This window comes from Filicampus tigris, chromosome 5 (assembly GCF_054856515.1).
Source record: "Filicampus tigris isolate MCC_2025a chromosome 5, RoL_Ftig_1.0, whole genome shotgun sequence".
NCBI classification, from domain to species: Eukaryota; Metazoa; Chordata; class Actinopteri; order Syngnathiformes; family Syngnathidae; genus Filicampus; species Filicampus tigris.
Window position 1 is genome coordinate 21,334,053 of NC_141221.1, and position 515,948 is coordinate 21,850,000.

Below are 515,948 nucleotides of genomic sequence, written 5' to 3' on the forward strand. Positions count from 1 at the left end.
TTTTTTACTTTTTGGTACCACGTTAATGACATTTTCAGCTAAGCACTTTGTAAACAGTCTTTTGGACTGCCATGCATACCAAATTTTGGCATGTGTAAGTAATGCATCTCCACTCCAATCAGTAAAGTGCTTTGTTCCAGCTGTAGCTGTTGTGAAATGCGCTACATAAATAACGTTGTATTGTATTGTATTGTAAAGAACACAAATTATTTCAGTAACCTTTGTGTACGTAAATGCAGGCACGGGTCAGTGTTGCATACTGACATCCATGGATTTTTGTACCACAGCCAATTCAGGTTTGAACAACGTACTCCACTGTGTCTACACCAAACAGACAGCGTGCTGCAACTGTGGGGTTTGCAAAAAAGCGCTACATTACAAATCATTCATGTAGGCAAAAATTTCAGCAATCAATACGTTTTTATTTTTATCTATTTTTTTTTTTTTTTTCAAAATTGTGCCATACCAAACTGAACTTACCTGTTGTTTGAAGCAACGGCCGGAACTGTCTGTGGTGTAGGGCTTACTAAGACACAAATGGGGTCCTTGATTGTGACAGAAAACTGTGGTTGTCCCCATAATGAATCACCCAGTGGAATTCGACAGACAAATGAAGCTGAAATTAGCAAGCAAATTGTTAAAGCGTAGACCAAGAAAATTAAATATCAACAAGTCAGAATGAACGATTTTCCAAATCGATATGAACGTAAAAGCGCAGCTTCTTGTGTTATTATAATTGAGCATGAGCATGTTTCTTGATTTATGACAGAAGCAATTATATAATGCCAGTGTAGCCATGCTTGATGAGTGAGCCTGTGCAGGTAATTAAAAAGAATAATGAAAGAGGGAACTAAGGAAATGTATCCTGGCATAAAAGAATCTAATTAAAGATAACAAACTATCCTTATGACAATTTTTAAAAAATGGCGTGTTGAATTTACTCAATTTTATTTACATTTTTTAAGTAGATATATTTTTTTAGTAATAAAAAATGTATCTGGATCAACATGATTTTAACTATGTGCAACCACATGACAAAATAAAATTGAGTAAATTCAACACAACATTTTATTTCCTAGTGTACTTATATTCAGGATTGCTGGAAGATTATTTAAAAGCCTAATGTGTACCGGGCAAGCTATGGACTCTTTCTCTTAAAAAAGCCATTACTCTGCTGACACCTCTGACTTGTTTACAGACTGATTGATATTCCATGGCTTGTGAGCCATCTTTCAATTTGTGTTTTCCATTTCTGCATGAGACAAAGGATGCGAGGTAAAGACAAAATCAGCAACTGGTGGCTTTGCAAAAAGGCATAGGAATCCAAATGTATTGAAAAAATGTACATTAGAGCTAAGACAAAAACAAACAAGCGTTCATTGACAAAACATACACTAACACCTTCAAAGCCTAATGTAGCCTTACAAATGCATAAAGAAGTGTGTGCTGCCCTATTTAAATAATCTCATTAAAATTCACCATTGTACTGTAATTTCTGAGAGGATTTCAACACAGCTCCAGCTCTAAATAAAATCAAATCCCATGCTTGATTTAAACTCTGTTTTCTTTTGAACATCTCCAAATATTGCAGCTGAAATAAAAACACTTCATACAGTACATGCACAACTCTAGACAGCATAACAATATAATGTGTGTGGTTGATAATTTTTGTAATGAGGGAGCAGGTTTGTATGGACAGGAGATTGGATATGAGTGAGCTTTGTTTGTTCACATTGCTATAGTAATAACAAAGCAAACATCAGATAACATCAGCACCTCTTTCAGTTGACCAACTGTGCATGTTTTTGGAATGTGGGAGGAAACCGGAGTACCTGGAGATAACCCACGCAGGCACGGGTAGAACATGCAAACCCCACACAGGAAGGCCAGAGCCAGATTCGAACTAACACAAATGACAAATGTATGATTGTTATTATTTGTAATTGCTAATTGATGTGGAGAAAGCACCTCATTATTAGGATCCACTAGAAAGGTGCAAAAGATTGTGGCACCTCCTTGTCAGGGCTATGAACAACTTAAAATGAATAGGCTCAGGTGGAACATCTGGTTAGCATGTCTGCCTCACTGTCAAAATGATCCTAGTTCCAATCTAGGCTCAGGCCTTGTGTAGAATTTGTATATGTATTAAGAGTTATCTCCAGTGCTGACATCCTTCAAACATTCCAAAAAATAAAAAAATTAAAAAATCATGCATCCTCGGTTCATTGAATGCTTTAACTCATCGACGTGAATGTGAGTGTTTTTGTTTTTTTACATACTTGCCTGGTGATTAGCTGGCCAACCGCTGCATGATTTTCCGTCCAAAATCAACTGGATTAGGCTCCATCCGGCGTACCTATGGTCCTAATAAGGAAATTTAAGGAAGTTATATAGAAAATGGAGGGATGGTTAGATTAGTCCAATTTGTACACCATGTTTTGTCAAAAATACATGTAGGCGTACACAGTATTTTCCAGACTATGGGCCGCTACTTTTCTCCCAGTTTTTTAACCCTGTGGCTTTTAATGTAAATGAACTGTGAATTTTTACTAACGAGCTTCAAGCCGTCAATAGATTAACCTAATAGATTAAGTGTGACAACCCCAAATTGGGGCGTGTATTGCTTTAAAGGGGAAGTTAACCCAAACATTTTTTTCAAGAATACGTTCTATGCAAGCCCACTATTTGAAACAAGGCATTCTGATAAATATTGCATTTGTGGAATAAGAGTTAATCCACCGGTTTTTAGCCATCCCTGGGGGTGGCCATTTTGCCTCTTCTGTTGACTCAAAATGACATCACAACTGCTCAGGGCTCAGGTAACGACCAACGACTGTTTCTGATTGAAACATCCATCCATCCATTATCGATACCGCTTATCCTCACAAGGATCGCGGGGGGTGCTGGAGCCTATCCCAGCTGTCTTCGGGCAGTAGGCAGGGGGACAGCCTGAATTGGTTGCCAGCCAATCGCAGGGCACACAGAGACAAACATCCGCAATCAGAATCACACCTAGGGGGACAATTTTAGAGAGTCCAATCAACTTACCATGCATGTTTTTGGAATGTGGGAGGAAACCGGAGTACCCGGAGACTGATTGAAATATTAAAGATTAATAAACTCGGGCCTTTGTGAAAGCCACATTTTGTCTAAGCTCTCAAATTGTTTTGGAATTATGTTTCTATCTGCTATAGGGGCTGAGAAATTAATTATTTTGGAGATGTTGAATTTCTGGGAAAACTTCAGGTTTTAGACGGTGATTCCAAAGGCAACCTTAGGTTTTGGGAAGCTGTTGAGCCAGGCACTTTAGGCCTAAATGGGTTAACGTAAATATATATATTTTTTTAAATCCACAATCCATCAATCGGTGTGTGACAAATAATGATAACGTGGAGACCCACTCTATGTACAAATGTGTTTTTATGGCTAAATTGAATTGTTGTGGCTTTTAATCATGTGCATTTTACCGTCCGCAAACTATGGTATTCATCATCAATTTTCTACAGTCAGTTTTTTCTCCAGCAGTGGATTTCAGCCTAATGTCTCTGTTCCCAAACCAGCCCCAAACACAAGCCTTCTTAATCTTTAGACAAAGATATAATGATCACATCCCATCACTGCCATGGAAAGCGTAATTTGTGGTCAACATTATCTTGTCATTTTGACGTTTCCTGGGGAAAAAAAAAGAAAAAAAAATTCTGGGCCAAGAGCAGACAACATCCAAAGCAAAGTGTCTGCTCCCTGTAGTCAGAAACCCCATTTTGTAAGATTGTAAGTAAAGATAGAGGGCCACGCGGATATGTCTTGCAGAGGAAATAATGATACACTGTAGGTCTGCAAGGAAAGAGCTAATGTGGGTGGGAGCAGAAAGAAAAGGAAGGTGGATTGGAGGAGGGACTGTGGGGCTGTGTGGTGGAAAAAGGTGTGCACAGATGCAGGCTGAATAGTGCGGGGAATTACGATGGCTGAGGTCAAAGCGGGTGTGAAGAACTGCGGGTCATTTGCACCGCTTCACATTCATAATCCCAGAATACACACACACACATTCCACACAGTCTGATTAGAGGGCAGTGAGGGGCACGATGTAGAACTGCAGGGTGTGTGGTTGTAAAGGAGAATTCTTTTGGTGGCAAGCTGTTAGCCACAGCTGTGAAGCAGAATTCAGCGTTCTTTATTTCCTTATGGTTGGTGTGCAGGAAACATCATTCAAAGCAGTGTTTTAAGTGGGTTGGTACACACCAGTACGGTCCGTAGTACCAACACACATCAGTCTTAGCTTCTTGCGTACCACTTTTTACAGCGTACCGTGATTTTACATGAGACCACAGTACCCTCTCTTGTTCTATTTCTCTCTAGCACTATGTGATACTCTTATTCCTATGCAGTGTTGTACCTGAATGAGTTCAATGAACTAAAATTCATGAATTTGTTCAAAGTTTGGGCAAACATGAACTGAACGTGTAGTGCATTTTTGCTTCTTGAACGTTTCTGTGAACAAGCTCATTCTTGAGCCAATGAATGGTTTTTCAACAGCAGTTCATTTTTGTTGAACAGTGCCAGGTTTTCTCTTGTTAGACTACAAGGAGAAAACCTGGCTAAACACACTGTAAACTAGCCTTATAGCAGAAGTCAACCCAAACATATTTTTTTCAAGAATGGTCCAAGCAGGCCCACTAGTTGAAACACGGCATTCTGATTAATAGTGCTTTTGTGCAATATAAGTTAAGCAGCAAAATGCACTCGTTTTTAGCCATCTCTCGGGGCGGCCATTTTGTCTTCTGTCGACTGAAAATGACATCACAACTGCTCACAAGGACCAATCATGGCTGACCTGTTTTCTGAATCTGAGCAGTTTTCTGAATAAAGCTCTTGTGTAAAATAATACTGAATAATGATACAAAAAATGTATTAAAAATAGAAATACCGGTTAAAAACAGCCCTTTGAGTAATTCATGTTAAAGTTCACAAACAGTAAAAAGTTCAAGTAATTAAAGACCATGGAAGTCCATGTGATTTGTCCAAAAATAGCTACATTCTTTTTTTTTTTATATAAGAATCGGAATCGGGAATCATTAGGAACTAGAATCGAATCAAAGAACCGGAATTGGAATCGTCCAAATTCAAACAATGCCCAACCCTAAAAATAATGTTACATGCTAATATTGGTTCAGATATGAAACTCATTCATTTTCACAGTTGGAAGTGGAGTTAAGAGTACTTTTCTTAGCTTGATTGTTGAGCTGTCCAGAAGCTACTTGTTACAAATATTGTTCTGTTGTTACTGTTTCAGACTGTCAAATCTGCCCTGTATTCCAAGACAGGTGGGGACCAGATTTTTAAAGGGTACAAGAACACAAACTGCCTTATGATAGTACAAGAAGAAAGATGGTGAATGTACTTGTGGCAGACATGGTGGAGAGTCATGGGTGAGCGAATCTTTACTATGAATGCACTGTTTTTAATAGTTTGAATGAAAGGGCGATTCTTCCTTCTCATGAAATGTTATACAATTAAAATCCTCATAGGGTTGAGCTGTGGTATCTCATTCATAGGAATGCTTCAAGTAAAATTATGTTATCCAATACTGTTTAAAGTTTTTATGGACTGTTGAGGAAATTATTTGTTTGAATTTAATGAGAAAATAAGTTTAATATGTGCTGAATTACCAACAACAGCAGAAGAACAACAATGTACCGTACTTTAATTCATCAACAGAAAATTTTAAAGCACTTGTGCGACTAAATTCAAGTATTAGATTAGCATTCACATACACATTTTATTTAGTAAAATGTGTAAACCTTTCAAATAAAAAAAAAAGTCATTAGTCATTAGTCTGTCATTAGGAGGATTGCCTCCATTAATGTCCGCAACACCCATGCACTTGGCATTGGCAACACTGTTCCCAAAGTTGAAGGACACAGATTCCAAGACTGGTTATGTAAGTGTGCTGTATGTACTCCATCATAAATCCATCTTTTCTTTACCCCCCAAGCTATAGCGATGCTACTCTATTTGACTAACTGATTCGGTTGGTTTGGATTGGCATTTTTGTCTCCTTTTCAGAAAAATCTTGACATTGGAGGCTTTCGGGTAAAGAATGGACAAATTGAACACATGACATGACTGTTGCCATTTCACATGTTCGCTCTCAGGTCAATCGCTCTTGAGTTGAGCTGCTTGGCTTGTGGGACTTGGAACCCACTCTTGATGTTTTGGGGGTGAAACCACCCTCATTAATGACTTTGTATCCTGGCTCGTAGCATTTTTGTACCACAGATGAGGCACACTGTAACTCATCCATTTCCAAATGTGATAGCAACTTCCTATTGTTGATATTACCACACCAGAAATTATGATTTGTATGTCCTTTTCCATACAAACTGTGAAGCGCTTGCCTTGCACTGCAAACTTTTGTTATCAAATGATTGTTATGTTATGTAAATGAACTTGAATATGGCGGATCTGAAATACATTGATAGGTGGTGGTGTGTTGGACCCCTGTTCAAAAGCTTTAAGCTTCAGAGGGAGTCCATTTTCCACAATGTAAAACAATATTGTGTTTCAGATTTAACGATGTGGAAATAAACTTAAAACAAAACAAAACAGACAAAAACAAAATGTCTTGCTCGTGTTCAGGTCACCCATTTCACACCAATGTGTCCTGGTTCCCCAACACCTGGCACTGACCTCGTTGACCCGGGCGACGTCTATCATTATTTGTATCACAATCCGAGGTATCAGGGTATAGCATGAAGAATCTTGCCTAAGGACCAACTTGGATGTTTCCATTCGCCCTGAATGGGATTTGAACCCCTGTCCTCATGTGTCTAAGTCAGTGGTCAATTTATCAGTCAGCTCTGAGAAGCCTGATAACGATCCTGAACATTTGAACCAGCTGTGTGTTGGAGGAGGTAGACATCTAAAACATGATGGATTGGGGCCTTTAAGGACTGGAGTTGGACACCCCTGCAATAAATTTAACTAAATCTTCATCATAATCCTAATTATTTGTGCTGTCCACATGAGAACATTCAAGCACTCATATGTGAAAATGATGCAAAACCCTAAAACATATGTTAATTGATAGTTACGGCATCAAAGATCTAAGGGTAGGTTCACACCGCAGGTCTTACTTAATGTTCAATTCAGATTTTTTGAAAAAATCTAAATTTTTTGTGTAAGCGTTCATATTACATCATAAATGCGACCTCGGTCTTGTCTGCTCTATGAACACATGCGTCGTCAAAGTGGCCCGGAGCACATTTTGGGCTCCGGATGACATCAATGTCGGATATACTGTATGCAACCTAGCCGTTCAGACCGCGAACGCATTGGAAAAGATCGGATACGTATCCGATCTAGGACCACATGAAAGCGACCCAGGTCGCATTTGAAAAAAATCGGAATTGAGCCATTCAGACTGTCATAGAAAAATCAGATACAGGTTGCATATGGGCAAAAAAAACCGATCTGGGTCGTCATTTTGACCCTTGAATCATTTGTTATGCTGTCCACTGTGAAGAATCCTTGTGAAATGAAAGGACTACTGGTGCTTAAAATTGCCTCTTAATGCTTTTAAAGCAAAATGGCAATGGAAATATTTCTTTTTTAAACTAGTGTGACAAACTCTGAACCACAGAATGCTTGCGCTCTCCATTTTTCAGCTGTGGCATCGGTTTTAATGCAGAGAGTACGAAAGTCAATTGAAAGTTAATTCCAATGTGTTTGATTAATGGGCACTGGAGGATGCTCTGTAATCTCCGTGCGGTTCAACTGTTCCACATCAAGACACTTCAGAGGTAATTATTCCTGCCGTTCGCCTGGAGTAAATGTTTTGTGCTGCATTACCTTCCACTGGCACTAGTTGAATGGCATCTTAACTTCATCATATGCTGTTCATTTATTAATAAGCGGAGCAAATTAGAATGATGAAATGGAATACGAAAACATAATTATTCTTAAAATGTTCATAAATACCTTGCTTTCTTATGCTGATTTTCAGCCCACATTTTATTTCCTGTATGTCACTGAAGAAGCTGTTTTAATTGAACGCGTGCACTTCCCCCTCGATGCTGTATGCTTGATCAGAGTTCAACACAGTCATTAAACTTTGCTGTGGAGATTTTTTTTGCCATGCTTTTAGTTTATTGTAGAATGTGAAGTCAATCCGAATACACAAGCCCATCAACCCAGATTTTGAAGCACCTTCTTAGCACCATCTTCGAGATGTTTGTACCACTTGATTACATCCATCCATCCATCCATTATCGATACGGCTTATCCTCACAAGGGTCGCGGGCGTGCTGGAGCCTATCCCAGCTGACTTTGGGCAGTAGGCAGGGGACACGCTGAATTGGTTGCCACTTGATTACACTTAAGTTAAATTTCATTTTCTGGAAATTATTTAGAAAGGGAGTCACTGATGGTGTAGTGGTTTGCTTGCCTGACTTGAGTGCAGGCAACCTGGTTTCACGCAAATGTGAATGTGAATCGTTGTCTGACTCTTACTGTATGTGCTTTGTTACTGACTGCTGACCAGTCCAGGGTGTAGTCTGCCTCTCACTCAATGACAGTGACACCCTACACCAGACAGCCACCACTCCCTCCTGCCCAGCCTTGGCCTTCACAACATCTCAGGTGAAGAACCAGCTGAAGAAGATGAAGGCGAGGAAGGCAGCGGGTCCAGATGGCATCAGCCCCCAGCTCCTCAAATCCTGCGCAGACCAGCTGTGTGGAATTGTCCAGCACATGTTCAACCTGAGCCTGAAGCTGGGCAGGGTCCCCCAGTTATGGAAAACATCCTGCCTGGTCCCGGTGCCAAAGACCCCCCACCCGAAGGAGCTCAACAGCTTCAGACCCGGGGCGCTGACGTCTCACCTGATGAAGACCCTGGATCGACTGGTCCTTGTCCACCTGCGCCCCCTGGTGAGCTCCTCAATGGACCCACTCCAGTTCGCATACCAGCCTGGCATCAGTGTGGATGATGCCATCATCTACCTCCTCCACACTTCACTCTCCCACCTGGAGAAGGCGGGGAGCACTGTGATCATCATGTTCTTTGATCTCTCCAGTGCTTTCAACACCATCCAGCCCACCCGATTGGGAGACAAGCTGGAGCGGGCGGGGGTGGCCCAACACCTCACCACATGGATACAGGACTACCTCACAAACCGGCCACAGTATGTGAGGACACAGGACTGTGTGTCTGACGTGCTCCTCTGTAGCACGGGGGCCCCGCAGGGAACTGTCTTGGCTCCCTTCCTGTTCACCCTCTACACCTCGGACTTCAACTACAGCACCCCTACCTGTCACCTGCAGAAGTTCTCTGACGACTCTGCGATTGTCGGCCTCATCACAGGCGGAGATGATCGGGAGTACAGAGAACTTACTCAGGGTTTTGTGGACTGGTGCCAGCAGAACCGCCTCCTGATCAATGCAGGGAAATCCAAAGAAATGGTGGTGGATTTCGGTAGGCGCCATCACTCTGCACCTACACCAGTGAATATCCGGGGAACAGATGTTGAGAGAGTCTCAACTTACAAGTACCTGGGTGTTCATCTGAACAATAAACTGGACTGGAGCGAGCCCTCTATAGGAAGAGTCAGAGCAGACACTTCCTATTCAGGAGACTGAGGTCTTTTGGGGTTCAGGGAGCACTCCTCAGGAACTTTTATGACTTGGTGGTTGCATCGGTCATTTTCCAGGGAGTGGTCACCTGGGCAGCCGGCGTCTCAGCCCGGGACAAGAAGCGGCTGGACAAACTGGTCAGGAGGGCCGGCTCTGTCCTGGGCTGCTCCCTGGACTCTGCGGACAGTGTGGGGGGGGCGGGGGGGTTAGAGTGCCTAACAGCACTCCACAGCTCCTTCAGTGACAGACTGTTACACCCTCGCTGTGCAAAGGAGAGATTCCGCCGCTCCTTCTTGCCTGCTGCTGTCAGACTCTTTAACAAGAACATCGTGTAGTCTCCACAAACTGGCGGACATTAGTGCAATTGTGCAGTCCTGCACCTGAGCTTATATCGTGCAATACCCAACATTCCCCACTAGTTTTATTTTCATCCAATGCTGTTCCTTACATTTCACTGCAGCACTGCAACACTGTCACTTAGACTATTTTCCTCTGTACTATGTACAGGCTAAAATGAGTGTTCATCATACTTTTTATGTAGATGTATGTTGGTGTGTATATACATTTGTATATACACATTGTTACTGCGTATATTTACATAGGTTTGATCCTGAATGTTTGCCGTTAATGTTATACATTAATGGCTACATTATGCCGCCGCCCCTGTGTGACCTATATCTTTGCTGCTGTAACACTGAAAATTTCCCCACTGTGGGATCAATAAAGGCCTTCTTATCTTATCTTATCTTAAAAATGATACGTACGTAGAGTATGGATGGATGGTAGTGGTGAGCGGAACAATCGAAATATCGATAATATCGCTACCATTGTTGGTATTGACTGATCTCTGTGTCCAGAGATCGATACTTGAGATTCTGTTTTGCTCCCACATGCAAAGCTGCAGTTTTATCAAAGCGGTAATTTTGTTTGTGTGTCGCTACTCACTACTTACAACTTGAGTGCCACTTCAGGTGGTCCCAGTGCGGAGTGGGCACAATTTAATTTTGACACTATGTCGTCCTTCATTGCCATCCAGTTAACAACCAAGTAGGCTCCGCCAGTGAGACCTGGCCAGCTGCATACACACACACCCGCACACACCCACGCACACACACACACACACACACACACACTCAAACAGCACATAAAGGCAGACATGAAGGATGCCAGAGGAACGATGTGTGACTTCTATAACAGCAGTCTGTAAAAAGGGGAAAACTATTGTGGAAATATAGAAACATATTTATTTCAACATGTTAGAAAACAAGAAGCTGTGGGATTGGGAAGAAGAGTAGCGAAATCGCCCAACCCCTTTATTCAACAAACACGGGCCTCCTACCCTGAAGCAGAATTAACTTGTCGAGGCCTCTCAGCCTGGGAAATAAAATGTCCAGGTAAATAATAGCACTGAAAGTAATATTTAGTCACCTTCAGCATTCGTTAATATTCATTTTCAAACTGCCACTGGCCATTTCTTATATGAGCCACTAATAATATACAACATATGCTTTGATCTTGATGCAATAACATTATCTGATAGAAAATTGTTATTGGATTTTTAAACAAATGCATAATACAGCTCAGATGATTGCATATAATTACACTTTTGTGGTAACTGTGAATACTTGCTGTATTTACACTATGGGAAGTGAACAAAAACTTTTATTTTATGATAAAGTATTATTTATTCATAAACTTAGCAAAAACCATTTTCTGTTTTTTGTTTTAACTAATTATGATTCCAAAGGGGAAAAGGCCCCAAAACACCGAAAAGACATGGAATTTCATTCTGTTTTAGCAATTTCATGATGCTTACACCTTAATTATTGTAAAGTACTAGCATTAGTATCAAAAGCACTGATACTGGCCCAGTAATTACTGGGTATTGGATCGAGACCAAATCTGGGAATATCACACACCACTAAAGAATGGATGAAATAAAAAGGCACCCGTCTGCAAAATGAGGTTCTAACAAGGCACAGACCAGAGGTCGTGTACCAAAAACATCAAACTGCACTAAAATGTTCTTCTTAGTCCAAGGATCTCTGTAATCATTTCCTGAAAATTGTAGAAAAATTGTACAGTAATGATTGATTAACCCAGAGTTCATTCAATCACTACAACTCTTATCTTCCAAAGAGTCTCAAGAAGCTGATGTATATCACAGGTGATGTTGGGTGAAAGGCAGCAGACACATCACAGGTTAATAGCAGGAAAAGATGCGTGGAGCTGTCAGTGTGGTGTAAAAATGATAAAAATGGCATAAAAACACATTGATTCTACTATGGGTCATTTTTGACCCGCTCATGGAAGAGCGTAGGGTTCAGTCACTAAGGGTTAAATTGAGAATAGAATGCAGAATGTCTCATGAAAGGTCTGATTGGTAGCAATGATGTAAAACAAGCAGATTTATTATATAGCTTTCAAAAGCAGACACCATCCAGCCATCATGTGATTTTCGACTGAGGCTGTCTATAAATATTGTGTGCCAAAATGCAATGCAGTTACTTGGTTCCAAGTAACCAAGTACAAAATTGGTACTTCTCTTGTTGTTATTTTTTGCAGCATAGCTCACTTAATTTTATTTTACAAGCCTTTTTCACAGTATGATTTATGAAACATGAACAAATAGGACACAGCAGGTTTACACAAATGAATGCACACAATTTTGTAGAGGAATAGTGCGTGAAGGAACAACAGTTGCAATTCCGCAACCAATTTGATTACATTTCATCCTTGTTGATTTGTTTAATACCATATTAAGCAATATGGTACCACCGTAACTGTCCAACCACCAGAATCATTTTGGCACCTGCTGTCTGCTCCTTCAACCAGGAAGTAGCCTGCTAACTCCAAACAGATGGACAAGCAACCCCCAAATGCAAAGCTCTGTGAATTGTTTACACATTTCTTGATAGTTTATAGGAATGCCGTCCACTTTTTGTGACATTCTTGTTTTTATGATCATTATGGCATCACTACAACAGACAATGTAATGGTGGGAAAAAAAATTGCAAATCTTTGTAAAATGTCGTCCTTCATTCATCGTTTTAAAGGAAATCGATTAATTCAGAAGGAAAGTGATGAATGAAAAAATGAGCTATTTTGATTCAACTATTAATTAATTATCAATGTGATACAAAAAACATTGTACTGTATTTCTTGTCAGCCAAAATGCAAAATTGTCTCTGTCAAAAGAAACATCACTGGAATTTTTTGTCTGGACATGCATGATAAACTACTGGCATGTTATTTTTTTTAACTTAAACGACATACAAAAGCCATTTTATTCAACAATGTGTTAATTTCATGTACAAAGCACCATTTCACAAAATTCCCATGGGAGGCAGTGAAATCTCTCCAGATTTTCACCACATGATGCCATTCAATAAATTCAATTTACAATAGTCACTGTTTGTTTTCATGATTTAGCAATTAACATACATGTCATGAATTATGTGATCCCCAACCCCAAGCAGGGTTATGGCTTAATAAACTTGTTCGGCTAATTATCGTGATTTTTTTTTTAAATTTACGCTTTGAACATCGCTTCTGATTACTATTTGATATGGTTGTGAGCAGCACAGATTAAGTAATCCTTGTGATCATGGCCTTTTTGGCACCTTTCAAACATTTCTATTGCATCAACTTATCTGAGACAAGCAGAAAATGGTTCCATCCTTTACAGTCCACAGGGTAGCTTAACTGGTTTTCTAGATGTCTTTCAATTAGCAATTAATGAAGACAGAGCAGAAATGGTTCGACTGATCAATTGTGCACATAATTAGATCAGGGATTTTCTAATGAGAAGTGGAAGGGAGGCTGGATGAGGGAGCGGAGCGCTACACAAACGTTGCTAACTTGCTGCCATCAAATGCTTCCCACATCAATTCCAATGTTCAACTGTCAGAAGCTCATCAAGTGTTTTATTGAGAGGAATTAAACTGAACCTGGAACAAAAGTGCATGGATGCACAACATTAAAAGCATAAACATGAAAGGTCTGATACAAAGGGAAATACTGCCCTCTGCTGCAACTACATTGCATACTGAAATGCAGTATTTTATTCAGTTACATCATTAATGCTAATTAGTACTGTATTATAATTATTGTATTGTCTTTTTGAGCGAAATGCATGCATGCTTTTAGCAATATTTTATTATTATTGTGTACTTTTGTACTAGTATCAATGTTGCATAAAGGGTTGATTTTCAACTGTTACCATTTATTTAGAGTTACCTTTTAAATCCAATGTGCACCAGTGCATAACCATATTTTTGTGGTGAAAGATTTTCAATGAAATTTAAAAGCAAAGCACTATCGTGCCCAAGAATTAATTAAATAAATAAAAATTAATTTCTTGTCCAAGGAGTAACAAGAATCAGGCGCATGCCATCCTTGTACGAATTTGTTTATAGTATAATGGTACAAAATGTACTGAAAAAAATAGTTGTATTTACTCAATTTGATTTTGTCAAGTGGTTGAACAAAATAAAATCATCTGTATCTATATACATTTTTAAAGCGGAAGTCAACCCAAACATATTTTTTGAAAGGGTATGTTCTATGCCGGCCCACTAGTTGAAACACAGCATTCTGATTAATATTGTGTTTGTGGGATATGAGTTAAGTAACAAACTCCACCCGTTTTTAGCCATCTCTGGGCGGGCTGCCATTTTGTCACTTCTGTCAACTGAAAATGACATCACAGTTACACAGGCCTCAAATAACGACCAATCATACCTAAGCTTCAGAAAACAGGTGAGCCTTGATTGGTCGGTATCTGAGCCCTGAGGGCCTGTGATAGGGCTGTTTGATTTTGCCTAATAAGAAAATCCCGATTATTTTCTCTCAAACACGATTTTACGATCATGATTTCTTTGTAAAACGAAAAATAATGAAAAGTATTTTGAATGCCTTTTATTTAAACTTATTTTTTCTCTCTTTGAACTCAAAATGCCAGTCAATTTAACTTAATACACACACAACAATCCATTGGGATTAACAGCATTTTACTCACACAATAGATTTCAGATCTGTTCTTGATTAAATAATGAAAGAAGAAAGTGCATATACCATCTGAAACCAAATCATCAACATGAGAGAAGGTAGACAGTCAAGTCTGTAAACCAAACAGTCTGTCAGCAAATCATTTTGCCAAACAGCGAGTGACTAGCCTTTCACCTTTCTCCCTGGTCTTACGTAAACATAAATCAATGATTAGTGCAAAACTGTCACTCAATAATACAATGCACTGTCAAGCTTAAGTACGGATGCATAGTCCGGCTGGACCAGAGGTCCATTGTAGAGGAGAAAAAAAAAGGACGACTTTCAGACGTTGAGTTACTTGCTCACTGGTTGTATTGTACATGCGGGGCACACACTACACTACAGATCTATTTTAGCCCGATTTATTAACTAAACGCTCACTTGCCTGAGCAAATAGCAGAATCGCCGGTATAGCCATGGATGTTATCGTTGTTTCGGACTGCGCACTCGTAGGAGGAAGCGGAAATGCAGGGGAAACTTTGAAAATTTGGTTACGGTTCAAAATCGCTTAGCCCTAGTCTGTAATATAATTTTCAGTCGACAGAAGTCACAAAATAGCCTCCCCCTGAGATCACATCAATCAATCAATCAATCAATCAATCACATTTTATTTATATAGCACTTTTCATACATAAAAATGCAACTCAAAGTGCTTTAAAACATTCAAAGCAAAACATAGAATGGCTAAAAACGGGTGGATTTTGCTGCTTAACTCATATTTCATATTTATCATATTGCATTGTTTCAACTAGTAGGCCTGCATAGTACATATTCATGGGAAAAATGCGTTCTGGTTGACTCCCTCTTTAAAGTAGATGTATAGTCTGCTAAAAAATCTATCTGTATTCAATGATTTTATTTCGTGCAACCACTTGACGAAATAAAATTGGGTAAATGATGCATAGCATTTCTTTTCAGTGTGTACTGCTGTAAGGGGTTGAAAGTTAAATTAGGGCAAAAGATGCTTGCAAAGTACCAGTTTACTGCTGCTGCTGCTACTACTGAATATGACAACCACCAGAGGCCAGTGTTGTCTTGATAATGGTCAACTCATTGTTTATAATGTCCAGAAATAAGCTATCAAATAAGACTATACATCACATCTAAGTGAACACTGACATACAATACTCGATGTGAAATCATTTCATGACTTACTGTATGTTTTAGAATATATATATATATATATATATATATATATATATATATATATATATATATATATATATATATATATATATATATATATATATGGGCGTGCTGGAGCCTATCCCAGCTGTCTTTGGGCAGTAGGCGGGGGACACCCTGAACTGGTTGCCAGCCAATCGCAGGGCACACAGAGACACACAACCGCACTCATAATCACACCTTGGGGCAATTTAGAGAGTCCAATCAACTTACCATGCGTGTTTTTGGAATGTGGGAGGAAACCGGAGTACCCGGAGAAAACTCACGCAGGCACGGGGAGAACATGCAAACTCCACGCAGGGAGGCCGGGGCCGGGATCGAACCCACGGCCTCTGAACTGTGAGGCGGACGTGCAAACCAGTCGACCACTGTGCCGCCCTATTGGAACAACTAAGGCAGGGCAATTTGGAAAACAGGTCAAATGGCTTGAATGCTTGATTTGAGCCTTTTCTCATTTTTGAAGAAAGTCCGGGGGTAAAACATTTTTTGGCGGGTAATTCTGGCGGCGCACCCCCAAATAGCATGTTTTGGTAGTTGTGGCCAACTACTTCTCTGCCACCTGGAAGTAGCCTGGCACCTTTTGTTTAGAAATATTATGAAATGGCCTATGTCTTGTCAAGGTACAAGCAAATCAATTTCTATATGCAAATATGGATGCGTAAATCACATGCCAGTTGTGACAATAAGAAGGCTTGAGACATTTCACGCCTGAAGGAGATACATAACAAGTGGCTGTTACCAAGGACATGCTATAAAAAGGTCGGCTGTTTTAGTTGTCAGAAAGCTATTGTGTTGAAAAAACACAAAACTAAAAAACACACACCAGTCAGCGAAAAAGATGATAGCCCACAAAGCATTTGATTAAGATATGGAGATGAGCTTACAGAAACAGATATATTGTACATATAAGCTTTTATATGTACATGCAGCCTTTATGGACGTCCTTATTGAAATTCTTCTGGTACAACTTGGCTACCTTACAAGCAACCATCAAACTGCAGAAATGTTTTATTCAGTGTCAAGTGCAAAGGGAGAATGATGTCCAATTTGAATATATTTGACACTGCAATCTGAGTAAGGTATAATTAAATGATACCAGAGGCAACGCCGTACGTTTCTCTCAGTTACTTTTAACAGATATTTGTCAAACTAAGCGGGAAAAAACATTACTTCCCAAGTAATAATAATACATTCCAGGGCTGTATGAGGATGTATTGGCAGAGATGTTGCTTTTTTGCAATGCAATTATTTTGGTCTCATCCACAATCATACCTGACCTAGAATTGTTCTTCTTTTGTCAGAATTTACCATCTTTTTCTTGTGGTAAAAAACAAGACCACATTTTTGGGAATTGTGTATACACCTTCTGTGGCTTATTTGCTGGGAAAATACTTGCAAGAAGAATCTATTGGCATTGAGAATAATGCAACATTAGTTTCTTCTTAAGCTTATCTAATTTACAGAGTTTTTTTCAGACTCTGCAAAAATATGTAAGCAACATGCTGCCATTTAACATCTGTAAATAGGGGTAACAATCGAGGTGCTGATAAATTGGAAAATCATGATGATTTGATGATGATGACGATTATGATGTGGGATTTCATTTGTCCTACAAAATCTCAAGACCATAACCATGCCAAGCCTATTCATTGTGATTGTCGACGGAGAGAACTCTTCTCCAAAGCCCAACATGCCGCCAAAGGTCACGTCAGTTAAACTGATGTACTGCAGTCAGGTCAAGGCCTGGATAAAAGATCACAAGCACTCAGCTAATATTCCCGAGACCTTTGTGAGCATTCATGCATCCGTGCAAAGGAATTGTTTCATCAGATGTGTGGGTGGCTGACATCCGATTAGGGGCATTATCGGCATTATTGTAGTGATATAAACAGAGAAATAGAAATAGTTGCGCTTTTGGAAAAGTTTTAAATCCACCTGTGTTCTGTTGCACCAGCTAGCTAGCGCTAAGATGACCGTTTCTCCGGCCCTCTTTTCGTGCTAGCACGGCCTGAGAAGCCAACAGCGAAGTAACGACAAAGGTGTTGACACGCTGCCTAGATGGGATTTATTGACTGATTACTTAACAGTTTAATATAATGCTCATTAACTGGCTAAACATTCATGCGCAAACACTTCTGGGTGTGGGGTCTCAAAAAGTGTGCGTCATAGGATGCTGTGCACACCCCGCATACGTACTACGTCACACGTGCGTTACCATCTCCTGTGACACTAATACGCTATGATTCATTCTCATTTGAATCTGAAAATTTTGATTCAACATTCCTCCGGCCAATTTACGTCTCAATTCGAGTCACCACCGATTTGTGCACATCCTTTTATACAGTATATATATGCGTGTGATTAAACATTTACGTAACAGCAATCTGAAGGGAACCAAAAATACGATTTAAAAAAGTGACAATCCTGACTTTGGAGTCTTCAGTAAACCAAACATGCTTCATTTCCATTGAAACATGCTTCATTTTTGGAATGTTGGAGGAGTCCAGAGCACCTGGAGAAACCCAACGCAAACACGGGATGAACTTGCAAACTCCACACGCAGTGCACAGATGTTCTAAGATTGAACTCAGGACCGTGCTGCCCATATATTGACAATGTAGTACAGTAAGTACAATATAATTTTGATTCTGTTTAAAACCGGCAGTGAGCATGCCAGTTGCCCATCAAAACTGGCGGCATGTGTCGCATGAAACTACACATGAGGGCGGTCTTGTTTTATGTCCAGCCAAAGGCACATTAATCAATCACTTTAATATGTCAAGACTAATTATGACACAAGAACATGTTTAACCCATTTGTCAACCACATTTAAGAGAAATAAGCTTTACAGTGGTTCAAAAATCATTTACATGGAAATGTGGGCAAATATTTACTGGAAAGAGAGTCATGTTTACTGTATACATGTATGAACAATACCATTCTCTTGTGGCTGTTGGCTGTGGCTTTTCTTCACCTTCAAGTTTAATGTGTGGTGCAAGATGGCCCTAAAAAACGTAGTAGGCATGTGGCTCACTCACATGGTGTTGCTATTACTGACCAACAATGGTTTTCGGAGACCCGCCACATCTGAGAGACAGCGATCACTTTGCTTCAGAAGAAACATTTTTCTGTCATTCAACTGTGATGTGAATGCAAATAAATGATGAAAGTGTTTCCAAATAAGCAGCAACTCATGACTATCCGGCATTATGAGGTCAACCGCACAATACCTCATGTTGAGCAACCATTGTTTGCATACTGAGCAGTGACAGCAACAATTATTGCTTTTGCTAAATCAGCTCTGGCTGTTTTAAAAAAGAGAGATCAAGCATGAAATCCCAAACCATTCTTGCTCTTCAGCAGATTTACACTCCCTTTCGGGTGAAGTGGACCAGTGATGCCAACAAGATGGCATTATTTGTAAGCAAACACCAAATTGTTGAGCAAAATATTTTGTGGCCAACATTTCGGAGCAGATCATGATTTTTCCAGTCTATTTTGAATATATTTGTTTTGAATATATTTGTTCCAAAATAGACCGGAGCAAGCATTTTTTAATATTCAGTTGCACATTATTTGCTTGCAATAATTGCATCAAGCAATTGATGCCTGTGACACGTGGGTAGAACCCAACTTTTGGGGGATGCTTTTAGGCTTTCTCCACAACTTCTTTCAGTTGTTGTTTGTAGGTTATCGGTTTCCCCTTGTGCCGATGAAATACTAGCTCTAGTCTGTAGTTTAAGTCTGGAGATTAACTTGGCAAGTCAAAAATCTTCCACTGTTTCCTTGATTAACTCCTTTGTTTGCTTAGTTGTTTTGGGCCATTTTCTTCTTGCGGGATGGATGAGCTCCCAACCACTTATATTGCATCATTCTTAAAATGTTTCTGTAGACTTGTGTGTTCCATTTTCAAATGATCAGCTCAGCAGCAAGCTCTGGAGAAGCCTGATCACAATACTGAGTTGGTGACCCCCGGGTTTACATCAATTAAGTTTCAGCAGCCTGTCACAGAGGAAGCATGCAAACTCAAGCTGTGACAATTTTCACTTGTAGGCTTGGAATCATGAATGGATTCTTTCCGATAGTATTATCTTTGCTAGGATACAATATTAATCTTTCTCTCCTTAATCCACAAAATGTTGTCCTAAAACAGTTGAGAGATGTTTTTCTTTTTTTCTTTTTTTTTTCTTTTTTTGGCAAATGCCTGCTTTGGCTTCCTTTGTGCACTTTTATTCGGGCAAACAGTAGACTGTGGTGTTGTTGCTGATGTCACTAACAGTTTTTTCAAGCTTTTTCACAGCTATCATAATGTTTTTATCGTCAACTGCTGCTCTTTTTCTTGAGCTTGAGCATTTGGTGTCTGTTACTTATTACACTGTATAATGGATTCTTCCCATCCGAGCCAATGTTTGTGCAATGGGTTTGATTTACTTCACAAATGCGTGTTTTGTCGTATTTGCTTTCTGAAACAGAACACAGACATTCAAACTGTGAATTTGAATAATTAATGTAATCCGACACCCGTGGGCAACAAAACACACAAACATTTTGTTCACTTGAAAATTCGGATTCAAACAAAAGTTTATTTTCAAAGTCGTGCATCAGATACATATGGGAATAAAAGATGAAATCTTAATCTTCATTCAATTATCATTTAACATCAAATCCAAAAGATTTAAGACAACAGAAAGACAATAAAATTGGCCTCATTCTTCAAATGCTTTTAAAAAAGAGTGTATTTTTATATTTATTTGAAGCTGTTTTCTGTAGATGCTCTACGACTGCTGCAGCAGGGCTTCAACAGCTCCCACGCTTCAGAAGACTGTCTACCGAACCGTAGGCTGTATTGTCAAGCTTTCTATCCTGGTTTACCTCAAGGTCTTTGATGTGTTGTGCTCAGATGTTCTTCCATGCCAACTTCATCTAAAAAATACCTTAATGGAGCTTTTTTGCACTCTATAAACAGTTGGGGTAAAAATAACACAATTTGGGTCAAAAAAGGACCTATCCCGTACTTGCAGTACAAAACTGCCCGTTTTCTGCAAAACAACCCAGGAAGTTGGGTCAAATTGACCCAATTTGTCGACCGGTCCATTTTTTCCCCCAAATTGTGTTATTTTTAACCCAACTGTTTTTAGAGTGGCACTGTTCATAGTCATGTTGGAATGGAAAATTGTCTTCTGCAGTATATTGATTCATGCAAGTGCATTTATAAGCATTGTTTTTAAATAGACTGTGTGTCTGTGAATCAAAGTTCATACAGGAAACCACATGCATGATAGAATCAGGAAGCGGAAAAGAGCTCCATGCCTCCTCTTATATCTCAAAGAGGAAGTGGTTCAGACATACAGTACAATTCACTGTGGCCACAAAGTGTTTGCAACAGCTGCATTCTGTCGGCACTAATCGCTCATGTCATGACTGTTAAGTAACTCTATATTCTCTATATGTTCAGAGCATGCAGAAAATGTAAATCCTGTTTCTCACTCACCTTGTTTTATGTAATCAATGGAAACTGAGCTACAAATTAAAACCAGAAAAGAACATTTATCATTTATACAACATAGTTATTTTAAATTTAATGTTTCATATTTAAATTTTGGGCGGCACGGTGAGCGACTGGTTAGCTAGTCCGCCTCACAGTACAGTGGTCTTGGGTTCGATCTCGGCTCCGGCCTCCCTGTGTGGAGTTTGCATGTTCTCCCCGTGCCTGCGTGGGTTTTCTCGGGAACTCCGGTTTCCTCCCACATTCCAAAAACATGCATGGTAAGTTGATTGGACTCTCTAAATTGCCCCTAGGTGTGATTGTGAGCGTGGTTGTTTGTTTGTCTCTGTGTGCCCTGTGATTGGCTGGCAACCAATTCAGGGTGTCCCCTGCCTACTGCCAAAGACAGCTGGGATAGGCTCCAGCACGCCCGCAACCCTTGTGAGGACAAGCGGTAGGGATAATGAATGAATGAATATTTCAATTTTTTTTGTTTAGAGTCCGGTTTAAATGTAGACCAATTGAATGTCTAAACTTAGACGAGACGTCTAATAGACGTCTAAGGTTCAGTGGGTCTGCCTACAATTATCACATCATTGAACTGCAGGATTTGTGAAAGTTTAAAACCGTTGTATTTGAAAATGCGTATCTCTTGGTTTAATGGACCATTTATGCACAACAACAAATTTGGCATTTCTGGTGGAAAGGTCCGCTGGCATGACGCTTTCCGCTGTCAATATGTTACAAGCTACTGGGACACCATCTGACTGGAAAAATAACCTCTGTCATTAAATGTGTGATAAACTGGAGTTGTATATATCCAATAGTTCGGTGCTTGAACTTTGTGAGGTCAAAATGGCATTGAAAGATTTGACCTTTCTAAAACGAGGATATACTCAAGCTCCTAACAGCCTCAATGTCTAGTCGGTGAACAAGGGTTGTGGGCACAAACACTTCCATGCTGACTGTTTACTTAATACATGACTGTAAATTAAAACAGAAAATTATAATCTTCATATTTGATATTTATTTTTAATTTGTACAAACAAGACTCTTCAAGGTCAGAAATGAATGTAATGAGTTTGGAATATAAATGGAGTTGGGTGCCTCTGGGATTCTACACTATTTAAATGTGCTCATCTTCACCAGAGTACTCTACTTGACCTGAATAACAATTCAAAAATGGCCTGAGTTCTTGTTACACATCATCCTATTAATATTTGACAATGTTACCGCTTCATTTTGGGTGTTCAAACAACAATTAAGGTTTAATGTATTCATGTGAACTGGTCCTTATATCAATGTGTTTTGTTTATGTTTACTTAATTGTAAAAATGTTTTTTTTCACATTGAAACAAACTCACCCCCCCCCCCCTCCCCCAACACACACACACGCACACCCCTACACACATACATACACCTACAGACACACACACGCACAAACACACTAACAAAATACATAAATGTGTGCAGTCTACTTTGATTTTCAGGCAAATATTTTATGTACTCCTTTGTCTCTTGTTAGCGAGTCGTCCAGACTGGAAAGAGCACAGATGTCACCAGATGAATCTGAAAAATAAAGTAGATTTACACACAACATCAATACCTCTCCTAAATCATTTCATTAGAGCGCTTTTCAGCCTGGGAACAGTGAGTCAGAAAATGGGAATACATTCGCAACAGAAATGAGATCATGAGCTTTATTTGTGATATCTATGGAGTGTTTGGAGTTGGCAGAAAGCTTCTACGAGAGATTCAACTAACATTTAAAGTAATTATTTCTGCTACATTCTCAGTGGGAATGAGCGGTGTGGTAGGTTCAGGACTGCATAGTCTAAGCTGCTGCTGGGATTGTTCGGCCAGAATGTGGGTTAGGCGCAATTTAAACAAATCCTGGGACAATTTCTTTGTTAGTACAGTTGATTTGGCCAATTGTGAATGCGATCATTTGAATCCTAACCAAACAAGCAGTCATACTGCAAAAGAGGTGAGTCTATGTCACTTTTCAAACAAGCTTTGGTGCAGTATAAACGTGAACAAAACACTGATCAAAGCCTGTGAAAATAAGGAAATTGCATCCAATTAACACCAGAGTCAGGGACAGTGGTCAAAATCATTGTACTTTTGTCTGTGTGGAAGTAAGTGGTCACACTTACATTTTAACAAGATCAAGGGACATCACGGGTGGTAAAAATAAAACCAGGGTATGTGTAACACAGCACACAGTATTCTGTATTTTGTTCATAGAATACAATGGAAATGTTATCACACTGAGCTGCTATTTACATGCTCTTTTAGGAGCCCCCTTTTAGACTAAAGATGTGTTCTAAGACCGGTTGATTCTGTCTGTACTCAGCTCAATTACTGTATTCACACTTGAGCGAACAAAATATACCATGTTTGGAAATGAATTTGGGTGATTTCTCCCTATAGTGTAGGATAGGAACCATGGACATGCGGAATGGGGAGGCAGGGCCTCACCTGCATGTGAATGATAATAATAAAAATAATACTTATATAACATATAATTATTTTTCATTTTAGTTCGTCTGTGCGTCTGTGCTTCACACTGATTGTCTGTTTTAGTCCAACAATGCCCATGATTTGACTGTTAAAATAGCAGAATTTTCATATTTAGTGTTCAAATAAAAAGGACTATAATTGCCTACTTTCAGGAATGACAAGATTTTTATGATTGTGATTCCATTATCGATTCTCTTTAACAATTCAATTCTTTATCGATGTTCTTATCGACACTTTTTGAAAAAAGGAGACTAAACAAGTAGATGAGCATCCCCATTATGTCTTAATTGTATCTGTAAACAAGATACATTTTTAAAATGAACACCTTCCAAACTAGTGGAAGTTGGTCGAAGCTGGTAGACGGAAACGCTAACGGAAGTTTAAAATGAAAGGCGATAGGCGATTACTATTTGGTCCGGCCGGACAAAAAGGCGGACGGCGGAAGGGAACTCACACTGCAGGCGGAAGGCGATAAACGGACCAGGAAATACTGTACCTTTGCTAATGTTAGCTGGTTATTTACATGAGAGTCCACCCACTTATTAGTTGTTAGATGCGTCAGTGTTGGCAATAGACATGGTTTATTAACTACCCAATTATGACACGCTGTATGCTTTGGCTCGGACAGTGTGGGAGCACCAAGCTCATCAGACACGGCACTCCGTTAACTTACACATGTCATGCAACCGCTTACAATTCGGTTTGGCTTGAAAAATGACGGAGCGACGAATGATGGACGGGTATCCAAGCAGCTGTTGGATGACCAGCAAAAATTCATTTGAACTGATATACAGTAGTACGGTATATCACTGCGGTTGTCGAGAAGACCTATGACCTAATTTTGAGACATTGTAAGTCAGTTTGCCATTTGTTAGTACCATTACGAGGCTCTTTTGACATGTATTCTTGTCTTTTTTGTTTGACTCCTACCACTTACGGCTGTGGTGCAAATATCTAACATTTTGCATCGTACTGCAAAACAAGGCACCATCATAGCTTCACACTCCACGCTCTCTTCAGAGATGCTTTGATTTAAGAGAAGCGTCATAATCCCCAAGTAAGGACAAAACAAGCACTAGAAGGCAGCTTCTTTAGCAGTGCAGTTCTGCAGATGAAAACAGCGGTCTATTGGCATCTTGGCAAAGATGGCTGAAAGAAGGTGACTCCTCATTCCTATGTACATAAAACTTAATTTTCCTGTTTAATTAATAAGGAGGGACAGCATGTTTCTCCTGCTAATTCATGTTGCCTGTTTGAATAATCAATTTTTCCGTTCAGTGGCAACGGCTGTGAGCTGTTTCAACGTTGTGGTTTCACATTAGTGGATAGGTGTTGTTGGAAAGATGCACACTAGGTGGCAGGCCGAGTCTTCATCTTCAGCTCGACCACCTTTTACCCAATGATGTAATCCTTCTCAGACCATTATACCAGATGGAACTGGCAGCCTTTTTCCCTTCTTCTATGTAGGGGCACTAGTCATAGCTTTTAGCTTTGGAATTCTTCTTTCTTGCGCTTACACGGGTATCATATTCATAAGGAGCCTTGCTGTGTCTAGTGAAATCAAAGTCATTTCTTATTTTGCGGCACAGCTCCAAGACAAATTCTCTCATCTGGTCACATATCCACAGTCCTCCTCTTTTATAGATTTTAAATATGGCAGTGACCTTAACAGTAATAAAAAGCAATTCTCACTGCACTAATCCTCTGCCCTGGTCTCACTGGCTCTTAACCTTTTCTGCCACCACATAAGTGTACTCAGCTGTAATGCCTCGCCCAACAACCATCAACAACCCCCCACAAAATCAACGCCTAATAACACTGGCTCAGTGGCAGACAGATTATGGCAGGAGAGCATCTGCTGGAGGGAGAAACAATATGACGGCTTCTTTCCCTCGGGGGCAGTGGCTGTAAAAGACAATCAGAGCAAGTGAGATGGGGATAGAAAGAAGCAGGCTTCCTCAGAAAAGCATGTACGCATCATAAACACGAATGAGGGAGGGAGCCTTATTTGTTCCATAATTGGTAGTCTGTTAGACGAAGTGTTACAATTAAATTAGAAGAAATCTCACAGAGCACAGACATTTACCCAGGCTAAAACATTTGTCGTATCCACATTTTGTGAAAGATTACAATTCAGTGGGCCTAGTGTGGAAACCCTGAAGTCGAACGTAAAGTGTTCTAGGATGCTTGTTAAAGTTGTTGTTCAGATTTTTAAAAATACATTTTCCAACAGGACATAACGGAAATTGCACGGAACAATCATCCTTCACTATAAAGCCTTTATTACCTGTAACGCATTGTTAATGGTCATACACAGAGCTGGGCATTCTGCTGGTTCGCCTATCCGCATATGACGGACGCCCATTTTGTAGGCGATAAACGATAGACGGGAAACTTTAAAAAATAGTCCGACTAAGCATCGGAAGCCCGTTTTTGCCCATCTATGTAATGGACGCCGTTTGGCTGTCGCCAACGAGGGACAGACTGGTACCACGTGGGTCGGACAGAAATACAGGCGGGAACTTAGTGATGGATAGACGATGCCCACCTCTGTAAAATATTATAGGCTAACTACACACAGACGCATGCATGCACACCGACACAACGGCACGCAGGCACGTCTGACTTAATTAAATTGATGAAACACTCAATGACATGTTTATTCAATTTTGTCACTCTAGTTTATGTAGACTAGTCAACAGCATTTTCACGACAACTCAGTGGTTTGTATGCTGCAGAATTGGCAGAATTCTCATCACGGCTACATAAATGAGGTTGTTCCGCTGCAGAAAAAACTTAATGAGACAACCCAGTGTGCACAGTAAACTATGTTTTTTTCCCGCTACACATAAAAAATTAAACCTGATACTGACCTGAATATACACATTTATAAATATCTGTTGCATTTTCAAACATGTTTTATAAAAATCCACTTCAAATTTGTAGAAAAAGTTTATAAACAAATGAGGTTTTGTGCAGAAATATTGCAACTTTTATTGCAACTTTTAGGAAAATTGTCTGCGAAATCAGGCATTTTAGACTGCAACAATCCTAAAAACAATACCCACGAAATCCTGGACGGACTGATAAATTCAATGAAATGAAAAAAAAAATGCAGTACAGAAAGTTTTTTCCCTGTGAAGACTGTCCCCCAGACATATCTATTATCATTCCTGATGTTTATAGGAATTTGTAGAGCTGGGCACTTGACCTGGGTACCGTTCTGGCCTCGACCCTCCGCCCTTATTCATAAAACTTATAGCCTTCTACAACAAAGGGACCTAGATAACTGGACGATGCATTTAATTGTATTGCGAAAATGATCTGGAAGGTGGCCGCCAAGGTGGTATGTGCGTGAGTAGCATCTTTACACACACATACATGACATAACACCCACGCCGCTGCCAAACTAGTTAGCTTCGCAGCAGCAAGAGCTGCATGGGGGATCCTCTCCTCCTTGGCAACAAATTGCCGAGCTGAGCCGGGGGAAACTGTACGTCGTCGCAACATGTGACATAACGGACCAATCACGAGAGACAATGAGCGCGGGGTCGTATATACCAGAAACAACTCTTGATGTGTGCGCAGCATCTGTTGCAGACCTGTCGCCAACAATGCGTGACGTGATTCAATGCGGCAGTTGTTGCTTGCGCCGATGCGGGAATATAAAGAGGCCTAAAGAAGCCTTTCGAGTAGACTGAGATTAAATTTGGCCGCCTCGTGACCACGTCATATGCATGAGAGCCGATTAGTGGGCCGGACTAAAATCCACTTCCGCCCTTGCTTAGGTGAGCACTTTTTTTCAAACGTGTCACCCCCCGTTCCCCAAAATGCACATTTGCAATATGAAATTATAGTATTTGTTAAATACAATTAAAACATATTTTAAAATAACTACTCAATGAGCAGTCTATATCAGTTATCAGCAAGCAGCGTCCGTTCCTGTCTAGGCCGCATCCAAGCCCACAGGGGGTGCGGCAAATAATAATAATGATAATGATCAAAATTAAACCTTTAACCCCCTTATTATATTTTATTCCCATATTGATAGATTTGATCTGTTATCTTAATATTGGTTCAAGGATAAATCAAATCAAATAAATCAAATTAAATGTGTCCTTCAATAGGTTTGCATGTAAAAATGACATCAGTACTAAAATCCCCCCCCCCCCCACCCCACCCAAAAGACTCTGTAGTGATTTAAGGGCTTTTTTTGTGATTAGGTTTACGAGCTGAGTTGTGGCCGTAAAGTGGTTGGTGAGCGTATTGGTGGCAATTCCTGAACCTGTTGGTGGACACCGGCAAGGCCATGGAAAACTACTTCCAGATGGCTTTGTGGAAATTCTGGTCCACCATCTGGTGTGTCAGGAGGGGGACATAGTGTACCATAAATTATATATGAAATAAATTATTTCATTTTTCCATGTACCCGCTGCATGTGCTCATGTACCCCTAGGTACATGTACCCTTGGTTGGGAAACCCTGCCCTATAGGTTTGAGTAACTCCATATTCACACAACTAGTTGGTGAGGCCTTTGGGAAGGAAATTTTGGAGAATAGGCATATTCTTTGTCAAGCAGTTGACAAATGACGCTCATTAGACTGAATGGAGTCAGCTGGACTACTTTCCAGGCCACGTATGCTACAAGTTCACACTTGTAGTATACACTTTAAAATAAACCATAATTTAAACAGAATGAAAAGTCATGGAAACTAGTTTGAAAGTCACTCTAGTTGCCTACACCTGGTTGAACATATCAAATACCGTGTTAATGAACCCAGTTGTGGAGCGGTAATGGAGTCCATGTGACCACGTGACATCACAGATAAATACAACTATAATTGGCCAATCTGTTTTAAACAATATGAAACAAAAAACCCAAGTGAAAGTAATGAGGCAAAACTTCTTTTCATCAAATGCCAGAGGTGGGCGTCGTCAGTCCGGTGAATCCGTCAGTGAGCTGCCATCAGTATTTCAGGCCAGCCCAGTCCATCCGAGTTGTCGGCGGCAGCCAAACGGCGTCGAGAACGGACTTAACGGTACTACGTCACACGCAGGTGCCACACAACTGACACACAGCCAAACACAGAATAAATAATAAAACAGTGTTATACAACTTTCAGTCCGACAGACTTCAGTGACATGTGTCCCATTATTGCACCAATCACCACGCTGCCCATGTGTGTGTCTTGTAACGAAAATGGATGTCAGATCGGGTGAACACAGGGGCTTGAACTCCGAGCCTCCTCCGCCAGACCTGGAATACACATATTTGGCCCTTTTGAAGTGCCAACAGCCAGCCTTTGGAGCGACCTGCCGGAGCCAAAGGAAGACCAACGCATGGTCTTTCCAATTCAATCACTGATCTGGTAAATCTGACTTACAGATTTTTAATGTAGCGCCTTCATATATTAAGACTGAATTACAAGGACTTTTCCGTCCGTTTTGTCCAAAGAATCAACCCAAAACGGGCGTGGTGCCTCCTAGCGGCGATCGAGAGTTAGTGCAGGCATTAACCCGATCGCCGCCCATTTATTAAATTAATATTTAATACTAAACATACGCTGCAGTCTGTTGTTTATATATATATATATATATATATATATATTTTTTTTTTCCTTTATTTGGCTGCGTGTCGGCTTGCGCTTGCTCCTGTGTGTGATGTGGAAGTTACGTTCTCAATGTTGTTGAGGGATGAACTGGGCCCACATGGGTCGGCCTGATATACTGACGGAAACAGTCACAGTCTGATGGACCATCCGTCAGTCTGACAAAATGCCCACCTCAAATACCAAATACCATCACATGAGGGCTTTACCTATCTTAGGGAAGTCTTATTCCGTTCTGGGAGGAGGAAAATCATGCTGAAGAGAAATTTTTCGTCTCTATCCATGCATGTACAAACACCTTGGGCAGGAAACATTCCAAGACAGTTGATTTTTTTTTGTGAGCATACAAATGACATGAACTGGATCCAATTTATTATTTACATTTTTCTCTGAAGTGAGGCACGGAAAATCTAGGCAGGGTGGTAAGAAGATTAAAATGCACTTCATGTCACTAATGTAGTTAGAGCTGTATTCAATGCATTTAACACCCCGTGCAAAAACAGAGATTTGTGTTGGGAAGTGTCAGTATGAAAGCTGTGTGTTTGTCAGCCTTGACTTAATGAAGTGCAGATAAAAAAATAACTACACTTTTTGTTTGCAGATGTGCTGGAGGATGTGTATGTAACAGAGTTACTTTGGTATTGGAGTGATTCCACTTGTTTAGACATAATGGCTCAACAGCGCCCCTCTCTGTCATGCGGTGGATATAAATAGCTGGGTGTGTCGCAATTGCCGCCAGTCCAATTGTGTCGCTGCCGAGGTGAGGTGAATGCCGCTGTGCATTTGTTAGTAGACAATTAGTCACAAATGCTAACTCAACAATTTACCCATTAGCGTGCCAATAAGCCTTTCTGGAACTGACCAGCGTAGGTCGTGTGTTTATACAGGTACATTTTCATTGTATTTCTTTTATTTTACCTTTTGTGTGAATGTATAACAGTCCATTTGTGTCGCTGTCGAGCGTGCCGATAAGGCTTTCTGGAACTGACCAGCGCACGTCATGTGTTTATCTCCTGTCACTAATTCCAGTATAACACAATGCGGAGAGCAGGAGATTCGAGCTCCATCTAAAACAAAAAGGGTTACATGTACATGCTTTTAATTCTGAGACATTTGCACCTATTTTGTTAAATATATCCTACTGTTTCATGAGAACTAGATGTTGGTGATGGGTCCTGCACATCGAAATGTTGGTGCATGCATCAAGCTAATAAGAGTGAAGCCTCCTTGTCAGTGCACGTATCGCTTGGAGAAAAAGTCATGTGACCGATACAGCCACTGAAGCGCCGAACCAGGGCCGGCCTGAGCCAGTGTCGGTGATTGTACACACGCTTAACCAAAAAAAAAAAAAAAACGATTGTTTAACAAAAAAAACCAAAAAACTGATGAATATTGTCTATTATTCATGTGCAATATTCAACAATAGGCGTGTAACGCTTCACGGTATGGTACGTACCTGGATATGGGGGTCATGGTTCGGTACGGGTTCGGTACAGCAATAACTCTCAAATGCAATAAGACTAGTTTTTTTTTTTTTTAAATATAGTTTTAACAGAGAGCAAGCTACAATTCAATTTGCTATAAAGTAAAAAGCATTCTCTGTTATGAAAGCACAAAATAGAATAAAAACATGTGCATTAGGGATGTTCACAAATAATAATAATAATGATAAAAAAATATTAAACACAGGAAAACACCCTTCCTTGTATGGATAGAATGAGGTTGCAGATAAAGTCAGGTAGCACTTGCCAACTAGTAACTTTAACTTCATTATAAGAGCTCCATGCTCCACCACGGCTCTTGTGCGATATTTAGGTCGCAGTTTAGCCAGACCATGCCCAACCATCTCCTGCCTCACAAGCTAAAGGGTCCTCCAGGCAACACCCCCTTAAATAAAGCATTTCACAATCAGTATGTGGCTTACTGTTTAGTAGAGTACACAAATAGTAACAGTAGTAATGCATGAGGTCAGTATTTTTTAAAACGTGGTTCAAAGTAAAAGTGAATAATTTTCAGTGTAAAAGATGTTGTGACTAACAATTTTAATGGACTGAGCTATGAAAAAAATCCACACTTTAATTTGAGTAATTTTGAATTTAAAACTGCAGCTCGTGTGAAGAATGCATTTTTTTTTCTATGTATCTATTACTTTCCTACTTAGTGGCACTCACAGCTCGCAAAGGTTAATGAGCTCAAACACAGCTCACCGTGAGCTCATTAAAGCGACCACAGAGAGTGAGAGGACAGCTGAGGTGGGAAGAAACATACTGCAAGGGTACATGTGGAGTAAATGGACTTGAAATAAAGTACCTTATTCTGTGGGGGTGAGTGTCTTACCAAAGTGGCTTACAAAGACTTACTGTATACTGTATTTTATACAACTGGCCACATTTGACAAATGTAATCATTAGAAAATATGAATGTTGTTAGGTACCGCCATGCCCCCGATTGGTTTGCATTGTGTTGTTATTTTTCATTTTATTCAAAGCATAGATATTTTAATTATATTTTCATCAAATTGAAGATAAAGTGTATGAGACACAAATTGTAAAATATGATTTCTAATATAGCTGTCCTGCCTGTCCAGTCACAGAGCATCCTCTTTTTTAAATGCTGTCTCACTGGTACACGGCAGCGTAGAAAACACCAGAGCTGGGCATTTTACAAAAATGTCCCGGTCCATAAATCGCCATCCGTCTACAGCCTGGGTACCCTTCTGCCATCCGTCTATTTGTCAAGCCGGACCAAATAGTAGTCGCCTATCAGTCAGTCAATCTATTGACAGACTGCCCACCCAGTGAGATTCATGAAAAATATATATTTTTAATTATAAATTATTTTTTAATTTGCATTTTGTTGTGTTTTTTATTTTATTGAATAGTAAGAATGGCATAATTGTGGCTGTCTAAGGAAGAACTGAACTATATATTATTCAGTTTGTCATTTTATTTGAATGTACGATGTGTCGGGACAGGAGGATTGTGCTCAGTGGGAGAAATATCCAGGCCCATCCTGATTTTTCCAGGCCCACCCATTAGCCACATTCCGGCTCTGCCACTGGCACGAGGACGGGGGCCCCCCAATGGCGTGTCACGGCTATTGGTCGGTGTGGTGGTGTTGACTGAGATGACCGACTTACCAGCTGGCCGGCCGAAAGAGGAAAATATGGCAGGGCATTTTCGGGCCATTGATAAAAACATTTAGTACAAGTATCATGTCTGGACTCCTCAAGTGAGACTCAAGTGTAGTCAAAATAGGCGGTCAAGAGTATAAGTAATGAATAGCAACTCAGGAGTAATACCTGGATTAATCAAATGTTTTTTGCTGTAAATATTTATCCAGCATTTACATTAAAATTTTCTTTTATTTGTTCACAACCTTTAACCCCACCCACCATAATTGTGAGCCCTCCCTCCATTGGTCAACTTGAACAACATACCACTGGCAAATTTTATGTTGCTTTTTGTTTTAATGCCTTTATTCCACACATGTGTTTAGATATACCAAAAAAATGAGTGCATTTATTGTTTTTGGTGTCATAAATATTGATTCTAGCTTATCAGTCAGATCACAGCATCTCATCTGTTTATCGGATATACAGATAGTAAGCAATTTGCAGGAAAGCACTTGTTTTACAACACTAAAAATTAAAAAAGAGCATTATACTAATTGCTGCAATTGAATAAAGTTGAATGAATCCCCTATCCCTAGGCTGGGACAGAACCCTATCCTCCAAAATGACAATCATCACCGCCACAAAGCTGTAATACTTAACTTTTAATTTAAGAGCAGAATTAATGTCCTGACCTCAGCCCAACTGAATACTTGGCCAATTTCTTTGTGCTAGAATGAGCAACACAACCAAGTGTGCTCACTTTGCCCGACTCCAGATGAGGTGTATGAAGTGTATAGAGCAGCGTATCGTTTGGCACATACTACGAATGCTCCTGACTGTCTGTTAAAAGAAGGCATTCAAAAGCTGCTCGTCCTGCAAACGTGCTCTGATCTGATTCGGTCCGCCACTTCATTTTTTTGTATCCCATTAGAGCAAATAGCATGTTTACTTAATATCTCTTGTAGTATGGTTGTGTTCTTTTTATCAAGGCAAACAAATATGTACCAATATTGCACATTTCCTTCCCTTTTTAGACTCCCTTAGAGATTACAAGCATTCTTTTCTCTTAATGAATACTAGTGTTGAAGTACTGTATAGCTTCTGTGTATGTAAATATTTGGTTATTACTTTCCATGGCTTCTGATTTCAATTTTTTTTTGTTAGGCAAACATAATAATAATGAAATGAAATGGCAGTTGTGGTTCTGTAATAATACAATGAGGTAATTATAGATTTTTATGATTTTCACAACAGTCACAACAGCCCTGTGATTTGAGAGTGAAACAACTATGTTGCCCACATTGAGTTTGACATCCCTGATTTAAGAATAAGGTATGGTAAGATAACATGAAAACCTTTATTTGTCCCACAATGGGGAAATGTTAATTGTATCAGCGGCAATAGTGGATACACAAAATAGAACGCAAGAGAGGACGTTCGTGCTGTGAAACACGTTGCGCAAAATAGAAACCTAAACTATTGTCCGTGCATAAGTATCCAATCTACCAATCCAATCTGTCCAATTTATCCACTGTTCCGGTCATTAATTTCAACAGCTGCAGGCAGGAATGAGCGAACGAAATGAAAGGAAGATGCAGACGCATTGTTACAAAATTAATGGGCAAGAAGCATTTCTGAATTTTTTAGTTTTTGCCACTTTTGCTTACTATGACTGTGTGAGTGTAAAAGGAATAGAATCATACCAGGTTGAAATCAGGATGTCATCTACACCTGTATACCGTTTGTTGGTCACTGTAGGTTATTACACTCTTCAGGATTTGTCAGTAGCTGCAGACACGTGTCTCATTTTTGTTATATTTCTATAGCATTCTAAAAATAGGGACAGAGATCAGGTATAGAAATTTGAAAAGGGATGTAAGAGTGACAAAAAGAAGAAACTATTGATACAAGCATGGTCTCAAGAGGAAGACAGTCAGAACAAACATGAGCATGTGGTCCATAAGAGAAGCCTATACCTCTGACAGAATTGTGATGATGACACTACAAGTGTAGTTCTCACAAACTGAGGGTGGACACAATAGCTGAAGCCACTAAAAGGCTATGGCATGATAAATTACTCCACTCATCTTGCATATTTTTTTGAAGGTGATTGAATACATTCAACAATAAACAGATCCCATACAGAAGAAGAAGAGTGCGTGTGCATGTTTGGAATTCCAAACTTCCATGTTAATCATGCCTTAAGCATACATATAAAATATTCATAGGTCTATTTTGTGCTTATGCAAAACACAATTTAGTTCCTTGGGACCTCAATTAGAACTGCTGAACACACATTTACACACACAGTGACATGTTCGATAAAGTGGCAGAAAATGCAAATAAAAGCCTGCTGAAAATGAATAAAAGCTGACTAAATCACCAAGTCAAAATGTTTTTCTATTGAAGCTTCAACTTGCCGTAAACCTTGACCTTAGTTGTTTTTTGGTACTTTCATCTTAAGGGTTCCCACAGCGAGTCACTCGAATGTTTTGTTTGGCACAGTTTCGACACCAAATGCCCTTCCTAAAAAAAACATCCATTTTTAAAAAATTCGGGTTTGGGATTGGAAGGGGCTAGATATTGGGGTATTGGCCTGTTGGGAATTGAACCCACAACTTCAGCATGAACAGCAGCAGTATGTTCTTCCACTACCTGACACTACACTACACTACTAAAAATGTTCAGATTTCCAACACTCAGAATATTGGCCAAAAGGCCAATTTTATAAATCTCCATGTTCTTTCTGTGATGTTGCTGTGTTTAACTGAACTGTCTTTGGATGGTTCAATATTTTTTGTGGGAAAAAAAAAAAAATATATATATATATATATATATATATATATATATATATATATATATATATATATATATATATGAACTTTAGTGACAATTGATCGTAGTTCTCAGACATTTAGCGGTGCAAACGCTTTGTTATTTTCCTATAGGCAGCCATTATTTTCCCGCGGCTAGTAAAGGCAGAATTAGCTTTCGATTGCTAACAGTCAAAGTTAGCAGGAGGAGATCTTCTTCTCACCGTCCATACATGAGGGTTCGTGTCTCGGATGAGCTGCCCGCCACCACCGCTCAGCCAGTAGCCGGTGTTCTGCCAGATTCTGCCCGGCATCACTGGTGGACGTGTGATCGCTAATAAATGGCCCATTCTAGAAAATGGATGGAGGTATAAACTTAGAAAAGACATAGGGCTCCGTTTCATGGAAATCCGCCATCCAGGCAGCCAAGAAGCGAGTCCACCTTCAGCCGTGTTTGCCACGACCGGTCAGCCAGCGAGGAGCACCGTGTTTGCTACAGAGGAGGTCTCGTTGCGGCGAACATTTTAATTCTGTCCAGCCAGAGATACATTTTTTTCTCTGCCATTTTCACATGGATGCAGTACTAGTCTACCCCTTGATACTATGCCACAAGTTATTTCTATTAACACCGTATATCAAGAATAGGTATATCAGCAATCTGACTGCAAACTGTAAAAGAAACTGTCTTTGGAAAGAGTTCTACAGTCAACTTCCATCAAAATCATTACTTGCACACCATAGCAAGCAAACACCATGGCAGGGAAGTCCTTGTTTATCATACCATCCACAGTTTAATGAGGTAAAATGCACATATAATAATGTTAAGAATTAGAGGATTTTTGTGTTATTGTGCTTTTTAGATTTGATTTGAATGAATGAGCCATTCATCACAGTAATAATGAAATGGCATTATCGAGTAAATTAAGCTCAGCAAAACATTGCTTTTTATTTGGACTTGTTACTGCATGATTGTGAGTGTGATGGGCAATGTTCTTTGTAAAGATTTTATTTCATTTTATTTGAACCAAGTCAAGTCATTCCCCAAGTTTTTCGCAAGCAAGTCGCAAAAATGCCAACTTGGTTCGAGTCTCCCCCATCTCTGCCAATGAGTATATGCCTGTTGATTGTGGTAGTGTGTATCACCTGGGGCGGCATGGCTCAGTGATGGGAATAATGGTGCTACCCTTTAAAAATGGGCGGCATGGCTCAGTGTGGGTAACATGGCTCAGCGGTAGAGGTTGTGGGTTCGATCCCCGGCCATTGCGACCATGTTGAAGTGTCCTTGAGTGAGATGCTGAACCTCCAGTTGCTCCTGATGCTGTGCCATCAGTAGGTGAATGAGGTACAGTGTGAAGCACTGAGTACCGAAGGTAGAAAAGCGCTATACAAGTGACAGCCTATTTACCATTGTCAAATTTATACCACTACTCGTACTACTAAATCAAACACCTGCCATCCTACCACCATCCCATACCCCCCCTCCCCTCCCCGAAAACTGAACACAACATTACAATGAGTTGTCTCAAGCTACAAATCCTGACACACAGTGTTGCTAATAATTCTCGAATAGAGGTAGCGATTTGTCTTTAAAAAGTATTTTGATGCAGATATGACTTCCTGGTCTTAAAAACAGACTATCCATCCATGTTCAGCTTTTCAGGCTGCTCAGTGTAGCCTGACTTTTCACAATATATTCTCCACCATCTGTCTGTTATTTCAGACATGCTGTTGTCCCTTAAAATCTCCCAAATTTTGGTTGCATATCCGCAGTGATGGTGTTCCTATATTTGTCCAAATGTAGACATTAGCAGAGATGGGCACTTTACCCTTTTTTTGACCGTCTGTCCCTGTCCTTTTAAGGCTGTTCCGTCCTTACACTCCACCCACCCCCCCCACCCCCGAAAGAAAAGCGTCCATGCACTCATAAACATGCCTGTGCAATGTTACTGCAGTTAACACACATGACAAGTGTTGTGCAGGCAGTTAAAAGCGGCTCTGTGGTATCGCAGAATAAATCAGTGGTCTTGTTTTTTAAAAGACACGTCAGCTGATACTTGAGCTCATTAGGGACGATTAGAGGGACGGACGAAAACCCACTGCTGTCCTCGCTTAGTCCGTCCTTTTTAAAAGACATCTTGTCCTCTGTCTGTCCACAAAGTGGGCGTCCATCCGGGTCGGACAGACAGATCGTTCTGTCCCTAGGACGGAGTGCCCATCTCTGATGGAGTACTAGCAGTTTAATCTGTAAGAGTTCAATTATTGTATGATGCATTTGTTTTATTTAAATCTGACTGTGGTGTCCTAGCCTTTCCTGAAAATGGACTCAAACAAAATAGCTTCACTCAGCTCTAATTTGCTGCAATGTAATCTCTTACTGTGTTAAATGCCTGGAGAGATGATCTCACAGCTGTAAGGATTTTTCACATTTTACAGTTGCTATAGTGTATATGAAAGCAATGATTAAATGGATAGAGAACATTTACAGTATTTGGTCCCCTGTACCGTAATTATATATATATATATATATATATATATATATATATATATATATATATATATATATATATATATATATATATATATATATATATATATATATATATATTCATCCTTGTCAGTTCAGTTCAAATGAATTAACCTAGTTTTTGGCTTGTGTGCATAAACCTCCTGTGTTGTATTACTACTGGGGATTTTTGTGATGGATGGATTTATGCGCAAAATGCACTGTAATTTATTGAATTAATATTTCATATAGTACACTAAAGGTGTATTTAATAACTGAATTGTATTCATATTTACCTGCTAACCTTAATGACTTGAAAATACAGCTGTATACACAGTTTCTTGGCAATAAAGAGAGTTTCCGTGGTAGATATTTTATCCTGAGAGATTAATAGAGTTTACAATAAATTCTTGTGAGAACACAAAGCAGCTGGATGCACAATGTTTTTTATATTGTCTAGCATGAAAAAAAAAAAAACTTACAGTTTACCTGTCATTACAGTTTCACAGTGTAGTTGCCTACATTATAGAAGTCGGAATGTAAGGACGGATGGTGTCAGAGGACGATGATTTTTATGAATAAGGACAGAGGGACGAGGACGGAATGGTACCCAGGTTGTGGATGGAGGACGGACCGGCAAAAAAGGGTAGCGTGCCCATCTATTTGGTAACCATCTGGAGGCTGAAATGCTGTTGCTGGGACTGCTGCTTTGTAATGAGCCTTCAGCACTGAGCTGCTGTCAATCTAGTGGACACACGAACCTTCACCCTGGTCACTGCTGCCTGATGCCAGCTGGGTCCCTGCACCTAGTGAGGAGGAAGGGGACATGTCAAAAGCAGAATAGGAGGGGTTAAAGGGACACTTGATCGGGCTGAACATTGGCACTTGTATAATAGGTCTGTATGTAAAAATTATGTCAGCTCTAAAATACAGCCCCCGAAAAACTCAGTAATTATTTCATATGTTTTTCTTTTATACAAAATGAGTTTTTTATGACTACAGTCAACAAATATTAAGTCCCTGTCCCTCTTGGGGGCGGTCGTTTGCGAGTGTTTGCAAAGGTAGCAAATGTGTTCTCGGGTTCGTTCAAGTTCGCAAACGTTCGTAAGACGTTCGCCTCCACTTTTCTTGTCGCAAGGAAAGTTAGAACATGCTTAGCGAGAAAATCTATTAATACTGTTGCGAACACAGGTAAATGAGCTTGTTTACCTGCCGGTTGATTAGAAGCACCTGTGGCTACAGTCAAACCGTGGCAGGGTTTTTACTTTCTGCACCTGCATTTGACACCTCTCTCCCTCTCTATGGCACAGTGAAATTATAGGGCATTTATTGTGCGTGTGTGTGTGCGTGTATTGACATGGAAAAAAAACACAGTTTTGTGTTTGTTTTGATGTTTACAGTATATAAAGTAAAAACCTTGAAAAAAAAAACACTTGAAATTTTGATCCTTCGTGTTTGGAGAACTATGACAAAAGTATGACCTCAAACTGACATAGCCTATATTGTACACACTAGAGAAAGCAAAAGCCAGATGTGTTTTTCATTCTTCCCATCAGTGTGTAGTTTGTGTTTTGTGTGCTTACTAATATGCTGGCTTGTGTCCATTGTTTGATACAAAAATACCGTTTTACTGTTTGGAGAGTTAAGCAAGACTTATTTGCTTTTGCAAGACAACTACCATTTTAACTGACAGGGTGAAAAGCTTATACAACTTTTTTTTTTTTTTTCTGTCATCTCACCCACAACTCTAATGAGGACAAATTCTAAAGGAAATAGATTAATGGAGGGTCTTAACGTTTAGTTAGAACATGTTTGTACAAATTGTCCAAAATGGCAATTGAAGGCAGCATTACATCATTTATATTAACATATATATTCCATATAAATAAATGTTGTTGGTGTGTGCAGTATGGGAAGCTAAACATGAAACCACAGAATGAGAGCAGCGCAGTAAACCCTGTTTGATTAACTAATGCTGATCTAAACAACTCCATCTGTGGTAATGTATTAGTAACTGCCTACTAATGCGAAACATAAAGATTTAAAACAAGGACAATTTTATTACTATGCCAGTCTACTAAGTCTCACGTCTTTCTTGAAGGACAACTTTAGCAGACACAACGGCTGAGTAAATCAGTGTCCATTGGCGTTACTAACTGCTAAAATGTATTTTTTCCATTTCCATTTAACAGATCAGTATTATCAAAAATTGTTTATAAGCACATTAGTTTAGCATGCTATAAGACTAATGCAAAACGCTCTTTGAGCAGACCTTAAAGTGGAAGTCAACCCAAACATATTTTTTCCAAGAATATGTTACCCTCAGGCCCACTAGTTGAAATAATGGCATTCTGATTAATTTTGCGTTTGTGGAATATAAATTAAGCAGCAAAATGCACTTGTTTTTAGTCATTTCTGTCATTATGTCGACTGAAAATTACATCACAACTGCTCACGACAACCAAGTGCCCACTCATGGACACCTGGCATCGTAGTAACACCACTGGTTCGAAGTGAACATTTTGCTTCGTCGCCCATTTCACAGGGGCTTGCAAATGTGAAGTTTTGGTGGTGTCACATCGCAAACAGCTAAAATCCGCAATGACACATGCAGCACAAGCACAAACAGACACACACATCATGGTGAAATAAAAACAATGTAGGACAATATTTTTGGGGTCTATGGGCACCAGACCGGGGTGGTGGTCCCCCTTTTTAAGAAGGGGGACCGGAGGGTGTGCTCCAATTATAGAGGGATCACACTCCTCAGCCTCCCCGGCAAGGTCTATTCAGGGGTGCTGGAGAGGAGGGTGCGTCGGAAGGTCGAATCCCGGATTCAGGAGGAGCAATGTGGTTTTCGTCCTGGCCGTGGAACAGTGAACCAGCTCTACACCCTCAGTAGGGTCCTCGAGGGTGCATGGGAGTTTGCCCAACCGGTCTACATGTGTTTTGTGGACTTGGAGAAGGCGTTCGACCGTGTCCCTCGGGGAGTTCTGTGGGGGGTGCTTCGGGAGTACGGGGTACCGAGCCCCCTGATAAGGGCTGTGCGGTCCCTGTACCACCGATGCCAGAGTTTGGTCCGAATTGCCGGCAGTAAGTCGGATTCGTTTCCTGTGGGGGTTGGACTCCGCCAAGGCTGCCCTTTGTCACCGATTCTGTTCATAACCTTTATAGACAGAATTTCTACGCGCAGCCGAGGTGTCGAGGGGGTCCGGTTTGGTGGCCTCAGTATTGCATCGCTGCTTTTTGCTGATGATGTGGTACTGTTGGCTTCTTCAAGCCGCGATCTCCAAATCTCGCTGGAGCGGTTCGCAGCCGAGTGTGAAACGGTCGGAATGAAGATCAGCACCTCCAAATCTGAGACCATGGTCCTCAGTCGGAAAAGGGTGGCGTGCCCTCTCCGGGTCGGGGATGGGATTCTGCCCCAAGTGGAGGAGTTCAAGTATCTTGGGGTCTTGTTCACGAGTGAGGGTAAGATGGAACGGGAGATCGACAGGCGGATCGGTGCAGCGTCTGCTGTGATGCGGACCCTGTATCGGTCTGTCGTGGTGAAGAAGGAGCTTAGCCGAAAGGCGAAGCTCTCAATTGACCGGTCGATCTACTCTCACCTATGGTCATGAGCTGTGGGTCATGACCGAAAGAACAAGATCTCGGATACAAGCGGTCGAAAAGGGTTTCCTTCGCAGGGTGTCCGGGCTCTCCCTTAGAGATAGGGTGAGAAGTTCGGCCATCCGGGAGGGACTCAGAGTCGAGCCACTGCTCCTCCGCGTTGAGAGGAGCCAGTTGAGGTGGCTCGGGCATCTGATTAGGATGCCTCCTGGACGCCTCCCTGGTGAGGCTTTCCGGGCATGTCCCACCGGCAGGAGACCCCGAGGACGACCCAGAACACGCTGGAGAGACTATGTCTCCCGGCTTGCCTGGGAACGCCTTGGAATCCTTCCGGAAGAGCTGGAGGATGTTGCTGGGGAGAGGGAAGTCTGGGCTTCCCTGCTGAAGCTACTGCCTCCACGACCCGACTTCGTATAAACGGGAGATAATGGATGCATAATGGATGGGCACCAAGAGAAATACAAGACTCGCTTCAAATACCGACCAGGACCGAGCCAAAAAGAAGCAGACTTGAAGAATGGGGTAGCGAGGAAGTTGACGTATCTGGTGAGTGTAACAGAGGTGGGATTCCGTCAGTACAGATGGATGTCCGTCTTGCTGAAAAAGAAAAAAAAATTGCAGACTAAGCACTGACGGTGGTAGGTTTCCGTCCATCAGTGAAATCATCACTAACCGACGCAACTCTCAGTCCTGTTTTGCTTACGGCTGACAGAAACACTGCATGCCTGTCTCATGTGTTTGATTGTAAGCTGTATAAAAGCAAGGTTGCTCTTTGCTTCCGTTGACTATAGATAGAAATGCTTCGCGCTTCCTGTACAGTAGATGACGGTATGCACCAAAGAGCTGTAATCCACCAATGAACCAAGAAGAAGCTGAAGAAGACGAGCATTTATAGACAGGAGTAGGAGTGGTATTGGATTTTACCCTTGGCCACAACGCAGAGTGTGATTCTGGTAAAGGTAAGCCATTTTAAAATTAAAATGAAAACTTATGGTCATTTCAGGAGTTAAAACAGCTGCAGGTAGCTGCACTAGCATGCTCCTGCTGTACTTAACAGTTCTATAGATTGGTAAATATGTTTATGTGAAATGTATGTGAGTGTTATGTATGTGTAAAGCTCTTTGGCAGACACTGGGCAGTGAGAGTTAGTCTGGTGCCACAGAGCATTTATACTAAGTCTGATAAATACAAAAAAGAAGAGAAAGTAGTAGAAGAAATATGAGCAGCTAGGCTAACTGTTAGCTTATTTGGTAATTACATTTTACACCTTCCTGATTGGCTATTGTTCGGTTCTATGTGTCAGTCGTAGTGTGGTTCACCAGCTTCGCGGTTGAATAATTAAATGAGACGAAAAATCACTCTTAACACCAGAGGTGGGCATTCGTCAGAGCTCTCATCTGTATTTCAGGCCAACCCTCGGTCCGAGTCAGCCAAACGGTATCGAGAACTAACTTAATGGTACCACTTTACACGCAGGCGCCCTATTCCTGACACACAGCCAAATAAAGAAAAAAGAAAACAGTGTTGTATGCAGATAAGTCCATTTCGTCCCAGGGACGGAACGGTCCATCCATCCATCCCAGGTGAAATGTATGGACGGAAGTGCCTTTAAAAGGATGATTATTTTTATAAATCAGGACAGAGGAACGATGGCAAAAGGGTCCGCCATCATCCTTCTGTCCTTATTCCATTCCTTATTCTATCCTCTGTCCTCATTACCTGGGCACCCTTGCTTAGGTCACGGATGGAGGACGGACTGGCAAAAGAATGGTAAAGTGCCCAACTCTGTTGGTTAGTTAATTTGCCACAAAAGAACAGTAGCATCCCGCGCATTTCACTCTACAACTAATTGATTTACATTCAATGCAACTGTTACACTAACATAAAAGTTTGGTTATTCTTGGTTTCAGTGATCATGCCTAGGGAGGGACGGATGGATTACTTTGCAATGTTGATGCTAAATGAACGTTGCCACAAGTGCAATCAATCATTAAAATGTCAAGGGGAAACACAAGCTTAATAAACATATAGAAAATGTGCATTTCAACTCACAGAAGTGCTTTTTGCAACCCAACTGCATGTTCCAGCCTGCGGCTCTACATCAGTTTTGATTTAAACTAAATAAATGTTTATATAATGGTTAACAGTATAATAGTAATTTATTTAACCACGTCTTTTTCTGTAAATTATTTATTTATTTGGTTTACATTCATGTCATCGTAGTTGCAAGACAAGTCAATTTATTAAAAAAACAAAATAAAATAAAAAGGCTGAGTTGATTCAAATATTTTTTGTTTTGGTGTTTTTTTGTTGTTGTTGTTTTTAAATAAAAGTACTGCTAAGAAAACTGTTAAAGTACTGGATCGATATCGTTAAGAGTAGTAGTAGTAGTAGTATCATTAACATCTTAACAATGACTACGTTTACATGCAGCTTACAATAATAAACCTTTTAAAACCCGAATATTGGCAGTATGTATATAGTTTTTAAAAGCAATGAAAACGGGAGCAATAACCCTAATATGCCCTTATTCAATCTTTTAAAATTCAGAATATCATGCCTGGGTTGCTCCCTTTCCAACCCGAATATGCGTGCATATATACGGCTATTCCGAATGCATGGGACAATCTGCGCATGCTCAACCGCAAAGAATCTTGGTCTTTGTAGTACAGAAAGTCCTTGTATGCGCGCTGTTTGGCGCGCAACCTACCAGAAATACATGGTTAGTGATAAACCAAACATGGCAAAAGCTAGTATAAGTACAACACCACATTTTTAAATCGAAGAGGAAACCGTCTGCTTTATTTGTGCAGTGAGTGACATTAATATAATGTGTTTTATTGACTTAAGCATGTAACAAGTGGAGATGACGTAAATTGTGTCATGCCGTCACCGTTTCAATCGGGTTATTTTAATGTGGGGAGTAACTCTGTCCGCTCAAGCCATGTAAACGGGTTATTCCTAATTACTCAGAAATCGGAATTTTGACCTTAACCCGAATATTGACTGCATGTTAATGTGGTGATTGTCCATCCTCAGGTATGTAAATGATAAATGGGCAGCCACTTACATAGCGCTTTTCTACCTTGGGTACTCAAAGCGCTTTACACTGTACCTCATCTACCTTCTGATGACGCAGCATCAGGAGCAACTGGGGGTTCAGTATCTTGCTCAAGGATACTTCGACATGGTCACCATGGCCGGGGATTGAACCGACAACCTCCAGGTTGGGAAACGACCATTCTACCACTGAGCCATGCCACCCCTGTATGTCAAAGAATGGTAGAAAAAAATCAGACTCTGTCAGAGTTGCCATTGTGTTTTTTTCCTAGCCTTTATCACAGCCTGTGGTAAAAACACTGTATCGCATCACACAGGTACCCCTAACCCTGAGGTGGTTAACAGAGTCATGCTGTATAATCAACATGACCTCAGATGTTCCTTTTAGAAGGACACTCCCCTAAAGGCCCTTTGCTTATTTATGCATGCGGATTAAGGTGTTCGTCTTTCTCCATGCTGGTAATACACGACCAAGCTGCATCTTTGATTTTACAAGATCATTATGTTGCTTTGGGAGTCCAGCAATTTGAATTATTTAAATCTTTGTTGAGATCACGGTACATACACCATTGGAGGAAATTTATAAGCACATCTTTTGCCTTTGGCTTTTCACCCCACTAGCCACTTCCTCAGAACACGGACAAGCATGCAGTAGAAATCACAACACAGAGCCTTTTGGAGGAAATGGCACGTTTAATTCCCTCTTGAAAAACACTGCCGTGTGGATGTTTTGTTTAGCTTCAGAGGGGTGAGATTACGCTGTTGGATTATGGATTGTTAGTCCATAAAAAGGTCCAAGTGGAGCACTGTTGTGCATCCAGAATCGGCCACCCTGGAGAACAAGGCTTGTCTGCAGCAAAGTGGTTTCCCTGTTCATATACACCCCTGGAAGAAAATGCAATCAATGTGCTGCTGCATGCCTCCTGTGCCACATAAATATACTGTAGCAGTATAAAGAGATGGAATGAAAATAAAGTTGCTGGATTGTAGACAAAGCTAAACATATGTTGCATTTAAACAACTTTAATGGTCTCTCAGTGGGGTGCTTTCTGCAAATGAATGTTTGCAACTGACACTTTGCGGCGAAAACAACTAGTAGTAGTAGGAGTGTGTAAGCTTACTCGTATCTTAGCAATTGTTTCTTTGTGCAGGCTTGTTTCATGTTGTCAGCTGCACTTTAATGTCAAGCCGGGGAGTAAAATTAGGTGTTCTTCCGTCAGCTCATGCTGAATTACAGTCAGGGGGTAATACAACAGAGGAAGTGTCTGTCAGCTGAGGACAAGAGGGAGAATGAGAGGCCAAAAGAGTGACATGTTCATCAAAGTGAGTGAGTGAGAGACGATAAGAAAAGCTCTTCAATTCACTGGAATACATTCATGCATCCTCGATTGCACTATTACTGGATGGAGAGCAAAGAAGGATTTAAGCGCTTTTCAAGACACCAAGGGAAAGCACAAGTGGGTCTGGCTGTGTTTTACTTATCCTTAAGTGTTTTGTAATGATGATAATGCTGAATGTGTACCCTGTTGCATGACTATGCTCATCCTATAAGTGAGCTCTACACTGTATGTCGCCTGCATGTAAATGTCTTCAGATGTGATTGCAAACAAAGTGACTCAACTGTTTCTGCTGTGTTAGAACTATCGCTTCACTGCTGGTATGATTTTTAAACCCACTTCAATCAAGTGATAATCAGATCACACACAAAGACTGACACAATCTGCAAAAGACTTCATCTATTGCCAGCGTTCTATACTTGCCTCTCAGCCCACAAACACTGAGAACATTTAGCTGGCTGTCATCTCTACACACCCAAATTCCAGCATACAAAATAAAGTTACTCGTCTATCATTGGATGACTGCCTAAAGCCTCTGACAGCTTACTGTCCTTGTCTGCCACCAGCTCTGCAGAGTGACAGGTGATCTATGGCTGCTTGAAGTCAAGGATCCAAATATGAAATGAGCTTAGCCACAGCAATGAGAATTGATAATCAAATGATGCTGAATGAGGAGGCCTGTCAGTACATTGTAAAGCAGCTGACGGATTTAGTTAAGGGAGAAGGAAAGCATAGCAGATGAATTTTGGCAGGATAAAGAATTGCTCAGTGCTGAGAGGGAAGCTGATCCTCGTGCAGTTGTTTCTTATATTTTTACGGGTTGTTGGTGTACAATATGAATAGCTGAAGGAGACGAGAACATCATACAATCATTTTTAGTGAACCTGACCTCGTGTAAAAAACTTACAATGTTGGAGCGTTAACATTATGTCTAAAGGAATGTAATTTCTAATGTAGGTCGTCTCGTCTTCTGTGCATGCGGTTCACTTTGGAGACGCATGTGTTCACAATACGAGAGAGACCGACGTCGCATTTATAATACACAAAAAATTTAGCATTTAGACCTGCGGTATAAACCTAGCCTAAAACAGCCTTTTAAATGTTGTGCTTTTCATCACGCAAAGCACACTGAGTTACCTTGTGTATGAAGTGTTCTAAAAATAAAGACGCTTGCCTTTTAATTGTGATTTGCTTAAAGTGGAAAAAATGACAGTCCTTATGTAATTTTCTTTACTTGGGCTCATGTGAGCAAATAAATACCAACGCTGCCTGAGACTGATCAGTGATCTACAATAAATAGACATTCCAAAAGAAAAGAAAATACATGCCAAAATATGCATGTAGTACACTGTATTATGCACGATAGTTTGGTGTACTTAGAAAATTCAATTATTATGTTTTATCTTATACACTGCTGATCCAACTCCACAAGACAAGGATAATATGTGCAGGGTCATCCAAAGCTTTGCCTTGATAGTTGGCTAGAAGTTATCTGGTAAACCAGGAAGAGCATTCAGAATGGATTAACACGAGCAAAGCATTTGAATCACAATGACTGTTTTTCATGGACGCCAGCAAACCTCTATTTTACTGTTGTAATACTTATCATAATGGTAAATAATTTTCTGGTATGACCCATCACACACGAGCCATCTACTGGACCTGTCATCCAGAAAATAGAACAGAAACAAAAGTGAAAGAACAGAAATGTATCTTGGTCAGAGAAACTGTGAAATTGACACAGAACACCCTCAAAAGTTTATAGAGAATGGTCTTAAAAAAGAGAGAGAGAGAGAGAGAGAGAGAGAGAGAGAGAGAGAGAGAGAGAGAGAGAGAGAGAGAGAGAGAGAGAGAGAGAGAGAGAAAAGAAATCCACTTTGAGGGTTATGAAGTAAGAGTTCGATATGTGAAAATGCTTTACAGATGTCAGATGATTGGGGAGAACGACCAGACTGTTTTGAGCAGATTGGAAGAAAAAAAAAAAACTAATCTGAGGCATTCTCTGATCTACACACTATATTTCTGAAGTTCATCCAGGACATCAACTTCTGTCTTTAATAATTACAGAAGCCACTTTTCTTGTGGAAGAATGAACATGACTGCGTTAGACGCAAACCTATACCTAGTTCAAATATTTAACCATAAACATAATATTAATTAATTAGACAGAAAAGACCAGACCAACATCTTTCATTTTCTTGAGCATATTTGATATTGGAGTAATTCAAAAGGAGTTAAGAGTAATCAAGTGACATAACTTCAATGTGGTTACATTACTAACTACATTTTAACAGGTAACTAATAATTGCATTGGAATACATTTTTAGTAACCCTCCCAACCCTGACGGCGGGCCAAACCCTTGAGTCTAATGGGATCAAAACAAAATAACAAAGAGCACAACATCCTTGTAAAAAAAAAAGATTCAGATAAAACAAGCTCCTAAAGGCTTTCAATAGTGGCTGACAAAATCTTTGTACCAACTGTTAGCAGCGATTGTTCACTGTTCATCAGAGTGCATTTCAGTGCCATTACCGTCCTCATCTTCTGCCACCCCGAAGTACCCGCCCTTATCTGGAGACTGAATGCAATCTTTCCATCTTCAATGTGTGTTCAGAGCACCACTGAGGGCACCCATTCAATCCACAGGGGCCAAGAGGATATCCCTCCTTAGCAGGTTCATAAATGGTGTAATTACTCCAGGTCAGTGGAAATGTTCAATCACAGAAGAAGGACACTGATTGCTCTTTTAGTTCATTAGATTTGATATGTGTCTGCCTTGTTTGATTGTTAAATACACACATTTCTGACAAGCTTTCACCGCTCCTTCAACTGAATGGGTGGAATTATGTTTGATGGCCCATGAGATTGTGGTATTAATAGTGCAGATAGGTGTTTTGATTTAATTAAGAGAACTCTCAAGTGGAACATAATGGATTATAAGATTAACAATTCAATTAAATGTATTGATAGAGCAACAAATCACAACAGAAACAGAAATCGTCTGAGTGTATTATACACATGACATTAAACACACTCCTTACATTGGTAACCATAACCACTTACTTACCTAATAATGTTTTCTGCATTTTACAATAGGAGTTGGTCTAGCGTCACCTTTTTTGTGAGATCGCATGATATTCAAACTTTCACACATTTGTACTATCCAACAATGTCAAACAACTAACACTAGCAACACCTTGCCCTCTAAGGCCCCCTGAAAAAGACCTGGAGCTGTATTTTTAGACAGCTATTAATACCCCCAGCTAATTCATTTCAGCTCTCCAGGCACCTCACATGGCCTCTCAATAATGGATGAGGGGAAAGTCATTTTATTCTCTGTGCTGTGAGGATGCTGACTTAAGCGACAGTGTCAGGGCACTCTCCAGATAGATTGCAGAAAGCTTCAAAATGGCAGAGACAAGACTGGATTGGTGAAGACATTGAAACTATAAAACACAGGTGTCAAACTCAAGGCCCGGCGGCCAGATCCGGCCCGCGACATCATTTTATGTGGCCTGCGAAGGCAAATCATGTTGACGTTTCTTTGAAATTCTGTTCATTGTTAACATATACACAGTAAATGTATTTTCAAGCATTTGTTCCCAATCCTTCCTTTAAAATACATTGAAAAATAGTTGAACAAACTATTAATTGGCTTCCGATTTCAAAGCTAGCTATCCATCAATTTGTTGTGTATAAGGCGATCATATATTTACATGGGTTCAGTCATAACGTCTCTCCGAGTGAAATCAGAACTACGATGTGGCCTGCGACAAAAATGAGTTTGACACCCTTGCTATAAAACACACAATGACAACTGAAGAATTGAATGCCTAATAAAAGATAAAACAGCAGGCGAGACTATTTAAGACTATGGATATGATGACATGAGCTGAGGGAGAAAGCATATATACCATGTGACAAGACTTTTTTTATGTGTAAAATAAGTTTGCCGACAGAAAAGCAATTGTGCTGCAATAATGTCCTGGAACTCCCAGATCATAGCACATGCATGTACAGCGGTTATATTTGTATGATATCTGGGGATTGTTATGAAAATAACATCATCTGTATTGCTCATCCAGTTCAGGGTCATATCAAGGGCCTTGAGCCTATTCCCTTTGATTTACACAGAGTGGGACCACACCATTCATCCATCTATTATCTATACCGCTTGTCCTCACAAGGGTCGCGGGGAGTGCTGGAGCCTATCCCAGCAGTCTTCGGGCAGTAGGCGGGGGACACCCTGAATTGGTTGCCAGCCGATCGCAGGGCACACAGAGACGAACAAACATCCGCAGTCACAATCACACCTAGGGGCAATTTAGAGAGTCCAATCAACTTACCATGTATGTGTTTGGAATGTGGGAGGAAACTGGAGTACCCGGAGAAAACCCACGCAAGCACGGGGAGAACATGCAAACTCCACACAGGGAGGCCGGAGCCGGGATCGAACCCACAACCTCTGAACTATGAGGCGGACTTGCTAACCAGTCAACCACCGTGCCGCCCCCACACCTTTCAATCAAACAATTAGGCTCCGGGCGCTGATCTCCTATACCAGATGTACTGTTTCGTCACACTTTTTTACCTTACTTTCTGACTCACTGACTTACCTTACTCGCCTACTTAGTTACTTACTTACACACACAATTACAGAGCGACATGTGGGATAGTGGAAGAAAGGACTGCCGCATAATATTGCGTTTGTGGGATAAGAGTTATGCAGCAAAATCCACCCATTTTTAGCCATCTCAGGGGGCGGCCATTTTGTCACTTCTGTCAACTGAAAATGACATCACAGTAGCTCAGGGCTCAGACAATGACCAATCATGGCTCAGCTTCAGAAAACAAGTGAGTCGTGATTGGTCATTATTTGAGCTCTGAGCAACTGTGATGTCATTTTCAGTCGACAGAACTCACAAAATGGTCAAAAAGATGTCGCTGCTTAGCTCATATTCCACAAATGCAATATTATTCAGAATGCCATGTTTGGAATTGTGAAGGCGCAGAGAACATATTGCAAATGGTTTTCGGGGGTTGACTTCCCCTTTAACAGCAAGAAAGTCCCCGGTTTGCTTCCAACTTGGACCACTCCAAACACCAAATTCCATGACCTTTCTGTGTGCAGTTGCCACAAAAAAAAAAAAAAAAAAGAAAGATTTTTAGAAATAAAAAAATCACAAGTTTACTTTCCAGTCAATTCCATTGACCAAGAGGTTGACACAGGCTCTGGACTTTGTCCATGCTTCCTCCTCCTCACTCCTAAAATATGGATGAAAATCCACTGTACACTTACACCTGAAAAGTACCTTTAAATGATGTATACACTCTACCAATAAAACTATGTGTTGTAATAAAGTTAAGAACACACACCAGCTCTTTTGGTTGCACAATATCAAAACAAAGCATGGATCTTGTCGCATTTTGCTTTTGATTAACATTTGTGCCTGTAGACAGAGCAGATTTCTTTTCTCAGACTTCAAACCATATCAGATGAGAGGGTTGTGTTTGCTGTACATTCACTTTCATCTCTTCTTCTTCATGTGGGATACAAGTCTGAAAGCAAAGAGAAGCGGTAACTACAGAACAAAGCCAGATCTTTCCATGGAAATGAATCAGTCCAAGGAGCGCTATGTTACATTCCTCAGCAAGAAGCAATCCCTGTGAACTGCTTCTCAGTGGCAGCGGGGGCTCTCCTCGTCTGCCACCAACATGTTCATTACTCTTCTGGGCAACAAGGAGAGCATGCAGGTGAATTGGGTTTAGCTCCTGACCTTTTGGGTTTGATTAATGGGCACAGCACTCGGTATCTGCAGCACAGGTCCGCTGAGCGCATGTGTGTTGAGGGGAAGAAGTGACAGGCAAAGGAACACTACACAAAGCCATGCACACTCAGTTCAGTTATTCATCTCCAAGTGAAAGGGCTGGTACTATTGAAGATCTGTTCTGAAGGATTGGTTCTATCTGTTCAGTTCTTCAAACATCCAATAAGGCTTTGGTGTAGTTTTTATATTCCCATCTCTTCTTGCAATCTATAGTATGACAAACTGTTTGACTATTATCATTTCTACGTTTATGCCACCTCTGATAAATTGAACAGTGGACCTCACTGTGACAGGCACAGTGATCATTTTTCAATGCAGTGTAGCTCCATTTAAAATGTGGTGTTTGTGCTACGCTTTTAGTTTTTATTCTAGGGGTGTTCAGGGACACACGCACATGAGAGCCTGACTAGCGTAAAACTGATTAGCAACAGTCCAAATTCCAAATCAAATCCAGCTGACAACATAAAACAGCAGAAGGCGGCAGGCCTCCTTAAGTAACCCCGCTTGGGTTAAAATTGTATCTGTCACACAAAAGGAATCAGAGACCGAAAGCAAGATAATTAGGTTTGCTTCCTTTGCCCTCCAATTATGACAAATTAATGACGTCTGGAAGCCACATTTTTTCCGAAGCACTGACTCCATTACTTTTTATCAGTTAACAGACTGACAAATTGATTAGTATTGATCTTAACCAAAGATTTGTGGCTGTCTTGCCTGTGGTATTCTATAAAGACCTAAAGAAAGGGTCACAAGTTATTGAGAGATGGAAGACAGATTTAGTGTGGCTTTAGGACTGTTTTGGTTCGACAGTGTGCAGAACAGTATGACGATGTACAGTGTCTGAAAACATCTAAGCAGTATTGATGCTCACATGCTGTCAACAAATACATTGATTTTGGAACACTGACAAAAGGATTAAATGTTATTAAATTGATGTGTTGCGGCATTATCTGAAGCAGATCTAAAGTAAATTAAGTAGTTAGTAGTTAGCGCGGGTGGTTGCGTGAGGGGCGGCTGGGATGATGCGTTTAGAATGGTGGAACGTGGAGCGAAGCACAGAAAATCCACCCATTTGTCCCAGCTAAAACAAATGGACCCTTTTCCTCTCTTCGCCTGGCGGCAGCCAATCAACATTGTGGAGTACTACGTCACACACAGCATCCTGTACACTAAGTGGTCTTGTGTGGAGAGTGCAAACTGAAGGGAAAAGATTATCGTTGTGGTTTGTGGACATCCCGAGTGTGAGAGAAAGCGACAGTTACAATGATATCATGTTTAAAAGTGTATTTCTTTGATACTCCTCTTGTGACATTTAGTTGAACTCACCTACTCAGTTTCCATCTGAGTAGAATGTGCTGTGTAAAGTGTGAAACAGGATGCTGTTAGCAGTTGACGGTTAAACCACCAACAGTTGCAAAGCGCATACAAAGAGGAAGTACCTCTATTGTCGTGTATCTGTTTTCTGAATTTATGTTGCTTGAACTCAACAAAAGGAGAACTAGGGGGGCACAGAAGCTGACTGACTGGAGGAGCAACCACCTCGAGTGGCCTCTACTGTCGCGCGTAAGAAAAAGTCGATCTTGGCTGGTCTGAGTTGCTTTTACAGTCCAACTACTAGGCTTGTCTTGGTCTTCCGAGTGGACTTCCCTGACACCGAGCTATAGGACACGGCCAGCTACCACTACTGGGACAAGAAAAAAAGAGAGAAGGCTTGGAGAACCGTGAGCGAGGAGCTTTTCAGCCAATATGTTTTTAGTATCTTTGTTTATTTTTTACAGCTGTTGAACTTTACCAAGATGGCAATATTGTTTGCATTAGCTTTAGCCCAGTGTCAGCCACTTGATTGCGATGGCGAAGCCTTTTTTTTGTTTTGCCAGTCGTTGTCTAGTGTCAAGCAAAGGCCCTCCCCTCTCCGATGTGCACGAATGAAGCGGCTGCGGCGTTCAGGTTTCAAATTTCCCGCGGTCAAATGCCAGTGCTCCTTTCTTCTCCTTCTTTTTCTTCGTTTCATTCTTCTTCTCCTTCTTTCTTTTCTTCTCCCCTCATCACCCTATCATATTGATAATTTGGGTAGGGCCACTGATGGTGTAGTGGTACACACGCCTGAGTTGTGTGCAGGCAGTGTGGGATCGGTTCCTGCCCAGTGACGGTGTCTGTCTGTCCTGCGACTGGCTGGCGACCAGTTCAGGGTGTACCCTGCCTTTCGCCCATCGTCAGCCGGGATAGGCTCCAGCACCTCCCCGCGACCCTGTACAGGACAAGCGGTTTGGAAGAGGGCATCCATCCATCCATCCATTATCGATGCCTATCCCAGCCGTCTTTGGGCAGTAGGCGGGGGACACCCTGAATTAGTTGCCAGCCAGTGACGGTGTCTGTCTGTCCTGCGACTGGCTGGCGACCAGTTCAGGGTGTACCCTGCCTTTCGCCCATCGTCAGCCGGGATAGGCTCCAGCACCTCCCCGCGACACTGTACAGGATAAGCGGTTTGGAAGAGGGCATCCATCCATCCATCCATTATCGATGCCTATCCCAGCCGTCTTTGGGCAGTAGGCGGGGGACACCCTGAATTAGTTGCCAGCCAATCGCAGGGCACACAAAGACAAACATCCGCACTCACAATCACACCTTGGGGCAATTTTAGAGAATCCAATCAACTTACCATGCATGTTTTTGGAATGTGGGAGGAAACCAGAGTACCCGGAGGAAACCCATGCAGGCACGGGGAGAACATGCAAACTCCACACAGGGCGGCCGGAGCCGGGATCGAACCCACGACCTCTGAACTGTGAGGCGGACGTGCTAACCAGTCGATCACCGTGCCGCCTTGAAAGATGACATGATGTTTTAAAATTTGGGTAGATGACCTTATTCTTGTAGCGAGTGACTGTCAAATACTTAAAAGTGTAAAGGAAATGTTCAAAATTAAAGATCTTGGGAAACTGAAGCACTTCTTCGGCATTGATTTTGCCCAAAAAACAAGGGGAATTAAAATGAATCAAAAGAGACATACATTAACAAGATTTTGGAGAGATTTACCATGATGGCAAAGCAAGATTAACACTACGCGAAATGAAAATGAAATTCAACAGTGAGGGTGAGCCTGTTGATTCAAAGAAATATCGTGATTTCATCGGCAGCTTAATCTATGTAATTACATCAATGCAACCAGATCTGAGTTTTATTGTGAGTAAATTATCTCAGTATCTTTTTGAACCACAACAACAACATTGGGTGACAGCTGTTGGGTGACAACATGGTATTGTACTATGGACCAGGAATTGTGCTATAGGAAACATGTCAATCCCAAAAAAAAAGCCTTTTGTGATGCAGACTGGGCAGCTGATCAGAATGACAGGCGTAGTACGACTGGCTACTGCTTTGGAGTGGAGCTATTATTTCTTGAAAGTCTAAGAAACAGCCCACAGTAGGGTCAGAGTATGTACCTGTCTCTATTTTATAGTGTATATAAGACAACCAAGGTGGTATTGCCCTCTCAAAGAATTCAGTTAGTCGTCAGCAGTGCAAGCACATTGACATTAAATATCATTTTGTCCGATCTCTATTTGACAATGTGTCAGGTTCACACCAAATGAGACATTAATAAACAATGCACACAATGGTAAAATAATAATTCAGATATTTTTACTAAAATGAGGGTGAATACATTTTTTTATTTTTCTATTTGGCATTTAAATATTGTATGCGTGTATATATAGAGAAAATATAACTGAATTGTTGTCTATTTGATGTATTGTGTTGTACCCATGTCAACCTAAGAACAAGTGGGGGTGTTAGATTGTTAAATTGTTCTTGATTGACGTGATCTACTTTTGGGGATGTGGGCAGGGTCACACACAGGTGTGCAATCAATAAATGACCGCACCTCATTTAGGTTTGACGAATGAACGTGTTGCAAGCCAAACGGAGAAGACCGCGTTTGGTGTGTTTTTCCACCGTCCTCCGGTATTCCTAGCTCTTAATTATGGCAGCGCCAACATCAATAATTATCCCTTTGGATATTATAAAAATACTTCAGGCATATTCCTTTTTTAGGTGAATAATCAATACCCCAAAGGTGCTCAACGGAAAACCTCATAACTATTACTGGTTGCTCTCTGTAGGTGCAGCTGATGATTATGTTCACGAGACTAGTTCGGGGAAAAAGGGTGGATGGTAATTTTGGACCAAACATTCCTCAGGTTGTCATGGTAACAGCAGCAACAGCAGCAGGCAATTTTGGGACACTGCAGGACCAGCAAAACAGCTCAGTGGCTCAATGTAATAGAGGAAGCCACAACAAGTTTATTTAGGTACATAACTAACAAAGGGAAGCAGAGTGAAATTGAGCCGAGAACGGATTAACTGGCTTGGTTGAGTATTGTTGACAATTTATGCACAAAAATTATGATGCTTTCCTGAGCTGAGTTTTCCTTTTCAGTAATACATTTAGTCTTGTGTCTCAACCTTCCTTCCCCTTGCGTACTCTACTATAGGTATCTTTTTTAGTAATTAGTACATTCACTAGTAGTTATTTGTTATTTAGTAGTGAGTATATTAAGGCTCTTGTTTGTTTCACGGTGCTACCATTTCATTGCATTTTTTTTTTCTTCTTCACATTACTCTCTATCTACGTTTATATTCCTGTTCAAGGCAAATTAAAATTTCTGGCTACTGCTAGCATTCAAAACACAATGACACGTTGTTTTTTGTGCTTGTATATGTGTTTAATTCAAATTATTATGCCACAAACAGCAAGAGTAGGAATTATTATTCTAGTTTTGTTTGCCATTTTAATATAGTGCTCTGGCACTCTCTCAACACCCGCGTTGACCGCTGACTAATAAATAAATAAATAAATAAATAAATAACTCTGGCACACTTTCAATCCCAATGCTGACAGCTAACTAATAAATAAAATCGCAAAAATGGAACATAATAGTATGAATACATACTATACACATAGACATGTGTTGTACGCATATATACAGTATGAAGTGTTCGACCACTATTTAAAACCTTTCTCTATCTCTGAAGCCGGAGGTCCGAGCCCTGGTGCTTTTTTAGGAGCCATCCAGATGGTACACTAAGTAACTAAAACAAGTGTGTCCTGGATGGCAAATGTATGTGAAAATACCAAGAGCTTTCCTCCTACAACGGTTGTTTTAAATTTCATGCATCTTAGGCATTGGAGAACCAATTATCTTTTTCTCCTGATCTGAATAACATACTAAGGTGACTAAGGTGCTTATGATCATGTGTTGTGATGTTACCAAATCAATCCAGTATGGACACTGTTGGGATGCTTTGTTTGCACATCTGGAAAATTGATGAGGACCATGGCTGGGTGATATGGCTGAAAAGTATATCACAATATAATTATTTCACATTTGTATACGGCCCTTGTAATATTCTTAGACTTTACGTTTTCCAAGTGGTCCCTAAAGTGCACACGAATGTGATTGGCTCATATGACGGAGTGTTATGCTCTGTTCAACACGTCGTGTGTTAGATTAACAGACTGTATTAACACAAAACCAGACAGGCCTCTTCTCTACTCATTCTCAGCCGCTGAGTCAAACCAATTTATTCACATTTCTTAGATTTAAAGCTGCCCTCCATCCATCCATCCATCCATCCATCCATCCATCCATTATCTCCCGCTTATCCGAAGGCAGGTCGCGGAGGCAGCAGCTTCAGCAGGGAAGCCCAGACTTCCCTCTCCCCAACAAAATCTTCTAGCTCTTCCGGAAGGATCCCAAGGCGTTTCCAGGCAAGCCGGGAGATATAGTCTCTCCAGCGTGTTCTAGGTCGTCCTCGGGGTCTCCTGCTGGTGGGACATGCCCGGAACACCTCACCAGGGAGGCGTCCAGGGGGCATCCTTATCAGATGCCCGAGCCACCTCAACTGGCTCCTCTCAACGTGGTGGAGCAGCGGCTCGACTCTGAGTCCCACCCGGATGGCCGTACTTCTCACCCTATCTCTAAGAGAGAGCCCGGACACCCTGCGAAGGAAACCCATTTCGGCCGCTTGTATCCAAGATCTTGTTCTTTCGGTCATGACCCACAGCTCATGACCATAGGTGAGAGTAGGAACGTAGATCGACCGGTAAATTGAGAGCTTTGCCTTTCGGCTGAGCTCCTTCTTCACCACGACAGACCGATACAGGGTCCGCATCACGGCTGCGAACCGCTCCAGCGAGAGTTGGAGATCGCGGGTTGAAGAAGCCAACAGTACCACATCATCTGCAAAAAGCAGAGATGCAATACTGAGGCCACCAAACCGGACCCCCTCGACACCTCGGCTGCGCCTAGAAATTCTGTCCATAAAAGTTATGAACAAAATCGGTGACAAAGGGCAGCCTTGGCGGAGTCCAACCCTCACTGGAAACGAATCCGACTTACTGCCGGCAATGCAGACCAAACTCTGACATCGGTGGTACAGGGACCGCACAGCCCTTATCAGGGGGCTCGGTACCCCGTACTCCCGAAGCACCCCCCACAGAACTCCCCGAGGGACACGGTCGAACGCCTTCTCCAAGTCCACAAAACACATGTAGACTGGTTGGGCGAACTCCCATGCACCCTCGAGGACCCTGCTGAGGGTGTAGAGCTGGTCCACTGTTCCATGGCCGGGACGAAAACCACATTGCTCCTCCTGAATCCGAGATTCAACCTTCCGACGGACCCTCATCTCCAGCACCCCTGAATAGACCTTGCCGGGGAGGCTGAGGAGTGTGATCCCTCTGTAATTAGAGCACACCCTCCGGTCCGCCTCCTTAAAAGGGGGGACCACCACCCCGGTCTGCCAATCCAGAGGCACTGTCCCCGATGTCCACGCAATGTTGTAGAGACGTGTCAACCATGACAGCCCCTCAACATCCAGAGCCTTTATGAACTCCGGGCGGATCTTTGCCACCGAGGAGCTTTTTGACTACCTCGGTTACTTCAACCCCAGAGATAGGAGAGCCCACCTCAGAGTCGCCAGGCTCTGCTTCCTCAGTGGAAGGCATGTCGGTGGAATTGAGGGGATCTTCGAAGTACTCTCCCTACCGACCCACAACGTCCCGAGTTGAGGTCAGCAGCACCCCATCTCCACTATAAACAGTGTTAATGGTGCACTGCTTCCCTCTCCTGAGACGTCGGATGGTGGACCAGAATTTCCTCGAAGCCATCCGGAAGTCATTTTCCATGGCCTCCCCGAATATAAATATTCACTGAAAGATTATTTACAAACGCTTTGATGTTTTTTTTTGGTCAGTAATTTGAATACACACAGTTGAAACACTATTCATCTGTAATTTATTTTAATCACAGAAATTTGTGTCATTATAAATGCAGTTTTTGAAGTAGTAACTATAGTCGCTGTCATGGTTGGACTCTCAGACCTGTTGTCACTTCTGTTTTTTTCTTAGCACCTGAATGAGTGGGGGCGTTCCCTCCAGCGCCGCACCACTGTTGTCAGATTATTCTTCCTTGCTCATGACCAATCGATTTTCTTAATTCCATAGTTTTTGTCATTGGGATCTCGTCGTCGTGCTCGGGTTAGTGTATTTTGGTGTCCTTGCTTCTTTACTTGCTAATGCATTTTTTGTAGTCATTCTTTTTGCCTTTTGTAAGCGTTTTGTGTTTCGTTTTATCCTAGCTCCTTGTCACCAACATCTTTTGTTGTACTTTGATGATATTGTTTTTTCTGTAATAAATGTATTTTTGATTCAAATGTATCCTTGTCTACATTTTTGGGATCCCTACATTTTTTTTCACTGGTTCACCACAACAGAACCTGACAGTCACGCCATCAGAAAAAAAGTGAATGTATAGGGAAAAAAAATAACCATTGATTCAAGATGAATCAAGAAACATGGATAATCAGCAATCCAATTTTATCCTAGCCTTCTTATTTGTAATCGAATTGGTAAGAGATTCCCAGCCCTACCCCAGAATATTGTTGAAAACAGCTGAAAATTTGCAGCTCCTGTGGAGTGCAGCTGTGCTTCTTTCAACTCCTCTGAGGCACAGAAAGAGAGGGTGAGAGCGAGAGATGCTGCTGACACAGCTGGAGCAGAGAGTACATGCTGGGTTCCTGTCAATGTTATCTTTTTATGATGGACAGCTGCATCGCCTGCTCACACGGTGATATTCTCTTTATCAGGTACAAAACATTCAAGTATGTACAATCCATACCAACTCATTCTGTAGAAATGTTGCAAGTATTAATCATTTAATATTTTAGTAATTAAAAAAGTTAATAAATCGTTCCTGAGTTTTACCAAGATTAAAAGGGACTGCAAAATAGCTAAATCTCAGTTATTTCCATTGCTATTTTCCCCCAGATTACAGAATATTGAACAGATATTCATACACTGTATATCTGGTAATTGTCAATAAAAATTTGTATAGACAACCAAAAAGTGACAGAGGGTTTGAAAGATATGAGGATTATGCCGTTTCTGAATCTCCACCCTTAGCCCCTAACCACTCATTCACTATAGTCCCGCACTATATAATAGTTCGTTCATTCTGTTGTTTTCCCGCTCGTAATGTATTGTGGTCTATATTCAGGCTCTGTCCAGATGTGCAAGCTATTCCCTTTTGTAGAGCACTATTAAGGACTTACACCATTTTGTATGGGTGTCTGAATGCCCAAAAGAAAAAAACATAGTGCACTCAAAATTACCAACAATGCACTTGAAAAACTAGTGAGGGTCACTCAACAGGTTAGTACAGACCACAATGGATTGCGAGCAGGAAAACATGGCACAATCGTGAGTATCAAAGGCTACGTTCATACTGCAGGGCGTGATGTCCAATTTGTATTTTTTGCTAAATCAGATCTTTTCATGTAGACGTTCACATTGCAAAAACAAATGCGACTTCTAATGTGAACACAACATCTCTGGAGTGCGCACAAAGCACGACTACGAGTGACCTGCACAAAAAAAAATAAAAATGTCGCGTGTCACAGTGTTTATGGAGGTAAACGTGGTCTGGTATATAGGGGCTCATTTTATCTACTCATCGTGGTGATATAAATATTTGATGGATATGAGGCAACGTTCCTCAATCTTTTTATTTCAAGGGGGCATCTACTAAAGATGACGCCACATCATTGCCATGCGTAATTAAATGAATCAGTCTCTGTGGCTGGGTTACTATTGAAAAAAGAGAGGCAAGCACACACCAAAAACTGTCAAAGAAGTGCAGATGTTGAGGAAAAATACAAAATATAATATGAAAGTTATCTTTAATCTGACATAAAATAACGTTTTGGCGCAGCCTTCATGAGATCATTTTTTCTTTTTGCTTAAGCCACAGTTTGTGAAGTTAGGTGGTGTGAGAGAAATTGACAGTTATAATGATATCATGTTTAAAAGTTTATTCCTTTGATACTCCTCTTGTGACATTTAGTTGAACTCACCCAATCAGTTTCCATCTGAGTAGAATGTGCTGTGTAAAGTGTGAAACAGGATGTCTGAAATAGAAGACTGTCAGCCCACAAACATCTGCAATGTGCAGAAAAGAGGAAGTATCACTGGTTTCGCATGTCTGTATTTCAAAATGCATGTTGCCTGTACTGAATAACAGGCGAACGAAAGGGCACAGAGCCGACGGTCTGGAGCAACCACTTCGTTGCCTCTGTGAGCGAAAAAGCCAATCTTGGCTGGTCTGAGTTGCTTTGTACAGTCCTCTAACAAGGCTTGTCTCGGTCTTCCAAGTTGAATTCCCTGACATTCTAAACGTGGTCCTTCGAGCCGGATGGTTACGCCTTCTCTTCGGCGGACGATCGACGACGACTGAAGAAAACGGTACCGTTGCGAACCACTGGGTCCTGGAAGTCCTCCTTTCCACGAGGCCAGAAGTCGGACACCGCTCACCGGAGGAACGCAAACACCATCCAATGAACCAAAGTGATTCGACCAGTGGAGAGATTGCAGGAACCTAAGGACAGTGCATGGTCAAACTGACACGATAGTAGGAATTGTTAGAGTTAATAATTCTGAAGCGAGATAGCAAGGTGAAAACCTGAAGATCGATACTAGGAAATTAAGCTAATTTCCGAAGAGAAAGCTTGGTTTTCAGGACACAGAAATTGATCACTTCTGCGAGTGTGACTGTGAAAGTTGTGTGAATGACCTGAGTTAAGAGGAATCTAAAACTGGTGAACGCCCAGAATAATACCCACTCCAAGTGGGAAGAAGCTCGGTATTTGACACGACACCAGGCCCATGGCATTTTTCTTTGAACAAAGGAAAAATCATAAGTAGAATGGTGAAATCAAATAAGTCCTACGAGGTCCAAGGAGGCAAGTGAGTCAACAACTTGTTGTTATAGTAAAGAAGAGTTGAAGTAAAAAACTACGTTGTGCAGAAGTAGACTGTAAAGGGTCAACACAATTTGTACAGAAATGGAAAAATACGTTTTTTCGGGCAATGTAGATGATTGCGAGGAATTAGTATTGAGTAAATTGGCATTGAAAGATAAAGAAAAGAAAAAACAATGAACGCGGAAAACAATGGTATAAATGTAAGGCCCTCATTGACCGGGCTAGACAAAAACGGTATAAGAAAACATCAGAAAAAAGGAAAAAGATGGGCGAGGATTTAACAATGGCCACAACAACAGCCAAAGCCCCAGCCCAAAGTGACCCATTAAATACTACGCCATCATCCTCAACCACAGGAGGGCCTTATCTTCATATTCTCAAATAAGAGAAGAACAAAATTCATTATCTACTCCATACTGTGGAACAAATCCATCCCCTGTAGCATCCCCTAATCAGAATTCAGGAAGTAATTGGAATCCAAACACTTCCTTCAAATTGTAAAAAAAACTTCAACTCCTGGACCTAATCACACCCGATCCAAAGGTCCAGTGGGGAACTGGAAACACTGTTTTTCCATCCTCTCCCCAAATTCAAAATCTGAGTGAATCTGGATATGAAAATTACCAAGTTCAGGCATATCCGATGGTGGAAATGCCAAGCCAAGGGGGAGAAGATCCTCTTTTTGTATATCGGCCTTGGGCTCTACTGAATTCAAAGATATACTCATATCACTCCCAAAACCACAAGAAAACCCAGACGATCTTGTAAATGAAATATCAGACATGGTACATAGTCACAGGTTAAATGCAGGAGAATTGTTGAAATTACTCATATTAACAACTGGCTCTAAATATGGTGCAGTAATTGGTCCCTTTGATGGGAGGCAGGTGGCGGGAGGCTTTATCCCATATGAAGAACTCTCACTACCTGGGGGTCCACGTGAACAAATTATGGAAAGATGTGCCCGAGCCTATAGGCGGCCCCAAGATCCCAAAGAAATAACTAAATGCATTCAAAAGTCAGATGAGACAACTGATGATTTTTTCGCCTCCGAACAGTGTTCAAAACACATGGGGGAATTCCTGAGGGACAATTGGAGTTGTTTAATTTAATAGTTGTTTAAAAAACACAATCTGAAGTAGCCAATTTGCCAGATTGAGGAAATTTTGAATCATGCAAAGAAATTTCGAGCGAAATTGAAACCAAGAAAAAGAAGACTGAGAGTCACGTAACTAACATTTACTAAACCGGAAAAAATCAAAACACCAAGAAAAGTCCTCATTATAAAAATGGCAAACAAAAAAGGCCATTTGATCCCTCCAAATTGACCCCAGAAAAACAACAATGGCTTAAAGAAGGCAGATGTTTTAATTGTGACGACACAGGTCACATTGCGCGACAATGCAAAAAACACCAAAAGGATAGACCTCATGCAGAACCGTAATGAGTATCCCTCAGATGAGGAACAATGACTAGAAAGGGGAAGTACAGAGGGAGCAGTCATGAAGGCGGTAAACCCCCCTGCGTCCCTGTTAGAGTCCCCTGATCAAAGAGAGGATGAAGGTGATATTTTCGCCGACAGTAATCACATGTTACACATGGAGGGTTACTTGCTAAGAAATCAAACTGTCCCCATCACCAAACCTGAAATGACATTACTGTTGCAAGGAATCCCAACTGTTTTTCTTGTGGACACAGGCGCAGATATAACGGTCCTGGGGCGCTGGGATCGTGACACGCTAAAGCTAGGCAAAGGCAAGGTCTGCATGAAGTGAGCTCAGTACAGACCTTGCCATTGTCACGAACAGTGACAATAACATCTCTTAACAGATCCCGAGAAAAAGGCTTCAGTGGAGGCAGTTTTGCATCCACGCTGCCCCCATAATTTGTTAGGGCGAGATGCTCAAACACAACTTGAAATTTACACCATTGTTAACCACAAAGGCCAAATAGAAATAGGCAAGGGAAACAGTAAAAATGATGCTCATTATTTCTGGACCCTTGATCTGCCAGATGATGATGTAACTCGAACCTCCAAATGTCTGATCCAACTGGCAGCAAAAAAGGCCCAGCTAGGAGGAAGTATTCAAACAACAAACAACCTGCATGTGACCATGAGATTCAAGCTGACCCCAGGGCCAGACCCCGACTACACAAAAGTTTTCCTAGGTCTGGGCCCACAATGTGCTGTCATTGATTATGCATACTGGAAAGATCACTGGTGGTTCACTACAACTCAGGTGGAAAAAGAAGTGAAACTGTTACTTCCTCCCGGACAGCACCTACACGTCTCTCTCACTAAGCCGAAGCGAAGCGAATGGAAAGATACAAACGACCTTGCAGGGTCAGTCCCAAGCTTTGTTTGGACACCCTCCCCCTCCAACTCAGGGTGTGAGGAATCAGAATGTGGTTGGTTTCGAAAGAATATTAATTGGAAAGTAACAAATGATCCAACAGTCCACTTTAATTGACAAATTGACATTTCTGTATTGACTACAGAGGAGGGAAAGGCTGTTGAACACCTCGCATCCAAATTATGGAGCACAGGGCCAGCAGATGTAGGCATAATTAAGAACACTCAATCAGTAATCATATTGGGGAAAACAGAATATATGCCCGTAATAAAACAATATCCTTTAAAAAAGGATGCAGGAGAAGGAATTCAACCAGTGATTAACTATTTGCGAAAAGCAGGTGTATTGAGACTATGAATACCCCGATATTCCCAGTTTGAAAAGCGCAAGCAAACAAGTGGCGATTAATACAAGATTTGAGGGCAGTAAACCAAGCCGTTCAGTCAAGGGCACCTAACGTCCCCAACCCACACACGCTGTTAAATATACTTTGACCGAAATCTCAGTGATTTTCAGTTATAGATTTGGGCAATGTATTTTGGAGCATTCCAGTGCATCCAGACAGCCAGCATTGGTTTGCTTTTACATTCAAGGGAGGAAAACTAACCTTTACTAGATTGTCTCAAGGATTTTGTGATTCCCCTAACATTTTTTCCTCCTTCGTTGCCCCACAGAATAGTCAGGTTCTGTCTTATGTGGATGACATTTTGGTGGCTTCCATGTCTAAAGAGCAATGCAAGACTGACACTTTGGCATTGCTCCTTTACCTGTGTGAAAAGGGAAATAAAGTGTCAAAAGATAAAATGCAACTATGGAAAAAACAAGTGGTGTACCTAGGTCACACTCTCTCTGAGCTGGGGCGCGTTGTAGGAGGCAAACAAAAGGAAGCAGTCGCTAAGACCCCAAAACCACAGACAAAGAAACAGGTTATGTCATCCATGGGATTGTGCAATTATTGCAGGGCGTGGATTGCGAATTATTCAGAAATCACCAGGCCGCTGCTAGATATAATCTATGACAAACCTATCGCGATGCAAGACAAAGTAACATGGTCACCGAGTGCTGACATGGCAGTCGAGGAAATAAAGCGAGAATTGATAAACTCATCAGTACTTGCTTTGCCAAATTATCACAAACCCTTTGAGCAAACAGTAACAACGAAGCAAGGTTTTATGACATCAGTGTTGATGCAAAAATATTGAACAGAAATGAGGCCTGTAGCTTATTATTCACAACAACTTGATCCTGTGGCTGGAGCTACTCCTGAGTGTGTCCAAGCAGCGTTGGCGGTCGAGGCATCAGCGGAAGTAGTGTTGTTCCATCCTTTAACTTTGAAAGTCCCACACGAAGTCTCTGTGCTGCTCTTAGAAACGAAAATGACATTTTTGTCACCAGCACGATAGCTACACTGCACCGCGCTTCTCCTATCACGGGGACACATTAACATTGTAAGGTGTGACGCCTTAATCCCAGCGACACTTGTGCCCACACCAGTGGATGGCACGCCACACGACTGTGGTAGCCAAGTTCGAATTTCCACCTAACCGCAACCTGACCTAACTGACATTCCTCTCCCGACTGGAGTTGTTTTGTTGACGGATCAGCTAGCAAAGGGGAAGACGGCCGCAACAGGGTGGGATATTCAGTTACAACACAGAACATGATTTTATTCCAAGGAACGTTGAAATCTTGTTCTGCACAAGCATCTGAATTATCAGCATTGATCCAAGCATGCAAAATGTTTCGAGGGAAAGATGTAATCATTTGGACAGACCGCCAATACGGCTGGTGTTCAGTGCATGTGTTCTGTCAACACTGGGCAAACCGAGGGTTCAAAACCACAACAGGAAAAGAAGTCGCCCACAAGGCATTACTTCAACAGCTACTAGAAGCAGTGCAAATGCCTAAAAAAATTGCAATTTGCAAATGTGAAGCACATCTGACAGAAAATGACCCATTCACAAATTGGCAACCGCTTAGCTGACAGAGCAGCGAAGGAAGCAGCCCAGAGGATTTCCCCAGTTGACACAACATTAGCACATGAACTGCTTACAGCAGAAACACAGAACTCAACACAAGACATTTTGAAGTCACGACAAAACTAAGCACCACATTCAGAACAACAACATTGGGAAAACAAGGGGGCCAAACCAGATGACACAGGAATAGGAAAATTGACTGACGGTAGGCCATGGCTACCTAAGTCCTTATTTGAGTGGGCAGCAAATTTGACACATGGATTGAGTCATGTATCAACAGGGGGTATGATATCACAGGTACATCAGCACTATCACACACATGGATTTACACATTATTTAAAACATTTTTGCAGATGTTGTATAATTTGTTCAAAAAAACCAATGCACAAGGTTATTTTGGGCCACGAAGGGGACGTTTTCGAGATCCACCAGAACCATTTCACGATACACATGGAATATATTGAATTGAACAAAACACAAGGGAAATGATACTGTCTTGTTATTGTTGATGTGTTTTCAAAATAGGTTGAACTGGTTCCGAGTACCCACATTGATGTGAAAACTGTTGTAAAGGCTTTGTGTGAACGCATAATTCCAACATTTGGCATTCCATCTGTAATCAGAAGTGACAATGGGACACACTTTGTCAACAAAGCAGTTACCAGAGTGGGTGAACTGTTAAACATTGACTTAAAGCGACATTTAGTGTACCATCCACAGTCAGCAGGACTAGTGGAACAAACCAATGGAACAGTCAAAGCCAGACTCATTAAGACCATGAAAGAAACAAAGAGCCAGTGGCCTGATTGTATTCCTATTGTGGCCACAGGAATGAGGATAGTATATACGGAAGGAAAAACGCTGTCCCCATTCGAGATTCTGTAAGGGCGACCATATAGACTTCCTGACCTTGCCCTAGAGTAGCCAGTAGCACTGATATCTATCCCTGTCCACACGAGGAAGCTGTTTGACCAAAAAGAAATGCATAAGCACAATGACTTGCCAGTGTGTTCTGCTCCACAGATGTGCCAGGTACAGATTGGAGACCTGGTCTTCCTCAAGGTGCTGAGACAACCCATTGGAACAGTGAACGCTGGGATGGCCCCTTCCAGGTGATTGTAGCAAGTCCAACTGCTGTAAAGATCGAAGGGCGTGACGGCTGGATCCACCAGTCGCAGTGCAAGCTCCTTCGGTTCCCTGTTGACGGGCCTCGCGACGCCAGTCCCTCGAAGTAGGATTAGCACCCAGTGCACTGACTGTGCACCGTCGAAAGACCACAGTTGGAAACAGGGTTTTCCGTGCAAAAAGCTCTCACTAAGTTCATTCAACGGTCTCAGTTGTGGTGGTATTGTGGCCGAGGAACATTGTACTCTAGATTATCTCCCTATTTGACAGGAATGTGTGTTTATATCACTGGAGTCCAGCAAACAACTTCCTACGTTGTCACTGATAATGTATTGACACTTAACAGTACACGCAGGGAAAAAAGAGATTTGGGCAGCGCTGATTCAAAAATTCCGATTACACAGAACACTCCTGTTTATTTTGATGCAATTGGCCAACCCCGAAATGTTCCCCATAAAGATAAATTATTAGATGAAATAAGCACAGCGTTCACACAGTTGCCATTTATAGGTTATCTTTTTCCTATTATCACGTACAAGCACACTTGAACTAATCAATTATCTGAATCACAAGGTTAACACTTTCAAAATTTCACAGAAGCATTATTTACATGTACAGCTTTGCAGAATAGTCAGGCATTAGACATGATATTGGGCGGAAAAATTAGGGGTTTGTCAAATGATTAAAACTGGTGATTGTTGTACCTACATCCCTCTACACACGTTGTCTAATGGCTCATTAACAGAATCCCTTACACTGCTCAGAGCTTACAGGGAAAAAACGCAGAGTATGGAAGGAGTTGAAACAAACTGCTTTTTGCAATGGCTACAGGGTACATTTGGAAATTGGAAAAGTATAGCTGTTGCTATAGTTGCAATTATTATCTGTGTTCTATTAATGTCCTGATTGTGCATCTATTTTGGTTTTCCCCTATGCAAAGTTTGTACTGCCAAGATGATGGATGCTGTTGAATTATAAGTAGCTGCCCAGGTTACGATAACCATGACTGAATACCAGTAGGTGCACATAGACTCTGATGTTGACAATGATTTTACTGATGATGATTCTGCTATTGTGTAAACCCTTTTTGAGGACTTCACAGAAAAGCAATTCAGTTGTGAATGTTTGATGTTTCCGGGTTTGCATTGTCCATACATGTACTGGACCAAAAACAGCTTTCGTGCTTGCTATCTTTTGCGCTTGGCTACTGCTTGGGGCGGGTTTCTGTCTTTTCCCATTGGGTTTTTGGCAGTTTTCCTCCCACTCAAGCAATAGCTTTTGGGTGTTATGAATGTTTTATCTTATTTTAATCATGATATTCAGGAGGGAAATGTGAGAGAATGATATCATGTTTAAAAGTTTATTTCTTTGATACTACTCACCCACTTAGTTTTCATCTGAGTAGAATGTGCTGTGTAAAGTGTGAAACAGGATGACTGAAATAGAAGACTGTCAGCCCACAAATAGCTGCAATGTGCAGAAAAGAGGAAGTATCACTGGTTTCGCATGTCTGTATTTCAAAATGCATGTTGCCTGTACTGAATAAAAGGCGAACAAAAAGGCACAGAGGCGACGGTCTGGAGCAACCACTTCGAAAAAGCCAAATCTTGGCTGGTCTGAGTTGCTTTTTACAGTCCTCTAACAAGGCTTGTCTCGGTCTTCCGAGTTGAATTAACGGACACGTGGTTATAATAAACTCCAAAAGAGTGGTAGATAGCTATCAAGAGGCCACTCACGGAACAGCAAGGGCCCATTCCACAAAATACAAAAGATGTTAAATATTAAGGATGGGACAAGACAAAAATCCCACGAGACGAGATGTCTCACGAGATTGAGTCCACGAGAATGAGACAAGACGAGATTTTTACAAAATTTTGAATATAACAAAAATACCTAATGTAATTTTTTCACTTTTCAAAATGTTTTTCATCAAACGGACTGCGTGAAAATTAATCATCTAGCTCTAAAGTGCAAATGCAAACAGTAGTCACTTTCATGCTCTCAAATATTGCTGCAATTACAGCTAAAGCTAAGATCTTTGGGGCTGAGCTGTGCTCGTGGGGCAGTAACTCATTTGTATATAGTGTTTTATGTTTATTTATTGGCTTTATTTATTTATATTTTTATTTATATTTTATATATTTGTTAACATTTACTGATATATTTATTAATAGATGTATCACTGCCTCTTCTTGTTTTTTTGTTTATTGTATTGTTTTTAAAGTGCTTTGTTACAGCTCTAGCTGTTATGAAATGTGCTATAAAAATAAAATTGTATTGTATTGTAGAGTTCAACTTGTTTCTCAGTCGTTCTTCAACAAGAGGAATGTCACTGCGTCTGTGTCAAGATTTCTGCAACTCGTCATAGTTCTGGGCTCCTCAGAGCTGCAGATACGGCACCCCGCTGCTCTAGATCGCGAGCCATCATGCCCAAAGAGTTGTTCTAGCGCGTGATCACGTCCATAATTAGTTTGTGAGCGGGCAGCTCGAGCTGTCTTTATTTAGATGTTAAAAGTGCTGCTGCTGTTGAGCATCGGTGAAAAAAAGAAACTATACGCTTGACACGATGTCCGCTGATAGTGTAGTGGTACACACGCCTGAGTTGTGTGCGGGCAGCGTGGGATCGATTCCCGCTCAGTGACAGTGTCTATGTGTGCCCTGCGACTGGCTGGCGACCAGTTCGGGGTGTAGTCTGCCTTCGCCCATTGACGGCTGGGATAGGCTCCAGCAACTCCCCGCGACCCTATATAGGATAAGCGGTTTGGAAGATGACATGACATGACATGACGCTTGACACGTCCAAACAAACATGATACACGGCCAACTTTGGACCAGCTGCACTACCGTTGCGTTCATAGCCTGCACGATAAGCACCTAATGTGTGACTCAAAGCCAGCCTCACGAATCGCCACATCCATGTTGCGAGCATTGTCGGTCACAACAGCGACTCCGTGATTTGGCCTCAGAAGTTCCCATTCGGTGACAGCTCATTTTAGGACATCTGCTGTATTTACCCAGACTCCAAAACACCGTCAAAAGAAAATAGATCTCGTGCAGGGACGAGAAATCTTGTGGCGTTCTAATCCCGCGAGATCTCGTAGCACGAGATCTCGTCCCATCCCTATTAAATATGTATAAATAGTATACATACACATACCTACAGTGACTATGCACAAAAACAGTCAACATAACCATTTCCAAAATGCATTTCAGGGCAAAGTAAATATTTTGTCCATGAGGAGTTAAGGTCTTTAATATGCAGATCCAATCGTGCTCTCTCCTAGATAGAAGACCCAAGTTTCCAATTTAACATGTTCAATACCAATGTATCTTAGGGATGATATATGATGATTGAATTCCACAAAATGAGGTGCTACCGGATAATTCAAGTTCTTGCATATTATTGTACTTCTGTGTTCTGCAATGCACATATTTAAGGCCCTACTTGTTTTGCCCACATATATTTTTCCGTAAGGACACATAAGATAAATGACTGATTTTGTGTTAGAAAATATGATGCCTCTGATGGGTATTTCTTTTTACCTGTATAAAGATGTTTAAAATTATCACAGCAGTAGGTATAGTTACATTGACTGCAGCTGCCACAATGGCGATAACCATCCCTGATGGTAATTACCATCCCTGATCCCTAATATTGTCATAGAAATGAAAAAAACACACACTATGCTTGTAGCCCCGCAAAGCTGTTTCCCAAGACGAAATAAAACAGACCGTTCTCATGGCTAATAAAATACATACTCGGCTTACTATTGGCTAATCTAGTATGAGTTGTGTTCCCCATGCTGACTGGCTCATCCCCATAAAATGCTTTATTTATGACAGTGCATTTATTTATATTTTTTTGTATCTGTCGCTCAATCTGGTTCTCCTCTCTGTTGGCCCGACGCCCTATTTGGTTCAATTGGAAGTCATCTGTTAGTCCATCGTAGCAACGCTGGGTTAGGGATGTGATGGCACATTTGCAACTTGGAAAAACTGTTGAACAAATGTTCTATGAGGCATGGCAATTCTTCTTGGATTATTTTAGACAAAAATGTCCGACAGTTGACATTTAAGCATATGTTTGTAATTTAGATTCCTGATTTCAGTCAAGCACTGACTTGTTTGCAAATGATGACTTATTTATTTGCTTTGTGGGAATGTTGTTATCAGTGTGCTGTTAGGTTTTGTGATTTGTACATATATGGTGAATGTTCAATAAAAAGAATTTGACATGCATTTATATTTGTTTTTTATGATCGTGTTTTTCTTATTAAGTTTATTAAGTGTCACTACGTACATATGTGCACAACCACCAAATTGGCATGATTCGGTGAAGACAGTGACCCAAATTTCTGGATTGAAGAGTTTTCAAGAGAAATGTCAATTACATTTTTACTTTCATTTTGAAATTATATCACACTTTGTGAAATTAACTTGCGTTGTGGCTCCAGATGTCAACGTGTAAACATTTCATCTAAAGGCTACTTTCAAGGTGTTTTTGCATTCTAAATAAAATAAAAGAAAACAAATCAGGATACCATGCTCATAAGCGAACGCTTAATTAGGAGACCAGGTTGCCAAGCAACACAATGCACGAGTGGTGCATCAAATACAAAAAAATCTATAACTCCCATTACATGAATGTAGTTCTTTGTGATCGGCGCTAAAGAACTCCGAGCCCCCATCAGCATGTGGAAATGCTCCTCTCCTGTGAAGGAAAAAGTCCACTGGTGTTGATCCTTTTTTAAAAAAATTAAATCATTTTTAATTAATGATATTATGATATGATGTCAACATTCATGTGTGCGTGCGTGCGTGTGTCTGTGTGAGTGTTTTTCAGTCTGTGTATGTGACAAAACATGCAAAACAAACATGTCTCCCAAAGAATCACTCAGTGATGTCACTATTAAGCTTTAACAGTAGTTGGTTCTCAAGGCTCTTGCAGTGAAGCTGTGATTGTTTAGCAGTGAACAGGAGTCCAGCATGACTGAAAAGTGTCTCTCTCACAAGCTACAGATGCAGACATTTTCGATGCGTTTCATCCGAAAACAACTCTTTCCCGCAGCTGAAGTTGAATACGATCACGTGACGAGACTACCATACGGCTATGTTTGATTGGTGAAACAGTCACATGGTAGAGCCTGGCGCAGGTCTCTGATAAAATAAATGTGCCTTTCTCAGAGAGAGAGAGAGAGAGAGAGACACGGAGGGGATTTAAGTAACGGGTTAAATGTAGCAGAGTAAGAGTACAGTTTCCTCTTCACAAATCTACTCAAGTAAAAGTAAAAAGTATAGTGATTTAAAAACTACTCCAAGAAGTACAAAATTTCCACAAATTTAAGTAAAGTTGACGGAATAAATGTAACTCGTTACTACCCACCTCTGCTTAATTGACATAATCTGTCAATGAAGCTTTAATTTGTGCGTCTGCCCTTGTTTCTTGACGCTGATATGAATCTGTTAAAACTAGCAGTGATCGTGGTGAGCCTCAAGTCGTTAGCTTACAGCTAACTCTGGACTCATCTGCTAGCTTCCACAGCAAAGCATCACTGGAGCTGCCGGCAAAAGCAGCGTGTTGTCAAACATGGATAGTATTTTTGTTTGTTTTCCCCCTGGTTGAGCAATGTGACCCATTTTTTTTTTTTTAACATCCAGAACACTAAGCCTACATGTTAATGCCGTAATGTGACGTGGCACAGGATAAGTCCGTTCTCAATGCGGTTTGGCTGATTCGAACCGAATGGAACCACGTAGGTCGTTTAAATATGTAGACGGGAAATCAGTGGTGGCTAAGCGATGCCCAGCTCTGTCTAGTTCTTTCTTCTCACTGATCTGTAGCACTGATCTACACTGCGTCACCACCAGTGCAATGGAGCAGGTAAAATGTGTGTGTTAGCACAAAAATCCCCTCTCATCAAACAAGACTCTCTATCTCTCTACTTTGCTATGCTAAAATCCGTGAAACACTAACACTACTGTGTCTAGTTTAATCCAAAATGGCACATCGACCCAAATGGCCATGTTTTTGTTTCCCTGCGGCCCTCTTTGATGTTAACGTCCCTGTGAATTATTTATCTGTGTATTCTCTTCGCCTTCTCCTCAAGTTCTCTGAAGGAATAAATCACAAGAGCGAGGCACACAGAAGCAAATAGACAGAGTGCATTTATCACGGGGAGTATTGTTTACCATAGTGACCTCCAGGCCCTGCTATATACACATATCTGTGCCATACAATCAGACAACCATCTTTCTTCATTGAGCTTCAGCAGAAGCACACACACAGACACACACACACGCACACACACACATATTTGCACAACAATGCTTTCTTGATGATTGAAATCAAAGATCATATTTTATTTAAGGTAGTTATTACTTCTGCAATCATCATCCTTTTGAGGGGCGAAAGAGGAATATTGAAGAAGTCAATTGAATTATTATACTATTAAAAATACACATTGCGCTGCAAAATTTTAGTTAAATTCCCAGTCAATATGTACAAGGCATAGACCTTTAACAACAATAAAAAAACCTGTCACCTGTCATGTCTTGACTCAGACATAACAACATGAAGCAAGACAGATAAAATTGATGTTTTTAGCTCATAATTCAAATTAAATTTAAATATTTATGCTGTGTTATGATCATGTCTGTGCAATTAGTGATTTAAACATTTGAACAATTACAGTAGATTATGCATGTTCTCCTGCGTGTACTATTAACATAAGTAGGATGATAATGGTCATTAAAAAAAAAAAGCAGCATATTGAGCAATAAATTATTTATTGTCTTGGACTTTATAATAGCCACTCAGGAAAGAAAAACTATGGAGCCCGCCTGGTGCCAATTATAAGAAAAATAATACAGGTGGTCCTCGGGTAACACGGTACTTGACCCAGGCTGTTTTGGCTTTACGATGCCTGAGTCTTGTGCGCCATTTTGTCTTCAGCCCCATACTGTAGAGCAGGGGTGTCAAAGTCAAATGGACGGAGGGCCAAATAAAACATTTTGCGACAAGCCGAGGGCCGGACTGATAGAATGTTAATTGAAATTTTTAAAAATTGCCAGATTGGATCGGGTCATTCGCGCCAGCTGATGATGTCACGCTTTATATTTCTGTAACAATTTCTTTGCCTCTATGTTTGTCACCCCCCTAGCTGTTGTTTGTTTTATGTTCTGAGTTACTAAATAAAAAATAAAATAAAGCACATTACTGCTACTTTCGCGAGGCAGCTCGTACGTCACTTCCACTTATGACCCGAGAAGAAGCCGCTGCCCGTCTTGTGAAACAAGATCAGTGGAACGTTTGCGTTTACCTGCCAAACTGGGAAATAATTTTCTGGTTGCCTCGGGCTGCAAGATTGTATGAACTAGGGCTCCTCAATCAAGCGATTTTGAACTGTAACCGAATTTTCTGGATAAAACGTTCAAATCGGCACGTTCAATTTTGTGTAGCCCATTTGTACTTTGAGTATTGTGTTCTGTTTGTACATTCTCTTCGTATTTATACTTTCTGTTACTCTTCTCTTCGTATTAAGATCTCTGTTTTCCGGTGGTTACTTTGTTTGTCATGCTGTCACGTGAGTAGTGCGTTCAATCCAATTGCTGAAATGTGGAAGCGATTGTCTGCTGGTCGATGAGAAAGTGACACAGGTGGGGGATTGTTTGCTGCAGGAGCCAACTATCTGAGCCGACTGCCGACTGCCACATGATGAGTTATTGAGACGTTGAATTTTTTTGTTGTGGCGTACCCACCACTGTTGTTAACTTTTGTTTCAATGAATTTTTTGAGATGAGGAAACACCAGTGCATCCTTCTACTTAAATTTTCTATTTTCATGATATGATATCACTGTAACGTGAACATTTTACATTTTTCCATAAATTTCACCAAGAAGCCAAATATACCTAACTTTTTGTGAGTAGTATATCTCTCTATACACGTACAACTCAAATGTATGTATACAATCTTTATTCTGCCCTCGTGACACGTTCTCTACTTTGTGCAACTAGACAGATAGTTAACAGCATGGAGAATGAAACTTGTTTCTACAAAAACCCGCAACTGAACAATTCCGGATATCCATGCACGTAACGTCCATTCTCAAAAAGGTTCCAGCTAGAAACAATGACCAAAAAATCTGCGCAAGGCAGAACAACCCTTCATATTTCAATATCACATACAATGTTACAGCTTGTAATGAATGAGAGCCTGTGTGTGATGCTCACAGGATTAAAGGAGATAAAACAATAGGATGCAGAACTTACATTTGTTTATCTTACCGGAATGAAAATGTGATTAGCCCAATCTTGTCAATATCAGAATATTCTTGATGGCTAGAATTATTTCATTTTACACCCTCATCCAAGAAATCCGACATCCCTGTGAGCTCTAACACTTGGCTTCCGCTAAGCAGGAAAGTAGTGAGGAGGTGCAGCACCCTGTAACATAGCAACGTTTCAGCATATTTAAATTCGGCTGACAAAATATCATGTTATCAGCGCTACAGACTCAGGTAACTCCAACAGGGCATGAACCGAGTAGCATATAACTCATTGCACTCAAAGCTCTCTTTTTTATGCTCAAAACACACTTTTGGGCTTAACGTGCTTGGTGACATAAATGTAACCCCATACCGTAACATCTGCTCAAATCCCACAGAATGTCTTGTGGTTCAGGATCGGGGTTTTCGTCATGATTTTTTTTTTTTTTTAAATCAAACATTCCATCAGACATGTTTTCTATTGATATTGTTCATGGCTCTATCGTGGTACATACTGTTATTGTTTTATCACCCAGTCCTGGATTAAATTATTTTCTAAAAAAAAATTAAAACCATGATGCTATCAGATATATCAGATGTCTTGATATCAGTACCCCAGGCAGGTACTTCACATTTTGGAAAATAACTATTACACTATGAGGGGCCTTTTAGGCATTACACATTATTTAATGACATATCTAGAGCAGGACTCTGTGGGGTGGTGAATCTTCCAGGTCTGACGTTTGGATGTTACATATCTGCCAGGCAGGCTTTGCCAGCAGAGTGGAAGAGAATAGCTGCTCATCATCCTATTACTGGCCTCTTTTCCACCACTCGAGCTCAGACCAGCCAATCCCAAAAGTCTGATTGGCCTACTTTAACAATTACCTTGCTGTGGTAGCCACTCTATTGCAGTGCGTACGGTTCAGCTCCCATAGAACTTCTCAAAACCGGGAGCAAACATAGCTTACTGATTTCTAACAACCCGATTTTCAAAATGTGAAAAAACCCACACAGTGAAGAAAAATGTGCACTTACTACACTTATTGTGTAGTGTTCAAGATGACTGACATAGCTCATCACACACATAACACTATGTCCATAAACAATAGTGAGTCTCTTCAACCAAACCAGATGGCTGTGATAGCAAAAACAAAGAAATTATTGAAAGCTTGAATAAAACATTAAATCACACTACTTGCATTGTAACAGCATACTGTACTGTACATTGTCTGGAAGGGCAGTCCGATTGTAGTGAAACCTTTACGGCTGAGGGTATTTTTCTTTCACAAATCAGATTCACACTTGCCACTTTGGTGTTTCAAGAAAACGTATGTGGGCTTTTTTAGCCAATCTCTTTTATGTGGGCCCGCCACTTTTATTCCAACTCTCTCTCTCTGCACATAATTCTTTTCATGCGGTACTCGCATGAGTACCAGGAGATTGCCTTTGGTACTCACTAGTGGTCCATTGTATCACATAAGTCACGATTCGGATCGGTCATGGATTTTGAATCGCGGATCGGATCGTTTTTTGCATGAGAAAAAAAAACAAAAAAAAAAACTAAGTAGAACCGAGCTGAATGTTTTCTTACAATTATTAGGCAAATGTGTTATAAATTAAATGAGAACAAAGTCTTTTTTTTTTCATAATGAAAAAGACTTGAAGTGCAATTTAAGGCATCTTTCTTAAAACATTGACAGCACATTGCAAAGTAATCTAGGTCCACAATATAGAAAAAGAAGTTTAATTAAAAAAAAAAAAAAAAGTGATTAAGCCAAGGAGCAGCTGTTGAACTATCAGCTAATTATAACAGCTGCTAGCCACTAACGCCGGAGACTTGTGCCATATCATACAATGACAGCGTAATTAACCAGCGGTTTGTTCGTGTCCTAAATTAGCGACTGAATATGATTTTGAGACTGCATTGTGTTGGTGTTGGTAGCAAGCGTTAAAACTGCTGATACGCCGAAAACGGAGTCAAGTCAGCCGTTACGCCACCAAGCGGGCCAACTTCAAAGTAAAAGTTCACTAAGGCTATTGCATTGGCATTAATGACTCAATGTATTATATGGTAGGCTTTATTTTGAAGTTGGCCTTTGTGGAGGCGGTGTGTTCCTTGAGTATGTTTGCAAAACGCTCTTGTACATGCAATTTACGTGATATTGAGGGTATTCAACTTCCTCTGCCTTATTGTGAGCGCGCAGTTTTTTTCACCAACCATTCTGCGGATCGTGCCCATCCTGAACCGATGCTTGATCCTTACCAGCACGGTGGTCGACTGGTTAGCACGTTCGCCTCACAGTTCAGAAGTCATGGGTTCGAATCTGGCCCCTGGGCTTCATGTGTGGAGTTTGCATGTTCTCCTTGTGCTTCTCTCCGGGTACTCCGGTTCCCTCCCACATTCCAAAAACACCTATGGTAGGTTATTAAACACTCTAAATTGTCCCTAGGTGTGATTGTGAGTGTGAATGTTTGTTTGCCTCTGTGTGGCCTGCGATTGGCTGTTAACCAATTCAGGGTGTACCCCATCCACTGCCTGAAGACAGCTGGGATATGCCCCAACATGCCCGTGACAGTCGTGAGGATGAGCAGTGTGGATAATGGATGGATGGATGGATGAGCAGTGTGGATAATGGATGGATGGATATAGTTACTCACGTACTTACCCAGCTGCGTGTACTAACTTCCATTGCGAGCCCTGGGGTTGGTTTTGTCATATTGTATAATTATTTGGGTCCAACAGACGACAAGTCTGCAAGCATTCAACAAGTTACTTATTTTCCACACTTCCCCTCCTTCATACTTCCCGGCCTTCAAAATAAAAGCATACCAGCAAACCATTACACAGAGGTTTTGCTACGGCGTATTTCCGGAAGTAGGAAAGTGCATGATGTGCCATACTTGAGTGCTGCGCTTAGCTTGAGTATACTCCCGGACACGTTGTTTTGAAAGAAGCCTGAAAAGAAGCCTTTCACCGAGTAGGATGTGATGAAATTTGGCCGCCTCGCGAGCACATCACACGCATGGGGGCCAATTAGTGGGCGGACTAAAATCTACTTCTGGCCATGCTTAGTCCAGCCATTTTTTAAAATTTGTCACCCCCCACACCTCCGCCCCAAAAATAGGCATCCGACCGGGCCGTGGGGGACCGGTCGGGCCCAGGGACGGACTGCCCTGCATGAACATGTATATTCACACCATTCCTTTACATTACTATTATTATGCTAGTATTATTTAAAGTAGTATCATTTTGTTTATCCATCTATAATATGCCAGTAGCAAATAACAAATAACTGCTACTCAATTGGATGGCAAAGGGTACAACCAACCTGTGTATCCATCTGTTGCCATTGAAGGATCTAAATCTATATAAATGGCTTTCAGTCAGTGTCAGCGTGCCCTGATCTGACCATGGGACCAGCTGGAGAGGATCAGCCCTACAGACAGAGCCAGCCAGGGAGGAAACCAGCCCACATTATGTTTAGATTTTAAAGACAGTATAAATGTGAGGGCTGCATGTTAGACCGTGCCCCTTTTCTGCCCCAAACCGTCTCGAGTGAGAGCATTCACGAGGATGGAAAAGCTGCCCGGATCTGATCATTATATGATTCCTGAACTTCAGAGATGGAAAAGAAAACAGAAGAGCAAATTCAATCGACTTGCTACTTCCGTTACTACAAAGACCAGTATTCCTTGCGGTTGTGCATGTGCAGTGTCTTGATGGTGTCTGTGCGCACCGGCAGTACCTTTTCCTTTTCGCCCTCCTCTCCTTCTCCAGCCACCTCTCAGCAGTAATGCTAAGTACAACATTTATGTTTTTATTTTAATGTATTTTCATTTTTTTATGCCTAGCATTTTGATGTAAATTTCGACTTTAACGCTGAAATCCGGCATACGCGGAAATTCAGGTTACATTCGAGTATAGACAGGTACTATTTAAAAACAAAAAAAAATAGAAAAAAATGATGGACGACAGAAGGGTACCCTCGCTGCTGACTGATGACGGACGCTCAATTTTTAGTAAAATGTGCAGCTCTGGTTATCTCTTCTGCAGTGCTTGCTGATGAGCTGCTCATTTGAATGATGTGTATTGAAGGTAACGTCAAAAACATGCAAGAGTATGGACCTCAAGGACCGAAGTTTGACATCTGTTTTCTACCACCTCCTCACACTGCCTCAGATAATATAGCTAACAATTGTGGGAATCTGGATCTGTAGCCGTTAATTCAAATACATTTATGTTTGCATCTGACAAATTATTGCATGTTTTTGCGATATGCAAATTGCATCGGGCATTATCGCAATACTCTATTGCTCTCTCTCTCTCTCTCTCTCTCTCTCTCTCTCTCTCTCTCTCTCCTCTCTCTCTCTCTCTCTCTCTCTCTATATATATATATATATATATATATATATATATATATATATATATAGATACATATATATATATACGTGTGTGTGTGTGTGTGTGTGTGTGTATTGTGCAGCCCTAGAATGTACCACAAAATAGTCACATTTTACCTCTGAAAATCCTTCTTTGCCAGCATCTGCCACTTGAGTCCATTTAACATACTGCTTGCAGAATCTTTTTCTGAACATGCAGGTCTTTCTTTCTTCTGTAAAAATCTAAATTTAGTATAAAGGTATAATAATAAGTGTGCCCTGCGACTGGCTGGCGACCAGTTCGGGGTGTAGTCTGCCTTCGCCCATTGACAGCTGGGATAGGCTCCAGCAACTCCCCGCGACCCTATATAGGATAAGCGGTTTGGAAGATGACACATGATGTATAATAATAAGAATAAGAAGGCCTTTATTGATCCCACAGTGGGGAAATTTTCATCGTTACAGCAGTAAAGATATAGGTCACACAGAGACGGCGGCATAACGTAGCTTTTAATGTATAACATTAACAGCAAACATTCAGAATCAAAAACCAATGTAAATATGCACATGCATATACACACCGACATATTGATTCTCTGTGGTGACCCTTGAGGGGAAAAGCCGAAAGGATAACAACATACATCTACGTATAAAGTATGAAGAGACACTTATTTAGCCTGTACATAGTACAGAGGAAAACATACTTTAAGTGACAGTGCTGCAGTGTTGCAGTGAAATATAAGGAACAGCATTGAATAAGAGTAAGAATAGAGTAGTGGGGGATGTTGAGTATTGCACAATATAAGATCAGGTGCAAGACTGCACAATTGCACTAATAATACTAATATAGTATGTACTATACTTTTTGCTTAACCGTGTCCATTGTTTCTGACCGATACAGCAGCCTCAACACAAAGTCATGGATGACTGTAGAGTATGTCACAGTCTTCATAAGAATTCAGTGTTTGACTATGGGGCGAACTACCAAAGTGACGTCCAACAAAAGTGAAAAAAAAAAATAAACACTGTATATTTGTCATTTGTCTGCATGATAGCGAGCAAGCTACTTCATGGTTCATGGAGAATGATGTCAGCTAGAATCCTGCTAAAACACAACCCTACTACCGGTGAAACCACCCATACCGCATGCGCTGACTACATAGTTTACCGACGTCCTGCGGACATTTTTAATCAATATTCATTTCATCAATATCTCTTATTCGGTGCCCCTTGTGTTCAGAGTTGTTTTAACAAGAATAATCATCAGCCACAGGAAGGTTTATTTTCAGTTTAATTGACTTTGCCCGTTGCGACAGTTTGAAGCAAACTGCACTTTCTCTGAATGAGGTTTTGATGAGCCGAGATCAATGTTGAGTGTTGCATGTAGTGCTCATTAATTCAATCTTCGTACGTCCCAGATGCTTGATTAAGAATAAGAGGAGTGGGAAGTATATTGATCCTTCTCTGGCATTTGGCCTGAAAGCACACTGGGTGCACTCATATAACCAGAAAGCAAAACAAAAGCACACAATACTGACCATTCTTAAATGTTCCTTTAAAGCATAATATAACTTTTTTTAAAAAATATTATTTTGTGCCTTGGCTTGCCCAAACTTCTACCGGTATACACCAAATGATGGAATGAAATACATTGAATACTTAATGGGAAAAGGAATACAGGCCTCATGGCTCTATTTGGAGCTGTAAACACATCACTGTACACACGACAAGCTAAACAATCAAAAGGGAATTGATGTGTACATGTGTATTAAGAGTCAGCAGGCATCCGCCCACTTAGCGTTGTAAAAGAGCATACGTTACCGGTTGGATTGAGGGACATTAAAGCATGCTTCTACTTTGAATGAAGTGATACAGTAAATGGATGCATATTCTGAGCAATGGGATGTGACAGCATAGATAGACATTGCTGACATGCCTTCAAACATGGATTATCAGTGAATCAGTGCTTTTTTGACCACGACTCTGGAAGAGAGCCAAGATAAAATAACTATCAGCCCACAAACACACACACCTCTCCTTTTCTGAATGTAGAGAAACACATAATGTGAAGGAGATATATCCTCAGAGCTCATGGCAGTCATGTTTCTTTGCAGGGTGTGAAAATGACAACCAAAGCCACTTAAAAAGCTGGAAGACATCTTGCGTCCTGGATGCAAGTAGCCTTCAATCTTCCAAGAAATCCAAAATAGAACCGCTGACAACACATTTTTCAAGCCAGAGTCAACTCATAAGTCAATATATATATATATATATATATATATATATATATATATATATATATATATATATATATATATATATATATATATATATGTATGTATATATATATATATATATATATATATATATATATATATATATATATATATATATATATATATATATATATATATATACATACATATATATATATATATATATAGCTATGCACTTGACCCTTCCTTTTTTGCCGGTCCGGCCGCGACCCCCCGCCATTATTCATAAAGATTTTTTTTTTTTTAATTTGTCACCCCTCGCCCCCCACGCTCCAAAAATGGGCATCCGGCCGGGCCGGAGGGTCAGACCGGTCCTGGACGGACTGCCCAGCTCTGCATGTATTTAATACATAAGGTCAAAGAATCACTTGGTAAGAATGCTTTGCTTTTGCTGTATAATTTATTGATTGTTCCATATATGACCTATTGTAGTGAAGGATGGGCGTGCGTTTGTAAGACCTACTGTAGATCGAACAGCTTTTTCATTTACAGAAACGTGCTGTACATGTTGTTAATACAAGTGTATATAGGGACCACACTAATCCAATATTTAAACAGATCAAATGTTTATAATTCCATGAATTTGTGAAATGTAGCCTCCTTAAAATTATGTATAAAACTCATCACCATTTTTTTACCAAATTGCTTGCAAAACAGATTTATAAGAGTGTGTGTACAAATTAAGAGGAAACTATTTATTTTTTTCATACCAGAACACAGAACAAAACCAAATGGGAAGGTACGTCCAAGGCGTCAGTTTACATATATAAATATATATATATATATATATATCATCGCAGTCCTGTGAAAAACCCTTATGTCAATTTTTTTTTACAAATGTTCTTATTTTTACGTGAATGGTGTTTCTGCATTACAGATATTCATTCATTCATTATCCATACCGCTTATCCTCACACGGGTCGCGGGCGTGCTGGAGCCTATCCCAGCTGTCTTCGGGCAGTAGGTGGGGGACACCCTGAACTGGTTGCCAGCCAATCGCAGGGCACACACAGAGACAAACATCCGCACTCACAATCACACCTACGGGCAATTTAGAGAGTCCAATCAACTTACCATGCAGGTTTTTGGAATGTGGGAGGAAACCGAAGTACCCGGAGGAAACCCACGCAGGCGCGGGGAGAACATGCAAACTCCACACAGGGAGGCCGGAGCCGGGATCGAACTCACGACCTTCGAACTGTGAGGCGGACGTGCTAACCAGTCGACCACCGTGCCGCCTCCCTGTGTGGAGTTTGCATGTTCTCCCCGTGCCTGCGTGGGTTTCCTCCGGGTACTCCGGTTTCCTCCCACATTCCAAAAACATGCATGGTAAGTTGATTGGACTGTCTAAATTGCCCCTAGGTGTGATTGTGAGTGCGGATGTTTGTCTCTGTGTGCCCTGCGATTGGCTGGCAACCAATTCAGGGTGTCCCCCGCCTACTGCCCAAAGACAGCTGGGATAGGCTCCAGCACGCCCGCGACCCTTGTGAGGATAAGCGGTATGGATAATGAATGAATGAATGAATGAATATATATATATATATATACGGCTACTTAGAAGTCACATTTATAGATTATAAATTAGGAAATTGAATTGATTTTTATGTATTGCAAAATAATGTTTGTAAGTGTGCCTTGAATGTAGTTGTCATTCATTTTGTGTTAAGTGGTAGATATTATAATTTTTTTTAACTCCCGCCCCCTTTCAATTCTCTTCTTTTAAAGAATGATTTTTTTTAAAAATGTAAATAAGTAAACAAAATGTTCCAAAGATCCAGGTTATGTATCGGTTACATATAGGACATAGCCAGACATAGCCAGAAATTCTTTTTTTTTTCAGCCTTTCTGTCTGTTTTATTTTTCTCTGGTCTTTTCGTCAGCGAGGGACAATCATTTCTCATTATTGTTACTACAAAGTACCCTTTTTCCCCTCCACTGAACAGTGACTGGCTTAACTGTGTTATGTGCTATCTAATGCCTTGGAAATTCAAACTTTGCATTTTAGTGTAAAAAAGGGGGCTTTCTGTGGAAGAGCAAAATACTGATCTCTCTTGTTTCTCTAAAACAAGTGGAATATCAAAGTGACCACTTTCCATCTGCAGGCCCGACATGATTCTGTGAAGAGCTAGTATAGATACCTTTTCTTTGTTATTGTTGCAACAATAAATTGCTCAGTCTTGAAATGTTGTAATTTTTGCGTTCAATGTATTGACACAAACGGAACATAACCATTGCTCATTTATTCAGCTTGAACTTCAGACACAGCTGTACTGCAACGATAGCTAACTCCATGAATCAATCCCAATTTCCATACATACATACAGGTCTGTCGTGGAACTTGATGTGGCCACCCGGTATGCTCCAAGCCCATCTTTGCCATGTATTCTTTCATTTATATTCCTTTCAATATGTCATAATCAGTTACGAGTAACTATTTCTTTCTATTTGAGTCAAAAGCTAAACAGCTACACAGAAAGCATCTGGTTACAGGAATCCATCAAACCTCTCTGTGTTTTATCAAAAAGCAAGCTGGATGGAATCTGTCCATGCTTTCATACATGTTTTGGCACTAGAATCAGCAGAGCAGCTGCCAAGGGCTCTGCACTGGCCTCAATGAAAATATAAGATTTAAAAGGCAGCTGTAAACCATCTGCACAACTATTAATCAGAGAACCTGCCGAATATCCACTTGCCTTATTCAAATACACGCAAATAGGCCTGAAATATTCTGCTTGCGAGCATACAGTATTCACACACATACACAAAATATGTATATTGATCCACTTCATGAAATTACATGACACATCTTTTCCATTCCACATTTTGAAAAACACCAGTAAAGCACAGATTTATTAGCTCATCACCCACTGTAAGGCAAATGCCGCAATTATCAGCATTCATACTTCGGTAGGTTAAGGTTAATACATTAGTAGGTAGAAGCTTGTAAACTGAAATGATAATTATTGTTATCCATGATTTATGAATGAAGGATTAAGATGTCAAATTATAATTATTTACAGTCCTGAACATAGTAGTCGCAGTGGCCTAAGACATTAGTTCAAACCAGTAAATTGAATTAAACATTTAAATGTACACTTTTTACATTTACAAATATATGACACAGGATGCCCAATACAGTTATACAGACATACATACATGTTGGGTGTGTTTTTTTTATGAATCTTGCCTCTGCCGCTGGTGAAAAGCAGAGAGTGGCGTAGGGAGAAACTCATGGGGGTAAAAGTGTATCGTGTCAGCATTTTATCCCAAGCGAGGAGTTGGAGGTTCAAAGGTCAAACCCATTGCGTTCAGCGACAATCACCTCATCGTAGTGACAGAGCTATCTAAAGCAACATTCACTGGATGAGCCATCAGCCAACACTAGAGACACTCTTAAATGGCTAATGGAGCTGCCAGAGCCGAAGGGAATACAAACTGATGGATTTATTGAGCATCCAGTTTATAGCACTGCCAGCAATATAAGCTTAGAAATACAGTCGAAGGGGCCTCATTTCATTGTGTGCCGGTCTGCATTTTGGGATATATCACCAAAGGTTTTGTTAGTACACAATGATATAATATTTTACAAAGCTTTATTATAGCTTTTAATGTATTAATTAGCTCATATATCTCAGTTTAGGAATTGGGCTGTTCTTACAGTGAACAATTGCTAGTCATTTATAGGGATGGTGAAATATAATTTGTCAATCATTAACTTTTTTCTTGCATATAACAGTATTAATATCAGTAGAATTTGTTTTGTGTGTGCTGCATATGTATGCAACCCTGTAGCCCATGGACAGGATCATAGCTATATTTTTTCTTCAGAAATTTAAGACTGCTCTGGACCCTACGGTGCCCCTAAGGTGACATGGAAGTAAAAAAAAAAATGTTGCGTTCCCTCACGAAAACTTTGCGTTCCCTCACAAAGATTGCGTTGCGAGGGAACGCAATCTTTGTGGGGAACGCAATCTTTGTGAGGGAACGCAAAGTTGTTGTTTTTTTTTACTTTGCGTTCCCTCACAAAGATTGCGAGATAATGCAAAGATTTTTTCAGTGAACGTTTTTTTTTTTAATGTGTGTTTATGTACCTACGGGTCATTTTCCGGGTTAACAAAAGCAACAAAGGGAGCATTTTCAGCCGTGGGCGAGTTTAATTGGATTGCTTTGAGATTCGCTTGAAATACAAAGACATAAAATCAGTTTTTGATATGAAGCATGGTTTCCAAAGCGAAAGACATTTGAAGTGAGCGCTAAACAATAGAGGAGATCTCTTGACCTCCAAGTCCTCCTCCATTATTCTTGCCGTCTCCGACGTACTGTCGTCTCTCATACAGCCGCGCATTAGAGGCTAGGCAAGGCTAGCTGCCAAACTGACCTGGCAATACATAAACACGCATTTAAAACAAAATGCGTTCCCTCACAAAAAAAACTTTGCGTTATCTCTCCATTTTTGCGTGAGAACGCAAATTCTTGCGAGGGAACGCAAAGGTTTTTTTTTTTACTTAAATGTCACCTTAGGGGATCCGTAGGATCCTGACATTTAGGCAGTTGCCAATTTTACATACTACTACCCACATAGCAAAGGCATTTGAGCCAGATCTGTCATGAAGCTGGCACAGGTGGTATTCAGTCTGCACTGGCATATGGCATGTGATCCGAACATGGCCCAGGACCGGCATAGGGGGCATGGTCTTGACTCTGGCAAACAAGATGTGGGTCAGTTGTTGAGTGAAGTATCTGGCGGCCAGCGATCTGCAGGAGGTCTCAGAAGCGCAGATATAAGGACCAGCTCAAGTCAACACTCAAGAAGTGTGCAATACAGCACACACAGCTGGAAAGCACTGCCTCGGATCGTTCTCTCTGGAGGCAACTCTGCCATTTTGGACTTCAATGTTTTGAAGAGGAGAGGAGTGCAGTGAGTTAAAGGATACCTGCTTGCCTGCAGCCAAGACCAGCACAACCAGTACTAATCTCACATGCCCCCATTGCAATAGAACATGTGGCTCTTGCATTGGACACTTCAGTCACCTCAAAACCCACTAACAGAAGAAGTAGAAGTCATCATCTAACACAATGACCTACCAAAGAGAAGTACCTGGCCCAGTAATCAATTTAGAACTGTGGGCCATATATGTATAGCCAGTATTCTCCCACCCTTAAATGCAGTTTCAATTTTTTTTCCACACACAGTATTATTTAACATCACAGACGTAAGGATTTATTACACCATCACCCACACGCGCACGCCACTACGACGTGCCACGTTTGTTACATTAAAGGTCGAGTGATGTCCGCGGAAGAAACCCAGATAGCAAAATAAATAGCAAAACCCACCTGCACTTGGCCCACATACCTCAATGAATTACAGTCCTTTAGTGGTCCACATTTGTTTTTCACAATGTCAGCCACACAAGGCCCATATCTTAGCCAAATTATATAACCATAGATGGCCCTACTATCTTACCTTTGTAACTGTACAAGTATTTATTTTAAAAAAGGTATTTATTTATTTATTTGTATATAATGATTTATTCACGAACACAGTTCAACACATTAAAATAACAGCCAGGGGGAGAAAAACAGGAAAAGAAATGTATTCAACAAAAATATTATAACGTTCTCATAAATACAAAGTCTTGAGTGCTTTCCTATTTGTGGAATGTACAATTGTTTTAATATCAGAACTGGGCATTGCGTCTATGTGACGGACCGGTCCATCTATCTCTGACAGACGCCCGTTTTGCTGATGGTTGACGAATGACGGGAACATTTTTAAAATAAACGGTTTAAGCATGGACGGAAACCTCTTTATTTTATTTCTTTTTTATTCTCTTTATTTAGTCCGCCATTCATCTGCAGTCCGTCTCTTTTTCGCGGCGAGGCTTTGATGACCGCAGCGAGCACTGGGAGGAAAATAGTGAGTTGTTGTTGCTTGGGGGACAGATTTGAGTGAGGGACCAGGCTGGGAACAGGCTTTCAAAGCGCAGTGAGTGCATGGAGAGCACACGAATTTGATGGATGGATAAATGTTGTTCAAGAACATGCTATGTCCCAGTTTGGACTCCATGTTCAGTGCTAAAAAAATTGTGCAGCTTTCCAGTTTATGTGCATTGGTACTCAAGTTCTGAAAATAAAGACCTGTTTATAACATTGTAGTTGTTGAGGCTTTTTCAAAACAAAAAAAAATGGGTCAAATATGGCTCATGAATGAAGTGGCTTAATTAAGGTTGAATTAAGGCTGATATCAGGAACCAGTTCTGGTCCAATATAGGGTCAGAGTAGAGCCAGCTATGGTCATATGATTTGGCTGGAATATGGCCCTAATATGGCCCACATTGTGGATACCAGATGTGGACCACTAAATGACTGTAATCAGGAACCAGTTATGGTCCATTATAGGGCCAGATATGGTTATATGATTTAGCTGAGATATGGACCTTGAGTGGCCCACATAGTGGATACCAGATGCGGACCACTAAAGGACCATCATTCATTGAGGTATGTGGGCCCAGTGCAGGTAGATTGAATTTTGCTATCTGGGTATTGTTGGGATACATTATCCTTATTGATGGCGTTATCATTAGCAGAGTTTACACCAAACATTCAATATAAATCAGACAAACACAAGTGGCTGATGTTGATTTGAATATGTAACATGATTAAAGGATTAGATAGCTCAGTAATACATTAGATTATCAGAGAAGAAATTACATATTGCAAACAATACAATTTGCAGACGAGGGTGGACTTCCACTCAATATTTGTTAAAACAAAGGTGAACCTCTACAACACTCCACAAATAAAGTTCGGTGCATCTAACTTGACGTAACACGTAGAAAAATTGCACAATGTGAATTCCATTAGAGCCGCCACCCCTGACGCATGAATAGCCTTTCTCTCTGATTGAAGTGTCTGTGTTGTCCTTGACTGAATAGGTTGTCCTCTGAAAGTGAGTGCAGTGCCATGATCATGCGTGAGGGAAACCTAAGGGCTGTCACAGCAGTTTCACTCCAAAGAGACAGAAAGAGAGAAACATACTCCTGTGATGACTTCCATTTTAGATTAATTTAATAATACATTATGACTACCAGTTCTTTAACCACTGCTTCGTGTAATACATGCACTCTTTTTCACATACACACAAAATAGTTTGTACCTCACTGTTGAAGAAAGAAAAAACAAAACACCAGAACGTGCTGAATGAATGAAAATACCCTTCATTTAACTTGTTCACTGACATTGCATGAATGAATGAATGAATGAATGAATGAATGAAGATTTTATTTGAACATTAAGCCAAAAAAATTACATTGACAATGAAAATAAAACACAAAAATAAATAAATAAAAAATAAAAACAAAAAATCAGCCATAGCACATTTAACAAAAGTCTTCCATGCTCAAAAGGGAGTGGGAAGAAGACTAGACTTATTAAATCCCACCCCTTCTCCATTTTTACTTAATTTATATCTCAATTCTTCACCTATGGTGAACATAATAATACTAAAGATAATAGTAATAATAATAATAATGAACCACTACATAGTGCTAATATAAATTAATAAATACTTATCAGGTTTATACCATCATTATAAATCCACATAGACAAGGTCCAAAACCCATCAGTCAACAATAACAAAACCCAAACTATAGTAAACACAATTATCTACGTACAAATCAGCAATACTCTGAAACACCTAGTGGCTCTCTCACACTTTCACATTGGTGGCTATAAAGACCAAATATACTTTGTAACTGGGAGAGTTGGCATACATTTACATGCAGTCAATATTCAGGTCAAGGCCAAAATTCTGGTTTCTGAAACATTTGGAATAACCCGTTGCCGTTTAGATTGGACATGGAATTCTTGTAGGCGGCAAGCCTGTGGACTTTAGGTTTACACAGGACACAAGGCATTCGGCAAGAATTGTTCTTTGAGCCGACCAATACGAACATTCCCGCAGGCAAGGCCATAGGTGGGTGTCAGGCAGTTGCTGACTCACTGGCGCTGGCTCGTTCGCGCTGGAGTCGAACCCATATTGTTGACACACTCCACGTTGTCGATCATTTCACCTTCCAATTAAATTATCTTCTGTAGCGGTAGCATAGCGTCTTCTCGGGTGATGTCATAGCTTGGGATCACAATCACAAACTGGGATGTCTGGATGATTGGTGGAGCCTTGAACATTGGTCTAATTTATTTTTAATCGTCATGCATCACGTATTACAAAAGTAATGGCCCTGTTTTGAAAATGTATTGTGAAAAAATAAAGATACTGGTGTTGAAATGTAACGGATACAAGTAAAAAGTGTCAGAAAAAATAAACACTCCGGGATTTATAAAGTACTGGAAAAAAAACTACTCAAGTACAGTCATTAAATATTTGTACTTTGTTACTTCTCATCTCTGGTTTCATATGGATGTGTAAAAGTATTTGAGTGTATATTATGAGTGCATTCCGGTGTGGTGTGTGCGAGCAAATGACAGTTGCCTTCCGGGTTCTCCCCCCATCAGTGTCCACAACATCACACACGCCCATAACAGCACGGTGAAGTCCACCTGTCATTTGCCATGTGAGTCAAATTAAACACATACTAATTGGGCCTGTGAAAAACAATTAAAGCTGGACATTTTCATGAATGTATAACACTCCTCTGGGCGCCCAGACAGGATATAAAAAAGTGGACATGTCCGGGTAAAAGAGGATGTTTGGTCACCAACCCAAGATCTTTTGAGTAGTAAGTGTGAAAGGTAATCCCGAATTATGTCTCGAATGGCACCTAATAGACACACGCCTGAGTTGTGTGCGGGCAGCGTGGGATCGGTTCCTGCTCAGTGACAGTGTCTATGTGTGCCCTGCGACTGGCTGGCGACCAGTTCAGGGTGTAGTCCGCCTATTGCCCATAGTCAGTTGGGATAGGCTCCAGCACCTCCCCGCGAACATGTACAGCAAGGGTGGCCAAATCCGGTCCTCAAGAGCCACAATCCAGCCTGTTTTAGGTTTATCCCTATGGCAACACACCTGTTTCAAATCATCAGTCTCATTATCAGGCTTACCTTAGGGATAAACTACATTTACTTAAAATTGCTATCTTTTACTAAGAAAGTGTGTGCCCATTCCCACTAAATGCATAAAAGCCATGTTTTGCTTGATCTCACTTAATGTGGCATTGGTTATACTAGTTTTTATTTTTTATTTTATTCACTGCACTGACATTGTAGTGGGACACGCGCCTGACTGTGTGCAGAAAGTGTGGGTTCAGTTCCTACTCAGTGACGGTGTGAATGGTTGTTCGTCTCTATATACTGTATGCCCTGCAACCGACTGGCAACCAATTCAGGGTGTAGTCCGCCTTTGGTCCGAAGTCAGATGGGGTAGGCTCCCGTGACCCTGAACAGGATAGGCAGTGTTTAAAATGAATGGATGGATTTTTATTCACTTCCTTCTCCAATTCACATATACAGTACACCCACATTATGTTTCTCCTGTCATACCCTGTCAGTTTCCCCTCCAGCAACTTTGTTACACGCCTCTGTTTTCCTGTTCGGCCCCTAACACGCCATCCTGTCTGGCAGCTTAAACAACTGTGGCAGATCAACAGGATTTGTACCTGTCATTTCACCCTGTTTCTGCCAGACTGCTGTTTGGTCCTCAACTCTCTTGCTGAGTTCTGATCTATATCAGTTACTTGAAGAGTCTGCACATCTTGCTTATCATTTTGATCAGTATGAGTTGTCAGCCTCTGATTTTCTTGACCATCTTTTTCTCAAGAAGCACACCTTTAAGTGGTCTGAGCATACAGTGAAAGTTGAATGGCTGTCATGGTCTTTCCAATGGTTGAAATCCCTGGAATATGCATTGGTCGCATAGCAGCAGCATAGAATTGGTTGCCAGCCAATCGCAGGGCACACAGAGACAAACATCCACACTCACAATCACACCTAGGGGCAATTTAGAGAGTCCAATCAACTTACCATGCATGTTTTTGGAATGTGGGAGGAAACCGAAGTACCCGGAGAAAACCCACGCAGGCACGGGGAGAACATGCAAACTCCACACAGGGAGGCCGTAGCCGGGATCGAACGCACGACCTCTGAACTGTGAGGCGGACGTGCTAACCAGTCGACCACCGTGCCGCCATGTGTATATATATATATATATTCATATATATATATTAATTCATATAACCTGTGAAGCTAAATGTGACAAAATGTTGCTTTTATTTTCAATATGAGCTATTTAACAAACAACACCCCATAGAAGGAGACTCTGCTATAACCTACATATAAAGCATAGTATAGCCAGATGGAGACGTAGTAGCATGTTGAATGTGTCATCCCGTAGGAGCAGATCAGGGAGAAAGGTATTGACATGCCCAAGATGAAGTACCTATGTATGATCCCTTCATTGGCAACATATTGTGGATTTGATAATCAATTTGACTGTTTTACATTGAAAAAAAGATTCTGCCTAAGTAGCCAGGCCCTTGTTAGATCTGTTAGCAAAATGTACATTCATTTCTTTTGATTGAAGGTAATTCTATGTTTTGCTTTGAATGTTTTAAAGCACTTTGAGTTGCATTCTTATGTATGAAAAGTGCTATATAAATAAAATGTGATTGATTGATTGATTGATTGATTCAGATTTACGGTTTATTGCGGTATTACATAATCCTATTACATGTGTGGGATATTAGTCGCGTTTGTTGGTTGTTCATCACATGTATTTGCTTTTGAATTATCGTTCACCATAATTCCTTTGTGCTTGCATTAATGAGAGAGAAACTCTCACACATCTGTTAGCTGACTCAGACTGAGATGTGACTCATGCACTGTAAATAAACATAATTTTCTCTCATTCGCTCTCTCAAATCAAGCAGCAATGGACACATTATCCATGCTGATGGATTTATGATTAATTACCTTGAGCACCAAACAAATTTCAGCATAAACTCCTCTTAGAGCGCTAGAGTAGAGGATCAATAGTATGGCAAAGGCTACAGAAGGAGTCTCATTTAACTCTTTGTAAATTCAGCATGAAGAAAAGCTGACCCTGAGTGAAAATGTGAGTCACCGAGAGCAATAAAAACGGATTCTGCCAATAACAACCTAATTTCAACGGGTCATTACTCTCCCCTTGTTATCATGTTGAAGAATCTTAATATGAAATATGGGTACACTCATAGGCTTATGTTTTGTGTAATTGGTCTCATACAAGCTCTAGTTCATTGCCCAAGCAAGATTCCCTTCTTACTGCTTTCAATCCCAGGAGTCTGCGGCTATAGTCACGTGATAAAGTCACGGCCCTGAGCTGTGCTTTTTTGAGCAGGCAAAGAAAGACAGCAGAAAGTGAGAGAGAGCACTGCCTTTTAACTGTCATTTTTGGCTGTAATGTTTGTGACTTTAGTATAGAGGGCATTGGAGATGTGTATTTTTCATTGACGGACATATTGTTGCCTGTTTTATGACCGAAAACTCCTGCTGGGGATGCTCTGTAGTGAATGTCCACAGCAGGCGACATAATCGTTACATAAATGAAGATCTGATGCAGTTTTTGCAGGATTGCAGTTCAAAACAGCTGTATCGACTACTGAAGAGGCCCAAATCTAATAGACAAAAGGCTGAATTTTAAGTAGTCCCCGCTGTACCAAGAAAAAGTCACAAAAAACTTTACCTGGGTCAAACACAGTATTTACCGAATTGAGTGCACTCATATACTGTAGCTCTTTATTTATACCATCACAGTGCCCAAAACACTTTATATAGGCTCATATTTATCCATTCATACACTTTGATGTATTCCCCAAGGGCACGTCGCTCGTGAATATTTGGAGGTGGGGACTATAACCACCGACCTTCGGTCTCTGGATGACCCACTCTACCAACTGAGCCACAGTCACCCAAAACTACGGTTTTATCCTTGGAGTCAGGATCAGCAGGTGCAAGAGTGGTGACTTGTTACTAGGAAACTATTTTCAAAGTAAAGTTTACCATGAAAAATATTGAATTATACTAAGACTGACATATCTTAGGACAGCACGGTGACATTGCTATCTTCATGTTGGCTGGAATTAAAATTGCATAATTTCCTCTTAACCTCTTAAGACCATATTAAAAGTAAAGTGTGAGGTAAGTCCTTCAGATGCTAACTGAGTTGATGTGTCACAGGATTTGCTGACATCTCACAACAAATTAATTTAGAGGTTTTGAACAGACTTGCATCACAAATGACCTTTACAAAACTAAATGCTGCTCCCTGGTGCAACATGTTCATTATGCACAGTGAAACTTATGCAGAAGTATTGTAAAAACATCATGGGAATAGAGTTCTTAACTTTTCCTACAATTTCCAACTTACCTGTGGTTCTTGTCAGAAAAAAAATGTCTGAAAGGTCAATGGCTACAGTATCAAATCATAGGTAAGATGTAAAATATGTATAAATAATGCAATTCAAGTTTTTAGGAGTCATAATTTAATATGCGAAGGCCACATCAACAGATTGAAACCAACATTTCAATTCAAAGAATAATATTTTCATGGGAGGATTGTGACTTTTGTGCATGGGTTTGTGGCACATAACTATAACAAATAGCAGTGGGATATCATTGCACAAGGTCATAGAGAGTGTAACTTAGGAGCAAACAGGCATTACAAGCAGTTCAATAGCTGTCACTTCAGTATTTCTATTAAACACACAGCAGCTGTTTTGGCAATTAACGATGAAATATCCTCATATTAAGTTAGAAGGAAAAGTTAAACACGACAGTATAAAATGTCACTGCGTCTGCACCATTTCTGTGCATATATGCAAGCACCTGGAGACTATGATCCTACATAGAGGACACTCAAGTGCGCTTTTGCTCTAACAGACTGCGTTTAGTGTCGGTGGATGTGTTGCAGATGATTTACTAAGATTGCTTTTACTGAGATACCATTTACCAGCCGCTAAATTGCGTTTTCACTCTCTAACTGATTATGCTCATTGTTGGCAACAGGTGTTAAAAGGGCTACAACACTCAACAGTGGATATGAGAGACAAGAGGTAAAAGTAGCAATCTTCGACACAAACTACATCAGCTCGACATTTAGTTTTTTCCCTCCTTTTGTGGTTACTTCAAGTAGTACTTTAAGACAAGCATCAATTTCTCCTGTGGTGACCAAACAGTCTGTATGTGTAACGACGCTTTATTATGGAAATCAACGTGAGGAGGACCGCTGTTCAGCTTGTCGTCTCAGCGGTAATGCTTTTTTTTTTTTTACTTTAAAGCTCCTGACAGCTCTATCCCAAATTAACGTCTTGCACCTCATGGCCTTCTCAGACTATACAAATTTTTTGTCGTTCACGACGGTCGCGCTGTCAGTCTACCAGATAATATCGTTATGAGTCTTGGACCGGGCGAGACGTCACACTACAAGTCACCGATTCAACCCCACCCAGTCGTTGCGTAGGTCTGTCAAGATTCTATCCATCAGCGCAGGTCCGTCAGAGAGGCGGGACAAGCAGCTGCGTTGTCATGTAGATGGAGGCATTATGTGCATTATGTATGTTTGTTCTCTAATTTTAAAAGGCAAAAAAATAAATAAAAGACAGACTATGGACCTGTTCCTGGACGGTGGAGAGAGGCAGTATGGATTGTCTATTCTTCAAATAGAACTTAAGGTAACACATTTGTTTAATGTGTAGTGAATGTTTAGTACTAAATATTAATTTGATAAATGGGCGGCGATTGGGTTAATGCCTGCACTAACTCTCGATCGCTGCTAGGGGCCACCACAGCCGTTTCGGGTTGATTCTTTGGACAAAACGGACGAAAAAGTCCTCGTAATTCAGTCTGAATATATGAAGGCGCTACATTAAAAATCTGTAAGTCCGATTTACCAGATCAGTTATTGAAACTTTGACTCAAACACACACAATTCCCACTAGATTTCTGTATATGACAGTGATTTATTTTCTACAGCTATTGAAATCCAAACGAAACACACTACAATGTTCAGAAGCAGAAATAGAAATAAAATAAAGAAATCCTATACTAAAGTAAGTCTAAATAAATGAAGAGAATGAATATCAAAGGTTTGAAAACGAATATCACAGGCTTGTGAGGAAAGGGGCATTGGGACTGGACGATGTGACTGTGCATGCGTGCGTGCGTGCGTGTGTGTGTTGTGCGTGCGTGCGCGTGTAATGAGCAGTGAGCTAGCGTACCACTCTAAAGTCAGCTGACTTATACCAAACTCTACTTGATTCCCAAGTTAATTATTCACCAATCGTATGGCCCGTAGGAGATTGCATGGTGCACTTACAGGTGTTGGTTGTCATCGCTCAACGGGGAAGGGGAGGAAGCGTTGCCGCCTGAGAGTGACGTCACAGGGGAGCAAGAAGAAGAAGAAAAGTTGCGTCCCAAAAATGGAAAAAGTTCAAACAAGGAAAATTGGTCGCAACGGCCACGGGGTTCTGCGGCTCAGCACGCGCCGTGGTTCGGACCGGGTGGGGCTAGACATTTCAGGCGCCCAGACACTGGTCGTGCGAGCGTGTCAGCTTTTTGCGGGACCCACAATGTGATTCCCGTTGAAGGGGCGCACCTTTTTGGGGATGCGGCCGCGCTGTGCTGGCTAGGTGGAGGCTAGAACCCTCAGATCGGACCAAACAAAATTTTGAAGGTCCCCACGTGTGCCGTGGCTGGTCGACGGGCGACTCAATAAGTAACAAAAAAGAAGCAAATGTTCTGACCCGGGACGGATCAGAGGGTGGCTGGTGACAGAGAAGAGTTAGTAAAACCACTCTAAAAAAGGTGTAGAAGGTTCACGAGAGGTTCTCAAGAAAGTGAGTTTGGAAGCGTTTTGCCAGAGGCATGAGAAGAGTTTCCAAAAAGAGAGAGATTCTTTTCAGGAGAGTGAATGTTTTCTTTCAGGGGAGAAAGCGAGAGAATTGGGGATGAATTGGAAAGACCATGCGTTCCTTTGGTCTTCCTTTGGCTCCGGCATGTTGCGCCAAAGGCTGGGTGCTGGCACTTCAAAAGGGCCAAATATGTGTATTCCAGGTCTGGCGGAGGAGGCTCGGAGGTCAAGCCCCTCTGTTCACCCGATCTGACATCTATTTTCGTTACAGATGACAGCATTAGTTGAAATGCTATGTATACTTTCCAGTATTTCCCTCCTATTGTCTGTTCCTTTTTTCTGCAATTTGATTGTTTGGATGTGCACGCTATGTCCAGTCTTATAAGTAGGACGGCACTATCTTCCTATTGGTCAATGCCGAAGAACCAATCGAAGGATGACGTGGGACATGTCGGAGTATGCGCCAAGATGAACAAAAATTCTGACATGCCAGACTTTCGCGGTGGTGGTCGTGAAGCGTCACATACGCTAAACGTCCAATCGCTGAATATGTTACAATACACGGGCTAAGATGCGTTAAGACAACTCAAAATCGGCTACAAGACACTACGTTTGTCTGCAACACGTCTGTCAGCCCAAAATCGGGCTACATACGTGTAGTCTGACATCGGCATTAGGTAACTTTGATGGCTATCACCATGGGCAATTTTGTGAGAACACAAACGCAGAATGGAGTTTCAGGTGATGAAATTTGAAGTGCCCATGGAAGAGGCAAACAAACAGCTGGGCATTCACCTATGACAGACTGGTTCGTCCGCGCGGCTATGGCGGATGCCGATTTTGTAGGCGATAAACGATAGACGGGAAACTTAAACAAATACAGTAGCCGGACTAAGCATAGTCGGAAGCTAAATTTTTCCGTCTACGTAATCAGCTATCGTCTATTTTCTCGGTTAGGCTTCAACAAAGAATAAACATAAAGGTCTCCTTTTAGAATTTTTGGATCTTTATGGACCTTTGAGGACCTCGACCGCAGCTAACGGGAAACCGAACCCTCGCCCCGAGGTCCTCAAAGGTCCTAAAGGGGGATACATTTAGCCCGGACGCGGTGAGTATTTCATGCCACGGTAACTATTTTGTTTCAAATATCGCCCAGTGGGGGGTATTGTGCAAGTGGTAGTTTGTCGAATAAAAATAGATGGGTTTTTTTTAGAGCCATGGAGACTTCGGCTCTCTCTTTGGCTGGTGTAATGTACAACCTATAATTCTTTTCAATCGCCACATTGTGAAATTTGGGCACCCATAAATCTGGCGTACTACAGCCCTGGAAAGGACTACCACACAGCCGACATATTCTTTAGCTCCTTCACAGGAGTGGTTGTTTTGATCACGTCGGTTCCGCATGCTAGATTCAGATTCTGCAATGGACTGCTTGTCTATGAGTGCTAATATTGGAGATTTTGGATGTAGACCGATAAAATCCAATATTGGTTTTTAGGCTGGTATTGGACCGATATCCTAATCAATTATCGGTATATATATATATATATATATATATATATATATATATATATATATATATATATATATATATATATATATATATATATATATATATATATATTACGGCAGATCCCGATACTTGGGTTGCAATCCAATACGTATTGCGATACTTAAATATAAAAATATATATTTGTGTTGGCATGGGTTTCCAAAGTTTGAACTAAAGTGCCATTTATTCCAGTGTCATGATTGAAAAGTACATAAACTGTTCCAGTAAGTGCTCCTGATAACTGTTCCAGTAAGTGCTCCTGATACACAGGAGTGAAATAAATAAAACTCCGTTCACAAAGCTTAACTTTAAGGACCTCAAATGTTCCAAAAGTATGTTATAGAACGTGCAAAACTTAACTTAAGGTATCGAAAGTATCAATACTCCATCAACGTAACAATACTCCGTATCAACATAAGTATCATGATCCATCGTGATACGATATTTTCCTAGCCCGATCCTAATATATAAAATAATGTGTGTGTGTGTGCGGGGTTGTGTGTGTGTGTGTGTATGTATATATATATATATATATATATACATATATATATATATATATATATATATATATATATATATATATATATATATATATATAATATATATGTATATGTATATGTTATATTATATTATATTATATTATATTATATTATATTATATTATATTATATTATATTATATTATATTATATTATATTATAATAGGCGGCACGGTGATCGACTGGTTAGCACGTCCGCCTCACAGTTCAGAGGTCGTGGGTTCGATCCCGGCTCCGGCCTCCCTGTGTGGAGTTTGCATGTTCTCCCCGTGCCTGCGTGGGTTTTCTCCGGGCACTCCGGTTTCCTCCCACATTCCAAAAAACATGCATGGTAAGTTGATTGGATACTCTAAATTGCCCCTAGGTGTGATTGTGACTGCGGATGTTTGTCTCTGTGTGCCCTGCGATTGGCTGGCAACCAGTTCAGGGTGTCCCCCGCCTACTGCCCAAAGACAGCTGGGATAGGCTCCAGCACGCCCCGCGACCCTTGTGAGGAGAAGCGGTACAGATAATGGATGGATGGATAGATGGATTATATTATATTATATTATATTGCACGCACACACACCCCAAAATACTTTTCTTTTTTTTCCCCTTAAACCCATTGCGGTTGATTGGGATTAGTGCACGGTCTACCAGTAGACTGCGATCGACTGGTTTGGCACTCCTGAAGTCGCGCACTAATAGATGAGAAATGTCAATATACTGTAGTACAGCAACACACATCCACTGTGTCTTCCATTTGTCTGGAGCATGAACTGGTTAAAAAGAGAATAGAACAAAATGAGTGAGTTCACTTCCTCAGTTGTGGTTGAATTGACACCATGTAACTGAAAGCCAATCTTACCTTCTGCCTGCAGGGCTGCCAGTAATTATAATGACAAATGGTTTTCTCACCTTCAGCCTTGTAGTGTAAACCAGGAAGGGCTTTACTGGAATGAAATCCTCAATGAATGAGGAATGAATACTATTTGAGTGAGGTGAGGTTGTGGGAGGACCAAAGCAAAGATTAATTTACCTGGTAGTACAAAAAATAGACACAAGAAGAGGCTGATAGTGACTGAAATATCAATGCCAGTAGTCTGACGGGTAGGCTTGGAAGTGGCTGCGACTGCTGTTTGATCCATCACACTAAAAGCTTTGGAGGAAGCCTTTGGGTGCGAGGCAGAAATGAAGTGAGGTGGAGAATACATCCAGTCCCTCTCCCTCACTCTGTCAGTTTATCTCCTCTGCTTTTCAATGTGTACAAATTTTGAGAACTGCTTTGGGCACAGCGGGAAAGTAAGCATCTCTGGGACAGCACACACAAGTAATCTGAACAGAACGCAACTCTCTAACCCTATTTTGGCTTGCGTTAATAAAAATTTGAAAGCAGCAGAATGCTCAATCTACAAAGCTATCTGCTGCACATTTGCACATTTTCTGTATCTGAGTGGCCAGAAATCAAGTCTTTCAAGGAAGCTGATTCATTATGGATGTTTGTGTTTAAGTCAATATGAGCTGTAAGTCTTGAGGCAAGGGGTACGTGAATTCTACATTTACATAAATTTTGGTGACTTTTCTCTGCTTTCAATTAGTCAAATTTAATGAAACCTATTACCACCCTGTAGCTCAATGGTAGAGGAATGTTAGAAAACCCTGAAGTGCTTTACAGTCCAATAATAAAGACTGAAAATGAACACACACACGTAAAAACACACTATAACCATAATCGCTTGAGTCAAGGAAGTCCTGTGAAAGGTTTTGGACATAAAAAAGCTCCCCAGAGAGTCTTAGGTCTGAAAAGCTCATCAGGCTGCAGCAGAGAGTAACTCTGTTTCTGTTCCTCTCTCCGTCATTTCCTCCCACAAGAGACCTCCATGAGATTAACTACAGATCAAATGAGAAGCAGCAAACTCCCTGAACATAAAGACAGACATAATGTAGGAGTGTGTGTGTCAACAACTTGGCTTCACGCTTTAAGAAGTACAACTGGCATTTGTTATTTCTTGTATTACTGCCAAAGAGGTTATGTTTTTATATGTATAGCCTGGGTTTTTTATTTACTTGTATTGTTTGGACAGTAACAATATCTTCCTGTCTGCAGTTTTTGGGCCAGATCTGTCTGGGTGTTATCTTAAAAATGGGGTTTTATTTAATTGTATGTATGTACTGCATGTATTTATGGACTGTATTAACACTAGGTGTATGAGAGTCATTTTGACTGTTTTCAAACTTTGATGTGTTATTACTCTGCATATGTAGATAGAAGATGCTCCTGGCCTCTTGACTTTTCCTAATTCTGTATGTATTTCATTACCATGGTGTAATTGTTTGGTAGTAAACAATATAAAATAGTTATGAGTAAGTATTCCTTTAACTACGGCCTCCCAGTCAATTTGACGGTTCTACTTAATCTTACATATGCTCACGAACAGAACAGTACTCTGCATGGACTCTATTTAAAAATCGATGTCTACGCTTGAAGAATGACCGCTGTTCTTAACGGTATAGTGTCAAAATTACAGTGTCCGTCGGGTCCAATCTATGGCTTTATTGCCTTCTGAAAGAAATGCAGACATGAAGTATTTGACCACCGATTGTTGAACTAAACTGTCGAGCTAACCTAGCTAGCTTAGGTTCACAGAGCTATCTTATATTCGTCGGACAGATGAAACTCTTTGAGTACAAAACGTGCATGTTGCTTATCAGAGCTGGGCACTTGACCCGTTTTTGCTACCTGGGTACACTTCCATTCTCGTCCTTCCGTCCTTATTCATAAAACGTATCATCCTCCGACCCCGTCCATTCTCGTCCTTTAAAAGCAGTCCGTCCTTACGTCTGACGAATGAAGTTAGATGTTGTCGTTGTTGTGTCTTCATTCCGTGAGGTGCAAACCTTGCGTTTTCCATCCATTTTGTCAACTTCATGGACAAAATAATCCATTCATTCAAATGAATGATCCTCGGAGAGTAGCTCCGACGCTGATGGTGTTTATGTTGCCACTTCACAATAACAAGTGATGCAACTGGGTTGCCAGGTTGGCATCAATGAAATGTGTTGCAGTTTCACTCCAAGTCATGGGGCGTCACTAAGGCTGATACTGACGAGGACACCGCAGGGAGTAATTTCCTCTTTCTTTTATGGCCAATTCGGGTCTGCGTTTCCGAGCAATGACCAAAACGACAGTAACAACAATGGATATTGTGCCTTTAGCAACAAAGCAACCTAGATGACTAGACGATGCATTTAATTGTATTGTGAACCCAATCAGGAAGGTGGCAGCAATGGTGGTACGTGCGTGTGTAGGCATCTTTACACACACATAAGTGACACATACAAGTCAACTTATACGTTTTCCCCGTATTTTATATGTTTTTTGATAATTTCAAATTGTGTACGCCGTATAAGAATTTTTGTAAGTGGGGAAAAAAAAATTTTTAACTCGTTTTTTGTTAGACCGATCTCGTCTTGCCAATTTCGGCTCCAATCCGGAGCGTCCATTAGCGATTCTGACTGTAAACTTCGGTCGAGTTCCACGAGCATAGCGTCCCCCAAACCCACAAAGTGTACGTCATTGCAACATGCGACATAACGGACCAGTTACGAGAGAGAATAGAGTTATAATGGATAGCATCTTTGAGCACCATTTCAGTATCTCGAGGCCAGGTCTTCTTTTTTTGGAAATCACTATGTATGTCAATACTCGTATGTACAGTATGTATGTTTATATATCATTATATCTGACGGATGAACTGAACGAGCAAGCTAACTCGCTAGCTATCTAGCCTAGCCTAGCCATTTATTTATAACATACAATAAAAATACAGGTTTATATATAGTGAATTTTCACCTCTATTAAGCCATTCTGGACCCCCAACATGCGCCCCACCCTTCTAAACACTTATTACACTTATATCAATTTAATTTGATGCAATTCCACACAAAATGAAGAACAAATACCAAGCTGCTGATTATAAGCTGCATTCATATATTAACTCATTTGATGCCTACCTCGTTTTAAATCGTTTTTTAAAATCTAATAGTATAGCCCCATCCATGAGTTAACTCGAGAAATGCGTTTTTGTGTGCATTTGATGCCCAAGGCTCTGATGCAGTTAATCACAAAGTTTCAGGCTTGGAACGTATTGTAATGACCTGCAATCGCCAGAAGACATCACCAGTGTCGTTTACGAGATCATAGCCAGTACTGTTTTGAGGGGAGAAAAAGCAACAGGAAGCAGGAACTAACGTGCCTATCCGGGGGGAGGGACAGAGGAACAATGCTGCTGATCGAAAAATGGTTATACGCAGGCATCTGACACTGGAAGACATTCTTTCAGAGTTAAAAGTTACAAAGAGTTTGCCATCAGATGATCAAAATAATAATGACTCTGAGAGCATGCTTATGTCTACTTCTTGCATGCCAGGGGTGGTGGGGCGGTGCGGCACCGTCGATCCAAAGGATTACATGATTCTTTGAGGAGTATTTCCCCCTTTGGTTTGACTGGGCCAAACCTGAGGTAAGGGCTTTTTGGCAGTAACTTTTATCACTGGGTTTGTGCAAAAACAACTTTCACCATGTATTGGGGTGTTGAACAATATGGTGTGTATCCTTTCGTGGGCTTCCAACCTCCCATACCAACATACATAGTTTTTTTGCCATCGAAATTGCTTTTTTAGAATTGTTTTTTTTTTTTTTTCTTAATAACAAAACTACTGTTTATATATCTGAGGTGTCATAAAAGCAAAAAATATTGGTGTCAAAGTCTTTTCACAAAACCTTCGATTTCTAGGTAGGTAGGTCCCATTTTTATATAGTCATAAAACACAATATTTTGTGGGTCTTCAGTGATGGTCAAAATCCTCGCAAAATGGCTGGCACTCTGGGGCTTAGCAGCACTGAGAATGGCTGGCATTTAATGAGTTGCACCCCGACAGCACACGAGTACAAGGATGACAAAATGTCACTTAATAGCTACATTGAAGTTTTTCTTTTTACCTTGTCTCCCCTAAACCAGAATCATGCCAAAGGTACAAAAAGGATTAATATGGCTTATAAATCCTTGTGGAAACGAAAGTACCTTTTTCTCCTTCTATGTATCGTCTCTAACCTGACTCAGCGGGGGTGGCAGCGACAGTGGTTTCCAGGGTTCTAAAAGGAGAGGCATTGATTCCGGCCGTGGTGAGTTTCAATTTTATATTTGGGCACTTTATTCTTTTTTGCTGGTCTATCCACCGTCCGCCACCTGTGTACCCTTCCGTCCTCGTGCCTCCAGCCTTGTTCATAAAAATGATCGCCCTCCGACCCCGTCCGTCCTTGTCCTTTTATAGCGGTTCCGTCCTTACATTCCGTCGGTCCGTGCGTGACATTATTTCAAGATCATTAGCTGGCTAATTTCCTATGCACATTCACTTACCAGCTGGGAGTATCGTAAGTGGATTGAATTGTTTCTTTTTAAAAGAATCCAAAACAACCCGTCAGCCAGGACTCGACCCGGTTAGGGAGAATTACAGGGGCAAACAAAAACTTATCTCCGTCCTTGCTTAGTCCGTCCTTTTTAAAAGATTTCTCATCCTCCGTCCGATCATCCACTAAATGGACGTCAGTTCGGGACAGGACAGGGGGGGAAGTGGATGTAAGACCATAAATGGAAGCGCTAACGGAATCGCGTTTAAAATGATAGACGGACTGACCGATAGGCGATTACTATTTGACAAATAGGCTGATAGACGGACGACAGAAGGGTACCCAGGCTGCAGACGGGTGGTGATACATGAACCCGCAATTTTAGTCAAATGCCCACCTCTGCCAACTATTATGCTGGGAAACGTCCACTGTCTGTCAAATAAGATGGACGAGCTATCTGCATTAATTAAGCTGCAGAGGGAGTAGAGAGAAAGCAGTTTCATATATTTTAACTAGACATGGCTGAACCGGAACACACCATACTTTGTCACTGTGGAGGGTTTCACACTTGTCCGTGCAGACAGAAAACTGGCAAAGCGCAGCAAAAGAAAGATGAGGAGCGGTGGATTTTTTAACAACAGGTTTTGTAACCCTTGGGCACATCACTGTTAACGAGCAGCTCTGCAGCAGACAATGAGCTTCTAGCAGTCGGCATCCTCTGCCAGTGCTGCTACGGCATATGAACACATTCATACCACTGTGTCCATGGTGCAGATAAAGCATCCAGGGGCCCTTATCCTAATTTCCAGGAACTTAAATCATGCCTTTCTCATTGCCACTCTCTCCAACTTCACACAGAATGCTGATTACCACACAAGAGATAGAACACCAGACCTAATGTACGCTAATGTCAGAGACGTATGCACGTGCACTCCCCTCGCCCCTCTTAGACGAATGACTGAAAAGAAGAGAGCCTTCATCTCAGGAGACAAAGTAGAGTTACAGAGTACAACGGGAGCTCAAATGCTACTGTACACCAGCAAGTGCAAAAAAGTGACTGGAGAAATGCTTTGAGCGGAGCGATGCCATAGGAGTGTAGAGAAGTCTTAAACACATTTCGGGACATATTCACCATTTATACCTGGGACTTCAGTTACAACTTTGCTCTTTGTCACCTGCAGAAGTTCTCGTGCAGCCGTCATGCGCTGAAACGTAATCGTTGACAAGGGGGTGGGGTGGTCGGACAACTACTGGCGGCCGTGACGTCCAGATCTGGAAATTTTTTTCCGGCGATCGGAAAAAATTGACATTTTCTCCAAGTTCACGATGGCCACCCTGCCCCTGGGTGTGAGCAGAACGACCCGCTCCTAAACACCGCAAAGACCAAGGAATTTTTGGTGGCTATCCTTAGGAAACCTTCCCCCCACGCACACACACTGGTTATCATCCATCCCTCAAACATTGAGACAATGGACTCATTTAAGTACCTGGATGTTGACGTAAACAATATACTGGAATGGTCATAAAACACGAATGTTCTCTACAAGAACCAGAGTTGCCTCCACTTGTTGAGGAGAGTGAGGTCCTTTAACTTACTACAAACAGGGCGTTGCTCAGGACCTTTTGTGACACTTTGGTGCCCTCGGCATTGTTTCATGCATTATGCGCCAGGTAGGAGGCATCGCGAAAGGAGGGATAAAAGGAGACTTAACCAAGTGGTTAAGAAAGCTATCTCTGTCCCGGGCTGCCAAATAGATTCTATCAAGGAGGTGGCAGACAGAAGGATATTAGTCAGGATGACTTCCATTTTGGAGAACGATTCTTACCACTGTTAAGTGCCTTCGCAGCCCCATCATTGACCGACTTTTACACCGTAGGTGCAGTAACGGACACTTACAAAATCCTTCGTCGTCCTTGCCCACAGCAATAAAACTGTTGTAATAAATAACCATATAGCTCAGACACACGCAAAAACACTTGCAGTGAATTTCCCCACTGTAGAATCAATAAAGTCGTCTTCTTCTCCTTCTTCTTTGATATAAATATCTTCAATTAATAAATTGATCCATGAGCAGAAATTAAACTATAAAGGAGCCTTGAAAAACTCGAATTGAAACCATCTTGTTCCTTTAGTTGCGTGTACATAGTTTACATCGTGTGCAATGCTCAGAGTCTCTTTAGCCCGTGTCTACGAGTGTATTTTATCTCTGGGCTGCTGTTTGCTCATCAAGAGCCTTGTGAAAGCCACGGGAGCTTTAAAAGAAGCTCCTCAGTATAACAATCCTTCTCATGGCCTCTTGCTCTATTTCAATATACACTCATTTTTATGGCATTTTAACTTTAAATCTGCCCATTGTTGATTCTCTAGTCACTTGTTTGTTATTCTCAAAGGCTCTCTCAGTTCTTGTTCGACTACTCACTGAGATCATGTGTGCCAGCTAAGTATAAAGGAAAAGAGCACGACAGAGGATGGTGCCTTGTATCAAACGTGTACTGTAGCATGTTTTTGTTCTTTGCAAAACACGATGAAGCACAATCTTTTGAAAAACCTTCAAAATGCCTCACAATAAGTATTCATTAATAAACAGTACTTGAAAGAAGGTGGCATGGTAGCTGAATTGTTCGTGTTTGCCTTTCAATTCAGAGGTGGGGTGTTTGAATCTGTGTTTCAGCCTTCTTATTTGGAGTTTGTATGTGCTCCACGTGCTAGCATGGGTTTTCTCCAGATACTCTGGCTTCCTCCCACACTCCAAAAACATGCATCTTGACTCTAAATTGTCCTTGGATTTGAACAGTGTTATCCTAGTTACTTAACAAAAAAACAAACAAATTAGTTTTAGTTACTCCTCCCTGATCTGTCACCTTATTGTGGTGTCCCAGTGAGTTGCCAGGCATAAAGCCCCTGGCAAGGTCACCCAGCACTAAGAGCCCTTGTGATCAATAAAAATTGCAGACAGCATTTTCTCTTGCCCGGATGCGGGTCCAGGCGTATAGCCACTGGAAACGGAAATGCAATTCAGTCCAACTGTAGGCGAGCAAGAGCTCAGCATTTCACGACACTATACGATGCGCTGGTGGCGCTGGCGCTCACGGGAAATGTAGTTGACTTCGGGCAAAACACTACCGCTCTTGTCCATATGGTGCCGCCATAATCAACAAAAACTGTAACCTGCATAGTGTTTCTTTGATCAAGTCTTGCAAAGTTTTCTCATGGTCTGTCATGGTATCCGTCCGTATTGTGGAGGGCTGCCACAGGGGTGCCCAACCACTCAAAGGCAAGGAGCCACAGCATACACATATGTACACTTGAGAACTTGATTGTTGAATGTAATCCTTTACATCACCATGTTCAAATGAACTCTCCACAACACCATATTGCTCACTTTGTGTAAAACAGAAATTTTTTACAACGCAGACCGAAATTTTCATCAGACAAACCTGCTGTAACAATATAAAAAGCACATGTTTTGGTTTTATCCCGGTATTGATGTCTCAGTATGATATTTATTGCAATATTGTTTGAAAGTTCACACACCCTAAAAACAGTTGAGTTAAAAATAACACAATTTTAAATCAAAAGTGGACCAATCCACTCATTGGGTCAATTTGACCCAATTTTGCATTGCATGGTACAAATCCGCCCAATTTTTGGGGTTGTTTTGTCGAAAACTACCCGTCTTTATCGGTTGTTTTCCGCAAAAACAACCCAGAAAGTTGGGTCGAATTGACTCAAGTAGTGTATCGTTCCATGTTTGACCCAAAATAGTCTTACTTTTAACACAACTGTTTTCAGAGTGCAACACTGCAGTAAGCCTCACTTTATTGCTAGAAAGTTCACGGTACACGGTCTGGTCACTAATTTGACAATATCATATTTCTTATTTGTAGCATTTGAAATGTGATACTGTATACTGACAGTGATTTATGTGCTTATCAAGTCAGAAACAGAGTAACACTGAATAAAAGCAACAGATATAGGAAAAATCCAAGTAACAATAAATAAAATAATTACCTCGTTTGTTCCTTTATCTGTGCTTACTGAGATGTAGAGCAACTTATCTTTGATGTGTTGTCCGAGGCAAGGGGTGGAAGTCAGGCGAAGTGGAAGTCTCAACCACAGACACTGCTCCCCACCAGACGACGGCACGTCGTGGTGACATATCTATTTTTTTTAAATCGGAAGACAATGTACTTCAGCTCCGAGCGTACGCCGTTGTCTTTTGTTTATACAGCTGCGCGGGAGAAATGTCCCGTTTATCAGTCAGCCAATCAGCAGTGCCTTTCTTCAGACGTGTCAAATTATTACATTTACGCAGCCAATCGGGTGCCTGAGTTGCAAATACAGGCACCTGATTGGCCGCGTAACACGAACCCCGAAATGAAGTGCTGAAATGCCACACTGGCGAGTAAAATTTTAAGAAGGACGTTTCATTATTTTGCAGCGAAACAAGACCAGACGATAGCATGGAACGTTCACCGCACCATGCGGTGCTCCCCACCCCTCACCACATACACAATAATGGGGTTGATGGCGCGCTGCACCCACCTAAGCTCATTTTCCAAAAGGGCTACAGGAACCGCATGAAACCGGCCAAAGAGCCACATGCGGTTCGCGAGCCGCGGGTTTGGGCTGGCATATCTCAAAGCTCAAAGTTTGGCCTGACTGTCAATTGTCAGTCACTCTAATGCATGTATGTTCCTTTCCAGCCCATCACATTCTCATGACTCACATTTCTCACATTCTGCTCAAGGTCTGGCACATTTTTCAAGTTCTGTCAAGGCTTTCTACAGATGCAACGTGGGCACGGGTCATCTTTGGAGCACATTTGTGGGAGTGGCAGACTGACATAATGCTCCCCTGCCTGGGTCCAGCTGTACTGTATACCTTTTCCAGAGTCGGTGCCTGAGCACATCTAACCAGAGGGTGCTTCACATATTGTAGTCAAAATACAATCATCCACATATAAAACACAGAATCCAATAGCTACTACAATATACAATCAAGTGAAGGCGAAGGATCTTAAGAATAAAAGAGTCTACAGGAAAAGGTGAGTGGCGAACAGTTATTCTAAGAAACAACTGCTTTATTATTGTGACATTTAACATGACATTCAGCCGCATCAATTTCTGTTCTCAAGTTATTTCTCCAAAATAGCAGGTCACACTGCTAATTTCACTCTGAATGATGCCTGCAATAAAAAGCCCACAGCTTGTACAATGGTTGCTAATAAATTCAGCTCTCTAGTCCAGCAGTTAAGTAGACAATCCTTTGGTTTGATTAAACTTTGCACCCATGCGATTAGAAATATCTAAAGGCACGTAGATTTACAACCCTATGTCTTCAATTATTGACACCTTGATACTTTGAAATTGCCAGTTTCCTTACTCATTCTTCTTACTTCCTCACCTCTTTAAATTTATGGCTTTCAACTGACTTTCAGTGAGCTACTCAGTGGCATTAGGTTGTATGTTAGACAAGTCAATTTTATTTATACACTAGGGCCGAAGGCACTTTACACATTGAGTGGGTAAAGAACCACACTCCTCATACAGTATACAGTGCTATAAACCATGGATGGGCAACTGAATCGATGGAGGGAGCCACCATTTTCAGCACTAAATATATGACAGTAGACTTCCTAACCTGATGTCGACATTTTTAATGAGGACAAAATATGTGCACATCTTTTTTTTTTTTTTAAATAAACCAATGTACAGAAGAGTATTTCAACATATTTTAATTTTCAAATGCATACAGCGCTGACCAATGCTGATTGGTTGGTTGAACTTGGGGGTGTGTTGTTTGTGCCACTACTTCTAGTGTGCAGTATTTACCAGTTGACCTCACTGGTCGCAATATTTTAAGCATGGTGGAAAAGTGAACAGATAGATTGACAGATGAAGAGACGTAGGCTCTTCTGAGCATATTCTGGGATGAAGTCCGCCGGCGCAACTTTGAATCAGCGACAAGGAACGACCAGATGTAAACACTTTATTACTGCAGAGCTAGGAGGGCTTGGTTTTAGAAAACGATTACCATATACAACATTTACGAGAGACACATAACACATATAGTTTTAAGGTGCAAAAGTATTTTGAAATAACAACTTACGAAATGACGCAGCAAGTTAAGATTGAAAACACAAGCACTTTTCAATGGTCTCTCGTTGTTTGGCCCTCAGGATTGAACGAAATGCTTCAAGTGGGATCAGTTCAGTGAGTTTTAGTTCAGTCTGTAGGGCATTCCAAGCTGAAGGGGCAGCAAAGCTGAACGCTCCCTTTCCAAATTCAGTCCTTACACGAGGAACAGATAAAACAAGAGTAGTGCAGGAACGCAAGGCATAGTCGCTATTTGTCTTCTGTAGAACACTGCACAGAAAAGAAGAGAGCGAGCCCAAGAGAGCCTTATAAATTTTCGTTAACCAATGTGCATATCTGCGTGCACTCAATTGCAATTTCTTGCATTTTAACACACAGTGGTACCTCTACTTACGAAATTAATTGGTTCTGGAAGAAATTACTTTAGTAAAAAATTAGTAGAAAAAAGAAAAACATGCAACAAATACATGTTACAATTAGATTATTGCACAATAAATGAGAGTTGTGCATAATGTAAAAAAACAAAGAATAGAGTAAAGAATAAAAATGATGGTCGTTTACCTTTTAATTGCTGTCCTCATCGCTTCTTGCGCTCTTTGGTTCATGTTCTCTCTCAGAAGTGTTTTTTGCCTGCCGTTTTGTAGAGAACTGATTTAATAACGTGGCGACTGTCGATACGTTAGGGTGATATTCTTTGGCGAGATCAACCAAACGCATCCCCTTTTCATACTTTTCTATTATCTCTTGCTTTGTTTGTATGGACAAAACAAACGATTTTTTTCTTTTCCTCGTTTCTAATTCACTATCGGAACACTTCATGGCTCGAGGGGCGACTGACAAGGACACTGCATAGACATATTTATCACATATACATGTATCTACCTGTCTATCTACACACATATACACATACGGTAGAGGTCCCTCTTAGTCAATGGGATGCCAGGAAGATGCTAGGGTAGCCAATGGCAGAGCAGCTAAAGGTATGTCGCGTTCAGGAAATTCCAGAGCTGGGAGTCGCAGCCCATACTGTATTTTTACCCTTCGTATCTTGAAATTTCTTTCGTAAAAAGAGGCAATATTTTCCTGTTGAGGCGTTTCGTAACTTGAAAATTTCATATGAAGAGACGTTCGTAAGTAGAGGTACCACTTTATTTTTGAGTCGACAAATACACAGCCAGGGTCGCTGATAGTGTAGTGGTACACACGCCTGAGTTGTGTGCGGGCAGCGTGGGATCGGTTCCGGCTCAGTGACAGTGTCTGCGTGTGCCCTGCGACTGGCTGGCGACCAGTTCAGGGTGTAAGTCTGCCTTTCGCCCATAGTCAGCTGGGATAGGCTCCAGCACCTCCCCGCGACAGGATAAGCGGTGTGGAAGATGACATGACATGACATGACAATACACAGACTTTAATGTGCTGCTGCCACTCCAGTTTGTCAGTTAACTCCCGCATACCACCTACTGTAATTCGTAACCTAGTGCATAGCGCCCTCCCCTGTTCAACTCCTACAACCGCAGTCAACTCCTGTTCATGGCAATTGTATTGTGTAGGAAAAAAGTCACGGTTTATAGTCTGGAAAATACAGTAATCTAATCGATTTTCCTTTTCACAGCCCGATATCGATTCACAAAACCAAAAATCGATCCTTTTATTTTTTTTCCCCTTAATGTGACTTCTCACATCATGCAAGTAGCATATCAAAACAACAGGGCAGAAGCACTGAAATCAGCGCTAACAAGCTTGAAAGCAGATGTCTGGAAATTTTTTGGTTGTAAAAAACATGAAGACAGCAATGAACTGAAACTTTGTGAGACAGTCACAGGAATGTGATTGTCATGAGTTTACAATGTGTTTTTGCCACTTTATTTACAAAGCCTGCCGTGTGGTTTGAAATGATTTAAATTATTATAAATTATTTAGTTTCGAGTAGAGGTACAGTTGAGCTCTCCATCATCTGCTACACATAGAAGCAGCCCTCATGTACATCTCCTGTCCTCCTTGCCTGTCTTGGTATATATCATTTCACATAACTTGTAGGACACTGAAATTCGTTACTGTCACTCATTTTGCATTTACTGTATTTTCCGGACTGTAAGGCGCACCTTTATATAAGCTGCAACTACTCTATTTTTTTTTTTTAAAGAATGGGGAAAAAAACATATATAAGCTGCACCTTTATATAAGCCGCACCTACCTGTGTTGAAAAATATGGCCCATGCATGGCGCGTCATCACTGATGCCGCTACTGGGGTAGTATATTGGGAGCGCACTGGAGGCGACATGACTACTGTTGTTAAACAAAAGACAAACTCTCGCTTGATTTAGACGGCTGAAATATATAAATATATGAAAATAGATGATTACACAGACGGGAAAAAAATAGACCTCCGACTATTTTTTTAGGTTTCCCGTCTATCGTTTTTCGCCTAGGGCGTCCGTCATAGGCGGGCCGGTCCGGCACATAGGCGGTATGCCCAGCTCTGTTTGATACAATGCATGCTGTAGCCTGATAAATACCTATTTATAGTTTTGCGTAAACAAGACCAACCAATAGTGGAGCATCTTTATATAAGTGAGTATGGATCAGCTCCAATATGTTACACATAAAATATATAGTATGATAAGCTCATTCTAAATCAGATCTTCTGTAAAGGATTGTCACGTTGAACGAACAACTGTTGGCTTTGAAGCAAAGAGATGCAGCGCAGACTCTTCAACAAATCAACATAACACCGGCCAAGCTGATAGCGTGTTGAGAGAAGGAACACAAGATTGAAAAAAGAAGAAAGGCTGATAAAAGGAGGCAGTGGTAGTGAACAAGAGATGAAGAGGGTGTTAAAGAAGGTTGTCAGGTAGGGAGGATATGTAAGGCCACTGTGTGGAGTGAGCAGGTTAATTTTTCATGCTGTGGTTTGCAGTGCCCAGACCAGGCAAAGCTATGGCTGGCTGCAGCTTCCCGAGAGAGCACTTGTTGTTTGAGGCCCTTGGGCAGGTTTCTTGTTGGGTCTCTCCATAAATTGCTACCATACAAGTGAATTACTCCACGATGTTTCAACAAGACAGCCAACAGCCCCATAGGCATCAAGCCACACACTTATTTTCTTTTCCCCTCATAGTAATTCTTCAATGACAGCTAGTGCAACAAACTGAGATACCCAAGTCCAACAGTATGTTTAGCTAAACTATTGTTTTTTATGTTTAAATCTAACACAACTATGCACTATTAAATTTCCCAGATGGCAAAATTGGTGTGGGCAATCCACTTGCGCTCGGCACACATAACTCAATGAATGATGGTCCTTTAGTGGTTCACTTCTGGTATCCACAATGTGTGCCACACAAGGCCCATATCTCAGCCAAATCATATAACCATATCTGGCCTTATGATGGACCAGGACTGGTTCCTGATTGCGGTCCTTTAGTGGTCCATAACTATAGCTGTATTGAAGACTTCCAATTTGAAACTGCATAATGAGACAAAATGGGAATTGAAGAGACATTTCCTCAAAATTTAGAGGTAAGAACAAGAAAATAGAAGCACTGAAATTGTCATACCAAGCCGCAAGCAGGATTTGTCACATTTATGACAACAACAAAAAGCAACAGAGCGCTTACGTGGATTTTGGGTAAGCACAAGAGGCCTTTCTCAGATGTGGAAGTGGAAAAAAAATGCATGACTGAAGAGATGGACACAATGTTTGAAGGCAAACAAAAAGAGGAAATGGCATCTACATTTAAGCAAATCCCCTCTCAGATTCCACAGCAACCAGATGCACTTAAGTACTTGCTGGTGATCTATTTAAGCAGCTGTGTGATGGAATGACAAATGTAGAGTGCATTTTCCTAGCCGTGGATGAGCCCTCTCACACAACTGATAATGCTCAGCTGGTGGTTTTTGTGAGGTATTATAAGGAGTCATAAAGGGAGTTTATTGGCCACATCAAAATGGAAATCACATTTTATTTTCATGTGAATTTTGTATCAAATGTCAAAGGCATTTTGTTTTGAATATTATTGTACATAATATGGCATGTGACCTGACCGACTTCAATAAATAGAACTTTGATTCGCAAAATGTATTTGGGCCCTTTAAAAATCGTATTTGAGTACCCCTACAATGTAAATTGGCCATATATGTGAATGTGAGTCTGAATGGTGGCTTGTTCATTATGCACCCTGCGACTGACTGGTGAACTGTCCAGGATATCCTGCATCTTGCCCAAAATGAGCTGGCATAGGCTTACTAATGACCATAATGAGAACAAGTGGTATACTCGACGATGGATAATGGAATTCTTTGCTTGGAATAACTGCATGAAGCCTGTGACCCATTGATATTGCTTGACTTTTGAGTTCCTCTATTATGGTAAGATGCTTTTACAGTCAGTTGTTGTTGTTGTTTTTTTTTTTTTGGGGGGGGGGGTTACTCCCTTCAGTCTCTTCTTTTTTTAATGCATAGCAGTATAGCATTGGTTCTCAAAAATACAATATTTTGAAATGAACTTTTATGTTGTTGGGAAAAAAATGCATTCATACATAAGGGTTCCGGCACACCATAAAAACAAACCTACTAAACCAATTACTCTGCTCTTAGTTCATCTTTTACTTCTAAATGGTTGAATCGCTTGCATACAATGCATCTGAGCTTTGCAATTGACTTTTTTCAGCCACAGACAGCTCTCTGGTTTTCATGTTGGTTACACCTCTAACTGTAACTGTAGCCTCCATATGCAAAACCCAAATTCCAAAATTGATTGCAGACATGCAGCACAGCTTACGGTTTGAATAATCAATGTAACAGGAGACACCCGTCTTTCTCAGTACTTTTGCCCACATATTGTCTACCAGGTGCAGAAATAAAAACCTGAAATACTGATCACTTGTCTCATATTCATCTCTTGATGTCAAATAATTACAGTCTTCAGTAAAAAAAATAATAAAAGGAATTAGCTTCACTAAACATTAGAAAATGTATTCCAGTTGCAGAAGAGATTTGAAAGAGAGAGGAAAAGAGTGCCTGTTTATTGAAAAATCAGCTTCAGACAAGCAGATTATTGGCACGTTTTCTGCCCATCCTTTTTTCCAGTATTTCCCAGCCTTATATGAGTCACCCATTTCATAGGGTAAAATCTTATCCTTTAAGCACACCACCAAACAAATGCCATAAAAAGTAAGAACACTTAAACTTGAAATCCGACTGCAAAGGACCGTCAGGAGTGCCAAGAGGATCACTGGCACCACCCTAACCACAGGACTTGCACAATGCAAGAACTAAGACAAGCAAAATTCTATTGCACCCATCACATCCTACTCATCACATTTTCCAGTTCCTTCCCTCAGGGAGGCACTATCGATCAATGCACACTAAAAATAGCAACAGACATTCCAAAAGATTTTTCCCTTTTGCCATTGACTTCTTAAACAGTTAATTTATAATTCTATATTGACATTTTGACATTTTTTGCGCTCTCTGTTGCGCTATTATTACTGTACATATTTTTGCAGTCACTCTGCATTATTTACAGAACTGTTGTCGATCACTATGACCACATCACTGAACAATTTATAATGTATGAATTCATTCTGTGTTTTTACTTTTCCTAATAAAGATTATTCTGATTCTGATAATGATAATCTAATTTCATTTTACTCACAAATTGACTTCCTCAGTGTGAAGTCTGGGACTTTTTTTTTTTTAAACACAAAGCTGATATGCTCGCAGGATGCCACCACGTATTCTGTTGTACGGAAGAAAACAGGAAACACAAGTTTATTATACCTTCGTACCTTCTGCCATCTAAAGGGAGAGCATTTAATTGTTCTGCATGTTATGATATGTCACTGACATAGGTAAAGGTTGGTGGTGGGGAAAAAAATCGATATTGCGATTAATTGTTGTGCTCTCTGTCGCAATGAATAATCGATAGCCTGACAGCAAGTATCAATATTTTATTACAACACACATAATTGAATTACGTCGTTGTCACCATCAGTATTTAATCTCCCCTGTTCTGTATGTGGGGGCGCTAGTCCCGTAAACGGTTGGAAAGTGGGCGGGAGCAGCGGCCGGGGAGGAGTTGACAATAGAAGAAGAACAAATGCAAGAATGGCAGAAAATGCGAACACAGAAAAAAAAAATTAAAGACCCACCGGTGAGTTTCCACTCCAAAGTGTGGAGACACTTTATCTTTTATGAGACAGATTACGGGAGAACACTGGATAAAGAATTTGCAATCTGAAAGAACTGCTTTGCAAAGGTAAAATAAGGGCACAATAAAGGTAAAAATGTAAAAATGTATAACAGCAACACTACGAATCTGCAAAGCCACCTCGTTCGCTATCACGGTGAACTACTCGTAGGTAATAAAAATGGCAAACAAAGTCATTACTGCTTTTAAAGCAAATTCTCCTTGGGAATGGCACATTGTATCACCAAGTCGATCGCCGAATTTCTATGCAAGGACCTGCACTTTAATGTGTCCAGCTTTACAGGGTGATGTTATTAATGTTCATGTACTTTAATTTTTCCAACTGGACAGTGTTTACATTTACAAGACTTGGAGGCAGTGAGGTACTATGCAAATGCATGATTCTTCGTACATTGTAAGTTTTGGCATTGAATAAATGCATAAAGATGTTTTCCTTTTTATGGGTATGTTTTTCTTTTTCAGTCACATATTTCGGGACATATCCATCCATCCATCCATTATCGATACAGCTTATCCTCACAACGGTCGCGGGGCGTGCCGGAGCCTATCCCAGCTGTCTTCAGGCAGTAGGTGGGGAACACCCTGAATTGGTTGCCAGCCAATCGCAGGGCACACAGAGACAAACATCCGCACTCACAATCACACCTAGGGGCAATTTAGAGAGTCCAATCAACTTACCATGCTTGTTTTTGGAATGTGGGAGGAAACCGGAGTACCCGGAGAAAATCCTCGCTGGCACGGGGAGAACATGCAAACTCCACACAGGGAGGCCGGAGCCGGGATCGAACCCACGACCTCCGAACTGTGAGGCGGACGTGCCAACCAGTCGACCACCGTGCCGCCTCGGGACATACCGTTGAAGGAATTTCTACCGATATATTGAATATCATCGACATTGTCTATTGTGATATTATCATTATCGTGGGCCACATATCGTCACAGTATCAAATTGTGAGTTGCCCGTATCGTGATCCATCTGGTGTGTCGCCTAAAGACCAAAACCATTTTCTTTTTTTTTACCTGGCCACAAGAGATGGTTCGACAGTGAATAATTGTGGGTGTGTAATACGGTGTGGAACATTTCACTTTAATGGAGCATAACACAGTTCATGTCTGCTCATTTTTTTTCTAACTGCAATTTGTCATAGCCTTGTGGAAGATTTTTGGTTGCCGAAGCTCATGATTTATTTGCAGTGGCCATGCTGCAGTTGGCAGATGAGTCTTCAGTTACTGCCTTGTGAAAGTCCTGCTCAGTTGACCAAAATCCTCAAGTTAACACTATACTTTAAATGAATTGTGGATTTTTGGCCCTGAACTGTTACATTCCGGGTGTGGACAAATTACTGCTTACGGCGTACAACCGAATGACTTGGTTTAGCGTATTTGTCTTTTGCTGCTGAGTTGTGTAATGTAAAAGCCTGGTTTACATATTTTAGTGTGTAATTAACCAGGTAGCCCCCGAGGACCATATGAGTAGCTTGCAGGCCTGTTCGGAAACTAAGTCACCGGTGATGGTATGTTGTGATTTCCTAGGAATGTTGTGGAAGTGATCAATTAAAAATGTGAACACTGGCGGAGATTTATTAAAAAACAAACAATAAAGTGTTGCATGTGGATATTTATCTGCTTCCTCACTGTTGTGAGGAAGTATCATCATTATTTTTTTCTTCACGTACATGAATATGATTAATTATTCATAATTGAGCAAACGTGTGCAGAAGTGTGTATCAAACCGGTAGCAGTTTGCTTTAATCAGGACCTATGAAGTAGCCGTTGGTTTCAAAAAGGTCGGTGCCCTGCCTGAATATCATACAGTACAAGCATGACAGGCTTCCTCTTTTGTCAGTTTGCAGCACAGCCATGGCTCAGCATTTCAAAGAGACTAGTGTTTGAATGGCTGCAATGTGGGAGCTCAGAGTCTCTAGCTATGGATTAAGCTCAAACCAAATAGTAGCGTTGAAGAAACTGAGGTAATCTCTTCCCTCTCCTCCGTGGCCCACTCACCATACCTGTTCCCCCATTTTTTAAAATCCCCTTACTGAATTAGATTTTACAAAGCTGTTCAGAGCAGGGTTTGATTCACGGTGGTTACGGAGGTTAGAGCAACATGAGAATGATCCTGTCTGTGTTTCCCTGAAAGTCCATTTGCTAAAAGATTGATGCACTATTCATGTGGCTATTGTTCTCTAATGTAACATCATGGAGGATTACAGTGCATGTGGGTATTTTGATAAACGTGGCAGATCTTGAACAGAATCCAGCAGGCAGGTACATCAAAGAACGGACAAGTAGCATTTGGAGATGTGCACTCTGCGACCTGACTCGGCGGTGTATCAAAACCTCTTCATCATACTCACTCAGTAACTGTCAAATCCAGTTTAATCACCTACAGTGCTCGGGATAATTTACCCCACAGCGCTCTGTATTAGCATAAAAGTACTTTCGTTTTGCATCCTGGTGCGTTTCTCTCCTGTTTCACAGAAGATTCAAGCCATCAAAGAAATATCCCTCCCAGGAACCAGCACACTAACTGCTTAAATATGTCATTGCCTTTCTCATTACTTTGCTTCCCCCGCTTTCAGTACTGTGATGATCAAATAATAATTAACTTCACTGAAAACATTCAGTTTCCTGTTGCGTGCATCTCTTTTCATGAGATTATTAACAGTAAAAGCTTTTGATATGAACTCTTCATGATTCACAACTCACACCAGCCTGACAATGACGTTAATGATAATTCCAAAGCAGAGGTGGATGGAGTAGCCAAAAATTGTACTCAAGTTAGAGAACTGTTCCTTTAGAATAATAGGACTCGAGTAAAATTGCTCCAAATAATTACTTGAGTAAGAGTAAATAAGTATTCTGTGACAAATCTATTCAAGTACTGAGTAACTGGTGAGTAGCTTTGATTAAATGTACAACTGTGTTGCACTCGCTGAGTATTTGTAATAAATGGGAAGCTTGCATTCTGCTCCTGCGCTGTTTGAACGAGTGACCCCATCTCCTGCTCCCCAAAGAATGTGTGTGTGTGTGTATACAGAGCTGGGCATTTTACTAAAAAATGAGCGTCTGTTATCCGTTATCCATCTGCAGCGTGGGTACGCATCCGTCGTCCGTCATTTGCCTTTTTTTTCGTCTGGGAAAAAAAATAGGCCGGTCCGCCTCTGATTTTAAACGGGCTTCCGTCAGCTATACTATTTAGCTGTGTCTAACTTTTTCACATTACATTGTAACAATACAGCCAAAACCTGCCCCCATTAAGACAAAATTGAACAACTAAATAAATCCTTAAAAAAGTAATTGAAACAAAGTTTAGTGCAATACATATTATTTGCATAAATGTCCATGTCACTTCAATTTTGCGAAACATGTTAAATGTTTCATGGAATTAATTTCCAATGTCTTAGTTATAGGTCTAAGATATGAAATCTGACAACGAGATGCCAATTTTCATTTTGGGTTTTCTGCTGAGGAAGCTCTGAGGATACTGGCTAGGATAATAGCCAACATGCCAAGTTGCCAACCATTACATAAAGAGCTTGTCAAAACCTGAAAAGTGTGTGCGTGTGTGTGTGCGTGCTGGCGTGTACAGCACAGGAGGAAATACAACACATGCCATCACTTCTGACTGACAGCCAAAAATAGTGACATGTGTGGGAACCCGGGACGACAGTTATTGATTTTGTCCTTGTTTTTATCGATGTTGTTTTTAACTACAGCTTCCTGGTAAATTGCAATCCAGAAGTGACGGAAATACGTCGGTTATGTGGCTTGACTGTCTCTTCATTTCGGATGTAAGGATGCCATGGAGAGACAGAGAGAAATAGAGAGAGAGAGAGAGAGAGAGAGAGAGAGCGAGGGAGAGAGAAAGAGAGAGATAGAGAGCGGGAGAGAGAGAGAGAGAGAGAGAGAGAGAAAGAGAGAGAGAGAGGGAAGATTTTAATCACTCCTGTCGCTTTAAGGACTCTTATCAAACGCTTATTATGCGAATAGAGAGCACCGTGAGCCACTGAGCAACCAAGGGACGGACTGGAGTGGATTTGTAGGGAAAGCCAACATTATCCGAGCTGGAACGGACCGCTTCTGTGCCGTATGGAGTTTGATTTCACACTGGACCGCTGTCGGAGCGTTGAGGATACATTGCGCACAAGTAGCACGCAACACTTGAAGCACAGCGAGGAATCATATCTTAAAACTCGACACGCGGGATTATTGAAGGACCACATCACTCCTCGGTTGACCACCAGGCGTTCGGTCTTGACTGGATAGTATCCAGAGCTCTTTTTGACATTGAATCATGGATCGAGGAGGTGGGGAAACAACAACGGCCGGCGACATGATTTTTCTGCACTGTTTGCGCCGCGCTGCGAGGTTCGGCGTTGGCGCTCTGTCAGTGTTCCGATGCAACAAAAGTTACAAAGCGAGTCCAATGCGTGGATTTTGAACTGTATCTGCCATTTTGCACCTGCATTAGCAGATACGCCTCGACACAGATTGGTGACCAAAAACGTGTGGCTTTTGCCTTTCCCTCGCCCGCCTGTGTTGATACTTGCACGTTTGCTTGTCGTAATGGAGATTGGCGAGGCTATTTACTCAAGGTCATTGAGTGTTTAAGGCTTGATTTACACACACGCTCATTTGTAGTCGTTGCGACATAGCCTAGGATTGCTCACTGTGTCTTGTTTGTGATTCCACGGCGCAGACAGACAGCGTCTCCCGTGGAGTTCTGTTTGCTTTGGTTTTGACACTCCAAGACCCCCCACCCCCCTCTCCAAACATGGATGGGAAATTGAAGAAGGGTCGGAGATGCCGGCCCAAGCGGGAAAGAATGCGGAGGTTGCGAGAGACGGGGAGCAAGGACCCCCGTAGCCCCGACCCCAACTCCGCGTACTCCGATAGGGAGGGACATAGTCCGAGGAGGGACGCTAAAAGGGCGCCGCACCCCGCAGTGGCCGCCAGAGCCCCGCGCAACCCCCGGCGGAAGAGACAGGAGTCCAGCTCTCAGGAAGAGGATATCATTGATGGATTTGCGATCACCAGTTTCATCAGTCTGGACTGTCTGGAGGTAAGCAGGAAGCCTCCTGTCTGTTGATGTGCACCCTCACACACAAAAAAAAGTACATCATTGCTCCTTTGGGGGTACAGGGGATCTCCACTGGGCTGCTATCTTGCTCGACCAGGGATGTCCAAACTTATTCTACTAAGGGCCTCAGGAAATGGAAGGAAGAGGATGGTCACTTCATGTTGTGTTTGTGGAACATTCCAAAACTCATCCGATGTAGTCTACTTTATGTCAACATATGCAAAGGCGCCAAATGTATTGAAGAGGGTGGGGGTCAGTGTACTTCTGAGCATTTTGTCATCAGTGACAAAGCAAAAGTTATTAATTAGTATTAGTGTGGTATCTTGTAAGAGTGAGAATGTATTTGCATTTTAAAAAGTGGTATCTTTTAACAGTAACTAAAGTAAATGTTTAAAAGTAGTGTGGGGCAACACGCTGAGTGGTTAACATATCTACCTCACAATTCTGAGGTTGGGGTTCAGATGCAGGCTCTGGCCTTTGGAATTTTCATGTTTTCCTTGTCCTTGGGCGTTTTTATGCCAGGTGCTCTTCAAACTACATTATTCATAATTGAACGGAATTGCACATTTATAAAGTGTTTTTATTAACAGACATGTATAATGTACAATACATGTATAGTACATTTAGGCTACCTCCTGTTTTTAAGCATGTCTGTTCAAAATATATATACAGTATAAGTACAAAGTGACTCTCAGTAGTACACCCAGTAGTTCAGTTTTGAATGTGTCAGCGTTGATGTTAGTAGAGTTTGGCTGCTTCCGTGCCAATGAATTTTACAAGTTCACTGCCTTGTGAATGAGACGTTTCCTACTGGCAGCATACGGGCCATTAAGGAAACAAACAGACGCTGTCGCGTCTCAAATGGCTTGGATAGTATTCTATTCACATTCACCTGGAGTTGTAAATGCACTCCTGACATTTTGCTTGCTGATGAACATCCTTTTGCAACAGTTATCTGTCACAGGCTGATGGACTGGTTGCTGATAACTGTTTCTGCCATTACCAGTGTTAGCAAAATGCTTTCAGTAATGAAAGACATCCTCCTGTGACATTCTCTTTATTATCTCATTAAGTGGCAAATGAAAAATAAATCTTTACTCCCACTGGGACATCAGTCTGACTGACAGGGCAGATGTGTGACTGTTTTGATTTTCCATGGCATTAAGGGTTGCCTCTTTTGAGTTGGAAAAAATGATTCTGGATCTTTAATAAAGACAGCTAGCATGTCCTCAGAGGTCTATATTTCAAAATGATGACCTAATTTACAAGCCCAATGATAACACCACAAGGCACCTAATTTCAGCGACTGCCACCCATGAAGGCTCGGCAAAGGAATTAATCAGTCATGTCTTTTTATTCCTACGCAGTACTTAGTTTGATCTGGTTAACTGCAAGTTACAGTAGAATAACTTCATGGAATAAAAGACAGGAGTGCAGCACCATACAAAAGCAGAACAGTAGAATTACCAAATGATGATCATCAGATGGCCATCTGTTAACAAGTCTAACCTGTTCAGGTCATGGGTAATTCAATTGCTTTTGCATTTAGCTGAACCCATCACTATGCTTGGAGTGGATTAAGAAGGGGTGGGGGAGAGAGGGCTGGGGTGCTGCCGAAGTGAAGGTGCTTGAACTTTACCCACCAACAACTATTGAAGTGCTTTTGAAGTCCCCGAAGCAAGCAGCTACCCTAGATCAAATACATTATACCTCATTATATCGGAGTGTAAGATTACCATTGAGCAGGATGAGCTTACTATTTAGTGTCATGGATGTCATAGCCATGCTTACATTGTGACATGTTTATGAAAGCAAACGCGTGAAGGAAAGGAAGATTCCCTCGTGTGCTATCATCTTGTATCTGTGATTATTTCTGCCCTTTTGAGCTTTTCACAGCTGCTGTCTACTTTGAGGATGTCATAGCAGCTAAGTGGTTTTTACTGGCTTCTCCTCTGCTAGCATGCTGGCGTCTGTCCTCCCTCTGCTCTCAGCGACTGACTTGTTGGAAGATTCGCTTGTGCATTGCAGTTATATATTCACATTTGCCATTCCAGTTGCGTTTTAAACTGTTCATTGTTTTGGCTGCACTATTATTATCATTTCTTTTATGCTATAAACAGCAAGAGTTTTAGTGGATGCAAGGTGGAATTTATACACATTAAATGTCTGTTGGCCATGACTCATGCTTTCACCTTCATACTGGCTTCTGGAGTTGGGTGCGTGACCTACACTACCTGTGCTAATTGCTCATCAGTTATGAGGAGGCTGGCACTTGCAGCATTTTACCCGGGAATAGTGCTGACCCATTGCACCACGCGCCGATAAGCTTGCACCTCATCCGTGGTAGGAGTGTGTGGTCCTTTTGACCCTGTCAAGGTGATAGATGGCCAGCATGATTGTGTTAGTGTCAGGCTACTGTCCCATTAGCATTCTGGAGCACAGATGAACTGCCTCTCTGGTTTCATTGAGAAGACAAGGCATAAATAGTTCATTTGATTATGATTATGATTATTATTGTTATTGTTATTCTTTTTTAGCACTCTGGGTGCTTTTTAAAGCAACTTAGTTCAACTTAATTCACCTTTTTGTTAAGGGCACCATCACCTCATTGTCTTCATTGAACCTAATGCACAGATGTTACTGAATGTTCATAAGAAATTGGGCCCTATTTTGGTAGACTGGCATCCGTGTGCTTGGTGTAAATTCCGTTTGGTGCCATTGCACGTCTAGTCTACCGTGTTTGGGGCCGTGTTGTGCCGGGCTTTGCGGCATATGGAGTTGGCTCGCCCCCGACTCATCCGACAATTTGGTAAATGAAAGTAGTCTGTGCCTGGCGTAAAAACGGGCGTATTGTCATTTTCATGCTGTAGCATTGGTTTGGTTCAGAGTGATTGTGAATTTGGTAGATGTGCTATGCCTCATTGGGCATTCCTGCTGTAGCCCCTAGCGCATCTGTAAATTTGGTGACAAAAATTAGACAAAATTTTAGACTAAAATGAGGTCTATCGTGCAGTACAGGTGGTCTCATGCGATTTTGGTGTATTTGATGGAAGTGCAGGCAGACAAATTCGGCGCTGCGCAGAAATATGTGGTGGACGTCATGGTATTTCATTCATAAATATGACACCAGTGTGGGACAATTCCTCTAAATCACACGTGTCAAACTCAAGGCCTGCGGGTTAGATCCGGCCCGCCACATCATTTCATGTGCCTGCCACAGCAGATTTTGTGCATCGACTAAATCTTTCTTGCTAAAATACCCAAATTGCAAATTGATTTCACTTTTAAAAATGTTGATATAATGCAAAAATTGTGTTACCAATCACTGATTGAAAATACATGTAATATTTGAGCAAACTGTTTTTACTGGCCTCTGATTTCAAATTTGTTATTCATCAATTTATTGTGTTTCTGTAATATGAGGCAATCATACATTTATTTGGGTTCACAGTCAAAACGGCCCTCTGAACAAAACCCTAACTACAATGTGGCCTGCGACAAAAATGAGTTTGACACCCCTGCTCCAAATCATTGTGAAAATTGATTTATTGAATGGATTATAATCATCATATAATCATCTTGAATATATTTTAATAGCACCCCCTTCACCCATCATTATTGCCTGAGGGCAGGGGGTCACACACAGACACACGATCTGGGCTGCAAGGTGGCCCACTGCCCGACTAGGGAGATGTTGCAGTTTACCTTCCAATGTCATGCACAGACCGCAGCGAGCCTATTTCTGATTCCGCAATGTCAAAAACGGCGTACACACGTGCATACTGTGCTTCCGATCGCCCTGATTTCAATGCCACTAGGAATGGCCTGGGAAAAGACTATTCCATCCCACAACAGCACACAAAGGCGCAAGCGCCCTCTTACGCCCAATTCTACCAGCGTAAAGTCTAGCAAAATACCAAAGGAAATAAAACTCCACCCATGTGCACAGTTAGACTGCGCTTTGCGCTCGATTTAGCTTTGAATCAAAATATGGCCCGACCTGTCTTTTTTTTTCTTCTTTCATTGCACTTTTTGCTGTTGATATTTTAGTTCCAAACTGATAGGTTCTAGCTCCCTAGATGCTGGTTTAGACTCCTCGCCTGATCTCGTAAGCCATTTCATTACAACTGAAAGCCATTTGCCACCATGGCTACATATGATAATGTCATGTATATATTCTTGGAATCTCCTGTCTCTGTACTTGGTAGCAATGATTATACAAACACAGCCGTCGTGCTTTGACATTTGTGCCAGTTAGTAGTAGAAAAAATAACCGCCTTGAATTTGAGAATCCACTCTGTTTGAGACTGTGATGTTTCAGTCTTTGAAAGTACTAGATAGTTCCCTCTTAACAAGTTCAAATAAATGTGCCGCTGCATGCGCTGAAGAAGTATTCCAAATGCTGAGCGGTTGATTTCCCGGGATGGATTATTTCCACCTGACAGCAGTGTTCTAAAACAATTACCCTCTGCTGCTTTGCTGTGGGTATTGAACAAGTGAGTAGATAATAAACAATCTCACACCATTAATGATGTTTGATTTGATCCGTTTACGCTCTGAGTAATGTTAATCCAAAATCTGTTGCTGTTCATCTGCCTTCAACATGAATTTCCAGATTTGCTTGGGTGTTTTGTTCTACACAATCAGTTGTTAAAATCACTCGATTGGGGATTTACGTTTGTTTAATTCCATTACAGTAGTGGTGTCATGGTAAGGAGGCTGAGAGTGAGGGAGACCCTTTTATTTATTGTGTCATTTTTTGCTAGAAACGCTGTTTTTATATATATTTTTGTATTAATCCAGAGAAGAGTAGTTCAGTGGGATTGCTCTTTTTTCCTTAAGGTTCTGTTTTACACAGATAATCATCGCTTGTTGGCCACTGAGCAGCTCTATAGAGTATCGTGGGGAAATTAAGTTTTCTGCCCATAGGGTTCCTGACAGTAATTGTTAGAGAAGCTGTGATTTTCTGCTTCACTTTCTCCACCCATATTTTGCCATCTGGTCCTCGGATTTAAGCCAGGAGCATTCCTGTTACAATTGTTTGTCGATTAATGTAATCAAGTGTTAAACTTTAACACCCCTTACATACCAATGGTGGTTTCATGTCATGTTAAATCCAGTCTAACGGATGGATTTTTCCCGGAGTCACAGAAAGTGGCCAAAAAAAAAAAACAATGGATGCTTTCAGTGCACACATTGTGTCTTATTTGGAGAACTGTCCTTATCTGCTGAACTGTGTGGACCATTCAGGGAATAGGGTGTAATGCTTGTTTAAAATGTGTTTTTCTGAGAAGTCAGACATTATTGGTTACAAAAGAAATAACGTTTACCTGTATGAAATTCCCAAAAATTGTACTACATATTTGCAGTTGTAGTTGTTCTTCTCTTGGTGTTTATTTGCTGTGCTTTTCTTCTTTATCAAATGTTTTAGGAGTGACTTACTACTGTTTCTGATTCAGTGGCGCTCATTTGGTGCAGCACGATACTGCATTTGCAGTCTCTTTTCATGTTGTCATTGTAATTTGCCAAAGGTGGATGCCTTACAAATTTTATACATAAGACAAAACCTTCTATACTGTATAAACAAAAATAATTTGTCTTATACATTTTATAATAGATAAACCATATAGAGTTTAAATCACATTAATGTTCAACAGTTATGGAGAATATTTTGTATACTTGGAAGTACCATATGTACTAAATTGTTTGGAAGCTGAATGACAGTTTTTTTTTAATACATTGAGTTCAAATCACATACAGTACTGTTGAAACTTTTAGTAGGGATGAAAATATTTGAATTAGGGCCACAGTATGTCTACCAGTTGTGGCTTGAAGTCCAATAAATATTAAGGAAATAAAATGCCCACCCTTGATGTTCTACTATATATAAATGGCTCGTGAAATCCGATCAAAATCCAAAATATTTGTCGTTTTCAAAAGTTTTTCCACAAAGTAATGCACTAATTACTTTCCCTGGTGACTAATTACATTTATGAAGGAGTAATTCAATTACCAATTTACAGATTTTTTTAAGGGGAAAGTAATTAGTAGCTATGACTAATTACTATTTTAAAGTAATTTGCCCAGCACTGCATCGCACAGCATTTGTGCTTGTGTAATGTGAACTACCATCACTGCCATCAAAACTAACAGAGGAGGTAGAATTGCTGGAAACTCCCTGACTAAATGAATGAAGTCCATCAGTGTACCAACTGGATGTACTTCATGCTCTGTTAGGCTCGAATGGTTAAACAGGATTTTAGTTCATCTTCATGGATGACATCATCTTACCGTATGTGGTCTGCTATGCACTACAGTCCAGATAAATGGTGCCCCGAACTGATACTCAAAGCCACGTGAGGCACTATTGACGTTCATGGTCAGGCAGCACATTTGCACCACCAGTCATATTTGATGCTGTCTCTTTTCCCAGTGGTGTTAGCACTGATAACCAGCTGGACTTTAATTAAAAGTGTACGCCCCTGCGCTCTTTCTTACTGGGTGAGTGGTTTCTTAATGCTAGCGGGATGTCCCTCAACTGTCGCACACAGTTGCCGACAATGCTGCTGATAAATGCGTGGTCACATACACAGGGTTTCTTGTGTAACAGGCTCAGCCATTCAACAATGACCTAATTACACCCCACAAATATACACTGTAAATGCATCGCGATTTCTTCTTTGACTTGTTTGACCATGGTTATGTCCAGCTCATCCCCGTCAATTGTTTTTTATTGGTGAATGTATTCACAGTTTTGATTATTCCTCCTTCATTGGTTGGATGTAGGCACATGGAGACACATTCATATGCCTGTATATTCATTGTTTCCATAAGGCTGAAGAGTCATTAAAGTGTGGATTAGTGCCCTCAAACTGATTTTGTTTACGTCCAAAAACAAAACTCAAAACCCCAAAGTGTTTATGGTACTTTACAATCATAAAACATATAAACCATTTTTTTCACAATGGATTTTGAATAAATACAGAGTCACTGGAGGTTAACCAGCAAATACATGTTGAAAACCATACATAAAAATGTTTCAAATCATTTATAAGGTGAGAGCACTTTAAATGGGCGATGAGAAAATGAATAAAATGAGGCTGATACACACATACATCATAATATGTTAATAGTTTGTTTGTTTATTGAACATATAAACAGATAACAGAAAACAATCAAGTATGAAGTAAAAAAAAAAAAATCAACCAACCAGATTATAAAATATCGTAGTGTTTAATTTGATATATAGTGGGTTTGTTGGTTCGGTATATTTTGATCAATTTATTATTCTAATTGCTGTTTTTTGTAGTTTGAAAAGAGTATTTTTTTTCAAGGTTTTCCCCCATATTTCCACACAATAGGTCAGGTATGGTAATAATAATGTAATGACTTCTTATTCTGGACATCCTTGGTTTTGTACAGGATCCCTATGCTTTTTGACAATTTGATTACGACTACATATACAAGTTAGGACTTGATAAGTGACAAACTTCTACCTACTGCATTTTAAACAAAATAGATCATTTATGAAATTGCATGATTTCACAGCACATTCAATACAATTTCATGTCTTATGTTCTTGTTTTATTTTATTACTTTTTAAAATTTAAAATCAAAACATATCCGGTGGTTAACGATGAAATGGTCCCGGAAAATTAAAATCACAATTATAGTGACCAATATTACTACTTTTATCAGTATCAGAAAGATATTGCAAAATTAAATATTAAACTAAATAAATCACAGATTAACATAAGTACTGCAAGAAGTTCTATTTTGAAAGTACATAAACAGTTCCCTTGCTACTTCGCGTTTCGCTTATTGCGGGTTCACTCTATTGTGGATTTTCATTTGTGACCATAGCTTCATCTATTGCAGTTTTACCTCGTTATTTTGCGGGTTTTCTTATTTTTCTTCCTTCTATGTTGGACCAGTCAAGAAATTAACATTTGGGTCACCCTTGCACTACTCTAAGAGTGTGTGTTTTTGGAGAAGCAGAGTGCGCACACCTCATATTAGTTTCCAAACGCAGCCTATGTTCTAAACTAATCAGCAACTCGTGCTTGCACTCGTTCCGTCTAGATTGTCTGACGCACTGGCGCACTGTGTCCCATTTTGGAGCACACGTACACTTGTTTTTGTTGCACTCTGAAAAACCCAATGGCACTTTTGAACAACGTTCGAGAAGAAGAAGGTTATTCAAATGTGCCTGCTCAGTTAGTTAGAGTCGAGCCGGATAAGCCAGATGGTACTTGTACAATTATCCTGTTTTCAGAAACCAGGACTCATATGGAAATTTGACGTCAAAATTCATTAGCGGTGTTCCAGTCGATCGGCCACCAATTGTATTCGGCCGATTTCCGATTGGCATCGATAATTGCCTTTCATTGCCGATAACAAAAACTGTTTGTATTTTGCAGCCTGCAGCCAACTAAAGATCAGCCTGTGTGCAGTGTTGCGTCCCCTCCCGCTTTCCTTGACACTGCACGTTACTGACCAAACCAATGACCTAACCCATAACCCTAACCGGTCTTTGTGCATTTTCTGCATTGTCAATTCCAAATGATGTCCGGTTTTGCATAATGAAAGGATGGAAATTTGGATCAAATTTAAAATATTCTTAAAAATAACTGACATATTAATCGATTATCAAGCCCATTAGTGAGCAGGTCTAAAATTGAAAAATGTGCATCAAATCAATTTGATTGAAATCGGTATCAGCCGATGTCACTCATCGACGATTGTATCCGAATATGCAGCATAAATCCCTGATCGGAACAAACCTAGTTTTTTTTATCAATCTCTTTCACGTATTTCTTGACAAAATATGGATTTATTTCTCAAGTTATCTCTATGTGTAGGTATTTCTTAAATTGTGAAGGCTTTTTACTTGTGACATATCTTTAGGAGGCAGTGTAACAAATATATCCTATCCATTCAAGAGTTCTATTTTGAGCCCTTCTATTTGTCTATTTTGAGGTTTATTTACATGGGACTACAAGACCTGAAAATAAGAGCCTCAGTGTTTTCAGCCAGCACAGCTTGTGAGGAATTTCTAAAGAGTACAAAGTCGACAACATAGCTGACACATATTAAGTGGCACATAAAAGCATGTGGGCAGCTTGTTGCGAGCGTATACCGTATATTTATATCCATTTCCTTCTTGTCGTTCCGGGCTGCCTTACATCTTCCTGCCTCTGTGTTTTCATTGCGGCGAATGGCAGGATGTAATTACGCTGTGATTAAGATGCTCTCTCCGAGTCGAGTTTTGGAGCTGCACTGTTTGAGGGTTGCCTGGTAATTGTTCACTGCTGAATTGTCATCTTCATATCTCCTAGTAATGCATCTTATTAAAACATATTGACAATAGACATTTCATCCAATCAGTTGTAGAGTTTTGAATTAATTGCATTTAGCTGTTAAAAAAAAATGTCATCACTTTTGTCACTTAGCTGCTGTAATTTGCAGCTCTCTGATGTACTGACTTACTATTTTTCAAATTCTTTATGAAGACCTAGCAGACAAGTGCCTGGAGAATTTGTAGTAAATATAATGATTCTTTAAGTGAAAGACCACTCTATGTTGTTCATAAAGTAATGTCTGTTTTCCCATTCAGTGAAGGGTTTCATTGACGTAGCAGAGCAATGTGGCTTGCTTCAACCTTCACCATTACTTAAATTCCTTTTCGACATCGAATATACTTGCAAGTGCGGGTGACTTTTTCCAGCCTTGCAGACTTGATTGGTACAAAGACCTGTCAACAGGTTTAACTGTGGTCTGTGCTTTCGAAGTGGGTGTTGATGTGAGATTTTTGAAAAGTAGCCACACTCAATAATGAAGAATGATTATTTTAAATTCTTCCGACAAAAGAAGAGATAACGTATCTTTTACTTGTTTTTCTGTCACAATGGCAGTCATTGCGTCAGATGTCAGATCATTTGAGATAGTGAAGACAAAAAGGGTGCAAGCCTGCTTAAAATGTAGCATACATTTTTTTCTGCAACTTGGTAACAAGCTGCAAATGAGCCTCCATTAGATGTAATAATATGTTTTACTGAGGATTCCGATTTCTGTCTGAGTCATGTTGCATGGTTTGGTGGAGCAGCTACAGTATCTTGTGTGAACAGTTGTTGTTTTTTTCAAACATAATTTCCAGCCATCTACTGTATTTACCTCCCCATTTGCCACATTTGTATGAATTGTTTTATTTAAGTGTTGAGCCTGAAAGTGCATTTGGGCCTGCAAGCTGCGAATGAATTGCCTACTTGGGCATCAATGAAGCTGTCTGAATCTGAATCTGAATCTTTATCTCTTGTTCTGAAATAGCACAGTGGTACCAATTTGTCAGTCAGAATCTTATTACAGCTTATAGTTAATTGGTGTTGTGATTACATTTAAAGAGATGTCTGTCATCCTTTCTGAGTGAATGTGCCAGCTCAGCCAAGTAAGGAATGTTGCTTCAGTGTTTTGTGTGACAGCTTTGGCAGCTGTAAAATACACTATAGCCAAGATAATAGAACTCGGAGAGGGTAGTTATGCAATGGGGAATTTCTTCCTTTTCCATTGCCACTTCCATTGTGGCTGTCTCGATGACATTTGCTTGACGAATCAAGAAGGAGGTGCCACATTCATTGTTCGCCAATCTAAGCTTTACTCATCCAAACTAAATGGATGTTTGCCAGACGGGACTTTAAGGCTTGCAACATCAGATATCAATACCACTAGTCCGACAGTCTTCTCTGTGCCGTTGCACTTGCTTTCAACCACTATCACCTCAGAACTGCTCTCCCAAAATACCAGCGGCACATGAGGAGAAGAGTTCTGAGGAAGACTGATTTGCTGGTCCAATTTAAAATCATTGTCCATTTTAAAACCCAAGTTTATTTATTTAATGCAAATATTAATTAATGTAATTTAGAATTAGTTTTCTTTCACTCACTATAGTACCCCCAGTTTAATCTACAAACAGGAACCACCCCATTCCCACTTCCCTTCCAGTTTCAGCAGAGCTTTTATTCACTATAGTTTGAAGCATACATTGACACACATGAACTCACTCGCACCACAGACGAGACGCTGCAAGCGGCACGCAGCTTGCTCCATTCAGGAAGTCTAAACATGGGCATAGTTCACAAGTCCCTTAAATGAGGCTCTTTCATGCGTTTCAGAGGTCTACTGGCAAGACATGTTTGTGTTTTATAAAATGACATGTTTTCAATTATTGACGAGTGGACAATCTGGGACCATATTATTTGAATTGAGACTTAATTATTCTTAAAACAAAAATAACAAACTAGGGCTGATTTTCTTTGTGTCACAAATCACTATTCAATGAGATGTTCTATTTTGATAAGTGCTGTCAAGCGATTACATTTTTAACTAATTAATCGCAAAATTTTCCATAATTGATCTTGATTAATCGTATTTTTCAACTCCAATTTTTTACAAAGCTTGGAACAGATATTTACTTGAGTAAAAATCTTGGAGTTAATGTGGACATGTTTGGTTTCTCAGATTTTGGACAGGTGTGATACTGGTCTGATCGCAGCCGTGTGCATGTCTGATGTTGCTCACCTTGGACTCAAGAATGCTCAGGGAATTTGTGCTCTCAGATGCATGGAAAATTAGAGGGAATATTGGCACCCGGACAGCAAGCACAAGGACAGTGAGCAGGGGGAACCCCTGAGGCTGCGTGCATTAATGTATATTTATCTTTCATTATCTAACAGCTCTTTTTATATTCTTTGGATAAGTGGAGGAGAGTAGCACGGTAACAATTTCATTGCTCAGTGCTACCGTTGTGTTTTTACTGTCTATATGACTAATAAACATCTTGACTCTTACCCCGGTTCTTTTGTATATTCAACACTGCATAACTAAGTCACCAATGACCAATTGCTTTATGTAAATATTTGATTTTACTTTGCTATCTATCACAGGCATAGGCAACTGGCGGCGCACGGGCTGCATACGGCTCCGACCCTGGCTCAGTGCGTTCTGATGCCATGTGAATCAGATCCAATTTGTAATGATTCAAATCACAATTGCTGCTATTCGAAATTTGAATTGCAGATGAACGGCATTGCAACATTGCAGATTATATGGCCAATCCAAAATGCCATGCCATGTTGAATTGCATGATCTTTAATCAGCAAGCGCCAGCCGTAACAACACCAGGGGTATTTCCGTAGATGTCAGTTGTGCGAAGGTCAATGGCCAGGTGTGGTAGGATGAGTGAGTGAATCATTTTTTTCAAAATTTTCCAGTCGCATTTGGCCCACGATTTATGTGCAGTATTATGTACATAATTTTCAGTAGAGTTTAAAAATGTCAAATGTGTTGCTATCATTCTTTGAAACGGTTTAATAATGTTTTGAATATATTTATATTTGACAAAATGGATTCTAATTAGTATCCTCCTATTTTTTGAATTGATACAAAAAAAGGTATTTGAAGTTGTTTAGCCGTCAGCTATTACTCCACTGCTTTTTACTTAGTATCAGTATTGTGGTACTTTATGTAGATAAAATATCAAAGTCAAAAGTTTGGCATTATGACACAACTTTGATCCTGTTAAGCTATTTGAGGAAATCATACATGCACCTGTACAGTTAATTCAACCCTTCAAAATCTTTTGGTTGGTACACAAGTTTGCAATTAGGAGAATACTGTCACTCCGGAAGATCTACACAGGTGGTCTATACTGTTGGTGGTCTTTACCAAACACCTTTCATGTCGTGTGTGACTAATGTGTGCTCACAGAAGCATAGATGTTCAGAGAGAATGGCTTATAAGTTGATCACTCTTAAAAACCTTGTGAATTGCCAGAGGAGAGCCTTGGAGCCTTCTTTCCCTTGCTGGACACGACGTACTGTCGCTGAGCAGCTCTTGCAATACTAGATGTTAAAGAAAGTAATCCGTGAATTGCAAGGATAATTACTTTAGGCAATTACTTTAATAAGACAGACAAGTAACACAATTAAGTCATTATTTACATTTCAATTCACGTTTACGCGGTACAGAAACATTTCCATTTTAGTAGACGACAGACGGACTGAGAGTACTGAGAAGAAGCAAATGCTGTTGTAGCAACGTCATGATTTGACACCTCTGTGTAAACTTTAAAGTCGTATCCCCCGAGATCTTCTTACTAGACAGCACCCAGAGGGGTAGCTCAGTTGCAAGAAAAGAGAACACCATATTTAGAGGTAACCGTTGGAGTTTATTAACTGCGTATAGAATGAAACAATATTTGATGGTACATTATATGTCCACTGAAGTGACAAGTCTGTATTGTTATTATTTTTGTAATTATAAGAATACTAACAAAAGTGAATACCCACCTACCTACCTATCTCTGCGTAGCAGTGTAATTGTGCCCTTTACAGTGATATTCAGGTTGGCATATTATGAAACCCTTCAGGGAATTCAAGCTTTAGGTGTTTACACGAAATGTTTTTTAACAGGCTTGAACTCTTGCCAGCTCTAATAGTTCTCACTTCATGAATCATTTAATCATCTGTGAAAATCAGTGTTGCATCTGTGTGCTCAACAGAAGGAGTATGTGCCAGGAATATAATGGACTATAGATCATGATGTGACATATGTAAGATAGCTTCTGCAATAAAATCGGCAAATACATGACAAGCTCTGTCACCCATAGTTAAATCTAGCATGGATTCTTTGGGTATGTCAATCCTTTTACTCACTGCATTGCTTATCCTCTTCAGCCAGCAATGACTGTTTTTAATCTGCTGCTTGCTCATGCATATATCAAAGAGAGTAAACTGCATCTGCTTCCCTCCTGCAAAACAGGCCACAGCTTATTTCAGAGCGGCCACTTTGTCACTGTGTCTGAAATGAGGGCACACACCTCAGCGCCAGCAGGACTTAACCAAGCTGGGGAACGAGATCAAAATTACACACACGCGCACATACATGCACACAAAGCACAAGGCCGGTTGCTGAGTCAATAAAGGAAATAGACAGTGAATGAGAGAACGTAAACAGTATTTCATTTGCCAAGCTGCTGTTTTGCATTTCCAATTAGAAGGCCTGTTAACGAATCGTCTGCATTACCAGCATGTCGTTAAAAAAAAACCCAAAAAACAGACATGCTGTTTGTATGACTTGTATTGTAGGTATTCATTAAAGTGACAAGATCATAGGTTATGAAATTGGTTGACATAATAACAAGGAAGGCCTTCACCAAAGCTTACTCCAAAGAGAACCTGGAATATTTGATTTTGTGCCTTGGTAGAAATTTAGGATTGTGTATTCTTTGCTCTTCTTTGCTGGCTTTAGGTGTAGAAATGGAATAACGTTAGAACATAGAGCAAAATATCTTAAGTTGATTTTATTGGTGAGCATTTTTTTTTTTTTTTTACCTGTAAGAGCAGCAGTCATGCTGGGAATCCACGACATTAACACATTGTGAAAAATGAGCATTTCACTGCCATTTAACATAATCTTCAATGAAATGCTCTAATAATATTTTGTACATTATCGTGTTGAACTGCTCAATGTTGCATCAGCGTAGCAAAGGCTTGCCAACACTGGGCCTGGAGCCAAAGCTAGATTCCATAGAGGTTCAGGTGGAGGACATTCACTGGTTGTCTAACTGTTCCTAAATAATTACATTTGGACATTCAAAAGCCTATAATACCTACTTTGTATTCAAGCCACAGAGTAGCAGCACAGTAAAGACTTGAGAAGTTATGATTATTGTCTGAAATATCCATTACAGCGCAATCAGCTCAATAAGTGGGAAAGTAAACAGCAGTGCTACCGGCGTCTTGCTGAGGGCAGTCAAGTAAAAACATTTTCCAGTAACAATAGCTGCTTGTAATCATCTTTACCCTTCTCCTTGCCCCGTTCTGATAAAGTTGCTATGTGTTTACATCTACTATCTCCGCTGAGCAAGTGCTCAGTCCGGGCTTTTAACCCAGCGGTTAGTGCACTAGACTCTCAACCTGGGAGAGGTTGATCGAGTAAGTTTGATCCTTGGGTAGGACCGTGCCGGATAACCGAACCAACATTACGGCAGATGCATTTGGTTTCTTCATCAAGAACTGTATTTTCCACTGTTTATTCTTTCATTCCAAGGTGTGGTGGTTGTTGTTTTCCAAGGAAGTAGGGTACAATAACGACACCTCACTGGGAGAGGAAATAATGACTGCACCCCTCATTATATAATAATAATGACATGCACTTGTGTTTTGTACAGTGGAACCTTTACTATGCAACAGGGTGTTTTTCAAAGGCTGGAGAGAGGTTGTGCAAAATAAAAAAAAATCACCTAAAATCAAAAACTGTTGAGAAACCGTTATTTCTAAATAAAAATTTGTTGTTTTTTTTTACACCAGTGTCCAAATAAAATGTGACATTTATTCCACTGAAGTGCTTTTTTGTCATCTACATTATCAAAGGTGCAAGCGACAACAGCTCACAACAGCACAATCACAATCCATAATCTGTGCAGTGCATTGACAACTCCCATGACATGACTTCAAGTCCAATGACATTAGAAATTTCGGGCACATTATTCGCCAAACTGTAAACTTGTCCAGTACAACTTTTGGGGCTTTTGAATTTGAACAATGCACCACTGTAATCTTTCTTAGAGTCTCACTTGTCGAATGCCACATTATGAATCAAACACTTCTCTTCAGCGCATAGACAGCAACAAGGATCTAATTTTTGGTCATGTTGAATCAAAGAGTACTGAGGGTAGTATCCCAGCTTGCTTCGTAATTGCTTCCTGGCAGCAGAGGAAAGCTTGTGCTGAGTACATAAATCCTCCTATTTTCATTCATCTGCTTCAGGTGTTGATAAAACAATTCCCCTCCTGGATAATCATATTTCCCCTCTCTGAGTGCCAAGACACCCAGAGGAAGCCGGAGAAACGCCCCCTTCCCCCTTCTCGTACATAGACACCGCTAGGTTGTGTGCGTGTCGTGCGCTTGTGTTGTGAATTGCTTTCCCTGGCGTTGCAATTTGCACAATAATGCAATGGTGTAAAACTGCTGCACATGCTGGCAGGCTACTCTGGTTCAGTGACCATGCTTTATGTTTGTTTGTGTGCCATGTATGCAATATCCTTCGTAGGTCAAGTATGTTAGCCTGCGCGTCGCTTACGCTCCACTTTCAAACGTGAGGTAAACACATTTCAACATCCTTAATCACTTTGCGTCATGAGAGTGACAACAATTCGCTCCATTTAAAAATATGGTTTTACTTTTCCTAAATAATTAATAGTTAATATTTGATAATATTACATGCATTTTGGCCTCTTCTTATCAGTTCAGTTAAGAGAGCAGGCGCTTTAACAATAGAAGAAAAACTGTCAAGGGAAGAAACCTTGAACATAAGCAAGACTCAGCTGTGTAGTGTAGCTGTCAGTTTCCTTTCTCGTGTTGACTGATGATATGAAATGTTTTATGACCGGTTGAACACGCTTTTTTAGTAGCTGACTGCCATTGTATAGCCTTTGGCATTGCCTTTATTGGCTCTAGAGCTAATAAATGTAACTCAGGGTCATATACCTCTGAAAGCCTTCCTAAGCCACTATATCTGTCAGGTTTGTTAGAATGTGTTGTAGTTTAGGAGTACCTAATATGTCAATGACGATCGACCACTTGACCGCACATGCAGTGTTGGTGGATCGCACCGTAATAAAACAAATTTGATGAACCATCCTATATATGGCCTTTACTAACTGATTGATGTAGTACAGGGCTCCAGACTAGTGAATTGACATTGTATTACTGATAAATAATTTCAGAAACTGCTATGTTTTCAATTCACATTTTATTATGCAAGTTTCAATACAACATAAACCCTAAGTATATGTTATACAGCTTAAATCCTAAAAATGTAAAGTTAGTGTTTGGTGTGTAGTGTTCACTGCAAGAATTATCAGTAAATTTTTCACTCTCTGCATATTTGTGGGTGTTGACAACAGAATTTGTAGTTGAATTGAATCTGTACACCTGACTTCGGTGCAGGCAGCGTTGGTTCAGTTCCCACTCAAATACAGGTGTAAATGTGAGAGTGAACGGTTGTCTGTTTATATACTGTATGTGCTCTGTGACTGACTGGCGACCAGTCCAGGATTTGTCTCCACTGGCGCATGAAGTTTATTGGGGAGAAAGTAGATCATCCTCTTGGCTACAGTATTGTTCCTTGTTAGAGTTGCAGGGCCCTACACTTAAGCCTTTTTGCATGGTGGCCCTCTCAGAAGCCTTACTGGCCCCATATATTCGTAATGTAATACAGGGAGTCCTCATTTTACGAACAAGTTCCGTTCCTGCACTGGCGATTTCAGCAATAAAGTCGAAATTTACGTCAAAATACGTTGTATAAAAAAACCAAATACATTAAAATAAAAATCATAAGATGCTGTACTTAGCGTTACTGCTGAGAAGTGGATGGAGAAAGAGGAGAGGAGGGCGAAAAAGGCAAAGATACTGCCGGCGTGCAAACACACGATCGAGACACTCTGCGCATGCTCATTGCTCAACCGCAAGAAATGCTGGTCTTTGTAGTACAGGAAGTGCTTGTATGCGGAAGTGCATTGTTTGGCGCGAAACCCATCAAAAAATACACAAGCAGAGGTAAACAAGCTCAGAGACGCAGCACAAAAGCACACATTTGGAGCGAGGAGGAAACCGGCTGCTTCATCATGTGGTGAGTGACATGAGTATTGTGCTTTATTGACAGTTGAAAGTAACAAGCGGTCCGTTCGATTCATGACGCTGTGTGTCGCCGTACACAGTGGGTTATTCAAATGCCGGAGCAACTCTGTCCTCTCAATCATGCAAACGGGTTATTCAGAATGTTTCAACATAGATGTATTTATTTTTTCTTAAAAGCAGCGATCCCCAAACTTTTTAGCACCACTGAATGTGTGAAGACATAGATTGAAGGACACAGATAAGAAATATCACTCAACATTAGTGACGCTTCAATATAATCTGCCGTATGCCGTAGTCCGAGTGAAGTCTTACGCCAACATTGACAAATTAATAAAATAAAATAATTATTGCAAAATAACGCAAGGTTATTTTTGGAGGAAACCAAAGACTTCCACTTCCGGGTCATTTAAGTATACATTGGAGCTGGTAGAGATTTTTACAGTCTAGAGATCTCCCACACAAGGACCTCATTCGCATGCAAAGGTGTTAACAGATAACAAAAACAAAATTGCTATCCACCTTTTTCCTACAGCCAATACATATCTTCTCCCAGATTACACACACAAGACAGGCTGGGCGTGTTTCTGTCAAACAGTGAAATGGCATCCTTGACTCCTGTGGCATGATCCATGGTATTACATGTGTTAAACCACTAGAGGGCAGAATGTGCCGGTGCAATGTTACTGCAGGAAGCACACATGAACTGTTGTGCAGTCAGTTAATAAAGGCGACTCCATGGTATCGCGGAAGAGAACAGTGGTCTTGCTTTTTAAAAGAACCCAACACAACACGTCAGTCAGTACTTGACCCTGTAAGGGACGATTACAGTGACATCCTTGCTTAGTCTGTCCTTTTTAAAATACTTCTCATCTTCCGTCCGTCCGTCCAAAAATTGGGAGTCTGTTTGGGATGGAATAACCATCTCTGGTAACCAAGTGTGATTCATGGTTGGATGAAGGCACTTAAAAGTTAAAAAGTCAAGGATTCACTTTTTGGACATGAGCCTCATTCTGTCGTCCACAGTAGTCATATGCCCTAAGTGGGCTCAGATGAGTTTTGGGTCCGTTGGCAAAATCGCAGGCATTGTTTGGAACAGAGGGAACAATGGTGGCTGCTGTACAGATTCAACACAAGTGAAAGCCTGTTGTTGTTGAAAGTGGTGCCCGGTGTTGTTGATGTCGCCTTTTTTTTTTAAGGTTTCTAGTTTTTCCATCTAAACAATTACCATGTGTCCCCTTTGTTTTTTCAACATTTTTAAATCTGCAAGTTGTACGCAGAACCTTTAGTTTCAGATACAGTAGTTCAAATAACAACCCCCACTGCTATGTTTGCCCCCCTTAGCGTTGCCCATTATGATGGGTTGAAAAATATAATACTGTACAATGACTCAGAGAGATTGATGCCCACTGTTTACATATTTGTTAATGTAATATGTCATTTTAGACCAGCTGTCTGTCAAACATGGTCTGAGCAGGCATAAGCTTTAGGTCGACTTTCTGAGTGTTTTTGTTCATTGACGAGTGTTTATACCGCATGGGATTTGCTACATAGGTGACACAATTGCCCTGGCACTTGTAGCCATCTTCTCTTCGGACAAAAACACTCAGGAACTTGTACTATTTTGGGGAGAAGCTGCTTGTCCCATTTATTCAACATAACTCGTGGTGAATGCTCCCTCGTAACCCCCCCGTCGTGATTTCTGCACGGCATCACTGTGTGACCTTTCACTTTAACTCTACAAGAGTAGCTGCTGCTGAAGTCCACCAGTGGATCCTGACAGCACGGAGCCCAAAACATGTGGTGTCAAACAATCCGAAATTACTAACGGTTTTCGAAAGGCTGCCCTGGTGAAGAGGACAGCTCAAGCTTATCGGCGAATTTGCTTTGTGATGTGACAATGAAAGAGAGACTGAGAACAGTAACTAGCTGTGTTCGGCATTGTATGGAGAAAAAAAAGTGTTTCACTAGTGGAATTAAAAGTTTAAAATCAATCTGGGATGACCTCTTTCTTGGCAAATATCCCATGTTACAATGTGGACACCGGCGGCTAATAGCACAAAGTGGACAATGTATGTACATATTTGTTTTTATGGCAAATTTTTGGTCTTGCGGTTTTTAATCAAGTGCACTTTGTAGAAAAACTGGCCCATCTTCATTTTTATGTCAGAGCAAATCTAGTTTAGCGTGTTTGGGAATTGGCAGGCTGCACTGTGCCATGTTGAGTGTTCTGACAGACCGAAGGAGTTTTCAATTACACATCCCGGCGCACCTAACAATTTGGTGACAGAATATAGACTAGACTTTAGACCAGGTTCGGATAATGGATGGATGGATGAAGCCAGGTGATGCAGGTGGTATAATGCGACTTTGATGTATTTGATCTTGGCACAGGCAGACAGATTCTGCGCTCGCTGATGTGTGTAGTGGACTCATTGTACTTCATTCATAAGTATGACATTCCCGTGTTGTAAAAATCACTTCATTCAATGCATTAGTACTGTTATAATCTTTAACATATTTGTATCAGCACCCCCGTCCAGTGGCACAACTGTGTGTGTGTGTGTGTGTCTGGGTTGTGAGACACGCACGCACGATCAGGCGGTGAAGGTGGTCTCCAATAGTCCACTTTGCAGTGGGCAACCTTACATCCTCCACAAGTGGAGGTCTTTGGGCAGTTCCTTATCAATCCACTTTGTGTGCGCAGTTCTCCTGCTTATGCTTCCGCAGTATAGACCACGTCTGCTGTGCTGAATTTAAAGAGAATGAGGTGAGGCGCTTCAATTGGCAGGGAATCAAGTAGGCTGTGTTCAGTCCCACAACGAAGAAAGGACCATTTCTACCTGCGCACGACTAAATAAATACCAAAAGAAAGAAAACTCCACCTCATGAGCACAGTTGGGTTGCACTTTGCGCTCAACTTGCACTGGGCACGAAAATAGGACCCGGAATGCCTAAAAGCACAGTTTTTGACAGAACAATACCATTGCTATTGATGCATGAATTTGGGGGTATACAGTATTCTCCCCTGTCAGAAAAGAGGCACTGGCCATACATTTTTTGGGCTGCAAAGATTCTCCAATTGATTTAATTGTTTCACTTACGCACCTTCATGAAATGGACACACTTTGGGTAGAGCGACCTTCATATGAGAGCTTTCCCTGTCAAATCTGGCGGTGTGCTCATTCTCACAGGACGTACGCCTCTTTTCTCGTCCACACTCCGAAGGCTGTAGTGAGGTCTAGCGTCCTGTGACGGTGTAACATCATATTGCAAGTCATTTCACAGCGATGACTGTCATTGGCCAACTCTGCTGATTGGTGCTGATGTGTGGACAGGGCGGTGGGGTGGACACACCTCCCATATACGTACACTCACTGACCGCCCAACGGCTGTATATATGTCGACGGCCGAACGTCTATGGAATTCACATCTCAGGAAAATGCCACAGTCCAGGACTTGAATAAATCCTCAGAATTGAATGGGTCACACCCCTTTGATGGCTACTCGTGGATCCCAGGTTACGCATGGTGGGTGTGTCAGAAGCCTAGAGAATCGCCACACGTTGAAAGTCTGCAATAAAAATGCATAAGAAATTTACTTAAGCACAATTCAGAGAATATGCCCCTTGGCTTTTGTCAAGACCATAGAAAATGGCTGGATATCAAGCTATTAAATTGACCTCTTCTGAACTTTTTTTGTTGTCATTTTATTTGTCCAAAGATCTTACGTTGTACATTTAAAATGAACAAGAAACTGAAGTAACACGGCTGGTCTAATATTTTTTTTCCCCATGACTTAATAAGAGGAACTGTTTTCTGGTGCGATAAGCAATGTGACACGATCCGATTAGGCGACTAATCACAAAAATGATTGGTGATTAGTCGATTACCAAAATACTCATTCGTGGAAGCCCTAGAACACACCATTCAAAGACACATGAAACAATATACAGTGCATGGTCAAAACTCTAAATTTTGAGAGAATCATCTTCATTCTAGGGTGGACAATCATGAATCACACTTCAACCTGAATCATGCAGCACTACTGTAAAAAGCAATAAGGCAGATGCTATAAAATTGGATAATCCTGATGAAGGGAGGATTTATTGGAGTGTTGCTATGATGTGTCTTACATTTTCATCTTGGGTTGTGTAGGAGGAGTGGTGATGGTAGCATGAGTTACGTAAATAATGCAGAGGTGGGAAGAGTAGCCCAAAATTACTGCTACTTTAGAATAATGTGACTTAAGTAAATGTATGAAGCCTTCACTGGCTCCCAGTGCATTTTAGGCTTCATTTTAAAATGCTTCTATTTGTTTACAATTCTTTAAATGGCCTAGCCCCAGCGTACTCAGCGTATCTCTGAGCCCCTCCACTCCTACGCACCCTCCAGGTGCTTTGGGTCAGCCGTCCAGGCGCTGCTTGAGGTGCCGAGGACTAAGCGGAGCCTCAGAGGGTATGGAACCTTTTCTGTTGCTCGTCCTTCCCTTTGGAATGACCTTCCATTGAATGTTAGGAAAGCCGCCGCTCTGTCAATTTTTAAGACACATTTCTATTCTTTGGCTTTTGATCCAATGTCAGAATGACACTTTTCTGCTGTTTTCCAGTGTCTACTGTATGTAGTAATTTGTGTTTTGATGTATTGCTTTCACTTGTTATATTATTGGTATTTTGTTTTTGTAATGCAAAGTGCTTTGTTACAGCTGTAGCTGAAATGCACTGTATTGTATTGTATAAATAGAATATGCATTCAGTGAAAAAAAAAACTACAGTACTAGGTACTGAGTAACTGTTTAACTTTTTGAACGGATTATTTTTACAATACAATACAGGAGCCAAACAAAAAAAAAAACAAGGCCAAACTGGAGTGTGCAGTGGAACTTGGGAGTAACACTGTGTGATGGACAATTTGAATGACATGCATAATATAGGCCTATTGTAATTGATCATTCACCTGGATTCATATTGTTGTTGTTAATGCTACATTTATGTCATGTAGCTTTTTGAACAAGTTGTCAGTTTATTCGGCACATTTAAACACCTTTCTGTTGTGACGAGAATAATAATATGTATTATAACAGCAACAGGTGTCATTGCTGCTGGATATCAGTATCTCTGTCAACTGCATAACAAGTCTGGACATTTTACTTTAGTGCTATGACTAAAATTTTAGCTCCCAACAAAATTGAGCGCCAAACAAATTGCTCATGTTTCTATCATTCATGCAAATTGTGTATACTGTGTACAGGAAATTACGGTTGCAAACGTGTTCCCACAAGTTCCCTTACCTTTCGAACAATGAAAATATGAAAACATTCATTAGGTGCTGTATGAAACAAAATGTATGGTGCCTGAAATGTGTTGGTCATTATAGTATAATATATATATGTATAGTATCTATAAGTATAATATTATAATTTTATTTTTGTGAATTGCCCTGAAAGCAAGTGTGCATGGGCAGACTGTCCTGTGGTTGAAATACTGGTTTTCCTGCTGCTTGTGTTGTGGTAGGTCTGAGAGGCAGCCTGTCAAAGTTAATCAGACCACGACTGTTGGCTAAAAGCAGACATCCTGACTGCATTGCAGTTCTTCCTCATGCATGCATGCACGCACATGCACATGCAAACACACACGCACACACATGCGCACGCACTGGAAAACATGCAGATGCTCATATACTGCACGCACAAAGTCAGGAAAAACGGGTTGTGTGAACAGATTAACACTCTGCCGGCTAGTCATTAGTGGATGGTTGGTTGATTAGACTGACTGAACCTGCAAAGATACAATGATGCGCAGTAGTCCTCAAGCTAGACATCGGATGGTCTGAGTGACTTACCGGGCATTAATTCATATATGTTGATCGATTACACCGGTCAACATTTTTTTTTTAAATTAGAGATGTAAGTAAACTTTTCTAGCTGATTTCTTAACGCCGATTCTGAATCTTCCCACATTTTTTCTCTATCTATCATGTGTGTGTTATGCAGATACACTTTGAATCAGGCCGCTATCCAATTTGGAACAAATCCGATATGAATCGGATATCTTGTAATGCATCTGCAGTGCAGACATTGAATGTGCATCCCTGTGAGCCAGATGTCATCCAAATGTGACAGTGGTGTATTCAACTGGACTAAATCAATAGAATAACAAAGACATAGACCATTAATTATGATGTCAATACGGTACATTAGAAGTGCACAGACCATTAAATAAGGGAAACAATCACTGACTGTGGCCAGTAGGGTAGTGCCGGTGTTACTTTCATGGATTAATTGCATTTCAAAATGAATTTGGAGGTACCTATGAGGGGGACGGACACAATATGGAGTCCATCATCTTCAGAGTGAACATTGTGCTGGTGCATGATGAGCGACAAGAGAGCGGCTAGTTCTCCCGCTTGTGCATACATTCTGCGTGAAATGGAAACAATGAGCGACTTTAACCTGAGGCTGAGTGTGCATGTGTATCTGTATGTAGTGCACGCACTCCATCAGGTCACCCTCTGCTCCAGAGGAAAAAAAAAAAAAAAACATCCCCCAGTGTCCTTCCAAAACATCTTGTTGTGTTGCTGTTAGTCAGCTTCTAATTAGAATGCAAGTCAGGGAACACTGGCATCAGGGGAGATTACTCCTCTATCTAAATATCACCAGAGAAAGTAGGGTGAGCAAGTATACGCAGCTCTACTGACAGTAATTATGAACACCAAATGAAGTAGCATATGAATAATATTATTAATTACATTATCCATTACCAAACATCTGCCAATTATTCTTTCTAATGTGGGTTCACTTGTCGGATAGAATGGTTTATGCATGTCTCTGTTTGTCAGATTACACCTTCTCATATGCTTGAAGTATTTCATAATAATAAGTAAGATTCAAACTGAATCTAAATCCAAAATAAAGTAAGGTCTTTTTTAAGAGAACAGTGACAAAAGATTTACATTTTGCTAGTCTCTTCATTGCCACGTGGATGTTTTTGAACATGACTACAAGTCTTGTAGCAACATGGCGAATGAGTGGTTAGCACATCTTAACCTTACCTTAAAGTTACAACAGGGCCCTGAAAATTAGCTCCTGTTTCAGTTGAACTCACTGTATGAACGTCATGTTTCAAATGCAACAACTCTATCAAAGATGACGTGTTTATTTTGAAGTCATCACATCATGGCGAAATGGGCGTAAAGTGATGTAACATTAAAAGGCATCATACATAAATCACGTTTTGTAATTTATTTATTTAAAAGGGACAGTGCATATTAATGAACATTTACATGTAAATATGCCAGATTTAGAACACGGCTACTTTCTATCTGCAGTCCCTGGCAGGTCAGAAGAAGTAACATTACAATAACAGCAACAATAAAGGGAAGGGAAAAAAAAACAACACAGAACAACTGAAACACCAACAACAAACAAACAAACAAACAAAAATAATAATAACAAGAAGGCACATAGAAGCTTGATTTAATATTGCTGACAGATCTGCTTTCTTTTGTTTTTGCCAGAACTTCACTCATTATGTTGCTTATTTATGGCCTAAATATAATCTAAATTCTTCAGTTCATGCTTTTTCTTTCATGTTTTTGTACTTGAAAATCCCTCTATGTTAAATTAATACTCAAGAACTAAATATTGTAAAACAATCAAAGGTTCTGCATTAAGGGACCAAAACAGAGGTTATTTTATTCATTATATGTGCCATTCTTTTAATACAGTATTTGGCCAATTAATTGTGTATCAGATTTTTTTTCTGACAAATATCAGAATTGGGATTGACCTCAAAACATCCATACCAGTCCAGGGCCCTAATGCCTCTAATAAATAGACACTAATTGGTAGTCTTCCTGTGATCATTTTGGTCCATTGTGATTGGGAATTAGTTACCAAGCTTCTAATTGATTTGATACGCTGTTGATTCCAAATTCCGAATATGACTTTAGAATATAATTTGTCTGCACAAGCTGAGTGACCACTTATCTATTCAACTTAATTACAACATACCGTCTAACAGTATGCTAAACATATCATCTCTTGTATTACATTGTCACATTGTGATGCACAGGGAATTAAATGAAAAAAATAACAAATAAAAGTCCATTAGACTAAATGCATTTTTAATTATCCTTATGGCGAAACTGGGTCATCACTGCAGCAGGAAAGAGGATCATGCCGTACACAAGAACACGATGACTATTTATTGAACATGAAGGTAAATGCATACATTGAAGAGTCAACTGCATCATCCTCCAAAGAATTTAAATGTCAGGGTAGATAAGGGCGAATCTAGTGGGGAAAAAAAAGAATAGATAAAGCAAAAGAAGCAAGTAGTAGCGGTGTAACTGGTCTTATATTGCTTTATGCTGTTACTGTGATTGCCTTCTCAGATATGTGAAAGATAAAGCACAGTGCTGATAGAGCAGAACAGCTTGCAGTAAATCCTTATTATCCCTGAAGGGACATTTGCTTTATAGCAACCAATCTGTACACACCGCTGAAAAAAAGTAGCAGGTACAAAGTTGCATGAAATGTGAACATAACGTATTTCCTATTGCTGCAGATATCTTCATTAGTTGGACCACAAATACATTCATAAATATAAATTCTGGACTTAAGGCTCTATTTTACTGGATTGCCCTCAGTTTTTATGAAATGGAGCTATTAACATAGATTTTGACTTTATTTCCCTTTTTGGATTAACTACTTGCACAATCGGCACTCATGCGATCACACATCTCCCATGCTTTGTCAGTAATGTAGCAACATGAGCTCCCTTGGTTGAACGTGTATAATTGTGACAAGTGCCTCATGTTCCGCAACTTGAAGGGAATTTTAGAGTTTATTGATGTGTTTCTGTGTGTATGCATTGTTTGAAGGTGGACATACTCGTTAACACCGTAGCACATTGCTGTATATCCAGCAATATATATTTATTCATTCATTGATTGATTTATTCCTAGGGAATAATGATAGAAATTATCAAATAATTATAAGGCGACTTCCGTCCCCATAAATCCCCAAAAGTTAACTAACCAATCTTTAAAGGAATAGAATTGATCACAAAATGCACAAATGGCTATTATAATATGTTCTCTCTTTTGGGTAAGATTTGAAATCAATGCAAGTCCTCAGTTAAGGTAGAGAAGATGCTACAGTCAGATAGATTGAAAACACTATAACTAGATTTGGAAACACTTAACACTAAAATGTCATTACATTAAAAAAGAAATCACATTTGCTTTTAGTCTCGTCACCCATGAGCAATGAAGACACTTTGGAGAAAACACAAAGACACTATTATCTTACTTCAAGGTATTCAGCTTAAATGTTTATTAAAGAAAGGTTTGTTATTACACACGTGGACACAGACACACATGCACAATTCCGGTCGGGATTGTTAGTAGGGCTTGGGACAAAATGCAGTACAGCAATAGAATGATGAAGGGTGTAGTCTCACTGGGATTGTTCTATTGTGCCATGGCAGGTTGCGCGTACGCAGAGTGTCTAGATCGTGTCTGTGGGCGCCGGTGGTATCTTTGCCTTTTTCGCCCTCCTCTCCTTCTTCTCCATCCACCTCTCAGGAATAATGCCAAGTACAGCATCTTATGTTATTATTTTAATGTATTTTATTTATTTTTTTTATACCAAGCATGTTGATGTAAATTTCGACTTAACCGGGGAAATCCGACATACGCCGAAATTCAGGTTACATCGCCAGTGTAGGAATGGAACTCGTTCGTAAATTGAGGACTCCCCGTATATACTGTATCAGCTGTGACTATTTTAGCAGTTTTAACCCTCAAACCAGAATTCAGCCAGTGAGTCACATTATTTATAAAGAGGGGAGATAAACTGTTGACCTTGCTTCATTTCTCCATATCCAGCTGACTCTGACATGAACAAGGACACTCAAGGATGGAATACAAGATGGTACCAAGAGAAAGAGAGAGCGTGTATGTGTGGGTCCGTGCATGTGTGCTTGCATTCATGGTTGGGAATGCACGTGCGTTGACGCGTTAAAGGGATGGTTGGGCCGGGATGGCCATATTTTTACTAACAAGTTCATTTTATATATTTTTTGATCAGGAAAATGAATAGAGTTGTAATTTTCTATTTTATCAATAAATTTGGAAGAAATTAGGAAATAAGTGACTCCATGAATAACGCCTCTTGTTAATGAGGAGAATGGCCGCGCCCTTTACCGTTTTAGATTTATGCTGGGATGAGTGCACACTGCTACTTTGCTTAAAAAAAAACAAAAATAAAACACTGCTTCTTTGCTGATCATAGTTAGGACGGGCAAGGCATTTAAGTCAGGATATTTACAGAGACTGAAGTAGGAATGAGTGGACGTGCACATTTATTTGGATGAGGAATGGCCACAGTTTTTTCGACCGATAACACGCCGTCCAATGGAACGTAACAGCCGAAATGGTGCGTTGGGGGGCGGGGTGGGGGGTGGGACTAAAGATCCATGCTTGCCTGATTGCTTGCCCACTGCCAGTCGCCGTCTGCCTCCCAAGAGTTGACACGAGTTTAGCGTCGCTAAATGTCCGAAATATAACCAGTCGGAGTTCATGTGCGCATTCATGCTCTTGTCCACTTCAGCCTGTGTATCGCCACGGTATTTTTGATTTTGTGGAGGTGATCATGATGAGTACGTTTTATGTAAATAAATCCAAACTATTGTGCAGAACACTTTTATACTTTCACAGGTTGAAGTGGACAAGAGTAGTAATGTGCATTTGCATTTTGGTGGCGATCGGTCGCCGTTTTAGACAACAGAACTGACAAAGCGAGCAATATTACCACCTTGCCTCCCTCCCGTGACGTAGACCGCTGAGACCGAAAAAATAACAAAGGGGCGGGGCAATTTGTCGTAAATCTAATCACAAAAAAAGCCCTTAAATCACTGCAGAGTCTTTTGAGGAGGGCATTTTAGTACTGATGTCATTTTTACGTGCAAACCTATTATATAAGTGCCAATGTTAAGCTCATCCGAGTGTCACTTTAATGTGCAAAGGATAAGACAAACCTTATTACATGGCTTCTATTGAGGATGTTCAAAACCACTTTTTTTTAGATCGATAATAGTACTAGTATTCAAGTCTTGAGTATTCACCAATACCGATAACAAGTAACTTCTACCACTTGTACATTTGAGACTTAAATTAAATAAACTAATGACAGTTAATTTTAAAGAAAGACTATTTGTTTATTTCTGGATAAAAGGCAGAAGAGTCACTGTGTAATACAGAATTTAAGTTCAAAATAAAACACAAACAACTCACTCTGATTTAGGATACAGTTGTAATAAATTAACACAAGTTCAAAATAAAATTGACTACTTCCTGAGTTTTAGTCTTTGTTACAAACAAATTTGAACCGCAAAATAATTCAGGTTGTCAGGTCTGTTAACTGTTAAGTATTAATCAGACACTGGAAAATAGGGTTGGGAGATGTAGCTGAAAAATTGAACACAATATAGTATTTCATATCAGCCAATATTGATAAATATTGATTTACCCCAACAAAATTAACGAAAATAATACATGGCTTAAAATATAAAATACAGCCATTCAGAGGAAAAATACAATTTATATTACAAAATATACAAGTTTGTAAGTTGTAAGTAGGCAACAGGTGAATAAAGCATTCTGTATGATACACACAATTAACTCATTCACTGCCATTGGCAAATTTACTTGTCTTTTCACAGTCCAGCCATTCAATCCCAGGAACTTATTTATATATATTTTTAAATGTTTTCAAACGTTAGGGTAAAAGAGGGTCTGAAAATGTCTGGCAGTGAATGAGTTAAGTAAAAGTGCTATGCTCTCTGTACTGCATTCGAAAGAATAAAATAGACCTTATTAATGCACTGAATAATAACAACATTCTATTTTTCCTCAGTTGATAAAAGCGGGTAATATTGTGAAGTAAGTATATGCATCATATATAGTAATGTAGAAAGTTATCAGACCATCCAGATTGATTTAGCAAATAAATATACATTTTGGTAGCAACACTCTAGTAATGCACTCTAAGCTCTAACATAAACAAAAACAAACACATACTTACAGAAATTGCATCTTAATGGGCATTTGAGAGGACTGACATAGCCTATTGTTTGTCATTTACTTCTGGATAATAAAACGGCCACAAGAGAGCAAAAATAACTAATATTGTTGATTGTTATTATTGATAGATTTTGCGTGTACTCGATACCTTAAAACAAGGCCAGTATCAACCCGATACTGATCCCTAGTATTGGTACTCACCCATCCCTAATACAGAAACATGATTTTAATGAGCATTCCTGCGAGCGTTTCCAGCTGCAGGCTACATATCGTTGCTGTCGGGCGGAATTCTCGTAGTGACAAAATGACAACTTTATAGGAGGTAAAAACAAAAAAAGAAAACAGCTTCTTTGAGTTCCCAGCCACCGCTTCGTTCGGTTTGTATTACACCTTATGTTGCTATTGCACACTCACGTCCATGTAATACTACCTAAAAAATACATCCAATCGTTAATTTAACGAGTACAAAAACCAAGCCAGTGGCAGCCGAGTACTTCAAAGTCCACGATCATGTTAAGCCCCCATTGTGCAAAAAGCCTTTGAAGACATCACACCAGCAAATGTCTGCACAATACAATACAATACATCTTCATTCAGGCTACAACACATTCACAAAACGCCTTCTTAAAGGTTGAAAGCCATGAGCGATGCAATAAATAAAACAATGAGACTACTATCCGCGTCTATAAAGTGGATATTAAAATGAAACGGAGGCTTACCTCCGTCACACACGATCGAGGGTCCTTCTGCAACAACTCATCACTCTGATCTGTATTAAACAAACAAGTCAACTTAAAGCGAACCTTACTATTTTCACTCGTTTTTGTCTAAAAAAAACCAAAACAACAAAACAAAACGCCCAGGCGGTAGATAGAGGCGGCCATTTACGCTACACGGATTCCGCACATGGAGGAAACGGAATTCGTATCACCGCACCTCCGCAACACTCAAACATACAGGTAAGTTGCTTTCAAGAGCGGCTGTGAACATGTTTTTTTTATTTGTGTATTTGCTACTTTTGCTGCTTTAAATTGGCTAAAATTGGATACAAATTACAAAGTAGAAACAGCTCATTAGAATTGATTTGTGAAGAAAAAAAAAAAAAAAAAAGGATCATAATTGGACACATGAGATTTTCGCCGGACAGCGGCGATATGTTCCTTTAGGAGTTTTGCATAGCACTGCTTGGTGCTACGGACAAAGTCCAGGAGACTTTAACTGTGATACTGAGCAGGTCATGTGAGTGGTGCGGTGTGGGGGCGGGGGCAGGTGATTTCCTGTGGAGGCCAGTCAGCTCGGGGTGAACACCAGTGTCTAGTGTTGTGTTACAACGCAATGCAGCTGCAGCTGGTTAATGCAGCCCTGCACTTTCATCAGTAGCAGTGATTCTGCCAGGAAATCACATGCAAAAATGGAATTACTAATGGTGTATAATGTGTGTAATAACTTACAATACATACATTCATTAGAGTAGGGTTGGGTAATAAGACCTTTTAAAAAAATCTGTGATTTCCGATTTCAAATATTTAATTTTTTTCCCCCTTCACTTTTTAAAAACACAAATGACATAAAAGACAATGTTCCAATCAAGCTTTTTTTCCTCCTAACATTTGCTTTATTTCCCCAGATACCAAAACTATCAGTCTTAACTTTTATCAACTTCCATAGAAATAAGTGAAGCACATGTTTTACTTTACAGACAATGTGAAAACAAGTGCTTCCTCTTTTTTTTGTCAAACATGTATGTCAACACAATCCTTAAAGGAAGTCAAGTCAAAAATGTTCTTGACAATATGTTTGATCTACTAGTCTAAACATAGTATTCTATTCTGATTAATGTTGCATTTGTGGAATACCAATTAAGCAGCAAAATCCACACGGTTTTATCCATCTCAGATGGCGGCCATTTTGCCACGTGCTGTAAACTGAAAACAGCATCACAGTGCCTAAGAGATCAGCTTGAGAATGTCACCATGTGACCAAAGCCAGAAAAAAGGGGAGCCGTGATTGGTCGTTACTTGAGCCCTTTGGCACTGTGGTACTTTTGTGAAACTTTGGTGAAATCTGACATATCTCTCCTATTCACCATTAAAGGTTGTGTAAATCAGCCGTTAGGGTGAAAACTCAACTCATGATATATGCAGTCATATATGTAACTTTACAACACATACTGGCTGTACATATTACCATTGCAAATATAAGTGCATGCATGTACTTGGTTGTATTTTTATCATTGGAGTCTCCAGCAGTGTCTGAAGATCCTGCTATGCAGTGACAACATAATCCTCACTGTAATCATGGTACTGTCCGTAACTCTATGAATAATGGCATTTCTATTTGTACCTTTGACTGATTACTGCTGTTCTTATTGGATACAGAATATTGTGTTACATGGCTGGAATCCTGAATTATTTGTATTTGTTCGGTCAGTGAACCTAGCGTCTCCTGGCACTGTGTTAAGTCAAGTCAAGTTTATTTCCTTAACCTCAAGGAAGGGCGTCACCATGCTCAAGATAAAGGTGATACACCGAGTGTCTGTGCTCCAATTGTTGATTAGAATGTTTAAAAAAGTTCAAACAATTAATACCAATGGCAACCATCTGTATATGTATTGTTAGGCAAGAAGTGCTAAATCAGGCAAGACTTAGCAAATACATGTATATCCATATATCCACGATTAATTGTGGTGGATGTTTATATATCTTTTATCCCTCTATCTTTTTACATTTCCCCCCAAATGGAATTACAAATCACTTTGGGTAAAGGCAAGTTAAAGAGGAAAGCTGTCATGTTGACAGTAGAACTGGAAAAAAAAACAAAAAAAACGTCTCCTCTCAGCAGACCTAATTTCAGCCAAGGAATTCTGTGTATACATGTGGAGAAATACAGCCAGCTAGTTAAGAAATTCATCAAATAAATATTGAAAGTAAAGCAAACGTATTTCTGACCTGCTGGTCTGATTGTACAATCCATTCCCACATTCTTCTACTGACAACCTTAAAAGTAACAGATTTACTTTAGTCAACACTTAGATAACTTGTTTATCTTCAACCTAACCAACATCATAATGCTAAAATGCCAAACTTAAGGCTGTAGAACAAGATACCACAAGGCAGATTTTTACATTTTTATTTTTTAAATTCGGAGTTTATTTCAACATTCAATATTTAGTTTAGTTTACAGGTCATCATATTGTTTTAACCAGTACTTGGAGGTTTGCTATGCGGCTATGCTTGCTACAGCCTGATTTGTTAATGCCTGTTCAGTGTGGAATGTGCTTAATGTACAGTGCTTCTTAACACATTTTATCAGGACTATGCAGTATGAGGAAATGATCTAATTACTCTAGACTCTTTAAAATATATGACACCTCAATATAATAACATTTTGTACAGGAACGATTGACTTTCAACCTGAATTTATGTTTTCGTACCCAGCTTTTAATGCCTCACATGGCTTTTGCAAGAAGAAGGCTTTGTTATGTTAAAGCAGCACTGGGCAAGAAATCGAATTTAATACGATTTTTTCACAACTCTTTTGATGAAACATTGACTTACAAGTACAGTAGTTGAATGGGACTTCATGCCCTGAGGGGGTCTGTATCGTTTTTAATGGCACTAAGCACCTTTGAGGAGGATGGGATCAATCCTGACACACAAAACAATGCAAATGTCCTGAATTGCTTTACGGCATACTCACTTCCTCCTTTCGCTATAAGGACGGCTCAGGATTTCACGACACTACGCGCTGGCATGCATGGGAAATGTGGTTGATTTTTGTCAACACTACCGCTGTTGTCCACATGGCGGCGCCATAATAAACACAAACTGACATATGACACAGTGTTGCCTTAAGCAGAGCTGGGCATTCCAATCAATCAATCCACCCATGTGACGGACCGGTCCATCTATCCTCCTATGACGGACGCCTATTTTGTAGGCGATAAACGATAGATGGAAAATTTAAACAAATAGTCGGACGAAGCATAGTCAGAAGCCCATTTTTTTCCGCCTATGTAACCGTCTATTTTCGCAGTGAGGCTTCAATGTCCGCGGCGAGACTCACGTTTGCCGCTGCCGAGGTCCACAGAGGTACATAAAGGTTTCCTTTGAGGACCTTTTTGGACCTTTATGGATCTTTGAGGACCTCAGCTGTGGCCAACAGGAAATGAAAGCCTCGCCGTGAGGTCCTCAAAGGTCCTAAAAGGAGAGACTTCCATGCCACGGTGAGTCTTTAGGTTCAAATGTTGCCCAGCGGGGGTCGGGGTTGGTGGTGGGGTCCTAGTAGTAATTTGACAAAGTCGTTAATCGGAAACGCTATTGGAGGCCTGTTTAAAATGATAGGTGTACCGGCCTATAGGTTAGTGGGTCACACCTCTTTGGTGGCTGTGCGCGTTTTCACACTTTTACATTGGTGGATGTGTCAGAAGCAAGACAGGAGAATCGCAGTGCCTTGAAAGTGTGCAAGAAATGCGCGTAAGGAATTGACTTGAATATGCTCATATGTGTCACCCTCTGCGGACAATAACACTTGACAGGCATGCAGCAAATTGTATCGAAATAAAATAGAGGTTATATTAGATTTCAATCACCACAGTGTATGTTTTTTTTCTTTTTCACTTTTTACAGATTTACCTACTTTTTGCTCCCCAAAAGTACCCCCTCTGATATATTTAATATGCTGTCTACTTTGTTTGTTCATTGAGACTTTGAGTAGTATACTTTTTAGCCCTTGGCAGTGCTGCCTGCTACATTTGAAGTTACTGTTTTTGAGGTAGTCTTTGCTCGCAGATTCATCCAAACCCAGTGGCTTTTGAGATGCTTTTAGATAGTTAGCGTCAACTGTGCCATGTATTCACAGCAGGATTGGTGTAACACGTCCCTCAATTTGTCCTTGTGAGTCTGCAGCAGCTCAGTCAAAGCTGCATTTTCAAGTGTTAGTCTCATCTGATGCCCATGACTAAGAAACAAATTCTGAAGCTCATTTCATCAAAACTGTCAGTAGTGAAAATTGTTTGCTTTCGTGTTCAGTTCTATGCATGAGAAATTCTGATAGTAACACCATCTACTTTCTGCTCTTTCATCATTCTAATTATAAAATCATTCAGAAACTGCAGTATGTAATTTGGAACCATGGCACACATTTGGGGTTTTTGAAAAATCGAGTCAAAGGGCAAACGATACCTAATCAAAACAGTAACGGGTCATATGATCCATCTCAACAGTTTTAATAAATTAGACCAACGAGATGTAGATTTATTACTCTTCACCAATGCTAAACAGTGCTTAGTAGGTTCTGCTTGTAGTATTTATTATCTGGTTGCAAGTTTTATCATCCAAAAGGTTGTTTCTTTGCAGATGATCTTGACAGCCATCAAAATGTATATTTCTCAAATGTCTGGAGATACTTTTCCTGTGGCTGAAAATACGTCACATGTATGCAGTGAACACAGAACATACAGGCAGATATCAGAATGGTTTGTCAGGCTTTTAGCCTACTTAGTATCTGAATCTGCACTAATCTTATAAATCGGATGCAACTCGGCATGAAATGGTTTACTGATAGACCATAATAACATATAAAATGCTAAAAAAAAAATTTGAATATAAGAAGACAAGAGAAACTCATTAATCCTGAAGGAGATGAAAGACAAAGATGACTGTTTAACACCTGAATTAGATGGCAGTTGTACATTGAAACTAGTAGAGGAAAAAAAAGAACACTTCAGCGGTGAATTATAAAGTGCCAGTACAATTTTAGGAAAAAAACAAGGATCGGAAGCAGAACACAAAACTCAAATGTAGTACATGACCCTACTGATTGGCTAGAAAATGGTTGTGTGCTTGGGTCAAACCCATAATCAGCTAAGCCAAATAAGTTATCGCACCATTCTTAGAGCTAGGGTTTTTCCGTTACTTACTCACAGCCAAAAGGGTGTTTTGGATTACAAATTGCTGACTACACATTCAATGGTTACAATAAATCAGTGTAAATAATGTTTTTTGCTGAATACATTATGCATGAATGACATTAATCTTTGAAATAGAATATACCACCCAGGCAGAGGGACAGGTCAGTCAATAGCCAAGTCCTGATCTGTGTATAGTGTGAGGGAGCCCTGCTGCTAAGTTGCTTGCCCTGCAGCTCAACATCTGCTGAGCGCAGGAAGCATTTGAAGGATAATTAAAAAGACCGGCTTCAAAATAATTTCCAGACTCCCATGGCTAAGCAGCAACATGCTGCTCAACAACAAGAACTGCAATTGTTGGTAATGCGCATGAATACCAATTTTAAACATTAACAAGCTGATACTGAGTCACCTTTCCAACACTGAAAGGGGTCTGATTGTTTTGTTTCTAATGGGGATTCATTCGTCAGGGAACTGGTGATGAATATGCCAACCATGTTAACTTATATTACATTATTTAGGATAGTGGGTTTATGTTTTAACAGAATTATATTTTAGTCCACTCACTGTCAGTGGGTTTCGGCTCACACTGAGAAGCTAATAGAGCCTAGTCACTAAAGCTTCACAAGTAGAATTTTTTTCCTCTGACATTTGCAGTAAAGAGAGATATAAAACTTTATTTCATTTTTTGAACGTTGAGAGGTCAATATCACTTCCTCTAACACCTGAAAGCTGAAACCATTTATTGGCTTTATGAATTTCCTGTAGAAATCACTTAATTGAGGAGATGCTTTTTTGTCTCTGTATTGTTCTTGGCATAACTGCAGAAAATCTTACTTGTTCATTCTTAGTTGTTCTAAGATGATCCAATTGCGCTATATCCAGCAGTGCTTGTGTGTGAATAAAGTCCAGCCAGCCTGCATCTCTTCAGCCTGCCTCCTTTGTGGAACACCAATCATGTGGATAGTACCCAGAATGGAGGGCCAGCTGTCCTTTTCCTGCCAAGTCATGTGCAAGTCACAAAGCTGCAGCAGCACTTGAAAGAGAAAGCAATAATCAATTTTATAGAGTTTCACTCTGAAAGCATTGTCTTGTTTTCTAGGCCTGACAATTTAGGACTGAGGAGCAAGCAGTTGCATTTGCTGTTTTAATGGAATACACCACGCTTTATTGTCCAGAACCCCATGCTGTCTAGAATTAAAGTCAATTGTGGGGTTTCTGTATAATCCCAACACATTTCAAGAGCCCTAAATTTGGAGTCACATTATGTTCCGTGCTGTTTTAGCAAGTCAATGAAGTGTTAGTTAACATAACAGCTGTTATTCAAGGTTAAGGCACTAAAGAAGGGACTGTCCTGAACTTGAATTTACCACAGCATATTGATTTCCAGTGGGCTTGTAAACAGAATCCAAATCTGTTTTCTGTACGTGATATCTGTAAGTGTTTACGGCTTCCACAACTGGCTTTTGTTGGAGAACACAGTGGTTGATTTGCTCTCAGGCTTCAAAGTCTTTTGTCCAAGCCAGTAAGCTTTACTAAAGCACTGCTGCAGCTGTAATACTTGCTGTAGCACTATTCGTCTACTTTCCAGGGAAATGGTCTCCCTGCTTCATGACAAAAAGAAGCCTGCTTTGCTTATTCAACCTCCTTCTTATCTGCGCAGTTTGTCATTCAGAGAATATTTTGGGGCGATGATGGCCACATACCAAGTCTTCTCCTGAGTTGATTGCTAAACCAGTCTCTGTTTGAAAAAAATAAGTGTAAATAAACTTGTAGTCATCGCTCCCTTTTAGTCTTTAAATACAGTATTTAAATGCCTATTAAATTCATATCATGTTATTAAGAAACAAATGTACGAAACATGAAAATAAATGCTTGTTACCAAGGCTACAACCGTAACACACTCATGGACAAATTGAGAGCTTTTAAACATCTTTGCCATGGTAATGCCTTGTGTCCACACGTGGCCCTGATGTGTTCAGTGACCTTTGACCAATTGCTTTCATTTAATTACTGTGCTCACCCATGCAGTGTCTGGGGTGTGATGACACAGTGCTCCCCAGGGAGCAGGTTCAGGATCATGTAGGTCACTGTCTCAATGATACTGCTCCTCCTATGTACAATGGCACAGAGGTCGACTGAGTCTGACTGTGCTTGAGATGGGCACCTCGCAAACCAAGTGCCTTTAAGTGCCTTTATTCCTTGATTGTGTTTTGGTTGGGTCAACACCTTTACACCGGGACTTGTGTCCATGCAACTGATACACGGACAGCCTCTTACTGTGTCACTCATAGTTCACAGGTTTATGGAGCAGCTGGCATATTGTTTACACTTTGCCTAGATTCAGGGCCGGTCCATGCCAATGTGGCACGCTAGGTGAGATTTTATATGGTGCCCAACTCCATCAACATTTTACACATGCTTACAAAAGAACAGAGCTGGGCAGCGACCCTCCATCTCCGATTTCTGTCCTGCATATTCAACCGACCCACGTGGTCCCAGCTCGTCCTTCGACGTAGACAGCCAATCGGCGTCGTTTACATAATCTTTACGTCACGCCAGGTGCCGCACAAGCAGACACGCCGCCAAACAAAGAAAAATATCAATACTTAGGTAGACTGACGCATGGGCACTAGTCTAAAACGTCCAAAAAAACAAATTGGATGTGGCTTTTATATTAGACGTCTGTTTGTTGTGGCCATGCCTGTACTTAGTTCACAGTGGACATGCTATGAGTTGATTGAATTAATTCACATCAGCTGCTCTGAAACCAAATACTGAGAGTTTTTGACTTTAGAGGAAGTCAATTTGGAGCTCAGGTTAAGAGTGTTTTGAATGTCCTTTCTGAAATATGCCCCTGAAACAGTGGCAGTTCTACGCCAGTTTTACTGAAGCTGGGCTCAGAGGATTTGTCAAGAGGGGTATATTCAACATGTTTCTAATTAACATTAGTTAACCGTATCACAACGCAAAGCCAGGCAAACCTGCACCAGTAGTGCAATAAAGGGATGGTGGGGATGGCCATGTTTCCACTAACAAGTTCATTTTATATATTTTTTGATCAGGAAAATGTAAAGAGTTGTTAATTTCTAACTTATCAATAAATTTGGGAGAAATTAGGAGATAAGTGACTCCATGAATAACACCCCTTGTTAATGAGAAGAATGGCCGCGCCCCCTAGCGTTCTATCCCTGTTTGGCCGGAGTCACAGGAGTAACCGATTCCAAACTCTCCATTGGAAATCATTGTACTTTCATTGCTTATAACGGCCAAAAACGGCGATCAATTGGCACCAAAATTTATGTGGACATCTCTACTAATGCCCACTTCAACATATCAAAAGGATTAACCTCTCTGTGGCTGACTTATATGAGAATGAGGAAATGTGGAAGTGAGCAGAACTACATAGGCTGGGACCAGTGCACACTGCTTCTTTGCTTAAAAAAAAACAAAAAAAAACACTGCTTCTTTACTGATCACGGTTAGGATGAGCGAGGCATTTAACATCGGTCAGGATATTTACAGAGACTGAAGTGGAAATGAGACGTGCACATTTATTTGGATGAGGAATGGCCCCAGTTTTTCGACTGTCAACACGCCGTCCAATTTGGAACGTAAACAGCCGAAAAGGTGAGTTCCAAAGCGGCCACGCTCGGTTGTGGAGTCAGCCTTGCTGGAACTTTTTGTTCGCTGAACATTAGGGGTGTAACGGTACACGTGTGTGTATTAATACGTTTCGGTATGGCATGTTCGGTTCGGTCCACTTATTAGCGCGAGCTTACACATAGGCGCAATTGACTGTTGCATGCGGGAGAGGAGAGGGGCGGCACAACAGGGAGAGCCAGAACGGAGCCAGAGCTCGAAGGTCCCCCCGTACACTGCAGTCTCCTGTTTGGGAACATTCTGGCTGTCCTGTTAAAATCGCTGATGGGGAAAAGTACGTGGTTGAATCCGAAAGTTGTGTGCCGACATTGGTACATGAGATGGGTGGCGGGTAGCATGTCTAACATGCACGGCATCATCCGACTGTGAATGTTTCTTAGACGACGGAGCAAAAACGGCAAACTTAAATAGCGAGATTTTCATATTGTAGCGTCTTCCAGGAACGGTATCACGTTAATTACGGTATCACATTTTTATTAATCCAAGCACAACTGCTCAGGCGGGCTCTTCTTTCTCTCTTGCTACGGTGCATTCATGAACCTCGGAAACATCACAACTCAGCAACACACAAATCCGACCACAACACAGATAAGCCAATTCGTTACAATATGCTGTTGAACATTCAAAGATTTCAATGCCTAAAAAGTGTATACAATTTCAAAAAGACTTTTTAAAGTTACCGTATTTTTTTCCATTATAAAAATTTGTTCCAATATCATTAGCAATAATTGTAACTGTTGTTGTATGTACTTTTTTCATCAAAAAGTGTATATATGTACTGTAACGACAACCTGTCTGTAACTTGAATACTTCATAGGCTGTTGCTGCTGAGTGTTTAAAGATTTCAGTGTCTTAATAATTTACAAAATTAAGAGATCTTTATTGTTAGTGTATTTTTTATTCTGGTGTAATTTCTTAGAATATCACCCGAATGGTGCGCTTGTATTTATTTTTTTGAAAAAAAGTACCGTTTACCTGTCATCTTTTCAAAATAAACATATTTAAAAAAAAAAAAATCTGTTTTTTTGTACCGAAAATATACTGAACTGAAGTTTCCCAAAAACCGAACCGAAACGTGATTTAGCGTACCGTTACACCCCTACTGAACATTGACACTTGTTCGATGAGGGCTTAACTCACTCTCTGGTGGCTCTCTTTCTGACAACGCACGCGACTGCTTGGGAGGCAACCCTGCGACTTGAAGATGGACGCAGGTTGGACGCAGAGTAAGGAGCTAATGTTGTTGTGCTAACGCCTTTGTTTTAACGGCCTGAAGCTAATTGTTGCTAAACCGCTGTCCCAATCCTACCTTTAACCAGGGAGGGTCTCCCTCCTGAGACACGAGTTTAGCGTCGCTAAATGTCTGCAATATAACCAGTCGGGGTTCGTGTGCGCATTCATGCTCTTGTCCACTTCAGCCTGTGTAAGCGGAGAAGCGATCGCCACGGTATTTTTTGATATTGTGGAGGTGATCATGATGAGATCACGTTTTATGTCAATACATCCAAACTATTGTGCAGAAGACTTTTATACTTTCACAGTGAAGTGGAGAAGAGTGGTAATGTGCATCTGCATTTTGGTGGTGATCGGTCACCATTTTAGACAACAGAACTGACAAAGCGAGCAATATTACCACGCTTGGTCCCCTCCCGTGACGCGGACAGCTGAGACTGAAAACATAACTTAAGCCACGCCCCAAAAAGAGGCGGGGAAATTTGTCATAAACCTAATCTCAAAAAAAGCCCTTAAATCACTACAGAGTCTTTTGAGGTGGGCATTTTAGTACTATTGTCATTTTTTCATGCACACCTATTATATAAGTGCCAATGTTAAGCTCACCCAAGTGTCTCTCTAAATGTTATTTATAGATGGGTTGCTGAAATGTTATGTATTCCTCTCTATTGCTCTTTTTCTATAGTTTAAATGGAGAGAAAAAAATGACATTATGTCCTAGTTCTGCGCCATAAAGACGAATAACAATGAGGCACATTGAGACTTAGCCAGGAAGATGAAGAGAAGAAAGTTGAGAGCGCCACAGAGAGAGAGCCAGAGGACTCGGAAGACATCTTTTTTTTTTTTTTTTAAGAGAGACAGGACACAGAGCTGGAAAGAAAAACAAATAAAGATCCTGAGAGTGAGGAGGTTGAGAGTGAGAGACAAGGAGAGTGTGAGACAGAGACAGAAAACAGAGGTATGTGCATCCACAAGCACTAAACCAACAAGTTTGTGATTTTGGGGGAAAACAAAACAAACATTTACCTACAATCCTCCAATGTGTATGTGTGTGTGTGTGTGGGGGGGGAGAGTTTGTGTCCATTTTTAAATAAAATGATATTCAAATGAAAATTAATTGTTTATTTTACAAGGATAAAACATACAACACCGCCTTTAAATAGGGCAAAATGTGATTCATGTTAGAGGTCTGGCTTCAACCAAGTCTTAGGTCAGTGTTTAGATTAAATAAACTCTAATCTTCTAAATACAATAAAAATACAATTAAACAATACAAACAATGAATAGCACTGATGAATAAATACAAAGAACCAATTTAGACAATAGCAATAGTATGTCTCATCATTTTGAAATATAGTCAAAAAGCGATGGAGAGGAATACAGAAAATATTATTTAAATGACATTTGATATAACGAGCAACTGTTGGCAGCTTTCTTGTTTTTGTTTTGTGGTACAGGTTACTAATGTTAGCAAGAAGCATGCAATCAACTCATCAGAATTTTGAACATGGTTAAAAATGTATCTGTGACAAGAATAATGGTTTGAGACCATTCAAATTGTTGGCAAACGTCATTGCGACTGCTTGTGACATTGAACTAACTCTGATGAACAAACAGTATTTGCCAGGTGCGCGCACATTTGCAAACCTTCGCCGCTCAGTCAGATATGGCCTAAAATATGACCAATATGACTTGAATGTTCAGCCGTGTGCATTAGTTAGTCTCAGTGGCCCACTAACATTCTGCAGGCCGGTGGTTGGGGACCACTGCTATTCTATTCTGTACTGTACTGTACTGTGCTATACTAGACTAGACTAGACTAGACTATTGAACCTCTATCATTTTTGATATTTTTAAATATTATTTTCATTGCCATAGAATTCCTGATCCAATGCAATTTGTACAAATGGCACACCTACACAATAGAGCTTCCTAATCCTCTTCCAGAGTGCTAATTTAGGGGAATGTATCACAGTATACAGTCTTCTGTCTTGTGAATGAGGTTTTCCCTCATCAGAGACAGAGGCTCAGTTAGTGCAGCTAATCATCTACCTGCTGATTTGACCCTTTTAATCAACAAATTGCAGCCTCACTGAAGTGTGCTTCTACTAGGGGTGAGAGAAATCACTACAGTAGTGCTGGGTGATATGGAAAAAAATATAGGCCATTTCATATCATAATAACGATACACCACAATATATTTTCACTTATTCCATAAAAAAAATGTACAGCACACTTTGACTGCTCACCTATTCTCACTTTATTTTGAAGTGACCTTACACAGATCAGTATCAAATGAGAAATGCATCCAGTAGTGCTGCTATATAAAATTAGCAAATGTAAACAGAAGAGGCACATTAGCATACATATTTTTGCACAAATGTAGATATCAATTTAAATAAGAGGCATAAAAATAATGTCTCTGACAGATATTGATTAAACATGAAAATAAAAAAGGTGAGATTTACTGTAATGTATTATTGTGCAGATCTCAAAAGTCATAATCGAAACTCAGGACTGTATTATGAAAACAAATCACATTTTTAATAATATAAGCATTTACTATACTATATCCATCCATTTTCGGAATCACTCAGCCTCAATATTAATATACGTTTAATCTTCACTGTTGTTAAACAGTGTAGCAACGGCAATGGCAGCAGTTGGAAATTAATATAATTTCAACCTACTACATTACCGGTAAGTACTGACTCGTCATGCATAACACGTTTTACCTACTGTAGCTCTCAAACATACAATACCTTACAGTACTTGTTTGAAATTGTATTGAAAGTGAGTAATACGTGGCCCTCTGACACAGCTGTACGTAATGAAGTAACATTGTGTTATGAGAAAATCTTATCTGGTTCAGTTTCAGTCTAGTTTCACATGATAACCATCAGAACTGACAGTTTACTGCCAAAGTGCAGATGTTCAAGTACCAAAATAGCATCAGATGGGCTGGTTCAACAAGTTTAAAGGGAAATTTTGTTGTTCATTCTAAAAATGGAAAAAAAAAATGTTTTGCGCCGCTCACTTTTTTGACATTTTGCAGGCAGAACATGGAAACTTATGAAACACTGACTCAGGTTGGAATGTTTAAAATGTTCTTTTTCCCTTTAAAAAAACCCACCTTTTTTAAGCAATGCACAGGTGTGAGGGTATCACTAAAAAACATAAGAGATGTATAAATAATGTTGTAGTAATGTGTAAGCTTCATATCGGGTTGAAGCACTGTTAGAGATGGTTTCCTCACTGTTCACTATATCTTAAAAACACCACATTAAATTTTATCCTTGACTGCCTACATCTGCAGGACTTTCATCTTCTTTAGCAGAGAAGCATTAGCTGGGCTGTTATGCGGTTCAGTGTGAATAGGATATGATTTTGCAATGGCTTGTGAAAATGATGGTGGGGGATGTGGATCAGATGGTTGGGTTTAATTAAGTTTATTTCTATAAAGATATCACATGAGAGAATGTAATTTGATCTGCTGATGATATAATTTAAACCAGCTCGGAAGATATGGATGCTATGAGTATATATTCTTTACTCATGTGCTGTCTAGTTGCAAGAGTACACAAATATAACTACATATATATATATATATATATATATATATATATATATATATATATACCCCCAAGGTTATTTGAAAACTGCATAGTAGGAAACTTATTTTTTCCGGATACCTTGCTGACACTTTGCATGCTGTCACTTCACCGTCCCGAATTTAGAAATGTGAGTACGCGTCCCGTATTGAGTTGTAAAAGGACGCACTTTGTCCTTTAATATCGTGAGAGTAAAAAATAGTCTGTAAAATGTCGATGGAATTAATGACCAACATTCATTTTATCATTAATGTTATCACTTTGTGTGATAATTTACGGTAATGGTCCTAGGAAATCCCCTACTCTGTGACCAATGACCTGACAGCACATTCATACATGAGTATGACGAAACAGAATCCACTTAACTTATTGGTCGAGGTACGATTGCAAGATCTGCGGCCGCCCTCTGATTCTGCTACGATGGCGCAAGCCCTTGGTAGCAAAAATACAGAGAGGACTGGAAAGCAGAAAACACAGAGGTTGAAAAAGTGTGAGAATTGGACCCTAGAAAAATTTATTGTCCACCAAGTAATGCCACAGCTGGATATGGTATGTAATGAGTGATTTTTTTTAAACCCTGTGATCAAGGTTAATATGGGAATGTGCAATGAATGTCAACATTGTATGGACAAACATACATGGAAGAAATAAGTAACATCTTTCTCACAGTTGGTGCCTTTACCAGTGACTCACAGGGACATGCTTCTATACTCCAGTGAGTGATTCTCGAAAGCAACCAATAATCCATAATTTCCTCTGCTCAATTTGCTGGCTCTTGGTTTAGAATTGTACTCTTCCTGAGCTTCAAGCTAACATAATGCCCTAATAATTGGAATTAGCATGGAACTAGTGTAACAAGACATGTGTTTGTTTATTTAACGGTGCATGGTGGCATGTTTATATGACAGAAGCTTTACTCTGTACAGATTAAGACCAGATTGAATGAGCTGTGGTCGGAATAGAGAGAGTTAGGTACAAGGGTACATGTGGAAAGGGTTAGACTTTTGAACTGAGAATGAAACAGAACCGCTTACAGTGAGTTGTAGAGACCTCAGTGACTTCTACAAAGCTTATTTTTCCATCACCACCCCGTTGTCCTATCTACAACAAAGACAGGAAATGCTCGACAATGTCCGGTATTTGGATACTGATCTTTGACCCGTTAGTAAAACAAGCACTCAACAGAATTGAATTGAATTGATTCTTATTATTGATTATTAAATATGGGCATGAAAACCACAAAAAATTAAGTAATGTCTCTATATATTTATATATATGTACTTATTTATTTTCTACAATTCATATTTTACTTTTAAAGGACTTTATATTGGGGATTGGATAACTGATAGTTTCATGATGAATCTCCATGCAGATTTTAAAAAAAAAACCAATCAATTATAAATAATATGCTATAATGAAAACAGTAGTGTGAGTAAGTAATAGGGCTGTGCCATATTATACCAACAGGAATAATATATTTTTCTTCTTTACATTGTGAAAAATGTTTGTCTTGGAGCTTGGACTGCCACCCAAAATCCCAGTTCACTATTCGTGTTGATGTCAGATAACGAGTTCTTAATTGATTGGCATCTTTTGCACTTTTCTGAGAAAACGTAGTCATAGTCCAACAGATGAAAAAATCCAGTTCAATCAAAATGGTAAATAGAGTTTACTCATATAGTGCTTTATCCAGAGCTGGGTTTTTTATTAAAATTTCCCGGTCTGTTTGTCGCCTTTTGCCTGTAGCCGGGGTACCTTTCTGCTGTCTGTCTATCCGGACCAAATAGTAGTCGCCTATAGGCCGGTCCACTCACCATTTTAAGCGGACCTCCGTTAGCCTTTCCGTCGATAAACTCCCACTAGCAACTTGGTGTTGCTCATAATAAATCATCGGGTGCTGGAGATCAGTTGCATCCAGATATGGGACTGAGTCACATATGTGCAACTCACAAGTCTCAAGTTGTAACCTTCAAGTCTCAAGCAAGTCCCAAGTTTGCCGGTCAGCGAGGTGCTCGGCCAGATTGGACGTGTGCAGTAACGTGTGTGCAGTTTATAACCCGCTGCAGTTTATAAGATGCACCTATCTATGTTGAAAAAAATTATATTTACTGCATTTACAGAATTATTTTGAACTGTAAATGTACATGTATGTACCTGAACAGATTCTTTCAAATGCAATTTGATTATTTTCCAAAATCGCTCAGCCTTAATGCTAGGCACAATGGGATTGTCATTTCCTTTTCCAAATTTGCTGTTCTATATGTTTTATTACTACCTCCAAATAGTTCAAAGGTTGTCAAGGAACATATAGCAGCTGGAATTGATTTCTCCTACATTATCCATTTTCTCTCATCCAGTATGTTCTCATGCTTGGAACTTACAGTCTTGCTGGCACTGGACCACTCTGACTCCATCCTGTAATAAATATTGCAGACTCTTGCCAGCCTAGGCCAGACATAGGATATTGCACTGCTTTTAGCACAAGAAGGACTTCCGCTTCCCGGCTATTTGTTGGTGTAGTAGACAAACAACAAGGGTGTAATTGTGAGGGAAAAATCTGCTACGTGCCGATTAATGGAAGCTCCCTTTGAGAGAAGAGTATTGTTTGAGTGGAGATAACTTTTGGCAACCATTATTGTCTCCTGACTGAGGCCTCTTTCTAGAAAGGGAAGTAAAGCTTGTTGAAACATCTTACAGTTGAGATACATGGGGCACGTGATCAGCTCGAGGTCGTGCAAGATTTATGGTACGTTCAAAAGGATGCTCCTGGTCCATCATTCCGGCTTAATCGTGTCATTATCCAAGTTGGTGAGTAATGCTTTTACATTTCTTAGTGTGACTCAGAGGACATCTGTCCGGCACACACAGTACATCACACAGCTTTTTGGCTAGAATTTGTGATACAGTCTAGATTCTAAGGAAAATAGCAAAACAATAAACAGTGTGAATAGGTCTGAAAAAGAATTAGGTTGTGTATTGCTGTGTAAGCACACAGTATCGCACAATCATAACTGAAAACCTTGGTACACGATAAAGATAGTGTAAAAACAATGTGTTTTCTTTTGATATCAAAGCAATGAGTGATGTGTGACAATCTGAGGCTACACTTTCAATGTAGTACAGACTCTTTTCTTCAATTGTTCAATAAATACATCAAACATTTTCCTGGCAGATAAATTTGTGATTCCATGTTAAGCCTGTGTTTTGTAAGATAGCGATGCCTCAGACCCAGATGTAACTTTTCTTGGTGTTGCTGAATATGAACTCCTTCTCTCAACACAAACGTGGACCAGGGAAATACTTTAGCAGCCCCTTTCATTGTAGTACCCAGTCTTTTCAGTTCAAAACCCAACATTTCTCTTAGAGAGGTGGCTACTGCTGAGGGTACAGAGCTGACAGGAAATCTCCTGTACAGATCGAACTAATCCTGATTATTAGTGTGTGGGAAGAACAGCATTGGAATGTACAAACCCAACCTCTAGCTTACTGTGGCCTTTCATTGCCCAGCTAGCCGAGGGAAAGGGCACTTGAAAGGTCTGTTCAGAAAAGTGAACCCAATAAAGGCAGACAACATTACAAGCGAGCTGAAGCTTGTAGCAGTTTTTTTTTTACCGTTGCTAAATACCTTTCTTTTATCGTTTTTTTTAGTAGTTCATACTTTTAGATTAGTGTTTCTAATACAGTGGCAGATGAAATATTAAAAGAATATAAATCAAATATGTTGATGATTGAGTAATTTTCTACAGCGTGTGAATATTGAGCTACACTTAACATCACATCAGCAAACTCTGATATTTTGGACAATTGTATAGGTAGGCATGGTAACATTTGGTGAGTGTGTCCACTGCAGAGCTCAAAGTCTACAAGGTATGGCTTCACCAGTTTGTTGTGGAAGATCTTGAGTTTGATGAATGAAAACTACAACTGGGAGCAAGGTTCTCTCATCAAACATCAGTGACCTGCATGATGAACATTGTATAGCTATAATAACATACACATATTTTCTTCTGTTTGCACTCCTTGTAGGTGTGTTTATCCTTTCATCCACAGGTATCAAAGTCAAGGCCCGGGGGCCAGATCTGGCCGTCAACCTCATTTTATGTGGCCCGCGAAGGCAAATCATGTGCGTCGACTTCACGTTTCTTGCAAATTGTTTTCATTTTTAACAACACTGAGATATGAGATACCGCAATGTGTTATTTGTTATCAATCCCCCCCTCGAAAATAAATAGAAAAATGATTGAACAAACAATGACTCACACGATTCTAATTTCAAAACTAGCTATCCATCAATTTGTTGTGTATATGTGATCATATAAGGCAATCATGAATTTATATGGGTTCACAGTCATAACGGCCCTCCGAGGTACACCATAACTACGATGTGGCCTCTGACAAAAAATGAGTTTGACACTCCTGCTTTAATCGGTCTCCCATCATGACAGGATATATTCTCATGTCACGAGAAAATGAACACACCAATAGATTTTATTAATACTGCTCTTTTTTGACAAGGCATGATTGATGTTCTTTGGAGCACTGCAGCAATATTATGTGTGGTCTATAAATGCTGTTGTCGCAAAATGTCAATAGGCTTGTGTGATTTCAGTAAAATTGTGCTTTTATTGCTTATGAAGAACTGTTGTGCTTTTGCAATTCTATGAGAAAATGCTCTATACTCTTCTCAATCTTTTGTTCACGACAATGTCTGATAGCTGATGCACTCTTGAGCAGTTACTAAAGTCCTATTGTGCTCTGCTTTGGTTCATTTACAGTATATTGGATCGATGCTGTCTGTATGGTCTGCTGTCAGGGTAGCACAGATCGTCACTACAAAGACCCACTTGAAATGAGAAAACGATTAAAGCCTGTCTGCTGTGCAAGCTTGTCACCGCACTGCAAAATGTTTGCCCATCAGTCCACATGTGTGCCCCATGACTGAAATTATGTACCTGATGTAAAGTGTGCTGTTAGCTGTTGAAACGTATAAGCAGTTGGCTGAATGAGAAGAGCCACTGACTGCATTATTGGATACACAGCTGGAAGCTTTGAGAGTCTCTCATTTGTAGTGGAATGATACGCATATAAACAACATTGTAATCTGTCTGACTGCAATGATGTAATCAGCGGTAAAAACTCAGATTTAGCCTGCATTGCTGATGCAATATGGCTTGTTTCAATGATAGCACTGATGTTGTCACGCTCCCTTCAAGTATTTGGCTTTGTGTGATTTCTGTCTCATCATCTGTTCCACAAAGTGTGTCCAAAGTTTTTCATCAAGGACTGCAGACCAAAGGACGTGGGTTCCGCTTAGACCAGTGGTGCCCAAGTCCGGTACTCAATAGTCCTTATTCAGCCTGTTTTGTCCCTCTTCCAACAAACCTAATTCAAATGATCAGAAAAGATCTTAGACTGTCTTCATTCATTCATTTATTCATTATCCATACCGCTTATCCTCACAAGGGTCGCGGGCATGCTGGAGCCTATCCCAGCTGTCTTTGGGCAGTAGGCGGGGGACACCCTGAATTGGTTGCCAGCCAATCGCAGGGCACACAGAGACAAACATCCGCACTCACAATCACACCTAGGGGCAATTTAAAGAGTCCAATCAACTTACCATGCATGTTTTTGGAATGTGGGAGGAAACCGGAGTACCCGGAGGAAACCCACGCAGGTACGGGGAGAACATGCATACTCCACACAGGGAGGCCGGAGCTGGGATCGAACCCACGACCTCTGAACTGTGAGGCGGACGTGCTAACCAGTCGAACACCGTGCCGCCCGACTGTCTTCATGTTTAGTTTATTTAACATGCTCAAACTAATACATTTGTCAACAAATTATTATTATTAAATATATCATATAATCTATTATATATATATGTATATGAACAGTAAGAGGCGTATAATTTTAACGCTATGTTTATTGTTGTGGTTATAGTTTTCAGTGGGGTTGAACCGTACCACATAATACAGGAAGTCCTCGAATTACTACGTACACGACCTACGACATTTTGACTTTACGACGCACGTGCCTCTCCCGCCATTTTGGCCCCAGTACCATAGCGACTACATTTACATGCAGTCAATATCCAGGTTAAGGTCAAAATTTCGATTTCTGAATCATTTTGAAAATCCAATTTACATGAATGCGCGGACAGAGTGCTCCGGCATTTGAATAACGCACTGTGAAAGGCAACGCACGGCTTATATTAGATAGTGAATCCTTTAGGTTGTGCATGTGGTCACTAAGTTGTGGCCGGTGTGTGCGTATCAAATATTTATTTTATCATTTATTATGAAAAAAAAACATCACAATTTTCTGTAGGTGACAAGGTAAATGTTTTCAGATTTTTTAGGATCAGGGAGCAACTTTGAAATGTTCTCAGTTGTACACCATTAAAGTATACCATTTACACTGATCCATTTTTTGAGAACGTCGACTTTGGCTGCATGGCCGTGTTTGGACAACTTGTGATTGGTTGTTCAAGGGATCACTTAGCAATGTGGACAAATAGCTGAGCTTCTAATTAATAAGGGGCACACAGAAGTGTGACACACAGCAGTTACTGAACTCACGGACTCAATAGTGGCCCCTGTACACCGACAAAAAGACAACTATAAAAAGAATGTACAGTAAGACAATAAAATGTTCAATTGAAACGCATCTGCTCATATTCCCTGTCCATACTCTACTTTGTAAAGCAGATCTTGTGCATTACAGTTAAAATGAACCCAACCCTATCGCTCTTACATTTCTATAATACAGTAGTGGTTTGCAAAGGTTGGGAAGATCGCGGAAGGTATAAGTGCTACTTACCAGTCATTCGAACAAGGTAATTAAATTTACTTGGAGACATTCCTCCTCCCCACACCCCATAAATCATCTCTTTCTGTTTCTTCACGGCTCGTTTAAGCACCAGTGTTGAGCTTTAACAAGGCTGCTTTTGTCCTATATAAAGCTTTCAGACAGGAACCATCAGTGCAATGTAAGATCGCTGCCTGCCCAAGCACAGAACGCCACCCCAGGGGCATTTTATCAGTCCACCGGCAATCACAAATACCCACAGAGATAGATGGGTTTCGCAGTGCTCTCTGTGGGATGTCCCTCACCCAAGATAGATGCCGTTTCTCTTCTGACTGGCAGCTTGGCAGACAGACAAAAGAAACAATAAGCAACGGCTACTGACAGACACTTGTCTGCAATATATTCATACATCCTCATCTTGAATCCTGCCTCTCAAAGTCGTATCAAAGATTGACAGAATAGAGGAAAAGGCTGAGAAAATACTGGCATGTACACAAAGCACACGTGAATGAATATGTACATGATTTTGCACATGTGTGATGATTTTAGTAAGACAGGGGTCTCTTGGACAGTTAAAAGTAGTATGGTCTCAACATTGGCGTTATGTTGGCAGTTGGCTTTCTCATATATTTGTAATATTTGAACACACTTTCATGTCTCTAAACGGTTTGTGAATTAAATGTTTTCTAAAGATGGTGGGAACATTTCTGGTAACAATCCACCCCCTTGTCTCAAACCTGTTTATATAATTTTTCCATTCTAGACATTGTCAGTGGTACTTTTGTTGATTAGACATACCATTTGTATTGCGCTAGGTATAATGGATTTGCGGAATTGGTCCAGTAAGTTTTCAGGGTTCAGCATAAAACTGATTGTGGTTTTTAAAATGCACTCTTTGCTTTAGTGTTGGGAAAGTAAAACAGTCGTTACATACTGTATAACAATCATCCACATATATCAAAACACTATATTGACTGCGCATGACAACAAATGGAAAGTCCTGCCTTAAAGTTGACCACACAGTTCAATGACACCTTACAGTAATTTTCTAATTTCAATGTGAACATTAATAGCCAGAGATGGGCATTCCGTCCCAGGACGGCTCCAACCTTTTGGTTTGTTCTGCACAATAGTTTGGATTTATTGACATAAAACGTGGGCTCATCAAGATCACCTCCACAAAATCAAAAATACCGTGGCGATCGCTTCTCCACTTACACAGGCTGAAGTCGGCAAGAGCATGAATGCACACACGAACCCCGACTGGTTTGTAGGTCGAAAAACTGGGGCCATTCCTCATCCAAATAAATGTGCACGTCTACTCATTCCCACTTCAGTCTCTGTAAATATCCTGACTGGTGTTTAATGCCTCGCCGTCCTAACCGTGATCATCAAAGAAGCAGTGTTTCTGTTTTGTTTTGTTTTTTTAGCAAATAAGCAGTGTGCGCTCGTCCCAGCATAATCTATGTAGCTCTGCTCACTTCCACATTTCCCCATTCTCATATAAATCAGCCACAGAGAGGTTAATTCTTTTGATATGTTGAAGTGGTCATTAGTAGGGATGTCCACATAAATTTTGGTCCCAATTGATCACCCTTTTTGGACGTTACAAGCAATGAAAGTACAATGATTTCTAATGAAGAGTTTGTAATCGGTCCCTCCAGTGACTCTGACCGAACAAGGATTGAACGGTAGGGGGCGCGGCCATTTTCCTCATTTACAATAGGCGTTATTCATGGAGTCACTTATTTCCTAATTTCTCCCAAATTTATTGATACAATAGAAAATGACAATTCTTTTCATTTTCCTGATCAAAAAATATATTAAATGAACTTGTTAGTGAAAACATCCCATCCCGGCCCACCCATCTCTTTAATTAACTGCCTGCACAACACTTTTCATGAGCCTTCCCTGCAGTAACATTGCACAGGCATAGTCTGCTCTCTAGTGGTTGAACACATGTAATACCATGGATTATGCCACAGCACATTTCACTGACTGACAGAAACACGCCAGGATAATGTACTGTAAGTAATGGCCGTAGAAAAAGGTGGATAGCAATTTTGTTTTGTTAACTAACCTAATCACTTTGCATTCGAATTATGTCCTTATGTGGGACACCTTTAAACCATAAAAATTCCTGCCAGATCTGACGTACGCTTAAACGAATGGAAGTGGAAGTATTTAATTTCCTTGTAAAATAACCTTGCGTTATTTTGCAATAAATATTTTATTGCAAAAAAACGCAATAAAAACTAAAAACTCAATGCGTTATAAATAAAACACAATAATACTGTGTAATGAATCAATCTTAAATATTCTCGTGATGTTTCCTGCCGGGCTCCGGCCTATGAGTGCATGGATGTTTTTTGTTGTTGTTTTTTGGGGGGCGGACAGAGGGACGAGGACGGAAGGGTACCCAGGTCGGTCACGCAGGATGGACCAGCAAAAAAGGGTAAAGTGCCCTTCTCTCTTAATACCAGAGGTGGGCTTTCTGTCAGGGTGACGGACCGGTCCGTCAGTCATCGACGGACGCCTGTTTTGCTGATGGTTGACGAATGACTAAGCACTTATGAAATTGGATTTTCGCTTGTCAGAGTAATCATCACTAACCGCGTCCATCAGTCCGTCACTGACGGACACCTGTTTTGCTAAAGTTTTTTGAGTGGTTGGGTGGGGGGGGGGGGTGTGGGGGGCGTACTGACAGACCAACTAACCGAAGCACTTGACTGACGGACTGACCAACTGACGATTACAATTCAGTTGGGCTTGAAAAATGACGGGCTGACGAATGAGGGATGAGCAAAATTTTGTAAAATGCCCACATCTGGTTAATACATTACATTTTACTGGTTCATTGGTTAAGAATGCTATGTGTCTTAATTAATTGTTGCCTGCCTCTGTCACTTGCCAGTTTCCTCTAAGTATGCAGACTGATGTGTTCCTAATGAGCCTACACAAGTGTAAACCTGTCTTTCTGTCCTTGTGTTTGTGAAGAGACAGACATTTCCTCTTATAGAAACAAAAGCTTTTATTTCGTTAAGCAGATCAGTTCACATCTATTAGTGCTTATCATGACATTATTGATTCTGGCACAATAGACAAGCCATTTGTCAGCAATTTGTCAGGACTTGATGTTTTGAAAGAGGGTAGGCAATTAACAAGAATATCTTTACCATGCACAGGAACTGAATATGCCAAGGGTTGGTTACTTAATATACTGCACACTCACTGACAAAATTCCTGTTGTTGTAGTTTGCAGTGGTGCGGAACTGCTGTACATTGTGATAAAAGTTGTTTCAGTAATTTTGTTTCCTGCTGCATATTTTACTGCTGTATTGGAGAAGTGGCATTTTGGCAACCCTTCTGACTACTGTTTTGCTATCCTAAAAATTGCAATTGCAATAATTGTTGTCAATTAAAACTAAGGTATATCATTTTGACTGCTTTTCCATCTGAAGGTACTTAATGACGTGCCCTTTGAATGGAGGGCTGGAAATTAATTCTGCCCTCTAGGATGCTGCAATTGTCATAATGTTTTATTGTTGTAATTCATTTGGATTGTTGATTGTGTCTGACTGCAAAATCAAGATTTTTTTCTTCAATTTGAGTTGTAATTTCATCTGTCAATGTGTGTCTGTTACCTTCTTTAAGAGAACAGATATATCACAAACTGACTCTTTTTGGCATGTGACTGGGTTGATTGTTTTTTGCAGCCTCTACTCGGCCCATTGCAAGCACACCAGCTTCCAGTGATGCAGGCCTTTTGTACATCAACACTCTGAAGAAAAAAAAATGAAAAGCTATTTTGTGTATATCACTCCCCCAGTAGAAATAAGATAACATTTAAAGGGAATGAGTCTGGAGGATAGAATAGTGTTTGCTTAAAGGACAGTCAAGACACTGCGGTGTTATGACTAGAGGTAAATGCCACTCTGTCAACTGCTTCTGAACTTCGAACCTGAATCTGCTTCTGAAAGAGCAGCCATTATTATATTGCTCTCAAACGCTGACAAGACTATCTGTTGTGATTGTCTTTTTTTTTTTTTCACCATTCATTAAGCATAGGCAAAACGGAGATGTGCTAACAAGTAGTGATTGCTTTTTACATCTCTACACTCACAGGTCATGACAATAGGCACAACCAAACAATCTAATGGCATTCAAGATACTGTAATAATTGTACAATAAATTACACCTCAATGAAGCTAATAGTGTTGTTTTGGTTTAATCTATGCTCATGTACCCCATTATATTGAAGCTAATTGTTGGATGAATGCCTTACATGAGGAGACAAAGACAATGTGATTTGTTTTTTTTCAAGGACACTATTATCCATCCATCCATCCATCCAAACATCCATCCATCCATCCAAACATACATCCATCCATCCATCCATTCTGTATCGCTCATCAGGTTGCGGAGGCAGCAGCATTAGCAGGGAAGCCCAGACTTTCCTCTCCCCAGCCTCGTCTTCCAACTCTTCCGGAGGGATCCCCAGTCGTTCTCAGGGCAGCCGGGAGACATAGTCTCTCCAGCATGTCCTGGGTCATCCCTGGGGCCTCCGCCTAGTGGGACATGCCCAAAACCTCACTAGGGAGGCGTCCTAATTAAATGCCCGAGCCACCTCATCTGGCTCCTCACAACATGGAGAAGCAGCGGCTCGACTCTGAGTCCCTCCCAGATGGCCAATACTTTCATCCTATCTCTAAGGGAGAGCCTGGACACTGCTTGTATTCAGGATCTTGTTCTTTCGGTGACGACCCACAGCTCGTGAACATAGGCGATGGTTGGAACTTAGATCATCTGGTAAATTGAGAGCTTCGCCTTTTGGCTCAGCTCGTTCTTTACCACGACAGACCGATACAGAGTCCGCAAAGTGACCCGGAAGTGGAAGACATTCATTCTCCTCCTAAAATAAAATTGCCTTATTTTGCAATATTTATTAATAATTTTTATTGCAAAATAACGCAATAAAAAGTGAAAACGTGCAACAAAACCAAATAGCATTGTGTTGAATTGTATTGTCAATATCTTAAATATTCTCATGATGTCCCCTGGCTTGCTCCATCCGCATCATCATGTTCATCATCACATCACGACTGTGGTTGCTGGCAGCTAAAAGCTATCATAGTTGAACAGTTGTAAACAATTCAAAGCACTCACGATACTCACAGCCGGTAGATGGATGTGCATAGGAAATTAGCATTAGAATGAGCTTTGGCCAAGAATTTTCATTTGATGCATTCTGAGTTTCTATCTCTATGTTGTGTTTGCATTTTATGCCTGTGCTTTTACTTTCTCCCACATTCCAAAAAGTCAGATAAAGTCAAAGTAAGCCAGTCCAGGCTAACTAAACAGTACATTTATTATTAACTTTAAGACTGATTGACATATTGTGAAGGAAAAACACTGCATATTTGTGGTGCAGCATTTGCAAGTGTTTGTGCATGTGTGTGTGTTTTTATCCTGCATTATTTGCTGAATCCATCCCTTATTTGCTGTTTTTGTGCTAGGCTCAAGCAATAAAATATTTACTGTAGCGTAGGAGTCACCTTTACAATTTTGCTGTATTCCCTAAGATTTATAATTGCGTGTAAATGTCAAGGGGTGAATTTCATGACATGCAACATTTGTCCCAGTGTGCATTTTTGTTTGTTTGTTGACAGCTGGTAAAGGTTCTTGCATGCCCTCGACCCTCATGAGGATAAGCGGTACAGATAATGGATGGATGGATATTTGTGCCAGCGTGTTATTTACGCTAGCATGCTAGCAAATACAATTGATGAACCTTATGTTGTGCAGGTGGTTTGTTTGTGTTAAACAACTGAACTACCTAATACAGTGGAAACTGAAATTAGGAAAACATACAAAAGAAATGCTGGTTCCAATTTGAACCAGAGGTTACTCCCACAATTCGGGAACGGGCTCATGGGGCATAGGAATACGGTGTATATGACTTTACAGTACAAAATAGAATGTTACAATTTGGTGGCAATCTATCAGATTGAGAATGCACAGGCGCACTGTGTGTGTGTGTGTGTGTGAATTAAGGTATTATTTGTCATGTTTTGGTACAAAAGATGGATTAGTGAATTTGGTGACCAAAAACTAATATTGTCAAAAATGTCTTTTACATTTACATTAAAAGAACTTTTTATACAAAAAATGCCACTCCAAGTGCTTGACACTGTTAAAATCAACCCGGTTCTCTCCCCCTCCCCCCCACACAGAGACTGTTTAAAAATAATGACATAATGACCTGTGTCATATGGCTGGGTACAGAAGCTCCAGATGAGGAAACACCACTTTAAGGAGCCATCTACACAAGGAGCAGATCACAGACCGTGACCGCAAGACATGGACACAGAGCCCCTTATAACCACTGAAGCAGGACCATGGCTACGGACCATTACAGCTCCCAGTGCAGAGGGCTCCCTCTGAGGAAACATTCAAAGATAATTCAATAGGCAAAAAATATGAAACAATAAAACCAGAGAAAGCAAATTGTTTAAAACATACAAAACAGACCTACATCTATAAAAACAGCATGAGGATAATATTACAACAATGAAAATAAGATGTACCTTCAAATGAGTACCAGTAGATAAAATAAATATTAGTATAAAGCTCAATTCAAAGGGTAGGTATTGACACTGACTCTGGAGCTAGGCCAGCTTTATTTGACTCCTCCATAGTAACAAATGTGCATTACGTTTCATCCATACAAAACCTGGACAGAATGTTCATCAGGACCCAATCAGAATGTGGCAGGCCGAGAAGGAAGGTATTGGCAGCCGTGGCAAACCGCAGGCTGAAACGTAGTGCACATTTGACCTTTGGGGACTGAGCAGTCCCATAACATGAATTATGCTTTTCTTTTGAGTTTAAAAAGCGCCTTGTCATTGCAACTCTTGTCATCTGTTTTAGATTTCGGAGACCTGTTTTATATGAGCGCTTCAGCTCAATGTCTCACAAAGGTTGACTCTGAATACCAGACTTCTCTGAAATTTATTACTAAATGCAAGGCCTTGACCCATCATTGTGAACAGTACTCTCGAGTGGGATGGCCTTCTTTGTCCACCAGGATATTGGCTCAATGGTACACTTTTATTTACAAGGCCATTCTTGGACCACTGTCCTCTTACATTTATAACTTAATCACACAGAGATGTGTTGATTTTGACAGTTTGCCTTCATGTAACATTTTGTTGCCAACTGTGCCATTTGCCCACACTGAGTTGAAAAAAAAGGGTGTTCTCTGCCCCTTCTACATTCTACATGGAAACTTTGTTGCAAAGTGAAATGAATGGAATTCATCTCATTGAATGACTTAAAATCCAGACTGAGCACTTGAGACAGCCTCCTTATCCTGTAACGTTATTTAATTTGTATGTCATTTTAAATTGTGTTCAAACTGTTACATTTTGCTGGCATGTTTGTCATTGTAAAGGTGTTTTTTTGTGCCTCTTGGCCTGGACTCTCTTGAAAAACAGATTCTTAATCACAATTAGACATTCAGGGTTGAATAAAGGTTAAAGGGTAGGTCAACCCCAATTCTTTCTTGACAATAATTTGTTCTATGCAGCCCCACTAGTCTAAACACAGGGTTCAGATTAATATTGCTTCTGTGGAATATGAATTAAGCAGCAACGTGCACCCGCTTTTGCCCATATCAGGGGGCAGCCATTTTGGCACTTGCTGTCGACTGAAAATGACATCACAGTTCCTCAGGGCTCAGGTAATGACTTATCATGGCTCGGCTTCAGACAACAGGTGAGCTGTGATTGGTCGTTACCTGACCGCTGAACAATTGTGATGTCATTTCAATCGACAGAAGTGACAAAATGGCCGCCCCCTGAGATGGCTAAAAACAGGTGGATTTTGCTGCTTAACTCATATTTCACAAACGTAATAATCATCAGAATGCCTCGTTTAAGCCTGGTGGAGAAGCACGGATCATATTATTGTTGACAAAATGTTTGTGTTGACTTCCACTTAAGTAAAAATCCCCCCATGGCCTGACATCCAATACGTAAATGTAACATTAAGAATTTTTCTACGTGATCAACAACGCTCTTCCTACCTACACCTACCTAAGATAAAGTTCCAATCTTTACTGTGCTTTCTCCTTTTGTGGCAAAGCCCACCCAGGCTGTGCTCAAAGTACTGCAAAGGAAAGTACAATATGGAAAAAGGGAGTATTTCCAATGCTGGTCAGTCTGATTTATTTCCAGCTGTTCCCCATTGATTTGTGGGTTGACTCTCCAGTAGCCAGTCTTTTGACTGTCAGTTATATGGATATTAATAATGTAAGAAGCGGAGTTCCATGAATGGAATTGACTTTCCTCACTGTGATCGGTGCCTGGGGTATGGAAGGTGGGGTTAAATTTCTCTAGTGGAAAAATGGGAATACAATGAGGCGCTACTTATCTAAAAACGGGGACATAATTGTCTGGGCCAAGTTTATATGGTGGTTTGAAGGGGAGTGGACCTTTTAAAGTCCGTGTACTGATGTTATTAAGAACTCAGGGATATGCCTGGTAGAATCACTATGGGGGAGGTTCAGTGCAGCACCCCCGAGCGCCCACCAGTCAAGATACAGTATGTGGTTCAACCTCATTTTATGCTCTTTGAACGTGAGTGTTTGCATGTGTGTTTTTTATAGTGGCTTTAAAAAAATGTATTGAGTCAAGAGACAAAACCAGTTCAGCTGCGACCTGGGCTTGTTTTGGCTGGCCGTGACACATGGCAGCTTCAGACTTTCACTGTGCATATGTAAACAGTCGGTCCAACTATGACTCAGTGTGCTGATTTACTGCTCTGTACAATATTTTGGAATGTGTCTGTGGAAATGTGTGTACCTTGTTCCAGAAGAATATTTGTTGGCTCTGAAGTCGTTGACGTTTGATGTGAAGTTCTTCCACAGCAAACTCATCCAGCCATTTCTTTATGGACCTTGCTCCGTGCACTAGAACACAATCATGATGGAACAGCAAATGATCTTCCCACAAAATTGGGAGCAAGGGATTGTCCCAAATAGTTATGTATGGAAAATTCCATCCATCCATTCATCTACCAAGACATCTGTTTCTTAGTTAGTGATGGATTTACGTATACCACTCATTTTTCTCCCGTTCATACTGTAATCTATTCTCTTTCCCTATTCTTCTATGCATTCTGATTCAAATGATAATTTGTTTTTCTTTGTCAATTGACTCAAATATTCTTTTGCACTTTCTCCCTTGGAGTTGTGGGGAAGACTCAGCTGTCAATTTCAGATTCCAGCATCCTGTTGTTGGGGAGAGAAGGCATTGTGTTTATCTGCAGTGACAGCTGGCTGCAGGCGGCAGGGGAAATAGATCTGTCACTGTGCCTAGTTTGTCCGTGATCTGGCATCTGATCACACCGACTATAGTTGGTCTGACTCCTGCAAACCTTCACACTGCCATGCTTCTTTTGTCCCCATACCTCCCTTTCTTTCTCTCCTTGGATGTCAGCAGAATCTCTTCAAACACTCGATTTGAAGTGTATTGGCTGGTGTAATATTTGTCTGTACAAACAATGATCCCTTTGCAATGGCAAATCGTACCAATTTCGCATAGTCTATATCGCGACGTGGATAGCATTGTTTGAACACCTGGACACAACAGATACATAAGTTTGACTTTGATATTCTGCGTTGTCGAACATTTCCAAATTGTAGCAGATGCTGAAACATTATGTGCCACTTCCATCAAAGCTTGTGATGATAGATTTGGTATAAAAATCCGTGTGAGCGAGCGGGTGTTCGACAGCCTAAGCCTGCCTGCCCCAAAAAACATCAGTACTTAATCCCAGAGGATCCATCCGCTTTGTAACTTCTCCATATATGGATGACTGGGTATTATACAAAATTTCCATGATCACGAATATGTTCTGTTTACTTCGAGCTTCACTCATGGCTAAATACAGTCATTTGCATACCATTCACACTAGCTGCTTGGCCTCCCAGTCATATTTCAAAGTGTACAGTATTTAGTACTCTATACTATATTTGGGTTGAAAATGTGAGGTAGTAATGTGTCTACGCTGATCACAGTAAATGTACACTTGACTGTTGTCATCAAGCTCATTGCTTTGAGCTGCACTCAAAAAACAGCCCTGTGTCCCGCCATTCATGTATGAATGCGGTGTACTTTTGTATGTGCGCTTCCATGGTTGAACACAGACCCATCTTTTAGTATTTAAACATGGCGGTATTTTCAAGATTTTTTTTTTTTTTTGTCGTATTAATGACACATTTTTTATAAATTGAAAGTATTTTCCTTGTCATGTCTTTTCTGATCACAGGATTCTATATATAGACTTTTTATTCAATGCAACATGATTGCTACAGCTACGGCGTCAAAAATACCATATTTTCCAAATTATAAACCGCTACTTTTTTCCTAGATTTTGAACCATGCGGTTTACATAAAGGTGCGGCTATTCTCTGAATTTTTCTTCCACCGCTAGGGGCGCTCTAACCGGAAATACAATACAATACAATACAATTGACATTAACAGGATGTGACTGCAGTTGGAGGAGTTCAACAGGCGAAGGCGCTATGCATTAGGTAATGCATCAGGTGGTATGCGGAAGTAGTGCAATAAAAGGTGGACGTTAACTGACGAACTGGATTGGCAACGGGCGTTGAAATGAAGTGAAGTACTGCTTATTTTATCTTGGTCCTGTTCCGTTTTAATCAGCAAAGTTGCTGCCGTGTTAAAAGGTATGGTGAGGAAAGAATCTGTTCAGGTACATAAATGTACATTTACAGTTCATAATCGTTCTGTAAATGCCGTAAATCTCACATTTTTCAACATACAAGACGACTTCATGGGTTTCAGTGGAGATTTCAAACACAGGATAAATGAAGATGAGTAAATACTGGTTATTTTCTCTTGGTTCTGTTCCGTTTTAATCAGCAAAGTTGTTGCCATGTTAAATGGCATTGTTAGGAAATAATCTGTTCAGGTACATACATGTATATTTACAGTTCAAAATTGGTCTGTAAATGAAGAAAATATCTAATTTTTCAACATATGTGCGGCTTATAACCCGGTGTGGCTTGTATATTGTTTTTTCATTCTTTTTTTTTTTTAATATAGTTGGTGCGGCTTATATAAAAGTGTGACTTATAGTCCAAACAATACGGTAATTTTGTTTTGTTAGGCACAGTTTGCAATTTTCAGTCTTCCTCACTGCTTCTCAGTTATGGCTTCACAGGGACTGCGCATTGCTGTCCGTGCTGATTTTATGTCTGTTCAGCAAGATGAATCGCAGTGAGCCCCCTGCTCTTAATTTTCTCAGATGGGGGGCTCTTGTAATGAATCGCTGTTCCTGCAATAAACCTGCTCTCCTCTTGTTCAGGGCTTCATCATGTGGCCACATAGTGATTTGGCACATGGATCTTGTCTTCTTCTTCTTGTGGTAAATTTTTTGGTGCTTTGTTTTAATATAAATTAACTAAGATCAATCCAATGTACCACCATAAAACACACTCAATCCTCTGTGGGTTTTGCGAAGTTCACAACAGAGGAAATTCCTCTATTTGTAAACTCCATTTTTTTTTTTTGTTGCTTTTAGCCGTTTCACTAAGCACTAGCCGTCTGCTTGCACTCTTGCGTTTGATGTGTGTCTTTACTTGTGCAGCATTGTGTTGACATTTGACCAGAGTGCCTCTGTAATCAGTTTTTCTCCTCTTGCTGCCTGTGAGCAGGAGCTGTATAAACATGTCTTTCCTCCACTGAAGGGGAATGGATCACTCCTCATTACGCGGAAGGCTATGAGACGGGAGGCGCGCAGCTGTACGATCCTGAGTGGAAGCAGACACACATGCAGCATGTGAAACATAGCAAGATACAGCAATATTTTGTGCAGCAAATTAGCAGCAAAAATGCACCTCATAGTAACTACTTGAAATTCTTATTCCACCCTAGATTGATTACACATTACCAAGCCAAAGTACTGCAGTAGAAGCTATAATCTGATATCAGAGAAATTATTCAGACCCACTGCCTTTCTAAGGCTGTTGCATGAAATTTACACCTATTCCGTTTTTATATGCTCTGTTTCCAGATGCCGCAAGGTGGCACCCAAGCCCTAGCTTATAGGAAAGAAGTAATTGGTGCCAAGGAATGATATAAGAATGATGCATCTTGACTGAAAGACTAATCCCTTTAATGTCGCGTGGGAACCAAGTTTAGGCTGGGTTGCGAGTGGGTTGAAGACAGTGTTTGCCACATGACATAATAAGAGAGCATTGATTTACTGAGTTACTCAAATCACAAACTAAGACAACCCCATGAATCGTACAATATATACAAATGTGGTTTTGATACACTGGTTTAACTGCCCATGTGGGCATGCTGTCCTGTAAGTGTTTTAAATGTTTATTAATTAATTTACTTTGTATATGTAAATGAGAAGAATATGCAGCCTTGTCCATGTGCCCTGACAGCTGTTCATTTAATACAGACGACAACGAAAATGTGACATTATGCAGTGTAAATACATCAGTACTTAATGCAAACAATGCTTTTCTTGCAGTGAATTACAAAATACTTTATTTACATTAACAAAACAACTTAAAATTCTTTTGTCAATTCATTTTTTGTTACATTGCTGATGCTTTGTGACATTTTTACCCAGTAATTATCTTGGTACTGCAGGTCATATGAGGATTTGTGATTTACTAAGATTGCAGTATTTTCCAAAGGTCTGAAATAGCGGGTGCAAAATTGCATGTTCACTCACTGTAACAAATTGCACGTGCTGTTGGCAATAGGTGTAAAAATGGTGGAACCCGCCATATTTTACAGACAATTTTAATACTTTAGGTAGCACTGATGCTTTTCACTATGTAACATTTGGGAGAGCGCCATAAGTGCGAAATTAAGTTTGAAACTGTCTGCTCCTACTTTCTACCTAGCTTGTACTAGCATCCACATGCATGCACATGAGATAAAAGCACAACTCAAAATAAAAGCATTGCATATTTTAAGTTTTACTTTGACGCCATGGCCACTGTGTGGGCCCATCAGAGGCTGTGGGCGGGCTGGATGTGGCTCCTGGGCTTTACTGTGCCAAGGTCTGCCTTGGATTTTTCAGGACTTCGGAAAATGCATTGCTGAATAGCTGAAAAGTAATTTAAATTAAATTTTAAAAAAGTAGAAAGTTCTCCGCGGTTTGCATGCTGGTTTACACCTGTCTCTTAGACGTGCTATTTAAGAATGCAAAATCAGACACTGCAATTTGTTTTAGGATTGAAAAACCATATTGCGTGTGCTAATGAGTTATTTGAATGTACTTCTCCGTCAACACGTAAAATGAACCGTGCTGCGATTTAGCATGTTTGGCAGATGCAAGCCTGATTGCCCCGGATGATTAGATCAGTTTCCGTATCTGTTTGCATGTGCAATCAATCAAGTCCAAATAATTTTGATTGTATAGAAAGAGGTCTTTAAGAAGTGTTTAACACAGTAGGGCTGCTCGATTTTGAAACAAACATTTAATCACAATTATTTTGCTCATAATTTAAATCACAATTATTCACACGATCATTCATTTTTTGGTACAAAACAAAAAATGTTTTAACGTAAAAAAATACAAGGACAAATACTGTAAATGTCTTTGAAACACTATGTAAGTTCCTTTTGGACCAAACAAAATTGATCAAATTAGTTATTATAAAATAAAACAAGGTGCAAATGTATAAATTCAAGTATAATTTCTTTGTGTAACCAAACATTGCGTTGGATATAAATGCATATTAATAATCGTTTTTTACGATTATGCCAATGTTGGAACCGTGGAGTGTAATAATCGTGATTAGAATTGAATTTCGATTAATTGCACAGCCCTATAACACAGCATAACATAAATAAAGAACAATACATATAAATAGATGAAATACCGATGATATAATACTCGATATCGAACAGATATATAAAATACAGCAATTTAAAAATGGTAGAACGCAATATAACACAAAGCAAAACATAAAATAAAAAATCTCAGCCTGTAGTAAAAGCCAGAGGAAACAAAGTCAAAAAAATGAGTCAGCCTAGCTAAGCTCGAGTTTGCGCCCATTTTTGCACATGCAGACCTTAAGTGAATCAGGCTCTGCCTATCCTCTCCCGTAATTATTTACATCCCTCTTGAATAACTTGTCAGGTGGTTGTATTGACAGCCTTGACTGCAGGGAGATCTCTTTCCTCTTGACACCCTTCGCATATCTTTCTCTGTCTTCCGCCTGGTGAAATGGCTCCCGTCCAAGGCCTTTGGCAATACATTTCTCTCGCTGTCTCTCTCATCCCCCATCTGCTACTGTACCTGTTAAGCACACGATTAGAGTGCACTCGGCGGGGTGCAATTATACTGCAGGCATTGTTACATCCAGAGCTAAACAACACTCTGTCTCTCTGCTCACTTGTCTGTTGCTACCTGGAGGTCATTGTATTGCTGTCGGCCTTTGGTTGATGAGTTGCCAGAGTAATTGTTTTACTGTTTGACCTCGAGTTTTTCAAAAAGCACTCTGGTCAAGGATCTTCACCAGCCAGATGACATATGAGAGCATGTCTACTCTATTCTTCTCCTGTTTGTGTTTTGTGAATACCGCATAAATATGACAGCCATTGTTAGCTAACCATTTAAATCATTTATGAGATTTTAAATAGACACAGTTTGAAACCTGACAACTGGGAATAGCTTTGCTAGGGACGAAGTGGTACTAAAAAGCTAATGTTGTTGTGATAACGCCACGTTTGATGTCAATAGATCCAAACGATTATGCTGAACACTTTAATACTTTCACAATTTGAAGTGGGCACGAGTAGTAATGTGCATTTGCATTTTGGTGGCGATCGGTCGCCGTTTTGGACAGCAGAACCGACAAAGCGAGCAATGTTAACACGCTTGCCTCCCTCCTGTGACGTAGACCGCTGAGAAAATAACAAGCCGAGCTCCAAAAGGGGGCGGGCCAATATGTCGCAAATCTAATCACAAAAAAGCACTTAAATCACTACAGAGTCTTTTGGGGGGGGGTTCGGGTTCGATTTTAGTACTGATGTCATTTTTACATGCAAACCAATTATATAAGTGCCAATGTTAAGCTCATCCAAGTGTCTCTTTAAACATTGGATAGTGCTTGTATTTGGCTTTGGGTTTCACCTGTGAAAACCACATTTGGTGTTTAGCAAACATGAAGGCCAGACAGCTGTCTATGGGAGAAAAGCAAACCATTTTGAAGCTGAGAGAAGCGGGTAAATCAGTTAGAGATATTGCACAACATTGGGCATAGCCAATGCAGCATTTCGGATGTCCTGAAAAAGAAAGCAGACACCAGGTCGGCCACTGTCATCAACGGCGGTCGATGACAGAAACATTGAGAGACCTGTGAAGAAACAACCAATGACGTCAGTCAGTGACATTACTGCTGAACTCCACAGACTTTGAGAGAAAACATATCCAGGCCTATCCACAAGATGCAAACCAGTCATCAGTAAACATAATTGGAAGGCCAGTTTGGATTTTGCAAAGAAGTGCGCAGATGAGCCACAAAAGTTTTGTAACAAAGTTTTCTCGACTGATGAGACCAAGAACCTCTGCCCAAGTCGGCCAAAATATGGCAAAAGAAAGTATCTGCTGGTGATCGAACACCCACAAGCTCAAGTGTAAAAAGTACTGTTACTTCAGAATAATATGACTCAAGTAGAAGTAAAAAGTGGTCATCCAAATAATTACTTGAGTAAAGGTAAAACATTACTTCATGAAAAACTACTCAGGTACTGAGTAACTGTAGCAACATCTCATTAATTTTTTTATTTTTTTAAAAACAACCATTCAATCAGACGAAAATACAAAATAATCATCTTCAGGCAAATTAAAGTCCATCCAATCAATAAAGTGAATTGCATTTAATTAAAGAATATCTTAAAATAATCTTAAGGTAAATTCAAAGTAGCACAAAATTTCAGCCCCTGTACTTTTTTTTTAACAGTCTCCGCAGGCAGAACAACAGCGTAGCCCATGAACTCGTATAAACTGTGTGTACGTTTCAGTCTGTGTGTGTATGACAAAACATACAAAAACAAATATTTTTCCCAAAGAACGTCCTCTTCTGTGTCTGCATAGTCGGCATTGCTGCGTGACATTTATATATATATATATATATATATATATATATATATATATATATATATATATATATATATATATATATACACACACACACACACAATACAATGCACTTGTATTCATATAGCGCAGTTCACAACAGCTACAGCTGTGACAAAGCACTTGACATACATCAACAAAAACAGCCATAATACAACAAGTGAAATCAATACATTAACACAAAACACTTTATCCAATAGACACGGAAAAACAGCCGAAAACTGTCAGTCTCAGGTCAGAAGCCAACAAATAGAAATGTGTCTTCAAACAGGCTTTAAAAATGGACAGAGAGGGGGCTTGCCTAACAGCCAATGGGAGGTCATTCCAAAGGGAAGGACCAGCGACAGAGAGGGCTCGATCCCCTCTAAGGCTCCGCTTAGTCCTCGCCACCTCGAGCAGCACTTGGTCCACAGACCCGAGGCTGCGGGAAGCTGCGTAGGAGTGGAGGAGCTCGGAGAGGTACGACGGGGGCCAGGCCATTGCCTTATGACTTATAGGCAAATAGAATAATCTTAAATTGAACCCTAAAATACACTGGGAGCCAGTGAAGGGAGGCCAGAATTGGTGTTATGTATTTATTTTTTTTTGTTTCCCAAGTTTATCGCGAAACATGGAGAATACCAAAAGGGCCATGACGACAAGCTGTGGAGGATCCCAGGAGAATCCTTCCAGGAATGCATGAAGGCGTGGCAGATGCGGCTCGGAAAGCATGTTATACCTTAATGGGATTACATTGGTGGAGAAAACTTTGGGGATTTGAAATATAGCGTTTCTTACACTAGTCTTGAAACCTTTCTGACACAACTAGTACTAAAGTGTGTAAGAAGATTTTGGGACCAAGATGTGGTCTTGCATGAAGTGGTGTCACTCTCACTTGAGGAAGACACTGTTTTTCTGTGTGAGATTTGTATCAGAAGGGACAAAGGTTTTGGTTGTTGGCGCTCAAGCAGTGGACATTTTTTTTTTTTTTTTTTTTTTTTTTTTAGCAAAATCAACACATTCAGTTGTGATACAATCGTAAAATGACCCGAATGTTGTAAAGTATGTGTGGTTAAAGTAAATTAAGTACAATGTTGCATTATATGCAATGTTTGCCAACATTTAACACCAAACTTCTTCATTCTTCATTGAATCAGTCTCATGGCTGCTTGTTTAGTTACTGTCAAACGTCTGCAACGACATAATCCAATGTTTGATTTCGTTAGATTCACAGCTCTACCATTTTTGCCTGACACATGACCTACTGTCTCATGTTTCATGTGTCTAACTTCTGTGACCTGCTGTTTCAATTTGTTGTATGCTTCGGGTGTCGTGACTTACTGTAGCTGTTTTGTTTTGATCTGCGTTTTATTTTGCTGCTTTGTTTGGTGCTCTTTGCTTCTGTGAGATTTGTTGAACTGCTTGACTGTTATAGTGCAGCATGCTCTTGTCTCTCAGTTCCAACTTCTCCAACCTCTCTATTCCCCCTCTCAGTGATAGTACGGTAAGTATTGGCGCATCCAGACGTGCAGCCACAAAATAGCAACACTTCTCCGACTAACGCTGTTGGCGCTGCTGGTCACCAGAGCACTCTCTGTCTCTCTCTCTTTCCTCTCTTGCCTTCTGTCTCTCCATCTCTCTTTCCCCACACCCTTTCTCTTTATCTCAACACAATCAGCAGAGGCTAACGACCACCCTGCACTGAATTTCAGTTCTACTTGAGGTTTCTTTCTTAGAGTTTTGCCTTGCCTCCATCATCTATTGCTTTCTCATGTGTGGTGCAGCTGGTCTGTTGATAAGGGAAGCGTGTGATTCTAGAAATGATCCATCAGTGCAGTGCCTTGAGAAAAGTGATGTGGTTATTTGGCGCTATAGAGTGAAAATAAAACTGAATTAAATTCAGTTAAAATTTAATTGAAAAAAAAAAAACATGAACACCACTGCTGTTACAATGATATGGTTCCATATCTACATATACATTCCGCCCCATCTTCTGACACTGATTATCTTATGACCGGTTTGTTCATGACTGCCGTTTTTTTAATTAGTGTGTGTGTCAAGTAGATTCATCCAGTGGAATGACTGATTTTTAAGGTGCATACCCTGAAGGCTTTCTGATATTTCCCTGATAACACAGAGAGGCTCTTTTCTCAAAGTACCTTCAAAGATGTATACTGAAAGATAGGGATGAAACGATTCATTGAAAAATTTTAAATGCTTAAAATATGCGTCAATGCAAAAAAAGAATCGATTGGCAACACCATTTTAACCAGAGCCATCATGTCTCTGCTGTAAACAAACATCATACACACACCACGTAAATTACTTGACACTAGAGCTACCAAGATTAGATTACTAGCATGATGACATCGATGATCAAAACCATTGACAATTAATTTTAATAGTCGACATGTTGTTTATTTATATATCTAATTATTTGCCGCTGTGTTTGCCTCTCGTAAATGCCTTGTCTTCCGATGGCTGCATGCCTGTCTGCAACGCACATGTGCAGTAGTGGTAACCGGGTCATCCGTGATGTAAACAGAAGCATTGTGGGTAATCAGTGTTTTGGCTAACCACTTTAACGTTAGCAACAGAGTCCAAAAGTCCCTTGCGCATTTCACAACATTACTTAATACGGTGTAAACCTCCCTTTCATAGCCGCACGGCGCTGATAAATGAGCATCTAAAAAGGAAGCATGTTGTGGATGATGCCCGATTTCATTTTTCACATTGAGACAGTCGTTTCTGGAAGCTAGCTGTAGTTAGCACACACAGGCTACCGTGTGTGACTGATGGAACTCCACACACAATGTCCTGTTATGGAATGCTAACATATTGCAGCGTCTACTATGGATTATGGAGGCATTAAGCAGCGAACACATTAGTTAGCGAACTCAAGTTTATTACAAAGCAAAACACAGTTTATGTATACCCGCAGTTGACATCGAACAGAAAGATGTGCTGCCTTGCGGTCACTCGCACCACGCACTGTGAGTTGCGTTTATGAACTCGGAAAATCTCAGCACTCACAAGCCCTTAACAGCAACACCTAACAAAAGACAAAACATTCCTAGGTTATTAGAATATACTAAATTAGAGTGCTAAAAACTATGTTCCACCTAATGTTTAAAGTTTTTTTTTTTGCATTCCAGATGCATACCACATTTTGAATGTGAAAATCAAATTATGCGCTTGCGCCAAACATCATTGTGTATTGCATTTGTGGATGGCTGCAGCACCACACTACACTAGCGCATAGAGACAAGCATGATAGCGATTTAAAAAAATCAAATCGAATCAAAAATCGAGAACTGAAAGTCGAATCGAATCGGCTCTTGAGTGAATCGTTACACCCCTACTGAAAGACCATGACATGAGTAATACAAGTGATGCTTTTATGTTTTTCCAAGTATTCCTAACCATCAGAGGTGGGTAATCCAGGTAATCAACTGAGCTTGTTTACCTGCTGGTTGAGTAGAAGCACCTGTGGCTAAAGACAAACTATGGCAGAGTTTTTACTTTCTGGATCTGGATTACCCACCTCTGCTAACCATTGCTTCTTATTCTCATAAAACCTGTGATGAATGACATGCGAAAGAAGGCTGTGATATTTATGGATTGACTCAATCACTAAATGAAAATAATATGCTTGTTGAGTATATGATATTATTCTTTTCTTCTTTGCCCCCAAAAATAACTGTATAAATGCCAGGGCAGGTTACCTTAGAGCAGGGGTGGGCAATTCCAGCCTTGGGGGCCGGTATCCTGCCTTTTTTCCAACTCTCGTTGGACTCTGATTCAAATGATCAGGATCGTTATCCAGCTTTTGCAGACCTTGCTGATTATATGATCATTTGAATCAGGTGGGTTGCACCAGGGTGACATAGAAAGCATGCAGGATACAATACCGGATACCGGAATTGCCCACCCCTGCCTTAGAGGTTCCACTGTACATATAGTTTTGCGGGGGTGTCAACCGCCCGTTTTGACCTGAAAGAATAGAAATGTAAACATTGAAGATTAGTAATGCAATCATTAGCGAGATTCTTTCAGTGTAGGAGGCGCTGAGGTCCTTATTTATTTCTTTTTCTTTTTTTTTTTTTTGCTGTTCTCGTCATTTTCTCAGACAGGATTATATAGCAGATGTGTTGAGTTCTCTGCTCGGGCCGTAGTAATGTGTAGATGTAGGCAGATAAGGCCATTCCCAGTACTCTTGCCTGTCACTTGTCTGTGGCTGAGATTCCTCAGCTTTGGCAGTCTATGTGAATTAAGACCTCTTACAGAGGTTCAGCTCACAGCTTGACACATTTCTGTCATCCTTTGTAAGCGTGAAGAAGGGATCTTATTTTTTCATTTGGCGTTGCAGTGAAGAGAAATTACAGTGTCTGTCAAACTTTGATAGTGTTAAATAATGCAGAAAAAAATCTAAATTGTACTCTTTGTGAGATGTGTGCAATTTCTGTCTCTGCTGTCTCATTTTAATGACAAAATTTAACAGTCAGTTTCGAAATATGTGGGACTGATTGCTTTTATTGGAATGTACGTTAATCTCCATCAGTAGAGAGAACTGTTGCCAAGGCAACACTTCCTCTCTGTGGAGAGCGTGTGCGTGCGGAGAGACCCGTGGAAATGACACCCGACTGTATTTTGGGCTGTAGTGTGTGGGCCGAGCAGCATGCAGGGGGCCTCTCATGACAGTCGGTGGCGGGTTCACAGGACATATTGGTCACATCGTCATTCCACTCACAGCAATCTGTGTCTAAGAGTGTCTGCATTAAGGGCCTTGTTCAGACTCCAGGCAAATCCTATTTTTTTGTGTGCGTGCACGTCTGCGTGTGCCAACTGTTTATCTCATTTAAAATGAGATAATAGTTAAAATCTTTAGTTGATGTTTTTTGTTGTTTTTTTTAGGTTGTATTTAAATCTGGGTGCGTAGTTCAGGTTAAGGGAGAATTTGAGGATAAGTTAAATGAATCGAGTCTATGCGTCACACTGAATCATTTCTTGTCAGAGGTGTCAAATCCAGGTTTGGCTTTAGCCACAGGGTGTTTCTACTCAACTGAGCTCGTTTACTTGCCACTCGAGTAGAAACACCTTTGGCTAAAGCCAAACTGCGGTCCATATTTTGCATCCTAGCCCTGGATTTGACACCTCTGTTCCTTGTACAAATGTTTTAAACAAATACTGCTTCGTAATAATTTCTGAATGGCACATTCTTTTTTTAATGGAAAGCCACTGCCTTGTATTACATAATGCGATGCTTCGCTTCAGTGGTGATTCTTTTACCACCAAAATCTATCTGACAATTATTCCCACGTGATATAAATAAGACATTATGTTCAGTAAAAAAAAATAAATAAATGAAAAAAAATACTGGGCAGCAACAAAGCTGACCAGAGTAAAATGCTGACCAAAAGTAAGCGAGACACAAAGTTCACTGAGCCCTGTTACCTGATTAAGTAGAGCAACAAACTGCCCTGCTAGGATTAATACCTGACTTTCTTACTTCTTTCCTCTGCTCTCCCATAATACATTGCATATTATTGATAAAATGAACATCCACTCACAGAGGCCCTTAACTGTAAAGTCAAATGAACGGGAAAATACAATGCATTGATGAACAAAAGGTGAAAGGGATGCACTTCATTTAATCTGCTTGCAAGTCAATTATGCATTATTGATCACTGTAGAAATGTCTGCCTTCTCTTGTTCACAGGCCGCTAAGCCGTTTGACACACAACGTGGTCTTTTTTCTTTTGCCGGTGTAACCCAATGATTGCACGCTTTGGGTGATACAGGGAGGAGGGGTAACGGATGTCTTAATCAAAGGGATGTTTGATGTACCTGACAGTAGCATCCGGTGGTTGAAGTATGCTTTGCTGTCTATGTTCCCGGGACTGCGTGATAAAATCAATCCTGTCTAAGTCATGACAAGTCCCTGAGCTGCTGTAATGTGTACACAATCAGTCTGACAAGCGAGTAATAAATCTATGTACTTATTCCTCAAACATCTAAAAAGTCTGTCAGCGGTGATGGAATGTTCAAGTCAGCCGCATTTTCTTTGGTATTAAATCGCCTAAAACACTGACGTGCTGAAGTGTATCACTTGAGACACTGTTGCTGTGTTTGCCACTGTGTTGTGTCACAGAGAGGATTTCTCTGAAAAAGAGCGCTCATATGACTAGAAACAACACGTGCCATGTAACGTAATTGAGTTTTGGATGCTTTGCAGCTATCGCCGTTAGCAACACATTTTATGTTTCCTGTTGTCATTTATACCATGTTTTTCAATACTTTATTTTCATTGCAGATCTAATGCTATCATTTTGTTGACTATTGGAAATTAGCGGGCAGGCTGAGGATTTTCCCAAGTTCACTTCAGTTCAAGTTGTTGCATGTAGAGGAGAAAATGATAATAATGATAATGATAATTAATAATGCATTTTATGTGTTTAGCGCTTTTCAAGACACTCAAAGGCAAGAAAAATTACCTAAGTCCTCAGAGTTAAACAGGACTTCTAAAAATTGACACAAAAGCAATACATGTAAACAATACATTATATAGGACAAACAGAAGAAGCAAGGCACATGATAATGAACAGCAATTCAAAGCAATTTTTAGGTACGATTTGAATGAGGGTATATCTGTACAGTCATGGATGAGTATTGGAAGAGAGTCTTCGGGCAGTAGGCGGGGGACACCCTGAATTGGTTGCCAGCCAATCGCAGGGCACACAGAGACACACATCCGGACTCACAATCACACCTAGGGTCAATTTAGAGAGTCCAATCAACTTACCATGCATGTTTGTTTTGGAATGTGGGAGGAAACCGGAATACCCGGAGAAAACCCACGCAGGCATGGGGAGAACATGCAAACTCCACACAGGGTGGCCGGAGCCGGGATCGAACCCACGACCTCTGAACTGTGAGGCGGACGTGCTAACCGCCTTGATCGTGAACTAAAAATCGAATCTCAAGTTTATTGACAACTTTGGATGATGAGCCAAACAGGAGGCTGTCAACAGGAATCAAGTCTAGATGTAATGAAGGCCTGGATGAGAGTTTCAGCAGCGGAGAAGGGGAGTGATGGGCGCAGACAGGCAATATTTTTCAAATGAAAAAAGGCGGTCCTTTTGATATGGTGTTCGAAGGAGAAGTTATTGTCGAAGATGAATCAGAGGTTGCGAATGTGGGTGGAGGGGGACAAGGTGGAGTTGTCGAATGTGAGAGTAAAGTTGTGGGTAGTTTTGATGAGGGATTTGAGACCAATGATGATGAAATATGATTTGACATGTTTGAGTTTGAGGAGGTCTGAGTGCATCCAAGATTTTATTTCAGTGAGGCAGTTGGTCAGGGCGGAGTGAGTTGCAGTGGTTATGGATTTAGTGGTAATGTAGAGCTGGACACGTTTGCATAGCATTGGAAGAGGAGACCATGGTGTCGAACAATGTTACCAAGTGGTAGCATGTAGAGGATGAAGAGTAATGGACCAAGCCCCCAAAAGTGTCTCTTTGTGACTTCTACCCAGGTGTCCCTTTCTATGAGATGATACATTTCCGCATTGCTGACTTTATATTCAAGTTTGGTATTCAAATGTAACTATTAGGCATGGGTAGCATTCAAATTTTAACGATACTACTCCTCTAAGCCGTACTGCTTATTGATCGGCTACTTTTGATCTCACAATATTCTTGTCGGTACTTTTATTGTTTAGAAAAACACACACCAACAAATTGTACTCAACACTGCTTTTTTTATATTGGTTTTGCCAGATTGTTCATGTATGGTTATTAATGGTATATTTTCAAGAGCACGCTTTGTATACAAATTCATTTCCCTTAATTCCAACGTGAAATAAAGCTAAAGCCCCTGTCCCACTGAGCGGTGAACAACTGCGAGTCTTTTCAAAGGCAGCAAATGTTGCATTCACGTCAGAGTTCGTTCAATGTCGCAAATGTTCTCAAAGAGAGTGATCTCCTGTATTGTTGCCAGGGCAACATAATGAGGAAACAAAATTGAGAGGTCTTTTTGTACATCCTCCTTATCTACTCTTTCCCGTGTCTTAAGCCATGTTCTCTACATTTTGGTTCATTCAGATTCTGCTATACTGTATATTTTTGTTGCACATCACACAGATTTGTAGACCACTCATATACAGGTATGCAAGGAAAGGTGTCAAAATGACGGGGCGTGCAAATGGTGCCTGCACACTTGAGCTGTTCCAGGGGGTTTCTGTACTTTGCTCAAGGGCAGTTAGTCAAGAGGCAGTCTAGCATCCCTCCAACAACTCCTTGATTTTGCCTACAGCAGTTCTAAAAACTATGACCCTCCATTTCCAAAGTCCAAGTCCTTCCAGATGAGCTACTCTTGCCCTTAATGTTTGCAAAGGTCAGCCTTGATCGATGTTTTGAAACCCAAAGCTTCTGACGTCAAGTCATATTTATGTATACATCATGATGTGTGGCATGTGTATGTTACGGGGGAGAATGAGTGGGCAAACAAAATCCCCCCCCCAAAAAAAAAAAAATCAAGTCTACTCTGGCTTTGCAAGTCTGTGTATTTTGTATGCTCTGTTTGTGTGAATGTTGTGCTTGTGTGTTTTATGTCAATTATTCTAGCTTCCTCCCACAGTCATAAAATATATATATACAATATGTTAGGTTTGTTGATAACTCTAAATTGCCCATTGGTGTGTATCTGAGTGTGAGTGGTTGACTGTCCTGTGATTGACGGGCAATCCAGGATGTACCTTGCCAGCTGGAGTAGATTCCAGCTTCCCTGTCTCCCTGAATGAGATCAGCTGTACAGACAATGAATAAATGGTGCTGGTGAAATGCACTTGTGTAATAATCCTCAACCGTAATCTGGCAGCCTTTCTTCCAACCTGAACACATCAGACAGTAACTGACTCATGGTGCTTTTCTTATAGCTTCTGTATGCTCTTATGCAAGAGTTAGAAGTGCACTGGAATGTGGTTTACGGGGCAAGTTATAGCTATGAATACTTCACAATATTTATGTCATAATGTTATGCTTACACATATAGATGAGGTAAATCAGGAACCATTAGCACATGACCAAGTATAATTAATATAGGTATGTATTGTACGCCAATCTTTGTTTCGAAAGACAATAATTGCTAGTGGTAAAAGTTCGTTACTTGGCTCCAAACCTTTCTGAATGAATAATGTGGGCCATTACATGCTGAGCCGAGGTATATCCTCTGAGGTTTACATGTTGTTTACTCAATTTGCAGAGGACTCAGTAAGAGCCAAATAACATTAATGAACTGCTGGTCCGACATAAAGTCGTGATATTAGCTATGTGCGTAAGATCACTCGTGACAGCATTTAAATATTTGTGTAGAACGAGTTTATTGGTAGATAGATCTACCTACTCCATGGGCTAAATGTTGTTGAGAACCACGAAATGCCATGTTTCCTCCAAGCAATTCAGTTCACATCATGACAGTGCAGTTTGTAACTATAAAACCTGATACATAGTAGATGTGACATTGTTTGTTGTCATAAAGATTAATTTCTTACTTAATGTGTTGATAAATACATTAGACCTTCAAGGGAAGTCAACCCAAACATATTTTTTCAAGAATATGTTCTATGCAGTCCCACCAGTTGAAACAAGGCATTCTGATAAATATTGTGTTTGAGGAATAAGAGTTAATCCACCCATTTTTGGCCATGTCAGGGGGCGGCCGTTTTGTCACTTCTGTCGACTGAAAATGACATCACAGATGCTTAGGGCTCAGATAATGACCAATCATGATTCAACTTAAAAAACAGGTGAGCTATGATTGGTCGTTACCTGAGCCCTGAGAAACTGTGATGTCATTTTGACAGAAGTGACAAAATAGTCGCCCCCTGAGATGGCTAAAAACAGGTGGATTAACTCTTATTCCACAAGCGCAATATTTATCAGAATGCCTTGTTTCAACTAATGGGGCTGCATAGAACATATTCTTGAAAAAAAATATGTTTGGGTTGACTTCCCTTTAAGGTCTAATGTATTTATCAACACATAAAGTAAGCAATTCATCTTTATGACAACAAACACGTGTAAGCATGATATTGACATAACTATCATGAATTATTCATGGCTATAACTCACCCTGTAAACCCCATTCCAGTGCACTTCTAACTCTTGCATAAGAGCATACAGAAACTATTAGAAAAGCACCATGAGTCAGTTCCAGTCTAATGTGTTCAGACTGAGCAGAACTGTACTGAGGGTGGAAGAAAGGTTGCCGGATTACGATTGAGGATTATTACACAAGTGCATTTCACCAGCACCATTTATTCATTGTCTGTACTGCTGATCTCATTCAGGGTGACAGAGAAGCTGGAATCTACTCCAGTTCGCTAGGTACACCCTGGATTGTCAGTCAATCACAGGACAGTCAACCACTCACACTCAGATACACATCAATGGGCAATTTAGAGTTGTAAACGAACCTAACATATTGTATAAATATTTTTTTATGACTGTGGGAGGAAGCTAGAATAATTGACATAAAACACACAAGCACAACATCCACACAAACAGAGCATACAAAATACACAGATTTGCAAGGCCAGAGTAGACTGATTTATTTATTTTTTATTTGTTGGTGATTATGCTTGCCCGCTCATTCTCCCCGGTAACATACACATGCCACACAGCATGATGAATACGTACATACATATGAGTTGACGTTAGAAACTTTGGGTTTCAAAACATCGATCAAGGCTGACCTAAAAACGGTTGGATTTTGCTGCTAAACTCATTCCACAAACGCAATATCAATCAAAATGCTGTGTTTCAACTAGTGGGCCTGCATAGAACATATTCTTGGAAAAAAATATGTTTGGTATAACTTGCAAATGTTGAGGTGAAAATCGCAATTAGATCATTTTCCAAAATTGTTCAGCCCTAGTTGGAATTGTATACATTTTAACAATATACAATATGCATTATTGAAGTCAATTTGGAGTTACTATTTGGCAAAATAAGCGTGGCAAACTCCCAGTGTTATACATTGCAGTCTTACACCAAGAAAAACACAACAATGACCGCTCGACGCATTGTAACCGCTTAGATGAAGCGGTGAGACCATTCGGTTCTGACAATACATTTACAGGATGAGTTAGAGGGAAGCGATAAAGAAAAACTATTGTGTAAGACACCCGACTGTTACAAATAGTGTTTGAATTCTAATAAACAAACATCAGTTCCAAGCAGGCCGTGACTGGAGCGTGAAAGGAATGATTAGTTAGGGGGAATAGCTTGGTCACAGTGTAAATGAGGAGCGAGTGTATTTTCAGCACTGTGTGTAAAAGCAGCCGTTGAGTTCATATCATAAGCTCATTATAACACAGCCATAAAGTGATTATGGTTCCAGTAAAGCATTGTTCTGCTGCTGACAAGATTAACTGTGACTGATTACGGTTGCTCTCCGCTCAAGTGTTTGCTTGCTTTGTTGAAGCAAATACTAAATTTGCCTTTTTTGAGTTGTTACCTCTCTGATTGGTGTTTGCATTGTCTTTGTTGAAGGTTCCCAAAATGGGCATTTTCTTACACATTGAAGGACCCCGATCCATTGAATAACCTTAGTCCTGTATGTGTTTCAGTCTCAGGTATTGAATTCATATCATCGCTGAATGAGCTTAATTGTATCAACTCATCAAACATGATTTATGGGCAACACATTTTTAGGTACAAGTGTGCAATGTTAGGACAACAAATGACATATTTAATTCAAACATTCTACCAAGATAATTAGGATACTCAGTGGAACACAGGTCTCTGTCCAGTTTGAACAATCCAAAGCATCTCTATTTGACTGATTTGTTTGAAAATTCATGACCTACCACATGGCATTGTTATTGTATCAAGATTACAAATGTGCTCTCTGTCTTTTTGCAGAAGAAAACTGGGCTTCTGAAAACACAGGAAAAGGAGCAGTGGAAGGAGAAAAGAGTGACAAAACGGCCAAAGATGGAAGATGAGGAGGTGGAAGAGGAGGAGGAGAATGTTCAGCCTATTGTAGATCCACTGGAGAATGGATTCTTTCATCATGCACAGCGAGAGCAGGAGAGGATGAACGAGAGGCTGCTCAAAAAAACATACTCCAAGAAGAACAAAATGGTCAGTGTTGTCTTCTTCAGTTCTTTAAAAAGGAAGTCAACCCAAACATGTTTTTTCGCAGAATGTGTTCTATGCAAGCTCACTAATTGAAATAAGGCAATCTGATAAATATTGCGTTTGTGGAATAAGAGTTAATCCATTCGTTTTAGCCATCTCAGGGGGTGGCCATTTTGTCACTTCTGTCAAAAATGACATCACAGTTGCTCAGGGCTCAGGTAACGACCAATCATAGCTCACCTGTTTTTTGAAGTTGAATCATGATTGGTCATTATCTGAGCCCGGCTCAGATTCAGAAAACACGTCAGCCGTGATTGGTCGTTGTGAGCAGTTGTGATGTCATATTCAGTCGACAGAAGTCAAAATGGCCGTCCCCAGAGATGGCTAAAAATGAGTGCATTTTGCTGCTTAATTTAGGCCAGGTTCATACCGCAGGTCTTAATGCTCAATTCGGATTTTTTGAAAAAATCAGATTTTTTTTGTGTAAGCGTTCATATTACATTATGAATGCGACCTCGGTCTTGTCTGCTGTATGAACACATGCGTCGTCAAAGTGGCCCGCATGTGCAGAAGAACGACGAAGACGACATCACACCCGACATTGTGTTTGCGGAAGTAAATATAGTAAATATAAAGTCAATAGTTTTACTCAAAACAACTTTGTAGATTCGATCCCCTGCTGCCAGCAGTTTCCCTCTGCCTGCGCGGAGCACATTTTGGGCTCCGGATGACGTCAATGTCGGTCGGATATATGCGACCTGGCCGTTCAGACCGCGAATACATTGGAAAAGATCGGATACGTATCCGATCTAGGACCACATATAAAAGCAACCCTGGTCGCATTTGAAAAAATCGGAATTGAGCCGTTCAGACTGCCATACAAAAATCCGATCTGGGTCGCATTTGTCTGCGATATGAACCTAGCCTTATATACCACAAACGCAAAATCAACCAGAATGCCGTGTTTCAACTAGTGGGCCTGCTGGGAACATATTCTTGAAAAAAATATGTTGGGGTTGACTTCCGCTTTAAGTGGGCAATTGCATTGGCTTGACAGTTCTACAGTACATTAGTTACAACAAAGTATGCATTTTTCATGTGAACTGAGAACCAGCCACCATCTGGTCCAAGAGTCTTTCAGATTGAATTAATGCTACGGTTAAGTCTCTTCAGCTAATGCCCTATTCCATTCCACTGCTTTCTCTTTTTGAGGCCAGCCTTTCCCAAATATAGAGGGACTTTTAATTTTTACTGTCTATCACGTATGCATCATACATCATACATAATTTCTTGGCATGTCTTGGCAAGTTCATCAACAGTGAGTGTTGTTAGTTTGTGCTTGACTATTTACATACGTTGGCATTCATGTCACAGAAATCGGAGGTGCTCGTACTGTGATGTCGTTGATGTGTGAGGTGGTCACCTTCCTTATCCCCAACCACAGACAGAGCAGACATGAGATAAATGTGTTCTAGTTTGGATGGGTTTGGTTTTGCATTACATGATGCGGTTAACAGACTCAAATATGGATTGATTTTGCGAAAAGACATACGAGGAGGAGCTGAACACACACTTGTTTTAGTCTGCCAAAGTTAACTGAGTTACTCACACGGCTACACTACACTCAGATTGCAGGTTGTGTTAGCTCTGCAATTCTTACCATATGTAATTAGTTATACACTCTTTATAATGATAAACCGCTTTACTAATGTAGTCCATATCATTTCACAGACAATCCAACTGTAGCAAATAATCCTTTTCGGTGCAAAGTTAAAGTCAGAATGATAGATGGTGCTATTCTGTTGTCAGAAATGTTGTGACTGTTCGTTGTGTGTGCGCATGTGGAACTTCACACACGGTACCAACTGGAAGTATCTGCTTGTCAATCACTCTACTGTCAATATCGCATCATGTCATTATTGTCCATCCATCCATCTTCCAGGGTTGGCTTGTGTGGATAGCAGCTTGAGTAACGGAATCATTTCCCAAACCACTCCATCCAGTTGTGGTGGGGAAATCCCGAGATGTTCCCAGTCCAGCCGGGAGACATATCGTCTCTCCATCGCGTTCTGGGTTATGCCCAGGGCCTCCTCCTTGTGGCATGTGCCCGGAACGCCACACACAGTTTGTGACTATAGGTGAGAGTAGGAACGTAGGTCAACTGATAAATCGATTTTCAGCTCAGCTTTTCTTCACCACAACAGACCGATATAGAGTCCGCATCACAGCAGATGCGGCACTGATCCGCCTGTTAAGCTCCAGCTTTGTTCTTCCCTCACTGGTAAGCAAAACCCCAACATACTTGAACTCCTCCATTTGAGACATGATCTCAACTTGAGAGGGCACACCACCCTTTTCCGACTGAGGACCATGGTCTAAAATTTGATGCTGATTCCCATCCCGACTGCCTCACACTCGGCTACGAACCGCTGCAGTGACAGTTGAAGATTTTTGTTTGACGAAGCCAACGGAACCACATCATCTGCAAAAAGCAGAGATGTGATACTGAGCTCATCAAACTGGACACCCTCAATACCTTGGCTGCGGCTGGAAATTCTCTCCATAAAAAAAATGATGAATAAAATCTTTTTTTTCCAGCCGGTATTACATTAATCACTAATCACTTCTTTAAAGTGTAGAATCTGAATGCAGAATCTGCATCGCAATCTAAGAATGGATTGGGCCTCCCACCACTACTGACTGCTTAAGTGTGTTTGTTTATGTAGAAGGAGCCTGCCACTGTTCCTGTGAGATAGCCTGTCACTGTGTTAACAACTTGTTTAAATGGACGGATGTTTTTCAAGTTCCTGTCTGAGCCCATTATCCACCATGGTGCCATTATCCACCATGGTGCTATCGAAGAGGTGGGGAAATATAGCAGAAAAAGCCAACTAAATAATGAGTCTTATGTAGCCTCTGGGCCTCTTCCTCAGATAAAAATATCTTATATATTTCCTGGGGAAGTTAACATGACTGCAAATTAGTTTGGCTGTGATATTTAGTTTGTACTAAGCAATTATATATCTAGCTGACAGAACTGTGGATCTCTGGAGGTTCAAATAGTCTGCAATGACTAAATCACACATACATTTCAAATCACATAATAACTCCATGATACAGTATACACTTAAAGCAGTTGCCACAGCTGTTTCCATAAATGAGATGTGTATTTGAGGAATACAAAACGAGTGTCTTTTAAATTGCTGAAAAAGTTGCAGCTCCTTTTCTTCTCACAGCTACATTGTTTTGTTAACTTCATGCACTGCTTTAAGACACCTACGGTACACTGAAAAAAAAATGCTGTGTTGAACTTCATGAATTTCATTTCATCAAGTGTTTGCACAAAATAATCTGGATTCAGATACATTTTATAAGTATAAGAGTACTACTCCACTTAAAAAAAATAGGATCCAGATATTTTTTATTCTTTGCAACCACTTGATGAAATAAAATTGAGTTAATTCAACACCACCATATTTTTCAGTGTATGTATACAGAATAGTTTTAGATTTTCAGATCTTTGGAATTTCTGTTATTTACTGGGTGTCTAAAAAAATCTTTCCACCTGCCTGCCATTTGGTCCTTAGCACACTTTTACTATACTATATTATGCTATACTATACTACACTATACTATACTATACTATACTATACTATACTATACTATACTATACTATACTATACTATACTATACTGTGACGGAATTCTGTCACTTGGAAAAAATTAAGAAGAAAAAAACAGGTGGGCGTGCTTTGACAATGTAATTGCTCCCTTCATTTTGTCGAACATGTCATATGCGAACATGCACTGTTGTTGTTGCACCTTGTCACAATACAGCTGTCTTGACAGCTGGAATATAGAGGGACTGTATTTTATAGGTGGTAAGTGTTAAGTGAAGCTTTACGATGTGATTTATAATCACAATGCATATGATTGGCAGGTGGGAGAAAGGTGCCGCATTGGGAAACATCAACACTGGTCAAAAATAGAGGTGGGCATGACTTGACCAGAAAGGAGAAAAATGCCCTACCGATCATGGTGTAAAAAAAAAAAACAGCTAGGTACTCGCATGTGCGTAATATGCCATTTTTTTTTCTTCCGTTTGGTATTAACTGTAAAAATGTGTTGTCTTGATCACACCTCATGCCTACCCGGCAGAGCCGCAGCGACAACAACAAACGCACTGGCACAAATAATGGCTGACCGTGTCTGCAACTTGAACGTGTGAGTGTGCGCTTTCATCGCAGAGCGCAATCTCTCCTTTAACCATGTCACAACTGTTAGTGGAGCTAACCCAAACATGCGCTAGTGATAAAAATGCACTGTCAAAACTTTCCATATCCAACACGTGTCATACCTTTGCATGCATGAAATATCTTCAAGCTACAAAGCTGAACATGCCTCAATACTGCAGGTCATGCCTTTGTCCCTAAACACCCATTCATCCATTATCCAAACCGCTTGTCCTCGAGGGTTGTGAACTTGTGGGTGTGCTGGAGCCCCTCCCAGCTGTCTACAGGCAGTAGGTGGGGTACACCCTGAACTGGTTGCCAGTCAATCGCAGGGCACACAAAGACAAAGAACCACAATCACACCTACAAAGTGTTCAATTAACCTGCCATGCATGTTTTTCAAATGTCGGAGGAAACCGAAGAAAACCCACGCAGGCACGGGGAGAACATGCAAACTCCACACAAGAAGGCCGGAGCCCGGATTTGAACCCTATATATATATATATATATATATATATATATATATATATATATATATATATATATATATATACATATACATATATATATATATATATATATATATATATTTATATATATATATATATCCCCAAAGCCCAAAATCCTGATCGTGATAAATACATACAGACATATGTGCCTGTTTCATTGAAGGCATTTAGTCTCCAATTAAGAAACCTTTTGCAAACCTTCCATTGATCAGTGTTGACAGGCCAGAATTGATGGCTTATGTTACCAATTTGACGGGCAGGATATTAAATTGTGGGTCTCCCAGGGGTGTTGAATAGGAGGTGCCACTATTGAGCTAGCCCCTCTGAGTTGAACTGAAAGTTATGCTGCTGTAAATTATAAAAGTACAGCTGTTATACAACTAAAAAACAAACTAACAAAACATAATATATGGAAACATGACTATCTGTTATTAAGTCAGACAATTATTCCCAAAAAAGGGTGGAAACAAATAATGTGCTGGTGATACCAACTGAGAAAGTTGGACGCATCAGTGCTTCCAGCTAAAAAGTTAGTGTTGAGCCCTGACTAGTGGTTTTCATACATTCAAATATTTATTGTGATGATGACTTTACGACCGTATTAGCATAAGAAAGTGAAGACTAGAAGTCAGGTAGTACATTTGTTTTTTAGATTATGACACATTCCAACTATTGTCCAAATTCAGGCTCTCAGACTCATCACTGAGTTGGAACGGAACTCTATTATACGCATGCAAAATGTACCTTCACAAGCTTGTCACTAGGGGTGGGCGATATGGGCAAAAAAAAATATCGCGATATTTTTTCAAAAAACCCGATAACGATTAAATTGACGATATTCTACAAAAAATATTTTAAATCTGCACCTGCTTCACAGACCAATTGTGGATAGACAGCGTTTGTGAACAACATCTCTTTTAAATTGCTAAATACAGCTTCCGCAAAACATAATGATATTCTACGACAATATTTAACAATAAAAAACAAAAAATTATGTATTGATTTACATTGATTTTTGGGAATACTGTATTTATGTCATTTAAATGTGTCTGCGGGCGGCACGGTAGTCGACTGGTTAGCACGTCCGCCTCACAGTTCAGAGGTCGTGGGTTCGATCCTGGCTCCGGCCTCCCTGTGTAGAGTTTGCATGTTCCCCGTGCCTGCGTGGGTTTTCTCCGGGTACTCCGGTTTTCTCCCACATTCCAAAAAACATGCATGGTCAGTTGATTGGACTCTCTAAATTGCCCCTAGGTGGGATTGTGAGTGCGGATGTTTGTCTTTGTGTGCCCTGCGATTAGTTGGCAACCAATTCAGGGTGTCCCCCGCCTACTGCCAGAAGACAGCAGGGATAGGCTCCAGCACGCCCCGCGACCCTTGTGAGGAGAAGCGGTATTGATAATGGATGGATGGAAATGTCTCCGCTGTTATTCCATAATGATGGGACATTTTGAGTTGCAGTAAGTACTGGTGTACCACTGCCAACTATTAGAGCTAGAACTACAGAAATCAGAATGGGAAAAAATGGATTTGATGTGTGACGAAGTGTCACCCAGCGAGAGAAAAAAAAGACGTCGTCATGACAACACCCTTTCTCATACATTGGCCACCGTATTCTGAATAAAGTTGAATAACAAAGCTGCAACTTACCGAAATGTGCATTTTCCTACTCATTCGTCGCTGTGATATGTAGACTTGTGACTTTATTCATGTTTGGGTGTATCCTGGCGTCACACTAATAAGGCGCCGTAGTTTGCGCAACATGCCTCAGGAATACAGGCTGGCGATGAATGATGCGGACTCAAAGCATGTAAACTGAATGTTAACCAAACATCCAGGCTGTCATGTTTGACTTAACCGCTAAACTAATGTGTGTGTACGTGAGTGTGTTTGTGTTTGTTGGCTCAATTTGGCGACTGTTTTCTGAGTGTGTGTTTACTAAGCTTTTGTTTAGCATGCTTGCGCGGCCGCCAAGTTTTCCTCGTAATCCATATGGCCCGTGGTGAAACAGAATTGCTCTTCCCGGTGACCGTTTTGGCACATCCATCAATGTTATTCTCACCGACGTCAGTTTTGTCAAGCTCAAACCATTTACAGACTGCGGATGACGTGGACTTGCGCCTTGCTATTATTCCCTGCTGGACACTCCTCCATACTTGAAACGAAACGGCTGCAGTGCGGACAGTCACGTGACTTGGTCCTGCCCACTGATTCGGCGAATGATTATCACTTCCTCCTCCTCTGCTGTCAATGCACCCCGATTCGCAGAATGAGGATTTCAGCATTTCCTCATACTTTGCGGCCATCGACTGACTCGTTTTGCTTTTCGAGGCAGTAATAATACTCGATAATGTAAAATTTCACATCGTGAAAGCAAGATTGATGATGATATCGATGACGATATATATCGCCCACCTCTACTTGTCACATGCAGGTGTCACTTTTCATAAATATTCAGCCAATTCATTGTCCTTCACGGGGATCGCTGCAAATTGGACGAATGACATTTGTCCCATCTTTTAACTCATTTTTGTGTCACATGATACCCCTTCCGTAAACACAAATGTACAAGATTTGTATTTTTTTCAAAGTCAAACATGTCTAAATTGAGCACTGTCATTTGTAATATTGTAATCTGCATTTGTTAGGGGTAACGTACGTTGAACGTAGGTTTTCTCTCTCATAGTTCTACGATGTGTCAACACTTTGATTTGGATCCTCTCTCCTGAGCACCGTTTCTAATAAGAATACAGTAGCTGTAGCGGTAATGTTTTATCTTTGCTGTAAAAAGATGCTTGCAGCATACTCAGCATCATGCCTTTGACCTTCAGCACGCTTCAATGGAGCTATGAATAACACATAACGCTGACCCGTATAAGCGACACACTCCTACGCACCCCCACACACAGCACTGTTGTCCATTAGTGCTATGCTACACACACACTACCCCCACTAACAATGTCACATATGAAAACCCTCCAGACACTATACTCTATTATTCTGACCCTCCCTCGGGCAAACCTCTCACTACAAGTTCAGCCTGTGGACAAGAAGGGGTGGCCTGAGAGCTGAGACGAATGCACGAGCACAACTGGCAATTGGCAGTTGGGGAGGGTGATCAGAATGACTGATACTACGAGGCATGCTGTTGTTTGGCGTGGCCCCTGAGTGGTTACAGCTCAGCCCAGCATACTCAAAGCAAGTTTCTAGCCACATTAACCTGCCTGCAGTTCATTTCACTGGTAGATCAAATTAATATGCACCATGAGTCAGCTTCACTTAAGTCTTGATAACTGTATTTCACACCTATAGCATACTGTATAGAAATTGCTGTCAAATAAGAGCATACACTGAAGCTAACATAAGTAATCACTGTACTGTAGCCTATAATAAAGGAGCAAATGGAAATGCTTTCTATATGGTGTTTTGTGGTTATTGATTTTGTGAGGAAACTCACTGAGTATGCATGTGTACTGATATTCGACATACCTTTATAAAGGTAATATTCCTGTTTTAATTCATATTTTCAGAACAGTAATTAAGTTAGCAATGTTTATTAGTATGCATGTATTACATGCACACAGCATACACCCCCCCTTACAAATTTCTCATCTTTTTATTACACTCCATGATTACAAAATTGGAATAATCGTAAAAGAAATGATTATTAATATTAATTTGAATCATGTTAATCAAATTTTGAATCTACCTTTTATCTCTAACTTTACTGTTGCTGTATGATGATGAGATCCGATTTGATGCATGGGGCTTGTGCTTGAGTTGTTGGGGGTGTAAAACAACAACACCCTGAAGTGGACGCTGATTGGCTGTCATTGTGTTTGTTATAACCTGATAGGTTCCTATTGTAGGTGTGAGGGTAAGTTTAGGAGCAGAGAGAAGACATGAAAATGGAGGAGCATGTGGGAGTGTTTGGTCCGATGAATGGTACATTTAAAAAAACACCCTGACTGCACTATTGATAAAGGCAGAGTAATATGCCTTCTTGTAAGAAGGACTTTTCTTACCAAAGAAGCAGCCTACTACATAACTGCAACGTAACCGGCCGTGACTACAGCCACAGCTAATGATAGCAACCATGACGTTAATGTAGCGAGCCATTGCAAAGCTCTTCCTCAAACTAAACTCGAGAACAGCCCGCATATGAGCACGTCTCCGACTGACAGGCTGACAAATGTTCTTGCAAAGCAAATAGCGCTGAATTGCAGGCCGATCAACATAGACACGGGATTGAGGTGTTGCAAACAGCATCCAATGACCCATCATACAAACGATCGTGCAGGACTACAGTAATGATTAAAATCAGCAAAATGTATGACGGAGAAAAGAAAAGCAAACATGACATTTTGGTGGGAGATTCAGACAAATGTATTCCTATAACCGCAGATCATTGGACCTCAACTCGGAACCACGGTTATTTTGGGAGTGACTTGACACTTTATTGATGGTGAGTGAAACCATTTCTCTCTGATCGTCGTGAAAACAGAAACCAGAGACTTGGCTGATAAATGCTCCAAACAGTTCCTCAAAGTGGCAAATAATAGGTAATTGAAAGATATATCCACCATAAATACAGATATATACTATACAGCCAGTGGAAGCTTTTGGGCTTTTCTCAGCAATTTTTAAGTGAAATCAAAAATAGATTAACTGTCTGTGTATATATATATATATATATATATATATATATATATATATATATATATATATATATATATATATATATATATATATATATATATATATATATATATATATATATATATATATATATATATTAGTGCTGTCTAATTAATTGCTACATTTTCATAATTTATCGCAATTAATTGCATTTTTGAACCTACACATTTCTACGAAGATTGTAACAGATATTTACTTGAGTAAAATCTCATAATTTATGTGGGGAAGAAATTAAAAGTATATTTCGATTCAAAGACTGTTGTAGTAGCATTCTTATGTTTTTCATTATTTGGCCTGTTTGAGCTTGTGGGCTTAAAACTTCCTGTATCACATGACCAATATTAACATTTTGACAAAGGCACAGGCGGATGCACCTGATTTTAAAATTAAAATGTATTTCAGGCTCTAATAAGCAATAAAGTAGTTTTTTAATTTAGTCTCTCAGTGTCATCCGGTACCAAATGGCCTGCAGCCTTCATAAAGTAACTAAAACAATACCTGCAAATTTTACCTGCTTGATTTAATTATAAGCTTGAAAAGCTTGTAAGTGGTAACCTCATAAAGGAAGCCTGTACTCCTGTAGCACAAGGAGTGAATTGCAATTGAACTAAGAGCATTGTTAGATGACACGATAATAGGGAGAGCTGCAGAGGTGTCTGCAGGCACATTATGTGTGTGAATGTCAGTAGTTGTGGCGGAGGCTGTGCCAAAGAGAAGGTAGGGCTGGCGATATGGCTGAAAAGTGAATCATGATGTAAGTAATTCATATCGGTCAGTATCGCTATATATGGATTAAAAAATGTTTACATAATCAAAATAAGAAAAATTATTAAATAGGTTAAAGATAAACTACAAGAAAGCACAACTATCCAGATGAAAAATACCATTCAAAATATCTGGTAGTAAAACTAATTTTCATGGAATGTATAATGTCTTTGTGTACGTTGTAATGCAGTGTAATGTGCAATGTTGTTTACATCCATGCTCTTGGCTCAAGCAGGGCCATCCATCCATCCATCCATCCATCCATCCATCCATCCATCCATCCATTTATCTATTCATCCATCCATCCATCCATTTATCCATTTATCCATCCATCCATCCATCCATCCATCCATCCATCCATCCATCCACCCATCCATCCATCCATCCATCCATCCATCCATCTATTATCCAAACCGCAAATGCTTATTTGTAGAAGACCCTATCGTTGATGCAGTTACTAAGTTATTAACCTTCATTCATTGTTCATACATTCAGAGCTGGGCACTTGACCCTTTTTTGCCAGTCCGTCCTCCGCCGGCGACCTTGATACCGTTCCGTCCTCGTCCCTCCGTCGTTATTCGAAAAAAAATATCGTCCCCCGACCCTGCCCGTCCTCTTCCTTTTAAAGCGGTTCTGTTCTTACGTCCATTTTTACCCACCAAAAAAAAGCATCCGTGCATGACGCCGTGGGTGAGATGCTGACGGCAGAGGTTTATTTAAAGCTCATTAGCTGGCTAATTTACTATTCGAATCCGCTTACCTTATGGCACCCACTTCTGGGTTAACGGTTTGACGAACCGCTTGCCACCACACATCATATATGTGTTAGGAGACGAAGTGAGCGAGTCGAGAGTCGTAATATAACTGCTTTATTTTACAGCGGTCATTTTTTATGTCACTTCAGCGGATGTGAGAGAGGTCAGTCTCTGAACGGATGGGCGACGACGCGCGCTCCTGGGAGCGCTTCCATTGGTCAGCCCTTCGGGTTGCTGGTTGGCTCGCTGGTTTCCGCTCCGCTTCTGGAGCGCCGTCTGGAACATCAGTCCGTGTGTGGAAATTGGAGTACAAGCATCCGTCCGCGTGTGGAGGAAACAAATCGCATAGGAGCAGTTTTGGTGCTGCTACACTTGTCCCACGCATAGCCTATCTGTCATACGCAGTGAGCAGAAACACACAAAACACACACAAAATAATTTTAAAGACTGAAGAAAGCGGGCAAAAATGACCAAGTGTGTTCGAACGTGTGCATTGCACAGCTTTCCCGCTGGGTGTTCCCAATGCAAGTAAGTACACGCAGTTGGGTAACTAGTGGTGCGTTGGAAGCGTTCAGAGGCATTTTTTGTCATTTGCCCATTTCGCCGAGCAGGTTGAGATGAACTCTGGCCGCCTCGCGACCATGTCATGCATGAGGGACAATTAGTGGGACGGACTAAAATTTAACTCCGCCCTTGCTTCGCTTTTAAAACTTGTCATCCCCCGTCCTCCATCCCAAAAATGGGCATCCGTCCAACGCCCAGCTCTGCATGCAATGTACTGTAAGTGTAGCAAACGAGTACTCTCTTGGAGTACATGCATTACCGCTCTTAGCCCTACTTTACCATTTTAGCGGACTCATTATGCATGCGTGTGTAGGGCATGTTATTGTTTTACCTGATTGCAATTTAAAATTCAGGTCCTAGTCCATGACAATGCCTAGATGATTGGTCTGGTCTGAGGTTTTTAACTCAGCTGCATGCCAGTGCTCAAAGCAAGGTCTGTAAAGCCATTGTTGAGTGAGTTAGATGTAGCAAATATCAATCCTGTAGAAGACTACGGTTTAACTAGAAAATAGAATGCTTGCCGTCAAGCTCTCTCATCCAATATCAGTGACTGTCTTCACACAGGACAGGAAGCTGTTATAACTGCAAAGGGAGACCAACGTTTCAAGTTTCACCATTTAATTCTTTGCCCTGGAAATATAATGTGACAGCAAATTCTACAAAATGCTACTAAAATAACATTTATACGGTTGAAATAGTGTCAATGCATTTTATTACAGTATTGTCCTTCAGGCTCACTCACACAAGAATATGACAGACGGAAAGTGAGACAAAGATACATAAATTAAGCAGGAATAAAATGGCAAAAAAAACCAGTTGAATGTCTGTGCCTGCTGTGCTTCTTACATGGGACAGTGAGCAGTGATTAAAGGAAAAAGCCATGCAAGCCACTTGGTACTCACACACGCACTTACACCCCCACCTACACACACACACACACACACACACACCCACCCACAGACACACACACACGCGCACACACATATCTACAGGGTCACAGATAACTAGCCATAATCATTGAGATCGAGCAGAGTTACCTCAGAGCAAAAGCTCAAAGGATGACTAGGCTCGGGAACATTCAAGTACGAGCGATCCATGGTCATGCTCAGTAGAGAGCACACTACGCTTGGATTGGACTGAGACAGAATTCTCCAGGATACGTGATGAAGAGATTACCAAAATTATTTTTATTGTTTATTTCGATCCCACACTTAGATTAGGTGCACATTTTTTCCGTGTGGTTATGACACTTTGCCCCCAGGGGGGAGGTGTTAGACAAAATATGTGTTGAGACCTTATTTCTCTGCGCTTGGCTGGCAAGCTCCATGTGATTACGTTCTTTATTTACCTCATTTATTAAAAGTGAAACCTCCCAGGCTACATTATATTCCAGTTTTGTATCTGCTGCAAAATATGTAACTATAGCAACAGATATATTGCCCCTGGTAGACATTTAATAAGAGAAGACAGCGGGGAGAGACACTTCATTAAAATCAAGCTACATGATTTACATGATCATTGTGGTGCAACACAGAATTGTGTGCTTTGTGTAATGTTAGGTATTAGAGGCGCCTACAAAGGCTTTCTCAACAGTAGGTTATCACAGTTCAAGCTGCAGTTCAAACGCGGTCATTCAGTGAAGTTTTATTCCAAGTAGATTTTTTGGGGGATTTTTAAGTCCACTGCAGATGAAAAAAATGGATTCTAAACATTGAGATTTGCACTGAGTGGATAACAGCCTCAATTTCAGAGTGAATGTCTTAAAACAGCAACAGTTTTTGATATGATGCTTTTTACTCTTGTAACTGTAACGTATTTTTTTACACCACCCAAGCAGTCATCTAACCCGAAGATGTGTTGTCCCATTTCCTTTCTTCCCAGTTTTACCTGGAAAATGTGGTAACAGACAAACAAACTTGGTCAGATAGACCCAGGAGGTGGCCAGTTTTCCTGTTTGTCCAAGTTGAGCAAATGTTACCTGGCTATCCCAGTGATAGGCAGACAGAGCGAGAGGATTTTAGAAATATTGTCACACAACAGCGGGTGGGGATTCACCCAGCCCTTGTCCATTCCCTTGTATTTTAACATATTTTAACACAACCTGTATGTACTATATGTCAGGTCAACTGCCAAGTTGCTGCCTGCTTGGTGTTAGGTACTTGCTGTTCTGCATAAATCCTGCGTATGAGTTGTCCATTCTCAGTGACTGTTGATTATTGCCAAGCATTTCCTCCTCAAGTGTTTTTTTTAATTACTGAATAACATCAATGATATTAACATGGATTAGTTGATGTTGACCTGACTTTCATCACAGCATTGTTGAGTTGAAAAAATCTGAACTCCTTAGCTCGATACTCCACAATCTTGATATATGGCACAGTGTCACAGCAAAGGAGGTTGGAGTCTGTTGGTTTTACAGTAGAAATAAAGTGGGTGGCTGTTGTTTTTAGTGACAAGAAAGCCCCAACTAGCTGCAATGTTTAGAGGCTTGTATATTTTGACGATGGAGGAGCAGACATATTCTGACGTGTTGTTTCACACTTAACATTGATCTCCACTATCATTTGGGGATGCCTGATTTTCTCCTTGTTAGAACTGTATCTAACTATGTATTTATATGTATGTGTTTAAGGTAATTAGCACTTCAATTATCAGCTTTTAATTCCTTTCAATTGCCACTTGGCTTGACAAATGTATTTTTGCACGTGCATCTGCGCACCATATTTGCACATTTGTGTTGCCTGTTCCTCAGTGGTTTACTCACAGTCAGGGTGTGTTCGTTTATTTAAATATATTCAGTTTCTATGTGGCCGTGCCTTTCTGGATGTGAGGAAATTAACACATAAGGCAGCATCTAACCATCAAAGTGTCACTTCCGCCCATTTGACTCTCACATTAATGGGATCTGCTGTGGCCCCTGCCCTTGTTTTCATAGACCTGTGCCTTGAGGGGTGTTGCGACCAGCAAAACTGGACATTAACTCAGATGGATTAAATGGGATTAGAGGTGTCACAGAGACAGATGTGATCCTTTGCAGCTACTTTTCTTTGTGAAATCAGTTTTGCTGTGATACAATACTGACCCCTGCTGCCTGTAAACCGTACACCACACATACAATGTGTTGCTGAATTGTGCCGCTTAGTCTGTTGCCATGTTGCCTGGTATCATCCATTGGGGGTCACTGTTCCCATTCGGAAAAACGATGGCGTGTAAACTATCCGCCACAATGCCACAATTTCCCCCACCTCCTCTGCCATTTTGGCTTTCTCGCTAAAGCCTGCCTGCCTGGATTTGCAATATTGAGCCCAGGAGGGGTGGGTCTTTTGCAGGTTCCATCAACATGTTTCCTGCAGCGTCTTGTAATGGAGGCTTAATGTGGCCATAGCCAACATATTGCCATGAAAATATGAGCTTCAGAGATAATGAAATCCCGCCGGAACATGTAACTCTTGTGTGGGTTGTACATGCCGCTGCCATCATTTACTAGCGCATTTAATATCAAGCAGTGCTGCTACGCAAGGTCAAAATTCAGTATGTATTAAGGATACTAATTAATGATAAGATATCAGAGAGATTACTTTATAAAAGGGTTTATTTAAAACAGTTTAAAGAGTGAGGTTCAATAGATGCACATGCTTTTGTTGTAAACTATCCCATATTGTCACTTATTCTTTGTGAATTGGGGTCATGTTTTTGGTACATTCCACCATTTTTATAAAGACGGTTCACACGGTAGCAAATTCAGCGAGGGCTGTAATTGTGTTTTCTTATAGTATAGATCCTGCCATTATGCCCCTGGGTCTGCAGGCAGTTATACGATGACAGCTGACAAGGGGGTGTGGCTCCTTTGAGGGAGAAGTGGCGTGTATATGCATGTGTGGTGAGGGTTGAGGGGGGTTGTACGACCACACGCACAAAAGCCACAATTACTTCCTGGAAGGTCCCTAGAGCTCAGTTAAAGTGTGTATGTAAAAATGATGTGGGAGAGGCCATTTGTAAAACAAAGAGAGGAGGTGTACGTGTGAAGGGGGTAAAGAATGATTGCTTTTGCACAATAGCGCATGTTTAGCCTGAGGCGGGGCTCACGGTGTGGGGCTGGCTTGACTTGGCAGACGTGGTTTTGACATACCCACTGGCAATCCCTAAAGTGCAGGACCAGATGGAGGTGTGGTTCTTGTGGTTGACCCCTTTGAGGGAAGCGGGTTAGAGTTTGTCCTCTGAGCCATGAAGGGAAGACATTCCCCATGGGGTTCACCTCTCAACACATGTGAGTCTGAAACTCACAGTGGGTTCCAGATGAAGTCACACGGTTAACCCTAGAACACTAAAGTTAAAATTAGTAACACCATCACTAACATCGGGCACATTTAACACGATATAATATCGCGGATAAAATCGTTTTCATCAATTTATGTAAAAATAGTGTGGGTGAAAATCACCCGATGTTAGTGCTCTAAGGTTAATGTGTTGTTGTTATTGGCATATGTGCATGCATGTGTGAGTGTTTAGAGGCAAGGTTATACACTTACTCAATGAAACCTAATTTTGATGTACTCGTCATCATCTCCAAAGTATGTTTAATATAGAACCTGAATTAGCACCAAGTCACTCACACACGTGGCCACTTTCGTCAGAAAGTAATTGGTAACCTGGTGAATAGAGTTATAACATCACCAGTTAAGCAAAGTTACATCGATCTACTGGGTAAGTTAATTTAATAGAGGTCCAGTGAGCAATGTTCTGTGGGGTCAAAATTAAATGAATTAGCCTGGTTACTTTCCAGTTTCATTCATGAGTCTGCAGTGGTAGTATAATTGGACTTCAAATTGGTTTCCTCGTGGTGCTGTTGTAATGCAGTGCTGGACACCTTGCCTTAAATACCCATGATGATCTCTGCAAAAAAAATGTATATATATACTTTGCCAGCAGACACAATTTGACCTCTGACCCCTGACACCTCACAGGAATACTGTCGTGTATAAAATATTCAACAGCAATTTATTACACTTTTGGGATGTTTACCATTACCATTTATCTTGCAGCACTAATGGACTACCTGCGTGTTTTAAGCGGAAAGACACCAAATGTTGTCTGTGATTAAACTGCACATGTTTTTGGGACTATGCTCTTAACCTGACACACTGAAGAATTCCTATGGCTACACTCATTGTTAACAGTGTGTGTACACTCTTATTCTTTGGGTACACTTTATTTGTACAATGCTGACCTTTCTTATACTGTATCCAAAATCTTGTCAAAATACTGACAGCACTCAAATATACCTGCTACTACAGAATCGTGGACCTGCCAGTATGTAAACTCTTTGGACTGGGCTATGTCGTTACAACGTACTTAAAGTCATTCGGTCGTATTGGTAAAAGGTAGATTAAATGCTAAAAAATAGAGCATTTTTTTCTCATCATCAAACACATTTTTCCCATAATTCACAAATAATATCAAAACCAATTGGTGCCTAATTTAACATATAGTAATGACGTATCACAGATGATTTGAAAGGTGCTTTATTTTGAAGGGTTTATTTGGTAACAGTCTATGATCTGAAATCTGCTGCCAATTTGCCCAACCTCACCAGCTTGATGCCTCTTCAACCTGATCCACACAAACGTAGAGGTATTATCAGTTGGTGCCTCATACACCTGGTACAGCTGTGCAAGTTGCTTTCCCACCACTGGTCAATGGTGAGAAAGTATTGTGGCTTGTCTGCTTAAGATGGCACCACAGTGGGAAAAAAAAAAAAAAAAAAAAAAATCACCTGCATCAGGCTTCTCACAAGTCCTTATTTTATAGTTGCCAGTTACAATCATACACATAACACACAACGCACTCACATTGTTCATATATCCTTTCCACTCACTCTCAGATGCAGTGAGCCTTGCAGAGGAGCATACACTTGGTTGCACTTTTCATCTGTGTGTCTGTGCCCTTCAGACCTGACAGCAGGGCATTAAATATTTGTGACGTTTTACAGTGGGGTTTGTAACACGGTTATTCCAGTCAGTGGTCTTGTCTTCCCAGTGTCTGCACCCATGTGGGGCTTTGGTTTCCCAGCAGTGGAGCCAGTGTAACTTCGGGGGTCTGCTTACAGTCATGTAGTAAACACATAAACAAAGCACTCAATGATTGCTACCAACCTGTGGTCAAAAACTAACAACTTTGTCATCGGAATGTGTATCCAGTTCCCTCTTTCCATTAACTACGTCTGGTCATGGTTCACGTGGTTCATGTGTCACTGAGATTCCCATTTTACATGACAACTTCTGATCCTGCTTATCCAGCAGACTTGTTTGTGTTTCTGTAAAATGAATACTTTTTCTTACATTCCACTGCGTCCTCACCCTGTCTTGCCTGCTCGCCTGTGTTCGGGTCTACCTGCCTTCATTCGGGTACAACAAAGCCTCGTTACGTCATGATTTTGTGATTCGTCTGCCGAAGCAGTAAATAAGACGTGACGAACTACCGAAGAAGTGCATGCATGCACGGGTGAAATTTCAGTAGAATATCCAAATACCAACATATTCGATAGCTGCATACCATTAATGGCCATACGGTAGCTGTTTTGTTGTCATAGTAAACAGAGTTCAGTGACTCATGTCACCTCTGATCCTTTGGCAACTCTACAATATGGTAATAGGTGTTAAATACGGTGGCACCCGCAATGCTCTTTCATTCACGGTGAGTAAGAAATGTGCAACATCAGACATTAAATAACATGTTGGAATGAATATTGGCCTTTTTTTCAAACAACCCCTAGCTGCTGCCTAGGTACTACCTGCATGTACATAAATGTCTGACCAATGTGAAAAAAGGTCGTTTCATATTAACCCCACTGTATAATATCCGCCCTCGATTTGGGACCGTAATTTTTGGAACAGAATAATACGCTCCATCGATTTGCTAGTATTATTCTTTTCCAAAAATTACGGTGAGTACAGTGAAAAAAATGACTGAAAGGCAGTTTTGTGTTGGGTATAATATTCAAGTGTGTGTTATTCTTGAAAAGTTACGGTAGTTCTTCAACACTGTTATTTGGCATCTATAGGACAGTTTTGGCCTCTATTCACCATAAAGGGCGGGGGATTTCTGTAAGCCGGTATTGACAAAGTGATAGTAGAGCAGAACAGAACACATTCCACAAAGCGAGGGCTGATTGTTACATCCCCTCGTTTATATGATCAGTGGGTTTGTCACATTACGACCTTGCAAATACATCTGCCTGTGGGTGCGTCAGAATGTTTTTTTTTTTTCTTTTCCAACGACAAATTGCCTCCCCGGCGCCACCTAGGCCTCTCCTGACAGAATTGATCAGGTGCAATTGGAGGGAGTCAGAGCTCAGGCAAGTGGCAGTAAATAAATTTGCCTTGTGTTAAATGCAGATTTTACTATGTCAGTGTGTGGCAGTCGGAGGAGTAGCAAAACACTTAGCCATTGGCTGACAATAGAAGATTAATTGGATGCCTCCAATGAGCATGATTAGACCAATTGATCTGAGGGATAAAGGAAAGGTTTTATGTGTGCTGTAGCAGCGTCAGAGCTTTGAATGTTCTTCTTCCTCCCTTACAGTTAATGCTCCTTATTCCTCTCTAACTGTAAGAGAGTTGCAATCTCTGCTCACAGGAAAGCAGTGGATTGCAGATTTGCAGTTACTGAGCCTTAGATTAGATCCCTTCACAGGGGAACGGCCCAATCTTCTGTTCTACATATAGTAAAGCTGCGTATCTATCCATGATGTGTGGTCACAGTGAACAGTGCAGAGTTTTCTGCCTGACCTGGAACCTACCATGCATCTGTTTTATGCAAGAGTTTGTCTACTTTCTCCATTCTGTGCCAACAGCCTGTTCTAGTCCGAGGCAATTCATCTACCAAATCCAAATTCTTTGGGAGCGCCACATGATTGTCCGGCTTTGCCAGAACCATCACTTACCACAGCAGCTGGAAATGTTGGAGTTCATTTGCCATTCCATAAACTCACTGGTGCTGGGATACCCCGAGATCTGACATAAATATCATGGATAGTATTCAACCAGAGAAGAGAAGAGGCCTTCATAGAGTACTTCAAAAGAGGAGGGGAGAGAGAAGCAACTACAGGATTCATTTGCATTGCTAAACCACAAGTGGCTGCATGGTAGTTGCTACATTATATTAGACATATGAAGTGGATATAATAAAACATCAAATATATATATATATATATATATATATATATATATATATATATATATATATATATATATATATATATATATATATATATATGTATATCCATCCATCCATCCATCCATTATCGATACCGCTTCTCCTCACAAGGGTCACGGGGCGTGCTGGAGCCTATCCCAGCTGTCTTCGGGCAGTAGGCGGGGGACACCCTGAACTGGTTGCCAGCCAATCGCAGGGCACACAGACACAAACATCCGCACTCACAATCACACCTAGGGGCAATTTAGAGAGTCCAATCAACTTACCGTGCATGTTTTTGGAATGTGGGAGGAAACCGGAGTACCCGCAGAAAATCCACGCAGGCACGGGGTGAACATGCAAACTCCACACGGGATCGAACCCACGACCTCTGAACTGTGAGGCGGACGTGCTAACCAGTCGACCACCGTGCCGCCATGTATATCGCGGGCGGGCTGGTGTCTTCGGGCAGTAGGCGGGATACACACTGAACTGGTTCCCAGCCAATCGCAGGGCAATAATAATAATAATAATAATAATAATAAAAATAATACATATTTATATCTTGCTTCATTAACACCTTTTTATGGAACCCCCTGGTGTCAAGGTAGTAGAAAAATCTGCATTTATAATGTGATCCCTCAGTTTACTAATATTTTCCTTCAGATGAGTAAACTGTTACCTCAATTTACTAATCTGGAATCTCTTGACTCAAGACTTTTCCATCATACGCATACACCCTGGGTTTCCATTTCCAAAAATGTCTTATGAAATTAAACATTAAATAAGTGGATAAACATTTTTCAAGCAAACTCCATTGTTTGACCTCTCTGTTCAACTGAACATTGTGCTTGTCCTCACTTAAAAACATGTCTGGCATCTTCAAAGAACCTTTTGCTCGTTTGCTGTTACCATGGACACCTGTCATGTATCTGCCTATCTCAGAGTGTGAAAACAATGTTGGCTTTCTGACCTGAACCGAGAGACTTAAAAAGTCAGCAACCTTTCGCGGCTGATAAGCAGGCAGCCCGGGGGAGGTTGGCTGAGCTGAGCAGGGTTGCTGAGTGCTGAGAGTGTCGAGGGTTGAAGACCTTGACTCCTGCACCTGTGACGTGATGGAGAGATTTGGCCTTGCAGCAAAAAGAGACAGAGCCCTTTGCTCAAAGCCAACAGTACCTTAGGGAGATGTTTTGATGCATGATGGATGGAATGAAATACTATAAAATGGGATCAACCAGATCTGCAGTTATTGGTGAAGAGGAGGTGGTTGCTATAGCCCTCTGGCAATACTCCACCAAAGGCTGCCTTCTGTCTTCCGCATTTTACTATATGAAATTCCCTCTGGTGCCTTGAGAGAAAACTGTCTGTTTTAAGATGTTCCGAAATATCAGCTCATCGACATATCTGTTTTAACTCAGTTGGGCATAAAATGGAGAAGTGTCTCCTCTTTGAAGAGAGCTTACTGACCTTGGCAAAAAGTCTGAAATAAGAGAGCAGCATTCATGGCTTTAGTGTTTTTATTTTTTATTTTTTTACTTTTTGTTTTATATTGTTTTTTTGTCATTGGCTTTGACTATATCTACGTATCATAGCACTAGTATAATCTGCAATAAACTGTATAATAGAGTTGGGCACATCAGTCATATTTCCATCATTATTTCAGGCTGGCCCAGTCCGACAGCAAATCGGCGTTGAGACCCAAAAACCCCCAAAAACAACAAGACACACACACACACACAGCCTAGTGATTGAAGAAATAAAAACAATATAGTACAATGTCATTGCAGTCTGTAGGATTGAAAGCTATACAATGCTGTTTTGTTTTTTTTAACTTGAGTCTACATGTTCCTTTCTTCAGCCGAGCAGCTGTTACACAATGTGATGCTGGTGCAGAGGCTGCTCTCCAACACACATCTAGAAAAGCTGCCCAGGATATCGATCCCCAGTCCGACTCTAAAAACAGTTGGGTTAAAAATAACACAATTTTGGGTAAAAAATGGACCGATCCACGAATTGGGTCAATTTGACCCACATTCTTGTGTTTTTTTTCTGTACAAAACTACCCGCTTTTTTGGTTGTTTTCTGCAAAAACAACACAGGAAATTGGGTCAAGAGGACCCAAGTAGTGTATCGGTCCATTTTTTACCCAAAATTGTGTTATTTTTAACCCAACTGTTTTTGGAGTACACATTGTTGCTTCTGTTGCCCCAAGGTACTTGTAGCTGGAGACTACTTCCATTGCTGCTCCCCGAATGTGCAGGAGGGCGAGGGGCCGTCTGTCCATCCTGAATTCCACCACCACCTTCTTGGTCTTCTTTTGCAAAGATTGTTATCTTTGCAACAGTCCGCCTACTCTACCTCCACTCTGTACTTTGACACATCGTTGTTCGTGATGCGTTCCACTACCCCTGTGTTGTCTACAAACTATGTGTTCAGGAAGCTGACAGAGCAGTTATAGGCATATGTGTAAACCGGAAGGGGTTCAACACACAGCCCTGGGGGGAGCCAGTGCTGAGGGTGATGGAGGAGGAGAGGTGTGTCCTGGCAGTCTGTGGTATGTTGTTCAAAAAATACAGGACTCAGTTCCCCAATGATTGACTAAGTCCAAGAATGTTTCATAATATCAGATTTTACTATACTATAGTTTGTACTTATACTAAGATGTTTCTGTCCCTGTGGTGAGTGGTAGAAGAACTTCTTAGAAAACAAAGAAACAAATCTATCAAACACCTTAATCAAAGATGATCAGCATTGGTTTGTCTCAAAGGTTGTTTTACTTTGGCCAGCAGGTGGTGCCGTTCTGGTCCCACTGGGCTTGTGACTACTAAGGGTTGGCCAAGAAGTCACGGCCACAGATTAACTCTGCTATTTACGGCCCAAGATCGTCTAACTGCAGATCCAGAGATGGGAAATATTGCTCACTTAGCAGGATTACTGGGTGCTGTAATGCCCCAAAGGCCTGCTTTATGGCAAGCCATAAATGTTCCCAGGGAGACGCAGCGAGAGTCGGATTGATTAGTGCGACGGAGAAAAGTCGATCTGTTACCCACGTCCCACTAGGGAGCCATGTGATGGATGCATCTGGGATGTGGAGAGAGGAACTGAAAGCAAGGGGAAGGCACTTTGCTCAGCACCATGCCTCTTCTGGACACCCCCAAAGTGACACAAGATGGAATGCCATCATTGGTTGCAGGGCCGCAGGAGCTTGTCAGGCAGGCACAGAGCTATAGCCCTGCTATGCAGCGACCCTTCACTATTTCACTGGCAGACAAATGTAGAGATGACCTTGCTACATGCTTCCATTTGCGAAAGTCCCCTTGATTTCTTGTATCCCTGGATATGAGCCATTTCAAAGCTAGAATCCAACGACATACTCACCCACTTCAGTGCGACAACGTGCTAGAGTGGACGTTGTGATACACTCTACAACCTAAATTTATTATTCACTTAGAGCCCGATTCTGATTCTCCAGTTCACACAAATGTCCTTTTTAAGCACTTTTTTAAAAGCTGTGAAAAGACAAATACATTTGTGTTTGGCAGTGAATGAGTTAATTTAATCAGAAGACTGTTGGTTGCGCGTTTGGAGTTCCACCCATTAAAAAAAGCTTTGCCTATCGCGCCTAGAATCTAATTCATTGAAATGAATTACTAAATTAATGCAAATGAATGTAAACCCAGCGCCTCCCACAGCCGCATGCCCCTTCCACACACACACACGCACACCCCCTCACACACTAGATATTAAACTGATTAAGAACTTTGTAATGCTTTACTATTGGCCAAAGCATTGTTCAGTTAAAATAAAAACATGAAATTTGTCAAAGGAAATCAAGATGAAAGGCTTGTATTTGTCTATGCACAATAAAAGCACAACCATTTTAAATAAAAGATAAATAATGAAGGAAGGTTTAAAAGTTTAAACCAAAAGGTTTTCTCAGTTTCCCTAAAAAATATAGTCTCTCTTTAGCCCATTGGGTCCCATATGAAGTGATCAGTGATTTGGGTACCGAGGAGTTTGAAGGTTTTCACCCTCTCCATGTGATGACAAGCAGTGCAAGCTGCTCTTTTCTCCACCTTGGGTCGATAAAAATCATTCTAGTCTTTGCAGCATTTAAAATAATATTTTCATCACCAGGTGTACCAGGACACCAGCTGAACCACCTCGTTCCTATAGGCTGTCTCTTCTCCAGTGGTTGATCAGTTCATTGACTTCATGTCATCAGCAAACTTGATGATATTGGTGTCATCCCAGGAGTAGATGCAGCCATGGGTCAAGACGTTGGACAGGGGAGGGCTGAGTGCACAGCCTTGGGGGGGGGGGGTCCCTGTATTTACTGTCCTTGTGCCTGATGTCTGGTTGGCAACTCGGTCTTTTGGGGGTCTGTCTATGAGGAAGTACAGCATCCAGTTTGAGAGGGCAAGGTGTTAGTCTGGTGGTAAGCAGCTTCTCGTTCAGCCTGCTGGGGATGACTGCTGAGTTGTAGTCAAAAATCAGTTGAACATAACTGTCCATTTTTTTATGGCTGTTTGGATGACTGTGTGTGGAGCAGTTCTGACAATGAGCTAACAGGGCGAGGCCCAGTGTGTCCAAGACTGCCTTCTTTGTTTGTGTCATGACTGCTTTCTCAAAGTACTTCATCAGCTCTGAGGTGAGTGCAATTGGCAGTAGTCACACAGATTACAGCGCTTTTCTTGTGGATGGACAGTATGGATGGATGGGTTGATGGAGTTTGCAGTCCTGTAACTATTTCATGCAAATCTTCCAGTAAATCTAATTTAAGATTGGATGAAAGTTGTTGAAGAATCCCGATGCTTAACTACTTGTAGTAGTTTGGACATAAGTGTTAAAGGATTTCCTGCCCCTGTTTATTTGCTCATTTGTGTAAAAACGAAAAAAGAGAAGAAGCAGATTTACGGTTTAGCATCATCAATAAATTAACTTTAGTGCTGAACATCAACCAGCTCAGTTAACATAGCTTCCGTAAGACCTCAGGGCCAGAAGCAATAAATACTACAACAATAACAGCATGAAAGCTAAGTGGCAGGACATAATATACCAGCTCTTTCCGGGATGGAGTAATTTCTTTTAACATGACACTTCCTAGACCTCTCACCTTATCCGTCTGGCTCCCTGCTGTTGGCCAGATCTGACTACAGTGGACCCATTTCAGCATCTTAAATCCTTAACAGCTGTGTTGGGTGCATATATTTGTATGATTTTTTTTCTGTGTAAAAGTTAAACTCTACTTCACATCAAAGTGGGCTATTACTACACATATTTCCACCCTTGCAGCATGTTGCTTACAAATGTCCCAAACATGTTGAACCTAGGTACATTCTGTACACAATGCCAATGTATAATTTGGGTTATTCTGCACCACGTTTTGGTTCAATTTGTATACGGACACATAAAGAAAGGACCTTGAATCTGTTGTACTCTTTATTTGTGACCTTACATGGTCTAGTTTAAAGCTAATGTGTTTTATATATTATTGACAAGTCCGGGCAGTTTTTTCCTTTCCTATTTATGAAGGAAATCCATATGGACTGCCTCATTTTTTATTACCATTAAAACCATATCAGCAAGTGTTTTTTGTTTTTTGTTTTTTTAAGTTCAAACTAAAAGTGTCCATTCCATTGTTATGCTGGCTCTTGGTTCTCTCTTTTTTAATTTCTCTCAGCATTACGGACACACATTTGTAATTATTGTTATTTTTCATCTACTAATTCCATACGGTGTGATCCTCCTTTTGTCTGTTAACTGACAATCCAACATATTTTCATTTTATTTCATGCTAAGTCCTGTTTCTTGTTTAACATGGTAAATCATAGGCCTGCCACCCAGCTAAAGCTGATTACAAAGCTTATCTGATACATGCAGATAAATATGGCAGTAATGCAAATAGGGCTGGAGTCAAGATAATATGAAGCCAATCCACCACTAAAAAGCCTAGCAGGGAATAAGAGATTGCATATGATCGTAGCATTTAAAACCCATTATAGTGAGCTTATTGCTATATTTCTCTTATGTGGCTAAAGCAAGACATTACACACATTAAAATGTGGGATCCGTTATCTCAGGTTTTAGGCACTCAAATGGAAAAATTAAAAAAATATATAGTATTTTGCTTTTGAAAAAAAAAAGCATATGAAATATGCAGTCAAATGTTTTTATTTATCGGTTCAATTAAGTAAGCCAGTTGCTTTTGATTGCAGGAACTTTACCAATGTTCTAGGAATAGGGCTGAACGGTTTTAGGGGAAAAAAAGTGATTCTTCTGACAGGTATTGTGATTTCGATTCAATTTGCAACTGCCTTGAAATCAAGCTTCATTGTAATAATCACAATGTACAGTAACAATTACAAAGACAACAGAAAATGACATAATACCATTAAAAGCATTAAAACTATTTCTCTAATAATGCAAAGACACTAAAGAGTTTTTTTGAGGGAGGCAGTCCTTTTTCAAGGTTTTTAAAAAAGTTCAATTAAGGCAAGACCTACTGTACTACTTGCCATAAATATAAATATGCAATTACGTTTAATAATGTATATAGAAATACATTGTTCTAACCCAAAATGATTTTCATTTTGCACTAATGTACATGTTCTTTGTACATAAATTATATATATTATGTTTGCTAAAGACTTAACTGCTTCAAATAGAGAATGAGGGCTTACCAATGTGGCCTGAATAAACGGTGTTAATTGAAACTCTTGGACCTAACAGTAATGGTGAGTGTAAAAGTTAAAAAATCATACTCAGTGTATTTCTGATTTGTGTATTTAAATGTGAAAAGGTAAATATTTCATGTTAAAAAAGGGTGAGAAAGTTTCATATTCAAACTTGGCCCTGCTTCTTTTCATTCACATTTTGCATCGTCATGTAATCATGTCTGTTTTTTCTTGAAACAAGGCCGGCATCGGTTCAATACAATCCAGTTTCTGGTATTGGTCTCTGCCAGTCCCTATAGAATGAAAATCACACATGTTGTTTGGCCTTGCAGATGAGAGGGCTACACTATAGTTAACTTGGAAGGCAACTTTAGTCTAACTCTTTGTCTTTGCAAATGCTATTAGCAAACGTTAACTAAAAAAGCAATGTGAGAGATCTTTATTGACTTATTTCCTTGCCTCCACATCTTTGTTTTGGATTCCTTTGCTGGAATTTAATTGGTGGCTGAATGAAAAGTGGTTCGATTTTTCATGTTTGGTGGATGTCTGTCAGCATTGGTGGGTAAAAAAAGATTGTATGTTTGATGTCTGGAGATAAGTGTCAAATAACATTGATTTATGATTTGGGAATAATTAAAAATATGGATTAGATTTTTTTTTTCATTAATGCATTTATGAAACATCTGCACATTGTTCCGTTTTCTTTGCAGCATAATTGTCCTTTTTAAAAGTTTTTGGAAAACAAAAAAAAAAAAATCTAATTCCACAAACAACAAGAGTGCAGGTTCCTTGATTCAAATTTTGTGGATTACTGTGACCTGAATGACTGAGAATCTACACCACAGGTGTCAAATTCAAACATTTGTTACCAATCCCTCCTTTAGAATAACGTGGAAAAGAGTTGAACAAACTACAAACTAGTTATCCATCAATTTATTGTGTAAATGCGCTAAGATTTAAAAAAAAAATATATATTAATTGAACTTCAAATGTCCAAATATATTGGCATAGTTCATTATTAACATAAGACAGAAAAGGTAACAGACAAGCCTCAAAAAAGGGTCACAAAACACCGCAAAAAAATAGATGAATTAAAATAAATACATTAACAAATAAAAAATTAAAAGCAAAAAAGGTCACGCTCGGGGCTTTCAGTGATAATATAAGAGAATTATACATTTCTATGGATTCACAGTCATAAAGGCACTCCGAGGGACACCATAACTGTGGCCCGCGACAAAAATTAGTTTGACGCAACTGATGAACACACACATAAAGACAAAACAAAACTTTGAGACAGAACATTTTTACTGTATAGGAAGTCCTCAATTTACGAACGAGTTCCGTTCCTACACTGGCGATGTAACACAAATTTACGCATATGTCGGATTTCACTGTCAAAGTCGAAATTTACGTCAAATACTAAAAGGATAATACTTTAAAATAAAGAGCATAAGATGCTGTACTTAGGATTACTGCTGAGAGGTGGATGGAGAAGAAGGAAAGGAGGGCAGAAAAGGCAAAGATACTACCAGCGCGCAAACAGACACGATCGAGATACTCTGCGCATGCTAATTGCTCAACCGCAAGAAATGCTGGTCTTTGTAGTACAGAAAGTGCTTGTATGCGGAAGTGCGTTGTTTGGCGCGCAACCCACCAGAAATACTCAAGCAGAGGTAAATAAGATCAGAGACCCAGCACAAAAGCACACTTTTGGAGCGAGGAGTAAACCAGCTTTATTCACGTGGTTAGTGACATGAATATCAAGTGTTTTATTGACAGTTGAAAGAAACAAGCGGAAATGACGTCCGTTTGAGTCATGAAGTCGTTCGTCGTCGTACACAGTGGGTTATTCAAATGCCGGGGCAACTTTGTCTGGTCAATCGTGTGAACGGGATATTCAGAATGTGTCAGAAATCAAAATTTTGACCTTAACCCGAATATTGACTGCATGTAGTCACTATGGTGCTGGGGACGAAATGGCAGAGGAGGCACGGGCGTCATAAAGTCAAAATGTCGTAGGTCGCCTGCGTCGTAATTCAAGGACCTCCTGTATTTATTTTGTGTAATAATGTTATGTCTGCAAGTTATAAGTGACCTCGGCAATCATGTTATTAGGTTCACAACTTGTTCTGACTAATATTAAATCAATTATAGATCAGCAATGAGGATTTTGAGGTGTCGGATCTAGGGTCAGCTTGATTGTTGACGCAGCAAAGCCCCAGCAAATGTCAAACAGTACCAGACTTCCTCGTCTGCTGCTCCCTTGCTCGCTCCGCTGGTTCATTTCTCCATTGCTTTGTTTTTGATCTAGGGCCAAATGTGGTTTCTGTAGATAGAGCCTTACTTGGCAGGTCTGGAGAGCTGTGATTTGAATAAAAGACAACCCAGTTCAAACAGCAAGAGAAAAGCCCTGGAGCATATCAATCATTATTCTGGATCCAAGACACAAATGCCCAAATATATTGCAGCACAACATTTAAGTGCCTGCTGAAATATTATAATGTCAGCATAATAGCATTATTTTACCCACATGAAAAGCAGCTGTTTGCAAAGGTCCCCCTGCATGAAGTGCATTTCCCCAAGGTTGACTATTTGATTTATTGTTTATTTGGGGGGTGCAGGGGTGGGGGGTTATTAATTTTATTTATTTTTATTTTTTTTTGAGTGACACCAATGAACAAAGAACATGGCGACACTGCCGCTATGTTGCAGTAAACAGTAAGCGCACTGTACAGGGGTGTCATATCTAGTCACTTGGCTCCCAGAATGCATTGTGTGGCTCAATACATTTAATCAATGAAGTTATAAGGATGTCAATCCTTGTCATATATGTACAGTGGTACCTCTCCTTACGAAATTAATTGGTTCTGGAAGAAATGTCTTAAGTAGAAAAATTTGTAAGTAGAGACGCGTTTTCCATGTAAATGCCCTAATCCGTTCCAAGTCCCCCAATATTGAGACATAAATGTTTTATAAAGCATAAAAAGGCATGAACACATGTAACAAATACATTTTACAATTAGATTATTGCGCAATAAATGAGAGTTGTGCATAATGTAAAAAAAAAACAAAGAATAGAGTAAGGAATAAAAATGATGGTCGTTTACCTTTTAATTGCTGTTCTCATCGCTTTTTGCCCTCTTTGGTTCATGTTCTCTCTCAGAAGTGTTTTTTGCTTGGCGTTTTGTAAAGAACTGATTTAATAACGTGGCAACTGCCGATACATTACGGACATATTCTTTGGTGAGATCAACCCAACGCATCCCCCTTTCATACTTTTCTATTATCTCTTGCTTTGTTTGTATGGACAAAAAAAACATTTTTCTCCTTTTTTTTCTTTTCCTCATTTCTGATTTACGTAACACTATCGGAACACCTCATGGCCCGAGGGACGAATGACGAGGATGCTGCATAGACATATCTATCACATATCTATCTATCTACCTGTCTATCTGCATACATAGACACATACGGTTGAGGTCCCTCTTAGCCAATGGGACGCCAGGAGGATGCTAGGCTAGCCAATCGCAGAGCAGCTATGAGTATGTTGCGTTCAGGAAACTCCGGAGCTGCGAGTCGCAGCCCATACTGCTAGTAGCTGCCCATACTGCGAGTATCAGCCCATACTTTTACCTTTCGTATCCTGAAATTTCTTTCGTAACTAGAAGCAATATTTTCCCGTTGAGGCGTTTCGTAACTTGAACATTTCGTATGAAAAGACGTTCGTAAGTAGAGGTACCACTGTATGTTTTTGTTACCAGTAGTTGAATGTGTCATATTTAAAGCTCACATTTGTCACAGTTTTTTTTATTTTTTTTTATACAAACCGACTTTAGGTTGTGTGTAAAATAGTGATATTCAGGTCAATTCTACATTTCAATTTGCAATGCGTTGAGCATCGCTGGTGAAAAATAAGTTATATGTAGCAATAACTGTCAGTACATGGTGCATTGCTGACTGCGTTATGGATATTAAAAGGAACAAAATTGTGATCTCTGCAATAAATTATGACAACCTTTGCAACTGCTTTAACATTACATATTGATTAGGAAGAATTGGCTGCTTAGGTTGATCAATAGGCCATAAATGGCTTTGATCTGCAATCACCGATCACATACTTTTCCACGAAAATTGGCCAATCACGATCAGTGGCCGATCAATCGGAGCACCCCTACTTACCACTTAATTTTCCATAAAGCCTAAGCTTATGCTCTAAATGTGCAGTACAGAGCTCAAATGACAGAACAGATGAGTGACACACAAAGCAAAGCTGAATGAAATATGTGGCCTTCTTGTGCAGTTAACACTGGGTTTTTTGGGGGGGTAGTTGTTGTCTCACGGTCAGAGCTTCCTTGCGCAATCCTTCTCTCCAGCTTCAGCACCAAGCTCAAGTTTTGACGGCTCGCTGTTGAGATTCAGCAGACAGGCACCTCCTCTAGGGGGCTGACATCATTAGAGCGTAGAGCAGCTCCCAGCTCCTCATCAGTGTCAGCAGGGGGGAAGAAACAGGAAAGAGTAGGGGAAGTAAGAGTGGACGGTGTTTTAAAGCAGCCAAGGTCAGGATCGCGCCACAATTACCTTGGCAGAGCCATACCTTTGGAGGCCATATAGCTCCTGACTTCTCATCCTGCCAAGGTTGCTCAGGCCTCTTCTTAAGACAATTAACTTTACAGTATCCTCCTGTCGTTCCCAATATGAAGCATACATCGATCCTGTATGAATTAAATAGATACATATCCAAGTCTGGGTGTATACTTTGAACATGCAGCAAGCATTCTTTCAGGTGCAGCTCCTATGTAATCCCATCCATAGAAATTGTTATCTCGCTGCAAGAAACTCGATTTGCATGGATTATCAATCGAAGGAGGGGTTTGCACTGTTTGAATTCGCATTTGACTTTCACAGAAAATCAGAGATTACAGGAATGGACACTAATTGCGATAGAGGCCACATTGTGAAATTGGTCGGGATACTTTACTTTGCCCATACTCGTGAAAGTAACTCCCTTGCTTCAGGTTTTTAACACATTTAAAGGTGCCACTATATATAAAAGTGTTTTTTGTTTCAATGACCTATTGCCATCAAGCACTGCTCTAAAAGGGCATCATAGGTCTGTTTAGTTTCGTTATACTCTCGTCTCCGCACATAAGGAGACCAATGCGACGCGTTGTGTTTTCTTGGCCAATGGTTGTGGCAGTGTGTCAGCATACATTCATACTGAGCGCTCACTGCTTCAAGGAAGGGCCACAGTTTGCAAAAAAAAAGAAAAACAGACCAGTGAGACAGCTTGTGGTGAATGAGTGTCATTTTCATTTTCTTCAGTCCCTTCATGTCGGACCTCAGGTGGGCAGCAGCATTTAAGGTACTGAAACTGGGTGGCTGTTATTGTAAAAGGTTGTCTAAAGCCATAAACCGGACCCCATTCGTTTCTCAAAATGTTTAGGTTTATTTAGGGAGGTATTTTACACACAATCTCAGGGAAAAATGAAAGATAAAAATTAAAAAAAATAATTACGAATGGAATGGTAAAATAGAGACATTTTCATTTTCTGAAAAAAGAGCTCAACAGACATCATTTTAGAATCTTTTCAGCCTATTGAATCATTACGTTAAGTCATGTTATCGCTGCATAATATGGTCAAGTAGCCTCTTTTGTACCCATCTGCCCAAATTTTAGAGGATTACACTTTTTCTTGTTTTTTTTCTGTATTTTGTTGTCAATTTGGGTGCCTTCTGAATCCCCCCGTGATCTTATGTTATATGTTATCCATTTTAATGCAATGAACATCACATTTTTCTCGCAACTGCATGCTTCTGTTTCAGTAGTGTACAGTCGTATATTCTAATGGGCAACACTTTCATATAAAGTAATTTCACATTGTGAATAAATTCATTCTAGAAAGAGTTTAACAGATTATAAGGCTCACGTCGTAGCACGTTTATGTTTTCAGGGATCACTTCGATGCAAATGCAGCCATGCCAATAAACAAGTAGCAAATCTACATTCTCTAGGCAGGAAGCTGTCGTTTCAACGGCAGATTCCATCTGCTTTTCATCCTTTTTTTCTTTTTTTTTTTTTTTTTTTTTTTTTTTACTACACCTGATTTCCATTTAAAACTTCTGGTTCGTCTCATCGTTACTGCTTGCCTCCACCTCTTGCTCTCAATCCTCTCCTCCAACCTGTCACCTCTGGTCCAAGGAGGAGTGATGGAAGTGACAGCTGGGGGGCATATCATACCCTTGTGACAAGGAGAAGAAACCTCCAGCAAAACCTTCTACTCTTCTCCCCAGAATCTTGCTACCAGATAATTCCACTCTTTACGAATGCTCATCTAAACCACACTAGAGAACAAAGCAGATACTATTGCCTCCTTCTTCAAGGGATTAGAGTTTGACAAAATTTCCTGTGTTGGGAAAATTAAACAGGAAGTCACCCCAATGTGATTAATGTTAATATGATTTTGATGATTAATATTGTATTTGTGGATTACAGCACAAATTAACCCTAACCCTAAAAACCTCATGTGGAGTATGTGTGACAGTGGTGAGAGGGGGCGGCACACCGGGCGCACGTTTGGGGATGAATCTTGGTCGGTGAGGGTTGGCAGGGTCAGGGGTCTGATTCGGTTTTCCAGGCTTCTTCTCGAGGGGCATCACCAGCAGCATCGGCGTCACCAGCAGCATAGCATCACCACTTCCTCAGATAGGCTCTGCCTCCGTCCCTGTCCTATGCCATTGCTGGTATTGGTGGATGCACTTTCCTCAGGAGTTATCTCTGAAAATATAACAATATATCATACGATTAGATAAAACAGATCCAAAATAAACCCTTGCATTTTTATAAAAAAAATAAAATAATAATAATAATGAAATAATAATGAAAAAAGTAATTAAAAAAAAATCAACAGTGTAAGAATAGGCAATCTGGATAAACCAGCGTGGACCGACCTCACATTATTGTCCAGCTCAGGGGGTAGCCAATTTGCCACTTGCTGTTGACTAAAATTGGCATCACAGTTGCTCAGGGCTCAGGTAATGGCCGATCATGGCTCAGCTTCAGAAAACAGGTGAGCCGTGATTGGTCGTTACGTGAGCCCTGAGCAACTGTGATGTCATTTTCAGTCAACAAAGGTGACAAAATGGCCGGCCCGTGCCATGGCTAAAAACAGGTGGATTTTGCTGCTTAACTCATATTCCACAAACACAATATTAATCAGAGTGCCATGTTTAGACTTGTGAAGGCGTATAGAACATATTATTATTATGACTTCCCTTGCAATGATGGAAATATATATATTTTTCAAATATTATTTTAAATGCGATGGATAACTCATGTTTGAAGCAAGCATTGTACTAAGCGGAATCCTGCCCACAGCACTTTCCATACTCTGAAAAAACTGATGGTTGTATGTACTCAATTTTATTTTGTCTAGTTGTTGCACAAAATAAAATCATCTTTATCCAGATCGATTTTTAATTTAACAAAAATGAGGGCCAAAAAAAGGCCTAAAAAAGTGCACCCAAACTAAATTTGTAGGTGTTCTTGAACCATTTCGAGTATCAGCATAGTTTTGGTCTTTTTTGAAGATAACATTTAGAATTTTTCTCCCAAACAATCAGAACCTGTGTAAGTGCTCCTGTCACTGAACTATGGATGTTTGAAAACAGAAAAAAAAGGTGAATCTTATGTTCGTCTAATTTCTTTTCACAAAATCTGCCTTGAAAATGAATTTAGAATGTTGATTAGGACTTGAAAACACTACAGGATCAAAGCTTGAGGTCTCCCCAAGTTCCAGTTCAAATTTGACAATAATCCTACAAAAAAAATTAGCTTTTTACACATGTTTTCATTGTCCACTGATAGTGTAGTGGTACACACGCCTGAGTTGTGTGCGGGCAGCGTGGGATCGATTCCCGCTCAGTGACAGTGTCTATGTGTGCCCTGCGACTGGCTGGCGACCAGTTCGGGGTGTAGTCTGCCTTCGCCCATTGACGGCTGGGATAGGCTCCAGCAACTCCCCGCGACCCTGTATAGGATAAGCGGTTTGGAAGATGACATGACATGACATGATGACACATGCTCACTCAGTCTGCAGATATGATTGCATTGTAAAATGTTTGGTACCATTTAAATCTCCAGAAACTCACACATGTACTCAGCTGACGACGTGGATCAGCAATTTGTTTTGGACAGATGACGGAGGGCCCCTCGGTGGGCCGTCCTCTCGTTAACGGGTTTTAAAGTAGATGTATAGTCTGCTTTAGGGGTGTCCCGATCCGATAATTGTATTGGATATCGGTCCAATATCAGCCCAAAAAACAGTTTCGGATTTTATTGGTCTACTTCCAAAATCTCTGATTAGACTCATAGACAAGCAGTCCATTCCATCCGGGTCTTGTATCCATCGGTGTCTTAATCTAGCATGCAGCACCCATGTGATCAAAACAACCACTCCTATGAAGGAGCTAAAGATGATGTCGGCCATGCGGGAGTCCTTTACAGGGCCCTAGTACGTCAGATTTGGGGGTGGACTCCTTGCAGGCGCCCAAATTTCACGATGTGGCGATTGGTAAGAATAACAGGTTGTGCATTACAACCAGACGAAGTCTCCTTGACTCTAAAAAACATTTTTTTAATAAGTATTGAAGCTTACGGTAAAAAAACCCACACAAAAAAAACACGACCACGCGCGCTGCTGGCATATTCACTTAAATGAGAGCCGCAGCCGAGGCTCGGTCGGTGGTGCCTTTTCCTTTTTCACTGTACTTTTACCTGCTGCTGGATATTATAATCATGTTGATTTAATCGACATTGGATTATAGTACAAACTAACGAGTTGACGAGCACTTTCAACATCCCGAAGGAGATAGCGAGACCAGTTGGATTGGCGGGGATTGCTGCCTATAATCAAAACTGCATGGTGTGGTTGACTCTTTAAGCTGCTGAGGTCATGTAAACAAAAGCAGGGCTGCGGAGCTAAGCTAGCTCCACAATTAGCCTCCACGGCTAACTGCTCAGATTCGCCACGCTTTAATGCAACTGTAGTTGAGGCTAACTGCTGCGGTGAAAAAAGTTGTATCGGGGCACCCCTAGTCTGCTTAAAAAAATCTATCTGGATTCAAATGATTTTTTTATTTCGTGCAACCACTTGACAAAATAAAATTGGGTAAATGATGCACAGCATTTGTTTCAGTGTAGCTGTGATCCATTTTTTTTATTTTTGATCACAGAATAGCTGCAATATCATTAGTAACACCTCGACTGGTTGCCTCAGCTGCTTCAAGATTCGATTAATTTACTTTTCCATGAAATGTCTATAATTGAATGAATGAATAAAGCAATGATTAAGACACCCGCATTGTGGTATTTCCTATGCCATTGTCAGGGAAGTCCACTCGAAAGACCGAGACAAGCCTATTAGTAGGACTGTAAAAGCAACTCAGACCAGCCAAGATTGACTTTTCCTACGTGCGGGACAGTGGAGGTCACTCAAGGTGGTTGCTCCCCCAGTCTGCCGGCCTCCGTGCCCCCCTCATTCTCATTTTATTGAGTTCAAGCAACATACATTCCAACCGACACTTGACAATAGATGTACTTCCTCTTTGTCTGCACTTTTGCAACTGTTGGTGGTTTAACTGTCAACTCCTGACAGCATCCTGTTTCACAATTTTACTCAACACATTCAACTCAAATGGAAACTGACTAGGTGAGTTCCACTAAATGTCACAAGAGGAGTTTCAAAGAAATAAACTTTTAAACATGATATCATTCTCACTGTCGAGTTCTCTCACATTTCCCTCCTGTATATCATTGTAACTGTTGATTTCTCTCACATTTCCCTCCTGTATATCATGATTAAAATAAAACAAAAAATTAACATCACCCAAAAGCTATTGCTTTAGTGGGAGGAAAATTGCCCAAAAACCCAATGGGAAAGGGGCTGAAACCCGTCGCAAGCAGTCGCTAAACACAAAAAGATAGCAAGAACTAAAACTGTTTTTGGTCCAGTACATATATGTATATATATGTATTATTTGTATATATTGTATATATTATGTATAAGGTGTACCCGAGAACATCAAACATTCACAACTGCATTGCTTTTCTGTGAAGTCTTCGAAAAGGGTTTACACAATAGTAGAATCATCTTCATCATCAGAGTTCACTTGTACATGGGCACTTGTTGGTATTCAGACATGGCTACAGTAACATGAGCAGCTACATTCAATTCAACAACTTCCAAAAATTGGGCAGTACAAATTTTGCACAGGGGAATACCACAAGAGATACAAAAACAGGATAATAATATAATACTAATGATAATCGCGGTTATAGCGACAGCTATACCTTTCCAATTTCCAAATGTATCCTGTAGCCACTGCAAAAAGGCGTTTGGTTCAACTCCATACATAACTTCCATATTTTGAGTTTTCTCCCTGTAAGCTCTAAGGAGTGTAAGGGTTTCTGATAACGATCCATTAGACAATGTGTGTAGAGGGATGTAGGTACAACAATCACCAGTTTTAATCATTTGACAAACCCCTCCTTTTTCTGCCAATATCATGTCTAATGCCTGACTATTCTGCAAAGCCACAAGTGAAGTTGCATGCAACTGTGAAGCTGTATGCATAAATAATGCTTCTGTGAAATTTGTTAAAGTGTTTACCTTGTGATTCATATAATTGATTAGTTAGGTGTGCTTATAGGTGGTAATCGTAAAAAGATAACCTATAAATGGCAACTATGTGAACGCTGCGCTTATTTCTTCTAATAATTGATCTTCATCTGGAATATTTCTGGGTTAGCCAATTGCATCAAAATAAACAGGGGTGTTCTGTGTAATCGGAAGTTTTGAGTTCGCACTTCCCAAATCTCTGTTTGATCTGTGTGTACTGTTAAGTGTCACCACATCATCATTGACAACATAAGAGGTTGTTTGCTGGACTCCAGTAACATATACAGAAGTTCATCATTGCCCCTGTTTTGCCCGTCAGGAGCTGTAAATTTCCCAGGATAGAGGTAGACAGCAGTCTGCGACTAGGCGATTGTTCAGTGTTGGTGTTTTCTTGGTGTCAAGGCTGTGTGTGAACTGCCATCAGGCACAATCCTGCAAGGATGCAAACAGTGTACTTAGCCGACAGGACTGCGGTCAGCTTCCGGCCTGTGGTCTGCTCCATCTTCCTGAGAGGGGTGTGCAAGCACGGAAAACCCTCTCTTCAATTGGGGTCTTACTGCGCACCGGGTGCTGATCCTACTTCGAGGGACTGGTGTCGCTAGGCCCGTCAGCAAGGAACCGAAGGAGCTTGCACTGCAACTGGTGGATTCAGCCGTTACGCCCTTCGAACTTTACAGCAGTAGGACTTGCTGCAATCACCTGGAAGGGGCCATCCCAGCATTCACTGTCCCAACGGGGTCGTCTCAGCACCTTGAGGAAGACCAGGTCTCCAATCTGGACCTGGCGCGTCTGTGGAGCAGAACACACTGGCAAGTCATTGTGCTTATGCATTTCTTTCTGGTCAAACAGCCTTTTCACATGGACAGGGATACTAGTCCCTGCTCCTGGTTGCTCTGGGGCAAGGTCAGGGAGTCTATATGGTGGTCCATACAGAATCTCAAATGGGGATAGAGTTTTTCCTCCCGTAGGAATCCTCTTCTTCTACAGTAGGAATACAATCAGGCCACTGTCTCTTTGTTTCTTTCATGGTCTTAATGAGTCTGGCTTTGAATGTTCCATTGGTTTGTTCCACAAGTCCTGCTGACTGTGGATGGTACACACAATGTCGCTTCATGTCGATGTTTAACAGTTCACTCACTCTGGTAACTGCTTTGTTCACAAAGTGTGTTCCTTTGTCACTTCTGATTACAGATGGAATTCCAAATGTTTGAATTATGCGTTCACATAATGACTTTACAACAGTTTTCACATCATTTTGGATGCTTGGAAACAGTTCAACCCACTTTGAAAACATGTCAACAATAACAAGACAATTTTGTTTCCCTTGTCATGTCATGTCATCTTCCAAACCGCTTATCCTATATAGGGTCGCGGGGAGTTGCTGGAGCCTATCCCAGCCGTCAATGGGCGAAGGCAGACTACACCCCGAACTGGTTGCCAGCCAGTCGCAGGGCACACATAGACTCTGTCACTGAGCGGGAATCGATCCCACGCTGCCCGCACACAACTCAGGCGTGTGTACCACTACACTATCAGCAGACTGTTTCCCTTGTGTTTTGTTCAATTCATTATAATCCATGTGTATTGTGTTGAATGGTTCTGGTGGGTCTGGGAATTTCCCTTCTTCGTGGCCTCAAATAACCTTGTGCATTGTTTTTCAAACACATTATACATTGTTTGCAAAAATGTTTTGAATAGTGCGTAAATCCATGTGTGTGGTAGTGCTGGTGTACCTGTGCTACAATCCCTCCTGTTGACACATGACTCAATCCATGTTTCAATTTTGCGGCCCACTCATATAAGGATTTAGGTACCCATGGCTTACCCTCATCCAATGTTCCTATTCCTGTGTCATCTGGTTTTGCCCCCTTGTTTTCCCAATATTGTTGTTCTGTATGTGGTGATAGTTTTTGTCGCGACTTCAAAATGTCTTGTGTTGTGTTTTGTGTTTCTGCTGCAAGCAGTTCATGTGCTCATGTTGTGTCAACTGGGGAAGTCCCCTGGCCTGCTTCCTTAGCAGCTTTATCAGCTAAACGGTTGCCAATTGTGATTGAGCCATTTCCTGGCAAATGTGCCTCACATTTGCAAATTGCAATTCTTCTAGGCAGTTGTACTGCTTCTAGTAGCTGTTGAAGTAATGCCTTGCGGGCGACTTCTTTTCCTGTTGTGGTTTTGAACCCTCGGTTTGCCCAGTATTGACAGAGCACATGCACGGAACCCCAGCCGTATTGGCTGTCTGTCCAAATGGTTACATCTTTCCCTTGAAACATTTTGCATGCTTGACTCAATGCTTACAATTCAGCTAAATGTGCTGAGTAAATTGACTTCAACGTTCCTTGAAATAAAATCTTGGTCTGTGTTGTAACTGCATATCCTACCCTGTTTGCGGCCGTCTTCCCCTTTGCTAGCTGATCCGTCAACAAAAACAAGGTCGGGTCCGGGCTTTGGAAATTTGGACTTGGCTACCACAGTCGTGTGGCGTGCCATTGGTGCCACTGGTGTGGGCAGAAGTGTTGCTGGGTTTAATGCCCCACACCTTATGATGTTAATGTGTCCCTGTGATAGGAGAAGCGCGGTGCAGTGTAGGTGTTGTGCTGGTGACAAAAATGTCATCTTTGTTTCTAAGAGCAGTACAGAAACTGCACCTTCAAAGTTAAAGTATGAAACAACACCACTTCCGCTGATGCCTCGACCGCCAAAGCTGCAGCCAACACACATGGCACATGACCACCTTAATGACTGCTTCCTCTGTGTTTTATTTTTTTCACTATAATAAATGTTAGTTACGTGACTCTCAGTCTTCTTTTTATTGTTTTCAACTCGCTCTCAATTTCGTGCATAATTCAAAATTTCCTCGATCCGGCACGTTGTCCAATTCAGGTTATGTCTTTTAAATAACATATCTTATGCAAATATACACTACTCTTACTAGCACAAAAATAGAATATTTATTTATTTTTATTTTTTTAAATGGACTTAAGTGTTTTTCACAGGACAGCGAGGATATGCATTTTGCAAATCAATTAGTTAAACCCAAATGTAATTGACAGTGTCTGGTATATGAATCTTTTTTAAATCACGACGTCTCATAGTTACGTACATTTAATGATGGTCTTATATGTAATTATTCTTACGTGCTTTTCAAATTATACATAAATATATATTGAATTATTCCATCAAATAAATGTAGCATACACACACAGACACACACATTTCTCTCTCGTCTTCCACATTCCTTCTTTCCTCCAAGACACCATCACTTCTTCCAAAATCCATTGGCAGTATGTGCTGTGCAGGAATACAATAAGTTCTGAGACGTTTTCCAAGGGCAGGACGAGTGCTCAGACATCAGACGAAGGTGCGTCAACCCGCAGCTGATTCATTACACATGTTGCATCTGCCTCCTATTAAAAAAGCCCAAAGCACTCTGGCTGTCTCTCCCGGTCTCCCTCTGTCACTTTCTCACTCCTTACAACCTTCTGACTCTGAGCCCAGACCATTATCATTCCTTAAAAAGAAAAAAAAATAAATCTATCTGTCTTCTCTCCATGACATGCATAATGCCTTCACTAAGTCTGATACATGCATACAGTGTTTCATTTTGAAGTTGGACTAATAGTACATCTCTTAGGCTAGGTTCACACCGCAGGCAAATGCAACCGAGATCAGATTGTTTTGCCCATATACGACCTGGATCTGAATTTTTCTATGACAGTCTGAACGGCTCAATACCGATTTTTTCAAATCCGACCTGGGTTGCTTCCCTATGTGGTCCTATATTGGATACGTATCAGATTTTTTTGCAGTGCGACCGCAGTCTGACCCGCCAGGTCGCATACATCCGACATTTATGTCATCCAGAGCCCAAAATGCGCTCTGTGCGGGCGGAGGGAAAATGCTGGCAGCAGGGGGATCGAATCTGCAAAGTTGTTTCGAGTAACAGTATTGACTTGATATTTGACTTTATTTTAATCCCACTTGAAACATGAAGCATAAAGTGGATTTTTATGGTGATAGTAGTAATTCAGCCACGGTTCAGATCGATTCATTATTTTACGCATGGTTATGACGTGACGTCATTATTAGTGATGTCTCCATGGAATGAGACAAGCCTCGCCCCATAATTTCCCCCAAATGCTGTATTTATTCCTACGTCCTAACTAATTGCTTCTCTGTAGGAATGCCCCGACACGCTGGACCACATTTACTTCCGCAAATCATATGTCATGAGTGACGTCATCTCTTCTTCTGCGCATGTGGGTCACTTTGGCGGTGCATATGTTCATACACAAAAGAGACATAGGTCTGAGGTTTATACTGTAATGCAATATGAACTCTTACACACAAAAAATTTGATTTTTTCCAAATTGAGCATTAAGACCTGCGGTGTGAACCTAGCCTTAGGCTGATGCAATACGGGTTTATAGAACCCATGGTGTACTGTGATTCTAGATTATGTTTTCAACAATATTTCAATATACAGTAGAAAGATAATTGTACTAATATTCATTTGATCGTCTGGGAAATACCGTATTGGCCCGAATATAAGACAGCCCCGATTATAAGACGACACCCTCTTTTTCAAGACTCAAGTTTGAAAAAAGTTTTTTTGAACACAAAATTAATTTTCATACAGAAAATACATCTGAAGCAAATGATTATAACAATATATTTGAGAGAAAAGGCATGTTATTTTACCTCATTCAAATCTTAATATCTGAACATTTAAATATGTAAACTGAAGCGCAATCACATTCGTAAATGAATGGCTGCTGGTTTTTGAAATGTAAATAACCCAATCCATTGTGATCAAACAACAAAACTGTAACTGCATTAACTGCATTAACCATCAAAGTGAAGTCTAACTGTAACTGTAGTCTTGAAACAAATCCGAATAAGGAAAAACATTGCAAAAAAATAATGCAAACTGGTTTAACTTGAGAGTAGCTGAGATCTGTCATGACAGAACATTATCTGTATCTCACAGCCATTATCTGCGTTGCTGTGCGCACGTCATCCTCACGTGACAGGAGCTTTGGTCTGGGGAGTCAAGTTCAGCATTCGCTTCAATGATATCTGACGCCATCAAGCGTCGTGAATGGGTATAATGTCTAGACCTCGAAAATAAGACAACCCCAACTTTTTCAGTCTTATTTCAATGCCAAAAACACCGTCTTATATTCGGGCCTATACGGTATGTTGTAATTCAAATGTGTACATTTTTGTTTCTGAAAAATTATTTTATTACAGCATAGTGTAACTATTGTGCGCCAAAAGTAGGGTGGTAGTTCATACCTCATAAGTGTGTTGTAAGTTTGCACAGACAGCACTACAGTGGTGGGGTCACTCTTATTGTGAAGGTACAAACTACTCACCATCACAAAGTTAAAACCACTTAGAATGAGGCTAATTAACCATCAAATCTAATTAATCATTATTGCATATGATAAAATGCAAACAGATTAAAATAATTTGTTCACGTCTGGTACTAGTAATAATAATAATAGTGAAAACAATAAATGCATAAAAATTACATACATGACTTACATGTATGAATCACTTGTCAAGACCCAATAATTATTTTACAGTAATGTTGTAACATTCCAAACGAATGATAGTCATGATAATTATGACAGTAATACTACTACTACTACTACTACTACTACTACTACTACTACTAATAATAATAATAATATACTGTAATAATAATTAAAACATATTACCTGAAGAAGTGTGTGGCGTTAAACAAGATGTCGAGAGGAAGATGTAAAGCTTTTTTTTCTGCAATCAGAATCTTAGGTATCATGTAAAACTGGGCATCCATCCATCTCCATAATCTACACCGCTTATCCTCACAAGGGTCGCAGGGAGTGATGATGATTCAACACCCACAACGCGGCAAACGGTTATTTATAACCGCACTCAGCTGCGAAAACACCAAATGGAAAAAAAATCTAACCCTGTGCACAGGTAGACTGCACTTTGTGCTTGACTTGTGCTGGACATGAAAATTGGGCCGCATGAGGCTATATGAGTGTGAATGATTTCAATAAAAGTATCACCACATGATACCTATTTATGTCTATAACCTTAGTGGACATTGTCCTGGCCGTGGAATAATGGGCCATCTCTAAACCCTCAATGGAGTTCTGGAGGATGCATGGGAGTTCACCCAAGCAGTCTATAGATGCTCTTCAAACTTATAGAAAGTGTTCAAGTGTGTCACTTGGAGAGTCCTGTAAAGGGTGTTCCGAGAATATGGGGTACTGAATGCCTTAATATAGGCTGTCCAGTGTTACTGTCTGGAATGCTACATTTGTGTAGCACCAAAGGAAACCCGATACCCCACATATTAGAAGAATGATATAACATTGTGATGTGATGTGATGTGATGTGATGTGATGTGTAGGTTCCTGTTTTTGGTTCATGTATGAACAAATAGGTGCTGTGTAACTGTTCTTCAGAAATTGCATCTTAAATGATGATGAGCAATTTTGTGGAATCCCAGCAATCGTGAATGAAAGTAAGTTATTGCTCTTCCATTTAGAAATATATTTGTACCTCTGCATTATTTTGTCACGTTATGACCTTTAAAACTAAGATTTTTCTTTTTCTTTTTTTTAATCTTTTTCACACAATACCGAGCAGCTGAAAATTATGTTTCTGAACATTTCCGAACATGTGATAGGTTTGGGATAACTCTGTTGTTATTGTCATCTGGCTCTCGTGTTTTTCTTGTTTTCCGTAGGGAGTGCACTGAGCAAGGACACACGCACCTGGGAGCGATTGTCAGTTTTAAAGTGGAAGTTAAACCAAACATAATTTTCTCCAGAATAAGTTCTATGCAGGCCCGCTAATCTAAACATGGCATTCTGATCCATATTGTGTTTGTGGAATATGAGAAATCCACCTGTTTTTAGCTAGCTCAGGGGGCGGCCATTTTGTCAATTCTGTCCACTGAAGATGATATCAAAGTTTCTCAGGGCTCGGATAACGACAAATCATGGCTCGGCTTCAGAAAACAGATGATTGGTCGTTATCTGAGCCCTGAGCAACTTCGATGTCATCTTTAGTCGACAGAAGTGACAAAATGGACACCCCCGGAGATGGCTAAAAACGGGTGGATCTCTTAGTCCACGGACACAATATTTATCAGAATGCCTTGATTCAACTATATCTAACAATACTTTACAGCCTATTTTTAATAATTATGGGAATCATGGGAAATGTGATCCCAAAATTGAAAAAGTAATCTCATCATTTTATGTTACAAGTATCTTGTCCCTTTTTGGACAGAGATAACCAGTAGGCTATCTGTTGACTGCAAGAGTCATGAAGATTATTAACACATCCAATATTACATCCGTTGAGAGCACACTTTAAAAAAAACATGTTCAAGGGAATAAAAAATAGAAGGAAAATAATTCAACCAAATCAAGTTTCCCAATTCTGTACTGCATGTCTTTTTCTGTCTTTGGTTGTTTTTGGGTCAACAATAGAGCGCTAACACAGACTATTTTCCCCAGGTGTACCTTTAAAGACACATTTCCTGTGCCAATTAAAGAGCACAGTATAAAGTTAGACTGATTAGAACTTTCAAACAGTTGTTCATCTGGCCGTTGCTCATTTCCGTTACGCCACAATCTCATCTTCACTGTTTAATGGTGTTTGGATGAATGATTGCAAGCTTCTAGATGTGTGTGTGTGTGTGAGGTTGTGTTGGTGGGCTTGTTAGAAGAGACCTTTTTTGACACGTGTGTGTCATTCTCAGCCGATAATTATTTCAGATTACATTAGAGGATATTAAAAATGTCTATGAGAATGTGTGAAGATGACAAAGTTGTCAATTGAAAGTGCAGTAGCAGCCACAAGTGTGAATGTTTCACTCCCAAAAATCACTTTTTTAAGATGGCTGTTAATAAGACCATGTTCAAGTGTTAAAATCATTAATGGTGTGAGGGATTAAATGTTGCACGTGGTGAAAAGCTTCACAGACTTCATGGGTATGGTTGGTGCTCTTCTTCCATAATGGCACTGAAAGTGCTCAACAATGCAGTTGAGGTGTTGGCCTGAACGCCAGGAGCCACTCAGTGTTAAATGTCTTGATGTCTCTACAAACTTAGCGATGTCCACAGGAGGGCTGTTCGATTTTGCCTAACAAGAAAATCCCGATTATTTTCTCTCAAACACGATTTTACGATTACAATTTCTTTTTAAAATAAAAGAATAATGAAAATGAAGTATTTTGAATGTCTTTTATTTAAACATAATTTTTATTTCTTTGAACTCAAAATGCCAGTCAATTTAAGTTCAATGAAGGGGATCAGCTGGCTAAAATGCAGCCTCCTACCAGCCCGACCAGAGCAGGGATGATTCAGAATGGTTCAGTTCTATTCCAGGCAATTTCCAAGTTTCAATCCTGGGCTCCTAGTTCACCATCGACCTGGCCAATTCCGTCAGTAGAGCATACGCTCCACTTCACTTCCTCACTCACTCGGCAGTCGGCTCAGATAGTCGGCTCCTGCAGCAAACAATCCCCCACGTGTCACTTTCTCCTCGGCCAGCGGACAATCACTTCCGCATTTCAGCAATTACATTGAACGCGCTACTCACGTGGCCGCATGACAAACACGTATGTAACCACCGGAAAACAGATCTTAATACGAAGAGAAAAGCAACAGAAAGTACAAATACAAAGAGAATGTACAAACAGAACACAATACAAAAAGTACAAATGGGCTACACTTAGATACACCAAAAATAACCAAATCGAACGCGCCGATTTGATCGTTTTAACATCGTTTTATCCAGAAAATACGGTTACGGTTCAAAATCGCTTAATCGAGCAGCCCTAGTCCACAGTATTTGATAACGCTCATGTCATTTTTACCTAAAACGCTCACGTGGCTAATTCGTTCAAGCTAAGTCAATCTACGATCAAATATGTCGAAAATATGTGTATCTGATGGAAAATTGTCATGTTTGCAGCAGCAAATAACGTGGCTTTATGGATGTAAGGCTTGGTGTGGACTAACTATTGCATGAATTATTACTGGAATACGTTTACTGGACCCTTTTCGACGTAATAGGACCATTTTTGATGGATTATGTCATAATCCAGAAATTTATCAGGTTGAAATGGTGAGTTCCGTATTGTTTGTGTGTTGCGACTGATTTAAGTGCTCGCTGAGCCTGCAGATATGATTGTATCTTAAAATAGTGGGCATTATTCAAATCTCCAGGGACTCCGTTTTTTAAAGGTGTATGACATGCCCGGGCATGTTTCCAGGTAGTGACTGAAATCTCCCGGCAAGCAACTGTCCCGCATGCTGGAACGTTAATTAACCAGAATTGTTTTTATAATCCACACATTGAAGACAGATTAAAAATGATTCCTTCTTAATACTGTTAATTTCTTTTAAACAGTTCGCTATATGTACTGCGTTACTATGTGTATGCAGGATGAGTAGCTGGAATGGTAACCCAAGTTTCAATGGGATCAGGTACAGAAATTGCATTTGACTGCAGTTTACGTTTTATTTGGAAAACCAAAATTAGGATGTTCTGATGCAAATGTAAAATCTGGCCAGGTTCCAGTTGTGGTTGTACAATGTCTTGTGATCCTAGCATATTTTTCCCCTGAGTATCTACAGACACATTGATACATGTTTGGATAAAACCTAACCCAATTTTAGGCATTTAGAACCTTTATGTTTTTAAATTCATTATTAACCTTCAATCCAATCAAGCTTTCACAGCCAAAACAATCATTATTGCACATGATGCATATGATTTCAGTATCATCTAAACGGATGATCTGTACCACAGACAGACTCTTATGAACTGATAAGAGTTCAATGTCATCCTTATCTGCCTGTTTGAGTGTTATGGAGTTGAGAGTCATAAATGATTAACACATCAGACATTCAATTTATGGTTTGTGCACTTTGATCTTCATTTTGAGACATTATACACATTTTATCAGTAATTTCATTACAAATTGCTACTGTCATATAAACAGTGCTGGATCCATCATTATCAACAGTGAACCAGAACAGCAGCTAATGTTAAATGTGCATTTGTTTGTTTGTTTGGTTGTTTTTTAACATGGAAGCGGTTTTCTACGTTCACGAGACTTAAATCATTGAAACCACCAACACCCCATCAACCTACCGATGAGGCAACATCTGGAGAAAATGGGGATACACTATCTTTCTGATAGATACTTTAACAAGTCTGCGAGAAAACTGGGAATTAAACCCTCCACCTTTGGTTTGTGAGGACCACCAGCTGAATTAACCAAGCTGTACCAGCAAATAAAACAAGCCGTTTTCAGATGAATTAAATGTAGAGCAGCACCCAAAGTTATAAATCTATTGTTGTATTGGTCGTACCAACAACAACAACAACAACAAAATAAAATACCACCTATCTAAAGCATTTCATAAACAATAGTAGTCACTTGACTTTGTTGTTGTGCACCCTGTTACATCACGTGTCATGTGTGTCGTTTCCTCCCACATTAGAAAAACACGCATGTCAGGCTCATTTGTGTGCATGTGTTCAATGTGTCATACTTATTATTACCACTTTCCTCACCCCTTACTCGTCTTGCTCCCTTACTGGAGACATATGGTGATAGAGAGACCTGGGGTCCGCTGGGAATGCTCCTTTGCTGCAGTTCGTCTGTTCTAAATGGCATCCCACAGGACTTTAGGCTCTCATGGGGTCGTTGCCTGCTGGCAATCAGGTGGGGGGGAGGTGATTTCATTTCCCAGGTTGACTGCTTTGTTACAGTCACGGTCACCAGCCGCCCCAGTTAGCCTTTCAATGTGCATTATTTGACTGTCCAAATCCACCACCTTCTCAGTTGTGAACCTCAATCGTATTGCAATGTTTTCGCATTTGGGTGTTGTCGCGTGATAGCAGCGTCAACTAGTACCGTTTCTCATGTCTCATATTTGTGAATCATCTTACAAATGCATTGTAGCTCTGGGTGCACCAGGGAAGAGAGTTATAGGAGCGTTTTAGGCATTGTATAATATGTGTACCATTTTTTATGTGGACATTTATTATAAGACGAGCTCTATGAATAATGCATGGTTAAAAGGCGTAATGAATGCACTGGGACTCGTCAAAATAAAAGCAAAAATCCATTTGCTCTCCCTGTAGTAAATCCACTAGCTTGTCCTTGGGCTAATTTCCAACTTGGGACTTGTGGTGGGAGCAAGTGCCCGCCTTGATAGCGATTTCAAGCGATGGAGGTGTTAGTGGTGCTGTAAAGTGAAAAGGGGAGGGAGGGGGAAAGTGAAATGAGACATGGATGAGGAACAAAGCCAGGGATACCGCCATCTCTTGATGCCTCCCCTCCTTCATCTCACTCTGTTTCTGACTCTCTCCTTCCCACACTCCCGTCTGTCTCTCGCCATAACTCCTTCCCCCTGCCTCTGAGCAGCTGCCACTTCTGAGCCTGAAGAAAATGAAGGCAGATGAATCAATTTGGCCTGTGGCCCTAAAGTGCACTTGTCTGCACCCCGGCCTAGGCGGGGGGGATAATGAGCCAATAGATTGAGCGCGGCATCGAGGCACCTCAGCCAGCCGCACCACCGGGAGGGACCCTTCGCACACACAAATCTGATGCCTCCCTGAGTAGCGGTAGCAGGCTGTCACTGGGTTAATGGGGGTGAGGGTCCTTTGAGCAGGACACTTTTCAGAACAAATTAGTGGAAGTATCCGTATCTGTTCTCCTCAACCCATCCCCCTATCCTTACTTGCCCCTTGAATCTACAGCGCCAGTTCAAAGCCCAACTACCTGACTAGAGCATGTTAGAGTTGATCACGTTGGTGGGGGTGGGAGGGGGGAGTCCAACATTTAAGGGTAATAAAGACTGACACAGACACAAGGGTGAAGCACAACCTCCCTTACCACCGCAGACAGGTGATGGCTGACTAGGGAGGGACGCTAGAGAGTAAGAAGAGATGGAACTGGTAGAAAAAGCGAGGTAGCGCTAACCGCTTCTTTCATCCCGGGAGAGGCAGATTCTGGAAGACTGTGTAGTCTTCCAGTGTCCCCTCAAACCTCCTGCAAGGTGAATGAGGTGGTACGAGGAAAGGGGTGCGACAACAAAGCATCCCCCAGCAGCCTTGAGCCTACTTGTAAGGCTTCAGAGGGATTTGCAGTGCCAAGTCACAGTGAAAAGGAACGGAACGTTTACCAAGCCTAATGTGAACTGACGTGGGCCTCCAGTGTCTCTGTCATTGCCTTGACAAGACCTTCCTAATCAGGGGGGAATTGTGACTTCACCCAGGGTTAAAGTATAAATGAGCAGACAAAGTCAGCAGCACTCAACTTGGGGGGTGGTGGAGGGGATTAAGTTGCTGGAGGGCCTTTGAAGATAATTAAAGAGCACAGAGCAGCGGCCTCCAGAGAAAGACTGGAGGCATGTTCAATACCGAGACTAATGGTACTAATTTCTTGTACATTATTCATGTAAAACACAGGTTCTCACTTAGCTAGTTGTTGTTTTTTTTTTTGTCCATAATTTACATTCCAAATAAATAAACTAATTATCATGGCATTAACTCACCCTCAAAATGTTAATCAACAATAAAGTGCTCAATACTCACGGGCAAATGGTTTTAGATTCAGAAACAATGCAGGATGTCTGAGACAACACAACATGGCGTATCTTAAAAGGAATCAATTTTCCTTCTACGTTTTATAATGTACAAATTCCATTGAAGGCAGTCAGAAGTGCCAATCCTTTGTCAGATTTGGCGAATTTCTGCAAAGATCAGTTGCCCGCTTGTGTTCCATTGAGCGACGGCTCACAGGAAACGGTCCATGCAAGCTGCGTGATTAACTATGATGTCTAATTAGATGCTTTGCTCTGATCAATAGTCAGATTGATTACTGACTGGCTGCTGTTGCTCCTGGCCCTTTGCTGGAAATTGCCAGCAGCACTGATGCTGGGTTAACAAAATAATCCACTGCTGTATGTCATGCTGTTATGAGTGACACACTATACCTTGACACTTTGGGCTCTATTTTCATGACTAGCGCAAATCCAGTGCTGCACTAGGCGTGACTCTGCAAGGAGGCAGGGTAGACCAGTTTTAGTAATTGGTCAAATGCACACAAGCCAGCATATTTAGAAAAGGGTGAGTTGCGCTGTTGTGGGCGTTAGCTTAGACTACTTCATTCGTTATTGTTGTCACAGTGCCAAATTTTGTCTTTGATACTATACCTGCATAAAATACCTCAATACCGATACCGAAATGGTACCCCGACAAAAAGCTAAAATCAGCAAAAGCAGCAAAATTATAACTCACAAAAGAATTTAATTTTTTTTAAACATGTTATTTCAAAATATTAGGATATGCTTGATAAGAAAATAACATTTTAAACATTGTGAAACATTTATGAACATTTGCACATGATCGAGAGTGAGATACAGTAACTATATTACAGTTTCTTTCTATACTTGATTATTTATACTTTATAGACTACATGTAAATTAAACTTTAAGAAAACTAATTTCCATTTGTATATACATAACGTCACTAGTAGAAAATGTGCACGGAGGTTTATAGAGCCATTAGTGTGGGATCTACTGTAATGCAGTATTGAGCAGGTTGTGATCATTTTCATGGCTAGCTGTATAGCCTCTATGCATTTTGGACACAGACTTAGCCAATTCAGATTTTAAGAATTTTTTTTTTTTAATAACGAGATCAATGCCTGCATGTATATGTTTGTATAAGCATAATGTATACATGTCAATGTATGTACATATATACTTATTCACTATAAATTCTTATATTAGCGAACGTGCAACAAGTGCTTCAATGCATTGAAGCTATCTTGACACGCAGGATGCGTGCCACCGAAAGGTATTTCAGCAGGTCGGCAGACAGGCGGCTATGCGCGTATGTATAGTTGGTGGGCTACGTGTGCTTATTTTTTTGGTGGTATCATGGTTTTGGTATGGTCGTTTTTGACACCAAAAAATCGGGGGAACCTTACTGGTACTGGTATCTCTTATTTGCATGATCTACAAAGATGTGTTGACACCCGGACAGACTCTTGCCTAATCGACAAATCACAGATGACCTGTTTTCTGAAGCTGAGCCGTGATCGGTCGTTACCTGAGCCCTGTGCAGTTGTGATGTCATTTTCAGTTGACAGAAGTGACAAAATGGCCGCCACCAGAGATGGCTAAAAACGGGTGGATTAACTCTTATTCCACAAACGCAATATTTATCAGAATGCCTTGTTTCAACTAGTGGGCTTGCATAGAATATATTCTTGAAAAAATATGTTTGGGTTGACTTCCCTTTAAGCACATGGGACAGTGCACCCTAAATGCAGAATGAGTTAGCGTCTTGAATGTTTGCGGACTGTATGTATCCAAACCTCATATGGTTTGTTTGCCAATAATAATAATAATAATAATAATAATAATAATAATGGTGGCACGGTGGTCAACTGGTTAGCACGTCCGCCTCACAGTTCAGAGGTCGTGGGTTCGATCCCGGCTCCGGCCTCCCTGTGTGGAGTTTGCATGTTCTCCCCGTGCCTGCGTGGGTTTTCTCCGGGTACTCCGGTTTCCTCCCACATTCCAAAAACATGCATGGTAAGTTGATTGGATACTCTAAATTGCCCCTAGGTGTGATTGTGAGTGCGGATGTTTGTCTCTGTGTGCCCTGCGATTGGCTGGCAACCAGTTCAGGGTGTCCCCCGCCTACTGCCCAAAGACAGCTGGGATAGGCTCCAGCACGCCCCGCGACCCTTGTGAGGATAAGCGGTACAGATAATGGATGGATGCATGGATAATAATAATAATAATAATAATAATAATAATAATAATAATAATAATAATAATAATAATAATAATAATAATAATAATAATGGGCGGCACGGTGGGGGACTGGTTAGCATGTCCGCCTCACAGTTCAGAGGTCGTGGGTTCGATCCCGGCCCCGACCTCCCTGTGTGGAGTTTGCATGCTCTCCCCATGCCTGCGTGGGTTTTCTTCGGGAACTCCGGTTTCCTCCCACATTCCCAAAACATGCATGGTAAGTTGATTGGACACTCTAAATTGCCCCTAGGTGTGATTTGCTTTTATCATACCAGCCCTCGCGGATCCTGAGGTCCTCTGGCGCCGGCCTTTTATTTATTCCAAGGGTGAGGACCAAAATGCATGGCGAGGCTGCATTCAGCCATTTTGGTCCTCACCTTTGGAATAGCCTGCCAGAGGATGTCAGGTCTGCAGAGACTGTTGATATTTTTAAGAGGAAGCTCAAGACACACCTTTTTAGTTTGGCTTTCAACAACTTTTAAATAATTTATCTTTTCTTTTGATTGAAGATAATTCTATGTTTTGCTTTGAATGTTTTAAAGCACTTTGAGTTGCATTTTTATGTATGAAAAGTGCTATATAAATAAAATGTGATTGATTGATTGATTCTGAGTGCGGATGTTTGTTTGTCTCTGTGTGCCCTGCGATTGGCTGGCAACCAATTCAAGGTGTCCCGCGCCTACTGCCCGAAGACAGCTGGGATAGGCTCCAGCACGCCCGTGATCCTTGTGAGGACAACGGTGTAGATAATGGATGGATGGATAATAATAATAATAATAATAATAATAATAATAATAATAATAATAATAATAATAATAATAATAATAACAATTGGAATAATAACAACAATAATAATAATGTGTTTAGTAAATTGATTTCAACAATGATTCCAAGTGTTTAATGCCAGCTGTTGTCATATTTCTCAATGAAATATGATGACATCCATGCACATGTTTATGGTGCTCAGAATCTGCCTGCCTCTCTCCTGATCAAATACACCAAAATCGTGTCGACCAGCTGTCTACCTCCTGCCTACTGACTTAGATTGGCTCCTGAAGGCATCTAGTTTAGAAGACTTACTGCCACCAAATTTGTCAGCAAGTTGTAAAATAAAACCCCTGGGTGTTCTAGTTTTAATTTGCCTGAACATGCTAAAGCAGGACACTGCAGTTCACACAGCCTATTGGCTCGATTCAATGAAAATACAGAGGTGTGGCGACAGCTACAATTGCTTTCAACACAAGGGCATAGACAGTGTGTCACGGGTGTTAAACTTCACACTCTGGACCTGGGTGCTGGCATTCTGCCTCTCTTAGGCTTCTGATGCTATGTCAGAAGCTGGAAAACACCACGTCTTGCATCAGTCCCTTACACAGAGGACAGCGAGCGGGGGAAATTATGGCCAGATAGCCAACATGAAAGAGGCTTGTTTTGCCTAGGCTTTTTCCTTTTCTCTGCCATTCTCACTTCAAACCCATCATGTCGTTCCTGACCTCAGACCACTGTTCACGCCCTATGGCCAATCGTCATGCATGCCCAGCACAGCAGTGTAATTAAAAGGGAATCACAGCTACTTGGCATGTGAGCTGGTGGGCACAAGGGTAGACAAACACTCTCTCTCTCAGCTGCCTTCCCCCACCTGCCAGGTGGTAGCGTTCAGGACCTGTCAGATTAGCTGATGACCCTTTTAATTCTAGCCCAGCCGGGGGCCATAATTGATATTTACTGGGAAAGGTTAATTGTAGCAGTGATCTGCTTAAATTACAGTGGAGATCAGGAGACCAAGGCCAGCCGGAGAGCATGTCACCAGGGGAGGTGCTACATGTAACTAGCTAGTTGAATGGAATACACCCCGCAGCCACTGCCACTTTAACTTCAAGGTGGGGAGGTAGCGCGGGACACTGTGATTGGTTTGTGCCGTAGTGGCCCAGACACTTCTGTGCTTAGATTGCCAACCTTCCATCTGGCTGGAATTTTGGATGAATGCCAGCTGTGTCTGAATGGTTTGTAATAAAACAAGCCATCCATGATAGTATTTGGGTTACCATCATCTGGGTGGTTAAGACTGCTATTTCCATGTGTCCTTAAAAGCTAAAAAGTGAGATTTTATACTAATCGTTTTTGCTGTGGTGTCAGGAAATGTTGCATATGTCTCACACACAGATACTAGCAAAATTGCTCGTTGCCTTCCATTAAAGAACGAAAACCCACTATGGTCACTGAAATCATTTAAAACTGATGAGACTAAAATGCATACGGAAATGCATAGTGATGAGCCACATAGTTTAAGCGAAAATGCGCTTTGAATTGATAGGACAAAACATTTTGGATCACTACAAAATTTGTTGTAGACATTTTTAGATGCACTTATGAAGCATAGAATAGACTTTACACTATCATGATTTTTGGGGCTGACCACCGATTAGCGAGTTAAAAAAACAGTAATTGATTCAATCACAAGATAAAGCAATTATGTGTGTATATATATATATATATATATATATATATATATATATATATATATATATATATATATATATATATATATATATATATATATATATATATAGGTATAAAAATATGAAAAAAAAAAAAAATATATATATATATATATATATATATATATATATATATATATATAGCGGCACGGTGGTCGACTGGTTAGCACGTCCGCCTCACAGTTCAGAGGTCGTGGGTTCGATCCCGGCTCCGGCCTCCCTGTGTGGAGTTTGCATGTTCTCCCCGTGCCTGCGTGGGTTTTCTCCGGGTACTCCGGTTTCCTCCCACATTCCAAAAACATGCATGGTAAGTTGATTGGATACTCTAAATTGCCCCTAGGTGTGATTGTGAGTGCGGTTGTTTGTCTCTGTGTGCCCTGCGATTGGCTGGCAACCAGTTCAGGGTGTCCCCCGCCTACTGCCCAAAGACAGCTGGGATAGGCTCCAGCACGCCCCGCGACCCTTGTGAGGAGAAGCGGTACAGATAATGGATGGAGGGATGGATATATATATATATATTTTTTTTTTTTTTTTTTTTTTTTTCATTTTTCTTATTTTTACGTGAATGGTGTTTCCCCGTTACAGACATCACATTAACGTGAAAAAAAAATAATCCAAAATTGGACGTAGGTGTTTTTCACAGGACAGCGACGATATGTTAGACAGTGCCAATTTTTTATTGGCCAAAAGTAGGCAAAAATTCATTTGTTGCAACCTGCCACAGGTGAATAAGTGAACAACAATGCAGCTGTAATGTATTTCTTTGCATTTTGTGAATGATTTCATTCCTACCATTTCATTAGGGCTGTTTGATTTTGCCTAACAAGAAAGTCTCGATTATTTTCTCTCAAACCCGATTTTGCGATTGCAATTTCTTTGTAAAATTAAAAATAATGAAAATGAAAGTATTTTGAATGTGTTTTATTTAAACTTATTTTTTCTTTCTTTGAGCTCAACATACCAGTCATTTTAACTTAATACACACAGAACAATCCGTTGGGATTAACAGCATTTTACTTACACAATAGATTTCAGATCTGTTCTTAATCAAACCAATAATGAAAGAAGAAAGTGCATATACCATCTGAAATGAGATCATCAACATGAAAGAAGGTAGACAGTCAAGTTTGTAAACCAAACAGTCTGTCAGTAAGTCATTTTGCCAACCAGCTAGTGACTAGCCTTTCACCTTTCTCCCTGGTCTTACTTAAACATAAATCAATGATTAGTGCAAAACTGTCATTCAATAATACAATGCACTGTCAATCTTAAGTACAGATGCATAGTCCGGCAGGACCAGAGGTCCGTTGTAGAGGAGAAAAAAAAGGGACACCTTTCCGTCGTTGAGCTAATTGCTCATGGATTGTATTGTACTAAACGCTCACTTGCCTGAGCAAATAGCAGAATCGCCGGTAGCCATGGATGTTGTTGTTGTTGTTGTTTCGGACTGCGCGCTCATGGGAGGAAGCGGAAATGCATAGGAAACTAAGGTGGCTTAGATACTTAGATTTGAAAAAATCGATTGTGCCGATTTGAACGTTTTTAAAATCGTTTTATCCAGAAAATTCGGTTACTGTTCAAAATTGCTTAATCGAGCCGCCCTAATTTCATTGGCCGTTCAGTGAATTAAACACTTTACGGCCAATCAAAAAATTTGCATAAAATGCAAACTATTAGTTGATCCGATCCAGCTGATCATATCGGTGTAAAGTCTAGCATACGACAACTTGGTTATGTTCTGGGTTTCCTTTGCTTCTATCCAGCACATTGCATCTCGAATCTGAGCAGGGTATGATGAAATCTTAAAACTGAGGCACTCTGAAGGGAAATGTGCTGCCCAGTGACAAAAAAGTTTGGTCTAAGCAACAATAGCCCATAAATAGTTATTTGAAGCCATTGTTGTTATTCCAACTTGTAGTATAATGCGGCCTACTCCATACAGAGAGATTCACTGTGGGGGAAAAGACATATTAATCAAATTGTGCTTTTCTCTTGTGTCCTCCAGATCAAACCATTAATGCTCTGTCCAGTCAAATTTTGTAAGGATGAGGCAGTGCCAGACTTCAGCCTACCTCACAGGAGCAACACCAAGGAGCAGCTGAATGAGGTGAGACTGCCAAGGATTTTCCATATTGGTTTACAAATGTTCCTGTTACAGAGGGAAAAGGTAGCCATTTTACAGGAAAAGGCCTAAGTACGCAAACAAAACAAACACCAAAATCAGCTGGCGGATGTTCTCGTAACCCATGTCTTTTTTTCAACTCTCATCTCATAAAATATATATTTGAAGAAGCACTATTAGACTTGATGCACACATAAAGTTATTAAGATCGTCACACAGCATCTAGTTGATCTGGCATTATTTCAACCATGACACAGTTAAATGTACTATAGACATGTTCTAACAGGGTTTAGCCAAGCGAGGTCTGGCGTCGGCATGGAATGAGTTAAGAAACTCTTCCAATTATCACTGTGCCAGAATTTATATGCCAGCTCATTTAGAGGATGAGTAGGTGGCAAAGGGAAATTGAGGCCATGCATTGGTTCAACGTCAGGCTTGAAATAATACAATTTAGATACTGTGAAAGTAATGAGAATTTATGCTAAATCCAGAGCGGCATTTTAAATGAATGTAGAAAGATGCGTCCCAACAAATGCCTGTCAAGCAGCACCCCAGTACCCCCAAACTAAACTCAATGCGAGTGTTCATTTATCTGTCAAAAGCAGGACGCGAGAAAGCAAATGCAAACTTCCCTCTCCAGCACTGATGAATCGATGGGAGGAAAAAGGTTTAATGAACTTGTTAAATACACTGTTTCAAGCTATTCAATGTTCCAACTGAAAATCCAGCCCAATTAAAAATCCCTAATCTGTCACTTCCTCGTAGTCATTGTTTCTATGTCTTACAGCGTCTGCTTCTCCATACACTGTCTGTCTGTCTGTCTGTCCCTATCTCTCGTTTGTTTGGTACAATAGGATGTCTCCTAATGAAAAAGTCAGAAGAAAGAGCAGGGCTTGTCAGATAAAAACACGACGTTGGTTGACAGCTCTGACAGGGATCTATGACAAGCTCTGAGAAGGAGGGGCCATGAATGAGTGATGGTGGAAGCAATCGTGGTGGGGGCGGTGAAGGAGGGTTCCCTCCTGAAAATTGCACGCTGCAGTTGCTGACACTGTTAGATGCAGAATATCTTTGTAATATGCTGCCAAATAGAGGGTGTACAGACGCCGGTGGTTGTCACTATGCCATCCACATCCATCCATGATGTCCGACCATCTGGCTGTCTTGATATTTCTCATGTCTGTCTCAACATGTCTGAGCTGGAGTTTGTATTCCATTTAACCAAGGCCATGGTTGTTTCATTGCCTTCTTTGCATTTTTTTCAGCTGCTTAAAATCACAGTACTAAACCAAGAACACAGATTTGCATACCACGTGCTCAACCAGATCAAAGTCTCAACAGCTTTAAGAGCTTCAAGCTAATGATGCCATGTCGTCGACAACTGTAATGGATTTCTCTTGTCGCGTCGCCAAAAGAAACAGAGACAAATGTGACGCGGATGTTGTCGCCTGTCTGCTTTTAAAAACTGTCATGCATCAATTTGGGCACAGGTACTAAAACATGCCAGGGATGCTGTTTGTTCATTGCCACGGTTGTCTCTTTATCTGTTTATTTTGACCCAGGTAATTGTGCTTGCGGTATATTGAGTCGCCCCAGCAGTAAGCCACACATGGATTAGGGAAATATGGGGGGTTGGGAGGTTATTCTGCTGAGGGCTGTGATGCTGTTGGGTCTCAAACAAAGTCCTGTTTCCAAATAAACCCACCCACCTAACTTGACTAACTTCCACAGATGACATAGACTTGCATCACTTCCCTAGTCGTTTTACTGGCAGCTATGATGGCTCCACCCTTAAAACCCTTCGCAATGATAGAAACAACGATATCGGGTGGGGAACTGTTAACACCACCCACTCTTCTTTCCACTATTTTATTCTTTATGCATTCTGTTTTTTCCCTTTTTCTTGGTGAAGGAGGGGGCATGGAAATGTGGAGAGGATTAGGGGGCGGATTTAGCAACATTTCTCTTCTCCCAAGCTGTTAGTTAACCCTTCCATGCCTCCAGCATCCGCCCTGTCTCTATTTCTATCAACTAACAACACCGATGCATTCTCTCCCACATGCACACACACACACACACACACATGCGTCCCTTCACCCTCCCCCAAATTCTCGCTCTCTGGGGCGGGTTCTTAAATCCTTTTGAAGTCCTAAGCACTGCAGAAATCCATTGAGAGCCATGTATAATGGCTTTTAAGAGAGAGTGTTTAGCTATATGCCGACCCTATGGCTTATGAACCGCTGGCGTTTTAATGGATCCCCCTGCTCCCACCCCTCTTTTTCTCCCTTCACCAGTACTAAATCCAATGGATTGTCCCTCATTATCATTTAAATAAGCCTCTCTTTCTACCCAGAATGTGCCATGTTGAATGAACTCTACATAGTTCAGCTAATTCCAAATGGCCTTGGCCTCCTAAGGCTTATGTCCTAAGCACACATTCACAGCACACAACACTTGTATATGTAGACTTATTTATGCAGGTGTACAACAGCCTGTTTAAACTTGGTGTATGAACACACAGACCACAGGTCTAATTTTCACCCAAAAATACTTTTGTTTTTGTGCACACAAATCTACCTCGCGTCTGGTTCTTCCACCCTTCCTCTCCTCCCCCCTTGCTGGTCTGATAGTGAAGGGATCAGAGAGTTTGAGATGGACATGGAATAGCCTTTTGATTCACGCAGAGCCTGCTTTCCGGTTCACGGCGGGACTTCTGCCTAATCATCACCACAGGAGCTGTCCTGCAAATCAGAAGAGCACACAGGCGTTGATGAGTGCTGAAGCCTAGAACAGGTGTGGGAGAATGGATGAGGGGCACCAGGAAAGGAAACAGTCCTGGTGAAGGTATGGGGGAGGTTATTTGGATTGGAAGTAGACCCGTGGATAAAATTGGTCGAGCAGAAAAGTTCCCTCCACAGGCCAGGGGGAGAAATTGCCCATCTAGACAGAAGAATAGAAGCAGTGAAAAGTGGAAGTAGAGGGAGGGATTTCAAGATTGGTTCACCTGCTGGGTGAAGACAGACTGTGCCAGATAGCAGAACAAAATCCAGGATTTTCTGTGTCCATGTTTTTTTTTGGGGGGGGTGGAGCATTAAGAGGGCTGCATAGGAAATCACAGGAGGGGCTTAATGTTTCTTTGCAATGTTTAGCTCTGATTATAGTTATTACGATTTTGATGTTTTGTTTTCCTACTTCTTTGTTCCCCTTCCTGTGGCGTGTTTGTGTGGATTGCTTGAGCCCTCCAATGACTGACCAATTAAAGAACTGCCTTTGGAACCTGAATATTTTGTTATTATTTTTGTTTAATGTAGTTATAGAATCACTTCCATTGTCAATGATGATGGCATTTTAATGCTAGATGATGCAACGTTGTGCTCCCGACTGGCTGATAATATTCAAGGTTTGCCTGTGGGTTAGGCTGGGTTGATACGGCCTTAAAATAAAACATCTGATTTTTTTTTTTTTTCACCAATTATAATGGAACTCCCACAACAGAGCCCCTCACTTATTTTATAGAAAAAAACACGACAAGAAAGCAAATGAAAATGGCGTTATATACAAAAGTTTTGCTGCCGCCGACACCTAACTGACTCTGCTTGTATTAACTACCTTCACTTTGTTTGTAGCCATGTTCTTATTGTAAACAGTGCACAATATAGGAATAAAAGGGGGGAAAAAGTCCAGATAAAATAAAGTAATTGCTCAGACCTACTAGAGGTTTGTTTTTTCTTACTTCATTCTGTTACTGCATTGTAACACAAACACAAGTCCAAACATTTTTTGTATTTGAAATGTTACTAAATATAAACTTTGACACATTTCCTCTGTGAAACATGCACACATCATTGAACTGTATATGAGCTTAATGCCATCCATTGTGAGGCCAGAACGCCGGGTAGCAGTGTGCAGCTACGGCATACATGGCGGGCTGGGTAAAAGGTTAACGTGAATATTGATATTAAAGCGGCACTGCTTCATCATGTCTGTGTCAGGGAGTGAAATGCTCCTTAAAGGTCATTCTTGTTCTCCTCTCTCTCCCTACAGAGTTCCACTCACGCGCTGTCAGGCCGCGACTACTCGGTAAGTGACATTTTCATGCTTCATAGCTTTATGGCGGAATTACAATCTCCAACGACCCGCTTTATGGCCCCAGAGCTCCACATTTTAATTATATTAAATAGTGTAATGGAGAAATCATGATATTAGAAGCATTAATTCTGTCTGACTGATTAAATCGTAGCAAGGTGTCCTGTTGTACCTTGGCGAAAAGAGTGTGTTTTATTACTATCTATCTTGGCTCCTTTCACTTTGCATTTTGCATTCAGTTTTTTATTTTACTTTTAATTCATAATCCCCTTGCATGTAACGGAACATTATAACATCATAAATGCGGTAAATGTGTGCAGTGATAGAGGTCAGTCGTGTTTTTCAAAATGCAACAAGAAAAACAACATCCACCCACAAAACCTTAGCCAGTTCTTTCATAGTAGTCACTCTAACAATTTGTCAGCGGGCTATTTATATCCTGTTAAAGCATCCGTTGTCTCAGCCCTCTGAGTGTTAAAACCACACATTTGTGGCCTCATTTCAGTGATGTGTGTAGTCTGTTGGTAATGGAGACAGCAGTCGTCCTTTCTGTCCTTTGCGTAAAGATGAGCTCATAAGAGGAATATTCTTTTAAGTGTGCTACTTTTAGCTGATGAGTGGCATATGGCAATTCAAACTGCAAACTGGAGGCAGCCATCTAAACCAACAAAACAACCACAATGGTTGACATGGTTTGTCATTGTTAATCGGCCTCAAAGGACTGCCATTAAAGCCCCTAACAAAGTGTAACTTCAAAAGACATTGATCTCCATGCATCTTTTTTAAAATGTTGTTTTAATAGAACATGTCACATTCATATTCCCCAGCGGCTGAATATTCACAGATGAAAACAAGTATGTCCTTCCAAAAAAGCATGTGGTGGCCTTTGGCTCAAGCTGTCAGTTTGAGTCGGCAGAGAGCAAGGCTTTCTCTTCATCTGAAAGGATGAAGGGGGTCAGATATGGATGTGGCGAAGGCTTGGTGGGTGGTGATTTGCAGGCAGTATTGTGCAAGCAAAAGATAGACCGGTAAGGAGGGCAGGAAGTCTCATGTTGTCTGTCTCCACTTTCTGGCTTTCCGACATTGCTATCTGCAGTGTTTGTAGCCTCTGGGCATCTCCTGGGCACTGAGCTCTGACTCTCAATCTGCTCAGCTGCCGAGCCCACTTGATTTCTGCAGGCATCTTATCTGTAAGTGCTTCGGGCCTTACAGAATGATGGTTTCGAAAAGGGGGGCGGAGGTTGTAGGGTCGGGGGGCTCCAGGGAGCTTCCAGGCAAAGGCTGAGTGGGTATGGGAGGAGGAGTAGGTCTTGAACAAGGCCAGGGGCTGGACTGAGCGTTATGACTGGAGGACAATGGAGAGAAAGGCTACGCATGTGGGTGGAGGGCTACAATGTAAAAAAAAAAAAATAAATCATCAATTATGTTATTGTAACTTAAGTGTGTAATGTATTTCAACATATCAATACATGTTTTCAATTGTTAACATATGTTCATAACATATGTTCAAAGGTAACAAAAACTCTTTTAAGTGAGTTGCCCGAACAAAGGGCACAATTAGAAAATGTCAACGTGACGAAGTTTAACAGTAGAAGCCTGATTTTGTTAATGCACAACCATATTAATGTGCCACACATATAGTGCTTGAAAGTTACATTTGCTATATATTTAATATTATATGGCCTTTAGAGAGTAATTAAATAATTTTATAAAACTTTTGTCATCCTGCAATGTAAGAAACACTAATGAGGAACCTAGTGTCTTGAACAAAGGTGGAGACTTGGCGGAAGAACACGGAACATAGAGCTTCGTGATGTACTATGGCGGCTGTTTAAAAGAAAAGTAAGTACAGAACTCTGTTAGAAGATGACAACAACTACACAAACATTAGTCAAGTGGAAAAAGAATGGAAAAATAAATAATCCCTCCAGTGCGACCACGTTTCTCTGTGGTACGTTTTGGCTACCGGTTTGGCAACGGACTAGCCGTGCTCTACCCGCGAATATATCGCTATCCGGAAGCGACGGCGCCGGCTCTCGAGTGACGTCCGCCCTGTCTTCCCCCGACGGTCTGCGACCGAAGCAGGAGCAAGTGAGTAAAAATAATTATTTCTTCCTATTTTGCATTTCTTCATAATCTGTTTCCAATGTGGCAATATAAAGAAGTGAGGCTACAGGCAAAGCTGCCATCATTTTGGGGGTGAAAAACCTAAGTGTTTGGCTATATTAGCCTCTGACTCGCTAACTAGAAAAGCTATTGTTTCGTTTAAAACAGAGTATTTCTGTCGTGGTACAGTGAGTTAAACGCGAATATCTGTCTGTTTTTGTTTTTAGGTAAAAGGGACAATGCTGCTCGTTATTTCATCCCACCGTCTGTGATGGGGGCATTGAAAGACAGTTTATACAATAGGACATATGTCAAACCTGGACAGAAAAAAAGAACTCCATCAATCCATTCAATGTTAATAAGTTAATAAGCACAAATATCTAAACAGTGTGGGCTTTCTAACAATCTATAAAAGCTGACAAATAAGAAAAATGATGGGGGTGAAAGAACTATAATGTTTTACCTACTTAGAATCAATGGGAATCCTTCTAGGTTAATCTTTTAAGTCGTGTTGGGAAAACTATGTTGTTACATCTGCAGTTGTGACAAAATATTTTGTTTTTGTTTTCATGAAATATCTTCTAATTAGTATATAAGTAAACATTTCCCAACACTAGTGTTGTGTGTCGTGGAGTACTCAGGAGAACAAAGGTGGAGACTTGGCGGAAGTAGTGCAAATAGAAAAAGTAGAATTTTGTGTCCTAGTGACAAACCTCTGTTATTTTACTTAACTCAAGGGCATTAGTTCAACAATCATCCAACATAAGTTACTATGTCGTCAGAGGCCAACATGCTGTGTTCTCCCAACAGATGGTTGTTTGTTAAAAAGCATGTCAACTTAGTCGGATGTGTTTAAAACACATAAACACTGGCATTAATATGAAGAAGTAACACCAGTTTGCACAACACGTGTTCAGTGGCAAGAAGTTATACTGTTATGTTGTAACAATTTGTATTTATAAGTAATTTACAACGTATAATATTGTTGCTTCATTTGATTAAACATAGGCTGGTATGTGTGAAGAACAGATTTGTTTTTGAAAATATTCAGTCGTTTTAAATTTGATGCTTACGACACATCCCAAAAAGCTGGGAAGGGGACAACAAATTACTGGGAATGTTGAGGAAATATGTCAAAAAACACATGGTCCACCGGTAAACTGGTTAATTGGCAACTGTTGAGAGTCGTGATTGGGTAGAAAAGCATTATCCCCCAAAGGCTCAGTTGTTCAGAGGCAAGGATGGAGTGAGGTTCGTCATTTTGTGAACATCTGTATAAGCAAATATTCCAGCACCTTATGTTGCTCAGCATAACATTGCAAGGACTGAAGAGGTTTCCTCGTCTACGCTCCGTCATAATATCAAAACATTCAGAGAGTCTAGAGAACTCTCGGCTTAGCGAACATGCCCAGCTCTGGCGAGAAGGACCTACAAACAGAATTGAGCGCAGACCTTCTATACAGATGATTATTTTAGATGAAATTGCTGGACCAAAAACCTTTCCTGAGCCACCTTATGTCGACCTTTCAAGTCTCTTTCACGTGTGACTGCATGCTAATAACGGGTCTGTTAAGTCTTAGCAGCAATACGTCACTGCAGGATTGGCCCCCTATCTCGCACAGTGAGACGGGCTGGATATGGAATTGTTTATCAGGGTGACACTATCCTGTCTGCTTTGAGCAGGCTTCATTACAGCCTCAGCCATGTTTGGGAGACTTTATACGTGCCTTGTTTCCTGCGCTGCTACGTGCTTGTTGTTTCAGTGTGGATGGGCCTGGACTCAAGCGATTTATCGCTCTCTCAGGGGCTTTTAGATAAAGAACCCAGCACCCTCCTCTGTCCTGCGAGATAGGCGCTACAAGAAGCAGGGAATTGTCAGAAAATCTCACTGCAACTATCTGCCCATTCTGTCACTACCCCTGGGCTGGCTATATAGTACAGAAGAGGAGACGGTTAAGCTCGGCAAAAAAGACAACACACCACAGTTTATTTTCTGATTAATTGAGTTAGTTTCCCACCCCCTCTCTTTTTACCACCCAAGGCCAAACTATGGCTTATGTTTTCATGCACAATGAAAGCATCAATCTTTGACTACGCAAAATAATCTCACTTGACTGTTTTGGCACGGTTTATCTTTGTGCAGTCATGGATTTAAACCTTAGCCATGCAGTTTAGTTGAGTAAAGCTTGCCTAGAGCTGCCACACACCCATTCTTCCTTTCCACTGCTTGGGGTGTCATAATCATATTTAATGCTCAATGAGTCCAATGGTTTTGGAGCGATGTGTGTGTGCGTGTGCGTGTGTGTGTGTGTGCGTGGGTGGGGGTGTGCGTGTGCGTGTGCGTGTCTATGGGCGCCTTTTTACATTTGTAAGCTCAAAATTCACTTTACCGTTGCAGTGATGATGCATTTTATATAGCAAGAAATTATGCTTTAAGTCAAGTTTAGCCAGTATTAGCTTGTATTCAATTAATATTCACTGGATTAGTTGTTAAACACCGAGATACATAAAAGGAAGGCTTTAAAGTGGAAGTCAACCCAAAACAATTCTTTAGAATAATATGCTCTATGCGCCTCCACTAGTCTAAACATGGCATTCGGATTAATATTGCATTTGTGGAATATGAGTTCACAGGGGGCAGCCATTTTGTCATTTCTGTCGACTGAATATGACATAACAGTTGCTCAGGGCTCAGGTACCAATCACAGCTCAGCTGTTTTCTGAAGCTGAGCCATAATTGGTCGTTATCTGAGTCCCGAGCAACTGTGATGTTATTTTTAGTCAACAGAACTGAAAAACAGGTGTATTTTTAACTCACATTGTACAAATGCAATATTTATCAGAATGCCTTGATTCAACTAGTGGGACTGCATAGAACGTATTCTTGGAAAAAATGTTTGGTTTACTACCTCTTTACGTTAGCGTTGCCTTACTGTATATGAAGTCTTTTAAATATTCTCCCTGTCTGTCTTTGTCTTAAAATGCCTATCTCTGTCACTGATCCTTGTCAATGAGAGAGGCGTGCAGGTGTCTCCACAGCACCGGCTCTTCACATGGTGAAAATTAGCGCAGGAAACCAAGTGCCCAGCAGGAGCGGGTCAGGGCCCTGACATCGTGCTGCTGTTGGGGTGGGGCACTGCCTGTCAGTGGCCTCTCTATGAGGGCTGTCTGCCATGAAAACCTATTTGTTTATCCCTGTGTGTGGTCCAGCTTCAGATCCTGGGCCCTGCTGCTCTCTACACATCAGGAACCTGGGCTGTTGCCGTTAGCAACAGATAAAAATTGCTGTTAACCGCAACGGGGCCCACAACACATCAATCAGCGGGTCTACAGATAAAGGCTTCAGGCTTCTGAGGCCCTGGGTGAATGGCTTGGCTGAAAATCCTTTTCCAGTGGCTGAGCACACACAGCTCTGGTTGTGACACTCTGCAGTCATTCAGAGGTGTGGAGACAAGTGCGATTTTCAGTTATGCTGCTCGGGTTTTGTCTTAATGGAGCTGCATTAGAAAGGCACAAATGCAAAGGGGTACTCTGGGACAGGTCATTTCAATAAAACGTGACACTTTGAATTTATGTTGAGTAGGCCTCTGGAAAACACCCCAAGTTTCTCTAAATGAACTCTTAATGCCTTTGCCAATTGGTGTTTCTCTTAACGCTGCTTATGAGCTTGTACATTCAGCTGTCCCCTTCGCTAGCACTGAATTGAAATCACCAACTGAAAATGGCTAGCAGCCATACTTTCAAAGGAAATATTTACATTCGCGCAAAATATATTTTTGCTAAAGTAGCCTTTGGTATTTCATCCAAACATTTTCCAATCAAGTTTCATTAATAAAAAAGTAAATGTGTGGTGATGGCTTTGGACCTTGTTAATGGAAAAGAACAATACTAATCTTTCATTCTATTAAATCCCGTTAATGTGTTTTCAGCATATACTCATATTGAACTTCGCCCACATGAAACACAGGCTCTCATGGGTAAAAGCATTAGTTATGGCCCCTAAGATAGGCCTTGAATATCATCACTCTCAGTTTGTCCTGGATGCACTGTCCCCTAACTCACATTTGGCCCACTTATCCCAAAACCCTATAATGTTGTAGGCCAACAATGCTCTAAGGATTTTTTTCGTTTCGGCTTTCTGCCCATTAAGTTTCACTGACACTGTACACAAATAAAGTGGTAATTCCACTTTATCATATGTTACATATACCACAATCAAGCAGCAATTACATGCTTCTTCCATTTGTAAGAGGTCCCAGTGCCGATGCGGGTGTTTTAATGAGGGCTGTAATGAACGCTCAGGGTGTTTGGCAAGTCTCCGAGATTGCGGAGGCTTTTATGGCTCCCCATTATACGTACAATTTGCATCAGCAAATTACAATGCGCCATATCATTATCCTGCACCAAGGTTTGAACATAAATTAGAGCTCCAATTACAAACATCTATCTGGGAAAGAGGAAGACTACCGTAGCAGCCCACGTAGAAGGGAGAGAAAGCCTCCCGTGGATTGGGAATGAGGGTTCCATAGAGGTAGGATCGTCTCATATATCGCCCTGATGGGAACGCTGGGCTTCCAAAAGGAAAATACTCTTCTGAGGACATCTGTTTGTTCTGTTTTGGCTGTCCGACATGCCAGGATTGTTCCTTTCAGGGTAAAGTAGCTTCCCGTTGGGGCGGTACAAACTTTACCACGCCAAAGTGATGGAAAGGCTGATATTTCTGGGGAAAAAAAAGGATCCATTCCTGATCCATTCCTGATCCCAGACATACAGTACAAGTTAATCTTTTATAGTACATGAATTGCTATTGTTACAGGTTGCAGAGCAGCAAACAGTCACACAAGTCAGTGCCCATTTTTTAACACAAATAATATTTTTAGGGTTATGTTGTAAAATACGTTTGAAATTATATTAACGTGCTTTGGGATCATAGTTTGGGGTACATTTAGGGTTTAAGCTATTAATATAAGCAATGAGACATTTTGGGAGGCATCTACTATTCGTGCATTTCTGATGTTTGGTGTGTGTCATTGTCCGTAGGAGGACAAGGAGGACTGAGTGTAGGGAATTTGAAATGTTCCTGAATGGCTTTAGAGGGTTAACTGTATTGTTTTCTGATGTGGCAGAGAAACTTGGGGACATTTGGACAAACGCCGTCTTTTCCCTTGCCTTTGCTCCCTCACAACAATCAGAATTATGTTCTCCGATCCAACTACAAGTCACTAAAAACATCAATGACTCGTAGGCTTTGGAGGGTGTTGGATGGGATATAGTTCACTCCTCACAAATTTTAACCCTGCACCAAAAATATCAATCGGTGTGTTTTGGATGCAAAGTATTGTTCATGACTGTGTGTTTGAGTGGGAACTGTCAAAAGATTTATTCTATATGCAACAACCCCTTGCAATTATTCCTGCTACGAAACTTACCTAACTTTTCACTACATTCATTAGTTAAAACGACATTACTCTCTAACTTATGGCATTGTTATCATTTCTGGAATCTGCACAAACAAATTGTACTAAGTAGGTCATGTTCTGGCACTTGTCTTCTAATCACTCACAGAAAAGAACATCATTTCCCTTCACTGGAGCCCCTGAGCTTTGCTCCTGGGATTTCAGCAAACAACACACACTTATTTGATTTTCTGTCGTGTATATCCTTTTGCTTTTATTTCTCTCAATGTATTCTTCTTCTTCCCTTGCCAAGTTTGCGTCTGACTATACAAAAGCAACATTTCAGTGTCTCCAAAGGCAACATACACAGCCCTCATCCCCTCTGGTGCAAGTGTCTGACAGGAGCAGCAGGTAAGGTCTAAGATTACAGGAGAAGCAGGAGCAATTATACCCCCAGCTGATGCTGGTGTGTTTATAAAGAGAGTAACTGTTAATGACAGTGTTTTGATTTCTCCCGAGTCGGGTACATAGCTGAGGGAGGCCTGCTGGCTTTGTCGTCCTTTAGCTTGTTATGTTGTTGTACACTGCAAATATGCTGATGTTAATTCAACTCCAATTCATGTTATCATCGGTAAAGTAACATTTACTAAAGTTTTAAATGTTCAACACCCAATAGTGTGTTACAGCAACAAAATGTCGTGTTGACAGTAGGGTTGTCAGTTTACCAACATTTTGGTACCGGTATTTTGTTACTTTTCGATACTTTTTTTCCAAATAAAAAGAGAATGTAATATAATGTAATGACTGACGATTATGTGTTCTTTGAAGAATAACATTAAAATCAGTAAACAGAATAAAATACCACAAAGACAAAGTTTTCTAATACACACAGTTTTAAAATGAATACAAAAGGATTAAAAACATCAGTGAAATGAAATTCAAAATGCTAGACTTGTCTTATTGTACTCCTTTTTTTTAGAACAGTTAATGTGAAAAAAAATAAAAGTACTACATTGGAACAATGAGAACAAACAAAATTATTTGAAAATAAAATTGAGCTAGCAACTACAGCTTTATGTTTCTTTCAACACTATGGCACCTCTCCCTATTCCCTCTCTTGTCTCCTATTAGTTTTTACAGACTCAGACTTTGTTGCTATTGTTAATATTGTTAAGGAAAGGCAGCACAACAAGACACATAGTTTTGGTAGCTGCTCTTGTAAGCGTTGCTTCACGTTTTGTATGCAGCCTGCTTTGGTAAAAGAATACGTCATCCAAACCTCCCACTAATTACGGTTAACGAAATGATATTCAGTACGAGGGCGGACTTGGACAAGTTCGTTGGTCCAATTTGATATATTCTGTAATTTCATTGGTCAGATTTGAAGAGAATATCCTTAACTCTGTTAGCGACATACAGTTTGTCCATAAACATTTATAGATAAACCTCATCGCATTCCAAGCAGAGGGATTCAAAGCGTGGGAAAAAAGTAGCAGATTATCGTCCAGAAAGCATGGTAGGCCAACCTATAGTTCCCTGAGTCTGGGTGCTTGTACTTAAAGCGGAAGTCAACCCAAACATATTTTTTTCAAGAATATGTTCCCAGCAAGCCCACTAGTTGAAACGCGGCATTCTGATTAATTTTGCGTTCGTGGAATATAAACTAAGCAGCAAAATGCACTCGTTTTAGTCATCTCTGGGGGCGGCCATTTTGTCTTCTGTCGACTGAAAATGACATCACAACTGCTCACAACGACCAATCACGGCTGACCTGTTTTCTGAATCCGAGCTGTGATTGGTCGTGATTGGTCGGGTGGATTAACTTTTATTCCACAAACGCAATATTTTTCAGAATGCTGTGTTTCAACTCGTGGGCCTACATTGAGCATATTCTTGAAAAAAAATATATGAGTTGACTCCCACTTTAATATGCAATGTAATTCTTGCAGTAATTCAAGAGCACACTGTTTGAGACAGATGAAAACAATTAAGGTACTGTATTTGTGGAGGAGAAAGGAGAAAGTTAAGCCTGGTACACAAAAATATTTTAACATCCTAATCGTGGAGTACATGAGGTGACCAACACGGCACACAACACACACAGATATCTCCACCCAGAATCATGAATCTCGTCGTCCAAACCACACATTCTTTTGAGTGATTGTTCCTGCCTTTTTAAACAGTGCTACCTAGTTTCGAGAGTAGGAATTACACAGCAGAAAAGCACAGGCTTAAAGGAAAGCTTTATAATTTTAAATGTGTGGCTTGATTGATAGCAGCCGGTTGTATTATTTTTAAAATCGTTTTTAAAGTTATTAAATGTACATAACTTTTGTATATGTACCTAACTTTTTACTGCCGCAAATGGTGTACATATTTGAAATGTCCTTTTAACGTGAGCGAGATGAAATGTCATTCTCAAATTGCGCAGCCTGGCAGGTAAAATCTGAGCAGTGGGACAAACATTGCCCACGAGCCAGATTTTGATTTTCCTTGTCTGAGATGGTCCTGGTAGGATAATATATAATAGATGTTTTAATATAATATAATATAATATAATATAATATAATATAATATAATATAATATAATATTTTTTTTTCTCTTGAGTAGAAAATAGATGAAATGGGCGATATTCACATGTTTCCCACTGTTTAAAACGTAATTGATATGCTGTTACCTTCCGACTGCCAAATTTGACTGATGATAAGCAAACTAACCAATTCATTTAACCTTTCATTTCCAACAAGTTGCCAGCTGGACGCCTTCAATGTAAATGACTACCAGAGTCACCCTCCTGTCTTCAGCCCACAACCATCCTCACTTTACACCGCTGCCACTGTGCCCTCAGTGTGTGGTTGGCCTTGGCCCTCATCACACTGGGGCACATGGGAGATTAACTGGGCCGGCTTACTCACTCAGCAGGTTCTCCGACTCCCTTCCACTCATCCTAACCCAATCTGCCAGCTAGCCTCCTGCTCCACCGAGCCATGGCAGCAGGGCACCACAAGCCCGGGCCGCCTTCATTACGCCTGCCAGATGGGCTGAGAATTAGATTTGAACTCCCACCATGGGAGGAGGGAGGGGTGAGAGACTGAAGAGAGGGGAGAGGGGGGCATTGGTATGGCTGGGGAAACCTGTATGGGTTACAAAGTAATGTTTTTTTGTTTTGTTTTGTTTTCATTTATGTTGCAAGTTATTACACTTTAATGTAACACCCTTGGGATTTGGCAGCATTAAAAGCCTGTCATTGAATAATCGACACTAACTACAAGCAAATGCTTGGGAGAAATGAAATTAGCGAGCACAGCAATTTGGCACAGTGATTATCGTCTCCTTGGAGGCAGTTCCTGATGATTTAAGAATGCTAACATTTAAGCAAGTCAGATCTGATTACTCCTCAAGGTTAAACCAAGCTGTGTCAGAGGCAAAGCTTGATTAGGAATGTCTGTGTCTCCCTTCATCTCCCTCTCTTCGTGCCCATGTTTCTCATTTTTCCAACAGCTCTCTGCAGGCAGAAAAAGGGCTCAGGGATGAAATCTGTTAGATCCTGATGGCGTCTTTTGCCAGCTCTTAATTAGATCAGCAATACTTGCTTTCCAAGGTGTAATTTCTCCTCTACTAAGTACCATCCTCCTAAACGGTGTGAACAGTGCTTTGCTAAACCTAGGTCATGCCCAAATTCCAGCATAGCATATATTACTTTCACAGTTTTGAATTTACCAAAATACTTTTACATATATATATATATACATATGCTACTCCTTCTTGTGATTCAGAAAGCGAGAATGGATTGTAAACAAAAGAAGGTGATGTGCAAATATTGAAATGTGCACTCATATATATTTTCTGCCTTGGTCATTCATTATACAGGAAGGCCGTTTCAGTCCTGGCATCTTCTGGTCCAGGATTACTTGACACACACACATAAACTTGATCCAGTTCCGTGACAGACAGTGATTTACTCCTCTATCTCTGTCTCAATCGTTACAGATGTATTTTTCCTCCATTAGGGGATCTTTAACGGTGCTTACCCACGGTTGGCGTGTCAGCCCATGTTCCAGTGAGATCTAGGTTGGAAAAGAGACGGTGATGAGGATAATGATGAGTAGGAGCAGGAGGGTGGATGCAAATGCAATTTGTTGTGCCACGCGTGCTAAATCCTTTTTTAAACGGTACTGCACCTCCGCAAAGTTGAGGGACAGAAGTGTTCTACTTTTATCTCTGCATACTAAATCCTCCATAAATAAAACCACTTTTCACAGCAGTGATGAAGTGTATTTAAAGTAAGACAGGAGCAACAAATTGACTTTGGGGAATATATCTATTAGTTTTTCCAAGCTGTTTTCTCATACAGGGGTGGGAGGAAATCATTGCAAGTCAAATGTAATCATCCTGCCGTTGGGTTATACACTGTCTGGAATAATAATATTAGCTCGGCTGTATATCAGGTAATTTGAATTTCTGTGGTACACGTAAGGAGGCTGATGCTAATCACAACCAATCACTGATGTTATCAGACTTGTTTTTCCTTGTTTATAACAGCTTTATTTTTTGGCGCATCTTGAAATTTGCAGACTGTATTCATTAGCTGTTGTGCTTCAACAACGGTGTCTGAAATATCGCATTCTAATTCCTCCCATGCTCTTGTTACAGTGTAATATCTCTTGTCCGCATCACAGCCAACATGTCCTTTGTATTGTGTAGTTTCAAGGTTATTCCAGGAATTGAAGGAAAACTAAATTGTAACGAGGCTTTTCCACATGAAGCATACATGCTTAAGTATGATTAGAAGAGATTAAGGTGCGGTTGATTTGCTTCTAAGAAGGCCCTGTGACAATTTTGGAATGGATTGAGAGCATCTTTTGTGAGCACACATTTCTTAATCCCGTGCCAAGTGTTCGTGTTCACCTTCACTTAATTATTTACATTAAAGTTATGCCGGCGACTGCAGAGCCGGAGCCCCAGAGGTTAGACGTCAAAACCCATGAAGGATTGAAAATGACTTTTAACTTAAAGAACCCTATTTTGGTAGACTGGCGCCCATGCGCTGGACGTAAAAACGGGTTAAAACGGGTTTAACTTCATTTTCGTGCAGACGCAAGTCTAGCCTACCCGACTCATCCAAAAATGTGGTAACCGAAAGAAGTCTGCGTCTGTGTAAAATCAGGCTCATTGTCATTTTCGTGCCAGGGCACTGGTCTAGTCCAGCGTGTTTGTGTTATGGTCTGTGTTTTGAGTTATGTTTTTGAGTTTAGTTTGTTTAGTTGTTTTGGTCCTTGTTGTTTATTTGGGTCTTCAACATTTTTCTTGGTTTAGTATTATCCCAGCACCTTGTTTGCCTTTGTTTTAGATTAAATACTTTATATTGCACACAATTTTTGCCTCCTGCGTTTGGGTCCTCCCCCACGAAAACAGATTGTGAATTTGGTAGACTATTTGCCTTACTGGTCATTCCTGGCACCTCCCGGGGCATCTGCGAATTTGGTTACAAAAAGTAGACTAGATGTTAGACTCGCAAAAAGCAGGTCTAACTCAGGTGGTGTAACATGATGTTGGTGTATTTGATCAAAGCACTGGCAGACAAATTCAGTGCTCGGCGGACGTGTATGGTGGACGTCATGCTATTTCATTCATAAATATGACATCAGCGTGGGACAATCCCTCTGAATCATTGTAAAAATCAATTCATTGAACAAATTATAATTCTTATTAACTAAAATATATTTGAATAGCATCCCCTGTCACTATTATTGGGGAATTTACACTAGGATGCATGAAAGCTGTCTCCAATCGTCCATGTCACATACACGGCCGACTACATCATTCACAAGGGGAGATCTTGTAGTTTACATGCCAATGTCTTGCACGGAGCCCAGTGAGTCTATTTCTGTTTTGAATGTACGAATAGCCCTCGCCTCACCAATCCATTCAATTGAATGGGAGTGTGGCTCGTCTTTAAATATATCCACACTTTCCTCATAATTATCGTCCACGTCCTAGTTCTGGAGCAACGCACATCTTCCTTGACTGCCACTATCTTTTTGTGGATTAAAAAAAAAAGTCATCAATGCGACATATTGTGCGGGGAGCCTCAAAACACGATACAGGCTGGCATTTATCACTGGGAGTCCACACATTGCATCACCATGTAATGCATCAATGCATACACACCATTGTCATGTGCGGAGGTGAGTGGTTGAATCTAGTGTCAAAAGGTTTTTCTTTTTTTTTCAAGCCACACAGCACATCCATCTATTTTCTCAATCGCTTATCCTCACTAGGGGGGGTCGTGCATGGACAAATTGATACAGAACAACACAGGTGTTGATGCAGTTAACGCATGCATGCTCGCAAACACAAGCACTTCTGCTGTAGCATAAAGTTATTTGTCATTAAAGCACAGTTTCAGTACAATGTGAGTTTAGTTTATTGTTGACTTTGTTCATGTTGATGGCTGTCAAAAAGTTATAATAAAAAAAAAAGCACTTTCCACATCCCTTTGGATTGATTTTTTGTTTGTTTGTTGTTTTAAACTACGCTTAGTTTTCAGAGGACCCATAGCAGTATCATTATCATACCGTTCTGGAGATATCTGGCGAAAATATTGAGATGTGAAATTTTGGCCATATCGCACAGGCCTGCCTCCAAGCCACAAGCACAATTCTACCTGTGCAAAGTCTAGCAAAATACCAAATGAACGTTTGGAAACGTTTCAAAATCCCATACATGCGCCTTGCGTTAGACTGTTGCTCGGCATGAAAAAAGGGCCCATAGACCTTTTTTAATGGAACATGTTCAATTTTATGTTTTGATCGTGCCAATCAATAAACTATTATGGGTCTAAGAATAAAGCTTTGCATTTAATTTAGAGACAGTGTGACATTTATGAACGGCGTAGTCACTTGCGCTTATTTTCTTTTCAGATTCAGAAGGGGTCCCCAACCGAGGATGTGAATCCAACCCCTCAGTCAAGCCATTTTGTGTCCATGTCTCCTATTTCCATATCATCTGCCTTTCATGTATAAAAGCTGGAGGCATTCACTGTTCCCCCGGGTGATGTGATCCACAGATAGATTCATTCATAAGTAATGAGAAAAGATGGGCTTGGACAGGGCTACTTATTTGACAATGATTGAAGTGCTACTGTGATAGAAGGTGAAGAGGACCTCCTCCCCACACCTTAGCCATGACTCCCCCTTCTGATCCCACCTTATTTATTTTCCCAGGCCCAGCTCAAGGTCTTGCCCCACCTTAAAAGCGAAATATCAAACATTCATATTGCTCGATCCCGCAAAACAGTAGCCTGCGTGCCTTAAAAATCACACATCTGTTCCAACAACTCATAGTTGCAAAGCCAAATCCCCTCTGTCTCCCACTGTCCATGAGGTAATGTGAATTATTCATGCCAGCAGCGCCATGGTGTGCTTCATCATGTTAAAGTGCCCATGACATTACTGGTGGTGCCACCCTTGCCCTCGCACTGCTAGCTCTGCTAATGCATTAGCAAGTGAGAACAGCAAATTATGACTGCAGGTTAGTGTTTTATTGCATTTAGTATTTGATTATTTGATCTATCTACTGTACATATTTTCTCTACCTATCTATATAACTGTTTCTTTTCTAGGTTGCCTAATATTAAAGGCCAGTAACGACCTATAAAAGATCATATGTGTTGCGTTTAAGAATGTATTCAGCAAGTTTGCATGACTCTTTTATATGTTGACAATGATCGTCAACATTGTGAGAGAATACTGTTTGCATTATATACTGTACATTGTCAGCGACTGAATACATTTACTCTATCCCCCACTCCTTGCTAGAAGTTTTCAATGAACCATCCAACTTCTCAGATGGATTATCTTTCCTCTCACTGGGAGATAGCGCACTTCTGAGTAGGACCCAAAGGATGACTTTGTCCTAGTGTGCATTCACGCTGAGAGCTCTTATGATGTGTCATGTTCATCGGAACCCTGGAATTCAAAAAGTCCCATTGAAAGTGTCAAGAGAAGACCATGATTATGATATTAAAAACAGTTGCACGAAGAATAAACTCCCACAGAATGGACATAGTGTCGTTCCACTGGGAAAGATCGTCATTCAGCTCCACTTTCTGTCCTCCGGGTGTTGGTTATCGGGTCTGATTGCAAACTGGCCGGCAAACTCTCAATTTGCCTCTTCTCTGTACTCATGCACAACCCATCCTTAAAAACAGACCCTCGCATAAAACATTGTCTGGCTGTTGCAAATCTTTTATATTGAGTCCTGCTGCACCACAAACACAAGATGAATAAGATGCCCTAAAGTCTTTCCAATGCTAGTTAGTTGCGTCAACCTCGGGTATTCACTTTGTGAATATTGTCTGACTTTCTTAGAAACCGCCCACTCCCCTGTAAAAGAGCTGAGAGAGATGAGCACAATGTGATACTGTGGTTCCCACACGCTTAGCCTTCTGAAATTTCACCACAGCAATAGCGGGTACTGATAGAAGAAGCCGGATAAAATCTCACCTTATTGGAATACACAGAGCAAGACGGAGCTAATATGTGTAAAACAAAGTGTTGGCTTACATACATACATTTACATTGTTCACATATACTAATCACCAGAGATGGGAATTCTGCCCCAGGGACGGAACCATCTATCCCGGACGGGCGCCTATTTTGTGGATGGATGGATGGAGGACAAGAAGACTTTCTTACGTCCCTGTAATCGTCCCTAACTGGGTAAAGTACCGGCTGACGTGTTGTGTTTGGTCCTTTTAAAAAGAAAGACCACTGCTCTCTTCCGCAATACCACGGAGCCACCATCACTACAGCCTTCACAACACTGTAGAGTGCTCTTTTTCATGTGTGTTCCCTCGCTGCAGTATTGTTCTCACAGTCATAGTCTGCCCTCTACTGGACGCCCATTGCACTGACAAGGAAAAAGGCGCACGGCAATTTTGTTTAGGTAACTAACTGTTAACATTGACAATGCCTTAACAAACCGTATCCCTTATACATACAAGAAGTATGTCCTTGTCTGGGACATCTCTAGACTGTAAAAATGAATCAAAACCTGACAGGTCATGTAAAAATCTATCCAAACCTGACGGTTCATGCCATCTCCACTGTACACTGAAAGCTATGATGCGGAAATGGAAGACATTTGTTCTCCTAAAATAACATTGTGTTATTTAGAAATAATTATTTTCATTGTGAAATGCAATAAAAACTGAAATTGTCTTGCGTTATTACTAGGGATGTAATGATTTATCGAAAATCGATTTTATATGGATAGAAATGCTTAAAATATACATTGATGTAAAAAAAAAAAAAGATTCGCAACGCCATGTTAACGCTCTCTCATGTCTCTGCTGCAAACAAACTGCATACGCACATTGGGTAAATTACTTGACAGTAGAACTGCCAAGATTAGATTACTAACATGACAATTTAAACGATCATAATCGTCGACGGTTAATTTTAATAGTGGACGCGTTGTTGTTTTTTTATATCAAATTATGTGCAGCTGTTTTTCTCTCGAAAAAGTCTCGCATGCCACGGCCTGCATGCTTTCTTACTTTTGGTAATCCGGGTTATCTGTGATGTAAACAGAAGCATTGTGTTTGGTGGTGTCATGGCTCCCGAGTTAGCATTAGCATTAGCAACCGAGTCTGGGCGCATTTCATATGATGTAGCTAATAATGCATTTCATAGCTAATAATGCAGTGATAAATGAACATTTAAAAAGTAAGAACGTTGTGACTGATGCCCAATTTCATTTCTTACATTGGGACAGTCATTTCTGAAAGCTAGCTTTAGTTAGCACAAACAGGCTACCGTGCATGTCCTGTTGTGGTACGCTAACAATGTAACGTCTACGCACCCGTGTTGCGTTTAAGAATCGGAAATCTCAAAACTCCAAGTTAACCCAACATGTCTTATTTTCCACAAACCCTTCGTGACAAGACCTAACAAAAGGCACAACATACCGACTTGTTAGAATGTACTAATTTAGTTTGCTAAAAAATAATGTTCCTCCTAATCTTTAAATGTATATTTTTTTCCATTCCAGGTGCATACCACGTTTTGAATGTGTAGATTAAAATATGCATATTAGCGAAGCAAGACAAAACGTTTTGGGTTAAGGATGAATACAAACCAATACAAGCATTTAGTTTGGTTTTATTTAGCACAGTGCTTCGCCCTAATTTTACTCATTTGATGTCACTGTACTTGCAACTCAGCACAGCTGTTGGTGATTAGCCGACTAACAAAATAATAGTTTGTGCCAGTCCTACTTGACACCAAACATGCTTGCTCCAAACATCATCGCACATTGCATTTGCGAATGGCTCCAGCACCACACTAGCATACAGAGACAAGCATGGTAGCGATTTAAGAAAAAAAATTGAATCGAATTGGGTGTGAATCGTTACATCCCTAGTAAAAACATAAACGTTTTGCAATAAAACACAATAGTATTGCGTTATTACACAATCTTAAATATTCTCAAGATGTCCCCTGGTTTGCTCCGGTCCATATTATCATCATCATCTTCATCACATCACAATGGTCTTGTGTTGGCAGCTAAATGGTTGGTTAAACAGTTGTAAACAATTCAATCCATTCACGATACTCTCAGCCGTGTATAGGAGTGGATGTGTATAGGAAATTAGCCAAATAATGAGCTTTAAATAATGTTTGGCGTTTTTTTTTTTTTTTTGGAGGGGTTCACAATGACACAATGTAAGGATGGAAGTGCTTTAAAGGGACAAGGACGGACGTGGTCGAAGGACAATTATTTTTATGAACAAGGACAGAAACTGTACCCAGGTCACGGACGGAGGACGGAACGGCAAAAAAAGGGTAAAGTGCCTATCTCTGCTAATCCCACTATTTAGTTGTATGGTAGTGGATGAGAACATGTTCCTCCATGAACTGGAGGATGAGCCACGCACCACGTAGGCAGACTGTTTGGCCTGAAAATAGCAAGCGTCTGGCTCCTGGGAGCTTGTATTCTTTTACTCAAGAGATGCTATCAAAGTGGACCAGCCGTTGTTGTTTGCAGACAAGAGAAGAGAGGAAGGAAGATGGTAGATGGCATCATCCTGTTTGTTCTTTTTCTGACTTACTTTTCCCTTATTATTCCATAACTATATGATTGTTTGATGCTTTTTCATGTTATTCAGTGTGAGGTGACATGAGGGATTTTTACATTGTAGCGACATGATGTTGATATTTTACCTTAAAAAACACTTAGAAACTAATGTGAATGTTACACTAGAAAAAGTAAGAGTTAATAATCAATAGAAATTAATTATTAAAAAAAAAAATGTAGGGAAGTTGTACAGACCTTACAATTAAACCTACAAAGAAATACATTATGATTGGAAGAAACAGTATGGACATTTCACAGATACCATGCCCAATATGATCACAGTTATCAATATTATCTGAACACTACAAAAGAAATAGATACATGCACTGAACGCACTGTGACACGTTCTATTATTTAATACAAAAACTGTCCAACTAGCAAGCCCTATCTAATTTTTGACATTAGAACTTACAAACAGCAAGTTCCAAAATGCATTTTTAATGCATGGAAGACCTCACGGAAATTACTTAAAATGACAAAGACGACAACGTATTATGTTCAATATAGGTGGTTCTATTACAATCTAATTAATGTATATCTTTGTGATGAATATATCGAATTCATCATGCATTTTTAATCAATTAAAAACATTTGATACAATTGGATATGTTTTGAAATTTAAATGGGCTTTGACTGATAAGTAAATGTAGACAGTATATGAATACAAGCAACCAAATTGAAATAAAAATGCTTATTTTTCATTTTAAACTAATTACTAGGAATAAGCTGCATTCAAGTTGACAATAGTATATGACAAGATTTTAAAGTACTTATCGTCAACTTGAACATGTTTAACCAAGGCTCAGGACTCACTTGCAGTCTGGACACAGAGGGGCTGAACTACTTCTAAGACTACTTCTGGGAGGGAGTCTTTTGAGTCTTCAGATGTCGCCAATAACATAAGAAAAAGTTGCTAGATTTGTAGCTAGTTCTTTTTTTCTTTTTTTAAATGACACAAGAGCGGGCAACATACTGTATTCAATAATTATAGCCACAAAATCTCCAACACTGCATCACTCACTTAAATGGGCCGCACAACACAATAGAAATAAATCCAGAACCACACAAACAAAACAAGTAGTGGTAGTGCTAATAATTGCAATTCCAAATTGAAATATTAACCCTTTAAAACTTCATCCTTCAGTCAAAATACAGTACAGCTACTATGTTATTTGAAACAGTCACAGAAAAGGCTACTGAGGATGTGACCATGTTGATTGACAACCCAGATGCTTTGAATCCATATTGGGCCTAAGCATTGCATGAAGCTCACAAATCTTCACATTTTCCAATCACGATAATTGGAATTTTTGTTCAGCCTGTCAAACATTGGCACGACCCAAATGGCCGTCGCCAACTCCTCCTTTTCTCCACCTATTAAAGCTGTTTGTCAGCTGACCTGCCAAAGTTCGTTGTCATTGCTGTGACGGCTCAGCAACAAACTATTACACTGACTAGGAGCCCACGCATCTCATAACTGGCACCAAATATTGGTTTTGCTGATAAATTCTTGCCACATTAACGAGGAAACTACACCGGCAGGCATGTTGGCAGGATGTGGGTGGCTGTCCTATGGGAGAGGAATCTCTAGGATGTATAAATAGTTACAGCATCACCCAACAGGGGTCCTACCACCTCCCCTTTGCAATCGTTCCCGTGCTCACAGTGCCTCGCAGTTGGCGAGACACGTAGATGACTCTAAGACAGTAAATTTTACCATCTCCACAGCTCCCCACTCCAAAAGCAAGCCTTCAGGGCAATATTAGATCTTTTCATAAGTTACAAAGATGTAATTAGACAAATTAGCTTAGCAGACACTAAGGATTGTGTCTTTAATGGCTGTGCGTTGCCTAAATTTGTAATTAGCAAGCAGCCACTGCTTTAAACTCCCATATTGCACCCGAGGCCTTGCATCCATAACCTGACAGCCCGGTAATGAAGGCTTATATATCCCACAGGCTCTGCTTGTCTCTCGCCAGCCGGGTTTGTTGTTGAGATTCATGCTGAGCTGCTGTGAAAACATATTGTTTACGCCCAAGTGTCCTTTCTCCGGGTTTTTCATGCAGTCTTTTAAGCATAGTGATACAGTCAAATCAAATGAATGTGTTTTCTTTTTTTCCTGAGAGGCAAAGGTTTTCATTTTGGCCAATCGCCTTTATGTCTCAATTCATCAGAACTATCTGTCCAGGTCTCTGGTTGTGAGTAGCACCTGGGGAGCTGGTGAACCCTTCCGACATAGTAAGCTCCACTTTTAATGAGTTGCCGATGGTTATTTTCACCGAGTGCTTATTATTTATCATGAAGCATAAAATCCCATTTGTATCGCCCCAGGTCGTCTACTTACGTTACATGCATGCGTTTTATTTTGGTAAGTATTTGAATCCAGATGACATTGCTGTATCCAACATAGTCTTCCTTCTACCTGCTACCTTTAGTCTACTTTCAGTTTAAACCTTGGGGGAGAAATACTGAATGTGTAGGTCGTTTTTGTCCAACCCGATTCATGATTTGCATGTGTAGCTCAACATCTTACTTCATTATCCAGGTTATGCATTAATATCTACCATTATCTATTAACATGTACAAGTATTTTAAAATACGGATTATATGTGTTTAATTGAAAATTATCATTTTTCTTTAACGTTAGATATATCTACTGAGTGTTTTTGCTACGGATAGTGGAAGGAGACAAACTTAGCGAACGTAGTTCATCCACATCAGTTCAACCACATTATTAAAAGGAAAGAGACTTTTGGACCATCCATTCTTTTCGATGCCTAGAGATGCTTTTAATGGAATTCTGCGGCACTTCTCTCGCACCTACCGTACACACATTCATACAGTTGGCCTCCCTATGCTGGCTCTGCATTTGGCATGAGACTTTCTGGATCATTTGATACCAGCTAATAACTAGAAATTGCCCCAAGAAAGGCATAAATGAGTTTTGTTCTCTCTGAATCCTCCTGCTGTTCATCGAAAGTGACGACTCAAGGCTCTCAGTTTGGGGGCTAATTGTGTCATCATGAGCCTGATGTAAAGCATAACACTTTACACAAAATATAACTTGCCCAACACTGATGATCAACGGTATCAAAGACAGGGCTGAGATCAAGTAATAATAGAAATGACAATGATGATTCGTCTGTGTTCATAGTTAGTTGTAACAGATCATCATCCACTTTTGTGAGGGCCGTCGCAGTGGTGTGATTGAATCAAGACAGAAATACTTCAAATAGATTGTTAGAGACCACGGAATAATGAATGTGTTGTGCTACGATTTTTTTTTTCAAGAACCTTTGAGATAAGCGGTAGATGTGGCACTTGTCTGTAATTGTCAAGACTCTCAGGGTTGAGGTTGAGTCGTTTAAGAAAGGGTTTAATCATGGATGTATTAAAACTGGGACAGTGCCAGGGGAGGTATGAGAATGGAGAGTGTTGGGATTTAGAATTAATGACCAATATAAAGTTTTGAAAATGTCTTATCTATTTGACCACGCAGTGTTGTGTAGCTCAACAAAGAAGCCGTTTTTTGTTTTGTTTGTTTATGTTTCTTTTGTTTCCTGAAAAGTAATGTTTTTGGATGTACAAGGTTTCCGTCTGATGCAAGTGATCTAAATATTATATTAACTATTGTCTGCACAACACTTGCATTTTTCTCATACCATTTACCTTTTAGTCAAGTTCAGTGATTTTTCTTTCATTTTCTCTTCACAGAATGACGATATGGATGGTAATGGAAATCTGTGACATTAGGATGCTTCTGATTTGTTGTCGGTTTTGCTTTGTTTGTTGTCGAGTGGCTCGTTTTACTAGACAAACGGGCATTGTGTTGGGTTGGAATTAATAACTTTTGCCTCTTAAGCCACGTACTGTATTCTAGTGTTATTTTTTTTAGATCCACGGTGTTGTTTGCAATTTTGCATATCTTTTATTTAACAATGTTGAGTTACATCAACTTCTGGAAATAATGTCACATTTTTCCTCTTCCTCCCCTGTAGAAAATGCAATAACTCCCTTTTGCATGAGATGTGGTGTGTAATGTGCATGACACTGTGTATTTCCATCTTTTGTCATTTTTAATACCGCAGTCTTATCTGGAGAAATGACAAGCTCAAATGAGCTGGCGCGGCAATTACCGCAGTGTGAATAAAATGTGTGTGTGCCAGTCAGGTAGAGGCTGGGTGCTGATGGAAAAATGTTCACTATATCACCCCCTTTTCGTATCTCGCCTTCTTCGAGAGATCACGCCGGCACACTCCTCAGGCAGGTACTTTGAGCATAGTAAATATATTAACTATATAAACAATTAGGATTTATTCAGGATTCCTGGAATTATTTCTAACAATATGCAGAATTGTACACAGCATATTGTGTGGATGTGACTATATGCCCTGGCTGGTAAGTTTACAGTATTATGTAAGTTATGCAGGAAGTCCTCGGGTTATGACATACTTGACCTACGATGTTTCGACTTTACGACGCCCGTGTCTCTTCCGCCAATTTGTCCCCAGCACCATAGTGTTTCTGCTTAGCTATTGCATAGTGCTTTTCTGTTTGTGCGCCGGCAGTATCTTTGCCTTTTTGCCCTCCTCTCCTTCTTCTCCATCCACGTCTCAGCAGTAACGGTGAGTGCAGCATCTTGTTTTTTATTTTATTTTTTTATTTTAATGTACTGTAACGTCTTCCAAAGACACGTCAGATGTTAATTTAGTTATATCATTTTTATTATTACAACACAGCTTCTGTGGCCCGTAGCCGACGCCAACTACAGAGCAGCAAGCGTTCCGTCACAAGCACACACGGCTGTCCCCTCTTCCGCCGTCCACTCTCACCTCGCACATCCCTCCCATCCAGCGAATCGCGTGATACATTCAGAAAACTTGGAAACAGCACAACTCAGCAAAACACAAATGTCACCACGACGACACAGATAACCCAATTCGTTACAGTATTTTAGTTGATTTATATGAAGTATTTTGACGTAAATTTCAACTTTAACGGTGAAATCCGATGTACGCCGAAATTCGGGTTACATGGCCAGCGTAAGAACGGATCTCATTCTTAAATCGAGGACTTCCTGTATTAAATATTTTGAGTCAATCATACTTGCAGTGGTAGTGAAAATAACTAAATAATAAAAGATGTTTTCTAGCATCAACACGAGCAGCTCAATAATAGCACACTCACAAAGAGTCTCTGTCCTCTAAAAGGGAGTGAGGGACAGATCAGCGAGAAAAGCCTGCAGAAGCCACAACAATCAGTGGATGTGGATGTGTCAAACATGGGAGTGTCAAACAGTACCCACACTCACCACCCCGACTGTGTGTGTGTATGTGCGTGTAAAAGGGCGGAATGTGCACAGTGTGAGTCCGTGGGCGGCTGTCACCTCTAAACAGCAAAGTTTCCACATGACAGGTCTAGGCGATGACAGTTCGGCTACTGCCACTGGGCAGGTTAGAGACGGCAGCCGCCCCCTCGCCTCTCTCCTTCCTTCCCCGAACTGCTCCAACCTCCCACTCTGTCTGTGTTGTGACCGCTTGTGACAACACTCGCAGGTTGTTGCTGTTTTTCTCTCAACTTGTTTATTATCTCTCAACATGTTTGTGTGTCAAAGCGCAATAGATTTGAATTATTTATAGATTAGCGATTTTATTTTCAAACCTTATTTAGGGAAAGTGGAATTGTTTTTTTATTTGGTAGTGGCTGCAGTGGCTTCCATTGACATATTAGGGTCATGCTGGTGAAGGACAATAATATTGTGTTATAGCTAAAAAAAGTGTAATATAGCCACGATCCAAAAACCTTTTAGGGGGTTTATAGCCATTTTGTTTTTCCTGTCTGCAGGTTCATCACAAGCTACATCAAAAACCGTTGAACTGCATAACTGTTGAGTCTTCAATAACGCTGTGAAACAAAACAGCTACTCTACAAGTCCAACTGGCTGCAAGAAATTGCTGTTTTGTTTCACACGTTTATTGAAAATTAAACATGAAGTTGAACAATTTTGATGTAGCGTGTGACGAATCTGCAGACAAGAAAGCCAAAATTACTGGACTGATATTGCCCTAACGGCCACAGCTGGAGTCCGGAGCCAGGTCGTCTGGAAGACAGTTGAACCGTTAACACCGGCGCTACATCTTGGTCCTTCTTTTCGTTGCCTGTAGTATGACATTTACTGACGGTCCTAAAATAGAGGTGACAAACTAATTTAGCGGTGACGGAAGCACGGTTAAAATAATGACGACAAAGGGACGGACTGACGATTACAGTTTGGTTCAAATAATGATCGGACTCACGGTGATGGATGGGTGGCCCGGCCACTGGCGAATGACGAACGGATCGGCAAAATTTAGTGATGCGCCCAAATCATTTTTTTGTTTTGTTGTTTCACAACATAAACTCCACCATTGCTGACAGGTACAATCATAAACGTGCTGTTGCAATATTTAGTTAAATAATCGTATTACTTCCTACCACATGATTGCATGAACACATTAATCTATGCAGTGCTTTCTGTTGCAGATTTGCATTTTATGTTATGAAACACAAATATCATTACCTGTGACAATCACACATTTGAGCATGTATACATGATTTTCCACTAGACGAATTACCATACATTTACATTTTCCTGTTTAGCATTGTATTAAATGCTTGTCAAACGCATAATACATTGTGATTACCGCTTTTGGGTTATTTGTGGATCTGAAGTAATGTCTCGAGAGCTTTGAGTAGAAAATACCTTTAGCTACTGACAAAATTATAAAGCTGATAGAATTAGAATTACAATAAAATATACATTTGTCATTGTGGGCAAATAGATGAATGAAATCAAATCAAGTCTGCATACTTGATAGTGACCAAGTTAGGTTTAAAACTACGAGATGTATTAAATTATCATTCGAATAAAATGAAAAAAATATGCAAATGTACTTTTGTGTCTGTTTTTCAAATCGCAGTCAATTCACAGTCTATTCGCTATGCCCTATCAAACATGTTAACGTGCGAGTCAAAAATTTTAACACGTACGTTTTCATGCTATTGAAAAAGAAATGTTTGACTGGTAGGCCTACTCTTTACACACATTATTGTATATAGCCATCCCTTACACACAGAATAGCAGCGCTGCATAGTAGGTGAATGGAGATCAATATTTTAATGTTGATTCTAAAGCACTGAAGGCAAATTATGTCATTTAAATATTTGAAGAATGTGACAAATTAAGACCGTGTCCCTGTTGCTGGCTTACTACATGGAAACTGATTAGAAATGTGAGCAAAGCTGAAAAAAATTGGGTGGCTGCGTGGCGGTGGATGTACTTTCAGTCCTTGTTCTGACCTGAGTGACACAGTCGTTGAGTTGACTTGGCTGATTGAGAAAGTGTGTGCTTTGATTTCTAGCAGGCTCGCTCACTGCACAGGATATGATGTGGCAAACAATGGCACACTGAGACCTTAAAGAGGTGTCCTGCACTTTAACTGCCAATGCAGGTTATAATGCATTCAAAAAGTAGATTACCATCGACCCAGCATTAATTGGCAGCACCTGAAAGAAAGTTAAGTCAGGTCAAAAGGTGTTGAGATGTTTATGAGGTTTTAGTGGGAGCTGCAGAAAGTTTATGAACTACCTTACTTCATGTTAATTTTGTGTTCATTTTCAGTAAATTCATAGGCTAACTTACCCAAAGCTTCACCTTAACAACTATTTTGTAGTCAATGAAATTCTGAAAAAGTAAAGTACACATGACATGTCATGCCAGCAGCATGTGATGTTCGCAAGAAACAATATGCACATGCGCACCATGGTTTATTTTTATTATTGGCTTGACTTATGTAAGTAATGTGAATGTTGGACATATGAGCAATGAACTACATCCAGCCAGCATTGCAGGGAAGTGTTAAGGCCTAGATAGACCAATCCGACGTCGGCCAACTGTGACCGATGCTTACCCCCCTGTGGCGTCGGGCCAACTGAAAAAGCCAACCGGAAAACTATTGACACATGGCATAATAAATGTAAACAATGCATTCTGCTATATTCCTCGGCTCACGATGAACTCTCACGCGAAGCAAACACTCACGCTCGTGATGCAGTATCGTGAAATAATTACATTGTCAACCCTCGCTCTTTTAAGAAGATGAAGGCAGCAAAGGCTGTTTATCCGCATTCGTCACTTCCTATTCTTGCCCTGTGCCCTGATTCGCTAGCTAACAGCCAATTAGAGTGGCCAAATGTCACGACTTACGACGCCAATCAACATGTTGAAACGCCCACCAGATGCTTCCCAACGGGATGCGATGTTACGACGGAGTTTGCTACATCAATCAGATGGCGCAATCCGACACCCCGATGTTTCCCGACGTCCGACGTCTGATTGGGGTAACTTGGCCTTTAGTGAGTGTGCAAAAGCTACATAACCCCTGTGGTCCTCCACTGTTGTTTTGGCTGTCATAATTGCACATGCACAGGTTAAACATTTAAAATGCCCGTGTTCTCTAGGCAGTGATTTTTTTTATACAATTTAAACAGCGATGAATAACTTTTATGAATTGTTCTTGCTGCTTGTTGTTGCATACATGCAGCATCCAAAAATCTGCACCGAGCCTTGTGACGTCATCCTTCTTTCCCTCCGTGATCTATGCCTTATCTCCTCCCTGCGCAATGTTTTAAGCTAGCTTTTTGTTTGTGTTCAGTCATAATTGTGTCAGGGCGATTAGTAGATTTCTGTGAAATGTTATCTTTGTCAGATTTTGGGAACAAAGAAGCTCACAATGATACAAAGTTGTTGGTGTACCACATTTATCATTTTCATTTAGAGCTAATTACTTGCAGAGAAATCACTACCGTGACTTGGACTGATCATCAAATCCACAAGGCTCTGTCAAAGTGGATCATAAGATCAACCTGCCATAAATGTTTTGTTTTTTGGAAATAGAAAAGTGATTTCCTCTTTAATTGAACAGAAAGAAATTGTGCCATTCTGCATACACTGGACAATTGTACCGCTAATTTAAAAGGAATAGAAAATAATGTTGTTGCTGCAGACAAGTGTCCTCGCCCTGACTTTTACAATGATAGGAAGGTTAAGTTAGCACTGTATGAGATTTATGCTGCCTTTCAAGCATCCTTCATTTCCACTTACTGGATATAGCAATCCCCAGCCAGTCTATAAAATCCCACAGCTTACTTTTCTTTAATTAAATGCCACTCGTAATGCTCCCGATGCACCCTGTATATCTGCAGCCGTAGCCGATGTCTTTACCACCACAGAGCTACCTTTAATACAGTGCCGTCTAGCTGAGCTGCTCCGGGGGACAGACCAACCAGGCATTCATCTTAACAAGGTCACACCGTTTGATTTTTAATATAACGGTCAGTGCTGAGGTCCCGCGTCCTCCTTTGAAATATTAGCACTCATTACTGATGTGGAGGCTGCCCCGCCTTGCTTCTCCATCAGCAATTCTTGGGTACGCGGGTATGTGCCGACTAATGTCTGCGCTTAGACCTGCTCCCACTCACTGCCAGAGGCGGTCCAAAAGTCTGCTTTATAGGCCCGCTTTATGGCATTCATTATGCTCACTTAACAGGCACTGTAATTCTTTCCTGTGGGTCAGGGAAATGAGGCGATTAACTATTAGGTCGAAATGTGGGTTGCCTGAGAGTTTGGTCTTTTGTTTTGGATATAAAAGACAATGTCCCCTGCCTTTAACCCTTCTAAGTGACTGCATGTCTTCTTTGAAGCGATGGATTCCGTTTTTAGGCAAAGATGAGGTGTCTTTCAAACACGTATTTTAATTCTATTCAAAAGATGTTGTCCTTGTGTATACTTTGACATACAAGTGCCCCAACATGTGAGTTTTTCACAGTATGGGCCATCTTGCTTTGTTTTGCTTTGTGTCTCAAACCGAAATTTGATTAAAGCAACAGTCGGTGAATGGAACAAGCAGTCAAACAGACAAATAGAAAATAAGAATACCCACTAAGAGTACAGAAGACACTCACACTCAGTAACTGCCGGCCATGTTCCTGACATTATTCACAAGGCCACGCCCCTTGTCCCAACATAAGGTAATTCGAGTTTATAAAACCAGTCTTTACATTCTCTTTCATTATGTTTTATTTTGATTGATTTTTTCATTCATTCATTTACTTATCCTCTTCATGGATGAGCTGAACCTGATGTCAGGTGACTTTGTGCAAGAAGCAGGGTATACATATAAATAAAAACATGAATAAACATTTCTTTAAAATGTTCAGGTTTGGGTCAGTATATTATATTCTCCAAATAAATTCATACATTCTCAGAATAATCTAAATGGATTTTGATCATTAGATCACAGTCATTTTAGGGAAGTGCTCCTCATATTCTTACAGAGAGGCAGCATTTAAATTAACAATTTATTGACAATAGATCCTCTACCTACTACACACAAATCTCAGTTTGTCTTGCAAATGGGAACAAAAGGATGTTCAAAACATTATCGAATGACTCCTAGTTTGATTTGATTGAGCCACGAATAATTTAACAAATTACTGTATAATAGCACCTTAGCATTGTGTGAGTTCTCCTCCTGTGTAGATTCCATTCCCTTTGTGACTTGATTGTGTATCACATTGTAGTTTGTGCTGGTTTTACACAACCTAAATACAATTCCTCTAAACGAGATCCACTGGTTTTAAGATGACCAAATGTTCAGGATTGTAGGGGGTGAGTTATTTTTTTCTGAAATAACAGCTGCTGTCATCTGAAACTTTGGTTGTAAATCAGAGGGCCATGACCTTATAAAGTGTGCTTGACCTTTCAGACGAGGAGACTGAATGGGCCACGCACCATTAAATTCACACATGCTATACAGATTTAAATTTCAAACTGTATGTGGTCAGAACCGTGCTTTGAATGTGGCTTTAATAATTTCATTGAAATAAAGAACCACAAGCAGTACATTAAGCTAGCTAGTAGCTACGTAAAGATTGACCATCCTCTGGAATGAAATTTGTGCAAAATGGGAGTCCTGGGAAATGTTTGTGAATTGCGTTTCCTTAAACACAGCAAGTTAGTAAGCAGCAGTGTGTGTACAGGATATAACATGAAACTTTGGAAGAAAAACATTCCTTACCGTCTAAGTCTACCAAATTACCCATATTACCTGAAGTTACTTTGGTTGGAGCATGGCAAGAAGTGTCAAAACAAGCCGTCATCTGCTGTTGATGGTTGTTGCTGTTTTTTAAGAGGCCCACTTCAGGTCCCTTTTGTGGCTGCAGATGTTTTGTGTGGCTATTTATTTAGCTTGTAAAAATCAGCAGGCATAATGATGATGAGGGGTAGCTGTAGTGACATTGGAACTGGGTCTTACAAAAGATATGCCATATGCTTAATGTGATTTAGAGGCTGGTTTGGGGTTAGGGACTTTGAGAGGGAGGTTACCAAATTGAAATGCAAATCTTAACATTTCGGAATTCATCACGGTTGACACAGCCCATGAAAAAGCAACAACTAAATGAAATGACATTGTTGAAGAGGGGCGTGAGGGTAGATGGTGAGCTCTCATCTCTCTCAAATTCCTTTTTCTGAAAGGAGTCACGAAGAATGATTCTGACCCTCTGACTCTGTTGATTGTAGTGCAAGGTCTCCTTTTTATATTTTCTCCTGTTTCCATAAAACCAGATACCGCCATAGCTGCAAGGAGTTTTCAGCTCGGTGTGCGAAACAGGCTTTTTACAGGACAATAAGGTCTTTCAGAAACATGTAATATTGCCTATGCAAACTAGATTAAGCATGATCTTTTCAATGCAACCCTGTGAATATACAATCAATAAACTTCACACATCTTTCCTCTGTATAGCTTTTAAATAAACAAGAGCTGGGCCTTGAACATGGCTGAGTTTGTCGAAACAAAATAAAGCCTCTGGTAATTTGGTTCACAGGAGACTTCCGATAACTAACAGGAGCTGCTGAATTTTGCAAGGTATTTTCCGATTGTTATTGGTCCAGCCGTGCTCCAGTCAAACACAGCTATGCCATGCATCTTTCTTTAAACTATAAATCCAAAGTTAATTTACACGAGAGGCTCCTCCTTTGGAACACTTGAAGAGCAATCATCGAATCCCTCTTTGACAGATTGTTGACTATTTGAAGAACCCTTTTACATACATGTAAACTATTTTAAAACATTTTTAATCCAATATTTTTTTTTTTATTCCAAGTCCAGCAAATTACACACTGTACAAATGATTCCACTGGTGACTGTGATTATGATAAACCATGCATTTTCATGAAGAAAAGACTGATATTTTATGGACGTGTTTGACATGAACAATGTAGGGATCAACGTCAGATGGTTGTAGTTAGAGGGCTTTTGGCTCAGGGGATCCCGGCGCCTCAGAATCAATCACTCACTCGTACACAGATACCACTTTATGAAGGCTCTGGACCTGGATTAGAGCCTTATCCCATTGTCAATTTTCCAGCAATAGCCTTTATGTGGCTATGAGCAAGGTGGAAAGATGAAACTGATAGTCCTGCTTAGTGTCCTTTTTTTTCTTCTTATTTTTACTAGGGCTGTCAAACGATTAAAAATTTTGATCGAGTTCACAGTTTAAAAAAAAATATTGATCGTACTTAATCGCAATCCGAACAATTGAAGTTGCTCTCTCATTTATAGACATTTCAGGAATGATGGCTTAAAGTGGAAGTCAACGCAAACATTTTTTTTTTCAAGAATATGTTCTATGCAAGCTCAATAGTTGAAACAGGGCATTCTAATAAATATTGCGTTTGCGGAATAAGTGTTAATCCACTCGTTTTTAGCCATTTCTGGGGGCGACTGAAAATGACATCACAACTGCTCACGACGACCAATCACGGCTCAGATTCAGAAAACAGGTCAGCCATGATTGGTATTGATATATTTAGTTCAGTTAACTTAACCTAATAAACAGAGATGGGCACTTACACTTTTTTGGCGTCCAGTCCTCCGTCCGTGACCGCTTTACCCTTCCATCCTCGTCCCACTGTCCTTGTTAATAAAAATAATTGCCCTCTGACCACGCCTGTCCTCTTCGTTTTAAAGCGCTTCCGTCCTTACATTCCGTGCCTCCTCCCACTGCCCCAAAAAAAAATTTTTTTTAATGGCCGTACATTAAGAAACATTATTTAAAGATCATTAGCTGGCTAATTTCCTATACACATCCACTTACCAGTTGGGAGTATCGTGAGTAGAATGACTTGTTTAACCGAGACAGCATTTAGCTGCAAACACAAGACCGTTGTGATGTGGTGGTGATGATGATGATGATGATGATGAGTATGATGATGATAATGCGGACCAGAGCAATCCAGGGGACATCACGAGAATATTTAAGATTGTGTAATAATGCAATACTATTGCGTTTTAACGTAAGTCATTTTCAGTTTTTATTGCATTTCAAAATGAAAATAATTATTGCAAAATAACAAACGTCTTCCACTTCCGGGTCATGGATTTCAGTGTACGGCACAGCTGGCATGACCCGTCAGGTCTGGATAGGTTTTTTTTTTCTATAGATGTCCCAAACAAGGACATACTTCGCATGTGAAGAGATAAAATTTGGACTCAATGTTAACAGTTAGTGAACAAAACCTTTTATCTCGTCAATGAAATGGTCATCCACTAGAGGGCAAACTATGCCTGTGAGAACAATACTGCAGGGAGGGAACACACGTGAAAAGGAGCACTCTACTGTATTTTGCAGGCTTAGTCTTGGCTGCTCTGTGGTATCACGGAAGAGAACAGTGGTCTTTCTTTTCAAAAGAACCCAACACAACACGTCAGGTAGTTCGGGACCCGGTTCGGGACCCGGTTCGGGACCCGGTTCGGGACGAATAGAGAGACAGAAGAAAAAACACTTCCGCTTAGTCTGTCCTTTTTAAAAGACTTCTTCTCCTCCATCCATCCACAAAATGGATCCTTTTCCGTCTCTGTTACGGAATGCCATTCCAACTCATTCTACTAATAATATTATTGACTGTACATTGAACATTTAAAAAGGCAAAACCAGCGTTTTTACTAAGTCTTGTGTAATTGTGAGAGTAGACTTAAGTGTAGTGGTTAATATGTATGCCTCCAATTGTTTTCTTGCATTATTAATTGCACAAAAGTATCCCTCCAGGAGGATATAATCAGTATTGGAAATAAGGAAATTAGTCAAAGGCTAATAATGATTCAAGTTGAAAAGACTTTTTTTTCATATTTTGTTTCTTTTGATGTTCTATTCTGCAGATTTATTCATTAGAACAATATATATTTTTGATCCCAAGAAAGTGTTTGTGTGCATGTATGCATGCGTGCGCATGTGTGTGATACAAGCTTGAATACAATTAGCATGTATTAGAAAACTGCAATTGCAGATCATTATCTAACAAAATGCTTTCATTTGTGTGCTGAAAGGAGTTATTTTCTTTTTTGTTTCTTCTCATATATGTAGTCTTGTAGTCTTCAGCCCCATTTTCATAGCCCCAAATCTGCTGCAAAGAACCAAATCTGAGGGGATTGATTGCGCCCTCCATTGTCCTCCTGTGCTATCCTATAGCATGTTGTTTTTGTTTCCACATTTGCACAAAACCACAAAGAAGCATGTATAGTTAAATAGGCAACAATTCACTCTGTTCTCAAGGTGCATTATTTATGAACATTTCAAGGACATTTTATTCATGACTTTCTCATATTTCTACCTACCATTACTGTCTCTGCTTTTGGCTTTAGCCTCAGTGCTCCAAGATTGCTACTATTAAACCCAGGGTGCCATCTGATGGGGTTATCAAGGAAAATGTGTGGCACATTTGATAGCATTTGAAATATCCTCTTGTAATAATGCTCCCCAGGGAGTAACATGAGATAGCCTTGTCATGCAAATCGTTGGTTTTCTGATATCACAATGTCAAAATATCTGCATTTAACACAGTTAATAACCCTAATAAACACTCTCTGCCAATAAACCCACAAACCTCTTGATACAGAGGGTGATATTTGACTCGTTGAGAAGAAGAGAAAACAGTTACCATATGTCATGACTTGTCTTTGCCAAAGTCTTTTCACTGCAGTTTGATTTTGTTTTCGCTTATAGCATTGTAATGTTGGCTAGGGCTATTCCATATCATACATCCACAATATGTTTTCAAGTGCAATACAAGAAACAATATTACTATATATTGTGATACTGACATTATTGCAAGTAACGTGCCAACTACAAAAATTCAGGCCATGCCATATGTCTGCACGCAACTGCAGAGAATGTGAGCCTCTGCTGAAAATATTTTTGTTACAAAAAGCGAAGCCATTTATCCTCTACTGCCACCTTCTGGTCCCCTGCAAAATAAATTGCAATAAATGAGTAAAGTTGTGGCCTACCAACAATGTAATTTTTGGGGTCATGTACCGATTTTTGTGCTGTGTTGGGTTCTTTAAAAAAGCAAGACCACTGTTCTCTTCCGCGATACCATGGAGCCGCCTTTATTAACTGAGTCCACAACACTTCATGTGTGCTTCCCTGCAGTAACATTGCAAAGGCATAGTCTGCCCTAAGGATACCGCTTCTCCTCACAAGGGTCGCGGGGCGTGCTGGAGCCTATCCCAGCTGTCTTCGGGCAGTAGGCGGGGGACACCCTGAATTGGTTTGCCAGCCAATCGCAGGGCACACAGAGACAAACATCCGCACTCACAATCACACCTAGGGGCAATTTAGAGAGTCCAATCAACTTACCATGCATGTTTTTGGAATGTGGGAGGAAACCGGAGTTTTTACATCCGAGTCCGTTTTACATATATAATAATAATTTGATTTGATGTTTATACTGTAATAGCCATAATGTTTTGCATTATTAGAATGTTTCTTACGGACATCGAAATGCCTTCTTTTGGTTTATTTTTCGTCCTATCCAATTATCATTCAGAAGAGGAAGGGTTTCTCACAAGGCAGGGAAGGAGACGACAATTAAAAGCCAATGAGAAACATCTGTGTCTCGACTGTGCCTCAAATCTGCATTTCATTCTTACCACTGGCATTCAAATAGCACCTGACAATGCAGGGAGGGGAAAAGTCAAACATCAAGGCTAGTCACTAGTGGGAGCGGTTGCCATGGAAACGCATACCTCACATGGGTTTATGGGCTGCATCCTATCACATGCTATCAGGAATTACCATAAATCTTCTGGCAGTTCGGGCGATGGTTAAGGTGCACCTCTGCAGTGAATGACAATGTGTTGGTCTTTAAGTATCTGCAGACACAGAAATTGCCTTCAGATTTTGCCCGTGACAACAGAAAACAACAAAATGCCTCTAATGTGGTTTCCTTTCCAGCATCCTCACATATACTGAAGCAGGTGAGGCAGGCTGTCTTCTTCTGCTGTATATTCGTGTCACTGTCGAGATGAATGGCTGTAAACCCAAATTTAGTGGGAAACAATACACAAAAATGTGCGACGTTTATGACGGATAATCTTTGAGCGGCTGTCATCACGCTTATTGCATTTAGCCGCCACGCAGCTGCGTGCACGTCAAAAGCCTGCTGCGAGAGTTATCTCCAAACCCAGCGGTACATCTCGGCAATCTCCACAAATGGCGTCCATCCTCTTCACCTCTGGCACATGCAATGTCGCTGAGAGTGTTATCAGGTGTGTTTGATCAACACCCCACCAGCGTGACCCCCGTGCAGCGCAGATATCATGTGACCTTTTCGTCTCGACTCCCAGATATTAGCGCACCTGCCTTATTACCAAGGGAACATTTAGTATTAGGCTTTATAAATGACTTTTCTTTTGCCTCCATCACTCTTTTCTCTTTGTCAGCCTTCTCCCCGTTCTCTCTTTCCTTGCTCCCCTCATTCTCCTTGCTCCTGAGCCCATAACCCAACCTCCCCAGCGGCCCGGCCTCCATAATCGCATCAGTTCACGGCCCTCTTATTCTAGCAGAATTGCTTAATTGGTATGTGTTCTACATAACTGTTGGAGTATTAGACTCACAAATGAAGGTTAGAACCTCAGTGCTTGTAATCGACTGAAAGAAATTGATTTGTGCTCAGCTGCCCTTCTGGGACGAGACTTTATGGTTCTCTGAAGAAATGAAGCTTTTATAATTGTGTGTTCCCTCCCCACCCAGCCAGCCAGCCAACCAGCCAAACCCCCACCCACCCCTTCTCTCTTTTTCTCATTTCTGCCAACTGTTTTGTTGACATTCATCAAAAGGCAAGACACTAGAAATTTGAAGGTTATGTCTGGTCTTTCATGCTACAGTGCACCTATACGCTTGGCGTAAATGCAGGCCTACTGAACAGTGAATATATACACCCCCAACACCCTAGACTAAATCCAGTACATGACTCACTAGGAATGAGTCAATAGAAATCTCATTGAATCGTATGGATGAGATACAGTACGACAGATATCAATAAAGTGTCTCATGAGTGAGCTCCTTGGACTATGTGACTCTGCCGTCAATAGCTGAATGTGTGCGATTAACAAGGGGCGTGCCACGGCTTTGCACTTTGCAACTGAGCAATTTAGCATGCTGGGCTATTTCTTAGGGAGACATCAGTTAGGACTTTTTTTTCTATCTGACAGCTTCCTAGAGGTGAAAAGGATTAGGCTTATCGGGAAAGGTACGTATTCCGTTACTTGGCAGGTAGTCGAAATGGAATAGTCTGGCAGGCATGCCAGGTCTTCATGATTTCCTCATGGTCATTTAGTGAAGAATAATTGCAATTTTAAAATATAACATTTTTAAACACAATGATGTAAAATGACTATAAGTTATGCTAAAAACTAATCAACAAACTGTGGAGGAATATACTGTGTGTGTTCGCAGTAACTACTTTCTTGACGTGTGGGTGTGGCATTAGAAAGAAACCAGTACTTTTTTGTGTGTAAAATCAGAACATTGCATCCATGAATATATTGTATTAATTAATTTGAACACTGATCCGTGATGATACTTGAGATGCTCTCCTCCAGTTGTTTGGCACCTCTGAACTAATTTTGTAAGATTCAGAATTTTCTTTCGGTGTGAATGTAAGCATGGATGCGTGTTTGTCTACACATGAATGTTCCCTGTGATTGGCTAGTAACCAGTCCAGGGTGTACCTTGCTTCTTGCCCAAAGTCAGCTGGGATCGGCTCTAGCCCACCCATGACCCCAATGATCGAGGATTAGCGGTATAGAAAATGGATGGATGGATAAAGTCACCTACACGACTTGAGTGGCGTTACTGTTTGCGTCTGTGGTTGTTGTTACTTGTGCAATTTAGGAAACCTTTTTAACCATAGCAAAATGTACTTGGGGAAACACTCTTAAAACGTCCTGCTTGATAATATCTTAATTCTGTACAAATCCAAAGTGAGCTTTGATGCCCTATAAGAGCAGCACAGCTCAAAGCCAACCGTCTAATCAACTTGGTGATTTAACTGTGTATCTTCCGCATTAGTATTCGCAAGCTGAATTTTGCTTGTATCCGGGCTAGGATTATCCAAGCTCTTAACGTCTTAGCTAAGCTGGTTAACACCTGTTTTTATTGACAGGAACACCAGCCTAAGGGCTTCATCTTCTGTGGCGTTAAGATCCTCTTTTGCTCACTCCAGTAGGATTTTGCGGTTGACAGAAATGACTGGTTTTCCCACCACACACAGGTAACAGGTCAGCAGCCTTATTGTGGAGATTTAGGTTCTTGTCAATTTGTTGACATTATTCATAAATATGGCATACTTTTGTCTCATACAGTAGATCTTCACAAAGTGTGAGGCAAGTTGTTCATATCCATTAAAGAAATGATCGAGATGTATTTTTTTCCCCTCTGGTGTCCTGTCTATTACCTTTTAAGAATCTTCTAATGTTCCATAAATTATTGCTTTTTATACGTGTGATTAGCATGTACTGTGGACCAATTGTGTTATTAACTGGAGTGACAATATTCCTGTTGACATGATATATATTCCCGTGGTAGCCGAAAACTGTCAAACCGAATGGTTCGGCTATGGCTTTTGATTCGGTTCATTTACATTCTGTTCTGTTCGTTCGGACAATTCTTTTTCCTTTTTTTCCCTCATGATAAGCCGAGGTGGTGGCGCACATGATTACAGAAGCACGTCATCATTCACACTTGAGTCCTAGGCAGGACACGACATGTGTCATATTCTTGAAGTAGGCAGGAAGCACCCTGCTGCAATATGATTGGCAGCCACGACCTTCCTGGGAGGCTTCTCCAGTTGGATTCCAGTCCGTCTTCCAAAACTGGGAGGCATATACACAAACGGTTATATTTCACATTTACCTGATTTGGATATACAAAGTAAATACCCTCAAATTAAAGCTGAAAGTGCATGGTTTAAGTACACCTTTTTTTGTTACATTTCAAATCCACTGTCGTGTTGTTTAGAGTCAAAAAGATGAGAATTGTGTGTGTTCATGTCCCATGGTTGAAGAGATGAAGGTACTTTATGCGTGAGTTGAGCTCATTCACATATGATTACCATCAGGTAGATAGGAACAATACACATAATATTCACTCCTCTATCACTATTGGATACGAGTCATGACAACATCTGTCTATGTGCATCACTAGAAAGCCTTTTTTTAATTATTTCAACTTTTATTTAGGAGATTAATGAATAGATCAGTGTTTTCTAACCTGTGGAGCCAAGGCACCTATTATACAGAAGACAATCCTCCTGGTAAACCACCAAACAAAAATAACATAAAAAGTAAGCGTACTAAAATAATGATTTTGTATCAATTTACTCTCAAATGTACTCACTCAGTGTGAAATCTGGGCTTGAACAGTTGTTCACAGTGCAATTTATGGCTACACAGGTTGATTGCACCTTTTGCCATCCAGAGAAGAGCATTATTTCTATGCCTGCCACAATACGCTGCCGAAATAGAAAATATTAATAATAATTGTAATAATAACACAATAATATAACAATAAAACAAAACAGAGCTACAAACCAAACCGTGGATTTTGTGAACCATCCCACCCTTGTAAAATGATACAAATGTTAGTATTGCCTATTCTGGTTAGGCTGAGTGTACACTCATACAAGGTCAAGTTGTCATTATATTAGTTAGGATTTGATTAGATTTTTTTATTGCCATTGCACCTTTCTATCGACTAAAATTTGTTTTCATCTTCCCTATACAGTCCATCACATGCTCCTACCGTACTACACTCAATCAGACGCAAACGCAGTTAATTGTTTGTTTACGTCACAATATGACAGAACACACATAAGTCATAATGAAGCATCTTCAAGATCTTGATGTCAGCAGAAAGGAGATAAACCGGAGACAACATTGTGACATTCTGTTGAGTCTGAAGTGTTTTATTTATGTTCAGATGGTCGATTAATTGAGGTGCAGATACAAGAAGATTACAAGACAAGAGGGGATGAGGGATCAATTATACTGTGTACACTGTGTACTCGTGTTGGTGTACAAGTGACCGTAACATGCCAAACTACTCCCCTTCCAACCGAACTAGGGCCTCGAAAGCATACAGTTCTTGAGTATGGTCCATAGCTCTCACACTAGTGAAACCATCCATCTTAAAGGGGTGAGCATGTTACAGAAGTGTGAACGTGCTATCCAAGAAATGTGTATGCATTTTTTTAAATTATAAAGTATGGATCCTCGTAAGCATTGGTGGCAGTAGAGCTGAGCTCTACCATTGCCTCTATTAACCTAAATTCCAAACAGTGCATTGCAATGTGAACATATTCGCCACATGGATTTCATCAAGCCGTTGATCCCTCAGTATTGACGAGGGTTGCCAACCGTCCCTTCAAAAATGGAATCTTCCCGTATTGAGTTGTAAAGCGATGCACTTTGTCTCGTAATATTGTGAGACTCAAAAATGTAAAATGTCGATGGAATTAATGAACAACAGTTCCCTTTATATGACAACTTAGGGTAACGGTCCTAGGTCCTCCCCTGCTCTGTGAGGTGACAGCACATCCTTGCATATCAGGATACAGAATCTGCTTATCTTATTGGTCGAGGTAATGTTGATTGTACAGTGCCCAGCATAATTGAGTACACCCCAACAGGTTTGTAAGAACACTTTTAGTTTTCTTTCAGAATCAAAATTTTCGATCGGGATACTATACTACAAAATACTCCCACAAATGTGGGCCATTGAATGCAAACAAAATGTGGTCATTTGAACACATGAAAAAGTCATTTTCTTAACAAATTTATTGAAGACCATGTTGCACAAATAAGTAGACCCAGAGAAAAAGACTGACAACTTGTTCATTCCAGGCCTAGCAGACATACAAAGGTCATACAAGATATAGGCGTCTTTGTTGTGGGCTGTATTCAATCTTTGCATTCATTCATTGATACAGTGCCGGCGCACTTTTTCCATAGGCCATGGTCAACTGTCTGACCTCGAGCAACATGCTTTCAGTGGTGGACATATACGCGATACAAAACACAGCAAAGCTAGGGGAAACCTAGGCAATTTTGTTGTCCACCAGGCAACATCAGAGATAGATATGGTATGGATATGGAATGATTTTTTTATTACTCTCTGATTAATGTTAATATGGGAATGTGCAATGAATGTCAGCATTGTATGGACAAACAACATATAATAATTATTGGGTGGAATAAACAAAGTACAAAGAAGTTATGTTGATAATACATAAAAGTAATACATTGATGAATAATAGATAAGTAATACACACACAGACTTACATTTATTACAAGTTCAAACAGAAATGCATATTTTTTTATTGTACAGGCAGTCGATATACTACACTTTAACTTTAGATATAGTAAAAAAAAAATGTTTCCATTATTTTTCTCTTTTATGTTTTTTTTTTCTTTTTCAACTATGACATGTCTTTCTCAGCGTTTTACTTTGCAGTAGTCAAAGACGATTCTGCCAGGGCAGAAAGCTTGTTGCACTTGGCAACATATCGTGAAAAGTCTGATTGGATGACAATACAACCATCTACATTATAGATTAATAAATATATATATATATATATATATATATATATATATATATATATATATGAATTCATTGCAAATATAAATACTTTATCTTGAGGGTCGATACGTAAAATTGAGCACTCTGTATCGGGATATCGATATTTTGGTATCGATGCACCCATCCCTAGTTGAAGACAGTTAGGTCAGCCGACCCAGCTGATGAGGTGTCCCTTATTTATTTTTCAGGAAGGTGGCAACCCTAGTATTGACACAAACGAGAATGACTGGTCACTGTTCCACATTGCGCTTCAGCTGAATGCTCCAGCTTTGAGATAGCTTTGGTCATATATGATCCAGCAACTTTTTGACAAACGCATTAAAACTGTAACCTGTTCATGCTTTTCATGATATAAGGTGAAACTTTTTTACATTTTAATGTGATAAGTCACACATTTGAACGTGATACACTTCACATTTTAATGTGATGAATTGTCATGTTAAATCGTGACAAGTTTGGCTTCTGCATTCAGTGTAACAAAACGAAGAAATGACTTCCGGTCCAGGTCACTGGCAGAGCCCTATGTAGGTGAGCGTGACTTCTTGTTAAATCTTGAATCATGTTCAAGATCATCACTTGTTCTAACATTTTTACAATATTTGTAGTTAACGTAATTTATAAGATACAAAAGGTTTCCGTGACCTGCCTTATTCTGTTATCAAAATTCAGAAACCAAAGTTATCATTTTAAAACATGATAACGTATTAAAACTTGTGTGGTGTAGCTTCTATACACTAGAAAAACTGTGCTGGTCTTTTTTTTTTTTTTTTGGGGGGGGGGGGTGTTATGAGACAGATGCTGAATAGACATTTTGATGAAAATTGCATTATTGATGCAAATAATAAATAATGTATTTAAAATGGATTTTGTGGTAACTTTGTGGTAACTGGTAAATTTTATTGCATTTACCTATGTCCAACAGTCAGTGAGGATATCAGCATTAAGATGAAAGAAAAGAAAGAAACAAGTGTCTGCCTTCATTAGGACAAAAGGCGGGTGAGCAGGAGAGCTTCTGACAAGCCCGCAACGCCTCATTGTCCGTGATCTCAAGTTTCATAAATTTCCATGGCGCTCATTAAAAGAAGATTTGTCGCCATCACCAAGTGCTAACTCGTTATCACCTCAACACTTTAAAATGCTGTAATTAATCCAACGTTTCTCCTCTCCAGTTGCTAATTGCCACACATTGCGCTTGATCATAAGTTGGCCTTTTGTATATGAATTTGTGCAAATATGGTTTTGTGGTTGAGCCCATTGCCCTTGAAAACACATGAGAGAGCATACTGGAGCTGAATATACATGGGAATACTTTAGTTGAGGCTCAGTAAACCGTTATTTAATGTTATTTAAATACTGTAAACATGTTTTGCTCCATATTGTGATCGGATCATTGATTGATTAATTCATCCTCTGTGATCGATCGGTCTCAATAATCTTGATTGTGAAAAGCCTAGTACAGTCATCCCTCCATTCTCTGTACCGCTTATCCTCACTCAGATCCAATTAATGGAACATATTGTAGTTAAGTCATTTTTGTCAGCAAAATCACAGCATTCCTGCTCTATGGGTGTAGCATTGTACCATCATTTATTAGTACATGCCCAACAACCATGGCCCTCCTTCAATATTAGTGAACACATTTCTTCTAAGGTGCACTTTTCTATAATAATAATAATATGGTCCTCAACAATATGTGTTCAACTAAACCAGGAGTGTCAAAGTCAAATGGACGGAGGGCCAAATAAAAAATGTTGCCACAAGCCGACTGCCAGACTGATAGAATGTTCATTGAAATGTTTTTAAATATCCAGATCGGATCAGGTCCTTCGCGCCTGCTGATGATGTCTCGCTTTATATTTCTGTAATATATTTCTTTGCCTCTATGTTTGTCACCCCCCTGGCTGTTGTGTTTTTATGTTCGGAGTTACTAAATAAAAAATAAAATAAAGTACATTACTGCTACTTTTGCGAGGCAGCTCGTACGTCACTTGCGCTTATGACCCGAGAAGAAGCCGCTGCCCGTCTTGTGAAACAAGATCAGTGGAACGTTTGCGTTTCTCCTGCCAAACTGGAAACAATTTTATGGTTGACTCGGGCTGCAAGATTGTATGAACTGTATATAATGTGAAGTAAAACGGAGAGGATCATATGATTGGTATGATGTCTCCAGCTGACCCTATTTTAGAGTGGCAAGGTATGGATGTGGGTGATCCCGTCAAAAAACACAGGCCGGTATTCCACTTGACACATCTATTTACTGTGGTCTGCAACAACACAGACAAAGAATAACCTAGCAACATTGTCCAATGCATAGCCATTAGTTAACAATATGCCTAAACTGTATTAAGCAATTAAACAGCCAAACAATACATACAATACACATTCACACGTTTAATCACTAGAATAGTAAGTATACTAGCCAAAATAACTAACTAGTGTTCATCAACGGGACATCACTCACAAGAACATATCTAGGCTATTATGTACAGCAGTTACCTGACACGAACCTAAATGATTAAACTCACCTTTTAACATTTACACACAACAACAAACGTGGTGAAACATGGGAAATCTGCAACTACTGAGTTTGCTGACACGAACAAACTACTAGCTGGGCGTTCCCCGGCGTTTGCGCTGCTGTGTGATGGAACGCAGCTGTCTCTCAGCCAATTGAAGCAGCTTTTGCAATTTTCCTTTAAAATCAGGCACACATTGTTGTTGGTATTGCAGAAGCAGAAATTGCTTCGCTGGGGTCCGTGCAGGAGATTGGCATGCACAAAGTACGTTTATAAACTGGAAGATCTCCCCTTCGTCGTCGGCCGCGCATATGAAAGTGGCAATTGGAGACCACCTTGCGCCGCCGATCGTGCGTCTCTGCGTGACAAAATATGTTGATCGTTTGTTTAATGAGTAATCAGATTCAAGAAAACATTAGTAACTGTCCAAACTATAATAACTACTTTATACAGTTGGCAGCACATGGTTTTCCATGTGACTGTATTATCTTGTCCAAACAGCAGCATCGGCTACAAGGCATGAGAATAATACTTTGTCGTTGGAGTCAACTGTTGCTTTCTGCTTCTGTACTGATGTCATCTCTTCAGCCAAAAGCCAAAAAGCAGTCTGTAGTTTTGGGCTACTGGATAAGTTGAAGATGGTTCTACTCTTAATTTCAGGGTAACTTGCCAGATGGATATACGTGAGGACAATGTGACATATTCCAAAATAGCTCGCTTTCAAGCTGGTTTAATTGCTTCCCATCTGCATCCTATATTTCATTCTCAAGGAATTAAAATGAACGCCAGAGTACGTTTTCCAAGACAAGGCCCCATGAGTCTTATGAAAGGCATATTTTAGTGTTTTCAGTTGTTGTAGTTTATGTTCAGGTCAGAGGATATATTTTGCAGGAGTCTGGGGATATAGGTGTGTATAGTCATAATGAGTTTAAGATACATGTGAAGAATACAATATGGTGTCACTAATGTTTTCATTTGGCCTTTTGCCAGCCAGGGTTCCATACTTACATGTGGTGGTAAGGGCCGTTTTTGGTGAAAATACTAAGCCGATCATACAGTAGCTCCACAATACGCACCACTTTCCCAAGGCCAGGGCAGGTACTGTATAAGTGGTGTCAGACCAATACTTTATTGGTTCAATTATATTGGGCTTTCTGTGCAAGATCACGAACAAACAGATTAGGGGGTTTCATTTTGCCTGATATACGCTGTCATATACAGGCTTGCATTTTTTCCTTGTCATTTGTGGTTCACCTCTAGCATTTGTCAGCATTCTCATGCAAAATTTCACATTTTAACTTGTGGAGGGCACACCCCCGTCAAGGTAAAACTCTTAACAAGTGTAAACTAACTTACTTTTATTGTGAAATTCCCTATATAAATAAAGTTGAATTTATTGTATTGTATAACCACGTTTCTACCACTAGAGCCGGGAGCGCTGTTGCATCTCTCTACCCTTAAAGCCGGGAGAGCGTATATGTCATTTTTTTTTTTTTTTTTTAATCCAATGCTCAGTCTCTTAACCAATGAAATGCATCAGAATATACACGTGACGGTGTCGTGAGCCCACGGAGGCAAACTGAGGAAATACACATATATTTGACGGTCAATGGCGCTCGTTGAAATGCACTGTGAATTCTTTATTTTATTTTTTTTTTAACAATCCCATAAAATTCATCATAAAATGCAGATGGATATTCAATAAATATTTTCCATAAAAATGGGGCAAAATGAGGGGACAATCCTTGAGAAAATAAAAAACAATGAATTAGGAAAATTCATTTTTAAAAATCCACCAATATGCAAATTTGCAGGTGCCAAGCTGTGAGTTTACAGTGGTCGACTGATTTCTTGTCATTTGTACGTGTTTGTTTTGTATACTTTATATAAAGATTGAGAACAGTTCAGTTGTGTTCCAGTGGTGCCAGAGCTGGATGGCTATTTCAATGATTAAATTTCATAATTAATCACAAATGAATTTTGTTGTCTGTAATTTCTAACATTGCCGTTGATCAAATTTGAATTTAACAAGGAACAACATGGATCGTACTGATGCTTTTCCTGGTATGCTCTGTGACTTACTAATTTGTTTTCAGGAAAATACAGGATGAGTAGGTAACCTATGGTAAGCTATGATGTTGAGTGCAATTTGTACAGTCGGTTGGTCAAAAGTGTCTATTGCCAACACCTGCCGTGTTTGTACTCGAATCGCCTCTAGGAGATTAGAGGAAATGTTAAAGATTATTTACCAAATACATCAAATTGGAAATGGGCAGTTGGTGGGTTGAAAATAAAGTAGCAAAGATATTTGTTGCCCCGATCTATAAGGCGCGTTATCTGTTTATCAGGAAAAACCTTAAACTTGAGCCAAACACTGGACCTAGACCTATTTTATTAGTTTCGTATCCCCAGGCTTAAAATGACAATATTGTCAGCTGATATGTAGAAGAGAGACAAATACATGTATTCATCGCCAATTGTTAAATTGTGTGCTTGATTCATATCCATGCTCATCCCGCCTCTGATTTTACCGGTGTCATTAACAAGACTATCTGCTGTCTCCACACTCAAACTCGATTGGACATGGACATCAAAAAGAATTATCCCTGACTGTAACACATTTTAGAGATGAGAAAGATACTGGCACACCATTTAAAAGGTCTTTTTACAAACTCCATGAAAAACGGACAATGTATTCTTCACTGGGGGTTTAGTGTAGATGATAGGCATAAATGACTGAAAGTGTCATCTGTTTTTTATTAGTTTGTTAAAGATAGATCTAATTTTAATTTGGGCTAATGCGAGGAACACTATCAGCCATTGACCAAGAGTGTCTTATGACTGACTTGACGTACTTTGCTCAACAGTCTTGTGCTTTTAGTCAGTGTGATTCAGGTCAGACAGCAAGTCAAATGAAGGGACAGGTTAACCAATTGCTAAAACTCATGAACTTAAACAGCCAAATTAAAGTTGTGTAATGTAACAAATTAGGTGTACTAGAAATGTTTTTGTAACCAACCTCCTTAGTCGTAGGAATACAGTGATGCTGCCTTTAAATCATTCTGTATTTGTGAATGCATTCTGTGGAATGTTTTGGCGGTCTCGAGTCCATAAGTCCAATTAGCAATTTACAAAACAACTACTTACTCAATGCGTGTTCGTTTTATCTTTCAAGAAGGTGTTCAATATAAATAAAGACTCACACAAACCAATTGAATTTTCTCGTCCGTTTTCTTTACCATCTCTGAAGTTCAGGAATCATACAATGATCAGATCTGGGCAGCTTTTCCATCCTCGCGAGATGGGCGAGGGCAGAAAAGGGGTGCGGTCTAACATGCAGCCCTCACATTTATACTGTCTTCAAAATCTAAACATAATGTGGGTTGGTCTCCTCCCTGGCTGGCCCTGCCTATCGGGCTGATCTTCACCAGCTGGTCCCGTGCTCCGATCAGGGCACGCTGACTTTGAACTGATTATGCGATGTGTAATTCCCAATTTGGTTTTAACCTGTTGGCTGATATAAAGCCATTCTTATAGATTCAGATGCATATATATAAACTACTGACCTCAAACGAGGTGACATATGCCCTGCGAAGTGCTGGTTTTCTGCCAGTTTCACTGCAAGGTTATTACAAAATGAGCTGGGCTGTGTGGGCTCATTGCCATCTAATGTAGCAAGGATGAGGCAGCAGATTTAGCTCACATAATACTGATGGCAGTTGCCTCAGCTGCACATTAGCATGTGCCAAAATCCAAGATCAGAGGTCAAAGCCATGATTTGAAAATACAAGCAGCGTCTTCCCATTCTTCAGCATTTTCTTTAAAATAAATGAATTAAAATACAAAAGGAGGGAGTTTCAATGAAGTGTAAAAATTGGAGCTGATCTGAATTAGGTCTATGCAGCCAAGAGTGGCCACTCGCTTAAAATGACTACGACAATAATTTGGCCTTGGTTGGTGTTCATTGTGATTCATAGACTGAATTCATTTTAACAGAGTGTTTTAGAGGCCACAATCCAAATTCTAAGGGATTATTGTCCTGCCAAGAAATCATTTGATTTTGAATGACGTTTGTAAAAGGAACTGAGTTCAGAGATCAAACTATCACATTGACTTTTTCAAGATACCAGTCACAGATTTAAACAGATTTTCAAAATTGTCAGGGATGATGCTTCTGTGTCAGTGCTTTAGATATTAAAGCATATATCGGGTAAAACGCTGTGGCAGTTTTTTACATTCATAGAGTTGTGTCAATCTAGATAGGCTTTTTTTCAATTTACTGTACATTGATTAAGGCTGCATTTGTAGTTTTTCCAATTATTATGTAAAAAAAATCATCAGTACAACCCTACCCACATCTGTGTATTAAATACGCTGAAGACTGAGAGTCAGCATGTTTTTAATCATCTCTGTTCTGTCTTCATCACCTCCTTGACGGCTTCTTTTCTCTTTATTGTATGTGTTTCCCTCACTTCTGACCTGTCTGTGTACCCAACATCCCCCTCTGTGTGGCGAGCCGTTCGTTCACCCGCCATGTTTAAACTGCAGAGATGGATTAAAATGGCTCAAGACTTCATGCACATGCACAGTCACCCTGTGCTCTGTGTGCTATTCTCCGGGCTGCTGATCGACGCAGCTCTTTTAGACTTACGTCTCTACTATTCCCTCTGTCTCCAAGCTCTTCGGCCTCCACCTCCTCCATCTCCTCCCGTGTCCTCATTTTGCCTGAATTAATTGAGTTCTCATATTTTGAGAGAACGCTAACAGGAGCGCTGTGAAAAGAGACAAGTGCTGTTGAACGAATAATAGACAGTGGCCGAAGCTATGGAGTCAGAGTGTAGCTCTCTCAGGGGTAGGCGGTCACCATTCTCCTTAGGGACAGACTTGGTTGTGACATGACTTATCGTATATCCTCATCTTCAAAACAGTCATCATTTTGTTCTTCAGGAAGGAATTTTAGGTCAATTGCTTGCCAATGGAGGTGGCCGCCACCCACAGTACAAACATTTGTAAGAAGCACAAAGGAAGTTATTATCAACATACATAACAGCTACACAATCCATTTTATAACTACAATTGGCTCATCGCACGTAGCTGAGTAAGGCTATCACATAATAAGAGAGACTTCTGAATAGACAGTGCAACTCTACACCAAGTTTTGGATAATGGATAAATATATGACCCTGCATAGAACAAAAGTGTGCTCTTCATGCATGTGTGCATCCTTTCAATGTGCAAGGTAGGAAATGTTGCCACCAAACCTCCAGTGACAGGCTTGAAGATGTAGGTGGTGTTGTTTCTATGGAAACAACCAGAGAGCAATGTATTTTGCCTCTGTGAAATGCAAAGTTGGAAGGGGCAAGAAGGGTCTACTCTCTCAGTCCTTGACCGTGGCCTGAACCCTTTCAATTATGAACCATTACAACTTCTTCCCGTGCAATATTCATGCCACGGTAGATCGCTCCTTCAGACGTCTTAGGTTGCTGTAAGTTGAGATAAACACTTGCTGAGGTGTTACAGCTAGACACCTACCTCTATTGATCAATGTCACTGCCTTAGCACTCAATAATTCAAAGCTGGGTGGTAATGAGCTCCCCGCAGGCCGTGTCCCCGAGGAGTGCCTCCCACCCCCCGATGTCTCTGCTGTAATGTAGTTATATCTTGTGTCAGCTTTCAATTCAATTACATGTCTATGTGATGGCTATGCAATTGTGGCTGATTACGTTTTTGGTAGGCCAACCAAGTGTGAGTTTTCCCAACTAAAGAAAGGGGGAAAAAACTTGTGTATGTACAGTTACTCAGATGGAGGCTGTTTGGATTTTGATCTCTGCAGCTCCATTAAGGACAACACCCACAAAAACATGAAATATGTTTTCATTGCTGCCCAAATGGCATTTTTCAACAAGATTAGAATTACTCTTTGCTTACAATCAAAAGATGTTTCAATTCAACGCAAGGTGACTTTATTTGTATAGCACATTCATACACAAGGCTAACCCATTGTGCTTGGCAGAATGATTAAAAAGAAGATGAAATGAAAATATATCACGATAAAATCCCAACATTAAAAGAGGGTTAGACGAAGAGATCCAACAAGAAATCTTTTTTTTTTTTTTTTTTAATTTATGAAAATACAACTGTCAACGATAGATTTAAATGTACCCACAGTTTGAGCAGGTCTCGGGTGTTCAGGAAGTTTGTTCCAAGGTTGAGGAGCATAGAAAGAGAATGCTGCTTCACATTTTGTTTGGTACTACTTCTGGAAACATTCAATAAGCCTGCATACAATGACCTGAAGGGTATGGAAGTCTCATATGAAATGAAAATGGCTTGAATATATGTAGGTCCAAAACATTCAGAGCTTTGTAGACCAACAATAAAATTTAAAACTCTATTCTTTGACTCAAAGGAAAAGGAGGTTTTAGGACTAATGTGATGTGGTCCAGTGGCCTGCTACTAATGAGAACATGAGCAGCAGCAATCTGATCCAGTTGAAGCTATTGGACTGTTCAATTAGTTATTAAAATAGTACATTGGCTGTACTGAAAATGTACATTCAGGCGTTGTTCTTCAGGTGGTAATAAACAGACTAGTTCGCAGCCTTTTGGTGTATTTTACAATTGAAGTCCTAGTAATAGAATATTTACACAATCCTGTATATTCTTACATAGCTATATGACTCGCATTTCTAATATTAAAAACACAAAGTCGAAAATCACATTTCGTACATTGTGGCTGACAATGACATGGCGTCAAATTGAGTGCTGACCTTTTCCCTAAACAATGACTTTTTTCTTTTCGCTGTTGAGCGTCAGAAAGTTTTGGTCCATCCACATATTGATGTGATGCATGCATTCAATCAGAGAAAGTGAGGTACTAATGTCATGCGGTGACACTGAAATGTACGTAGATCTGCCTGTGTTCTGCTTAAGTGTGATAAGACATGGTGGGATTTTCTAAAATATTAGCTAGAGGCAGATGTTGAATAGAAACCGCCAAAGAATGGACCCTACCCCGCATATAATCATTTTTTTCTGAGATTCATTATCACCAACTGTAGCAATTGCAAAAAATCACGAGCTTGGAAATCCAGTCAAATTTAAAACTGTTAAATCCTGCTCACTTCTCCAGTCTGTCAACCAGAATGTTGTGCTCAATTGTGTCAAATGAAGGTCTGAGGTTCAGTACAATTAAAACAATGGTTCTCAATTCTGGAATTTGGAGGCATCATTGGTCAAATGTACCGAATGTCGTTTAAGACTTTAAATAAGTGCAGTCTCAGTGCCAGGTGTAGTTGCCAGACAAGTAGTCATTAAAAAGATCATTATCCAGCGCAAAAGCCAACAAGTACAACACTTTTCCAGAAATGGACATTTGCATAGTTACTTACTCCTGAAGCGTCCAGATTAGACTTTATAAAAAGAAGTTTAATTACTGCAGTTTTGGTGTTGACTATGAACAAGAAAATGAAAAAATGCAATTAAATACCATTTTTTAAGAATTTTCATTTAAAGATAGAACTATTCAGACAGCATCTTGTTTGCTTTAGTTGTGAGACAGTCCCTCTATCAAGTTTGAGGAGTCTCAAAGGTCAAAATGTGCAACTTGAGAGCAGGATGGCAGTAGTTGAAGTGTTTTGGTTTGACTTGCATACAATTTGTTTTATTTTGATGTACAGTTTGCATATGAGTATTCTTACTGTTTCTACTACTCTGCCAAATAGGATTGTTGTCAGATTTTTGATGTGTATATTATTTTTGTAGATGTCATAGTAAATCTGGAATTTTGTTTTTCGTCACCTGCATTCGGCCTAACGGCACACTTTCTTTTGAATTTGGACCAGTGACTGCTTGTCAGCAGAGGGCACTAGGGCAATGTCCTCACACCCAGTTGAGTCATTTAAATAGAGGCAAAAATTAAAGTCAACCCCAACATATTTTTTTTAAGAATATGTTCTATGTAGGCCCACTAGTTGAAACATGGCATTCTGACTATTATTGAGTTTGTGGAATATGAGTTAAGCAGCAAAATACACCCGTTTTTGACCGTTTCACAGGGCGGCCATTTTGTCACTTCTGTCAACTGAAAATAACATCGAAGTTGCTCAGTGCTCAGGTAACATGTGCTCTGCATTTCCGAGTTCCACTCTTCTCTTTTCCGCAAATTGTTTGAGCTACATTTTTTTCACTGCATCCTTAAAAAATAGTCAGGTATGATTGTTATTAATATCATCATTTGGTCTGTGATTGACTAACGATCAGTTTAATTGACTTTTAAGTAGGAATGCACTATCAGACCAACATCGGGAACAAATGAATATGTCCAATATAAACAAAACTGGACTAATAACAAAAGACACCTCAAATACAAAACATAAAGTTTCGCCCGAATGTGCACAAGAGTCAAACCACCAAATAAAAAATATATAAACAATTTGCAGTGACTTAATAAAGTGGTATCATTTGAAAAAAAAAACATAACTACCAATGGTAAGTACGGCAACAACATAAACCATCTTTAATCCATCTCAATTTTCACTTTCAGTATTAATATGCACCAATAAAATCTGATATGATTGGTATGCCATGTAAATCACCCACTCATCATGTCTTGGGAATCTCCTTTTCATAGCATCTCTTGCAAGCACAATGAATGCATGGTTAAAGCTGGTAACTGCCTCAGATGATACAAAACCAACCAACATAACCTAGAAGATATGGCGCCTAAAAACCTGAGCGTGCGCCGTCTGTTATTGTGACTGTGAGGAAGGTCACCACTTTCACACATCGGTGACGTGTTATTTCTGAGTGAGCGCCTTAGCACTCTGCATGAGACACGAATGCATGATATTGCGATGTCCGATTCTTTTAATAATGTGTGACTTAGAGTGTATGACTTAATTAATTTAAGTGTGACAAGAATGTGATAAAGTGTAAACACTGTTCTGTTTGTTTTTGCTATTAATTTGATTACACACAAATTAATTATGCAATGATGAGAAACAATTGTTAGCAAATGTTTAATGCTAATGCATACACCTTTTTGTTTTAATAATTGTTATTGAGATAAACACTTGCTGAGGTGTTATTGAAGTATTGAAGTATCTGTAATCATTTTAAGGGCCCTCTGAATCATAATGGAATAGTATCTTAGGTACTGAGAGATTCCAACTTTGACAAATCAAGTAAATTGTGCTTGGCCCTACTGGAGTTATATCGCAATTTAGTAGAATGCCCGAAAATGTTAAGAAAACCTCCCACGGACAGCCACTTTCCAGTGTCAGAGAACTATTGTTCTACGTCATCATATTCATGTTGTATGAAATTAGCTGACCTGATATTGTGATAGATGGCTGTGCAAAAGCAAAGTGACAGTGGCTCCTTGTGTGTACAAGCCATCAGCAGATAAATGATGGATGGAGGAATGAAGGCATGGCTGGACGCATGAATGGATGGATGGAGAGAAAGACCGAGGGGTTAACACAAAGGGATGTGCTGTGGAATTGTGATGTATGAGGACAATGTTGTGGTTAGGTGCATCTGCAACTAAATAGTGATGCATTGTGCTCGCGCTTTAAGTATCACAGACTCCTGGTTCATCTTTAATCAGCTATCTGAGTGAGTCTAGCTATCTTGTGTTCGGCACCCCGCTTTATCATTTGTTTCTGGTTCTGTTCCCTTATTGTTGACTTTCTTGCCCTTTTCTCTTTTCTTCATTTTTTTTTTTTTTTACAAGGACCTTTGCCTCTCTCCGCCTCTCACTGTCTCACACTGTCTTTTGTGTTAACAGCCTTCCATTTTTGTGCAGTTGCTGAGCCACTGGGTGCACATCTACAATCTTGCCTTTCATTTCATGCTTCTGGAAATGGATGTTTTACTGCCTTCATTAAAGCGTGCAGCAGCCAGCGCCGTGTTTTCCCTCTGAAGTTTAGCTCCATGAACCTCGGCATTAGAGGACATTATGGCCCCAGATTTCAGGACACAGAGGAACACTGTATAATTTGATTAGTGTTATTAATCAAATGGAATTCCGCTTACCATCTCCCCCCCGCCTCGGGTCCTCACCCCCTCCTTTCACTTTCCAATTGCTCCTTTCCCTTCTCTCTTTCCCCGCCATTCAAACACCTCCCTGTCATTCATGATGCAACCAACACACATTGAAAGTGACAAATACCTAGGCCCTTCCCTTTTAAAAACAACGATTTACCACTTGTTTATCCTTTCCCCTTTTTGAGCCCCACCTGTCTCTAAGCCATGCACGTCCCTCTCCTAGCCGGGGACATAAATCAATTGAGATGAAAGTTCCATAATTGTGCTTGCTAGGAGGGATTTGAGCAAAATTGCACTATGAATTTTTTAAAGGGTTTTTTTTACTAGCTCCCCAACGGAACTTGGGCGGCGAAGGAAGGTGAGGCCACAAGGATTTATGGGCCTAGATTCTTCATTACCGAAGTAATTTTCCTGCAAATGATAGTGTGTGGGACTGATGCTCCATTTGAGCCCATCTAATCCTTAGCTCTGTCTGTGAGTCCTAGTAATTGATTGTTCACATTATATTCAAGGGTCAGTACACACTTCTCTTTCATTACAGCGGCTAGTTTTATTGGGGCTGTTATGGCAGCACACCGTTTTAGTAATATTCGTAATATTTGTACTGTGCATTTCATCAGCAAACACTTTTTTTTGTTGTTTCATTACAAACCAATGTAATTGCGATAACATTGGTCCGTCCTCGTCCTTACCTTCCATTCAGTCCAAAATGGCTGATATTCTGTTTCCATCTTTTTAGGTGCCGCCAGCAGCAGTGACCCTCCTCAAGGTTAGTGCGTCCACAATGCCAAGTTTCATTTTGAATCTTGCCTAGCCTCCATTCAATTTTACAGCTCAGTAGTTTGAGAAGCAGTGTGGGTAAATCTGCTGCAAGAAGGAGAAAGATAGTGAGCCAGGAGGTGAGTGGGAGAAAAAAAAAATGGTCGGCTCTCTCACCAGTTAAAGCGTATCTCGTTCCTGGCATACGAACAACCCAGGACAATTAGTCACTTTGCAACATTTCAAACTTGGGACTCACTTAAAGGCAAGAAAAATATAGTGGACCCACAGGCTTTGCTAAGTGCTGCAGTTATAGTACCTTAGGGGGAGAATGATGCTCAGCTCAAATGGAATATTTCTAGGATGCCTCTGGACCAAGTCAGAGACACAAAGAGAACATTTTGAATAAAAACTACATTTGGAGTATGGAGCAAAGTTATTATAATTAACAGAAACTAACAACAGAAAATAAACTAAAATTCAAAAAAGAAATGTTAATGAAATAAAAATGCCAACTAACTAAAAACTAACTGAAAATACATCTTACTTGCATAAAACTAACTATAACTATAGTGGAAATATCCTTAATTTTCATCTTTGACAGCTAACATCTTACATGAGCTTTCTGAGTTCATTTTAGATGCATTTATTTTGGTATTGCTATATTCCCATACAAAACAAGTACGGCCAACAGTAGTTTGAGAACTGTAGTTTATTTTACTTTATTACACAATAGTTAGTGATCTTTTTTTTTATCTTGCACTTGACAAATAATCCATGAATCAAAAAGTAAAACTAAGCTAATAAATATGAAACCAAAACAAAGCTTTAAAAAAAAGCTAACAAAGTTGCTCTGAAAATTAATTGAAATTAACTGAATTTATTCAAGCGGAAAAAAATAAATATTATGAAAAGTCATATTGTAACCCGAGTATGGAGGCACTTAGCCATAATACTTTCAACCCTTACAGGCGAGTAAAACATATCAGCGGCCCCTAGAAAAGTTCATTAAAAAAACTGGGCCCCTACAAGCAGCATCTCAATAACATCATATGTATAATACAAAGAACATCTGAAGTGGAAATCAACCCAAACATGTTTTTTTCAAGAGTATGTTCCCAGCAGGCCCACTCGTTGAAACACGGCATTCTGGTTAATTTTGCGTTTGTGGAATATAAATTAAGCAGCAAAATGCACTCGTTTTTAGCCATCTCTGGGGGTGGCCATTTTGTCTTCTGTCGACTGAAAATGACATCACAACTACTCACAACGACCAATCACTGCTCAGATTCAGAAAACAGGTCAGCCGTGATTGGTCTTTGTGAGCAGTTGCGATGTCATTTTCAGTCGACAGAATACAAAATGGCCGGCCCCAGAGATGGCTAAAAACGAGTGGATTAACACTTATTCCACAAACGCAATATTTATCAGCCCTGTTTCATCTAGTGGGCTTTCATACAAAATATTCTTAAAAAATAAAAATTGACTTCACTTTAAAGTAAAGAAATGCTAACATTTGACGAGAAACTCGTATCCCGCTTTAAATTTTTGATATTTCAATGCATGAGCTTTCATGTCATCCTGCACGTTATGTTCAAATACGACTGAACATCCAACTTTGGGATTTATGTGTGTGGTTTTGCTTGCAACTCCCCATAACAGTGTGGGGTGTGGGTGTTTTCTGGGTTTTTAGTACCAAATCCCTACCGCCAGAAAAACCCACCAATCCCCCCCCCACACACACACAACCTTACACCCCACACCCAACCCCCACCACTACAAACAAATATGTGTTGCTGTCAACAACATGTAGGTTTGGTCCCAGAGCATTTCGAGTTTGCTGCCCATGGCACCTCAGGACTGGGTTAGATACATCGAACAAATTTCCCAGTACATTGTGCGTGGAAATTAAAGTACGATACCTTCACCTCCATCCTAAAGGTGTTTGATAGGGTTTAGATAAGGGATTGCAAGTAAGTTTCCTCTCAAACAACCTCCACCAGTTGGAAGCATTGGATTTTCTAAAATGTTTTACTGAGATGAAGTATTAAGATAAAATTAAAAGATTGGAAGATTCATTCATGACAAAAATTTTCCAAGAAATTAATAGGTTGTTGCCATACCCAACGAACAGTAAATAGATCATCCTAAAAACTAACCATATGCAGTTCTGTTGCCTGGAAAATTGTGTTATATATTAATCAATGAATAATACTTTGCTGCCCGAGATCTATTACCAAACTTTCAACCAGCACATGCTCAAGAACTAAAATTAAGCATGACTGAGGTGGGTGGTGCGTAGAAGATCAGGAGGTAGAATGAGAGAAAAGTTTGTCCTGGGCGCTCAAAGAGACTCAGTGTGACCAATCGAGGTGAAGTGGATGAATGAGGCCATTCACCGGGCATAATGAAAGAGCTCCTGCTGGGCTCTAAATGAGGGTGGACCCATCTGCACCACATAGGCATGCACAAACCAAGTGACCTTGAAAATTACCCAGGAAGCACTTTGGGATAGTCACCCCAGCAACAGGCTGGGGTTTGCATGGTAACCAGGCCCTTCAATCAGTGCCTGGCAGTTTCTTAAAAAGGGTGCAGCTTTTAGTGCATTGAAAGAACTCAATGTGAAATCCCGCTCGAAGGACACCCCAAGTTGTTTTTTTTTTCAAATGGTGAAGGGACTACCAGTTATCCCATGTGAATGTTTTTTTTTCTCATGGCTTTTCCTCTGGATATATGTTGTTTGACTTAGCTACCTGTATTTGCTGCCTGTGTAGTAGTGCTGTCTGAAGACAGCGCAGAGATGTGGATTTATGTCATTGTGACTTGGACTTGAGTTGACTCGAGGCACTAGACTTGACAAAAACTAATAGACTTAAGACTTGACTTGGACTTTGGGAATTTAAGAGACATGATGACTTAAAAGACTTGATTGCTGTTCATTTATATTTGTGTTGAAACTAATACAGTATATATGAAATATAAGATCAATTAGTTGGGATGTGCGAGAGCACCCCAGGAGTGGCGTTGTCATGATTGGAGTATTTGCCTGTCAATCTGGAAATGACACTGTGATCATTGGGGGATGAGCCTGTCAATCACTTAAACGCTTGCCTTACGACAGAAGCACTGCACATCTCATATCAGACCGGCGACGCTTTGTCATGTCGGCCGGAGCGAGTGGAGTGCACGCTTTTTTGCTGTTAAACCTGCAAGTGTAAAACAGACAGCCAGAGTACAACATTGAACTTTGTGACATTTGAAGACACATTATGCCAAGCAAATTCCTTTGGCTGTTCTTAAACTCAGTCAGTAGTTTGCAAATGTTAGCTTCAAATGATCCAAAGTCTGTGGTTGGCCGCCGACCATGTACTCCGCCTCTTGCCCAAAATCAACTGGGATAAGTTCCAACACACTTGTGACCCCATTCAGGATAAGTAAAGGAAATGGATGGGTGGGTGGATGATGGATTGATGGATGATCCAAAGGTTGCTAATGGAAATACCGTATGTATAAGAGAGTGAGGCAAAATAATTCCATAAAACATAAGAATAATGATTAAGTAATCAAAGATAAAATACTTTGTTGTCATATGCATAGAATTGTTTTCAGCCTGGATTTGAACATTCTCAGAGTTTTTGGTCTCACATCTTCTGGAAGACTTTTCCAGTTTTATGTAGCATGAAACTCACGTTGAACACACCATTGATTAGTCCTGACTCTGGGCACCAGCATATGACCACTTCTGAGGTTCTCGGAGCCCACGAAGGTTCATCCATTATCCATCCATTATCGATACCGCTTATCCTCACAAGGGTCGCGGGGCGTGCTGGAGCCTATCCCAGCTGTCTTCAGGCAGTAGGCGGGGGACACCCTGAATTGGTTGCCAGACAATCGCAGGGCACACAGAGACAAACATCCGCACTCACAATCACACCTAGGGGCAATTTAGAGAGTCCAATCAACTTACCATGCATGTTTTTGGAATGTGGGAGGAAACCGGAGTACCCGGAGAAAACCCACGCAGGCACGGGGAGAACATGCAAACTCCACACAGGGAGGCCGGAGCCGGGATCGAACCCACGACCTCTGAACTGTGAGGCAGACATGCTAACCAGTCGCCCACCGTGCCGCCACACAAAGGTTCATATGGTTCTAATATGTAAGAGATGTACTTTGGTGTGAGACTATGAAGAAAATTTGTTCACAAGCAGACCTGGTCTGAAGTGCGTTCTGACGATACCACATACAATACCGTACCTGACATTTTTTTTATGTGCGTTGGCGGAGGAAGCCGTGCATCATAGTGGAAAGTGACAATGATGAGATGTTTTTCATATGACCATAACTCATGAATCGTTTGTGCTAACAATTTAATTCCGACGGATTCTGAAAGCAGAGAAGCGGAGCTTTGCATCGATACCATGTACGTGGGATGGCAGGGGTGAAAATAGACAATTAGATAGACCGGAAAAAATTTGCTTCCAACTATGCTTAGTCCGACTTAGTCCGCTTAGTTTCCCATCTATCGTTTATCACCTAGAAATTGGGCGTCTATTATAGGCGGCTACGCGGACTGGTCCGTCCAATGGGCGGAACGTCCAGCGTTGGTAATGCGGCTATTAAATTTTAGGTCTGAGTCCAATATTATCTTATAACTTAATTACTAAGTTTTGGAGAGAGAGTCTCAAAGTGATTGATATCATCAGAGCTGGGCACTTGACCCTTTTTTACCATTCCGTCCTCCGTTCGCGACCTAGGTACCCTTCCGGCCCCGCTCCGACGGGAACGAACGCTGTGCACTACACGGAGGGGAGAGTCGGCCACTTGATTGCGATGTCGAAACTTTTTGTTTGTTTGTTTTGCCAGTCGCCGTCTTCTACCAAGCAAAAGCTGCCCTTCTCCGATGTGCGCTAATGGTTTCAAATTTCCCACGGTCAAACGCCAGTGCTCCTTCTTCGTCTCATTCTTCTTCTCCTTCCTTTTCTTTTCCCCTCCATGCAGACCAAACGTGCACAGCGTTCCTGCCGGGCTCCCAATGCAAGTTTAACATATGATTAGAGGTGGGTAATCCAGGTCCAGAAACTAAACACACTGCCACAGTTTGGCTTTAGCCACAGGTGCTTCTGCCGGTTGAGTAGAAGCACCTGTGGCTAAAGCCTAACTGTGGCAGGGTGTTTAGTTTCTGGACCTGGATTACGTACCCCTGCATTTGATTTAGTTGCCAATTACAGTAGTAGTACAGTATCTCTTCCTTTTGAGGTTGGTTTTGTCATATTGTATAATTATGTGGGTCCAACAGACGGCAAGAAGTCGTTCACATTCCAGCAAGTTATTTGTTTATTTTCCACATTTCCCCTCTACTCCTTCCCGGCCTTCAAAATAAAAGCAAACCATTACACAACAGGTTTGCTATGGCACATTTCCGGAGCGGTCTGCTGATAGTGTAGTGGTACACACGCCTGAGTTGTGTGCGGGCAGCGTGGGATCGATTCCCGCTCAGTGACAGTGTCTATGTGTGCCCTGCGACTGGCTGGCGACCAGTTCGGGGTGTAGTCTGCCTTCGCCCATTGACGGCTGGGATAGGCTCCAGCAACTCCCCGCGACCCTATATAGGATAAGCGGTTTGGAAGATGACATGACATGACATTTCCGGAGCGAAGATGAAAGAGAGAGAGAGGTGAATTAGAGCGGGGGCCACCGGGCCACGAACTGGAACCGGGCCGCAGGCCACTTTGGACCGGGCCGCACAGATGAAAAAAAAAAACCCAAAAAACGTACAGTACTTCCGGTTTATTTACTATCCAAGGCTGAAAAACATTTAATTTTGAAAAATGACCGGATTATCTCCGACGCGTCACGCGTTACCATCGACAGACTTTGGTCATCCAGAATTTGAATGATCTCCGCGTCGGACTCGGTGTTGTTCTCCTCATACTCTGCTGCGTGTTCATTCTGAATAGTGTCCTTTCGCCCCTTCAGGCAGAGGTGGCCCATAAACGTTGTCTCCCAAAGCTCCTAATTTCTTTCGTCAACATCAAACACAATCTTCAGCTGCTTGGCACACTGTCCTCTTTGCTCATGCAGATGTATGAGTCCAACTCACCCCTCAGGTGCACACAGTGAACGTCGTAACTTTCACCTGGCAGGTCAACTGTCTCACGCACTGTGTATTATGGCCCTGGGCCCATTACCTGTTGGCAGAGTCTACTTTTGCACAGCGTTTATTGTGACAACACAGCACGTGTTTTGCTCTTTGTGTGAACACCCGCATCTACGGGTACACCACATTTATTTTCAAAGGTGCGATTCATTATGTCACACGCCAGTGTAGGCCATGTCACAGAGACTACCAGGTTGCTGTAAAAACAAACAAACAACAGGGGGACAAACCAATATCAACAAATAACAAAGTGGGAGCACATTACTCAACAATAATTGTCCCTTGTTCTTGGCAAAGTCTGGTTCAACAGACACACACCTGTTCTTTGTTAAATTTAAAAATGAACCGGGAGCTTTGATGTGCAACATTTCCGTTTTCCTTTTCCGGCCCTTCCTTTTCTGTGCCCTGACTGAGTCATCTTTTCTCCGTGGCACCTTTTGTCCACTCTTAACAATTTGAATCTTGATCGGAGTAATAATATCCAAAACATTTGATGTTTAGGAATTCAAAATGATTGTAAACACTACAAAATGATGTAATATTTGTATAGTATATTTTCAAATCTGATCATTTGCATATTCTGTGCCCCTGTGCTGTCATTTCTAACCCTCCTTGAACAACCATAGGCCCAACCGCTGGTTTGGATCAAGTCAAGTCAAATTTATTTATATAGCCCTGAATCACAAGAAAGTCTCAAAGGGCTTCACATGTCCATAGTTGACAAATATTAAAGACATCCCCTGATCTTAACCCCCAGAAGGGAAAAAAAAAAGCATCCAAAGAAAAATGAGAAACTTCAGTTGGGGGAATCCCCCTTCCAAGATGACCAGGCTGCAATGGATGTAGTGTGGGCAAAATTTAACAAATAATGATGCTTTGTAATGTTGGTTAAAATAATGTGTTGTTTGGTTGTACCAGACAGGTCAAAGGAATCACAAAACTTATCAAAAGAAGCAACATCGACAACATTCACATTCACGGGAATCCCTCACCACTTTGCGGTTCGAGTTTCGTGGCCTCAGTGCTTCGTGGGTTTTCAAAAAGTATTCATCCAAAAATAAAAATGAAAAATACAGCATAATATTGCAATCAGACGCATTGTTTCAAAGAGATGAGTTGACTCGGAGGCCTTATACATACACACGGGCACTCATAAAAGGCGCGTCATCGCAGCTTCTTGCTGGTCTCGTCCACGCTAACAAATGAACAGCACTTTTGAACAATGTTCTGTTTGGAAACTCATAACGTTATTCAAATGTGCCATTCATTTAGTCAGAGTCAAGCTGGATAAGCGTATAGTAAACAGCTGTGTTCAGAAGTTGTGAGCGGCTCAACAACCCGGCAAGCACGACAAAGACAACGAAAAATCGACGAATAGAATGTTAAAGTATTTGTTAGTTTTGTCTTAAACAGCTTACCTTAACTAGAATCCCGCGTTGCATTTTATCCAAAGGACCTTGTTGATGTTATTGTGCAAAGAGAAAGTTAAATCATGATTACTTCCGGCGACCGTGCATCTTCTTTTTAAAAGAAGAGAGAAGAAGATGACGACAATGAAGAAGAAGGAGGCAACCAAGAAGAAGTAGCATAACAACAGCATCAGAAGTAATGACACTTTCGCTTTGCACAACAACGACAGGCAGCTTGGTATTTATTCTTCATTTTGCATTTTTAAAGTTAAATTTGTTGTGTAAGAAGGGTGGGAACCATATCGGGGGGTTAGCAACAGCGTAATAGAAGTGTCAATCCCCCCAAAATAAAACTTTAAAATAAATGTTTTTTTTTTTTTTTTAAATAAAAAGTCAACCTCTACTTCACCTATCGGGATTCTGGTCCCCATTAACTGTGATAAATGAGGGATGACTGTAAAACATGTTTAGTCACGTGAACTATGTAATGTGAACTTTACTTTGGCCTTTGCTGTGGGTGTGCTCACATGCTGATTTAGACGAAACATTTCATGCACAGCAGTGAGTTCTTTAGTGTGCTTGTGTTATCGTATATTTCGAGATATCTGTCAAAAAAATTGAGATTTTAAATTTTGGCCATATCGCACAGCCTTACTTATCACAGGACTTGACCTGACGTTTGGTATTCTGTAACTTAATTTGTCCAAGACAAAATTACTTGGGACTTGTTTTAGACTTCAAAGTTAGGACTTGAGACTACTTGAGACTTGCCCATGTACAGTATGACTTAATCTCACCGTTGTTAATTAGGCACAGATCTACATAGATTGGTTTAGGAGCCTGTGAAATACATCTGATCTCTTGGTTATTAGCAAATGAGAGAAATTCTTCACTCTAGGGGGACTGAACATTACATTTACAAGCATTCTCAAGCATCAGGTCCATTGCATTGTATGTGTGTTATTCATCTTAAAATATTCAGTCTCAATGAGCCAGAAACATGCAGGTCATTGAAGTTCTATTCCCATTGCCGGTTCCCCTCACGGAACTTTTGACAGCATGAAATGACAATCCGCCCCTGCATGCATCTCCCACGTCAAAGAGTAATGAGATTGTGCTGCTGGAAATATTACTACAAAGCATCAGGCCCACACTCGCTTCTGACTGCACCTTCAAACAGTGCTGCCTGCCAGCTTGCCTGCCTGCTGGAAAAGAAACGAACAAAAAAAAAAAAAAAAAACAATAAAAATCAGAGGCAGAGAAATGGCAAGGGAAGCTCCCTGTGCGGAGACAAACGTACACACCAAGGCCTTTTATCCTGAGAGTGATTAGAAATCTGAAATCGTTTTAAAAACCTGCTTTGAGTGTGTTCCTCAAACGAAAGAGTTGCTCACTGTTTCTCGCCGCTAACTGCCAGTGATCTGGTCTCTAATTGTGGTGTCGTTGACAAGTCTGGTGTGGCTGGGAGCTTTTGAAGCTGAACATTTTGCTAAATTTCAGATCCTCCACCAAAGGCGCCGAGGAGAAAAAAAAAGCACTGATTCTGAATCTTATATCCCCTACTTATTGCTTTGTGCATAAATGTACACCTAATGTGAACACTAATGGGCCATGTGCGGCCTAATATGACCACATAAAGTGTTGTAAACATGTGGACAACATTACCGTTTCAAGTCTTTCAAAATCGGATCCATCTGACAGATAGAAAATGTTTTACAGAGCAAAGCTGTACAAAAACAAGTTTGGCAAGTGTGAACCTTCTTTGATGTTATAAAAGGAAGGCTGGAAAGAGGCTTCGGATTTGGGCATTTTTTCGATTCCTTACTGTTCTTGGGCCAAATTGTTGAGTGTGTGAGGAAAGGAAGAAAGGCAGCTTGAAGAATCTGCAGTGGTTGGAAGAAAAAGTGGTGAGGAGTAGAGAAGACAGTTACGCAGTGAAAGCATAGCTCATAAAAATCACTATTACAACAGCATTAATTGATGCTGCTGAGTGCCATATGTGGCGCCATATGGAAACGCTGCCCCCAAAGGCCTGCTTATAATAGACAGCCCACAGTGGTGCACACAATTTGGCACATTTACAAACAAGGGACGTCCCAATAATATGAGCCACACAGACTGAGCAAAAGGAGTGAGAGGATGGTGGAGTGAGGAAGAGGTGTGGGGGGGAAAAAAGCCTCATTACCTTGCTACAAATTGTCTTTATTATGCAGCTTCATTTTGATCTTAACCTGACAAGTCCGAAAAAACGGACAGGTGTGTTGTGGATCCCAAAAATGCAGAATCAGACAAATGTCGAACAAAACTGTATTTATTTACAAAAAAACAAGGACCAAAGAATTACAACAGAAATCGCTGATAGAAAGCCAGGAATGAGCAAATTTAAACAAAAGGTGCTTGCCAACGGCAAGGTAAAAAGTTGAACCGAAAAATACCAAATGAAATAGCAAATTCCAATTTCACAAAGATTAAACGCTCAGTCAAAATGATGAGGAATTATGAATTATATTTACAACAACAAAACTGTTACGGTGAAATCACGACTATGGACGTGAACAAGGAGTCTAGTAAACAACACTTGAGCTGGATAGCGACCAAGGTCACTAATCCTAAAAAGTTGGGTGGTAGACACTGGTGCTTGTAATATAACGTAGGTGCACCGCTGAAGGGAACGCCCTCCACTCCAGCTGGGCTGCAGACAGGAGAGAAAAGAAAAGAAAAAAAAAGACCAAAACAAACCACAACAGAGCCAAAACCAGACAGAACCTGCTGTTCCTATATTCCTACCAAAGGACACACTTATCTGTTTGGAAATTTGGAGATCTTAAAGTGGAAATCAATCCCGCAAATTTCTTTCCAATAACATTTTCTGAGCCTTCAATGGTTTAAACAAGGCATTCTGATTAGTATTGCGTTTGTGGGGTACAAGTTAAGCAGCAAAATTCACCCGTTTTTAGCCATCTCAGAGTGCGGCAAAAAAACAACAACAACAAAAATCTATTTGATAGAGGCTTATACTTTTATATATGTTTCTGGTCTTTTCTGTCATATGGGTATATAATATGTATGGTTTGAAATGCTTCAGGATGCCTGAACGTCCACAATTAAAATTGAAAGCAAAATAAATGAGAGGGAGACATGCTAACCACTTGTGCACTGTGCTGCAGAGATAGATAGACAGACAGATAACTTCAGCTGGTGAGCAAAAGTAGATTTACTAGATCCATAAAGCTGTTCAAACCTTTCCACTAGGGCTGCACGATTAAGCGATTTTGAACCGTAACCGAATTTTCAGGATAAAACGATGTTAAAAATGTTCAAATTGGCACGTTCGATTTTGTTATTTTTGGTGTTTCTCAGCCAGCGTAGTTTCATCTCCATTTCCGCTTCCTCTCACGAGCGTGCAGTCCGAAACAACGACAACATCCACCATGGCTATACCGGCGATTCTGCTATTTGCTCAGCCAAGTGAACGTTTATAAATCGGGCATAAATTGATCTGTAGTGTAGTGTGTGCCCCGCATGTACAATACAACCCGTGAGCAAGTAACTCAACGTCTGAAAGCCGTCCCTTTTTTTCTCCTCTACAACGGACCTCTGTTCCAGTCGGACTATAGATCCGTACTTAAGCTTGACAGTGCATTGTATTATTTAGTGACAGCTTTGCACTAATCATTGATTTATGTTTACGTAAGACCAGGGAGAAAGGTGAGTCACTAGCTGGTTGGAAAAATGATTTGGTATTTTTAAAAAAGGAATGAAAAAACAGTATATAACCCGCACCGGGTTATAAGCCGCACCTATCTATGTTGATGAATTAGATATTTACTGCATTTACAGAACGATTTTGAACTGCAAGTTCTTCAAACTGTTTTGCCATGTCCAGAGCAGGAAAGAGTTGTCAACATCCTGTTGGATTTCATCGAATGTGAGGTGAAACTAGAATAGCATACAGCCGTTTCCTCACTGCCACAAAGGAAGACAGATGAAGAGCAACCCCAAGAAAAGGGATACATACTGAGGGAGGAAGACGGAGAAAGCTTTCCACTCTGTGATGTGCACTGATGTAGCTCCAGCTCCAGGTCAAACGCTGCCAGTGTTTTGTGTTCATCTTCATCTTGTCTCCCCAGTGCTCCTCTAAATTATTCACAGCCTGAAGATGTGCAATGTGCCTCCTCTCTCCTCCTTCACTCTACAGAGCTCTCCGTCTTCTTCGCTCTGCTTTATATCATTTCCAGTTTTTGTCATGCGGAGGCTTGTTCCAGAGGCAACAAACTCCTCACACAGTGTTAATCTCCCCCTCATCTACCATCGACCATTCACGTTTCAACACTGCCTTCATCTCTCAAAATCCTCCTTTCACTCTCTGTCATGTCTCACATGCGTCTTCAACTTCCCTGGTTAATTGTCGACAGCAACTTTTTTTCGTCATAGTTTTTTCTCACTAAGTAATAGTGCAGTAGTTCTTTAATACAAGATTTCTATTAACTTTTCCCCCTTTTTAATCAAGAATAAAAATGTAAGTTGCAATTGATTTCAAATGGTGCTGGTCAAACATCTGCCTGTCTTTTTGAAGGAGTTTTCGGGAAAGCTGCCAGATTCCAATCAATGTGTTATATGCCATATTAAGATGTCTTTTTTATTTTAAAGCTGGATCAACAATGTTATTGTGATTACACATAATTACTAAGTATTCTATTGATGTTTTTGATGTATTTTGCTGCATGCTTTGTTAGAGAGAGACACCATATTTAGTTTTAAAATTCATGGCATCACTTTGTAGTTATCGTACAGTGTATTTCTTTGTGGATAAAACCGATGGCTAAAAATGAACACGTTTTTATTGATTGCGGTGTGGTTCAAATAGTTTGGAACTCTCAAATTTGTGTTTGTTTTATCTAGTGCTGACCAGCGATTACAATTTTTTTACACTAAGTAATCGCAAAATTTGATCGCGATTAATCGTACTTTTCAACTACATTTTTTTACGAAACTTGGGACCGATATTTACTTGAGTAAAATCATGGAATTAATGCGGGGGGAAAAAAGTATATATTTTGATTGAAAGTCTGTTCTATTAGATTTCATTGATCCTTGAATAAGATTATTTTCATGTAAAATTCAGCAGTTGAACGACACACCAAAGATGTACAACTAATATTGTATTTGAATTTGGCTTTGCAAAGTGTGCAAATTATTTAGGATTTCTCCAATGAGCCATCGAGCAACTTTTTAAAGTAAAACTACGTAAAAGTCCATCTTTGCGACAGTGACTCCTCCCAGTTTGGCTGCACAGTCAGCCAAGGTCAGCTGCTAAAGGAACTAAATAAAACTGAGTTAACTGAGCTCGTTTTTTTTAGTGCGTTATCAAATTTAAATTAATCTCCTTAGTTAATGCTTTAACTTTGACAGCCCTAGTTTCATCACATCCATCCATCCAATTCTCTATACGACCTATCCTTTTCAGGGTCGCAGGAAGCTGTTGCCTATCCCAGCTGACTGCCAAAATCCACCCTCTCAAAAATAAATCAACAATATTCACACTCACACTGTCACGGAGAAGAAACTGAACCCATAATGGCGGGCGTGCTGGAGCCTATCCCTGCTGTCTTCGGGCAGTTGGCGGGGGACACCCTGAATTGGTTGCCAGCCAATCGCAGGGCACACAGAGACAAACATCCGCACTCGCAATCACACCTAGGGGCAATTTAGAGAGACCAATCAACCTACCATGCATGGTTTTTTGGAATGTGGGAGGAAACCGGAGTACCCGGAGAAAACCCACGCAGACACGGGCAGAACATGCAAACTCCACACAGGGAGGCCGGAGCCGGAATCGAACCCACGACCTCTGAACTGTGAGGCGGACGTGCTAACCAGTCGACCACCGTGCTGCCATATATATATATATATATATATATATATATATATATATATATATATATGGCAGCACGTGTCTGTGCGCGCATATATACATATATATATATATATATATATATATATATATATATATATATATATATATGTATATATGAGCGCACAGACACCAATCTTAGGAGAGAGCTGAATAGAAATGCAAGATGAGTCCACTTCCAGTCATTGCCACAGGTTATTCATTTGTAATTCTCTACCATCCCCACGATGATGTTTGATCATTGGCGAGTGCAAGCAGGAGGTACAAGGGAGGGGGTGCTGGTAAGTGAATCATTGTGCTAGTTTCCTCAAACCAACTCCCCGAAATACCTACCCACCCTCACAATTGCTGTCACCCAGTATGAGGCCCCCTCTGGCCTGATGACAAGCCTAGCGTGAAACGCTTGGCTGCCCCCTTAAATTAGCAGTAGAGCCCCCCGGCGGCACATGCTTCTCATGACCAGCACACAGTGGGCCATCGCCAGATTCTTTTCATTACGACTGTGGCCTGCCAACCGCCTAACTCCCCTTACTTCTGCCTCCCAACACATCCTCCTCTTGCTTTCCTCCCATGTGCTGGCCGAAGCTCAGCACACAGCATCTGTAGCGCTCATCACTTTAACTAACAAAAGAGGGGTCGGCGTGTTGTTGGAGTAATAAGGACGCTAAGGACATTCTTGGGGATCAAAGCATTTTTGGAGACGATAGGTATAGTTGGGTTTATTTCAAGGATGTGTGTTTTTTGTCTGTGTTTTCATCGACGTCCTATCCGCAAACATGAACACATCACTCCTATTCTTCAAAATCTCCACTGGCTCCCCATAACCTCCAGAATTCACTACAAAATTGCACTCCTCACTCACCTCTGCATCCATGGCAACGCCCCAATCTACCTCAAAGATCTCCTCACCCTGCATACATCATCTCAGCACCTCCGGTCTCGTGGCACCAACCTCCTCCTCCAGCCCCAAACGAATCTCCAAACCATGCGAGATTGGGCCTTTAACTCAGCAACCCACCGCATCTGGAATGCCCTCCCTGAACAGCTAAGGAATCTTCAGCGTAACGACCGTTTTAAAAAGGCCCTGAAGACTTTTTTTGTTCTCTCAGGTGTTTAACGTTTAGCTTTTATTAAAAGGAAAGACCGCCCAAACATTTTATTTCCAAGAATGTGTTTTATGCAGGCCCACTAGTTTATTAATCAGAACGCTTTGTTTATTGTGTTTGTGGAATATGAGTTAAGCACCAAAATCTATCAATCTCAGGGAGCGGCCATTTTGTCACTTCTGTCGACTGAAAATGACAACACAGTTGCTCAGCGCTCAAGGAACGACCAATCCAGAAGTGACAAAATGTCAGTTCCCTGAGATGGCTAAAAACAGGTGGATTTTGTTCTATTCCATAAACGCAATATTAATCAGAATGATTTGTTGCAACTAGTGGGTCTGCTTAAAACATATGCTTGAAAAAATTATGTTTGGATTGACTTCTGCTTTAATACAGTTTTATTTTCTCTGATTTCATTGTTTTGGTGTTTGCCCTAATTTTTTAGTATTCTCTGTCGCACTTTTGAACTCCTTTCTACTGACCACTGTAGTATTCAAGGTCTTATTTGGTTTATGGTTTAAAAAGTGAACTGTGTCACCCTAATTGTCACTGAATTTATTGGCAAGTTACACTTTTGTTTTGATATGTTGTTCCACTACTTGTGAAGCTTACCACAACTGCCACCCTACCTATACTCACTCGGTAATGTAAACCATATCAGGGTACAAACTGCAGTTCAAAATGTTCCTTAGCTTAACTGAAGTGTATTGGTTGGTGAAAATGTGGTTTTAATTATGTCTCTAACTAACGTCTATATTGGCATCGCAGAGTCATTGAAAAAGAGAAATCCAGTTGAAGCAGCACAGAGAGTGAGAAAGAGAGCGATGAGGGTAGTAGCAGTACAGAGCGATGCCCGGAGGCTCAATATGTTTCTCGCTGGGCTACATCTGAGCTGTAGACGGCAGCTTGGGCCGCAGGGTAGCCTCGACTCACTCCATCAAACTGTCAGGCATCCAGCGAAGCTGCGCAGGGACACTCTTTCAGCTGCCCCCAGGGCCAGTTCAAGTCAACATCCCATTTCCTTGCCTCCTCGCCTAATTTCTCCTATGCCCGACTTAAATTTCCAATGCCCAGCTAGAGCACTAGGCCTGGGGCCATGTCAAAACAGTGGGAGCTGCTAAGGCTAGCGCATGTGCATCTGCGAGAGCATTCACCTCTGATGGGGACAGAGCTGCAGTCATACAGCCAGCAAAGACAAGAAAAAGCTAAATAGATTTTTTTGTGAAGATACAAAAGACATAAATCACTGTTTTCTTTTTCGGCCCACTTGTACTCTTTTACCTCTATCCACATTTTTGTTCCTCAGCTACATTATATTCATTATAGGCTTCCAAATTCCCTGTGCCTTTAAGTTCCCGGCCGGTTTCTTTGTCTCTGAGAGAAAAGCTTCTCCCAGCTCCCTCATACATCTGCCATTACAGTCTTTTTTTTTTTTTCTCTCGTCATACTCCTCTAAGGATCATACCAGCAGCCCAGCTGGTGTTGTCACTCCATCGCAGTGAGTGCTCAGGGACTTTATCTTGGGAATAAAAAGACAGTCCTTTAGTGAAGTAAGGAAGTAAGGCAACTCTCCCAGTTTACTTAGCCATTATGCTTGTCAGTCCGTCTGTACACTCTCCTGCCTTCTGACCACATATTTTGCATGGAAATCGAGCAGAGTTCTGCCAGGTCTCAGGCCTGTTTATAGGGACTCTGGGTAATGTTAAAGTCTAGTTTGTTTGGCCCCAGGTCAAGACTATATCCATCCCCAACTGGCTTGATTTACATGGTCCCCACTGATACTTTCCTTATGTTTGTTAGCTCCAAACCAGAGGCCCCTGTGTGTTTAATGCAAAAAGCATTTTTCGAAACATGGCTTGTCTTGAAGCCATTGCTCTGTTTGCAGAGCCAAAGTCTAAGGTCCCCAGGTCAAGTATGGTTTTATGTAAGAGCCTGCCGAGTCTTATTCTGCAGCTCAATATCCTTTCTATGAATGAAACTTGTTTTATCACTCATTGCCTCTGGAGTTTACAACTTCACTGGCAGCGGTGTTTGCAAAATCTAGGCCTTGCTTGTCTCACCCCAAGATAATCACATTGCTTCCTATGCAGTCTTTCAATGAGGGCTGTCAAGGGTCAAATGGTTGCACAGATTTGATCCTGTTAGCATGTCAATTTGCTTACTTGTGCTTTCAGAACCAATGGAGTCAAGTGCAACCACTTTATTTTGAATTGTCTTGATTTAAGTGAGCACATTCTTTTTGACGTGTGGACATCCCATATTTATAGTTTTACTTTTATTTTAAGCTGTTTGTGTTATGGTACTGTTATTCCAATGTTTTTAACTGTTTTATTAGAATAATACCTTCAAACAGAGACCTTTCCTGATATTTCAGACTTGCCAGATGCTGTCTTTACAGACTAACATATCTGGTTTTCCACCCCAACACAGTGACCACAGCCCAGTGGCCAGCATCTGTGTATCCACAGGTGGGAAATTGCTGTGGCAAATTGTTGTTCTCCCAAAACCGGACCCTTCCTCTAAATGGACCATATCGCCTCAGTTTGCATTCACTCTAGGAGGTCTGGATTTGCTAGGATGCTCTCCCTTACAAACAGAAATACTGTTATTTATGGACCTAGACATATGTCTTCCAATTGATTGACATTGGGTCTGATTTATAAAAAATCCCAAACAGCGGGCATTAAATTGCATGTTTGCTCCAACAGATTGTGTGCTGTTAATGGGTATATTGCATGCGCATGATCTACTAGGATTGTGATGTTTTGCTAAAATCTCAAACAGCAGACTCTGAATTGTGTGGTCACACACAGATTGTGCACTGTTAACAACAACTATGTTAATCCATTAAGGCCTAAAGCACCTTTCTCAACAGCTGCCCAAAACCTAAGGTCGCCTTTAGAATTACCCCTGAAAACCTGAAGTTCTCCGAGAAATTCAACACTTACAAAATAATTAATATCTCAGCTATTGTAGCAGACAGAAACATAATTCCAAAAGAATTAAAGGGCTTAGGCATGTGGCTTTCACACAGGCAGAATGTATTATTATTATTTACTGTTTCAATCGAAGATGTAAAAATAACGTGTCAGTGCAAGAGAAGCACTATTTTAATTTGAAAAAAAATCGTGTGGTAGTTACCATCCTCTATTCTGTTACAAAGACGTCAATATCGTAATTGTCTACAAACCATATCATATCACGTTCGACTGGTTCCACTGGTCGTGCACGTCGTCTATACGTATATCACTGCCGTTACTTGCTTTAATCAGAGCTCCCGGCGATCGACGGCGTCCACCATTAACCTACCTACGGCTCGAAAAAATTCCACGACATCCTCTGCGGTCTCGCGACAACGTCACGTGTATATTTTGATGCATTAAGTTGGCTAAGAGACGGAGAATTGGATTTAAAATGGACAGTGACTTATCCGCTCCGCCGGTTTGAAAGGTAGAAAGACGGAACAGCGCTTCCGGCTCTAGTGGTAGTAACGCGGTTATGCGCTCCCAGGCTTAATGGGTTAATGGTGGAGACTGCCATATTTAAAAGATGCAGTTTGTCTCAAGTTTGATAAATCACACATGTTAATCAATCTGCATTTGCATGTAGTCCTCCCATAACGCACAAAATGAACTGCAGACATAACCCTAACCCGGTTAGCAGATTAGCTTCCAGAGCTATTGTGTGGGCAATAAAGTTTACACCTGTGTTTGAACGTGCAAATCTTGAATAAATCAATCAGGTGTTGGCCTTTCTCAAGTCATTCTCAACTCCCTGGGATCAGTCAGACATTTGAGACATTCAGTGTTCTGTCAGAGTTGTCTGTTGTGACTCTCATGCATCTTTTTCTCAAATTTCTAATTTGTAGCATTCACTCTCTGGCCTGAATAATTGTTAGTGGATTGTATTTTTGGGGTGCTATGAATGCAACAGAGCTGAAAATAAGGAAACAGTTCACATTTAATGAAGACGGTATTAAAACTCTTCTTGCCTTTGTGCTTTTAACACAATCTGTCGAATAGTACAGTGTTTACACCGTCAAGTTTTCTTCATAGGAGAAATAATTCACTACTTAAAGACAATACAAGTAGTAAGTTATTTATATCTTTATGAAAGACCTAACAGTGACACTTCTGGCATCTTTTCATTTCAAGTGTTGCAGTCTGTATTCAGAGACAGTTTTTGGTGCCACTATTTGGAAATTGTTCATCCCGAGTTCTCTCTGTGTCCCTGTGGCACAACTGATGCCTGACTTTTCCTCAGAGTGTGAAGTGGAACTGTGCGATTAATTTGAACCAGTCACTTTAATGTGTTCAGGGATGCGCAACGCTTATTGTCTTCGCTGTACACGTCCATCAGAATCTGACAGAGAACATCAAGACATTCAGCCCTCCTTCTTACCATTACCCTTTTCTCCTCCACTCTTTTCAGAGATGAGACAACAGGTCACCATCGGGGCCTCGGGGTCTTGATCAAGACATGGGCATGCTTATGGCCAGGGTTGCTGGCGTAATAAATCCCCCGTATCCAAATTGTTGAAAGTTGTGCAAATGACGAATGCATTTCTCTGATTTGCTGGCTGAGGGGATCAGAGGGAATGAGGAAGCAAGCGAGTTTGAAGAGACACCCACGGAATCTGGTACCAGTATGTACAAGGTATACATTGGTGTATATATATATATATATATATATATATATATATATATATATATATATATATATATATATATATATATATATATATATATATATATATATATGTGTGTGTGTATATATATATATATATATATATATATATATATATATATGTGTGTGTGTATATATATATATATATATATATATATATATATATATATAGCCACAATAAGATACGGATCACAATACTTGGGTTGCGATCCAATATGTATTGTGATACTTAAATATTATAAAAATATATATTAAAAAAAAAAATGTAAGGCGTGTGTTTCCAACGTTTTAACGTAACTGTCACTTGACATTTATTCAAGTATTGAAAAGTGCATAAACTGTTCCAGTAACCATTCCTGATACACAGGAGTGCAATAAATAAAACTCGATTCACGAAGCTCAACTTTAAGGACCTCTAATGTTCCATAAGTATGTTAGAAAACGGGCAAAACATAAGATTGCATAATGCAGGGCTCTTCAACTGGTGGCCCGGGGGCCAGATCAATCCCACCAAGCATGTTGGTCCAGCCCGCGGAAGATTGCCAAAAAGAAGATACAGACGTTCGCCACATGTACACATCCTTATGTTACACACCACCTGGTGAGGTAGGAGGCGCTGGGGCGTTGTGCAGTGCTATGCCTCTCTACCGACAGTAGAAAAAGAATAAGGAAGCGACTTCGGAGCTCTTCTTCCTGCACGTGAAATTGAGGGGATTTCATAGCCGGAGAGGCGTGTTTATGCATGTCAATGGTAAAAGGTGGAAAATGATGCCCTTTCTTCCCATCTATCATTCAAGCAGGGGGCAATCAAATGTGTTTGGGGCTTATTCTATTGCTCTCAGCCATACCAAATAGCTCAACAAGGCAATTGCACAAAGCAATGAGAAAACAGCTCAAACACCACTTGCACCTAATCATCCCTTCATCTCCACAACAACCTTCTTATCATTAGCCGGGTTTACATGGAGTCTTGTATTCCTATTAGAAAGGATTCCAATAATCAAACAAAATGAAAATGCTCCATATAAACACCTCAGTTGGAATAGTCTGGAACAGTCCGAATGGAATTCTATTCGGATTCATAGGGTTCTATTCCTTTTGCAAATTCAAACGAGCGTCATGTAAACAGTTCAATCGGAATAGCCAGGCTGCGTCCGGTCTGCGCCAGCATCGATGTGCGCGATAGTTAATAGTTGGATAGCACGGCAGACACCTCAATACATCGATTAAATAGATGTACTGTATCGTTAAAGCCCTACTCACAAGGCATAGACGCTCCCAGCTTCACCGCTCCACTTTTCAGGGATCTCGTCCACTGAGCCCTTGCACTGATTGCTCTTGTTACTTAATTATACTTTAGGGCCCAACACACTGGCTACAAAAGGCTGATGTGCCTCCATTGACCCAGCTCCCACCCGTAGATCCCAACTCTTGAAGGGAGTGAAACAACATGAAGAGGGGTCCACTTAAATATGTTGCCAAAGGGACTCATCTGTCAGAAAGAAAGTGTTTTTTCACAGAGGCCTGTCCCTCATTTCTATCCGCTCAAATTGTGTAGTCCGCTGTGTGGTCCGGTGTGACAGCAGCTTGCTACGCAAGTTTATCGCATCAAGTTGTTTCTAAGTGTCTCACAGAGTTACCGGCAAAGATCCATCACTGACAAATGTGATAAATGGGTGTAAAGAAATGGTTTAATGTGATCAAACTTGAGAATTTTACTGTATTGGCATTTTAAATGGCAGCCTTCACTTTTTACTTTGTTTCAGATTCAGTCTAAAATGTTGGATTTTTTTCTGAATTTAATAACTTTCATAACTTCAGATAAGGTTTTTCTTTCTGTGAACATTTCAGTGCTGATGACCTGAAGACCTCAGTTATACTAGCCAAGACTACCCCTTTCAATTTCTGACTGAATAGAAGACAATTTGTCCTTTGACCATGGCAGACAAGACATATTTTTGAAAGCAGCCTTGTTATTAAGTTTCTTTAGCGTTTTAGAGATGTGAATGCAACTTAAAGACTGGTATTTGTCACAAGGTGGATTGTTAAATACCACACTTAATGGGCTCTAAGGACACAGACAGTGAAAGCTCTGTCCTTGAGATACTATTGTCCAATTCAAAAGCACAGTTAGAAGGCTAAATGACAAGCAGCCACTGAATGTGAAGTCATTGAACGGGCTCTTCATAAAAGAACACACTGTGTAGAATGATTCACTTTTTTTTATCTTTTGTATGTGTACAACATTCAATGTGTTACCGAAACATCATAATTGGTCTGTGCGGCTGCGTTGCTTTTGAAACGTTCATCCTGTGTCGTTTGTTCTGAAAGCTGTCAGTGAATAAGAGGTTGTACACCAAAATAACATCGGCATTGATTATGAGCTGCATGGGGAGCCTAATGAATAATTCCTTATATTTCCCGTGTCTGCTTCTTTTGTCTTATAGTGTGACAGTGAGAGTGACATCGACAACAAGGTAAGGCTGCTTTCTCTGTGTTTATGCACCCGACAAAAAGTCATTTGGAAGTGAAGTGAGAAAGGAAATCATAGTTTGGGGGAAAAAAAGATGAGGGAATAGGCATTCTGTCAATCTTACCGCTGCTGATAAATTTGCAAGAGTCAAGAATATGATGTGATAAAATGCAGGGCTGTTTTTGAGATGAGCATTTTTGTGTATAAAACAATGTGGATGTTTTTTCGTGTCACACATCCCTAAGTAACTTGGAAAGTAAGAACAGCTTACATGAAAAGTTTGTATTTCTTAACTTAATATGTTGCCTTCATTTGTACTTGAATTAGTGTATATGATAGTCTGATAGTCTTATTGTACAAAACTGTGCTATATGAAGAACAGGTGGTGCCGATTGGGCATTCGCGGCAGCACTGTGGAGTGTTTCAGATTTGACACTTGGCAGGATTTTTTGCCTTGGTTGCTCTGAGTCCCACTCTGCCTCGCTGTCGTATGGTATGGTCACTGCTATGTGGATGACTGTCAAATCTATGTCCCGCTTAGCAAAAAGGATGCTTTATCTTTAAGTTAACGTAATAGAATGTAAACAAGTAAACAAATCCAGAACTGAGATTTCATTACAATGTCAGTGAAAGGGAAACTAAAATAGATACATTTAGATAAGATTAACTGCAGTTTCAATGACTTTTTAAAGGTTGTAAAAGAGGGAGTACATATATCCAAGTCGTTCCAAAGTTTAGGGCCTCTGAAAGAAATATTAAACTGATGGTAAGATGCCCAATAAAAAGGTAAATGAAAATTGCTACTATGTCTAGTTGAGTAAATATGAAAGCCAGATGAAAATTCAAAGAAAATGTGAAAAGTGACCGGGAGAGCTTGCACACTGTAGATGGAATGGAAGTACTTGATCTTATGATTGGGTGATATCGAATATTTCCTAAAAAGAAGCGAAGAACAATCACATGTGCCAGACAAAGAAATCACTCTCAAAAATGACTTCTGGATTAACAGCAGTTTGCTCAGATATGTTGGATACGTTGACGCCCAAACAATATTACAAGAATGGAGATTTTTTTTTAAAAACCTAACTCTAATGCAAGGTTACATGAGCAGACGGATGGACCAGGGGATTAGCCTTTTTCAGAATACCAAGATTTTTGATTGATCTTTTTGTTACTAGATTAACATGATAATTCCAGGTGAGACAGTTATCCAAATCTACACTCAAAAACATAGTGTGAGGTCCTCGTGAATCTTCCTAACTGACATTACAATTATTTTTGTATTTCTTATACATTTCGTAACTGTTCAAAGTAGGGATGGGAATTTCAACTAATTTGCCCGCCGACTAGTCTCAAATTTTATTTGCGACTAGTCGACTAGTCTATAAGCAAGAAAACTTGAAATTTAATACATTGAATTCAAAGTGTAAAGTACAAATGTTTTGTGTATTTACAGTAGGGGCTATTTCAACCCAAACATTTAGGACAGTTTGTTAATTTCAATTCTATTGATGTAACAACAACTGACTGACTGAATAAAAGTGAACAATTGAAAGAGAAATACATTTCTGATACATTTGCCAATGCAATGCATGGCATTTATTATGAATAATGTAATGAGTAATGGTACCGATTCCCAGTCCAGCAGGGTCTCATTCGCCATATGTTAGGTGCATTATCATGCACACAGGCGACGGCTCTATTTTCTAGTGCCCATGTACCCATGACACTCCGCAGGAGAGCAGCCAAGTTTTCAGCTGTATGTCTTTCCTCCAAGGCGCTGTCCGAATTCTGAAGAACACAGCTGCGGAGATGTCCTTCGTCCACATACGTTATACACATTATAGTCATGTAAGATTCGGTGGCTATGGACGTCCATCCGTCTGTAGTTAAGGCATTGGCCACATAGCTGAGCCGCTCAAACGCTCGTAGTATCTACTCTTTCATTTGGCTTATGGCTACTCTCGAGTTGGGGCGTTATTATTTTGCGACTTGGCACCACGTAGCCTACTCAGGCTCGATATACAGCATAAATTTTTTTCGAACCGTTTGCCCTCAAAAAAAGAAAGCGGCAGCATATCGCGTCATTTTACAAATTAGTTGGGTAATCTTTGCTGTGCGGTGAGCATCGTAGCGCCTGGCTGGAACAAACGCGCTCATGCTCGTCTGCCTGACACCGCCGCCATCGACCTGCAGGTTCTCATAGAGATTTACTTTGGATGTGGTTTCTCATCGCTCCGAGAGAGTGGTTGTAAGCGAATTTAAGCTTACAAAGCCTCCAAACGACCTTGTTGTCATCTGCTAAATCAAAATACTGCCAAATGATGCCGTTGTTTTTCGTTGTAGCTTCAACGGAATTTACTTTTCTTCCCCAAACTTAGTGTCTCCGCCCCCTACTATGTGTCCGTGTGGGCGGGGGGGAGGGGAGCAATTTTCTCTCTTGGTGCACAGCTTGTTTACAGAGGCAGAGGCGTGAGGAACAAGATGCGTGATTTTTAATGCAGCGTTTAACCGACTAGTAAAATACTAAACGTTTAATAAATCGTAGACGGTTAAACGGTTAGTTCAAAGTAGGATTTGTAATACCTTTCCTATATAATTTATTTTTCTTTAGTGATCTTTTTATAAACTCATCTGTAATCCAAGGTTTCCCTTTTGATGAGTTACTCTTGTTTTTGAGGCTGATCAAAGGAAAACAAGTCTTTATAATTGAATTACAAAAAAGTAAACATAACTGACAGGCCTCATCAACACCATTTAGCTGTAGACATTGAGGACTTAAAGGACTCCAAATTTAGTTAAATGTATTTTACTAGATTTTATATACTAATATAGTATATATAAATATTGTTGTACATTTATGAAGGGAGGCACAGTGATCGACTGGTTAGCACGTCTACCTCACAGCGCAGAGGTCGAGGGTTCGAATCCAGCCCCGGCCTCCCTGTGTGTTTGCATGTACTCCCTGTGCCTGGGTGGGTTTTGTCCGGGTGTTCCGGTTTCCTCCTACATTCCAAAAACATGCATTATAGGTTGATTGAACAGTCTAAGGTGTCTTTAGGTATGAGTGTGAATGGTTGTTTGTCTTTGTGTGCCCTGCTATTTGCTGGCAACCGGTTCAGGGTGTACCCCGTCTGCTGCCTAAAGATAGCTGGGATAGTCTCCAGCATGACCGCGACCCCCGTTAGGATGATGGATGGATGGATATCCATCCATCCATCCATTATCTATACCGCTTATCCTCACAAGGGTCGCGGGGCGTGCTGGAACCTATCCCAGCTGTCTTCGGGCTGTAGGCGGTGGACGCCCTGAATATGTTGCCAGCCAATCGCAGGGCAGGATGGATGGATACATTTATGAAATTTGGTCTGAGAGTGATATGAATTAGTACCGCTGTTATTCCCTTGGTATGCATAATCTGAAAAATGGGATGATGGTCAGAAATGTCTGATATCAATAATCCTGCTGTAATTTAAAAATCAAAAGAAGTAAATAGGATATTGTCAATAGGTGATGCTGAGGGTGTAGTAACATGAGAGGGCTTAAGAATTGGTGGAAAAAAATTGGTAGCTTTGAGTGCGTTTATGAAGTCTCACTCTAAAAACACTTGGGTTAAAAATAACACAATGTTGGGTCAAAAATGGACTGATTCACTACTTGGGTCAATTTGACCCAACTTTCTGAATTGTTTTAACAGAAACAGTCCCAAAAATGGGCTGTTTTGTACAAAACAATGCAATGAGGTGGGTCAATTTTACCCAATTAGCGGATTGGTCCATGTTTGACCCCAAATTGTGTTATTTTTACCCAACTCTTTTTAGAGTGTGGTAGATGATGATTCACTCTTAAACAAATCAATGTTGAAATCGGCAAGAAGTAAACGCATTTTATATTCCTTAGTTATACTATCCAAGATGGAGAAAAGTGCCTCGTTAAAGTTGCATACGTCAGTGTCCGGTGGTCTTTGGAGATAAACAATTATACTACTTTTCCCATGCGAGGGATTGAAAGAATGGATTTCAATATACATATACAAAACAATACAGTTTTGTATATTTGTGTTTTCAAGATGCACACTCAGCTCCCCACTTTTGGTAAATAGGAATATATACTGTAGCAAGACAGTGAGGCAGAAAGTAGAGATTGATTATATCAAGTTTCAGAGAATGCCATGACTGTGAAGGAATGTGACAGAGTTGATAAATATATTTTAGGTTGTTGTAGTTTTGGGTTTTTTGTAAACAATGAATATTTAAGTGCAAGGTAGAAAATGTATCCAGCTCAGTATGATGTACTAAGTAGGGCATTATACTTCAGAGAAGTAGTCACAGAATTGGTTTTGCATTTTTGGAGTTAGAATTATTTGGGTTAAGAAAATCGTCATAGATGCATAGATGATAGCTAAAAAAATAAATAATAAAAATAATTTTAAAAATTGCTCCAACACTCTACCGCAATTTGCCATCCAGCACCATACTTTAAGAACGAAATAAATCATTAGGTATACACCAACATAAAAATGTCCTTTCGAAAAATGTGTCCATTCTCGACCTCTAGCTTGGACTGATACAATCCGTTTAAAATGTTGCTATTGAAACTAATCTCGAGACCCTCTAGCTGATCAAGAATGCCCTTGCACAAGCTCTTGCACAAGATAACACATCTTGCCATGTAATTTTATTGATTGTTCTCAGTATTAGATATTGTGTTGCATCCTATGACGTATTGACTATATGTAAATCAGATGAGAGTGAACAAAACAGACAACAATGAATGAATAATAATTGCTGCAAAGGTAGACAATCCGGCAGGATTCTTGGGTACTGATTAATGCAAGGGCTACTAGTTTGATATACACTTCTTAGGCTACTGGAAATTGAATGTCAATTATTCATACTATGACTTCAAATAACGATTGTTTTTGTCATGGGCAAAACTGACTGATTGTTTTTTTCCATAAATTGATTATGATTCATTTACTGGTTCAGTTTGTAAGATGTCAAAAATTGGGAAAAAATTATAATGTTTTTCCGAAGTAAAAGCAGATGTTTGCAATGGTCTTGTTTTGATAATACACAGGAGATTATCTGTCTGATTTCATGAAGGATTACACAAATCAGAGAATATTTACTCTTGAGTGGCTGAAATCAGAGGATTTCTAACTTTTTTAAACTGTAGCTTTAAACGATTAATTGATTATCACATTAGTTGGCGTGGAATTTGATGATTAATAGATTCATTTTGACACTTGTAGTGAACACAACATTTTGTGTCCACTATTTGGAATCTTAGTCAATTGTGCCACAGACATATACGGTAGTTCAAATGGTACTATATGGAGCTGGTATAAGGGTCAAAACAAAACAATCACAGCCTCCTTCTTGTGTTACATTTCTTGTTCACCCCATGCAATGATGCCAGGGAGGTGCATGATGACTGACAGGCTGTGCCGCAACTAGCTTGCGGCCTTGCTCCTTTCTCACTTCAATAAAAAGATAAAAGAATATTGACATTCCAGGCTGCACTTAATGTAAATTGGGCTTGCTATCAATGTTTTATTTATAGGAAACTCTGTAGACAGTCCTACAGAACTGGGAGCTAAGCTTACGGGAGATTAGGCATGCTATCTCATTCATTTACCAGGGAGTAATTGCTAAATTGTAAAGGAATTAGAATGTAGTGAGGTTCCCTAAAGGCATTGCAACTTGTAAGCAGGTGGCTGCCACCAACCAACCATTACCCAGTATGCGCTAAACAAATACAATGAGGCTTGAGTGAGTGACTACATCTGGCAAATGTCAAATGGTTAAGGAATATTAATAGGCCACTCCAGGTTTACTGCATGGAAGAAATCTGGGTAAAGGTTAAACCAGTAGTGGCCTATTCATTTCTTCAGAAACAGATATTACTACAGTACAATAACTGCAATGAAAAACATGACCCACTCACAGAAAATTGCTGTGAAATGTAGGGCACGGGTGACATTACTGAGACCAGCTATCATTTCACATGGGAAGAAAAGGTGATTGAAGAGTGAAACAATGGATTCCGCTCACTGGAGTCAAAGCCTCTCATCTGTAATTGCGAGTACTCAAGCTAAACCTGTTGTGATCATTTTCTACCGCTTTTTGCCAAGACAGGTGCCAGCTTCTAACCATATCATTCCAATGAAAACAAACCCTCCGTTCACTGTTCGCCACCTGACCACACACTGTTTTTCACACCTTTAATTCATTTGACTGCTGCGTCCAGGTGTGGCCCCGACTGTAATTAGTTTCACAATATCTGAATAAACCAATGGCACGTTGCCACACAAAACAGATTTAGCGGGGGCAGAGGATGACAAAAAAAAAGTGGCGAGCGACAACATACAGTCACATGTTTTGCTACATCCTGTACTCTCGTCACTTAAAGTGGAAGTCAACGCAAACATTTTTTTTTTTCAAGAATATGTTCTATGCAAGACCACTAGTTGAACCAGGGCATTCTAATAAATATTGTGTTTGTGGAATAAGTGTTAATCCCCTCATTTTTAGCCATCACTGGGGGCTCAGCCGTTATTGGTTGTTGTGAGCAGTTGGCGTGATCATGTCATTTTCAGTCGACAGAAGCCAGAGATGGCTAAAAACTAGTGCATTGTGCTGCTTAATTTGTATTCCACAAACGCACAATTAATCAAAATGCCGTGTTTCAACTAGTGGGCCCGCTGGGGACATATTCTTGAAAAAAATATGTTTGGGTTGACTTCCGCTTTAAGCCCAGGGGTGTCCAAAAGAAGGCCAGATTTGGTGAGGTGAAAATGCAGGGGCCGACTATTTAGCCTGACATTCTTTTCTACAGGGAACACCAATAAATTCAAGCACATTTTGCAAACCACTTTTTTATTTAAATTTCAAGATTCTTAAATGTGTCTTTTGGTCCATTTGAAACATGACATATCACTGTCAAATAAATGTTCACTGAACTTTTAGATTTAAAACTGAGAAATAAGTAAAATAATTCACCAGTGCAAATTACATTTCAAATATCTATAACAACTAGCATTTAAATGTTATCTTAACAATTTAAATCTATGACAGGGAAATATGTGAAATATACATACTGTACATATATTATTCACCAGTACAGGCCAGGGTTAATTTGAAACATGGCATTTTGTGGAAAATAAATGTTAAAAAAATAAATAAAAAACAGGGAAATAGTTAACAGTTTCCTTGCAAATGAGGCAGACACAGTTATTGTGTTCCTGTGAAAAATAGTTCAATGTCCACCTTTCCTTAACACTAGGAGTACAAGAGCAGCCATTTTGACTGTTTTCAAACTTTGATGTGTTTTTACTCCTATGTTATTATACCTACTATGCTCCTGGGCTCATGACTTTTCCCAATTATGTATATACTTCATTACCATGGTGCAATTTTATGGTATTAAACAATATAAAGATAGTTACGAGCCATTACTCCTTTAACTACAGCGTTCCAGTAAAGTTGACGGTACGCACAGTAGGTTTTTATAGCAACCAGCGGTTGCATTGAGAAACGCTGCTGGTGGCCATGATCGATTAAAAAGAGTAGAGGAGGCGTTACATCTGCTTCAAAACACTGACGAGTCTCAGGATGAATTGCTCAATTGCTCGACTGACACACAGGAGAAGGAGGAGGAGCAGCCTTGTCGCGTGTTGTAAAATAGGCTGTAGATGTGATAGTCATGATGTTGTGGCTAGTGCATGCCAGACAGTCGAAATAAATAAAATAATGCTCTTATGTGGTTCTTGTTGACATAATTCCCCCATGAAAAAAAAGAATTCCGGGGTGCAATCGGGACGCAGTTGTTTTGTGCGCCGTACTAAGGATTGACTTCCTCTTCTTTGAAGTGAAGTGCAGTAAAATCTTTTGCAACTCGCGTCCCCTTTTTTTTTGGGCACCAAACTAATATGTTTTATAATAGCTGACCTGCATGCAGAGCGAGAGCCGCACGGGACAATGGCGCTCCACCAATTGTCTCTCATTCATTTATAGGACATAATTTACATTAAATTATACTCACAACAGCTTTTTAACAAACAAAATACCTTTATTAGACACTTGAGCAGTGAGTAATTTAACCATTAGACTGACAGGTGTTGGACAAAGCTGAAAATTAGACTCATCAGGGAAGATGACAGTCCTGTATGGTCCTGGCCTTGTTGTATTTTGTGGTGTTTTTCAAACTTCTGTCTGGCTCCTCTTTGCTACTCACTTATGAAGTGCATTTTTTGTTGCTTTACATGACTTGAGTCAGTTCTAATCAATAAATAAATAAACAGAACGGTGGTCGACTCATTAGCATGTCCGCCTCACAGTACAGAGGTCCAGGGTTCGGCTCCGGCCTTCCTGTGTGGAGTTTGTATGTTTTCCCCTTGCCAGTGTGGGTTTTCTCTGGGTACTCCGGTTTCCTCCCACATTCCAAAATCATGCATGGTGGAACACTCGAAATTTTGATTGTAAATTGATTGTGAGTAGGAATGGTTGTTCGTCTTTGTGTGCCCTGCGATTGGCTGGCAACCAGTTCAGGGTGTCCCCTGCGTACTGCCCAGAGGTATAACCACATATTGTACAAACTGACATTGCATGCTTTACAATATCCCATCTTTGACAATCTTTAAGAGAGTTCCAGAGCCAGGCTGTTGTGCCACACCGATGCAGCAGCCATCTTCCCTGGCTCCGCATTGCTTTATGATATGTATTGCTAGTGACAAGCCATCATTGCTGATGTCAGTTGGCTTGTCTGTTAGATGACCCTGCAGAAGCTACAAGTCTTTGACTGTCATCATGCCTACTCTTCCCAACTTGCATTGGGGCTGGGTTTCACTGTCGAGCGTGCCCTTTGACTCACTTCACTCCAAAGCCGGGACACAAGAACACAAATGATACCACTGGTTGTGCAATTAAACTTCAATTTTCATTTCAGAGATACATTTCCTCTATGTATACTGAGATCTTCATTCCTGACCACAGGTATAGTTGCTCTGACTTAATAAAGTCCCCAAGGCCTAATGTTATCTTAATCAGAGACTAAATTACTTTTGGGGGGGAAATATTTAATCTTTTAAGCAGTAATTTGTCCCCCTTGTTTTTTTTTTTTTACTGTTAAGTTAACCAATATGAATGAAATGGAATAAAGAAGAAAAACAAAACAAATGGTAAGGCAGCCACATCGTCCACATCAAGAGGAGAAAAAAATGACATCTCCATATTAAGGCCTGTGTTGCCGGTGTCAGTTCTAATTTCTCAGAGCCTGTGGGGAGCTGAATGCAACCAGGCAGCTCAGGTCTCATCTCGTTCCTCCTCCATTTTGAATCAGGGCCGGCAAATCCCAAGCTGCTGGGAAAGAAATATTACTGGCAAATTGGTTTTAGATTAAAGGAGGTGGTGAGGCATTCTGCTTTCTCAGCTCTTTCCCAGGTGAACTTAATCTAATTTCATTAAAGAGATGAGGACGGATGATCACTTGTGTCGAAACATTAAGCCGGTCCATTTTTCCCCATACATATAAAAACAGTAAGAGATTGACAGCGGCCTGTTTGTTGTACGGTATAACTCTGAGAATGATCTGCCTTCTTTAAAGTGGCAAAGGTTGGTGATAGGTTCAGTATTTGGGATGGGCTTTTCCAACTGCTTGAAACAAAACATAACGGAAACAAAAAAAAACCTAAGCAATTTTCTTTCCCATTTATACTAAACAGAAGCTACCCTACTCAGAAATATCTGTGTTACAAAAATCAGGACACACAAACAAACTGCTGTGCGATCTAAAATTTGGTTCACAATACAATAACACGCTACACCACCACCCCTCCAACGTCAATTTGAGTGACGAGCCTTTTCTTGTGCTTTAGCTGTTTGGAACGTTTCTTTGTGTCTTATGTGCTAAAATCACGGTGTGATGGAGATCAATCGACTGGGGGCGAAAACATTTGTGCGGCGGTGTGACCAAGCACCAGTTGAGTGTGCTAAAAGTGCGCATCTTTTGAGCGTGCATGGCGGCATGGTGAAGACATCTTCCCAGGGATTGGCAAGCGTACAGAAAGCAGGCATCTTCCAGCTAATAACGAATGAAAAACAATTTAATAGTAATGATATAGGAATAAATCAGCCTTCTGGAACGTATCTTGTTTGTGGGTAGGGCAGCATCTGCATAGTTACATATTTTTTTGCATGTTACATAATTGAACTTTGTGTTACTGTGGCATAAAAGTCAAGCAGCACCATCGGAAAATAAAAACGCAACTAACTCCTCTTGAGTATGCAACATGTCTGACACAGCTGCAATAAAAACTCGTGCCGGATAGACAGACAGACAGATTATACAGCAAAATGTTGGAGTCAGAGATGATGGCAAAGTGGGCTCTCACGGAGATACAATGACAATTCAGTAGAGTGAATGAACAAATTGTGAGGAGCTGAATCTCACTTTTTCCGTTTCTGGCTCTTCAATGACAGAAAAGGACCATCTAAGCTTTGAGCATCTCGGCTTTATCTGACGTTAAGATAGGCTGGTTTAGTGGTTAAAGGTGAAGGAGGAGAACCTTTATAGCAGTTGGACGTCTGACATTTCAACAAACTATTTCATGTTACTGATTTTCGAAGTCAAAAGTGAATTTGAAAAAGTGCTAATGTTAACAAGTAGCCTCTTTATTTTAAATGTAATAAAGAATGTGCCGCCATTATTGTTTGTCATATAAAAAAAAAACACCTACCAGTATAGTTAAGGCAATAATAAAATATTACTGTTAAACATGTCCTTCCATTAAAATATTGGCCAAACGAGTTGTAATTTTTATGTTGAAACGATATTGTCACCAGGTGCTGGATAAAACCAAAAAAGTAGCTGGTAATCTAATTTAAGTACTTTTAAAATCATATAACCTGTAAAGTAAGTTCTTTTTAAAATCAAGTAATCAGTAAAGTAACAGTTACTTATCAAGGTAACTGTGGCCACACTGCTGGTCATGGCTACGCAAAACCCTACATGAAGTACTATGCAAAATTATATGAATGTATTGTAATTTTTTGTCTATTTCGACTCTCAGTAAAAATAATTATGTTAAATTGCAAAGCGTCCAAAAGTATCAAACAGCTCAATTTATATAATGCGCTACATTTTAAATGATGCAGTCTTAACTCGTGCGCAATAAAAAGTTTCTGCAACACACATCCAGTGAAGCAGCGTGAGTACAGCCAAACAAGCAGCTCAACAGATAAAAGCCGTTGTGTGTCTGCACTGGTCTGACGTGACATGACACTGTGTTCTAACTTTTTAAGTGGTGTATTTGAATAACAGCACTATATGCATTTTCCACATGAGTAATTCAAGTAAAATTGATTCTATATTGGCTGCAGATGTTCTGTACCAAGTCAAAAAAGATACAAATGGTTTTGTGTGCCTGGATGTAAGATTTGAGTGTTTCTGACCGTGCATAAACATAACACTTAAGTGGGGTTTTATTCAATAAACATGGATGGACTGTAATGACTTACACATTTCTTCTGGCTGGAAATGCAAGACTGTGTGTGTTAAGAGCTGGCACTCCAAGGTTTTTCCCGACTTGACTTGGCTGAATGGTGCTGCCTAATACAGGAGGGCTTGAATTTCCTTCGCAACAAATGGCATATGCAATTGTGGCTAAATATAGAAATTCCTGTTGTCATCGGGGTTAAAAGTTCCTTGGAGAAACATTACATTGCCTTTGGCAAGGAATTGAACTCACCCTAAATCCCACTGTGGCCTTTGAATGGATATTCGGAAAGACTCCATTTCTTTCTTAGACAAAGAGGCCAGTGAGCAAAGAGCTCTGTAAAGTCATGTTTTGTAGACTGTTTGGAAGGCAAAGTAACACTATTTTGCACCGATGTGCCATAGCTTTTAGGGCTTCGTTGCCTCCGCATGTAAACAAAAGGGCTCAGATGTGATTCCTTTCTCACCCGTGACCTGTCCATACTCAAGGCGGTGCTGCTGTTGAGTCATAAAGAACAGAGCCAAGTTGCAAGGCCAAGGCTATTTGGTAGGAGCAAGTTCAAGCACGGCAACAACCTCAAAGAAGATGTTACAAGCACTTGCGTAGCTGCCGTATTTCTGCCCAAACACAAGTACTTAAGTCACACGAACCATATTAGGTTCTCCGGTTGATTTAAAGAGCAAAATTAAACCTCAATAAAACAGTGGTTTACCTTCAGCTTTGCCTTTTCCTCTTGAGATGCACTGCGATGAGTGTGTGTGATTGCTTACATTGTGATGTTTGACATTTGACACAAGTAAGAGAATTAAATCAGAAGACTACATGCATTGACCAACAGATGACAGATGATTACACTGGTCAACAAATATTTGCTATTTTTTTTAATCAGAGAAAGTAAAACTAGATATTTTTTTTTATTTTGCCCTGATTCCGAATCTGGCCTCATTTTCTTTCTAGCGCATCAGGTTTTAATAATAATAATTATTATATAATAACAATATATTATATAGTATGTAATATAGTAATATATTTAGTAATATTTATGAATTAAGGGTTTGGTTCAGCAGTGGGTGGATTTTTTTCTGAAACCGCATAGCTATAAATTACAACGCATTGTAATATTGTGCAAGCTTTTATAGGTCAAAGGTGAAAACAAAAAATGAAAATATCTCATAAATCAGATGTCCTAGAGAAAAAAAAATAAAGAAATGAGGATTAAGAATACATTGAGGGACACATTAAGTCATCTTTGATTTAAAAAAATTCTGTTGACCAGGACAATCTTTCCAGCAAATGTTTTGTTCGTCGGGATGCCCTCAATGTTGGAATGTGTTAAATAGCTTTCCAAACTGTCAGCTGATGTTCGCATGTGCAGAGTCAATTAACAGCAAAGCACGTAGAGTTTCCGATCGGTTTGCTTCAGAGATGACTGCCAGACCTGAAATCATGCAAGCCCTGGCGTCCCTCGGACTCTGGAGGGAATACTGGGCAAATGAACTCCTATTAAAAGTGGAAATCTGAGAAACTAAGAGAGCATGCTTAGGGGCAGCTGCCTTCAATTAAGCCCAAATCCTCGTTCACTGCACTCCCTTATGCGCAAATCCATGCTGCTTTGATCTGTACCAGCATGTGGAAAAGCTACATGGCTCGGAAGATTAGAGGAGGCATAATAATGTCTCCTTAAGTATGATCAAGTTACTAGGAGCAGAGGTGAGAGTAAGTCACATATGTGCAAGTCACAAGGAAGTCTCAAGTCGTAACCTTCAAGTTTCACGCAAATCCCAAGTTACTCTGGAAAATAAAAAAAAAGCACCACATTTTAAACAAATTGGGTCAAGTCTCGGTTCAAGCAAGTCATAATTTTATTCATACAATCTTGCTGATCAGTGATCATAACACAAAAGTTTATAGCTCTAGAAATGAAATTACTTGAACAAGAATGAATCTAGAAACCAACTCTAGGTCTACCTAAATGGGACTTTCACGTAATCCATTCCCCTTGTACTTAGGAGTGAAGCTTGACCAACAACTTATATGCAAACATCATATTGACAATCTTGAGCCAAACTTGCATCACGAAACAACCTGCTGAGATGGTCTTGGATTGTTTGCAATGCCATACTCCGTACAAGTGCCTTTGCGGTCGTCTATAGCACTACTAAATACAGTATGCTTCACTAAAATTATGAGAATAATCACCGGATGTCTGCGCGCCACTTCTACTGACCTCCTCCCGGAACTATCAGCCATTACCCCACCCATTCTGTGCCTATCATCTTACTCAACAAGCTGTGCTGGAGAAAAACAATCCCCTTAATTAGCTGGTCACCAAGGCACAACCTCTGATACTCCAGAGATTGAAGTCCTGTCACCCCTTCGCTGACCATGCCGCAGACCTCTTTGACTCTAACGTTAAAGGGGAAATCAACCCAAACATATTTTTTTAAGACTATGTTCCCAGGAGGCCCACTAGTTGAAACATGGGATTCTGATTAATATTGTGTTTGTGGAATACGAGTTAAGCAGCAAAATCCCCCCCCATTTTTAGCCATCTCAGGGGGCAGCCATTTTGTCATTTCTGCCAACAGAAAACGACATCACAACTACTAAGACTCAGGTAACGACCAATCACGGCTCAGCTTCAGAAAACAGGTCAGCCGCGATTGGTCGTTAAGTTGTGATGTCATTTTCAGTCGACAGAAGTGACAAAATGGCCGCCCCCACAAGAGGGCTAAAAACGAGTGGATTAACTCTTATTCCACAAACACAGTATTTATCAGAATGCCTTGTTTCAACTAGTGGGCTTGCATAGAACATATTCTTGAAAAAAATATGTTTGGGTTGACTTCCACGTTCTTGGAATCCTGGAGTTGCAGTTGAGGAAATAAAAATGAAAGACCAGATCAGTTTACAGTACACCCAAACATCGAAGCCCCGCCTGGTTTAGGACTGCCCTAGAAAGATTGGGTGAGACTCAACCATCTCAGAACTGGGGTCGGTCACTTCAAAACAGCATGTTTTGCTGGGACTTCATCAAATCAACATCTTGTGACTACGGATCTGTACCCCAAACTGCACAACATCGGATTCACCACTGTCCTATACACTGGCTCTGCGATGGTAATGTTGCTCTCACAGAGCTCTATGAAACCATAATCCAGTGGCTTCAGCGCATGGATGTAACAGTGTGACCCCTATATTTTCATACGCAAGAAGAAACCTTTATCAGAATTGAACTAAATTACGATGAGGATTGAAGGGGTGATATTGTTTGCCTTGAGCCCGACTTGAACAAGCTACGGCCCCGTACAGAGCCAGCCACATCGGAAGCCGGCTATGTGTGATGAGTGGCTTGCGCATTGATAAAGAAAGCAGCTAGTGGCCTTGAGAACTAATGTGAATTGCTCGACCCACTGACCATCGACACATACATACGTTGCCGTTGTGTGCTTCAATTTGGCTGAAATTTGCCCATTATTTTCCCTTGTCAGTTACCAGTAGCGGTAATTAGATGAAATAATCTGGCAAAACATCACTGTCGAACTTGACCTCTTAAGTTTTTATGGACACTGAGGATCAAATCAGCATCATTCAGAGGAACATCTGCGTGACCAAAGCAGATTTTCTTGTCAGCCTGGGCTTCTGCTACTCTTCTCTTTGAGGACGTAAGTGTTACTCTGAGCAGCACTACTATTACAGGCAGCATTGACAGCCATTAAATTAAGTTGACTTCATTTGTGCAGACCTGCTAAGTCTCGGATGCCCTCAGCAATGCCAGGAGGTGGGAAGTAGGGATGCAGACTTTTGAGTGACATCAACCGCTGTGCTGTGAGGAGAGCAAACACATGGCACTGACAGACCGAATATGGCCCCAGTTGTTATGCTGGGACGTGTGCCAAACGAAGGGAACATGCGTCACTGGCTTTAGGGGAGCTCAGTCAACACGCAGTCGGTGCTTTAATGCCATGCACGCTATGACACATCGGTGAGAAGGCCTGAGGTCGATGGACTGACTGTAAATAATGTGGCTACACACTGGATGTGGCAAAGCGATATGATATAGAGACACTGCTATCACCTTTCTATCTGCTGCCAGAAACACTTATGTTATTAAGTTACTGCGACTAGATTTGTCTCTTGGCTGAAACTTAAAGAAGCTAATGTGCCTGTGCAATATTTTATCAGCAATATTGCTTATCATCCAACATGTAATGCCATGTTGTTTGATGCTCTTGCTAGTTGCAGTATTTCAATTCTCCATCTTGGAATGTGAGAGTCACTGATGATGTCGTGTGGTACATACGCCTAACCTGAGTGGGTGTAGGCAGTGTGGCTTCAGTTCCCACTCAATGATGTGTAAATATGAGTGCTAATGGTTGTTTGTTTCTATAGGTTCCACAGTATAGTCATATATATTCAGAAGTTCCACCTCTGCATGTATGGTCAACTTAAATCGCTGTTGGGTTTGTGAGGTCCGAAAACAATTTCCTTTTCATCCCCCAAAAATTCCTCACAAGGGTCGTGGGGGTGCTGTAGCCTACCCCAGCTCTCTATGGGCAGTAGGTCAAAAATAAGTGGTGTATTTTATTTGTTAAAATGTTGCGGCGTTATTAATTAAGACAATGAATGGTTAATGTCAGATTAATCATGCCATAAAGCCGTCGCCGCATGTTGTCGCGAGGCGGAAGCTTTACCTACAAACAATACATTCACCCAGTCACTGATGTCAGAAGTGACCGCGTTGAATGAATGCGTAAGCCGGTCCCATGTTAACAAACACGTTGAACTTTTCCCGAAGACGTAAATAAAGTGCTAAACAAGTTCTAAACAATTGATAAACTGCTAAAGGGAGTGTTATTGGAAGTGCTTGCCATACTTCTGTACATAAAGATCTGTACTCTCCCTCTCGCCTTTTGTAACTAGGCTACATACGTCTTGTTGTGATTTTTATTACACAGAAAAATGAAAAAGCAGCTGCGGGTGATAGCGTGAGTGAGATAATCAAAACATTATTAAAATGATAAAAAGAAATTTGTAGCGAATCATTCTTTTAAATGACAATGTGACATTCCACTTAATGATTTGTTTTTTCTTTTAAGAAAAAGACAAGATTCTCTGAATTGGAATGCCAAAATCAACCAATGAATTTGAAAAGAAACAGACATAAGAAACACTTCAGTCAGGTTTTCTCCATGTTATTATATGGAAGATGACTTGACTTTTTCAATTAAGAGCTGTAGTCGATTTAAACTTTTCTCCTGTTTTGGTAAAGTTAATGAGCAATAAATAGTTGTTCTTTAAGTGTTTTATTTTTTCATAATTGTGTGTGATTGAACTTGTTTCTACATCACATTTTGTTTATTTTTAACCACACATTGGTTAAAAAAAAAGTAAATATAACTACACTTTGGTGCTGAAACGGAGCGTTTCAAGATACAATGGGCTCATGGAACCAATTACAACTAGATCGAGGTTCCACGGTCCGCACGTCCGCCTCACAGTGCAGAGCTCCGCAGTTCAAATCCAGTTTGCATGTCCTCCTTGTGCCTGCCTGGGTTTTATCTGGGTACTCCAGTTTCCTCCCACATTCCAAAAACATGCATGGTAGGTTAATGGAACACTCTAAATTGTCACTAGGTTTAATTGTGAGTGTGAATGGTTGTTTGTCTATGTGTTCCCTGCGATTGTCTGGCAACCAGTCCAGGGTGTCGGCCTGGACTATATATATGTCATCTTCCAAACCGCTTACCCTATATAGGGTCGCGGGAAGTTGCTGGAGCCTATCCCAGCCGTCAATGGGCGAAGGCAGACTACACCCCGAACTGGTCGCCAGCCAGTCGCAGGGCACACATAGACACTGTCACTGGGCGGGAATCGATCCCACGCTGCCCGCACACAACTCAGGCGTGTGTACCACTACACTATCAGCGGACCTATATATATATATATATATATATATATATATATATATATATATATATATATATATATATTAGGGATGTTCCGATCAGGTTTTATGATACCGATAATGCATGAGTGAGATCGGCCGATACCGATTCCGATCACATGGAATATCTGTATATTTTTCCATGTATTTATGGTGACTACTATTATGCAATATTATCTGAAAAAAAGCCATATAATAAGCCATAATTTTGACAAAAATCTATATATATTTTCAAAAGCATGAAGAAATACAAAACCGTTGCTGGCACAATAAAACAATTACTCAGCCACAATAACTGAAAAACTTAAATTTACCAGCTTTAGTTGCCAGCCAATCACAGGGCACACAGAGACAAACAAACATCCGCACTCACAATCACACCTAAGGGCAATTTAGAGTGTCCAATCAACCTACCAAGCCTGTTTTTGGAATGTGGGAGGAAACCGTAGTACCCGGAGAAAACCCACGCAAGCACGGGCAGAACATGCAACTCCACACAGGGAGGCCAGAGGTCGGATTGAACCCACGACCTCAGAGGCGGACGTGCTAACCAGTCGACCACCGCGCCGCCATATATATATATATATATATATATATATATATATATATATATATATATATATATATATATATATATATATATATTTTTTTTCTTATATAAATTTGTTTATATATATACACACACACACACACACTCATGTCATATCTTCAAACACAGTTTTAACAGCTGTTGGAAATATCACAGTGCATTTTTTTTTCTCAAAGAAATGATTCACAGCTAGCATGAAGAATATCATCCACTAAATTCTGGTTGTGATCCTGTCCACATATGGTTGGCATCACGGCTGCTGTATTCTTTTTGTTTATAATGGCTGCACTTAAATTAATTTAATCAGGCAGCTGCCCTCAGATGCCAAAATTATCCAACCATATTCAAAACTAACAGATAAGGACCTTGTTTTGCTTTGATGTAGTGGTGTTTAACGAAAAAAAGGAAACTGGATAGGTTCAGCAATAAAAGTAAATAAATAAAAAAAACTGGGTCAGTCTTGGTTTGGTATTTTATTTCCTCTTTCTTCCACTTTCCCATAAGATGTAGATAAATCCAAGTTATCATTATTCACCATTTACAGTACTATTAACTAACAAAAACCAAAAATATGATCATTTTCTTACTTGGCAATGCTTCTAACCCGCAACCTCTTTGTGCACGGAATAGGTTTTCCAACTTTGGAGTTGACCTGAGTTTTGAAGCAAGAGGTGCACTTGGTATCATAAATAAATAAATGAATATTGGGAGTATCCAGTCCGGGTAGGACTGGAAGTTAGCCTGAGGGTAGTAAGTGTTGTGTCTGACAGCAGTGAGCACTTTGATCAGAGGGCCCCCGTCTGAAGATCGTTTCCACATCTGCACAGGGGGAACGAGCTGTAAACTGCCAAGAAGCATTTTAATGACAGTTGGATTATAAAATGAAAGCAGGCTCCAGATGGCACGCAGTGCAGCGGCTGTGGTTCTGGGGGAGGCTGTTTAAACTGTTTTTTTTTATTGCTAAAATACAGGGTGAAAAATTGCACAGAGCTTATTAGGCATCCCACTGTGATGTTGCTCTGCTCGCCAAGCTGTTCACTATGGCCACCTTCCAAGCATGCCTCTATAAATTTTTATCTGCACCTTTAAATCTTAAAGATTCATGTCTGTTAAGTTCACCCAGGCTTCATCAAACCTCCACATTAGGTTTGTCCTTAGAAAACTTTCAACTCAAATTGTTTTTCTTCTTTTTTTGGTTAGGACCAGCTGGACAGCAGTGGTAACCCATACAACTCAAACCAAAAGTTTGTCTTCAAATGACTGAATACATTTATGATTTTATTAGTTTTTCTCTCCAAGTGAGTAAGATGAGGCTTGCCCCATTAATAAAAGACTGGTTGTTTCCATCTGGGTGCTGTACAAGCAGTACAAGGAAAGACAATATGGGCATTGACACTTCATAACTTAGCTACAATAATGACCAGAAAGGAGACTCAGTTAAAATGTGAACTCACTGCCAAGTTAAAACCTTAATTCATTTAATGGGAATCTGGAGTTAATAGGAGAGGCCCCACAGGAAAATGTCTGTTCCCTTTTAGGGTATCTCTGGGCTATATAAATGTTATATATGGCTCTTAGTAAAATACAAAAGCTACAACAACTTCGAGATTGTACTATTTTTATAAAGATGGGACAAATTATCCTAACATTTGACTCATCATGACTGGCCCCCTCTGTTTGGACAGCTGGGTAGGTGTGGCGGCGCCCTAAACCCCTGTCCCATGGCAGTCCTTGCGGTCCCGATCTTCATCTGCCCTCTTGGGCGCCCCCGCATGTCCTATTTTCCATCTGGCATGGGTCACAGCTTCACCAGTTATGGGTTGCTACCGCTCTGGGGTGGTGGCTGGCCCCGGTGTCGGGCCCCGTTGGCGGGTGGCGCCCTGTTGCTATCCTGGGGGATTGGATAGAGTGGTGGTTGTTGCTCTGGGCGGTGACTGGGGCAACAGTTGGCTGGGGGATGTGGCTGATTTGTCCCCATGTCTAAAAAATCATGGAATAAGCGCTTCAAATGTCTTTAACATCCTCCATAACTGATAAATTCTTGAAAAAAACAACTGATGACTGAAGTACATGATCTATTCTACTGGCCACCCTACTCCGCTCACCGATAATGTTCAATTTGTGCCATTTAAATCAAGTTCTTTGGGCAAGTGATGCAGTTTGAAACATCATGGTCATTTTGATGTGGTCTACCAATGAGAGTTTCATGTGTTATATGAGCTGTTGAGATGTTTTGTGTGCAAAATCAAGGTGACGAGAAGCCTGGCTGTGCAGTTCTGCTTGTTATCCCTAAAAAGGTGTGGCCAACCATTTCAGATAAAAACGACACACTACTTGAAGTCACCGCGAGGGGGGGGGGGGTGGCAATGTTGTGCTAATGCGGTTTGCTTTGGTTGTGGTTGCTAGTAAAATGTCAATGATTGTGTAATGTTGTTGTCTCGACCAAAGCATAATGGGTAGTGAAGTAACATTAATAGCTAGCTACCCATGAGACTGTCAGTCTACATTAAACTCACGTATTAACATAGATGATTTGCCTTTGGTAATGCTACTCACTCAGTACGTATTGAGTAATCTTTTGAAGAATGGAGTTACGGTATTTTTCATGGAGAAAGACGGACCCGGAGAGTCTGAGCTAGATAAATCCTTATTTATTTATTAAACAATGAAAGAGGATGCAGACCCTGTATCGGTCTGTCGTGGTTAGGAATTACCTCAGCCGAAAGGCAAAGCTCTCAATTTACCGGTCGATCTACGTTCCTACTCTCACCTATGGTCATGAGCTGTGGGTCATGACCGAAAGAACAAGATCTCGGATACAAGCGGCCAAAATGGGTTTCCTTCGCAGGGTGTCCGGGCTCTCCCTTAGAGATAGGGCGAGAAATTCGGCCATCCGGGAGGGACTCAGAGTCGAGCCGCTGCTCCTCCGCGTTGAGAGGAGCCACTTGAGGTGGCTCGGGCATCTGATAAGGATGCCTCCTGGACGCCTCCCTGGTGTGGTGTTCCGGGCATGTCCCACCGGCAGGAGACCCCGAGGACGACCCAGAACACGCTGAAGAGACTATGTCTCCCGGCATGCCTGGGAACGCCTTGGGATCCCTCCGGAAGAGCTGGAAGATGTTGCTGGAGAGAGGGAAGTCTGGGCTTCCCTGCTGAAGCTGCTGCCTCCGCGACCCGACCTCGGATAAGCGGAAGATAATGTATGGATGAATGTATGAAAGAGTCCCCTAGAATGTTTGTGAAAAGTATACAAATGTTACCGAACCAGTTTTAAGTTGGAACGCCGTTCCTCACTAGATGGCAGACATCACACATTACTAGCGCGTCAACTGAGTTTTTTCGTGTCCACCTGTTCTCGGCAGCCAGGTCCCTTGTGTCTACCAATCAGCTCCCTCAGCCACTTGTCTTGTCCAGGTGTTCCTCGTTGTCTCGTCTTGTCACTTTGCTTGTCCCTGGTTTCTTTTTGTCTTTGTCGGATCTTTGTGTTTGTTGCTTTTGTCACGTCAAGTCACGTCCCCCCCTTGTCTTGTCTTGATATTTGTAGTCGACTTGTGAGTGTTTTGTTTCCCATTGTTTCATAGTTGCTTTGAGTTTTAATTTATTATTTTATGTACAGGTATTTATTTTTTAGGACTTTGTTTATTTAGTATTTTGATTTTTCCTAGTACACTTGGTCGCGTTTTTGTTTTTGGAAAGACATGGTTTGTTCAGTACAAAATGCACTCCTGTTTGCTTCTCCTGCTTCTTTGCATTTGGGTCCACGTCTTGCCTCCTCACTTAACCGCACAAGCCATGACACGTGGAGGGAAAATTAAGCTGGTTATTCATGACTGCAAGTAGTACTACCTGGCCTTGAATGAAAGTACACATGTGACAGATGTCAGCCAGCTGCTGATTTTTACAGGAACCGTTGACAGTTCGTTGGATGTACATGAGGAGTTACTGACATATGTGTCCTCCAAAAATACAGACATATTCAACGACGTTAATAGTGTTGTAAAAGCATATGGTGGACAAGTGGCTGTTGTTATGGATTTCTCAATGTCTGCAGTCTTCCCAGGGCTCCTTCAACATTGCAGTGAACCTCTGCCCTATTCTCCACTGCATCATTCAAGTGAGTGGGTAGGGCTATTCATTTGGGAGTTTTTGAATGACATGCCGGACAAAATAGGCCAATATTACATTTTTTGGAGTGAGTTGATCTTTGTGAAAAAAAAAAAATTACCTCATGAGTTTTTGCACTGAATGTTGTTTTACAGTGCAGCCGTTTTGTGCTTTCAGTTGGAATTCTTGTGCACAAGAACCCTTTGCACTTGTTAATGTTTTTATTTTTTTTGTTTGCTTCAGACCCTTTGTTGATAAAGAATGCATATTTTTTACTGTACAACAACTTGAGAATGAACTACAATAACACTGTGATATGCATCAGTTCATTGAAAGAAGAGACACATATTTTGGTCTTACTTAAAATGGCAATTTTGACCTATTTCTGATTAGGTAGTGCTCGTTCCTATGTGGGCCCCTGATTGCGCTGGCCCAAAAAAATATGCCCCTCTCCAGCTTTAAGGATGCCCATCGCTGGTCTAAGATTTAGGCACTACATAGCCACTACTACCACACGCCGGTAGCACTGCCTCTACCCCTGCCCTCTCCTGTCCTGTCCTGTCCTGTCCTGTCCTGTCCTGCTTGCTACATTCTAGTGTTCCTTCCTGACAGGGCGTGACAATGAATTTCCATCACAGACTACTGCATAACTTTATGGTAATTATATACTTGTTATTTTGCTGTTGTTATGCTTTTTATTCATTTTTTATTCATTCTGTGGTTGTTCTGTTCGACCGCATCCCCAATAAATATCACAATACAAACAACTACAGAGCGAGTAATTCAAACACCCCAGTTGTATAGAAAAAATTCCATCCAAGTATACCATTCTGTATGACCAAGCATCTGAACAAAGACAGGTTTAATAAATAATAATACAATACATAATATAATGATTAATAATAATAATAAATATTATCTTCTTTGCAATGTCTTTCAAAAAGCATAATTCAACAAGTTATTTTTACCCTTTGGCTAGATTGGTCATTTGCCAGCTAATACACAAATTCAATTTGCTTGAAATGTGACTACGGTATCGGTAGTTGTAATTGAAAAGCAGAGAGTACATCACAATAATATGGACCAGCCATCCTGACTCCATCAAAATGCACGCCACACATCTGGAGGTTGTGCTCTTCCCAGTTGAGAAGTGCTGATAGGCCTGCTCTCACTGCTAATTTAAAATCCATTTAAACTGATAGGGTGTTGCCTTAAACACCATTGTGATGGCCTAACCCAAAACGGACAGTGTTATTTTCTTCTTTCAGAAAACAGGCAAGGCCAATTTAGATTCCATAACTATCACTTCCAAGCAGAGCCGCCACAGCACAATTTCCACCTTCACGCCTCCCTGCGGCATCAAACGCAATTACTGTCGACGTCACATCAAATTACAAGTGTTGGTTTGTTTGTTTGGCTCATTATGTGACGTGAAAACTGCCATCTCCCACCTAAGAAACATTCCCTCCCATTTACTCTCCTCATACTGCTCTCAGAGGCAGACGGCGGCCTAATGGACTCATTTGTAATTGCGATCGAGAAAATTTAGAGTTGTTGGACGTATCATAATTTGACAGACAGGTTGCCGCTTTGCTTGGGACCTTGACTCTTCCACAACAAATCTCTGCCTCCAACCATCCCTCCCACCTCCTTCCTATCTGTCGTAATTTGATTCCTTTCTTCACTCCATGGAGAATAGTCAAAAAGGAAGGTGACAGGAGACATGATTTTGTCACATTGTGCCACTCAAAGCTACTGCTGCTGTCATTTCTTTTCTTTTGCACAGCTCCCATGCCCGGCTCACATCCCTGCACTCTCTTTCTCTCTCTCTCTCTCTCTCTTTCTCTCTGCCTTCACATGGATCCCGTAGGATAGAATAGGGAAAGTATCTCAGAGCATTCAGATGTGTTTGAAGTGCAGGACAGATGGGGAGGGGGGCGAGGGGGGCACTCAAGGGACTGTAAAAAATGAATCAAGACGAGTAATAGGAGAGATGTTTTGAATACTCTCTCCCATAAGTTATTTATCAGTGGCCCTTAGTGGTGAAGGAAGACTTCAGAGTGCTGCCTTAATGTAGCATCTGATGACTGGTAGGGGGCTGTTCCAGGAAACACTGCTGTAAAACAGGAGGGGAACATTAGCAGGAAAGTCTCATAGGGCCCAAGCAAAGGAAAGGAACAACACACGGGGTGTCTCTTTCCCAGCATGCAACACAGGACACAAAAGAGAGGTGTACAACAAAATGTCCCGCAGCCCCCAGCCGCAAGCGATGTTGCACCATGTACAGAGCAAGACGTTGTATACTACAATTCCCAGGGGGAAAGACACATTTGCTCGGACTCGGCTCTCAAATAGGTTTTATGATCAACAACGCAAAACCGAAACAAATTAGAAAGAGTACGATTCTCGTTCAGCAGTTAATTAGAGGAAACGTATGAGGTAGTTTTAATGTATTTGCAAGGTAATGTCCTCAGGCAAGGTCATTTGTTTCTTTGTGTTTGTCGGATGGTAAAATTATATCGAAAAAAACTACTGGGACATATATATATATATTTTTTTTAAATTGGAGTTTTTATGAAATGGTTCAAGACACTACCATTTGTTTCCCTTCAAACATTCTTTACATGATTTTACAATTGCGCTCATGGTTGGCGTGTATCGATTTATTATTTGGCATTCTGAAATAATAAACTACTGAAGCAATGAGAAATGTTTCATTCACACAATGATATGAAAGGTATGCCGTCCCAAAATGGCACCCCTACACTGCGTCAAATAGAAATCATCATTACTTTTACAATAGGTGTTTAGTGATGTTAATAAATAATGGAACATTGCATAGACTTTGAGGTACTAGACATTGGCCATCATGAACTGCAGTAATGGCTCGAGTCGACCAGGGACATGTCTGATCACAGGAGACTAATGGCCTCTGAACTGATCACTGAGGCTAATAAAGACTAGCTAATGACACGGCCGCTTCGTTTGTGTTAATTGCTCTCCCTGGACCTCCGTTGTGGTCCTTCTCTCCTGAGCACCTGCTACATTCACAGACCTTGGTTTCAGCCTGAAAAAAGGTGTGCCCTCTGTTGCCTTTTTGAGTTTTTAGACCAAGACACACGCATTATTTATACTCGTTTTTTCTTGATTGTAATTCAGGCCTGCAGTTACAAACAAGGTCCATGTGATGATAAAATGACAGCAAAATTTAAAAAAATAATTAAATGTTATTATAACAAGAAAGAGACAGAGAGATGAATAAAACAGCTATGACTGAAAGCAAAGGGACAAAATGAAAGGCATTTCTATTGTATAATTATAAAATGAATATCATTCCTGCATTACATTTTCGGGATTTGATTTCAATCTATAATCTAAACTCCCAAATTTCCTCTCTCCCTTACTAAAATTCAATGTTTTTGTTCATAGCTATCTTTTCAAGCCTATAATTTATTCCCTCTCTGTCTCAAACAAATCTATTGGTCTAAGACAACCACAGCTGGGCATCGTCTAACCACCACCACGTTCCGTCCTGCATATTTAATCGACCACGTGGACCACGTAATCTTCGTCACAACGTCACAAGCAGGCGCACGAGCAGACACAAGACAAAAAAAAACAACAAAAACAACAGACACACGCACAGATTGGTGATCGGTGAAATAAAAACAATATGGGGCACATGTCATGGTGTCTGTGGGACTGCAGAGTACACAACACTGTTTTATTTTTTAATTTTTTTCCTTACTCGGCCGGGAGTGCGGCATCTGCGTGTGACCTGGTACAGGTTAAGTCACTTCTTGACATCGTTTGACTGACTCGGACCAACTGGGACCACGTGGGTTCGATTAGATATGCAGACGCGATGCTGAACTCTGAAGACAAGCATTATATGTACATATAATGTGATTTCAGCATGTTATCCCTTATTTTTGTTATTTCACGCGCACGCAAATCAAATGAGGAGAAAGGCCTTGCGTCAGTAGTGACACACTTATTTTCTCCAATAGTTACGCTAGTGTGAATGAGTGACTATTTGTAGTCCAGTCTAATACGGTATTAATGTTCTGTTTCTGAAATAATATTTTACATACATTCCCATGCTCAGTTACTATTCAAGATATCACTTTGATATTGAACATACTTGGTAAATCACCAGGATTAACATGTCTTAACATGTCAAAATTGTTTGAGTCTCTGTCCTTCTTGATGCTAGTTGAACGTTGCAACATCCAGCAGCCTCTTTTTTTTTTTTTGGTCAAATCATCTTACATTCCATGTGAAGCCATTTTTTTCATGTATATGTGTAACATAGTGCCTACATTTTTCCCATGGTTTAGGCTCAAAGATACATTTTGAAGCAGTGGCCATTTTGAAGCACTGAGGCATGATGTGGCATTACAATGGCAGCAATTTGCATATCATTTCATGTTGGAGATATTAGATTAATGGCTTGTGACTGCTGTGATGAATACTAATTTAGCCTTAAATCATAGCTCCGCGCAGACATCAACAGCTTGGCCAACAGGCAGCAGAGCAACCAGACATTTTATAAGGTCAGCTCACTTCGAGTTCCTCCTGTTTGTCAATTGTTCTGACGATCACGGTGCTTGTTATAAATGCTTGTATCGCTGGGACTGTTAGTTTCATTGGGAAGAGTATGTATGGACCCACCCATAGACCATTTGCCCTATAACACAATAAAAGCTGCGGCAGGTCAGCAGATCTTTCTCTCCAACGAGCACATACCTTTGGTATATTACTATTTTTATTGGCTTGTCAGAAAAAAAAGGATCCGCTCATCCATGTTTTTGAACTATCTGTATAACAGCACCATATAGATTTATATTGTACAGGTCTCCACGGTGTAGTAAAACTTGCTATATATGCGTTTATACCACTGCATTAGTTCTGATATTAATATTGCATGAGTTTATAAATGCTATGCAAAACAACTTAATTTATTATATCGAGCATGTGTGTCTGTGTCTGTGTGTGTGCTATAATAATTCTCCTGAGAATCGATGGCTAGCCAGGAGTATGGAAGGAGGAGGTGGGAGGTTGTCCAGAGGGAGCTGTTTGATTGATGTGTTTTGGGGGTAGAGGAAAATAGAGGAGGGAGGGTCGAGGATGAGGAGGGGACAAGAGCTTGATGGGACACCGCAGCGGGAGAGGAGGCAGGGCACTTAAGTGGGGGAGGAGGGGGAAGGGAGCTTTAACAAGCTCTAGATTGTTAGTGACAGGCAGATACTTCAACACTTAAAGGAGAAGGTTTGATTTAATCACAGAGCTGTCATTTGTTATTTGTCTAGCTTGCTCCACCGAGGCCACGGCTGATCAACTGCCTAGTCCCAAGAGACCCCTTTTTCCTCTGTAATGTCTAAATCCCCTGCACAAATTACAAACCTGCTCCACCTCCCATCATCAAGCCTCCATACCCCTCCCTTTTGCAATCCTGCAAAGGGAAGATGGCGACACAAGCGAGGCACAGAGACTTTTACTATTTTACTATCAGAGGGAGAGGCATGCAATGATCTGAGGTCAGTCATAGGACTGCAAGTTGTTGAGCTTCACATAAATAAGAAATTACCTCCTCCTAAATTCATTGATAATGTTTTCCGAGGCTATTCTGTTCTATCTTACCTCAAAGGGAATAACATGTGTCGGATGGAGGTACAATTAGTGCTTAAGGTGGGGGAGTGCTAATGCACCTTACTGTACCTCCGTAATCATGCGAGTAACCTTATAGAACAACCTTCATTATTAGCTGTGAGCCACAACACAGAGCCAATTAATCCCACTTTCAGTGAGAATAACTCAGTTGAACAGAGCAATGAGAGGGATGCCAATGGATGTGACTAGTTTACCTTGCTTTCTTGCTGCGGAATAGCTCCTATTTTCTGATGAGGGAGTGTAGTTAAGAAGCTTCTGTCCGATATCTCTTGGGATCTCAAGTGAGAGTAAAGAAGTCATCAGAGGGACAGAATGTGAATTGATGAGAATAGTGGTTTGATTGCTAGAAGGAGACGGGAAGCGGGTTCAGAAGGGTCATCCGCCAGGTAAAAGCATTGCCTTTTAATTAGGATGAAAGGATATGATTCTTTTATAAAGGCCAGGAGCCTTGGCACTGTTGGGGATGATAGCAGTCACTGGCGCTCATTAACCCACCTTCTCACGACATGACTCTGACGGAGAGGGCATATTATATAAAGCTTAGCCCAGCCACAAATGGCACGAGGGTCCTTTGCTTTCTGGCCTTGGTTCTCAGTCCGGACAACGTAATACATTTCCCCTCTCTTTTCTAAGGCATGTATTATATAATGTCTTTTCAAGGTAAGTTTTTGCGGATTTGGGTTGTCCTGTTCTAGTCATGAATTTCTGTAAAGCAGCGGCTAAAACCTTTTTAATACCGTATTAGAGTATCGACTAGCTGGCCCAAACATGAGCCACAAAGATCCTTCTTGTGTGTTTTAATGAAACCTAATGCTTTGAGTGAGAGGGCAAAGACAGAATAAGAGGGACAAACTTGCAGGCCAGTAGCCAAAAAGCCGTTCTGGAAGATTTTCTTCCTTCCTATGCTCTGGTCTTGATTAGGGGCCTTTAAACGGCCATCGATTTTCCTGCAGACCATTACCCAATCAAAGCCAGATCCTCTATGGGTGAGTGAGAAGGACATATGGAGGCATTGACAGCATGTGGCTGTGTAGTGCACAGGAAGTGGTTGATTAACTATGAGCTGGACAGCAGCTCGGGAATATAAAAATGGAAATGATTTCATTGGATGATTAAAGGCTGTGGCACACGCTATCTTGCTGACAGGTATACTGTAAATTAATGTATACACTTGTCTTGTTTGTGTATTGCCCCGGTGTTCAAAGACCAATGGAATCGAGTTGGCCATGCATCTACGCAACCACTAACCCCAGATATGTTAACACCCCTTTCCACACATCAACGCATTTTCATATCAACCAGTCACACTGTTTTTATCCAGCCACCTCTGCCCTAATCACAACCACCATACACTTGAGATTACCCCCAGTCTTGAAGAGTTGAACACACTGCAAACAATTTATGATCCCTTGGATCTAGCCTCCATATTTGGGGGAGTTATTTTTCCCCTTATGCCTTCCCTTTTTCTTTTGGGGTACTTCCAAAAGAACATTCTGATATGTAATCTCTGGCTGGAGCAATGGCAGACAGACACATGTGCTCAGCACACATTTGTTCTCCTACTTGACCTAGGATTGACTGCAGAGATGTAGTCAGAGAGAACAGATGTTTCTTCTTAAGGAGCATAGATGAAACTCTTTGTGTTACAAGTGCTCTTTGGACTTTTTTGAGACTGATCGGTTCAGGCTACGCAGCTGGGCTTCATTCCAAAATAACTGCATTGGCATGCATGGGCACACATGCATATATCTGATGAATGCTACCTGTCTTCATGCTTTGACGTTTTTTTTTTTGTTTTTTTTTAGTTCCAGGTCAAGCTACCAATTTGTTCTTGTTGAAATGTTTTTATAAGTGTCAAAATTTGACATATTTGATTGCTACATTAGGACCAAAAAATGCAATAATAACTTTCAAGGTGACTGAAATAGACTTACAGTTGAACCTCAGAACTCAAACACAAATCCTTCTGGGAGGCGATTAGAACTTCAATTTCCCCTCTTTTTCAGTTCATCAAACTAATGTTCCCCATGACAAATAGAAAACAGAAAAACATTCATTCATTCTCCAAACTGCTTATCCTCACTAGTGTCGTGGGCATGATGTAGCCCAGCTGTTCTTGAGCGAGAGGCACGGTACATCCTAAACTGGTTCCCAGCCAGTCGAAGGGCACAAATCGGTAATTTGCACAAAATACGTTATACAACATAATCATAAACACATGAGAGACGCTTACCTTTATTGTGTACTTGTGTTGAGTACATTTTGGGGGGTTTTGTCACCATCATCATCATCATCATCATCATCATCACTAGGGGTGGGTACTGAGCCCTCGTACTGAACTGGCTCTGGGACTGAATTTTCAAAAACTGCAGTATAAATAAGCTCCACCCCTTACAGTTCTATTTACGGTTGATTTTTGCAGCTTCTACATTTCTGATGTCATTTTTAACTAACTAAAAAATTAATATGTTTGTCTAAGATGCATGTGCATAATTGGAGGCAAACCATCTTGGCCAACAACTTCACCATGCACAAGAAGCACTTGCCAGTGACTCCTTTCTGTGCCAATGTAGGGCTGTGTGATCATATTACAAAATGATAAATAGTATTATTTAAAACCATCCATCGTACCATACAACCCTATGGATTTTATGTTATTTTGAAGAGTGGGATTGGTATTTATGGAACGGTGGAGGTGAGTCTGGCGCCCTAGCCCCACCTACTAGGGCTTCAAAGCCGTGCCGTCACTGTCTTGGGACCACGGGCTGCAAAGTCAACGGCTTTGAAGGCTCAGAGGAGTGAGGTTTTTATAACGTATACTCACGCAGTGCAAACTGGCGTCATTTACATTGGAACAGCTCTATTGCTACAAATGTAGCAGATGAGTGTTTCACTCTAGCCAAGACTACCATAAAATCCTGCGTATAACACGTAACCGTGTATAATCCACTCCCCCAATATCAACCCAAAAAAGCATTTTTTTTCTCCGTACCCATGTATAATATGGTACCCTGATTTGGTGGTATCCATTTTTTATCATCTGGTCGCATTTGTGCAAATGCATGTTTTTAATGCTCCCATAACACAGTTTTACTGTATACTATAAAACGTGATGGTTGAAAGGTGGCCTCGTTTTTATTGTTTTAGCCAATCTTGGTGGTTTTAAGTTGCCCTCTTTACTCACAGTTTTGGCCAAGCCTCTCTACTTGCACCTCTCCTATTTTGAAGAGAGTGGGACGAGGGTATGCGGAGAAAATGCTTTTAATTTATTTAATTTGAACATATCAGTTGCACATGATTAAACTGTGTTACACCAACATGTTATTTGGTTACTTATATAACAATGTATAAACAGATAAGATATGATGGTGTAACAATCTGTTTTTCATTTGATTGTAGAGTGTTGTCTTTTGAGGGTTTGTATTGAGCATGCCAAGATAAGTACTGCAATGTACGAGCTCGTAACGCACCACTTGTTCGCGAATTAGCGTCACAACAACAGTAGCATTTTGCCAGCTAAAACAGCACATTTGAGTGAGCCCGGTTTGTTTAAAGTGATCAGTAGGAACAGTAACTGTGTCAGGCTGTCAGCTTCAAAGCGCGGAGAATCATTTACATCTAATAAGCTGTCTTTAAAAAGTAATCCGCCAGCTCTCGCCAGCACTGCTAACCACTAGCGCAGCTGCCGCTGAAAGCTGGCAACAGACGTCGTAGAATGCACTGTCAGCATGATGAAGTCGTTTTTTAACACCCTTAATCAGCAATTGAAGGTTATTTCAGGACGCGGTTGTGTCGTTACACTTGGTAGCAAGTATCAACAGTTTGTGACGGCAGTGCCTCAGAGTCTGGAAAACGAGTCAAGCGAGCAGTTACGCCGCAACATGCTGCCGTGAACAACTTCAAAATGAAAGCTTAACTAGGCATTGATATCTGTAAATTATTATGTTGGGTAAGGTTTATTTTAAAGTTGGCCTTCTTACCGCGTTGCCGGCGTGATGCATAGCATGAACTATTGTTGCTGTGGTAATGTCAAGGCACTGACAAACATTCGAACAAGGTGAAAAATTTTGATTGGGGATCATTTGGAGCAGTGCATGGTATACACGGGATTTTATGGTAATCAATTTACACTCAATGCAACCGTTACACTAACATACAAGTTTGGTAATTCTTGGTTTGAGTGGTTACGCCTGGAGACTGGAGAGGGCCAGAGGGATGATGTCGCAACGTTGCTGTTCAATGCACGTTCTCACACCACAAGCAAGCTTAACAAACAAAATGTGCATCTCACCTCACAGAAGTGCTTTTTGCAGCCCAAACTGCATGTTCCATCCAGCCTTGTTGCTCTACACAGTTTTTTTTACACTAATTCTTTATTCTAATTCTTTATGTGCGTGTATATATATATATATATATATATATATATATATATATATATATATATATATATATATATATATATATATATATATATATATATATATATATATATATATATAGTTTAACAGTATAAAGTGATTTGTTCAAATCATTTATTTGTATTTTTTTTTTTTTTTTTACATTGTTTTTGTAGTACATGCATTTAAAAAAAAGCAGTGTGAGTTCTAACATTTTTATTTTGGTGTTGTTCTAAACAAACACAGGACCAAAAACAGAAAACTCTTAAGGCATCGGACTGATAAGCGGTATCATTAAGTGTAGTAGTATTGCTAAAATCTTATCAGTACCCATCCCTAACCATTACTAATGTGGTATTCTTCAAGAAGGCTAAAACTTTAATAAATACGTGCAGGTAAGCAAAGTTGGATATCAGCCAGTGCAGACCTGCCTTATATTCATGAATGTTATGGAAGTTTTAGGACGCGGTTATTTCTTCAATTTTTCATATTTTGAGTTGTCACAGTAAACCACAGAACTGTTCTATCCTTGTATAGTTTGTGCGGCTCATCCATCATGTCTATATTTATCTTTGTTGTCCATCTTAATGCCTGTAAAATTCACCATTTAAGAGCAGATACAGTATTTGTTAGGGATGTAACGATTCACTCAACCTCCGTTTCGAATTTCAGTTCCCAATTTTCGCTTTGATTCGATTTTATTTTTTAAATCTCTACCATGTTTGTCTTTGTGCGCTAGTGTGGTGCTGCAGTTACACGCAAACGCAATACGTGATTATGTTTGGCGCAAGCGGGTCAAGTAGGCCTGCCACAAACTACTTTACTAGTCAACTAATCACAAGCAATAGTGCTGAGTTGCACTAACACTGTGCAAAGCACTGTGCTAAATAAAACTAAACTAAGCACTTTAATTGTTTTTTTTTATTTAATCTGAATCCAAAACGTTTTGTTTTGCTTCTCTAATATGCATAGTTTAATCTACACATTCAAAATTCGGTGTGCACCTGGAATGGAAAAAAAAAAATAGCAATCTTTAGCAATATAAATTAGTAGCCTACATTGTAACGAGTCAATGTTGTGTCTTTTATTGTTAGGTGCTGCCATTGATGGTTTGTGGAAAACAGGATGTTGCGTTAACTTGGAGTACTGAGATTTCCGATTCCCAAACGCAACACTCGGTGCGTAGTCACAGCGACCGTGAGGCAGCCCGTCCTATTGCTGCTCGATGTTCGCTGACTAATGCCTTCATAATCACTAGAAGACGTTACCACACGTTAGTGTACCACAACAGGACATGCACGGTAGACTGTGTGTGCTAACTAACGCTGTAAGAAATGAAATCGCGCATCAATTGCTAACGTTAGCGCTAACTCGAGAGCCATGACACCTTTACCTACAATGCTTCTGTTTACATCAGCCCCGGATTACCACTACTGCCCATGTGCAATGCATGCAAAGCATGCCGGCCGTGTGATACGAGGCTTTTCGAGAGAAAAACAACGGCAGTTAATTAGATATATTAAACCACACGTCCACTATTAAAATTAACTGTCGACGATTTTGATCGTTGAAGTTGTCGTGTTAGTAATCTAATCTTGGCAATTCTAGTGTCAAGAAATTCACCCAACGTGCGTATGCAGTTTAGTTAATTTTTTTACATCGATGCATAAAATCAATTTTTTCGATAAATCATTACATCCCTAGTATTTGTTAATGTTAGGATGAGACTGAGTAATTTATCATTATTATTATGGTGACCTGAATGGGCAAGTCTCCCTGAGCAGTCTATTAGGACAGATATTTGAAGGTTTTGACAGATTGAAGTTGAATTTTAAGTAGAAACAGAGTGCCGAGGCCCCCCCATGAAAAGAGAGGTGGGGTGAAGAGGAGCAATTGCGTCCCAGCAGAGTGATGGCATCACTTCTCAAAGCACACTTGTTCCAGACAAGTAAACTGAAATCATCATTGATGTTATTTATTTTCAAATGTTCTCCGCTTGACAGGCAACATCTTGTTCGGCACACATCCCATGGGAGGCTGTGGTGCTCAGCGAATCTTGGCTCCATCACATGTAGACAGCCGCTCGATGTTGACACCAAAGCAGTGCCACTCGTGAGAGACTTGCTCTGGAATTTGTCACAATCCTGCATCGCACAAAAAAAAAAAATAATAAAAAAACATAAATGCATTCGGATCCCTGTTTACACTCACAGATTTGTTACAAAGCTTGTCTCTCACCTTGGTATTTGCCACCTTACTAGAATAAAGGATGTGTGTTCCTTTGGAAAAAAAGTCTTTGATATTTTGCAGTTTATAAAAAATCTGCTCGAAATGCAAAACGCAGGCTTCCTTTTTTACTGTAGTCTTTCTTATTTTTATGTGTTGAATGAAATTCACCCGCATGAACTCAAATTCTGTCTACTGACCACTGCTAATATCTTGTAAGAAGGCTTTGTGTCACTGTTTACAGTGGAAAAGACCCTGGCAGTTTTGCATTATCATCCATCACAGTAGTGATTGCAGTAGCACAATTGCATCTACCATCTTCCTCAGACTGCCAGCGTCGTGTGTCAGGCATAGTGCCCGTGCATGTGCTTGTTTTTGTGTGTCTTTGGGTGCCTGGCCCATCATTTCATCTGTACAGGGCCTCATTATCAGTAGATGTCAGTGTGCAGAGGAGGCAGTGTAGATGAATAAGTGAGCAGGTAAACCATCCATGAGCCAACACGTGAGCCCAGATCCCCAGGCACAGCACTGCTAAAGTAGTCCATTTGTCAAATATGCCTCCACCGCGGCCCACCAGGGAGTACACCACTGACTGCGGTCCCAGCAGGAATGACTCCAAGCCACATTCACTCACCAGGTTTGCCGCCCAAGGTGCTCCCTAGCAGCCCAAGCTTGCACTCATTCGATTGGCTCATTAATAAAACAGCCCCGACCCCAGAGCAGGGGACATGCTCCAATGCTCTGGACATCGCTCTCCTCAGCTAATGGGTCAGCCGGGAGAGGCCTTTGTCTGCACCCGACTTCCTCACATCCTTCAACATGTCAGACAAGACAATACCAGAATGGATGGAATGTATTGACCATGTTAAGCCCAGATCATGTTGTATGTCAGCCGGGGCTGGAGCTCAGTATTCACCGTGGAGCTCCATGTGTCTTCAGCCTGGACAAGTGCCTAAGCTTTGCACCATCAATTCCTCTTAGCCTCCCTTGGCCGTACCGTCTCAATTGTGTTTCTTCTCCAGAAGATTATGGACTATCTTACATGTGTCACTACCAAAACCTTTGCCACAAATTCTGCTGTTGCTCACAAACCTTAGCACCTCAATTATATTTTGTTTGGCCACACAGAGTGATTTTTTTTTCCCCCTCCCGTCTTCCAGTTTCACATCTTGCACTTGAACAGAATCGGCTAAGATTTACGGCCAGGATCCTGTGGGATAAACATGAGTTTCGTATCTGTTGTTGTGCAACGTAAATCTAGTCCTAGAGCTTGAGAGGGAGAACCAAGACATATATGTTTCCTCTGGGGTCTTACGGATCTTCTCACTAAATAAATTCTGAATCGAAAATACATATGGACTTGTAGACCATCTGTATAAAGGGAGGTTTGTTCTTTTTGAGGAATATATCGGATTTACTGTCTCCACAATCTGTCTACTGGATTCCATCCTCAGCAAATAAAAACAGGCAACACACTTGGGAGAAATTCAGTTAATGTACATAAAGCTTGATGACTGGTATGTTTATGTTGTCTATCAAGTCAAGCGCAATGCAAGAAGGAGCTGTGTTTTGACATCCACCATTGAACCTCTGCATGTGGTGGTGGTCGACCTTTTCTGGAACTCAGTAGTAGCAGCGTTTCCCTCAATGAAATCACCCTGGGACCAAAACCTGGGGCTGTTTAGAGAGCAATTTTGTTACCACTATTATCAAGAACATCTACTTCCCGTTCGTCAGGGAGAGGGAGACGGAGTAAATTGGTGTCACTAGTGTCAGACACAACATAGGATGAGAGATGGTTCTCCACAATCATTAGCGTAGGAAACGGCCAAGAGATTTATGAAGCTCCCCTGGTGATTTAGAACAGGTCTAGTCACTTCCATATGTGACCCTAAGACTGAGTGGTTGACAGGGGCCTTCCAGGCCGATTAGCCTTGCAGGCATGAGCCAAGAGGCTTGCCTTGTTGGCAGCTCGGGGCCAGGGGAGCATAGCCTCTTGAGCTCAATTGGTAAAGATCACAGATGGAGAGGCTCCATGAGGACAGCCAGTGAGGCCCCATTCCTTGACGGTGGGTTTACTGTTTCCAGCAGCCCCTTGAAGGGGAAATGACAGTGGGTCCTCTAAAAGTCATAAAAAAGCAGTGTTGCTGCCTTTAAAATATCCAAGTTGATGGTTGTGATGAATGTCATCGGCTACCTCTGGTCTCTGTTCGGAATCCAATAGTGTTTGTTGGAGATGTTTTTCACCTTCCATTGTCAACTTCACCCCTGCTTCCCATTCTGTGTTGATGTCGCTGCAGAGTTGCTATCGCCGAGGAAGTGAGGAAGTAAGCATACTACCACTTGTAGGAAGTATTCACAATACAGTACCTTTGCAAACCAAGATCCAACCAGGTCTCACCATGGAAATGTAAACAGGCATGTCAAGTATTTCTAACTTCAATTAAAGGTATCCCTGCTTACACTTTTACTGGTTGGTCTATTTATGTTTACAATGCAATGCCATTGCTATGATTTTTTTATTGGGCCAAATATTTTCTTCTTTGTTTACAGTAAATAATGTTTGTTTCTGTATTTTCCCTAATTTTCTGTCCACTTAGTCTAATGTAACGCAGCATGCACTAAATTTCGGCCATTTCTGTGTTATTTGATTTGGATAATTTTCACTGTAGAAAGGTCTATTGGAGAAAGCACATTGTGGTATTTTCGTCTTTGAGGCGGGTAAATCAAGTAATAATCTAAAGTGGATTACAATAATCTCATATTTAGACACACAGTCATATCGTATTTGCAAGCAAAGGGCTGTTTGCATCACAATCATTTTAGTGCAAAGCTCAGAAGTTACTCTTTGTTCACCGGCCTATTGAAGTGAAATGGGATGACAGAAGACATTACCAAAATGTAACTAATGTTTAAGAGTCAGCTTCTGTCACTGGAGGTGTACTGTTGTTATTGGCATAGAGGATACACAAATCTTTCCTGGCTTTGAAAATGGAGGGTTGGGGCAGTCCACTTTGGGAAATGGGAGGAGTGATGGTGATATCCCATGAGAGAACAATGTCAGAAGTCATGGCAGGCTTATGGCCAGATGAATGCTGTGAAAATAAGATTTTCTGGCATCATGGATGAGTTGCCTGAGTTAAAGTGCCTAATCCATATTACATGCACAAAGACTTTAAGATAAGCAGACATCACCATCAAAATTAATTCAAATTCGTGAAAAGTGTCTACACAAAAAGCGCACTTTTAGAAGAAAATGCTGAGAGAACATTTTCTTTTCAGGTTCTTTGTAGGTTAAGATATTCAGGGTAAAAAGTGTAACCCCTTGTGTGGAAGCCATTAGTTTAGAGGGCAAGGGTCCTCTTGCAAAGAATATTGGATTTAAGGAACCGACACACACTATTATGGGCTAAAATGGAAACCATCTGACTGGTGTTAATGTCTTAACTCATTTTAGGTGACTCTTTCCAGACTGGCTGTATTTAACAACTAGGCTGAAAGTTAAATTTGATCTTTCTTGTTGGATGTTGTTTCCTGAAGTCATCTCCAAGAAATAAAATATAAATACAGGGTATATATAAATGATGGCCTTATGTGTACTATGCCTCTTCTCACATACAAAGTATTTTATTTCATTTTGTAGTTGTTGTAGTGGTACTAGTAAACTGTAGTTTGCAGAGGTGGGCATTTGACTAAAGTGTACTGGTCTGTCATTCGTCATCCATCAGCAGCCTAGGCACCTGTCCGTCATATTTTCAAGCCGAACCAAACTGTAACCGTCTGCATCAACTCAACTCAACTGTATGTAGAAACTACAAGGCTAGGTTCACACCAAAGGCAAATGTGACCCAGAGATCTGATTTTTTTGTCCATATGCTACCTGTATCTGATTTTTGTATGACAGTCTGAACAGCTCAATTCCAATTTTTTCAAATCCGACCTGGGTCGCTTTCATATGTGGTCCTAGATCCGATACGTATCCAATCTTTTCCAATGCGACGGAGGTCTGAACGGCCAGGTCGCATATATCCAACATTGACGTCATCCAGAGCCCCAAATGCGTTCCGCTCAGGCATAGGGAAAGTGCTGGCAGCAGAGGATTGAATCTGCAAAGTTGTTTTGAGTAACACTATTGACTTTATATTTTACTTTAATTTAATCCCACATGAAGCATAAAGTGGATATTGATGGCGGTTGTAGTAATTCAGCCACGGCTCGGATCGATTAATTTTTTCACGCACGTCTATGATGTGACGTCATCGTTAGTGATGTCTCCATGAAATTAGATATTAAAGCGTTTTTTCCCCAAATACTGTATTTATTTCTGCCTCCTACCTAATCGCTTCACTGTATAAATGCCCCGACACGCTGGACCATATTTACTTCTGCAAACACAACGTCAGGAGTGACGTCATCTCTTCTGCGCATGTGGGCCCATATGATGTGTTCATATAGCAGACAAGACTGAGGTTATAATGTAATATGAACGCTTACACAAAAAAATCTGATTTTTTTTCCAAAAATCCGAATTGAGCATTAAGACCTGCGGTGTGAGCCTAGCCTATGACAACTACCTCTGTATCCAAAGTGCTGTACACATGGAGCAAAAATAAGTCATCCAACAACAAACAAAAAAACAAATTAACATTTCACATATTCAACACTCATTTGCCAATCTATCGAATTAAGTGTGAGCCTGCTGCCGCTGCTGCCGCTTAAAAATGTTACTTAAAATTAGAATTAAATTAAAAATTTTACTTAAAATTTTTGCTTACCTTAACCAGAAATCCAGTGTCACATTGCTGCCAAAGGTACAATCCTGGTGGATTAAAATGCTTCCTAGTCTTTGTGCAAACTGTAATAAAGTTGCCAAGACAATAAATTTCTTTGACGTTGTCTCTTCTTCTTCTTCTGTCTTTGAACGGTTGGCAAAAAACATTTGGTGCATTACACCCACCTTCTGAAAAGGAGTGTGGGGCTGCAAAATACCGTTTCACAGCCTCCTAACCCTTCTCTTTCCAAAAATAGAAATGTAAACCTGAACTCACAAGAACTTCTCTGCAAAACTGTCTCTGTATTCAAAGCTACTTTATTTCCTCTTAGCTCATAAATAAGTTGTTGCCCTACAACCTGACTAACTCATGATTCTCTCTGTTGTGCATAGCCCCACCTACTGTACATATACTGTCAATGCAGTCTACTCAAGTAAGCCTACTGGCTACAGTCATAACAAACACACGCAAAACAGGCGGATCGCGTTTCCGTCTCTTGTCAGCAAAACCGGCGTCCGTCAATGATGGACTGTCGGGACTTGTCAGGACTTGTCCAAGTTAGTGATGATAACACTGACGGACGAAAATCCACTTCCGTGTGTACTTTTTTTTTTTTTTTTTTGAAAGTTTCCCGTCTATCATCTAACACGGTGTTTCCCAACCTTTATTAAGCCAAGGCACATATTTCACATGTGGAAAAATCCGACAGAATGACCACCTCTCGTAGTTTTATGAGTTTCATGTAAACCTTTTTCTTTTTCTTTTAACCAGGTTTTATTCACCACACTTGTGGTTGTGCTGCTGCTGTCTCACAATTGTTTTGGAGTGCATCTCGACAGTATTTATGCGTGCACAACTTTTAAAGTGGAATTAATTTTATGATTTCTTACTAAATGTACTCTTTATATAAAGTATGTAGGCCAATATGTTTACTGTCCAAATGGTAATGTCATGGGAATAAATACTGGCAAATGTATGTTGAAATTAAATATTTTATTTGTTATTTTGGTCTTTTAATATGTAAAATTCTGCATTTGAAGCATTTAGAATGAATGAAGTTTTCTTCAGCAAGGTACCAAACATGAGCCCTCATAAAGTGACGGGATGAAAAGCGTGATTCACAAAATTCATTTATACGCTGACTTCAGTGAATTACTTCATTTGGTGGGTTTGGATGCTCATAGCTTATTTAATGACCATGAAATTCTACCCTGCCAACTATGTAGTTTGTAGATTTGTTTTATCTTTGGCACTTGGCCCGGCAGGATCCTCACTTCACCTGACTGCCGTTACAGCTGCAGACGTGTAGGTTGTTTTCTTCCAGTTTTTTTCCTAATACCGGTAGACTGTGACTGCATTGCAGGGCTGGCGTCTCTCCCTTAATTACATTAGAAAAAAAGTCTAACTGGTGAAAATTATATTTGGAGATAATATTGCATTCCTAATTCAATTTCAACTAATTTATTTTCTGATTTGTATTTTGCAAAAGGGATTATTTTAACCAATACTAAGTGATAGCTTGTTTCCACTCCTGACTTGAGATACTATTAAATTACCCAACTACTTCTCTTCGTGTTTTGTGTGTCACATTTAGCAACTGGGAATTACCTTGGGCCTCAAGAGGATAATTACTCTTTACCAATTTAAAGTTTAAGAACCTTTCTTTACCCATAAATCTGTGCCTTGTTACCTAATACAGTTTCAAAATGAGAAAATGTCAAATCAGGCCCAAAAATCAGTGAGAAATAAATGCCATATACAGTAATCCTTCGCCACTTCGTGGATTAAGTTTCGCAGCCTCGGTGCATCGCGGGTTTTCAAAAAGTATTCATCAAAAAATAAAAATGAAAAGTACAACCATATTGCAGAAAGACGCATTGTTTCAAAAATATGAGTTGACTCTGAGGCTTTGTACATACCCACAGGCACTCATAAAAGGAGCGTGATTAGTTCCCGGCGCAAGATCAACCAACGAGAGCAGTGGATTTATCCCGTGAGCTGATTGGCTGCGCATCATCGCAGCCTCTTGCTAGTCTCATCTACGCTAACAAACTAACAGCACTTTTGAACAACGTTCTGTTCGGAAACGCATAATGTTATTCAAATGTGCCGTTCGGTTAGTTTGCGGATAGTAAACAGTTGTGAGCGCTCAGCTTCCCGGCGAGCACGACGTGCTCAACACAAGGACGAGGAAACATCGGCAAATAAAATGTTAAAGTGTTTTTTTGTTTTGCCTAAAGTTTGTCTTAAAACAGCTTACCTTAACTAGAATCCCGCAACTAAAATTACATTTTATCCAAAGGTCCTTGTTGATGTTATTGTGGAAAGAGAAAGTTAAGCCATGCCTACTTCCAACGACCATACTTCTTCATTTTAAAAGAAGAAGGAGGCAACGAAGAAGCGACAAGAACAGCAGCAGAAGTAGTGACACTATCGCTTTGCACACAACAACGACAAGCGTTTAAAAAGTGCATTGCACCAGGATTGTACCTTTAGATAAAATGCACCACCTCATTCTAGTTAAGGTAAGTCAATTTTATGATTAAAAATGAAAACTTTAACGTAGATATTAGCAAACGTTCCGTCGTAATCGTCCGCAGCCGAGATTCAAGCCCACATTCCTCTCAAAGATTGCAGCTTAGTATTTATTCTTCATTTTGCATTTTTTTAAGTTAAATTTGTTGTATAACAAGTATTTAGAACCATAGCAGGGGGGTTGCAATGGCAAAATAAAACTTTAAAATCACTATGAAATTAAAATAATAATAATAATAATAAGTTAACCTCTACTTTGCGTTTTTTCACCTTTCACGGGGGGGTTCGCCATTAACCGCGATAAACGAGGGATTATTGTACACACATATAACGAAGAGCACCATATTCCTGTTCCGAATCCCTTAAGAGAAAAACATGATGCAATAAAATTGCATCAGGCATCGTTAATCTAGCCACCACCATCTTGTATTTTAACCTTGGTGATAGACAGCAGCCATTTTGTTTTTTTTCTACTCCTGAATGGCTTCTTTGAAAAAAGCCACTGCTGGTGCATGGAGTTAATTAAGCTATAGTTTTTAGAGAGATAATTGATTGAATCATAAAGTCATAATGAAAATCCCAGCAGCTGTGTCTGACTGAATTGGAACCAGTGGCATCCTCTGCTGGTGAAAAGATATGTTAATCAGGCATCGGGTGCAATCAGATTTTGTTGTTCTTGTCATTTTTTTTACGCCTGGTTGTTTTTTTTTTTCCCTCCCAACATTTTTTCCTCAAGGGGTCCTATTATACTCTTCCCTAACACTGTAGAGAGTTAGTGTGCAATGCAGTGGGAAACCAAGAGACCCTCCCCCAGCTACCATAAATCTGTCAAAGCATCTGCCTCTTGTATTCTTGTAAATCCTTTGACATTTGAGGCTAAAGAGCTAACCTTGTAGCATTCATGAGCGCAGGTGCATTTCCATGTCTCACTCCAGTCTGGCGCTTTGCTGTGACTTCTTGTATCCGCATTCAGATCCTCAATGTAGCTTCTAAGCACAACTATATCTCATTTTATTGAAATCCCTTTCAGTGTCCACAGCAAGCATATCGCAAAACAAAAATGCTATCTGCAGGAAATACTCGTGGACTGCATGTTCTCTACGGTTTCAGTCGTCGCTCTTCCTTTCAGCACTTCTATACCCTCCCAAACTGACCCCTTTCTCAGCTGTGTTGTCATGCTGTGGGGTAATGATGAGATATGGAGTCATAATGTCAGTTGTTAAACCTCAGGCCGTGCAACAAATGCACTTTCGAGACCTTGCATGTGCCTCTTAGTGGATTAAGTCTTTGTGATGGTAACCCTCAGATCACTCTGCTGGCAACACTGGATTTTCTGATGGCAGGAAATATTAAGACCATGGTTTGTTTTCTCTTGATTATAAGATTCCCTGTCATGCAAGGAGTATAGAGAGATTACCTTGGAGTTGTTATTTTGATTCAGACTTAAAATGTTAGCCGTTGTTATCTACTTTCATCTGTTAGCTAGCGTTCCTCATCTTGTGGTGACTTACTGCACACTCAGACATTAACCGTTTCACCATGTGCCCAGTTTATCTTTATTTTCATCAGAATTTTGCCGTATCCTAATGGGCTGTTTCTCTACGGTCGTTATGAATTTAAACACCCTGACAGTTACAGCGATTTCACCCAAAGAGCCTCAGATTATAGAGTTATTATTCTCAGAGAGCAAGTCATAGAATGTTAATAAACCGGTGCCAGTCTGTACTGAATTATCAATGTGCATGAAAAATTCATCTCCAAACGTCTTTCACACTCTCTGAGTAGGAGCACAATTCACTTTTATCTTGTTAAAGGAATGGAATTTTTATTACAGGGGGAAAATATCACTTGTTTTTCATTTTATGTTTCACATCTCAAACAGAGAGTGAGATGGCTCAGATTATTGCTTTGAGTGTTCACTTATTATTCGCCAAGCGTTGTTTGTGCCGCATGCCTCTGGAATTTTGGTGCAACTTACAAGTCCGTCCCTGACAAAAGCAACCCTACAGTAAGGCATACCAGCACATGTGATTACAGGCACCCTGCTAAGTGCCAATGAATGACTTTGCTTATTTCACTCTTCCATATGGGACTCAAGAGTCAAGCCACTCCTACTCTTCACGTTGAGAGAAGCCAAATGAGATGGCTCGGGCATCTGGTTAGTATACCTCCTGGACACCTCCCTGGTGAGGTGCTCTGGGCATGTCCCACCCGCAGGGGGCCCAGGGGTCGACTCAGGACACACTGGAGAGACTATGTCTCCCAGCTGGCTTGGGATAACCTCTGGAGGAGTTGGAAGAAGTGGCTGGGGAGAGGAAAGTCTAAGCTTCCCTGCTGCCCCAGCGACCCAACCTTGGATCATCGGTAGAAAATGGATGGATGGATAATTTCCCTATTTTTTTCTCTCAAGCTCCAAGTTACATCTTTTGCTATCTCTGTGAAAATTATACCCTTATTGATACAACTGAGACAAAATACCACACAAGACTGTGGCATCTGTTTGTATGTATGTTTACTCAACATGAACAGCTAAGTGTAGCTTTAGCCTCTGTCAATCTTCCAAACAGCACAGGAGGAGGGGAAATGAAATCCGTAGGTCCATAAACAATGGTGTATCAAATGCAGGATCTCGTTTTCACATTTTCTCTTGCCTTTGCTGCAAGGAAGATAAAGAATGTCAAGGTGACACATCCATGCTTTTGGTGGAAGAATAAAGACAGCAATGTCCTTGCTGATTCTATCAGTGGAAGCCATTCTTTAGCTTGTTCACTGAATGTAAGGGATGGGTGAGGGGAGGCCAGTAGCAGGTGGGGGTGTCTGAGAATGAAAGCCAGAGAGAGCCTAACATCCCTCCTACAAATGCTGGTCAATTTATACACTGTTATCAGCTCCCAACCGCTTTTCCTCCCTGATCGATCAGTGGCGTTGAGCGATGCAAATGGTTGCAGCTAGCCCAGGGTAGCCTAGCATCAATGGAGAGTAATTATCTTTGGCAACAACCAATATTGGATTGTTGAGCCTCCGGATAAAGTAGCCAGGAGAGCCTTCAAACAGTCACTCACCTCTGCAAGCTTGAAGGCTGATGGATGGATCATCTGGGACGTGATGCTAGAGGCACTCCTGAGGCAAACTAGCATGTTAGCAGCTCTCATCTCCCTCTGCCCCAGCAGCGCAGCCCTTTGAATCACTGAGAAAATTCATTTTTAATGTGCCTGGTGGAGGGTGCTTTTTGTTCTACATAGCCTCGATCAATCAGGACGACTTTTCATGTCGAACTGGAACCTTCAGAAACATTTGTTGAGAGGGCTTTGATGAGCACTATTTCCACAAAGCTTCTGAACAACCTGCCTGGATACCTTTTCTATGCAATGTGTTTGGAAATATGCCTACAGAATAAAAGAGCTACTTACCCACCCTGTTAATAGTATTCAGCCACTGCTATGTTTTGAGAACGCATCGAAACTTTAGCTTACATCCCCTGAGTCTGTCATTGTCTGAAATTCGCGTCTTTTTTCGCAGTAGCACTGCTTGTAATCTGAAGTGTGCCAGTGCGTCGAATGGTTGACCTTGAAATGCAGTATTGTCCATATTGAACGATGGTAGTCAGTGACAATTGTACTCATTCTCACATTTTTAGACTATGCTACTTGAACATATGTAATGAATAAATAATTGATTCTGGAAAATCCTCTACAGATCGAATTTACAACATCTGCGGAAATACAATCGAGTCAAACATGATTGTGTTCAGTTCCCATAGTGACGTCTATATTGTGCCTCTCAGCCCTCATTACTTAGAATATTCAGGGTTCAAAGTGGAGATAGCCGGGGTCCAAATAAACAGTTTCTAGCCCTAGAATATGTAAATATAAATGTAAATATATAAAATATGTATATTGCCTGGCCTTAAAATGTAATTGTACACAACACTGGTCAGATTAGAACTTCTCCAACAGTTGCGAAGTATTACTTTTTGTTTCAGCCATTGTAGCATATCCATGGCCATGCTAGTCTGCCTTATGTCCTCATTGCGACACATGTTCCATCCAAATGATTTTGAAACTGTTAGTTTAAGGTAAACGCCACATAGTGTTTAAGATGCAGTAAAAGCAAAGTGAAATGTTCTAGAAATATCAATGTCTCACCAAGTAAATTCCTGCTAATATCACACGCATGAGTTCCTTTCAAGCAGTTTGGCTTTGGTGCCCGCTCAGTGACTGCATGAATGTGATTGTGAAATGTTGCTCTTTACTGGTGACCAGTCCAGGGTGTCGTCTGTCTTTTGCCTGAAGTCTGCTCGGGTAGACTAAAGCACCACATGACCTTGCACAATATAAGCAATATAGAAAATGGATAAATAGCTACATCTCTGCTACTTTTCCGACTATCTACAACTGAGTGCCTTTGCATAACTTTGTATTTGAAGTAATTCAAAGTTGTTATACTGTTCACTTCAATTGAGGTAATGCTCTTTGTTAAGTGTAACATTTCATGGACAGTTTGGTGAGCTGTAAGCAGCAACAACTATGCACTGCGAAGAATATTGATATGATTTAACATTTCCTATTACCATTCATTCTGTTTGAGATAATTCTGTCTCCCCTCGTTAGTGTACACACTTCTATTTTCGGACGCTGCTGAGGAAGGAGGTATTCTATACCAGAGGCTATTTCCACAAGGTTCATATTTGGATCAGGCCTCAAGATCAACTCAGTAAGCACAGTCTTACGAGAGATTAAGTGTTCTCCTGACTGAGGACGGTAGCATTAGTGTCAATACTGAGTGGACATGAAGCTGAAAGCTGGAGCACAAAATACACCCAGCCCTCCTACAAGGGGTATATACTGGATGGGCATCTAGCATGGGAGCTACGCATAGTAGTGCCGTGCATCAGGGCCTTCAAGACCTTCTCTGTTGGCCCAAACACAATCAGAAATACGGACCTACGTGTAAAATATATGTGAACTAGTAATAATTCATTTCCAATAGTCTCTTGACATATTTTTATAGTGTGTGTCTTGGCTCTTCAGCTTCCAGTTGTTGGGGTGTGTCTGTGTGTGTGTTTTTTTTGTTTTTTTGTCCAATCAGATTTCTGCCTCAATGTGTTGCAATGCACACACAGTTGAAATCATTGTCCTTTTTTTTAACCAATCAGATTTTAGATTCACCACGCTGCGTCTCACCAACCGTCAGACAGACGTGTGTTTCTGGTCTGTGCCACAGATTTGAGAAAATCGTAAATGTGACGTTCAGACGTCAGACATAAAAAATAAAAATAAAAATCTGAAATAAGCCACATTGACAATTATTTTTATGAATAAGGATGGAGGGATGAGGACGTTAGGGTACCCAGGTCACGGACGGAGGACGGACCGGAAAAAAAGGGTCAAATGGCCATCTCTGCTAAGTGGGAAGCTTTGATTGTTTCTTTTTTGTAGAAAGCTGTGATTTTAGTCCAGCAAAAAACAATGGAACACCAGAGGGCATGATGCAATTTTTATAGACCAACAACCTATTTACAGTATTGCGTCAAAGAAAATTCTTTAATTCGGAACTCAAACCAAACTTCATCATCTTATTCTGTGTCCCCTCTTTGCGTCCGTTTTTTTTCAAGTCTGAAGACTTGGGATGACTCTTAATCATAATCAGCAGGAAGATAAGTACAAGGCTTGCATTCTTGTCTCAAACTGGCAGAGGAGGCCACACATCTAAATGGTGTTGCATGTGTAATGGCCAGCCAATTCAATTTCACTTCGTTGAACTTCATTTTGGATTAATTTAAGTGTGTCATGAGAATACAATAACCACAAGGCTTATGTTGTAGGAAATGCCCTCATAACCGAGGGCATTAAAGGAATGACTTTGTCAGTGTGAAGGAGCAGATCTTTACCCTTACATACTGTTCATTTTTCATTCGCAAACAGTCTGTTCCAGGTTTACTTTGACCTACAACAGGGGTGGGCAACCCGCGGCTCTGAAGCCACATGCGGCTTTTTCATTCTAATGTTGCGGCTCCGCATGGCTTGGGAAAGTAAATTAGAACTGTCCGATTGAAGTGCATGTTATTTGTCTCAAAACGTGCATCATGTCTTCTTAATAAGTCAACGTTTTGGCCACTTTCATACGTGGTCCTATATTGGATACTTATCGGATTTTTTTTGCAATGCGACCGCCGTCTGACCCTCCAGGTCGCATACATCCGACTTTGACGTCAGGAGCCCATAATGCACTCCGCGCGGGCAGAGGGATCAGTGCTGACAGCGACTCTGCAGTTGTTTTAAGTAACAGTATTGACTTTGTGTTTTATATTAATTTAATCCCACTTGAAACATGAAGCATAAAGTGGACATTTATGGTGATAGGAGTAATTCAGCCACGGCTCGATCGGTTCATTTTTTACACGCGGTTATGACGTGATGTCACCTTTAGTGACGTCTCCTTGAAATGAGATCGAAAAAGCCTCGCCTCATCATTTCCCCCAAATACTGTATTTCTACCTCTGACCAAATCACTCCGCTGTCGAAATGCCCCGACACGCTGCACCACATTTACTTCCGTCGTCCCTCATTCGCCTTTTTTTCGGGGAAGAAAAAAATAGTACCTGCCTATATGCCGGTCCGCCTCTGATTTGAAAACGGGCTTCCATCAGCAATTCCGATGGAAAATTCCGGTTGGGCATCGCCTAACCGCCACCGTGTTCCGTCCTGCATATTTAATCAACCACGTGGTCCCAATCAATCCCTCGTCGCCAACAACCAATCAGCGTCGAGAACATAATCTGCACGTCACAACCAGGCACCGCACGAGTAGACACGCCGTTAAACCAAGAAATAATATCAAACAAAAACAACAGGCATACGCACACGCAGAGCATGGTGATCGGTGAAATAAAAACAATACGGGGCACATGTCATTGCGTCTTTGGGACCGGTAAGGTAAACAACACTCTTTTCTCTTTTTTTTTTCCCTACTCGGCTGCGTGTGAGGAGTGCGGCACCTGCGTGTGACGTGTTACACGTTAAGTCCGTTCTGAGCTGACTCGGACCGACTGGAACCACTTGGGTCGATTAAATATGGAGACGGGAAATACCGTATTTTCCGGACTATAAGTCACTTTTTTTTTTTCATAGTTTGGCCGGGGGTGCAATTTATACTCTGGAGCGACTTATGTCTGAAATTATTAACACATTCTTACCTGTATATAATTTCACATGTTATTGTAACCCACATAAAGAAACATGAAGATAAATCCTTAAAGCTATTAAAATGCATGAATAATTTAAACAATTAAATCTAATATTTTGTTAAATAAGTAAATAAAATAGCATGATAAAAAGACAATTTGCCATGCCTGTGGTCTCGCACACACGTACGGAGCGGAGAGCGGAGAAGACGAACAAAGAGATAATTACGACCAAATATATAAATACTTTTGGAGACTTGGAAACATTCTACATGGTCGGCGATAAATGAAATACTTATTTAATCGATCTACGACCATTTTGGTGGCTTTAAAGTTATCCTACCTATTGTAAATTCCTCATTAGTGCTTCGTTTATACAGGCATTGGTTTACTGTTTAATTTGAGTGTTTTACACCAGGAATGTTTTCGGGCCTTTCTTTACTTTGATTTATGTCGGGCATATTGTTGGACAGCTAAGGAGTCCTAACTCGAGACGTTTCAAGTCTGTTAGCCGATAGCCGTTAGCGGTAGATGCGTGCCGTTTTCATCGTTGTGTACGCGCCGGGATTGAGCGAGTTGTTGAGCTCTGTGGAATGGATTGGAGTACGATTAAAACCATGTTGTTCCCTATCACTGTGTCCGGTCACGCTCTTTGATTTGAATGACTGTTGGGATGAGGCGCTTCAGTGAATCCCCCCAAATTCACATACAGTCCTAACTCTCTGCAACATTACCGTAACTTTCTTGTAATTCTACATGTGTGAATGTTAGCTATATGTTGCCATCGTAGCTCGGTGGAAATGAAGTGTACTAAACACACTATTTTATTATTTATATTTATATGGACACATTTATGGGGGGGGTGTTGTGAAACATAACATAAGCATACCGTTCAGCCTGTTGTTGTCTCTATTCTATTTTTATTTACAATTGTTTGTCATTTAAATTCTAAATGACATGTCTTTTCTTGGGGTTGGATTTTAGCAAATAAATGTGCTCCAAAAATGCGATTTGTACTCCAGTGCGACTTATGTATGTTTTTTTCTTCTTTATTATGCATTTTATGGCTGGTGCGACTTGTACTCCGGAGCGACATAGTCCGGAAAATACCGTAGATGATCCCCAGCTCTGCAGTTCTCTACTGCTTCACGCGTCCTCTTGAACACTATTCAAAGAATTGACACATTCATGGCATGTTCAATTTCGCAGTTTCAGGATTCCCACGAATACCACCATTTTCCCTGATTACATGTCAAATTAGACCCATAACAGCCCAAGCGTATGCAAGCGTTGTAGCACCTGTATAATAGAATGACATTTTGAAATGTATTTCAGTGTGACAGAATGATGATTACATTTTTTTTCTTTCAGTAAAAGTGTAAAATGGCTTAAATCTGACCCCAAAATATATCTGGATTAAGTATTTTTTAAAACAGACACATATTTCTTTGTAAAATACAAAATAACATAATACTGCAAATGATTCATTCCAGCAAGTCTTACATGACTAAATACCTAGAAATGTAGAAAGGGGGGGAAAAATCCACATTTGTAATCAGATCAAGCGATCGGGCAGTGATTGCTCTGGTCTTTTCCAGTCTTTATTTGCATTCTCTCTCTCTCTCTCTCTCTCTCTCTCTCTCTCTCTCTCTCTCTCTCTCTCCTCTCTCTCTCTCCTCTCTCTCTCTCTCTCTCTCCTCTCTCTCTCTCTCTCTCTCTCTCTCTCTCTCTCTCTCTCTCTCTCTCCTCTCTCTCTCTCTCTCTCTCTCTCTCTCTCTCTCTCTCTCTCTCTCTCTCTCTCTTCTCTCTCTCCTCTCTCTCTCTCTCTCTCTCTCTCTCTCTCTCTCTCTCTCTCTCTCTCTCTCTCTCTCTCTCTCTCTCTCTCTCTCACTCACCTCCCTCGAGCGCGCACACAGTTTCTGACGCGGAGCCGGGTCTAGTCGTCTGTCTCTCACCGTCGCTGAGCTCAAGTCGGTGGGAGAGCGCGTTGTGGATTTAGTTTTTTTCAGGACTCCATGTGTGATCCATGGCGCCTGGACCTTGTGGATACCGGTCCAGTGACACCCACTATGAACATGGCGTCATCTATTTTTCTACTGGATGCACACTGCGTCATTTTGTCTGATTGAGACCGACTTGGGGAGTCTATTTGCGGACGATCTGTCATCGGCGTGTTTGCCTATCCCAACTGGATTGGCCTGGACAGGAGACCTTGAGGCTGGACCAGATCCACGGTGTCATTTTCAGACCAGTTTGTATTGCTAGCAGAACTTTGAAGTAAAAAGAAAAAGAGGAATTGTGCTTTTTTTATTTTCAACGGTTTCTTTGACGTCTTTTCGTGTTTGAGAAACGGACGAAAGGCACCACTTTTTTCGGTTGATAGTTTTTATTTTTTCATCGTCCGACCTTCGAACAGTCCTCCCAATTTTGCCCAAATCGGATTAATCCCTCGTTGTTTGCTTGAACCTCTTCATGACTGCGCGTTCGTATACCCTGTCGTCTGGGTGGTTTGGATATCCTTCACTACCATTCTCAGCGCGCTGGACTCGGTAAGGTTTCGTGTTATTGTACTCGTCGGAGTACAATAAGCTTTCATATTTTGAGCTTTAATATCTAAAATAGACTGCCGATGTACCCCTCCAATTAATCTTCATGATTTGCACATTGTGGTGATTGTTGTCCTTTCTACGCGGTCTCCGTTGGTGGCTGCCGCAGATTTTTGTCAACGCCGCTTCTCAAGGCGGAAAAGAATACGTGCGGATAAGGAATCGCAAAACTCACTTACAAGAGATCCTCTTTTGTTTTTTTCTGATCGATTTTAATTCACTCGCCTTAACTCTCTTGGTAGTACACGTGATTGTAAATATAAGACGCAATCTGCGTAATTTTCTTGAAAAGAAAAAAAAAAATCCCTTTCATTTTTTTCACTCCCCTCACCACTCCGTGATGGTGATGACAATGAGTTTTTTATATGTGTGTGTGTATGTATATACACATATATATATATATATATAATATATATATATATATATATATATATATATATATATATATGTATATACATACACACACACATATATATATATATAATCAAAATCAAATATACACACTATATATATATATATATATATATATATATATATATAGTGTGTACATTTAATTTTGATCGGTCATCAGGGTTAGTCATACCGTGCAGATTATAATGATGCATTCATACACCTAAAATCATACACATTCTCAAAATATTTGCCTTCAAGGTCAGTTAGTGCAATGCAGGTGTTTATATATTATATTATAATAATATATTAAATTATATTATATTATATTATATTATATTATATTATATTATATTATATTATATTATATTATATTGCTACTTAATATATTGGTCACTGAGTTGCTAATCTCCCACTAACCACACCCAATGAGTTATTTGTTTTCAAGTTTGAAAATAACAATCACAGCATAATCCTGTAGGGCTTTATCGCACATAATTGCGGGTTTAGACTTTGTCCTACTTTGTTCTCTAAGAGTATTATTGTGATATTTCCGTTGAGACTGTTAAGTGTTGTTTAAACTGTGTCAATGCCCTGACTCTGTTCTTTTCTGTCTTTTTAGCATAGCATATTGGGTTTATATTTCGCCGTACAAGCACAGACAGCAATGTCTATAATGTACATTTTAACTTTTTTTTTAAGCATCTTTCATTCGACTTACAATAACATAGTGTAAATAGTTGTAATCGATCATTTGTGCTGTAAAATATATTGTTACAAAATTTCTGGAATGTGTGAGATGGGAACGTAGAATTATAATGTTATTAGAAGAGTATGGTCTAGCTGTACTGACAAAATTGCATGTTTTTAACACCCCCCTCCAAAAAAAAAAATAAGCAAGATGTTTCACAAGAAAAAAGAGAATGGAAATATTTAGATAAATGCTTTTCATTGAACACCATCTATATCGTAACATTTATTTGCTACGTGATTATCTTAAAGAGTTAAAAAATAATTTGCATTATAGTCTTAAACTTGATTTTATTGCATTCTGAATTCTGAGGCAGTGTAACTGATGGGGTCAATAACAAAGTCACCACATACGTAACGTTCTACAGTCCATTATCACTTCTTATTACCTGTTAGGTCTACATCTTATAGGCATAAGGGACAAATTATGTTGTTATACCAATCACTAGTTAACCTGATACTCCTAGCACTTACTTATTAAAATATGTATATTTGTCTGCCTCCCAGCACCTATATGTAATCTTTCGCAGATGGGACTCTGGAATTAGTTTGCAAAAACCGCTCTTATTCCCGTCTTCAAAAACCCATTTATCTCTAGCGGAAAGCTGATAAGAAACAGGCCTGCTTGGCAAATGTGATAAGCGGGTGAAAAATCCTCCAGCTATTTGTAAGGGAAGAGTTGGGGCAGATCACAGCTGGGGAAGACATGACAAACCCAGCATCATGTGACTAATACCTTGTGCTACCTGAAGTCTGGTTGCCAGATAGAGGAAGAAATTGAGATTTTGTTTGACTTTGCAGACCAACAAAAAACAAGAGAGGTTAAAAATACAGAGCATTTGGGAGACACGAGGACTACAGTCGTCATCAAATACATTGAAATACTTTGTAAAATCCATTTCATTAAAAATTTTTGATGCATTTTGTGCTAAAACTATGCTTAGGTGAAGACATCCCAAAAATATTGTAAATCCCAACTGGACCTGTTTAAAATGTGGAGCTTATCCAAATTGGCTTGTACGCGGAGACTTAAGATGGCCTGTGAGAGGGGCTTCATGAGTTATGGAAGGGGGGTTGTGCTTGTGGACTCAAAAACAACAGTCCTAACATTCTGCAGGTCTTTTGGGGCCAGCACTGGGCTACTGGAACATTATTCACATTGTTTCTCATACTTGTTTGGTCCCTTCATATTTTGGTTTTGATGTGAACTTTCCGCAGTGCACCTTACGTTCAACCTGAATGTGTTGGTTCAAGAAGTTTGTTCCTAGAACTAGATTAAACCATTCATTCTATATGTTGTAATTTATGTTTTGTTTTGTTTTGTTTTGTTTTACACAATGATCTGACAGGGAAGCCAGTCATTTCGCCGTTCAGAAAGACTTTTATGAGCCACGAGAGACGTGGATTCTTCCGAGGACATGTCATTACTATATAACAGATGACACCAAGCAAGTGATGTGATACTTCAAGGACACTCCCTGAGCTCCACCACTTTGAGGTCCACAGTGGGAGATGGAGAATTTATGCACATCCCTGTGGCACTTGGATCTACATCTCAGTCCTGACAAGGGACTTGCCATAAAACACCCCCCTCCCCTACACCCAAAAGCAGAGGAGGATGCATTTGGCAGGCTTTCTTTTAACGCACACTGCAGAGACGTCTCTGTTTTTAACATTTAAGGTTATAAATAACGCAAAGAGATGCTCAAGGCAAGCAGCTGTAAAGGGAAATGGAGGTGTTGGCAAAACAAAATCCTCCCCTCCCCACATTTTTTATATTGCATGACACTTCCTTCGAACCTGACTGTGTGAATTAATTGCACCGGACAGCAGGGGGTTTATGCGGTGGTCCCAATGGAAGTGACCAGCAATATTTTCTGCGGCGTTTGCCATCTGACATACTGTGACAATGAGCCACAGCTCTTTTGTCTGTCCTCTGTGCCCATGCGTCGATATTTCCTAAACATGTGCATCTGCTCCCTTCGAAACCCGGGGCTCTTTTTTTTCTTAATTTTCTCTCAGCTCGAAATCTCAACCGCCCAAGTTCTTTTGAATACCTCCAGGTGCAACTGATGTCATAGGTCAGCCGCTCGCTCAGTCGGTGGGTAATGTGTGTTCCATGCTCTTGGCTGAGTGTGATGAGCTCCCTGCATTGGCTGCTGTGAGACACAGAGGAAGTGGAGCAAGTTGCACCGCCAGGCAACTTTACAATCATTTTCCTGTGCTGTCGTTATTGCTGTTTCGCTGCCCTCTAACAAAGAAATACGTCTTCACTTCAAACAGCTGATAAATCTGTTACTTGCTTTAAAACAGCTCTGCCTTGTATCCCAAGACAACGAAAGGTCCTTTGAATCTCAGGTACAGCGCTGCCCCTTTCATTGGGCTCATTGGGCCCAACCTCAAGAACATGTGGAGACACTCAAGTGAATGTTGCCTCTTTTGAAGCTGCTTTCAGAGGTCAACCTGTAAACCTGGCAGCTGTCCAGCTCCTTGCCTTTGTCTTGGTGCCGTCTCCCCTTCCGATTTCCAAACGGTGCTTCCCCAGGAGCAGCCTATGTCTTTTGTTACCTTTATGAGGCGTAATTAAATGTTCACGGCATGGCACAGTGTTTGAGCAGGAACCCCAGACGTGCCATTAGCCAGATGTGGCAGCTCAGACCTTAATGATAGAGGAACAGAGGCGGAGGAGACAAGCCCAGGAGTCCTTCATCACGCCATCCCGAGGTGTCGTGTGGGCCTAATTGCCCCATCGTTTTGTGCACCATACAAGCCCCAGTGACACCTAGCTTCGTGCATTCATTATATAATCTTCTCCCAGAGCTACTTCAGGCTGTGTTGCTCATGTCGAAGCGGAGGTGGGTGGTGCACAGCAGCGAGGCTTTTAGCCATCAAGTATGATTCATGAGGGGAGTTCTTAACATCTTTGTTTTCAGCATTGCATGCAAGAAGTGGGGTGATGTACTGTGTAATGGAGTGCATTAACAGTTTACAGTGTCTCACTGGAGAGGGCTCATTGCCGTTATGTTGTACTGTTAGAGGGATAAAAGGCACTCTTATCTGGAGCTGCTGCAAATCATTAAGTAAAGTTACACATCATGGTTTGTTTTCAATTTAGGGTGATTTGGTTTTGGATGGAATCACATGCGGCACTAGTGGAAAAATGATGAACTACAAGCCAGAGAGCTAAGAAGAACACTTTTCCAGAACCCAACCTGCCTTGTCTGTCACTGCCTGCAGCCATTGGAAGCCCTAAAGGATCACACTGACAAACGCCGACTGATCGTCTCACGTTCAGCATTTCTTTCCATCCTTGCCTGCGATCTCACTATTGAGAGGTCTCATATTTCCTTCTAAGCTGTTTCACTTGCGGCACATTAAAGCCTTCCATCGTACCCTACCTCCTTCATCGTCTTTTAATCCGGCTCTCGTGTTATTTTCCCCCTTAGTAAGCAGATTTGAGTCAGGGGCTTTAATTAGATGCATCTTTTCCAGGATGCGGATGTGTGTGATGGTCTGTGTGCTGCCTGGGGAGCGTTAGGTGGAAATGGGCCTACATACCAAACATACGGCACTCTCGCTGGAAAGCAGTCCCCTTCGTTAGTGAGTAACTCAAGAGCTGCTGCTCACATTTGGGTAATTAACACCGCCACAGATTGTCGAACAGCTGTGCAATTTAGCACTGTGGCAGCAGCGGCGAGTCAAAAGAGACTCTGCAAGTGGTGCACGACTATGAAGTTGATTCATAAAGGACCACGCGCGGGCCTTATTCCACTTCTCTCCAGCGGCCAAACAAGCTTCAATTACTTTGCAGAGGAGCGGGACAAAATAATGCCATTTTAATGAGAATATCGAACACATATAAATGCATTCACTGTGTGCAATAAAGTCTTAAAACACCTCACAATTTGGACATAGACACACTACATTGCGGCCAAACACAACTATACAGTATCAGAGATGGGCGCTCTACACCATTATACACTATTTTGTCCGTCCTCCGTCCGCAATCTGGGCACCCTTCCGTCATCGACCATCCATCCTCATTCAGAAAAAAAATCGTCCTCCATCCTCAGCCTTTTAAAGCACTTCCTTCCTTACATTTCATCAGTCCCCCGTCCCCCCCACACCAAAATAAAATCCATGCACGACGCCATGGAAGAGATGTTAACGGCAGAGGTTTCATAATTCATAAACATTATTTAAAGCTCATTAGCTGGCTAATTTCCTAATCACATCCACTTACCGGCTGGTACAACTGTTTAAGTGGCATACAATATAGCATTTAGCTGCCAACATAACCACCGTTTGGTAACTGGACTACTGAGCACGCCAGGGGACATCACAAGAATATTTAAGATTGCGTTTAAATGCAATACTACTGCGTTTTATTGCAAAACTTAAAGCGTTATAACCAGAGCTGGGCATTCCGCCTATGTAACGGACCGGTCCATGGATCTGCCTATGACGGACACCCATTTTGTAGGCGATAAACAATAGACGGGAAACTGAAAATATAGACGAACTAAGTAAAGTCGAAAGCCCATTTTTTACGTCTATGTAATCGTCTATTTTTGCGGTGAGGTTTCAATGGCCTCAACGACGCTTCCGATTACCGTTGGCCACGGCTGAGGCTTTTAGACAGCTTCTGGGTCCTAAAAGGAGACGCATTTAGTCAGGCTGAGATGTGGCTTCTTTGCCACGTTCTTTCTTCTCTCTTTCTTTTCAAATATTGTCGGGTGGGGGTGGGGGGGTGCTAGTGTCGATTGGTCCAAGTTGGTTGAGGGAAACTCTAACGGAAGCCCGTTCAAAATGATAGGCAGACCTGTCTATAGGCGATTACTATTTGGTCCTGCTGGACAAGAAGGCGGATAGACGGACGGCGGAAGTGTAACCCGGCTGTAGATGGAAGGTGAAATTTTAGTAAAATGCCCACCTCTGGTTATAACACAATAAGTTTTCAGTTTTTATCGTGTTATTTCACAATAAAAAAATAATTATTTCAGAATAACGCAATGTTATTTTAGGAAGAGAACAAAAGACTTCCACTCCCAGGTCATAGCTTCAAGCGTACGGCGGCACTGGCATGAGCATGAATGACATTTTGGAGAGATTTTTACGCTATAGAGATGTCCCAGACAAGGACAAGTTAATCTTAACACTTGGTTATCAAAATACAATTTCTAGACACCTTTTTCCGACGCCCCATACATACCTTATCCCGGATTACACCGGCAAGGCAGGCTGGGCTTGTTTCTGTCATTCGTCAGTGAAATGGGCATCCTGTGGCGTAATCCATGGTATTAAATCTGTCCCACCACTAAAGTGCAGACTATGCCTGTGAGTACAATGTTACTGCAAGGAACGCACATGAAAAAGAAAAAAAAGGACTACAGTGTTGCAGGCAGTTAATGAAGGCGACTTTGTGGTATCGCAGAAGAGAACGGTGGTCTTTATTTTTAAAAGATTCCAGCACAAAACATCAAGGATGATTACAGGGACGGACGAAAACCCACTTCTGTCCTTGCTTACTCTGTCTTTAAAAAAAAAACAACAAAAAAAAACTCGTCATCCTCCGTCTTCAAGATGGGTGTCCGGACCGACAGACCGTTCTGTCCCTGGGACAGAATGCCCATCTTTGTAAACTACATAAACAGCATGGTGGTATATTCACGCAATGTTTACGGTCATTTGGGAGGAATTGACCAAGTTGTTTGAAGCCACTGCCCTTTCTCCGTATAATTGAAGTAGCTTTTCATATTTTTGTCTAGGCAGCATTTGACTTAAATCTGACAATTGAATAAAGTATCATGTTGTTCTTGTTTCTTTTTGGTTATGGCTAACGCAGACCATTTCATCATACTTCACATGTATTTCATCCTGCTTTTATCGCGCTGGTTTTGGCTATATCTACGTGGCGTGATCATATGCATGTGTGTGTTGTGTATGCCACATTACTAGGTAAGGTGTTGAGGACAAAGAGGTTATAGTGTAGTGTCGGTCCTTGGACCCTGGAGGATTGAGTCTTGTTTGCTTCTCTCTCTGGTCCACCAAATGTTAGTGACAGTGACATGCCGAGAGGTGTCTGCAGGCCATGTCTTGCCCCATCAGTGAAGAGAGCCCAGGGAACTTGTTAATTTTCTGCTAAGTTGGGATGTGCTGACTTTGACGAGAACTTCCCCACCTCCAACCTCCCCCCAAATCACATTTGGGAGCTTGGCTGCCATCATCAACTGCAATTCGCTGACTGTACAGGGAAATTACGATGATGTGATGGTAATAATGTGAAAAATGTCTATCTGCAATGTTGCCAAGTGAAGTCAAATGGATAGGTGGGTCACCAAGCTCTGCAATGTATTACAGCAAATTGGACCAAGGCTCCACATGGCTGTCATCTGCAGTGTGATAAGATGTAAAGTAAGCAGCGATGGCAGAGGCCTTACTCTATGGGTGGGGGCTGGAAGCTTCTTGCGGCACAGGGAATATAATTGGGCTGCTCTCACTCTTGTCTATGACACAAATCAGACACACACCCCTTTCACCAATGTTGCTGAAAACAATTCAGGAGATGCATCAAATTTAGCCTCTCAAGCCCCAAGCAGCGATGACCCTAAACAAGACTTGTCATTTGTGCTTACAAGGGCGTTTTCATGGAATGAGTCTTCTGTTTCTTCCCTTGGCTTCACTTCATTCCTGCGAAAGCTTCTCCCTTTTTGTCCAACCTATCATGCTGGAAAACTTCACAAAGCACAACCATCACTACTGTCTCCTAACAGGTTACCTGCTAGTAGGTACCTAGCTAGATACGTAAAGCTAGTGGTTCATCTCACGGAGCAAATGTTCAGACATGGCATTCGTAATCATTAAGTGAACCATGTATTAATCGTCTTGGTACATTACATCAAAGTATTATGGAATTGGTCTGACTTCTAGGGTCTTGTTGTCAAGACAAAACACAGTTTGAAAGACAAAGTTTAAGGCACGCCTTCTAGAGGATGCCCATTTTTGCATGTACAGTATGGGGCTGCACAATATATCGAAAACATATCGATATCGTGATAATGCCCTATGCAAAATGCACATCGCAAAGACATGCAATTTTCTTATGGAATTGATAAGATAAGAATGCCTTTATTGATCCCACAGTGGGGAAATTTTCAATTGTGTGCTTTTATCTGAATTCGACCAGTCAGATGCAAACTTAAATGCACATCGCCCCACCCAATAGTTGGACATTATCTAGGGGAATTAAAATCAGTTAGCTAAGAACACACTGAGCTTGCTTATTTGACCAAAAAAAATGCACTTCTTTCATTGGAAAATAAAAATGACATTTCTTTAGATACATGGTCAATATGGGAATAATATTGATATGGCTATAGTCAACATCTATATCACATGTTTTTCCAATATTGTGCAGCTCTAGTACAGTATGTACTTTTGGTATTTATAGGTAGTTTCATAGTATTAGTACAACTCAGCATAGTTTATAGTTTTTTGGTTCCATTTTAAAATGCACTAAATATTTCCCCATCTCAAAAAAATGAAGGCCACAGTATCGCCTTCAATTTCAATTACTCCATCATTTATAAACATGTCAGGAATGCTGGTACAAGCTGCAAAGTTTAATACAAGTTGAACGTACTTTCATCTTAGTTGTCTTTATTATTCTTTTGTACACATACCTTAAATAATTGAAGCTGTAAGCTACCGAAAGTCAAATAAGAGCAGCTGCTCGCTGGTGCAATTACGCCGGGATTTACATATGATCCAATAAGTCGACTAATCGCGACTACTGTTGATCATTAATCGACTCGCAAAATAATCGTTTGTGGCAGCTATGCAGGAGAGCACTCACAGCGAGCCCGCTGTAGTATGGCCAGTGCGGCGGCGGCAGGAGGGCCAACCAGCCAGTCTTGTTCATGTTAATAGAAATGCTTTTTTAATGCCTTTTTAAAGTATTTGTCAGTATTTTAGCCCCGTGGTATGGAAATGGTATCAAGTATTTTCCTGGGTATTGACATTGAGTTTGAAATTTGAATATCGTGACAACTCTAGTCCCCAGATTTTCTGGTATCCATTCTCATCTGAGTGAATAATATGAATGAATAAAGATTCAAATCATACCAATAAAGTGTGAATGCTTTTAAATCCAGGTTCGAACGATGTTCTTTTTCCCTACCTATGATTAAGGTCCTTCAAAGTATTTTTAAAATCATGTTTTCAAAAATCCTGTTCTTGCACTGTACACACTGAGTAATTTTAGGAAACATTTTTTTTTCCTTCCTTTGTTTTTAAATCTCTTTTGTAACCGCTTTTAAATGAACTTTTAATTACAGGATGTGAAGCATATTAAGTTTTGTTGTGTATGAAATGTGCTATAAATCAGTGATAATTTGTGTATTTACTGTATTCTAAACAACCCCTAGGTACTGCATAGGTCAGCAGTCACCGGCCTTTTTGAAGCAGAGTGTTTGCCTCCTGATACTGGCATCCCACCATGCTCTTGTCATCACGGCTGACAGCATGGGCAGAGATCTGAATACTCAGAGAGACATTTTAGGGCTGGAGCAAAGCATACTCCGTTTCCAGTTACATGCAAGTGGGTGGCTTGGGGTGGGATGCCATACAGGTTCACAATGTCAGCAGGGCAGTCCAGGCTGGAATGGACCCAAGCATGCGTATAAAACAGTTATAGCTGAAACCCAAACCATGGAGCTGGTAAAATCATTTTGCAGGTATAGTCACTCTTTGACTATGTTACAGAGAAACAAAACACTTTGAATAAGGTGTCATTTGAGTTTAATCGCTTCACTGTCCTACTTTACCCTGCCTTGCAATTTGTTGGTACATGAGAAGTATTTTTGATACAAGGAGTGGAAAGAGAAAGTTCATTATCCAATAGAAAATGGGTTTTCATGGTCCTTTTGGATGGAACGGTCACCCTTTTCATGTGGAACGCCCGTATGTTTACGTAGATTTTCCTTCATCCTTCCATATGCTTCTTTAACACTGGCAGACATAAAATGCAAACACACTTCTTCGCTATGTTCTGAGTGAGTCACATGCTCTACAGAGGCCCCGGAGCCTAAACCAACTACTAATCCAAGGATTCTCTTAAATATGAGAAAAGACTACTTGAGCACACAAGCTGCTGCCTTGACTTCAAATGTTTGTACATCTCTTATTCAAATATAGACAAGAACGACCTGAGTTATGCTGACTATTTCTCAATGTGCAGTCATTAACATTAAGTTGGAGCTTGCCATAGAAGCACTAAAGAAAAAAACAAACTTGATTTTTCACATTGAAGTTAATTAAGACCATTTAACTTCCTGGCTTGAACACACAAAAGCTAGAGTAGGTGAAAGTATGCAAATACAGACTACGCGACTTGGAATTTTCATTTTTGAAGCTGTTTTACGAACAGAAGACTGGTTTGTGTAGGTGAAATGTGGCAAATACACGTTTAACTGTGTACCCCCCCACCAGTAAATGCCTATGCAATGCATTAGGCATACACACTCGGGTAACTTGACTGGAAGCCACAAACCAGAAAAGAAAACGGCTGTCCCCCGTATGTGGCTTGACATCCTTTTTGCTCACTTAGTTTGCTCGTATGTAGATACTCCAAAGAATAACAGAGCTTTTAACAAGTGTTAAGATATTCATTCTTACCAACGCGAACAAGCCCTAGAAAAGTGTATAATTGCTCCAGGGAACATTCTTTGCTTGTTGTTTTTTTTTCTTCTCCCTTGCATAATTTAATGAGTTGTATGTAAGACAAAGTTGCATTCACTTGCTTCATTATATTTTAATTTGAATATGATAAGCAATTGATGCGCCGCCTACTTTTGGCAAGGCCAACAATATTTCCTTGTTGCCTCTGCCACCTAACGCTCCCCATTCCTTATAAATCTACAAATACGTCCTTCTCTCCTAAGTGTTTGGAAATTCCTTTGCAGGTGCTGCATTACAGTTTACGGTACCGATAAGATGAAGCTACCTCCTAGTAAGGGCACAACACATTACAGTGTTATTTTACTAGCAAATTCTACATTCTGTACTCACTTTTTGATCATGTCTGGTAGAAATATTATCCACACGTTTAAATGTCTCTTTGAACCACGACTAGAGTGCTACAGAGACAATTAGCACTTACGCATTGCTTGTTAGTCTTGTCCAGTTGCTAGCCTTGTCCAGTTGTTAGAAAACGAGGGACAAGCATCGTCCCACCTCCGCCCCCCCGAGGTGGAGATTATATATTCACCAAAGCTCCTTAAGACCGATCTAACAGGTCAGCGTGGAGGCCGTAGGGCTGTGCGAGTGAGCGTAGTGTGCCAAAGCGTGCACATCATCAGTCACGCCTTCTGTTTCTGATGGGTTTCTTCTTCCTCAGGCACATAGGTTTCCTTAGAGTGGAAGTCAACCCAAACATATTTTTTTCAAGAATATGTTCCCAGCAGGCCCACTAGTTGAAACACGGCATTCTGATTCATTTTGCGTTTGTGGAATATAAATTAAGCAGCAAAATGCCATCTCTGGGGGAGGTCATTTTGTCTTCACAACTGCTCACATGACCAATCACGGTTGACCTGTTTTCTGATTCTGAGCCGTGATTGGTCATTGTGAGCAGTTGTGATGTCATTTTCAGTTGACAGAAGACAAAATGGCCGCCCCCAAAGATGGCTAAAAACAAGTGGATTAACACTTATTCCACAAACGCAATAATCATCAGAATGCCCTGTTTCAGCTAGTGGGCTGGCATAGAACATATTCTTGAAAACAAATGTTTGCATTGACTCCTCTTCAAAAACAAACCAACCTCAAACTCCCACTTTAGGTCCCACTTTTGGACTTTAAATGGCAGAGGAGCGTTAACAGCTGTGTCACAAAAGAACATTGGTGTGGGTGCGTGTGTTTGTCAATCGAGGATGAATGTAAGACAGACCCAAATATGATTAGTTGAATACGGAATTTAGGAATAGGGTTTCTTTCCGGGATCCTAACTTGAAATGTCTTACATGGATGAATTGTCATGCCATTGCTAGCACATGCTGTACATGTGGTGACCCAAAAAAAAAAAAAACGGATCTGTTCCAACCTCAAGATTATGGAAAGCTGATGTATACCAGAAGAATAACAGATGCATTGCTGGATGAAGCTGTTGTGCTTCATTTGGTCTACCTTAAATTGGGTTTTGGGGAACTCAGAAATCCAACACACTCCAATAAGTTCAATATCCAAAACGTGAAACATTTTTCATCCCTGGTTTCTAAATGTAAAGGAATTTCATCCGATGTAAAAGAGGCGCTTAAACTGAAAATAAACTCGTAGAAAGGCAACTGAGCAGTGAAGGTATTTCTCGAGGTGACTGGCTCTGCAATGGAAGTCCTGTTCAACCCTGCAGGGAGAAGCTTGGATTACACGTACCAGTAACCTGAGGCCTGATGTCTGCATCAAAAGTACATTCCACTTAACGTGCCACATCCCTTTCAAACATGACTCGAGGATTTGGAGGTCTGAGACTCCTTTATATAGTACAAAGTTAGTTTGTTTGCGCTAGTCGGGTGCATAATGTGCCTTTGAGGCATGGGGGGGGTAAATGAAGAGGTCATTTGGCTGGGATGCCAGTCTTATCCTGCCCCATTTCCAGTTTTCCACTCACCCACTTGCACTCCCTGCCCTCCCTTCATTCCTCCACAGGACAAGTGGCTGTATTGATCCTCCTGCCTGGCGGACGTTCATGCTTGCAATTGACATAAGAGCAGGAGAATTCCTAAATCCCCATAGATTCATTCCAGCTGCTCTTGTGGTTAAAGAGAGATGATGACTCTAAACCAGCTTCAACAGCTTCACACAGCACTGGTGAACTGTAACCTCGCTCGTGAGCCAAGTTAAAAGATCAGATGTCGTATGTGTGTGTGCACAGTGTTGGGATAAGGGTTGTCTAGGACATTAATCAATGTTGTACTGCCTGCGATCTTTTTTTTATAGTATTTGTTTTATAGTGAGTCATATTCCTCAAATTGCCGGCATGGTACAGGAAGGACCTGCTTCCTCCTAACTATTTTCCTCTCATTAAAGGTGTCGATGCCCAGCCAGCAAAACACTGTTTACAGTACATAACACAATTCAATGCATCGCTAGCGTTTCCTTTCTTGTTTTGCTGTCTTGTACTGTCGGCAATTTGGCTGTGTGTGGGTTGAGGTAAGGGAAAGGGTCACTGCTTTTTATCAGTGCATTATTTAACATCCCGCTGAGTTTGTTTTCTTTGCCCTCATGGCAAATTCATCCAAGTCAAAAGCGCAGAGTGATCTTAAAAAAGCGCGTAAGAAAATGAAAATGTAACTTACATCGCCCAAGGTGGTCTATGACTCACCTAGACATTGTTCACATGGAGTGGGAGAGAAAGAGTTTAGAGTTTCTATCGTGCACTGCTTAAAGACACCTTTTTCTTAACAAGCTGCAGTGAGAGGTGGTTTGCCTACCAAGCTTTCCTGCATCTCTCCGCAGGGTGATTATGTCACAGTGGGCGAGTCAGAATGATGTGTATCTCTCTGTTAAAAGGCAGCTCTACTGTGGCGTTGGCTCCAACTCGAAATATTATCTCCTCCACAATCCTCTCCAGAGCAACGACATGGCTCCACTATGAGTGCACCAAAGAAAGCAGGTTTTGAAGTCATTTGTCCCGTCTTGTTATCCTGCGTCTCAGACAATAACCATCCAAAAAGGCTCGTGTACTGTCTGTCACCCACACCGACAGCGGGGAGTAAAGGCTTTACAACAAGTGGATGATGTGGATATTGGGATAGTGTGACCTGTGCAATCCGAGCTCCGTGTAGCTGCGCCAAGAGAAACGCAATTTGGTCATGGAGCTGTCTCCAGCCAATCAGGACCAGCGATGTGCTATCTGCTATCTCAGCTGCTGCGAAGCCTGGACTGGCAAGCTAACGCTGCCTCCTTTCTTTTTCTTTTTTAATCAGAGACAGAGAATAATGCCAGGTGGCTCCTTGATTCCACTAGGAGATTACGTGTGGTTATTACCACAGCTGGCACATATTTACAACATTAAAAAGGAAAGACACATACGTTCCACAGTGAAATTTAGTATGCCAAGCAGAGCAAGCCCTATAAAAATATGTAAGATGTGCGATCTGATAACCATTATTGATGCTAATTTTTGTTATATCCTGACAGGACTTTCAATTGGCTGAAGCTGTCCGATGGTTACAGCTCATTGGGACACTTGTTGATTTTGATCTTAAAAGACTGTGTACATTTCCATGTTTTATGGCGATTATTTAACACCTTGGTTTGCACAGAGATTCCCCCACAATAAATATGTTTTAAAACGAGTTTTAAACAGACCTGCCGTTACTGTCCGTATATTCATAGTCTGACTTTGAATACAAACTGGAGCAATGTAATTGATTCACTCTCCTGCTGACCATATCTTTCTCTTTAACCTAAATTGAAGATGAACAAATGCCTTTAAGACTCTGTGCTTAGATCTGGTGTTGGATTAATTGACTTAAATGGATCAGGATGGTAGAGATGATTTGTCTGTCGGCTATTTGGCCGCAATTTAGTCTGTGCCCCATTGCATTATGCCACTAAATGAGAGCCCTTTGCAGCTGTTTTGGCTCTGCTGGTATTAACAGGTTTACTTAACAGGACAGTGAGAGGATGCTGGCCTTAAAATCTTATAAATGTTAGTTAATAACTGAGGGCAAGGTTCAGATTGTTCAGAGGAATGTTCTACTGACTATTTTCTATTCAATAGATAAATAAAAATCTTATCTAGAAAACTCTTTAGGCCTAGATACACCAATCCGACGTCGGACCACAGTCGCAGCGTCGTAACCCGTCAGGAAGCGTCTATGGACGTTTGAGCATGTTGAATCGGCGTCGTGAGTTGACTCTGATTGGCTGTTAGCTAGCGAACCAGCGCACGGAGCACAAACGGTAAAACAAATGCGGATAAACAGTGAGCACGCCTTTGCTGCCTTAATCGTCTTACAAGAGCGAGGGATGACGATGTAAGTATTTCACGATACCGTGTCAAGAACGTGAGGGTTTACTTCAGGTGGGAATTCATCGTGAGCGAAAAATATAGCTAAATGCATTGATACGTTTTTATAATCCGCCCCCAGCCAATAGCTTTCCGTTTGGATTTTTCCAACCATGAGAAATAGTGACTACCGCCGCCCATGGTATGGAAGGGTAATACATCTCACGCATGCGCAGAACGTATTTTAATGGTCAGCGTCACTGTGTGTCGTTGCGGTGTGTTTTGCCAGCGGGACGTGCCGACAGCCGGCTCGACGCCACAAGGGGGAAGCGTCTGTCACAGTTGGTGAATGTCGGAGTGATCTATCTAGGCCTATAGAGCGATGTCGGTAATGTGGGATTAAGACTGACAGTACCAATAGTACCTAATGGAGCAGGAAAAAAATGCTTGAGATGATTCTATTTGTGTCTCCTAATTTAACTTTTTTCATATGATTTTTTTTTTTTTAATTTATTTCAAAATCTCCAAATAATATATTGGTATATCCCCTTGCCTCTGACAGGAAGCACTCAATCAATTTGGACGCTGTGCCCTCCCTATTTTCCGCAGCACACTTGCATGAATTCAGATGGTCATGATCCTCTTCAGACCTTGTGCTATTTCCTTCATTTCTTATCTGGTTAGTGCTGGCTGTGGGCCTTCTGCAGTGCTGATTTGTGACCCTCTCTGTCCAGTGCAGCGAGATGAAACAGACCTCTGTGTTCCCCTGATAGGCCGCTAATTTATATACAAAACGGACAGGCGGCCTTGATAAGCGCTAACAACTGCCGTACGGATCGTGGTGAAAGGATGGTAAGCAAGACGCTGTGTCGTATTTAAAATTAAAAAAAAAAAAACCTCAAGCCCCTGCCCCCTCTCTACTAGCTCCTTTCACACCATTAATTTTACTCTGTCTGTTGCTAGGGCGAAAGCGAAGACAATTTGTCTGCTGTGCCCGCTGCTGTTCGATACACGCTATGTAATGTGTGGCTATAAAAATGCCACCCTTAGCTAAGCGTAAAGACTTTTGTGTGTGCAGAGGGAAAACAATCTATTGTCCATGATCACTATGGAATTCATTATCATCTTAATGATGCTACACTTAAGGCGAGTATCCATTGGTTGATAGTTGCGTGGGAGATGTCTTGTCTTTTAGCTCTTTATGTTGTGCATCCTATCCTACTTGCTGGGAGTTGCTATCTTATTGACCCTCACCTGCTCTGACACACAAGGAAACGTGATGGAATCGTCGATGTTGGGTTGACATTGGATGTGTGGTTGGTTCTTGCTGCTCTCTTCCCTGAGAACGCAAAGAACTGCTGCAATGTAGAATAAACAACCGCTTGGGAGGTCATTCCGTTTTCTGGAACAGTGGAGAGGACAAATGCAAGGGAGTTAATTAATTCGGTGTCTTGCGTTGCTGCCCGGGAGCTGTAGGCTTACGTGCATGGCTAATGGGGCGTTTATTGCCAACGAAGGAATAGTGGATGTCTGGAGTTAAATGGTGACAGTAGTTGAGAGTTCTGAGTGGGCGCTGAGAAAAGTGTTTCTTGCAGCACTGAGCTAGTCCCTCTAGAACACAGAGAATCAGGCCTCTTCTACTTTTACTGATATGTGCTTTTGGAATATCAGTGGTTAGGACTCTGACGAACAGATATACTGTATACATATTCAATTCAGAATAACACATTTGATCACAGTACTGATACAGTTGACGTTGATTGTATATTAGGGATGTCACAATATCGTCAATATCGTGGTATTGCAATATTACATTTGCCACAATATCGTCGTCGTCATGTCACGATATTAATAGAAGCAAATCTGTTTCAAAGCCCAAGTTGTTTTCCATTTGTGCCGTTCCAGCACCCTCTGGTGGTTAGTTCATTAGTGCCGTTTATTTCTTTGTGTAGAGGCAATCACATGCAACTGCTCATGTTTATTTTATTTGTATTTGTATTTTGAGATCTACAGAATCCATACACACACTGACACAACCAACGTAAACTGAAATTAAACATGATTGCTCACATGATGTTCTAAACAATAAAAGGTTCCATCAGTCATACAGCAAATATTTTTCAACATCTCCATCGGCCCACTTATCAGCCGAACACAGCATTGTGGACTACATAGACTATGATACTTTGCGCTGCTGAGCCAATAGGCGCGCATGACTGGAAAATCCTATTTCTTTGTGAATGCTCTTAGTATGTACAAAAACAGTGATATATTTTTTATATGAGCTTTTTTTTTTTTTACAATATTGTGAGCTTTTATACAGTATCGTGAGCTTTTTATATATCGCCAACCTCTCCACAATATCGTGCTAATTATCGCATCGTGAGGTTATTATCGTATTGTGACATTTGGATATTGTGACATCCTTAATACATTCAGGGGCTTTTTTAGTTATGCAAATTGACAACAGTGCAATGCAATATGGACAAAATTTTACATTCCGAAATAGGCCATTTTATTTGATAACAATGTGTATCCCTAAATTGTATTTTTCCTTAAAATACATGTAACAAATGGCTTTTTTTTCCTCATCCCTCCTCCATTAATTAAAATAAATATATATTAAACAAAGCACGTGGAAATGAGCAGTAGATGAAGACAAATGCAGTGGTACTTCAAGTAACAAACTTAAAAGTACAATATTAATTAAATGAAAAGTACAATAAGTAACCCATTCAAGTTGATTCGGGGATCGCCTGTTAATGTGAATGAGAATAGCAAGTTTAAATTGGCTAAAGTCCAGGCGCTGCGATATACAGTATATTGTTATGTCGCACAGACGTCATCTGTTCGAAGAATCAATAAGCAGAAATATCAGGCAAGCAAAGAAATGATTCCTAGGAATCCAATTACTGGGAAGCGGTTCTCAAAACAACAACAGTTTTTCGATTCCCATCCTTGGCACTGTAGAGTGTCTGACCGGCGCGCTAGAAAAGAATCTTTTCAAGCCGTGGGATGGGGTTGTAAGAACACCGCCCACATCCCGAAGGGCTTCAAATCCCTCGTAGCACCTCTGCGTTCACGTACAGCTCGGTCTTCATCATTTTGAAGACTGACGAGTGTGACCGCTTAAACCTGTTTTTGCGTTCATAGTGTACCAGAACCATAATGCACACCTTTAAGAGATGACCTTTTGAAGGGATGTAACTCATGATTTAAGGTAACAGAAAATGAAGACTTGAAAGAGAGGGAGGGCGTTTAAGGAGATCGCTTATTGTGATGAAATGGCATACAAGACAAATGGCACGTGTGTGTGCGTGTATGTGTTTGTGTGTGTATATACAGTATATGCCTGTGTGTGCGAGTGTGTCTCTTTTTCTTGAAATAAAGTGACTGGTCTAAGTCGAATAATTCTGCGGCCTTAGTCATTTGAAATTTGACCTCAACACCAACTGCATGATTTCAACACCTCACAAAACCTCAATGGCGATATAATTATACAATAGGTGTTATGCTTATTCTGTGGTTTTGGTGGCTACTTTGTGGGATGTATTTCTAAAGCAGGACAAGCCTTAATATGGGTGTTAAGAAAAGAACATCAGAAGAGAAAAAGACAATATACAAAGTACATTTATTATGGCAAAGAAGGCAGACTTACTGTACATTCTCCAACTCCAGCTTCACCAAACACAAAATGAATAGTGTTTTGTTTTGTTTGTTTGTTTTTTACACATGTTAGAGTACTTAGAATACCTAAAAAAATGCATTTATGATTTTTTTTCTGCAAGGTAATTAACCCTCTCAAAATGTCCTTTGTAATTTTCCCTTGGTGTTATGGTTGAGTGTTTTAACAGTTGTTAGCCTATTTTGTTTTACATTTGTATTACAGGTAACAGTTTAAAGATGTCTGTGCAGTTATTAAGAGCACCCAAGTACATTTGTGGTTTTTAACTTATAGGTTTCCAGTGTATAAACTTTTTTTTTTGTTTTGTTTTTGACAGTGAGTATTTAATCAGTGTACATGGCCTTATTTTATTGAAGTGTAAAGATTAGCCACTTTCACCACTTGCCCCACTGCTAGTTGTCAAGTACAATAACGTGTCAAATGAGTCTAAACTGAATTGTAAATATAATCACGGATGGTAGGCATTAGCATACGACAAAACCTTCGAACAGGCTTCTTTGTTTTCACATGCCAGCTGTGGCCATAACTCTGCCAGCCTGTGCGTAAAAATTGTGTCTTGACTACAGAGGGAGGGCAAAAGATGTTTGGTTTTATTTAGTCTGCCTCTGTCAAAACTCTGGCTGCAGGATGTCTTCCTTTTTGGAGATGATTTTCTCAGCTCCAGTATATGAGGTTTTGCTGGGTGGAGAGAAATTAGTCTCTCAGCAGTCTTTAGGAAACGGGGTTAATTGAATCTGGGTAATTGCTGACCTTCCCGTCTTGCAGAAATCACAGGCTTAACTGATCAATGCCTTTCAAAAATTCATGCCTTGAAGGTCATTCAAGTGATTACACCACCGCCTCGCTCAGTCGGCTCTCTGTGCAATATTTCGGCATGGAAGTGGTTTAATACCTCCAAAAAGCAATTTAGGCATGTGTCAGATTGTCTAAATCGATTAGCTTGCAATATTGTTCAATACAAGTTATCCATTATTTTTTTCCACTTGCTTCTTGTCAGCAGATACACTCATAGCTACTAAAATGTAACCTCTGCATCTCTGCTATTCTCAAGACATTCACGCCACCAATAACTCAGTGGTATTCTGTGAAATTGGGGGATTTTTAGAAACAAGCAGGATCCCAAAATCTTGGCATTATAGTTCAGCATGTGGCATTTTGACGAGTTTGCACTCTGATGGTGGGTTTTCTAGCTCAGTTCCCTTGCTGCGCGCCCCCCCTCTTTTTCCTTTCACGCCTGCTGAGGAAACAGGAGGCTTTCACAGCTGCTGAGTGCCGGGCCCCGGCTGGGCCCTATGACCTCCTTCTTGCTTTTTTGCTCCCTTCCCTCAGCTTCATCTCTTTTTCCCCCCTCTCCAGCAGTCTCTTTCCTCAGGGAGGTTTTGTGTGGCTCAGAGGAAGCTGAATCATAAAGCACGGCTAATGAATAGAATGGGGAAGGAAAGCTGAAGCCTGCTGACGGCCCTCTAGAGAGGAGGCCAGACCCCTGAAGCCCTAGGCTTAAATAGCAGACAGCCCACAAAAAGGTCAGGCTTCCCGCAACCAATTCCAAAAACTTTTGGCTTCCAGGCAATGTGGCTTAAATATTCCCCATTAGTGTTTTAAAATGGTTGAATTACCAAGTTTCCTAGCAAAAAAATGGGGCTATTTTTGTCTCATTTTCTAAATATCTCAATCTGCCATCTACCCCGACCGAGCCTCTGTGTTTTTAATGGCAACAAAGACAGTGAGAAGAATTTGTTATACATTAACACTGTTCACCACAACCGCAAGGTGCTCCAATTATCCGCTTGGTGAAAAAGTCAACTTGACACACAAATACAAGAAAGTTTTCCAAAAACAGCAGTGGGCCAAATGAAGACTGTGTTCTGACATGCCTATTTCCAAACGCTTTTGTAAGCCGACCTTGTAATTGTGAATTATACAACTGACTCATGCAGACTTGGCAAGTTCAAAGCAAAGTAATAAAGCCAAAGTGGCGGTTGATGATGTTGTTTGGAATCCATTTTGAATTAAAAACAAGTGACTGCAAGATCATGCACCCTAAAGTTAACTTGGCCCCGTTGTCATGTCTGCAGTGCTCTCAAGATAGCCGCTGCAGTCAAAACACTTGTTTTAACCGTTCTTATCAATTCTGGCATTCCCTACCATGTCTTTTTTTCCCCTAACCGCGCACCGCACTTACCCTGTCTCTTAGCCAGCGCCTTTGTCCGTTTGACCTGCTTCATTCCAATCTAAGCCCATATCTTTCCTGCAGGGGCCCTCTGGGGCCATGATTCAAGGCTGAAGTTGTGCTACTTTAGTGCTATATGCTCAGTACTGGAGTGTTTAATGTTGTCTAAAGCTAACAAAGAGCTTGTGTTGTAACCTGGCACCCTGGTTATGGAAGAATGAAAGTTGGCAATGCGGAACAGTATTTTGTCCTCCGTGGTCTTTGACTGCAGTGGGAAACAGGATCAACTCTCATGTTTTGGAGATACTCCTCAAATCATGAGAATTCAAATCGTAACTGTCACCATCTTACTGCTCTAGCATGACACTGACAAAAATGATTTTGTTTTCCTTTTCTTCAAGTTTTCATTGTTTAAATTTTGATTTGTGATATGACGCAAGTACGTTAGGAATTTAAGTCTAAACTGTGTTGTCGTCCTCCATTAACGTTTCCTGTCAGATGGAGCAAACCCAAGTGTTGCTTTCGCACAGCTTTATTTTGGGTACTGTTGTAGTTAACACTGAGACAAAACACATACAGAGACAAATATTGTGGAGAAACGCAACACAAGTGGCAGTGTAGGAGAAATTGGGAATTGTTGGAGAGAAGAGGACGCCCTCAAAACACTTGTGAAAAACTAACATGGATGCCAAGGACAGCCATCTGTGTTTACAAAATGATTTGCTTCCCCTCTCTGTGTCTGTCCCTCTAGTACTCTGATTCACTGTTCATTTGTTACATATGTTCCCTTTGTGCTATGCAAAATACAGCACAGCAGTCGAGGACACTTGCAACCGACGAGTGGAACATATGCTCCCTTTTACGTATGAAGCCTTTTACATTACGGCAGCCCTCGTGAGAGGAGTTCAAGCATGGAAATGCAGATTTAAAACAAAGCCATTAAATATGCTGACAACTTTAGCAGGGTTAAATTACTATTTGTTGAATCGGCGTGGTGGATTTGTGTGGATTGGCTTTTGTGCAATCCATTTATTTTATGCATGGGATCCAACAGTAAGAGAAAATTGTCTTAGCGCTTTCACTATTAAGTTATAGTCAGATTTTGTCACTGTTTGACACAACATGCATTTGATTGACAGTAATGTGAAGCTATGTTGACAGATTGTGTGATAACATGCAGTCTGGGATTCTGTGATTGGTATTGGATTGCATGATCTGTTGCCATTTAATTTAATTATGCACTAGTGGATATATCGGATCATTTGCAGAAATATATATATATATATATATATATATATATATATATATATATATATATATATATATATATATATATATATATATATATTTAGCCCTTCCTGCATTTCAACAATGATGCAGCACAGCCACCTCTCTGACTATGGTGTTATTCATTTTCAGGTGGCTCAACAGTGCCACCTAATGTTACCTCACCGAAAGCAAGTTAGGGACCATCAGGTACACAGGGAGCATTCTTTGGCAAATACTGAGCACCATATTTGTCACTGAATAAGTCTCACGATTAGGGTTTTGATGAATAACCCAATTAACTGAGAGAAGGTTGACTGAAGTTTGCCACTGATTCAGCTGAATGAACTAATATGCTAAAGCGCCGCCTCTTCGTCTTGCAGGTGTCTGACGTAGGATCAGAGAAGCTCTTTTCTCCCACCACACCCAAAGGTAAGAGCCCGCTTCTTTGTCTGTTCTCCCTCCAGGGTTTACGTCACTGTCTAAATTATGTAAATCCTTCTACCCTATGAAATCCCACAGCTAACATTCAGATTTAAATATGAGCAGACATAAACAGAGCTGAGCAAATGCAAATGCGTGCGTTTTTTTTTTTTTTTTGCCAGGGTGAGGAGTGGTGTTTCCTTGCTGACACTGCCAGAGGCTTAGCCCTCTTACATATTGGTTCATTAGAGGGGATTTAGAGCCTCTCTGCCACATGCTCCCTCAAATGGGAACTTCCCCTCAGGCAATACAAGCTCTCCGACAGCAGGCCTGAGCCATAATGGATGCCAAAGGAAAAGAGAGAGAGCTTTGTCAGACGCTTCGTCTGTGTGTATTTGCCAATATGTGCTTCGCCGTTGCAATGTAATACATACAAAATTCAATCATACGCATCAAGTTTGAGTGGTCTGTTAAATTGTTAAGTTGTAGATGAAGGGAGGTCAAGGAAGGTGAGGTATGGTCAGACTTAGGCTGCATGGTCACACATAGCGTGGCTGCACTTGAGCATATCTTTTCTGCTGGGAACTGCATGCGCACATACAAAAACACAAAACCATTGTCCCTCACATACTCCTTCAATGTGAGCGTGAAAACTAAGAAGTCCTTGGTTCTCATAAATGTGCACAAAAGGTTGGATTAGGACACTGACATAACAATCCAATCGGTCGCTTGTGATTGTCTTTCACTCAACATTTTTGTCTAATGTAGAGCAAAAGAATTAGTGGTTAGAAAGGAGGAAGTAGGAAAGGTACTGGCTATGTGTTGAGTACGTTGGATGGCAATTAGGACCATGTCATGCCTCATTTTCATTACCTATCAATATTTGTTTCTGATGTTATTGTTTCTAGCTATAAATGACCTGGTCTGTTTTTGGCCTTGGGTAGTTGTAGCCCACCGTCTGTTTTGCTCTGGTTTAGAATTAGACGTGTATGTGTCCCATTACTCGTCTTGCACACAGTCCTGTGGGTCCACTGAAATGCACGCTTTCTTCTGATCACCAAGCATGTCAAACTAGTCGGTAGATAGTAATTCAGGCAGATACACACAAACATGACATGCAGTACATGCATATTTAATGATGTGATGTTTATCTTACAGTTTCCAGGGTAATGATCTACCGTGCTTTGCTTGCTTCTCAGAATTGAACTCCTTTGTGAACTTTATTTAGGTTCCCAGCAATGCATGCAAATACTTGGGGTTTAACCCGAAATGTTCACAAGTCCACAGTCTGTTTGGGTAACGAGACAGTTCAAGTTAAATAGAAGTGAGCAAGCCCAACATTGTAATCATTTGTTGGAAAACACTGTATTAATGCTCACAGAGCCTGGGGAAAAGCCAGACATCGTCGCCTTCTGTCTCTCCTATTTACTTTTTACCAGTCCTGCTATGTTGGTCTTATGACACCCTGCTATGGAGGCAAACTAATAGAACAAGCTAGCCGTTCTCTGAGGGTGTTGTTACCCAAGAGCGTATACATTCTCTTGTGTATGCTGTCTGTGTTCTTCATGGAGCAGCAGAGGCCAAGTATGATATATTACCGGTATATATATTAGTTTTGGTTTCCTTCCTTTCTTAAACTGACTGCAAAATATCAATTTCTGGAGGATGGTATACAAAAGTAAAATAACATAGGGCTATAGTTATTGCATTGCATGTCAGAGTTGACTGTTTTCACTTGCTTGAAGGCGAATGAGAAGCTAAATGTACTTGAGAGCAAGCACAAGACTCCCCTGCAGCAGAGACATATGCACTTCACTTCAAGGCCTAACAATTCACAAGGGTGCGCCTTTGGAAGTGATGGGAAGTTATCACCTACTGTGCAGAGGCCAAAAATGTAAAAGGAGCACTTGGAATTTTTTGTGACTGTGGCGAATGTTGTATGTGCTTTGGCACTAGAAAATAAAAGAGGACCAACCCAACAGCAGGTGTGCCTTTTTTTGCAAGTCATGGAAGCTAATGATGTTGGTTTTTTTGTGTGTGTGTTATTGCTAGCATATAACTGTTATTGCAGGGGCGGCATGGTTCAGTGGTAGATTGGTAGTCTCCCAACCCAAAGGCTGTGAGTTCGATCCCCGGCCCCTGTGACCATGTCGAAGTGCCTTTGAGCAAGATATAGAACCCCCAGTTATTCCTGACGCTGCGCCATCAGTAGGTAAATGTGAGCTCGGTGTAAAGTGCTCTGAGTTCCTTGATAGGTGGAAAAAATGCAATACAAGTGAAAGAGCATTTACCATTGCACATGTAACATAGGTATACCACATAGGCACGACAACAGTAAAACCTAGGGCATCTTGGGATAGCGGGGGAGAAATATTGGTAGAAAATTTATCTCTGAAGTGGATTTGTGCCCTTGTAATCCTGATTAATTTTGACCCGTTGTGCTCATTTTAAACAGAGCATTACAGTAAGCGTGAACACAGCAAGCTCCGGGGTGAAACCAGGAGCTTAGAGGCTTTGGGAGGCTTAACTGCAGATGGCATTTTAAGCCGGACTTAATAAATTGTTTCCATTAAACTTACCGGCCCACACATACTGGATTAGACGGATGGAACAAAGGAGAGAGAGGCGAGGGAGATGCACACAAATGCCATCATGCACATCTGACTCTCTGCTGACATCTACCAGAGGCTACATGAGAGTTGAATGCTGGGGAACAGCTGTGTACAAGGACTCCTTTTAGATCTCATACTTTTCAATGAGAACTGATACCCATACTCTTAGCTAACTATATACTATATGTGTATATATATATATATATATATATTAGGGGTGTAACGGTACGCTAAATCACGTTTCGGTTCGGCTCGTTTTTTTTTTTTTTTTAAGTTCGGTTCGGTATATTTTAGGTACAAAAAAAATGATTTTTTTTTTAAATATGTTTATTTTGAAAAGATGACAAGTAAACTGTACTTTTTAAAAAAATAAATAAATACAAGCGAATCATTTGGGTGATATTCTAAAAAAATTACACCAGAATACAAAATGCACGAACAATAAAGATCTCTTGATTTTGTAAATTATAAAAACACTGAAATCTTTAAACACTCAGCAGCAACAGCCTATGACACATCTAAGTATTCAAGTTAATACATACATTATTACAATACATATATACATGCACTTTTTGTGATGAAAAAAATACATACAATAACAGTTACAATTATTGGTAACTATATTAAAACTATTTTTATAATAAAAAAAATACTGTAACTTTAAAAAGTCTTTATGAAATTGTATACACTTTTTAGGCATTGAAATCTTTGAATGTTCAACAGCATATTGTAACGAATTGGGTTATCTGTGTTGTGGTCGAATTTGTGTGTTGCTGAGTTGTGATGTTTCCGAGGTCCATGAATGCAACGTATGGCAAGCGAGTGGATCAGTGGAGAAAGGAGAGCACGAGCAGTTCTACTTGGATTAATAAAAACGTGTTAATTAAACGACGTCTGACGGCGTGTTCCTGGAAGACGCTACAATATGATGAATCTCGCTATTTAAGTTTGACGTTTTTGCTCCCTCGTCTGAGAAACATTCACAGTCAGATGATGCTGTGCATGTTAGACGTGCTACCTGCCGCCCATCTCATGTAGCAATGTCAGCACACAACTTTCGGACTTAACCGCGTACCTTTCCCCATCGGTGATTTTAACAGGACAGCCAGAACAGGAGACCGCAGTGTACGGGGGGGACCTTTGAGCTCTGGCTCTTTTCTGGCTCTCACTGTTGTGCCGCCACTCTCGTCTCCCGCATGCAACAGTCAATAGCGCCCATGCGTAAGCTCGCACTAATAAATGGACCGAACCGAACGCAACCGCATGTTCGGTTCGGTCCACTTGCGTTCGGTATGTGTATGCGTGTGAGTGTATGTGATGTGTTTCCACAAAATCAGGCGTGTGTTGTGGAGTTTTCAGTGACTGATAAAAATAAATAGTTTGGTCAAAAATGGTGATTTGCCAACACAACCACCATCGGTCACCAAACTACGGAGCCCGCCAGGGGACATCACGAGAATATTTAAGATTGCGTTATAATGCTATAATATTGTGTTTTTGCGCAATAAGTTTTCAGTTTTTATTGCGTTATTTCTCAATATAATAATTAGTGCAAAATAACGCAATGTTATTTTAGGTGGAGAACGAAAGACCTCTGCCTCTGGGTTGTAGTTTTATGTGTGCTGGCATGAGCATGATTGACGGTTAGGAAAGATTCTTTCCCACTTCCGTCCTTTTGTCCTCCGTCCCCAAAATGGGTTCCGGATGGACAGACTGTTCCATCCCTGGGACGGAATGCCCATCTCTGGAAAACACATCACATATTATGCATGTGTGTCATACCTCCTCTCCCCATCATCACACGGTGATGATTATTTGCTGCGAAATCCATAGTCCCTGTGTCGACTCACTTATCAACCGCCCAGTCTGCAGGTATATGGCCTTTGTTCGGACATTACTGTTTGCTGCATGTCAATAACAGCGTTATGGTCTCCCCCACTCCTCATCGCTTACCTCCTTTCCTTGCAGCTCAAGCTTTCAGGAAAATGAAATGCCATTTTCACCGTCTGGATTGTGAATGCCAGAGAAGCGAGAGTGGATAGTAGAAAGGGAGCAGCAAGGTCAGGTGCAGGGGGATTGAGGGCAACTCGGGCATATCAAAGTAGATGAGAGAGCATGTTTGTATTCGTAGGGGCAGCTCTCCCCTGGCCAGGTCAGTGTAATGTATCACTAACCTCAGTGGTCATGGTTCACCTTTTGCAGCCTCTCATCTATAAAAGACTGAATGGAGGCTGATCCGACCAACTAATCACTTTTTATTTAGCCAGCATCCAGGTATATGGAAAGTGTGGCTAATGGACTACGTTACTACAGGGCAGACATGTTGGAGAAAAACAAAACCAGCAATGTGGTTTAATATAGACAAACTCTGCTGCATACTGAACATTGACAATAATGTATTGTACCAGGAAGAGATCATCACCAATGTCTGCTCCAAATAAGAGACTCATTTTAATGGGCTATCCACCTCCTTTTGCCAGCTCATAACTTCATGGAGTCATAATGTGGGCCTCAAGCGTTTCACCTTCCAGCATAAATTGGTGGAGGAGGAGAGGCTCACAAGCTGTCCCAAGTAAAACTCATTTGGAGGCAAGTGCTTAAAGCTAATATATGGGCTCACCGTCTATGCATTTCCCACCAGAGTGGCTTTGGAAAGCGAGTGGACTTATTTTTTATATATAAAAAAAATATATATATATATATATATAATGCACAATACAGGTTCTTCTGTATTAATCGTCAGGTTATTACAGGCAGATTAATATGTTTTTCGAGCCAGGAACTTCAGTGGTAGAAGGTCAAAGGAACCTTAACCAATAATCTGGGTCCCCACTCCAAATAAGCAGAAAGTGTTATTCAAAGACAAACCTGATTTTTTTTTTCATACACAACAATTTTATATTGGCTCCGAGAAGTCATTGTTTAATTTGTAATGCTTTTCCTGTGTGCAAGGCGTTGGCCCATTTTCAAGGGGTCTGTACTCTGCACAGACCCTAGTGTGCATGAATTATTAACTTAACCCCTGCTCACTGATCTGGGTCATAATGGATTGGGCCACAACTTTAGTCAGGTCAGTCTATTTCAGTGTCTGTTAGGTATTACATGTCAGGATGCTTGACACCTGCCAGTTACTCCTATCAGTCCCTGTCATCCATCTCAGCAAGCCTGTGTGGACTGTGATCAGCTATTGCGACAGAGAGAGAAGGTGACAACACGAGAAACGATTAGGCCTCTTTCTGTGGCGGTGTCTTTATCGACTGAAAATGGATCCACATTTAGCTGTGGAGAAGGCACAATTACACAATCACAATTAGGTCATGAACATTTTTAGGATAACTTGTAGTGGTTGTGACCTGTGTCACCGAACTAATCTAGCTTCATTACTGCATATACAGAATAGTGGTGCTTTGAGATTAGCGGGGCAATTAATCGAAAACTAATCCATTATCACATTAATAACAACAGTTTTGAAACTGATTAATCATTTACTGACTGTTTTTATCTTAAAATAGTCCAAATAATTTGAATTTCATTAAAGGAAGCCAGAGGTTTTTAGGGAAGAGAGGCGGAACACAGACTTGGGGGCGGTGGCGGTGGGACTTGGGCGCCGCCAATGACTTGGTGTTTACTTGGAACGTGAGCTGGGATTAGACCGTCGTGAGACAGGTTAATTTTTTTCAATCCCATTTTTTTCAGACCGACACCAGTACAAGTGTTGAACTCTTGAGTACTCACTGATACTTAGTAACTGATACCACAAATACTTTTGATAAATAAAAATTCTATTATACCAGTGACAGATCATTTTAAAGAAAGACCTTTTGTTTAGGTCTGACAAAATGCAGAACAGTAAATCTGCAGTAGAGAATTTAAATTCAAAATAAAATCCAAACATCTTGTTGTGAATTCAGGATTTATTCCCCGATTAAGGCCTAAAGCGCCTTTTCTAAACATCTCTCTAAAACCTAAGGTCATCTTTGGAATCACCCTCCAAATCCTGAAGTTTTCCCGGAAATTCAACACCTAGAGAGTAATCAATATCTCAGCCGCTGTAGCAGATAGAAACATAATTCCAAAAGAAATTGAAAGCTTAGACATGTGGCGTTCAAACTGGCCCGAGTTTATTAATCGTTACTGTTTCGATCGAAGATGTGAAAATTGTTACATTTTTTATCAGTGCAAAAGAAGCAGTATTTTTCATTTTAAAAAATCGAGTGGTGAATACCATCCTCTATTCTGTTACAAAGACGTCAATATCATCATTGTCTGCATACATATATTTTAACCATATATCACTTTCGACTGGTTCCACTGGTTCAAACTCCACAAGCATGTCGTCTTTTTCACATCGACGGTGTCCGCCATTATTGGCGAACATTACCGACGTCCTCCGAGGAGTCATGTATATTCCAATGCATTTTATTGGCTAGGAGACCGAGAATTGGATTAAAAAAAGAAAATCACGTATTTAAAGATAGAAACACGCAACATCGCTCCCAGTTTTAGTGGTAGAAACACGGATATGCGCTCTCGACCTTAATGGGTTAACTGTGTAAACGGATGTCTAATAATGCTGTCTTCATGTCTTTGACATTATACTGCATGTTTGTTGAAATCTTGAATTTGGGGCAAAAACCGTCTGTGTGAAGTCATCATAGGGCTGAACACTGCACTGCATATAAATGTGGCTTTCTGTCCTCTGATTGGACTGCATAGAACTTGACGTAGTCACTCTGCCACCGCGGGCTATATATTTTAGCGTCTCAGTCTCGTACACGCCTCCGTAGCGAGTTGGTGTTGGAATAGTAGTGTTTGCGAACATCTGTATATGGATTTTCAGGTTAGTGATTTATTAGCATAGCATTTGGTTGGTTTATTTAGCAAAGCTTTTTGTCGTATAGAAATTATTTAGGGCGTAGTTTGTCACTTCTGCTGTCAATCACAGCCAGATCACGTCATGCCCACCTTTGTACTTAACATTCCCTTGGTGCTTAAACCCATCCATCCAGAGTCGTTCGGCTTGTGCATGGTGTTGATGCCACACTACTGTGACTGAGTAAAGAAAGGACTTCATGTAAACAAGGAAGTGCCATCTGCTAAAATGAACTGAACACTCCTTTTGGGGGATTGAATGCAAAGATAAAGAGGAGAATTGAGAAAGGATAGCTACAGAGAGCGCAAGATTTCGGCGCATCATCTGTCTAATCTTAATCCTCCGTCTCCTGCTGCTCTTCAGTTGAAGCTCAGCCAACTGCAGCGGAGAAAGCATTTTCATTGTTTACTTGCAAGAATATATGGCCAGTGTCTTATCACTGCTGTCAGGCCTGCAATGTAAAGTGTTGCCTGTGATCACGGTGTTTTTTTGCTTGCTTATACAACTCCATTCTGCGCCACGCATTTCTGTCATGAGTCGTGTTTTCTGCTGTGCACATTTTAAGATCATTTGTGTTAAGTGGTACAGAGCCAATGTTATTTGCAGATGAAGCCGTAACACCCATTTATATAGACAGATGGTAGGCGATTGTGGCCAAACACAGCGCTTGGATAATGTTCAATCATTGGCAAGGGGACAGGCGTCAGCCAAGACATTCTTGTGATGATATGAACATGTTGGGAAGCTTTTCGCAAAAGCTAAAGATGAGAAAAACATTGCCTTGAACAGATAGGGTATACATTTCTTAAGATTTAGGATATACCCATACATTAGAAGGAACTGACAAAGCGGATACGGGCAGGACGAAAGCAGTGGAACCCGGGAAACCAGATACAAAGTCAGGCGTACCACCAACCTGTCCATAACATGCTTTCCAAATATCTCCAGATGGGGGGTTGTTGTCCACTGTTTGTTTAGTATTCCCTAGCTCCATACCTTTCCAGTTGTAACCTATTACCATTCATGTTTCTGTCAGTGGCCTATCAGAGCCACTCAGTCTGGAAGCAATACCGCAGGCTTGGACTGCATGCTTGGTGGTGGGGGTTGGTAGGGAAGGTTCACTGCAGCTAGCCAGCTAAAGGCCTGAATTCAACTCACAGGGAAAGTAGTCAGCCCAACATGCTCCACAGAGAAATAGCTTATGTTTAGTCCAGTATTTCACTTGGCAAATGCCTAATTAATCACCCTTGTGTTTGTTAAGTATGTTAGGTGGTAATTCGCTCAGACACAGGGGCCTCGGTTTTGGCCATTTCAGGGAAGGGTTTAAAAAAACATGCACTGTGTGGTCTCCTACAATAATCAAACAGTCATCTGTTTTACTGTTGTTTTTGGCTACCGTTAAATTCCCTGCTCTGGGCCTTGGTTAGAGGGGCCCCTTATGGCCTCTGACTAACTGTAATACCCCATTCAACAGAGCATTGAGTCCAACCTCCATGGGTGTCAAATTTGTGCTGCAAGAGTGTGATTACAAGGCTGTTTGCTTTGGGAAGCAAAGAGGAATCATGGATTTCAGAAGCAGAGCGTTATATCTAAAATGGCTCTCTCGTTCGCTCTTTCTCACTCGCTCTCTTTGTCTCTCTCGCTCTCGTTCAGTCTCTCTTGCTTTGTGTGTATGGTTGTCAGTTCGTCATCAATCTGTATTATTCAGTCAAGATGACTCTCAACATCAGTGACCTCTGACCTTACAACTGTTATTCTAGATGAGTAGGCACTTCAAATATTGTGCATCATCTTTCCAGAAAAGTGAAAGCAGTGCCAATGCCATATTTTGTTTCGTTTTCAGGTTCAGTTTTTATCGCCAGGTGTACCATGATGTTAAACCATCAAACTAACACATTCCTTGATTTTCCAAAAGCATTTAAACTATGGGTGTTGACCCCTTAGCATGCACCGAAGAGCCATAGGTTCCTTCCGAACTGTATCGCATCATTTGATGGCAGGTTGGCCTACTGCTGACCTAATCCTGGCAGCAGGTGCCACTCGATTCTCCGAAGTGGGGTGTTGTTTTTCAGAGAGAATGGGCCACCTGGGTCTCGACACTTTATGGTGCTTAAAACACACTCAAGTGTGACACTCCCAACACGTACCTTCACAATAAATCTAAGAGCTGGCAGCAAAACAGAGAATGGAGGCTTTGACAAGAGTTTACAAGGTTTGATGTGGTGTGGCATCTCCGCTTTGACACAGATTCATGAAGTGAGTCACACACTCCAGGGTTTAATTTGGATCCCTCTAATGCTTTCGGTGTTGTTTTGTCTTCTGCTGTCTGAAGTATTTCAAGCGTATTTGTATTGTTTTGTTTTGTATTTTTGTTTTGGCACCGCTTTGCCTAGTTTGACATTTGTTTGAAACGTTTTGCGTGTGTGTTTTCCTTCCGGTGTCAAGTTTCATCTTGCACGGAAATGTGGTGTTCTGTTTCATTTTGCACCATGCCCCCTTTCACCATACTCACACATATGTTCACACATTTCGTCTTACTGACATAACACCACACAAATCAGTTCTTCACTTAGAATTATTCACAGTTGGAACATCACACCAGCTACGAGAGTTCAGATTAACATTATGATCTGATACACTGTTTTCATAAGACACTAAAAATATTTATCTGATTAGCACTTGCGTGTCCAAGCATCACACTTTAGAGCAGAACAAATTATTTTGACATGCGCAGATTGACCAAATATACCGGAAGAAGTAGTAGAAGAAGAAGAAGCCGTAACAACTTCCGTGTCAACAAAACATCGCTCTATCCATTACTACTTTAAACGTTAGCGTTATTTCACACATTTTTTTCCGTTTGTGCTGTTACATCGAGTTAAGACTTCATGCATATGGAGCTGCATATGTGCCAGTTGCGTCTTGTGCCTGCCACGTCTTTCACTCGCTCTGCTTCTACTACCTTCAGAAAATAACAGAAACACGTATACTGACGTCGCAGACATGCGCGGTTTGTTCCGAAATGTCGGAATAAGTGTTTTCATCGGGAACGATCAGATTATCAGTCGACATAAACTAGCACTCTCGTTCGGAATAAAATCTTGATCGGAATGGGCTTGATCGGATCATAATATTTCGAATAGGGTATGTACATGAAGCATTTTTATTCCAAGCAGGCATTTAATCTGAATAAATGTGTCAGTGTAAACGTCCCCAATAAAATATGATGCCCTTGAAATCGTTCAGACTGATGTGACTTGGTCTTCGGAGTAGAAAGTAAGAATGTGGGTCTTTTCTCTGTTCATTCACCAGACACATCCTCTCCCCCAACCGGCCTCCCCTTTGCTGGAATATTTAATCATTCTATAGCTCTTTATCCGCTATATGGTCTGTCTGTCATTCTTTATTTTGCCATTTATCAAGAATTATGAATGGGGGTTAAACATTTCTGCAATCTTGACACATCATGCACCAAGGCTCGAAGCAAAATATTGCAGTTTAGGAGTCAAAATTCATATTTTGCGCCTCAATCTAACACATTAAAATGCAAAACTACGAACGGGTGTTCATGTGGAAAAAGGCAGAGCTCCCAAATGTTACGGAAATCCCTGAACGCGAACTCGTTACGCGTACAACACATTGTGATTGTTAATATTTTAAATAAAATCATCATAGTGGCCCCTTAAATTTCCCTCTTCTCTGCTCTGCTCCCTCTATGCGGACTCAGGAGGCTGGGAACGCAGCATCCCTGATCAGTCCCTCATAACCGGATAAGAGAGTCCCACTGATTGTGAGACTGCCTTTTCATGGAACTGAAGCATATTACCGCAACATACGTATGAATGGTAATGGACTGTCACTTGTATAGCGCTTTTGTGTCGATGGTCAATGTTTGGTGCAATTCACATTAGTCACCAGGCTACGAGCTACAATCTGCAACAATGCACGAGCCACTAATCAAAACGTAGGTACGTCACCCAGCTTGCAACGTCACTGGCTCGGCACAGGGCCATAGCTAGTCATTTGGGGCCTATGTTAAATACAACCAAAGGCCCCACCACCCTACTTTACTTAAATTTTGACAAAAGGTGAGTTTTGAAATTTAGGCCACAATTAGCTGACATCTTAATTCATCCTACTAATATTTACTGCCAAAGATTTTTTTTTTCAACTATTTCCTGAGGTAAATAAAGTCCTTAAAATTCCCCATGAGGATTATTATCCTACCGGTGACTCATATAAACACTTTACTGAAATTTAGGAGAACATTAAAGAACATTTAATACGGATTACCAGAAATGGGCATTCCGTGCCAGGGATGGAACAGTCCGTCCGTCCGTCCTGGACGGATGCCACTTTGGGCACAGAGGACAAGACTTTTTTTTTAAAGGACAGACGGAAGTGGGTTTTGGTCCGTCCCTGTAATCGTCCGTAACTGGGTCAACGCACAGGTATGAGCATACATGTTGCATGCTAAACTGCTAGCAGCTCAAGTGAAGTTGTACAAAGGCTGTTAAAGCCTTTTTTATTTAATGCATTATGTTTTTAAGGTTTTACGTTTAAATTTATAATTGTTTGAAACTGCCCCACTGTGAAAATATATTCTAGACAATAAAATAAGGTTAGCTACCAACTAGGCACAAGGTGAATTCATGAAAGAAAAATTGTTAATTATATAAAAATGGAAACCAATTGGTTGTTCATGACTAAGTATTAAGTAAAACAGTGTTTCTCGGAATTCACAATTATTCTAAATTCTAAAGACATTTCAGTAGGATACTCAAATATAAGGATGTCACAAATTATTCTTTTTGAAATCGATTACTCTATTGATTATTCTATCGATTGCTCAGGGAATTTCACCCAAACCCACCCCCTGGCTATTTTTTTTTCTTGGGAAAATGTCAGACAGTGATAAGGACGTGTCTACACATAAACACTATTCTAACTTCAAAGTAAAGAACATTTTAATATTGCTTTTCAAATACGCCAAGATCTTGTGTCATTAACAATCACAAGTCAGCTGCCAGCAGATGTGAGGACGATACAGCAGTGACTGTTAGCGCTCACCTGATTCCTATTTATTTTTCTGACACATTTGCCACAATAATCACAACACATTACACTCAAACGCGATCACTGCCTAGCCATGTAGACGTGCTCTGGAGCAAGCTATGCTAAATTTGCTTGAGAAGCTTTAACTCAGGTAATTTACAAAATGAATACCCTACAGTGTGTGTGTATGTATGGTGTCTACAAACACCAAAGAGTGCGTTCTAACTAGCGTCGGGAGGATATATTACACTACCCAATGAGTAAAAAAGACAAAGCATCCGATGTTTTACCCATCGTAGCACGACATTGGCACAACACCGGCAAAACAACCCCAAACGCCGGTCATAATCCATTTATGGATGATTTTGTTGCCGAAAGAGTGGGCCGTGCATCTGGCTGTTCGCAACAACAAATTTGCGTGCAGAAACGCGGAACATTGGTTCTGGGCATCGTAAATATGTTTTTAAAATTATTAATTATAGTTTAGAGACATACATTTTTGTGGTCTACACAACCGAGTTGGTTGCAGCTGTACATTCAACCTCCTCATTACATTGTCATATTTTTATAACATTTTAAAAATTTGCTCATCAAAATTACTAAATTGCTCCTCAAATGAATTAATTGATTGACAGTGATATTTACTTTTTGCCATTCAGAAACTCTAAGTAAATTTTACAAGGAGATTTTTTAAGTAAGGGCTGCAGGGTGGTCGAAGGGTTGGCACGTCCGCCTCACAGTGCAAAGGTTGGGGCTTCGAATCCGGCCCCGGCTTTCCTGTGTGGCTTTCCTGTGTTGATTGGATGCTCTGAATTGCTCCTAGGTGTGATTGTGAGTGCGGATGTTTGTTTGTCTCTGTGTGCCCTGCGATTGGCTGGAGACCAATTCAGGGTGTCCCCCGCCTACTGCCCGCAGACAACTGGGATAGGCTCCAGCATGCCCGCGACCCTTGTGAGGATAAGCGGTTTGGATTTTTGAGTACATCATCTTGCATAGTATTAGTTTATTTTAAAAAAGTAAAGTGGGTGTTTTTGAGATTTTTTTTAAGCTATTCTAACCTTTACAAAAACACTAGTGAACATTTTAGTAACTTTAGCATTCCTAGCTTTCAAAGGGTATCATTAGACACTCTGACAGTGGCTGCTCTGCATTGGGTAAAAATGAGTAGCCCCGGGTCTGCTTGTGATACCCAACATTTAAGTCAGTTAGTAAAGGCGTTTGTCATGCCCCACTCTTCCTCTTGGCACTAAATTGCCATGGCTGCTTATTTCAAAACAATGAACGAGGTATCACGAATAGTTTGGAGCTGTCAGCTTGCAATTGTTGCTTTGCATCCAGACAATGGAGTGAAAATGGAGACGTAGGAAGAGGAAAAGAAAAACATGCAGGCTCTTTCAGCCCACTGTCATGCCATGTAGGATTTGTTGACAGATTTTCACCCAGCCGTTTCCCTTCCATTGATAAGTAATCAGTGCGGCACTGAAAGATAATATTATATCCACTTTGTGGCATGTGGGCTTTATACATGTTCATACATGAAGGAAAGCTGAAAAGCAGCGACTTGTATTTACATAGCTGAGCACTCAGATTGGCCATCTTTGCTTGGACATGTAAGCAAATGCTCAGTTTTTGTACTCCTTATGTGTCATTCTTTCTTCTTCCTGCATTTCCTACCTTTTTTTACCATTGCATTCTTCGCGGATTGTGAGCCAGCTGGTGAGCTAATAGTGGACGCTTTCCTGTGGAGGACCAAAGAGATCCAGCTAAGGCGCTGTGAAAGCTTAAGTAAAGCTGACACACTGCTGAAGAACTACAGCCCACACGGAGCTCAATAACAGCCTGTGGAGAGATTCTGAAAAGGGCTTCAATTGAATGGGAGACACAGGGAGGCTGCCGCTGTCCTCCCACTGGTGTCCCATGATATAAGAGGCAGTAGCTAAGTCCTTTATTAGAAGCGGCACGCGCTGTCTCCAGTCACCTTCATAATTGTTGCGCCATGTCCATTGCCGTAATCAATTGAGACAGCTGTCGCTGCGGCGTTCAAGTCCATTTGGCAGGCGTGTCATGCTAATTAATGAAATGATAAGCTTGTGTTCGCAGCATTGAACAAATAACTCCCGAAAACTCCCATTCCTTTCAAACCAAATTCATCTCCAAGGTTCAGCAGGCCTCAAGCTCTCCCTGACCAGGCCACTGGCGATCTGTCCACAGTGGCCTCTCGGCAAGAGGGATCACCGGGGTCAGTGACAGTCAATAGGGTCAAATTCCAAGCTGGCAGGGTGGGCCGTGTTGAAGAACCATTAGACTTGGCTTTTCTGTTGAACGTTCCAGGATGCCCCCCCCCCCACCCCACCCCCCTTATTATTTTGGAGGCATCAGTGCCACTGACCTTAGACGACCTGCCCATGTTCATTGGAAGCTGAGACTGATGGCGATGTCCCTTGGAACTCATGCGCTTTGCTAGAAACTGTTCTATGGGGGTGGGGGGTGGGGAGACAGCGATTAGTGGATGAGCAGGCAAGTGGAGGGAGTGTGAAGGTTTATCGCTTGTCTGCAACACTTCATAGCAAGGGTTAATGAAGGTTTAACTTGCTTTTAAACCCACCGGACTGTGTATGATTTAAAACGATTTGGACAGTTAACATCTACACCCCTCTTCTTGTCTGTCTCTCTCTCCCTTGAGCTAAATGTGTTCCCCGCCTTTCTCTTCCCTCCCACATATGCACCATGAGAGGTGGATGGCATCTGTGTTGTGCACCATATGGCCGCGGTTAGAATTGAGATCTGATATGAGCCTGAAAAGTGGATTCAGCCCAGCTTGAGCTGCCAGCTCTTTAAAATGAACATTGGATTCTCAATTTATGCCTGGGCTTTGACTGTAAACGTGTTACAGCTTAACACCCATCCCCGTTCTGCTGCCATACACTCCTTTTGTCAGTTGCTGAGGGAAGACAGGGGAATAATTGAAATGTGCCAGCTGTCCCTTCTCTTTAGCTATCTTGGCCAGATTCCTCCTTGTCCACTGTTCTATTAACGTAATTTGCGAAAAACATTGCCTTGGCGTAACTTGTTATCAGCTTGGGTACGCTTTAGGAATATGGAATAGTGTGAAGGAAAGCAGGCCATTACGCATTTCTCAAATGATATTAATGTTAGCAGTATGACCAATCAACTTTGCTCAGCTCCTCTGTTCTTCTAATGCCAAATCGCTTTGTTGAAATCACCCACGTCTTTCATATGAGCAAATGTCTTTTAGCAGAAGTGTTGATTCGGAAGTGTCCTGCCTTCTTATAGTTGCTGAGTTCAGTGCAGTTTTGCTTGCCAAGAGAGAAGCAAGAACCAAATCTATGAGTGCTCGTCCATCCAGTAGCAGCAAAATATTCTGCCAACCAGAGCCAGCAGGGTAGTGATCAAGGCAACGTGAGTTTTTGCATACTATTCAGCAACGTCTTTTAGCCGATATCCCACCCTCCGATATCCATTTAAATATCTGTCCGCTCATGGCCTCGTTTCATCAGTACTGCCATGAATGGAGTCAACCACCGTGTTTGCCTACTGAATGAGAACACCCGATGGCCTTAAGCCTCTCCTAACGCTCCGTGTTCTCACCCACCCTTTCAAAAGGAATCATTTCCATACCGCTGTATCTAATTGGCAAAAAAAGTTATTTGCATATAGGTTGTTTCCCTGTCTTTTATGTGAAACTGCACTGTGTCAACAGCGAGCAGGTAGTTTATGGAACACACTTATTTTGCATGCTCAGCTTTGTTTGTACAAGTCTTAGTTCAAAGGTGTATAATTATTCTCCAAAGACTGCGGCTTTATCCGTGAGGTCGTTGGGTCCATTTTGTGGGTAGCCAGGTGTGTGTTGGAAATAAATTAGAAATTGCTTCACAAGGAATGGTTTTCAAAGGCATCCCTTTTGGTATTCAAAGCCAAGTAAGTGTTTAGTGTGCAGTACTAGCCTTCAGGGCTTCGACCTTTTGTTCTTGACATGGAACGTGGCAGAACACCTTTAGATTGATCTATTCTTGATGATGGCTACTAGCCAATCATAACCTAACTCAGGGCCAAGACTTTCTCAGTTGTTCCACGTTGAAAATATGCTTCGGCAAAGACAAGATTGGACTGGATTCGTGCAAGCTCTCCATCTGTCCCCCAAGAATAAGATGGAGTCACAAGTGAAGGGTGTGGAAGGCTGGAACAGCTGTGTAGTAACACTGGGTTCACGTCTCCCGCTGGACACATGAGTCATTTCTAGGGAAACTGCCCTATTGTCCGTCTGCTCCTTTAGCCTTTCCCCCGAATCTTCCCAGCCTTGCAACCCCCTATGCTGTATGTACCCTGAAAGAAAAAAAAGACACGTGCACATAGGGCAAAGGCCCAATTCCCAAGCGCACAGCCGTGACAAAAACTATGAAAATATCAATACTAAGATGAGATGTTGTCTGGTGAGCAGGCTTGCAACTTCCCCCAAGGGACTTTTCCTTGTGTCCCCAGTGCACTAACCCAGCTCACAGAAGGGGTTTAGGTGACTGTGACAAGGGAGTATGGTGGGGGGGGGGGCAACCTGTCTTACCCACTCCTACCAGCTGCTTATGTTTACAGAACAGGGCTTCAAACATTATGTAGACACATTTATACAGCATTTGAATCACACGACTGCCGGCAACATGCTTGCTGTTTACTCAGTACGTGAGCAGAGTTTGTGCATGGCATGGCCAGATGAACTGAGCAATGCTAAATGTTGCACTTCAGTGAAATGCTTTGTGCACTACTGAGGTGGTAAGCTATTCCTGTAAATGCTGCTGGATATTTACAGTAATAATTTTGTTTACCATTTGACTTAATGTACTTGACTCTATGTTGCTGTCCAAGCTGGAGAAATAATGGCTTCAAAAGCTGTTACTCATCACTTGTATATGGAGAACAGAATTTTAGCAATTGTTTGTTTTTTTTTTTCCTGAAAACAAAACATTGCAATGAACCCCATGTCTTTCGTCTTTTCATATTTATATAACATTTAATCAAGTTTGCATGTGTAGATATGAACTGGCATTCTGTACTGGCATAATGTCACAACTGTAACCCCATTTTTGTTTGTATTCTCCATTGTGTGCCCGCCTGTCTGTGAGTGTCCTCACTTGCAGAGTGATTTTAATGAGGGTTATGTTGGTCGGTGTTGATACCTCGTTGCCTCTATTAGATTCCATTAGAATCATCATTAGGATATTCCAGTGCTCGCTGTGGCTTCACAACATTAGTATGAGAGACGTCTTTCTTATTTTCTGGTGAGACTTGCTTTTCTATTGCTCGCCTTGCATTGTGTCTGGAAGAACACATTGCCATGGCAACATCCCCCAATGAAGACATTTTGACCAAGGATATTTGCTTTTTGCCTCTTATGTACCACATTATCTTCCTTTGTTCATAGGATTCTTTTTTTATTAGAGCATAATTTTATTTCAAACCTCATGCCCCATTAAGTGTGTCGATCGTAAACTTGGATCCAGGAATTTATGTTGAGATTAGTTCAAGTTCTTCATTACTGTTAATAGTAAGGAGCAAGGGAGGAGCGGAACAAATACTAATAATAATAATAATAATAATAATAATAATAATAATATAAGGCACTGTACTGCATTTGTAATACTCGATCTGGAAGTTTTAGGATCTTTGAAAGGTTAAGATGAAACCAGGATATTCATTTAGTAGGGTACATGTCAAGCTCTGACTTTGTTTGTACTCACTGAGAGTGCTTGTTCAGTATATTTGATTGAAGCCCTTCCTGAGAAATGAACTGCAGCATTTTTCCGTAGACTGGCAAGACGGAAAGTCTCATTTCGAACTCTTCCTATGTCTCTTTCGTTTGATGTCTTACTGTGTTTTTTTTTTCTGTGAATATCAAGTTCATGTGATTAAAAGAAATTCAAATTTAGGTTCCGATGCTACAGCCTCACTTTTTGGTCACCATTGTTATTTTTTAATTTTTTGTTAAAAGACTCAAGAGCTGAGTAATTATACCGAAGTGAAAGGTGCACAGACATGGCATTTTGTGACGTTTCCCATGCTTGAACTGTGAATAAGTACAGTGATCACTTGCAGCAATTTAAAGCAGAAGTCAACCCAAACATTTTTTTTTAAGAATATGTTCCCAGCAGGCACACTAGTTGAAACACGGCATTCTGATTGATTTTGCGTTTGTGGAATATAAGTAAAGCAGCAAAATGCACTCGTTTTTAGCCATCTCTGGGGGCGACCATTTTGTCTTCTGTCGACTGAAAAATGACATCATAACTGCTCACAACGACCAATCAAGGCTGACCTGTTTTCTGAATCTGAGCCGTGATTGGTCGTTGTGAGCTGTTGTGATGTCATTTTCAGTCGGCAGAAGACAAAATGGCCGACCCCAGAGATGGCTAAAAACGAGTGGATTAACACGTATTCCACAAATGCAATATTTATCAGAATGCCCTGTTTCAACTAGTGGGCTTGCATAGAACATATTCTTGAAAAAAATAATGTTTGCGTTGACTTCCGCTTTAGGAAAGGAAGGTTTAATTTGCTGGCGTGTGGATTGACAGTGAAGACACATTGGAGCAGTTCCCAGAGTGCTTTGATGCCATTTCCAAAATCTTCTAAAAGATCATGCAGAAGGGACAGGAAGGAACATGGACAGTGAGGCCAAGATTACGGGCCACAATGTCTCTTCAGAGCACAATTGAAACATAATTATTTTATGCCAGATTGTGTGCTCAGCAAAGCCTTGAATAGGGGCCGACATTTAACTTTAATTAGCTGTGATTTATTCATACTGACTGGATTGCAAGGAGGAATTGGATGATCTGATTATAGTCAAGCATGAAAATGACCTGATTAAACACTTAACAGAACCAAAGAGGAGGGAGTCATGAGGAATCTGGGAAAGGAGACATTAGGGCATCGGCAAAATTAGCTGTGGTTTTCCTCATCCTTGATGTGGTTCCGCATACTATAGAACAATTCTTCCCTTGTGCACCTTGGGACTACTTTCAGCATGAAGTCTTACTAACTCAAACTAGGATACAGTTTGGAATCTGAGATGACCTGTACTACTGACTGTGGATTAAATTAACAAAAGCACTGAGACACATGTCCTGTTAGTTTTCCTCGCGCTTGTGGGGGTTTTGTTAGGGTCCACGTCACCAAAACATGCTTCTCAGGATAGTTACTCAAAATTGTCCTGACGTGTAAATATGAGGCTGAATAGGGCCAGTCTATTCTTGCCCGGAATCAGCTAGGGTAGGCTAAAGCTTTCCCATGATACTATGACGATTTGCAGTACAAAAATGGATAGATGGATGGATGCCTCCAAGTTTTAGGGAAGGGCCTTTTATTTTCCAGCTACAATCTGAGTTAGTCATTTTCCAACATTAATGACCTCTGTCTTCACAAATCTCTCCAAACCATCATCCGGCGCAATACTTTTACCCATAAACATTAGAATATCTGTACATCTTGATTTGATCAATTCTGTTCTCATAGTTGCTGTGTGTCTCTCCTCAGGTGTGCCAGCGAATGAGAGTCTTGAGTCGAGGAGTTGTAGCTCAACCAAAGTGTCCGGTCTTCAGCGCAGCCGGAAACAGAACAACACTGAGGTGCCATTTGCACCCCCGCTGCCCAGTCCTACCCCGGCCTCAGCGCCAACGGGCTCCCCAGCCCCCGCTGCAGCTGCGGCGCCCCCAGAACCTCCTCGATCCCGCCTCCTGACCCCATCTCCTCTCAGCGTCAAGAGGGAGCCACAAGGTCCGCCCCCTGTCCCATCCCCATCCCTGTTAAGGGCACCACCCCATTTCTACCCTCCTCACCCACACTCACAGCAGGAGCCCTGCATCCATCCTCCCCCACAATCCCATGCCCGGCCAATCATAAGCCACCAAGTGCACCACCCGCTGCAGTACAGCCTCCACGACATCAGGTAGGTGTTAATGAGGCGCTAATTGGTTACCGAGCCGTGTCAAACACAAAAGTCTCGCATCCTCAGTTTAATTACAACTGCATCCGATTTTTACTCATCACGCAATCACTGCAACATATACAGTATATTGGTGGAATTTTTAACCCTGAGTATAAAGCAACACTTGAGTCACTAAAAGGCTATATGGATTTATTCCGTGATACCTTCTGTGCATTGCAGCCACAATTTCTTATAAATGGTATGAGCAATGCAATAAAACCATAACACTTTCCAGTCCAAGTGACGAGATACTGTACAATCACATACACCACACACTATTGACTTTTTTCACACCAAAATTGATTTTCCGCCACCCTTGCGAGATTTACTGTTTTTCGTTGAACCATTTCCTCCTTTAAAATGTCTCTGCAGTCTTCCCTCGCCTTTGAAAACGACCTAATTGCATTACATTTCTTGTCAACTCCCTATTATCATTTGATTGGAAATGTTATCGATATCCATAGAAAGGCAACATGCTTCTGATTTTAATGTAAAGTTAAAGTAATTTAATCAATCATTTCAACTTGAATCTTGTATTCTGTCACCTTTATCTTCAGCCACCAGAGCAGTCCTGTTCTTCCCAAACACCACCTCACTCCATCTCAACACCACCCACTCAGTGGGCTGCCGTCCTCGGCCCCCACCTTGCCTCTGTCCATAGCCAACCTCTCTACCTCGCACTATTCCTCCCTACGGAGCCCGGCGCATCGCCATTCGGCCATGTTTGCAACCCCAGCCACACTGCCTCCGCCACCAACCTTACCTACCAACAGTTTAGTGGTGCCTGGGCACCCTGCGGGTACCCCCTACCCAGGTAATTTTGCAAACACCTCGCAACAGATAAAAAGACTGTTTACTTTTTGGATTTGGGATTTGGATTTGATTTGACCATAACCTGACTACATCAAATATTGACAGCGTGCTCGTATTATTTGTTATGTTACTAGTTGCAATAAATGATTGCAGTTTTTCAGCAATCTTTGAATGACAGACAACTGTAAAAAGATTAAAAAAGAATGTACATTGCCGTTGATGCCTTAAATTCATTTTGAGCAATCTGTCGTAAGAAAATTACCTCCATCCAAAAATGCATTTTTCCATTTTGTGGATTACCTGTCAATGTTTTTGGGTTATTAAAACTTTAGAGATTACAATAATTCCTTAGTATTTAAGGTTGGGGGAGTAGAGTTTGTCAGGCCAAAGCATAAACACAGGTGCTATCCACACTGTTAGAAAGTCGAACCAAGTCATGAATTGTGTAAATCACCGACTACCTATATTCTGTGTATATCCATGACTTGGATTAGTTGGAGGTGATCTTCAAAGTAAGTACAAAAACATAATCCAAAGCAATTATTAGATCTTAGTTCCTTATGAACAAAAAGTAACACAAAATACAGTAAAACTATCAGGCGTTGGCCCTGTTCCCTGAGTTGCCTTGGGCTCTAAATTCTTCAATTTACCAAGACATTTTAACTATAGTATATGATTACAACTTCGTGGAAAGAATTTCTGGCTCTTTTCTGCCCCAGTGTAACTGTGCCTCTGTGCACAAAAACATGTTCATAAAGGCATGAATGGATGTAGTGGAAGAACATGCGTGAGAATCCCTACCTGAAACTCATCAAACACCTTGGAGATTAAATTGAGCAAATATCGTGAAGCCGGCCCTCTCATTCGACATCTACAAATGCCCTCATGGATGAATGGAGACACAGTCCCACAGACGTACCCCAACATCGTCTGAAGTCTTCCCAGAAGCGTGAAAGCTGTTATAATTGCTATGACGATGATTGATCATGAGAGAAACAAAACAACAACAACACAAATTACACTGCTGTGTATCACACAGTGGTGATGAAGGGTTGCAGTGATTTCATGGTACTAAAACGAAAACTAGCAATTATTGATGAGCCAGTGTCGTTTTGTGGACAAACCCGTCGAAATGTTAAAAATGTGCTGCTTCCACCATGGATCACAAAGTTCAAATGTACACTGTGAGTTGTACCAAAAATGTATTTAGCATAGGTGATAGTGGCACATTTCCAGGGTGAATAATTGTCACTGGAACTGGACAATCATCAAAGCTGGAGAAAAGCAGCGCTTGAATAGATGATTGGTTGTGTTGAAAATGCTGCACTGCATCAATGCAACCATAAGATTTCATCTTGCCAGTAATTGGTGGTCGTAATTATTTCCTTAGATGCTTATAAAGATTGAGCAAAAACAGCCGTTTTGTGCTGCAAAGCAAGGACACAGAGAGTCGTCTCCAGCGACGATGCTTGTCCCCAAAATCTGCCTCACCGTGCATTCGATTCAACGGCGCGCGTGTGTGTGTTTTCTGCTGGGATGACTCTTGGTTCTCTCCTGTCTTTAGATACCAGCCTGTTGATATCATTCAACCAACCTATCATGTATTGCCAGCCTCATTCGGGGATTCTGATTGGCACATTGTCACAGGCAACTCTGTTACCACCACCAATGAGTCCCCACGTAGAAAATCCTCACAGCATGAGCTGGAGAAACAGAGAATGCCAGGTGACTATTTTCTTTCTCTTCTACCCTTGTTGTGAAGACTGACTGGGCGCCCGTGCCTTTTTTTTTTTCTTGTGTTTCCACCTTTCCCCCTCTCCCTGCCCCCTTTTTTCTTTTCTTTTCTTTTTTTGTTTTTTTTTTGGGTTTTCCTTGCTCTCCTTTCTTGCAGAGCATGATCTACTGCGGCAGGAGCTGAACAACCGATTCCTGGTTCAGAGTTCAGAGCGGGGCCGGGGGCCATCCGCCTCGCCGCTGGCCCCCGTGTCGCTCCTGAGGGCCGAGTTTCACCAACACCAGCACATGCACCAGCACCAACACACCCACCAGCACACCTTCACGCCCTTCCCCGCCAGTCTGCCCCCGGCCGCCATCCTCACCCCGCCCACCGCACCTCCCATGGTGCGTAACCAAGCCAGAAATGTGAGGATAAGTAAAAATAATAATTAGAATAATAAATTAAATCAAATTGGAAATTGTAGTTACTTCCCTTGCCACCATCCCAATCCCCTTCTCAATCAACTCCCGCTGTTTAGTCACCCCATAATTGACCCAATATGTCCCGGTGCTGTAGGAGTCCCTCCCTTCAAGAAAATAAGCACTCTTTATCAGTTTGGATCTGATACGTGCTTGGTGCCCAACTATAGGATCCAGTAATATTAGAGCAAATCCACTGGCTTCTGCTTCCCCTTATTTGATTCACACATCCACTCAACCATGCACAAGAATATACTGGATGGAGATGTATAATCATTTATTATGCTTGCCTCTGTTCGTTTTTACATCATTTATAATGCATCATGTTTCAAAGAGACTGTGTTGGGTCCGCCGAACAGGACCCCCTTACCAAGTTTTATATGAAATGTCCGTACTATAACATATTTTGTGCGGGGGAATGACCTTAAGGCAAGCTTTTGCATTGTGGTATTTGATTCTGTTTTGAAATGATGTAGAAATGGTCTTTGGCATGTTCAAAAGTACAAACAAATGATCAGAAAGAAGCGCCACCACGTGTAAGTGTGCAGAGCGCATAGGCGACCGAGTGACACAATCCAGACGGCCCAGTTTGTAGAATGCTGTCATTGCAGACGAAGGACAGTTTCGATACCATTTTGATCCTGTGGTCTTGCTGCTGCTGCTGCCAACAGACTGCGATTAGGTTTTGCATGGCAGTTAATGGGGGAGGGTCGATTTGTATTTCCCAGACTAGTACTGAGGGAAAAAAGTTTACGACTAACCGTTCATCATTTCTCACATGCAGAAGTTCAGGCGGGAATCAAAATTTTCCTCTCATGGCAGGAGCATAATAGATGTCATCCATCATCTCCTGACCTCTGATAAAGAGCTTGATGGTCCCATTAGTAGCCCACTTTAAGGTTCCCTCTATCCTGTAGCTTGAAAATCAAAGCTCCGGCAAGGTCTCAGTCAAATGAACTGGCATCTGGTATGTTGGTTATCTGTGACATGGCCGGAGTCCCATACAGTTCACAGTCTCTGCTTCCATGATGAAATAAGAAATATGGCCACAGACCACTCTGCATCGACTTCTTCTCTATTGATTTTATTTTGTTGTAACTATCTTTCTCCTAAATGTGTTTTCCTCACCCCGCCATTTTCCCAACAGAGATTCTTCTCTTTGAATGCATGCTGAGCGCCGCAGGATTAATGATGTAGTTGTTGTTGCTGTGTTGTCAGGTGGTTTATCACAATTTCTCTCTCCTGTCTTCCCTCCACTACTCCTGTTTGCTCTTGTATAATTTCAGCTGTTACATTTCTTGGCTAATGGCAGTAATTAATGAAATTACACAGCATCGATATTTGTTTATTGTTCAGTGCCCTCAAGCAGCTGGCTTACCAAATGGCAGCATTGACCCGCTCTGTCACTTTCCACCCCCTCCGCGTATGTGAGCAAGGAATATCGATGAAAGACAAGCTGCTTTGGAATCAAACTGACAGGCACTATATACTGTAGGGGAGAATTGTCCTCTTTTTTTCCCTTTACAAGGCTGTAAAGCAAAAAGACTTTCCTTTTCCAGTGTTAGAATTGAGCTGGCCGGGCCTTCAGAAATGCAGAGGAGGCATTTAATGAGCTCGAAAGCTGGCTCGAGGTTTCCTCTCAGTAGGCTGTCTGTCTTTGATTTGGGCCCATTAGAAGCCATGAACGAGCACTGCCGCCGCTGCCGTTTTTTGTGCTGCACCAGAGGGCCTCCAAGTCCAAAGCTTGTGTCCTCACGAGGAGCTTAGCCAACAGCTCAACCACCCGCGTCGCAGCACACACAGCGATATATGTCCCCGCTACGCGCTACGTTTTACGTAAACTGAAATATGTCAGTGCCTGCCAGGAGAGTTTATAAAAACACTCGCAGAAAGCACCTGCAAATGGTTTGTGTATTTGTGGAAGGGGAATAAGTTACTGTCACATGTAATTAGTGTGTTTAAAAATGTCAAGCCTGTATTGGCTGGAGAAGAGACGAACAATGTCACTATTCATGTGTGGTACAACGTTTTCCCTCTCTTCTCTCCTCCTCGGCTTCATGATGAGTTCCTCGTGTGTCGAGGGCATGATCAAAACATTTTCATTCGAAGGACACAGTCGTTAAATGGCAAATTACTAATGTGGTTATTCTGCGAGACTAGACCAGACCTCCCCTGCTAAAAAGCTTTCACCACATCAATTTAGCATTCATGGATTATTTTTTTCTGCGTATCGGTTACATGCTGATCTGTCTTGAATCAGCTCCCAACCATTGCTAACGTCGTCTGCTCCACTCACACTAAATGCTTAAGGACAGACTGGCCCCACAAAAGACTCCTTATAGTCTTCTTTTCTTTTTTTTCCTTTTATGCACGTTCAAACATTTTGGTCTCCTTGCAGCCTTTCCAACTATAGCCGTGGGGCCTCTTTTAAAAAGCCATAGTAAAAACTATTAGTTTCACATAAATTCCCCATTGAATAGAACCAACTGGTTAGTATATAATGATACGATTCCCATGATGAACCCGCCCAAGCACTGCCGCCCTCATACCGAAGCCTTGTATGCTTGGCTGGATAATTTGTGCTCTTGTTAATAATTTTACTGCCTTATCTGACGATGCAATCAACAAAAAAAACCCGTGACTGGTGAAAGCCAGCTGCATCACTGTAGAGCTAAATAGTCTGGATCAAATCCTGCTTATTGCTGTTTTGCAGATGGTGATCATATGTCTTGTTTTCTTCCCCTAAATATCACAAGATGTTATGATGAAAGTGTCATATGATGGACTGAGTGTGTGATGCTGATCACTTCTAATCAAATTTTCTGTTTTCTGTTTTTTTTTTCTCTTCCAGTTTGACAAATATACCCCTAAACTGGACAATCCGTTCATCAGACATCATTCAAATGTAAGTCATTGTCATTTAAATCCCTCATTTGCATCTGGAAGGTCAATATTTGACCTATTTGAATGTTGTCCCGGGATCATTTGGTTTTCTCCGTCCCCTTTCTCCTCAGTTCTTCCCTTCCTACCCCCCTACCATGCCAGGTATGCCCCCACTGCTCCCACATTCAGGACCCTTCAGCTCACTGCAAGGAGCCTTCCAACCCAAGGTCAGCACCATTGCCCAAATCTCATGCATGAGCTAAAAAAAAAAAAAAAAAAAAAAAAACCAATAATTTACAATAAAATTAAAAACAATAATAATTTTCACACAAGCTCACCTGTTTTGCATTTACACAGTACTATACACTCACCAGCCATATATACAGTGACTACGTTTACATGCAGCCAATAAACCTTTTAAAAAACGAATATTGTCAGTATTCAGGTTTTTAAAATGTAAACTATGTAAACGTGTGCAATAACCCAAATATGCGCTTATCCGTTTTTTGAAAATCCCGAATGTCATGCCTGTGTTACTCCTTTTCCTAACCCGATTTCCAAACAAGCGGAAATGATGTAAATTTGTGTCACAACGTTGTCTGTGCGTCGTTGTTTAAATCGGGATATTCAAATGCCGTATTCTGTCCGCTCATACATGTCAACGGGTTATTCTGAATGTTTAAGAAACCTACATTTTGACCTTAACCTGATATTGACATTATGTGTGCATCATTTACTCAATTTTATTTCTTCAAGTGGTTGCACGAAATATAATCATCGGAATCCAGATGATTTCATTTTGTGCAACCACCTGACAAAATATAATTGAGTAAATTCAACTATCATTTTTTTTCAGTGTAGTTAGTATGTGCTGTATATTCAAATATACAAACTACGGTGTTATTTTGTATTCTATTTATGTACTGTCACAGTAAAACTTGTAATATTCTGTATGCCAGCTGCAACATGCTCCTCACTTTTCTGTTGGCTTTCAATCCCTCTCAACAATTTAGCAAAACGTTGACCTCATAGACACAACTGTAATTTAAAAAATGTTCTTGTCATGATGCTACAGTATGTTCTAAATTCAACACCCTCCTTCATATCATTTATTAGTTACCTTCATTGCAGAACAGAGTTGTCTGCGCATGCGGCAGCCAGAGTTGAGTATTGACCTAAGCCATGACAGGCAACAGCTGAGAGCATTAGATAACATCTGTCTGTCTAGGCGAGACAAGCCTCCAAAGGCTGCAGGGCTGATGGGCATGAGAATGGAAGGGATAAGAAGATGTGGGAGGAGCGTGTGGTTGTGTCTGGCAGATGCCCAAAGGCTCTGACCTGGTGTAAGCACCAATCAAAGCTGGCCTAAATCCACTGGCCTTATTCCCGGTGGGTTCTGTCATGAAGAGGCCCTTTTGTTAAAGGCCCCTCCAGATGGTTCACGGAACACTCTTATACGTGGAAATCCTCTGAGAGGCATTCTGCGAGAGGAGCTAGAGGGTGAGAGACGTGTGTGTGTGTGTGTGTTTGGATGTGTGTCTGTTGGTGAAAGCTGATGACTTAGGTCAACCTGCAGGAATTTCCCATCCGTGATTTAAGGATGGATTAATACGGCTGATCCAGGCACTCTGGTGACATGAAAAGAAGATCAGAGAGATCCGAGATGTGTCAGCCTGCTGTGCGTCAACAGCTACAGCCTCATTGCACTTAGTTGTCGGAACCATGAGCAGCTTGAACACAGCAGTAGCTGAGGATTACAGAGTTAAAAAGTCACATTGAGCAGGCCAGGGTCAGAATGATGAAGGAAATCATTTTCCACTGGTTTGAAAATAGAATGAATTGTGAATGACTTGTACGGTTTAATGACAATACATAGTTCAGTACATACATTCAAAATGACGCTTTACTGTTATTCCTTACCCTTCAGCGATGCGCTTTTTCACTCAGCGCTGTCAGCTAATGCGTGATCGCTCCCATTCTTCCCAGGCATCCAATCCCATCGATGTAGCAGCGCGTCCTGGAGCAGTGCCTCACACACTCCTTCAGAAAGATCCCCGGGTGAGCATCAAGCCACTCTGCTACTATTTTTGTTGAAATGAATGCCACTCCGATTTACAGGCAGTAAAAATTCTGTGATTTGCGCAAGCCAATAACCACAAGTCTGTAATAATAACACTGAAAACAAATCATGGGGAGAGGATATTTTAATGATATATTATGACTGGAAATGCGATAATAATGATTAAACACTGAAAAAGTTCAACAAAATTTTACAGGGTTCAGATTTTGAATTTACAAATATTGGAATGGGAAGGGCGAACATAAGGGACGAGTAGTTAGCACATCAGCTTCACCGTTATGAGGTTGGGGGTTCAAATGCGCACTCCAGCCTTACTGTGCGGAGTTTGTATATCATCACACTAATACATCACTGCATAACTAAATGTTTTGCTAAAGTCCAATTTTTTTGCTGGAAATGACTCTCCATAATCCAATTCAGATGTTGCAAATATCTCTATCTCAAAAACAAAATATGAGTTTGGCAGTTATTTCATTACCGTGACGATATTCTCCCCGTTAGTGTTGCGTGGAATACTGGTACCAGTACCGTGCCGTGATTTTTCGGCATCAAAAACGCCTCAATGCCATTTTTTTGACACCAGTATTGAGGGGAAAAAAAGCACACGGAGCTCACCAGCTCTGTCTTAAAGGCTAGTATACATATGCTAAAGTCGCCTGTCGGATGAGAAATGCCTTTAAGTGACACGCCTCCTCTGCGTGACAGAAGATGGCCTCAAGCATTGAAGCGCTGGCTGCCCCTCTGCTCTCGTTGAATAGTATGAAGTGCAAAGTGTCTTTTTACGAACGTTTTTGCCTTCATGGCCGACAGCCATGGCAAGCCAACCAACATGACAAAGCCCGTCCGTAAAGCTTGTTTTAAAACTTCTGTGGCTCGAGGTGGGAACACGTCCAATCTGGCTGAGCACCGCGCTGTCCGGCATCCAGAGTTATACCAACAGTTTAAACAGTGACAAGTTGTGATACGTTTCTAACACTTCACTCAAAAATAAGTAGAGTGTGAATTATTTTGTTCACAATTTGTATAATTTGACGAGACATTCAACTAGCTGGGAGCGGACTAGAGAAGACTAGACACACACGCATGCACACACACACACTCAAAGCTGCAATACGTTGAGTCATTACAAAAATGAACATATTTGCTTGACCATAACGGTGCAAATGTATTGTCAATATCAACAATGGATGACATGAAATGCAGTCAAATAGGTCAAGAATATGGCATGTAATGTAAATACTTACACTGAATAGGCCTAAGTGTATACAGTACAGTTTGCATACTATGTACATACATTATGCTTGTATAAACATATAAATCCAGGCATCGATCTCATTATTTAAAGAAATTATTGTTCTTAAAATCAGAATTGGCTAATTCTGTGTCCAAAAAGCATAGAGGCTTACAGCTCAATATCTGGCCATGAAAATGATCATAACCTGCTCAATACTGCATAACAGTAGATGTCACACTAATGGCTCTATAAACCTCTGTGCACATTTTCTATTAGTTGCGTTTAAAATAAATAAATAGATGGGAACTAGTTTTCTTAAAGTTAAATTTGACATGTAGTCTATAAATATAAATAATCAAGTGTAGAAAGAAACAGTGTCATATATTTCTCACTGCCCCACATGTGTGCAAGTGTTTAACACTGTTTAAAATGTTATTTTCTTTTCAAGCATATCCTAAATATTTTGAATGAAGTTCTTTTGTCAGTTTTATTTTTGCTGCTTTTGCCGATTTTAGATATTTGTCGAGGTGCCGTTTCGGCACCGAGGTATTTTATGCAGGTATAGTATCGACGTCAGAATTTTGGTATTGTGGCAACACTACTCCCCGTGTCTGGCAACCGGTCCAGGGTATACTCCGCTACTCGCCAAAGTCAGCTGGGATTGGGTGCAGCTCACCCGTGACTATGTGACTGAGAATGATCATGAGGATAAGCCATGTAGAACATGGATGGATAGGTGGATGGAAATGTTGAAGTAGATGCAACGCACGTGTGTCTGAGTAATTTCTTCGCATTTAGGATTGGGTGGCACCGGACCTTTATCCACATCAAACATAGCGTTAATGCCATTAGATTTGCACTGCTTATTCTCACTTCATACATCTTTGGGGGATAGATGACAAGTATTTTCTGTTTCTCTCCATACAGTTAACGGACCCATTCAGGACAAATGTTCGAGTAAGTTGCAGCTTTGTTTATCTCCTCTACAATGTTTCATTTCTCTGGCCAGGCCACAAAGTCAAACATTCCACAATAGTCACTGACCAAGAAAATACAAGATGTTGCATTTAAGTGTAGTATTGAGGTCTCTCTGGGTTAAAGTTAGGGTTAGCTTGTGTTACTCATTGCCTGCTTGAAAACCAAGATGACTTACCACTTTGTAGTTTGGCCAGAAATTCTCAATACCGACATCCACTTTTAGCTTTCCCTATAAAAGCCAGCTGGCTAACATCAGTTTCTCTCTAAATTTGTAGAAACCTGGCAAGTGGTGCGCAGTGCATGTCCAGATCGCGTGGCAGATCTACCACCACCAGCAGAAAATGAAGGTGCGTGAGATGGAAACTGTTTTGGCGGTCACAAAAACTAGATGGCTACATTCCAAACAGAAACACACCACACACAATAGAGGTCATACAGTTCAATATTTATTTGAAAACTGTATTGAGTATTGAAATGAAACACAGGTGCTTTTATGCTCTGAAGAGAAATTGTTATTAACTATTACAATGTTGATTGGAAGTAACAAATTAGGGGCGTCACTGAACTAGTGTGGCACCATTGACACCCTGCGCTTCTGGTGAAGTGTATATAACATTTGTGATAAGATAATACTTTTTCATTGGAGATGCAGAGTTATTTCTTTGCTTACCCACCTAAACCAGCTCATTGTTAGGCACTGTTGCCTAGCAACCTAAATTTTCTTCCCCCTGTTTGTGCCTTCCTCAAATATAGCAAATGCAGTTGGATCCCCACAAACTAGACATGAATGGGAAGCTGGATCTGTTCAGCCGACCCCCAGGCCCAGGTGTCTTCCCGGGGTTCCCATATCCTCACGACCTGGCCCGACCCCTCTTCTCCTCTACAGGTCAGTAGGTTCCCTCAACACCAAAATATGGGGAGGAATAATATCAAGACACATACCATATTTTATGGACCATGAAGCGCACAATTATTAGTAGGCATGATAAACGTGTCCATTTAAAAAAAATCATAAATAAGACGTACCAGGTTTAAAGGCGCGTTATTTTTGTGAAGCACTGTATGTTAAATAGTTTATTCTTCTTGTACTATATTCAGATCGGTCGAGAACATCAGGTAGGACCGGGTGTCTCGCTTGCTTTTGTTTGCCGTGCAACACGTACACGGGGGTTGCTTCGAGCGGAGGAGGAGTTTGAGCATCGCTGGTCAATCTGGTGACCAGTGGTTGTGCTATTACTTTGGCTAATGCTAAATGCTATCTTGGGTGACAGCTCAACAGCTGTAAACAAGTCAATGCACTCACCATTATCCAACCTTTTTCTGCTCCGTCCTGGCTGCTGGTTGTGTCATTTATGTCCGGTGCCACATTGTAACACTGTAAATATGCCGCCAGAAAAGCTCAGTTTATGTTTGAGCAAACCTGCTAGTAAGACTACATTTCCCACGATTCAAGCAGGAAGTACTTCTAGGTCTCGCATGACGAAAACATAAAGCCTACTAGCAATTAGATGCGGATGAGTATAAGAACGAAATGTTAAAGTAAATACGAAGGAATGTAACTTTATGTTTATCTGTAAGGGATGTCACAATATTCAAATGTCACGATACGATAATGTCACGATATGAACCTCACGATGCGATAATCCTTATTGTGGAGAGGTTGGCGATATATAAAAAGCTCACGATACTGTATAAATACTCACGGTATTGCAAAAAAAAAAAAAAAAAAATCACAATATTCTGTTTTTGTACATAATAACAGCATTGACAAAGAAATAGGCTTGGCCAGTCATGCGCTCCTATCAGCTCAGCAGTGCAAAGTATCATGGTCTATGTAGTTCACAATGCGGTCTGACGGAGATGTTGAAAAATATTTGCTGGCATGACTGATTTATGTGACCTTTTATTGGTTAGAACCTAGTTTGTTCATGTGAGCAATAATCTGTTTAATTTGGTTGTGTGTATGGTTTCTGTAGAACACGAAATACAAATACAATTAAAATAAACATGAGCAGTTGCATGTAAATGTCTCTACACAATGCTAATTAGGTCTGGTCCTAATTATACATATAGTTCGAATAGTACAGTACATCTCTGCTCTGATAGGCTCAGGCCACCCAGCTCCCTCTCCATACGGTCCTGCTCCCCATCCCAGTGGTTTCCTGCCTCCTAGCCATTTGGCAGGTAAGTGTAAGTAATTCCATATTAAAATTGTCATGATCTTCTCTTCTTTTCCATCCCTCTCACATGGTTTAACTCACTTGAGTTTGCATTAATCAAGTAGGAGAATGCCAGGATGTAATACAAGTCCTAGTCATAGTGCATTTAAAGCTTCACCCTGATTCCTGTGGTCCAGTTACTTGTTTCAAGATCATGTCAACTGTGAGCATAGCATATTATGAAAAAGGGATGCACCGTACGCCACTGATACCGATAACTTCCTGCTTCTCCAAACCGATACCGATAACCGATAACTTTTTTTTATATATACTACAAATATCTAGTATTGCAGCTTAAAAGAATGAAACATTTCAATCCCGCATCGTACTAATGTAATAATGTGTTTGCTATAGATGGGCACTTGACCCTTTTTTTGCCAGTCCGTCTTCCGTCCGCAACCTGGGTACCCTTCCGTCCTCGTCCCTCTTAGAGTTTCATATTACTCCCTTTAAGAACTCTGTGTATGCCAATTACAATTGCATGGTTGCTGGGGCCTACTATACACACACTACATATAGTGTAGCAACCTTGTACAACATGGGACATTGTGAAGTTGATCTTAAATTCACCCTGACTGTATTGTTATGTAATTTAAGACTGTATCTCACTGAGCGGCGAGGGTTTGTGAGTTTTTGCGCATGGCCCGAATGTTGGTTTTTCGTCAGGGTTCCTTCAAGGTTGCAAAGATGTTGGCCAGACTTTCACAAACAGTGTGAACGGATGCAAACAGTTTTTCTTGTCACAAAGAAATTTTTAACATGTTTGCGACCATTAAAACTGTTTGCGAATGTCTGCCGAACATTTTTGCAAGCTTGAACGAGCTATATGGGGCCTACACTCGCAAGCTTTTGTCACTCGTATCACTCACTGATACGGGCTGTAACAGCTTGTTAGTATTTCATAGTGTTTTCATGTGCCTTGCATTGTTAAGTTCTAATGTATTTAATGAACAATGGATAACGATGATGACAATGATGATGACGATGAATCTTTGTTGGGTTTGTTTGTGTATTTTAATTATTTCCCTGTGTATTAATTGAATTAATCACATGCTCGGTAATGAACTTTCTGGGTTACAAATAGAAAACTGAGTCTATGGAATAACCCCTTGAATTGACCGATTTGGTTCTTGGACAAGGTGACACAAGAGCCCTTTGTTCCCCCTGTGTATGTTGTCTGTTGATAGATACTATCAACTATCCCCATCTAAGCGTTAAATATACTCCAACTCCAAAATGCATTTTTTGGGGGGGAGGAAACTTCTGATCTGATGCTTAAGATGTGTGAACACATAATGAGCCTGTATCAAATCTCTTTCTGCTTTGGTCCAGGAAAGTGAACACACCCTTTAACACCTGTTCCCTCAGCCTTTCTACAGGCATTTCTGCTCATTCCCAAGAACTCTTTCACATAAAGTGGTGTTGTTGTCCTAAAACAAGAATGACAACCCACTCCAGTTAGGAGTGCTGGCCACTGCAGTATCCGGAGGCATAGAGCTAGGGTGGCAGCGCTAAACAAAACAGCTCGCTTGTAAGAGAAAAGCAGAGTGGAACGGGTCGGTGTGGTGATGATCACCGTTGGCCAGTCCCCCCGACCCTACCCCCCTTTTTTGCTAATCCCTGTTTGGCATTTTGCAGATCCTTTCAGTCGCTCCAGTTCCTTTGGCGGCCTCGGCAACCTTTCAAGCAGTGCCTTCGGAGGATTAGGCAACCCCTCGCTTGGTAAGCGCTGGCCCCCTCTGCTCCTCCAACGCTCCCCCCTTAAATCTGGCCCCTGTGGCTAGTAACATAACAGAGTAGGAAAAGCATTAGACCACAGGGAGAGTCAGTAGGGGAGGAGAAAATTCAAGACACTTAGCTCTAGTTTCCGTGTCAAAGCAGCCCCGGCGAGGGGAGGCTGAAAGAGGCTGCGCAACACACCGCAGCAGACCTCCTTCTTGCTGTCGTTTCATCTACCAACTGTGCCCCCGACAGCCGGGGTTTAATCTTGAGATGCTACTGCCAATGGACCCTCTCAGGCCCTCTGTTGGCGGCAATTCAAACATTAATTATTTGACAAGCCCCTTCTGCACCATCATGGAGCGTTGCCTGTCTCTCTTTCCCTTCATCATTCCATTTCCATTTTAAACTACCAAATCAGTCACTGTTGATGAAATGGATGTGATTGGAGTAGACATGTTTTGGAATGCTAAAGTCTCCCCCTGAATGTTCACAGTCCTCAGATACACCGGGCCAAATTAATCGTCGGTGCAAGCCCTTTAATACAAATGAAAATGAGTTGTTGTTTTTTTTTTTATCCTGGGGGAATGCCATTAACCTGAAATTCTTTCAAACAGCCTCAGTGAGTGAGCCTCCAGAGAAAAAGACAAAGGAAGCTTTTAATTCTGTTGTTGTTCCTATTTTGTTATCCCCCCCCCGAAAATGTGCTAAATGAACTCATAGTAGGTCCATTGTCTGTCTCCACCTTCCGTCCAGGGTCCAACAGTATGTTTGGCCCCAAGGAGGGACCCGGAGGATTGCCCCCATTTAGCAGCCCACAACACGACACCTGGAACAGGCTCCGACGTACGCCGCCATCTTTCCCTACGCCGCCGCAGTGGCCTAAAACTGCAGATGCCGAGAGGAGCAGCTCCGCCAACAGCCATGAGCGCGAACGAGAGAGGGAGCGCGAACGAGAGAGGGAAAGAGAAAGAGAGAAAAGGGACTCCTCTATCGGAAAAGAGGAGAAAGATAAAGAGCGGTGAGATTTATTTGTTCTGTGAATTGTTCTGTGACATTTAAAAAATTAGACCAAGTTAGATCATTTCAAAACTTTTGCCAACATGAACTTGACCTGTAACCTGTACAACTCAATTGGGGAAAAAATATATTTTCAGGAAGGAAGGAAAGGAAAGGAAGGAAGGAAGGAAGGAAGGAAGGAAGGAAGGAAGGAGGAAAGAAAGAAAGAAAGAAAGAAAGAAAGAAAGAAAGAAAGAAAGAAAGAAAGAAAGAAAGAAAGAAAGAAAGAAAGAAAGAAAGAAAGAAAGAAAGAAAGAAAGAAAGAAAAAGAAAGAAAGAAAGAACTGAGATAATGTGTGCACACCTTCCTAGGCTGTGGAAGCCCAATGTTGACCATGGCTTGTGCTGTAAGGCGCGACTACAAAAATTCATTCATTTCAACTTTTTGGGGAAGGGGTTATCAGAGGCAGTATAAATCATGGCAGGTGTGTGTTGACTCCCACTGATTTAACCTGTTTTCAGTTTTTGATATCACAAAAAACTGGCATATGAATAGTGGTGTGTAGACTTTTTATATCAACTGTGTGTGAAAATGATGCATGTACTGTATTACAGTATGCCTGTGTCTCGGTTCGCACTTCTTGATGGATAATTTATTCTCAGTAATGGAGAAGGGGTACGATTAAAATAAGCAACTTCTTCCTACTCCTTCCTGGGCTGGCAGTACATAATGTATCAGGATAGGATATTTAACCACCCATCCATTTTCTAATAACGCGTATCGGCATTAGCCTCATGGTTGCGCTGGTGCATGGTCCAAGCTGCTTAAAGCAAATAAATCTCACAAATCCTGCATGAAAGGATTCTTAGTTTGGAGGCAGGAAGCGAGACAACCTGACCTGAAACTAACCTGATGTTCTTATCATGACAGAGATTCGGTGGAACGTAACCGCCACTCCAACCGGTCATCTCCAGCCTCTGTACCAGTCAGCTACCAGATCAGCAACTTGATGCGTTCCACCAGCCAGAACAGTGATCCAGTACGGCATCACAGTGGCAGCGTGGATCGGGTGCGGGAGGCCGAGAAAGAGCTACTGGAACGCCACCGAGACTCCTCCACCCTAGTCGACGTGAAGATCAAGGAGAGCCGCTCGCCTGGCAAGGAGATGCTAGAGAGAAGATCTTCAGAGGACTCTATTAAACCAGCTCAGCGTTCTCCCTCTCCGTACTCCAAAGCAGTGATCAATGAGCAGAGCATGAAGATGGCGGGCGGGCCCCCGCCTACACTCAAAGACAGTGAGAGGAAAGATCCTCCGACCGGGGAACAATTCCACAAGGTAAAAAACGATGACATGAAGATCAAGGAGGAGAGGAAGGAGGAGCAGGAAGTTGTGGTGGTGAGTTCTGAGCCAGCTAACCAGCCGCCTGCGCAGGTGCAATCTGCTCCCATGACCCAGCCTGCAAATCCACACCACCACCACCCTCCTTTGTCTCAGCATCCTCATCTTCCCTCCCCGCGTGGCAGTGACATTCCAGGAGCGGGTATGCATGGTGTCCCCATGGCACACTCACTGCCCCTTTCCATGAGTGCCATGCCCCAAATGGGCAGCCTCAATGTTCTGGACCGGGCTCGCATGGCTCCCTTCATGGGAGTCAGCCCGCTGGCGGGAAGAGAGCGTCTCCCCCACCCGGCATTCTCTTGGGACCCTCTGAGAGAGGCCTACCGCAACCTGGACCTGCAGAGGCGCATGGACTTCCAGCTCAGGGCCGATCAAGGGCACCGCTTCCCCAGCGTGTACGAACAGGAGCGAGCCTACCGTGAGCGGGAGGCGCATGACTACTCTCACCACGAGCACCTTTTGGAAGTACGCAGGGAGCACGAGAGGATGAGGCAGCAGGCGGAGGAGCGAGAGCGCCTCCACCTGCGGGAAGAGCTGGACCGAGCACGGCTCCATCAGCTGCACCAATCCCCCATGGAGGGCCACCTACCGCACATGCCTCCATTTATGCCGCACCTTGGCGGAATGCCCTATCCCAGACTCAGCCCCTCCACCGGCGGGCACAACGGCCTTCTGAACAGAACACCCCCTACCGCCGCTCTCAGTGCGCCTCCGCCGCTTGTGCCAGCCGGCAGCGGCAGGCCAGCCTCCCCGAGGAGGACTACACCCCTCACGACCACCCAGGACCCTCGGGACTATTCGCCATCCCGCAACCCCAAAGAGGTAGAGGCACGGTAGCTCCTTGGAAAAGTGCACTCGCAAGCTCCGCCCTCCCAATCACAAATTGTCCTTTGAACAAAATGCACTCCTCTTCCATAGAGAAGAGCAGACTTCCCCAAGGGAAAGGGTATGATTGTACAGTATCTGATTGAGCACATGCCATGAATATTTTTTTGCAGACTGAAGGTTTGAGTAATGTCAAGAGAACATAAATGTGTGTATGTTTATAGCCATTAAATATTTGATAATTATTAATATATTAATCAAATAACCTTTTTTTCAGCTTGAAGTGAAAAAAGAAACTCGGAAATGGTTTGTATATTTGCTATCCTTGTTCCATGTATAGATATCATTTCTATGAATTTGACGTAATTTGTGCATTTGTCACACCTTTTACAATATTTATCCCCATTGATTGTGTGTCATATCCATTATGACTGTAAAGACTGGATTTGGATTACCCTTGGGTAATTTAACCTCATGGTACCAGGATATCCTCAAAATGGCAATGTACAGTGTTCTATTACCAATTTGTTTTGCCTCTGAGATATGCAGACAAATATATATAATGAGGTCTTCAGTCTCTGTACAGAAAGCTGATGTAAATAACCTGTTGATATCCCTTTGCTGCAAGATGACAGTGTAAATTTACTAGGCTTTTTTTATCCATTTCTTAAAACACACACACACATAAGATTAAGTCCAATTTGTGGAATTCATCCTGATTGAATATCAAGGCCACAGACAAGCCATGCCAATGGACGCAAAGTGACGGTAGGTGCTGGAAGGGAGCCTTAGAAAGATCATCTGCTATCTATGCAAAGCAGCAATGGCACCCTAGCTAGATCTCCTGGGGGAAGCAGACCGGTGACAATGAGAGGCCTGGGTGAACCCATGTTGATATTTACCAATGAAATGATAACGGTAATACTAAAAGACTTCCATGTCATAAACTGGACCAGACCCAGACAGAAAAGAGAGACACTCTAAAGTGGGCAGCAAAAGGACTTTCTGTCAAACTTGTGGTTATGTGCAGTTGTTTTTCTTAGATTCTTGTATACAAAAGAAGTAGAGTTTTAGGCGTGCAAAGTAAAAATGAACATTCATGGTTTAAAATGTATGGAATAAAGTTTGGACCTAATGTCACATGTTTTCTGCCTGTCCTTTTATTACATATTGTGAGCTGAAACAATGCATTGTTGATGCGATTTTCAGACTTTTGCCGTTAATGGGTCACTTTTGTGATATCAGTATTTGCTCATCTTCATTCAGTTTATTACATGTACTTTGACATCATAATTGCAGCAATGCATCATACTTTTTACACGGAGGCCTCACCGTCCGATCATTTGACCATAATTTGTCATACATTTGATGCGGAGCTCTTCAGCGGGATCAATGCCATTGTGCCGTGACAATCTGCTGGGGGGGAAATAGGTCATTGATTTTGTATGAAAGAAGGTTTTGAGTGTTTGTGTTTCAGGTAACCAGTATTGACTAGTAGCCCAGCAGCATATTGACCCACGGTCTGGGCTCATTAAAGGGAACAATGCCTTCGAGGCAGGCTATTGGTGAAGGAGAGGTTCTCTCCGAATGCACAAGCCCTCATCTGCCTTTCTAATGAGGCCCCAAGATGCAGTGACCCGAAGGCGCCCTGTCTTTTTATTGACAAGACCTTGGCTACACTTGCCTCCTGTCCAGAGACGGCCAATTGAGCCTGATAATGCCCAGACTACTCATCTCACTGCTGTGTGCCATGAGACCCAGCGATCCTATCCCATGGTATCAGCACATAATGACAGCGTGGGATCAAACTGGGGCCAGGTCATTAGGGGATGTTACTGAAAATCTATGGCACCTCTGTGTTCCACACACTTCAGATGAGTTTTTTAAGGCTTGTTGCAACTACAATGCCAGGATGTGGCTGGCGTATTGGGGAGACTTAAATTACTATTGCTTTCAATTCAGGCGCCCAGAAATCGAGCCATGTATCGCTTAGATGGGTAGCATCTGTCCGCAAACAGCTTCACTTTACTACTATGTGCTTCTGGTCCTAATCATCTAGTCAGCAACAGGCACTTAACCCCTGTACTTGTTACTGCTTACTGATTTTTCCTGTAACCATTATTTACCAAACGAGCTGGTGGACAAAAAAGACACACCTTCCATTTGAGCTGCCTCAATCAATATCCATTTTACAGTGTGGAACGTCCCCTCTGGAGATGAAAAGCTCCATCAATTTCATTCATCGTCTGGCAAGGTCAATTTATTTCAGCACATAGTCCATCATCAGATGGGAATCAATTCACACATTGCCTCGGATGTCCAAACCCAGACGGGTTATAGCAGTGTCGGCAGCTGTCAGCTTTTTCCGTAGCTCTTTTGTGTCTTTCTTTTGCTGGGACTTGAAGAATCTACCTACTCTATTCTGTTTTCTTCTACCGCTTTCTCATTTGAAATAATTATTTTAGTGAATGGTTTACATGTGGGCGGCACGGTGGTCGACTGGTTAGCACGTCCGCCTCACAGTTCAGTGGTCGTGGGTTCAATCTCCCCCGCCTGCCTGCGCGGGTTTTCTCAGGGTACTCCGGTTTCCTCCCACATTCCAAAAACATGCATGGTAGGTCGATTGGACACTCTAAATTGCCCCTAGGTGTGATTGTGAGTGCGGATGTTGGTTTGTCTCTGTGTGCCCTGCGTTTGGCTGGCAGCCAATTCAGGGTGTCCCCCGCCTAATGCCAGAAGACAGCTGGGATAGGCTCCAGCACGCCCGCGACCCTTGTGAGGAGAAGCGGTATGGATAATGGATGGTTTACATGTGAAATATAACGTACGTATCAGCACTATGTAATGGGATTCATTTCAAAAGCTGTATGTAAAGAATCTGCTTTGGTCACTCCCATAAGATCTACCTGACACACTACAAAAATGTTTAACTTTTGCAAATGAACTCTATTTAACCATCTCTAAACTTTTGAATGAACCTGGTCAACTGTTTTTTTTTTTTGCTGTTCCTTAGGAGCTGAACAGCAAAATTCACAACAGGTGTTGGAGCCGTGAATGGAGCAGTAACGTTCCTGCTTCAATTACAATTAGCATTTAAACAGTTCTCCTTATCATGCTTTTCACATTTTGACATCTTCAGACCAAGATGACACTGAACAATTGAACACCAATGCTTCACCATTGCGTTTCTTCAAACAGTTCTCAGAGGGAAGTGGCCACTGAGCTTACTAGGAGTTTCACAGAGTGGCATCAGTAGCTTGTAGTAGAGATACAGAGAGACTGGAAAAGTCACTGAAAGGCACAGACGTGAAACTCGTTTGGAAATTAAGGTTTATGCATCAAACACCTGTTTTGAATTTTACCCATATACTCAAACAATGAACAGTTGTACATGTGCATTAAAAGGTTTAGAGAAGATCAAATTAAGTTTACCCGTAAATGTCATAGTGCATTTTAGGTTCATCCTGAACTTTACCCAAAAGCTCAAAACCCCTACCCTTTTGTGACTAGGGTATAGCTACTGTACATGTAAGGGGCCAAATCTTGGGTAAACTGAATTCATGTATTGGTTCCATAGCACTCTCCTCCTGTCTGCTGTGAAGAATCATTCATCAAGTCTTGATAGGATCATATTCAATTTTGTGTTTTTGGTAAAGTACTTTAAAATATGAAAAATATATCATAAAAAAAAAAATCTTTTTTTTCAATTTTAAGTAAAGTTATTATTTATTTTCCACACAGATTGATTTAACATTTAGAATTAACTTTTCCCTTTTCCTTTCTGCAAGTTTTACATCCAAAATCTCCTCTCTGGTCTTCTCTTTGCTTCCTTCCTTGTGGATACATTTGATTTCAGCGTCCATATACAGTGTGCACTGTCCCTTCTCTGTATATGCAAATATCATCTCAGCATGGCCCTTCTGGCTTTGTCTCCAAATCTTGCAGTCAGTGCTGTCCTCTGAAAAGCTCATTCCTGATCTTGTCCATCAATCACAAAGCGCATCTAAGCATCATAGTAATGAGCTAACCTTTTAACTAGCCCCGAAATGTTTTGTTAAAAAACTGTGACAAATTACAGTTCTGATAGTGTAGTGGGACACGCGCCTGAGTTGTGCGCGGGCAGCGTGGGATCGATTCCCGCTCAGTGACGGTGTCTGTGTGTGCCCTGCAACTGGCTGGGGACCAGTTCGGGGTGTAGTCTGCCTTCGCCCGTTGACGGTTGGGATAGGCTCCAGCACCTCCCCGTGAACCTGTATAGGATAAGCGGTTTGGAAGATGACACAAATTACAGTTTAAATAAGGCAAAGTTTAAGTTCATTGTAAATGTGTATGTATTTTTGGATACACCCTTTGAAACTTACTTTGTCAGAATTCTGTCGAATAAATTATGGTCGAAGTTGCGAGGCTCCGTTAAATTCGTGCAAAAGATCATTTTTGCCCAAATTGTCCAAGATGGTGCACTCTTCATATATAATATAAACAATTGGAGGACGCCCAATTACAGACAGTATTTTGTCGGCTACAACTGTTCCCACATTACAGACCGCGTTAATGTGAAAATTAAAAGTTTCCAAAATTGGAGGAAGTGTTTTTCACAGGACAGTGACAAAATACAGCATAGCTTGATGATGTCTTGAATTTAGATTGTGCTGTTGTAACTCATGTTTGGCGAAGGCAAGATTGTTGTTTGTGTTGATGTTTTTGTTGATTTGTTTAAACACAATTGTCCACTATGAACTCAATTAGTAAGATCTGTGGTGTCAGTAGTGAGACATTGTCTTATTGTCTAATCCACTAATCCTCTTCATTTATCTGTCAGAAACCTCAATGCTTTCGGTTTCAGGATTGAATTTTCATGGTCTCAAATACCTTCAAAAAGCTCTTGGCACAAAGCTCAGATTAATCAAACAGCGGAACAGGCCTAAGGAGCTTTTGTGATATACAATGGAAGCTAATAACACAATGCCAAGCTAATAAAATGGGCAGCAAATGAATGGTTCCGTCCAAGCTCCTTTTTACTCCCGCTTACATTCTCCCAGCAGATGAAAGCCTCCTGTACTGCAATGTAGTGCATCGCAAACAGCCGCCAATGCATTCTTTCCCATAGGATGGCTGTTTTGAAATGGAGATTGATGATAGGATGCAAAGATCACATTAGGATCATGGATGGATGGATGGATGGATAGATAGATAGATAGATGGATAGATAGATAGATAGATGGATAGATAGATAGATAGATAGATAGATAGATAGATAGATAGATAGATAGATAGATAGATAGATAGATGGATAGATGGATGGATGGATGGATGGATGGATGGATGGATGGATGGATGGATGGATGGAAGGATGGATGGATGGATGGATGGATGGATGGATGGATGGATGGATGGATGGATAGATAGATAGATAGATAGATAGATAGATAGATAGATAGATAGATAGATAGATAGATAGATAGATAGATAGATAGATAGATACAAAATTTGCCTTGCATTAAAAGAGTGGCACCGTTATACACACGCAATTCATTGGGCAACACAAAGACAACACACAAACATTAACATTTAACAAAGGATGTCTACTCTCATTAAGGCCTCATTATTTTGTGTGATGTTTTTTAGAAAGCTCCTCGTTTAGTTTTAGGATTGACTAATGCATAAAGGAGTGTTTGAGCCTCACCCTGTCATAGTGTGGCACACAATACCGGCATGCACTTGCATAGTTATTTGATTTATCCCGATGCTTGGTCATAGTATGGGTGAGCGCGGCGACTGCATCATCTGTGTCATAACCTGTTTCATATAAAGTATAAACTGGAATGGATCCAGTTTGCCCTTCACAGATTTTTGTAAATGATGTAGCATAATCCTCTCGAGAGCCTTCATGATTACTGAAGTTAAATGTATGGGTCTGAAATCTTTATATTCTTCAGCATACTGTATTTTGGATAATGGTTTGATGTGTGAAGTTTTCCATGTGATGGGAACTTTGCATGAATGAACAGGTAACTGAAATACTGGTTGCCAAACTGGGGCTAGCTTTGTAGCAAAGTTATTTCAAAGAAGCGGGCCGCACTTATCGGGCTTTCAGTCTTTTTGGGATTTGTTGGTTGAAATGTTGTTCTGACCTCATCAACAGTGATCACTACCCTTTCTGATGGTACTGTTTGAATGTTAGCTCGGGTCCTGTAACATTGTTGGATAATGTCAGGTGATTCGAATCTAGAGAAGAATGTGTTTAAATCATTAGCAAATAGAAACTCATTGACTGTGACAATAAAAATCACAAAATGTATGTAATCATTGATGACTTCTTTCATGGAGGGAGCCCTCATAAAAAGTGTCCCAATGGGTCCAGTCAAAACCTGCTCTGAGCTGGCCCTGGTCGTAGCGGCCTCTTCTGGGCTTGGTGATTGGGGAGACTGGTGGCACTGCTTGAGTCATTGCAGGGCTTCACAGTCCCTGATGAAAGACAGTTTAAAGCACTAAACTATATCTCAACTGGGAACCAAGGGAGTGAGTACCAAGTCAAGAGCCTTGGCAGCAGATCCCTGTCACAACACTCTCATTGATCGGACCACCTAAAAAGGCCAGCAGTGTGCATGTATCCATGTTGCCGCCTTTTTTAGACCTCATTGTCCAACATCCAGGCAGCTGACAGAAACCAGACCAGTCCGCAGTTAGGGAGCTGACTAGGAAAATGTCAAATGGTGTGAATTTCAAACCCTGCTGAGTGGTGACAAAGTACTGTGACTCTCTCATATCTTTGCACCCCTGGATCCATAACAAATATCCTGGCTGCCTCACGTCACCATCGCAATGGCTGAGTGAGGATATTCTAAAAAAACAAACAAAAGAAAAAACACAGAGACCCATTGGAGAACAAGAAGCTTTAGAGGAGTGTTAGGGGAATGGAAAACCACGAGTTGCATACTGTAGCAGTCTTAATACATTTTCCATTTTATTTTTCAAACCTCTGGTGGAGCCTTACACTCTCCCGCATTGGTTATGTAAAATACCCAGAATGACGTGGCAGTGAGAGTCATCCTTCAGCGTGACAAGAGCAAAAAAAAAGAAGTAGCGGTAACAGTATGTGCTGTTACATGAAGCTCTTAAATGCTTGAATCAAGTTTGCAGAATGGAAAATAAAGGCCATATGTGCTAGTCGAGTTAGGTACAGCAAACACACATGCTCAGCAGTAGAGACTAAAGAAAATGATTTCCAAACTTCAAGGGGCGGTGAGAGGTCTTTCAGCTGGTGACAATTTGGCTGGTTTGTGGGACCGAGGTGCAGAAAATGACTTTTATTTGAATATGCTTCCGTTGTATGCTTTTCTGTTGTGTGGACGTTAACTACATTCAATTACTGTATACTTAGAAGTGTTTTGATTTTGATGAAAAGCAGCAAATGGCTATGCCGTTATAAATGACTACAAATTACTCCAGTAATTACAAGCAATAAAAACGGAGCCTTGTTAGCTTTTGCAAGTCCTTGTTTTGGATTATATTACATTGTACAAGTGAAGTTGCTGGTAATTGTATAGTATTAGCCTACAAGTACAAGTATACTATGACACTCAACTTGAAAAAGCCCCAAGCTCATGAGCAAAATGTTCATTAATTAAAGGGTATGGTTATTTGCCACTTGTGATCATGTTAGATTTTCATGCAAAACTGGGTTCCTATGGAGTCGGAACGTTGTGTAAAACATAAGTAAAAACAGAATACAATGATTTGCAAATCCTTTTCAACCTAAATTCTGTTGAATGCACTACAAAGAAAAGACATATAATGTGTAAACTGATGAGCGTTATTGCTTGTTTTGCAAATATTCACTCATTTGGAATTTGATGCCTGCAACATATCCCAAAAAGGCTAGGAGGGGGCCAACAAAAGCAGAAAAAGGAAAAATGCTCAAAAAGCACCTGTTTGAAACGCCACAGGTGAACAGTTTCATTGGAAACAGATCTGTGTCATGATTGGGTATAAAAGGGGCATCCCCAAAATCTCAGTAGTTCACAAGCGAGGATGGGACGGGGTTCACCACTTTGTGAACAGATGCATACACAAATTGTCATGGTCTGTTCGTGTTGTGGTCATGCTTTGTTTTTGTAGTTTTCGGTTGCGCCAGTAGGAGCAGTAAGTAGATCCTCTGCTGCACACCTGTTTGCAATTCCAATCAGTGTACTATTTAAGGACTGCCAAGCAGACAACTCACCGTGGGATTATTCGCTTTGCTTATGTCTTTGAGCCCATGCTCACGAATTTTCTAGACTCGTCTGGTTATCTCTTGTTTTGCTCCGTAGTACACTCCCTTGGTTCATGTAAGTAGTTTTGTGAATTAAAGCTTTGCTCGGTTTTTATCATACGTGTTTTGGATGATCTTGCTCTTTGGCAACAAGCAATTTCGCTTCTCGTTTTTCCTTTCCTTTTGCAAGCGCTTTTGTTTCCTACATTTTTTCCTGGTCTTATACCAGCGTCCTATGTTGCACTTTGTCAGTGTGGCAATATCATTTGTGTAAATAAATAATTGTTTTTTGTTTAAATTCTTTTTGGTGTTGGTGTTTTTAGAATCTACCTCATTCTGGTATTTACCGCAACATTACACAAATAGTCCAACAGTTTAAGAACGAATCAATGTACAACTGCAAGAAATTTAGGGATTTCATCACAGTCTATAATATCACCAAAAGATTTATAGAATCTGGAGAAATCTCTGGACACGGCAGACAACAGCAATGCAGAAACCCAACATTGAATCGGCATCATTGTGAAGAGCAGTGCTTTTCAAGCCGTGGCAAACTGTGTGCCATGAGAGATTGTCAGGTGTGTCAAGGGAAAATTGCCAGTTCCATCGAATTTGCTGGGGGGAAAAAAAACACAGAATTACATAAGTCTCAGTTGAATGCTTGTGCCTGCGTTTCAGTGGCAGGCCATGTAATTACTCTTCCACTAGGTAGCAGCAGGTAACCAATTACCTTAATCATGAGCCGGTATCATTTATGAATTAGAATCAGTAACACATTCAGATGGCTAAATAGCTGAAAAGAAACAATACAAACCCTGACCTGCCCCAACAAAATTCTGACTGAGAAGAGGGCCTCAATGAGTGCTGGTGAGAAGAAAATAAAAAAAAAATGGACTCATGGCCATACAATGATTATTATCATTCCTTTGAATTCACCTTTACTGGGGAACAAACAGCACCACTGTGCTGAGTGAAAAGTTGTCCAAGCAAACTTAAACGCAATCTTCAAACTAATCACTGAGCAATGTCGGCACCTCAAAGCAAGAATGTGACATCTACATCTAAAAATGCAAATTAAACCTCTGCCATGGAAAGCGAAAGCCATATGTCAACAACACACGGAAGCACCACAGACTTCTCTGGGTCTGAGATGGACTGACACAAATTGGAAAAGTGTGCTGTGGTCTGACGAGTCCACAATTTTAATTGATTTTGGAAACCATGGACGACTTGTCAAAGAGGAAAAGGACTATCCATATTATCAGCTCAAAGTTCAAAAGCCACCACTGTGATGGTATAGGGAAGGGGTGGTCAACCATTCAAAGGCAAGGAGCCACAATTTTGACTGTTACTGCAAAGAGCCACAGCCTACATTATACACCTGGTACCTTGATTGTCAAATGTAATCCATTCCATCACCACTTTCAAACGAGCCCCCCACACACACACACTGACTTTGTGTAAAACAAAAAATGTTCCTCACAATCCTGTCACCGGCCGAAAATGCATTTTCATCAGTGTAGCGAATATGCCTTCATTTGGACCACATCTTCAGGACTGAAGACAAGAGTCAGCCCGGAGACATTCTTACAAGTGACCCCCATTTTCACTACATCAGACAAACTTGCTAAAACAATATCAAGAGCTCATGCTTCGGTTTTATCACGGTATTGTCACACAATATGATATTTATTGCAATATTGTGCAGTAAGCCTCACTGTATTGCTGGGAAGTTCACAGTACACAGTCTGGTCACTAACTACACAGTATCATATTTCTTATTTTTTGCACTTGACGTGAAACTGTCGACTGACAGTGATTTTTTTGCTTATCAAGTCAGAAACACAGGAACATTGTGAATAAACGCAACAGGTATAGAAAAAGCCAAGTAACAAGAAATAAAATAATCACCTTGTTTGTTTTCTTTTTCTGTGCTAACTGATATGCTTAAATTTGGAGGGCATCTTATCTCTGATGTGTTGTCCAATGCAAAGGGTGGAAGTCGGGCGAAGTGGAAGAAGTCTCAACCACGGACATTGCTCCCCACCAGACGAAGGCACGCTGCAGTGACATATCTATTTTTGTTTAAAATCGGAAGATAATGCACTTTAGCTCCGAGCGTACACGGCTGGCTCTTGTTTACATAGCTCCATGGGAGAAATATAACGTGCGTCGGACAGCCAATCATCAGTGCATTTCTTCTGTCAAATTATCATGTGGGTTAAGCAGCAAATCGGGTGCCTGTATTGCAAATATATAAACCTGATTGGCCGCATACCAAAAACCCAGAAATTAGGTGCTTGAAAGGCCGCACTGGCGCGTAAAATTATATTTTAAATTACAGAAGTTCTCATTATTTTGCAGCAAAACAAGACCAGGACGATAGCAAGGAACTTTTACTGCACCATTCGGTGCTCCCCACCCCTCACCACATACACTATAATGGCGCTAAGCTAAGCTTATTTTTGAAAAGGGCTTCAGCACACCTGTCAACTTGTACGTTTTCCCCGTATTTTATACGTATTTTGATCATTTCAAATTGTGTACGCCATATAACAATTTTTGTACGGGAAAGAAAAAAAAAACTCGTTTTTTTGTTAGACTGATCTCGTCTTGCCCATTTCGGCTCTAATCCGGAGCGCCCGTTAGCGATTCCGACTGCAAACTTCGGTCGACTTTCACTAGCAAAGTCTCACCCGCCTGTAGTAGAAGAATGCGAAAGAATTCCACATACTAAGCTTCAACAATTAGTGTTCTAAGTTTCCAAACACCTATTGAGTGTTGTTAAAAGAAAAGGTGATGTAACACAGTTGCTAACATGCCCCTGTCCCAGCTTTTTTCAAATGTGCTGCAGGCATCAAATTCAAATGAGTGAATATTTGCAGATAATAATAATAATGATTTCAACTTTAAATATCTTGTCTTTGTAGTGTATTCAATTGAATATCAGTTGGAAAGATTTGCAAATTATTCTATTTTATTTTATTTTTTTACATTGTCCAATGTCCGAACTTCATTACAATTGGTGTTTGTATCTTCAGCAAAACTGCAAAAGCTACAACACGCAGCCGTCTGAATGAAAGTGTATCATAATAATCTAAGGTTATTCTGAACAGGTACAGTACTTTTTCAGCTCAGTATATTTGAAACTGGTGGCCTACCATTGTTTTGCAAACATTTGAACATACAATTTTAATGTGACATATAATAGCACCCCTAGATGTGTTTTTTTTATTAATTTAACCTTGATACAATGTATGTATTTGGCATTATTTATCTATACAGATGAATATTGTATTTGTATAAAAAATTTGACAGCGGAGGTTGCACATGTTCCAGAGAGTCTGCTTTTAGATGGATCCTTATCATCACGTTTGTAAACATTATGCACCAATATACCAAAGGTGGCTATAATAAGATGGTAAAGGTCAGGAGGATCATATCCTGACTGGCTTCTCAGCATTCCATTCCCGGCTTGGACTACCTCCCAAGCTCCTTTGGAAACGTGTCTGACAGCAAACATGCTTTGAAAGGCTTATCTCCTATCGCAGCTAAGTTCCATGCTCTGAGATACCAATCCCCATCTTGTTGTGTTCGTTAATATCACAGCTTTAGGGGCTTGCTCTTCTACATGCAATGGGAGCTTGCGGAGCGGATTGTTTGCAGATTAGTCAACACCAGCCTCGGGAGGATTTGAATTTGTTCAAAATTCTTGTCTTGGATGTTTTGTTGCATACATTGGCCAATTGCCTGCTTCAAGTGAAGAATTATCATACACTGGTTGGTATGCAACATTGTGCACGGTAAGGTCCACAGTCATTTTTTTCAAATGATCCTGTTGTACAAGCCAAAACAAAAACATGCACAATAACAACCTGAGGCTAACTATGTTTTGCTGCAGCACTGTTAATTTGTTGCTGTTTAGCACAGAACTTTAATCAGTGTTTCATTCCGGAATCATTTATTCCAACTAATCAAATCAGGGGAACATCCTGGCAAGAACGTGCAGTTAGTGTGTCCACATTCATGATCATCCCATTGTGACACATGAGACCAGGCAGAGTTCCATAGATTTGAGCCATCTGGGTATCTAGCACAACCCTTAGCTACACAGTGGCTCACTCAGCGATTGATTGAGGGTGTTGAAGGCCAGCTATTTAACACATCAGAACAACAAGTACTGCTATCAAGCTGGCCCTTCTCAGGGCTCGTTTCTCAGCCGCTCGAGAATGTCTCTTATCGCTTCCCTTCTGCTTGTCGGTTTAGGCCGTAAGGCATATGTGCTATTTCCCCACGCGATACACCAATGTGCTTTTTGTTTCACCCTCACAGACACAAAAGATCATAGCTAAGGGCGTTTATGTAACGCTACTTTCAACTTAAAATGCGTAAAAACTGTGTCCATTCATTTACACCACAATAGCATCTGAGAGCATAAAAATGTAAACACTTGAAAGAGTGTCCCAAAGTGAAAAACGACATTGTTATTGTTTGCGTGTAAGCACTGAAAATGTTGTGGTTTTTTTAAACCGAGAAATATAGATGCAAGTGTTCAATCTAAAGCCTACGTAAACAAGAAAGGTGCTTCACAGCATCATTGTAACGTTTAATGTCATATAGGACATCTTAGCAAATTGCGCCACTAATGCATCCATACATTTACATAAATGAAAATTGTATTGTAAAAGGATTGTTTCACAGTTGCATCCCAGCATCTCTTTACATTGTGCACATTATTCCATTTTTATTCCATGTGAACAGGGTTTGTGTTGTGTGTACAAAATGTTTGGAAAAAAAAACCAAAAGGAAAAACCTTCCCATTTTTACAAGGCTTGTTTAAATGTTCACTCATATAGGGTGGAAGAGATTTAATCACTGGTACAAGTGAACCTACCAACATATCCTTCCTTAATCAAGCAGTAAATTTAATCTTACACCATAAAAAAGCAATCCATCCACCACAACATACCCTCTATTATATGAAATGCCTTACAGATGAAAATAAAGCCTCTGTACTCAATATCATTAAATCCTACACTCTCACCTGATTACATTCCTATTCATGCCGCTATTATTCTGCCATTATTGTTACTTCTGGTGAAACAGGCCAGATAATGTGCATTCAATCAGTCGCTGCATAACCTGCTCATTCCCATCTCTGACTCTTTGTTGCCATCAAATGTTTTTTAAATAAAAAGTATGAGTGCGGTGTAATTATAATTCTGAGGGTATTATGAAATCAAATATCACAATGAATGTAATTTTATTTCCTTGTAATCTCTCTCACCCAGGCTAATAGGCATTTTCAAAGGGTAAACTCAGGGGGGTTTAAACGGCCCTTGTATAAATTGAATGGCTGCTCTGCTCTCTTGCACTGCGTGTTCTTTTGTCTTTGATATGCAGGCAAGGAGCTTGACAGTCTGGGAGACATGGGAGATTTGTCAGCCTCTGATCTCCATACCTCTCTGACAAATGAGCGCCTTTGGCAGGAATGCTAGTGGAACCTCTTCTCTGCCCTGCCATGGAATTCTGATGAGATTGTATTGGATCTGCTGGGAAAGAAGTCAGGGCACACGATCAATCTGTAACCAGAAAAGGGGATGAATCTGCACATATGGAGGTCCAATTCAAACAACCTAACTTTTGGTGGAAACAATGGGAGAGTCATATTTTACAATCAATGAAGTACTGTGACAAAAAATATATATTAAATATAATACTGTTTATAAATCGCAGCAAATTGCAGCAGCAAGCTGCTGCTCTCATAATAACTATCAATCGCTTACAGCTTGATGCTTTATGTACAAGGTAATCGTAAAGACAATTAAGATGATAGTACATTCAACTTGTATTAAACGTTGCAACTTAAGCCATCATTCCTGACATTTTTATAAACGAGGGAGAACTTAAATTGATGGCGATAACATTTTTAACACTTAACATTTTTAGCTGTAATTCTTTAGTGCATTTTAAAATGGAACCAAAACTATACATTATGCAGAGTTGCACTAATACAGTGAAATGATCTATTAATACAAAAAGAAATACTTGTATACATATTTCACGCTTCTTGGGCAGCAATTTTTAACTTTTAACATAGAAGGTAGTGAAAACTAAAATAAACACTTACATTATATTTTAATTTTGTTTTACTTTAACCTTTATCCAAAAGGTTTGGTTTTTCTTCACTAGTATGCATAATTTAAAAGTAGTAAATTGATCTACACAATCAAAATGTGGTATGCACCTGGAACAACAAAGGGAGAACTTTTTCTTTTTTTTTTTTGCAGTATAACGTAGTATATTGCAACAAACTTAATTATGGGCATTATTGTTATGTGATGCCGATGAGTGGCAAATATGTCATTGTTGTGTTGAGTGCTGATATTTCCCAGTTTATGATATAAGGCGTCGCCTCAATGAGAAACAGGTTTGGGGAGGTCAAGCAGTGCTTTTATTATTCCTTTTCTCTGTGTCTCTCCCACTTCGTTCACTCCTGTCTGATGCCCGCCTTTCTCCACTCTCCACTTCTGCTCACGTCACACGCCCTCTATGTAGTGTTCATGTGCCCCCACCCCCGCCTCCTTTTTGTTTTTAACACAGCAAACACTCATAATTTCTTGCCAAATAACAGACATCTGCCTTATGCAAATAACAACAGTGCCCTCTTGAGGCAAAAGTGTAACCAGAAAAAATATGTGCTTCGAATAAACCAGCGGCGACAACCTTTTTTTTTTCTTTTCTTTTCTAGTTTAGAGTCCAATTCCTCACAGGTCAAGCCTAGACACAGGTTTGACAAGTCTACCAGATCTGGTTTGAGGCAGTCCCTCAGTGTTCACCTGTGGACCAGGGGGTCTGGTTGGTCTTGTCTGAGTGCCCGGCAGCCCTTCTTCAGGGCTCGAGGTGTTTGTGCCGTGACTGCTGCAGCAGACAAAGCCCGAAGATGCCGTCGGTTTTGCCTGTACAGAGCCCCTCGCTCTGTCTCGATGATGTAAGATCGTTGTGTGGAGCTTCCGCCTGCCATCATAGCAGGTGTAGTCCAAGTCTTTTGGTTGTCTAGCTTGGTGAGAACAAGGTCTGCTGGCTGCAATGGTGTGAGCGGGCTCACACCATGGCGCTTATTAAAATAGAACGCCTGTTTGCTCTTCTACGCCGCATCACGAGCCCTGACTTGCTCTCTTCTTGGCCATTTCGGTTGTAAGTTCTTATCCATGGTCGGCAGTGTTATCCGGATCTTCCTGCCCGCCGGGCTGACTCCTGTGCTGCTGTGTGGACAGGATCGGTAAGCCATGAGAGCCAGCAGAGGGTCTGGTTGGTTAAGGATCCTTTTTGCAGTTTGAACCGCACGCTCTGCATGTCCATTCCCTTGATGGTTGTGGGGGCTAGAGGTCATGTGTACAAAGTCCTTCTCACGAGCAAACTGTCTGAAGCTGTCACTGCTGAACTGCGGCCCATTGTCACTGACTACCCCTTCCGCTATCCCGTCCGTGCCTTGCAAATGTGGCCTTTAATTTCAACTCCACCTGTCTGGATGTTGTGGTAGGCATGTGAAGTATCTCCAATAACCTGGAGTAGTAGTCAGCTATAACAAGATAACACTCACCCTCGTGTTCACATAGATATATGCCAATTTTCTTCCACCGTCTATCAGGAAGGGGATTCGGCAGGAGAGGTTCTCTGTTTTGTGCTCTCCTCTCTGCCCACGAGAGTGCATACAGTTCTCTGCCTTCGCTGTTATTTGTGACGCCATGCCAGGCCGCCATATTGAATCATTAACTCTATCTCGACATTTGTTAATCCCTAGATGTCCTAGATGTCCCTCATGTATACGATCTAGCATCTTTGACCTCATTGTTTCCGGTATCACTATCCTACACCCCCTTGTTGCTAACCCATCACTCACAGACAATTCACTCCTAATGGGAAAGTACTCCCTAACACTGGTGGATGCGTTCAGACCAGCCCCCGTGTATGTACCTGATCACGTCTTGCAATTGCTGGTCTGCCGCAGTGTCCGCCCAGATACAGTCCATTTTATTGGGCGGTGGAGGGACACTGCTCATCACCGCCGCTATGTAGCACTCCACATCCGTCTGACTGTCTTGGTTGAGTTCTGTGCCCCTCTATGGGCTCCTGGACAGCATGTCCGCCGCAACCAGGGTTTTTCCCGGTGCGTACACAACGTGTGGGTTGATCAGTTTAAAGGATGGTAGACCATATAGGTACCGTAAGTCTGAAATCTCTTGCATGCCCACCTAGACAGGGGTTGGGCCACTGTAGACAGGTCAGGGATATACGTACCAAGGGAAGTAATCATGCCTAGTGCTCTTCCCAGCTACTGGCTGTTCTCTGGCTGGCCAAGATTACTGATTGCGGACACCTTGTCTGGGTCGGGCCGCACACCATCTTTGTTGATCACCTGACCAAGAAAGTGCAGCTCCCCCCTCCTAAGCATATACGTCTCTGTGTTCAACTTGAGGCCTGAAGCCTCCATCCGCTCCCTTGTAATTGTTCTGCCATGGACTACTATGTCGTCCATGTAGACGGCTACTACCTGTAACCCTTCCAGGATCTCACCATCTTCCTTTGAAAGCTCTCAGGGGCACTAGTGATCCCAAAAGTGAGACGTTTAAAGCAGTATCATCCATATGCGGTGGTGAACGTGGACAACCTCTGGCTGTCTTTATCCAGCGATATCTGCCAGAACCCCGAAGCAGCATCCAGGGACGAGAAGACTATGAAACCGCTGAGCTGAGTTGTCATTTCTTCTGCTGTTGGAAAGATGAACCTCTCTTTTTTCACCGCTTTGTTGAGCTTCTTCAGATCAAGGCAGATGTGTGTTCGTCCAGACGTTTTGGGGACAGGCACTTCGTCGGCTCAATCACAGCCTCGGTGATGTCGTTGGCCTCCATCCGGACTAACTCCTCTTCCACTGCCCTCAGGAGGGGGACAGGCACTCTTCGTGCAATGTAGACCACATAAGGTTGTGCATCATCCTGCAGTGCTATTTTCACCGGCTGTGTTTTCAGCAGGCCGAACTCCTATTCGCTGCTGTGGACCTCGAACACACGCTTCACTAGCCCCATAGCTAAAGCCGCTGGTCTACTAAATAGGTTGTTTATATTCTGACCTCTAATAACATAGAGTTTGGTGGTGTAACTTCAATTGTTGTGGCTGGTCTGAGTTACAAACTGTCCCAAACAGTTCAGTCCCCTACCAGGACCACTCAGAAGTTTCAATGGCTACAGTAGGACCCTTTTCTTTTGCAGTGCTTTGTAAACATTTTCACTTATGATACAACAAGTATACATAATCATTCATGTGGTGAGTATGATGAATATCAAATGTTTTATTGGCAGTTGAAATTAACAAGCGGAAATGACGTCCATTTCAGTCATGACACCCTGTGTCACTGTACACAGAAGGTTATTCAAATGCCAGAGCAACTCTGTCCGCTCAATCATGTAAACGGGATATTCAGAATGTTTCAGAAATCGAAATTTTGACTTTAATCCGTATATTGACTGCATGTAAACGTAGTCACCATGGTGCTGGGGACAAAATGGAGGAGGAGACACAGGCGTCGTAAAGTCGAAACGTCGTAGGTTGCGTACGTCGTAATACGAGGACTGCCTATATAGGCTACTAACTGCAGCTAGCTTCTGACACGACTGTGCCTATGTCAGAAATGAAATCAGGCATAAGACACAACTTGCTTCCTTTTTTAAATGACCTGATATATATAAACGACGCATCGACTATTAAAATTAATTGTCGATGTTTTTTATTGTCGACGTCGTCGTGATTAGTCGACTAATCTTGGCAGCCCACTTTAAAGTGGCAATTTTTATGTATACAATTAGGGACCATCCAAGAAAATAAAAAGACAGGAGGCGGAGGGGCTGGTCAGAGCGCTGTAAGGAATTGTAATTGTACAGTCCCCTTTGCTCGCCTTGCGAGTAGAAGTGTAGTAGAAGAATTGTGTTGAGTGTCTTCTCTCCTCATTGTGTGGTATTATTAATGTCCTAAGTGGTGTGAACCTGACATGTGGATAAGCGATTTAGATGATGGATGGATGTCCATGAAGTACTAATGTATTTCTGCTCCCTGCTTGGCAACACCAAAAAGTCCAAAAACAATGCAGACAGTTGGCAAATGAAATTCCCAAACACACCCATCAACAATCTAGGCATTTTGTTTTATGCAATTAGTTACTACGTTTGTATAATGAGCTTCTGAATGAATCCAAAAGGACACTCCTCAAAATTCTGCTCAGTCATCGGTCAAATCCACATCACACCATTATGCGTCTCCATTTCTGCCATGTTCTCCCACAGGCCCAGCAGCCTTGGTCAGTTTTGAGCCTTATGTAAATGGGTTTTTGGCCATATGGTTTGCTGTGTCACTCACCTTCAGCTAGCTCGGCCTCGCCTCGCCTGTGGAACAGCCTCCATTGGATCGAAAAGTGGGTATTCCAAAATCTGCTAAAAACTCTTAGAAAACAAGCCTAAATTTACTACTGAGTAGTTTGGTGCTTTCTTTGTGTTTTTTGTTTTTGTTTTGTTTTTTTACTGCATACATCATTTTTAAGTCCAGAACTGGAGAAAGCTTATGACAGGGTGCCCAGAGAGGAACTGTGGTATTGTATGAGGAAGTCTGGAGTGGCAGAGAAGTATGCGAGAGCGGTGCAGGACATGTATGAGGACTGTAAGAAAGTGGTGAGGTGTGCTGTAGGTGTGACAGAGGAGTTCAAGGTGGAGGTGGGACTGCATCAGGGATCAGCTCTGAGCCCCTTCTTGTTTGCTATGGTGATGGACAGGCTGACAGACGAGGTCAGGAATCTCCATGGACTATGATGTTTGCAGATGACATTGTGATCCGCAGGGAGGGCAGGGAACAGGTAGAGGAGAAGCTAGAGAGGTGGAGGTTTGTCCTGGAAAGGAGAGGAATGAAGGTTAGCCGCAGTAAGACAGTATACATGTGTGTGAATGAGGGGGACCCACGTGGAAGAGTGAGGTTATAGGGAGAAGAGCTCAAGAAGGTGGAGGATTTTAAGTACTTAGGTTCAACAGTCCAGAGCAATGGAGGGTGTGGAAAAGAGGTGAAGAAGCGTGTACAGGCAGGTTGGAACGGGTGGAGAAAAGTGTCACGTGTGATGTGTGATAGAAGAGTTTCAGCTAAAATGAAAGGAAAGGTGTACACAACTGTGGTGAGACCAGCGATGTTGTTTGGTTTTGAGACAGTGTCACTGAGGAAGAGACACAAAGCAGAGCTGGAGGTGGCAGAGATGAAGATGCTGAGCTTCTCTCTCTGGGAGTGACCAGGGAGGATAGGATCAGGAATGAGTACATCAGAGGGACAGCACATGTTAGAGGTTTTGGAGATAAGGTCAGAGAGGCCAGACTGAGATGGTTTGGACATGTTCAGAGGAGAGATAGTGAATATGTTGTCAGAAGGATGCTGAGTTTTGAATTGCCAGGCAGGAGGCCTCGGGGGAAGACCAAGGAGGAGGTTAATGGATGTAATGAAGGAGGACATGAAGGTAGTTGGTGTGAGAGAAGAGGATGCAGAGGACAGGGTTAGATGGAGGCAATTGATTCGCTGTCACAACCCCTGAAGGAAAAAGCCGAAAGGAAAAGAAAAAGAGTTTTTTAACTTTTTTAACTTCTATTCACATCAAGAGTTTTCCTCCTTTATTCTTTCTGGCGTTTAGGCAAGGAAAGGCAAGTTTATTTGTACAGCACATTTCATGCACAAGACAATTCAAAGTGCTTTACGCAAAACATCAAAAGCATTACAGAAAGAGAAATAAAACAAGAATGACAAAAATATAAATCACGAATAATAATTAGATTAAAATGAAAAATCGAAATCACGATTAATAATTAGATTAAAATGATTAAAAGCAAGATCAATAAAAAGATAAAATAAAAATAAATGCCGTGCAGATTTCATGCATAGGCGCATGAGAATAGAAATGTTTTTAACCTGGATTTAAAAGTGTCTACATTTGGTGAAAGTTTAATCTCCATTGGGAGTTTGTTCCTCTTTTTTTGCAGTTTAACAGCTTAATGCTGAATCCCCATGTTTATTCTGGGCTCTGGTCTGGACTAGCTGACCTGAGTCCTTAGATCTGAGGACGCTGCTGGGTTTATATTCTTTGAACATATCATATATGTATTCTGGACCTAAACCACTCTGGGATTTGTCAACAATCAGTAGAGTTTTAAAAACTATTCTGTAAGTGACAGGAAGTCAGTGTAGAGACTTTAAAACTGGTGTGATGTGTTCATATCTTAGTCCTAGTTAAAACTCTAGCAGCAGCGTTCTGGATGAGATGCAGCTGTTTAATGCTCTTTTTGGAAAAGGCCATTACAGTAATTCAGTCGACTAGAGATGAACGCATGGATGAGTTTCTCCTGGTCTTTCTGGGAGAGAAAACTTAATTCTGTTGATGTTTTTCAAATGGTAAAAAGCTGATTTGGTGATAGCTTTAATGTGGCTGCTGAAAGTCAGATCAGAGTATATTATCACTCCAAGACTAGGGACTAGGTCGGTGGTTTTAAGAGCCCGAGTCTCAAGATGTTTACTAATACTGACCCTCTTCTCTTTACTGCCAAACAGAATAATTTCAGTTTTGTCTTCATTTAATTGTAGAAAATTCTCTCTCATTTTGGAGTTTATTTGCTCCAAACACTGATACAAGTTAGTTGGGCTGCAGTCGTCTGGTGACACGGACACATCAAGTTGTGTATCATCTGCATAGCTGTGATAATAGATGTTAATGCTCTCCATTATTTGACCCAGAGAGACCATATGCAAGTTGAACAAAAGAGGACCAAGAACCGACCCCTGGGGCACACCACGGGTTATAGTCAATCTATCAGATTCATATCTGCCAATTTTAACAAAATAATTCCGACCTTCTGTATAGGACCTAAACCATTGAAGGACTGTTCCAGAAAGACCAAGCCAGTTTCCAGCCTATCCAACATAATGTTGTGATCTATGGTATCAAAGGCAGCACTGAGGCCCAGCAGAACCAGAACAGATACTTGACCAGAATCAGTGCCTAATGGCATTTAACACTTTGACCACTGCTGTCTCAGTGCTGTAATGTGCTCGGAAGCCTAACTGAAATTTATCAAGAATTTCACTTTTATTCAGAAAGTTGGTTAAATACGATCTTCTCAATAACCTTGGTTATAAAAGAGAGGTTAGAAACAGGTCTGTAGTTGATCATCATAGAGGCATCGAGAGTCATTTTCTTTAGGAGTGGCTTAATGGCACCTATCTTTAGTCACTTTGGAAAAATGCTTGATGCAAGTGAGCTATTAACTATTTGTAGGAGATCACTTTCTACTGAGGTTAAAACTTTTTTTTTTTTTAAGTCAGATGGTATCATGTCCAGAGTGCATGTTGTTGATTTGAAATGCTGAACTCTTTCTGCAAAGATGTTTAAATCATCCATCCATTTAGTACCCAGATTCACCCCTTATTATTCTTAGGGATTTTAAAAGAGCTGAGGTAAACCTTTGATACTCAAAGCGCTTCACACTTTACCTCATTTTACTTTCTGATGATGCGGCATTAGGAGCAACTGGGGGATCAGTATCTTGCTCAAGGATACTTTGACATGGACACAAAGGCCGATGATCGAACCCACAACCTACCAATGAGCCATATTGCCCCCATGCCGTGTGGGGGGACGGACTGATGACTACAATTCGGTTCGTCACGAAAAATAACGGACAGATGAATGATGGAAGGGCACCCAGGCCGCTGCCCACCTCTGGAAACCAGCGAACAAATTAACCAGGAGAAACTATGATGAAAACAAGCCACCAACGACCACAGTCACACCTCTAACCTCAACCCTGCAACCATCTTAATGTGATCCACTGTTCTACCACAGTGCTTGGTGTGCGCATGGTCAGAGCCGTACATACATTTACTCGCACTCATAGGCACAAGTCCAAGTTGACCAGTCCCACACTTTAGTGCTGTATACCTTTCGGTCCCACAGATACAATGACATGCTGTTTTTATTTCACCGATCACCACGCTGTGTGTGTCTGTTGTTTTTATGTGATTTTATTTATTTTTTTTGGCACCGTGTCTGCTTGTGTGTAACATGAAATTATGTTCTCGACGCCGATTGGCTATCGCCGACGAGGGATGGACTGGGACCACGTGGGTCGGCCTTCTTGGGATCCTTTAGGATGAGGACTATCCGACCTTGAGTTAAGCATTCTGGTTCGTTGTCACGCAAAAAGGGACATTCCTTCGAGGACAACACCATCCAAGCTGTGGATAGGGAGACCTGCCGGTTCAAAAGAGGTGTGAAATAAGCCGTATATGTCAAGCATGAAAAGCTGTCTCTAAGAAGACGAGATTTGAGGCATCACCGATTATCTGCCTATAAACAAGTGGTCACATATCTCCTCCAAAGATGGCCTCATTCAACACAAATTCAACACAAAACTCAAGCTGTTTTGCCACAAACTGAGCTAAAAGAGCTGTTTCCCTAAGGCCACTGGACAACAACTACAACACCACCACTATTGTTGATCACCCCCAGGGAACACACCCGTCAAGGTATAAACAGAGGGATACCATGCGTAACTTTTAGAACTTAAGAAGCCTTTGGATAAGAGGTAAACAGTCCTGTTACCATACCTTGGCAAAGTAAAACATGAAGATTGAGGAAGGAAACAAAATACCAAGAAAGAAAAACATAATGAATGAGGGTGGAGGAAAATACCATGAAAGTAAAACAATGAATGAGGGCGGAGGTAAATTGCCAAACTTTAAACGAAAGTGATTTTCCTGGTGCTGGATGCCAAGTCTAGAAGTCAGCCAGGGAAGGTGAAACTCCTTTTTTTCCCAGAACAGGTCTACACGCAGGTGCACAGGTGTGTCTTTAAGTGTGGGTGTGTACTGCATGGGTGCATATTGGCAGTGGTGGAGGTTGTCAGACATCCTCAAGCTTGGTGGCAATGGACAAGCCGACGCTGAAAAGCACTGTGTTGCTACTGCTGCTAATAATCACAGGTCAGACTCTTCTTTTTTTTTGGGTGGGGGTGGGGGCGTGGGGACTTTTAAATGCAATCATTATTTCAATAAAATGAAAATATTTAGGACATCAGCGCATCACGTTGGTCTCGAGGTTAGAACATCTGCCTCACAGCTTCGAGGTTGGGGCTTGTCGGAGTACACACATTCAGACGATAAACTTCCGAATAGTGTATCCAATATAATGGGATTTTCCAAAAATATGCTTGGATTGATTTACATTAAAACAAAGGGAAAAAGAAAATTATTACTTTTAAGACTTATGCTATGACTTCAGACAAACTGTCAGAAGAGTGTAGTATGGTTTTGATTGACAGGAAAGAATTTTGGCCACTCTACACGACAGCCGAATAAATGTTTGAGTTTGTAAAGATTCATTTGCATTTGGTTGACTTTGAGTCAAGTAATAACACTTGTGATCCATGTTTTCTTTGGAACAGAATGTGTGGTGTTCATAAAAAGCTAATTTTTGTACAGACAGTACATTTCATTGTCAGCAAACTTGATCAAGTTTGACATTTGATCATACGATTGATGAAGGAAATGAATCAGCATGTGCTGCCCATGAAATATGAACACTATTCAATGACATCTGGAATTGCTCTTTTTGTCTTTTTCAACTTTAGAGTGCAGAGGGCAACCAGGTGAGTCGCAGCCTTCCTTCTTCCCTTCCTTTCAACCTACTTTTCTTCCTCTCTCCAGCTGTACCTAAATGCTAATTAAAATCAAATTCAAACATTTTGTGTTAAAGCTTATTTTTAAGTTGTCAGTTAATTGATGGATTGATTTACTGAAAATAAAACATGCATATTTTACATTTTGTTATTCATGATGGAATATTTAACTGTGTGAAAGTTCCGACTTTATGACCCATGTCAACCTGTGTGTGTTTTCAGCGTGCGGGCAAGCTCCTTTCAATACCCGCATCGTGGGGGGTCAGGCGGCCCTCGCAGGTGCGTGGCCCTGGCAGGTCAGCCTGCACAGATTTGGGAGCCACATCTGCGCGGGCTCGCTTATCAGCAGCGAGTGGGTGCTGTCAGCCGCGCACTGCTTTAGCATGTGAGATACACACACACACATACACTCCCGCGCGCATCGAAACTGAAATCTGATTGGACAAATGACAATACTAATAATAACAATACTAATAACGACTAATGACAAAACCATCAATCACAAAAACAGAAACGAACAGTAACAAAAAAATATATATATATAAATCTATTAAAAAAAAACTTGAAGTCATGTGTGTGTGTGTTTGCAGACCTGGAAGTGTGAGTGTAACAGCATTTGTGGGGCGTCACAGCCAGCAAGGTCCCAATCCTAATGAGGTAAGCCGCAGTGTCACTCTGGTCATCCTCCACCCCGATTACGACCCAGTCGCCTTAGACAACGACGTGGCCCTGTTGAGGCTTTCCTCGCCCGTGCCCTTCAACGACTTCATCGGGCCCGTCTGCCTGGCCGCCGACGGAAGCACTTTCTTCACTGGAACCGAAAGCTGGGTCACCGGATGGGGGCTCATTGGCTCAGGGGGTCAGTCAGAACTTCTATATGTTCTTTAAGTTTACTAAAAACAAGCCCCCTAAGTTCCTTGAAAATTACAAATTGTCTGATTTTTACAAAATCAAGCTCTTTGAAGACTATTATTATCTTGTCTTCAATGTCTCCAAAATACCATAAAGATATGATGGACTATTTTTTTTTTTTTTTGAACAAGTATGTTAAGTTTTTTGAAAATGGATTTACTTGCTTTTAATGTATAAGAACAATTACTTTAAGTTAGGAACATTTGAAGACTAAAGGGCTGTAACAAAAAATGACTATCAGAAAATCAATTTTAATTTAATAGACCCAAATTTTAAAATCTACCATCCTTGAATTGTACGGAACCTTCAACCCCATGTATAGAGATGCCTATCAAGTTGTCTTGAGAAATGCACACCAGGTATGAATCGATTTGATGTTGTTGATGATTTATTCTTTCTTTGAATTGTATTAAGTCAAATAGTGTGGGCTTTGGGGAGCTTTTACATATTGTTACGTATTGTTATATATTAATAAACATGACTAAATAGTCTTTGGACCTTGGTTGGGGACTTCCCCTGCCTCTTCTTCCAGCTCGAAATCCAATATTCCAAAAGAACTTAGTGCTGCCAGGTATATGTTGTGGCACAATGTGCAACTACACAGAAGGAATGCCACTCTAAATTCCGACTTGCCTGTATACTGGAGTGTAAAATGATAATCCTATAAAAACGATCACTTCAAAATCCATGCTATGGTGAGGGAGCACTGTACGTCCAGTTGGCCTGTTAGTGACACACTTTTGGTGTTGTTGTTTGCAGTTCCTCTACCGGCCCCCGAGAACCTGATGGAGGTGATGGTTCCTATTGTAGGTAACCTCCAGTGCAATTGCGACTACAACTCGACGGGAAGAATCACAGACAACATGATTTGTGCCGGCCTGAGAGGGGGAGGAAAGGACGCCTGTCAGGTGCCTTCATGCTTTTCATGCTTTTCATGACAAACAAAAGCAAGACAAATATCGTAGATAATAGACAGAGTGCCAACAAATAAATTAAAAGACAAGACAAAATATTCTGCCGACAAGTACCTCTCCTAAGACTAGACCCTTTTCTCTGGGGACTAGTTCCTTCATTTGGGACAGCGTTCTTTGCTTGGGACTCGAACCTTCAAGTCATAATTCTTTATATAGCGCTTAACCACTAAACAGTCTCAAAGGGCTTTATAGGAACACAGTTCACAAAGATGGGTGCTGTCTTCTGCTCTTGGCCCCCTGACAGGGCAGGGAAAAACTCAATAAAAGCTTTTGGAAAAAAAGAGGAAGAATCCTTGAGAGAGGACCACCGATGGAGAGATCCCTCTTTTAGGATGACCAGGCTGCCAACAATTGGCCAACATTTACAATATACTGTAGTAAGATGCTGTTAGCTAAAACTGCATAAGAGTACATTTAATAAGATGAAGCGCTGGAAGTAGACACCTTTGGGAAACTGGTTCTTCCTCAGGACCTGACTTGATCAATCGATTCAGAATCCTTCATTGCGGTTGTACGAAGTTCAGTTCATTATATTACAATTTCGAGTGGATCTGCCACATCAAATATGGCGGATATGCTCACGCAAAGAAGCAACGAGTCAACACATTTAAGGCTGTGTATACATAGAGTACATCTATGCAAACAGGTTCACAGAGGTCGCATTGTATAGTTTCCAGTTTCATTCTCCGTATTCAATCTCATTTTAACATTTAATAAATTTAGTACAAAGTTGACATGATTACTGCCAGCTGGCCAGCTGTCAGCTACATTGCATAGTTAACCTGCGCCTGTAAAGGTAGTTTCATAGTGAAGGCTGAAGTTAGACGTCATCATTGCTGTGTCTCCATCTTAGAGTTGCATGTTGCTATTCTGTTTTGCCCAATTTGATCTAAAATATAATCACTGAATGTTGAATTCAGGCATCATCGTTTTATGATGTCCCTCTATGATCTACAAGGATCTTCCGCTTCATGCAAGTGGCCTCATGTCATTGCATAGTGGTGGGTTAGGGTTTATGGAATTGAAAAACAAAACCTAAACTGTTTGGGGTATACATGTACTGTATCTGTCAGCGCAGACAAGTTTTTGTCATGGTTTCAGCTGAATTCACTTTTCTGACACTGGGAAGTATCCTCCCGCTATTGTTTACAAACATTATAAAATGGTCAATATTGATATCAAATTTCTCACTTAATCTGTGTCTGTCGATGATGTCACAACCAGTTAAAGTGGTACCTTAAGAAGGTGAACGTGATGTTCCACAGGGTGATGATGGCGGTCCTCTGGTGAGCAAGCAAGGATCCACGTGGGTCCTGAGTGGACTTGTGAGTTTCGGATTAGGTTGCGCCCTGCCGGAGATTCCTGGCGTCTATGCAAGGGTGTCCAGATACCAGGGCTGGATCAGCAGCCACATGGGTGATAACAACTTGCCAGGTTTTGTAAGCTTCATGTCCGTGGGCACCGATCCAGACCTGCTGGTTAACTGTACCACCAGCCCGCCCCTCACCAGTGCCAGCCTGCCCGACAGACTGACACACCAACAATCTAGCACAACTCCATACCCTGGCTCAACTACGTATACCGGCACAACTCCATACACCGGCACAACTCCATACACCGGCACAACTCCATACACTGGAACAACTCCGTACACTGGCACCACATTGTCCACCACCTCATGTCCGATATGCCCCAGCTTAGCGTGCACAAACTGCTTTTGCATCGCGTTGCCCCCCTCCTCCACCAGTGGCCTGCTAGGTGAGCCACAGGCTTACTTCCTTTCTTCCTGCCTTCCTTCTGGGCTTTGAGCTCAAACGTTGGCCCATGTTTCACCTCACACCTGCGTATGTTTCCAGAGTGCGGTCTGGCCCCGTTGAACCTCCGCATTTTGGGAGGGCAGGAGGCCTCCCCTGGTGCGTGGCCCTGGCTGGTGAGCCTGCACTTGGTCGGGAAACACTTCTGCGGGGGGGTACTCATCAACAACGAGTGGGTGCTGTCGACTGCACACTGTTTTTTCAGGTCAGACACACACACGTGTAAAGACACACACTTAGCCACAACACATGCTAAAGCTGGGCTTCTGAAACTTTTGGGATCCAGGGAGAGAAGGCTTCCCCTCATCCTCCCAACACCAATTAAACAGCTACTCGAGCTCTTTAAGACTCAAGACACAGCCATTCCAGACTGCCTATTCACTAGAATGTTGCCCATGTCATGTGCTATTTTAATTGGTTTTATGTTCTATTATTTTTATTGTACTGCATGTTTTCTATTACTATGTTTGTACAATGACCTTGAGTGCCTTGAAAGGTGCCTGTCTATGAAATTAATTATTATTAATATTATACACAAAATATATATTGGCTGCATGCCATGGGTAAAATGGGAATACAGCAGCAGCTTAAGTAGGACTTCTTTACCAGAGAGGTGCCCAGGAGGCATTTAATCAGATGCCCCAGCTACACCATCTCTATGCAAAGGAGAAATGGCTCAACTCTGGCCCCTCCCAGATTACCCAGCTGTTCACGTTATCTCTAAGGGAGAGCTTGTACACCCCGTGGCAGAAATACATTTTGGCCACTGGTGTCCGTGATCTTGTTCTTTGAATTAGAACCTTCAGCATGTGACCATAGGTGACGGTGGGACAACTCACCACCCGTTTTTGTTAGTTGACAGATCTGCCCTTCCATTCACTCGAGTGTCCAAGACATGCGGCCACAATGTCGATGACACGAAATTAGCTCTAGGATGTACTGCTGCCAAGATATATCTAAACATGGTGTTTACTATGGACAACCTCTGACAAGGACAAATCCAATAACAGAACACTGCTCAGGTTCCAAACAGGGATGAAATCCCCATGGGGAGCACTCTCCAGCACCACTTCCAAGGGTTCCACAATGGGTGGGTGCTCTTAGCTGTTGTTTGGTGCGTAGAGTCAACACTCACCGAGCGCCTCTAAAGCCATAGCCTTTGACGCGGGTTCCGCTGGGGCGATTTTCATCAGCTAAACTGGCCCTTTGCCTGTGTGGCGAGCGTGGCAAATATCACCTCACGCACTCCAGTTTCAACTGGCAAATACACTGTCCTCTTTGCATGAAACTGTCATTCATTGCCTTGCCCCAACGTCTTTCTTTAGCTTTTATCTTTTTTATTATTTAAAATGGCACATTTTGAAAAATCTTTTTATTTTCTTCATATACGTATAGGGGGGACTAGAAAAGTAGGAATTGCTCAGTGCTACCATTGTGTTTTCTTTTCAAAACGACACAAACTGACCATAAAAACAAAGCAAACATAAACAAATCCATAAGGAAAATAAGAAGTCCTGGTGTGTGTGTGTGCAGTTCTTTCCCCATGACAGCATTTATAGGTCGTCAGAGCCAGCAGGGTTTCAATCCTAACGAGGTTAGCCGCATAGTGGTGTCAATCATCCGGCATCCTGACTACAACCCTTTAACCAATGACAATGACCTGGCATTATTGAGACTGTCCTCACCCGTCACCTTCAACGACTTCATCAAGCCAGTCTGCCTGGCCGCCAGTGGAAGTACCTTTTTCACCGGAACCGAGAGCTGGGTCACTGGCTGGGGGAACATCGGCTTTGGAGGTCAGTCAGCACTCCTAATTGTCCTCTATGTTTTACTAAAAACAAGTAACTTCATTAAAAAATTTAAGTCTACAAAAAAGTAACTCACCTGTTCAATCACAAACAATTTGTAGTTTTGAAGGAACGTTAAAGCCTTGTCTACACGTAGCCGGGGTGTTTGCAAACAGCGGATGTTAGCCTGCGGTTAGCACTATCATCCACACGTCCCCGGAGTTTTTTCAGTGAAAACGCAAAACTCCGGCCACAATGGAGATTTGCGAATATCTCCAGATCCGCGTTTGGCTGTGGACAGTCATACCCGGAGATTTACGTCGTCACTATGCGACGAAAATGCTCTGACATTACTTGCGCAACTTGTGTTTTCATGCGAGTCAGCATGGATTCCCGCGGCGCTGCGTTGGTTGTAGCCATTCTCGAGGCGCTTTTTGGTTATTTATTTGTCCGCAACCAACCACTGCTTCTCTTTGAAAGGTTTAAAAGCAATTCTGGCCTCCCGAACGCGTTTGGCGCCGTGTTTGTGGTTTCGTAGAAGTGACATCAAAGGACGGAAGTTCCTTCTGAATGGACAGTATTTGGCTAACTACTGCCGCCTAGAGGCCTGGCATGCGTTTGAAAACGCACTTCCACGGTTTCGTTTTTTTCATGTGTATTCCAGCGCTGATTGATTTTCCATCGTCGCTCAGCTTTAGAATGATTTGCTTTTCTCTCATACACAGCTGTCTCAACTACATGTTTGCTTATGACCAAGTGTAGTTTTCACGTGTGAATCCCAAAGTCAAAAACAAGCACTATCTAAGCAATCAATCTAAAAGGCAACACTTTGGCAACTAGAAACATCCATCAGTCACATGTTCCAATACTTTTGCTCACTTGAAAAGTTTGTGGTTTCAAACCAAAGATGCTCTGTCCTGAGTTGTTGAACACACAGAGATGTAAATAGCATGAAAGAAAATTTGGAATTTCCAACTCTTGTCTCATTTTCATCTTTTGATCTGAAAACCAAATGTCTGCAGTACACAACGAAAACAAAGGAATTGACCTTGCCGTTCCAATGCTTTTGGAGGGGACTTTAAATCCATAAACAGTACAGACGGGGGGCGTTGGAAGAGTACTCACAATAGACCTCGCATCTGCAAAGTTGTGAAGAGTAACAGTGTTCGTTTTATATTTGACTTGAATTGTGTCCCACTTGAAGCATAAAGTGGACATTTGTGGTGAAAGTAATCATCCAGAGATGCTGGCTGCTGACGGCTCATTTGTCACAAGTGACAATGATCTTGAAAATAAATCTGCCCGCTTCTTCTGAACTTTGCGATAATTTTTCCAGGCATCCAAAGTATACCCAGCAAGTGGGAAGATCGTTTCGGCCTACATGATGTTAAAAATGAAGTTTATTAATTTTAGTGAAACACCGTTCTGTGGCAATGTGCTGTTTGCTTGGAAAAAATGCTGATTTTGAGGGTCTACAGTAAATGCGCAAAGACTCATGAAGCTTTGCGCACACATCAGGGCTGCAAAAACTTTGAGATTTTACAGGGTTATTATCGTCCTATGTGCCAGTACTCAATGTGTCAGTATGTCAGTATGTGGCCAGAGTTGTGAGGGCTCTTTATAGCTGCTCGCAGCTCATTATGTTTTGTAGTTTAGATTATATAGGTTTTGTGTAAATGTGTTATCTCAGATTTATTCTATTGTTTGTTGATTCTTGCCTATGAGCTTTGTACCTATGATTGCATATTCGAGTTCGAATCATTATAAAAAACTAACAACAAGATCACTGAAAACTCCCCAATGTAACGGCAACACTGTACGCCCAGTTTGCCTGTTAATGGCACACTTTTGGTGGTGTTGTGGTCTGTGCACAGTTCCTCTACCGCCACCCGAAAACCTGATGGAAGTTGAGGTTCCTGTGGTAGGGAACCGCCAATGCAATTGCTACTATGGCGAAGGAACCATCACCGACAACATGATTTGTGCTGGCCTGAAAGAGGGTGGAAAGGACTCCTGTCAGGTGACAAACAAATTCATTCATTCATTCAAGGCAAATACCATACATACAAAACAAAAGAGACTCCGGACAAGTGCTTCTCTCAATACTCGAACAATCTTTTAGGACAAGATACTTCCTTTGAGGACTAAACCCTGTAAAAAAAATCCTTTAACTTAAAGGATTTCGTAGATATTTTCAGATCAATGTGATTTGGTCTAGTTTTGTAGTACCAGTGAGAGCCGGAGCATCAGATCGATTTTTTTGTTCAAAACTATAAAACCCCACCCTAAAAGTCCAACCTTCAAGAATGAACACATGAACCAGCTTTTCTTCAGGCAAAAATATCTTTGATTGCAGAAATGTTCTTCAGGTGATAGTGGTCCTTTTCTCCATGATATAACACATACTTCCAGTTGGCAAAAACTAGTAACCAAAAAAAAAGCTATAGTCATTCGACCCAGGCAAAGACATTACAGTACTGAAATGGCTTGAATGATGACTCAAAGACATGCCAGGAAAACATTTCCTACATGCCTGTGAGAACATTTTTGTCATGATCTCAGTTGAGGTCGGTGGCAGTCAAGAACAAGCCCCCTGTTGTTTCCAAAAATTATATAAAGGTCTACAATCCAACTAGATTTCTCATCTAATTAATTAGTGTCTGTCGATATCACCAGAGCAAAAATTATGTTGGCTAATACAAAGGTAATGGTGTTCCATAGGGTGATTCTGGCGGTCCCATGGTGAGCAAGCAAGGATCTGTGTGGGTCCTAAGCGGGCTAGTGAGCTTTGGGATTGGCTGCGCCCTGCCAAAGTTTCCGGGTGTTTACACGCGGGTATCCAGGTACCAGAATTGGATCAGCAGCCACATAGGCAACAGCATCCAGCCAGGCTTCGTGAGCTTCATGTCCGTGGGCACCGACCCAGACCTGGGCTTTACCTGTCCCCCACCACCACCAACACCATCCACAACCCCATTCCCCACAGCCTTGCCCACATAATGCTCACCGCCACCACAAGCCACATTCCCCCCACCCTTCCCCACAGAATCCACTCCACCACCCCAACCACCAATCCCATTCCCCCCACCTCCCCAACCCCATACCCCCACCACCCCAAACACCAATTCCATTCCCCCCACCCTTCGGCACAGAATCCCCACCACCAGCCACATCCCCCCGACTCTTCCCCACAGAATCCCAAACACCACAACCTCCATTCACACCACCACCCACAGCACCTACCCCATTGGGATCTCCTTAAAAGGGATATTTACAAAACAGCACATCAACAGAACTTGTCACGTCATCACCGCAAGCCACTTGGCAATACAGTAAACAAAATAAAAAATAACTATAATAATAATAAATAAAAGATAAATATTGTGATTCATAATAACAGATAACCAATAAAGTAATTTATAATAAAGGGTAACTAAATGTTGTACATTATGTATTAAAAAAAGCAAAGAAGTGTTGATTTCATTACATCTACTGTATTTATGAAATATGTATGGCCATTTACCTCTTTGTTCTGACTTTATTCTGCCTGTAGAACACACAATAATGTGAATTTTAAGACCTAAAGTTAATAAAATGAAAGAAAAGTGTCTATTGGCCATAAAAGTCCCAATCAAAACGTGGTTGTACAATTTCTTTTAAAGTTCAGTACAAAGAATGAAATTCAATACAACAGTGCTTCAAGTAACTTTTAAGCTGTGGTGTCTCTTTATGAACACTGGGTGGCACCCACGTAATGACAAACATGAGAGACAGAAGAAGTACAAAAGCGTCAAAGATGTGCTGACTGTTGAACTGTAAATAAAATGAATAAAGAAAGAAACACATGACTGATTGCTGAGAAGCCAGGAAACATGAAAGCCTCGTACAGTATAGGCCAAACCAGCTTTTTCAGTTGGATGCACCAGCACCGATTTGGTCGCACTGTTTTATGGGCCGTGTGTGTGCGTGTGTGTGTGTGGGGGGGGGGGGGGGGGGCGTGTGTGTGTGTTTGCGTGTGTGTGTGGGGGGGGGGTGTTTTGTGTGTGTCGGCCGGAAATAGAAGAAGTTACAGATGGATAGACGATGCCCAGCTCTGCCGATTTGACGTCTGGCTAAAGAAATAACAAAAAATGAGATTTCATGGCTGCTATTTTTCGGACTGACTAGCAGTTGTGTTCTGTTTAAAGGCCTAGATAGACCAAACCAACGTCAGGAGGTCGTGACGCGTCTGAATGCGCCCTCTGATTGGTGTAGTGAACACCGTCGTAGTGTCGTAACTCGTCTATAAGCATTTGGGGGGCGTTCACGCATGTTGAATAGGCGTTGCCAATCGTGACATTTGGTCACTCTGATTGGCTGTTAGCTAGAAAATCAGCGCTCGGAGCACCAACGGGAAGTGACAAATGCGGATAAACAGTGAGCACACCTTCGCTACCTTAATCTTACAAGTACAAGAGCGAGGGTTGACAATTTAAGTATTTCACAATACCGTGTCAAGAACGTGAGGGCTTACTTCGCGTGGGAGTTCATTGCGAGCCTATGTTGGCCATAGTCGTTTTGATCTATCTAGGCCTTAAGACTGACCAACTCAAAAATTGCTTTACATCAAAATAGCAGAGATGGGCACTTTACCCTTTTTGGCCGGTCAATCCTTCGTCCTCAGTCCGTGACCTGGGTACCTTCCCGTTCTCGTCCCTCCGTCCTTGTTCATAAAAAGAATCGTCCTCCGACACAGTCCGTCCTTGTCCTTTAAAAGCGCTTCCGTCCTTACATTCCGTAGAGATACGTGATATTCGGTAAGTTTTTATAGTCAGTTGAGAAGTCCTCCCTCTTCGCTTTGTACGAATTGATTCCATTTCGACTTACAGTATTTCGCGCCAAGGACTGTTGATATAAACCTTCCGCATACATCTTTACAGAGGTAATGATGAATTTAACATTTTCATTAGCAAAATAAACATTTGACAGAAGTCTAAGAGGTTAAGAGGAATGACTAACACATGCTGTACGCTTGCCCCACTTACTCGCGAGATCACGTGAACCCATACCGCCAGTGAATACTATGTATACTGCTCATCCTCAGGGGGAGCAGGAGCCAATCCCAGCTGGTTTTGGGCAAGAGGCGGCATATACTGTGCACTGAACACCAATCAGGGTACATATAGACAAACAACCATTCACACCTACAAACAATTTAGAGCAGGGGTCACCAATATGGTGCCTACGGGCACCAGGTAGCCCCCAAGGACCACATGAGTAGCTCGCGGGCCTGTTCCAAAGTAGCTGAACAGTGATGGGGGATTGTGATTTTCTGGGCGTGTTGTATAAGTGATCATTTGAAAATGTAAACAATGTAAGAGATTTATAGAAATAAAGTATTGCATATTGGTATTTATCTGTTTCCTAATCATTGTGAGGAATAATTAACATGATCAGAGTCTCTGCATAAATAAATCTCATTAATTATTAATAATAAGTAGGGCAATAATGAATCTTTTCGGAATTGATCATCCTTTCGATTATTCCATTGCTTAATCGGGTAATCGTCATGCCACCCTTTTCCAGTCCAAAATTTCTGTCAACCAATTTTTGTGGTCAGGCTTGCCAATTTCTTTTCCCATCCCTAAAACGTAATAACATATAATAACATATAATAATAATAATAATAATAATAATAATAATAATAATAATAATAATAATAATAATAATAATAATAATATTAATAATAATGATAATAATAATAATAATAATAATCCCCTCCATGAGCCATCACTTTACCTTGGTGAAGGGGTTTGAGTGTCTCAATGATCCTAGGAGTAAAATTGTCTGGGGCTTTATGCCCCTGGCAGGGTTGCCCATGGCAAACAGGTCCGAGGTGAGGGACCAGACCAAGCACAGCTCAACAGATCCCTATGATGAATAAAAATATTGAACATCATTTTCCCTTGTCCAGACGCGGGTTACCCAGGCCTCCCTCTGGAGCTAGACCTGGAGGTGGGGTTTGAACTCGTGGCTGGATTCAGCCTGAGAGGACAATGTGGTCCCTTCCCATGGGCTCACCATCTGTAGGAGGGGGCAAAGGGCTCGGGTGCATAGAGAGCTAGGCGGTGGCCAAAGGCGGGGACCTTGGCGGTCCGATCCCCAGCTATAGAGGCTGGCTCTAGGGACGTGGAATGTCACCTCTCTGGCAAGGAAAGAGCCTGAGCTGGTGTATGAGACAGTCGGACTCGCCTCCACACACAGCTTGAGCTCTGGTACCAGTCCTCTCAAGAGGGGTTGGACTCTTTTCTACTCTGGGATTGCCCACGGTGAGAGACGCAGAGCACGTGTGGGCTTACTTATTGCTCCCCAGCGTAGCGCCTGTACATTGGGGTTCATGAGACGAGAGGGTAGCCTCCTTCCGCCTTTCGGTGGCGGGACGGGTCCTGTTTTTTGTACCTATGCACCAAACAGCAGTTCAGAGTACCCACTTGTTTTGGAGTCCTTGGAGGGACTGCTGGAGAATGCTCCTTCTGGAGACTCCATTTTGCTGGGTGACTTCAATACTCACATGGGCAATGACAGTGAGACCTGGAGGGGCGAGATTGGGAGGAATGGCTCCCCTGATTAGAACCCGAGCGGTGTTCCGTTACTGGACTTCTGTTATTGACACGGATTGTCCATAACAAACACCATGTTCAAACATAAGGGTGTTCATATGTGCACTTGACGCCAGGACACCCTCGACCACAGTTCGATGATCGACTTTGTAGTTGTGTCATAGGATTTGCGGTCGCATGTTTTGGACATGCGGGTAAAGAGAGGGACGGAGCTGTCCACTGATCACCACCTGGTGCTAGGTTGTCTCCGATGGTGGGTGAGGATGCCGTTCTCACTTGGCAGACCCAAATGTATTGTGAGGGTTTGCTAGGAATGTCCGGCAGAATCCTCAGTCAGAGTTTCAACTCTCACCTCCGGCAGAACTTCACCCACGTCCAGGGACAGGAGATGGACATTTAGTCCGAGTGGACCATGTTCCGTGCCTCCATTGTTGAGGCAGCCGACCGGCGCTGTGGCCATACGGTGGTCGGTACCTGTTGTGGCGGTAACACCCAAACTTGTTGGTGGGGGCGAGCCGCTGCCCCTCCGCATTGAGAGGAGCCAGATGAGGTGGCTTGGGCATCTTGTCAGGATGCCACTTGGACGCCTCCCTGGTGAGGTGTTCCGGACATGTCCCTCTGGGAGGAGGCCCCGAGGATAACACAGGACATGCTGGAGAGACTATGTCTCCCAGCTGCCTTGGGAACGCCTCGGGATCCCCCAGGAGGGGCTGGATGATCTGGCTGGGCTTCCATCCTTAAGATGCTGCCCCCATGATCCGACCTTGGATAAACGGAAGACAACGCATGGATGAATAATGATAATAATAATAATAATAATGATAACAATAATAATAATAATAAGAAGAAGAACAACAACATGATGAAACGTAGTTTGAGCAAATTTGTCTACACTGGAAGTTGAGAGCAGAGATTCAAACCCCTGACCTTAGATTCCAACTCAAAACAAATTGACTTTCGGCTGGAGGAGTCTGCAAAATCCTTTGCTATAACTTATGTCATACCGTTTTGTTTTTTAAACAAGCTATTTACAAACATACTGGGACCAGCGCACCAATAAAACAAACAAACAAAACCCATGACCCCTCCCTAAGGCTCCGGTGACGTATTTTCATGAATGCATGCAGGCTGCAGCATTTCTTGCTCTTTCACACGCTTTTCTCATTTAGAGTTGGGTGACGCAAGATGACCTTGGTAAATTGTTTGCTGCTTAGAAGTGCACATCCTGAGTTAAAAGTTCCAACAGATCGATAAATCCCTATTATCACAAATGGATACCTATGACAATGTTCAGTGCACTCTGTAATAGCCTTCCACAAATAAATGGCGTTTAAGGGTGACGTGTTATGATTATGGGGGGCCCATGGAAAAATTATCCTCTATAAGGGATCATTGGATCAAGAAGGTTGAGAACCCCTGGTACATAAGATGGGTAAATGGATGAATGGCAATTTCATGGGATGAGTATTGAGAAGATGACAAAAAATATCGTTGTTGGTGATATATTTACTGTTGAAACATCAGTTTAAAACATGACATGAAAAATAATCAGTTATCTTTTGGTTTGTTTGTTTGTTTGTTTGTTTGTTTGTTTGTTTGTTTGTTTGTTTGTTTGTTTGATGGTTTTTAGCTTGTTTTCCAATACGGAATGTGATAACTATGCATTCGCAATTCATTTTCCACTAAAACATATTTCTGTATAATCTGTCATACATTAAGAGATACATTTCCCTTGTAAGATGTGAACAAATGTGAATCCATGTTCTCTCAGCTTCCCACTGAGCAGGAAATGTGTGCATTGTAATGTATTCTTGGTATTCCTAATTCCAATCGGAGAATTCTCAAAACCTCATCGCACACAAAAGCAGCAGAATTGCCTTCCCTTCAAGCGTCAAGATTAATAGGAAGAACAAGCACTACCCCTTGTGGACTACTTTGCCCAGTGCAGCGTGAGTAAATGGCACCTCCAGCTGCTTCTGGGTCCCTCCTGATAAGTTAACCTTGTGATAACAAGCTAATGCCTGATTAATGTTGCAGTAATTAGACACAGCTTTTCACACTCAGTTAAAAGGACATCCTCCAGCAATTAGCCTGAACTAGAGAAAGATCATTTCTGCGAGCACAGCGGAGTGATGCTCCTCAGCATGCCTCCATTCCCACTTGGCGGCATTAAGGTTTATTTTCTCATTATTTCATCTAATTACCTGTTTGATGTTCTATACAGCTGCCACCGCCAGTCTTTGATCCAATTATGGAATGCTGATTGACAGTTTGGGTGTGGGATTCAAGAAGCTGCATTCGATTTGCGGTGCTGACCTACCTTATCAGACGATGTATAATGGTTTTACTGTTCAACACTGAATGCCAAGTGAAAATAGACTAATTTCCCTTAAGAATACATTCTGCATGAATGACACGTCCTCGTTTACAATATGTAGGAGAGTGTGTAAGTGTGTGAGAGAGCTTATAACGTGTGGATGTGTATGCCCGCTTGACATATAATGAGCAAGTCCCTTTTATTTACCCCTCACCACACAGGCCATAAATAATGCACGGAAAATAGACGGGGGTTGCTCTCGTTAGCGCTGCATTAAGTGACTGTTTACTTCTAGTTACAAGTTGGTCTTTGTTTATCAAGCAAGATAAGCCTACCTCCAACTGTTTTATGAAATGTACCATCCCACAAAAGTAGTGATGTCATTTCTTAGAAAATTGGTTCAGACATGATAGATGCACTGAGATGAAAACATCTAACAGCTTTAGTCATGCTGGGACAAACAAGTCAACAACTCTACAAATTATTGATGATGAGGTAGCTCAATATCAAATTTGATTGTCTTGTGCAAAGCAGAACAGCGTTAACGCATATTAGAATAGTCCAAAAATGTATGTGTATTGTAGTGAAAGTAGTTTAAAAGTATCTTCATTTACAGAGCTGGGCATTTTACAAAAAAATCATGATTTTTCTGTTTATTGCCTTCCGCCTTACAGCCAGGGTACCCTTACGCCATCTATTTATCCGCCATTTTGTCCGGCCAGACCAAATAGTAGTCGCCTATAGGCCAGTCCGACTATCATTTTAAAACGGGCCATTAGCGTTTCCGACTACCAACTTTGATATTTGAAAGGAAAGACTCAGCGGGGCATGGAAGCCTCACCGCGGCCAGACTAAATGCGTCTCCTTTTAGCACCTAGGACCTTTATGTACCTTTGAGGAACTCAGAAGCCTCGCCGCGTTTAAAGGAGATGCAATTAATCCGGCCGTGGTGAGGCTTCCATACCACGGTGAATCTTTCGTTTCAAATGCTGGTGTGTCCTCTGTTGTTGACTTGGCAGTGTCAGACCACTACTGTGTCTATTTTAACATCGCCAGTTTTAACCATCTAGCAGTCCCGGTCAGAACAGTGAAGAAACGCTACCTATCTTCTGAGGTGGCAGCAAATTTTATCGAGATCTTAAAAAACACTCCTGCTGACATTTTACCTGCACCCTGTGATCTTATTGTTGACAATTTTAACCTACATCTTAAATCATCATTAGATTCAGTAGCTCCACTTTTAATTAAAACAACAAAAACAAAGACTGTACCCCCGTGGAGAAACAATGCTATCAAAATATCAAAGAGAAAATGCAGGAGTGCAGAGAGGAGGTGGAGAAAAAGTAAACTTACAGTACACTATGAAATTTTATGCGAACAACTGAAATCTTACAATAAAACAGTAAAACTGGCAAGATCTTCCTATTTCTCAAACCTCATTACAGTCAATAAAAACAACCCCAGGGTTCTCTTCTCCACCTTTGAACTTTTAACTAGTTCTGATTTTAATAAGTCCCCACAGAGACCAACAGATGCTCTCTGTGAGGACTTTGCAGACCACTTCAGAAGTAAAATCGATGACATAAGATCCAGTCTTTTAGCCCGTCAAAACACAAGTTTTAATAAACCCGGACAATCATATTTACATGAGGAAACACTGGAAAGTTTTGCCCTGGTTGATGCAAGGACACTTGTTCGAGTTTTCTCCCAGGTAAACCCAACAACCTGCCTTTTGGATCCAATTCCCACATTTCTTTTTAAGACATTTTATGGATTTTTTGAAGAACAAATTTTAAATATAGTCAATTGCTCTCTTCAGACAGGCGTCTTCCCCGCTGCCTTTAAAACGGCGGTGGTGAAGCCCCTTCTGAAGAAGAGCGGTTCTGACCCGAGCGTTTTTAATAACTACAGACCCGTATCCAACTTACCGTTTTTAAGTAAGATTTTAGAAAAACTGGTTTTCATCCAGTTGAATCATTTTTTAAATACAAATAATATTTTGGAGAAATATCAATCTGGTTTTAGGATGAACCACAGTACGGAGACTGCTCTTTTAAGGATCTTCAATGATATTAGGTGCACTGCAGACGTGAGAAAACTCACAGTCTTGGTGCTACTGGATCTAAGCGCTGCTTTTGATACAGTAGATCACCAAATTTTATTAAATAGACTTAAAAATCTAGTGGGCATCTCTGGTACTGTTTTTGACTGGTTTTATTCCTATCTCACAGACCGATATTTCTTTGTAAGTATGGATACTTGTTCCTCTAAAACTCATGAAATTAAATGTGGGGTTCCTCAAGGTTCGATTTTAGGCCCCTTACTTTTTAATCTTTATATGCTTCCCCTCGGGGATGTCATCAGGGGACACGGCATCAGCTTTCACAGCTATGCTGATGACACGCAGCTGTATATTGCCGTGTCTCCTGATGACACAGGACCCATTGATACCCTTTTAAATTGCATTTTAGATATCAAGTCATGGATGGCAGATAATTTCCTACAGCTCAATGAGGACAAGACTGAGGTTTTAGTTATCGGTCCCGAAGGTCAGAGAGAGAAGCTTTTACCAAAACTACACATTTTTAATCCCTCACACTGTGTGAAGAACCTTGGCGTCATTTTTGACTCTGAGCTCAGTTTTATTCCTCATATTAAAAATGTAACCAAGATTGTTTTTTATCACCTTAAGAATATCGCCAGAGTCCGCCCGTTTCTCTCTCAGGCTAACACGGAAGTGCTGATGCATGCCTTTATTTCCTGTCGTTTAGATTACTGTAATGCCCTGCTCTCTGGCCTCCCGAAAAAGAGCATTTCACCACTGCAACTACTGCAGAATTCAGCCGCTCGGGTGTTGACGAGAACCAGAGGGCGGGAGCACATTACGCCAGTTTTGAAATTGCTGCATTGGCTCCCTGTGTGTTTCAGGATCGATTTTAAAGTACTTTTATTAGTTTATAAATGTGTTAATGGTCTTGGGCCATCTTATTTATCTGATTTGCTTTTATCATACCAGCCCTCGCGGATCCTGAGGTCCTCTGGCGCCGGCCTTTTATTTATTCCAAGGGTGAGGACCAAAATGCATGGCGAGGCTGCATTCAGCCATTTTGGTCCTCACCTTTGGAATAGCCTGCCAGAGGATGTCAGGTCTGCAGAGACTGTTGATATTTTTAAGAGGAAGCTCAAGACACACCTTTTTAGTTTGGCTTTCAACAACTTTTAAATAATTTATCTTTTCTTTTGATTGAAGATAATTCTATGTTTTGCTTTGAATGTTTTAAAGCACTTTGAGTTGCATTTTTATGTATGAAAAGTGCTATATAAATAAAATGTGATTGATTGATTGAAATATTGCCCAGTGGGGGGGCCTCAGAGCAAAAATAGACAATTACACAGAGCTGGAAAGTCCGTCTATATGACGGAATAGTCCGCCTATCTGTCTATGACGGACGCCCATTTTGCTGACGGTTGACAAATGACGGGTACAATTTTAAAATAGACGGACTAAGCATAGTAGGAAGCCCATGTATCAGGGGCGTTACCGGGGGCGGGCGTGGGTGGGCAGAGTGTGTCTGGATGTATTTGTAATTAATGGGATATAAAAAATCTAAATCAAATCGACTTTTATTTGTTTATCCCAACTAACAACAACAGTTATCTCAATAAGGAGAAAACAAAACACGTTTTAAGGTGCAGTTGCCCTACGCTGGATTTCAACCTACTTGAAATGTTTTTTTTTTAAATGTGTCATAATAATCAATTTGTATCATTTTGAGTACATGCATTTATTTAGATTTTGCACTTTATTTTTTCAACAGTGATGAAGTAGGTCATGTTGACACAGGCTAACCATTAAGCCTTTCAGTATAGTAAAGTAAAAATCTAATAAAAATTACCTTGTCCACATGAAATAAACCCCCTAACACAGGGGTGTCAAACTCCTTGTCGCGGGCCACATCGTAGTTCTGATTTCACTCAGAGGGCCGTTATGACTGTTAACCCGTGTAAATGTATGATTAGACACAACTAATTGATGGATCACTAGTTTTGGAATCAGAAGCCAGTAAATAGTTTGTTCAACAATTCTTCAATGTATTTTAAAATAAGGATTAGTAACAAATGCTTGAAATATCTAATATGTTGTGAAGACAATTTCAAAAAAACATGTCAAGTCAACACACATGATTTGTCTTTGCGGGCCACATAAAATGATGTCACGGACCGGATCTGGCCCCTGAGCCTTGAGTTTGATACCTGTGCCCTGACAGATTTCAAGAACAAACAAAAATGATATATTCCATTTTTCTGTCATTCTTCAAAGAAACATCATTCTTGTTAACTATTAGACATTCAGCCTTTTTTTAAGACTTCTTCAAAATGACAACAATGTATTTGGTTATGTATATTTGTTATTTGTTGTGGCTCAGATGAGAGTTACTGTTGATAAAAGAAATCATAAATATAAGTGGCTAAATTGGCTCTTCTGCCTGTTATTCTTAACATTGCTGGTAGCCCATATTGTGACATATTGTTCCATTTAGAGCACTGGTAATCCAGATTTGGGAATCTTGAAAATGGTGTATCTGGATCTGGGTGATCCAATCCAATCTTGCTTTGAGTAACTGGCATAAAAGTAAAACGGATTACCCGATCCTGGAGAGAGCAAAAAAATGGGATTTCCAAATCTGGATCATTTTGATCCCTTTGGAATGACCTCCCGTTAAACATTAGGCAAGCCCCCTCTCTGCCCATCATTAAAACTCATTTTAAGCATCAGACTTGGCATTCTTTTATTGTGTTCACTGTTTTTATGATATTAATTTATCATTTATCGAATAAATATATGAATATCAACTGCATGATGAATGCTATTTGACCAGATAAAATTGTATTTAAATCACATTTTATTCCTGAATTCAACAAAACAGATGGGATGGGAAATAATCCAGAATTTTAGGCAGAGAGTTATCCCACCACGACTAAAATGTTTTAAACAAAGCAAATTGAGGGTTCGATCCAGATTAAAACCAAAATTGGGTTATGTGACCTAATCTAATGTTTTGAACAACACATTTTCAAGAATTGATCCAATCCTCACCAGTGGTGAGTCACCACTGACTGACCCCGTAGTTTAAGATGCAATTCTATAAAAACTGATCACCCAGACACTATGACCAATTAAACAATATCATTAGACTCAATACAAAAGCTGTATTTAAAATAATAAGAATAACAATACAAATTAGATAATAACACTGTTAAACATTTTTTGTTACATTTTTTTTTTTAAATCAGATATGCAAGTAACCCTTTTTTCACTGATTATGAATGTACCATCGCTTTTTTCTCTGGCACATCAGTATTTCATAACAATAATAATAATAATAATAATAAAAAAAATAATTAGGTTCAGCAACAATTTTGTTCTGAAACGATAGCCATAAATTACAATGCATGGTCAATACCATATTGTGCAAACTATTATAGGTCACACCTAAAAACAAAGAATGAAAATATCCCCAAAACCCGATGTTATAGGTAAAAAAGTCTAAACATTTTAAAAATGTGTTTTTATGTTTAAATCAAATGAAAAAAGGAAAAGGTAAACACAACGTCGAATTATGGCTATCCTATCCGAACACATTATGCTACTGTTTGTGACGTTGTAGACTTCTGGTTGGACTACAAATCCCAAAGGCTCCTCCTCGGATGATAAGGGTAAAAAAAAAATGTCAACACTGCTTTGCAGGAAGTGGTGCTTGTTCCTTGTTGGAACATGACGACAAGTTAAAATAGTCGACAGAACTGTTTGGACAACAAACTCTTCTTTGGACGGTACAGTTATAGTTACAGAATAATTATCACTTTAACGTTACATTACGTTTGATTCCCGTTAGTTGGACGTCATAAATGGCTGCTATCGTTAGCAAACACCGTAGTTTCCTCGTGTGAACAGAGTTGTTGGTGTGAAAGATTTCTGGTCACAGCTGCATTTGTAATTGCGGCACATATATACACGTTTGGTTTCGGTTTGGGATAACATTTTGTTTCTCCGACTTGTCATGCAACAAGGTGCAACTTTTTACGTTAGCAAGTGAGGTCAGGGAGCGAATCTTGTGGGGGTTCGATAGCATAACTTGGTAATTAGAAGTGTTTCAGTTTTAAATTGTTGGGCGAATTTATTGAACTGTGTTGAATGAAGATCGCATTTAAACTATACTATTTATATTGATGGGTTATTATGATGGTCTGTGATTTTGTCTGCACTGTGCATGAATACCAACGACTCACTTAACCCCTGATTTAGTTCCAAACATCGGGAGATGGACAGTCACAGAAGGGGTACGCCGTGGGGAAAGCTGGTCAAAGTGGATTCCAGTGAAACTGAAGTGCTGCTTTTCAACAGGGAATGCACCGTTGGCCGGAAAAAAGGTAAGAATGGGCGCGTTGTGGTGAGGAATAACAGGTTTGCTTCAAATATAACTCCAATATTTCTCGTGTTTTGCTTTGAACGTGCCCATTGTTACCTAAAGACAACTCTGTAAAGCAGACATCGCTGTCAGTGTCTGAGGCCTTAAAAACCTCCCCCTACAAGAAACAAAGCCTTCAGTCCTGCAAACTTAGACAGCCTCTTGTGCCGATAACAAAAGGCGTCCATTCAGAACATGTGTGCAGAATTTTAAGTAGGTATTTTTTCTATAGGCCTGTATTTCATTGCTTGGTTGTTAAAGAGCTTGTGGGGGTCTGAGCTTTTGGCTATGCAAAATGTCTAGCCTTAATTGGAGAGGCTATGTCTGCGGTAGACATGGTTCAAAATGAAATGTCAGCTCAGTTTTGAAAAAAAAAAAAAAAAGTATTGTTGTACTTATATAGTGCTTCAGTGAACAATTTTTTCAGATTTTGATATTGACTGTCATGAGAGTATCTCCGTTCTGAGGCCATTTACTGTTAATCTCCCATTTAACCACATGTATTTTTGTGTTGTGTTGTAATTGTGGCAGGATGTGATTTGGCCTTTCCTGCCAATAAACTGGTCTCGGGGGAGCACTGCAAGATAGTGCAAGATGAAAACTCAGGGCAGGTGTGGCTTGAAGACATGAGGTACGACGACTAGTCAACCATTCAAGAGTAGAAATCGGGGGATGTTTTATTATTTATTTGACCAGTTAATATTTAATAATATTTGCTTTACTGGCAATAATGAATACAGTGACAGTCAGAGCTTTAGGTACTCCAAGTACAAAAATACCTACAGGAAGTCCTCAATTTATGAATGAGTTCCGTTCCTACACTGGCGATGTAATGCAAATTTCCTCGTATGTCGGATTTCACCCTTAAAGTCGAAATATACATCAAAATACTTTGTATAAAAAAACGAAAATACATTAAAATAAAAATCCTAAAAGCTGTATTTACCTGCTGAGAGGTGGATGGAGAAGGAGAGGAGGGCGAAAAAGACAAAAATACTGCCGGCAAGCAAACAGACACTGCGCTTGCTCAACCGCAAGGAATGCTGGTCTTTGTAGTACAGAAAGTGCTTGTATGTGGAAGTGCGTTGTTTGGCGCGCAACCCAGCGCAAATACACAAGCAGAGGTAAAGAAGCTCAGAGACACAGCACAAAAGCAGGCTTTTGGAGTGAGAAAAAAAAACGCTGCTTCATTCCTGTTGTCAGTGACATGAATATCACGTGTTTTATTGACAGTTGAAAGTAACACGCGAAAATGACGTCCATTTGAGTCATGACGCCGTGTGTCGCCGTACACAGTGGGTTAATCAAATGCCGGAGCAACTCTGTCCGCTCAATCATGTAAATTAGTAAAGTAAAGTGATTCAGAATAATTACGAAATCGCAATTTTGACCTTAACCCGAATATTGACTGCATGTAAATATAGTCACTATGGTGCTGGGTACAAAATGGTGGAGGAGGCACGGGCGTCGAAACGTCGTAGGTCATGTACGTTGTAATTCGAGGACTTCCTTCAATGGCCTTTGGCAGAGTGCAGACCTGCAAAAGCAAACATGCTTTATGACTCGTTACATCTCAGCTCAGCTGATTGACACTGTCAGTGAGGTATTGATAGTTTTCAACGATATATGTTATGTACATTGTGGTTTTGATTTGCAATGGTGAAATGTGTTTAGTAGTTTACCATCACTGTAAATTATCCCTCAGTATGGCTCCCAATAAAATGCTATTTGGACTCCATTGAAAGTGCAGCAGTTGTGACCGCGATTGGCTGGTGACCAGTTCAGTGTATGCCCTGTTTGCTGGCCAAAGTCAGCTGGGATGGGCTCCAGCACTCCGACAACAACCTCATGTTTACAACACAGTACGTACCTGACTGCGTGAATGTAAGTAGTAATAAGTTACAAAAATGCTTTACTGCAGCTTTCAGTGTAGTGTATATAATAGCAAATTGACAAATAATACACAGTGATATTAATACCTCTGTCACTCAGTGTCAATCAAAACTGAGCATTATCTTGCCAGTAAGGAATTTGAGAGAAAATCTTAGAAGACATTTTTCTTTTGATCATCTAAAAAGTAATACATTTGATTTGTTCATTGAAATACAGTATAGATATATATATATCTATATATGTATATATTGGTTTCCTTTTAGCACCAATGGTACAGTGATCAACATGGCCAAATTGGTGAAAAAACAAACTCACATGCTTCAAAATGGTGACGTCATCTACTTTGTATACAGGAAAAATGAGCCCGAACAAAGTAAGTTTGTTTGTTTTTCAATGTACTTCATATTTTCTTTGCTACTCTTTACTTGGATTTATTAGAAGCAAAAAATGACAATATGTTCTTGCAGATATTGCTTATGTTTACCATGCAATCAAAACGGAGCAAGCTGTTTTGCAAGATCAATACAGTAAGTAGACCTGTAAGAAGTCTTGACATGATGTGCTGTATGTATACTGAGAATGCCTTGAACCAGCCGTCCAATCTGCATCTGAACATGAGACTTTTCAGCCCACAGTCCTTCTGCCCTGGCATCCTCCGAGATGACGCTGTCTGTGGAGCCTGTCATGCTCACAAAAGCTCCTCGGGATCTTAATCAGGAAGAACCTCAGCCGTCCACCTCTACTTCCCACCTCTGTTTTCAGCAACCTTTTACACCCGGACCTCCGTCAGCCAGAGCATGTCTTAACTCTGGTGGGTTATTTTACTGAAATGCTGCTCCAGCATACTCCCATGCTCCAAAACAATCGTTTTAGGTTGATTGAAGACGAGATTGCCCATAGTTGGCAATATTTGCCTTTCTCTTCCCTGGGATTGACTGTCACCAGTCCAGATATTGGTATTTAATGCTCTTTTTTTAAACATGGTGTGTCACTTCAAATGTACATGTAAACTTTAACATTACATGCGTTTCCCATAAGGGCAGCTCAGATGACCTGTTTAAAGCCTATATTCATTAACCCATTAATGCCTAAAGAGCCTTTCTAAACATCTCTCTAAAACCTAAGGTCGTTTTTGGAATCACCCTCAAAAACCTGGTTTTCCTGGAAATTCAACACCTAGAAAATAATATCTCAGCCCCTGTAGCAGGTAGAAACATTATTCCAAAATAAATTGAAAGCTGAGACGTGGCTTTCAAACTGGTTTATAAAGTTTATTAATTGATCTTTTTAAACCGAAGATGTAAAAATAACGTACTTTTTTTAATCAATGCAATAGAAGCACTATTTTTAATTTTTAAAAATCGAGTGGTCAATAACATCCTCTATTCTGTTACAAAGACGTCGATATTGTCATTGTCTACAAACATATATCGTAACCATATATCACGTTCAACTGGTTCCACTGGTTCAAGGTCCGCAAGCGCGTCGTTTTCTTTGCACTTCGACGGAGTCCACCATCACTGGCGGACATTACCGACATCCTCAGAGGAGTCCGACAGCGTCGCGTGGATATTCTGATGCATTTTATTGGCTAGGAGACCGAGAATTGGATAAAAAAAAAAAAATGACGTATACGCTCTCCCGGCTTTAAAAGGTAGAAACAAGCAACAGCGCTCCCGGCTTTAGTAACGTGAATATGCGCTCCCGGCCTTAATAGCTTAAATCTGAATTTGCCACTTGGATCTTCTGTGTAAATCCAGCTGAAGAGGGCTGAGTCTGATCTGATTTCATGTATTTTTTTCTTCATGCGGTTGGAACGATATCCTAAGGGCGCTCAACTCGGGGCAAAAAAATTCTCTTGTCTAAATCCAACTTCAACACAATTGAACAAGTTACCAAATTAATTCATGCAAGTGTCGAGTCTTTGATCGAGTGAAGATTTTTTTTTTTTCTTTTTGGAAATGTGTATTTTTATTTATTACATTATCTATTTTTTTAAATGACATGACTACACTATGTGTTTATGAATTGACATAAAAGTAGCTCAACTGTGTCTTTATCTACCTCAACAGGTAGCCATTCCAGTAATGTGGCTCAAACACCCGAGAAAGCACTCAACAATTTGGAGCCAGAACGCAAGAAGAGAAAAACTGGTGTGTTAGTTGATGGCCTTTTTTCCCCACATCCATACACTCACCTGAAGCTTTCCTGCCAGTTTTGCTTAATGAAGCATATATTCAGCCTCATGCATATTTCAATGCACATCCAAATAGGAGCATTAACCTCACACAGTTGAAGCTAGTTGGTTCTATCATATATAAATAATTTATTGATCTTGTGACAATTACAGACACGCTGCATTTGTAACTGTTTTTTTTTGTTGTTTTTTTTAAACGACATGTCCTACATATAGGTTAGCAATCACTTTATTGTATTTCCAGAGATAGAACCTTCATCCGTCATAAAGACAACAACACCAACCTTGGCATCAACTGGAAACCTTACGGTTCAAACACCAGCAGAAGAGACCAAGACAGACAAGATGGAGGAATCTCTGACATGTATTATTTGCCAGGACCTCCTATATGACTGTGTCAGGTAAAACCCCAACTAAGGTGAGGTTTGTGTGCTAAAAACTCATGAATGGTTTCTCCTTGTGGTAGCTTGCAACCCTGCATGCACACGTTCTGTGCTGCCTGCTACTCTGGCTGGATGGAGCGATCTTCTCTTTGTCCGACGTGCCGCTGCCCTGTGGAAAGGATCCGCAAGAACCATATCCTCAACAACCTCGTGGAGGCCTACCTCATCCAACACCCAGGTTAGCGTAAAGAACAACCAAGGCCAATGCTGATTTTGGCAGGAAAAAACACTGATTACATATTAATTGGCTGTTTCATTTTAAAAATGTAATATGCATAAAATAACTTCCTTTTTGTTTCCCTATATATCTCAATATAGCATTATCCCTTACAATTACATGAAATTAATGGCAATTTTCTATCATCTTTTTTTCGATTTGTTCATGAAATACTTATTTTGCATAGAACACCCAATAAAATTAGAAAATTAATAATTAAAACAAATAAAACGAAACCCAAATATCCATTGGCCGGAAAAAGCCCCAATCAAAATATGTCCAACTTCTTTTCGAGGAATACAGTGCAAAGAATAATTGAATTGAATACCAACGTAATTCAAGTAATAGTTAGGAATGCTTTCAATTTAACCAGAGTTGTAGTCTAAAGGCGCCGTTTTATTAAACTGTGCGGTGTCTAACATGTTCGGTTGCGTACCGTTTCTGATCAGTTTTTATTATTAGCGGGAGCTTACACACAGGCGCTATTGACTGTTGCACGCGGGAAAGGAGGGCGGCGGCACTAAAGAGGAGCAAACGAATACGCAAACAAGCCAGACCTCGAAAGGTCCCCCGTACACAGCGGTCTAGTGTTTGGGAACTTTCTGGCTGTCCTGTTAAAATCGCCGATGGAGAAAGGTACTGTATAAGTCCCAAAGTTGTGTGCCGACATTGCTATATGAGCTCGGCGGCTATGCTGTAGGTAACACGTCTAACATAATAACACTTAAAACGACATAATCCGACGTTGAATGTTTCTTAGACGAGGATGCAAGCAGTCTTTTTAGCCAAAAACATCACAACTCAGCAAAACACAAATCTGACCATAACACAGATAACCCAATTCGTTCCAATATGCTGTTGAACATTCAACGATTTCAATGCTTCAAGACTTCATAAAGACTTTAAAGTTACTATATTTCATTATAAAACGAGTTTTAATATAGTTAGCAATAATGGTAACTGTTATTGTATGTATTTTTTTCAGCACAAAAAGTGTATATATGTACTGTAATGACAACTTGCCTTTAACTTGAATACTTAAATGTGTCATAGTCATAGGCTATTGCTGCTGAGTGTTTCAAGATTTCAGTGTCTTAATAATTTACAAAATTAAGAGATCTTTATTGTTAGTGTATTTTTTATTCTGGTGTAATTTCTTAGAATATCACCCGAATAGTTCACTTTTATTTATTTTTTCAAAAAAAATATACCATTTACTTGTCATCTTTTCAAAATAAACATATTAAAAAAAATAAAAATAAAAAATCTGTTTTTTTTTTTTTTTGCCGAAAATACACAGAACCGAAGGTTCCAAGAAACCGAACCGAACCGAAATGTGATTTAGCGTACTGTTACACCCCTGGTAAATAAAGGAGAGGGAAAATAAACACAATGCAAAGACAGAAAAAGGTTATGCTGCATGCGTCCTACTAGGGAAATTAGGGTTTATACACTATAGTCTACAAATGTTGAAGGAATCAAAGTTATGGTATAATTACCTGCGTAATAATTTGATGTCTTAATATGTGTATAACAATGTAAATTGTTAGGGTACCTTAAGTGAAATTGTAATTTTTTAAGGGTACAGAAGGGGAAAAGCAATTAGGCAAACATTGGCCCATTTGCCGATGATTTTTGCCGGGCTCTAATCGGCCGGGCCCGATTTCCTTTGATATATTCAAAATGCAACAGTTATCATCCTCTTCTAAAAAGGCATCCACATGATTGTATGCAACTTCTTTTTTTCTATAAATGCATTTAGTACAAACAAACTTAAGTGTGCTCATCTGTTTTGTAGAAAAGTGTCGCAGTGAGGAGGAGGTGAAGAGCATGGACAGCCGCAACAAGATCACTAAGGACATTTTGCAGCCAAAAGTTGAGCGTTGTTTATCTGATGAAGAGGGCAGTTCAGATTACCTTTTTGAATTCTCTGACAATGACAGCGACTCCTCTGACATTAGGTATACGTTTTGGCTATTGCACCAGCTTTACATTTGATTTGTAAATTATCCTATTAGTTGCGTAAACTACAACACCAAAAGACAAATCACAACATCCTTGATAAATGTAGTCATTAATACATTAATTTGGTATTTAATTTTGATCATGAAGAAGTGCAAATGCTTATTTCCTTGTTTGTTTTTCAGTCAGCCTCTAGTCATGTGCAGACAGTGTCCAGGCTACAGGAAAGAGGTCGGTCAGATGCTGTTTGCCACAGGCTCCAACTACTGGCTTCCGGGTCTGCCAGTCCCGCCTCCTGTGTCTCCTTCTCTTCCACCTCCCATCATACCAGCTGCAGATGAAGCCTCTGCAAAGTCTTTTGGCGAAGAGCCCTCAACGTCATCTGGCAACCCACCAGGTATTAGCTAAGATCCTGTCCTCAAACTCCTTTCTTGGGAAAAAAAAAGGTCATACCTGTGTCACTTTTTGCAGCTCCTGTAGAGTACCGTTGCCAACCTCTAGGCTGTCATCTTATTTGTACGTGCTGCTTGCAGCCAATGCCAGACAGACGGGCTGAGTTGAACAGCCAGCAGCAATGTGAGTACTCACTCTACTGTGTAAGGTAATCTAATGCACAAGTATGTACGTACTACGTAGGGTAATACATAGAAAGTTAAAGTTAATAGCTTGGATATTAAAACGGGCTATTGGTAGTGTAGTTGTGCAAGTAGCGTGTGGCCGTGCAGGACCAATTTCCACTCAAGCACTGAACACCCCAATCACGTTCACCTTGTGGTTGACCGGCAGACAAAGGTGACACGGTGACGTCTGCCCTTAGCCTTAATGCGTCCTTACAGTATGTTAGGCAAATAGAAATCTTGTCCCTCTTCTTTGCCTTACTGGCTGTACTCGCATTACTTTTTAAACTTTTGAGCTTTGTACCTTTTAGGTATGCCAATCGCCTCATTAGACAGGGTTTTTCTTGGCTCAAATTGAGACAGAGTTGGTGCCATCCTGACCATGCGCCATGGCATGCATGTATTCTATAAATTCGGCTGACACACTTTCTTTTATAAGCAACATACTGTACTGAAGTGAAGAGTTCCAATAAGAATATGACTATCATGTCACCCCCCCCAAAAAAACCCACAAACAAACAAACAAACAAAAAATTATTCAAATTATCTAAACTATATTATTTTAGTTTTTGTAACTTTATATGAATGGCTTTCACCTCATGTGTTTTTAATGTGTCCAGCCTGTATAGTAGTAGGCAGCAATTGCCTGCTGCGTTGGGCACACTGCTTTTGACATACATAACAGTGCATGCCTTCCTCAGTATGCCTGAACCAGATAAATTGATTCAGCCACTGCTTGTCAAATCCAGTGGGCTCTGTGTTTTTGAGAAGATCTGGAAAGAGGAATAAAAAAAATGATGTTTCAATCATGTACCAGGGGTGGCGATTCTAGTCCTCGAAGGCCGGTATCCTGCATGTTTTCTATGTCTCTCTGCTGCAGTACACCTGATTCAAATGATCATATAAACAGCAAGGTCTGCAGAATCTGCATAACGATCCTGATCGGGATCGGAATTGCCCACCGCTGATGGACACGGTGGCTTTGCGTTATGTATGACAAGACTAGTTTTAAAGTCGTTACGGTAAGATTTAGAATTGTCATGATGAGATTAAAAGTCGCCATGACGAGATTAAAATTCACCATGACGAGATTAACAGTCGTACTTTAGAATTCCCTCGTCAACTATCGCAATGACGATATGAGTTTTTCAGTCAATATTTGAGAAAATGTTCCCCCCCAAAAAATTGCTAATGTGAATTTGTGAGTGCTAAGCAGTGAATATGCAGGGATCCATTGTAGTTCACGATATAAAAATTCAAATAGAGTAATAAATAGAGAATGAGGGAAGGATTCTGAGAACAGCCAGTTTCTCCTTTTAAACATGTAAGAATACTTCCTTTTGCTTTCACTTCATTAAAAACACATTTATGGGTGATGTTGACTTTTCATAATGACTGTATAATGCAATTTTAGTTCAGTGGTAGCGTGCCGTATTTTTTGTGTGAATTTAGTGTTCTGCACATCCTGCAGCTGTGATATGTTGTTTGTTGGCAGGTTTGCAATGCCAGCGTCCTTTCTGTCACATTTATTGGGGTTGCCAGAGGATTGGCTGTCAAGGCTGCCTGGCTCCATTCAGTGGTATGAATCTGTTTTTCACAATATATCAGTCTGCTAACTAGCTGCCCTACGTTACCCGGCTGTCTGAGACCTGATGCTCTTTCATGAAAAAAATAGCAAATAAAATCCAAATGTGTTTACTCCTTAAATGGGTAATGTCACAGCATATGTAACCTGCTTAGAACCTCGATGTACTGTATTGTAAATATATTATTACAATAATGAGAGCGGGGGAGCTTCATAATGTAGATGCAGGTCTAGTTGATAGAAAAGATGCATCCCTCCAACAGATTTATTCTTTATTCTATCACCTGTGAGGAATAAGCAGATGTATTACACTCTTCCTTTTCTTGCAGAGCTTAATCTGACGGACAAATGTCTGGACGGTGTGCTGAATAACAATAACTATGAATCAGAGATCCTAAAGGTGACATTTATTCGTGTCAACAGTTTTCATAGTTCATGTTTTTCACTGCTTACAGGTTTCGTCAGTGTTTCCTGTTGTGTACTCTCCAAACTGTGTGCCATGACAATATTGTGACCCGATTAAGGCCAAGATTTTATTCCGAACGAGAGGGGTGGTTTTATGTCGATTGATAATCCAATTGACGCGCATGAAAACACCTTATTCCAATAAACCGTCTTTACCGCGCATGTCTGTGACGTCAGTATACGCTAGGGGTGTAATGGTACGTAAGTCACGTTTTGGTCCGGTACGGTTTTTTGGAAACTTCAGTAAAAAAAAAACCAATTTTTATTTATTTTTTTTTTTAATGTTTATTTTGAAAAGATGACAAGTAAACTGTACTTTTTTTTTTCAAAAAAAATAAATAAAAAGCGAACCATTCGGGTAATATTCTAAGAAATTACACCAGAATAAAAAATACACTAACAATAAAGATCTCTTATTATTAAGACACTGAAATCTTTAAACACTCAGCAGCAACAGCCTACGACACATCTAAGTATTCAAGTTACAGACAAGTTGTCATTACAGTACATATACAGTATACAATTTTTGTGATGAAAAAAATACATACAATAACAGTTACAATTATTGCGAACTATATTAAAACTATTTTTATAATGGAGAAAATGCAGTAACTTTAAAAAGTCTTTATGAAATTGTATACACTTTTTAGGCATTGAAATCTTTAAATGTTCAACAGCATATTGTAACGAATTGGCTTATCTGTGTTGTGGTCAGATTTGCGAGTTGCTGAGTTGTGATGTTTCCGAGGTTCATGAATGCATCGTACGGCAAGCGAGTGGAGCAGCGTAGAAAGAAGAGCCAGAGCAGTTGTACTTGGATTCATAAAAACGTGATAATTAAACTACGTCTGACTGCGTGTTCATGGAAGACGCTACAATATGAAAATCTCGCTATTTAAGTTTGACGTTTTTGCTTCGTCGTCTAAGAAACATTCACAGTCGGATGATGCCGTGCATGTTAGACGTGCTACCTGCCGCCCATCTCATGTAGCAATGTCGGTACACAACCTTCAGACTTAACCACGCACCTTTCCCCATTGGCGATTTTAACAGGACAGCCAGAATGTTCCCAAACAGGAGACCCTTTTAGGTTCTATTTTATAATCATAGTAGTTTGTGTTTAGATTTTACCTGAATCACATGATCAAACGTTATGAATAGAAAGATCGTTAGTTTGACCCTTTCCAGACTTAAATAGTTGATTAAAACTGTTTAAAATGAAATCCACATCTGTATCTGTGAATGTGTGCTTTTATACTTTCACCAGAACTACTTGTCCTCCAGAGGCAAGACATGGAGGGATCTAGTCAAGGAGGCTGTCCATGACTTGCAACAGGGGACATTTTGCTTTTCAGGTGAGCCTTTGACTCGCAATCTGTTTATGACGTTATCCGTTAAGAAAAGTCATCCGCATCCCACCATCTCCTTAGATCACCATATTTCTGCAAATACAATCCTATGTGTGTGCTGCGGCCTGATGGTCTTCAAGGAGCTGGCGTACAAGTACAGGCAGAATATTCCTCCGTCTGAACTACCAGGTCAGATGAGCTGAAGTTCTGGTTTGTTTTTGTTTGTTTTTTTCCAACCTGTTCACATACCACAAGTTAACATTGAGAGCAAACATTTCTGAAGTCCTCAGCTCAGCCATTTAAACTTTGCAACCTTAGTCATAATATACCGTCCCAGAATAGGTATTAGGTTATCTTGACAAACACGATTTTCAACCAGCATAACTTGGTCGGGATTTACGACAGTAATGTGTGCAAACGGGTAATATACAATACGTCACGTTTATTATATAACTCTCAACTCAGCCAATCAAATGTGTTCACTTACAGCATTCTATGCTCATGCATCTGTGTATATTGTAGGCCAAAGGCCACCTAATCACAGCTGTGTATGACATATGAGTTATTCCTCACATTGTGATACTCAAATAGTTATAGAAAATGATTTTGACTGTTTCGCTACATGCTTGTAACATTACATGTGGGAAAACAAAGCAAATGTAATCTTCATGCAGTGCAAATGCGTTTTCATCTGAACCTGACAAAATGTCGTTAACTCTTTTGATGCCATGACGTACAAATACGTCTGCAGAATTGTTGTTTATGGATGACATGACGTGTTGATACATTTTCAGTGTTTTTTTTAAATGAAACTTTTTAAAAGGGCTTGGCACTGGTCCCCAGTAAGTATCAAGGCTTTGGGAATGCTTTCAGTATGAAAGATCACCGCTAGATGGCATGAGCGGCCAAATTTTCACAACGGCCAGGTCAACCCACACACCCATATGGTACAGCCCACTTCCTTATTTGCAGCGCATGCGTGTGTGTATGCTCTATAGCAGGGGTCCCCAACCACCAGGCACCGGCCGCACAGATGAAAGGGGGGGAAAAAAAAAAAAAGGACAGTACTTCCGGTTTATTTATTATCCGAGGCTGAAAAACATTTAATTTTGAAAAGTGACCAGAGTCTCTCCGTGTATGACTGACTCTTAACGCATGTCAAGTTGTCTGCGTCGCATAACGCTAATATTAAATGCACAAGCTAGCAAAATAAACAGACATATTTGGAAAGTTTGAATACAGTATGTATTAGATTTGAATGCTTTTACTGTCTTTGGGCTAGACCAGTGTTTCTCAACCTTTATTGAGCGAAGGCACATATTTGACCTCGGAAAAAATTCACGGCACACCGCTTCGCAAAACGATTCACACAAAGCGCATATACAGGTTAATTATGTACCTTTACCCCTGGTGGAAGGGCATTTAATTTTTTTGCCTGTTGCGAGACGTGCTTGGCACACATAAATGAACAAAAACAATTAGAAAATCATATACTTTGGTCTAAATAATTGACATTGGATCATTTTCCGCGGCATACCTGATCATCTCTTACGGCACACTGGTTGAGAATCACTGGGATAGATGACTGGCTTTGAGAATTTCCTCTGTTATGACTACTTGTGAACCTGTTGGAATGTATCTGCCCCTCTCAGCTGCTGTATTGTCTCGTCCCGACTGCTACTGGGGACGTAACTGTCGTACACAGGTGAAAGCCCATCATGCAATGTAAGTTATTTCCATGCAACTTGACCCGTGTCCTTTCTGCAACATCACATTCCTTCTTTCTGTTTATCCTTTTGCATTACCTTAAGCGTTGTCCATTCATGGAAGTCACCGTACAAACGTACTTTTTAGACTGATTAGAACAGACCCTACATGCATTCCAACTTTTAAATGAACTTTTGCTAAGACGCCACACACCCCAGGTTACTGTTGATGACGAGCGCGACATGCTTTCATGACACTTCTTGCAGAAATCCAGTTTAGGGGAAACCCACCATATTGCCCGATGAGACAACTAAATTAAGGGGCAATGCACTTCCTTTAAAGCGGAAGTCAACCCAAACATATTTTTTTCAAGAACATGTTCCCAGCAGGACCACGAGTTGAAACACGGCATTCTGATTAATTTTGCGTTTGTGGAATATAAGTTAAGCAGCAAAATGCACATCAATGGGGGCGACCGTTTTGTCTTCTGTTGACTGAAAATGACATCACAACTGCTCACAACGACCAATCACGGCTGACCTGTTTTCTGAATCTGAGCCTGACTTACGAAAGGTTTGCGGAACCGAGGGCAAACTGTTTTGATTGCTCACACAAACAAATAGATTTACTAAGCAGGCATACCCAAGATTGTGTCTGCCAATTGGCAAAATTGACACCCAGCTCATTTTGCGTACTCTGGAAGGAGTAGATGCAATACACAGTGTGATTTATTTATAACATTTTACAAATTGCGCAACCTGATTTTGCATCTTTAAATACTGTGTCTGAAAGGGAAGTACAATTGGGCAACACATACCGATGACATGGAGGCGAAGGAGAAGCGATCTTTTCCGCTCATCTGAACCTTTTAGCCTTTTCCACTCACTCTCACCTCACTTCAAACTTAATTTAACGTTTGCAATGCCCTCCTAAATTTCCCATGGTGAAAGCCCTCAAAGCTACAGAGTGACGATACCCGGAGCAGATAAACTTGGCTAACATAATTCCTCGTCGTCATGACTACGGAATGTGTAACAAATGCAGTGCACTTCCTTTGTCACTTGAAGGAATACTAGAAGTCGTTTGTGATGACATTTTTCTTGCGACGTGTGGTCTCTCAGAGGCACCGTAGTGCGCGTGCTTCAAACTTAGGTCGTTGCATTCTATTAGTTCACCACTAGATAGCAAGTGCATTTTGCACACTGTCCCTTTAACAACGGCTTGCCATTATCTTACAGATAATACAAGTGCAGGTGGTACTTGGTTTTACAACAGTATTCCGTTCCAATGGCAGCAACATAACATGAAATTGTACGCAAGTCAGGGCGGTCGTACACTAACCTACGGTAAGGCAAAAGTAAAGTTGTAATTACAGCAAATATGTGAGAAAAAGCACTCCTAAGCAAGAAGTGAGTGTGCTTTATTATGCCACATGACGATATATGGTTATGCTTGTGCGCAAACTAGTTCATTGCACGCTGTTCATAACCTTGCATTCCTTGATCAGACAAAGATGTGCCTGCTGATTTTTAGAGATAGAGAGAGTGTGTCACTTTATTCCTCCCGTGAGGGGAATTAAATTGTCACAGCAGCAATATTCAATACACCTAAAAGTTAAGAGCAACAAGAGCATCAAAGAAAAGACAAATACAAAAGCAGCCTTTGAGGCTCCCAGCAGAAGATTTTACATCAATATGAGCCCGAAGAAAACGAGACAGAGATTTAAGGTGTTACCTATTGGACCATGGCAGTAGAACTGGGCAATATGACTGAAAAGTATATCACGATATAAGTGTTTCATATGTGTTTAGTTTCATTTCTTTTAAACCATTGAAAATAATGGTCCGGGGTAAAATGAATTGAGGTTATTTTATTATTCATCAAGTCCGCTGTTAAACCATTACTTAAAAAAACAAACAAACAAAAATAAACAGGAACGTGTCAGGCCTGTATTCATTTCTGCACTCGGCCTCTATGTTTTTCTGGGGTGTGACTTAGCAAAAAGGTGGATTGTTTGTATGGGTTTTAGTTCTCTTGTTCTTCTTGCTTTTTATCCTATTTACCGCTAGAGGGTGTGCTTGTATTGTTGTGGGTCTTTAGCCACAATGTGGACAAGCCTGGACAAAACGCTCCCTGTGGGCAATGTTGAAAATTGAAATTGTGGTTAAAAAAAACTTGTATTAAGTTCATGATTTATCTTGATCTCAGGAAATTCAACCACATATGTGAGCAGACCCGCTTCAAGAGCTGAGAGAACAAAGCTGCTGTTCAACTCACAGCACAATGGAGACGCATCTCATCCTCATCTGGTAGCATTCTGCCTGCTGAAGCTGACCCCGAGAATGCACGCAAAATTAACCATTTAAAAAAAAAACAAAAAAAAAAACAGTATCCATTCAAAATGGACTCTTACCTAACATATGGCTATGTGAAGTACTGTTATGCGTATTATGGTTCAAGCATGGGGTGAAAAAAACTGAAATTGTGATTATTTTTGCTTGAATTAGGGGAACAAATGCGTGATGTATCCTCTAGTCCTGATGTAGACCTGCTGTATTGTGCATAGTTTATGATAGAATTTAGTGTCATATGAAGTGCCAGGCTTAGAATTAAGAGCCCCACCCCCCCCCCCCCCGTGCGCACTCATCGAAATAATGTAAAATACATACGTTGTGCACATTATTTGAGTATAGCTGTCATGTATATGACATATTATTCAAGTCAAAGTGATGCTCTTTCGATGCATTTTGGGCAAGACACAAACTGCCATGGCTATCAGTGTGTTGCTGCATGCATGCAGGACTTGATTCCCATACACGAGGTTGCCATGTAATAAAGGCTAAGCTGCAAGCAGCCAGTAGTGGTGCATCATGCTGAGGCTGATGTTAGGCCGAAGTTGATTACTTTTTTTTTTTTTGCCGAACAAATGAACAATTACAATCAGTAGAAACCATGGCTAATACGTTCCAGTTACCAGATGCAGTTTATTCTCCAGTTTGCTTATTCTGCAAGTTATTTTCATTAGAGGCTTATGTTTTATATTGATATAATGGTCGGTTTGTGGGAAGGATTAGTTTGTAATCTAAAATGTTACCTTGTTTCTCAGGTTTCTGACGCTGCTGTAGCTAATTTGTTTAGTAACTAGAAAATTTATATATGTTCATGACAAATTAGAAAACTATCTATACTCGTCACCTGGGAGGCAATAAAGGTGTTGCTCCACCTTATGCAAAAATACATCACTATAATAGAATGTTTATGGAAACACTTTGTCAGCACTCTGTTGTTGTTCTTGTCAGAGATGAGTGATAGTTTCAAGAGGCCTTAAATATTAAGACATCAGTCAAATATGTTGACCACAGTAGCCCCACCCCCCAACCGCCCCCACACGCATACACTTTTGTTGATGTGTGAACTCCAGGTGAATATGAAGAAAAGTGGGAAGAAACTGTTAAAACAACCTAGCTGGCATCCAGTGAATTGTATGTGGCATGTAGACTCTTAATCACATCTTATTTCGGTTTGTATTAGTTCACTTCATGTATATGAAAATATAAGATTTGGCGTGTTTATAATGAGACTGAGATTTGCACAAAATTCTTTCATTCATGCAACTTCCTTTATTTTGAACTCTGTTAACTTGTCACCATCATTTCTACATAATTTTAAAACATGCATCATGTTTCTGAATTATGTATTTTTATAGCACCCATCAAGTGGGCAGTTATCATATGGTGCTTCATTTACAGGTGTACTCAAAAATTGGCGTGAGTTGAAGTATGAGTATAGTGTGGGGTGCTTTGCAGTCTTGCTCGTTTGGTGTATTTTTTTGGGGGGGTGGTTGGGGCAATTGACTATTAACAGCCCTTATACGGCGTGTGAACTTGTTTTGACTGCACATTTTCCTTCCTCTTCCACAGGATTTAAATTAGTCAAGGCGTTAAGATTGTGTTTTGTTTATTTTACCCCCTTAGTCATGGTGTATGGTCCATTCTAGCATTCCATAGCAGCTCAGACCCTCTGCACAAGTCCAGTCGATCCCCTGACAGAAGGGCTGAGTTTTAATTATTCCCCACCGGAGATCTGGGCATTCTAAGCCAACAACAGTACCAAGCCGCTCCAATCAGGAATTGGTATTAAAGAGGCTTTGGAGTAGTACTTTGCATTTGCCACAAGACGGGAGGTGCAAGGCCGGGTCTAGACAGGCATGTATGAAGGGGGCAGCCTCCAATCTTGAGGGGGCATTGTGTTCCACCACCTTTTACCATGTCTAGCTGACAACACTGGCTCATTTGCATACTGAAGGGTGATTGGAAGTTGGGTCTCAGCTCGCTGCAGACGGCTCTCCCTCACAGCGAGCCCATACATCTGAGCAGAGTGAAAAGGGGAGACGGAGCGGAGCCGAGAAACAACTTGATATATTTTATATTTGAGGAGCAAGCAAGACATTAAGACAGTTAGACATGGAGCAGGGGAGAGAGGCATCAGATGATAAAAATGTTATATTTTGGGGGAGCCAGGCCCCCTCTTGCCCCTGCCTAGACCCGGCCCTGGGGAGGTATATTGTAAACTACCATAAATGTTTACTTACTGTGTAGGTTTTTGTGAGCAAGCTAGATGAAAGGCATTGCTCAACTGCATCTCACAGCAGCTCCCAGGAATGACTCAAGACTGTGCAAGCATCTGAGATGCCCTCACTCAACAAGCATAAAAATGTTTTGGGCTATACTGTGCCACGAATCCCTAGTTAGATGCTGATAGAATTCAAGGCACATCAGTGTTTTTAGCATCATTCCTTTGTGTTGTACTTTATTGGCAAAGCTTAGATTGTCTTTGAGATGGTTCTGATTTGTCTTTTTAACATAGTATTAAAAAAAAAAAGGACACGAGTCTGACTTGCTTTTTGTCATTCATATTTACAATATTTTGGAGTCTTCGTTTTGATCAAATACTAGTGTTGTTTCATGTTTAATCTTTTTGGGGGGTTTTTTTCCCCATTATTCAAATTCTTTACAAATTTTTCTGAGGCCAACTGCGGAATATGGCAATATTATATGCACATCCAAAACAGAAAATTAACTGGGATGTCACAAGTCTTCAATGCACACTATCACCAAACGTTTGGTACACCACTTGAGAATTACAACCTTTATTTAAAACTTCACATTAATTCATTTCGACTCATTTTTTAAATACTCTGTGATTGCTATTTTTCCACTAGATTTGTCTACTGATGTACATTAGTATATATTTTACAGTATTTTGATTTCCCTTTTATAATCCACGTAAAGTATACACTGTATGTTTGCAAGTGATACATGTATGACCTATACTTTCTGGAACACTTGGGAAACAAGTATCAGGGGGGAAGGGGCTAAGATCTCTATAACAATGCTTTTACATAATACAAAATCCACACTTGAATGAGTTATTGAAGTGCAACGGTTGAAGTATAATTCACCAAAATGCATCAAACTGATACACAAATCTGGTATTAAAAAGTGCTCCTAAAAGTTGAGTTTTTCAGAAATACATTGTTCTTTGTCACAAGCATGTTCTTTTTTTTAAACCGCAGCAATTAAGGACCTCAGCATATATTGAGCAGCATCCAGAAGAAGAATATATTCCACAAAGTATATCAATCAATTTGCAAAAGTTGATTTCTTCCATTAAATTGGCTTACATACAAAACAAAGGGCACTAACAGGAATGCTTCACTGGCCCGCCAGTCTTTTCAGCATCTTGCTGGTCACATGTGGTTGGTCAGACTGCACAACACAGTGGGCTGGCTGTGTGGCAACTGGCAGTCATTGACGGTGTTCGACTCAGTCATTGTGGTGGGTGTATTGGAAGGGAATGGAGAAACCCCACTTGACACTTGACTCCCCCATGGCTGCCACTCCAGTCTGACCCGCCGATTGTGAGGACTGAGGCAGGAAGTCACACCGGCAGGTCTTTTGCTGTCAAATGTTCCCCAAACCAGTCCATTCTGGATGGTGGTGCCAGTGGTTTGGCCCAGGTGCTCAGCTGAGACCAGAGGCTGCCGGTCCTCTTCCTCGGAGATGGCAAACACAGGTACATTCAAGTGGTCGCCCTCACCTGGGAAATCACGCCTCTTTGTTGCCTGGTTGCTGTCAATAGCTCCTTGGGTGGAGGAAGAAGAGATGGAATTGGGCTCTGCTTGGGAGCTCTGGGTGTGATTGAGACCGGCGCTTTTGGTAGTGTCCGCCGTCCCGGACAGCAGACCAAAGCAGGGCCCTGCGAAGCGCGAGCGCCGCAGGTTGCTGGCCGAGTTCAGACGCCGCTGCCTCTGGGCGGCCTGAGCAAGTGGATAGGAAGCATTGCTGATACAAGAGTCAGAGATGGTGCTCGTGTCAGTCTTGGCCGCCAGGTGAACATCTGAGAAAACCTTCCTGTTGTCAGGCCCCAAGCTGGGAGGTGCCTGGAATTATAAGGGACAATTAGTCTTCAATAATAGACAATTTTTACCAAGGATATTTGACTTTCCAGAAACCGTTCAGTTCAGAATGGAAATATTTGCATAGTCAACAGCTGTGAAGCGTACCAAAACATTTGATAACCATTCCGTTTGGGTAATAACTTCAGTTGCTAAGTAGCTCATATGCGGTGCTAAACCTGCCTTCAGCATTGAATGAACATCTTCGCGTGACAACGGGAACGGACGGACATAAACATAAAAAGGTTCTTGAAATAAGATCGCTCAAGTAAGAAGAGTCTATACAAGATGTTGATTCTTTTCTGTAAATTTTCTGCCACTTTTACGAGACATTCTTGATACTCTGCCACACGTCATCTACAGCATATTCAAACAAGCATACAATTGATCCAAATGCATCTCGTCGCTGTCCTGTGAAAAACACTTATCTCCATTTTTTTCATTTTTCTTATTTTTACATGAATGGTGCCTCCGTGTTAGATGACATCAATGTGAAAATTAAGTTTCTAAAATTGCGATGATATGGTATATTGTATAATTATATTATCTTCAGTAAAGACTTGATTCTCAGTCAATTACTCTAAAACAGCAATACGGGTAATGCCAATATACTTGGGTCAATTAGATCCAACTTTCTGGATCATTTTGTAATATTTGTATACAAACGACCCCTTTTGGGGGGTTGTTTTATACAAAACAACCCAGAAAGTTGGGGCATATTGACCCACGTATTGGCCGGTCCATTTTAGACCCATAATTGGATTATTCCATGACCCAACTGTTTTTAGAGTTTATGTCAATCAAAATCATTACTTTGACATGATAGCAAGCAAACAACATGGCCGAGAAGTCATTGTTTATGTCTGTTTCATTGTTAACCATCCACAGTCATGGTTTCATGAAATTAAATGCGCACATAAACCAATCATACCCAACATACTAACTATACAAGCAGAAGCAAAGCTCAGTAAATGGTAAATATTTAAAATATCGTTGTTTTCGGGCGGAATCCTCGTAGTGTCAAAATGACAACTTTACAACCGGTAAAAAAATTATTTAAAAAAGGCCAGGCAATGGTAATTTAACGCTGGCCTTGATTGAGAGAGTACAGACAAAACAAAGCCGGCGGAAGCCGACTATTAAAAGTCTGCGCTCATGTGGCGACCCCACCGTGCAAAAAGCCTTTGAAAAGTAAACATCTGCCCTAGGCTACTCTATCTTCACAAAACGCCTTCTTAAAGCTCTAAAGCCAAGCTTGACGCAATAAACAAAGACTCAAACATAAGTTGGGTTCAAGAGCGGCAGTGTATTTGCATTTTTATGTGCTATTTTCAAATTGCGTAAAAATTACAGACGAAGAAGGGACGGGCCATTAGAATCAATTGGGGGGGGGGGGGGGGGGGGATCAATTTGACTATTTTTGGCCATACGATGTTTCCGCCGGACGGCGATGATATGTTTGTTCATTGGCCTTTTTAGATATGAATGAGCCTTTGATCACAGTATGCAAAATGGCTTCGGCCGTTTGTGAAAATTGATCCCGCTAATTGTTATCTAGTGAATCAGTGTGTGAGATAATACACAAAAACCAAGAAATGGCAAAAATGGCAAAAAAGTTGCTTTTTACTTCAACTTGTGTCTGCTTGTATTATGAGTGTACTGGGCAAGGTTATGTATATGTGTGCAATTTATTTCATGAAAGTCTGATGGTGGATGGTATGATAAACAATGACTTCTCGCTTCCAAGAATGATGTGTGCGCACGCGTACGGCCGCCCCTCAGTGAGGCGTTGCGTCACCCTGGCTACTCCACTGAAACATTTCTGGCTACACCCCTGCAAACAGAACCATGAACAGTTCAACTGAACTACTCGTTGGCACAATAATGACATCTAATCACGTGGACCGTTTGAATGAGCTAACCGAGATTTCCGCCGCTGCCTTTGAACTGAGGCCCATTTTGAGTAGGGACGAAGTCTGTATCAATCACTAATAACAATCGTAGTCCTGTATGTGAAAAAAACGGCAATGGTGTTCCGGTACTGACGCTGTCTATTAGCTTGGTGAAGGGACTGGTGGAATTCCAGCTGCACCACTTCTTATGGAGCTGCGGCAGTGGAGGGAGGAATTCCTGGAAGGTGCGTACGCTCCATGCTCTTGGTCTGGCACAGCTGCCACTTGCATCAATGGTGGGACCAGAAGGTGAGGTGATGGAGTCAGGTGGGG

At 40.8% G+C, this 515,948-nt stretch overlaps 4 protein-coding genes and 1 long non-coding RNA gene across 17 annotated transcripts in view; 3 read left to right on the forward strand and 2 right to left on the reverse strand.

The window, feature by feature from the left end:
• Positions 1–120,926: 120,926 nt before the first annotated feature.
• fbrsl1 (fibrosin-like 1) lies at positions 120,927–451,098 on the forward strand. 7 transcript variants are annotated; one of them, XM_086031613.1, is made up of 20 exons: positions 120,927–122,138; positions 201,262–201,483; positions 257,913–258,014; positions 262,074–262,109; positions 316,085–316,114; positions 337,827–337,856; positions 412,037–412,085; positions 432,162–432,573; positions 433,170–433,426; positions 435,317–435,567; positions 438,473–438,526; positions 438,636–438,731; positions 440,491–440,562; positions 442,746–442,775; positions 443,072–443,143; positions 443,550–443,682; positions 444,903–444,986; positions 446,654–446,737; positions 447,491–447,755; positions 448,665–451,098. In XM_086031613.1, exons 1-20 carry the CDS (start codon positions 121,851–121,853, stop codon positions 449,968–449,970), a joined length of 3,873 nt encoding a protein of 1,290 aa, XP_085887739.1. In that variant the 5' UTR covers positions 120,927–121,850; the 3' UTR covers positions 449,971–451,098. The 7 variants fall into 7 exon arrangements, with proteins under 7 accessions (XP_085887739.1, XP_085887741.1, XP_085887743.1 ...); XM_086031615.1 differs by having other exon boundaries at positions 435,317–435,546; XM_086031614.1 differs by having other exon boundaries at positions 120,928–122,138; positions 444,903–444,980.
• On the reverse strand, positions 148,033–163,175 carry LOC147147767 (uncharacterized). The gene is made up of 3 exons (XR_015086926.1): positions 163,140–163,175; positions 158,681–158,879; positions 148,033–148,141 (listed from the first exon to the last, which is right to left on the reverse strand). It is a non-coding gene; the product is annotated as an uncharacterized LOC147147767 (long non-coding RNA).
• Positions 451,099–473,208: 22,110 nt separating the features above from the next.
• LOC147147768 (transmembrane protease serine 9-like) lies at positions 473,209–482,445 on the forward strand. The gene is made up of 9 exons (XM_086030249.1): positions 473,209–473,263; positions 474,181–474,343; positions 474,549–474,817; positions 475,630–475,778; positions 477,110–477,464; positions 477,701–477,863; positions 479,171–479,454; positions 481,320–481,465; positions 482,167–482,445. The coding sequence occupies exons 1-9, from the start codon at positions 473,209–473,211 to the stop codon at positions 482,443–482,445; spliced, it is 1,863 nt and encodes a 620-aa protein (XP_085886375.1).
• Positions 482,446–488,153: 5,708 nt separating this feature from the next.
• chfr (checkpoint with forkhead and ring finger domains, E3 ubiquitin protein ligase) lies at positions 488,154–512,155 on the forward strand. 5 transcript variants are annotated; one of them, XM_086029843.1, is made up of 18 exons: positions 488,154–488,218; positions 494,669–494,793; positions 495,363–495,462; positions 496,988–497,097; positions 497,192–497,251; positions 497,353–497,535; positions 498,797–498,877; positions 499,166–499,322; positions 499,388–499,542; positions 501,380–501,542; positions 501,729–501,940; positions 502,015–502,119; positions 503,656–503,739; positions 504,075–504,145; positions 505,478–505,565; positions 505,641–505,748; positions 507,212–507,284; positions 509,475–512,155. In XM_086029843.1, the coding sequence occupies exons 2-18, from the start codon at positions 494,685–494,687 to the stop codon at positions 509,515–509,517; spliced, it is 1,902 nt and encodes a 633-aa protein (XP_085885969.1). In that variant the 5' UTR covers positions 488,154–488,218; positions 494,669–494,684; the 3' UTR covers positions 509,518–512,155. The 5 variants fall into 5 exon arrangements, with proteins under 5 accessions (XP_085885969.1, XP_085885966.1, XP_085885971.1 ...); XM_086029840.1 differs by lacking the exon at positions 488,154–488,218 and adding an exon at positions 494,072–494,196; XM_086029845.1 differs by lacking the exon at positions 488,154–488,218 and adding an exon at positions 494,072–494,196 and having other exon boundaries at positions 497,078–497,097.
• Positions 512,156–512,399: 244 nt separating this feature from the next.
• LOC147147770 (uncharacterized) overlaps positions 512,400–515,948 on the reverse strand; it is a 39,140-nt gene continuing 35,591 nt past the window's right edge. For all 3 annotated transcript variants that reach the window (XM_086029838.1, XM_086029839.1, XM_086029837.1), the window contains exons 6-7: positions 515,770–515,948; positions 512,400–513,708 (exon numbers count right to left, since the gene is read on the reverse strand). The exon at positions 515,770–515,948 is cut by the window's right edge and continues 58 nt beyond it. In XM_086029838.1, the coding sequence (XP_085885964.1) occupies positions 513,016–513,708; positions 515,770–515,948 (872 nt within the window). In that variant the 3' untranslated portion in view covers positions 512,400–513,015. The remainder of the gene's footprint in view (positions 513,709–515,769) is intronic.

Coding starts and splice junctions, on each gene's coding strand:
- fbrsl1 (XM_086031613.1), top strand. CDS start 121,851: ATGGATGGGAAATTGAAGAAGGGTCGGAGATGCCGGCCCAAGCGGGAA. Junction 440,563..442,745: donor TCCTTCAGAAAGATCCCCGG/GTGAGCATCAAG, acceptor CTCTCCATACAG/TTAACGGACCCATTCAGGAC. Junction 447,756..448,664: donor GAGGAGAAAGATAAAGAGCG/GTGAGATTTATT, acceptor TTATCATGACAG/AGATTCGGTGGAACGTAACC.
- LOC147147768 (XM_086030249.1), top strand. CDS start 473,209: ATGGACAAGCCGACGCTGAAAAGCACTGTGTTGCTACTGCTGCTAATA. Junction 475,779..477,109: donor GAGGAAAGGACGCCTGTCAG/GTGCCTTCATGC, acceptor GATGTTCCACAG/GGTGATGATGGCGGTCCTCT. Junction 477,864..479,170: donor ACTGCACACTGTTTTTTCAG/GTCAGACACACA, acceptor GAAAATAAGAAG/TCCTGGTGTGTGTGTGTGCA.
- chfr (XM_086029843.1), top strand. CDS start 494,685: ATGGACAGTCACAGAAGGGGTACGCCGTGGGGAAAGCTGGTCAAAGTG. Junction 494,794..495,362: donor CACCGTTGGCCGGAAAAAAG/GTAAGAATGGGC, acceptor TAATTGTGGCAG/GATGTGATTTGGCCTTTCCT. Junction 504,146..505,477: donor ATGAATCAGAGATCCTAAAG/GTGACATTTATT, acceptor TACTTTCACCAG/AACTACTTGTCCTCCAGAGG.